We start from the raw sequence: 556,799 nt of genomic DNA on the forward strand, positions 1-556,799 counted from the left end.
CACAGGCCATCACACCGCGTCTCCGGTCGCCGAACGCCCGTTCACGGCGAGACGTACGCCGCCAGCTTTGTTTCGCTCAATGAAAAGCCGTTATTCTTCCTTCTCTCCCCGCGAGCTCCATCAATTCTGACCAACCTGTCCCAAGCAAGCAGGCGCTTCAGCGGCTCGTGTTTCGGGGCAGCCACACACCAGCGTGGGCTCAGCCTTCCCACCCAGCCGTGGCAGATTTCCCCACTCCCAGAGATCTGCCCGCAGCGCCTTTCACGCGTATTTTTAGCACAACCTGTTGTGTCTGCGGGGCGCGTTGGGATCCTTCAGGCTCGTACAGTAAAGGCTCCGGATCTCGAGCAGAGCGCACGTTTCCTCTTCCATGTATTTTTAAATATCTTTTGAACAAAACAGCTGACAAGCAATTTGTCTTCCATTTCTATTCTAAGCAGCTAAACCGTAATTTTAGGATTCCTATTCCCCTCGCAGAAGCCGATGCTCCCGCAGACACGGCAGTACGTGAGCGGAGACGTCGCACCGTGCTGCTCTGAGGTGGTCTCCCTGCCAGGAACTCCTCCAGAGGAACAAAATCCTGCTTCTCCTTGGTAGACACAAAATTTTTGAACAAATCCTGGCTCCCGTGGAAGTTTTCTACAGACTCCTGTGAGATTACAGCTTCAGCCTTTTGGGTCACTTCTAGAAGCTGCAGGTGCTTGGGCTCACCCGAGCGGGGTCCAGCAGATCCCAAGCCCTTTTGAAAACCCCACTTTCAGGTTCTCACTTAACAAACACCGTTACTAGCTCCAGCACCACGTTCACCGAACGCTCGGACACTGAGCCGAGCCTTTGCGAGGCGCCCCAGCGCTGGGACGAACCCTTGCTGGTGTTATTCCACGTTTGTCGAGGTGAAGGGCAGTGGGGTCTAACTCTATGGCTCTGCTGCTGAAAGAATTTAAGGTCTTTTTTTTTTATTATTTTGGGACAAAATGGATCATTTTGTAGCAGGAAGGCTCTGCTGCTGGAAGGGCCCTGGCTCCCGGTCGCCGAGGAGGCAGCCGCAGCTCCCCGTCCCGCTGGACGCTCGGGCTCTCCGGGATGTCCCTCCCTCTCCTCCGCTGGACCAGCCATCTCCACAGCTCTGACCTGAGACACCAGAGCACAAACCGGGATTTCAGCCTGAAAACCTGCCTGTCTGGGGGCCAGGGGGGTGAGCAGCTTGGAGGCATCACGTCTTAAAGCCCAGCCATAAACCCAGCCGAGCTCTCCCAGAGCCCCGGCTCCCGCTGGATTTAACGCGCGTTGCGCTCTCGCCTCCCACCACACGCATTACTGCACCCAGTCAGGGTTTGCGGCTTTTCAGAATGATCTAAATGAATTTGATGTCCCAGAAAGAGGCACTTGAAAAATAAACCGGTGTGGTTTAATGATAGCATTTTCCACATTTTTATTATAATGACTCTGGTGTTTATTGGGAGGTTAGCGACTCAGCCGAGCATGAAAACAAAGCAATTGAAAGGCCAGCCCCGTGATGGGCTCTCTGCACGCTTGGTCATTAACACTCGCTCTGTACACGACACTTTTTGGCCATTTAGCCTCTACAGCATCTCCCTGTGGGAGTAGGATGAGAGGATGGAGGCAACATCATTTTGGACGAGGAGCCTCACGCGCTCAGGCGCAGAGCCTGCCTCCTACTCCGCAAACTCACACCGCCTTTGTTAATCGTCACCACCCTGTTCTCCAGGTTGGGAAGCTGAGCCCAGAGAGTTGAGGTGTGTTCCCAAAAACCAGACAAGGGAACGGCAGCTCTGGCCAAGTAAAGCAGCCTCCTGCTCCGAGGTTCTTCGCCTGCAGACCCTTCCTGGTTCTGCCTTCCCACACAGGGCACAGGTTTGCCTGGGAGAGACAGGCACAAAACACCCAAAAGGCAAAAGAGGCTGCGTCAAATCTGCTGGAGGCACAGCAAACGGCAAGCGAGCTGAAATCTGAGGCTGCACCGCGGATGAGCTTTGCTGCCCATCACCTACCGGGCAGCGCCACGCTCATCCCGAGCCGGCGCAAAGCCGGGTGCTGCTGCGGGCTGCTGTCCTTCACACGAAGTTTGAAGCTCAGCATCTGAGCCACCTGGTACTGAAGATCCCGTCTGAAAAGGTGAAGGTGAGGAATACCCTGCCTGGCAGCCCAGGAGCTCAGTGGCCTGGGTCCCCGCCGCTCCATCTCCGCCTGCACGCCAAATTTCTGCGGTTCACCCTTCACCTACTTTCCCAGGTTCGCATCCCCGCTGCCTCTTGCATTACTTCAACCCGGGGGCGAGCGAAGTCTTAATGGCAGGGAAAAAAAACTATTCCCACACACGTGGCTCGGCAAACCCTGATGCTTCCCAACGCCCAGCCCACCGCCGAGCTCTCGCGGTGAATCAGACCGCCTGTTTTTCGTTAAGGAGCGCGGAGGAGCCACTCAGCGAGCGGGACCCGGGCAGGCTCGGTCCCTTGGGTACCGCGGTGACAGCACCCCGGGCAGATGTTCCCAGGAATAACAGCCTTTGCCATTTTCTTGCATCGAGAGTGTGTCCTCGTGTAATGAATCCCGATTACGGAGCGACTCCTTTCACCCGTGATTCAGAACACGCTGATTAAACGCTATTTCTTTGTTCCTCTGAAATAAAAGGAACCATAGCTGATACAAACAAATTACGATTTCAAACTGTGAGGCAAGGCGCACCTTGACTCCACGGTAAAGCTGCTGCACGTTTTGGTGGCTCTGAAGAGAAAGAGAAAGAAAAAATAAGTGGTGTTTCCTAACGTTGCAGATCTTCTTATTAAGGTGCACTACATTAATTATTTTACTCCTAGGAAGTAACTAATTCCTCACTGTTTTCAGACACGTGAACTATTTTAAGAGATTTTTTCCAGGGTTCAGTCCCATGGAAGTTAAACAGCTAGCAGCAAAGTCTCCGAAGGATAATGAACGATCTCACATTACTCTGCTAATGGAACAAAGAGTGCTGTAAATGTCACACACGGCATAACAGGAGCGGTAGAAGCCTTTACATGAAACAATGGGTCCATTAGCGCTGAGTTTAAAAAAAAAATCCAGCGACTGGTGATACCTTTGCATCGTTTCATGGCGCTCGCTGCTCCGAGTGAAGGGAACTCGTTTGCTCACTCGAATTCTGCGGCTGAGCTCACGACGCGGCACCCAGCCTATGGATCACACACACTCTCGAGGCATCGATCGCTCAGGGTTTCAAGGCCTTGATAGACAACAATTCAGCCCCATCGCACGCAGCCGAGTCAGTCGAATTATTTCTGCTTAAAAGTGAGGTTTGGAGAGGGAATAACTGAATCACCCACGGGAGACCAAGACTGAAGCAAGGGACGGACCCAAGCCCTGCCCACCAAACTCCACCGATCGGTCCTTGCCTGTCCAAGCTTAATGAAGTAGTCCATCATCTTCCAAACTACAGGCGAGATCCCTCACTGCTGACGTGACTCATCCACCTGGGAACCTGGCTCCGATGGGGCTACCTGGGCGAAAGGATGAACTGTCAGAAACCATCGCATCGCCCATCCAGCCAGCCTCCTACTTTGCCTATTTTGCCTCCAACAGCTGCGGTTGGCAGAATACCCAGTCTCTAAACACCTCGAGGGCTGAAGCGGAGTGATTTGGACACAACGTAGCGCCACCGAAGAATCATGATGGAAAAATCAGGAGGATGCGGCATGACGGCGTTGCCTTAGAAAAGCAGCAAGGAAGCGGCAAAGACAAAACTCTGAAATGCAGGTAAAAGCGCAGGGGAACAAAGATGCCACCAAAGGGCTGTCTCCCAGGAAGCAGGTTTCTCAGCCCCCCTCCAGCCCGTGATTCAGTCTTTCTCCTGGAAGTAATGCACAACAACGAAAGCGAGCTAATGCCCAGAGGTGTGGAGTGCCGAGTACGTCCGGCTCTGTCTGAAGCTTGTTTACCGTGAGGAGCAAGAGTTGTGAGATTAATCTTTTCTTTAACAGCTCTCTCAACCGAATCCCACACAACCCCCCAGCGCTCTCCTGTACTCTCGACATTTAATTAGGTGAGCTATATTGCACACACAATTATATACATTGAAGATAACTGGAGCAGAGGGCTCTAAGTCATGTGGATGCAAGCAAAATTTGTCTTTAAGCAAATGCGCACAGGTGGAGCATGTTCTCCTGGGTGGACTAAGAGCTGCATTTGTAAAACCCGCTGAGGTACCAAAAAGCAGGCGCCTCAGCAGGCCCGTTCCTGGGCCAGCACCACAACTGGCATTAAACACACCACAGCTGCGCTGCAAGAAGCGCAATGCCACACCAAGAAGCTGGGTGTCCACACTGACCGCGCGCAATGCTCACTGCTGTCCGCGCAGTCCCTGTAGGTGTGAGACCGACGCCCTCCCAAAATCCAGCAGCAAACGGAAAAAAGTAATCAAATTTTTCAGAGCAGAGCGGTCGGGCTGGCAGGGCACCAAACGGGAGTCAGGAGCTCCTGGCTGCGCTCCCAAAGTTACCAGTTATTTGCTGTCCGACCTCTCCAACTTTCTGAGCCCTGGCATTGCCGAATATGAAAATGGGGATGAAAACCTCCCTCCGTTTGAAAAGCACGTCCCCATCACCAGGCAGAAGACCCGGCGTCTACCAGGCCCGACCCCGGGCCATGGTGGATTAAGCGTGGGTGAGGGTTGGTCACAGCTCAGCTCCGTGGCCTCTCCCGCTGCTCCCAGCCCGCCCAGAGCATCCCGCAGCGCCCCGCTCCGCCTGCCCCGGCGCGAGCTCTCCTCCCCGCCACGGGAACTGCGGTGCGAGCAGCAAGGGAGCTCTCGCCGCTGAGCTGCTCTGCTTCTGCCCGTTGACGTTAGCTCCCGGAATGTTATCTGAAAACCCAGCTCTGCCGAGGTTCTCAGCCTGTTCTGGGAATCTGCAGGTTGGCGCTTCACCTTGAAAGCCTAATGCCGCTTCTTTCCGCCGCTGCTCCTCCGAATTCCCATCTGGGTCTGATATTTTCTGTTAGCGGCACTTACCCTGCTCCCATCCTCCAACAAGCCGTGCTAAAGAAAACTCTATCAGCAGGCCAACGTGTAGCAACGCCTTAAAACACAACTCTGCTTCCCAGCACGTGTCTCTCCAGACTGTAAGGATCCTGCCCCTCCCTGTTCATCCTCCCCCTCTTTAAGGAATTGCGGTTTTTCGGAAAAGCTCGTATCACCAAATCACGTTTTTTCGCAAATAAAGACCTCAGAGGAAAATTCCCCCGTCAAGCCTGAAGTTGTGCATGGCACAGCGTGCACCGTGCCTACTGACATCTGAAAGGACTGCAGTACGTCTATGCCTCTCTGCAACAGAATTTTCAAATAGAACCATTTTTTGGTTAAAAAAACCTCATGTGATTCATAATCACAGAGCGGGATATTCCTTAAACGTGGGAAAATAACAGATGAACTTCCCACCGGTCCCACGGCGGACGGGAGGCCGCAGAGGACGGCAGCGTGACGTGCCTGGGGCAAACAGCGCCGGGCTTACGGCAACCTCCAATGCCGCTTCCAGCCTCCAACGAACTCCGGCCGCTAAAGACCACGGCCGGTCAGGGCTGCACATTAACCCTGCCCTCCAGCGGGGTATCTCTGTGAAGCCCCAGCCAATGCGAGGCTGTCTGAGACTTATTAAAAAAAAAAAAGAAGCTCTGAGAAAATGGTCACTTTTCACAGAAACTCTGTCAAATGAAAGCAAATCTCGCTGTTACGCACCAAGCATCTTCGCTGGAAATGAGCCGCATCCGCCTCAAGCTGCGAATCCGAAATCAATCCAAGGCACAACCTTTAGCTCTGCGCTGGGACAGTATTTCCGTGCTGATTTATAAATATTTGATCTTTGTTCTGCTGGGTAGAATGGATTTGTTGTGCTCATCTGCAGCGTTATCAATTATTCCAGAGTATGCTTATTGCTGATTAAACAACTTGAAAAATGCCTTTTCCTTCTGCTGTTACTATGTGATATTTAGCGAGCAAACAGGGACATTAGCGACCCCTCACACCGATATTAACCCTTTGTCTCGGGGAGGAAACATCTCCTGCCTGATCACGCAGAGCTAAGCACCAGCCAAGGTATTTACAAGCACGCAGGGCTGGAGCCTAGTTAATTATATATGATTCTATTTCTGTATGTTTTGGGGTCACTCTTAGTGCTAAGATCCAGCTTCCATTTGCAATCGCTAGAGAAATAAAACAGCTTCCTTAAGTCATCAGCAAAGAGCGATTCAATCCATTGAAGAGTATTATAAAAACCTCTTTGCGCGGTGAAAGAAAGGAATCTGAAGCCATGACTCACACAAAGGAGGGCTTTTCAGAACGACGGTGAGTGGAAAACAGGCTCCCGAGCAAAGTTTGGATATTGGCTTTTTAGCAGTTCTTTGTTCTGCACGCTGAAGGCGCAGAGCACCTTGTACGAAGACAGCGAAATGGCACAGAGGGGTTTTTTGGTATTTTACACCTGTACAAAAACCCGGCACGCCGCTGGAAAAGCCACATTATAGACAGAGCAGTTTGCTATCCGGCGTGCCACGGGGTCAGAACGAGAGGCAGGAGCTAAGGAAAGCCAACCTTTGCCGAAGGCGGCCTCGGCGGCGTGCTGGGGCCCGGGCGTGGGGCTGGTTTGGGTGCTCGGATGGTTGCACGTAGAGGACGGGGCTGGATGCGGCCTCCCAGCCTGCGCAGGAAGGGTCGGTACCCTTACTTGGTCTTTGTTCCAGACAAACTTCCTGGATCCAGTTTAAAATTGAGGACACGGTGAGAGTGGGAACTCTGGGATGAGCTTTCCCTGCTGACGGAAGGTGAGCTGCACCAAGAAGGGACATGAAACCTTCAGCGTTTCCCCTTCAGACACCAATCACAGAAAATATCACCCGAGAAGCACCCCAGCCGATGAGCTGCCAGCAATGCTGCCTGCGAGCCGCTGCAGCACCCTGGGAAGGAGCTGGGAAAGCTTCCTTTCAGCGGGATCATCCCAGAGCTGCTCCCGGACCTGCGGCAGCGATGCCACCGACCAGCTCCTACCCAGAGCACCGCAACCTGCAACGTACCAACTCTGGCTCTGCCCGGCCGCTTTGTCACCGTGTTCCGTGTGATGAGTAATGTCACTTTGAAGCCTAATTATGCAGGTATATTTATTACCCTGCGCTTGGCCACAGCGCCGGGGTACTTGCGTAATTTCACAGACGAGTGACACTTAAGACAGCGCATTACTGTCAGCAGCCGCCATCTCATTTCATGCTAATTGCTCTCCAAAATCGTGTGATGCAGTTTTGACATAAAAACATTTTCAACAGTATCATTAATTCGGGGAGGGGGGCGGAACATTTCCTGAAGTAATTACAGCCGGCATGCTCAGTCATTCCTAATTATTTAATATAGCCCCACCCAAACACACTTTTCTGTTGATTACAGAAAGACAGGTATTATCTACTCGGCTTTGAAGTGTGACAAATGGGTCTCTTTAGGAGAAAGTAAATATTACCTGCTGTAGCCAAGGACCCACAGCGTTGAAACACTTACCTGTTCTCAAAACCAGTTATCAAAGCTCTCATTTCACTTATTTTGCAGCACAGATGTTGTTAAACGCTGCTGGTGTTGGAGCAGACGGCAGATTTTAATGAACTCAGGATGTTTTACACGCTCCTCTGTCCTAAAACCATCATTTATGCATCGAAGAAAATGAAGACAATTACAAGGAATTTGGTGAAAAGAAAGCAGATCCGAACGAGAGCGGTGCTGCTCGTCCAGTCTTCCAGCTAAACATGATACACACGAGTAGATCCCAGGAATTTACCGGACATTTTAATGTGGAATTTAACGTGGTTTGTCTCCATTTCCCTTCCTAGAAAACGTAGTTTATTTTGTGGTTTACTTGTAGGGGTTATCATACCGTGCCAGCGAGCAACCCGAGCACTGCCCTGTTTCGCTGGTGTGTCCTGGAACCATTCTTCACTCGTCCTCTCATACCAGCTCTGCAGGTCACGGGAGACGCCCACAAAAACGGCCGCACGTTCTCATTTCTGGGGCAGATGGCAGCCCTTGACTCAGGGGACAGGACCTCAGGAATGTTTGCTGAGCAGAGTGACATGCTGATCATCTGGTGACACATCCGATGATGTTGCGGAACGAGTGCCACCTGCTAAGATCTTGGGGTTTCCTGAGACTTTGGGGGCAGATCTAAAAGCAGAACTTTGAGAGAGCTAGGGTAGAAATTGGCTAGGAACAGAACAGTAGGAACAGAGCAGGGATCTGCTCCAATTTTCCACACAGGGAAAGGAAAGAGACCCCACATTAGTCATTTAGTGGGAATCCGTGAGAAAAAAAAAAAGCTGGGATGTCCTAAAGTTCGAAAAAATGTTTCTGTCTCTTCCCCTGTGCTGTCCCCAGACAAGCTTTCCTGCTTTTCCACTTCTCTCGCAGAGGAACATGGCTGCTGAGGCCGGCTCACGCTGCTCCCTGCGCTCCTGGAGCACCCTCTTCTGTTGAGGGAGCTGCAATTCCCATTTCTGAGCACCGGCAACGGACAGTCCTTCAGAGTAAGAAATCGGCCCTCCCAGCAAGTGCAGGAGCACACATTTCTTCTCCAACCCAGCAGACGTGTTGATGATTAACTCCAGTTCACCGTAACTCGCTCGGAACCCCGGACAGCTGTCACACGCTGCCGTGCCGGAGGCGTGAATCACGGCCTGCTGCACATACACGACGATTTCCCTGACAGGCCGCGCTCCTGACGTTCTGACGCTAACAGAGCCCATTGCTGGTGCTGTTCTAATGCGTGTAACACCCCGATTTCCACAGCGTTCCAAATACAGTTCTTTTTTCCCAACTGCACCTAGTTTAGTCAGGCTAGCGGACGCCTGTGTTACAAAACCAGATCAAGAGGCAGAGCTGCAGGCCCAGTGCATCCATTTTGGGGCTGTTTGTCCCCGCAAAACCCCACGCAAAGCACCGTCCCGCTGCCTCTGCGGCTGGCAGGTCACCACGCTGCCACACCGCCGGACACCAACCCCACTGCACCCAGCGCAGAGCCTGTGCTGCCTCACAGCCGCCCGCCGTGGGGCCGTGAAGGCGCAGGGCAGCACCCAGGGGTGCAGGGGCAGGGGCCTGGGGTCCCCAATTCCCCCACGGCCAGGGGTGCTGGGGCAGGGGCCTGCGGTCCCCAATTCCCCCACGGCCAGGGGTGCTGGGGCAGGGGCCTGCGGTCCCCAATTCCCCCACGGCCAGGCGTGCTGGGGCAGGGGCCTGGGGTCCCCAATCCCCCCATGGCCAGGGGTGCTGGGGCAGGGGCCTGCGGTCCCCAATTCCCCCACGGCCAGGGGTGCAGGGGCAGGGGCCTGGGGTCCCCAATTCCCCCACGGCCAGGGGTGCTGGGGCAGGGGCCTGCGGTCCCCAATTCCCCCACGGCCAGGGGTGCTGGGGCAGGGGCCTGCGGTCCCCAATTCCCCCACGGCCAGGGGTGCTGGGGCAGGGGCCTGGGGTCCCCAATTCCCCCATGGCCAGGGGTGCTGGGGCAGGGGCCTGCGGTCCCCAATCCCCCCACGGCCAGGGGTTCTGGGGCAGAGGCCTGGGGTCCCCAATTCCCCCATGGCCAGGGGTTCTGGGGCAGAGGCCTGGGGTCCCCAATTCCCCCACGGCCAGGGGTGCAGGGGCAGGGGCCTGGGGTCCCCAATCCCCCCACGGCCAGGGGCGCTGGGGCAGAGGCCTGGGGTCCCCAATTCCCCCATGGCCAGGGGTGCTGGGGCAGGGTCCTGGGGTCCCCAATTCCCCCATGGCCAGGGGTGCTGGGGCAGAGGCCTGCGGTCCCCAATTCCCCCATGGCCAGGGGTTCTGGGGCAGAGGCCTGGGGTCCCCAATCCCCCCACGGCCAGGGGTGCTGGGGCAGAGGCCTGGGGTCCCCAATTCCCCCATGGCCAGGGGTTCTGGGGCAGAGGCCTGGGGTCCCCAATTCCCCCACGGCCAGGGGTGCAGGGGCAGGGGCCTGGGGTCCCCAATCCCCCCACGGCCAGGGGCGCTGGGGCAGAGGCCTGGGGTCCCCAATTCCCCCATGGCCAGGGGTGCTGGGGCAGGGTCCTGGGGTCCCCAATCCCCCCATGGTCAGGGGTGCAGGGGCAGGGGCCTGCGGTCCCCAATCCCCCCATGGCCAGGGGCGCTGGGGCAGACGCCTGCGGTCCCCAATCCCCCCATGGCCAGGGGTGCTGGGGCAGGGGCCTGGGGTCCCCAATCCCCCCATGGCCAGGGGCGCTGGGGCAGACGCCTGGGGTCCCCAATCCCCCCATGGCCAGGGGCGCTGGGGCAGACGCCTGGGGTCCCCAATCCCCCCATGGCCAGGGGCGCTGGGGCAGACGCCTGGGGTCCCCAATTCCCCCACGGCCAGGGGTGCTGGGGCAGAGGCCTGGGGTCCCCAATCCCCCCATGGCCAGGGGCGCTGGGGCAGACGCCTGGGGTCCCCAATCCCCCCATGGCCAGGGGCTCCAGCTCCCCGGGGGCAGGCTCAGAGGAGACCCAGCACCGCCCGGCCTCTCCCGGGCCCCGTTCGGCTGCCGCCGGACGAGGGGTCGCCAAACGGCTCCCGCGGGCCTCCTGCGCCTCACCGCAGACCAGCGAGAGGCAGCCAGAGCGGCCCTGCCGCGGCGGCGCTCCGGGCAGCGCCTCTCTATGGTCACGGCCCCGCGAGAGCACGGCTAGCGCGGCCCGGGCCGGCGGGGCGCTCTGGGCCGCGCTCCTCTATGGTGAGGCGCTGGAGGACGCGGGGGGGACGCCCGGAGGGTGGCGCTGCAGCGCTCGGGAGGGTTAAGGCGAGGGGCGGGGTGCCGCTCTAGGCGGAGACTCGATGGTCAGCCAGGCCGGCGCCGAGGATTTGCGGGAGCGGAACTCTATGGTTGGGAGTCGGGCGGAGAGTCGCTCGGCGGGCTGGGCGGCGCTCTAGGCCGCCTCTCGATGGTGCGGGCGGTTGCTAGGCGGTGCGGGGCCTAGGCCGCGGCGGGTCGGCGCCGCCATGGCCGCCTCGGCCTCCGGCGCGGCGGTGGGCCCGGCGGACGGGTCGTGCGTGTTGTGCTGCGGAGAGCTGGAGGTGGTGGCGCTGGGCCGCTGCGACCACCCCATCTGTTACCGGTGCTCGGTGCGGATGCGGGCGCTGTGCGGCGTGCGGTACTGCGCGGTGTGCCGGGAGGAGCTGGGCCAGGTGAGGCCGGGACCGGCGGCCTCGCACCCGGCGGGGCCGGGCCGGGCCGCTCCCCGCCCGCTGCCGGGGTCTGGCAGCGCCCCGCGGGCCGGGTGGGGCTCGGGCCGGCTGCCGTGGGGAGCGGGGCGGCGGCGGCGGGGCCGGGGAGGCCCGGGGCCGGGCTGGGGCGGGGGTCGGGCCGCGGAGCCGCTCCTGAAAGCGGCCGAGTGGAGCCGGGGCGGGGGGAAGCGTCCCCCAGCCGGGAGCTTTCTGTCTGCCTCTCTCCTGGTGGGCGGCTGCCGTTCGAGGAGACGGGCGGGGTGTTGGAAACAACATGTGAAGAAAATGGAATATAAAGGGAATTTTTTTTTTTTTTTTTTTTTTTTTTTTTTTTAATCAGCAGGGCTTGCTCTCCAGAGTTGGTATGACGTGAGCTCAGATGACTCAATCATCCTGGTGAATTCCTGGCTTGATTTTAAGCTTGGAGGAGAACATGCTTTGTATTCTTTCAGGGCTTGCTCACGCCTTGCGTTGCAGCCCCCACGCTGCATTTGCCTCCAGCCGCCGTTTGCCTGAGCTGTCTGTTGGGCCTTTGCTTAAAGAGTAATTTCCCCTCAGCTGTAACTTTTCTGGCAGATTTCTGTTCTCCTGACAGCCTGCAGTAGCACGGGGCCCTGTTGCGGTGTTCAGAGAAAGGAGCTCTGATGCTGCGGCTCGGCTGGGCCGAGGGAGCTGAGGATTCCGTGCGGCTGCGTGGGGAAAAGTTGTTCATGGTGATCATCGTAGGAAATTTGTTTTTGCAGAACTGATGCAGAGAAAAACCAACCCTTTAAGAGGAAAAGCGTTGGCACTAGCACCGAATGGAACACACTCGATGGCTTAGGAAATGAAATAAAGCGGATGTATCAGGGGGCCGGGGGAAAGGAGGGACCCCCAGCTAAACTGTCTGCTTTGGCTGCTGTTCGTGTTGCTAAGTGGTCGGAGGGACTGGAGATCCTGGGGTGTGTGCTGAACATCCGCAGGCTTTGTGGAGGCCAGAAGGGTCCATGTGGTTTTTAGAGGGAGCTTAGTGGCGCGGGAGTCGCCCCGTGCGCAGAAGGAGGCTCTGTGAGAGTCGCGGTGTCTCTGAGCGTCCGGAGGAGCTGCTGCTCCGCCTCTCCCGCCCCAGGGAGACGCAAGCGGTGGGGTTGCTCTTCGTCCGTAAACCTGCTCCTCTTGGGGACAGGATGGGCTGTTAATCTGGAGAGCTCTTCAGTTTTGTGATATTGCTGTGTTATGTGGCCTGACCTTTGGTTCATTCAGCCATCTTTTTCCCTCATTAATGAACTATTTTAAATGATTATTTTGTCATAATTATCTGAGAGGCCATTTTTAATGGCTGTGCTCTCCCCCCCACCTTGTGTTTAAATGCCACTTTAGCACTGTTCGGTCTGTTCACCCATCTGCCCCAAGGGAAGGGAAAAAAAAAGATATTGGGGGCATAAGTCCCATGGAAACTGCCCTTGAATGAACTGCACGGACGTGCAGGGTCTCCTAGTTTGCACAGTGTGTGTGGAATTAGCGCAGGCGAGGACAGCACTGCCATGTCTCAGCCGGTGGCGTACGGGGTAGCGTAGGCCGAACAGCAGGGTTTCCGAAATACAGCTCTGAAGATGCGTGGCGGCGCAGGGGTGGCGCGGGAGAAAGCAGGACGTACCTGTTATGGAAATGGGCGCCTTCAGTGATGCGTGGCTGTTGCAGTGGAGTTGGGGAGGATTGCTTGTTGCCCTGTAAGCTGTCCCTGACGCGTACTTGGAGCAGGCCGGAGGATGTCAGCGGGCTCGTTACATACGTGTGCGCGATCGTTCTTGGAACGGCTGCACGAAATTGTGTTTGACTCCTGTGATAAAATCGACTTTTCAGCAATCCGTTCCTCTCTTCTAAAGCTCGCTTTGGGCTGAATCGAGATGTCAGTACCGTTTCACTGAGATGAATTGTTTTAAATAACTGGAGTTAGACGTAGTTGTCACTTAGCCAACAAACTCAAACTTGTGCTCTCTTCATTTCAAGCTTGATATTTCAGGAAGCTGGAAGAAAGCTTCAAAAAACCCCCCCAGAACCAGACGTGAAAGACATTCCGTGGTATTTCACCCCAACACGGGAAGAGGGGTGATGTAACAAGACTAAACTACGTGTCTGTTATATAATTGAATGTTTTTCTTAGGGTTTTAATGATTTCCAGATTCACAACGTGCTGTAAGAACAGAAAAGTGATTACTGTGTTTGCGTCTCAGCCTTCCTGAGCCGGGGCAGGTAACGCCAGCTGTTTCCTAAGTGTCGCTGCTGCCCCAGCGCTTCCCGAGCGGGGAACGTGTGCTGGAGCAGACTGGTGGCAGGTGGCTTCTGACGAGGGATGTAATATCGTAACGGCTGCGGTGTGAGACCCGGGCTGCGTGGAGGTCAGAGGCTTCCCTTAGGAAGAAATAATCTGGGAAGCGACGTAGCGTTTTGTTTCTGGCTTTCCTGGTAGCTAAGGAAAGAAGAAAGGGTGGTTTCCCGGTCAGACTCCGAGCGGTGTCACTTTTCAGTGGCAGGCTGTAGGTTTCTGTATGGTGCCCTGCCAGGGACAGGAGGAGCTGAGTGCAGGGCTCTTGACAGGCCTTTGCTGCAGAGGGGGCTGAACTGGTTGGAGGTATTTACTCTTAGCGCAGCTGTGGTAGCAAAAGAGTTTGCTCATCTAGTTCAAAATCCAAAGACCAGGCTAGACCAGTCCCCCTCCGGCCCAGCTGGCTGGGAGTTGCTAAGGAGCAGGCACAGTGGCTTCCCTGTCAGTTGTGGGGCCAGTGACCACGGGTGGTGACGAGAGCCGGGGCAGACACAAAGCTCTGCGAGCGTCGTCTCGGCTTCGGGCTGTGGCGAGTTCCCTCCTGCACAGCTCGTGCTGAGGAGTTTCTCTGCGCTCCCAAAGACTGCGCAGCCTGAGTGCGCTCTCGCTGATTCTCCTGTTGCCTGCAGGTTGTCTTCGGGCGGAAGCTTACGTCGTTCTCAACAATAGCACTTAACCAGTTGCAGCATGAGAAGAAATACGACATTTATTTTACGGATGGAGATGTTTATGCACTGTACAGGTAAGGACTGGAATCCGTTCTGTACCTTATCCCTAAAGCAGCATATTCTTATCTGCGTTACGTGGCAGGAAACGCACGCTTTAGCAGAACAGCATGGTTTTGTTTCATGGGAACAGGGTGGCTGCCGTGCTGTGTACGTGAGTCACCGCGCGGCGCCGGTGGCCTTGGGATGAGAGGCTGGAGCAACGCAGCTGGCGTGACGGCTCGGAACCACGGTCGGCAAAGGGGGCAGCTCCTCGTGGCTGCGGTGTTAGATTCACTGACACACAATACACAGGCGTTGCAACAATAAAAGTTGCTTTTTGCTTCTTTAGCAACAGTGAACTTGCTGAAAGATTGTTTTTCACTCCTTGCACAGCTGCTGTGGAAATTGCTATTACAATTTTATGTATTTATTGCTGTGCTACAGAAGGACCGACCGAAACCAGGTGTCCCAAACATTGTGTGGAATTAAGAGCAACCTTGGCTGCTACAAAGATCTTGATTCTAAATGCGAGATTAAAACAGTGAAGTGAAAAAACAATGCAGGGTAAAAAATGCGACATCAGCTTCACGTTCTAAAAATATTTTTCATAATGTGCTTAACAGGGGAACTCTAAGAGAATTTCAAGTAGTTGAAAAGAAAGGAGAGCGAAGACAGATGAACCCACGCAGGCAGCGGTAGCTGTTATGTGGAGAGCTGTGCCCGATGCCCAGCCTGCTTTGTGTTCAGACTGCAGCTTTGCTGATACATCTGCAGTTTTGCAGGACTTCGTATTTCTGGAACTGGGCAGTGGGTTTGGTGAGCAGGATCAGCTGAAAGCGTGTGTCTGCTCCATTATACAGCAGCTCTGGGAATGGCTTTTGATGATACGATTTCTGGCGAGTCGCTGGGATTACAGTTCTGCGGGCAGCAGTCACGTGTGAGGACGTGGGGTCTCCCACTGAGACCAGTGCTCTGTCCTCAGCCCTTGGTGGGAATCACTGCGGGTTTTTTGTTTGTTTCCCCTCCCTCCTCCCTTTTCTTTTACAACTCTTTATCGCTCCCCATTGCGTTCTTCAGTTTCCAACAGCAGAAAGCGTAACTGAATTGGATGTGGATGCTGCGCGTATCAGCTGAATCTTCCGTAAGCGAGGGGTTTGCCGCAGGGATGCGTTGCAGCCCACTCAGGATTTTACAGTGGCAGCGTCTTACCCCGTGACTGTTCAGCTCCTCTCTTACAGTGGGCGCCTCTGTGTTATTTGGTTGTGTTTTGTCCCTGGCAGATGACAAAGCGTTCTTGGAGCAAGCAGGACGCTAACCTCATTGCACGTTGATGGGGCAGCTATGCCAACGCAGCCTTGCGCCGGGGACGGAACGGTTGTTTTTCAATTAAGGTATCGGGTCGCTGAGAGGGATTCAGATCATTTTTAGGAAATCTTTCTTGTCCCTTAGGAAGCTGCTGCAGCATGAATGCTCTCTGTGTCCGGATCTGAAGCCATTCAACACCTTTGCAGATCTGGAACAGCACATGAGGAAGCAGCATGAGCTCTTCTGTTGCAAGCTCTGTGTTAAACACTTAAAGGTGAGCGGGTTCTGTGTTTCAGTGTCTGGGAAGGGGAGGCGTTTCCGTGTGTGACCTGCAGGAGTTCTTGGGAAGGTGGGAAGAACGAGGTGGCTGCGCAGCACCAGTACGTTTTTTAAGTTTCCTCTGTCTGCCCGCAGTGAGGCCGATTACTTTGTTTTAAGTCTTCCTTCTTCCATAAATTCATTAATGAAGAAGGCCTGAAGGTTCTCGGTGGGTTATATTTTAAATTAAGCCCAACCATATTGATAACCTTCCGATGTTAGCTCCTCTGCCACAACGTGTGTAAATACCAAACCCTGACTGTCTGATGGGAAGTTAATCCTGAGTTGCAGGCAGATTTTGTTACGTCTGTAACAGTAGAGATTTGATGTCTGTTAAGACTTATTCTAGTGTATTGACTTTATGAGCTAAAACTGTAATTTAAGGAAATGTTTGGTGCCAGCTGAAAAAGCAGAATGCATCATGGAATGATGGATTTATTTCTCAGATCAGAGTCAGCGTAACATTTAGAGGTGGATCATGTACAGGATGAGAATCCATCTTGCTGGTTCCATGAAATGTAACTGTTTGATTGTCTTGTTTATTTGTTCAGCACAAGTTTCCTGTATCTTGTTGACTTGATTGGAAAATGAAACTCACTGTTGCCTGCAATTGAGGTCCGCTGTGTTTGATGTACACATGTAGCACATGACAGGCTGTTTAAAAATGTATTTTACAGCCTGCTAAAGATAAAACAGTTACTGGAAAGCTGAGTTGTCTGCGTCTGAAAAGGTCATGTGTGTTGAGCCTTAAAACTACTCATCTTACCATCACAGTCATCATCTCTCTTTCTTTTCTTTAAAATCCCACCCCAGTTTCACTGCGACGTGGTGTTATGTTAGTCAGGCGATGCTTTTTCACAGTCTGAAATTCAGAACTCCGCCTTTCCCTGGAGCTGGAGTGGATTTTGTATTTCTGAGTTACACATCGAATAAAATCAGCAGCCACTGTTCAGTGGATTCTAGGACTGCTAACCCTGTGTCTCATAGTTGTCAACGTTCCTTGCTGTTGTAGGAGGGAATTTAATGCCTGAACACATATTTTTAGAACTCATTACACGTGGTTTTGTGTGTGTGTTTGTTTTCTCCAAAACCAGTTAAGTACCGAATTGGAGGAGCGTGTTTATCCTGTGGTGCTGCAGTTGCTGTACGCCAGCTGAACTGTAGTTTGCTGCCGAAAGGCGCAGGATCCAGAAGTGGTTTTTTCCCCACCAGAGGTTATAATTTAAAGTTTCTTGTGTTACGTTTATACACCAAAATAAAAAGTGAAGGGGGGAAAAAGGTGAATTAGATCTGTTCCAGTGTTCAAACTGAGTGAAATGCAGGTTAGATTTAATTTGTTACATTTTTAATTAGTTTCCTATTCACTGAAAATTATTGGTGTTGGTTGTCAAGTTGCATCTTTATGAAGCAAATCTTCCGCTCCTACAAATGAACAAGTTGGGCACAACCTGACTTATTCCGTTGTGGTCTCTGTTCACAAGAATACATACATACATATATGTATTTCTTCAGATTTTCACGTATGAACGGAAATGGTATTCTCGTAAGGACCTCGCCCGCCATCGAATCCATGGAGATCCAGACGACACCTCTCATCGTGGGCATCCCCTGTGTAAATTTTGTGACGAGCGTTATTTGGATAACGATGAGTTACTGAAACACCTACGACGAGATCATTATTTTTGTCATTTCTGCGACTCTGATGGTGCTCAGGAATACTACAGGTTTGTGCAGGCAGCTTACTCGTCTTTCTGTAGCTTAGATTTTGAGGAGAAGCTGCTTGGGTCTGCTTTGAATTTTGGGGAAGCAGTGCTTGAAGACGGAGGGCAAAAACGTAAGCAGGTTGGCTGCAGTCTCCTTTGTTCCTCAGACCAATAGCTGAAGTAATAATTCTGTCTGGGTAACATTTTAAAGTTTTATGCATTAATGTTAAACAGCAAAAGTTACATTTTGCAGCATGACAGCAGCTGTCTGCAGCTGCCTGGTGTGGTAACTCGAATGCTCTAAAGTTCGTGTGCAAAGAAGATAGAAGTACATTTTCTTTTATGAAATACAGACGCATTATGTACAGCTGGCCGTGATGAGTGTCAGCCAGTGGGTTTAGTGTAACATCTGGGATCATGCATGAAGTTCTATGGCAACTGCACACAAGTGGCTTCAGCTGGAAAGCTTGCCTGGGGACAAAGAAACAACTGCCTAGGCTTGTCTCCGCTTCACCTTGTAGGAGCAGCCATATATCCTTTGTAGAAGAAGGTGGGAAGGTTGCAGCTCAGTCTCCTTTCTCTCTCCAGTGACTACGAATACCTTCGTGAACACTTCCGTGAAAAGCACTTCCTTTGCGAAGAGGGACGGTGCAGCACAGAGCAGTTTACCCACGCCTTCCGCACGGAAATAGATTACAAAGCGCACAAAACGGCCTGCCACAGCAAGAACAGGGCAGAGGCCAGGCAGAACCGGCAGATAGACCTGCAGTTCAACTACGCTCCAAGGCACCAGAGGAGGAGCGAGGGTAAGCGTGCCTGGGGAATGAGGTGGGCTGAAACACGTTCGTTCTTACTCTTTGAGGGTTTTCAGGAACATCTGGTGAACGTTTCCTAGCCAGGAAGGAATTTTAACAAAGAAGATGGCCAAGCCCTGGCGCAGGATCCTGAGAGGCTGTAGAGTCTGTCCTTGAAGATAACCAGAACTTGACCGGACAGGGCAACCTAATGTCGTTTGAGTTGGCCTTGCTTTCAGTGAGGGGATGGAGTAGATGACAACCAGAGGTCTCTTCCTCCCTGAATTATTTTACAATTATTTTTTTTTCCCCCATGTGTGGATTTAATGATGATAACATAATTTTAGGAAAACTGCTGAGTTTCTTCTCCAGTTTGTCATTGTGAAAGACTTCTATTACAGTTAATAGACAGCAGGGATGAACACGGAGCGTGAGACCAGAGCGGCATATCCATTTAGGATTGCAGAGATCAACATTCATTCAAACTTTTCTTCTTTGTGGAGCTATATGTAGAGATCTCTCTGCATAAGACCCAAATTTCTCAAATCTCACATCACAGTGACATGCACAGAATCCGTATACTGTAAAATGTATTTTCAGGTAGCAATCCTGAAGGCTTGCTTAATCGTCAGAAAGAAACCAAGATAGATTTGTTTGTACTGGTGTATTTTAACTTTTTTGGGATTCGGGAAGGAACTTTGCGAATGATCAGCCACCACTGCTGTTCAGGTGTTATAGGTGGAGAGGACTATGAGGAGGTCGACAGGTACAACAGGCAAGGGAGGTCGGGCAGACTGGGCGGCCGAGGAAGTCAGCAAAACAGGAGAGGCAGCTGGAGATACAAGAGGTGAGTAGCACAACATTCTGTGGATTTTTATTGCTGCTCAGTGTTGTTTTTTACTTATCAATTAACAATGTGGACCAGTAGGAAGGAAGTGGGTGCAAAACTTGCAAGCTTCCATGTGAATCCTTAGTTGGGAGCAGAGCTCGCTTTCAGTCTAAGCCTGTGCGCTGACTACATGCTTGGTCAAAGTGAAATGATTTTGTGTGAAGTTTCGGCTCTCTGGAGTTGACACAGGAGGTAAACAATCTTCAGCTTGTGGCTGAAATACTCGGAATCCTACATTAATTTCAGCAACTGTTTTTATGCTAACTTTTCTAAATAGGACTTTCTGAAGTAAGTGACAAGTCTTTGCAGGTTTAATGGACTTTTGGGTCTGAGTAATCATGAAGTTCCTGTTCTAAGGACCATGCTTTTCATTGAACTAACAGATCTCTTTGTGGCCAGCCTGAGTGCTTTGGAAAAAGACGAGGGTTAAGTATTGAAATGAAGCTTTGCGTTTATGTCTCTTCATCCACACAAGACCTGAGCGCTTTATACATACTGCACATCTATTTTTCTTCTTTTTCTCGCTGGACGGTCAGCTGGTTCATCACTGGTGAATTCACGGCGGGGGGAAGTCCATCTCTGAACACATATATGTTGATGTTGCATGTGGATCGTGCATGTGTTGAGAGTTCATGACAAACCATGTTTCAAAGAGTTACTGTGGCCTACGAGTACAATTTCATATGTTTGAAAATGAATGGGAGAGACAGGTGTCCCCATGCATCCTCGGTACCGTCTCTCCCAGTTCACCCCGGTTTCTTCTGGCCTGGATTGTTGCGAGCACACGTAGAACCTGCAAATCCAGGGGGTGAGTGCTGCCTGTCGCCCCAGCCGGCCCAGGCTGTAGTGGAGCCTTCGGTTTGGTTTAGCCTTCTCGGCAGGTGGCAGCACCACATCAGGGACAGACATCGGAGCTGGGGCCGGAGAGGTGAGAGCTGCAGTGAGGCAAAGATGCTGGGTAATCCGTTCTGTTTGACCAAGGAAATCTGCCCTGTCCTGTAGGGAAGAAGAAGACAGAGATGTTGCAGCAGCAGTCAGGGCGTCTGTAGCAGCTAAACGGCAAGAGGAGAAAAAACGGGTAGAAGACAAAGAGGACAGCAGCAGCAGAGGTAAAAAGGAGGACCTGAGGGATTCTGAAGTGCTCAGCTCCAAACGCGTGCCAAAGTCTTCAAGCGATGCTACAGGTTAGTGCTGAGCACATCCTGCAGCTGCAGGGAGGCGTGATGGGTCTGCAGATCAGCCTGACAGAAGTGGGGACCACCACGCCTTGTTCTCAGAGCTGTGCGGAATCGTAATCCAGCAACACTGACGCGCAGTGAAATGTGTCCGAGCGGGCTGGGGTTCCTGCAGTGGGTGGTACTTGAAATGGCGCTGGGTGGAGATATCGAATGCGATTAACGTACAGCAGTATGTGTGATGTTCCGTCCAAACCAACATGATCTAAAAACGTGCCATTTCCTACTCTAGCGCGCAGGAACGGCTTTATTGTGAGCAGTTTCCCCTTTTTTGAGAACAAGTTATTCCCAGTAAAAGTTTTTAACTGGTGAAAGCAAGCCATTAATTGTTTTGAACCAGCATATAAATATGATGCAGTGGTCTTTTGATATTACTGTTGCTCCAGATCTGTTATCCACTGTTTTATTACACCTACAGCAGGATTCCCACTTAAAGATTATACGCTTCCATTGTGAACTGGGAGCTCTGTTTGGTTAATGGGGATGACAGGCAGGGTTATCTCCCCCAGCTGCCTGCCCGGCTTTTGCTGCACACGTGTCAAAGCTGTTACCAGTCTGTCCCTGAACTGCTGCAGGCTGCAGCACTGGATTTGGATTTGAAGACAAATCTAAATTAGGAATGAGTTGCGCGTCAATGTAAAATGACTGCCTGGGAGCTAATTGCCGAGCAGCTCGGGCTTCTGCGCGGCAGAGGTGCGAGGGGCTGCTCAGAGGAGCAGCTTTCCAAGCGAAGCAGCGTTGGCACGCATCAGTTGGAGCACCGAGGCTCTGATGAGCGCCCTGACCCCGTGCAGGCAGTTGAGTGCCAGCCTTTGGTAGAAGCTTGGAGCAGACAGCTGGGCACTGGCATCTCCGGAGGGTTCCCTCACAGAGCGCTTACCAACCAGCGTTTTGCGTAGTGAGTGTCAGGATTTTCCCTTACGCCCCAGCCGGTGACATAATGGTGAATGCAGTTAATTGAAGGAAATAGCCATGATGGATTCAGATTGTCCCTTTGGAATGCCACAGCTAATGACATCAGCAGCTGCTGAAAATAGGACTTGTTAATGCTGCTGTCATGTTCCTTGATAGCTTCCGCTCTGAAATGAATGGATTTTAGTTGAAACCTTTTCTTTGCTCTTTTTGTCAATACTCCAACAGAAGCAGCTGCTAACGGTGCTCTAAGCCAAGATTACTTTCCAGCAATTGGTTCAGCAGCGGGACCTCTACAGGGGTAAGTTTGTGCAAGGCTGCAGCAGTGAGAAAGCAGGTTTAGAAACTTAGTTATGTTCTCTATTTCTGGAGAAAATAATTTTACAGATGACTTCAACTGCAAATGCTTTCTCCCTGCCCTGGTCCCCTTCTGCCCTGAGCTGTTCCTGTGCCACTCACCTGCATGAATGGCATCGCTTGTTACTTCAGCTCCTGGCTTGACCTCTTGGTGGGGCAGTTTCAGGGAAATTCTCAATATTCTCCAGTCCAGCCTTTTTTAATTGGATAGCTGTTCTTGAAGGAGCCGTATACTGTGTGTTTTTAACAGTCGTCATCTCCTGAAAGTAGTGATGACTAGAATAGTTTGGAGGATGTGGCAGCCTGAATGTGCCTGCGTACAACTCTGGTCAAGGTGGGGTGTGCTGAGGCAGTACCGGTAGCACAGCAAGGCCAGGGTGACTTCTTCGAGGAGCCCAGTTCCAGACATGGTTTACGAGCCTGAGTGTGTTTGCATCCTCTTAAGCTAGGTCGGTTGTGCCACCCCAAGTGACAGTTTGAGGAAGAGTGCGGTCGGTATGGAGCTCGTTCGGCCCGTTGGAGTGTGTAACGGGGTGTACTTCTCCTTTCTCACAGCTCTGCCCCGCTAGCAGCGGTGAAGCTCAAAGAGGAAGACTTCCCAAGCTTGTCATCCTCTGCAGCACCCACCATCTCTTCTGGGATGTCTTTGGCATACACAGCAACTGCAAAGAAAACGGCTTTTCAAGAGGAGGACTTTCCAGCTCTGGTGTCCAAAATGAGGCCTAACAGTAAAACAGTCACCAACATCACATCCGCGTGGAACAACGGTTCCAGCAAAAACGTGGTCAGAGCCATTAGCAACCCTTGCGTAAGCCAGGTAGCCAAAAAACCATCCCTGAGTAGCACTAAAGGAGGTAAGAAGAGCAATAAACTCTCTCAGTCAGACGATGAAGACAGCGGTAGTGGCTTGACAACCCAGGAGATCAGAAACACACCGACTATGTTTGATGTGTCGTCCTTGCTGGCAGCTTCTACCTCACAAACTTTTACAAAAGTGGGCAAGAAAAAGAAGGTGGGGGTTGAGAAGCAGAGACCGTCGTCCCCACACCTGCTGCAGGAGACATCGCTGCCCAGGTCATCGGCGGAAAAGCTGCCAGAAGCGGAGCAGTCATCAAACGTGCCCTCTGCCCTTCACGCCCCCGACAGACCCGCAGCCGTCACGAATGGTCATTCGGAAAAATCGTTAGCGATCTGTAGTACGCCCAAAGAGCCCCCCGGCCTTAAAAAGCCCGCAGTGACTAACAAATGCCCCTTACCTCAGGAAGACTTCCCAGCTCTTGGGAGCTCAGGATCAGCCAGAATGCCCCCGCCACCAGGTAAGCGCGGCAGGGCATGGCCGCTCTGCGTGGCTGTGGGTTAGAGGAGCGTGGCACGCGGGCGAGCTGTATGAACTGCTCCTGGCTCTCGTGAGGAGCAGCTCTGCCACCGCGGGCTAGGCCGGCCTTTGAAGTTCGAAAAGGCAGCTTGGGGGACATGGATGGGCGTGGGTGTCCTCTGTGAAACACGGCTGAGGCGGTGGCAGTGTTGGGATTCCTCTGCTCCGGGCAGGTGTCTGCTCTCTGGGGGTGGCTCCCTGATGAGCAGCTGCTCTTTACCTGTCACTGCTTTTCTGGTGAGTCGAGGCTGACACACATCTGTGCTGTTGTGCTTTGAGATCGATTCTGAAAGCCCCTGCGGGCGAAGGGAATCTCTCTCTAGCTCTGACCTGTGCCTGCTCTACTCGTCCTTAGGCCTGCTTGGTCACTGTTGCTCTGTGTTTGTGGAGATTTAGTGCCCTTGCTTTTAGCGCTGCCGTAATCTCCTAACACTGGAGTAACGCAGCACCAGAGGTGACCTGCAGTGGTTTTAACGACAGTCGCGTTGCATCGGGAGAGCTCGCACAGGTGTTTTGTCCTGTGCTGCTCTGCAGATGCTGCTGGGGTATGCTAGAACATGCGGTGCCTGGTGCTGTTGTGACTTCTGGAGTGATTTCTCTTCATTTCAATAACGTAAAAGAGTTTTTTGCATTGTAAATTTGAGTGTTGGGGTTTTTAAATTATTTTCTGTTGAAGTAGTAAATGAATAGTTAAGTGTTTTCTCCTTGGAGTAACATCAGCCACTGTGAGGTGCTTCTTGAGCTGACGGTAGATTTCCCCCCTCTCATTTCTGGGTGTTTTCCAACATAGGGCTGTCTGCACCGCTGACTCTTGGTGCTTCTGGAGAGCACGTGAGACCGCTGGTGGTAACTTCAGACGGCGGTACGTGGGTGCCACAGATACGCGCTCTAACTTCCCACCCGTTCTCTCCTTTCCTTTAGGCTTTAACACCGTGGTGCTATTAAAGAACCCTCCTCCGCCCCCAGGACTGTCGGTGCCTGTTAGCAAACCCCCTCCAGGTTTTGCTGTTATTCCATCCACCAAAATCTCCGAACCTGTCACTACATCTTTGAAAGAGTAAGTAAAGGTCCTTTGAGTTAGAGACACTGCACGCGTTACACCTTGGATGCATCTTACGGGCCTCGAGCAAGGCGTGAGGTGCGCCGAGGGGATTATCCTGAGCAGGTGCCGCTGCAGAGGCTGGCCACGTAATGATTCCCGTTGGGAAGTCCGGTGGCTGTCGTGAGCTGGGTTCAGGAGAGCCGGGTAAAAGAAAGCACAAGCATTGTGTGGATTCGGGTCTGAGGAAATGAAAACCTGTGCAGCGTGGTGGCTCACACCTCTGTCTTCTTTAGATTTAGTTGGAAATTGCAGCCTCAGCATATTTTTAACCTTTCCATTGATTCTGTCAGTCCCAGAAGCGAGGTGCTGAAGCAAGTTTTCCTTGGTGACTCTAAATGCCTTCGTTGCTCTGACCTCTCCAGTAGCTGGCCTGCGGTCAGGGCCCTTCTGGGCTGGAGAGATGAGTTGACAGCAAAAGGGGAGGGGAAAACTTGTGTGAGTTTAATATGGATGTCTGTGTTAATCTGTTCGGTTTTATTCGTGGCACGGGCCTTTGCTCACATCTTTTTAGTGAACCTGGCTTACAAAACAGCCAGTCAAGACTATATTAAACTGCATTTTAAACATTCTGTCTAGGGAAAGCTGGAGTCTGATACAGTAATCCCACAGGACACGTTCCATCGTCCCGTCAGTGCTGCGTGTAGCAATTGTGTGTGTGGTTGGGTGGGGAAGGGAACAGCCATCCTGCAGCATCTCTGTGTAACACAAAGCAATGTCACAGTCACTTCTGGTCTTTTCAAATGCAGGCCAAAACCCTCTCACGGATCGTACCTGATACCCGAGAACTTTCAGCAAAGGAACATTCAGCTAATACAATCCATTAAAGAATTTCTTCAAAGCGATGAGTCCAAGTTCAATAAATTCAAAACTCATTCTGGGCAATTCAGACAGGTGAGTGGGGAGGAACCTTCAGGTTCCCGAAACCTTCCTCTCTGGGAATCCCTGAGGGATTTAAAAGTTTTTTTAAAAAAAATTTTTCTTTCCCTAATTATTCCAATTCTCTTTTCACTGAAGGGTCTGATTTCTGCAGCACAGTATTACAAAAGTTGCCGAGAACTGCTTGGAGATAACTTCAAGAAAATTTTTAACGAGTTGTTGGTGTTGTTGCCGGACACAGTTAAGCAGCAAGAACTGCTTTCTGCTCACAACGATTTCAGAATCAAAGAAAAACAAAGCTCAAACAAATCCAAAAAGAACAAAAAGAACGTTTGGCAGACAGACTCCAGCTCCGAGCTCGACTGCTCTATCTGCCCCACGTGTAAGCAAGTGCTGACCCAGCAGGACGTTGTCACCCATAAAGCTTTGCATATCGAGGATGAGGAGTTCCCCTCCTTGCAGGCCATCAGCAGAATCATCAGTTAGCTTTCCCCAGCCCAATAAACCAGTCTCTGGCTATGAATGTGCACTTCTTGGACCGGGGTTTGTCAGTGCAGCGTGGCTGAGAGCTGCTGCCAGTTGAGTAGTGGGGTAACTGGGAGAGAGTCCTCTCCGCGCTGTTCGTAAATACCGTGCAAAGGGATCGCTGGACTGCGCCGTAGCTAACGAACATCCGAAGTCTGAGCTTCCCAAACGCCGGAGCAGGGTTAGGCTGACACGGCAGGGCGGGCAGGCGGGGGGGACCTTTCTCCCGAAACATGCAATGGCTGAGAAAATACCTTCTGATCTGGAAACTCACAGGGGACACAACAGGGGGATAAGCAGCTGGTTTGGGGTTTTTTCTTTCTTTTTTTGGAGGGTGGGGGAAGATTTACGAGTCACTGAAACAAATGGAAGCAAGAGTGGCTTCCCTTATAATATACTGATTTTTTTTTTTTTTGTGCTATTTCTGTGACCACGAAGATCACAGTAGTCAGGGGTACAAAGGTGCAGAGCAGGAAAAGATGCCACTCGCTGGTAGGACCGCTACAGCTGCGCGTCTGTAGCTGTCGGGCTGCTCACTTAGCAAAGAGAACTCTGTCGGAAAACTGAATTAATTCTACTACTTGAAGAACGGGACTGATCTGCACGATTAGCTGAACGCGAGATTTGAAGTTGCCTCTGCCCTTTTATGTAAGAAACTTCTTTTGTAGCACTGCATGTAGAATAATAACGTTAAGGCTTTACTTCCGGTAAAGCGCACTTCACAATAATGTTATTTAACGACTGCCGTGGATGTGGTAATGGTGGTAGCTCGGAACAGCAGCACGCTGGCCGCGTTGATCTGCAGTGCCTTTACCTGCGTTTAGCTGTTTACAGTGCTCTGCACTAACAGGGAAATCGGTTCAGACCGGCCAGAGCGTTTACATCCCGTCCCTCCCGGGGAGATACCGGTCTGAAGTAGCTTTGCTTGCGTTGCTTGGCATCTCTGAATTCCGCCTCTCGGAGAGAAGAGGGGAGTCTGCTCATCCTTTGGAGCGACTCCCCCAGCAGCAGCTGTGACGCGATGGAGCGACGCGAGTCCTCCCCGCAGCGCGCTTCCCTGGCTGCAGTTCACTGCCTGACTCTCTCCCATCCTGGCAGACCAGGTTTAGTTATTTTTAACATGTAGGAATAAAGTTGAAATTAATTTATGTAATTTTTAGTGACAAAACACTGCTTCTACAGAAGCATCATTTCTACGAAACTGAGCTCAGAGTATTACTGAAGAGCTAGGCCTGGCTACAGAAAGTTTTCCTTGCCTTACACTTATTTTTTGCTTGCTGTCAGGCTGCAAAGTGCTTTTGCTTTCTTTTCTGAATAATTACGACTGTTTGGATACCTGAATGCATTGTGTTCAGCACAGGGGCCGGGCTGCGTGCTCTGAAACGGGGATGGGGAGGATTAGTTGGCTGCATGGCTGTTCGTAAAATGCATGAAGACGCGACGAGTAGCAACGCTTCCGTGCTCCTGCCTGGAGTCGGGTTCCTCTCGAGCAGAGGGGGTGCGATGCCGGGGCCAGGACCGCGACCCAGCCCACGGCAGCGGCGCTTCGCCTCGATGCCAGCTGACCCGCGGCGTCAGCTTCTCCCCATCTCTTCATTTGGTTGGTAAAGTTCAGGGCAAATGAAATCCCTGTTCTCTGCAGGAGTATCTTACGTCTTCCTGTGATCTGCCGTTAATTTAATACGTAGTTCCCCCCGGGCGGGCGCTACTGTAAGTTTCCTCGAGGCGATCAATCTCTTTGGCCTGACCACGCGATTTCCTTGTTCCTTGTGCTCACCTGATCAAATAAAGTATTACACAATTTTTTTCAGGCCGCTTCGGTTCATTTTTAACTCTTTATTGAAAATAAGTTGCAGTTGGTACATGGACACTGAGAATACAGAATCACAGATTGTTCTCTCCAAAGATATTTTATGTATATACTGTATACAAAAGTTGTAAACATTTTTAACTTATTTCCACACACAGTCCACTCTGTACCACGACGCACGTACGGTTAGGGACAACTGCAACTCTTTGAAGCGATCTGCTTATACAGAGGTATCTGCAAAAAAACCTTACAATTTGCAAACCACATTTGGTATCAGTTTGATCTTAAAACTCTTAAGTAATCTGAGGTTTAAACGCATATTGCGACAAAATACAGGCAGCTGAACGCGGCTTTCAAGCGGACAGAGCGAGGGCTGTTCTGAGCCTCACCGGTGGCGGGAGAGGGTCGTCCGACGCACGCAGCCTCCAAACGCTGTCTAGAAAAGCGCTGGGAATAAACCAGAGCGGTGTGAAACCCCTGGGCTCTCCCCACGCGCTTTGGGAAAGCACAGGCTGGAAGGAAGTCAGCCAGTACCTACAGCAGCGTCGAGAGGGAGAAATACTGATCCCACACGAGCGATGGTGCCATTTCCCGTGAGCAACCACCGCCGTTCAGCTTTGTTTGGGTGACCTCACAGCTGCAGCAGGCAGAACCAAGCGTGAGCTGGCCGCGTGGCGCGGGGCAGGGCTGGCTGCGGAGACAGGGGTGCGAATGACCCCCGTGAGGAACTGCTGCTCGGCAGAAAGAGAAAGGAAACGCCGGAGCTGGCGGGTGCTGCTGTAGCGTGAACTGACGGGAAGCTCATCCCGCAAAACAGCTCGTGAAATCCCGACTGCCTGTAGGCAAAGGGAGGGCTCTGCTCAAGCTGTGTGAGAGACCGAAGTGCTGTAATCGGGGGAGAGCTTTTTCCTAACTATCACTTAAGCAAAACTTCCATCTCGCTAGGAAAAGCTTAAAATGTTGGCAAAAAATTCCAATTCTTTCAACTCTTTTAATAAGCTTAAAATAAATACGCAAAAAAAACCATCACGTGGTTAACTTCAGCACTGAGAAATGTGCATGTTGTCGCAAGAGAGCCTCCTGCAGCAAAGCGATTTGGCAGATGCAGGAAAGGTGTTTGAATTCTATTTACACCCAAATTCAGTGCTAACACCACGCAGAAGCTTTCGGCACGCCAGCCTGAGAGCAGCACGGGCCTGCCCCTCCGCGAGCTGGAGTCAGCTGCTGGGCTCGAGAGCTGGGGGAGACCAGGGGGTTTATCGAACAGCCTGCGAGGGCGGCGCGGGGGCAGCGGCTGGCCCGGCACAAAGCCACAGCACGGCCACAGTGGGAGAGAGAAGCGTGAGGGATGACGTTAGGAATACTGGAACCCCGACACACTACAGCTATTACAGCGACGGCTCTGATTCCCTAACCGTGCGCCCGTAGGGGATATTCGGTTACAGTCCGTACCTGTACACTGCTCTGCCTGACGCGTCATGGGCACGCCGCTGAGCTACGCGTTACTGCGCGGCACTGCTGGCACGAAACAGCCAGGGAGGCTGCAGGGACTGGCCAAGAGGATTTAGTGCACGCAGCGTTGCTGGCCAGGCCGGGGGCTGGCATCTCACCCCGCCCCTGAGCGTGTTTTAATTCAGCGGGGCCTCGACGGCTGCCGGCCTGCGCTGCCGCGGGGTCAGGGAGCCGCACGGGCAGCGGCCTCCCCAACAAACCAGAAATGGTTCTTGTTCAAGGTGGGTGAACGCTCTTTCAAAGCCGTGTGTGTCAGACGTTGCGGTACCATGTGCACCACGGCTTGTCCCACCCTCCCTGCCTGGCACAGCCTCGGCGGGGCAACCGCATGCACAAACTCATCGCTATCGCCTGGAAAAACCACACCGGCTGTGGGCCGCCTGCCTCTGCAGACCCGCTCCTTCCCAGGGCCACCCCGGCAGGGAGCACAGCAAATTTTCGGTGACAGAGGGAGCAGGGTTAAGCTTCCTTGAGGTGCCTGCTGGTGCGGCTGGACGCGTTATTACCGCTCCGGTTTAATCAGGGAGCAATCTGTCCCGCTTCTCACTGTCACGAAGCCTCTCGGGTGCCCAAGCCCCTTCCTCCTCCTCCTCCTCCTCTCCTGCCCAGCGAAACGCAGCCAGGTCCTCGCATGCTCAGCGTGCCCACTGCAAGGTAAAGGTACCATCGACTTCTGGGGAGCTGCAAAAAGCCACTGACCTTGGGAAGAACAACGGTGCCTCGGCCAGGGGCTGAAGTCGTGCGGAAGTCGTCCCCGTTTCACCACTGCTGCTCGTAAGGTCAGTCCTGGCACGAGAGCGTGCGCGGGGTGTGCGTGTGCGTCCATGCTGCGTCCCACCGCCGGCGGGGGGGAGGCGGGGGGAAAGAAAGGCAACGCAGGCCTCGGTGCGTACATTCAGCTGTTGTAATATTCAGCACGGTTACACCAGGGTCAGGACGCGGCCCGCAGTCAGACAGAGCTTTAGTTCTTTACGGTTACAAGGAAACTCTGGAACAGTTATATAGTTAGAAAAAATACAATGTACTCAACAGACATTATCTCACGTACAATCAATTTAAACACTTAAATTGATTATAATTTTTCTAAAATATTAACACAAGTACTGTTTGTGCTGCTAAAGTTTCAGTGTTCCCTCTAAGGAAAATATTGCTACAGTTCTACCGTACCCTGTATGAAATTCCTTTGCCTTTTTTTTCCCTTTCCCCAGCAAGACTGACTCTACAAGGATTGCGAGGGTCCCGTAATTAGTTTTGGCTTACACCGTACTGGGGTTTGGGTGCTCCTGGGCGACTTAACGCAAGGCTGTCTCGCTGCTCACCGGCACAGGCCCCTCGGTCACCTCCTCCTTGCTCCTTGCCTTCGCTGAGCAAGCGACACCCTCAGTAAAGCAGCACAGCATCCTCCTGCCTGAGCCGCCGCCGCCGCCGCGGCACCCCGACAGCGCCTGGCCCTCACAGCGGCTGCAAAGGCGGCCAGGAGGAGATGCCACCTCTGCTGTCGCTGCGGGGAAAGCCCATGGCGGGGACCGCAGCGGGATGCCAGCTCTCGGTCCCACCGCGCGTGGCCGCGCTGCGCGGGGAGCCTGCAGCCTCGGAGAAGCGCCCAAGGTGGGAAACGCTGCCTGAAAAATCCCCGCAGCTCCTGCGGCGTCAGGCGGGCGGGAGCAGCTCAGCGCCAGCAGGGCCAGCGGTCCCTGCAAATGCACCTTGAACCCGGCCCGAAGAGCAGGGGGGTCAGGTACTTCCTCACTGCTAACGGCTGCGCACAATGAGATTTGCTGCTGATTAATTAACGCATTTATTTGCAGTTTAGCAGCAGAAATGACCTGTGTTAATGATGACCAGAAAAACCTGCTGGATGGTTTTGCTACAAGGAGAGCTGGGGCAGTCAGTAACTATTGCTTGTCAGGAGGTCAGAAGGCAGCACGTAAACCAGCAAGGCGCAACCCCTGCGAGCCGCGAGAGCCCGGGCCTCTAAGGACGGAGCTGAAGTGGCCGGGAATTCAGGTTTCAGCCCCTCTGCTTCGTCCTTAGTGCCAAACAGCTCAGCTCACAGCCAGCGTGCAGGCAGACGGGCGGGGAAAGCAGGCAGGCTGCTGACAAGGAACTACTGGATTTTGCACCTTTATTTGTTTTTGGCAAGGCAGGAATTTTGCCGCTGCAAAGCCAAAGGCAGCCTCTTGCCCGGGCATTTTTCACTCACTCCCTTCTCCCGCTGTTTGCAAACCCGGGGCCGTGAGCCCCGACACGATGGACTTCAACGGCCTACCAAGTCTTTCCAGGTCTCCACCTGAACTCCTCATTTCTAGAGACCGCAGGGTGAAAGGCACGCTCACCCCGGAGGCTCTGCTGCAGCTGCCGACAGACGGTGGCTGCTCCCAGTATAGAAACACCAGTTCAACGCCGTTCCTAACTGGCTTGGACTTCGAGTGGCGGAGACACCCACCCCTCTGTGCGGGCAGCTCTGGGTTTGAGCGTCAGAAAGCGTTCAGAGTTGCCAGCCAGAAACTGTTTGTAAATTTGCAAACTTTCCCAGCCCCTCGGTGAAGAAGCGGAACTGCAACGCGCTGTGTTTTCCGCTGGTAAAAGGCTATTCCTAACCAGCAGCCAACTATTGCCAAACTGGTTTCCAGTTTCAAACAGTAACTTTTCACATCCTCAACCAGAACCCTGTGGAAGTGTAGGAGCGATGTGGATACTCGACAGCAACCCCAACCATGCCGCTTGCACCCTAAGCTGTTTGAAACACCTGTTTGGATATTTATTATTTTTTTTACAGCAAATATATACAAATAAAAGTAACACAGACACCACTTGTTTCTTTGTGAATTTGGCGCTTTCCACGGAACACAGCCAGGAAAGCTCTGCAGCGGGAGCGGCGCGGGGCCCATCTCCCCAGCACCGCCCACTCACCCTCACCGCCACGAGACGGATTCTGTGTTAGCTCTGGAAGAACGAGATAAATAACAACTCCTCAGCTACTGTGTTTTCTAACAGGAAAAGGTATTCAGGGCTTTCCCAGCAGAGCCCAACGCCGACTGCCCGGTGTCAAGCCTCAGAGAGGGCGTTTACTCATCTTTCGCCACGTGTAGGTGATGCGGTAGCAACCTTCCTTCCTTCGGACTTAGAGGGAACACTGCTTTGATAAAACCCTTGGACAGGTAGGACAAGAACCAAGACCACCGTACGGAATTCACTGCACAACTAGCTAATAGTAAGGAACCCAGCACTGACTTGCCACAGTAAGGAAATGGGACGGAATACATCTGCAATCGATCGGTTCAGCGTACGGCACCGCAGGGCTCGGTCTCCTGCTCCGTGGCCCTCGCCCCTCAGTACGCTGGCACTTGGTAACCTTTCGGGTTGGCGTCTAAGGTCTCGGTGAAGGGGGGGCTCTGGTAGGTCTCTGTGCTCTCGACGCCGCTGCCAGTGGGGTAGCCGGGGTACGCCGCGTTGGGGTCGGCGGCGAACTGATCGGTGGCAAAGAGCGACATGTCCGTCCCCAGGCGGTATCTCTGCAGCGCCTTCACCGCCAGGACGATCTGCCGCGGGACGGAGGACGGTTAGAGGTGGGCGGCAACGCCGCGGCCAGGACTCTGTGTCCCCCCAGGACCCCACGTCCCCCCAGGACCCTGCAACCCCTGGCTTGCTGCAAAGCGCCGAGCTTGTCGCAGCATTCCCGGCGGCTGCTGGCCGCGAGAGCTGAAAGAACCCCAAACCACAACCCCTGATGCCAAAGAAGCCATTTCTATGTGACAGGTTGACCTCCAAAGCTCCATCTGGGGTGGGGGGTCACAGCCCGGGCTCGGGTCCCCAGCCTCGCAGATTTGGCACCGTTGGCACCAATAAACTCATCTGCTGCGGGGAGGGACAGCTGCCGAGTCCTGGGCCAGCAAAATAGGTCAGTTCTGCGGAGACTCCTTCACCCTCTTCCAGGTTGCTGGTATTCAGGTCGCAAACCGTGGGGAGTGCGGGCGGCAGAGCGGCGAGCGCACCACGCTCACTCTTATTTCAGGAGGTTTCATTAACAATTCAATTAGTTTATAAATGACAGGCTTGGGGTGTGGGGAAAAAAATGCCAGCAGACGCTGAGAACGGCTTCCCAACCACAGCCCAGCACCGCTCCCCGGAGCTGGCTGTGTGCCGATGAAGCAGAGCATTGGTTTCATTAACTGTACCAGCGCAGGGGCTGCTGGTGCGATCCCACATCCCGGCCATCCTCCGTGCCGGCGGCAGGGATCCGGTGTCCCCACTGCGCTCCCCGGGGTGGGAGCAGATGCTGAGGGGGTGGGGAGAGCGTCCCACCAATGCCCTTCCCTGGCAGCTGCACTAAATGGGCAGCCTGGCAATACAGCGATGGAGAGGAGTTGTGGAGGAGCTGGGATTAAAGAGATTTATTTGGATAATAATAGAGCGGGGAGCAGTTAAACTGGTGAGTATCTGGAGGCAGGTCTGCTGCTGGAAAGCCTCAGACTGTCTTTTGCCCCAGTTCTTTTAAGGCAATATGAAATTAGAGCACATCTTGGGTGCTCTCTGCCCACAAAAAGCTGGAGCAGGGGTGGCAGTGACGCAGGGGCCACCCCGGCTCCTCCATGCGCAGCCTCCGGAGCAGGAGCCCCCGAGGGACGCGGGCACCCCCAGGTACATGCAGGGTCCAGCAGCTGTAATCAAGGGGCCTCAGGGGCTTGTGCACAGCCCTGGCAGACGTCCCTGCCTCCGGGGTGGGCAGCCTGGCTCGCCCTGAGGGTGAGCTGATGTGCCTGAGAGCTCCCAAAATCCCCCTGCCATCCCCTGAGACCGGCTCATCGCAGAGATCTGCTCCTAGGGACTCGTTTGCTTCGAATCAAACCGCTCCCAGGGGTCTAACAAGGCCTTGAAATAAGGGCAGCTCGTGGCTGGCCACACGTTTTCAATGGGAACGCAACTTTCCAGCTGAAGGAGAAGGGGAAGTCTGGAATTCCCCAGCGAGAGGGTACTGAGCTGGTGCTTCCCGTGTAAAAAATCACAAGTTTCTTCTCTATTTGAAGGGACCACAGGTTTCCTCAGAACAGCCCCTTGCTGCCCACCAGGATTCACTTCTCCAAACCGTGCCCCAGATTCCTCCTCCCACCTCCACGCTGAGCCCAGAGCAGGTTTCACTTCTGCTCTCCCCACCTTAGCTCCGAAGCTGAACTCACCCAGATGATGACAGAGAAGAAGGAGAAGGTGATTGCTGCCCGGGCAGCGTCTGCTCCTTGTGAAACCCCTCTGCTCATCGTCGTCCGTTGCCACTGGTTTGCTAGGAAGCAGAAGGCTACAAACCACAGGAAGGACAAGAAACCTGAAAGAGAACAGAGCTGGTCAGCACTCTCCCTGCCCACCACTGCCTCTGCTGCAGGGACCCCTGCCTGCTGACGCACAAACACGCTGCTCTCAAGGTTTTCAAACAGCAATGACGATCTTGTGTGCCCCGGCCTGTGCTGTGGCCCAAAGGGAGCTATTTTAAAAGAGGCTGATTTGCAACTCCCGAAAAAACAGGAATGGAAGGAACCTGGCAGGGTCACCCAGTGTGTTGCTGCCCAAGGTTTAGCTCGCCCACAGCTCAGCCTGATCTCAAAGTCCTACAGGGACAGCACACCCTCTCCCACAGTCCTCACAGTCTGTGGGATCTCAGCCTGTTTGCAAGGTGTCGAGACGCTACCAACTCAGCACCAGCACCCCAGTGTGTCGACCCCCCATTCCGTCTGGTCCCTGGACACCACCGGCTCTTAGAGGCTTTGGGCTGGATGCTACAAACCTAGCCCAGGAAGAAGTCTGCAGGAGACAGCTTCACAGCTGCTCTGCCATGGGCAACGCCTTGGTCCAAGGACACAGCCGCAGAGCTTAAAAAAAGGCAAGGAAGCAGGAATGTGGACAGGCTGAGGTTAACCCCTGTTCCGAACACAGAAATCATGAGTGACCTGGGGATGTCGGCACAGCAAACGAGCCAGTGCTCATCGTGCACCGAGCCCAGGGCAGGGATGCGGCAGGGCTGCCCACAGAGCCGAGAGGCACACGGGCTTCATGTGAGAGAGCTCTGCTCGTCCCCGCTGCCCTCCCCTGACTGCGCTCCTGTCCTTAGCCCCTCTGCGGGATTGAGTGAAAACGCTCTGGTGATTACTCCTTACTGGAACCACAGCTGGCTGAGGAAGATAGGGCTGCAGCTCCTCTAATTCAATCACCAGCCACCAGCACTGCCCGATGCCAAGGAGCTCAGAAAACAGCCAAGAAGCAAGCCACAAACGCACAGTGTACGGAGCAGTGATGCTTTCCAGAGCTGGGAGGAGGAGCTGCACAACCTTGGAGCCTTCCATGATGCCGTTTTAAGGGTCTCCAGCTTTCCCCAGCACTCCCAGCACAAAGGTCCCTCCACCCACCAATTCTGGGTGTCGCTGCACAGGGGGACGCTGAGCTACCCAGCATCTTCCCAAGGATCGCCAGCACATCAGTCTGAGCAGCCACACCGCCGGTCCCACGGGGCAGCGGCTGCAAAGCGCAGTACGGCTCCAGGGAGAGGAAAGAAGCTTCCTTCATCCCCTTTATCCTGCCTGTTGTTCCTAAGTGTGATATAAAACGCACGCGTGCATCCACATCCAGTGCGGGAGTTACAGGGCTCATCGCACACCTCGCCTTTGATTCAGAATTTTCTCCTAAACGCAGTCTAAGAAAACACGCTCCTCATCTCCTTCTTCTGTGTGACTGGGCCCGGGGCTTCCTGATCAGCGATGCTTTTGTCTGCCTGGCCACGTGTGACCCCTTGAACTGCCCTCACAGCAACACAACCTCCAGCCAGGATCACCCAGGCTTTCGTTTTCCAAATGACAGGCTAATACAACGCTCTCATTTTGCCGAATACAGCTAATGCCTGCGCCAAAACCGCCCCAAACCTCTGCACATACATTTTCACTTCCCCTTAGGATGACCACTTGTCACCAGCGTTAAACGAGACCTCTGGGGTCTATTCCTCAAAGGTCATCCTCAGGGACAGAGGTGCTCTCTGGTTCCCCAGCTCTGTTATAACGGGGCTTTACCAGCAGCTGGCCCCTGCTAGGGGAAGCAGATCCAACCCCTAAATGTGGACACAAGAAGACGCACACCTGGGATATGGCACTGGCTGCAGCTCGGACGAGCAGTATGTGGTGAGCGTGGTGGTCCCCTGACAGGTCTTGGTGCTGAACTGCATCTCCGGATGCTGCACTGGTGCAGCGCTCCCACCTCCAGGTACCTGGGGAGCAAATCCCACGGCAGCTGGGAGCACTGCGCTCCCATGCTTGAGGAGCAAGCTTCAGTCAGGAGTTTCTCTCTCAAAAATTGCTCTTCCCTGCAGACAGCGGTGTTGGGAAGTTGAAAGACTAGAGATGAAATGCAAGAGCAGCTTCCAACAGGTTAATTTGGAGCTGCACTGTGGGGAGCAGAGGGATGCTCGGGGACAAGCCCTGGGGCCACGCAGGGCTGGCACCAAGGGACACCGGGGTTCTCCAGCAGGACTAGGCTGTGCCACCAGTTTGTAGAGAGTAGACTTGTTTGGGAGAGCCGCTTCTCTGTTTAACACACGATCTAGGGCACTTCACCCTCCCTGTACGCTCCTGGGCAGGGCGCTATCGTGAAGCAGAGTCACAGCCGTGACACCAGCGCCACAAAGCCCCATCTATCGCTGGTGTCTTCTAAGGGTGTTCAAGAGTTAAAATGACATCATGCACATCGCCAAACGCACCGGCTGCGCTGGGTATTGCAGTTACTGGCTTCCTCTGCAACACTGAGATAGACAAGACGCTGACCTTCCCGGTGCTAAAACCATGAGCTTCTTCAGCCAGAAACCTCTAGCTGAGGTCACTTCTGCCACCCATGTGGACTTCCCGGAGGTTTTATGACGCAGAGACAAGCCTTCCCCTCCACATGCAGCTCTGCCTGGATTCCTGAGAAGAAAAAGGATTCCTTCCAGTGCCCTGGGGAAGTGGGACAGCAGGTATCGCTGCCAACGGAGGAGATGGGGTCAGGCACGGAGAGCATCTCCAGAAACTCCAGCCAGGCGCTGCTCAAAGTCTGGAGGACCGACACACGCCTGCGTGTGAGATCAGACCTCCCAGAGAGCTCGAGGAGAACTATTTTTGTTTCTGTACCGGCGCTTGTTTTCCTTTGTGATCACGTTCACCTTCTGCTAGCGCTCCTTCAAGATGAGACTTTGCACCCAATAACGTGAGTCAGACGTGCAGGGTTGCGGCTGACTCCCCTTGCACCTGGCGCTTCACCGGGAACACCACTGGTGTCCCAGTCCCGCGCAGCCTGCACCCAGTCCCCGCTGTATCTGCAGCATCAGGTACAAGCGGCTGTTTTGGAGGTGTCTGTCACTACCCACAAATTTTAAAACCTCACAAAGAGGGCTGAGCTACCAGTGGCGTGGGGTGGCTGGGTGTGCCGGTCCCGGCTCCAGCTGGAAACAGGCACGGCAGCAGCTCTGCACCCCCAAGCACACTGGGGAACAGGAGAACGCGAGGAACCACCGCAAGAGCCAGCAGATAATTATTGTTTTAGGATCCACAGACAACAGAGTGCAAACACCAGGAAAGACGCGTTACAGCCATAATTACAGCCTGGTCCCAAGCAAGCACACGTCTACAGGAGCAGCTGTAAGAGCAGATGGGAGAGAAAGTGGCAAAGGCTTTTGCACAGCGCCCTGGCCCTGCCTGCACCCCTCTGCGCCACGGCGTTACCTCCCAGCCACCTCGGTGGCTGATCTGCCACCGATCCAATGCACAGGTCCTCTTTCCTTCAAGCAAAAGTTGTGGGTTAGCAATTCCATACCTCCAGAGGCAGAAACCGCTCTGCTGGCAGCCGGCACCGGGCTCCCGGGGGACCCAGGCAAAGGGACAGAAACAACCCGCTCTCCTCACCCCCCCCACACCACCCGGTTCGCAACGCTCCCTCGCACTCGAGCGTGTTCCTCACTCAGTTATTTCCCAGATGCAGTTTGGGGTTTTATATTAAGCAATAATGCAGCGATCACATATGGAGGGAGAGAAAGGATGAAACAGCTGCAAGGAAAAACAAGGAAACCAAGCATCCCATCCTTGGTGGGGAGCAAAAAAGAAAGGGAGAGCATAAGAGTCCCACAGGGGAAGTCTCCAGGGGTTATTAAGGTGGAGGTAGTTGAACATGGCAGATTACGCGGGTCAGCTCTGCCTCCTGGCAGGCTGGGTGGCCCAGGCTGCGGGGAGCAGCACAGGGGGGTATGGTGGGATGCGATCTCTGCAACTGCAGAGGCTTCATGCGCCAACAAAACCCTGCATTTCATCTCTGCTGCGGGATCTTCCTGTACTGACACTTATTCTGGGAGCAACCAACTGGCTGGCATTTCCACGTGAGTGGGTGTACAGGCTACGGCAGTAGGGCTCTAAGAAAAGTTTGGGGCAGCCATCATTTTAGAAAAGTGAAGGCACGGCATCAAGAACAAGATAAAATATGCTGGGCACGAATCCACCCTGACATCTCCCAGTGAAATGAACCCATTGGTTGTCCGTGCAGCACAAGGTTGCTTTGCACACCAAGCACCCTGCGCAGCTGGCAGCTCCTGCCACTGCTTGAATCGCTGCAGGATTTGGGTGGGAAGGGACCTTGGGGCACTACGTGTCCAACTCACTGCTCCGCGTTGGGTCAGATGGGCAGGGGAAGAACCAGGTTGATCAATTCCTCCTGCCAGAGCCCAGGAACTCACACTCTCCCCTGGGAGCAAATGGGGTTCCTGCACATAAGCACTGAATTTGGGCTTAGGAGATGCAAAAACCAGACCTAGATGGAGATGTGTTTACCTGTGACCATGGACTTTGTCACAAGAGCCCCAGACAATGCTCCCGTTTATATCGGCACCAAGCTGGATTTCAGCACAGCATTTGCTAGGGTGCCCGGTGGGAAACGGCTCGTTAAGTGGGGAGAGCGGGGATTGTACAAGAGCAGCAAGAAAGGCAAGGAGCTGCTGGTGGGGAGACGCATCAGGCAGCGTTCTCAGCGGCAGTGCCAGGCTGGAGGGGAGCTACAGAAGATGGCTCTTTGCAGACCCCAATAAGTGACCCTGTGTCGGTCACAGGCTCGCATCCACATGACCTGCATGTACGTGATTTATTTGTTTTACCAGCAAGGAAGCAACTGGCCTGTTTTTAACCAAGAAGCCTGCAGAGGGGATGGCCCGAGGGAGCAGGACGTCTCTGCCTGGACGCAGGCTGAAGACACGATGCACCTGGAGCCCACACGGTGACCCAGGGTGATCCTGGGGTGACAAAGCGTCACCGCTGGCAGCACAACTGCGTTGGGTGAGTGGACCAGCGCAGAGCTCTGATGCAATACTGCAGCCCGTGCCCAGGGCAGAGCACAACCCCTGCACGTCAGAGGCTTTGCAGGGCAGAACCTGTCCTCTCCAGCTCGCTGCTGAAGCCCATAAACGCACACGCAATGCCTGACAAGTGCAAAAGAGAAATAAGGCAGAGATTGAGAGCGGCACCATTTCGCACGCGCCTGGCAGGGGAGAGAACGGCTGTTACAAGGTGGAAAGCAGGGATCACAGCCTCGCACCGCAGCACGCAGCATCAGCCAGAAGATGGATATGATGTTGCCCTTCCATTTGAATTGAAGGGTTGCAGGCACCAAGCCACGCGGAAGGGCTGTAAATATCATCTAAGGAGGGCTGGACGCTGGTGCTTTAGCACCAAGGAAATAAACTTTTTAGCAGGGAGAGAACATCCTTAAAAACAAGCAAGTGCAGGGAGGCGATGACGGATGTTTTCATTTGGGACCAAAGAGCCATCAGCAACGCTTTTGCTGGATAAATCACCTTCAGACTTTGCTAACATAACAGCCTGGAAATGGAGAACATCAGCTACAAACTCAGGCAGGCAACTCCCACAGCAGCCGAGCAGAGCATGGCCTCTCCCGGCTCAAGGCACTCCGCCTGCTCTTGTTTGCGCGGATGAGCCCCAGGTCAAGGGGCTCAAGACAGCGCAGAAGACCCGTGCCAGCCCTTGGCAGCCCCAGACCCACCTGCACGCCGCAGTCCTGGAGGCAGCGGGGATTTACAGTGGTATGTAGAAGCATGTTTCTGCTTTGTTCCAAAACATACATGCACAAAGTGAAAACAGACCCAGATGTAAGTGATGAAACAACATGTGCTGGAGCCAGAAACAGGAGGCGTGGGAGGGTAAAACGCCCTGTCTGGTCTCTGAGATGCAACCACCAGGCCTCACGTCTCTGGGTGGCCTCACTGAACCCAGCTCAGCGAATATCTCTGGTTGCAGAAGTGACACAGACGAGTGGGACACCCCCTGTCCCCTGGCTGCCTCACTGCTGCCTCTGAGCCCATGGCTGGATGGGACAACTCATCTGCCACCCCTGTTCTCCCCGACCGAGGAACACGGGTCGTGCCATGGCGTGGTAGGAGAGGGGAGGACTCAGGCGTGGAGCTGCAGGGCACAGTAATGACCCTGCGATGCCCACAGAGCCAGCATCGTCCTTCGCAAGCACAGCAAAGCCAGAGACGTACCTGAAAAGCCGAGGTCCAGCAAGACGGCCCGTTTGCGGTCTTTCACGCTGCTGATCTGCTGGAAGTAGAGGTCCACGACAAAGAAGAAGATACAGCCAAAGAAGGCGATGATGCCAACGGCGATGCCGTAGCTGCAGGCACTGTCATTCTCATTGAAGATGCAGAGCAGCTCGGAGCTCTGGCTGTCCCTGTTCACATAGCACTCGTTCACAATGGAGCCAAACACCACGATGGAGAAGATCTGCAGAAGGAAGGAGAAAACAGAACTTGCTGCAGTTTACGTTTAACTCCGTTCTCCAACAGCAACATAATTGGATTCAATCCTGTCTTTGACTCCATGGCAACACGGAATTTGTTAGACAGATCCCGACTCTCGCCTGGTTGGTGGCCCAAAGCCTCAGGCTGGGGCACGGTACCTGGGTCCTCCTTCGCTGGGAGCCTGCCTGCTTTTCAGTGCCTTGGTTTGCAGAGTATTTTAAGAGATGTTATTCTCCAGACAGGCTGGGGAGGGGAAAAATAAATAGATGGGCCAGGTCTCTGCCCAGTCTTTCTGCTCATTCTGCTCTCCGCAATTTTTCCCCTTAGAGGTTGAAGGATGCAGCGCCTGCATCCGTTATCTAGTGATCTGTTTGCAGCCTGGAGAGGGATGGAAGGGCAGAGGGGTTGCTGGTGGCTCTCCAGGTCAAGCCACTGGGACCCTAGGGTGTTTCACAGCCCTGCGAGCAGGGAAGGAGACAGATGGCAGCACGCAGCCTAAACTAATGCCATGCACGATGCTGCATGCTAAAGTCATTCCCTTATCCCTCTGACATCAAAGGCACAGGCGGAAGCTGCGGTACCAGCCGCACTACAATTCGCTCTGGAGCCTGCTCCGTCATAGCCTGGAAAGCGCCACGCCACTGACGGCTGATGGATTTCAAAGCAGAGAGCAGGGAGGGAAGCAAGGCGTGCAGATGCCCCGCCATCAAGCTGCGAAGCTCTGATCTTGTCCCTCTCTACCAGCACCAGCTCCCTGCACCCCTGCGTGCCTCCCCGCCCCGCAGGACACAGCTGGAGGTGGAGAGACAAGAGGCTCCTCCAGCACGTCCCAGCACGGCAGCTGCCCAGGAGCAGCGGGTGTCCCCGGGTACGGTGCAGCTCCCGCTCTGGATGCCCCACTACGTCTTCTGCAGTGACAAGATGACACAAAGTGCACGAGACCGAGACAGGCGACAGACAGAGGCGGCAGCCAACGAGCCACATGATGAACTGCAGCCGGTGGCCTTTGCAAAGTCACCTGCATCTCACTCACAACGCTGATGCCCGGCCGCGGGCTGCTTCCCACAGCCCTGCGCTCCCCGAAGCGCGGTGTTAGCAGAGCTGGGTGGAACGGAGCAGAACCCACTCTACGAGCAAACCACTCACAAAGCTCTAACCACTCTTTAACATAACATCATGTTAGACATTTTCTCCAAAGCACTGGCCAAACGTTTCACTCCTGTCTGCCCCAAAGGATTTAATTTTAATTTCTCTCCCCAAACTCCTTCCAGTGCTGGGGTGAAGCTGGGCCACAGCTTGTTCTGCCTGAAGCCACTTACAAATGCAAGTGTCCCACTAGCAAACACGTCTCCGATCGTCTCCACTAAGTCTCCTCCAAACTGGAGAACAAAGGAATGTGGATTTCCAAATGTGCACCTGCAAAATTCAGGTGCAACCTTTGATTTGCCCTGGAGCGCTAACAGGAGATAGAAAGTACGTATGTCCCACGGACCTCTCCATGGCTGGCACAGGGAGACAACCAGACCTTCCTCCTCTTCGAATTTAACCACCACGCGGGGGTCCTGTTCCCATCCACTCCCGGCTCGTCTCAGCTCTGAGCACCAGCCACGGTTGCTCGATGGCAACCCAAGTCACCTGCTTGCCTGTGCACCCTCCTCCTGACCGGCACTGCGCTTACGGAGCGCAGGGCTCGCACCGCGACGGGCGCATCATCATCAGGCAAGGAACAAGAGGGTTGCATCGTAAGAAAGAAACAACAACAAACAGTAATAATAATTTTCCCAGTGCTTTGGCAGCAGCTGTAACACCAGCAGTTGTAAAAATCTGTCCATAAATAATGCAAAATTGTTATTTACCATCAGAAATAGCAGCAGCATTTATAAAACAGGCCCTGAAAGAAATAATGTGATTCCGGAAAACATGAATAATTGAGAGCCTCTGACTCCATGGGATTATTTCTCTGGCAGGCCAGCAAACTTGTACTGAGCTTCTCTGATAAGTGTTTTACTTCGGTCTCCCAGGATTAACAACCTGGACTACTCCTTCCTGCCTTTGGGTGCCAGTTTCAGGGGGTGAGGGAGGGCTCCTGTAAATAGAATTAAGGACGTTACAGGACGGGGTGTCCGGCTGCCCGCAGGCAGGTCTGCACACCTGGGCCTGTTGACGGAGGATGCTCCGGCAGCGCTTCTGGGATGGAGATGGAAAGAACAGACATTTCACCGCTTAGCGTCAAACTCCAGAGGGTTTTGCAAAGCAAAGCATCCCTCTTGGTGCCAGACGACCTGACCCGAGAGACCCCCTTGGCTGGGCGCTGCCCGTGGTGTTTCAGCGCACGGGACACACGGCTTCTTCTCAGGAGGCCAAAATAGCAACGAATTGCAAGCGCATGCATTTGATAGATGTACTCAAAACATCAGCGCTGGCTGAAATGCTCCTGTCAAAACATGCTTTTCAGCAAAAACAAGTCTTTCCATGGGTTCTACCTCCCTCCCTCTGTGACTGAAATTTTATAGTTCTTAAAAAAACCCCTATAAATGGTAAAACATTGCAATGAGAATAGATGTGGCATTGTCTTTCTTAGTATAGGTAAAAAAAAAAAAATTGAGAAAATGTGGGTAGATGGGGGAAAAGAAAACCCACACATTTTTGAAAAGTCCATGCAAAACAAGTGTCATTTTCCAATGACCTCTACAAACTGCACTTGCTCAAACCCACAACCAGTTCATCAGACTTGAAAGTGAAAATACAAGGTCAGATTTTCCACTGCGAGTGAGATTTTACGAATCTGAGCAAGGATGCAGGAACCCTGCTCTCCAGAGGCCCTCCTCCAGCTCCCACCTTCTCCTGCCTATCAGGTCAGTCCCCAAACCGCGGTCCCTGTGGCCAGGCAGGGCGGTGACAGCACTCAGGACCAAGCGCCAAGGTTGCTGGCACGCCGGGCACAGGGGCATCTGCTGCGTGAGCCGCTGAGTCCCAAGCCCGGTCACCCTGCTAAGGGGGCTCTTCCACATCTCACAGGCTTTACAAAGGAGCCTGAACGTTCACAGGAGACTCCATTCTCCAGCTGAACAACCCAACACAACCAGCAACAAATTTTGCTCTTGCTGCGTGAACCGGTGCAGGACACAGTAAGGAAACTGGATTACCTCCAGCCACCTCAGTAGGAAATTGCATCCCGCTCGCCAAAGCTTTCACATAAATCTGGTTGCAGCTCGGGGACTCCTGGCCAGCAGCCTGGTGTGTGGGCTGCTCAGCCCTGCCTCTCCCCAGTGCCAGAGAACGACTGGGAGGCCCCGGCACATGGCTCTGGCCGCACAGTCCATTAGTGCTCCTCTTCACACTCAGCTGTGGGGAGGGATGGGAAGGAGGAAAGCTGTCTTCTTCCATCCCTTCCGTTAAAACTCACACTTCGGCCACACAAAGGAGCTTCTGTGCCTCAGTCACACCCTGGGAGGGAGAACAACGTCGGTCAGGGAGTGGCTTGGACCCACGATGACGCAGATCAAGCTACTCGTGCAAGTGCGAAGAGAGCTCGTGTTACACCAAACCAGGGAGAAGTCAAGGACCTCGCCTCTTAATGAAAGCCAACTGCCCAGTTCCCCCAGTTTAAAGCTTGCTTCTGAGGAAGAGGGGACACCTCGCCGGGCCAGCAAGCAGGGGGTATGCTGGCCGTCATGGGCTCTGGAAAATGGCTGGTGCAAAGCTGAAACCAGAGGGGTTTTGAGTATCACCCTAAAAACCCAGGAGAGCACCCTAGGGATGCTGCTTACCCGTGGCTGGAGCCTGGAGCCTGCTGCTCCAAGGCTGGCTTTGGTATCCAAAGTATTGGACCCACAGGCACATCTCGCCCGCTTTCCTTGCTTGCTCTCATCTCCTGTTTTCCCCACTCACTCTATTTTAGGCAAGTCCTCCTCCCTCTTTTGCCCTCTCTGGCAATGGCTGTTAAGTGACCGAGTGCCCGGGGAGGCAGCACAGACATGCAGGCAGCCCTGCGGCAGGAGATTGAGTGAAATCTCATTCTTTCCCCCCAAAAAAAGGAAAGGGGAGCTGAGAGGGTAAGCTCCTTGTCCAGGCACTCATGCCCAGGCTGCTGGACCCACAGCGGCTGCCAGACCCTCGCAGGAGCCCAGGGCGCTGGGGATGCCTGTGTGCCCCGCGATGGAGACACCATTTTAGGTGTGCACGAAAGGAGACCTGCGCTGCCTTCTCTGCACCAGGTTTTTGCCATCTGGAAGAAGGCGGCTGGCCAGGCTGCCTGGCTCGGTTCTGTAATTACACTTTGCAGATCCGTGTTCCCTCCCGGGGTCTGAGCCAGCTAGACCCCAGGACACACACATTTTTCATCCACGTTGCTTCTAGCCTTCTGTGGCCCAAGACCTAAAATGTGCTTCAGGAGACCGTGCGGTTTGAGCACAGCCATCGTAAGGACAGCAAAAAGCAAATAACACAAGAGAGCACAAGCTGAAAGCTTCAGTGTGTGAACTGTCAGCCATTTTAAGGTGAGACGTTTCCACTGCTGATGCACTGTGCTTTGATTTGGGATCTATAAAAAACATTACCAGAAGGTGTGGGGTTGTAGGAGACTGCAAAACGTTGCTTTGATTACACACGCAAGCAACCATTAATGTCAGCATCAAAGAAATTTAATGCACGAAGAAAAATAATGCACTGCTAATTTGCTCTGCTGTAGCTCCCAATCAATGGTGTTGGGCACAAACTGTGCGTACAGAGAGCTGGCACCAACGTCTGGGTGATCCTTCGCCACCCCAACGCGAGCATCAGTGAGACAGGGGCCATTCTGCTTGTCACCCACCCCTCCTCGAGCCACCACCCTGCAACTGAAGGACGGACCAGCAAATGAAAAGGGAAAACAATTAAGGTCAAATCAGCAGAGGCCAAATCCTGCCCAGGACTGAGTGTGTTCATACGCCCCAGTTAAGCCCTTGCCTGGAGTCGCATACGTACCTTGTGCAGATACGCTGCTCAGGGATGAGTTAGACCCTCGGCAGAGGGCCAGCCTCCTTTGACACCCACCATGCTCAGATTCTGGGGGAATCGGGTCCTGTGTCCCTCTCCAGTTTATCTTCACAGTTGTCAGTCACGGGGAAGTTTCCAGCACAGATCTGCATAATTTATTGGAGGGTGTGAAGACTGAAGAACTACTTTGAGCACTGCCAGAGCTCCCACAAGGACTCTGGATACGGCCACAAAGGGAAGACCTGACGCAGTCCCTGGCACAGAAAGAGGTGGTGTGATGCTGTCCGTAACAGGTTTAGGGACATGTCCACCAGGCTAGTCAGCTCGGGAGGAATGCGTATTGATGACCACATGACCGATTTTTACTGAATTACTTTTTCTAATGTGGCAAGAAATGCTGGCTGAAACACAGCGCTCATTCAAAGTTCCTAATCTAGTAACCCAATCTGAGCACGTGGCATGCCAGCAGCATTTCGAACCAGTGATGACAGGAAAATGATAATTTAGGAGCATTTTAAGCTCAGATGCAGTTAAACTTCTGTATGATTCCATTACCAAAAATGTTAAATTTAAGTTCTGCCTCTAATCTACAGCCCACAGAAAGAGAGAATTAAGACGGAAATCTGGTGACCCTACTGAAAAGCAGCCAAGAGCAGGCAAAGTCCAAAGCAGCTAGGATCACGCTAATCATTCTCAGTACCGCCGCGGGCTCCTTAACTGCCAGACCAGCCTTGCAGCTCTCCTCTGAGAGCCATGAGCGCTCAAGAGCCAGTGAAAGCCCTGAAGGCCTCGGGAGCTATTCGGAGCTTGCAGCACTGGGGTTCCCACCCCGTGTTTCTTGTCGATGACTCCTGGGGAGCTCTCAGCTTGGCACTGGGTATGCCAAGCAGCCACCTCCATCTGCATCCGCAAGGACGCTGGGAGTCGGCGAGGTCTGCTCCAGCCAGGGAGCTTTCCGCACTGCAACTCCAGCCCTTTACAAGAGCTGTGTGCTGTAGCCCTGCAAACCCTGCAATGCCCCCACAGCACTCCTGCAGCTCCACCCTGGGTGGGAAACTCCTCGGAAGTGCTCTGTCCTGAGGGTGCAGGGCAGCGACAGTCCTGGAGCCATATTCTTCTTGGTTTGTTGCCTGGCTCTTCTCCTCCTGAGCTTGTTTTTTCTAACAAAAATAAACACATCTTTTACCATAAGCACAAATACTGCCCTTCCCATCCCTCTGGAGAAACGGAACAAACCTGGACCAGAATGGAAAGGTCATGCTCCCTCCCTTCAAGAACCTATTCCTGGTACCTCAGACCACCACTCGGCACGTCCCTTCCCAAAGTCACAACTCAGCAAAGCGCATTTGCCTTGCTGAAAGACAACGATCTGCTGTGTGATGGACTAAGAGCCGTACCAGCGCAGAGCTGAGCGCACAAAGACTTTGCTGCATCTGAGCCGAAGTAACCTCTGGCCATAAAAGTTCCCTACCGCATATCAAAGGCTACAGGGAGTGCCGCTTCGCTACCATGCCTCTGCCAAGCAATCAGATTTGGCTGCTCTAATACAGGCCCTTGATAAAGGTTTTGGTCTTAAAAGCATAAGACTATTGCAAGGAAATCCCAAACAAAATACCAGGCCCAATGAGATAAAATACTGCATAGGAAAAGTTCTCTCCAGTGATCCAGGTGACGAACTACAAATGCATCCAACTTCAAGGAATAAGAGAAAAAGGCAGCAAAGGGTCGGGCAGCTGCTGACGTGCCAGTTGCAGGCAAGGTTGTCCAGCTGTGCAGGTCATGCAGGCAGCAACAGGGGGGGTCACTGGAACAAGAAATAACCATTTTAAAGAAAATACTTCAGTTTCCCTCTGTGTGGTAGTAAGATATGGACCCGATCTCTGGCTGAGCTCCACCGAGGCCAAGGGAACGGCTGGGTGGGTGGAGGGAGGCACGAGTGCCCCAGCCCTTCCAGGGACCGGGCACTGCGCGCTGCCAGCGCCGGGCAGGGCAGCTCTGCAGCGCCCAGCCACTCAGACTCTGCCCATCTTCTGTTGATGGGCACTGCCACTTACAGCTGCCCCACCGCAAATCATACGCATCTGGGCTTCCAGCTCTCCTGGCAAAAATTGAAATGTCAAGGAAAAAGGCTTTTACTGTTGCTCTTACTGAAATTCACAGAAATTACTGAAAACATTTACTTTACTAGAATATTTCCCAGAACTGCTTTTAAAAGTCAAACATAAACCACCGTTAAATGAACAATGCAAAGCTGCATGGCCACTTGAAAGTCTAGCTAGTGCTGGCATTTGCAGAGAAAGGAACTCATGATTCTGCAGGCCTTTGTGATTATTGGGTTTGTTTGTGCAAAAAATGGCTCTAGAGGAAACCACAAGAGTGATCACATCTTCATCTGAGAAACTGCATCAGACAGAGGGGGAAGAGATGAATGAGGAACTGTTAAATGGTTCTTTCCAGCTTTTGATTTCACAGTTCATGCCAGGAGCAGTTTCATCCCTTCAGATACTCAGAGTTACGATGTCTGCCAGGGAGAGGTTACTGTGTGAGGTAGAATCAGGAATGCCCTTTTACCATCACTTACATTTGAGGATTTGTACAGTGAGGTCACCATTCACCTGACAGTTCCTTAGATGTTTGCCAGCACAAGGTCTGAACCCACAGCCCCAAAGCAGCTACTGGAGTCACAAAATGCAGCTGGACCCTCCTTTGGCAGTCTCTCGTCGTGAAACCCCAGCAATGGCCATCAGCCAGATCGGCACCGAGTCGCTCGCATCAGACTCACAAGGCTGGCGCCAAAGCCTCATGGTGGTTCTCCATCGCCCACACTCCATAGCCAGCACATCCCAGGCAGCTCCCTCCTCTTGTCACCAAAGGAGCGTAATGTCATACGTGCAGCAAGGGTTACGTCTCTGAGATCTGACCCAACTGCACAGGTTAAAAACGTTTAAAAAGACACAACAACAAAGCACAGGAAGGAAAACCACGTAAGAAAACCCACCCAAACACCTTAAACTCAGTCATCCTCAAAGCCTCAGTCAAGGGCTTTCTGAATAACCATCCATGGCTGTTATGTGCAGGCGCAGGCAGCTCGCCTCCCCCGTGACGGCAGGCAGCAAAGCCCGGGAAGGTTTCTGTTTACTTTGTGAATCTCGTGAATCAGGGAGTGTCACGGCGAGGCACTGGTCCTTGTCACCTGCCTGGCCGCCAGCACGGTGTGGTAAGGAACAGACATCGCCCCGCGCCACGGCACTGCCACACTCTCCTGAGGCAGCAATTATGAGCGCCAGGGCAGAACAGAAAGGCCGCAGAGACCCTGCAAGCAAACCCTTTTGGCTGCCTCCTCCCTCCAAGCTCTCCCTCTTGACATGGGCCCTGTCTGGCAAGAGCAGCAGAGCAACCGCTCAGGAGCCCGGGCACATGTTGCTTTACAAAAGCCCAAAGGACCAGCAACGGTCACGCAAGCGGGCGGGCAGGAAACCTCCACTCACACCTCTCATGCGACTGAAGTCCCCGCTCACACTGGAAAGGAGTCGTAAATGCTGAACTGGTTTAAGATACAGATAACTGGACTGCAACAGCTGGGCGAAGGTCAGCCGGGGCTCTGAACCCCCAAGCTGGAGCGGCGATGGAGAAGGGTCCCTGACAGATCTGCCAGCAAATGTGAGACCTGGGCAAAGTGGTCCAAAGGGCTTTTAACGTGAGCTTCCACAGCCTGATCCACAGCCCACCGAAAACAGCAAACAAATGCCTTTGAGCTCAGTGGGCTTTGGAGCCAACTCTCAACACTGCAAACACTTACGCCTGGGACTGCACAGTGCGTATCCTGCGTTCGTCCACATCAGCGGGTCCCTGCACTTGTTCAGAGATAAGTTGATGTGTTTCCGTAGTTGTAAGTGCTCAGTTTTCACAGATTCCCTGTGAACGCAGAACCATGAAACGAGTGGCTTCTCCACTGAATAAACCAGCCAGTGAACATGTGCATGAATATTTTCTAAGCTGGGATATTTATTTTATCTCTGTAGTCCATACTCTGTCCCTGCTTCCCAGCAGTGTTCAACCGCCTTCTGCACAAGGATGGTGAGCTCTCTGGGTGCATGATGGCAGATTTATTTTATGAGGAGCCTAACTCAGCATCTGCGGGTCAACCAACAATTTATCTCACCGTGCTCAAAACCAGCACCATTGCTAACAGCTTGCCATTGCCACTCAAGGAGGATCCAGGTGGATCCAGACTAAGTTTTTTGGACTCAGGCAATGCTTCTAGGAAATGACCGCTGCCAGGTACCCGAACCCTGCCCAAACCCCCATCTACCCCAAGCTGGATGCTCCAGACCCATACCTGGCCTCCCTTCTTCTCCAGTAATGGGGTGGGAGGCTTTCTCAAAGCCCTGCAAAGCACACTGGTTCCCATCCAGCAGAACACCTAAGCATGTATATGGTTTAACCTTAAGCATGTGATTGCAGCTGGAATTGCTCATGTGCTTAAAGACAAGCACATGCTCCCATGCCGTGCTGCACAGGGCCTTGCCCGGGGCACCCCGCTCCAGAGAGCCCCACAAACACACCCTGAAGGAGGGCAGCCGGGGGGGCAGCACCCTCTCGTCACACCTTTCCTTCGCTCACTGCCTGCATTTGGCACTGCTGAAGGTGACACAGAGCCAGCGCTGGCGGCCGAGGTGTGTCACGGGCGAGGACGAGCCCCCCAGGCTTCGCTCAGCTCGTCCGCAGCCTTCGGCCAAGCACCAGGGCCAGGAGCTGGCTGCGGGGACAGCCGGGCAGACCCTTCCCATCGGGGGCTTTTGGGAAGGGCCAGGCATTGCCGACCTCCCAGGGCCACGCACCCTTGCACATCCTGGCAGGTAAAAGCCAGGCTGGAGGCGAATTAGCGGCCACCCTTACCCCTCGCTCGGGCAGCCGGGCACCACGGCCCCTGCGAGCATCAGTGCGCAGCTTCGCTGATGCTTATTCACGGACCACGGGCAAGCAAAGCCTTCCCTGAGCGGCTGCACAGCGTATTCACCTCCGGCTTTCTGCTTCACGGTGGAACTCGTAGATGGGAAACGGCCAAAAAATATGACATCCTTTCAGCAGAACAGGGAAAACCGGGCAGGGCTGGCTCCCGGGCTTCTTCTGCCACACGCACTCATGCATGGAGCGTGGAAGGAAGGAAAATGTCCTCTGCCTCCCCGATTTACACCCCACCGCCTCGCCCTTTGCTCAGGCACCAGGGACAGAACCGGGAAGGGGCAGAGCGGCACACGCACCCGCCGCGCCTTGCCCCGTTCCCAGGGAATCTCCCTGCAAACACCCAGGGGAGCCGGCCAGCCCCGCGCATCGCACGGACCGTGCACGATACCTGGCGCGCTGCAGCGGGCACCGCGCGCTGCAACGGGCACTGCAGGCTGCACGGGCGCTGCACGACGCAACGGGCGCTGCCCGCGGGCCAGACGCTGCCGCCCAACGCCCGGTGCCCATGCCCCGCGGCCCCGTTTCCCGGCCGGGAGGGGCCGTTCCGCCTTACCCAGGTGGTCACCCGGAGGATGGTCTGCGGCTGCTTCAGGAAATCCACGGGGTCGATGGCCCCCCCCGCCCGGCCCGCTCCGAAGGAGGCTCCTTCCATCTTCCCCCGCCGCCGCCGCCGCCCGCTCCGCGCCGAGCCCAGCCGCGCGCGCCCCGCGCCGGCCGCGCGCCTGACCGCCCGCCCTCCCCGCCCCCCCCGGCCGCCTCCCGCGTGGGCTCGTCCGCAGCGCCGCGTGCGGGCAGCGGGAGGAACCACAGGGCGGGACGGGGGTGGGGGGGAGAAGGCACCGGCAGGTGCGGGCGCCCGGCACGCCGCCCGCCTCAGCGAGCCGGAGCTGCACCCCGGGGCGGCGACACGCGTTCGTGGGCACCGGGCTGTGCCCGTGGGCACTGTGCTATGGCCGGGGTCACCCTGCTACAAACATGGTCACCGTGCTGTGGCTGGGAACACCACGGTCAGGGACACCACGCTATGGCCACGGACACCACGCTATGGCCATGGTCACCGTGCTGTGGTTGGGGACACCACGGTCAGGGACACCACGCTATGGCCATGGTCACCGTGCTGTGGCTGGAAACACCACGGTCAGGGACACCACGCTATGGCCATGGTCACCGTGCTGTGGTTGGGGACACCACGGTCAGGGACACCACGCTATGGCCATGGTCACCGTGCTGTGGCTGGAAACACCACGGTCAGGGACACCACGCTATGGCCATGGTCACCGTGCTGTGGTTGGGGACACCACGGTCAGGGACACCACGCTATGGCCATGGTCACCGTGCTGTGGCTGGAAACACCACGGTCAGGGACACCACGCTATGGCCATGGTCACCGTGCTGTGGTTGGGGACACCACGGTCAGGGACACCACACTATGGCCATGGTCACCGTGCTGTGGCTGGAAACACCACGGTCAGGGACACCACGCTATGGCCATGGTCACCGTGCTGTGGTTGGGGACACCACGGTCAGGGACACCACGCTATGGCCATGGTCACCGTGCTGTGGCTGGAAACACCACGGTCAGGGACACCATGTTATGGCCATGGTCACCGTGCTGTGGTTGGGGACACCACGGTCAGGGATGGCAGGCTATGGCCATGGACACCACGCTATGGCCATGGTCACCGTGCTGCGGTTGGGGACACCACGGTCAGGGACGGCAGGCTATGGCCATGGACACCACGCTATGGCCATGGTCACCGTGCTGCGGTTGGGGACACCACGGCACAGCTAGGACACCTTGCCTCAGCCAGGGACACTGCTATTCCAAGGATTACTGTGCTACGGTCACCATGCTGCTTCTGGGGACAGCGTGGGATGGCCGGGGTGGGGTGTTGTTGTAAGCGTCACCGTGCTACGCCAGCGTCACCCTGCAATGGCAAGGGCTACCTGTGCTGTGGCCAGGGCAACCCATGCGGCTGCAAGCGCCTGGGCCTTCGGCAGGAGGGAGATGCCGCGGCTGGGAGCGCAGGGAGGTCGCCACGCCGCTCAGCCCACCTCTGCTGCAGCTGCACACCTCGCTTTCCCTCATGAACACCCTTGCCCTGATGTTGTCCCTGCCGCTAGTGGGGACAGGCAGATGTCACAGCAAAAAGGGCTGCTGGCACCTCTTCTGGGGAGCGAGAGCATCGGAGGGCCCCGCAGCAGGCGGCATTGGCTCAGGGCGTTCTGACCCACAGCGTGAACGACGGGCTCCGCCGGCAGCTTTGGCTGCGAGCAGCCTGATCGCATGGCAGAGGGACACGTTTGGTGGCTGCTTCACAGCAAGGCATGTCCTTAGGCACCCGTTAGCTGGTGTAAGAGAAGGCAAGTGAAGACTGACAGGGCTGGAGTTCTTGCTTTCCTCGTGCAGGAAAGGAGGCACCCAGAGCTACCACGGGACAGCAGGAGGCCAAGCCCCGTCCCTGCTCCAGGGACAAGTAGGAAGGAGCAAAAAGAGAGGAACCTTACAGAGGAAACCCTCAATTACTGCAAAGGGAGTTCCCCCCCAGCTCCAGGACCATCGCCTGAGTTAGTTTTCGTAGCCCTGTGATGATGATCCCGGTTCCATAGATACCGATGCCATGACAACTCTGACATCATCTCTGCTTCGGATGAAAGTGGCGGGGAGGAGCACGCACGCACTGCTGGCACGGAGCAGGCCTCCGGCTGGGGCTGGGGGCTTCTCACGGCTCCGCCACCAGCTCTCCTCCCGCCCTGCTGTCGGCACAGCTCCGATTCCCCGCGCAGGGACTGGTGCCGCTTCTGTGGGATCACAGGGCGTACGTGTGTAGCAGGCACGTTAAGCCCCTCACAAGCAAAATGCTGTAACAAAGCGAAAGATTCCCATGCGCTGGGCCCCATCCACAGCTCGCTTTGGCCTTTTGCGGCTTTGTCAGTCTGTGCTTTCTGGCAGGTGGAATCGGGATTTAACCGTTAAAGCTCATGATGATGTCATTCAGTTTTTCTCAATTACAGGTGAGTCATCATCTCTCCAGATCTATTTCTGACTCGCAGCAGGAAAAGCAGAATTCAGCCTTTCGTTCCTCAATGTCACCAGCTCAGTAAAAATTGCGTTTTACTATGCTCAAAGGAAATGGCTATGAAGAAAATGCCAGGTTGGTCCCTCACACTTTCTTCTGCCAGGATCTCTCATGGGGCTGGCCAGGGATTGCGCCCCAGTGTCAAGAGCATCGCCAGCGCGTACCCGAATTGCAGATTATGACCAAAGACCATATTTATTTGAAGGGATTACCACAGGTGAGATTTTCAAACAGCTTTGGCAGTTTAGAAGCAGCTATTCCAGTACCCTCAAAAATAATTTTCACGCTTTGAGAACAAACCATCCTGAATCCATCAGCCCAGAGCTACGTACGGAGGCAAAGCCAGCTCTGCTCCCCGAGGCGGCCAGTGCCCGGAGGCTCCCTTGCCTACGGTGGGCTCAGCACGCCCCGCAAGCATGTCCTGTACACTCTTGCCCAGTTAACCTGTCCCAGCTGGGACAGATGTATTGTGGACAACCAAGATACTTGCTGAACCTTTTAGATGGTACTGTAGAACAAGTCATAACTGTTTCCAGACCGGTTTATACGCATCAGGGCATGACTGCAGTGCACCACAGAAATCCTCGCTTCTAAACTTGTCCTCTTCCTTCGAGGTTCATCTCTCCAACTTCTGCCAGGCGCAGTATGTTCATACAATCATTTTTCACATCATGTTGTGCTAGCTTTTGTCCCCTGCTACGGCGCAGATAACGCACGGTAGCTATCTCTAGCCTGCATGCAAACTGTATTTGTTTCACTTCCTATTGCTGCAAACAAGCTAACAGACACCCAGAGCCAGCCAATACCGGGAAAGGATATTGCAGCCTCAACACTTTCCCCATCAAATTGGGGAAAAGAACAGCATTTGGAAATGGCACTTTCCAGAGCACTTGTTCAGTTTGAACAAGTTCTATCTGCATTTACCATTCCCCCTGGATTTCAGTGACAGGAAGCAAACAGAGTGGCACGCAGACAAGCGCCTGAGATCTGTCTGTGTTTTGATTTTACACAAGGGTAGTCGGGTAGTGGAAAACATGGATTTGCCTCGTGCTTCTTGTCGTCACACTGACTTCTTAATCTTTGTCTCCAGCACAAAGAAAAGCAATTTGGTTTTCACCCAGGTGTAAGTACGTGGACACGATGACCCTGAGGAGACAAGATGTGGGGCTTTCTCCTTCTTCAAAGCCTGTTCGAGTCAGTCCTACCCCCTCCGCTAAGGAGCGATTTCAACCAGCTTAACAGAGCAAAGAGCGCGATGTTTTTCAAGGGTGTCTGGCTGAACACAAACAATTTATGAAAGCTCACCAAGTTACCTGCTGTCAGCTGCAGGCCCGTACGGGATGCTAGCATTGCTCTGTGAAGCAGAACGTATCTGCAACAACTTCCAAGCAGATGCCCGAGACCGTGGCACCCTGCTTCACAATCCCTGCGCCACGATTGCTGGGATCAGGATCTGTCCCCCAGGAATGGACAAGATGAGTTAGCACCATTCCTTTAGCGGTATCGGCCAGATTTTTTCTGTGGCAGAGGGTAGCAGTGGGGTGCCCCTTATTTGGCAGGCAAAACCAGCCACACTTTCAACCTAACTCCTCTACAATAAAATAGCGATGTGAAACTGCCCTGCTCTCACAACAGCTTTGACAAGTTTTATTTATTAATAGTGAGGCCGCTTCGGCTGGGCAATCCAAATAAGCAGAACGCTGGCTCTCGGCAGCGCGTGGCCCGTGGGAGCCAGCCAGACTCCGGCCGCGGCTTACAGCCCACCGACTTCAGCAGCTCCGCGAGGTCTGACGCTGTCTTTTGCACGGGCGTGGGTGGTAAAACAGCTTGCCCTTCACATTCCCTGGGCAGCACACTTGGAGTCTACTTGGAGAATACTTTGATGTATGTTCATTTACTCATTACTCTGAAATGCTTTGCTTGACATTCATTAGAGTTTGGCTACTATTGCTTTCAGCCATTGGTCTCTAGAAAAACAGGAGAGCTGATGGAAACATTTGAGAGGTGCTTAGAAATTCCTACTGTCCAGTAACAGAGAGAATGGACTTCCTGATTAGCAACACCTTAGCACGCTACCATGAGAAAGCTACGTGATGCCCTCCAGCCTAAGAGATCCAAAAATATCTGGAAGATCATTTATTAGCTGGTTACTCACTCATCCACTCCTGAAACGCAGCCATTTCTCAAGTGGGATTCAGCAGTTACTGCACATGTATAAAAGCAAGATAAGTATGCTAGAAAAAAAAAATACAGAAAACTTTACTAACTGAAATCGCCAGGGGAAGGTCTAGATAGCAGAATTCAATCAATTGGATAGCATTTGTTTTGAACAGAAGAGTTTCTATCTCAGTACTTGCATAAAACCCAAACTGAACAAAACCCCTCAGAGGGTTTCAAAATGCTTTCCAGTGGTGCAACTGCAGGCTAACTTTTTTAGCACAAAAAGTTTGGGGATTTTGGCAAACCAGTAATGCAATCTGAGTCAGTCACCGGGCTGAACTCTGCTACGTGGAGGTGCACAGTGCCCTGAGAGGAGCTAGATGAAAGGGAAATAAGATCTCTTGACAGCCATGCCAAGTAAGTTCGATCCCTTCTCTGACTAAAAATGATGCCTGCTGCATGTCTGTTTTCCAAGCTGACCTCCCAAGGACCACAGCAGCAAGTCACATCGTGTAGGGCCTGACCAACACGTCAACTTTGGTGTTTGCCGTCTGCTCCCTGCCGGGAGTTGCAGCTGAGCAGGTATGGTAATGCGAGCAGAGCTGACAGCTACAAGGACAGGGGGCGGCCTCCGAGCAGCTCTGACACACAGAGATTCTGCAATTCTCATTTGAGCTACAGCATGTTTGCTGCCAAAGGAGCTCTCCCAGCTCAGTGCTTTTATTATTATCTGTTTCTGCTTGTGTTACACCACAAAGCAAGATCCACAGCGCAAGTTCTTGGGGAAATAAGGGCCACGACGTGGTATTTGTAGTGATATACTGAAAATAAGGAACGCTTTCTTTCTTAACTGAAGACGGCACATACTAAACAGGTCCTCAGATTCAAAAGAAAGATGTAACCTGATGTAAAGGAGATTTGTGGGATGGACTGAGATGAGTGATTGTTTCAGAGTGAACAATCTCAGGCCCAGGACTGTGCAGTACAAGCACATTAGAACAGCCTGCCTGGAAGAGATTTTCATCTAAATAGGAAGTACAGACAAAGGCTGCTGAAACCGCTATTTTTATCCCCATTTTGCAGAAGTGGAAGTGTGGCTACAGAAGATGAAGTGACTTACCTGGAGCCTAGTAAGAAGCCTATGACTAAGAGCGAGCTGAATTTTGATCTCTTGACTCTCCAGCCACATGCTCTAGCCATACAGGCCGTGTCTTATACACCTTGCACATCTTTCACCCCATCTAAGCAGCTTGACATGAGGCACAGTCACAGAATCCACTTTTTTTTGCACTACTGGTAGCTTGGGCTAGACATCAAGGATGGACGAAGCAGGGAAAGCCCAGCTTTGCCTGACCACAGTCGGGATTTGAAAGGAAAGGCCCCACCCAGTACTGGGACTTGAGTTTCAACCTAAAGCTTGGTGTTCCGGAAAAAAATGGAAGTTTTGAGGGACTGCATGAAATAGCTGCCTGGTGTCTGCTGTGAGAAAGGCATTAAACTCAGCTCTTTGCTTTCTCACACATCTGCTAATTCAAAGCAAGGCTCCCATGAAACTCCATGGGATTTCTTCCTACCTCTTACCATGCAGAAAGGCTGGATTGCACCCCTGTATCTCAAAAGGAACAGCTTTGCCAAAGTCATGACTGTCCTGTGATCTTCCTTCCAAATCCTCTTTTTCCTCCATAAAGCATTCAGAGCAGAAGACAACCATGCAAAGTAAGTTTGATCCCTTTTCTGACTAAAAATGATGCCTGCTCCATGACTCCTGTGTACGGTTCCCCTTGCCTGTGTCTGGTCTGTGCACGAGCCCAGGCGAGCCTGCGCATCCACGACAGAGCTTTAACCAGGGTACACGTCTGGCTGCTGGCTGCTGTTTGCTCAGGTCACAGGAGGAAAAAAAACAAACTACAGGATCTAACCCAACACAACCCCTGCCACCAAGAGGGCCTCTGAAGGCTGGCCACAGCTTTCCTACAAACAAGCAATGCCCTATATTACACACACAGTGCTCTGTATAAGAAAGTGACCGTTACAAACTTATCAAATAAAATAAATTCATCTTTTCTGATCTGTTAATAACCTGATAAAAAGAGCCAGAACTTCTCCATGTATGACCAGCTCTGGGCTGAAGGAAAACAGGAGGTAGGAAACATGCTGGAAATAGCATCCAGACAGTGTTTTATTATACTTGCGAGTGCAGATTTTAGCTACAGGCAGAGAAATAACACACCCCTCATTTAGGTAATTAGAGGTATTGCACACTAGCTTGAAAAGTAACTGAAGTCACCAAAGTATCCTCCCAAAACCACAGGAAAGGGACTAGCACGAGGTCAAACACTTGCTATCCGGAGCAGTTTGCTATTCCACAGATGCGCAAGAGGCAGGAAAGCCAACGAAATACATGCGTTGTTGCCCTCTACTGTTGGCTTGGTTGAGATGCAAAGTAAATTTTCCGTTCGCTTCGCACCGTGAAGCACATTGCAGGATCGGCCAACAGACGCCGAGAAGCATGATGGTATGGGATAGATGGGAGGGAAAATCTGGAACAGGCTCCTGCCTTAGGAGTGCTCTGAAGGAAAACCAACAGCCTGCACTAGCACAACGCTGACCCCCATCCCCTCAGGCAGTCTTCTGCATTCTAACCGCCAATCTGCCTACATACTATTAGCCATGGTTTTGCTTTACTGGCTTTACTGTATTTCCTATCAGCCTACAAAATCAAGAGTCGACTTCACACAACCTTGTTGGCAGTTTCTACTTAAGTGCTTATTCCTGACTACACAAAATACTGAACAGCTCCTTTCCATCATTCAGACAAAACTGAACAGCCATTCCAGGAATGGAAAAACCAATGCTGACAGAAAGCGGTGGGAAAAAAAAAAAAAAAACCCAAAATAAAATCTAAACCCTGCCTTCTTCAAGCCTGTAAAACTCCAGCAGGAAAAAATATCACACACTGTCTGTAAAATGCTGGAGCAAGAGACACATGCAAGCAAAGCAATTCTTGGGAATCTTACTGTAAAGAGGAGACTGTATACACCCAACACACTGCAAAGGAACAGCTAATCCCTGGAAAAATGTTAAAGGCATAGCGGTGCTTCTGCCAACATCTGCACTTGTTACTTCCTTAAGCAACTCTGCCTCCCATTCATGAAGCAGACAATTCCCTCTGGGCTCCCTGCTCTTTGCTTTTGGGGTGGGAAGAAATAAAAAAAACCCCTCAAGTACAGCTATGAATGCAAACCAGGCCATGAAAACAGCAAGTCCTTTGTGAAGCTGGAAGGTTAGCCAGGTGCCGATTACACAGGAGCAGCTCTTGAGCAAGGTCCCACAAGCTCCTCAGGCAGCACCTGCTCCTGACCTGGCTTTGTCTTGCAAGGGCTCCTCATATTGATAGGAAGCAGCTTCCCCTGTCTGGTAAAAGTGATGGGATGTGCACGGTTGTACGGTGAATACACAGTTAACAAACGTTGCTCTCCATTGGATGACACCCTCCTCTGCCACCCTGCTCAAATTCAGCAAATTTGAGCTACTCCCAACTGTAACAGTACCCTTAATGCTGTTAGAAACACACCACAAAAAAAAACCCCACTTGAATCCCATAAAATATCCCACTGGTCCCACAGAAAACCAAGCTCTGATGTGATGGGCAAGGACCTGCTGTACAAAATCACTGCATTTTTGCAGCTTCTTGGCCCACGGAGAATTGTGGCAATTCAGCAGCACGACAGAAGAGGACCAGTTGCAGCCCCACCGTATCTGACCGACACACACACACAGAGAATCACACCACCTCAGACAGTAACACATTAGCAAGCAGAAGGTTAGACACACCAGCACAGCCTGACCTTTTCCTAAGGTCTCACACAGTAGGGAAGCCAGGAATGAACTCAGTTCTTTATTCTTTTCACATCAACAGGAAATATAATTTGAATACAGGTATTTTTAAAACCAGGATTAATCAAGTGCATTTAGAAGAGAATTCACAATTTTCTGTACACAAATACAAGTCTCTTCAATAGAAATTCCTTACATAAGATTAAAACTTGAGATATGGTACAAATGAGCAGCAAAACAAATCTCCCCCTCCCCGCACAGTCGAGTCCACAGAGATGACGATACGTCTGAGAACCATCCAAGTCAAAGCTCTTCTCCAAAGCCATAAACATAAGAGAACAGAGTGCAAGCACAGATTTCACCAAATGGCCACTCAGCAACGTTACAAACTGCCCTAGTAACATCCCAGCAGCCGTAGTTGGTGGCCTTATTATTAGGAAGCATTCACTAAAGACACTGGCTTCAGCTTGACGGCTCTTCCCCTACCCGTGCACGGCTGCCAGGTCAGCAGAACAGTACACGCTGGCAGAAGGGGCTTTTTCTTCTGCACACACCTTTATTTTCCTCTTCACGCTCTTAAGATGAGGCCAGATGCTGCAGTGTGGTGGAAGGTTGCCACACACCTGCTGATCACCGACCGCTTGCCAGCAGAAGACAGCAGCGGTCCTAGGGCTCAGCAGCGGAGATCAAGCACGCTCGCACAAGGAAGTGCAACTCACCAACCCGGCCCACTTTCAGCATTAAGATGAAAAAGCACGAGACAGGTGTTTTACCAACCTGCTTGTTTTCAGGAAGAAATCTCATCATTTGCTCTGTGGGTGACGAAATTGTCACAGGGAATTGTTGAGGGCAGCTTGGACAGGAAGAACAGTAAATGCCTCCTTTAGCGCAACCAAGTCCAGAAGAAAACGCCTGTCCACGCTCCCAGCTGGTAAAGCTATCCCGACAGAACGGGGTAACTCGGGTCATGCCCGACAGAACGGGGGCTGGGCCTGTTTGTTGGTCCTCTCTCCACTAGTGCATATCAGTGTGCTTCATTTTGGGGACTGAGTTTATTACTAAAAAACCCAAAAAACGGGGCTGTAATTTATGTTTTCTAATAATCTCCACATGCTAACAGGGAAATTTTCTGAGCACTTTCAATAACCTGAATTACATCTGCGGGTTGTAAGTCAGATTGCATACTTCATAAATACCTTCATAAATATAATCAGTTTTGTTGGTTTTGTCTTTATGACTTTAAAAACTTCAAGAATAACTAGTCCATAAAATTTGCCTCATACTGTTTTAACAGGTCCAACCTGAAAGAACTTGAATACGCCATAAAACACTAAAATCTATTTCCAGAGTTCTTACTGCCTTTCTAAACACGAAGGAGCTCCATGCACCCAAGCCTGAAGATCAAAGTTCTTCAATATGAGCTGTCGTCACTCTACTACTATTATAAAAGTACCATTAACATTTCCAGGTGACACTGATTCTATCAGCAAGAGTAAATTTACAAATGTAGTGTCGTGCATGAAATAAGGAAGTGCACTAAAACACGCAAGAAAACCTCAGCAGGAAGTACAGAAGGAAAAAGCCTACTATTGTCATGGTTTGTGCAAACTCCTGCAAACTTTTCACAGCCAGAAGTGCAATAAGGGTATGATATTGCTATTTATTTTAAGAGCTTGAAATTATTTGGACTTTTTTTTTGTAAGCTCTTTCTAAACTGGTGTAAATCATTTATGCTGCTATTTTCACTTGAATCTGAAATTCACATTTATGTATCAATACACTGATGCAGTATAGCTGATGTAGGAAAAATGCACGTAACATGGATTCTGACCAGTTTCTACAGAGGGAATCTACCCTAGGGACTCCTTTGAGTCCCCTGTGCAATAAATACTACATAGAGCTGACATCGCAGCCTTAAGCGGGACTCAACTACTGCAGGGGGCTTGTAAAGTTATTTTGCTCTAGAGAGATTTTTAGCTAGGGGATGACAACAGAATATCAATCAGATCAGCAAGTAAAAATCAAGAATTTCCAAACTGACATCTCAGAAACACTGTATGCCAAACAAAGCTGAATATGCTTCATTACAGGTCTCAGCCTCAAGCTATTTTCAGGACAGACAAAAGTTCACAGCAGAGATGAAGAGGTTATCTGCTTTAAGAATAAGTAGTTCAGTAGAACTTCTCATAATACCCACCTAGATACAAAGAAAATTAGCAATCAATTTAAAACATCTGAATTTCACCCCATTGATACTTCATTCCATTCATCAGATGAGGGTTGTTTTTTTTTTGTCCTGCTTTAGTTTCCCTTTCTACAACATCCTCTTACATGATAAGTTGAAACACAAAAATAAAATGAGGAATCTGTGCTCCATGATTTTAGTATTTAAATTAAATGTACCTGCCTTCAGGCCTTTTATCAAAGGAACTAGATTCACGTTTAACAAAAAGCATTGGAGATCTTGGAAAGAGAGATCCAGAGGTACAGACCTGGCACAAAACACAGCATGAGCTTCCTCTATCGGAGCAACAGAAATGAAAATTACAATTAATCAGATGCATTTTCTAAAACATCAGGATAATGCCAGCAGATAAACGTAAAATGCCACAGGGCAGCCCTCTACAACTGTGCTCAGGGAAAAGGAATTCTAGTCAGAAGAATAAGCAAACGCCCCTAAAATAAGGAAATGTCATCATGAAAAAGTCTCCACGAATTTCAGTTACTTAATTTCACAGGTTTCTGGCAATTCCTGTGTCAAACGTAAGGCCTCAGTCCCTCAGGTAATACATTTATCAAATACATTATTATCAAAATACCATTAGGATAAGATTTTCAAATTTACTTGTAGAATTGGTTTATCTTTATTTCCACACACCAGAGCAGTCACACACACAAGTACGCAAACACACAGTTACCGACTCGCGCACCTCCCTGTAGCGACTCACACCAGACTGAATTGGTCTGTTAGATTTCCAAAGCAGTCTCTACGCATTAATCACAACTACCATCTTTCCAACCGTCTCGCCAGCGCTCATCCACACGAGAGCAGTCAAATTCAGATTTCCCCAGTTTCCTGTTCACTTCGTTATGAAGAAGACACAACCACTGGGAGAAGTTATTTCTGTTGCTAGTATCAGGCTGATTTGTACGTAATCTGCAAACAGGGAAGATGAAACAAACGTTACTTCTTTACAGCCACCAACTTCCATAGCCAAAGCAAGCACCTAGCACACAGCCAGCCAGTTGCCTTTTCTGCTATTGGAAGATGAGTCCCAGAAAGACCTCAGAAGAGAGCCCAGAGACATCAGTAATTTTCAGAGGCCAAACATCCACTATAAAATACTGATGGCTGCAACCGGCTTGGTTTCATTCAGTGCCCAGCCTTGTCAACTGGAAAAGATGCCAGAGTCAAAGAGCTTATCTATGATAAAAAGCAAGTAGTACTTGAGTTAATTAAAACAACAAATTAAAAAAAAAAAAAAAAGGAGAATAATAAATGAAAAATACTGAGCAGTTGTTTTGCCATGTGATGCCTGCTAACTCAATAATTAGGTTTCAAACTTTTTTTCACGTGTTCATCATCCAGAAGAGAGAAGTTCAAACTTTCAAGAAACAAGATGACAGTAACAGGAGCAGAAAACTTCAGCAAACATCATAGCCCATTGCAGTCTTTGCCTCCACTGCTGAGGTTGCCAATGAAGGGGCTCTTCTAGGGTAGAAGAACACTTGCGACCTGAAAACCAAGTTATTTCAAGTCCCAGTTTAATTCCACAACTGAGCGCAAGTCCAATTTAAACCAGAAAATCCCAAAATCGCTTCAGGGAGGCCTTGGAGGCAGCACACAACCTAACAGCATGAGAAAAGGTATCTGTTTTTGGAGTAAGTGTATCTCTGATTTATGCAATAATGGAAGAAACCAGTTCAGGTAGCTACAAACCCCAAATGCAGGAAAAGCGATATGCAAATAGCCCAGCATTTCAGGCTAGACCCTTCAGCAGCAGCCACCAAAAAAAACCCCTGCCAAAGCGACTCACCTTTCCCTCAGATCCTCAGCGCAGTGCTCGCAGGGGTAAAACTTGGAGAAGAGGTTGATGAAGTCCCTCATCTCCTTCTGCTGGGCGCCGGTGGGGTGGTCGGGGTAGTACGCGGCCATGGTGTGCAGGAAGGCCCAGGTGCTGCGGCCCAGCTGCTCGCTGTCGAGGGGACAGTCCGGCGGTGGCTCCTTCTCCTCCACGACTACCGGTTCCTGGAGCAGGAGAGAGGCTTGTGAGGCGCTCGGTGGGGAAACAGCCCCTTTGTGCTCAGGTGGGACATGACGGGGGGCTCTTCACACCCAGTGGGGAGAAAATGGAGGCCCCCTCCACACTCCCAGAGAGGGAAGACCCTGCCCCTGGCCCCTTCACACTCTGGGGAGAGGGGACACAGCCCCATCACACTCGGGCGGGCAGGGTGGAGCCCCATTTCACAGCTCTGCCGGGGCTGGGGGATGGCAGCCCCCCGGGGTGACAGAGGGGGCTCCCGCCGTGCCCCCCTCCCCCGCGGGAACACCGCCGCCTCACCCCGCCGCCCGGGGCCGCCCGCTTCCTCTGCTCGCGGAGCCAGCTCTTGAAATCCGTGCAGGCTCGGCACGGCTTCTTGGACGGCTCCTCCGCCCCGGAGCCCGCGGCGCCGTGCGGGACGGCGAAAGGGAAAGCGAAGGGACCGTTCTCGGTGCCCGGGAACGGCGAATCGCCGCGGCCCCGCCGGCCCTCGCTGGGCGCCGCCATCTTGGCGCCGCGGTGCACCACGGGCCGGGCCGGCTGTGGCGGGAGGCCGCCATTTGAACGGGGCCTCCCGCCCTCAGGCGGGGACTCGGGGCTGGGATCGGGATCGGGATTGGGATTGGGATTGGGATCGGGATCGGGATTGGGATTGGGCCTCGGGAGGTGCAGGAGGGCCTCGCCGTACCCCCGGCCGGGCGTTGGCTGGAGGTACGTGGCTTTTCCCCGGGTCTGGCTGAGGAGGCTGGTGCCAAGCATTCCCCATTGAACAGCGCACACAGAAATGCGCATTTCTGGTGGTTTTTTTTTTTTGCAAATACAGCTGCAGGCACTGGGTTTGGATCTGGTGTTTGAGAAGAACAGGGACGTTTTTCCTTCACACAACGCAGTGACATGAGCCTTCCGCCAGCGCTTGTCAACCTCGCATCTCCATATATAAATATATATACATACGGCGCGCGGCAGAGCTCGCGGCACGGAGCAGCTCTCCTACGCGCCGCCGAAGGGCATCTCAGCATTATCTCCAGCACAGAGGTACAGTCAGCAGTGTGATTTAAAGAGCAAACAGGTAACTCAATTCCAACTCCTGCACCTGTAGCAGAACACGCCTGTATCAAATTGTATGTGCTTTGACACCTGTCACGTGCTTGTAAAACTATATGTAGGAAGGGTTTACTTACCTCTTTCCAAGAGTGTTTGCACAGGTTACACAAGGGCACGTCGAAGAAGCAAGCCGGTGCCTGCAGCTGGGTGCTACATGGCTGCTCGGGGGTGAAGGAGAGCCCAGGGCTTGCCCCAGCTCTTCGGTCTCGAGCGGACATTCAGCAGCTCTCCTTTTACTCCTGGTGAGCCACAGGCTTGCGAGCACGTGAGCATGGTGACCCAGCTCCGATCAAACCCGGGCGATGGTTCAGCACGGCATCAGTGTCAGAGCTGGATCTCCATCTCGTAGAAAGGTTGATTAGCTGCGGGCTAAAAGCACAGGTAAAGCTTTTGGCCCGTTTATACTGTAGCCTGGCAGGTGTGACAGCCTGAAGCACCAACCTCTGCAACACAGCAGCCTTGGGAAGATACTGTCAGAGTAGGTGGAGGAAAAATGGGAGGGCAGCACAGCCTTGCTGTTTTCCTTATTTTTGGCTTGATGGTAGAGGTTTTGAGGCAACAGGATAAGTCTCCCACTGTGGACAATGCACTCTCGGATGTGAATTTTGTATCCTCTTCCACTTTTTACCTCTTCGTGTCCTGCAGGTCAAGTGAAAAATATGATTATTTTGTTTAATGCAAACAAATGTATAGCCAAGATAGAGGTGGCCCAAAAGATCATCTTAAGAAATCTTGTATTGGCTGCCTGGGATAGGTTTTTGCCTCCCCTTCCTCCTCCTTTTCCCCTTCAGGCAGCACCAGCCCTTTAGATGTCCCTTCAAGCAGTCGTGGCCTGGGACCTTTCTCCTCAGCAGCTCCTGCCCCTACGGATAGCTGTACTTCTCCACATCCTATTCCTCCCAGGCTGTTTGTAGCCTGTCTGCAATGCATCTTGAGTCTTTTCCCTGACATTAAGTGCTGTTGTGCTGCCAGTTCTGCAAAGACACAATTTGTACGAAAGTTGCTGGAAAAATACTGCTCATTTTCAGCTGTTATCCTCTGATATATTTAACACAGCATGGTGTAAAAGGTTTAGTAGCTAATGCATCATTTTAGAGAAATGCTTCAAAGCCTTGCCTTCAAAAAGATTTCAAAAGTTAGTGTGCTTTACAGGGAAATGGCTGATCTGCTTCCTGGTCTGTGTAGCACTGAGCTGGTGATCTGGATTGCCATCTTTGGGCCTTGTATTTACAAGTGCTCCATTTTTTTTTTTTAAATTTACAATTTCATAAGAACATTTCTGTGCTAATATTCGTGAGAAGAAACATGAGTAACTGATAGGAAGTACTGAAATGACTTTGTCTAAAGTTATAGACAACTATATATATAAATTTCACACATGAAGGAAAGATCAAGTAGGGGAAAAGACATTCTTTATGTTTTCCTTACCCACCAATAAATATTTAAATGATGTTGATGACCTCATTCTTTTTTTTTTTGATTCAGGAAAAAAGGTATGCTGGTATTTGGAAGAGAGACCGGGGGAATTTCCTACAGTGCTTTATTGCTTAGCCTCCAAGCAATTAAATATTGCAGAGATGCTTCTAAGTCAAAGCAATCTCCTTGTTTGGCTGTTAACAGTTTTTTGTCTGTTTGCTTCCTCGTTAGTGATTTCATTTATTGGGTTGTTAAAATATAGGCAAGTTTGATTTTTATTGAAAAGCAAAAGTTCATAACCTGGAAAGAAGCTGTTGCTTACAGACAGATTTGTGCTGTGTTGCTCCCCCTGCCCCTTTTCTGGTCGGCTCTGTAAGAGCAGAGCTGTCTCTTTAGGAAAAGCTGCTCCCAATTTCTCCTATTTGCCCTCATGGCCAGCATCATCTTTTTTCAAAGCAGGCAAGGGAAAAAATTGAGAGATTCAAATCAGAACAAGGAAATCCACTTTACTGTCTCTAATTGAATCCAAGCACAGAGCCTAATTAATTCCATCCAAAGGAAGGAACGTGGTGCGGAGCAGAAGAGGACACAGCAGCCCTCTGTCCTGCTTTCCCTTGGACAACTCTTCTGTTGCTTCCCAGCAGGAGCCTGGGAGATGCCCCGTGGAGGGTCCCGATGGGTGCCGGTGTTCAGCCGCATGTCCCTCGCCGGGACTGTGTGACACCGGAGCATCCCTGCGCTGCCTTGCGCCGCTGCGGCCCCATCTGCTCCGAGCCTGCCCGAGGGCGCTCAGACCAGGCAGAGAAGCTGCAGCGCAGTCAGGCGACACGTGAGCTTGGTGGGGACGAAGCTGTGGGGCCGAAGGAACCTGCACTCAGCCCCAGCAGGCTGCCGTGGTGCACACTCCCACCTAGCCCTCTGGTTCCAGCACTGGGATTTAGGAGCTGGCGGTGTGGTAGAACCCATTACCAAACGAGCTCCTAACAGAGACCGTTCCTAAGCGTGGCTCCATCCCGCGCTGCCCAGACGAGGTTTCCTTGGTGCATGGTGCAGGCGCCTGCTGACGGTGGCACCCTGCAGTGCTCCTGGGTGCAGGTGCAGCCAACAAAGCACCTATTTTCAGTTACTTACATCTTTGAGACTGAGCTGGCTGACTTCTCCTGAATAGGTGCCACTTCCTAACAGCTGCTTAACCCGTGACTGGAACAGGGTAACGTGCAGGACGGCGATGACTGTAATTACCAGGAAGCGTTAGTAAAACCTACTTGAGAAAATGAAACGGGTGTGTTTGCCTTTCTCAGAGGAAGACTGCTGTTTGATGTTCTGCTCTTATCTTTAGCACTTGCTAAACAAGAGATTGGGAACTGGCAGCTGACAGTGAGTGTGCGGAGAAGAAACAGGCTGGCAACGGGAGGTGACCCGCCGTTGAGGCCAGATCCGCATCCCTCTGCTCGCTCTCTAGCGCGAGGGCAGCAGCTGGGGCCAGACGCCCCCCCGGCCCTCTGAGCCCTGTGGCGCCGCGGCCGCAAAGTTGAGTCGGGATGGGCAAAACGCATGGTGCGGGCGTACCCACCGTGGCTTCGGGCGAGGACAACGGGCTGAGCTTAACGGCAGCTCCTGAGCAGAGGAGGGGTGACCCCAAGGAGGGGTGACCCCATGGAGGCTTCACGCAGCTCTTTTCTCAGCAATGTGGCCCCAGGTTACAGCAGGATGCTCGTTTATATACGGAGAACCTTATATCTACAGAAAAGCAGCTGATTTTCAAAGATAGCTGGCTTAACTAACATAGAGAGGAGAAAAGTCTTGCTGCCATCTGCACAGCCCGCTTTCTCGGATGCAGTGGGATGGTACAGAAATGTAATAGCCTGCAGAGCCAGTGAGCTCGCATTTCTCTCCATTACTGCAGTAAAAGTCAGATTTTCTTCAGAGAACAAGGAATAAGATTCTCAAAGACACCTGGGAACCCAAACACCATGGACTTTTAATTAATTTATGTAAAGTCCTTTGGAAAATTTTACCCTATACCTTTCAGGATTCTTACCGTGGTTTTTTTGTGATGGTTTTATAGATCATTCCAGTTGAATTAAGTGTTGCCCTCTCCAGTGGCAGCCACCAACAGGAAACTCACTTGTATTTGCATGCAAGGATGTGAGCCTAAAGTCCAACCAGCATCAGGACTTAGTCATGCAGTTGTTTGTGAAATTATAGTCAACTAGGAAATAGCAGCAGAAAAAAATAATGTATATTTCCAGGTAAGTGAATCATATTGAACAGCTGTGCTTGTATACAAGAAATGCATCACCTACAAAATTTCCCAAGGCATGAAGTTACCTGCAAATTATCAGGAAGGAGCTTGATGCTATACTGACACACTTCATGGCCAGCGAGTGGATGAGACATTGATCTCCGTTCAGATCTGTCCAGAGCTATTCAAATCTGTTCAAAACAGTCTGAGGTATGAGACCTGGCACAGAGTACACCGAGACTCTGCGTTGCTCAAATCTGGGCGTCTATACGCAGAGACTGCAGTACATCATTTAAAAGTTTGAGCCATTTTTTGCAAGTGGATCCTCTGCTGATTAGAATGAGAATTCAGAAGTAGTGGTGTATGCATTTACAAGGGCAGGGATAGGGAGAAAACCAAATTCTTTCCCAGAAGTTGGTTCAGCCAGTGCTCTGACACTTGTGTCGTGCTCCTGTCCGTCTCCTACATGCCAGACTCTCTCCGAGCATCCCTGGAATCAGTTAATGCATTCTGAGCACAAACACAGCAAAATCAGGGTTTTCTTTTCGTGCTCTTGAAAAATAAAGCACAAAATCTTCAGCAAGCAGCTCCCGTTCCTCTTGGTTTGTGACGGAGACTGGCCTGACTGCCCTCTGCGAATGCCAGGAGGGTTCAGGGGGGGGCTGCAGCGTGGGCAGGGGCTTCTGCTGCTGGACAGGAGGTTTCTGTCTTTTTCCTCATCCTTATGCAGCTCTCCCTGGTTTTGGGGTGATTCCTTTTCCTAGAAGCAGGTCAAAGCCAGTGGACAGTCGTAAGGCTCAATCAGTGGTGGAGGAAGATATGTTTCTCAGATAATACCTGCTATGAGAATGTGTCGAATCGTTAAGAATTAATCATTAATCAAACAACAGTTCTTCTTCCACATTACTCTTCTCCCCGCCAGGCTTTTGCATGAAGATTCGATTTTGTTTTCCCTGTTTTCTGAAGGGGGCAAGGAACACAAAGGTCTTGTCTTTGCTCTGAAATAATGTGAGCTACCAGAGCTGAAGAGATAAGGCCCTTTGCATATTCTGCTTATCGATGGCAGCGGGGAATGAGGAAGGGGTAAGAATAGCACGAGTGTTTCTCTGACTAATCTGGGAGGAATACAACAGTCTCGTCTCTGGTCAGATGTTAGTATGAAGTAAGAACAGACTTTTGCCCAAGTGAAGACCATATTTCTACTGGTGCTTGCTTTGCTTGCTGTTGGCCCTACTGGTTGTGTTGCTGGGGATTTCCCCCGTCGGATTTCGGAGCGTGCGGGGCAGGCTGTGTTGCGGAGGCACAGCTTCCTCAAGGCTCGAAACCCCTTGGAAACTCAGCCCTGCCTTCCACCTCCCTTCACATCCCGTAGCCGGGTCCCAGCATGTATACACGCTGCGTTGGCGTCGTACCACGCAATGCACTCATCAAACACCTTTTTGTTTTTTTTTTTTCTCTAGGAAATGATGCAGGAAACTTTCTCCTGCAGCAGTTTAAGTTACATTCTCATCTCTCCTGGAAGTTTTCTTCTTGAATCATGCTTTTGTCCTTTGCATGACCTTAGAAAAGCATGCCACTTTTACAAACAAACTATTAAATTATTGCAACAAGTGCTCGGTAAACACGTGCCCATCCATCGTGCCCCGGGTCGTGAGCAAACCTCCTGCGAAAGGCAGCTTTCTCCCTGGGCTGGGCGGCTGGATCCCAAGGGCATTTCAAGGGAACGAGGAGTTAGCGAACCCCTGCACTGAAGATGGGTGTGCATCTGCTGAAGCTCCTGCAATGCAGCCGCTTCAGGGGGTGGAGAAGTGCCGCGCTGCTGCGTGTGCTCAAAGCCTTTCGGAACCAGATTCATCTGGCTGCTGAAAAATGCTTTCGTGCCTGCAGCAGCTGCTGAAATAAGGAGGAAATGAAATGCCTTCTTCTGGATTAGACATCACAAAATCTCTCATCCCAGTCTATGTGAAAGTTCAACTGCTTCCTTTGTTTAAGAGGTGAAGGATATTTTTGTCAGCTCCAGTGTTTGATTTTTTTTTTTTATTTTTACATAAAGGTCTGTTTCTCTATTGGAAGTCTGAAACCTCTTTGTACTCTTAAAATCAGCTTTTAGCAGCTGGGCTTTTCATTAAAGGTGCTGATAGGTCCGGTGTTATCACAGGTGACCTTCAAGAGCAGTAAAGGGCAGGGTTTGATCCTGAAGGTGACGGTGGGAAAAGATGAAGCTCTCCTACCGGCAGCATTCCAGGCCAGGGCCCCCCTTGGCTGTGCCCGCGGCTGCTTTCCATATCTCTTTCTTGCAGCCGTATCTCAAGGGTGGTCTGAGGACTTTTTCTCTCTTTGCCTTTCCGCAGTCTGAGCAGCAGCAGTTCCTCCCGTGCTGGGCACAGGAAGAGAAATGCCTGATGTAGAGTCCCACACAGCTGCAGCCGTGAGATGTACAGGTCACTGGCCAGCCTGGACCCGACTTCCGTGTGTGGTAACGGGTGTTCACAGCACGGCTCCTTCTCTTTTCTGTGCGTGTGCATTTGTGACAAGGCCGTTGCTTGTTAGGCTGGGAAAACGGCTGCGGTGGAGCTGGTGAAGAGCTGCCTTTGGCTACCTCAGAGTGCTCAAAGTCTACCTCTGGCTCTTGTTGGATGCCGTGAAGGACTGGTCCAGGCACTTGTCCCACCTAGGCTGCTCTACTCCGGTTAAACACACTGGATTAAGTCATATCTGATCCATACTGAAATGAAAAGAAAACCAGACCCTCGGTGTTTATTTGTCATGGACATTTTACATTCCGTGGAGGGAGGTTGGTCTTGTAATAGAAATCGCGGAGACTCCCTGACGCCACTGGATGACCTAGGGGCTACTGAAAGGACAACTAACTCTGTCCCTGCCACAACCAGAATGCCTGTCCTTCAGACCACGGGCTCTTTGAGGCAGGGCTTCTGGGCTGACTCCCTGTGACTATACCTTAGTCGCGTTCTGTGACACAGACAGTATTTCATGTACCCAGAGCTGCTGTTTGTGGTGGTAGCGATGTTCCTCGGGCAGCAGGAGGCTGAGCTCCACCTTCCTGAGGCATGCGTGGCTTTCTTGAAGCAGGGTGCAAAACAACTGCAGTTATTATGGAGGAAACCTCCTGTTTCCTCAGTCTTGTCAAAGCTGGACAGTCCGCTCCTATATATTACTTGTTTATTTATGACCTCTCTTCTACCTTGTAAAATGAGTAAAGAAAAAAAGTAACTGCTGTCCTCCAAAACTATGCAAATAAATAAATACTGATGATGAAATAGCAGCACCCAGAACACTTGCTGAATTTTCCTTTTCCCAGGCAGACCACTCCTACCCTCCAGTTAATAATTACACGTGCAGAGGTACCGATTTATGGCAGGATACTGTGGAAGTAGTAGAAAAGACAAATGATGTAATGTCAGGAGAATTGTTTTGTTTTGGTTTTTTTTGTAAGTGTGCTCAAATGTATCCAGCAAAGAAGTGGAATTAATGGCCTCTTCTAATCAGTTATCCATCCTTCCCAACAGAAATGGCGCTGACCTGTCCGGGTTTTGTGAAGGAGAAGCAGTACCGCTGTTAAGGAGCACTTGGGCTGATCCAGAGGCAACTTGGCACGGACCTTCCTTTGGTTTTGCAGGTATCGTCGCTTTAGACTATTATGATGTGATTCGTTAGATGAATCTCTTGAACAGACAGTTTCTTGACATCAAACTTGACAACAGCAAGGCAACAATATTGCTCGAGCAACTGCAGAGTCTTGAACTGAGCTCTCTGGGATGACACCAGAAATATTTTCTCTGAGTGATGCCTGGCTGTTCTCCCCCGCCGTATCTCTGTTCTGCATTGCATTTGCTTTTGCAATACACTTTCTCAATAAATTAATTATTGAGTTTTGAGTAGTTTTGCTCATACTTCGTTTTGTCTGAGATCCCTGTCACCAGCCAGTCTCTCCCAGAAGATCGGCTCTCCAAACTGCATGGCTGGCTCTTCAGCCTCGGGTGCCTTGCAAACCTCCATGCAGTTTCACCTTCCTGTTGTAACATTTCATTGTATGTTTTCCACGCCCCGCTTCTGCTTGAAATCCCTAAGAATGGCAAAATACGGCAAAGCCTTTGGAACTAGCAATCGCCAAACCCAAGGCTGTTTCCTACTCCTCTTGTTTTCACCGACGCGTGCAGTACCTGCTGATGTGGAGCGACGTGCCATCTGAACGTCTCCTGTGCACACAGGGATTGCCGCTCCTCTAAGATCTTCACTGGCTTTGGCTTTTCCCGTTCAGGGTAAATATGTTTAAAACTTTACGCTCGTGGAAACACATTGTGTTTTGTGTTTACTCTGAGATGGGAAACCAATCAAACGGGCTTTGCTGAAGGTCTTGGTTCCAGCTGTTCCTGAGACCCACGTAACAGAGCCACGTAAAGGTGAGCTTGGCCCCGGCTCGGCTGCCAGGGAGAAGCCTGTGAGCATGGGCGTGATGACAGGGAGTCGAAGGGTTTTGCTGCCTCAGAGACTGGTAGCTTCTAGATAAGCAGAATCATAAAGAAGAAACTTCTGGATGAAGTTATTTCCTCTCTCTCCATACAAACCTTACCTTTTGAGCCAGGTAGATGTAACAGCATGTGCTTTTGCTGGACCCTTTGTGAACAGAGGGATGCAGGGTCCAATTCTGGGGCTGTTGAGGGCCGTGAACTGCTGTGCATGACCCGTCTGCAGGGCAGCTCCTGACTGGTTTCAGGAAGTGCCCTGGAGATGCTATCGAAGGGGTTTTCCCACCAAACCTGTGCGTAGGACTGAAGTGCTTCCCAACAGAGGACAGGTATCCAGCAACAATAGAATGAACTGCAATAAAACCACTTCCTTTGTCCCCAGAAACTGCCATCCTGCTGCGAGGAGCAGCCTCACCTGCTCATGAAAGGCAAACCACGGCCCTACTCACTGCATTTTCTGGCCATCCAGAAGGAATCTTGTTTCGCTTCCTCTTCAGATTCTGGGGTTTTTTTTCGGTAGATGAAAAACCATCCCCAGCTGTTGCTGAGGGTTTTGAGACACCGCGTGTAACTGGAAAATGAAAGGGAAGGCAGGGCTGAGCCTCTCAATTTGGGCCCCAGTAATGATAATGATTTAATTTGGGCTTCATCAAAGAAGAGGGGGAGGGAGGAGGCGGCTTGATCACACGGATGCCCGTCAGCCAAGTCATAACCTGAGGCATTCAGTGAAAGGACAGGCTTCCCAGGGCTGTAATTACCGGTCCTGCTGTGCCTCTGGGCAGCGGGAGCTGCTCCACGGGAAGAGCTGCAGGTCGCCCCGGGCAGGTATGGACACCCGGCTTGATGCAGGACAGAGCACGGGGCTCTTGGAGCTGAGTCTCCATCGCGTATTTACACCTGAGAAGCTTTGGGACCTTTTTGGTTACACCCCAGGGATGTGTTTGTTCATCCTTTGCTCCGCAGTGTTGGCATCAGCATCCCCCACTAATTTCTGAGAGCGTGCAGATATTGATGCAGCTACCAGAAATCCATGAACAGTGAAGTGTCCAAGCAGATGGAACAAAGCAGTGAAGAGGTTTGTAGCAGCCAGCACACATCGAGTTGTGCTTGGTTTGTGCTTTGCCACAAGCCGTGTTCTTACGCGGTTTTGGGGACTGGTGCGAGCGCAGCCCGAGCTACGGGTGGCTCCGATAGGCACATCCATGTCATGCAGCCATAAACACAACACCGCCGTCCCTGGAAAGTAACTCCATCCACAGCACGTGTGGCTGCCCCAGTGACCTCCCCGATACCCAGGGATGACAAACCGACACACCCAGGCTCGCTTCCCGGCACTTTTGTGGTAAAGATGTGATAAGACGAGATGCTTCTCCTCCCCAGCGCTGAACTATGCCCCTGCCGCCTGCACCCGCGAGTATTTGCACGTTAAAAGCAGAGGAGCAGGTAAAAGGCACGTGGTAGTTTGCCAAATTACGGAATTTCTGCCAGCGTTACTGGGTGGAGGAGGAAGCGGGGAACGCCTGCGCCCTGCCTCGCGCTCCAGCATATTTAACCAGGGGCGTCCTGCCCGGAGCCACATCTCTGCTCGGCCTCCAGCCGCTCTGGGGAGGGGAGAGGACGCGGGGAAGATGAGCTGCGGCAGGTACCCCGTGGATGTGAAGGCTGTAGGCTTGATGCAATGCAGAAAGCAGAAGGTACTCCCATTTTTTTTTGTTGGATTTTTCTTTTTCTACTTAAATATTTACAAATTGGGAAACTATAGGGCTTTTTGAGTTACTCTTAAAGGGGTATGTTTGTTCATTTCCCTGCAGTGTTGGGATAACAGCCGTGTGATCTAGGACAGGGGTCTTGGACTTGTTTTTTAATAATCTTAATATCATAAGAAAATGGTTATCTTGGATTCTACTGTCTTTCTGTTCACAGTGTCATAAATTTCTTTTGGTTTTAACAATGATTACCCATTTGGGGCCTTAAAATTAAGGAAATATTATTGTAGGTCTAATGTTTAATTTAATTTTTCCATGTGACGGTCTCACAGCCCAAAAGCCAGAACTAAACCACAGGTCCTGGCAAATGCTGATTGCTTGAAATAATCCAGTAATGAACTTTTCCCTTTTATTTTTTCAGAACTACATGATATTTGTGTCTTGGTCAGATCAGAACAACATTCTCATCTACCGGACATTTGAAGACTTTAAGAGATTCCATGTAAGTGAATATTTCCCTGAAAATAGGATTCCCGTCCAGGGGAGGGGGGAAGGAGCCCAGCCGTGTGTTGGGGCTGCGAAGCATCACTGTTCTCTCCTCCTCCTCACTTTTAGAAACAGCTGAAGAGAAAATTCCCCATCGAGAGCGGCTCACTCAGGAGATCTGACCGGACAATTCCCAGGTTTAAAGGTAAGGAGAACAAATCTCTGAGGGACCAGCAAACACGACAGAGCTGTCCGGGACAGTCGTAACTTGTGACTTCAGTCTCTGAGCCTGACCTTCCTCTGGAGCGGATTAACAGCTCGCTCCTGCTCGTGGCCTGGTACTGCTGGGTTACATCAACGTGCTTGGGTCTGTCACTGACTTAAAATAACCCAGAGAGACTTCTTAAATAGATAATTGCACTCAGTAAATTAATATTACACTTTAAATATTGGTCCATGGCTCCTTGCAACATTTACATGTGAACAAAGATGAATTTTAGATATTCAAAAATTGTATCAGGTGCTATTAAAAATGATAGTGAGGCCCCGGCAGCTGCCGTCTCAGCTTCCTACAGTTTGGGCTTGTGTGGGGAAGGGTGGTAGGTGAGGGCATCTCCCTGCTCAGGCAGAAGACGCTGCTCTCAGGGCATCCGGAGCCGTTGTCTCACACCAACTTCGCTCTTGTCATTTTAAAGATGCAAATGTGAAGCAGAGGAAGAGTGGGAAGCTGAACAGGTGCCTGGAGATACTGAAACTGCTGGAAACTTACTCACAGGAGCTGCTGAAAATGGATGCTAAAATCTCCCAGGGTGAAGATGTGGTTCAGTTTTTCAAGGCACAGACTCAAGACCTAGATCCCTCCTTTCCTGAAAACAGGTATGAAATCGTATTTCTATTTTTTGTTTGTATGTGTCTTCATGAAACAAATGTTACAGAATATGGCTATAAGAGAAACAGCGGTTACATACCAGGGCAGTAGAGCAGGGAAGTTTTACTGAAAGCTTTAACGCATGTTTATATTGTTCCTGATGCTTTTCTTAGTCTACTGCGTAGACAATTTTACCAGAATTAATACCTAAAACTCACATGGGCAGTATAGTTTAGTAAACTGATACTAAACTTTACTTTTCAGTGTTGTGATCATGCCATCAGAAATTGGAGGGGAAAAGAAAAACCAGCCACGGCAGCAGCTCTCCTCTATCACCCACCCTCAGGCATCCCAGAGCTACAGATGCATCGAAACCTTTGAAACCAAAGACACAAAGAACAAGGCTTTCAAAGTCGCTAAGGAGGAAATCGTTGAAGTGTTAATCAAAGACATGACCGGTATGTGCGATAGGGATTCTTCGGTTTCAGGGATGGATGGTGGCGATTGATTCACAGCTTGGCAAATGCCATGTCAGTAGCCTCACGGGTGCGGGGGATGTTTGTACGTGTGCTGTGCTTACCCAGATTTAAATGGGGGAAAGGACAAAGTGACAGCACGGCATCGGCCAGGCACTGAGCTGCTCTGCAGAATGTTCCTCCTTGTCTCCTGCGGGACAGCAGCCCCTACCCAGCGATTATGGTGATCTATCTCTTTGCAAGCTATTAAAAACCATTTTTTTTTTGCCATTTGCTGCAGGATGGTGGCTAGTAGAAAACGCAGACAAGCAGATAGCTTGGTTCCCAGCCTCGTACCTGGAAGAGATTGACATCCACAAGGACATCCAAATTGCCTTGAGCTCAAAGGAGGAGGGTAAGTCTGCTTCTGGCTCCCTGGGACACGTTCCTCCTTCCAAAAAATGAGTTCTGCAAAAACCCCACCGCTTTAACCATTGCTTGGAGTCCCAGTTGCCTGGAGCTCTGACTCTTTTGGTCAGCTCTGCCCTCAGCTGTGGGTCTCTGAGCAAATCAGTCACTCGCAGGGACTCTGCCCTGCAGCTCTCGCTTGCTCCCCAGGGCTGCTGAGCTGGTCCGTCACAGGGATGGAGGTGTTTTCTCCACAAGGCAAAACTGACCTCCCCCTTCTCTCTGCAGGCAGTCTGTACTTTGTTGTGCGGCCCTATGAGTCCCAGAAGGCAGATGAGCTCTCGCTGAACAACGGCGTCGTTGTGGAGGTGGTCAGGAAATCTGACGATGGCTGGTGGCTGATCCGGTAAGGAGCTGTTTCCGAAGCTCTCGTTCCCTGTTCTAGGGACGGGGTTTTCCCCATCCTCATGCCCTGTGCACGGCATTGAGCTGCTTCCCCCCAGTGCTCTGCTCTCTCCTCTTGGTCTGAGCTGGGAAAAGGGCTCTTCTCAGTGTGGCTTTTCATCCTTCCCCCTCAGATACAACGGCCGCACTGGCTATATGCCCTCCATGTGCCTTCAGCCCTACAAGAATCCCCACCACAGGCTCCAGACCATCATGAGCTGCGGGCTTAACGTCTCCACCCCGAACCTCTGTTCCTCCCTAATGGCACCCCAGCCACGCGGTGAGGCTGCGGGACAGCGCAGGGTGCAGGCTTGCTCTTCCCTTGACCAGACAGAAGAGGACATGGACTCTCTGAGAAGCAGATCAAGGTCTCTGCCCAGGGTCAGCTCCACCCCAGACCTGGAGTCGGACAGCTCTTCCCTCAGCTCGGGGAGCAGCAGCGAGGGAGACGGCCGGCTGAGCTGGAAGCCTGACTTGTCAAGATCTCTGCCTGAGGTGGAGCAGGCCAGGAGCTCTCCCCTGGGGCATGCCTTGGCCACACACAGCAGCAAGTCCCCACACCTCACCCACAAGGACAGGAACGATTCCGGCTTTGTGGAGTCATCTACAGCCGATCTCAGCGACTCCCTCACTGACTCAGACCTGGCCGCTTCTGTCCCCAAGGTGCCCGCGCGCCCCTCAGCCCGTGAGATCCTCCAGAAGTGCAGCACCGTCACGAAGCGAGCCGTGCAGCAGTCTGCCTCCCGGCCGGCCCTCCAGGCTCTGCTCCCTCTCCCGAGCGTGCACTAGTGCCCCGGGGAGGGTCACGGACCCGGCCAGGCACCCTCCTCACCAAAGTCCTGCAGGGGCCCTGGGTGCCAAGGCTCGGGACTTCTTGCTTTCCTAGGACACGGTTAGGTCCTGACAGAACACATATGCAAACGTTGCTGCCCTGGGTAACGCAGATTCGTGCTGCAGCTCGCACAGTGAGGCCGGGGAGCCAGGAGGGGCTTTACTGGAGTTAGCAGGAGGCGATTCAGTGGTTTAACTTATCAGGGGAGTCACGGCAGCTGCAGATTTGGTAGCTCCGGTGTGAGTTAGAGGTCAGTGAGGATTCAGTTAATTCTCCCTCGGGCAGGTATTTATCCCTGCAGTGTAGTCTGTGAAAATGTCACAACTGTTCCTGCGCTGTTCCCCACACCGGGGCCAGCTGGCAGAGCGCTGCAGCCATCCTGGAGAGCAGAGGAGTGAAACCCAGACAGAGCGCCTGACTTAGAGGCACCCAGGAAATCCAGAGCTGCAGTTCTTGGTGCAAGGTAGGGATGGGAGGATGCAGTCATGTGAGTATCATTTATCAAACCCCTTATTTTATACTTCTTTTTTTAAAAAACTTTTTGATTTTTGGTGTTAGTTTGTGGTTTTGGTTTGTTTTTTTTAAAGGTTAGATCAACTTGGTTAGTGGAGAACTGGCCATCAGATACATGAATTGGCTGGGGCTGCTGAACGGCCACAAGAACAAAAAAACCTGTTGGCCGGGAACCTCATCTCTGACTGTTCCCTGCAGTGATGTCTGTGCAGGCACAGAAGCAAAAGTGGCTGTGGCACAGCTTGTTTCCCAGCTGGGTAAGGGGGCCAGAGCTCATCCTACTGAAACTCCCAGCAATTCTCATCCTAAACTCATTTGCTAGAATTGAGTTAGAAAAATAGTTACAGGAAAAATTAAGACTTTTATATAGATTGCTACCTTTAATTTTAGTTATTCTCCCACGTATCTGTTTTGTTTTGAAAAAAGCAATTTAACCAACTTGTTCTACATTTTATACATTTTTGTCGCTGAAATAAAATACATGTGGGGAATTAAAATTGCGCTTTTCTCCCTCCCAGGCACTGACATTCAGAGTGGGCACAGTGAGATCGGCCTTGGCCCAGACTGCATTGTGCCCAAGCAAAGAAAAGATTCAGTGACACAGCACTGATCAATACACACTGCCTAGCTGGCTTTGGGACAGGACACCACACTGTCAGAGTGTCTCCCAATTCCGTAAAGTCCTTAAATCCCCAGTAAAGACCAACTGCTTGTTCAGAGCCAGGTTTTGCCTTTTCTCCAAACTAAGTGCTGTTAATTGTCTGTGCCTCAAAATTCAGGGTATGAAAATACAAAGGGAAAGCACAGCTTGGCAGAAGTGACCGCTCCCTCTCACTGAGCCCCAATGACACTGAATGCTGGACTTGTTTTAGCAATTCAAACTTTAGAAATTTATTATAAAATACAGGAATGGTCCAGTTGCCACGCCTGGTGGGGAACAGTTCAGGCTCTCCCCTCCAGAAAGAGCGACTCGGGGGAGAATGGTCACAAAGTCACGTCCTCCTGCTGGGCCACGTCAGCCAGCCTCATGTTCTGCCACATGAAATCAATGAACATGGAGGCCTGGAGCAACCGGCTCAGTCTCTGAAAATGGCGCTCTGCAAAGAGAGAAATGCTACGGTTAGCATCACAGGAGAGACAGCAGAAATCTCTCTTCTCTTCAGACAAAGGCAAACAGGGAATATTCACAACACAGGAGGGGAACTCAGGCTCACAGCCCGTCCCTGCCGCACGACCCACCTGTGTAAGGCAGCAGGGACTCCACAGCAGATTTAATGCCCGAGTACTGCAGGAGGCTGTCTGGCGCTTCGTGCTTCAGGAGGGTTTCAATCACAGCTTGGGCCTCGTGGCAGTTCCGAGAGTTCGTATTCCATGTCACCAAGAATGTTAACACTGCCTCTAGGGAGGAAGGGAATTTGTACGTGCCGGCTGTGCCACGGCGTTGGCACGTGGGAGACACCAGGTTCCAAAGCATCTCTTCTGTCTGACAGAGCGCTTCAGCTCCCGCACACCAACTGCCAAGCCCAGAGGGGCAGCGCAGGTACGCACAGAACTGTCACAGGGACATCCCGAACAAGGAGGGACAAAGCCACTCACACACAAAGCCACAAAGCTCAGAGCAGTTGCCGGTGCGCACCACGAGCAGCACCGTAACAAAGCAGCTGGCTCTGCTCCCCTCCCACCAGTCCTGCCTGAGTGTGGTGGGAGCTCAGTGGTAAACGCTGACTCTAGGGAGACTCTTCTCTTAATTTCAGTTGAGAAAACAAACCTCTAACCTGAATGGTTTTAGCACTTAAACCACATTGCAACAAACCTTTCTGATCCTTCCGGAGCCGAACAATGTTCTCTTCCAAGTGCTTTCTGCCGTCAGTTTCCTTCAGAATGGCTGCAGAAAAGAGAAAGGAAGAGTTCATGTGAGAGTCCAGCCCACGGGCTGAGAGCAGGGAGAGCATTTGCTATCTGGGGTGACTTTACTTGGGTAAACAGGAGTCAAGAGAAAGGGAAAACCGAGGCTTTCAGACAATTAGACCTTGTAAGTCTTTGTCTGCCTGGAAGAGATGTTCTGGAAAGCATAAAAATGCCTTCAGAGCACAACATGGACTCACCTTTGACCACCATCAGCACTGTGTGTGGACGATCCAGAGAGATTGCCAGCCCTAAAGCTTTGAGATATCTTTTCTCATGAAGCAGGTTTGAAAGCTCTTGCTCTCTGGAAAGGAAATCAGGGTCAAGAGAGTGAGACAAATATGTGGTTGGTGGAACAAAACGCTATGCAGAAAGCGGCAGATTTGGCAATAATCGTGTGCAGAGGTTTAATGCCAAGAAGTTAATGCTGCTTGCCAACGAATGCCTCAGTGCCCTCATTGTGCAGATAATCACCCTGGCACGTCCAAGGGCTCCCTGAACTATTCCGCGCTGGCTGAAGCAGGAGAAAGTGAAAGTAGGTTTCAGCAGTTTGACTTCGCTTATCTTAGCAGCGCACAAACATGAAACCAATCAATTGTCAGGCTGACACGATAGAACGCTTTGCAGGAACTAAAGATAAACTACAAAGTAAAAGAGACTACTGTGTTTTGACAGCCTCTAAAGAGCTAAATGACGTCCAGCTCCGATTAGATGGAGCTGGACGGCTCTAGGCGTGGAGCGTTTCACTGGACAGAGTTTGCCTTTCACAGCTCATTATTGCACAGGAGCAACTTACTTCATAATCTGCTCCTCCTGTTTAGCTTGCGCCTCTTTCTCTTCAATTTCAGTGACATCCTATTAAAAAAACCAGAATATAAACTTTGCCAAATCTTGCTTTAATACAGATGAATTTTTATTTAGCTGTCAAGTGATCAGCAGACCAGTTTCTGCAGCAAGATCTCTAGGTCAAGTAATTTAAGTGCTAAATCCAGCAACTTGCACCTTCCCTCCAAGCCAGCTTTAGAACGGCAGCGCAGGGCAGGCTGCTGAGGCCCGTCTGCTCTTCCTTTTACATCAACTGGGGAAACACAGTGTGGCCAAAAAAAGCTTCCAAACCCCAAGATATGCCTTACTGACCTAATTTCAAAGTGTGAAAAATGAGGAGAGCATGTGTCATGCTGAAACAGCGAAGAACAAGCCACTGGGATCCCAAGCTCTGCAACTGCATTCTGGTTTCTAACCCAGAGAGGAAACAGAAAGACCCCGTGCTGTACCTTCCACAGCGTGATGCAGGAGTCGCTGGATGCTGTCACAACCATATCATCTTGCTTGTTAGAGTGAAGACCCCAGATTTTATCTTCATGACCATCTAGTGTTTTCACACACTCATTTGTTTTAATTGTCCAGAGTTTTAAGAGACCATCAGAACCGCTTTTGGAAGAGAAAGAAACACTGGATAGATCCATTTTCGCTCTGCCCCACCCCAAATATCAGATAAACTGTGCCATTCCAATGCCTTTCAAACAGGAGCAGAATTAAACAAAAATGTCAAGGGCGAGATGCACCCTTAGCTCTGCCTAACTGTAGTGTACGTCACCACCCCAGCAACCTCGCAGCAGCTAACTCGAATCCACAGCATAACTGTGGAGAGGAGGAGAAGTTAACCCCTGCAGAAAGCTTGGCATAAACATGGCATTTTCCTATCAGTCTTTCCAAAACTAAACCTGTTGCACAAGACTCTTCCCTCTTGCTGCTGGCATCGGCTAAAAGATTTTGCTTCTGCTTAGTTTTGGCACCCTCCTCTGGACTCCTGCTGTAGGCACGTACCTGCTGAGCAGCTGTGTTCCTCGGCTTACAAAAATGATCTTCAGTACGGAGGCATCGTGACCTTCAAAGGTCTGGAAAATAGAAAGGAAGCACAAAAGTTTCAGAGGACTGGTTTTCTAGAAAAGAAAGATCACTTGAGCACTGGGCAGATGCTCTTGTCCTGGAGCTCACAGATCCAAGCTCCTGGAGAACAAGGCTGGACCTGGATAGCTCTTCCTTCAGCAAAGCCACGTTGCTGCACTTCAGCTGCACTAACTAGCACACACTTTTCTAAAGCAGCCTTAATGAACCCCCGTAACATGCACAGGCTGCCAAGAGCAAAGGGCAGTCTGAGTTCTCATTACCTTGAGACAGCTGAAGTCTCGAAGACCCCAGAGCTTCAGGGTCCCATCTGCTGAAGAAGTGGCCAAGATCTGATCCACTGGGGAGAACTGCACACACCAGATTCCACGCTTATGTCCAGTGAAGACACCCAGCAAAGAGCAATCGGAGCAGGACCAGAGCTTGGCCAGCCGATCCTGCGAGCCTGTGGCAATCAGCTTGTCATTCGGAGAAACTGCCACGCTGTTTATGTCCTAGAGAAGTCACACAAGTGCAGAGAGTGCAAAGCAGTTTATGCCTTTGCTCTTGCTGTTGGGCAGGTAATAAATGTAGGGTACAACACAGGAGAGAAAGATGTAACAGCAGGTGGAGCTTTACCTTGTCATGACCCCTCTCAGTCACTTTTGCATGAAGGGCTTCTGGACTGGAGATCAAGGCTGCTTTTGCTTTGGAAGTGAGGGATTCCGGGATATTCCAGATTTTGATTGTGCAGTCCTGGCTGCTGGTTACTATGAAGCTTTCTTTCAGTCTGGAAGAAATAAAAGTGTCAAGTGTAAGGAAGCAAAACAGTGGCTTCCCCTGCACAGAAAAAAAGCCTTCTCCTCCCCTACCAGGATCTACAGGCATTCAGTCACTCTGCCAGGATGTGAAACAGAGTGCTTTAATATGTTTTTTCAAGCTGTTTTTCATTTCACTTCGGTTCCTGGGATAGCCTTCAGCCACTCAGACATTAGGCAAGAGCACTGCTAGCTGTCTTCATGTACAGAGGTATACTGCAGCTCTTGAACCTCTTGAACAGGCAAGCAGGGCTTGCAGACCATCAGGCAGCAAGAAAGAAGGAGAAGAGCTGATAAATAGACATGCTGTTCAAGCAAGCACCTTCAAACACATTCCCTTCACTCCCCAACCCTCCTGTCCAGATCACAGAGGCAGGTACCCACCAAAACATGCATCCTGAGGATCAGCAAAGCAGCCACGACTCACGCTTGCAAAGGCAAACTCTTGTCCGATCTTTATTACCTTGAACAAGAGACAGCACCTACGCCATGTGCATGGCCCAGTCCTTGGGCGACACAGACCACCCTTCCATCTTTGCTCATCCGCCAGACTCGAAGGCTTTTGTCCTGCCGTGGAAGAGGACAGAAACCACTGTGGTTTTTTGACAACTGATCAGTTCCCAATGCATCCACAACATCCATGAGCCTGACTATTCACTCATTTCCAAGCTTGAACCTCTGCCTGCATTTGTCAGAGCAGGTGAGGGCAGACACAGCCAAACACGGGGCACTGCCGCCTGGGATTCCAGCGTGGAGGTTTCTTTCTGCGTGAATCAGGGCAGTCGGCACCTTTTCTTCCAACACAGTTTGTGCACACAGCTCCCCATCAGTCTCACACTAACGACATGTCTGAACTCTAATACAAGAGCAAGATGCTTGGAGAATGAAACATCTCCCTTCAGGCTAATAAAATATAATCAATCACATTTCCCCAGGGACTATGTTAAAAGGGATAGTGGAAAAACATTATATTTGAGGGATGCAGCAGACAGGAATTCTGTCTGAACAAAATCCCTTTCTGGATCACCAAAAGGAATACAACAACTCTGCCCACAAAGACCACAGGAAATTAAGAGTTTAATTAAATGAAGAAAACTAACACACCTTAGCACAGCTGACAAACATCAGGCCTTTTCTGAAGACATCCAAAGCAAGAATTGTTTCTAAACAGAAGAAAAAAAACAGATGGATGCAAAGCGATACTGAAATCAGACAACAGAAATGCGTGAATTTTGAGACCACCGCCTACTTGACTGGGGGACAGGTTTGGGACACAACGTATCCACACCCACTACGGAGCGACTGGCTGCTTCTGGCAATGGCGTGAGGCTGTCGCTTGCAGCCACAAAGCTGCATTCAGAGCTTGCACTCACACATCTACATCTTTAGCTCCAATTTAAACTGATCTCACTGCTAGTGACAGGGACTGAACTGACACACCTGGAAACATAACGCCAGTGTTTGCAAAACCAGGATAGCATAATGCATCCTTTCTCCACACAACTCCAAAACCTGTTGTGACGCTGTTCCAAAGAGAACTCAAAGACTCCTGTCTCCACATGAGAGTTGTGAGAGAAGCAGGATAAGGAAATACTCACACATCTCCCACCCACCCACGCCAGAGCTGAGCACACGTACCTGTGTGGCCGTAGAGGATCTGGCAGTGCGAGGTTGCCAGCTCAAACACTTTCAGCTGAGGGCTGTTGGTAGCCACAACAATGTGGGAATCGCCAGGCCCAAGGAATTTCACATCCAGAACCTCATCGTTGTAACCTGCAAGCTGAGATGGGAGAACAGAAACAGCAGGGAGAAGTCAGCTGGTAAGAGACGTACCAAACGGCAACACGCTCAGCAAAGCTGCATCACTGTTACTTTTCATTTAATACCGCATGCAAAAAGTCTTATTAGACATAAGCTGGAGCACGGGAGAGATTTCCGGCTAGGCCTGGTCCGCTTTCCCTTTCCCATGTGTGTGTCTGTGTGATATTCCTCCAAACAACCCCACCAGTGAAACTGGCTGGTAACCAAGGAACAGTTCCAGTACAGGCAGGAGAGGAGGAACCCCTGGGCACAGCTCCACCAGAAGCAGAGCTGATCCTCAAGTGTGAATAGAGGAAGAGGAAAAGGGAGGCTGAGGGTTGTTACCTGCTTCCTGAGCTGAAGAGTTTGAGCATCATACAGAACAATGTTGTGTTCCACGGACACCGTGACAATCTCGTTTCTCGCAGGCACCAGCATGCACTGGGTGAGGCTGCGCTCGCTGGCCTCCTCCTTCGACTCAAAGGGCACAGGCTGGGTATAGACACAAGCAGCCGTGGCAACTTCCCAGACTTTCAGGATGCCTAACGAAAATGATGGTATAAATGATCTGTCAGAGCCCCTGTTTTAGACAGTGTTTGTCCAACGGATATAAACCAAACCCCGGCCTTGCCCGCTGGGAAAAGCAACGCAGCTTTAAGGCAGGACTGCAAAGAGACAGGACTGCAGTGGCATGAAGGGCCACAGGTTTTTCTTCTTCATCCCAAACTGAACATTTTTGCAGTTTGAAAACATACATCGTCAAAGCTTCACAGCATGCCTGATCAATCCTGCTCATCCGCTACTGCCAGAGCGACCCAGGAGAAGGCTCTGCTCTCCAGCCCAAAGCTTCGGCCACACAAAGAACACACGTCCCAGGAACAATGGCAATGCAGCGTCCTTCCCCAGCCTGCAAACCTGGCAGTGACGTGCCAGGACACTCACCCTTGCTGCCAGCCGTGACGAAGTGCAACCCTTGCTTCTTCACACCCAGCTGGGAGAAATCTCCCTTTTCAGGTAACAAGACAGCAGCTTCCACGCTCTGCAAGAAAGTTGGCCAAGCACCAGCTGAGCAGGACGGATCAGAGTCCCATTTCAGCAACCAGAGCCGTGCAACAGCCCAGTAGCGCCCACAGGCACACACACACCACGCTCCACTGCCCCAGACTGCGGGGCTCCTGAGGACAGGCAGGCAGATACAATGAGAGAACAGAGTTTTTACATGACTGCCTGTCCTTCCTCCTCCAGCTCCAGGGCAGTGCAGGCACCGGTGAGATATATTTCCTCAAACTGCCCAGACACAACCCCACCAAGCGAGGAGAGAAAGAAAATAGCTTTAGATGTAGAATTTTAAGGCCTCTGGAAAGTACAAGGGAGAGAAACCTGATTTCACAATATATAGGAGCATAAAGAGGGAGAGGCACCACAGGAACTGTGACCTAAAAAGCCCAAAGGATCTCAAAGGAATAAATGAAATGCAATTTCACCTCGTAGACAGGGACAGTTCGTTTACTTTCTCTGGTTTTCAGGTCCCACACCATGCAGATTTTATCACGGCCAGAACTGCAAGTTAAAAGAGCAGTTTCAGTGCTAAATCCGTTCAACTTGGGCTCCGAGGGCAAATTTGGAATTGTGGGAAGAGGCCCCTGGGAAAGAGGGCACCAGCCTTCACGTGACAGCACAAAATATTGCCAGAAACGCAGGTACTGAGACCCTCAAGGTCAAGCAGAGGCTGAACACTTGCAGCAGTCCTTGCCCTCACAGGGAAACTTCCCAGACCCTACAGAAACCCCCAGTCCCTGGCAGGAGGCAGGGTCAACGGGAGAGAAAGGCTGAGCCCCCGCGAGGTTTTACCTAATGAGCGTGTTTCCATCTGCAAACGCCAGCGAGGTGACAGCACTGAAGTGGCCATCCAGCGTCGCAATGCACTTGCTGGAATTCAGGTCCCAGATGCGGATTTTATAGTCAATGGAAGAGGAGAAGAGTTGCAGACGGGAGATATCGGGGTGGAATTCCACGAGGCTAGGCAGAAGGAGATGCACTTGAACTGGACAGGAACAAACTGTCTGGCATGAGTCCAATATTTAAATAAATACACATTCTATAAAGAGAGTCTGACAGATCAATTGACATGGATCTATAAAAGGACTTTCTTTGCGGGACTTCATTCCTCTGCCACCCACCAGAAGAACTGACAACTGATCTTTGCCAGTTTGTCCACGTTCCTGAAGTACACCAGTTAGCAAGTACAGATATGCCATTTAGATCCCAACAAATTTCTTGATTTAACTCTTTCCTCTCTGGGCTAACGCCAGTCATAGCCCTGCTCCTTCAACACACGTTTCAAACATCAAGAGACAGAAAAGCCCAGAATCTGCTCAGAACGGGCCTTTGCGTTCCATTAACTCAAGACCTTTCCCCTCAGTCCCAGCGCTCAAGCATCACGCTAACACCAGCGACTGACAAATACGCCTCGTCCTTACTGAACAACCCCTGAAGATCCTTTCAGGTTGTGCGTGCAGTACTGTTTGATCATATCCCAGACCTTAATGGTGCTGTCACAGCCACCTAGGAAAAGAAGGACATGTAAGAACGAACTACACAGGAGAAAGACACAGGAGATTCAACATACCAGCAACTGCAAAATGTCATGGGTTGCAAAGGCAGCAGAAAGAAAAATGAACCCAATTACAACCAGCCGCACCAAGAGAGGCTCGCAGAGCGCCTTATGCTTTGAGAGCTGGGCCACTCAGTCCCGTTCCCACTGCACGACAGCGAAATAGGACCATACCTGTGGCCAGCAACGTTGAGGTAGAGTCAAAAGCCATTGTAGCAACCGGCGCTGTGTGTATGGCCTTCCACGTGCGAACGCACTTGTTCTCTCGCCAGTTCCACTGCTTCAGCAGCAGGGCTCGGCTCCCTGTCACAAGGATCTACGCAAAAACAAGGCGAAGGAAAGCATGATTAGCTACTAAACACATTTCCATTTCTGTTGGTGCCCACGTACAAAGCATGGAAACGTTGTTTGCTGTGGTGCTTTTGAAGCTCAGCCTCTCAGTATTCCTCTGTCTGACGAGCCCAGAAGGGGAGAAGAGCCTGAGAAGCCTCTGCAGAGGTCTCTGGAAGTGGAGGGCGCTTCCAGGCGGAGCAGCCTTCACTGTTCAGTGGCTTTCTCAGGAGGCACAACAGAGCAGCACAGAAAACCACAAAGCAAGCACATACCTCATCATCGGGGCTAAGAACAAATGAGCTGATATCCTCTTCATCGTCCTACAAAAACAAAATGTGAAACCCCACAGTGAATTCACCTGCGGGGTGCTCTCAGAGCTCCGCTCTCTCCCGACGCCGCACCCAGCGGCTCCCCGTTGCACGCGGGGACAACACAGATGACTGCTGTCTGCGTTTGGAACCAGCCTCACCTGCCCCCCACCTCTCTCGCTCAGGGGGCTCAGATCAGCCGGCGCAGGGGCGCAACGCCCCAGGAGCCCTGCGAAACCCCGCGCAGTTCCACCCGCGGAGGCTGGATCCCCTCACCTGCTGCAGGCTGCGCTGGGCGCCTGTTTCCACATTGATGATGCTCAGCCTGGTCCCGCAGGGGCAGAACATGAATTTTCCATCCCGGTTTATCTGGGGAAAAGGGGACGGAGCCCGGGAACGTTACAGAGCCGGGCAACCCCCAAACCTCCCCGTGCCTGCCTCGGGTCGGGCGTTACCTGGACGCGCCCTCCTTTGTAGAACGGCTCGATTTTCCTCGACGCGGCGTAGCTGGAAGGAAAGAGAGAGAGAGAGAGAGGGACGCGGAGCGGCGGTTAAACCGAAACCGCGGCGGCCGGTTCGCTCCCCACCGCGAAGCCGCAGGGCAGCGCCGCCGCCCGCGCCCGGCCCCACCGTCCCGCCGCCCGGGCCGCCCCTCACTTGCTCTTGAAGCGCACGGGGGTGCTGGCGGCCGCCTCCATGTCCGACACCGACACTGTCGCCGCTCCGCGTGCAGGCCGCTTCCGGCGCGCTCCCGGTTGCTACGGGAGAACGGCGCTACTTCCGGCGCACGCGAGTGACGCGGCGGGGCCACGCTGGACGCCGTGGCCGCCATCTTTGATGTGGGCGGCGGGCGGCCCCGCCGCTACGACCCCACGCTCCTCTCCGGGATGGCGGGGAAAACCCACCCGGTACTTCCGCGGGAGCGTGGGCAGCCGGGCCCGGGGCAGTGCCTGCACCACCGCTCAACGCTCTGAAGTGTTTTCCACGGGAGCATTCTCTCCTCCTCGACCCCACGGAAGTCACTTCCCAGTCCCAGCCACTGGGAAAGGGGGAATTTTCAGACAGTAGGAACAACAGAGACCTGACAAGTTTTCGAATAATTCATCTTTTATTGCATATAAAAACATACAAGAATTATTTCCAAGCGTTCCGGCTGCGGATGTTCTGTCACCGCCCATCCCGGCGCCTCCTTGGCTTTGTGAGGCTCACCCGCACCAGCGCCGAAGAGGAAGGAAGCACAGAGAGCAGCGCACAGCGGGGCTGGCAGCTCCTCCTCGGGCGGGCCCGGGCAGCCCCGCTACATCCATCCGGCCGCGGAGGCCGCAGGCTCCAGGCCGCCTTCCGCGCCTGCGGGCGGAGACAAAGGGAGCGCTGAGGGGCGGCCGGCACCGCCGCACGCGTTACTCCGCGCCCCCGCCGCGGTACGGGGTTATGGGAACATGGGTTTCACTGCCCGCGCGTTCCCGTGGGCAATAAGCTTAATGTTCCCGATGCTGTCGGCGCAGTTATCTCACCAGGGGCCACGGGAGACCCCGAGCGATTTTCAGACTGCGCCTGGCGCCCACGGCTCACGCGGCCCCCGCAGCCCCTTCCCAGGCCGCTCACCTCCGCACCCCGCTCAACGTCGCCTCGTACAGCCGCACAGGCACACCCCAATTTAAAAAAAAAACAAAACCAAAAACTCCCCCCAAAACCCCCCACAAAGAGCGCAAGAGGCGGGAAACACGACAAGCAACCTCACCTCCCCTCCGCTCGCCTCACACTGGGCCTTCTGCGCCTGCGCGCCCCCTTATAGCGTACGCTGGCTCTGCCGGCCCCGCACCCTGAATAAGTGAGAGCAAGGCGCCGCTCCGCACCGCAGTGTATTTCCCATCCAGCGCGCGGGGCCCTCGCGGAGTATAAATACCGAGCGGTGGAACGGATCGGCCTTTCGTGTTGGGACATCACGTAAGTACGGCGCGCGGCGCGGCACGGCACGGCACGGCACGGCACGGCGCGGCGCGGCGGCCTGCGCCTCATCCGCGCGCATCGGGGCCGGGGGCAGCCGAGCCCGGCCGGGCCCGCCGCATCTGGGCCCTGCTGTGCGCGTTCCCGCCGGGATGGCGGCGATGGCGGCGGTGTCCCGGCTAACGCGCCTTTCTCTGCTCTAGCAAATGGCGGACGACGCCGGTGCTGCGGGAGGTGCGGGAGCGGCCCGAGGGGGCTTCCGCGGCGGCTTCGGGACCGGGCTGCGGGGCCGCGGGCGCGGCCGCGGTCGGGGCCGAGGGAGAGGCCGCGGGGCTCGTGGAGGCAAGGCCGAGGATAAGGAAGTAAGTGGATCCCGGGGCCGGGGGGCGCTGCGTGGGGCCGTCCCGGGTGGCGGGGGGCCCACGGCTCCGTGAAGGGGATGTGCCTGCTGCCATCCGAAAAGCTGGAGCGGAAAGCGAGCCGCTTCCCGGGGGGTGCCGGCAGCTGCTGCGGGCGGTGACCCTTTTTCCATGGGTCTCTTTTCTAGTGGATTCCCGTCACCAAACTTGGTCGCCTGGTCAAGGACATGAAGATCAAGTCTCTTGAGGAGATCTATCTCTTCTCACTTCCAATCAAGGTAAGCGGCTGTAAACGTTTCCGTAACACACAGCAGAACCTTAATGTGAAATGCATGGTTTGCAGTAATGGCCGTGATTGCTGTTTGGGACGCTCAGGTTAAGTCTGAGTTGAAGACACAAATCAACAGAAGCTGAGGACCGATGCAGAAACTTGCAGTGAAGGGTGGTGGGTCTGTGTGTTGCATTCTGCCGTGGGTGGAGATGGCAGCACGCTGCTCAAGTGTTTCTGTAATAGTGAAACGGGAAAATGAAATTTCACCTACATTGGACTGCCTGGCCAGCTGGAATAAGCTTATGCCTGCAAAATTTAACATGCTTAAAGTGAAATACCAGTGTGTAGGACTGCTGAACATGGGCTGTAGAAGCCTCGCTAGCTGTGTTGTGTTTGTTTAAAAAGCAGTAGCCTTGTGTGGTTAAATGGCTGAATCTTGCAGGAGTCGGAGATCATCGATTTCTTCCTGGGCTCTTCCCTGAAAGACGAGGTTTTGAAGATCATGCCTGTCCAGAAGCAGACTCGAGCTGGGCAGCGTACCAGGTTTAAGGTTGCCTTTTCTTCTGTTTTCTCATGTTGAAAGCTGTGTGTTGTCTGTTGCATTTTTAGTATCATATTGATAAATTAGTTCAAATACCTTTATTTTCTTCTGTAGTGTCTAGCAAGGATTTTGGTGTGAGGATCACCTTGTGTAGCTTACACAGTTCCTGTGTTAACTTTAAAACCCCAGTAATACGTTCAAGTGCTATTTGAAACAACCCTAGCATAAAATGAAGTTGCACTTACGCAGCAGTGCTGGCTGTTCAGGAGCTGCTGTGGAGAGAGAAGTCTTAAGTGTAAGGAGGGAATGCTGCTTGGAGATTATCAGGACTTTTGGCCAGTATGAGGCTGTAGCAGGGATTTGAATCCCAGTTCCTCAGCCATAGCTGTTTCTGACTGAAGGATGAGCTCTAAGGGGAAAAACGGGCTTCTGGCTCGTGCTGAGCGCGTGCCTTGGGTTATCCCTGGTGAGGGACCCTGATGGGCTCTGTTCTGCTGAGCCGCCACTGAACACTTCTCTTTCCATCCTAGGCTTTTGTCGCTATCGGAGACTACAACGGCCACGTTGGCCTCGGTGTGAAATGCTCTAAAGAAGTTGCCACTGCGATTCGCGGGGCGATCATTTTGGCTAAGCTGTCCATCGTACCCGTACGACGGGGCTACTGGGGGAACAAGATCGGCAAGCCCCACACCGTGCCTTGCAAGGTGAGGAGGCCTTGCTGGGCCCGGTCTGTGCGGTGGTGCTGTGGCGGTGTGCTCTGGGAGCCGTAACCCGTTGTGTTCGTGTAGGTCACTGGTCGGTGCGGGTCTGTCCTGGTGCGCCTGATCCCGGCCCCCCGCGGTACAGGGATCGTCTCTGCCCCTGTCCCCAAGAAGCTGCTGATGATGGCCGGTATCGATGACTGCTACACCTCGGCCAGGGGCTGCACTGCCACCCTTGGCAACTTCGGTAAGCTGCAGGTTGTTGTGTTGCGGCTTAGCCGCAAGTATTGCTGGTTTTGTCGTTGATGTGAACACAGTGTGCCCATTTCTACAGCACTTTTTAATCTGTGTCGAATCAAAACTTCTAGTAGTCAAGCAGAAGCAGAGGCTTCTGCTGGTGCCTTTTACAGTGCAGGTTAGTCCTGCTGTAGATGATCTCGAAGTTCTGTAAAAGTTAATTGCAAGAAATTTATAGGTGCATGGATATTAAAAAAGCAATCTCCCAATCTGCGCGGTTGCACTTGCTGAAGTAGTGTAATTGTCGTAACTGGCGAGAGAAAGAAACCCGAGTTGTGTGTTGTACACCAGAGAGACCCTGCTGTGGTCCCCCTGTGCCTTCCTAAACCCTACATTTCTGGAGCTGCGCGGGTGGGCGCTCGCCAGCGGGTTTCCGCGGCGGCGATGTGCAGCGTTTGACTTCTCTCCGTAGCGAAAGCCACCTTCGATGCCATCTCCAAGACCTACAGTTACCTGACGCCCGACCTCTGGAAGGAGACTGTGTTCACCAAGTCCCCTTACCAGGTAAGCGTGCGTCTGCAGCTTGCCCTCGCGTCCCGCCCCTCCAGCCCGGGGAAGTTCGGATGCTGCACCCAGAGCGTTTGCGGTTTAATTCTGGGAGAGCAGAGCTGCAGTCAGAGCTGACTGCCAGGTAGAGGGATTTTTTTTCCAGCGTGTAGTTTTGAGTCCTACTTGAAAATGGCATTTCATGGACAGAGGAAATAGGAAGAGGAAAGCTTTGGAATATTAAGTAAAAATAAGTTGTATCTGAACTGCCCCAGCCCCCACATACGTGTGTTGTTGGAAGGGGACGCTGCGCTGAGAAACCTGTCACGGTGGATTAAGAAAATAAAGCGCTGTTTTGTTCTGCTTGTTTTGCAGGAGTTCACTGATCACCTGGCTAAGACCCACACCAGAGTCTCGGTGCAGAGAACCCAGGCAGCTGCTGTGGCAACGACCTAAGTGGGTTTTGTACAAGACAATAAAGTGATCGGTGACCAAGGAATTGTGATCGGTGTGACGGGAGGGTTACTGCATTGGGCTGACGGATTAAATCTCCGCTGGGGATTTGAGTAGGTTCACGTCTGTGGGCCGGGGCCTGAACGTGTGTTGAATGAAACAGTATGTTACGTTGTGCTAATCCTCGTTAATCGTGCAGTAATCCTAAATGGGGCCTAGAACCAGCCTGGAAGATTACGTGCTGTCCTGCAGTAGGTAATCTTTCCCCTAACGGAGGGAGTTCTCCGCCAGCGCTGGGCAGAGCAGGACAGCGTGTTTCTGTTGGTTCATGGAGAGGTCCAGAGGGCACTAGGGGTCCCTGCAGCGAGGGGCTGCGCGTGGTTCAGAGGTTAACAATCACCGGTATTCAAAGATGAATGCAGAGCTGAAAAAGGAAGAATTCTGTAAGCGTTTGCAGATCTCCTCAAAGAATGAGTCTAGGTTCTGGTTGTACAGCAGTGTTTGGGCTGCACGTTTATTGTAGAGCTCAACAGCACCAGAGTTGAGAGCTGCAGCATGCAGTGTTCGGCACGAGCACCGCGCAGGGGTGCTAACCGTTTCCTTCTACTGAGATGCGCTGGCTTGTGCCTTCCTCTCCTCCATCATCCTCTGCTTCTGCTTCATCAGGCACGTCCTTGCATTTCCGTGGACACCCAGATCACCATCTAGAAAGACAGTCAATGTCTGAAGAGTGCCCCTAAAAAGAAATAAGCCTCTGTTCCCCGTCAAGTCCGGAACGTGGCGTAAGGCCCCGCGCGCTGCCGTACTCACATCTGTCCTGGTAGGCCTTGGTGACCTGCGCCAGCTGCTCCATCTCCTTGGCGCAGTTCTGGAACTCGTTGGGTCCTTCCCTCAACTTGCACGCGCCTAACCTCTCCCGGACTATCTCCACAATTTCCTGATCAACCATCCTGCGGGAAAGATGATGATGAATGCCAGCACAGCCAAGAGACGGCAGAAGCGCTGAACAAAGGGGCGATGATTCCCTGGGGAAGGTGAGCTCCGGGTTTTTACAGGATCTTGGTCCGTGCTGCAGCAGGGCTGTAGGAACCGGGCGGCGCAGGCAGACTTACTGCCAGCCTGCTCAGCTCAAGCGTGCTGCAGGGGACAGCAGGACCGTGAAACGGCGGTTCTGTAACGGGGCGGGACGTGTCCCAGGCCGGGCTGGACGGGGCTTTGAGCGACCTGGTCTGGTGGAAGGTGTCCCTGCCCGGGGCAGCTGGAACTGGATGATCTTTCAGGTCCCTTCCAACCCAAGCCATTCTCTGAGGGGTTGCCCGGAACTCCAGGAAAATGCTCTGAGTTCAAGCCAACTGCGGTTCACGGGGCTGACCAACCAGAGCTGCACGCTCTGCTGCGGCCTCGCGCGGGGGGCAGCCCGGTCACAGCCATACCTGTCCCTCCTCCACTGTGCTTCGGCCTCGAAGAAGCAGAGGTAGTCGCCCTCCAGACACTCGCTCATGTCGGGCACGCGACGGAATTTCTGGTGGTAGTAGTAGAACTTGTTCTTGGCTCGCTGGCGCTCGATCCACTCTGCGGTAACAGAGTCAGACACCCGCCCCGCGGTCAGACGCCCACCGCTGGCGAGCGGGCCCCGCGTGTGCGTGTGTGCAGCTCCGTGCTCCCTGCGTGCCCCTCTGTGTGTCTGTCCCTCTGTCCATGCTGTCCCCTGTGTCCCCCTGTCCGTGCTGTGTTCCTGTCTGTCCCCCATCTTCCTGTGTCCCCCTGTCCGTGCTGTGTCCCATGTCCCTGTGTCCCTCTGTCCGTGCTGTGTCCCATGTCCCTGTGTCCCATGTCCCTGTGTCCCCCTGTCCGTGCTGTATTCTTGTCTGTCCCCATGTCCCTGTGTCCCTCTGTGCTGTGTCCCATGTCCCTGTGTCCCCCTGTCCGTACTGTGTTCTTGTCTGTCCCCCATGTCCCTGTGTCCCCCTGTCCGTGCTGTATTCTTGTCTGTCCCCATGTCCCTGTGTCCCTCTGTGCTGTGTCCCATGTCCCTGTGTCCCCCTGTCCGTGCTGTGTTCTTGTCTGTCCCCCGTGTCCCTGTGTCCCTCTGTGCTGTGTCCATGTCCCTGTGTCCCCCTGTCTGTGCTGTGTTCTTGTCTGTCCCCATGTCCTTGTGTCCCCCTGTCCGTGCTGTGTCCCATGTCCCTGTGTCCCCCTGTCCGTGCTGTGTTCTTGTCTGTCCCCCATGTCCCTGTGTCCACGCTCCGTTCTTGTCCCCGTGTCCTTGCGTGTCCCATCTCCCCCCGCCTGTCCCAGTGGCCGTGTCCTTGCGTCTTTGCCCCGTGCCCCTCTGCCTGTCCCGGTGCCGCGCCGGGGCCCGACTCCCCTTCCTAGGGAGGGGGCCCGGCCGCCCCGCCCCGGCCCGCCGCGCCGGTACCTCGGACGAAGGTGACGGGCGCATCGACCACATAGTTAAAGACGGTCTGGAAGATGGCGACCGGGTTGGGCACCGACGTGGCCCTCTCGGGCGCAGGGGTGCGGGTCGGCGGCACCTTGTACACCTCCCAGTCGCTGTCCTCCGGCATGGCGGCGGCGGGCCCGGCGAGCGGCGCGGGGAAGATGGCGGCGCCCCACACAACCCTGGCGGGGGGCACCGGGGGGTCAGAGGGCGCCGCTGTGCGCATGCTCCGCTGTGCCCGGTGCATGCTGGGAGTTGTAGTCATTTCCTCTCCCGTGGGGCCGGGCCATCAAACGGCCTCAGGCCACGGCCTGGCGCAGCGGGGCCGGCCCTCACAGCCCGGATCTACTACCTCAGTCTCTTTTCCAGTGAAAATCACGAAGTCTTCTTTCCCTGGGCTGGTGGAGGGGTTTTTAATCTGTCTCTCCTCAGGCTGGACCAAGCTCGGGGCGTTGGCAGCCCTGGGTGCGGGGTGCCCCGTTGGGAAGCTGTCATAATTCCTGCCGTTCCCCTTCAGGTTGTTCAGGGGGCTGAGGTGTAAACTGAAACCCCGGCGACTGACCTTTATCACACCGCAACTGCCATGGCCAACCTGCCAGCTTGAGTGAGTACGAAATGAATACAGCAGCGGGTGAAGCCAGTGGCTAAATTTGTGTCTTCAGACTGATAACCATCTTAAGTAGTAGACGGAGGAGGCACTTACTGACGGCCTCTTTCTGTGGCTGACCTGGGCTGAAGACGTCCCATGGTGTGTAAAGCTCGGCACTGCTGCCTTTGGGTTGTGCGGAGAGGGGCAGCGAGCAGGGCTGGGTTACCGGCCATGTTAGCGTGGCTGAAATGGGCTCCAGCTCGACAGAGCTTCGCTTGGCTTGGAAAAAAAGCTTGGTGGAAAGAGCAGCCAGGTGCCGGGGCTGATCTTAGCAAGGAGGGAGTTGCGGTGGACGTAGGTCTAACCCCGCGCTGCTTGGGCTGACCCCTGTTCCCCTGCCTTGGAGCCGATTGTGTGTCCGTGTCTATAAAGCGCTGTTGCTTTTTTCTGCCTGGCTCAGCGTGACCTTGCGATTGGGGTTTATGTATTTAGCTCTTCTAACGTGGTTTTCCAGGTGCGTATTTAACCTGTGCATGTTCTTATTACTGATTCCTTTGGGCATCCTTTCCCGTTTCTTCTGGTCATTAGCTGTGTTTGTTTGGTGCCACGTGCCTTGACGACACGAAGCCCATAAATTCTGAGCAGGCCTTTTTGGTGCTGCAGAATACAAAATAAGTCATGATAATTAACATCACAGAAGGGCAAGACCTATTAAAAACGTATTTCTTCTTCAAAGTCCTCAGGCAGAAGGAGGGAGGTTATGTTCAAGTTGGTGATTGGCGTAATTTGACCAGAAACTTACTAAATTCTTCCACATACATGACGGAAGCTTGATCCCTTCCTGTTAGGAATTCTTTTTCTCGTGTTGGAATCGAGGAAGAGCCCAGAATCCCTCCAGCATTCACTGATGTTAAAGGGGAGATTTCCTCCTGTGCTTTGGGTCTCGGCATCTTCTGGGACCTGAAAGTGAAGCTGATCTTTTTTGTTCTTCTCTGCAGTCCCACCGCAAATTCTCTGCTCCCAGGCATGGCCACCTGGGCTTCCTGCCTCACAAGAGAAGCCGTCGCCACCGAGGGAAGGTGAAGACATGGCCTAAGGATGATCCCAGCAAACCAGTGCACCTGACAGCTTTCCTGGGCTACAAAGCTGGCATGACACACACTGTGCGGGAGGTGCACAGGCCTGGGCTCAGTAAGGCTTGGCTGATGGGGGCAGGAGGGAAACGAGGGACAGACTTGGTGGTGGGAAAGGCTGGAAATGGGAATGGGAGGTGGAGCACATGGCTTTCAGGCTGTCTCCTGTAATGCCCTCCAGATCTTGGATGGCCAACGGCCACCTCATGGCCAGCGGGAGCTGAGTTTGGGGATTCCTGGGAAGTCCCAGGACTCTGCAGGGTAACTACCTGACAAACCCTGCGCTTGGAGCATCTTGCTGGGGAAGTTTAAAATGTTACACTGCGGGATGCCCACAGGATTGGAGCCAGGCTCCAGGGTGAGAACCATCCAACGTAGTGCGTCCCCCAACCTGAGGAAGATGGGTTAAAGTCTGCTGGGCCGCAGGGTTTGAACTGTTTGGTGTCTGAGGATCAAACTCTGCGTGGTCCTCCAGCAGAAGGGAGATGGAAGGGCTGAGGCTGGCTGTGAGAGCAGAGCATGTCCTTGCCCCCAGCACGCTGCTTGCTTGCTGTAACCACAAGGACCATGAATGGCTCCAGGGAATGATCTGATCCAGGAGGATGCTGAGCGCCATTTCCCTGTGCTGTCTTGCAGAGATCTCCAAGAGGGAGGAGGTGGAGGCTGTGACCATCGTCGAGACCCCCCCGATGGTGGTGGTAGGGGTTGTGGGGTACATCGAAACACCGAAGGGCCTGAGGAATTTCAAGACTGTTTTTGCAGAGCACATCAGTGACGAGTGCCGGCGGCGCTTCTACAAGAACTGGTACGTGCCCCTCAGACTCTCTGTGACGCCCAGCCAGCTCAGCTCCCGGCAGCTGGCTCTGCGGTGGAGTGAAACTGCTGTTTATTTAGTCATGCACAGAGATACTGCAGACAGCTTGGTGCTGGGAATCAGCGTATGTGTATGTAAATTTATTCTAATAGTTGAAGAAAGTTAGCTCCCTCACAATATCACATGGCAGCGCGTGCTGCAGGTTCGTTTTCCTTGGTGTAGATCAGGCTTATCTGCTCTCCGTTAAACTGGAACACTTGAGCTGAGGCACCCGATGAAGGGAGTGAAACCAGATTTGTTAGGGGAAAAATTGATGCGGAATGTGGCCCCTGGCCCTTGTAAAGATCGACAGCCCAAATCCCACACCAGCGGAGAGGAAAATGGAAACAGGAATTTCATAACTGTAGGAATCGTGTCTCTGCAACAGTGCCATTGCGATCCACCCACCACACGCCTCTGATCCCCGTCGGAGGCTGTTTTCTCCTCTCTCCGCTTAGCTCTGATTTTGCGCTTGTATTTTGATGGCACTGAGCCACTCAGTGGGAGACAACTGGATTCCTCGTGCAAAAAGGTTTGAATTACCAACCCTTTTCACAGCTTGTTGTTCACTTTCCTCTTCCCACCTCAGAGCCCTGTGTCGTGGCCCCGAGAGGCAGGTGAGGTTTGGGCACCCAGAGGTACCTGGTGCCTGGAGGGAGGTGGCTGGTGAGGTGGTCTGTCCCCGACCCTGCAGAAACCCTGCACCATTCAGCTCTGCTCACTTTTGTCGTAGGCACAAGAGCAAGAAGAAGGCGTTCACCAAGTACTGCAAAAAATGGCAGGATGAGGATGGCAAAAGGCAGCTGGAGAAGGATTTTGCGGCTATGAAAAAGTACTGCAAGGTCATTCGTGTCATTGTGCACACACAGGTCAGAGCCTCACCCCGAGGGGTGGGCAAGGGGGGCTTGGGGTCTTCCTCAGCTCGGGAGCGTGGTGAGGGCCCGGGAGCCAGGATTACGAGGGTGTCTTGGTGGGGTTGCAAGGATCTGAGCAGGCATACAGCGGTCAGAGGGCGTGGGACGGGGGGTGCGGGCGATGGGAGGTGCTGGCTGATCCTTCCAGCTGCCTCCTGGCACCAGCCCTGTCCCTTTGAGCCAGGCTCGGCTGAGCTCACCGCAGGGGGATTGCTGGAGGGGGCCGTGGTTCAGGAGCCTACACACCCCATGGAGGAGAGCAGACTTTGCACAGAGCCTCAGCAGGTGGTGAGCCCTGTGTCAGCAAGGCCCCGTGATCACCTCAAATTAGCAACCAGTGTCAGATGTTTGGGCAAAAATAACCCACGGGCAGGCGCAGTTTTGGCAGATGCTGATTGCCGGGTACACAGGGGCTGTTTCCACACTGATCCCTGGAGTTAACGGCTGCACTGGAGCCTGGGGCAGAGCTAAGCTGGCTTGAGGCTTCACTTGTGGCTGACACAGAGCCTCATAAAAAAATCCCAAGAGATATCTAGGCATGTTGACCCAGGTGGCTGGCTGTTACTAAAGGAGTTGACAGTGTGGTAGAGAGGGATGTTGAAAAGCTGGCCCTGCTTACCCCCTGTGACCCTCACAAGTGGTGGGTGATGTGGCCCTGCCCTCACATTCATGCCTGGGAGGTGAGGGGCAACATTTTGCCCTAATGCACTGTCTCATGCAGATGAAGCTGCTCCCACTGCGGCAGAAGAAGGCCCACGTGATGGAGATCCAGCTGAATGGCGGGACGGTGGCTGACAAGGTTGACTGGGTTCGTGAGAGGCTGGAGAAGCAGGTCTCTGTGCACAGCGTCTTCAGCCAGAACGAGATGATTGATGTCATTGGCGTGACCAAGGGGCATGGGATGAAAGGTATAGAGCAAGGAGACCCTTGCCAAGGGCTTGGTTCTGTCCTAGTTTGTCACTGCCCATAAGGTAGTGTTGACGTGGGGAGCGTTAGCCATGCTGAGAACCCAGCAGCTTATTGCACAGGGAGCAGCCAAGAGCCTCTGGACCTCAACCATGACATGCAGTTCCATCGCAGCAGAGCTTGCTTTCCTTACCCTCAGCAAGGGCCATGTTTTCTGCTGTGCCCAGCGTCCTCCCTGGAGGCTCAGAGGCACTGGCAGTACGTGAAGCCATCGTGCTTCTCAAAAACCCCATGTGTGCGGAGGTGTGGGTGTTTCCATGCATGTGTGTGGATGTGCTCAGCAGGAGGATATCGCAGTCTGATCAGATCCATGGGAAGTGAGAACAGTTCTGTGCTCTGGCCTCTCTCGGTGGTGACAGCTCTTGGTCTCCTTCCAACACGGCATCTTCTGAGAACTTCAGAAGAATGATGAGACTCTCCCTTCCCCAGCGCTCAGACACCAGCCCTGAACCTCCCCGCTGTTCTCACTGCCCTGTCCGCTCACCCTTCCAGGGGTGACAAGCCGTTGGCACACCAAGAAGCTCCCCAGGAAGACACACAAGGGCTTGCGCAAAGTTGCCTGCATCGGAGCCTGGCACCCGGCCCGGGTTGGCTACTCCATTGCTCGTGCTGGCCAGAAGGGCTACCACCACCGCACGGAGCTCAACAAGAAGGTACGGCCAGCTGGGCGCCCTCTGAGCACCGCTGCGCCTTCCTGCCTGCCTTCCGCCCACGCTGTCACCGTCCTTCTTTGCACGGTGGCCTCTGTTCCCCCCAGCTTCTCAGGTGTCTCCCTAGAGATCTGCAGTGCTGTCGTTCTCCATGCCTTTCCCCGTTGTTCCCTGTTCCTTGCTCAAGGGACATGTCACAGGGGACACATCTTGGTAAAAATGCGTTGTCCCTGTGACATCCCTCACTGAGGGGATGGGAAAGTCGCCATCTCCATTTCCTTTCCGTTCCTAGATTTACCGCATCGGCCACGGGATCCACGTGGAAGACGGCAAAGTGGTGAAGAACAACGCCTCGACGCACTACGACGTCACGGAGAAGACCATTACGCCTCTGGTGAGGACTGAGGGGGTGACAGGGCTGTGACTTGCCCTGGCTACAGGAATCTGAGCCAGGGAAGTAAATCCGTGGCTGGAGACAGCTGCATGGGAGGTGATATAAAGGAGGTTCACTGAAAGAATTGCAGTGATTCCTTTCCTCATGTGTTGAACATGGAAAACCATCTCTGTGAGGTGATTTTTAAGGCCCATTGTTAGACCCAAATGTATAACTTTCAGCTGGTAAGTTGGGCAGGAACTGTGAACTTTGTTTAAAAAGAAAAAGAATATAAATGACATTAAAAATCTGATACGTAACAGACTAATGTTTGTTACTTGGTTTAAATGTTTACTTTTGCTTATTAAAAGCTGTTACCTCGGGACTCTAGCCAGCTCTGCTCTCTGTTCACCCACATCCTCCAGGGAAGGAAGCAGAGCTGCTGGTTCCCCAGCTCTTACGGGGTGCTCCTTAGCTGGGATGGTGCAGTCAGGGGGGCTGACGTGCTCCGAGTGTCGTTAGCTGGAAGGACTGCCAGGCACTGCCTTCCCCTTCCCTAGATGTCCTCCCCTGTGGACACATCTGCTCCCATCCAGCTCTCCTGCCTGCCAACCCTCTCTCTGCCTCTCTCCACAGGGTGGCTTTCCTCACTATGGGGAGGTCAACAACGACTTCCTCATGCTGAAAGGCTGCGTCGTGGGCACCAAGAAGCGTGTGCTCACCCTCCGTAAGGTGAGAGTGTGGCCGGCGCTGGCACGAGACGGGCTGTAGCTCTCCGCAAACAGATTTGCCCCGTGGAGAATGCCACTGCCTCCGGACGTTGGGCAGGGAGACTGGTTGGGTCCTTGCCGCGTTGCAGAGGGCACGTGGCACATGAGCAAGGTGCTCAGCAAGACCGTTTGTGGTTGGATTGGTTGTGGCGTGTACAGCCGGCTCTACGCTCTCTGGAGACAGAAGCTGCAAGCCTTTGAGGGCTGTCCTGGGAAACCTTGGCTATAAGCAGATTGTGAGGAAATTAAATGCTAAGTGAAGAGCAGGCTCATTTCAGAGCTGCTCTGCGATCCGAGGCATCACCTGCCACCTGAGCACCAGGGCCTTTCCCTGAGAAGGCGCATTTTCATGGAGATATTTGTCTAATGCACGCACCTAGGATATTTCAACCCTGCTTCCATCGGAGCAGATGTCCAGATTTTCTGTAAAGATAAACCTGATGCATTGTGACTCCTCTTTTCCAGTCCCTTCTGGTGCATACAAGCCGCCGGGCTCAGGAGGCCATCGAACTCAAATTTATTGATACCACTTCCAAGTTTGGCCACGGCTGCTTCCAGACGGCTCAGGAGAAGCGGGCTTTTATGGTGAGTTACGCTCTGCGCCGGCTCCAGCTCCCGGGCCACGCTCGCAGCTGGAGCTAAAGCAACTGATTGACTCGAACCAAACATCTGCTGCTCGACCAACAACAGCCAAATGAGTGATCGGGACCGTCTTGCGTAAAAGACAGGCACGAATTCAATTCACACAGCAGATACTGAGCTAGGGAAGAACATGATGGTTGGGTGAGCGATCCAAGACAACCCAGCTAGCAAATAACGTACCAGATGGCCAACCGGTTCCCGTTCACCACGGGATGTTTTAAACAAGCAGTTAACTTGGCAGGCCCTGCCTTGGACATCTGGTCCCTTTCACCCGCGATTGTGCACCTCTTTGATTTGTTTGGAATGATTTATAACTGTAATGTTTTTGAGAGGAAAAGGCTGGGTCAAATTCAGACACAAATTTGTGATTCTTTTGTCAGGAAGCTTTCAAAAAGGCCGAGCAGGATATTTTTCTTCAATCCAGGGCAAAAAAAAAAAAAAATTTCAAATAAATCCAAAAAAGCCGAGTTTCTTGAATAGTTTTGCAGCCTAGCTCAGGCTGGTGCCTAAGTCTGAATGTGAAATTGAGGGAGCGTTAAGTAAGCCAGGCCTTCAGCTAGCAGAAATGAAAGAACTGCCTGGATACCGCGCAGACGTAAACCGTGTCTGGATCTGGCCTGTCAGCGGGAAATCCCGTGTGAAACTGGCTAAGCCTCCTCAGCCCTGGGAGGGGGATTGGCTGTGCAGTGCCTTTGCGGAGCTCTTCACAGGTTAAGCTGTCTTCCTTTATCTCAGAGTTAGGAGCTCGTTCTGCGTTCTGCTCTTGCTGTCGCTGCAAATCCTGAGTAGCTGTGACGCGGAGCTTAGTGGCAGGAGGTGGTTTCACCTGGTTGCAGATGTTTTCTTTGCCGTTTCCTACTGCGGGGTGAGAGTTTCCCCAGTGTATACGGCGGTAAAACTTTACATCTGGCTAAAAGCAGAGGCCATAAGTAGTTCTTGCAACCTGCTCTGCTGAGCTGGCTGCTGAGAATCTGTGCCTTTGGCTGTGGGAGGCCTTGCCTCCTCCGGGGCTGGTACAGCAGCTCGGCACACGCTCCACCACGGCGCGCTCCTGGCAGCGGTCATCGGCACAATTCCTCCTCCCCTCCGTGCCCCTGACCGCAGGCCAGCCCTCCTGGCTCGGTGCAGGTCACTCCTTGCTGCTCTTCGGCTGCTTTTGTGCTGCCCAGAGAAACAAACCCTTTGTGCAAGGGCAGTGATGCTCCGCTCCGGATTCCTGCAGGGCTCGGGGGCCCTGGGTGGCTGGTGCAGGGCGGCTCCCGGCTGGGGAGCAGAGCCCTTGTACAGCAGAAAAGGGCCAGAGCTGCAGTTCTGCTCCCTGCATCTCACATGCAGCCTTGTAGGCCAGGTTTGTCTGCCACTAACCCTGAGAGCTCTCCTCTCTGCTCTCTTCCAGGGCCCTCAGAAGAAACACTTGGTGAAAGGGAAGCCAAGCGTGCAGGAGGAGCTGTAAGGACTGAGACGTACAAGGCTACCTAACTAATAAAAAGGCTTGAAGCCGTGCCTGCTGCCTGTCTTCCTTCTGGAGGGGTGTCTGGCCTGCACTCAGTACTGCCTGTGGGCAGCAGTGTGTCCTCGGGGCTCCTCAGCAGGTGGGGATGGGACAGGTAGCACCTGAGGCTGGCCCGGATGACAGGGACTAACTGGGACAGCCAAGTGTCTGCTCTGTCCTCTGGATCCTCCCTCTCCTTTGCCCAGTAATTTTTTTTTCCCCACTGCTTGCGTTCACCCAAACCACAGTGGAGACTCCCCTTCCTCTCTTCCAGAGGAGAGCAGAGCAGGTACCGGCACTTCTGCGCCAGTTTCCGCTGGGAACGCAGGGTCTCCCCATCACCTGCCTCTGCCCAGTCTCACTGACCGTCTCTCCCCTCACCGCCTCTCACACGCGCACGCCCAGGTGCTCCTTTTGCTGAGCTGGAAGTGTGACCCACGTACTTCTCTGCACAAAGCCCCGCGATGCTGGCCGGGGAGCTCGTGTACAGTAAGATGGCTGCGAGGTAAGACTGAGCAGGGATGGATTTATTCAGATTTTGGACTCATTGCCCACCCGTGTTCTCCTTGCAGTCCAGCTGCCTGCGGGGAGGGTGTGATGTGTCTTGGAGCTGCGATGTCTTGGGTCAGCGATGATCACAACTCCTTCAGTGCAGAACCGATCTGGGCGTCCTGCACCCTCTTTGGGAACCAGACAGGGGGAAGCCCAGCCCTCCGCTGGTCCAGAGCTGCCCCCTTGACTGGGAGTCCTCAGAACCTGGTGGGAGGTGCATGAAGTTCTTGGGTCTCCAGCAAACCCCTTGCCCTGTCTCTGGCTCTGCTCTGAACGTGTGCTTGCAGGATTTAAGGAGGAGGCTCATCCACAAAAGTGCTGAGGATGAGATGACTGGAGAAGCTCAGAGCCCAGGGCGTAGCCCTGGATGCAGTCAGTGGCCAGGTCCTGGCTGGCTCCGTGTCCCAGCGAGGTCCCTGAGCTCTGTGCCGTGTCTCTGTCCCGCTCGTGGGGCTGCGCTTCAGAGCCTCGTCTCTCCCTTGGCCGGAAGGTCGCTGGGCAGTCCCGCAGCAGGCGGCTGAGCATCCAGGCCAGGGCGCATGATGGGAACGATGAGATCGTCCATGTTCGGCATCACCAAGATTTTCTGAAAAGAGGAATTCAGAATACCAGTAAGTGGGTTTGAATACCACTGCCTGACTGTGACACATCTGGCGGGAAGCGGCCTCAGTGGGAGCCACACTCGGGTCAGAGACCGGGGCTGTGAACAGCGCTCCCGTCCCCTCGGCAGCAGCGGATGGTGCCTGTCCCTAGAGGGTTACCGGCTCTGGGTATGTCAGGATGGGGACAAGCCCCAGGTTTTTCTTTGCCCTGCCCACCTGTATGGCTTCAAGGGTGGCAATGGCAGAGGGCAGGGACCAGCACTTTGTGGGGATTTGGGTACCCAAAAATCTGGGGACATTTCTGCTCGCTGACCAGAGATCTCAAACGTGAGAAGCTGAAAACAAACCAGCGAGTACCTGGGACTTGCTGGCACTCTTATTTCCCCCTCCTTGGGGCAGGGCTGCACAGACTGGGAGGAAACCGCTTTTCCTCCAGTGCTCTAGAGCTCAGAGCAGCAGCGCTCAGGGCTGGTTACTCCGGTCATGTTTCTTGACTGCCCAAAGCTGGGCAGACCGGGTCAGACATTGGCTTTTTGTAGCGGAGCCCTGGCCCAGAGGGGGCTCTGGTTATCCCCGACTGCAGCAGTGCCTGTGCTTCGGCGGGGTTTGCTGAGCCCTTTGACAGACCAGGCACCTGAAACTCGTGCTGCAGCTTCTTCTCGATCCACTCGGTGACGTGGAGGAACGTCACCTCCCGCTCGCCCAGCTTCGGGCGCACCTTCAGCTCCAGCTGGGGTGGGACTCGGAAGCTGTACCTGCGAGGGGAAAGGAGAGGCAGAAAGCATCACGGCCTGAATACGTGGCACAGCCCGTGGGGCCCCGCTGCGGGATTTTAGGGTCCTGCCTCCTGTCTTGGCCTGGGTGGAGACCAGGAGAAGTGAGTCTGAGGTCTCTCCTTTGGAGGAACAGCCCCGGTTTGCCGGCGCCCCAGATGACCCCAAACCCCCAGAGCTGGCTCCTTGGCAGAGCCGTGGGGAGCAAGGGGAGCTGGAGGGAGGATGCGCGTGGGTCCCCGGCGGGAGGAAGGAGAGCTGGTACCAGACTCGGTCTGTCGGCGGCGGGGGAATGTTCACGGCCAAGGTGCCTGCCAGCTCCTGCACCTCCACCGTCAGCAGCAGTGGCGTGTTGGAAACCTCCTCTATCTTCTTTTTGATGAACTCGTTCTCGGTGGCCTTCTGGAAGTACTTGGACTTGGCGATCTTATCCACAAACCGCAGGATCTTCCGGCTCGTGCTGTTGCCGCTGACGTGGCTAAAGCGAGGGGAGCCGCAGTCAGCAGCGGTCTCTGAGTGAGACCCAGCACCGTGCTGGGTTTTGGCATCCCCCCACCATCTGCTCTGAGCCCTCCGCAGGGACGGGACTCCCCCGTGAAGGGCTGCCAGGACGTGCCTGTGCGCGCCTTCCTGGGGCAACCAGCCCCGAGCTCCGGTGCTGGTGTAGCACCACGCCCCACACAGCATCTCCTCACCTGCCCCGTGGCGCGGTCCCCAAACGGCCCCTTACCCCTCGGTGCTGGGCGGTGGGACCCGCTCCCCCAGTGCTCCCGCGGGCTCTGCGGTGGAGACATCTTCCTCTTCAGAGGAGCCAGCGCTGGATGACTCCGCGTCGCTGTCTGCCAGCAGGATCAGCCGTGGCCTGGCCCTGTGAGCCCCGGGAGCATCACGGGGGTGCCCTGGAGCCAGCACCCTCTCGCCTTGCTCAGGCAGGAGGAGGAGGAGGAGGAAACCCAGCCATGCAGTTCTTTACCCGTCTCCGCCTGCCTCTGCGGGGCTGCTCTCCTCTGCGGCACTCTCCTTCCCCAGCTTGCAGAGGTTCATCTTCGTTTCGAGCGTCATCTGCAACGAGCCGCTGTAGGTGACCTCCATGTCCACCCAGAGCCCTGCCGAGGAGAGGGATGGGGTGAGCCCCTCTCAGCACCGCAGGGGCCGAGGGCTGCTCGTGTGCCTGCCGAAACCTCCCTGCTTTGGGGACCGGGCTGCCACCTCGACGACAGCTGCCGTGGAGCCAGCCCTGGGGTCCCTGCCGCTCTGCGGGGCTCTTACCTCGGTCGTTGACAGTGGGGTTGGAGGCGCTGAGGACCGAGGGGATGGATGTGCCCATGTCCAGCTCCGTCAGTGTCAGCTCGTTCATGAAATATGGGAGCTGAGGGAGGGAAGCCGCATGGGGATGGTCACCGCCGTGACCGCGGGGCCTTGAGGATGGGACCCGCGGGTGCTGTGATGCTCCTGCCTCTCACCTTGATCTTGCTCAGCTTCTTCTGGATCTTGCTGGACACCTGCTCAGCCCAGTATCGCTCCCGGAGGAAGTCCCAGAAGATGCGCCCCACCAGCGCGTTCATCCAGGCCATGCACGCCTCGCTGCGCCCGGCCCCGTCCTCGCCGAGCTGCGGAGGGGACGGAAGCCGTGAGCCCCTGGAGTGAGGTGGGACCCATGAGCGCCCCCCTGCACCACGGCTCGGCTGCTCAAACCGTGGGGCTAGGAGGGAGGAGAGGAACCACAGGACTGGAAATGGCCGCACCCAGGGTCCATCACGCTCTGCTTAGCCCTCGTGTCCCGCGCCCAGGGCTGAATTTGTCCCACTCACCTTTGTGGGTGTGGGGCTGCCCAGCGCCCCGTGAGAGGGGCTCCGGACTGGGCTGCCCCCGGCCTGCGCTGGCATGAATCGGGCCATGTAGGTGCTGTAATCCAGGAAAATCTGCTGTCGGACGCTTCCCGCCAGGTCCTTGGGCGGCACGGCGGAGGGGATGTCCTCGGTGCTCCCTCCGCCACTGCTCCGCAGAGCCGGCCCCACGCCTGCGGACACAGGGACACGAGTGGGTCCAGGACGGCGTGAGCGGCGACGTGCCGCCTGGCCGTGATGCACACGCGGTGATGTGCCACCCGCCCTACGCTGGCGAGAGGGATCCTCCGGGCTCTCCCCGCTGCTGCGAATGCTCTGGGCTGCCTCGCGTCCCCCCACGCTGCCTACTGAGGCCTTGTCCTCCCACCACACGTGCGGCTCCCGCCCCGGATCAGTCCCGGCACGGGGCAGAAGCCACGGTGGCCGCATCTCACCTGCCCTGGCGTCGCCGCGGCTGCTGCCAGGGGTCCGGCGGGAGGCTCGCACGAGGTGCTGGTACCACTCCTCCTTCTCCCTCCCCGTCCGCCCAAAGAGGTACAGGCACCTCTCCCTGCAGTCCCCTGGGACATCCTGCGCCGGCACCGCCGCCGTCCCTTCATCCCTCTGCAGCTCCGCATCGTGCTCCTCGCTGCTCCCGCACTCCTCGGCCACCGGCTCAGGGAGGAGGATGCAGATGGGGTATTTCTTGTTCCACGTCCGTTTTCGGGCCAGGCTGGAGGGGCAGAGGAAGACCTGCAGCACGGAGAGCAGTGGTGAGGGCAGGGCACCGGGGGTGCCCCCAAAGGGAGAGTCCCCCACTCCCACGAGAGGCTCCGGCACTGCCGGGCTCACCTTGGCGCCGCTCAGGTCGTAAGAGCGGTGGCTGACGAAGGCAGCGTCGAGGATTTCCTCCTTGAAGGTGGCTCGGCGTGGGAGGTTGCTCTTGGGGTAGGAGAGCTTGAGGGTGGCCCCATCCAGCGTGGCGAGCACCGAGTGTGTGAGCGAGGGGTGGAAGAGCTCGGGGTCGTAGACGTGCAGCTGGTTCATCCAGCCCTGCGTGAGGGGAGAAGGAGCTGGCTGCTTCCCGGGTGGCAGCCAGCACCCGAACCCCGGGCTTCCCTCCAGCCGCCGCCCAGCACCCCATCCCCAACCACCTCTCTCCTACCTGGAGGCGCTGGGTTTCCCGCGGCTCCCCTGGGACCAGCAGCTCGGGGCGCAGGCGGCCCCGCGGTCCCCGTGCCGCTGGCGGATGCTTCGGCACGAGGAGGAGGACGGCGAGGAAGCCCAGCACCAGCCCGCAGATGAGCCCCAGGCAGAGGCCGGTGGCGTAGGGTGGTAGCGGCAGGATGAAGTAGCCGTAGGCGAGGAGGGTGATGGAGGCGAGGGCTCTTGCCGGCACCGTGCCCTCTGGCCGCGCCGGCGGCGGCTCCTCGGGGGGTGGCAGCCGGGGTTCGGCATCCCGCTGCGCCACCTCCACCACCTGGATCACGTCCCCGTAGGAGCAGATCTCGTAGCGGCAGTTCAGGGTGGGCTCCCAAGGGCTCCAGTCCCGCGTTCGGCGGCCCCCGGCCCCGCGGCTGCCCGCCACCTCCTGCGCCCCGGCACCCGCCTTCGCTCGGGCCGTGGGGCCGCTCTCCTCGGCCATGAGCCGGCTGAGCCGGCTGAGGGGCTCCTGCACGGCCTCCGACAGCCGTCTCTTGGTATCCTCCAGCCTGGCCTCCCGCAGCCGGAGCAGCGCGGCACGGCTCTCCGACGGGGAGATGCTGGGGGAGGACGGGGCCGTGCGGGACTTGGCCGGGCTCAGCCGGGGCTGGGGGGCCCGCAGGAGGTCAGCCAGGAGCATCCCCCCAGGTTGGGGCGAGGTGGGGGGCTTCACGTCCTCGTCCGCCGTGAAAACGAGCCTGCAGCCGTCGTGGCCGCCGCCGTCCTCCCTGGCGTCGGTGGGATGTGGCGGTAGCCCATCGGCGTTCCCGCGCCGAGGCGAGCCCGGGGACGGTGCCAGCGTTGGAGAGGCGTCCGCCGCCGCCGCCACCTGGTCTGCCATCGCTCGCATCGCCGGCGGCGCTGCCGGAGGAACGGGAGGGAGCAGCTCAGCTTCGTGCCACCGCGAGGCACGACGTGTCCCTGCCCCGGTCCTGCCTTCCCCAGCAACGCCGCCACGAGCCACCGAGCAGGGATGGGGGGTCCTCGGGGACCCCGTCACCTCTGGCTGGGTGATCCCTATTTCGGGCTGCCCAGTGCAGCGTGAGGATGCTCTGGAAGCTGGGGGGTTGGTCATCTCTGTTTTTACTGGAGGGGCACGAGAGTTTTCCGAACACATAAAGTTTCCTGGTCCCCAGGGTGTTCCCAGCCACGGCAAAGCGTCGTCCCGTCCCCAGCAGCCACCGCGATCCCGCCATCGCTGGGCTCCTGCTGAAGCGACGGGGCCGGCCCTGCTCCTGGGCCGTGCGCGTGTGGTTTTGGGAGGGTGGCTGGCAGCTGCGGGACGGGCTCCACAGTGCCGTGGCGGGGCTGAGCCCAGCACCCAGTGGGCTCCCGAGGGGCTCCAGCTCTCCCACCGCCCCTTCGCCGGGCAGCATCCCTGTGCCAGGAGCGGGGATGCTGTCCCGTGGGAGCTGGGGCCGAACCGCCGGCGGGTGCTGCCCCTCGGGCTGCCTCATCCCCGGCATCCGCGTCGCCCTGGATCTTCAAAGCACTTCACTGCCACGCGTTAATTACAGGCTGTGCCGCAGCCGCTGCCAGCGCCGTTTATATAATCTCACGCTTTGTGGCTTTCGCTTTGCTTCTGATTTACAGGAGCCACTTGTTAACCCCAAATAATCTGCGGGTGATTACCCCGGCGATGCCTAGCATACCGCAGAAACCCTGGCTGTGGGGCTGGTGCCGTCCAGATGGAGCGGACCAGGGCACCATGCAAAGCACCCAAACACCAAACCAGGGAGTGGGCAAAGCTGAGCCCGAGAAGGGACCCTTCCCCAACGCCGCATTGCCCACGCACAGTAGGTTGCCCCTCATCACGCAGGTTTCCAGGTGGCCCCATGCCACAGCCATCCCCCAGTATCCCCAGTGCTGCCCATCGCCCTCCCCAGCCCTCAGCCGTGCCTACCGGAAAGCCTCAGGGCTGGTCCTTGGCTGGTCCTGCCCGGCCGCTGCTCCCTGGCCCCGCCAGGTTACGAGGACGCTGGTTCCCCTGTGCTCGGCGAGGGCTCGATGCTTCGTTCCGCCGTGCCTGGCTTTTCGCTACCACCGCTCCGGTATTCGTGGGTTTTAAAAGCTGAAAAAAAAAAAAAAAAAAAAAAGAAATAAGACGGCGACTGTTTCCTGAGAGACCATTAGCACGGTGGAAGACGGAGATAATAATAGCCTGGGTTTGTATGGGAGTTTGCATCTGGCAGGGACGTCAAGTGCAGCGGGGGCTGTGGAGACGCTGCCGAAACGCAGCCACCTCTGCGGGGCGTGGGTGGCCGGGGGGGTGGGCAGCACCCCGAGATGGAGGGGCCACGCGGAGCAGCCTCGGTGAAGGGTTTGCTGTGGGCTCTGGCTCCAGAGAGCAAATATCGAGCTCGGAGGAGCCAGCACTGACCCACCGTCCAGCCTGGAGCCCGTCCCCAGCCTGCCACCACGGGGGCACCTGGGAGGGGGGCTTCTCTCTGCTCCTTACAGGAGAAACCGAATACGAAGGTCCCAGCGAGCACCCTCCATCGGGTGCTGGAGGTAAGCTGGGTGGGCACAGCCGGGTGACGGATGGATGGGGACAGCACCGGCTTCAGATGCGGTGCTTGGGCCACCCGGCCCGGGACGGTCACGTCTCCGCAGAGCCTCAGAGCTGCGAGCGCCCCGGCTGCGCGGGGACGCAAGATCCAACCCCCTCGCCTCTCCCGAGAACGCCGAAGCCATAAACATCGGGAAACCTCCCCGCTGGACTCTGAATTTTGGCTCCTTGCTCTCTGCTCTGGTTCAAACTCAGCGCTTGGACTTGACCTAACGCAGAGATAAGCCGCAGCCTGGACTGAGCTGGTGTCTTCGAGCGTCGCTCCCCAAAATATTCCCTTTACATCCCCAGGGCCGCAGGAGCCTCCACGGCACGGCACGGCACGGCACGGCACCCACAAAATGTGTAGAAAAAGAAAGTTTCCCCATGCCAGGCTCTGCCCCATCGGTGCCAGCCCCGTCAGGCACTGCCCAACTGGGGTTTTGTGGCAAAATCAGGGAGAGTGAATTGAAAAATTAATTTTTCTCCAGTTAATCAGAGGTGCTGGTGTCTGGGGTGGAGCGCGGGCGGTGGCAGGGGACGGTGGCACAGCTCTGCCCGGGCGCGGAGGAGGCTTCGTCACGCAGCCAAACGAGTTGGAAATCCCTCACCTAATGATCTCCGCAATACACCGCTACGGAAACCAAAGGGCTGCGGCGGTCAGCGCCGTGACTGGAGAGGTCTCTGCCTTTTCCTCTGATTCCGGAGCTCTGAAGCAAGTCTGGCTGCAGCCTCAAGACAGAACTTCGGGCAATGGGTAGGGCAGCGCGGGATCCCGGCTCCATCTCCTGCTTCCTCATTGCTCCTTCTCAGGGGGTCTTACTGGTGGGTACTGGAGCGGATTTCACTGGGGGAGTGAGGAGCTGCGGAGGCTTTGGCACCGCGGGAATGGTTCCAGGACGGCTGTGCCTGCTGGGATGCTCAGAGCCAGCCCCAGCACCCAGTCTGGTCCCCCAGTGACCCCTTCCCAAAGCTTCCCCGGCACCCTGTGCTGTCCCAGGGCTGAGCTCAGCCCTTCCGCTGCTCTGGACTTCACTTTGCCCCCATGTCCCACCCATCCCTGTCCTCTCCCAGTCCCACAGAGGGTACGGGCGATGCCGAGAGCAGCTGCTGACTCGGGATGGCCGTCACGGAGCGAAGGGAGCCTGGGCTGTCCCAAGACCGTCGCACTCCTCATGGCGTGGCCCTTGCAGGTCGCCGGAGAGCTCGCAGCCCCAGTTTCGCCAGGACACAGCACTGGGGAAGGACCTGGTCGGTTCACCCATCTCTCTCATTACCACGGGCACGGCTTCACCTTCCGAAAAGTCCTACCGGTCAGCAGCAGACGTCCGGGCGGACGACTCTGAGACATGGGGTCCCAGCAGCCGCTGCGGCTCCTTCCCACTGGCTGGAAACCTGCACCCTGACGGTGTACGTGTCCCTCAAGTCTCTTTGCAGCCTTTCCTGCCACCCTGCTAGCCTGATCCCGGTGGATCAGGAGGAAGGTGCTTTCCAAAACGGCGCATCACCCGTGACACGATGCCTCCTCGGCTCCCCGCTGCCCCACAGTGCCGCAGCGAGAGCCCCTTCCTCCCCCTGCCCGGGCTTCTGCCACAAACCATCAATCCCTGGGGCTGGAGCGGGGAGCTGAGCCCGCCCGAGACGAGAGCCTGACCTAATTCGATCCGGCAGCATCCAGCGGGCAGGAGCACCGTCCGCGCTGGCCCCGCGCCGGGGTCTCCACGCCGGGCACAGCCCCGGGGTGAGCCGCTGGCCGATGGACGTGTCCGTTGGCATTAGGGAGCGGGGATCCATCCAAGCGCTTTGCCGTGGGCCGCAGGGCTGGCTCCTTGGGACAACCCCTGGCTTTTATCCGAAGGGCTCCGGTGTTTTTGCTCTGGCACCAAGGAAGGTGCCATTTCCGTGGGAGCCCACTGGGACTCGTCCACGGGCCCTCGGATAAAACTAGGGGAGAGGAGATGCTCGCTGCCGGGTTTTTGGGAAGGGAAGGGAAGGGAAGCCGCGTGCAGCTCGTCCCTCCTGGAACCTGCCAAGGAGCCTGCGGTTCACCTTCAAAGCCCTCACCGTGCCGCATGCCGGGCTGCTGCCGCCTCCTCCGGGAGCCCCACGCACCCCGCGAAGGGACCCAGCCCCACGCACCCCGCGAAGGGACCCAGCCCGGGACTGGGGGGCGTGTGGTCCCCACCCGCTGAGACCCCGGTGTTGCGCGTGGCGGGCGAGCCCCCGGTTTGTCCCAGCTCCATCGCCCGTTAACGGAGGGGCGTGGGGCTGCCCCGGCCCCCTCCCCGCGCGTCCTCCGCTCCCGCAGCACCGGTACCTGGGCCAGTCGGGAGGTGTCGGTGAGGCGGGGAAGGGGAGCGGGGGAAGGATGCGGGCCGGTCCCGGTGCCGGGATCCAGGGGCTGATGCCGGTGCCGGGAGAGCAGGGTCGGTGCGGTGCCGGTACCGGTAGCGGTGCCGGGGGTGGGGAGCTGCTGGAGGGTCCGTCCTGGTCCCGGTGTCGGCTGTGGATGCTCCGGAGCGTCCGCAGGATCGTGCCGGGTCCCCGCCTCCCCCCCGGCCCCCCCGCCCATCCCCGCAGCGCGGCGGGGCTGCCCCCACCACCCCCTCCTCACGCGGGAGGCGTCCGCGGGGCGGGACCTCCCCGACAACAGGACCACCCCCTTATTCCAGGACCCCCCACCCCGGACCGGGGCCCCGCCGCTCCGGTCCCAGTACCGGTACCGGGACCCCCCCCCCCCGCGCCGGTCCCGGTACCGCCTGCCCCACAGCGCCCCCTGCCGGCCGCGGGGCGGGGCCGAGGGCGGGGCCGGGGGCGGGGCCGGGGCCGGGGGGAGCGGAACCGGCTGGGGGCGGCGGGCGCAGCCATGTCCTTCTGCTCCTTCCTGGGGGGCGAGGTGTTCAAGGACCATTTCCAGCCGGGTGAGGGGCTCCCCGGGGGGGGCGGCTGTGGGTTCCCCGTGGGGTAGGGTCTGGGGGATCCCGCTCCGTGTGGCCAAGGGGGGGGGTGTCCCCCGCTGTGGTCCCTGGGGTGGGCGTTCTTCCTGTGGGGCATCCTCCACGCGCGGGGACCGGGGACCGGGTTCGAGGTCCTCTCTCTGGGGTCCTTTTGGGGGGATCCCTCTCACGGGGTGGGGGGGTCTGGGAGAGATGCTGCCTGCAAAGTTGGGGCTGGGGGGGGGGGTCTCTGAGGGGCTGGCTTGGAGGGACCCATCCCCCTGAGGGGCTTCTGTAGGGGATGTGGGTCCTGCCCCACGGCCCCAGAGCTCCCGCTCGCCTGCCTGGCCCCGGGGGTCTGGTAGCAGCAGCTGGCAGCGGCCCACGCGGGCAAAGTCCGGCGTGTGTGGGTGCCCCGGGTCACCCTGCTGACGTGTCCCCACCGCTGCCCCCCGCCTCCATCGCCGGCAGCCCCCCAGCGCTGACCCCTCTCCTCCCGCTCTCCCCAGGCATCTACGTCTGTGCCAAGTGCGGCCATGAGCTGTTCTCCAGCCGCGCCAAGTACGAGCACTCGTCCCCGTGGCCAGCCTTCACCGACACCGTCCACGAGGACAGCGTGGCCAAGCGCAAGGAGCGGCCGGGGGCTTTGAAGGTGCCAATTCTGCAACCCCTTGGGAAGCAGCAAAAAAAAAAAACCCACTTTTTTTTTCTCATGAGTTTGTCTTGCTGTCGAACCCTCTCCTTGCATTTCTAGGTGTCTTGCGGCAAGTGCGGCAACGGGCTCGGCCACGAGTTCCTCAACGATGGGCCGAAGAGGGGGCAGTCCCGCTTCTGAATATTCAGCAGCTCGCTGAAGTTCATCCCGAAAGGTACGGGCCGCGGCTTGGCGGCTCTTTCGGCCCACGTGGTTATTTTTTGGGGAAAGCTGCCGATAGCCAGGCCACGCTGTGCGTGGTGCACTGCTTTCGGCGGGGCGCCACTGGCTGCTCAGATAAGCCGAGGAGCCGCTCGCATCCGAAATAAATCTCATGCGCATCAGTCCGCTCCGCTGGCGGCTCGGTGAGGGCTCCCCGGCCTCCCGCGGTGAAACGCCGGCGCTCCTGGCTGCGGCCGCGGGTCCCTATGTCCCCGAGGGGCCGCCGGACGCTGGGGGTTTTCCGCGGTGGTGCGACAGGAGGGCGAAAATGGGGCTGGGAGGATTTGCTGGTTCACTCCTCAGGGAGGTCAGGTGGGAGCTTTGGATATCGCGGCTGCCCTACGGATCTGTGGGGAAGGGCGGGGCTGCTCGCCCTTGTCATCGTGCCGTTTGCTTCCCCCAAATCAGAAAAAGGCCTTGCGAGGCCGTGTTCGTGGCAGCGGCCTGGCCACGACCTGCTGTCCCGCTCGTCGGACTGCGACGGCTGCGAGAGGCGGGCTGCACGTAGCAAAATAACCCTGTGAAAGGGGCTGGGGTTCCGGAGCCGGAAACATCAGCGCTGATTTTTTCCCTCCCTCTCTTTTAGGCACGGCAGACAAGGGCCTGAAGGAGAAGTAGGCGAGCTGCTCTACTTGGCACGCTGCTCTTGGGCTGATCCCGCGTTCACGCCTTGGGGTGCGCCGTCCGGCCAAGGGGACACCGGGAGCAACAGAAACCCCAAAGAAGCTCCCGGTTTCCCCAGGACCGATTCCCTCTCCGGGCGGCTCTGATCCAGGATGCCGGGAGGAGCACGGAGGAGGCGAGGGGGCAAAGGGGGTTGCTGCAGCTCTGGGTTGTATGACCTGTGCCCGAGGGCGTTTCGCACGCGTCGGGGTGGCGCGAAGGCTGCAGCTCTTCCTTTTACCCACCCTTACCCCAGCCCCAACCGCCGGCTCTCCCCGGCGTCCTCGCCTCAGCCGGCGGCCGCTCCTTTCGGCTTCGGCCGTTAGAACAGCGCCCGCCTGCGGCCCTGCCCCTGCTGAGCGCTGGGACGGTTTTGCCGCTGACTTCAGCCGAGCCGGGACGCCCTCAAAATAGGAGCCAGCAGAGGCCGGCGCAATCCCGGGTGGCTCTGCTGGCGTTTCCGGGGAGTAACGCTGGATTAGCCGAGGTCAGCATCTGGGTTAATCCCTGGAGCTATTCTGGGCTGGGATCATGCTATGAATTGCCCTAAATAAACCCCTCCAGGGCGCTGGGGCAAGGATGATTTATGATCCCGCTGGGCAGCATCCAGGTATTTTCCCCCTCCGCCCATCTCGCACGCAGCAGAGACAGTTCTAGGTTCCCTGTGTCTGCTGGGTTTGATCCTGACCTGGCCTTACCCCAGATCTATCACTGTGCTACCAACCCCGCGGGCGCTGGCGGTTCCTCCTCGCCGTGTGCCGGTGCCGGGGAGGCCGGGATCGGGCTGCACTTTGCACAACTTGGGCTTTAGGAATCACACTTGCATTCCCTCTGTGCTGGGACAGGCTGCGACGCTGATTTCTCCTTAATTCAGCATCTGATTCGCGGCCTCCCCTCCCTGTCCCAGAAACCACGTCCTCCTCTCTGAAATCAATCCGCAGGGATTTTTTGAATTCGACCCGTGGGGCCGGCGGTGCGGCTCTGGTGCAACGCGCGGCCGGTTCGGCGAGGCTGCGCCGCCGGAGCGGAGCGGTGGCACGTCGGAGGCTTTTCTCTGCGCGCGTTTTGCCTCAATCCCGCCGTCACGAGGGCACTGATTAAAAAAAAAAATGGAACGCACCACCTCGTTACCTGGAGCTCACTGCTCTGTACCTCTGTCAATACTGAAAATAAAGCACTGATTCACTGTGCTGGGGAAGTGACCTCTTCTTTTAAAAACCGTGGGCAACGGCACCCAGTGCGTCTGCCGTGGGGTTGCTTCTCTGCTTGGTTTGCCCGGTGTTGGTTGCAAGGACGGGATGCGTGCGAGGCAGGTGCGGACGCAGAGCCGAAGCCCTGGCTGAAGAGCTGAGAGCAGATTTCGTCTGGAGCCTCCATCTCCAGCTGCAGAGCCGGTGACCCAAGGTGTGGACGCGCGTCGTCTCGCGCCCGGCGTGGTCGCACGGCCTGGGGTCGGTGTGTGTGATTTTTATCCCGAGCCTGGGGTCGGTGCGTGTGATTTTTATCCTGGCCCTGAGGTCGGTGCGTGTGATTTTCACCCTGTGTCAGTTACCGTTACCCCAGGTTTTGCCGTGTGAAAGGCGGATGCTGATGCATTGGAGGCCTTCGGGCTTTCCCAGGATCATAACTTTTGCTGGGGAAGATTTCCTTTTCGCTCCACTTAGCATTTTTTTTCCCAGCTGAAGCTGGTTTTAGCTTGTCTCACAGCTTGGTACCTTCTGGGCTGGTGGGATTTTCTGGCCAGGGAACACCACTCCCGACAGTTTCCCCACAGGAAGCTGCCCGCAGGACTGGAAGCCACAACCCTTCCCTGCCTCACAGAGCTCTCCTCGCCCCAGTACCAGGCTCACGGAGGCTGGAGACTTGAGCTGGGCTTTGCCCGACTCCAGTTCCTGGCTCCAAGGGGGCGAAGTCCGCTCTGGAGCGCAGGAGCCAGCAGAACGACCTTCGGCTGTAATTATTAATCAACTTCAAGGTGCTTCTTGACCAATTAATCCCTCGATCTGCTGTTTTGCCCCCGGTCCGGCTGCCCCTTTTCTTCCCACGCTGGCGCACCGTGGGACCGTCCGTCCGTGGGGCGAGGGGGAGGAAGGTGGTTTTTTTGGGGTGGTTTCCCCAGAGGTGCCGCAGAGGAAGGAAACCAGGAGCTCCGGCGGCGAGGGGACAGCGATGATTTCTCCTACTCGTGGGCCGCCCCTCACCGTGTCCCGCGGGGGACCCGGCCACGCTTCCACGCTGCCTTGCAGTTCGTGGGCGCAGGCACGGGAGGGTGCAAGTGCTTTTCCTAACCCTTCCCCGGGAGCTGCAGGGAGGGGAGGAGGACGCTGGGGTGGAGGAGGATGCTGGAGGATGCTGAGACCTGTGCATCCATCCTTGCAGCAACGAGAAGGAAAATCCCCCCGAGCCAAAAAAAAAAAACCCTCAGGATGGTTTACAGGCATGGGACGTTTTCCTGGGAATGTGGTCCACGCCAGCGACGCCAGCAGGGATTTTGGCCGGGGGTGTTGGCAGCAGTTGGTGCTGAGGGTGCAGGATGCAGAGGCAAATCCCACCCTTGCCCCCTCCCAGCTCCGCCGAGCGCCCGCAGCCATCCCGGGTACTGGGGGTCCCTCGTCCTTCCCCGGAGCGCTGCGCGTGCCCGGGGCGGGGGGAAACCCGCGCTGCCCTTCCCTCGCTCTGCGGCACGGGGCATCCCGGCTGCGGCCAGTCCCTCCCCACTGCCGTTCATCCTCGGTTTGGTAGCGCGCTGGTGACAGTTCTGCCTTCGTCAGAGGATTTTGCTTGGCTGGGCAAAAGCAGCCCCGCACCAGCGACGCGGGTTTAATGACACAAATCGAATCACGTTACCAGGCCGACGCAAACTTCCCTGGTTGTTTGAAAAGTCATTCATTTCCTCCGCCGTAGCCTCCAGCTGACCTGCTTTGTAAATTTTTAAATTTTTTTTTATTTGCATGCCATGAAGAGGACCTGCCTCTTTGACCCTCCTCGGGATGGCTCCGGTGGACGGCAAAGCAGCCAGGGCACCGCGAGATTGAGATTAATTCTACTAATAAAGACTACAAGCCCTATAGAAATTACGTTATGTGAGGAAAACGAAAATGACCTGGAGGCATTAGGAAGCTCTAATTACCGTTATTCCTCGGAGCCAGCGCGGAGCGAGCCGGCTGGCCAAGCAGTGCTCCGCCTGTACCAGCTGCTTTCACCTGGAATTTTCACGCGTGTTTCCAGTGAGCTGCCCAGCCTTGCAGGGATGGCTCCTTCTTTTCTGTCTGCGTAATTTGATTTAATTTTACCCTTTGATGAACAGTTTTTCTCTGTGCCAGGGTCTCATCCCATGACGGGCTCTGGAGCATCAGTTTGTTTAAAAGGGATTATTTGAATTCCTTCTTGGGCAATAAGGGCCGGAGATGGTTTTGCGTCAATTACAGAAAATAAAGTGATGGTGATTTAAAAAAAACCCACTACCGACCCCTGATTTCCCCGCGACGTGAAGGCTGTCCGGAGCGAGGTGCGTCCCCATCGCCCGGCTCTCCTGCTCCATCTTGGGGAGCTCACCTGCCCCCCAGCACATCCAGCAACAGCCGGAGAAAATTAAAGGCTCATTCCACTTAATTTGCCGATAATAACTTCATCTCCCCCTGTTCTGGGCCGCTTGCCACCCCGAGACGCCGCTCGCCAGGCAGGGGGCAATCGCTGACCTTGCTCCCGAGATTTGTTTAATCCAGCTGAACCTCCCAGAGGTGGGAAAATTTGTTTTCGGTTTGCGGTGTGCGTTAGTTATGGAGATAATGACTGGAAACATTCGGAGCGAGTCTGAGCGCGCCGGAAAAATGTCTAGCCCACGGAAAATTTAAATTGTGCCTTTTTTTGTTTTCCTTTCCCAGCTGTTGAGATCTGACTTTTTAAGGCAATTAGTGAGGGTTTAGTTGTTAATCAGTCATACGCTTGCTTTGGGGTCTTATCTCACGCTCCCAAGTGCACATCGCTTCTCATCATGATCTTCGTTTTGATGTGGGAGATACCTGTCCCGCGCACGCTCCTGCGCTCGGCAGTGGCTGCTGGCTGCACCAGGACACGACGCGGGCTGACAGCCGAGCTGCCCTTCCTGTACCCGAAGAGCCGTGCCCGCCGTGGGCTCCATCCTCAGCCCAAGCGCATCCCAGGTTTTCCAGAGTGGCTTCCCTGTGTGGGTCTCCCAGAGTCTGCCCAGGGTGGGACTTATCACCCCCAGCCGAAAGCCCATCCCGCAGCGGGGGGTGCCAACAGAGCCGGTGTCAGCCTCCGCAAAAGACAGTGCTGGTGCGGGGGTACCCACAGCACCCTGCCCTCCCTGCACCCCGGCGTGGAGCTGGATGGACTATCCCCAAAAACACATCACCCCCGTGGCCCTGGGGAAAGACCCCACCAGGGGAAGATGGTCTGGGCTGTGCCGGCATCGCTCTGGCCCTGCGAGCATCCATCCAGCCCTGCGCCAGCGTCGGTCCAGCCCTGCGAGCACCAGTCCAGCACCACGGCTGCTCCCGTCCCGCGCCGACAGGCCACAACCCAAAAACCCATCGGTGGCGGGCGACGCCGGGCCGGGGCTCTCCTCTCCGCCATCCTCGTGGCGCGTGCTTTTAAGCGATGCACTTTACTGCCTACGATAATGATTTGTTGCTTGTAAAGCCACGATGATTAACTGCAGTTTAGCCTCCTGGTTTCATGTCTTATCATGTTTCACCTCACACAAAAGACATTTACAGTCTATTTCCAACTTCAAAGCAAATGCTTCTTGCGTGAGCATTAAGGAAGGCAAATATTTAAGCAGAACCTGTATGGTATTAGCGTCTCTGGATGTTCCCTGCTGAGTGAGGATTGATGGCTGCCTCAAAAGGCGGGTTTTTTCCCTATTGTTTTATGCACCGGCGATTAATATTTCATGTTCCCACTGTTACATATTTGCTGGCTGGCACTGGCCTGCCCCGACAGTGCTTTCTTCATCTCTTGCGTGTCCAGCTTGTATGCACTTCGATATAGGACGTGTGACTCTTGGCAGGGTCCTCTGCTCTTATTGAAGCCTCCTGCCTGCATTTTTTCAAATTAAGTTCATCTTGGCGGGGCCAGGGCCGACGGCACGTTCTCCGTCTCTGTCAGTGTCTCTGTCCTGTCGCCTCAGGGTGCTCTGTCCCAGCCCGGACCCCTTCGCTGCCCTGGCTTTTGGGTGGCTGCTGAGGGGTGTGGGTGCAGCATCCCTCCTGCCTGGCTGTGCCTGGATGGGGACGCAGGGGACGGCACTGTGGGGTCCAGATCCTGCAGAAGGAGGACGATGGAGCTGGGTCCTGCCCTACTTTCGCCCCACGGAGATGGAGGATATGGATCCGGGGGAGAAGCTGCTCCCATCCCTGGTACCATCCTGTGCTTGGCATCGCCCCGAGCCCATCTTGGCGCTACCGGCACCACCCGGCATCACCCGTGCCGCCAACGCTTCTGCACCACGACCCCTGAAAAAAACCCCTCGAGTTCCCTGGCCAGCCCTGTCAGGGCAGGGTGAAAACAGCCCAGCACCAAATTCCTGCGCTTTGAACGCGGCGACACGCTGGCGTGCGTTTGTCTGATCGCTGAACACATTAAGGCCAGGAACCGTACGGGACGGCTCTGCTTATCATCCGGCTCGGGGTTAATATAATTCAATTAGCGTGAACGGTAAACGTAGCTCGTTTTAATTTAGACGGAGGGGTTGCTGCCGCTCGATCCTTTAATTTCAGGAGCAGGGAAGCTGCGGGAGGAGTGCCAAGAATTTCTGCAAATCCCAGGCTTTCTGCGGAGCCGCGGAGGCCACCTCCCAGAGCCCCGCGCGCCTGGCCAGCGGCACCCGGCGAGGGGCTTCCCGGCGGGACCGGGAGGAGACGCTGCTTTGGAACGGCACCGTTTTTCCACGCGAAATAAAGAGTGGAGAGCCGCCGGGAGGGAATAACCGGTGCAGTTTATTTAAAGAGGAAAAGATCAGCTCGGGAGAGACGCTGGAGAGATGTGTCTTCAGGGCTGCACGACGTTCTCCGGGGATTATTTTAAACTTGTGCATCTTTTCTGCATCACAGTCTATCTTTGTTCCCCTCTGACGTCTTGAGTCGGGGCTGGGGTTTTATGGCCGTGGCTGTGCCTGCCAGCAGCACGACAGCTCTGCTGGAAATCAACTTCTCTGGGCTTAAAAAAAAAATAATCTCACAGGCGTAAAATTCAGAGCAAGAGATCAAACTAGTTAATCTCGGATTAACTTAAGCCGCTGGCTCCAGTGGGCCAAGCGTCGAGGCTCTGGCAGGGATGTAACGCAGGTGGAAGGTGCTGCCGCTGCCGCGTCCCGTGTCCGTCTGTCTGGGCGCGGGGGCACGGCACGCTGCACGGCGCGGTCCCTGCTGCATACCCAGACCCAGGCAGCGGGACAGAAATCGGGTGGCACGCTCTGTTCCTGGGAAGTTCAGCTCAAAGGGCGCGGGGTTTGTGGGCACAGTGCGTGTGTGAGCGTGCGAGCGTGCACGGGCGCGCGTGGGGCGAGGTCGGTGATGGGTCATGGGCTAATGAAGCTCATGAAATACATCCTTCTCTGCTGGCTAGGCCAGGATTGCATTTAATTAAAACAGCTCATTTAACTGATGGCTCCTAGGATGCAATATTGGAGATTGTCCGCTTTTCCTGTCCAGCCCACAGCCGGGACCGGCTGCCTGTCCCACTCCGGCTCTGGAGCTCGGGTGGAAACAGGCACGGAGGGATGCCTGGTTGGGTGCTCGAGGAGCTTTTGAACCCCCTGGGGTGTCTGACCCCAGCTCGTCCACGAAGTGAGGATGGCAGCCCTCCTCGGAGCTGGGCCGGGCTGTCCCATCGCCCCACGGCGCTGCGGGACGGCAGCGGGGGGCTCTGCTGATGCCACTGGTGGGCTCGGCCTCGGCCGCGCTTCCCAGACACCCTCTTCTGTTGCATTGCCAAAAAGCTCTCATCCTGACCCACTTCTCGGGGTCCACAGGCTGGCCGCGCGCACCTCCCCGCTCTTTAAATCTCGCTGTAATTAACGATCTGCCAAAAAGCAACCGCTTCAGTTTGAGCGACGGGCAAATATGTCGTTTCCCAGCCCAGACGCACCGGCTGACGGACACAGAGAGCTTGGCCCTTCTTGCCCTGTAGAGATGGATGCATTGGGCAAGGATGGGCTGGGCTCGCCGGCGCATGGACCTGGGCGTCATCCCTGTGGAAAGGGGGCAGCGGGAAGCCCTGGTGGGCACCGGGAGCCCCAGTCCTGCCCTGCGAGGCTGATGGGCGAGCGGGTGGTGGGGTGGGGAGTGTGGGAAAGGGCTGGGACCGGGGGCACTGATGGGGCTGAGCTGCACCACCTGGGCTCAGGCGTTGCCCAGATCCGGGTTTAAAAGAGGGAGCAGCTGGTCCTGGTTCCTCCTAGCATGAGCTGATATGGGGTTTGGGGCAGAGGCTGCTTGAGGGTCTCTGTCAATGCTGTGACTCCCAAAACCATCTGGATGGAGATCCCTGGAGTCAGCAGGAGCAGCTCCCCTTCGTGATGGCCCTGTTTGGTGAGTGGACGCTTCAGCCCAGCGGCCCCGGGACCTGACTTGAACGTTGCCCCTGAGCTGCATCCTCATCTTACTGCTCATTGTGTATGTTAAAAACCGGGCATTAGGTGTTGATAAACGCTGGTAGCATTGGGGTGAAATGTCGGCTGCGGGGCAGGAGCTGCAGTCTGGGCGATGGGTCGGGGGGGTGCTGCTCAGCCTGAGAGGCACCCGCAACCCCCAGTGAACACCATGTAATTTTGCTCTCTGCCTTGTTCCAGGTTACCCTGGAAGTGTGGTATTTGTGGGAATTAAAAAAAAAAAAAACCCAATGGCTGCCTATCCTGGGTACCACATCCTGGCTGTGCCGCCACCTGACTGGGGCTGGGCGTTCTCGGCACGCGGGCGTTTGCGCAAAGGAAAGCCTGGAGCGTTTCTGGTTTCTGAGGGATTGGCTGGGAGCTGGGCTCCCTGCGAGGGGCGAGCGCCAGACCAACACCTCTGCCTCCATGCAGATTAAACTCCAGGAAATAACGAAAGGCTGTGATTTGCCAATACATGCCGAAGGGCGAGATGGATCGTGTCTTTGGTTACAGCTGCTCACGTGCGTGAGCTGCCAAAATATGTGAGGTATTTGTTTAATTTCTCCGTCTGAGGCCAGCGCGGTGTCCTGACGCTTATCGAACACGTGGCTCGGGCGTAGGCTCTGGGGAGAAAACGTGCTCTAGCAGACAGCCTGCATCGAGCCAAGGCTCTGCTTAAATCTCCAAAACCGAGCCCAAACTTAACCTGTATGTGGGCTTGGGCAGGTCGCTGCTGGAGCAGGGTCGGTTTTACCCGGTGTAATGCAGGATCTGAATTTCCGCTTTTTGTGACGGCAGTGGGGAGAGATTTCCGATCCCGGTGTCGCAGAGGGGGCACGCGACCACCCCAAGCCTGGCCCTAACAGGCTGTGAGTGCACCCCGGCTGTCCCCAGCATCCTGGGGCCCTGCTCCACCACCGGCACTGTCGCCGTAAAGAAGGCTGTAAAATTAGCGGCTAATTAGCAGCGACTGCAGCGTACGTCCTACTGCGCCGCTGCTCGGTGTGGGGCTGGGTGCACGTGCGGCACCGTTTCGCTCCCCAGCCTGAGGCATTTGCATCTGCTTGTAGCCCAGGGCCACCATCTTGTAATTGCACAATAGGGCAAAACAAATGATTTGTTGCTAAAAACGATAATGGCACCTGGAAACGCCTCCTGTCAGAGCTCTGGCAAGGCTGGCGGCTGCCTCGTGGTGCTCCAGTCATCAGGAGGGGAAGGGATGCGCAGCAGGAGCACGGCCGTGTCCGTGCCTCCCGGCCAGGACTGGCACCACTTGGTCCACATTTCGGCAAAAACAGCCCAGAGCTTGGGATGTAGCAATGGATGGATGGAGGCTGGGACCGGGGCTGGCATCCCTTGCCCCAAAATCTCTTCTCCCCCATTGCTGTGCAGAGGGACAGGCTGCTACAGCCCCCAGTAAAGGCTCCCACTGCCTCTGCCTCGCTGCTGGTGATGCTGCTTGGACATGAGGAAATTGTGGGTGGATTTGCAGGGCTGGTATTTTCCCTTCGCTCTGCTCCGGTTGCAGGCAGTCCTGAGCGGGGCAGCTGCTGAGGCGAGCCGAGCCGAGGACTGCAAAGCATTTGCCATAGAATCTGAAGAATTTGGAGTGAAACCCCCGAAGAAATTAAGGACAGATGGGTTATGGGGGGAAAAGAAACCCAAATTCCTCCTGCTGCTTGGTGCCTGCCTCCAAGGCAGCCCCTCATCCCTGCTGCGGCTCCGAGCTGGCCATGGGGCTGGCCGGGCACCCTCCCGCTTGTCGGGCGAGCCACGGCGGGGACGCCAGCGCCTCTGCCCTGGGGACGATGTCGCACGGGGATGCCGTCCCTGTTCCCTGCCCACGGCCAAAGCTTGCTGTTGCCCCAGCGAGGACTCGAGGCTTCCTCTGGAGAGACCCCATGTCGCCGTCCAGCAGCAGAGCTGAGCCCCGGGTGAAGCATCGGCTCGGTGGGAGACATGTGGCAAGAATGAACCTGCCCTCCCCTAATTCACGCCCGTGTTTCTGGGCTGCGATCACCAGGGTTTGGAGCTCTGTGCTTGGGCTGGCGCTGCCGGGCGCTGTGTCAGCCCCAACACCTGCGTGCTGACTTCAGCGCCTCAAATATTTCTGATGCAATTTTTTTTTTCCCCTCTCCCAAAGTGAGCTCAGCGCTGTCGAACGCGTTAATGGGTAGCAACGAAGCATAATTGTTCCTTTGTGTGAAATCGGTGGGTGGAAGAGCAGCGGCTTGGCTGCAAAACTGGAGCTGCAAGCAGCTTGTGGTGTGATCCACCTGGGCTGTGCTCCTGGGAGGAAAACCAGCGGGCTCCGCTCGCCGCAAACGGGCGGAGAGGAAGAAGGGCTGGGAAACGGTGCATCCCTTCCTCTCCGAAGGTGCTGTGGATAATCGCTGTAGCGTAGGGTTAATTTCATTATGGTGTGTTTGATACATTCCCATACGCCAAGCCGTGGTAAACGACATCCAGATGAAGCCAGCGCTGGTGTGGCCGGGCTGAGGAGGAGGAGTAGGAGGAGTGTGTGTGCGGATGCAGCGCTCCAGATGCAAACAATAAGGCCAATGGATCTTGATTTCATCTGTCAAGTAATTGGGCTGGAAGTCTCTGCATGCTAATGACTCCACATCAAGCGGCTCGGTGCTCAGATGTGACCCATCCTGCCCGGCGGGGAGAGCGGGGGGCTGCAGCCCGCGGTGGCCGTGATGAATATCCCCCAGATGTTACCCCACAGGGGAAGCGAGACCCACATGTATGTTATTGATAATGCCAAAGATCTGAGGTTAAAAATGACCATGGGGCGTTCATGTGAGCCCCGGGATGGTGGGTCCTGCGGGCCGGTCCTGCTGCGGGGTCGGGGGCAGCAGGAGAGGGGCTGAGGGGCTGCCACAGGGTGGGCGAGCATCATCGGGGCTCCCAGCACTGAGGTGTCCACCTGGCAGCCCTGGGTGTTCTGGGGAGGCAGAGGATGCTCTGAGGAGCTCCGATGGCTGTGAGGGTTCAGGGTGCAGGGAGGGAGGCAGGGATGCCCTGGGAGGCACGGCCAGGACAGAGCCAGCAGGCTCGTCCCAGACACATCCCTGTTTGGGGGGCTGTGGGCACCTTGCCCCCATGGCTGAGCTCCCCTGAGCCTCATCCTGGCAGCCCCAGCCACGATGGGGACTCAAGCCCTGGCACAGTACGGATGTGCGATCCTAAATCCTGGTTTTCAGATTTATGGGTTCTCTTGTTGTTGTTGTCTGTGCTCAGGAGTTGGGTCAGACGCAGGGCGGTGGGGATGCTCCTGTGCTACCTCCAGCGAGGGCTTGGAGCGATGGTGGTCCGAGGGCTGCCGGGGCGAAGCTCTTGGGCTGACGAGCCTCAGGTCACCGCGGCTTCGGTCCCAGCTCCACCTCTCCCGGGCGCGGCAGAGCCCAGCTGATTTGCCTGAAAGCCCCTGTCATCGGCCCAGCTCCGGACAAAACCCCAGCCCCTTCCCGCTGAGCCGGCCAGCGCTGATCTGCCTTTTTGGGGCGGGGATGGGGCCCGCAGGGTCACGCAGCAAGTGTGGGTGCCTGTGCTATAGGAACCGGATGCCTGCTGTCCCTGGGCAAGGGGATCCTCACCGCCAAGGGGTTTTTATCTCTAAATTGTGCTTTTTTTCCCCCCAGTGCTTTCCCAGCCGTGTGCGAGCTGGGAAGGGGCCGGGGTAGCGGGAGGCAGGACGCGGATGCTATTGAAGCGCGTGGGCAAGTGCTCGCAATCCCCCAGCACCTGCAGTTTGCTGGTGCGGGAGGTATGGCAGCCCTGCGGCTGCGGGGAGGCGAGCGTACCCTGCGCCCTCTCCCAGTTTGGAGGCTTTCCAGCCTCTCCCCGCCGGCTGCTCCGGCATGTGCCGCGCAGATGACGAGAGACGAGCGGGATCGGCCCTTGCCTGCCGGGGCCGGACCCTGCCCTCGCCCTCCCCGCGGCTCCGCTCCGCTCGCCTCTCCTCGCTCCCAGGTGCGACCCAAAGCCTTGCCGGAAAGCGGGCGTTTTTCACCCGGAACGCGGGGTCGTGGCATGCTTGGCATGCGCAGCTCCGGCATGACCTGCCGACCGCTCCGGCTTTGATTTCAGCTGTAATTCACGAGTGCACGTGATGCATGCCACTATTCGGGGCAATGAGAGTATTAGCTTGTTAGGTTCATTACCCAATTCATTATCCGTTCATTAGCTGTTCTTAATGGTGCAATATTTTGCTGCCGTAGGGGTTTTGCAGAATTAAGACTGGAACAGGCGATGAAAACAGACAAAGAAGATGCTTTTCCCCTGTGTGCTACTTAAAACACTGCTGGTGAGCCTGGGTGATGCCGGGGGCACCGGCTCCCGCTGCCCCGTGCCAGGGTCCGGCCGGCATCACCCACGGGACGCAGGGAGAGCGCGGGGCTGGCCCAGGGAGCGGGACCATCCCTGTCCTGCGGGTAAGAAAAGTCAGGATCCTGACTCAAAGCCACAGTCTGATCCCTCTGCTGCTACTGGAAAACTTCACAAATTCGGGTTTTATCGCGCTAAGCTCCAGAACCCGCGTGGCCGGCAGCGGAGGAGCGGGTTTAGCTGGAGGCACAGCTGGCCAGGGTTTATCCAGTGGTTGGTTTGCCTCCCGCAACACCACTTTTTTTTTTTTCCTCATTTCCAAAACCCAAGGAAATGCGTGACAAGGACGCTTGGGAGCCTGCCTCCCTCCTCGCTGGCAGCGGGGACCCCTTTGAACTCCGTTTTTTCTTTTTCCACCCCCCTTCATCCATTTGAGAAATTCTCTTTCAAACTTCACTTTGCATTTCGTTATTGCTCGGCTCTGCTCCAGATGTTCCAGTCCTTGGTCCCACACCTTCCTCTCCCTTTGGTCACCAAATATTTGGCTGAACCGGAGCCAAATGAGAGCTGCCCCCCACTTGTGCCTGGAATTAGCGGCGGCCATGCCAGAGCTTCATGGACTCGTAAACGCGGCCATCTGTGCCTGGTGACATTATTATTTTTTTTTTTAAAGGCAAACAAGGAAAACAACCCCCTACCCCCAAATGTTTTGGGTTGGTGGTTTGGATTTTTTTTTTTAAAGAGGAAACTTGTAAACAGATTTACTCAGGAAAAAAAGCCGGTTCCTGCAGAGATTGGGCACACGGCTGCGACCTGTGGGAAAGCCGCTCACCGGCTGCTATTGTGAGGGTTTAGGACAGAATTCTCCAGCTCTGCCCTCTGAGGTGACAAGCTGTGACCGTCCTTTACGGCATGGAGCCGGTCCTGCCTGCCCAACGCAGGCTCCAGCCCTCCCCGCTCTCTCCGGTGGGATTGGCACCGCGGGCGTGGCGCTGGCATCCCTCCCTTGCCACCACCATTTCGTAGGGTGCTGGAGCGCCTCCCAGGCTTCCCAGTCCCACACCAGTGCTGTCCCAGTGCCTTTGGTAGAGCTGGCAGCCCCCAGCCCAGCAACAAGGGGAAAGGCATGACCCAAATGGAGTCAGCTCCATTTTTTAGGATAAAAATTGGGATTAAACCATGCGGCAACCCTATCCCTAGCCTGTTGTAGGTGCATTTTAGAAAAAGAAATGAGGAACTTTGGTGTGGCGTGCGATTTTATCTGCCAAACTGGCCATGTTGCTGCCAGAGCTGATGGGTTTGGGGCTGAGCCCGGGCTGGGTCTCACCCGCTGCGACCAGGACAGGTTGCCCCACGTTTGCCTCCCCCCTCAGAGCTGGACTGACACCCCCCATCCCGAATAGGAAGATGCGATCGACTCAAAGCCGCAAACGAGCATGGGGCGGTGAAACGAGTGCCTGCGTTCGCAGATGTATCGATCTGTTAGCGATACGTGTTAGCGACACATCTATTTGGCACGTCGTTGGCTGGAAACGAGAACAGCAACGCACGTACGATGATGGTTTCACAGAGTTTCTGAGCCTGTAAGGAGCAGGTAGCTGTTGTCGAGATACCGCTGGCCAGTCAGTCAACCGCTCGTCGAGCGGATCGATGGAGGAGAGAGGCAGAATTAAGCGTGGGGCACGTGAGCGGTATCGGAGAGGCTGACGTGGAGCTGATGGCGGTACCCCAGACCTTGTCCCCTCCCTGCCTGAGAACATGGGAGCATCCCTCCCCCCATACATCTAAAAGAGTAAAGAAACACCTCTGCTTCCACAGACCTGTGCAACCAGAGAGCAAATTACATGAACAAAAAAAGCACCTTTGCTTTGGGTCCTGTAATTTTTTCGCTCCCAGGTGGATGCGAAAGCGTTGTCGCTCTTGCGTCTTTGCCCAGGAGGGCACCAGTAAAGGGGAAGTGGCAGCCAGCTCTGTGTTTGCGTGGGGAAGGAGAGGGAAAGCAGGGCCGAGGCAGAGCTGGGACGCCGTGCGGAGGGTGTCGGAGCGCTCGGGACGGCACGGCTCCTAGCTGGTGTCCCAGGGCCAGGGGTTCGGTTAGCGAAGGGCTGTCTCTGATACTCCGCAGCTCTGCCTGCTCTAATAAAAATCGCACATTTTGTGTATATTATTTTTTAAATTGAAGCTTTTAAAAAAATCAGTGGGTTTTGGCTGCTTTATCCTTTATTGGGATTATTTAAATCAAAAGCAGAAACAAGGGGGAAGGCACTTTTGTAACTGCAGCTGGCCGGGGGCCAGCCGTGTCTGCACTGCCGTGAGCCATCGACCGCTCCCCGGGCTGGGGGGTCCCGTGGCCGCTGTGGCTACTGCCCTGCCAGTGCCCCAAAACACTGTTAGGAGAATAAGGTGGAGCCGTTGAACTCGCATCCGTCCCAGGCTGGTGGAAGGGAGCAGAGATATCCGAGTGCCAAGGGTCTGGGAGAAGCCACGTCCTCCCTGCGGTGATGCCAGCCTTCCGTGTCGTCGTTTGGTGGCCTGCACCGCGATGATGCGCGGCGCTGGCAGGGGACAGCGGGCTGGCTGGGGTGGGAGGGTGATTTTGTTGCGCAAAGGCCTCGCCTCTTCCCCGCGCGGGGCTGTCTCGGGCTGGCTGGTATTGCTATAGCTACGGGCAATTTTCTGCGTTTGAGTTTTGCAAAACCATATTAAGAAAAATCTCACCCTGGTGCTGCTGGCTCTCCTCCAGCCTGGAAATTGCGTTCCCCTGCTTGAAATTCCTCCCGGAGTTTCAGATGGAGAATGTACAACTTCACTTTCCATCTCGAGCTGCTGTCACACATTTTAATAACAGGGGGCTGCGCAACACCCCAGCGGTGGCCGCGCGCCAGGGCTGTGGAGCGAACCCCTCGGAGCGGCTGCGGCGAGGGCTTGGATGGCAGCGGAGGCGCTGGAGCTGCGGTTCGGCCCTGGCCCTTGCTGCCCCGTGAGGAGGGAGTTTGGAATTTAAGTTTTTTTCATCCTCTGTGTGAGCGCAGCGATGAGTTTGGCATCTCCGCTGCCCCAGGTGATGAGAATCCCTGTCCGGAGGGATGGGCTCTGCTCGCTGCATCGCGGCACTCGCGATCCCAGTTGGAGTGGGACACGATTTGTTGTTCCTCCTCCTCCGCGCCCGTATCCATCCCAGCTCAGCCGGCCCTGGTGAGCTTGGGCAAAGCCCCCAAAGCCTGTGAAACCTGCCTATGCCCACCGGCAGGATCAGGGCGAATCCCCCCACGATGTTCCATCGAGATGGGGTGGCAGGGTTTCGATACCCAGTGGATAAATCTCCAGGCTCCCCAGGTCTCTGGGGAACAGCTTGCTAATGCCACAGGCCAGCTGAGCTGGGTGACAAGGGGTGGTCCTCACCAAGACCCTGTGGGGTGGCACTGATAAAGATACTGGAGGTGTCCTGCATCTGGATGACCCCATGGCCCAGGCTCTGGTGGGGACCACAGCTGGGAGATGCTGTCACCTTGGCTGGCGGGGCTGTGCTGCCTCAGGGACGGTCACAGGGCTGCTCCTCCAGCGAGCGTCATCGTGCCTGGGGCTTGGGGGTCGTGCCTGGGGCTTGGGCATCCCACCCCCTGTGGTACCCGCATCCCCGCGGATGAGGTTTGCTGTCGCGGGCGCTGGCCAGCTCTTCCCCAGCTCTCTTTTACGGATTGCTCTTTGAACCTGCGGAGTTGTGCTGTATTTGTAAAACACACCGCCCGTAATCAGGGCAGCAGCCTTCCTAATTGGATTGCAGCAGCCCGGGGTAATTGGCTGTTTGGGAGCAGCCGTTTCGAATCAAGCTGTGCGCGCCTTAATAAGTTCGCTCGCCTTTATCAGCTTGGCAAACTCTGCTGCGGAGGTGACCTGTTAAACGATCTCCCATGTTTCTAAAGCATTTTTTCATCCCCACTGATCCCTTGAGCCCTTTTCTTTCTTCCTTTGTAATAACAAACTTTGGGAAATCCTGGAGCGCCCACGCTGCGGTTCCTGCGCCGTCAGCCAGGTCGCGGGGCTTCCCGGGGACCCGCTCGCTCCTGCCGGGACCTCGGCGGGGAACAAACGACCCTTCTTGTCCTTCAGCGGAGACAATCGCCCCGGTTGGAGGGCTGAGGCAACGGTGACACAGTAAAGTGACACGGCCGGCACTTGCATCTCATTAATCAGGGGTCGGAAACGCAGAGGCTCCTTCCGCATCCGCAGTGTCTGCGCGTCGCTCCCCGCCAGCCCATCCATAACGCCGGTGACAGCCCCGAACGCTTTCATCTGCCTCTGCCAGGGCGGCCGGGTGGGTCCTGCATGCCGTGAGTGGCCCTGGGGACCGGCCGTGCCCTGGGGGTGCCCACGGGGTCCCTACTGCCAGCCCCCTGGGGCCGTGGGTGCTGCCCGAGGGTGCAGAGCCCCGGTGCCAAGGCTTACACGGCGACGGTGGCGTGAACCGGCCTTGGTGTCGGGGTACGGCAGCACCTGTCCCCGCTCTCCATGGGGGCAAGGATAGATCCTCCCAACGCCGTTCCCAGCCATGCACCGCGAAGGCACAACCGGCACGCTGCCCGCTCAGTGCAGGTGCCAACCGCAGCAGCGTCGCTCCCGCCTGGGGAACGCAGCCGTGTCCCTCGACGGCCGCCAGCCCCGGGATCACTGAATTCTCGGGAAGGCGCGCTCTCCGGGAGGTTGTGTTAGCGGGGCTGCAGGCGAAGGCGCACTAACGGAGGGGAAGGAACGTGGCTGGGGGATCGGAGAGGCGCTGGCCTGTGTCCCGTGGTGCCGTGTCCCGCACAGCCCTCCTTGGGCGCCCAGAGATGCGATGGCATCTCCTGACTGCCATGGGCACCAGGTATGGAAAACGTCAGTTCAGGGCACTGTTTTTTCAAACAAAATGTCCTAATTTTGCTAAAAACCGGCACCTGAGCGCTGCTTGTCTTTAATTGCCTGAGCTGCCAGCAAGGCAGGGAGCTGGTCCTTGTCTGATGGGGTCTCAGCTGACGCCGGGGACCCTCCTGCGGGGCACCCGCCGGCTCATCCAGCTGTGACGCTGGGAAAGCCAGCAGTGAGCCCCAAGCTCGTGTTTTAAGCCCGTTTTGAAGGTGAGAAAGGAAAAAGTGCTGCTCTCTGACCGCTGCCCAAGCTGAGACCACGGCAGCACCCACGGCGCAGTGGGGGACCTGGCAGCGCCGAAGGCACCGCTGCACCCGCTCGCTGCCGGCAGCCCCAGCCTTGCGCCGCCCGTGGGATCCCCATGCTGAGGAAGAGGAGGGTGGGTGCGCTGTGCTGCGCTCTCCCCTCCGCCTTTCCAGAGCCTCCCTGGCTGTGTTTTGACAGAAGTTTGTGAAAATGGATATATTCTTGCCAAACGTCTCCATTTTGACAAATTGGCATCTTCCAACAATAACATCCCCCCCTCCCCAACCCAAACAGGGACCTGGAGCGGTTCCCGCCCGCTTTCGCCTGGCGTGAAGCAGTTCCCATCTCTAATGGCTTACGTAAACCCGACAAGAGCTGGCAAGCGCTGCGCGGCAGATTTTGGCCGCATTTTTATTTATCAGACTGCTCCCGATAACAGATTCACTTCCTCGTCGTAATCTTTCCCCCGTGTGTTTTTTTTCCCCCCGGGGAACCTGTTGCCTCGCGAATTGGAAGGGATCTCCACGTCGCACTCACGTGGTTATTTCCCCGCGTCGAAAAGCTCCTGACGGGCCAGGCAGCCCCGCAACCCCGCAGTTGGGCCACCCTGCAGCCACGCCGTTGTGCCGCCGTGCCGTGGTACGGGCGTGCAGGGGCGCAGCTGCGGCACCGTGCAGCCGTGCAGGAGCGTTGCTGCGTTTCGCGCAGCTCTGCAGCCTCTCCGGTCTCAGGCCACGGATCTCCCCCTCGCTGCCGTGCTCTTGGAAGACTGGGGGGATCTAATTATAAAAAGAGCTAATTTTATGAATAGGTTAATTAAGACACTGTTGATTTCGGATACAAAAAGGGAAGGGTTTAGCGTAAGACTGGAAATTGGCCTCTGCGTTTCCAGGCGTGGGGCGGAGAGGACGGTGATGGGGTGATGGCCCCCCGGGAGCCCGCAGGCGCGGGCACCCCCAGGCCGGGCCTCAGCTCTTTTGCGTTTGGTGGTGGCACGAGTGAACCAGGACAGTGCTGATGCTGTGCTCCGGGTCCAAGCTCGGCCAGTGGCACCCAGGGATGCTGCCAGCGCAGCTGCTCGCTGCGGTTCCCGTGTGTCAGCGATGCTGCGGCACTGGACAGGATTTCTTTGGCACCCGGAATGCGCCTTTCTTTGCGCCCCAGGGAATGGGGTGTCCCCAGCAGCGGCAAGAAAACCACCCCATCCCACCCCATGGTCCGTTACACGCGCATTTTAAATCACAACCCCTGACCCGCTGCTTTTGGGCTTATTTTGGAAGGGGCAGGGGCGTGGGTTGAAACCCAGGGCTCTCCTTCCCATCCCAAACACGCACCAGCGTTGTGCTTCCACACCGTGCAGCCTAATTAGCGCTGCCTCTCCGGCTTCCTAATTGCGTGCCACAGGGCTACCGCTGCGGTCACGGCTCTGGATTTCCAGCCCGACGCTTGCCCGGGATCCTGTGCCGCTGCGGAGCCGCAGCTTCCATTGCGCGGCCCTTTGCGTGATGCCGAGCGGGCGAAAACACTCGCTGCAAGCCCGGAAACTGTAAAAAGGAGCGGGGGTAAAGAAAATCGGATGGGAAAACAAGGGAAAACCAAGGGAAAACAGGAAAAATATGGTAAAACAAGGGAAAACTGTGGTAAACCAAGGGAAAACCATGGAAAAACAAAGAAGAAAAAGGGAAAAACAAGGAAAAACATGGGAAAAACAAGGGAAAGCGCATCCCACCGGAGCCGGGAGCGCTTCCCTCCGCCGCTCCCCGGAGGAGAGGCGGGGGGGCTCCGGAGCCGCCCCGGGCCGGGCTGACACCCGCGCGGGGGCCGCCCACGGGGTCTGGGGTGGGGGGGTTAAGGGTGGTGCCCCGCTCCCCCGCGGGTATCCCGGCGGTGCCCCACGCGTGTGCCGCTTCCCCCCCCCCGCCTCCCCGCGCGCGCGTGGCGCTCCCTCCCCCGCCCCGCGGGTGGGCGTGGGGGGCGGCGCGCGGGGAGGGGTCGGGCTGGGGAAGGGCGGCGGGCGGGGAGGGGGTGGGAGGGGGGGGGTGCGGGATGCGCTGCCCGGCGGGGCCGGGAGCGGCCCCCGATGGGATGTAGCGGGCGGCTGGTGGGACCCGTCGGGGGCCGCCGAGCCTCGCTGCTCCTCACCATGATCCTCTTCTTCACCTACTTCTTCTACTGCCTGCCGGGGCCCTGCCAGCCCCTGCCCCCCCCCGCAGCCCTCCCCGACGGCGCGGGGCCGGGGGATGCGGGGCCGGGCAGCCGGCGTTTCCCGCAAGCCATCATCGTGGGCGTGAAGAAGGGCGGGACGCGGGCGCTGCTGGAGTTCCTGCGGGTGCACCCCGGGGTGCGAGCCGTGGGTGCCGAGCCCCACTTCTTCGATAGGTGCTACGAGAAGGGGCTGCGCTGGTACAGGTAACGGCGGGGCTGGGGAGAGGGGGGGGGGTGGTCGGTAATTAAGCCCCGAGCTGCCTTTAATTGCCTCCTGTGCCGTGATGGGATTGCTCTGCAACAGGCTGGAACGGGGGGGCTGGGATGGGAATGAGCGTGGGGTCGGGGGGCTCCCGGGTGGGGGTGTGAAGGGAGCCAAGCTGGGGGTTCACGGTGTGGGGGTCGTTTTTTGGGGGCTGCCGCTGAAGTCGGGGGCGATGGGAGCGTGAGAGCCGGTCCCTCTGTCCCCGTGTCCCTCCGTGTCCCCCCGTGTCCGTGTCCCCCATTGCACAGCCCAGCCGGACCGCCCCACAGCAGAAATTTGCTTTTTTTCCAATTATCCAGGCTTTGCCTTTTTCATCTTTAGCGCTTTATTCTCAACCATCCTGCCGTTTCCCCACCCGGTTTCCTTTGGGAATTATTTTATTCAAGTGGCTTAGAAAATTACAAGGGAGCAAGGACCTCGGCTTGCGGGATCCAGGCTTGATCCCGGCCGTGCTGGTGAAACGGCGAAGGAAGAGAAGGGTGAATCGGTATTGCCTGGGCTCCTCGAAGGGCGGGGGAGCATCGATTGGAGGGAGCTGTTTGGGTTTGAGTGTTCCGACGGGATCGAGCTCTTCAGGCGATAAAGTGTTCGGAAGAGCAGCTACTGTGCATGTGGTGTCTATTAAATTCCCGTCTCTTGGCCAACTGCGGCGTGGCCGGGCCAAACGGAGTCGGAGCGCTAAGTCCCTTGAAGCAGGGAAAGAATCCGGTCCGTTATTTTGAAGAGAGTCCAAACGCGTCGATTTATAAAAGCGCTGCTGTGTTCTTGGGGAAACATCTGAAAATAATAAAAGGAGTAGCTCTCCCTGTCCTTCCTGCCTCGCCATCCTTTTCTCCCCAAGCCCTGCGGGAATCCTGTATTTCTTACGTGCTTTTAACGTCTCTCGATGTTTTGGGGAACGATCCTCGCCAAAAGAATAACCTGTGAGAGTCGGCGTGTTTAAGGGGAAGGGTAATTTTAGCGGTAATTTTACCCGCAGAGTTTCAGCTCTGCACGACCGCATCTGGGCCGTAAAGTTATTGGCTTAGCACACCTTCAAACGCAGTAAGTAGCGCGCGTATTTTTACGACTGTATTAATATCGCCGTAATTTATTAGCTCATTCCTCGGTCCCGTTTGTAGCTACGCGGCTCTAGAAACAACCATGGTGATAGCTCCTCTTTTGGGGGAGGATTACGAGATCGATCTCACTCGGCGGAACGGGAGTTTAATGCCTGCGAGCACATAGTTGAAGCGTGGGAGATGGAACGCTTGCGTATCGCTCGCCGTAGTCCGAGCAGGATGGACCGCGGCGAGGGAAGGAGAAATAAATCTCAGTTTTGCTTGCTGTGTCGTGAGTTTTTAGTGCCGTACGCGCGTGCGGGGAGCCTGGCCCCGCTACCAGCGAGATGTTCTGAGATGTTGCTGCACATGGTCATGGTAAATGTGGAGAAAGGGAGCAGGGAGGGTTTTCGGCGTGGCCAGATGCATCGCAGGGAAGCGTACGCTGTGCTGGGCAGAAGTTGTATCCTTTCTAGTGAGAAAAAAAAAAAAATCAGTAGGCGTTTTGCTTTAACTCTGCATAGAGCAAGTGTGTTTTCAATCACAGGCACAACTATTTTCCTTCGTTTCCTCTTCTCTTTGCCTCTCGTGTTTTGTCTTCTTACAAGACCTTCCCATACTGAGGGTTTTTTAAAGCCAGACAGAGCTAAATGTTTAAAGCTGGGGTGCGTTTGGAGCGGAGAAAAATAGGAGTTGGGCAGAAGTTCAGGTTTTTCCAATGAATATCTCAAAGTGGTGTAAACATTTTTAAAATATTTGAACTTGCTAGGAAACCAAAATTACGCCAACTGCTTCTCGTGCCAAGATATTTGGCCCCAAGGCACCTGTAGGTCATTGCTTGTCTTAAGTAAATGTGGGGGGGTGAAAAAATCCCTTGGAAGTGTGGCCACAGAATTATTTTGATCTTTCTTGGTAGTCCGCTCCCGTAGCGATTTCACTGCTGCGGCAGGAGCCGAGCAGTTTGCGTTATAACGTAAGTTACTGGCAGAAGCCGTTTGGTCTTACCGGAGTGTTTTATTTTATTTTATTTAAATCTGAAGTAATCCAAAGTCCCTTTTTCTTGGAGTAGCACTTTTTGCTGGTGAAAAGAAAACGTTCGGCACAAGCAGCAAGCATCTCGTATGAAATTCCTTGAGTTGCTGTCGGTTTAGCTAATTATAGGAAGATTAAGCACCTTTTCCAGACTCCAATATAAATTACCCAATGGATAATCCAAGCATGACGTGACATTTTATCCTAAAGCAAAACACTATTTTAATTTTTTTGGCACTCCGCGCTGCTTAAAGTAAACCTAAATAAAAAGAAGAAGTGATGTTGGGGTGTCTGCTCCTCCGCTCACACACGGGCTCGGGGAGCGCGAGTGTCCTCTTTGGGAACCCGGGAACCTAGCTGTCCATCTGCTTGATGGGAGCGTAGGCAAACATTAGGGACTTGATTGAATCGGAGATGTTTAGAACTTCGTGGCAAAAACTTGAAGAGATGCTCAGTGTGACGGTGCGGGGCCAAATCCTGCCCTCGCCTGTGTGCATTGAGACGGAGTGCGCCCGTGGGCCGGGTTGGTACGGGGCGTAATGGGTCTTGTCGGTGTGAGGGGGAGCAGAGCTGGGGTCGTGGGCGGCATTCTGTGTTTGAGTTGCCTATGACGCCCGTGCAAGTGGGGCGGTGGGCCGTGCGCTCTGACGGGCTCTCCGGCGGACGCCGTTCTGCTCCGCTGGTGATGTTTCGGGGGCGTACGATCTGCGATCCGAGTCCCTCTTTTCCATCTCCTCTTAAAAAAAAGCATTCCAATAACCAGAGAAAGCGTGACGCAGGAACGGAGCCGGGCCAAGGCTCCCAACGACCCCAGGCAAAGCTCCCCGCACTGTATGGGGTTGTGCTCTGCGAAATTGCGCCCTGCGTGATGGCGCGCACTGGATTTCGTAGGAATTATAAAGAATTCCTTGTTTTCTTACAGTTTGGGGCAGAAGTAGTAAAAAGTACTGTGGGATGGCCAAAGTTGGCCAATGCTTCCCGGTGGGTGGCTGGGCCGGAGCCCCAGGGCCGGCTACGGTGGCGCGCGGTGCGCGGGCATCGCTGCGGAGCCGCCCCAGAGCTCTCAGTCTCTTGGAGGCTGAGTTTAGCGTTTTATTGTCATTTTCCCCTTTTGATCAGATGCGGCGTACGCAGGTTTGCATGGGAGGGGGAGGAACTTTTCCTGTGGTTCGTTACGCGCTGTGCTTCCGCACACGCATTGAGTGGTGCTGGGGGTGTCCCAGCTTGGGACCCTGTCTTCTTTTTTTTTTTTTTTTTTCCCTTTTTCCGCCCCCTCTCTCTTCAAACCCATTCATGAGAGCTAATCATGTTCCTGAAAGGCATCCAGGATTTCTTGAGCCAGACTTTGTTATCGCAGAACCTCGCAGCCCTGAAGCCTTTGAGTGGCAGGGGAAGGACGCGGCTCCAGCGCTGCTCTTTTGACTTTTGCTGCGAGTGTTATTGGCAGTTGAAAAGTAGAGCTAAGTAGATGCCTTGAGGGGTTTTTTTGTGTGCGCTGTGATTGTACAGACAGATCAAGACACTCTATAGCGCAAGCTGTTGAATAAAACCCGGCGTTTCAGCTACTCTGGAGTCACCGGGCTGCGTTTTGGCACGGAGCTCGTATCCCCTTCCAGGGAGGGCTTTTCACAGGCGCGTTCAAGAAACACATAGGTGGGAAGAGACAAAGGCGTCTTGCGAGGAGTCAGATGGCGATGCACCCGGAGCTGCTCCGGGACGCGATCTTTATTCATTGATACCGGCTAATCTGCTCTCCTGATGGACTCGCCTTTCAGCCCAGAGCGGCTCTTGTTTTCCTCGGTGCCTTTGCAGAAACACGGTCTGGCAGCTTGCTTCTTGGGTTTATTACTTTGTGATCTCTTCTTTCTTTCTTTTTTTTTTTAACTTACCTTAGAAAAATGGGGCCTTTCTCTATCAGCTTCCCCTGCCCTCACCGCCACATTTGGAAAATAAATCCAAAAATGCAGGAAACCTGTGAAAAGGCTGCGATTTTTCTAACTGTGAAGAAGATATTTTGATGTTTTTACTTAATGGGCAATACTTTGGATTTGCTGCCAGATGAAAAAACATGTCTGTGTGTAGAGGGACTCTACATTCCTTTTACCTCACTGGCTGTTTAGACAAGGTTTTAGTCCCAGCTCTACACTTAGGACAGGGTTTAAGCGCTGTGTGCACCCAAATGAGCCGGACAGATCTCTCCGTCATGGTGTGTCCCCGTTTCACTGCCTGCGCTCGGGAAGCGATGTGTAATAGGTGCAAGGTTTGGGCTTCTCCAAACTGCTGTCACATGGGATGAAAAATAGCTTTTCCTGCCGCAACGAGGAATTCACGTCTGAAGCCACGTAAAGGGATGGGAGTCCGCGGCGGCAACAGGGCGAGGAGCGTGGCTTGGCCCTCCTGCCCCAACGCTGACGGTGTTCCCTCGCTCTCCCGAGTCTTGCTCCCGATCCGCAGCCCGGGAAGCGCTCCTTGCAGGTCTGCCAGGCTGAATTTCGTCCCAGCTCGGCCACAAGGCAGAATTCAGTTGAATTATTCTGTGTGTCGTTACGTAGCTGGCGTCAGGCTAAAACGATGAAAGCCGCATGTTAGCGTTGGCTGCGGCTTTTCGGAGAAAAGCTGTTACTTGCAGAGCGGAACGCGTCGTGGTCTTCCCCGGCTGAGGAATGCTCTCTCCGCCGCCGTCTCTTTTAGATAATCGGTGGTTTTATACGGGGGCTGTGCAGCGGGGCGTGCAGGGGTAACCCGAGTTGCTGGAGGGTTCCACGTCTGCCAGCGCTGCTATCCCCGGCTGCTGCAATGAATTTGTAAAGTTGGGCACCTAGAAATCACGGGGCTGGTTTGAAAAAACCGAGCGTTATGTGAATCAATACTTTTGGAAAAATACTCCTTCATTCATGCCCTTTTCCTTGTGCTCCCCTGGTTACTCTTTGTAACCTCAGCAGCTAGAAATTTAAACGTATGAACGCGGGCAGGTTTTTTCTCACCTACATATAACCCCAGAGAACTTCTGAAAAGACGTCAAACCTCACAAAAAGTTCCCAAACAGCAGTGAAAGCTGCAGGGTTGCTGCCAGGTGAGTTATTGAGGGGCTGGAGAAATACTCATCACGGAGTAAGAGAGGATTTTAGAGTTTCTTCTTAAAAGTATTATCTGGGTTTTTTTTCTTTCCTAGATTGTTTTTAGATCCAGGCAGTGACAGAAGGTAGAAGAGGCCAGTGGATTTAGAGGCTGCTTTTATGGAAGGAGAGACTATCACTTAGGAGAGTTCAAAGCTTATTTATAGAACAGTAATTATCGTCCCCTGGGACGGAAGTGGGCAGCTCGCGTCGCGTCGAGGAGGGGGTTACAATAGTTAATTGGCAAATATGCTTAAAAGCTTCTTCCTGACCTTTTAAAAAACTTTTCGCTGCAACAGGCTGGGGCAGAGATTGAAAATCTGACTGATGAAAGGCCAGGTTTAATACCAGGACTTAGCTCTAAATGGCTTTTCAAAGGGCTTTGGAAATCCGCCCGCTTAGGGAGCCGGCCGGCGTCGGAGGGTGCTCCCGTGGCCGGCGGGACGCGGGGCGAGAGCTGGCGGGGGCTGCGGGAGCTGGGTGAGACCCAAGCCCGGCCGCTCCTTCGCCGCGTCCCAGCTCCTGCGATGGCGGAGGGGGCTCGGGCCAGGACCAAGCCACGCGCTGTCGGGGAGACCGAGATGCTCCGGCGCTGGGGAGGTGCAGCGTGCCCAGCTGTGCCCTCCTTCCCCTGCTCTGGGGTGCTAAAAAAAATCATCAGCCCATTTGCTAGCTAAAAACTCGTCAGCCCATCTGCAGTCATCCTAGCCCTCTGCTCCAGAAAGCTAAAAAAGCATCAGCCCCTCTACCTGGGGGAGGACAGCGGAGGAGCCGGCGGAGCTCTTGGATGTCCCTCTGCGCCTCCCACCACGTTTCTCCGGTGCGTTTCTTTAGGAATTTATCGAGTGAGGAGCAGAGGGATGTTCAGGATGGCTTTCTGCAGGTCTGCGCCGGCACGGGCACCGCCGGCGTGATGGTTTGAGAGGAGTCCATCCTCGCAAGAGGATGCGCGGCTGTGGGACGCCATGCATCGCTCTGATGCGTCGGGGTTTGCGGGATCCCGCTCGGATCTCTCTGGCAGGCTGTCTTACCCTGGGCTTGTCCGAATTATTCCCCCTGAGCAGAGTGGGCATCATGTGGTCTGGGCTGGGCTTTGCGATCAGGGGCTTTGCCCTGGGCCGGGTCTGAGGTCCCGAGGTGTGGGTGCTCAGGGCACAGCTGTGTGGGTTTTACACGCTCGCCTTCCGTGGTAATGGTCCCTGGTGGGAAATTCACAGCAATTCCTCGGCTTTGCCTCCCTCTCCCTCTGCACCGAGACAGCTCGCAGATCACAGAGGCCTAAACGCCTTCAAAATTATTCATGCATCCCTTAAGTGAGTCGCTCTGGATCCGAAGAGTCGTTTGAAATGCAAATGGGGAACATTGCAGCCACTGGAGCTGTAACCGGGGCGCGGAGGCGGCCGGCCCCGCTAACTGAATTTCAACCTCCTCGCTATCCCCCTGCCCCGGGCTGTAAATGTTGGACCCCGTGTGCTGCCGGGATTTGCTAGCAGCCAAGGGTTCTGCCCGCGGAGACGCGGGCGTCGCGTGGCTGAGGTGCTCTAGAACCGCACAGCGAGGGGAGCATCCATGTTCCGGCACGCGCTGCTCGGTTTGGGGCCGCCCCGGCCTGGAGCACGCAGGGCGCTGGGACCAGCGCCGTTTGAGACCGAAATACGGGGTGAAATGGCTGAAATCAGCTTCTTGTGAGCAGTTACAGAGAACTTTTGGTGCTTGGGCTGTTAAAGCGCCGGCATGGAAACGTTCTAGGTGGCCAAGGGGAACAGTGGCACTTTGGGAGCGGGATGTGCCGCTGGGCTTCTGGGAATGGTTTAACATGACCGAACGTGCTCCGCCGAGGAAAACCACGGCCGGGCAGGGACACAAGGGGAACGAACTCCTCTCGGCCAGCCCAGCCCACGCCTCCGCGGCGCTGAGGGTGGCACGAGCATCCCATGCGGCCAAGCCCGCTCTGCATCTTAACACAGAGAATTGATCACAAGCGGGAGGGAATTACATTAATATGGTCACTTGTCACTGAGGTCTTATTAGCAATCTCCACTCATTAGTCTGGAGAGAATACGGATGTGACCTTGTCAGGCGTCCTTGCTGAGGGAAGGGCTGACCACTTTGCGATTGATTTATTACTGAGCCCCCAAACGAGACGTGTGTGCGGGGCCGTGTCTGCGTGCACACCAACCCGCGGGCGCGCGCGGTGGTTTTGTGGTTATAGTGAGGAACCGGCCACCCCCTCACCTGCCCCTGCATGCACCCTTTGGGCTAGCTCTGCTGGTGCGTTAGCAGCCGCTTTCGGCCAGCACCGTATTGTGCAAAATAATAATAATAATTAAAAAAAACCCGCTGGTGATTGATGGGAAGGGACAGGAAAAGTGACAGATCCCGTCTCCGGAGGCCACATCACGCTCCTGCCCGGCGCTGCGTGGTGCCGCTTGACGGGGCCTGGCAGAGCCTCCCTGCACCGCCCGACTTCCCAGCTGCTCCGCAGCCCTGCGGCATCCCAAATCCCAGTCCTGGGGGGCCCTGGGCTGGGGGCTGCTGCCTGCACCCCTCTGCTTGGGGCGGGCAGGATGGGCCAAGGGAGGATGGCTCTCCGTGGGTGCAACCAGCGCCGAAATCAAGCTCCTAGTTGGTGAAATCGAGTCCCCAAAGCAAACCATGGCATGGCGAGGAGGGGACCGCGCGATGCTCTGCCTCTCCGCGCCCATGGGGCAGGATCCTGAAATACCTCTGCAGCCCTGCGTGTGATTATTTCATTTTGGGCTTTTTCCCCTTTCTCGAGGCCGGCTGTGGGTGCTGGTCACGCCCCGAAAGTCTCCCCTGCCCTTCCCCGCCGTTTTCCTCGCGCCGCGTGCCATGCCGTCGTTCCCCATCCCTGCGCCCCTACGCTCCAAGTGCCAACGCACCCCCACGGACACCCGGCCAGGGAGGAAACGTCAATAGGAGTGGAAGCAAAAGAAATCTTTCAATTATTGGGAGAGCGGAGAGGGCTCGATAAGTGCCATTGATCAGGTCAATCCCTCACCACTGCTGCTTGTCAATAGACGCTGGGGAATGGGAGGGGGACGCTGGCCGCCCCTCCAGTCCCCAGCCGACGCGGCCCCATCGTGGCGGTGGCTCGCCGGGGCTGGGTGGGCTACTGATGGCCTGGCAGAGCTTTTCCCAGCCGCTCGGACCTACCGGGCTTCATCCCCGCGAGCGACAGCCCAGCGGGACGCGTAGCCGGGACGGCGGGGGAAGTTATTCTTCAACAAGAGCATCGGCCGCTTCCTCCGGTTGCTTTTATGTTTCAGAAAGTCATGTTCCTCAGCCACACAAGCCATGAGAAAAATTTCAAGGGGTGGCTGCCAAGTACTTTCGGCTGAGAATTTAGGTTTTGTTGAGGGAAGGGATCGTTTGTCTCCATGAAAAGCCCATTTTGGGGGGAGGGAGGGAGTTGAACGTCCCCCCGTGGAGTCGGAGACCCAAGCGTGACAACCTGCATCCGCTCGGCTGCCACCCGGGCGGCGCGGAGCTGCCGCTGGTGCCTCCCCTTCACAAAGGAGCCGTGGGGCAGGGGCCGGGCCGCTGCCGGAAAGAGAAGGGAAAAAGGCGTCCCTGAGGGCCTGATCCCGCCGGATCAGCGCACGCGGTGGAGACGAGGATCTGGCTGCCGTGGCCGGAGCATCCCAGTGCCTGGTCCAGGGAAGGGGCCGTGGGCAGGAATGAGACCAAACTTTTTGCGGCAGCGCGTGGTGCTGAGCAGCCAGAGCATCATCCTGCCCTCGCTCGCCGGGTTTTCCTGGGGTCGAGGCTGCGCCTGGCTGGCTCCTGCGGCTGAAGTTGTGCTTTGTTATTTATTTGGAGTTCGTGGGGAGAGGCAGGTTTGCTAGACGGATGGCAGTGCTCAGCATCCACCGGGTTTGAAGCTCAGATCTCGTCTCGGGTGGAGCGGCTGAGATGGGAGGACCGTGGGTTATGGTTTTGTTGGAAGGTGCTGTCCTGGTGTCAGCCCCGGCAGACAGCTCGGGGTCACTCCCTTCCCCTGGGTCCGTCATTGGGGCTCTCCAGGTCCCTGCACCATGTCCGTCACTTTCTTCTAGATGGCGATGAAGGGTGTCCCCAGCTCTACTGCAGGCCCTGTGCTGGGCATTGGAGCTCATCTCTGGTGCCCCAGCAGCATCCCATGGGGCAGCGGAGGTGGCGTTGGAGCCCGTCAGCCTTGGCGAGGAGATGGGGCTGCTGAGCCCAGCACAGCCCACGCAGGTCCCGGCGGGTTGTCATCGTTAGCCCGGGCGCGGGCTGCGAGCGTGGCGTGCCGGCTAATTACCCACTGCGCTGATGGGAAGGACACGCGGTGCTGGTGTAACCCAGCCGCCACGTCCTCCCCGGGAGGGCGCTGGGTTTGATCCCGGTCTTGTTACAAGGCAGCTAACAAGAGGACAGCCTTGTTCAGTCCTGATCTTGTTATGTGTATTAAAAATTAATATTTCTCTGCTTCAAGGTGTGTTGGGAAGCGTGTGAGGGCTGGCTGTATTCACAGCACTTCGCAAGGTCTCTGTCCAGTAAAAGGTTCATAAAACTCGAATTTCTGAACAGGAACCTTGAATGAGTGATTCCTTTTTAGCATTAATCGCTCTGATGGTGCAAGAGCTCTCCTAAACGGTTTTTTTTTTCTAGGCAAACATTCTTTAAAATAAAGGCAAACCCAGGCTTAAATCCTGCCAAGGTTTGGTGACCACCTAACTCCAGCTGTGTCCAGCTGCGGGAGCCTCGTGTCAGCATTTCCATTACGGCTCGACCCGTGGGCTGAACGCGTTTACACCTTGTTTTGTTGTGGGTGGGTTTCTGGTTGCGTGACATTGTAGGCTGATGAAGTACAGAACAGGTTGCCTGTGTGCAATGAGCCCAGCTCTGACCCAAACATGGTCTCCAGACGCCACACGCCTGTTTGGGTGAAGATGGAGCCATGTCTGTGGATGAAGAGAAGCAGTAACCAGTGCCCTTTGGGAAGATACTTGGCCATGAAACCCTTCTGAGCTCAGCTGGGACGCTCTCAGTGACAGCTCTTCTCATGGCAGCACAATCCAGGTGGAGGGCAGGGTTGGGAACTCTTCCGATTTTGTTATGAATCTCAGGAAACTTGGTGGCTTTTTGGGGCTGTAGCTCCTGGAGTTATGGGATGGGGAGAGTTTCAGTTCTTGCTTGAAGCAACTATCTCCTGAAGATGAAAAAACTGAAGTCTGAGGAACCAGAAGACAGCTATGAAGAACTGTGGTCCATATGTATGTGCATAGCTGTATTTGAAGGCGATCCCAGTTTGAGCTGTGATTTGGCCGATGGTCGTTGGTGTTCTCCTCACCTACAGAAAAACCTCAGCAGTTATTTCTCGCAGAGTTACGAAACCATCCACAAACAGTTAACAAGCCCCAAATTAACGCTGGCAGCCCGGTGAAGCCTGGTGGCTCCACCACGCTTTGAAGATCTCAGTGGATCAGAAGCAAGTGGTCAGGAGCAGTTCAGTGTAGGGTGGCATGAGGCCCTGAGGAGACCTGGTTTCTGCAGAAGTCTCCTTCCTCTGGAGGAAGACCCCTGAGGCAGAAGAAGGTGGAAGGATGCCGTGGCAGTGGCTGGGTGTCCCACCAGCAGACAGGTAGGTCCTGTGCTGGCTGGGTCACCTCGTCCCTGGACGCCGTTAGCGCCCGGCGCTGCGCATGCTGCATGTTAGTTCCCTGAGTCACCGTCCAGGATGCAGAAGAACAACTTGAAAGAACAAGTAAAACTGTTGCCACTTCAAAACTCGTCTCAGAATTGATGCCAGGACTCCAACAGCCCGATGCTCCTTTATTCTCCTTTTAATTAATTCCTTTGCCTCCAGTGAGTTTCCATCTTTTATTTCTGCTGCAATCAAAGGGCTGCGAGCAGCAAGGCTCGCATTAGGAACAGACCCATCCAACCTTGTTTTAATCTTCCCGTATCAGTTACTTGTCTTTTTCCTGCGCTGCCACGATGCATCTGAAGCACATATGCCCAGAGATGACTTGTCGAAGGAGAGATGGGGCATGCAGAACCCTGGAATTTGCTTTCAGCAGGTCTCCTTTGCTGCCAGCAGAGAAAAAGAGTCCGGATAGGCTCGCTCAGATACACAAATGGGCAATTACGTGGTCACCAGAGAAGTGCCTGATGATTTATGGCATTATTAAAAGGTGATGGTAAGAGTAGAAAAGATTTGTAACATCTGCATCGAAAACCCCGGCTGTGACCCTCACACCCCAGATACCAACGTATTAAATATCCAAGCAGGCATTCAGGCCTGCGGATGGCTTTGACGGAGAGCCCTGCACATCTGGTAACACTTGGCCTGATACTTAAGACCCTGGACAGTGTGTAATTAAACGTAATTCACTCCTTGCCCTGTCACGGACTTGAAGAGACTGTTCCCACTTGAAGGGCGATCATCAGAGGAAGAGGAGCTTTGTGGAACAGGAACGTCCAGCCAAAGCTGACACAGAGATGAAGACGTGCTTTGGTGTGGGCTGGTGGGGGACGAGAGTCATGCCGTGGAAAAGCAGTCGTCTCCAGGTGGCAAGAGAGCCAGGGCTAGCGTTTTCATGCTTGGTGGAAGCTAAGCCTGATCCCAGCCAACAGCTCTGTCTTCTTGCTGGTGATGATCAGAGCTCTGAAGCAGCCTTCATGGCTCGTAGGTGTCGTCCCATGGCCAACACTGGTGTGCCAGCGTTGGCTGTCCTTGGACAGACTGCTGGATCTCCTCATCCTCTTGCCCTCTGAAGACCGTAGATGTCCAGTTGCTGCAGCAATGCTGCACTCTTCTTCCTTTCCAACTATTATTTGAAGTTCTGGTCCTCCCGGTTGGGCATTCTGCTTGTTAGAAGGAAGAAATCATACTTGGAAGGGAAAGATGCAAAGAGTGGGCTGATCAGAGAAGATGGTTTGTGGTGTTACACCTTGACAGCGATCGCACGTTTTGGTGTACAGCAGAGCGCGTAGTTGGGTTGAAGAGCAGTGTGGAATCTGCCTCCTTGCTTTGGCATACGTGTGCTGTTGTGTCCCCGGAGAGACAAGCTCTTTGTGGACTCTGGTCCTCTGCATCTTCATAGCTGGAGGAGATATCTCCTTCCAGTACCAGGCTGGCATGAATCGATAGGACGCCGTTGGCTTTGGTGGAGTGATGCTTTTGAGGTTCCCAACTTGAAATTGCCTCTCGGTCTGCCAGAGCTGCCTTGTTTTGTGCAAACACTGGTTTTTAGGCACAAGTGGGAGAAACCCGTTGGTGGAAGTGGCTATCACGGGCATCTTCACTTGCTGGAAATCTGCAGCGTGCCGAGCTCGCAGCTTGTGCTTTGTGCTGAGCTGAAAATGAGCAGCGAGTGGAGGATGCACGTGTTTTCAGAGAACAGGGGAGAGCTGGCAGTGGTGTGGGATAAAAGGAACATATGTCTGATTGAATAAATGGAGAAATGCGGGCCAGATGGCTGGCAATACGAAGAACTGTTTAATAATTTCTAAACTCTTCGCTCTCTGGAGCAAGATTAAGGGCACTTGCAGTTTTTTCCTCTGCTCAATTTGCCTCCTGTGTTGGCTGCATTGCTCTTGGCTTTGGGTAGAGCTCTAATGTTGTTTGTGACTCTCAGAAATTCGTAACGTTATTATCTGGGGTAGAAATGTTGAGCATCTTTCAGGGAGCAGGAACCTGCGTCCTCTGGTCCATCCCCGCGTTCAGCCTCCTGTGAGGCTGGCGGCTGATTTTTCTCCCTGGGTCCCCAAGAAGATCTGGAAGTGCTAAAATAAGGTGGGAAAATGCCGACCATGCAATATTGCTGTCCAGGACAGGAGAAGAGATGTTTGCAGCGTTGAGTTGTCCTCTGCCATGACCACCAGCCAGCTTCCCAGGTGTGGGAGACTGGGGTTGTGCAGACGTGCGGCTGGCTTTGCAAATGACCCCAAATCACACTTTTCTGGGGGTCCCCCATAATTACAGCACCTGCTTTGTGTCGGCAATTCATCTCCTCTCCAGAAAAGCTTCTCTCTTTGGGAAGACACCAGTACAAGCCCTTTGCGGGTCAGTGGGGGGAAGCAAAGCTTTGGTTTCTTGTGGTCAAAAGTTTAATTTTCTTCAAAGAAAGTTGGCTTTTTTTTTTTTTTTTTTTACTACAAAGAAAGCAATGATCTTCCAAGTGAAATCTTGGGTTTGGTTGGTGTTGGTGATTCAAAACTGAGGAGGTTTGAGCAGAAAGCAGACGTTGATGTTTTAGGGGGAAGGCTGATCTTTTTGCTACTTCAGAACCTCTTAACTGGTTGTCCAGCTTCTCCGTGGAAGGTTGTAAAAATAGATATTGTTGTATTTTCTCTTTAAAAAAATTGTAATTTTGTACCAGACAGGTTGCATTTGAGGTTGTTGTGTGGCCTCGTCTGAGACAGACCCTGCCGACCCTGCCCAGGTACCGTTGGTTTGAGAGCTCACCCCTCCTGGGTTTTGTGTGGGGACACCTCAGAAATTAAAATTCTTTGAGTGATCTTTATTTATTTAAAAAAGAAAAGTGTCCTTGGAGGAAGAAGGGATCATAGGAGCAAAATTGCAGTTACGTTAAGTTGGAAATCCTAAATAGTCCAAAAATAATGCAGGCTGCACTTTTTGCAGTTGTTTTCTTTCCTTGCACAATGGAAGAGAGAAAAAAAAAAAAAATCCATGTATTTACCCTGGTTCAAGGAAACGGAATTGCAAATAAGAAAAACAAATTCGAGTTAATTCTTCTTTTCCAAGCACAGCTCCATTCAGTGTTTTAAAAGTCAGGGGATTTGGGGATCTGGAGATAGCGTCGATGTTTTCTGGTAACAAGTACAAACTGCAGCGGGGTTTAAGACTTCAGAAGCTGTTTCTGATTAGTATCTTTGCTTTTGACAACTTTTTTTTTTTTTTTTTCTTTTCAGGAAAAAAAATAAAAAGGAAAGGGCTTTTTGTAACACAGTTGGGCTAGAGATGGGGAAAAATCTGTTTGAAATATGCAGGGGCCTGAAAGAAAATCTTGAGTGAATAATAAGTTTAACTGACCTTAAAATATCCCATTGCCATGAGGGATTTGGGAGTAATACTTCAAATGGGTTTTTGATGAGGCTCTCCAGGCTGCGAGGAACTGAATATTTCACCCGACACGTTTTCTGATCTAGATTTTCACAACAACCAGAAAAACTATTCCGAAATGCCCCAATAAGTTTTTGTTTTGGTTTTGTGTTTTTTACTTTAAAGCTACTGCTGTGCAGGGAGAAATCAATTTGCTGTAAGGTGACTTTTCAGAACCAATCTTCTTTTTTTTCCCCCAACATTAAATCTCATTACGAAGCAGAATTCATCCTGGCCGCAAGCGTGCGCCCGCATCCTTGGCTGCCCGTGCTGCTGGGGGGCGCGTGGGCAGACACCCCCGGGACAAGCGCTCCGGGCAGGCAGGGCATCCTTCGCCGGGGTGCGGAGGGAACCCCAAATCCCAGGACAGACCATCCCTGCGATCACGTCTCTCCAAAATGGAAACGACCAGCACTTTCTGGGCTACCTTGCTGTCCGTCCATCCATCCATCCATCCCAGGCGTTGTTTCATCCACAAATGGACAGAGGGAGGTCCGGTGCCCACAGGGGCGGCGGGGCTCCATGATGGGCTCCGTTCATTCCCACTCCCCTGGAAAACGGAGCACAGAGTGGCAGTAATGCCCCATCCTGCCCCAACTCCGATCCTGGGGCTTTCCTGGACCAGTCCCTGGGATCGGGATGGGAAACTCGGGGGCTTTGCCGCTGCAGTCGGGAGGTCCCAGCCGGAGCCGGGCGCTGCCTGCCAGTTGGGCACAAACCCGCGTGGATTACGGACACGCTGCCGTAAGGTGGCCGGGGAGCTTGCGCGGCGTGTGCCGCTCTCGCCGTTGAGACGTGTGAATGGGGGAAGCTGCGATCCAGTCGGATGCTGCGGAGAAAATGGGAGCTTTCCGAGTCCCCTCGCCGCGGGCTTGTCCTCCTGGGCGGCGGGGCATTTGGTAACGCGTGCTTTTCCCACATCGTTTTTACTTTAGTGATTATGGAAACAAGCTCGGTGAACTCGAGCCATGCGAGCGCCCTGCCTCTGCTGACAGATGAAAACATAGATCTGTTCTGTCTGCTATGGAACAGACGAGTTCAGCGAGTGGCGTGAGCCTGGATGAACGCAGCATCGCTGTCGGCATCCCTGTGGCCTGCGGAGCACCCGGCTGGGCTGGGAAGGCAGCGGAGGCCACTGCTCCGTGCCGTCCCACCCCACTGCTTAAAAACCATTTCCCATGGGGGTCACCCTACCCCCACCGCAGCTCGGGGGGCCTGGGTGCCCCTTGGTGTCCCTGCAAATGCTGCTGGCAGCCTGGGGTTGATTTGCCACGTGCTCTGTGTTTCCCCTTTGTGCAGCTGGGTGGAAAACCGGAGCTGGAGGAGAGCTGGCCCCAGTGGCAGGTCCCATCCTGACGCCGGCTGCCCGTGCGCCGTGGGCTCGTCGCTGCTGCAGAGCCTGGGTGGTCTGGGGGTGCGTGGGGCCGGTGGGACCGTGCAGACGGGGCCGTGGCCCTGCAGCTCATGGCAGTGCAGGGTCCGTCAGTGCGGTGTGCTCACCAGCGCTGGCCAAGCCCACCAGCATGAGCCCAGCATTTGCGTCCTTTCCTGGTTTCCACGGGGGGTTTCCACGCCTGCTGCTTGTTGATGATTTCCTAGGCTGGGTTTTAGCAGGCAACAACCCAAATTGTGCTGCTACGCGTACTGTCGCCACGGCTGTGGTCTCCCCCGTGCTTTTCCTTACCAGCGGCCATTCATGAAGCTCTTTGACAGCAGGACCATCAGCCGCTGTGAGCCTTGGTGTCACCAGTCCTTTAAATACAGCCTGTCTTACTGGTTACCGCCTTGGCTCCACGCGTCCTCCAGCTCTGCAGCCCAAACACGCCGTCCGGACCTCAGCCGCAGACCCCAGCCCTCGCAAAGCCCCCGGCTGCTCCCCGCCTCGGGCTGGGTCATCGGCAGCAGCTGCCAGGGACGCAGGGATCGATCTGTCCATCTAGCCGCGTGCTCCCATCCGTCATCCCCCCGCCCATCCATCATCGCCCAGGTACTGAAGTGTCTCGTTAACGATGCTAACGCGGTGATGCTGTAGGAGATGAGGAATAGATTCAAGCCCCTGGCTGGTGGGATTACTGCTTTCCTCCTCGCCCAGGGGCACCAAACCATTCCCAGTGCTGTGTGAGTGGGTGAGTGAGCGTCCACATGGTGCTGTGCTCTGGGGTAGTGAGGAGCCCGTGCTTCTTGCTTTTTCATGTCTCCGGAGTGTCAGGCAGCCAGGTCTAACTCCCTTTGGACCAAGAGAGTTTTGCGCTGCAGCAATTGGCCTGCAGGTCGTTAAGGGAGGTGGGGCTCCGCAGAAACGCCCTTTCTTTGCTGCCGCTTCTCCGCCCGATTCTGCCAGGGCTGAGTGAGTCCCTCCCGCGCTGCCCTGCCTGCTGCGGACGTGGGGTTTTGCCGGACCCGAGGGTCTTTTTCCGATCGAGAGGAGAGGCTGCGGTGGCCAGACATGCTAACGTTGTGGGTCTGGGGAGTGCTGGGATGCTCGCTCATTTTTTTTTCCTGGCTTATTTGAGGACAAGCCAGTGGCGGGCTGGTGTTACCCTGGGGTGTGGGGTCAGGACTGGGACCCTTGGGATGTCTGGCCTGGCTGCTGGCATTAACTGGTGCTCAAGGCCTGGCAGAGGGAGGATTTTCCCGCTTGCGAGCGCCGCTCTGCCCAGTGCGGTGGGCAGGGATGCTGGGAAGCTGCTTAATGAGAAGATCATGGAGAGCCTTTCCAACTCCAGCAGATAAGTTTTAATTGCCAGGAGTGTATTTCTCCTTCCTCCGCAACGCTGGACACCCAGATTCCCTGCTGTGGAGTGGGACCTGGGGAGCCTGAAGCCCAGCAGCCTCCCAGTGGGGCTGGCGTGGACGGGGCAGCGGGTTTTGGGCTGTGCTGGAGTTGCCTTGCCCTGAGCCAAGCCTTGGCGGCAGCTTTTCGTGAACATGTGCAAACTTCCTCTTTTTGATCCTTGTCCTCCGTCAAATCCGGCTGGAATGGGCCGGCGGGATCAGACGTGGCTGGGGGAAGACGGGCAGACAGCTGGGCGGGCAGGCAGACAGACCGTGTGATTGCTTAAGCCACATTTCCTTAGGAAGCCGGGCTAAAAATAATCAAAATCCAGTTCTTTCCCACAAACAGCTCCGGTTGCCACAAACCGACGCTTTTCCAGTGAAGAAATGCTTTGTTAGAGAATTCCCAGTTGTTCCTGCTGGAGGGAGGGAAGGGAGGGAGCACTGATGCCGAGTGAGACACCCAAACCTGCCCGGCTGCGGACAGAGCCCCTCCATCTCCACGCCCGGGCACCCGGGGCTCATCCAGGCTGGAGAAACCTGGAGCACAGCCGCGTTATTACACACCAGAGAATCCACAGAGAGAGATATCTGTGATATCCTCTGAGATATCCTCTGGCCTTCCCCATGCCTCTGTGACCCCTTTCTCTAAAGCTGGAGAAACACTTTTTTTTTTTTTTTTTTTAATTTCCATTTTTTCCCCCCCAGCAAAGTGCGTAATCCACCCACGTCTCCCGCCTCGGTGGGGGATTTCCTTCGCCTGGGGACCAGCTGAACCGCAGCGCGAGGGGAGGAGGAGGAGGACGGGCTGCCGTCCCGCGGGGCGCCCAGCGGCATCCCCAGCATCCCGAAGCCTTGTCCTCTGGGCTTGGCTGGATTTCTCCATTATCAGCTCCCACGGGATGGGCTGCAGACCGGGGAGAGATGTCCCGCACACACGTGGGGGCAGCTGAGCGGGTGTCAGGGACAAGAACCGTTCGGCAGCCGCTGTGGGGCTGTGAGCTGGCCGTCGGGGCTCCTCTCCCAATTCCCTTCGCCTGGCTCCTGCTGGCGTTTCGGCACGTGCCGCGGGGCGGGATGGCACGGAGCAGCTCGGGATGCGCAAGTGGTGGTGGCTCACGTCACGGCCGCGCGGCTCTGCGCTTCGCAAGGAAACAGGGCTTTTTCTGATAGCGGAAAAAAAAAAAGAGCTAAATTTGTTTCCCATCTTCCTCCAGGCTGTATTACAAATTTGACACAGATGGCAAATCTTTTTTGATTCTGTGGAAAACTGGACGCATTTTCCATCCCAAACAAGAGCAGCATGACAGCGTTCGGCCCGAGGCGAGCACCAAACAAACCCTATTTCTGGTTTTTGTCGCTGGTGGAGGTCGGGAGGGCAGGTCAGCTGCTCCAGCTCGCAGCCGTCATGAGCTGGAGCGCGCGTAGCACGTGCTTCGCGGAGAGCCGGGAGCTGCTCCGGGTGGGCACCGGCCGGGCGCAGGGGTGGTGGCCATTCCAAGGGCTCCGTGGTGTTCCAGGCCGGCGGGCAGCGTGCGGCCGTGCCTCCTGCCAGCGCCAGGCGGGCAGCGGCCCAGCGATCGCCCGCTCGAGCTGTCAGAGCCTCGGCTGGTGACTGAGCGGGGGGGTCTGCCATCGCGGCGTCGCTGCCTCAGCACATTTCTGCCCCTCCTGCCTGCGCGCAGCTGCGGTGTGGCATCCCCCCGCTCTGCGGGCAGCCCCTCTGCCCCACACCTGCGGCGGCTCCGGGACATCTGGTCCCTGCCCCGAGCCCCACCGAGCGTCCCCACGCGCCAGCCGAGAGCCGACGCCGCAGGTGATGCTGCTCATCTGCCAGCGATGGAACCTGGCCGGGAGGTTTGTTGAAACGGAGGTAATTGCACCAGCGTGGTGCTTTTCCTCCCAAACCCTGCAGCTCCTGCATCACTCTGGGCCGTTTCGGGGAAGCTGCTGCTCACTCAGCGCAGAGCCGGGCTGGTCCAGTGCCGGATGGGTGCTGGCGGCTCCGTCACCTCTCTGTCCCCGCTCCAGCCCCTCCTTGCCGCGGGCAGCCCGGGGCACCCTCCTGCTCAGCCCCCGGCGCTGGGTGTTTGGTGCCGGAGGGTTTTGATGCTGCGGGGGACGGGGTCTCCCCACGTGAGGGACCAGCTCGGTTCTCCTCCTTCGGCGGAGCGGGGGATGCCAGTTGCCGGGGGACTGAGTCGTGCGGTCACCGGTGATTTCAGCGGGCGTTAGGTTCCCAAATACCTTTGTGGATCCGGCCAAGAGAGCTTAAAACTGTCACTGGAAACTCTGCTGACGGATCCCCACGGCTTCGTTGCAGACCTCAGACCTGGCTCCGGTTCACGAGCGAGGACTGATTTATGCTTTTTTAGGTAGAAAGGAGGCAGTTCTGGATGCGTTTCAGAGCGACTCGTGGTTAGTTTGAAGCTGAAGCTTCGAGCCGGGCTCGGTGCTTGCTCAGCAGGGAAAGCCGGACTGGGAAAGCATTTTTGCAGGAGCCTCCATGAAATGTAGTTGGTGGATCACAGAGCCCTGGCCGGGTCCGTGCGCCGTCGTGCACCGTGGTGCTGGGCAGAGGAGCTGAGCATCCCGGGGGCATCCCAGGGAGGGAGTTTTCCTTGGCTTTTTCTCCCAGTAGCATTTTCCGCTGGCCGTCCAGCTTGGAGCCCGGGCCAGCTCTCCCTTCCCCCTGAGTCCCCTCATTCATGGAGACCTGATAGCTGGTACCGTGCTTGGGGACACCAGTCTGTAGGTAACGTCTGGTGGGTTTACATGTTGGACCGCGGGGGTTTATGGCCTGCTCATTACTCTAAAATGCATTAATTGCTTTCTAAAGAGCATCCGACCCTTGGTGATGGCGGCAGGACCCGGAGGCCCTGGCTTCTGCTCCCAGCTCTGGTCCAGGAATCAGAAAGTGCAATTTTTGTCTGTTGAAAACAGGAGGAAAGGTACAAAAGACTTGAAAATGTTGGAGTGAGTTATGTTAAACATTATGAGGCTGGGGGCATCTCTTTTCTCCACCAAAAGCTGCTGGGAGGGGGTCTCTTCCTCGCCCCCCAGCCCGGTGGGGTGGCTGTGCAGGAGATGCGGATGGAGGAGGGCAAAGAGCGCGGAGAAGGTCTCTCTCCTCCCCAGAGCGTGTGCCGGAGGGGGACAGCCAGCTCCCGCCTTGGAGCAGCCATCTGGAGAGCTAGCAGCCCCTTCCCCATCGCTCTGCGAGGGTCCGGGCCGGGGCTGGGCAAGGCGGCGGGGCCAGCCCCATACTGAGATCAAATAAACACAAATACACGGAAATTATTCATGGCCCTGGGGACTTGTCTCGATGCCTCCTCAGCATCTGCTAATCAAATCAAAGCAGCTGTCAATTCGCTGGCCAGCGGGAAGGTCTCGCTCTGGCAGGCATGTGTGGATTCCTCCTTTCTTCCTCCCTCGCGCCGGCTCCCGCTGCTCCTGCACCTGCGACGGAGCCGGGACCGGGGTGTCCGGTGCGGGGTCCCTGCCCACGGCACCCTCCCCGGCTGCTGGGGGTCCCCTCGCCTGCGCCCCGTGATGGAGGCAGGGAGGGATCCCAGGGACCCATCCCACGTCCCACCACCGGCACTGCACCCTTGCTAATTAATCTGAGCTAATTAGCTGAGAGCTTGTGGCTCAGGCTGGCACCACTCAGGACCTCCTGCAGCCGCTGTCCCCCAGGACGTGGCACTGCACAGCAGCGAGTGGATGGATGCCCTCAAAATATCAAAATATGGAAGGATTTTGCCTCAAATTTGAGTATTGCAGCTCCGTGGCGTGGCGGGCGCTGGCATGCAGCGGCCCGAGGCCCCGCAGACAACTGCAAAATTATAGGTAATTGGTTTTGGTTGGGGGGTTTTTGTTTTGGTTTTTTTTTTTCCCTGTCACTTCTGTGCCATGCTGGGGTTAAGCCATGGGAGAGAAAAAACCCCGTCTTGCCCATGGGCACAGAGATGTTGGGGGACAACTCGCTCACGCGTGGGGAGACCCCTGCGCCCGAGGGGCTCCTGGGGGGAGGCCAGCGCGGCTGCGGTGCTCGGCGCGCGGTGGGGGCACGGCTTTTCCGTCCCGGGAGCATCCGGACAGGATCAGGCCGTAGTTTTGGGATGAGGTGCAGTGGGCAGGGTGAGGGAGGAGGTGGCCGAGGGGATGGGTGTCGCACCTCTCATGCGGTGACCCAAGGGACCCCGATGTCCTCGTGCGTTCTCATCTGTCTCTGAGAAACGGCGTTGTAACCGGAGTGGATTTCCCTGTGCCCACTCGAGCGCTGGGAAGTGGAGGAATCCCCATTTCTGCTGGCCACGTAACTTTAAACCTGAAAAAAATGAGATTTTTGTGGGCTTTTTATGTCCTTCCCATGCTCTCCTCTGTCTAGGTAGGAAAAGGGGAACGATCAGCCCGTTGCTGCAGAGGATAATTTAGTGAAAACCAATAGCTGTGGTTTTTATGATCTCAGGGATTTTTTTTCCTTTTTTTTTTTTTTAAACAGCAACAAATTTTGTGTCTGCACAGCCTGCCAGAAGCACACTGCCTGCTCCCAGTGCTCAGACTGGGGGCAACTGGTGTGTCAAACACAGGCAGAAGTACGCGTTCATCGTGTGAGCGGCGTTGCGTTGCCTGGGCTCGCGGGGCGCTGGCGGAGGGGGGGGTTCCCGTCCCCTCCCCGCGCCGCAGTGGTGCAGAGCCCCCAGCCTGCCCCGTGCAGCTTCAAGAACAAATTTTTCCTTATTTATTGCAGCGCCTAAGGATCCCAGTTCCCAGACGTACAAAATTTGTCACCGGCGCCTCTGCTCCGGTTGCAGAAGAGCGTAATTTGTGTTTCACCGCGCTCAGACAGCAAGGCAGGTCGTAAAACACAAGATGCATGGCGAGGGGAGCGCGTGTTTCAAAGGCTGATTCCGCTGAAAGGTGTAATAATCTGCCGGATTACTTGCCGAGTAGCTGCAGGAAAATTTACTGCCTTGGAAAGAGATTATCAGCAGCCGCGGCTGCCAGCAGATTTCTTCCTTTTCTTTTCTAAGAGGAAGGAAGCTTTTCATTGAATTCCTGCCGCTCGCGCCCAGGAGTGATGCTCCCCCCCCGCAGCCAAACCACCCCATCAGTTCTCACAACTTAGAAGGGAAAAAAAAAAAAAATAATCCGGCCGATGCCAATTTTTATCCTTATCTCCCCTCTTGGTGTGAGAGGGAAACCCGAGCCCGTGTTTGAACGCTGCTGGTGTCGCTTACACGCAACCTGCTCGGAGCGGGAAGGTGCTGAGCTGGCGCACGGGGGTCCGGGGCTGCGGCAGGGGCTGGGTCTTGCCCCAGAGGCAAAAATAGGAGGAGGCAAAAACCCTCCTGGTGCAGGGCTCCCGGAGCATCTCGCCAAGCCCCAGCTGCAGGAATGGGCTTTGTGCGGAAGCTGCCGTGGGCCGAGCCGAGACCCCGACCCCGAGCATCCCCTCCAGCGAGCGGGGACGGGACCCAGGCGTCTGCATCCCTCCATCCCGGGCAGAGCCGAGCTGCTCCCTGGCAGGGAACGGAGCTGGCGCAGCTTTTCCAGGCTGGAACTCGGGGCCACTTGTGCGATGAGTTTGCAAGTCCTTCTCCATACGCTGGAGGGACCGGAGCGGGGCTTGGCGGGGGCGTGCGGGGGGATTGGTTTTGTTTGATTCCGTTCCCCTTGAAGGGAGGAGGGCTGCGGCGGGCCGGGGCAGCTAACCCCTTTAATTGTGTGCAATGAAGGCTGACAGTGCCGAGGCGCAGCCTTTAAAAGGGGTACTGAACCTTTCATTCCTGAATAAATCATCTCCAGTCTGCTGCTCCTTCATCTGCAAGCTGTTTGCGCGCGGGTACATGTGCGCTGCTGGGCAGGGTCATTTGGAGATCAGAGCCCTCGGCTGACCCGGGTCACAGGCAGGACACCTGCCACAGGCCGTCCCCGCGCCCCCGGGATTCGGGAATCAAAGGGACACCGGGGAGCGAGCGGCGAGAAGAGGATTTCTAATTGCGGCCGTGCAGACGCGCGTCGTTCCAGAGGGACGGAGCAGGCTCTGCGTGCCCGCTGCAGCCCTGCCCTCGCCTTCCGCAGCGCCAATCCAGCGTCCCGTCAAAACCGGGCATGTGTCAGCCCACGGTTTTTGGAGATGCACATAGCTCTCCTGTTTCTCGCCTTTTTTAACCCAAGCAGCGAGTCCCGGGGCGGCCGTGGCTTTGTGCCTTCGGCCGAGGGGCATCACCTTCAGCGAGAGCGCGGGGGCACCTGGCTGTGCCGGGTCCCCGGGGGACGTCGACAGGGAGTTCAGCTGCTTTGAGTTTTTGGGGTGACCCCGTGCATCACAGCTCCGCAGAGGAGAAGACCGAGGTGGGACTGTCTCCGAATCCCGTGGATGCTGACAGAGGCCAAGCAGGGAATGAGCTGTGTCCTTATTAACTCTGCTTTCTGCTCTTTGTAATAATTTGCTGTTACGTGCATTCACCGGGAGCCCTTTGGCCTTCACGACCCCGCTGGAATAACCACGCGAAGGAGAAAAAAAAAAACCTTCAGGGCCTTGAGCTGCCCGTAATTGCAACCCCCAGCCCTGCACGCGAGCGTGCTGGCGGGCGGCGGAGGGGAGCGGGTCTGCGCGGGCGCAGGGGGTGCGGTTGCCCCGCGGTGTTGGTTGGTGGGGGAACGGCCTTTTTCTCGCCTTCCTGCCGGGGCTGGGGACTTGGGGCGTGCAGAGGTTTGGATGGAGGGACAAAGCAGCCGTGGTTTCCCCAGTGGCCCCCGGGGTCAGGAACTGGGCGTCGGGGATTTGCGAAGGGGAAACGCGTCCCCCTGATCTCGACACCGAATCGGTCGGAAAGCCAAGCCCCCAGCTCCTGGCCCTCCGCGGAGCCCCCCAGCAGACCCCCCTGCTGCCTCCCTCCAGCTTTGCAGCCCGCGCCCTTCGCAGGACGAAGCAGCTGGCGAGGGAGCCCCTCGGGAAGGGGCTGCGGGGGCTCGGACCCCATAGGGAGCTGCCCTGGCCGGCGGTGCCACCCAACCCATCGCGTCTCCCCTTCTCCTCTCTGCCTGGCCAGGCTGAACCCCGGCCCAGGGACCCCGCCCCGCATGGTCCAGTGGTGGGAGAGCTCGGGGGTCCTTTGCGTTGGCTGGAGACCCTCCAGTCGTGGTCCTGGGCTACCGGCCAGTGGAAGGATGCTCCAGGGATGCAGGGGCCAGGAGCGGGGCTGCGGCAGGACCTCCGCCACGTTTCACGTGTCAAACTGTAATTAGGAGCAAAGGGCAGGGCTGGGGGGGCAAAGGAGCATTAATAAATTATCTCCCCTGTTGTTAATTGACGTGTCTAGGAGTCAGCCGATCCTTGAGCCGAGGGCTTGGCTCCCCTTCCGGGCGCATCACCGCTTGTTACTGCCATCATTAGCGTATTCAGGTTTCCCTGCTTAAAGCCAATTAGCTCCTGGCCAGGTCTGATTGGGAAGCCGTGGCCTCATTTGCACATTTTTGAATCGGTGAAAGAATCAAAAAATAATGGAGGGCAGGCCTGGGATGGAAAGCGCCCGGGGGGCTCTGCCTGCGCGGGGAGGTGCTGGCAGGACCCTCAGCCTCCTCCGAAGGGGCAGCGGGGAAGGAGAGGGGGGAGACGACGGTAATTAGGAATAAAAAGGAACATGGCCTAATTTGCTCCCGGGCGGCTCGTTGGCGAGTTCAGCCTTCCCTGCCTTGCACTGAGGTTCAACAGATGCGCCCGTGCTTCTGCTGGGAAGAGGAGGTGATGGAAGGGACTGGGGTGGGGGGCAAGCACAGCTGCCCCACGTGTGCCCCTCATCCCACTTTGGGAAACAGGGCGTCCGGCATCCCCCCGGCAACCGGGGTCTCCTTGGCAGAGCCAAGGCCCCAGGGCTGGATCCGTCCCTCCCGACATCCCATCCCACTCGCTGCTTTCTGATGCCTGGCAAAGGTGCTGCTACTTGAGCTGCCTGGAAGGAAAAGTCTGGTATCTTGAAGTCTACGTAACTGGTTCCAGTTTAACAACTTCATAGCTGCTGCGTGGCCACAAAGGCAGCCTTGTCCCGCCGGTGCGATAAGCCTGTTGGGGCGATTCATATGCAGATCCGGGTGGTAGCGGGTGTCTGCTGGGAGAGGATAAATCTGTCCCAAGCCTTGTCCCCCTCTCCCGGTTCCAAACTGTTTTACATTTACACAAAAAAGGTTCTGTCCCCCATTGAGCCCCATCCCGGGCAGCCTGTCACCCTGCCTTTGAGAGAGGAGGTCCCCTGGACCTGCAGCCGGACCCCCGACAAGGCCGGGCTGGGGTGGGCGAGCGGAGCCCTCGCCGCCGCTAAGCTGGGCTGTCCCGCCCGGTTTTGTCCCCCACGCCATCCCAGCGCCCATCTTATCGCCTTGAAAGAGTCACTTTCTTTGGCCCTGCCGAAGGCTCTCAACCATATCCCCTCCGGCAGAAATCCCCTCGCCTTTCACTTCCTTTTGTCGGGGGCTTTTTTGTGTTGGTGCTTTGTTGTTTTGGTTTTTTTTTTAATAATAATGGAAAAAGGCTTTTTCTGCCTTTTCTCTTCCACTTTTGGTGATAACACAGAACCCGCGACCTCTGATCCAGGCTGCACCCATCACCCGCAGTTTATCCGAGGTTTTCGGGGCCTGCCGTCACGTTCCTGGCAGCAGTCGGACCGGTGTCCATGCTAAAGATTTTCGGGAGGGGGATACATTGCGCACAGAGTGTGTGAAGCCGCTGTGCGAGCGGCCAGTGTGGGTGCCAACACAGGGATGCTCTCAGGCTGGCGACTTTTTATCAGCAAGGTTGTCCTCGGACGGGCACATCCATTCCGTTACATGCTCAGCTCGGTGCTGGGAGAATTTCTCCTTCATCCGCCTCAAAATCATCCCGAAGTGGAGGAATCGTGAACCGATTAACCCTGGAAAGTTATGTCACCCCACTTTTTTTTGAAGTTTGCTCTGATTGCCTGCCTGCTCTGGCTGTTAATCTGTATTTAATGCAGCTTTCTGCATTTTTATCAGGGCTGTAAGTCATTGCACCTTGCTACCCCAACAGAGGAGGTAATTAATCTAAACGAGGGCCCCCGGGAGCACAGCTGTAATCTGCAATTTCCCATTGACTGTAAGAGAGGGAAGGTCCTGGAGGGGTCCAGCAGCCCTGGGCTGAGAGCAATTAGGGGAAATTAGAGACGTGGGCTTGTTGGCTCAGCCCTGGGTGAGCGGTACCGGGTGGTACGGCAGCCCCCGAGCAACCAGGTACCACAGCTTGGAGGGGGAGAGGAGGATGGGGATGGGTGGAGTGGAGAACTCAGCGAAATGACGAGCGAAACGGCTCCCAGGAGGCTCAGAGGTAGACGGTGGTGTTTTCCATCCCTCTCCATGATTTTGCTGTTTTCCTCCAACGTTTCACATGTTGAATGTCTCTAGGTAGGAAACCCCATTTCTGCTGCCTCTCAAATGCCAGCTGTTTGATTGTTTATGGAAAACTGAAATTTATCCCCTTGGTAGAAAGGTAAAAGAGTTTTATCCCTCCTCCTGGGCACACAGTCGCCTCTGAAACACAAATTCCCTCTCATTGCAGTGTCGCCTACTTGTAGGTGATGCTTAGCATTCCTGAGGCGTTTTCTTAAGGGCAATAAGAATTAACTGTAGATTTAATGAAAGTTGCCAATGCCTGCATTGAAGTGGAGCATAAGAGACGGCTGCTCTGCTCTTTGCCAGTTTAAGCCAGATCTGGAGGGAGACAGCGGTTATCAATAATTAACTGGGGTAATTTAGGGGGAAGTATTAGGGAGTTAATCAAAATGTGAAATAGCGTAATTGTCTTGCAAGGAGCTGGGAGCGATTGAGGCACTGAGGAAGAGGAGGCGTTGCACCATCAACTGCTCGGAGGCTGCCGTTCCCGGTGTGATCCCAGGGTGATGCTGGGACCCAGCTCCTCCGCCGCCACCCTGACCCCAGTGACCAGTGGCTCCGCGTTAACCGAGCGCGGGATCGGGGGTTTAGAGCCCAGTCGCGGTGTCCAGCCTGCGAGGGGTTGTGCACCATGCATTCCCGTCGGAAGCAAAGCTGTAGGTGTGTCGGAGCCTGTCCGAGGGTCTGTGTAAGTGCTGGCTGGCAGAGCTTGCGGCTCCGCTGGGGTTTTGCGTGGGATGTCGCTGCCCCATCGCTGTCCCCAGTGCGGGGACCAAGCTTGTGGCCGTGCTGGCGCGGGAAGGTCTCTGCACCCCGTCGCAGCTCACAGGTACGCTCCCGTGGGACCTGCGCAGAGCTGGGAATCCCTGCCCCAGCATGGGCTTTTATGAAAAATTCTACTTTAATTACATTTTAATTAACCCTAGGATGGTGTGCTTGGCTTTAACTAAAGTCGGTGCTGCTCCCATGTGCTGAGGAGCCCTTGGTCAGCAGGATGAGCGCGGGGAAGGCGCTGGTGCTGCTGGGTGCAGGTCTCCTGGGCAGCCTGTGGTGAGCAGGGCCGGGGGTCCCTCTGCCCCACAGACCCCTGAGGGACAGCCTTGCCCCGTGGGCTCAGCCTGGCTCCTGCTGTCCCTCTGCAAAAAGGAAGAGGGAGGGTAAAATGCCTTTTGGTAAAATATTTTAGCAAAACCTTTGCGGGGGCATCCAGGCTCACATCGCTCTTCGTGGCAGCTGCGTCAGCGCTCTCGGAGAGCGCCGCTGTGGCACAGGGAGTTCAGGGGTTTCCTCTCCGGTTTATGTCCTCGGGAACGCCGCGATGGCAACGGCAGCAAACCCAAACCGTCGCCTCTTACAACAGCTGAGCGCAGCTGGAAATTCCTGAGCTCGGGTCAAATCGGTGCGGATTTGGGGAGCACGGGCTGGGAAAAGCAGTGTTGTGGTTTAATGTGGGCTCTCCTGGTTCTCAGATCACGTAATCCCAAGTGTTCGCTGTTTAATAATCAACATTTTATTGCCCAGGAGAGGGACTGGTTTAGGTCTTCAGCTCAGAGAGGGTTTGGGGTGGGTGAGCAGCGCGAGGAAGGAGCCGTTTTGCTGTGCAGAAATCCCAGTGGCGTCCGGGGAAGCACTGCAGAAATGAGCACGGTTACTGGGAGCAGGGAGGAGAAGGTGCGGAAAAATCTGGGGAAAGCACCCATTGATGCTGGAGACAAGAAGTGGCTTTGAAAATGCTGGCAATGTCCAGGAAAAAAAAAAAAAAAAAAAAAGAAGAAGGGGAAGAAAAAACACAAGTGGCTCTTCTCTCTTGTTTTGGGGAGGGAGTTGTGCGGGGCCCAGCATCGCTTGCAAATGCTTTTAATAAAATGTTCTTTCCTGCGTCCAGGGGAAAAAAACCCAGAAACCTCAAGCCTTTTCCCATTACATAAGGAACAGATGCGGCTGGGCAGAGCCTGGCTTCCCCAGAGCACGGGCCCGGCTGCTGCGTGGCCATCCCCTCCCACCCTGGGACCCCTCTCCCAGTGGGATGGGGATCCCTGAAAACCCCCTCCTGTCCTGGAATGCTGCTGCCGAGAGCCAGGACCCAGCCGCAGCCCGGCGGGAAGCTCCGTCCTCATCCTCCTCGCCTCGAGCTTTAAAACCAGAATTCTTCCCAGTTCAGGCAAAACGGAAAGTCCTTGTAGGAAAGAGTCTGTCCCGCCCCAACTCTCAGTTAAGTGAAACATCTCGGGTAGACTTTATTTGTTTTGCTGTATTTTATCCCTTGTCACAGCTAATATTCGGGTATCGGTACTTCTTCCAAGAGACTTCCCAATCCCTGGAGCTCCTCCTGGGATGCCTCGGGGCGTGGAGCGGCTTGGGTTGGATCCCGGTGTGTTTTCTGACCCACGCAAGTGATTTTGTGTCGGGATGGTGGATGTTTCTTGGCTGGATGAACACAGGAAGCTCCGGCACAAGCCGTGCCATTGCTTGGTGCCTCAGTTTCCCATTTTAAACCAGCGCCTGCCTGCTGGGTTAAGTCCTGGGCGGGAGCAACGCTTGTTCTGTGCATGCAGGGTATGTATTCCTGTGTGCACCCAAATGCAGAGTTCTTCGTTCAGAAGAACTGTTGAAGTGGTTTGGTCATTTCCCAAAGTAAGAAATTCTTCCCTTACCTGGGCAGGGACGGGGAGTGTGCGTGTCACCCCGAGCGGGATGGAGGGGACGGGGACTGTGGTTTGTGGAGCACGGAGGAAACGAAGCCGTTTCAATCCCAGCTGAGCCCCATCAAGAGCTCCGTGTCTGCATCCACGCGGATCGGTCGGTGGGGTGCTGTGGGAGCGAGCTGGTGGGGTGTGGCCGGGATGCAGCAGCGGGAGCTGTCGGTCCCCTGGCACATCACATCGGCAGTGTTTGCCAGCAAGGGACGCGGTGGGGAGCCGCGGCAGCGCATGTTGGGGAGCCACGCTGGGGGCTGTGCCCGCGGGGACCCCTCAGCTGCCTCCCGCCCGGGGTGCTCCGCATCGCCCCACGGTCCTGGCTCGGGAGCTCCATCCTTGGGGAAACCAAGTCCCTTCTTCACCAGGATGGCCAGAGGGGTCCTGTCCACCTCCCAGGAGAAGGGGGACATGAGGGGCTGTGGGGCAGGGGTACCCATTCTGCACCCCTGGCTCTCCGCGCAGCCAGTGACATGCCTGGGTAATTTTTCCGGTAATTAATGCCTCATTAAAGTGCACAAGGGAACAATCAGGGCGGTGAATTTTCCTGGCCTTAACTGCTTGCTGTCTGGCAGCAGAGGAGGTGGGAGCCTTGGTAGGCATCTCCATCCCCCACCACCGCTGGGGCTCAGCCTCTGTAGGTGCACACCCCCGTAATTCTTCCTCTTTGCAACCCTACGTGGCGAGTCGGCACAACCAGGACACGTTGGAGGCTGGGATGAAAACCAGCCCCGTCCCAAAAAGTCCATGTTACCACCACTGAAGCTCACTGGGGTGAAGGAGGAGGGGGCAGGAGGGATGTCCAGGGCTGGGACAGCCTGCAAGTACCCCCTGGATGGTCCCTTCGTGGGGACAGAACAAACGGGAGGCTGAGACAAGGTGAGCAGAAAGGAGAGAGCTGGGCAGGGAAGGCTTTTGAGGGTGAGGTGACCGGTGGGGTGTGACAAGGCAGTGTCCCTGCCTGGCAGGAGGGGAAGGAGAGAGGTGGCTGGGGAGCCCCTGGGCATTTCTGGCTGGATTTCGGGGCTTGCTCCCCTTTGCGGCATCAGGTTGGAGCGGCTGTGCCTCGAGCCCTGACCGCGTCCCTGTCTCTCCCCAGGAGCCTGATGCCGCGGACGCTGGAGGGGCAGATCACGATGGAGAAGACCCCCAGCTACTTCGTCACCAAGGAGGCTCCCCGGCGCATCTACAACATGTCCCGGGACACAAAGCTGATCGTGGTGGTGCGCAACCCCGTCACCCGCGCCATCTCGGACTACACGCAGACCCTCTCCAAAAACCCCACCATCCCCAGCTTCCAGGCCCTGGCCTTCAAAAACGTCAGCACGGGACTGATTGACACGAGCTGGAGCGCGGTGAGGATCGGGATCTACGCCAAGCACCTGGACAACTGGCTGCAGTACTTCCCTCTCTCCAAATTCCTCTTCGTCAGCGGGGAGAGGCTCGTCAGCGACCCGGCCGGGGAGATGGGCCGTGTCCAGGACTTTCTGGGTCTCAAGAGGGTGGTGACGGACAAACATTTCTATTTTAACGAGACCAAGGGCTTTCCCTGCCTGAAGAAGCCGGAGGGCGGCACCAAGCCCCGCTGCCTGGGGAAATCCAAGGGGCGGCCACACCCCAAAATCGACGTGCGGGTGGTCCAGCGCCTGCGGGAGTTTTACAGACCCTTCAACATGAAGTTTTATCAGATGACAGGACAGGACTTCGGGTGGGACTGAGCCACGCTGCTGTGCTGGGACCCGGTCTGCCCAGCGGTGTGCGGAGCCGGGACCGTGGTCCAGGGATGCTCGTGGATGCCGCGGTCCAGGGATGCCCGCGGCCGCCCCACCGGCATCCTCCTCCCTTTGTTCTAATTTATATCGGACCTTTTCTGGTGAGAAACGGACCCTTCTGGAGTAGAGAGAAATATTTAAGAAATAAAACCACAGATGACCCCTCTCCCTTCCCTGACCAGATTAAATATTCTTCCATATAAACCTTGCTAATCTGTATTAACTGTGACTGTTCTGGGTGGCAGCGTGTGAGTGGGCGCGTGGGCGTGCGTGGGCGTGCGTGGGGACCATGGCTCTGCCAGCCGCAGCAAAAGCCTTGGAAACCAGTTGGCCTCTGGGATGTGCGACCGGTGGGTTTTCTCTAAAGCAAATTTGGGTGCTGAGAAGCAAATTTGGGTGCTGAGCACAGGCAGCAGCTGCCGTCGGGCGGTAGGGGCGGCCGGCCGAGCAGCAGACCCCAAGCGTGGGGTGTGTTTGGCAGACAGAAAACAGTCCACGGGAATTTCCCGGTTCAGAAAAACAATTAACGGCAGTAGGTTTGAATAAACGCCAGCTCTGGGGTCAGGGAGAGGGAGTTGGGCATCACCTTCTTATGTTCCTGGAGTAACTGGGATGATAAAGCGGGGCATTTCTGACCCTTAGGACGAAAACACCTGCTTCCCCCGAACTCACCCGAGCAGAGCAGACCAACGCTCCAAACTCTGCCCCTCCAGTTCGATAATCCCAACGGATTTTCAAATCTGCAGCCGTAGAGGGCCGTCATGGGAGGCTGCAGAAATTAGTTTAAGCTGAATTAACTAGTTTTCCTTTAATTAAAGATGGGGAAAACATTTAATTAACCTCTAATATCTTATTAGTGACTTGTATTTGTCTCTTTAATGAGCTAATTATGTGTTTTCAAGGGCCCTCAGGCCCTGCATTGTTTGCAAATATGCTTTGGCTGGGGTTTCTTCCACCATGCAGCATCCCAAAGCTGACCGTCCCGCCGGGCGTGCCACCGCCTCCCCTCCCCGCTGCTGCTCTCCGGAGGTGACGGAGGTGATGGAGGAGGCAGGTACCACTTCTCCTGGGACGCACAACAGGCACCGGCCCCTTTCCTCCCAGCGCCGGGGCGGTTTTACACCGGCACATCGCGCTTTGCGTCGCACAGCTCTCCCCGCTCCCGCGTCCCGGCCGCTGGCACATCCTTTGTGCCCCTTGAAGGCGACGCGTGTTTTCTGTGCCGACGCTCCAGGCCGTAGGTGAGGTTCAGCGCTTTCGCCCGGTTCGGCCCTTGGGCTCATCCGGTCGCTGCCGGGATGGGTGACGTGCACGGGGACGGGCTTAACGCGATGTCAGAGTTAAACACAAACAGCTGCCTGTTTCTGTGCGGCATGTCGCTGTGCGAGCGCACTGGGGACAGGCGCAGGTGCCACCAGTGCGGTGCCAGCGCCTGGGGCTTTATGACCAGTATGAAGAAACTGGGATATCCTAAAAGAACGGTATGGAGAGATGAATCAGGCCAGGTTTTCTGCTGGTTAAAAACCCCAGAGCCCTCTGAGCGATGCGGCTGTTGCCGGGATGGGCTCAGCGCCCCGCGCCCAGCGCAGGGTCCCCCCGGTCCTGCCGGTGCCCCGGCCGCCGACCCGCTGGGGTCTGGATGTCGGAGCGGCTGGAGCCTGTTGTCAGCCTCGCTGGCAGCTCCGCGTGATGGACTGCGCTCGGCTTGTTTAGGTTTTGTTTCCAGCCACGACATTCGACCAAATTATTCTCCACCAAGGGCTTTAAAGTTTCCCAAGTGCCTGTGAAAGCCTGGAAACGCTGATAGTGATCCTATTTCTCAGCTGAGTGACCGCATTCAGCCCCAGCCATATTGATATGCAAAGCGTTTGGGGTCCCGGCTCTAAGGATGGTTTCTGTCTGCCCTGTGAAAGGGAGCCATACTTTTTTAAAGCCCGGGCCTTTCTAAAGCCGCACAATACCATATAGACTATGCCATTTGAAGCATCTGAAGCGACCCAAAATGTATTGAAAGCTTGCTTTGCAGACTCATTAAGACTACTCAATAGGTTCTGGCAAATACCGTGCCAGGGCTGACCGCACGGATTAAGACTTTTGAAGTGTTACACAAACCCCCTGCTTAAACTAATTGCTGCCCCGCAGCTCATGAGGTCAAGTATTTGTATTCATTGCGTCCAGAGGAGCCACTTCTGGGTCTGTCCAGGTGAAGACTGCACTTCATTAGATCAAGACAATAAAAGCGGCTTTGGGTAGCAAGAGGGAAGGTGCCCCGGATGAAATCTCCTGGGACGAAATCTCCTGGCTCTTGCTCGGAGTGTTAAGACCAGGCTTACGTCCACCATGGCAGTGTTTTGGGTCATTTTGGTTGTTTTCAAGAGCGGAGTGATGGGCTTCTGACCAAAGGTGCTTGGTGCAGGACGGCAGCTGGGCTGGTGGCTCTGGCGGGATCCGTGCCGCCTTGCTGCCCGGTCACCTGCAGCATGTGGGATGCGGTGCCCACGTCCCACTTGCGCTGTCCTGTGGTGTGGGTCCACCCGGTGTCACGGGGCTTCAGCTGGAGAAGCGAGTGGGCATGCGAGGGAAGGGCTGGGGCGTGGGAAGGGTGGGCACGGCTTGAGCAGCGATTGCTTAAAATTCCGTGTGCTCACCGAGCAGTCCTCCATATGGGTTCTCCCCAGGGTCCGGTGGGCACCGGCAGGACGGGGATTCCATCATGTGCTGGTGCAACACGTGTTTCTCCTGTCTATCCAGAGGAGAACCCGCCTTTGTCACCACCCGCCTAATTAAAAAAGAAGATTTAAGAGAAGCCAGCAGCTGAATTACTGAAAGTGTCAGCTCACGCCTCTGCGGAGGCCCTTGTGCTGTGTCACCGAGAGCCGAGGGCTACGGAAGAAACTACTGTAGGTGCTTTGGTGGAGCTTGTTTGGGAGCCTTTTTCCAGATAACAGGCACTGGGCTCTTCAGGAAATCTGAGCTCAACCCCCCCTTGCAGTGTCTTTGGAAATCACGGGTATCGGCCGGCAGACCCCGGCTCTGGGGCTGCTGTGGGGCTCAGGCAGGGGCCGAGGGGTCTCACTTGGAGGGACTCCGCGATGCTGCCGGGACGCGGCACCACTGGGTGCCCCAGGTGGGGCGGGGGGCTCCGGCTGCTCACCCCCCTGCACTGCAGGCCCTGCGCGGGAGGTGCCGCGGCATCAGGAACCGCTCTGAAACACCCCCAGAAAACTCCCGCGGAGGCTCAGGGACAGGCGTCACCGCTGTATCTTTGGGCACAAGACCTCTGGAAATAAAGTGCTGGAAAGATGATCCCGAGCTGTGCCGACGTCTTCCCTGCAATTGTGCTGGGGCGGGCTGGGGAGGGGACACCGTCCCACATGGCTACTTTTGTGACTTTTCCCCTTTATTGTGTCAGTCTCAGCTTGCTGAAAGCCCAGAAACCCAGACAGTGACGTTTCCCCCAGGCTGACAGGTGCTGGGAAACTCAGGCGAGCACCCAACGCCTGTTGGCTCCCGGCACGCCTCGGGAGCTTCCTTGCCAGAGCAAGAGGGTGCTGAAGATCCAGCTTTGCTGCCAAGTGGGAAATGCAGTTTTCATCCCCATCTCAGCTAACCAAAGTTTCCATTTCTAACCTCATTTTTTGTTTGAAAACCCAGCTATCCAAAGCGTTGTGCTTCCTGCTCCCTGGGTCTCCCCCTCCATCCCAACGCTGCGTAAGCCAGGAAAAGCAGGGCTGCAAGAGATTTCCAAAATGTTTATTTACTCCTTTTTCTTTATACCAAATTTAGGAGGGCAGTAGGGAAAGAACAAAAATAGAAGGGAAAAAAAAAAGCTCCAGAAAGGAAGAAATGACAACTTCCCTGCCTTTGCGTGGCTCTGGAGATGCAGGAGAGCAGCAGGGCTGGTTTGCAATTACACATTTTGTCTTGATGTGCCCTGGAAATATTTTATAACCTGTAGCAGGGAAAGCCATGCTTTTCCCTGAAAATGCCCCATCCGTCCCCATTCCTGCAGTGTCTGCAGCTGCATCGGCCCCACACCACGTCCCCAGGTGGGGCTCGTGCTGCCGGGGCTGTGGGCACCTGTGGGCTATAAAGGTGGGAAGGGTGGGGGGCTGCATCCTCCCCCCAGGACCTGCCCCAGCTGTGGAGGGTGCAGAGGGCTACCCTGGCCCCGGGAGCTAGTTGGTAAGTGGGGGGCTGCTGGGGAGGCTGTAAGGGCAGTGTGGTGTTTGGGGACGGAGCAGCGTGGTGGCACGCAGCAGTGCTCGGGGAGCGTCTGTGGGTGCTGCTGCATCTCCAGGTTTCCAGTGTCTGTGCTCAGGGTCCCCAAGAGCAGCTTTGTCTGGTCTGTGGTGCGGTCCTGCATCACGCTGGGTGTTTGAGTGCTGGCCCAAGGGCCACTGGTGCCTCTTTGGTGGCTCTGTGGGAGCAGGGTGGCAAGCAGAGCTGGGCTGTCCCTTCCTGGTGAAATGAGCTGTGCTACGGAGAGCATCGCCTGCGAACCTCGTCCTGCACTCAAGGATGTCTGGGGCCACAAGGCTTCTTGCCGCAGGGTGCACTGTGGTGGCCTTCCTTTCCGGTTGGCATGGAGGAGAGCTCTGGAGAGGGACATGTGTGTCCCCTCGCAGTGTCCTGCCTTCCCACAAAGCCCCCGCACGCAGCCGTTGAGTAGCACCCAGGACTGCTAACTCTGCTGGCTTCTGCTCGGGTTTTGATCTTGACGTGATCTCAGTGCGCAGAATAAACTCAGGCCATATTCCCTAATAGAGGAGAAAATGCCTGTGCTGAGGGGGAGGCTGCTGTAACTGCAACCAGGTGCCCGGCGGTGGCTTCCACGTCCTGTGGAGCGTGGGCTGGATCCCACGTGCGGGTAAAAACAAGCACCATCGGGCGTAGGCAGCTCCAGGGCGCACAAATGTAACAAAGAAAATGGGAGTACGAGGTGCTTGAGCCTGATCCTGGAGTGAGCTGGGCTGCCCTGGTTCAACCTGTGTCCCCGTGTCGGGTGAGGTTGTTCACTGGTTTAACTGGAGCTGGAGCAAGATGAGCACAGCCCAGGTGCTCAGCCCCTCTGGGAGCAGGTAGCAAGGTGCTTTTAGGAAAATAGTAGTTATTTACTGAACTAATTAACCAAATAATTTATTTGTGAGTAACCTGCTGGGGTTAGTGGGTGTCTGAACTGGGACAGGGCACGCTGCTGGTGTGTCCCTGCTGTGAGGGTGTCTCCGGGGGTCTGGCCGCAGGTGATGGCTGGATCCCCCAGCCCTGGTCCCTCCCTGCCACCATCCCCCCCAAACCCAGCAACTCCGAGACATGCAAGTGGTGTGGCTGCTGGGAGGAAACCAGCTGAGTTTATTTGCATTTCTTGATGCAAACAAAAGTATTATTTGAGCCATTTTGAGAATGCAAGCTACTTCTCTGTTAAGATTTCAAATCTTGCCTGTGCATCCAAACAGACGTGATTTCTGAAGGTGGAGTGATGCCAGTCTCAGTTTCTTTTTTTTTTTTTTCTTTGATTAGAAACAGCATAACTAATCAATTTATATCAATGGAAAGAATAAATCGGTGCCTTTCTGGCAAGCTTTCCCCCGGTGGGAGGCGAGCCCCAGGCCTTCATCGTGTACCTCCCATTGCTTCCCATGGGTGTGGGGCAGAGGGAGACCTGTGGGACGGGGCGCTGCCACCACCGCTCCTTCCCATGGCCATGGACACCAAGTGGGCAGGAGGAGAAGGGGGATGGCTGGGCACGGAGCGGTGCTGCAGCTCGTTAAGTGAGGGCTGGTGTCAAAGGCTCTAGAGGGTCTGATTCAGCCCAATTTCTCCCAATTTACTGTCGTTAGTGAGAGGTGGTGCAGGTCATGGCCAGATGATGAAGCTGATGCTCCCAGTGCCTGGGCAGGCTAGCACGGCCATGCCGGCTTTGCCCCAGCGCCAGCATCTATGCAGAGCGCTGCTGCCTCCAGCCATGCCTGGAAGTCAACAGGGAGAGGATGTTTTATTTTTTTTTTTTTCCTTTTTCTGTGAGTGCGAACTTCATCTGACAGCAGGGAGAGGCACCCCTCAGCAGCTGCAGCACACTGCCGGCAGATGCCAGCGGGAAGGAAAGTGTGAGGGATGGAGGGCAGCGGGGGAGAGGCCAGGAAACTGGGAACTGCTTCTGGTGGGAATGGGAGAGGGGCTTGTGCAACAGCCAGCCTTTAATTAAGGATCTTTAAAGCATTTTCCCAGCTGGTTAACATTGCCTTGCCATATTGGAGTGGTTTAGAAGCAATGCTCCTCGGGAATGACTCCCTTCCTGCCGAAACCTCTGTGTGGGTGACGGGTCCCCACCCCACACCTTCTGAAAAATGGGGCAGAGAAAAATAGGTCCACGCCTGGGTGGAGAGGACGGGGAGCCCTCTGTGCTCGCAGAGGGGCGAGGCAGGGAAGAAGCCCGATTCTCTGATCTGGTGGCAACGCTCAAGTATTTTTAACGCAGCTCCTGCAGCACCCGGGGCTGTTTGTGGGGGAAGCTGGTGGCATCACCAGGTGCTGGGAGGGGACAGTATGGTCTTGCACCCAGCAGGCAAAAACACTGGATTGGGAGTGCCAGATCCAGCTCTGGGGTGGATACTGGGGGCAGGAACCAGTCCCGGGGCTGTGGCCATGTTGTGGGGAGGTCTGGGGACAGGTACAGGAGGTCAAAGTTACATCTGAAGTGCAGGAACTCCTGTCTGGCAAGGCAGGCATGATGCAGGTACGTCAGTGCTGTCCCCATCACAGTGGGCTCCCTCTTCCCCGTGGGCTGGGCTTTCCCAGTGTTTCCAGGCTCAGCGGAAATCTGTGGGTGCCAAACCCTGCTGCAGAGCGCACTGCGTGCGGAGCTGCCTGTGTTTAAAAGCCAGTTTTGGGTGTTTCTCTAACCCTAAGCCTTTCTCTAGAAACGAGTGCAAACTGACAGCTGCCCTCTGTCCAGGTTTTTCTCCTCTTCCTGCGAAGGCTTCAGCCAGAAGCTGTGTTTGCAGGGGAGCGGATGATGCAAACCCGGCTGTGAGCAGGCTGAGAGGGCTTTGCACAGAAAGGGGAAAAAAATCTTTTCCAGGAAAACATCCTCTGACTGCCAGAGCAGCAGTTTGTTATCTGGTCCCTTCATCAAAACTGGGGCTGAGTGATGGGTTGGCTGAGCTCTATCCTCTTCCTCCTCTTCCTCTGCGCACCCCGGCCTTGCTGCAGCGCTCCCAGCTTGACGCTTCCCACTCTGTCAACTCCAATGACATGGTTAGTGCTGGGGCTCCCTCCACTTCTACAGCAGTCTTTTATCTTTGGAAAAAATCACAGTAAAAGTTAAAAGGCAGCTTTAATCATGTAATATTAGAGAGGGCTGGGAGAGGAGCACTGGGAGAAAAGGGCTCCCGCCTGGGGCCGGGGCTGTGGCTCAGCTGAGGCTCCAGAGCACAGATCCACGGATGCCACTCAGGGATGCGGAAGTGGGGGAAAAAACATAAAATCAATGTTTTCTGGGCTTGGCTGCCGTGTGCCAATGCCCCGTGCTCAGGCAGGGGGAGGACAGGCTCACTCCAAGGCTGGCGCAGCAGAGACTCCCATTGCCCTTAGGACAGGTGTTGGGGTTATTTAGACCTGTCTGAGCTAAAAGCCAGTTGTGTACCCGCTTGCGGAGGATGCGATCCTGGTGCCGTCTGCCAGGGATGGGTGCACAACCAGGCAGCACGATGTAGGCACAGGCTAAAGCGCTGCCCGGAGTGAGAGCCTGTAACCAGCAGAAAACGTTCCAAGTCCAGGGAGGCTTTGCAATAATTTCCACATTCCGTAATTTTTCTCAAGAGGGGAAGAGAGGCAAGCCTGAAATAATTACCCACACAAGCAGTCATTGAAATGTTCTTTACTGCGAGCACTGATCACTTACTGTATTTAACAAGACAATTTTGGCTCTCAGCACATAAAAGCAAGCAATGATTAAAGTTCTTGTTTTCAGGATCCGTGAGCCAAAGCACAAAATTCTATCGCTAGATCCAAGTCTGACCTTGGCAACCAGCTCCTACCCAGGGAACGGGCCAAGGTGATGTGGCTCTGCTCCGTATCCATGGGATTTGTGGTGGTGCGGAGCTCAGCGGGTGCTGGTCCCCCCACCCTGCTGATGCTAGGTGCATGGGGGCACCTCTGGCAGTGGGGACTTGTGCTTTCAGCCCTCACAGTGAGATGGGAGGATTTTGTACTTTGGTTTCCAGGGTGTCTCAGACTGCGCTCACCCGCTTTGGGGCAGCAACCAGCTAAACTGGAAGGAGTTGTCCCCTGGTGAGAGGCCATCAGGGTATCACACTCGCCCCAGGGTAAAAATCAGCAGAGCTGATGAAAGCACCCTTTTGTGCTGTGCTGTTTGCCAGCCCGCTTGGAAACGCTGCCCGGAGATGAGCTGGGATCAGCAAGGCCAGAGCTTGCAGCGTTGCTGGGGACGTTACTGCCACAGCTCCATCACTGCTGTCATGTGTTAGGGTGAGGGGATGCTGCAAGTCTGAGTGTTGGCAGCACGTCGCGGCTCTGCACTGGGCCGCTGGCAGTCCCTGAGTCACTGGGAGAGCTGGCATTAGCGGGATGAGCTCTGCCCGGCGTGGACAGGCAGCTCTGGTGATGCTGGTGGCAGTAGGAGCTGGGCACAAATTCGAGCCTAAGAGACTGGCTTCTCGCTGGCAGAAATCAACCTTGTTTGGTTCAGCGCCGCTGCATGGTTGAGATCAGGTTGGGATCTGGTTCAGATCTTCCCACTTCGCTTGTTAAGCTCCTGTCCTTGAGGATGGTGTGGGTTCACCTTTGAGCTAAATGACTCCCAATGTGGTAATGCTAAGTCTGCCCAGCCTTGGGCTTGGCTTTCTTGGATCTCTCCAATTGATGCAGGACAAGGAGGGCTTCCAGGGACATACTTGGGACAGCTGAGAGAAACAGTTCTGCGTGGACAGCATTATGCAAAGTCCCCTGTTGCCTTTCTCCTGGAAAAAGTGCAAGAATTCCAACACGGAATAAATTCCACAGACATTAACTATGCTGATCAAGCAACTGCTTATGCACAGGGCTGTTATGTAGTGCCTTCCTCTTCTCCCCAAGCATGGTCAAATCAAACCAAAAAAAAGCTCCTCGCAGAGAGCCTTTACTTCTAGCAGTGGCCTCCTGGCTGTCCTGGTGTGCGTGGTGCTGAGGGTGCTGTGGGGCTCCAGCTCCTTGTGCGACTGTGTGTCCCTCGGGTGCCTCCGCTCCCTCTCAGACACAGCAGAGCTTTTTGTCTGTCGCTGCCCTTCTGACATCAACTGGGAGCATCCCACGGTGGGCACGTGGCTGCATCCCGTGTCCCCAGGGATGTCCCCACAGCAGTGGCCATCCTGGCCACAGCTGCCACCAGGACCAGCCTGGGAACCACACTGGCTCTCTTGGAGGGAAAAGAGCATTTTGGGAGCAGGTCTGTCAGCCCTGTGCTGCTGGTGCCCTCCTGCCAGCCCTGGAAGGGATGTGCGTTAGGCCCTGGCAGATGGGCAGCCTTCGGCCGTGTCCTCTGCTCGCTCAGGCGAGTTGTGCTTGTTGGGATTATTTACTGTGCTGATCAATAAATACTATAGGCAGGGGCTGTATTTCACAAACGCAACGCTGTCCACGTGCCTGCTACTGTATTTCAAGAGCATAAATAACAGTGGGGCATCAGCAGAAATTAAAACCAAACAGATATAACTTAGAAAAATTTACACCCAGAATTTTTTAATACAAGGGGGAAGGAAGGAAACAACGGCTTCCGCCGATGCTCCTGGGCTGTACTTCTCACTTAACTGAGCCCTTCTCCTGCCTTTCTGGGCTGCTAGGTTGGCTGCCCATGGCTTTGGCGTTGTTCCTGCCTCCAGCCGAGGTGATATTGGCCGTTCCCCACCAGCGCGGGCAAGCCACCTGCTTTCCCCACGTCCCCTCACACGCAGGGATGCAGTCCCAGGCCGGCTGCTGCCACCTGCAATTCAAGAGGTGCCTTTGGCACATCCCGCCTGCCATCGGCCGGTCCCGGCAGAGGCACACCGGTGTGGATTTTGCTAGCCAGCATGTGCTGCAGTCGCTGTGCTGTTTGTTTTCCTTCAAAATGCAATATAGATCTAATTACATGAAAACAAACTATAATAAATAGAAGGGTTATTCAGTGCAACCCCCTAAGCGCAGGCAGCGAACGCTTGATTCCCCTTCCCTCTGGTAGCGTTTAAGCGTTTCCCCCGCATCGGTGACGCAGACGTTCTTCATAAATCAGCAGAGGTAGGAGCGCATTTGCTCCCCCGTCTTTGAAGAGGCGTCAGATCTCCGAACAGAGGCTTCTTGCTGGGTGATCCTCCGGGGCTGGTTCTCATTTCCTCGTAGGAGGTGGGTCTGGAGCCCATTTTGTGCGTTTGGGAAGGCGTAGGGGGAAGGGGGAGGAAAATGAATGACTTTGCTTCGTTGACAAAAAAAAAAGCCTTGACACCACGAGCACTGTGCACCGTTAGCATCCCACTGACACAATTATTTACCAGGAAGATGCACTTATTGATTTGGCAGTAACCACACACACCACGGCAGGGCTGAGGCTGCAGGGATGCTGAAAGGCTCCGTAAGCGTAAGCTGGGCTCACTGCTAGCCTTGGCTTGGGCCTGATCCTGCCCAGGTGCTCATCAGCCCTGACCCTGGCTGGGCTGGACCCACAGTACGTTAGGTACTGCTGTGGGGTCACCTCTGGCTTTGCCGTGTGCCCAGACCCTTCGAGGAGGGCAATGGCACTGAGGGCTGTGCCGGACGCGGTGGGGAGCAGCTGCTGGTGGTGAGGGACGTGAGATGACCGCGCTCCCCATCGCGTGCTGCCAATCCTTGCTGGCAGCTGCATTGCTTAAGTGTTGTGCTCAGCATCTTCAGAGACCTTTGCGAAATGTCAGCCTCTGTTATGGATCTCTGCTAGGAATTGCATGCATGGCCGCTCAGAAGAGGGGATGATGAAGGATGGAGACAGCACAGGATGCGTGTGAGACACTCAATGGGCAGTTGCTGCTCTCTGTTGCCAGGTCCCTGTGGTGCTGGGGGTTTGGCAGGGTCCCTGTGGCTGGTGCAGCTGGCACTGGGGCTGGCGGGGGCCCGGTGCCGTGTCTCTGCTGTAGCAAGGGGTTTCTTGCTGTGGTCACTGCTGTCAGCCCTTGGGAGGAGCCTCTGGGCGCTCCCAGCCTTTGGCAGCAGTAACTCCCAGGTGGATGGGGACGAACGGCAGCACCTGTGGCTGAAGGGGATTGCATCTTCCCTTGTGTGTTTTGACAGAGAAAAAACTACCAAGGCGAGGCATTGAGAGCCCCCAGCTTCTAGGGGCAAGCTGCATGGGAGATTGAGGAGGAGGGAGGTCTCCTGTTTTCCAGCAAGCCCATCGCCTCTGTGGCAATGTCAGGATGTGCAAGGCCTCTGAGGAGCTGGGCACTAAGGATGGACGTGCCCTGGGAGACATCTTTGCGTGGGAATGGCTCAGGTGCTACCTCAGGAGAGCATCACTGGCCGCAGCCAGGACCGCCTCAGTCACACGGGCAGCCAGAGCAGGAAGAAACTCCCTGGAAGAATTTTAAGGAATTCAACAAGGCCAGCTTGGATGGGGCTTTGAGCCACATGGTCTAGTGGAAGGTGTCCCTGTCCAGGGCAGGAGGGTTGGAACGAGATTATTTTGAAGGTCACTTCCAACCCAAACCATTCTAAGATTCTATGATCTGGCAGTTTTTTAAAAGCAATTATAACTCAAGGTTGAGCTGGAAGACTTCTGCCTCGCTGGGTCGTTTCCACCGAGGAGCTGGCAGCAGGCAAGCTGCTGAGTGAGGAGTCAGTGTTGCCATATGGAGCTCTGCGCTGGCTGCTTGCTAAAGAAAAAAAATGTACGGGGCCAGGACTTGGCAGCCCTTCTCCGCAGAGACCACTTGTGTGAATAAATGTTACTCATCGGCGTTACTCAATGCTACAGGATCTGGCCCACATTCATAAAGAACAACTGCATTTTGGCTGGGGTTCAGCAAAGCACTCACATATGTGCTCAGCGCGAAGCACACGAGCGGCCCTGGTGACTCCCTGGGAGAAATTTTGTGCTTAAACACACTCCTTGCTCAATCTGTGCTTTCATCCGACTTGACTTTTGTGCCTTGAATCTCCCTCGGCTTTCCCAGTGGAGGCAGCATCCATGTCGGCAATGCCTGTCCTCCTTCCATGTCTCCATCGAGTGTGGCTGAGACAGGAGCCGTCTAAAAGGGGAGCGGGGGGTTTGCTAAAGAAGGTTGCGATGGGGAGGCTGGAGCAGGCTGGCAGGGCTACATCTTATTTCTATTGTTAAGAGCAGGGAAGAGAGAGGAAGAAATTCACTGAAATTGGAAGACTGGGCATTTAAGAATGATAAAGAAAAAAAAAAACAGCCAAACCATTTTTGTATGTTATCTGTAAATAGTTAGTGGGAATTTGTAGCCTCAAAGTCCTCCGGAATCTGGGTGTGGAAGAGGAGACAAACAAAGCGTGACATGCAGGTAATGAAGTCATCCCTGTTGCTGTTAGATGAGAGATGCTTTGGAAGGGAAGCAGACTTGAATGCTGGAAGTCACAAATCCATCGCTCACATCCCAGCCTGGTTCTCCGCTGGCTCCCTGCTGCCTCTTTGAAACCATAGATTTATCCGTGAGGCACAAGATCCCGAGTTAGACGGGCTTTCATCTGCGCGGAGATGGCTGCGCCTCTGTTTCTGCACTCATCTTCAATCTAACTCAACCGAGTTACATCAGGGACGCATTTGGCCTGCAGTATTTACACACGCAAGTGCCAATTTCCCCTTTCGATTCATAAACGGGTAGTTAAGCACATCAGCGAGCCACGTGAATCCGCACAGCCATCGTATGGGTGAGCTCCAGAGAGGAAATACTAATGGATAGCGAGACAAGAACAAACTCAAAAGAATAGAAGAAACTCTTGTTAGATACGAAGCGCGCTGCCAAGCCAGTGAATCTGGATGTAGTTAGAGAGGTGCACAGCACACAGAAGAAGTCTGTAATATTTTATTCAGGGATATATATTTCCGGGACAAGTTGTTAGATTGACCTCTAGCGTTCATTTTCTTACGGGAAAATTACTTGATAAATGCCTCTTTTGATCAAGTCTCGTATCTTTGCACTCTGAACAGGCTTTAGGGGGAGGTTTTGTTTTTCTGATGGATAAAAATTCAAAATGTCAGTGTCAGTCTGCAGGGATTCTTGAACGAGCTGGCTGAGGGGCAGCCAGGCGTACCGTGGAAATGTCGACATGTGATTACCTGGGAAGGGGCTGGATGTGGTCCTGGCTCTCAGAGGCAATGGGAGGCTTGCCACAACTGCACCAGGGCCAAGCGCTCAGCCAGGAGATCAAAGGTTTATTTTTGCTGGAAAATTTAGCTTGGACGGGTCGTTTGGATTTCACTGGTGCTCTGTTCACTGAATTCTGTGGTGGGGGGGGAAAAATTATTTACCCTAAGATCCCAGTTTTCTCTTACAGCCATCCCAATCTGTCTTTGAGAATTACATCCCAAGTGGTCTTCTTTATGAACTGCTCATGCAGGGATCAAGTTTTAGACTTGGCTGGAAACTGGAGCAACTGAAGATTGGAAGGGTTTTCCCCTACTTTAGTCGCTGGACGACGCTCATCCCGTGTGTCCTAATTGGTATTGTTCAGTACTGTGTGCCTCAAACTGAAATCCATATAGAATTTATTTGGTTTTGGTTTCATTCATCTGAATAGCTGAAAATGTTTGAATGGCAGCCAACTAATGCTAAGTATCTTCTTAAAATTTTATTTTTCTTCTCCCAAAGCATTCTTCCCCAGTGTCAGGGAGCTGTCACTAACACTATTTTTAATTGTTGTATTTTTTAATTCATGATGTTTTGTTGGAGAATATTCATCATTTGTTTGCTCACAGGGGGAGAAGGAAATTCTGGTCTTGGGGAAAGTGATGAAAATCCAAGTAATTTCACTGACATCACTTAAATTCTCCTGCACATAATTCCAAAATAATTTATCTTCTATAGCCTGAATGCTCTCACGCTGCTTGTGTGCTCCAAAAAGAAGCACTTTCTACCTCTGTAGTTTCAGGCAAGCTAAGCAGCAGGCTGAGGGCTTTAAAATCTTGGGCAATCAAAGCGTAACCTTCAAAAAAGCAAGGTAGAGTATCACTGTGCAGAGAAAGAAATGAAAAAGACTTGTGTCAGCATTTTCAAGCAGTGAATTCCTCTATAGGCACCTTATTCTGACTTTTTGCTATAAAAAAGACATAGAAGGATCAGTTGTGGGATAGATACGTTTATTTGCTAACTGTTCGCTGAAAATATACCAACTACGTAGTGACTATCCAAAAGGTCTCAGACTTTAGGGTTTATTTTCTGCTGAAATTCTGCGATGGCCACATGACACGAGCTGATTTCGGTGTATGGGCTCTGCCAGCTCGCCTGTGTTCTGTGACGTTTCTGCTCCGCCTTTGCGCAGATGTTGCACAAGGGATTAATTAGTGTTGAAACAGTTAAGAACTGAGCTTGCTGATGAACGAGTATCCAAGCCCAGCCCTGGAGAGCGAGGACGCTGCCTTCCCCTAGCATGGACGGCTGTAGAAACGCCGTGCTGGCTGCATTTGGGCCCTGCAGATGCCATTGACTCCCTGCCCGTGGGGAAGGCTGGGTCTGGTTTTAAGCAGTTTCATGTGAATTCATCAGAGAGAACAGGGAGACTTTGTTGTCTTGAGAGCAGCTGGTGTTTCAAAACACTGTCCTTCCTGGACAGCTGGAAAGGACAGCACTCACATGTCCCACACAACTTTACACCTTAAAGAAGGGGTTTTCATCTCTGCCAGCAATAGGGCTTTTTTCCCGCGGAGGAGAGCTGTTGGTGTCTCACCCAAGCCCTTGATGCGTGGTCCTGTTTGCTCACGCATACGTTCAGCATCTGAGCTGCCTGCGGGCACGCAAGCACTGCTCACGTCAATGCACTAGCCTTTGGTCTTGGTGTCTGGACCAAAGAAGCCAGAATAAGTACAGATTAGGCAGGAACCAGCCATGGTTCATGCTAATTTTAATTTTAAAATTAAGCTCCAGGTTTCTGTGTTTTCCTGTGCTGAAGGTGCCGCTCAGAGCGAGGAAATCCGACTGAAATAGCACTGGGATGAGTGCAGTGCTGGGGAACAGGAGGCGGGTGTGGGGCCAAGGGAGAGATGAACAAAGACTCGCTGCAGTGATGGGGAGAAATTGAGATTAAATATCCCTCAACACAGTGAGCACCTGTTGGCTGCACCAGCACCTGCATTACTTCTGCTGAGGACATCCATCATTACTCCATCAGCACTCCCGATTCTCAGCCAGTTCGGGTATCAGCCAAAGCCGCTGAACAGCAAATACCTTCAACAATTTGCCGCGTTTAATGCGTTCAGTCAGGCCAATTACACAAAATTACAGGTCTGCCCTTTTCATTTTACAGATTCCTTTGGTTCTAATAATGTATAAATATTCAATGACCCCACTCAGTAAACACTGCAGGCAGCATAAAACTCACCAAACAAATATTTTTTTATATTGCTCTGGCTTTGAAGATCCTTTTGAGGATGATTTCTGAAATGTCCCTGCTAGTCCTGGACAGGGACTCGCTTCCCCTGCATGCAAACGGTGCCGATTGTCACATAACAAATTGCTAAATGAATTACCAAATGGCATTTGCACTCCTTGACCATGCCAATGAGTGTAATTTTAAATAAATCCATTCATGAAGGCCTAATTAGCAGGGACAGTGCAATTCACAGCCACGTATCAGAAGTCTCTGCTAATCACAGCTTGAGTCTGGCGGAGTGCTGAGTGCTGCTGAAGTGCTGGAGAGTTAAAATCACTCAGACCTTTCAGGGGTCAGGCACTAAACCAGAAAAATATTGATTTCAGGGGCTGGTGCTAGTACTGGAGTGGGGAACAGGTCCTCATGTGGTGCATGGCCCTCAGGAAATGGCTCCTGGTCTTTTTCTTGCTTCTGTTCTTCCTGTTGTCAAAAGGAGATTATGATGCTGATTTCTTTTAGCGACCACTTTGAGGTCAACTGAGGAAGAAAGCTTGAGTAAAGCTGAGTACAAGTTGAGTAACTTTTGTTTTTGCAGGCTCTCTTTGGTGTTTGTATTAAAAATTCCTAACTCAGAGAATCTGCTGACTTTGTAAATTAGCAGGGGACATTCGGGTTAGACATTTGGTTATTATAAGCACCAATAAAGATGTTATTTATTTACAGTAACCTAAAGGAGTCCAAATTGCGGACAGTCCCGCGTTGCGCCATGTGCTGTACGAATGGCAGAAGTCACAGCATCAGTATGAGACAGGTATGTCAATCAAACAAGTTCTTGTCTCAGTGTATGCAAGTTAGAAATTCAGTATCTAATCACGTCTTCCAGGGAAATATCTCTGGTCTCACATCTGCTGCCTTTGTGCCTGTGGCCAGATCGGTTCATCCCTTCATGACAGCCCTGATAACATCTTCCTAGCAGGGAGCTATCATGGGAAAGGAAAAAGCAGCCTTTTTTCAAAATGTAGGTGCATTGAAAATGGGAGTGGAACTAAACCCCAAAGCAAAACCACCTGATCGTTAGACGTCTGCTGAGGCTATGGGGACGCCGAGGACCGCTGCACAACGGCATCCTTGTTCTGGTGGCTTTGAAATGAAACAATGCCTGCAGGTCTGGGCCGGGGACCGCTGGCAGCATTGGGTTTCACCTGTCCTTTGTGCCTGTGGGAGAAAAGCAGCTCAACCTCGACAAAACCTAATGAAACTGGTGACGGTGCTGGGCAGCAGTGCAGCATCCCAGCTCAGTTCAGCAAGGCTCCATTTGAGCGGGTCCCACCAAAGCCTTACTGAGATACTAGACAAGTTCAATGCCTGCAAGCCCACGGGCTGTGATCCTGCTTTTATCACTTTCTGCAGCAGTGGAGACCCTGCAGATCTCATTTCAGGATTTTTTTTTTCCTGGTTTACCTTGCAGTTTCAGTGGTAAGAATGAGACCTGTGCCTTTGCCAGCATTTTCCAGCTGTACAAGTTCCCCTTCCCATTCGATTAGCATCCTATCACCACATTTGTTATCTTTTGCTTCTTCATTAGCTTGAGATAACTAAAACAAGAGAACAAACAAAAAAACTACCTCATTCTGTTCACTGCAGACTTCAAACCTACAGAACAAAGTTAGATCCATGAATTATACTGTATAATATGTGACCTAAAAAAAAAACCCCACCCAAGCTGTCAGTTCTCTGGCATGCCGTTTGTCATCAGCATGGTGTAATTATCATGGATTTTAGTGACACAATAAATATGAGAGCACAGGTGGTATCCATTTTCAGCTGTTTAATTGAAGAAATGAAAGATCCTGTAATACAGAGTCAACACACAAAATTTGCAAGGCTACACTAAAAACCTCAATAGCCTTGACCTTGAGGTCATAAAATTACTCATCAGGAGTAAAATTTTTTATGATACAGAAGTGAAGAGTATCGATTTTTTATAAAAAAATAATTTTATATGCAATATAAATGGACAAAATGGCTCACTGCAGTCTTCTTCTGCAGGGCCTGAAAACCCAGGAGTGCTTTGTGCAAATCAATACAAATAGTATCTTAAACCATAAATTTTAATTCATTTATAAAATACAGGTTGCAATATATTTTTTTTTTTCCTTAGAGACACCACAAAAAAAAAAAGATCTAGGGCATGGTTTGTCCAAAGCTTTCTGAAACTTGCTCTGTCTTGCTGGTGCGTTGTGAATTTATAATTGCAGCAGAATAAGCTTGACTTTAGACTCCTGGGCTGGTGCTTCGTTGGCTTTGTTAAATCCAGGGACTCGGGACCCACCAGCAATCCTGCTGAGTACATTTGATTAGGAAAAAAAATCTTCCATGGCCTGTGGAGTAGCACTGCAAGGAAATGCAGAAATTTTGTCAGAATAGCGAGCAAAAGATGCAATTAAGTGGCTCAAATTAACATCCTACCTGGGAAACCTTGAGTATGTCGGGATGAAGCTGCTGCCCCATGGGGCAGCCATGGTGGGGGACGTGGGTGGAGCCCCACAGATCAGAGAACTCACAAAAAGCAAAACCCAAGCTCTGAACCCGACGCTGGGCTCGCTGACTGAAGCCAGAGCTGCTGGTGCTGTGCTCTGAGCTGAGCCCCCTGGGCTGAGCACCCTTCCTCAGGTATGTGAATGCCCGGAACTCTGAATTTCTGGTGTGTTTTTGGTTGGGTTTTTTTTTTTTGCAGCCATCCCCTGAGCCCCAGCGCCGTGGCCAGCGGCCACCCTCACACTGCTGACCCTGGAAGGAAGGCTGCATGCAGCCATATGACACAAAGCCCTTTTCCCGCCCACGGCGCTGGCCGCCATTTTGTCTCCCTGCCCTGTGCTCCCGCCGCCTCCCTTCGTGGCGCTCCCTTCCCTTCCCATCCCGCCTGGTCTGTGTCCCCCCAGACCCTCGGTGGCAGGTACAGCCGTCAGGGCCTGTAGCGTTTTAAATCCTAAGTTATCTCCCTGATCTTTCTTTGATACATGTGTTCACAGTGCTGTTTTCTTTAACCTGATTCAGCTGTGCTGCGAGGTACGTCATTTAACAATATTTAACTTTGTTTGAGGCAAGAATATCAACGTGCCTGGGAGGGATAGTTGAGGTGACTTTCCTATGTAAGCGAACATAAATTCTTCCATATAATGGGATGGGAATAGGTTTGAGGGCCCCATTTTTCGGCAGTTTTCTAAGGCAAACTTGGGATATCTTTCTGTGAGAGTTTAGTTTGTTCTTTTAGAGAAATCACTTTGTTCTCAGATAACTGCTTACTTTTTTTTTTTGAAGTGTAGACTGTCTATTTCTTTTCCAGTGTGTTCAACAGATCACTATACTAATTCTCACACAAGGTGCCAGGTACAAAGACTGTGAAAGCCATTCAGGACTTTTGTTATAAGGTTTGAACAGGCGTCCTCTGAAAAATGTCAGCAGTTCTCTCATATGAAAGGTTATTAAGATTTGGACAACTTGATGGTTCCTTTTAAAAAAAAAAAAAAAAAAGAATCTGACAACTATTTACTAAATATCAGTAATGTCTCTGAGGGTACGCATGAAATAATAAGAGGCATTCAGATGGGCTAACAAAACGTCCATGGCCCAACTTTGGCATCAACAGAGAGGGCCTGAGTGCGCAGTAGCTCTCAGGAATGGGCAGTGATGCTACATTGGCAGCCTGAAAATAACTGATTTTTAAAATTTTTATTTCAATAAATTCAAAACTTTTCTACTTTTGAGGAAGGACTAAACTTCCATTTTAAAGCTGTTTAATATTAAATCAAAAACCTCAATTAAGGTGGTTTGCCACCCAACACTTTTCTTTCCTCCCATGTAAGTAGCCTTTTATAGATGAATTGCCTCATTAAACTCATCTGGTCTTCCCAGACAGGAGGAGGGTAAATATTTTTCAGAGGCTGGTGCTAATGGAGTCATTTAATACTGAATAAATAAATAAAAATTACAGACCTTTATTTGAGAAGCATAGCTAAAGTAGTTACAGTAGAATTCGTAACTTACATCACCAAATACAAACAATAAAGAATTGTCTACTTCAGATAGCTTGAAATGCTTTTACTTGAAGACAGATGCTATTTAGGTCAAAACATTTGTGTTAAAAAATAACTCGTTATTCTCACTATGAATAGTTTTAAGTGATTTGTTTAGATTTTTTTTTTTAAATCTAAATTAGTTTTCTCAAGTTACAGATAAAGAATGGCTTATTCTAGTTCAACACGGGACTTTGTTGCACTTTCAGATCTACATCCAAATCTTGCTCGTCCTGTAAGTCTCATAGACATAGTACTTTTGTTCTCAAAGGAAATTGTATATGACTGTATTATATTACTGCAAAATTATGTAATTGATGTGTATTTAGATACTGATAGCATTAGTATAATTGTTAGATATAATGTACCTTTCCTTCTTTGTGTATAAAGCAGTAAAATGAAAATTGATGCTGCTGCTGTCCATAGTACGTGGATACCACAATTAGAGATATTGACTGGACAATTGAATGTATGAAAGTATCAGAGGCTTCTTTGTAATGTTTTAAATGGATGCTGAATTAGTAAAGACACGTACAGAGTCAGCATTATGCAGTCAGAATACATCTGTAACCCACAATAGTCTTTCACTGCAAGCCATGAAAGTAGGGCCCAGTCCTGCAGTCTTGTGTGCTCAGTCCCTCTGAGCGAAATAACGTAGCCCTGAATTATTCAAACAGAACTTGTTGAACGGTATGATGTTTTAACTGGATAAAAATCTCACAGTTACATGTCAGATAGGATTGTTTCTGTTTCTTTAGAACAAAAAGCGAGTTTTGTGGTTGTCGGTTTATAAGGAGCTAGAGAATCTTGCTTGTGGGAATACAGGAGAGTATGATGATCCAAAAAAGTAAACTTAAACAGCAAAGCTTTGTAGTTGGTACATTCATAGAGACACTTGAGTATGATTTTTTTTTTGTTTTGTTTTCCTATACGAGTGAGGACCATCATCACTGGAGTAAGAGCTGTACAGGACAGTGTGCTGTAAAACTCAGTATTTTCCTCTTCTGAGTTTTAGATGGTTGAATAAAAAATAGGAAGTCTGCGTAGGTACAGGTTTTCATTCTTTGCTCTCCAAGCATGGGAGGGGAAAGGCTACAATATTCCCCGTTGCAGTATCTCCCACCCATCACTGTGCAGCCCTCCAGTGATAACCTGTGTTCTGAGCGTTCAGTGCTGCCGGCGGTTGGAGCCTGGAGAGCAGAGCAGGGGCAGCAGTTCCACATGCTCGCACTGCGAGCTGCCGCGTGGCGTTACAGCCGTATTTCTCCACGCAGCTTAAAGTAGATGCACGTCTACAGAGCTGCATGCCCTGCGGAAGTCATGATGCTCGTGAAGAGAGTGCAAACAAGTTTTCCTCTTCCCACAGCTTTTCATTTGGGAGGGGTAAAATTTAGCCCTTTTTTCTCATATGTTAAACAAATGAAAGAGAAATCACAGAAAAGGGATGAACTAGGAGAGGGAGTTTTATATGCCCTCACAGTGGTATTGTATATTCCTTCCAATGTTTTATAAGCTCCTGGTCTCCAGCAAAGCTAATTTAATCTGTCATTCACAGTTACTCACAAATGGTGACCCACTAACTCAGTTAAAACCTTTTATTTTACAAATAAAACTAATCTTGAGCATTGCAATTAGCAGCATATAGTAAAGAAAGTATTTTAATAAAAAAAAAAAGTAATTCACTAATCTCACAGTAGAACAATGAGTACGTCTTTAGGATTTTAAAACAGTTGAGCACACATCACTCAAAGTTGTTTTGTTTTGGTTTTTTTTACTTTGCAGTTTATTTTTTAACAGTGAAATAGATCAAAGTCTAAGGAACTTGCAATGCGTTAATGCTGCAGTCTCGTGACTTGGTTGAGCAGCCTCAAGCAATGCTCTGCCAAAAAAGGCAGCACGGCCCGCTTCCTCATCGCAGGCGTGTTGTGCTCCTCTTTTGGTGAAACAACTGCTTGTGTAATCGCACAATAAGCGGATCAAGGAAATTAGAAGTTTTTCTACCCTCTTTCTCCCCACCCCCTGCAAAATAGTTCCCAGCCAGATCCCTCCCTTCCGCCAGCTTGCTGTGCAGGCTGAGTACTAATGTTTGCCGTGGGGACAGGGGAGATCGCTTTTGGAAACTGCAGATTTACATCAGCTTAATTCATGTGTAGAGTCATCCTAAACATCAGCTCTTCTGGCTGGTGGTGAGACACAGGGTATGTTGCACTCTGATTTAATTGATTTTTTTGTTTGTTTGGTTTTTTAAGAAACAAAAACAAACATAGAAAAATAAAATCCTAATCTAAATCACTACATGTTGTGGAGAGAGAAAATATTCTGTTAGAAAGACTGGAAGAACTAGCATATCACACTGTTGCACACATAAATCCTCTTAGTGAGCTCATTTCCATCGCGGTAGGGTAAGACAGTTACCTTGCTCCATCTAGTGATTCAAAGTAAACCGGGAACATGCGATCTAATTTCTGAGCACATGTCCATATGGTTACAGTGAAGTCAGGTTGCATTGCTTTGTGAATAGGTGTGAAATTCAGCCGATGTGGATTATTAAATTGTTAACTGCCCCGTGCTGGCTGCCTGCTGGGGTTCCCCTGCTTGAAGGAGAAAGTCGGGCAGTACTGCACGGAGGTACACGTGTGGAGTGGCAGAGATGTGGCACGCTTCGTGTTTTGAAGGACCCTCGCAGTACTGCGATGTCAGTCTCTCCTCCCACTCCTTGTGACCATACCAACTTTCATTGCTTATCTCTCAAACCCCAAACTAGCACTGCAATACTCTTCTGTCACACTGAGGAGGACTTTTTTTTTTAAAAAAAAAGAAACCCAGCCACATTGCTCTATATTATTAATATATTAAAAATTATATATTAATAGATATATCTTCCTATATGTGTTTGCTCCTAGTAGTTTTGTTTGGCAATTGAGACTGGGATGCTGTTGCATAATAAATACAGGTTTAGCAAAGCACAACAAGATTGATTTTGGTTTGAATAATCGAAAAAGTTAATTGCCTAAGCTCCCTTTGTAGACAGTTGAGAGACAGACAGCAAGCAAGAGGCACCTGTAGAGATTTATGTTGCTTAGATGATAGGATAAATGGCCCTCCCTGCGGGTGTACGTGTGTGTATCTCAGTGCTGACAGCAGGGGAAACCTTGGATGCTTAACAGTCAAATAAATCCTCTCCAGACTTTTCACGGTGCATTTAAGGAGATGTGAGACCTGTGCAGAAAGCGTGAAACAACAATATTGCTGCCTACCTGAGGAGAGATTGCTGTAGAACAGCCAAAATGGGGAATGCTTTGGGTGAACTTTTGTCCTCCCGTTGTCTTTACAAACAGAAACAGATGTATTCCTTTTAATATTTTTATTAGTTGCTCTTTTTCTTGAAGTAAAATTGTATGTTTATGTTTCAGTCTTTAGTTGATACGGTGCTGTGGAATAAATAGATTAAAAAGGATTACCAGTCAGAAATATGTTTATCATCATCCGTAGAGTACAAGTCCATGAAATCTAATTCACCATATACATCTGTGTTTAATACTTGTATTCTATAATCTTTTTATTTTTCAGAATGTAATCGGTGTGGTTATTGGGAAAACAGATGTCAGAAGCTTTCCAGACAGAAAAAGTACAGTCCCCTTTAACTGTTTTTACTTCCCTTTCTTATGTGGTATAATTTGGCATATATGTCTGTTTATTGTTTAAATATTGATTTCAGTCATCTTAGCGAAGTGATGTGTAGAATAAAAATGTATTAAAAGAACCCATATTGCATAATGCTGTATGATCCATGGAAAGCTTTGTTAATTGTGAGAGAAAAGGGAGTGCAGTGCTCCTGAGACTGATACCCTCTTGACCATGTGCTTTCCATAGAGCTGGAAGCTCTTTATTTTTATTCAGTTAAACCTCTTGGTACAACCTGGGTGGTGATGCAGCCTGTCATCTGCAGCCTTGTATGTCACCGTGGTGGTCTCGTACGTGGGCACAGCCATCTAAGGACAGCCTTACCTGCGACGAGATTTGGGCTAGCGTGTACGCTCGTTCATGCGTTAGCCCTGTTCGTGTGCTTGTCCATGCCTTGAGCGTAGCATCGTGCGGTTCTTTTATTTCCCTTGCGTTAGATCTGTACGTTCGTATGGCGCTGCCCGAAGGTAACCGGCACGTGTGTGGGTGGGATGGTGCTGGGACAACTACCGCACCAGTTGGAGCCATCCCCGCTCACGAACGTGTTTCCTGAGCAGCCTGCTGACCTCTAGTGGCACTCACCGGATTGCCGGTGGTAAATCCCTGACAAAATCTAGGAAAGCCTGGAAAGAATACTTTTTATACATAGATTCTAGATTGAAACCAAGCTGTGCTAATGAATCGTAATAGTGCTGCTTCTTTTTGCAGACATTGGGTCCGAAAGATACACCTTCAGTTTTACTATTCGTGATTCACCGACTTATTTTATAAACGTAAATTCTTGGGGCAGAGAAGAATATATTAAACAGCTTTCAGAAAGCTTTAGAGTTGGGGACTGTGGTAAGCTGGAGTTTATTCTTAACATGTTTCTGTTTGAATGTGTTGTTGTTTTTTTTTTTTTCCCAGCAAATCAGTGTTATGTATTTGTGGTTTTGTTATATTTTTCTCTGAGTGCCCAGAAAAGTCTAATTGGAAACAAATTGTTCAGTTACGTTAAGTATAAAGAGGAAATGACTAAGATTTCAAGGATTTAAGTTCAAAACCAGTAAATATGTCAACAAAAAGACCAGACACAAACCCACCTAGAATTTAACTATAGTTAATTGATCTAAATTCTTACATTATATTCAGTTCTTTTAAATTACAAAAAATAAACTGTGTAAAGTAGTTTGGTGTTTTTCTTTGTCTTCGCTTAGCTATGGATATGACTATGATTGTTCATCAAAACACAACAGAAATCTTGTATTTATACTATGTGCTTGTATTTTGTTAAGTTAATAGAAAGACTTTGCTGCCCGTGGTTGGTGGATCAGAGTGTTTGGATAAAACTTGTGAGTCTGAGGAGTATGCACACAGAACTCGGTGCCATTTTGTTTCCATTAAATGTCTTGAGGACTCCTGTGGGACTTTGGCTATAATGTGAGCAGCCTGGACAGATATGGTTTTCAGTATGAAAACATTTAGCAGTAGTTACTGTGTGCGTATCTTTTCCTTTCCATATCAGTCTTGAAAACAACCATTTTTAAAAGCCATCTGTCTTTACGTCTATCTATATTTCATTTTCTAACATTACTTATCAATGTTTTATTTTAGTTACAATTGAAAATCCTTTAGTTCAGTCAAAGGAAGCAGAAAGGGAAGAGAAATTCAGTCCTGTAACTCCTAGGTAAATTTAAGTTTAAAGCATACACTGGTAGTTCTTTCGAGGAAAATCAAAGTTAATACTGGCTTTAGTTGCCCGCCAATCGCAGCAGCATGCGATTGGTAGAAGTGTTTGGGGTTAGTCATCTTATGCAGCTGTACCTTCCTCCGTGCACTCATCATCTATGGTCAAATAACCTCAAAAGAGACTATATTTCTCAGTGTATGGTCTTTGGAGTTTTGCCATAAAGTAATAATGCTCTTTGAAACTAAACAGAATCAGCTTCATTCTTTGAGTAAAGTCTACTAAAATTATTTGAAATAGATTTGATTTTGACAAAGTGTTTTGTCAGACGTAACTCTTATGGGAGGTACATCCTTATCAAAATCCATTCACATAACACGTTTGTCTAGAAGGTAATTTAATACACTGTGATGCTATTTGTTAATTATTTGGCACAGCATTGTCATTCCTTTTGTATCGTGCAATGTATATATGTTGTCTTCCAGAGCGTTCTCTAAAATCTGGACAATTTGAACCAGTGTATGAAACTAATACTGCAAGCCTTAATTTAGATATGTTTTAATTTATCTTAGAGATCTAAGATATAGATGTTAGGTAGACTAATACACTTGTTCTTTAATTAGGATTCCTTTCCTAATTGATCATTCTAGTATTTTAATATTTTTAATCATATGGCAGTCATAAGAATATTGCATATGTGCAGATTAAATTGGCAAGTCAGAAGTTTTATGTTCTTGCTTACTGATCATCTCCAAGCTTTGTAGCAAACACATAGCTGTAGTAGTTAGACTCGCTACTTAATTCCTGGCTAAATGGAAAGAAGTAATAAAAGAACAAATGCCTGGTAGAAACTCCACTGAGGAAAAGAGCTCCAATCTAAATCTATAGATTTCACAAGCATTTGCAAAAGATATTTATCCAGAATATATTGAATAGATCTTATTTCCACTGGCTGACAGTGCATTATAAATATTACTTAGGTCACTGGGCTGTTACTTTGAAAGCACCTTGCCAAATCCAACCTGACTGCACTAGTGTCTTATCATGTCAGGATGCAAAATCCTGGTTACCTGGGTTACAGACACTTCAGAACTTATTTTTAGTGACTGATAAGGGCTGAAAGATCTACAAATATGTATTGTACATTGCTAGCATTTCAATTCTAAATAAGTATCAAGTACATAGTAAGTCTTCTGTAAGAGTAACAGATAATTTTTTAAAAAATAATTTTAGAACAAATTAATTCAAACTTTTGTAATCTTTACATAAAACAATAGAGGAATAAACGAGCTGTTATTTTCTCCTCTGAATTAAATTAATGTTTTACACTGTTAATATGTTGGTGAGTGAGATGTTGATCAACGTGATTTGTGCATACTATCTAGTTGCTACAAACTATTGCTCAGCGAAAATCATTCCGTGGTCAAAACTTTTTCATGTTATGAAATGGACACCAGACTACTCTCGCTGTTGCATCTACCTGTCAAGGACCCCCAGGACTATTATTCACTGGGTGATATTGTTGCAAACGGACAAAGCCTCGATGGAAGAATCCTTAACGTGCTCGCAGCTGTAATGTCAGTAAGTTAAGAAGCCTCGACAGAGTAGTGTTTTTGTACTGTACTGTGGGTAACCGAATTGACTTAAGTGTGAATATGGATTTTGGGACTCGTAGTGGACAGGAATCACTGGTTTTGTTTGTTTAGGCTGGCAGTCACTTCAGCTGAGTTACAGTAACCATAGAAGCTACTTGAGATTTTCATCAACAACACGAGGGGGGAAATTAAGGGAATGGAAATGTCCTGCATCAGTTGGCATTTTGAAATCATGCGTGTGAAATCAAGCAGTAGATAACTTGCAAATATCTAGACTGCCAATTATTATAAAATAAAATGTGTCCCTTTATCTTGAAGAAATCTGCTGCTGTTAAACTTCTAGTGGTATTTAGGGGGTTTCTTTCTGATATACTGGTGTTTGTCCCCCCTTAACTTTTCTATGTTATGACTTTTATTCTCTTAAACACTTAGTAGAGGAAAAGCGACTTCTTCTCTTTCTTCTTAAAGGTTGGGGAGCCAAAGTATTTTACAACTTCAGACAAAAGACAAGGTCAGAGGTGTGAAGTAAAGCTGTATGATGAAACAGAGATGTCTTTTCCAATAATATGGTAAAGTGTTTTTTAATTCACAAAAATACACAAATTAATGCAAGAGTAGATAAAGAAATTAACTATAATACATACTATTACACTGTCTTTTAATTTAAATGTGTTGTTATTTGGGTGGCAACTGTGATGAGGCAGCAATGTAGGTTGAACAGAGGCTTAAAAATGAGATTAATTAGAGTCACCTTATATGTATTGTCTGGTTTTATGACTTGCTGACAGCCTGCTAGCTCATGAACGCCAAAATGGAGCTTAGTTCCAAATAGCTACATTTTTAATATGGAAATCTGAACTGATGCAGGAAATGGCATTTAAAAACAGCTGCAAAGGCAGTACATTTCTTCCACAAACTAGGAGAGGAAAAAGAGGAGCATCTTCCATCTTTAAAGCCAAGTGGAATTAACAAGTGGAATGGAAATAGATTGAAAGATTTTTTTTTTTAATGTTTAAACTGGCGCAGAAACCTTTTGATAGTACTTTGTCCATGTTTTCAGACTGTATCCCATTTTATGCTTGTAAATAGTGATTTGTTTACACAGGGACTTTTGCATTTTGCCCTTAGTTTGTTCCATAGACTTGTGACTTATGTCTGTGCAAGGGTATATGGGTCTTTGTTTGCACTGGGTTTGCTGTCTGTTGGTTTAAATGACCTTTGTTCCCTAGACAGAAGTAGCAAGAGAGCATTGCACTCTGTGTCTGAGTTAGAAACCGTACTACCATCCAGTGTAATGTTTAACAGAGTTAATATATGCACACAAACACTAATAAGCATCTATGCTGTGAAGTTTTCTAGCCCTTGACCTGCCACGATGTTAATTTGCAGCGGCAGCTCTGATGCTCTTGTTTCAGCGCTGGTACGTAGCCATACAGAGCTGTAAGGAGTCCACAGAAGCAAAGCCTAGGTGGTGTTACGGTGCCTCCCCTAAACCACTGCCGTTTGTGCTCTCATGAAGCCATGGGCAGAGGAAAACATTCAGAAAATCCTTGAGCAACAGCAGTGTAGTGAAGATATTTCAGAGACCACCAGTGAAGAGGTGGCTGAGCAGTGCTAGATGAAAAGTATATATCTTAAATACTTTTCCAAAGATTAAGGGAAAAACCCACCAGTACAAAACTGTGCTTTGGCACTATTCTTGCCATCCAAACATACAGGGAACTGAATGAGATTTTATCAAGGGACCTACCCATCGAATTATAATTTTTGAGGGATAGCACTGACCTCACTCTAGTCTCACCATCCACAGTTACAAAGATTCCAGTGTTGGAAAGCCAACTGAACATCTGGCCCAATGATAAGAGCGATCAACTTGTTCCCACAGAAAAGCCTCAGCTGATAAGCAGTTATTTTCACTGTGATTTACTTTAGTTAGAAATTACTTTTGTCAAAGCTCTGAAATACACACAGTATTTTCCCAGGTATATTCTACATTGGATCATTTTAAACAATCTAATAGCCTTTTATTTTATCCTGTTTGGCATGGGATAAAATAGGGACTGTACTAGACCGTACATAAAGCATGCTGGCTGCAAACTAGGTGTCTGTGGATGTACATGGCATTTCATTTGCATGTGCCTGTAACAGAGGAGTTGTGTCCCCTTTGACCGATTTAATGATATTATTTAGTAGTTTAGTACTAAACAGTTTGCTGTTTCAAAAATGTTTTGATACATTAACTTTTTTTAATTTAGTTGGGATAATGAATCTATCCAGCTTGCACAGAGTTGGATCCCACGAGAAACAGGTATAAGAGTCTTTTTAAAATGTTTTTACTGTAGTTCTTAACATGGTACTTATTCTACAGTAATGTGTGTGGTTTTTTTTTTTTGTGCACAGTAATATTTGCATCAGATGTAAGAATAAATTTTGACAAATTTAGGAACTGCATGACTGCAACTGTGATATCAAAAACCATCATTACAACTAACCCAGGTAAGAGCTGCTGAAGTACTGCTTTGGTATTAGCAATCATTATAGACTAGAATGCACGATTAAATCTACTGGAGGTCTGATTTCTTCTGCCTCAGAAAGCTCCCTGCTTCTTGCCTGTTATATAGTCACCAATGCTTTTGGCTTCCACTCTTTTCTAATTATTTTTTTAATTTTATCTAAGCAACCTTCGTATATTCCATGTAGGACTAACAGTTAAAGTAAAAAGAGAAAAGCATCTCTTGGCTAATTCCAAGAGACGGCATGTTGGTACTACCAGAATAAAAAGTTGTAAAATATAATTATGCTGTTGTTTTACATGCTACATATATTAATAACTTTAAAAAATACATTTTCAAGAAACAGCAGAAGCAAATGTTCTCTTCAGCTTCATAAAAGAGACTGTACAATCAGGAGTTTTGCAGGATAAGATGGAGGATCAGTCAAAGGAATCCGTTAACTGTAAGCATGGATCCAAACACTATAAACTATGTAGCGTAGTTCCACAGTGCACTTGAAATAGCAAGGTCTTGCTGTGTGTGTTCACAGAAACAAAACAAAGGTTTCAGGTACAGCCTGGCTGAATACTTAGTTTGGAGTGCTGTGACCGGGGCTGACCCATACCGTAGCAGTTGGTGTCTTCAGCGCTGGTGACTGTGCCAACTTGCAGCCTGTCTGCATGTTTGCTGTCTTGAATAAGTACAAAAAATGGAGAGGGAAAGTTTTTTTTTTTTGTCAAAAACTCGTTTTGGGGGATACAAAGACTAAGTATTAGATTTTTCCAGATTTGACTCCCCTTTTGTTTTATTTTTTTGTCCCAAACAATAAGGCTGCTTCACAAGGAAGGCGTGTGGGGCTTTTCTGGTGCTTTAGATCAAATCCTCTACTTTTTATTACCTTAAGATCCTTTTTTGTTGTTGCTCTTCTGTATTGTTTCTTTCTCAGACACACTTAACGTGTCTTTTAAACTTTTAGTGGAGGCTATAGTTGATGTTTATACTGTGGAACAGCTGAAGGAAAAAGCTTTACAGAGCGATGGGAAACTTGAACCAGTCTATGGCATTATTTATGGCTACATTTCTACACTGAACATTGATGATAATGCATCTAAAGTTATTCGCAACAGATGGTAAGGAAGGGTCTGTTTTAAATTTGTATTAAAAAGTGCTTATCCTTCTTCCTCTGACCCAAATTAGACAGACAATATTTTAGTCAAGTTCCGGACAAGAAATAAAACTCCTCTGGAGGATGTGAATTTCCGTTGCATAGACTTCCAGGCCTAGCAAGGAAGAGGAGCTGGCTTTATGAAGGACTTGCTCTTTCTCTTTCTAGAGGAGAGAAGAAAGAGGCCATTTTGTCTTTGACTTAAGAGTTTAGAAGATGAACCATTTATTTAAAGAGGAAAAGTCTCATGGGAAATGTCAGTCTAGAAAACAGTTTCAAACAAGGAGGAATTGCATATATGCATTAATTATCTTCTTCTGTTTCAGTTCAATATGCCGTTTTATAGTGAATGAAATGTCAAACACATGCACTTTCTGCAATGACGTCGCTTCAGATTCAAAGTCAACTTTTGCAAGCTTTGACATACTCGTTGATCTGACAGATCACACAGGCACTCTTTATTCTTGTTACCTGTCTGACTGTGTAGCTGAGGAAACATTAGGCTGCACAGTAAGTAGGAAGGAATTAGGTGGTTATTTGATCTGAGCTGGGAAGCCTGATGAAAATGACAAATATATGTAAATGTTTGTGTCTGTGTATATACCGGTTAAAAAAATTGCGTGTACATATGGATATATACACAAACCCATGGCTTTTTAACAAGTCAAAAGTTAGAAGTCAGTCACTGCTAATAAGAAGAAATGTGTTAAATGTAGGAGTGAATACCTTATTCAGAATACCGCTTTATTTTCATTAATTCACACTTTTCTGATAGCGTGGTTGGAATTCCCTAACTTTGATTCTCAAACCTCCTGCAATTTATTCTGATTAATCTGACTCTCTTGTTATATCTATCACACCAAACACTGCGTTAAAATAGAAAAACACGGCTTAGAAATTTATAAAAATGTGGGAAATGCTCTTTTCATCATCGTTTTGTTGTGGAGATGTCATAACTATATGCTGAAGAAGTGTTCTGTGATGTTCTGTTCTTAACAGGTCCACGAGTTCCTCGCTCTAACAGAAGACAAGAAGACTGCATTGAAATGGCAACTTCTTTTGGAAAGAAGCAAGATTTATTTTAAAGTTAGTATTAAAACAGTGGCCGATTCCTACTCAGTAGTATATCTAGTACTCAAAAATTCCATGTCAATTCTGCCAAACTTTAAAAAATAAGGATTTTTATTTTTTTTTTAACATGTTCTGAATACTCCAAGTAATAGTCTTTGTCGTAACTTCAACATTAGGGAATGTCTCTGCAGGGTCAGATACATGCAGGCATCTTTCAGGCAAACTACGAAAGACACAGACTGTTTCAGCCAGTACTGATTAAGGAGCTGGTATTTCAAAAGCACGTATACAGAATTTACTCAGTCACTGTCTTCTATGGCTGTAGATTTATAATGGATAAAGGTAATGGTGTCTATTTGCAAGAATAAGGCACAGTCAGGATATGTAATAGACAGTATGGTATATGGGGCTACCAAAGTATATTTCTCAGTTACTTATGTTATTGGAAATAATGTGGTTAGGTATGTCTAAAACCTGCATTTCTCCTTAAAGTGCCAACAACATTAGATTCACACACCTGGAGTAATTAATTTTTAAAAGATGTGCTATTATTCTCAATATCCTTTACTTTTTTTAATTGCGTGCTGTAAACTGGACTGGATTCCTTTTCCATAGAACTGCCTGTTCTAGGACAACTTTAAACTGACCCCCTTTTTTAAACTTGCCCTTCTTAGCAAAACTGTTCTTACTTTCCCATCTCCCCCACTCTCTGCCTCTATTTCCAGGAAAAAATGAAAGTGTTACACTTCAGTAGTGACAGGTATATAGCATAAAATGTGTGTGCTCATACATAAAATAATGTAAAATATGTAACCCCAAATCTGTCAATTAAATATGCTGTGTGATATTTGAAAATAACATATTTCAAAGTGCTTTACAGGAGTAAAAATAAAGACCCTTAATTATTTTTGCAGGTTACTTTATCACCCAGTTGGAGAACCGGACTGAAAGTGAATGTTCTTTCATGCAAATTGGCAGACCCTAGAGAGGCGAGTCAGAGCTTGCTGGGAAAGGAGATTGGAAATAAGAGATTACGCTAGTAATAACAGGAAAAGTACTTTCTTCACTGTATTATTAGTGGTAGAATGCTGTTGTTGTCATGTTCTGTGAAGTACGTTCTGACGGTAAAGAAGGCATACGCATTACTGATCCCTGTATGTGGCTTCTGTGTTGATCGCTTTCAGGTGATTGTACTCTTAAGCTGAGGCCCTAGTTCACTTTTCTATAAAGTTAGTTCTACTTAATTCAACTGCTTACAAGGGGGATGGAAGCTTTCTTCACTCGGTTTAGAATATATTTGAAAAAATCAGAAATAACAACTCACACAAGACAGATCTGTTGAGCTTCTGTGTTTTTAACTGTCTTGTTACTTTTGTGCTACTTTTGTGTTAGTTCAAAAAATAAAGACCGGCTTCGAAATCCTGCCTGGGTTTCTGGTGTACCTTTGGTGAGTCCAAACATGGAACTTTTGGCAACTGCAGAGGCTTGGAAATAGCCATGATGTTTGCAAGGCCCCTTTTCTTTCGGGCAGACCAAGTCTTATTAGAACGGAGTAATCAATTACCAGGGATCTCTAAGATTAATCAAGCTTTTTAATCAAGCTAAGATTATAAGAGGCTGAGAAGAAAGGACTCTTCTTCACCAAGATAGTTGTTCTTAGGTGAACATAAAGAACCTAGGTATGTATATTTTGCCTTTCTCAATTTATTTTTTTCCTATTTTTTAATCTATTTCTTAGCTTCCCCTGCAGCTGGTGTATTTGCTGTATTTACATGTTCTCCTCACCTTCTGAGCTCGTTGGGAGTTGGCCTGATTCAAACGGTGGGAAGATACCGCGGCCTTCTCTTGCAAAGCGTTTGTTCGGCTAGAACACATTCAGGAGCTTGGATCACCCCTAGTTCACTACCTACCCCTTAAAGCCACATGGCAGAGAGAAAGCAACACAGAAACAATAAATTTTGATAAGCAATACTCCAAAATTGCATTCCCTACTCACGTGAGTGGGAACAAGAGAGTAAGTGCACAAAAAAATGTTGCCAGTGTTGGGTCACTGCATCTCCTGTTGCAGCAGTAAAAAACTCCAGAGTATTAGCTGTTATGGCTGGAAAATGTTGAAGGGAATGTTTCCACTAATTTTAATCACAACTCAACTCAGCAATCAATACGCAGTGCTGAAGACCAAAGTACAAACAATGCATTGTTGCTGTTGCCATAGGCGGTCATGTTTGACAGGCAGGAAGAAATGGAAACAGTAGAGAGAGTGAATTTAATCCTTCCTCTTTCAGAACTACTCACCCTGACTTCCCTGCCTAGCCTGACTGCTCTGCTTGGCCCAGCTCATCAAGTTGCAACAAATGTAGAGCCTGGCTTCCCTGCTGACAAAGCCAGGCTTAAATCAAAGAGCATTTTGACTTCTATGCGCCAGAGGCTGGTTCTGTTCGGATGTAACAGCTCAATGTTCATTTCAGCTGCCCTCGTTTCCTTAGGTTTCCTTTACATGGAATCTGAATTGTGTCCACAGCCTTTAGGCCTCCTTATACGAAGATCTTTTACGTGTGCTTTAAGCCGCTGGCTGCAGTCAAAATATAGTGAAACAAAATGCCTGCACGTTTGCAGGATTGGTACCTAGTGAGGTGGTGTACAAGTATGCAGTGGTGTGCTGCAGATGCATGCAGCTGGAGAAGCTGATAGAAAAATGTCTATTTTTCTTCTGCAACATGTTCTCCTTTCTTTTTACCACATGATTAGAAGTATCCTGGACCATGCTGATCTTTCACAGAGGTGCTCGTCTTTGGGCTACAGTAATTTTCTTTGCAAGACTCTCCAAATGCACTTTGAAAAACAAAGTGGATATTAAGATCTGGCTCCAATAAATGGAAGCACTTAACTTCAGTGCTTGCACTAAATAACCCATCTGGTTTTGTTAGAAATTAGTCAGTTCTGTGCAACCTTTGAAAATGGTAAGTTTTGATGTTTGCAGGGGAAGGGTTTTTTTAATTATATTTTACAGCTTTGTCACTCCATTGAATTGAAAGAGAACTCACTGTCATGCAAACTGGTAGAGCGCGTTGGATCAGTTGGAGTTTGGAAAGGGAAAAGTTACACAGCACGGCTTTACAACAGCTGGAAACAGTTAAAAACTCAACTGTTGCACTGCACTGTATAAGTAATGGCAATTGCTGCAGTTAGATTTTTTTTTTTTAATAATTAAAACCATATTTAAATCAGTAAAAGTAAAGACAAGTTTACTGGTGATCTTTACCAATGAGCTGCTTTATTCTTGATCTTTTGTATTATTTCACTTTTAGAAATGTATTTAAAGTTCAGTTTAGGAAAAAAAATCTGCTAAGCATCTGGCACACTTCCTGCTGCATTATGCTCCTTGGAGTGGGAGGGAAAGCAATCCTCATTTAATTTGTACATGTGAAAAATGCACGGAGGAATCGTGAAACTAATCTAAAAAGCAAACATCTTTTTATTGTAGAATACCCCAAGGAGAGAAATTATTTCTGAGGCCACAATTCTTGATTTACTGTTACACATACATCTTTGATTTCACATAGCATGGCTGAGCTTTAGCTCCTGCATCACCATTTTAACGGTTTAATTTTTAATGCTTATTTTAAGGCAATACATAGGTAAAGCTCAAAACATCAGCAGAACAGAAGAGTGCACACAGTGACAACCAGCCCAGCTCCCCTCCCCGGCTGTTCGGCACGCTGTCTCCACCGACAGATCCGAGGTACGGTTTGGCATTAACCATCTGCCCCAAGTCGGACTCCAGCTTCACAGCCTCAGAGGAGGCCCGAGCCTCCACGGAAATGGGGCTGTTCTGGTAAAATGCCTTTCGAGCTCATTGGTTATGTGTCTTTGCGTGACAGTCCATTAGATGCTTGGGCCATGTAAGTGTTCAATGTACGGGACAGCTTGCGTGTCTCTTCATTCACCAGATGTTCCCAAAAGAGCCGCCTCCTACACAGGCAGGGTTCCCAGCTCCTGGTCAGGATCCTCGCGTCTGCTGAGCCACCTTAAACCGCATGGAGAGGACACCGCTTATCCCAGCCTCTATCTCGTCGTTGGCCTGCACAGACCCAACTCCTTTGGGAGACCCCGTCAGAATCAAGTCCCCTTCTTCCAGGGCGACTATTTCGCTGATGTAGCTGATCAGGTAAGGGATGGAGAAGATCATGGAGGAGGTCTCCCCCTCCTGCCTCAGCTTTCCGTTCACCTTGAGCCAGATCTTCAGCTTGTGAGGGTCTGGGATCTTCTCCTTGGGCACAAAGTCACTGACTGGGCAAGACGAAATGAAGCCCTTGGCCAAGGTCCAGGGCAGACCCTTCTTTTTGCACTCCTCCTGCGTGTCCCTGGCCGTCATGTCCAAGCAGAGCGCGTACCCCGCCACGTGCTCCATGGCGGCCTCCTGGGACACGGCCTGGGCTCTCTTCCCGATCACCACCCCCAGCTCCACTTCGTGGTGCAGGTTGTTGCAGTAGTAGGGCCGGAGGATGGGCGAGCCTTCGCGCACGTAGGCCGAGGAAGGCTTGAGGAAGAAGAGGGGCTCCCGGGGCAGCGCGCTCCCCATCTCCTTGGCGTGCTCGGCGTAGTTGCGCCCCACGCAGACGATGTTCCTGCCCCACTCCCAGAAAAGGGACAAGGGTTTGGAGGAGGCCATGGCCCGCCGGCGCCCCTCCTTCCCCGGGGACCGCGGGGCGTCCTTGGGGCGTCCTTGCCGGGCCCGCAGCCGCCTCTCCTCCGCCCCGCTCTCCTTCCTACCCTCCGCCTCCTTACCAGGGTTAACAAATCGCCCGGCCCGGCCGTCCCGAGAGGCAACGGGGAGGGAAGGAGGGGCCCGGGCGGGCCGAGCGCCGCCCCCGCCGCACGCCGGGCCGGGGCCGCGGGCCGGGTCCGTGGGCCGGGTCCGTGGCCGTACCGGCCACCGCCTCCCCGGGGTGGGCCGCAGGGCGGGGAGCAAAGGTAACCGGGGCCGGGCCTGGGCAGCGGGCGGGGCGAGCCGCACCATGCTCGGCGGGGGCTGGCGGGGCCTGGGCACCGCCCTGGCGGCCTTGGGAGCTGGGGCCCTGCTCCGAGCCGGTACGTGGGGCCCGGCGCCGGGGCTGCACCCCGGTAGGAGCCGCGGGGCCGGGCAGGAGCCTCCTGGGGCTGGGCCGGGACGCGGGGGGCCGGGCCGGGGCGTGGTGGCGGTGGGATGTCCCCTTGCAGCGGGGCTGGGCTCTATGCGGTGACCCCCTTGCAGCCGGGACCGGGGCGGGGTGTGCGATGCCCCCCGTGCAGCAGGGACCGGGGGTTGGGGGCCGTGCGAAGCCCCCGTGCAGCCGGCAGCCGCGGGGGGCTGCGGGCACCCGGCCTTGGGCTTCAGCCCGGCTGGCAGCCGGTGTCCCCCGCCTCCCCGGTGAGCTCGGAAGTTTGACGGTGGTTTTTCTCTTCTGGTTTCCCGGCTCAAGGGGTGCGCCGAGGTTTTTGAGCTGACTCACAGCCCCAAGTAGGTCAGTATCTGCTCAGCTGGAGCCTGGCGCTGTCGGTGGCTTTTCGCATCCGTAACCCATCCAGGAGGCTCCTACGGAGTTCCTGGCTGGCAAAGTGGCGGTCATGGCTCTGGGAGCAGGGCTTGGGGGACAGGAGCTGGCATTTAAACTGGATTTGATGGCTGACAGATTGTCTTGGCAATGTAAACAAAACCCCCAAATCTCTGCATTTAAATCTAAGGCCTAAATTTTGAAAGCATCTTCTTGAACTAGAGCTTGAGCTTTAGCTTCACAGTGTCTCTGGGAAATCTTGGTAGAGGCTTTTTCAATCTCTCCAATTTTGAGACCTGGCCTTAACGAGTGAGAATCCATTGGAGTTAAATGCCAGACTTGGAAACCCGGGTGCTATCTTGGGAACAAGTATGTCAAACCGAGTAGCCAGCAGCTCGTGGCGTGTGCCAGGCAGGCGGGTTGAGTGGGAGTGGGAGTTACCTGGGGTGTGTGGAGCCAACTCGCTCGGTATCCAAAAAATATCTGCATGCAGAGTATGTAAAAAGAGAAAGCAGTGTTTCTTCTTGTGAGGCAACGCAGTGATGCTCATCTGAGTATTTATGTGCTGTCATTTCTGAGTCACGGTCGTGTTTGAAATAGGAATTTTCCACTCTTTTCTGTAATAAAAGGAGTAAGACAAAGTGCTATAGAGAAAATGTATGAAGCACCCCTTGTCTGAGGGAAACTACTGTTAAACTGTGCTGCTGCTTGCTTGCCTCAGTCTCCAGCGTGTATGCATTTATGCAACAACACTAACACTTCCCATCTGCAAACCCTTTCCTCTTGGCGACTGAAGCTGCGCTAACGAACAGTTCTAGAAAGCTGAAGCCCGTGATTCATAGGCTGCTGGTGCTCTGCTCTTCCCTGTCCTCTCAGCTTCAGGCGTGAAGCCAGGAAGGACGCATTACAAAACTGAGCAAAAATTAAGTCATCAGTCATTAATTTTGGAGCAGACCTACACACGTTACAGCGCTCCTGAAATGATCCGTGTTCGTGCTGGGCCAGGACAGGGGTCATGTATCGCTTGGGGAGCTTCCTCGAGCAGAACGGGGGCTGAGAACGCGCCCTCCTCGCACGAGCAGCGCTGGGCGTGCGTGAGAGCGAGGTCTGCTGGCTGAGTGGGCAGGCCGGAGAGGTGCAGCTCAGCTCAGATGGGAATTCAGAACGAGCATCACACTTTGTGGATGTTTTCTCATTCCTTTGTTCAAATTACATTTTAGAAAACATTTCCTTATGCGGTAGAGCTTGTTTGTTTGTTTTGTAAGAATTGTGAGTTAAACATGCAGAGACTTTGGGATCGTGGCCAAGGTTAGAAATGGTTCACAGAAAGAAAACATGTGAATAATTCCTTTGACTTGAAGTTAAGGTTGTGTTTTCTTTTCTTTGTTGTTTGTTTGTTTTTAGATTTTTTTTTCTCCCCCAGTTTGCATCTAGCATGCAGACAAACACGCAGTATACACAGCTCTTGTGACTGATAGTGTCCAAATGTGCTTCATGTTAGGGTGCAGTTAAAGAGCAATTTGTTGTTTGTTTTTCTTTTTTTTTTTCCTATAAAGGAATAGTAAGGGTATTTTTTTATTGTTTTGTGCTTTTTTCAAAAGGACTTTTCTGCTCCAGAGGAACGCTTGGCAGGTATGGATGCTTTTCTCAATACTATGTGCCTTCACCATCACATACCCAGCGCATGCCTACGGTGTCGTGCCTTGGGGTTTTCTTTGCGGCACTGCGTTTAATTTTACTGCAGTCTTCCCTCCTTACCCCCCTTCCCTCATAAGTGAGTGAGATGGTGGAGGTAGAAGAGGAAAAAGTTTGGGGCAGGACAGTTGTACCAGAGGGGCCTTACAGCTCCCGCTGCCCCGGGGCTGGGTTTTGCAGCAGCTGCATGCCCCAGTTGGAACTGGGATCTTGGTTTTGCAACTCTGTTGGCCCTGTCGGTCTGTGGGGCCTCTTCTCTCTAAAGCAGCCCTTATCAGAGGTGTGCAGGGCTGACCTGGGAGTTTTGGGAGAGTGGGGCGGGTTGATTAGGAGCGTGGTGACCCCTCCCTTTGGCACTGATGGAGGTGACCAAGCACCGAGCGCCGGGAGCCTTAGGGAGTCAGTGGTGCAAAAAGAGTCAGCGGCTGAGCCAGCACAGCTCTGATCAGCACAGTTACCTTCAGAGGTGCGCGAGGGCCTCGGGCGCTGAGACAACAGGTTTCTGACTTGCAGAGCCTGACGCCCCTTTCCCTGCGCGTGTGTGGACCCAGGCCTGTGTTGCAGGGCCCCAGCAATGGAAGACCTTGTCCTCTTGGTTCCGTTCCTTTTTTTTTTTTATGGCAGAGCCTCTTAGGGCTTGGTTGTTTCTTTGAGAACTGTTTATCTGTGAGTTGGACAGTGGAGCCCACATTATTTGCATCTGGAATTAGGTTTGCTTTTTGGATTTGATTAAACATTTAACCAAAAGCAAATAGGGAAGCGCTGCTGTTGCATCAAGGTAGCCCACGAGCAAGAAACCTGCCCGTGGTGCGTGCCTGGTACTGGGCCAGGTGGGAGCCTTGCCCTCCATGCAGAGAGCCTGTCTTCTCTCCATGCGCTGTGCAGGATGTGATTTCCCCAAGTAACGAACCAGATATTTCTGTTGTAGGAGTGTGTGTGTTTCTGTTATTTCTCCCCCCACCCCACCCCTTTTTGTCTTTTGGCTGTCGCATGGCAGTTTGTGCTTTTTTTTTTTGCAAAGTCATTGTCACAGGCTGACCTTTGTCCAGCTGTTCCCTCTCTGTTCTGATTTCCTGACCCTTGAAATCTTCTCTTCAGTCGAGGTACAGCGCTTTGCCTACATGAGCACATCTCTGGGAGCAAAGTGTCCTGTCCTCTTCGCTGCAGCTGCAGGGCACCAAGAGCCTCCCGCCCTGTGGGACACAGCCAGGCACTGAGGCTTTGTCCCGTGGTGCCCTCTCTCCTCTTCCTCTGAAGGAGGCAGGTTGGGCCGTCCCTACCCTTCCTTCTCTGGGGCCATGGACTGGGGGACCTGCTGCGCTCTGTCCCTCGTGTTCCTGTCCTCGCACTAACCTGAGGTTTGCCTGTTTTGGGGTCCCCAGGTCCAGCACAGCTGCGAGCTGTCTTCCTGCACACGGAGCACGAGCGGAGAAAGTCGAAGACGGTCACACAAGCCAACATGAAGGTGGAATTGCTCCCAGCCCTCACAGACAACTACATGTACCTCCTCATCGATGAGGAAACAAAGGAGGCTGCAATAGTTGATCCTGTGCAGCCCCAGAAGGTAACACTGCCCGCTGCCTGCTGCCCTTGTGAGCGGGGTGCTCAGCGCTGCAGGTCTGCGAGATCCTTCCACTAATTCTCTCATCCATGAGGGAATTAGTCACACGCTGAGTCAGGCGTAGGGGAAAGGCAGGAAATACTGGCCATGCGTGGATACGGACAAGGCTTCATGGGCACTCTGCTGCTAGGCTCAGGCAGCTTCTCCTTGACCTGATTTTGGTTTTTTGCCCGTAGTCTGGTGTAGTGCAGAAAAAAGGAAATGGGACTGAGGGCTTAGTCATGGCTAGTTGGATCAGAGACCTTGTGTCCTGGTCCTTAACTGTGACTTGGAGAGGAATGAGCTCTCTGCAGAGTTGCTGGTGTGGCTTTCAAACCTCAGAGCAGTTGTGTCCAGGTTATGCCAGGCACCAGGTGTGCTGTGAAGTCATTTAATGTGAGTTTTAATGCTCTTGCTGTGCCCTGTACCTGCAGGTTTTGGATGCAGTCAAAAAGCACGGCGTGAAGCTGACCACCGTCTTGACCACCCATCATCACTGGTAACTATCTGCTGTAGTCAAGAATTGTTGCTTTTCTGGATCAAATTGGTCTTCTCTAAGCAGGAGCTTAGGTGTGAGGAGAAGGATCAGAGCTCAGGAAGTGTTCCTTTGGGCTTCTATGACCAGGTGCATTGCCTAGACTGCAAGCTCTGTGTGTCAGTGCCTTTAACCTCTAAAATGCTGACTTCTTCCAGATGGCCAGTGAAATAAATGTGTGTGAAGGTAGCTGTGGAGCGCAGGAGGGAGCACACTCGCACTGAGGTGCTAGGACATGCCCGGAAGGCATGCCACTCAGTCAGCAGTTGTGGGAGGATTACCTGGGTTGCAGATTAACTCTGCCACGGACATAAAGATGAATGTTTTGCTTTGGCAGTTTTGCAGCGTGCTGAACCTGAGTAATCTCTCCCATGGGCCGTAGCGGAGCCATCTCTGTGGCTGGAGAGCCCTGATCTGGGAGGACCAGCACCATGAGCAAACGCCGAGCTGTTTGGACATCTGTGTGCCTGCTCCACAGTGTCTTGTGGGACAGTGAATAACATATCTCCCAGTTATCCCAGTCTCTCCTTGTCCTAGTTACTGGAGAGTTGACTGTAAGCCCCTGAGGCTGGTGTTTCCCAATGAGATATGAACTTGTGGGAGACTGTCTTCCCCCTCTCACTGCCCTAGTTACCGGAGGAATTATCTCCACTTGTGCTGATGTGGCAGATCCTTTGATATGAGGACAGTGTTAGATACTGGGAGACTGCAATGAGTTAGAAAGATTTGTCTTCATTCCTGCCCAAATCCATTTTTCTGACCTTCCAGGGACCATGCTGGAGGAAACGAGAAGCTTGTAAAGATGGAGGCAGGGTTGCACGTGTATGGAGGAGACAGCAGAGTGGGAGCACTGACACAGAAAGTGTCGCACCTTACATCACTCAAGGTAAAGGGAGAGAGCTGCAGGATGCGGCTGGGGGCATCTCCCGTTTGTGTCGCAGCTTTAGAGCTGGACTGGTGTAGTCCAACTTGAGTTAACATTGTGGTCACAGCCCTTTTACCTGCTAACATCTCATTTGTAGTTGATAGTTTAACTACAGCTTTCACCCTTTTCCAGCCCTATGAACCACAATCCCCTGTCTCCTTTTGGCCGGTGAGAACGTTGGCATGGCTCAGACACCTGCGTTGCCTGGGGCGTGCTGGGTGTCCCAGCGCTCCTTGACAGCTGCCTTAACTGGGGTGGTCACGGTGTGAAAGGACAGGGCTTCTGCTCCGCTTAGAGCCTAATTGGCACCGAACAAATGCAAGTGGTCCTGTCTGAACGACGGCTGAAATACAGAGTGAAGAGCAAGTGGGCCAGCGGTGCTAGCTGCCTGCGTTGCTTTTCCAGAGCTAAAGCAGCAAACCGTGTTGGAACCTAGCTGATTGTTTACAGACGAGCTGGCAGATGACATAAACTGCTGTGAAATGTGCAGGCTGGCATGAATGTCACTGCTCGTCTTGCGGTGCACCTTTGCAAGGGGGGGGCAGCAGGAAAGAAGGGAGTACAGAAATGCATGGGAAGGTGTGCAAACTAGGGCTGTGGGAGAAACATCCCCTTGGCCTCATGAATGTGTTTAATCCTTCCCTTTTCGTGAGTGTCATCCACTTCTTCCCTTCAGCTTCAATTTTGTTTGGAGCTTTTTATACTTGATTAACTTTGTTTAGGATTTTGTGTTGCTCTGGATCTCTTTGCTCTTGCTGCCAAGCAGACGCTGAGTCACTCTGCATGTAAATGAAAGAATCTGGCAGTTCTCTTTGTCACAACACCTGCTGGGAGGAAACGGCTCCCTTCCAAGTCCCTGCCATAAAACCCTCTTGCTGGACTCTCCCAGGAGCAGAGCTGATGTTTACTGGCCAGCTATGTGAGAATTTGCCTGTAGGACTATACAGCACTGTAATAGTTGCAATTCTTTTCAAATGCTAGCAAACAGTAGCTAAAGCTCTAGTCTTCTGCCTTCTTCTCAGGTGGGATCTCTTAATGTGAAATGCCTCTGTACGCCGTGTCACACTTCTGGACACATCTGTTATTATGTGACTAAGCCAAATAGCTCCGAGCCACCTGCTGTTTTTACAGGTGAGGAGTTGGGAGGTTGCATTGCCGGCAGTCTGCCTTGCAAAGAGCCAAGCTGCCCCTCTGCCTGTGCGCTCCTGACTCGGGATGTGCATTCGTCCCCTGCTGCTGGTGCAGCTGGTTAACAGCCACATCCTGCCCCCTTTACTAAGAGCTACCAAGTAGTAATTGTAGATGAATCTGGTGAAAATCCTCTGGATTTGGAAATCATTGCTGGACACGCAAGCAACATCAAGAGTGAGCCCTGGCTGAGTCCTACATCTAGCGTTTTCTTCCTCGAAACAAGAGCTGTTGTTTTACTGTCTCAGGCCAAACTGTGGCTTGATTTCAAAATTTGTTGCTTTTCCTTATCTGTACTCATATCTGTGAAAAAAAAAAAAAAAAAACCTGAGAGAAGTTAAAGTAGGGGAGTAGGAGAGGGCTGGTGCTCCATCTCTGGCAGCCAGGTTCTGGATCCTGTTTTGGAGAGTTGGGTTCCCCCTTCCCTGAGGGTGCGCTGAGTCTCCCCAGGCTGGCGGGCGTGCTCCAGAGCTTGCACCAGCTGCTGTGTGGAAGAAGGAATTGTTTAAGCAAGATTTTTAGGGGGCACTGGGGAGAAAATGCAGAGGCGATTCGTCTTTGTTCAGCTTCATAGCAAAGAGGACAAGTGTTCCTTGTCCACTCTAGAAAAGGCGAGAGGGGACAGCATAGTGCCCGCAGGTAGGGAAGCGCTGGCACGGTTTGCCTGGCGAGGCTGTGGGGTTTCCTGCATTAGAAGTTGCGTTTGCCACGTGGGTTTACGTAGCGCTGAGCCTGTGCAGGGCAGCAGCGTAGCCTGGCTCTCCCCGAGCCTTCTGCTGAGCTGCAGCGAGGAGAGCAATGGCAGGACCGAGCCCTCGGGGACCATGCGAGGAGCCCTGTCTGGTCCTGACGCCATGTCCCGTCTCCCTTGCAGGTGACACGCTGTTTGTGGCTGGTTGTGGGAAATTCTTCGAGGGAACCCCGGAGGAAATGTACAGAGCGCTGATTGAGATTTTGGGCAGCTTGGACCCCAAAACGGTATGAACCTCTCCTTTTGTGCTAGCAAGTTAAGCGGCCAGAAACTGCTGCAGACATCAGATAAACTGGCTTCCTAATAACACTGTTGTTCAAAGAGAGAATTTCTCATGTGTTGAAGGAATGAATGCTTACATCAGGAATTGTCTTTGTTGCTGAAAAGCTGGAGTCCTCTGGGAAGGAAATGCCTACTCCAAATACGTTTGTGCTTTGTGGGGAAAGAGTAGGGACTGCTTATTAAAAGAAAAGCCAGTGAGCTGGGACGCCTGGGCTCTTTCGTCAGGCTTGCCATTAAATTGTCAGCTAATGCTGGCTGATAATTCCTGGCACTTGTGTGCGTGCTGTACTGTAACATTGATGATGGTACCCGGCACTCTGCTTTTGCCCCTTCAGAGTTAGCCAGTGTCGCTCTTCCTTTCTCTCCCTAGAGAGTTTACTGCGGTCACGAATACACGATCAACAATCTCAAGTTTGCTCGGCACGTTGAACCCGATAACGCCGCTATCCAGGAAAAGCTTGCTTGGGCCAAGGTAAGCTGGGTCATCCTTTCCCTAGACTTGATGCTTTCATGGAGGCAGAGCCTCTCTGAGGAGGCAGAGGAGAGAAGACAGTGCTGGGGAGAAAGAGGCCGTGGAAAGGGAGTTAAGAGCCACGAGCCGCAGTATGCCGTGCGTCCAGGGGAGCGATGTGCTGGGGAAGCGGTTTGTGTGTGGCCCAGAGAAGATGGTTTGCTGCCTGGTGGAGACGTGACCCTCCCTGGAAACTTCTTGGTACAATTACAGGCTGGGAGGATCAGCTCTGTCCCACGTCTCTCCCTGTGCACCTCAGTGCTTGTCTGCCTGGCTGTGTGCGTGGCCTGAGAAGCAGCTCAGACAGCATGGTGCAGCACTGACCCTGCATGGTTTATATACATGACATTTCTTCTTCACCAAAACATCAGGCAGAACTCTCTCCCCTGTTACAGGCCAAGTATGACAGTGGTGAGCCGACCATCCCCTCCACCATTGCCGAGGAGTTTACCTACAACCCCTTCATGCGAGTGAGGTATGGAGGAGGTGTGGGTGTGGGAACGGTCCTTGTGTTTGGAGGGGGTATGTGGGAAGCAGGAGGTCTCCAAAGAAAGAGCCGTAAGCAGGAATTACTCTCCTGCCTCACACATTACTGTTGTCATGCCTTCAAGACCCTTCTTAAAACATCTGCCTTCCAAGAATAAGTACGATAAAATGTCCTCGCTGTCCTGGCAGAAGCTGCAGTGAAATTTGAAGGGTTGTGGTGAGCGTGTCTGCCAGTGCTGGAGTCCCTGACTGAGGAGACGGAACAAGCGTCACTGTAATTGTGTTCCTTCACCAAGCAGGGTTAGGCAGGCGGGCGCACCTAAAGGCGCTGTAAGAGCGTTTGCAGTTCCCTCTCGCCAGTGAGTGTTTAAACCAAGGGAGCTGGTAAGCCTGTGCCAAAGCCCTGAGCCTTTGGTCTTCAAGCGCAGCATTTCCCTTTGATGCAGGCGAAACGTGATAGCAGTGACTTCATCTATGAGATTTTTATCTTGCGGTCTCTGCATTTGCTGTCCCTGCTGTTCCCTCCTGGCAGGGAGAAGACAGTTCAGCAGCACGCTGGGGAGACCGACCCCGTCCGGACAATGGGGGCCATCAGAAAAGAGAAGGACAACTTCAGAGTCCCGAAGGACTGAGCGCTCTGCCTGGATCACTTTAATGTCAGCTTAAGTGTAATTTAGACTATCCAGATGTTTTAGGAGTCGAATCCTCTGTTGTGATTGAGACAGTAATATTTAGGTTTTTATTTTGTTTTAATTAAGAAAAAAAAAAGCACTTTGCCCTCGTCGAGATGTTCTACAGCATATTTATATTATGATGAAGAATATTTATCCTTCTATTGCTGGCTCTCAAGCTGTCACACGTGTCACATGCAGATCATTGTACAAGTGTCGGTACGTGCCTCAGAGTCTGGGCTGGGGAAGGGGCAAACCTTGAGGTCTAGGAAAAAGCTCCTGTTATTTCTGTAGGAGCCAGTGGATGTGGGGCCTGAGATCTCTTTATTTAAAACAGAGACAAAATGCAGTAACTACATTGCCAGCTGGAGACTGGAACTTTACTTCCATGCTGCTACTGAAACTCTTCTGAGTCTGTCGCTTCTGGCTCCACTAAAACCAGTTCTCAGTGACAGACCTGCTCTGCCACCGCCAGTTCAGGGCTCCGTTTGTGAGCTACGCGGAGTTGTCTGGCTCTGGGAGTGGCACGCGGGGACTGCCCGCTTTTCCTCTTCTCTCTGACATTCCGTGTCGTGGACTCCAGAAACTTTTCCAGGCAGCGCGCTGGCTTAGGGACTGCACTGTTGCTTATACCCTGTCGCTCCTAAGCCTGTTTGCACTACCTGCTTCCTGCTCTGAGGTGTGACCTGTCTGTTACCTGTGTTAGCACCACACAAATGACGAAGGGATTTGTCTGCTGGCTCAGGATCCTGAGAAGCGCTTGCCTGGTGACTGACTGCGCGCCTAACAGCTGAGCAGTGACGAGACTCCAACAGACGCCTCGCTGCCAATAGCCAGAGCAGCTGCTCTCTACCTTGCTGTGAGTAACGTGGCAAATGAGCATTTGTGAGCTGGGCACTGCTCCCCAGCAAGACAGCGACTGTTCTGGTGAGCCCTGGCAGGAGCCGTGCTGGGCCTGGGAGTCTTTCTTGGCTGGTCCACGGCACGTAAAAGCCGTCTCTGTTCTGGGAGCGGTGCTGTGTGACCCCAGTCTGCAGCCAGCTTGAAAACTGCAGGGAGGGAGCTTCCCCTCAGGCTCTTCTGACGGGGAGTAGCGTGTGAAAGTGGATGAATGGGATAAACTTTGGGGGAAAAATAAATTCAGATTTTCAGCCAGTGAGGCACCCCGCCCTTGCATTGCCCACCCTTCTGCTCGGTGTCTTTAAACAAGAGAGGGGTGGCAGCACCCAGCCTCGCGGGCTTGGCATCTGCGTCTTTAATGCATCTTCCTCCTAATGATAATTTCTTCCTTGTTTCCTGGTCTCGATTGCATACTGCAGATCTGCTCAAGTACAAGAGATTTTTCAGACACATGTTTCGCAGCTGAAGCTGAAGGTTCAGAGGATTTTGGTTCCAGCTTCTCCCCCTCTCCCCAGCGCGCGTTGGTACGCGATGCCACGGTGGGGTCCGTAACCGCCTGGGTGTCGCCGGTGTGCCTTTGGTCTGCTGTTCTAACAAACGCGCTGCGTGGCAGCTGAGCGGGATCTGCTGTAGCGCTGTGTCTCTGTTTGCTTTAAAAAGGTAATTTTTCTGTAGTTCAGAAAGAAAAGCGGTACCTAAAGCTTTCCTGCCTCCTTACCGTGGATGCTGTGCTGCTACAACGGCTCGTGACTGTACTGATGGCTGCTTGAAAAATGAGCAAATAAATACCAGCTGTAAACCCAGCTTCCGCGGGGCCGTCTGGCAGAAGGGGTTTCTTTACTTCACAATTTTCTTTCTTTTTTTTTTTTTTGTACTGGTGATTGGAGTCAACCAACTGGCAGCACCCTTCTACCGAACCCTGGGGTAGCGGTGGCATTTGGGATCCTCTGGGGCTTTATTCAAGGTCTTGTTGCGACTGTGTTTTCTTTTTGAAAGAAGAATGGAGCATGTGCAGTGCTTGTTCCCTGCGTCCTCCTTCATGAGCACCGTTTGGAGGGACCGCAGTCAGCCCTGACCTGGGGCTTGTGCCCGACTGGGACAGGAGCCGGGGCACGGCTGCCTGCCCCGCGCCTTTGGTGCTTTTTGGGCTCGGGTGGGTCGGAGGCCGTCGCTGGAGCTCTGGCTGGGGCATGGACCCTCCAGCGACCTCCCTGCTGTGTCCAGGACCCCGCCGAACCGTCCCAGCGCCTGCGGGAGCCCTCTCCCTCTCGTTTTGGTCCCTCTCCCTCTCGTTTTGGCGTGTTGGCCGTGGGAGAAGCGAGCGTTTTTCCACGCTGGGCCGTGACTTGGTGCTTCGGTGGGCCAGGCTGCAGTTTTGGGTTGGGGGGCTCACCGTGCACCCCAGCCCTTCCTCCTTGCTGGGCTCCTCTGCATCTTCAGCCTCGCACCCCTGGGTGCTGGTGGGGACCCGGTGGGGATGGCAGGAGCCGTGGGTGCGGGGGTCACGGTGAAATACCGGGGGGCTGTTTCATCCCCCTGCCTCCCACGGAGCGGGGGTCACCCCTCCCGCCTCGCACCGGCAGCTGCGGCAGCCGCATTGCAGCGGGGGGGTGGGGGGAGAAGGGGGGGGAGCCCCCACGCCCTGCAGCGGGGGCCGTGCGGGATGTCTCCACCCCACGCAGCGTGACCCGCCCCGCACTGCACCGGTGGGGGCGGGACGCGCCCGCCCGCCGCGGGGCGGGGCCGAGCCGGCGCTCCGGACGAGTAGCGATCGCGTCACGCGTGGGCTGCGAGCGGGGGTGCACACCGCACACCCCCTTCGTGTCCTCGCCCCGCGGCTGCGTGGGGCTGGAGCCGCCCACCTCTCCTCGCGTTTTGCTCCGGGGGGGGGTTGGGACCACCCCCTTGTTTTGATGCGTGGGGCCGGGCCCACCCGTGTCCCACAGCCGGCGCTGCTGAGGGACCATGAAGGTGAAGGTGATTTCTGTCCTGGAGGACAACTACATGTACCTGGTCATCGAGGAGAGCACCCGCGACGCCATCGCCGTGGACGCTGCTGTCCCCAAAAGGGTGAGAGGGGCTTCCCCGCGTCCCGGGTGGGTGCGGGTCCCACTCGGGGTGGCGGTGGCCCCGCGTGGGGTTGGCCTTGGGGCGAGGTGCGTCTGCGTGCGCGTGGAGCATCCCACCGGCGGTTCGGCCCCCGTGGAGTGGGTCTGCGTGTGCCAGGCCCCGCTCCCACCCGCCCCCCGGCTGCGGGGGGATTTTCGCGTCGCCTCAACCGCCGCCCCCCAGCCCTCCCCGTGCCGGGGCTGGGAGCCCTGCAGACCCCCGAGCGAGTGAGAAGAACCCAAACCAGCGTGGGAGCACGTCTCCCACCCAAGTCCCGCTTCCCGAGCACCAGAGGCAGGCGGGGAGCCGCGGCCGGGGTCGCCCCTCGCTGCCGCGACCCCCGTGGGTCCGCCTGCCCGGTGACCCCCTGGTGCAGCCGCAAACCCCGCAGAACGCCGTCGCGGTTTTTAAGCGTTTGTCGCCGACTCGGATGTTTCCTTCCTCTTCGAGGAGCGTAATCGGGAGCGGCCGGAGGGTTCGTCAGGAGCGATAAATTAAATTGGCATTAAAGCCTCCCGGCAGCTGAGCCGCGGGGTTGGCAGCCCCGCACGCCCCGCGTCGTCGCCACGACGGGTTGCACGGCCACCATCTCCCACCGCGGCAGTGACCCTGCGCACGGCCCGCGCTGCGCCTCCGTGCTTACGCTGTGCGAGCGCCGGCGTAAAACGCCGCCGTCCCCGGGGCAGCAGCCTGTTCCCGTCCACCTGCTCTGCTCTGGAACCCTTCGTCCCACCCTCAGCCCCTCGCTGCTCAGGGACTGGGTTTAGTGGTTTTCTCTGCCCTGCTCTGCTGGGCCTCTCGCCTGCGGAGCGGTGCCGTACGGGACAGATCCCGCGCTGGGACGGCTCAGCGGCTGTAGCGGCCACGGTGTGCGTGTGTCACCTCCTCTGCGCGCTCACTTCCTTCTGCTCTGGGTCGTTTCAGTTGCTGGAAATCGTCAGGAAGGAGGACGTGGCGCTCAGAGCCATCCTCACCACCCACCACCACTGGTAAGCGCCGCCGGCGCGAGCGGGGTCCGGCTGTGCCCAGTGCGGGACTGGGTGCCCATTGTCCCCTCTGCAGGGACCACGCGAGGGGCAACGAGGAGCTGGCGAGGCTGTGCCCCGGCCTGCGGGTGTACGGCGCCGATGAGCGGATCGGGGCCCTGACGCACAAGGTGACCCACGACCAGGAGCTGACGGTGCGTGGCCGTAGGGTCGCGGGAGCGCCCCGGGGCTCGGCACCCCGCGCACGGATCTGACCCTGCGGTGCTGGGCTGGCGGGGAGCGGAGCTGGGCGATGGCGCGGTCCCCAGCGGTGTGGCGCTGTGCCGGAAGCCAACGGGGTTGGTGCTTGGCTGGGGGCTGTGCCTGGGCTCCCGTGCCCCGGGATTTGGGATGGGATGGAACGCTGGACTGGAGGAGAAACCCCATCCTGTTCCCAGCCTGTTTGGGGTTGTGCTGGGGGACCCAACACTCTCCTGGGCTGCTGCTGCTCAGTGCCGTCGGAGCAGACGTGTGTAATCGAGGACTCCCCCAAACCGCCGTCCCCCAACACATCTATGACCCGCTGAGCCCCGGGCAGGCAGCGCCGTGGGGCGCAGGGAGGTCGGGGGGGTTCTGGCTGCCTGTCAGGGCCGGGGTGACCGCAGCGGGGTCCTGACCCTCTCTGCCCGCAGTTCGGGGCCATCCGGGTGAGGTGCCTCTTCACCCCCTGCCACACCTCGGGCCACGTGTGCTACTTCATGTGGGAGGACGGCTCCCCAGACGCTCCGGCTCTCTTCTCAGGTACCGCAGCCTCCGGTGTGCACCCGTGGGTACCGGGGACGCGGGGTGCGCTGCCTGCGTGCTGCCTATCCCGGCACTCGCGGGGCGAATCCAGTGCGTGGGGGCTCCCACCCAGCACCCCGTCCCTGGGAGCGGAGCCAGGGTCCCCTCCGTGCCCAGACCCTTTCCCTGCAGGTGACACCCTGTTCGTGGGAGGCTGCGGGAAGTTCTTCGAGGGGACGGCGGAACAGATGTACGTCAACCTCACCCAAATCCTGGGGGTCTTGCCGAAGGAGACGGTGAGTGCCCTGAATCCCAGCCCCAGCCTGGGGAGGGATCCCAAAACTGGGAGGGGGCTCGAGGCTGGCACCGTCAGGGCTGGGGCTGCAGCAGGACCGGGATGGATCAGACGCGGCACCAGGCGCGTGCGTGATGCTGGGTGTTTCCCGCTGGCGTTGCAGAAGGTGTTCTGCGGCCACGAATGCACCGTCCGAAACCTCAAATTCGCCTTGAAAGTGGAACCGGAGAATGAAACAGTGAGGAAGAAACTCGCCTGGGCCAAAGTAAGCGGCTGTGCCCCTGCTGGGGTGGGGGCGGAGGGGGACGCTGGGTGCCGGCGGGTTTTCAGATATCTCCGGTTCCTCGGCAGCAGCGGGACGACGAGGACTTGCCCACGGTGCCCTCCACGCTGCAGGAGGAGTTCCTCTACAACCCCTTCCTGCGGGTCACGTAAGCAGCGCTGGTGCCACGGGGACACGAAGGGCCCCGCTGCGGGTCAGCCCCAAATGGAGCTCGGGGTGCCCAGCTGGGCCTGCCCCCAAACTCTGCCCCCCCTTCCCCTCCAGTGTCACCCCTTCTCCCATGGCTTCGCTGGCCGGTGGGAAATCCAAGCCCCGAGGGAGGGGAGGGTGCGTGGCTGCGGGTGCTGCGCTGCCCAGCATGGGGTACCCGCAGAGACGCCCCGAGTGCCCCAGCAGCCACGCGGCGCGGAGATGTGGCTCCCTCCTTGTCCGTCCCGGCGTGCGCTGGGGTCCCAGCGGGGAGGGGGGTCCCCATCCCGTCCCCTGTGGTCACAGCAGGGCCGGTCTCCTTGCAGGGAGGAGCCCCTGCAGAAGTTCACGGGCAAGACAGACCCGGTGGAGGTGCTGAGGGCCCTTCGCACCGAGAAGGATAACTTCAAGAAGCCCAAGGAGCAGCCCAACCCCCAGGCCATGCTGGCGTTCGACTGGGGACTTTTCAGCCCCTTCCTTGAAAAGAAGTGAGCAGCCACGGCGGTGGCTCCCGAAACGCAGCACCCCCATGGCGGCGGGGGCTTCCTCCCAGGGCTGCGTCCGTCCGACTCCGTGCTGCAGAGCCTGGGATGCAGGGGAGGGAGCCGGGAAGGGGACTGGTGATTTTGGTGGTCAGCAGTAGCTGACTCCAGACCTGCGCTAGCAGAAACGCCTTTTCAGTGGGGTTTGGGTATTTTTTCCCCCGTCCCCTCTGTTTTTATAGCAGGCCAACACAGAAGCATTGCAGCGGGGTTTGTAACGCGATCGCTGACTGACGGGAGCCTCCAAACCACTTAGGCCGTGCAGAGGACGTTCAGGCCCGAGGGGAGCGTGCTCTAACCCCCTGGCTTTGTAAAATACTTCCAAGGTGTGACAGGTTTCAGGCAGCAAACAACAACGTGCTGCTATCCGTCCATTGCTGCTTTTTATTTTTTTTTTTTTGCCCCCCCAATATAAAAACCTGGAAAAGGAAAACCCTTGGCTGAGACCTAGGCTTGCGTTGCCTTGTCTTCAGAGCAGGAGCTAGGGAGCAGCTGGGTCTCTTCAGTTTGTGCCAAACCAGTACTGTATTTCATGGTTTTTTTAAGCCTGAGAAATGTGCAAAGCATTTATTTGCAGGTGGTGGGGAGGTGCATTACAAACCAGTACAGTAGTTTTCTTTTTTTGGGAGGGGGAAACATAGGGCTCCCCGGTGGCTCCGTGAAGAGCTGCGACAATCCCTCCGAGGCGCAGGTCGCTCCGCGTGCGAGTCGCGCGTCCCGGGGTTCTTCCTGCCCTCACTGTGCAGGGGGTGCGACCGCCGCGGCGTTGCTGAGCTTACGGCCTTCGCGCGCGGTTCAGAGGGAAGCACAGAGGAGCAGAGCTGGTCCTGTGATCCTCCACCCTGCGCTGCCGTCTGAACAGCGCCGATTCTCCATTTCACAGTTCCCAACACTGGAATAGAGCTGTTCAGGATCTTTCACGTGTGCACTGTGAACTGCATCGTCACACTGAACCCTGGTGTGTGGCTGGTTCTTCCCTCGCTAGAAACTAGACCAAGGTTTTCTTTTTTTCCTTCTATTAAGTTAAAGTGTTAGAATTCACTCTCCCCACTCCGGAGGGGAAGAATTAATCCTGCTGCACAAGTTGCCTCGGTACTGTTGCCTCAGTTACGCCGTTTAAATGCAAAGGTAGTTTGTAGCTGTTCCCTGTGTGTTCCTCTGAAGTTCATTTATCCTGGGAGCAGAGATGCACCCGCGTGTTTGGGGAGGGTTCCTGAAGCGGCCGCGCGTCTGGCTCACAGCGATAGCAGCAGCGTGCAGCTGGAAGGCTGGGAGAAACGCGAGCCGCTCTCGATAGCGCGGCGAGGACGGGCACCCGGGGTGTCTGCGGGAGCCGAGGTCGTGCAGTGCGCTGAGCGCAGAGTCCTCTGACGGATTTAGCGTGCGTGTGCTGGAGACGGGACAAAATGTAGACCCCCAATTGTTTAATCTACAGCCAATTGAGCTTTATTTATTTGTGCTTCTGGCCTGGCGTGCATGTTCTCAACAGAAACAGAACGTGTTTCTTTGCACTGATGTACAGTTTACGATCTCGGCGCTTGGGCGTGTTGGCCTGCCTTTGCATTCGCAGCGGATCTCTTGCTGCAGAGACAAACGTGACTGTTCGGCGTAACGCCGCGCGTCCTCAATCCATGCAGGGAAGTGCATGCACTAGGGGTACCAACCTGCCTGCAACGGAACAGGGCGGGAGGGGGAGCCGTGGGCCATTCTTGCCTTATGAACACTGTGAGTTCACTAACGGATCAGCAACACCTGAACAATGTAAAGCTTTTAATTAAAAACAATTTTTTAAATGTCTTTTACACTGTTGGCTTGCTTTTAATAAAGACTGGAGGAGGCTTTGAGAAGGACGCCGGCAAGTGCTGGCAGAGGAGCCGTTACAAGAGGTCAGGGTCTGACAGCTTTGCTGTGACAGCCCTAAGCTCAAGGGCAGCAGTCACGGGGCGAGGGTTATCGGGGCGAGGGTCCGGGCAAGGCTTCGACTGGGGCTGGATGCAGTAACCAGCTCCATCTGTTTGTATTTACTCTGAAGGAACAAAAAAGTGGTGCCTTAATTTTCAGGTTTTTGTCCATTTAACGCTACTTTCTGCACAGTCCTCCTTCCTCACGCAGCAGTAACTGGAAAAAGGAGAAATCCTGCAGCGATTCAGTAATGCCATTCTTAACTTCATACTCAGTGGCAGCTGCAGGAGAGATTCCACACCTGCCTGCTTCCCTGCCCTGGAGTTTCAGGTACAGCTGCAACCCCTCCCACTGCTGCCTTCCCCGCCCCTCCAGAAAAACTGCTACTCAGATTAGACAAAACCAGAGTTATTCACCCAGCTGTTCTGTGGATGGTTCTGAAAATACGCGTATGTAACAATACAGACAGCAAGACAAGCACACGTCACCTCCGGGAACAAACCAGATGTGTTTTTACCAAACCTCTTGCATTGTTCTGGTAAACTGCTTGTAACGATTCCATCTCACAGCCGCCTTCTATGAACTTCCGTAAAGTAACTCCTTTGAGGGACACCAAGGACTTTGTCCTTTGTTGGAAAGCGAGCTGGTAATAAATCCTTACTGGAAATACTGTAAAAAAATTGTTTGAATGTAAGGATATTATCCGTCTGTTGAGGATGGGGTGGGTGTGCCAATTCTGTGACTTGCTCTGCTATATATACATTTAGAGAGAGAAAGATGAAATTTCCCACAGTTACAGCCAATTGTTATAATTAAAGAGGAAAAAAAAAAATCACTGTAGCTTTTTCTCCTTAAACATTCATTGAAGTCCCATTTCAGCAGGCGCTGAACCAGCCCTCGAGATGCTGCTCTGCACGTGACCCCACTGCTGGTACCCACCCCCTCGGACAGGGCAGCGACACCCAGCTGGACCCCAGGGGCAGCGAAAGGAGAACCAGAACCAAGGTCTAATTAGACCATTTCTAACTAAACGAGGATGGCTTGACAGAGACAGCCATAAACTTTGGAGCTGTGAAAATACAGAAAGGCCTGGGCCTGGGCCAGTAATCCTGTCACACAGCACACAGCTCACCTCGCCGAGGCGTGTAGTGCAGGGCAGAGCCTTCAGCACCTGAATTCATCAGCCCTTGCAGGAAAGGGTCACAAAGGGAGCGGGGATTTAGTCCTTGGAGACTGTGCAGAGGCTAGGATGCATTATTGCTTCTCTTGACGTGTGTTAGCTCAGTGTTTGGTTTTATTTACATCGTTTTGATAATTATAGGAATTAACATTGCCTGCCTGTAAGCACATTACCTTCTCATCCCTAACGAGAGTCTCAAATTGCAAACTCCCAGTGACGGCACAGAACTTTAACTGTCTTTTGAGAATCTTAAATATAATTGTGTTAAAAAGGCACTGAGTATCTGGGCTTCACAGCGTCAGGCTTCACCACTTGATGTTAAATCCAGTGTTCGTTTTCTCCACCGCGTGGTACTCCGTATGCAAAGCCCTCGCAGCCTTTTCTGACGCCGCGCCACCCAGCCACTGCTCGTACAGTTCACTTACAGTCCGGTTCTTCTCCGGAATTTCAGTCCTAAGGGACTCGTACAGCCTCTCAACTTGCTGAAGCTGGTCCTTGCTGGATTCACCATCGGGTTTGATCTGACCGCCTCCGTTTAAACAGCCTATGTGTGAGAAAACATCACTGAGTTTAGCAAGCACTTCAGCTTTAACAGAAAAAAAACCCAAAACAACTGCAGTTAATTTACTCTGCACCTGCAAACAGTTAGAGGAATGAGAACACCATTATAATTGTGGTTTACTCCCCAGTCATCTAACCCCAGCAGGGCAGGCTGGGGTGTGCCAGAGGGAGGAAGCAGGGAGCTCTGGCTCTTGCCTCCTGAAAAGGGGCCAGAACAGAATCCAGGTGAGAACAGCCTTAGAGTCTCAACTGAAGGTAAGATGAACGCCCCTGGGGCATGTTTTGGGTTTGCTGTTGAGTGGAGGTGTGCTATGAGTTGAGCTACGCAGCGTGTGGTTCCCCAAAGCAGTGTCCTGGTGCTGAGCAGCCTTCTGGGCTGGGAGCTGTGCAGAACCTGAGTGCTAGGAGTGGCTGCTCGACATCATTTCAGGCTGGGTTCAAGCTGCCCGTGCTCTCTGCTAGCAGATTCAAAGAGAACCAGGAGGGAGAAAAAGGAGGGCTTGCACAAAGTGGAAAAGGGAATAAAATAGGTGGAAAGAGACTTTCTTTACCAGCAGTAGCAAGCATTCTCTGAAAGTGTAATGGTCAGCTTCGTGCAATTTCAGAGGATGAATGTCCTCGCGTACCAAAGAGCTCGGAAAAGCAGGAGGACCTCCTTAAAAGCACTAATTATGCAAATTTGGTGCAATGGAATTTAACTGTAATTACTTAAATCCTGAAGGATTAGTAGCTTTTAGGTAGGAAAATAGACAAACAACTGCAAAATTCTGATGCTGTGACTATCACGTCTCAAGAGTTTGAAGGCTTTGCCACACTATTCAGGATGTGAGAGGTCATTTGTTGTTCTATCTCAGTTAGCTTCACACAGCTTCTTACCGCTACGCATCGTAACAGTGACATCCCCGCGCAGCCTCACCTGACGGGCAGGCCATGACTTCAACGTAGTGATAGGGCGATTTCCCTCGTTTCAGCTTTTGCACCAAGTTCTGTATGTTTCGAAAGCCGTATGCCAAAGCAAACTGGAGCAGGACAACTCCATCCTTCTCCAGTGTCACCTCCTGGAAGTCCTTGTTTCTGAGGAACAAGAGCAGAGAAAATGTCTTATCCAAAATAGCTTCTATTTTAAACTTCAAAGAGCCCTGCGCTAAAACAAAGTTCTTTGTGAAATCTTATCAAGGAAAGCTGTCCTAGTTCGCTGACACCCAAACAGAACAGATGAAGGAACTAGTTTAGAGAGTTCCAATCTTGTTCGAGGACCTGCCACCTGAATGGAGTTTGCTGAAGAACACTGTGTTGAACAAACCCTTAAAATCTCAGCAGATGGGGATTAAACAAAAGTTTCGTTGTGATAGGCCTTCTGACTTGACTTCAGCCAACTTCTACATTAGCGAGGAAACTTCTAAATTGTAGCGGGTCATAAAACCGGGGAGCAAACCGTTACTGAAGGCTGCCAGACTCCGAAGGTTAGCGGAAATACCTGTTCCTCATAAAATAATAAGTAATTTGATTTTTATTGGGTATTTCATACTGAGACTCTGGGGAACTCTTCCCTCTGCTTCCCAGAGCAGAGAATCCTAACCATAAATATCGCTCATCACGGACACAGTTCATTACAAATGGTGCGTTAATATCGTAACGGGGACGCGAGCAGGAATCTCAGCTGGAGCCTCTATGCTCAAACTCAAGTGACTGTCTCGCCACAATGGTTAAAACAGAGCCCCAAAGCCCTGACAGAAGATTTTCTGTTCTCGATAGCTGGATTAGTAACACAGCTACTTTACTGGTCTGACTGCAGGTGAGGAAGCCCCGATCCGTGCAAGCTCTGCCTTCTAAATTATTCTAAAAATTGTCTGCAACTTGATACTGGGAAAATCCATCAGGTCAAAATAAAGTGTGTGGGTGGTGAAGGGGCTACAAGTCTCCACGGGAAAGCCTGCATGGAGCGCTGGCTGATTTATTGCTCAGCAACTGTGGGAGTGAGAAGCCAATTCCCATGCCTTGAAGTAAAATGTTTAATGTTGAAAAGATAACAGCATGAGCAGAATTGCAACAAAAATAATGCTTTGTGTAGGACTTCAAGCTTCTTACTTTAAAGGTTTGTACTGAATTGTATCCACTTGAATTCCAAAGAGCTCCTTGGCTGCATACTTGTATATGTGCTCCAAATAGCCACCAGAGCCGCCTCCGGAGTGGTTTGTGAGCTCTGCTTCTGCAGCGCTGCTGAACCTGGGGGAAGGGAAGAGGGATGCAGCTTTAGGGGAATCTCTCATAAAACAGAAGAGCCAGCACAAATGCAAAGGTCCAGGGGCCTCAAAAGCAACAGAACAAGCCACTAAGGAGCTCCCTTTGAGCTCCTAGCTTTTCCCTTTCTCCTGGGAACCAACTATTTATAGCTGCAGAGCTCAGCAGGTTTAACCCTCTGCTGCCTAGCATGGTTTGGGTTAAGCCCAGTGGAAATACCGGTCCATGCCACAAGGCCTGACCCAGGCATTGCAACTTAATCTCCATGTGTCACAAATACGTTTGGGAATGTTTGCATTTCAAGAGCAATGACCTGACATGCATATTGTGTTAGCTTTCTATTTAATACCTCTACAAACATCCTAGGTTACACTGAAAAATGAGAGGAGGGAAATAACGAAGCATTGGGTCTGTGCAACCTGTGCTCCTCCTGGAGAACACAGCCTAGCAGAAGGCCTGATGCGGTCAAGAGACATCTCATCAGCGCTGAAGCTTTTCTGTCACATCAGCAAAAGCAGAGTTAATTACTGAAAGCTCTAGTTCCACGTTAGAACGCACTTCTTGAAACCAGCTACTTTAGATGTGGTTGCTGGGCCGTGGAAGAATGCTTCTGGGAGGTATCAGTGGTGTGATCACAAGCACAGAGAGGTGAAATCTGTGTTGGTGTGGTTTCATCTCCCTAAAGATCTGTAAGAAAGTGAAGAAACCTAACGATGCCGCGATGTTTGCTCCGCACACGGCTGTCCTCAACAGGGTCTTGCTTTAGTTCAACGCATTTTTGGTGTTTAACAACTATGCTAACATAAGTTCCACAATTCAAGCTCTGCACAAATAATCCCCTCTCACTGACATGCCAAAACACAACCAACCATTAAGAGGTCAAGATAATGTTTCTGGAGACTAGCTCACCAGATGGAAGCCACAACAATAGCTTTTGTTAGGAGAGAATAACAAGATGAGGGATCCGCTTAGAAGCGCTCATCAGGCAGTGACACTCACGTTCTCCTGCTAACAGCTGCAGAAGGGAAAACATTTGAACTGAGGCCAAAGAGTTTCAAGTCAAATTGAAGATGTTGCCTCTTGCAGATAAAATCTTAGCCTTGGAAGAACTGCAGAAGGCAACACTTTAGCCTGCCATCACCCTCAGAAACTATTTTTAATTTGATCTTGTTTACAGGAACTGAGCTTCATTAACAAAATGTTTCAGTGTGTCTGGCCTCACGTACTGCTACTCTCTTAAGAGGAGGCTGCCAGTAAGCTTCAGCGCTGGCCTGGAGTAAACGGTTATACCAGCAACAGTCCTGGGATTTCTGGCACTTTATCTCATTCTTGCTGCCAAACGTAATAACCTCTTAATGGGCTTTTCCACGTGCTGGAGGATCAAGCAGAACAACAGCCCCCAGACTGCTGATGTGAACGCTCCACGTTCCGAGGAATACGTGCTGTTTGGAACCAGTCAATTTACGGAGTGTGTTAAAGCTAGCAAAAGGTTATAGAGGCGCTTTATCACCGCGAGCATGAGGCCTGGAGCTCAGAATGTACTCCTCAGAAGCTGGCCAGAGATTTTTATCAAGTAATTAGATATTCAGTTCTATGTTATAACCGATGCTTCCATAATCTCATTTCCTAAGGGAACTCAAACGCTTCAGAAAGTTTTCTTCTCTTCAATTTTCTGTTAGGGATGTAACACTAAAGCAGGCAGAATAGAAGTACTTGGTTATGTAGGTAACTTTCGAAGTTGTGCTTTGGGACTCAACCATGCAGACGTTATAGCTGAGGATAGCTTTGGGTTTTGATGTGAAAACAGCCTGTGCGTACGTAATGTCAGAAAAAGACACTTAATCCTGGAAAACATCTGCATAGATAGATCTGGGCTAGAAAATGTTTTATGTGAAACCTATCCCTACCACTCCACTGACATGTAGCAGAAGGAAACAGACTTTGGGCATGCACGTTATTTTTAAATCTTTACCTCACATTCTCCTCCTTTTCAGAAGCACAGGAGTGACCAACATTCACAACAATTAAAACTAATCTAGAAAATAAGCCTCATGAAGAGACATGTCCCTTTATAGCTCTGTCAACACACATGTGCTGATCAGACAACTCTCGAGCAAAGGCTACCAATGGCACTTGGTTGTGCTACAAAGACTTGAACTGTATTTAGAAATAAACCAAATTCCAAACCAAAAGTGTCACGTCTGCAGGAGGTACAATGGAAAACAGACTAGTGTCACATTCTACGTGTGTGCTAGATGCTGCGTAGTTTGGGTATCACAATCTCTCCTACAAACTTCAGGTCCCTGAGCAGTAAATTTTTGAACCATATACGTAATGATATTTTATAGTTCTTAAAGGCTGCCGCACCTGTAGCCTTTTTCTTTATTAATGTGCAAAGTGCTACAAAGACAACTCTTAAACTGAAGAGAATGCTTTGGCTCTGCGTTCAGCGCAGAACCACCACTGCATGTCAACTTAGAAGAGTAAAATGTCATTTTAATGTTTCCGTAGTCACTTAGATCTCTGTGCGGTTGTCACTTAAGCAGATGTTACTTTGCAGCTGAAGCAACTAGAGTCTCATCTGGTTCACACGTGTTTAAGACCTCTCTCTCTAAAAAAGAAAAAAACTTATAGAGATTAGCTGAGTGACCCAAATACTTCTTATTTATGCTTTAACTCTGGAATCCTTACAGTAGCTCTGACAGCTAGGAACAGATACAAGCAAACTGAGTACAGGGCAGTAACAGGCTTTGTTTCAGCAAACTCTTTTGTTACTGATTTAGATTCTTTCACTTTTCAAAGGCCGCAGGTAGATTTTTGTGGGATTCCACCAGCTATCCTGTGAGTAACAGTAACTGAAGTAAGTGACTGCCACGCAATCTGTACTTCCTCTGCACAATTATTCTGCCATTAAACTCTTACTGAGCTAATTCTAGCAATCCCGCTGATTTACAGTGAGAGCTGCTAATCCTTGGACTACTGAAATCTAGGACAAATAGTTCCAGATTCTCTGAAAGCGGACATTCAGCATATTCTGTAGATTAAGTATTCTATGCACAACTGTACTGATTCAAAATCAGTGACACAAGAATACAAAATCAAATGCAAACACATGCAGACTTGTGTAGAACAGCAGTGAATGGCGAATTCTGCTGAAGAATTCTATGAATTCTGGGTGAAAAAGAACATGGCTGAGGATGCAAATGAGATTTTGTGCTTACACTGTATCCAACGGAGCAGGATCTACATCTGATAGAGATATTCCTTCTTGTTCTAACAACTTTAACACTTCTCCTAGAACAGAACCACAGACATAAAAATTTCTTATTTTGAGGATAAAGGAAAACAAAACCCAGTAAATAAGACTACATTTGCAGTCCTTACTGGGACGTGAAAGCAATATTCATGCACTACTTCCCTTATCAGAGACAAAGGGTTATTAAAACCAGCAAACATCCTGCTCTGAGGCATACAGAAATTAGCTGGACTGCCTCTAGCTCTACTTACCTGTGGTGATGACGCAGTCCACCTCACGAGTTTGGTACTCTTGGTTGAAAAAGTCTGGCCTGGAAGCCTCTAGCTTTTTGTCGTAACAGGGCATCACTGTCACATGGTATATCTGGTCCGGCGTTAAGTGCTGGAAGAAAGACAAAGCGGTGCAGTTGGCTTGGCCAAGATCAAACCCATCTTGAGGGAGGCATTTTCCAGGTAAAAATGAGAATGACTAGTGCCACCGTGCCTCTGGAAACACTCTCCACTATTACTGAACATTTATTTTTGTGTATACACATGCATTTATATACACATGAAATGATTTCTCTCATAGAACCTGATTTTAGTTTGCAGCAGATTTTAGTTTAGTCAGCAGTATGGTCTCTCCCTGCTTTCCTTTTGCTAGTCCAGACAAAGTCAGTCAGTGAAGTGAATTCATAATTATGCAGTTAGAGAATATGCTTCCTCCACGCCACTGAACCCCAACCCTTGCATCAGCAACTCAGAAGTGATCTGGCGTTGGACAAAAGCCTCACGATCCTCCAAGAAATAAGTACAGGCCAAGGAAACAAGTCATTGACTCAAGGCCGTTGTTTCAGTATCTTGTGCCAAAAATTCTTAGTAGCTGCCAAGTTTTGTAACAAGCATGCAGATGTCAGCATTTACTCAATGCAAGTGTTAAACCACTGCTTGTTACTGGACAATAAATCATGCAATCAGAAATGGTGCTTAAGTTTCTTACTGGACAAATCCAGGCTATTAGTACAACTCTAATCTTTAAATACGAAATTTGCATTTGGAAAGATTCCAAAGGTTAAAGACTGAGAACAGAGCTAAGTCAAACTGAAAGAGAACATTAAGCTGGGAACAAGCAAGTAATTTTTAGACAAGACATGATCTGCACGTATGCACTGACTGAAGTTTTGTCTTAGGATAATTTATTTTAAGTTATTCACCAACTTTAAACAACAGGAAAATACCACACAGAGTCAAGATGGGAGCACAAGGACACCGAAAAATAAGTTTCTCTAGCCTTCCCAAGTAAGATGCAAAGGTTTTGAGGAGTCCATGCAGCACAAGCCTAGCGTTAGTGCCCCAGGTGCTAACTTCTCATTATGAAAAATAGAAGTGAGACAGATGTTACCTTTGCTGGCTTCTGCAAGATAATTTTTACCTTTAAACTCTACTGTATAACATGCAGCAAGATAAAAAATGCCGGCTTGAAGTGTTCAATTTTAGCAGTTTGCTATTAAGCACAGTATACTTCAGACCCTTACCTGCTGCTCTGCAAAATGGCCCTTGACCAAGGAGCCCATGACCTGCTGCGGAGACTTGGCGGTACTGATGTACGGAATGATGAAGCTGCCATGGGTTTTCTCTGCATAGCAGATCCAACCTGACGAGAGTGTAATTAGCAAATTAAATTCAACTAAAAATAACTTCACTCCGCTTAACCTGTCCCCAGCCTCAGGCTTAGTACCCATTAATAACCATTTTCAGTCTCACTTCAGCACAAAAAGCAAAGGAAGTGTGACACAAGATTCATTTTAGAGAGCTCGTTAGGTAACTGTGCAGATCGTTACTGTTATTAACACAAAGATCTCTGTGTGCTGTGAAGACAGTAATCCTCTATGCAAATTTATGCATTTAAACTTTTCTGACTGGCTTTCTGAGCTTTTGTTCTAGCGTACTACTAGCACGCCGTTTCATTATTTCCATACCTAACCTAATACCGTACCTGGACAGGCAGAAGCCAGCATTGGCAAAGCCTTTTTGTCCTCAGATTGCTTTCGAAAGCGTTTCACAAACTCTTGTTGGCTCTCCAACAGGCTGAAGTTTCTTGAGAAAGTCGTATCAAAAACATAGTGCACACCTAGGCAGTACAGCATCTGTGTTAAAATTCATGAGAAAGGTACGGCCAACTACAACAAAAAGCCTCCAGTCAAACCAGATCCAAACTTATTTATGACTTATTTACAGGTATCAGTCTCTACAGTCGAGTGAACCTTTTTCCCTAGCACAGCAGCACAATAAGGTGAGCAGAAGTGACAGGAGCACTGCAAATCTAAAATTTATATGCGACTGAAGTTACAGACAGTTTGCATTTTAGCCAGTGCCAATTACGAAACATCAGGAGTCCACAGGGAGGTTAAATCACATCAGCCTCGCGTGCACAAAACTGTTGTGCTTAACGTACAGCCCAGCAGTCCCCTCTGTGATTAACAAACGCGACAGCACACTTGCCTAAGCTCTTTAAGAATGCGGTCAACTTCTTCGCTGTTTCCAGAACACCCATTTTACATCTTGCAGCTAGCGAAGCTCTGGATTGCGGTGACACGGAAACCACCACCAACTTCTGTTCATTGGGAGCGGCGGTCTTTGAAAAAAAACACACACACACACCACCACTAATATGGCACATGCAGAACTTTCAGCACACTAGAACATCAGAAAGTTTCTCTCAGCTTAACTCTGAAGTCAATAACGACATTAAAGGTCCTTTCCAAACCTCCTTAAGACTTTGTGACGTACCTTGTTAAAGGTTAGCGTTTTGCACAGCTCTTCGTGGCTCTGCTGAGTGATTAAAACACTCTCTGCTGACGTAATGCAGCCACTGCAGGCTAAACAGTCGTTCAGAGTAATTTTAGCCTTTTCCAGTTTTTGTGCTCCTCCATCCTAGAAAGAAAGAGGTTAGGCTCAGTTCTGATCGCAGTGCAGAACCAGGTAGCAGTTTCCCCACCTTTACCGTTCTTAGTTAACGGTAATGTTGCCCCTTCTATGCTCTAGGTTTCGCATTTCAGTCAGATGAGGAGGAAGACAAGTATCTTTGAAGTTTGCTGCTTCTAACAGGATTATTTGGCACACAGATGCAAATATGCTGAGGAACTTCAGGAAAACTTCAGCAAGACTCAGCTTTCATCAAACACACGACAGCTGCTTAGGCCACAATGATTTGTGCTATCTGGTGGGCTGACACTGCTCCAAAACACTGAAATTCCACTATCCTGGGAGCAAACAGGCTCTATCTTGCTTAGTTTTTCCAACTTGTGTGTGGCTGAAGAGCGGGTTAGTGTGGGTAACGCGCTGCTATTTTAACCACAAAACTGTAAATCACAGAGATCCTCAGCCTTTAAGCACCGTTCTCCAGCGTGCATTGAATATCAGGCTGGAGAAAGCACGTCAGCTTTGTCACCTCTGCCAGACGCTGCTCACGTTATTGGATAGTACCGGAGCTGTTCCTCCACAGGAACTGGGATTTCACTGCTTCTGAACAGATTGTGTAAGCAGACTACAAGCTCCCTAACATTCTGAATTGATGCTGAGTGTTCTGCGTGCAAAGCTTACACGGACGCTGATGGCAGAACGGTATGGCAGCACGCCAAAGACAGCGTGCGGCTTGCCACTGGGAGGAAATATTTTTCATAATATTCGACCCGAATAAGTCCGTTTTCCCACGAGACTCTCCTCTTAAATGTCACTTCTCGATAAAGTAAAAACAGACAGAGTAATTAGGTGCTATGAAATTAAAATTCTAAAGTAAGAAACCGGACTCCTTTGGAAGTGCTGTATCTGTCTTTTTTTAAGTCAAAAGGTCATCATGTGCTCAAAGTTAAAAGTACCGTTCCCAGATGAATTCCCAGCTTGGTTAACTAAGAAATGCCCATTTTCCTGTGCAAGCAAGAAAATAGTTCTCCAACACTCCACATTAATTTTGGAAGCAGGAGGCTTACGAACTCTGCATCTAACAAATAATTTGAAGTACTATTTAAAAAATCAGCACAAAATTTAAGAGTCCCTCTGTGAGCGAGCACTCCGCTGTATGGCATAAAGCAATAAAAGACATTGTCACAAATAATCTAGGAATTGCTAAGACTTAAGTATTGACAGCAAAATAGACTTCTCGGCTTATTTGCCCTTATACTGAAAATAATCACTAATTAATATCGGTGTTTCAGACCATAGAATATTGGTGCAAAATTGGAATTACTGCTTATAAAACTGGCTAATTAAAAAGCTGGATTTTGGAACAAAGACATGAGAATGACAGCAATAGTGACACTGTTATAACACCTCAGTCCTCTTTGAGGCATTAAATAGCTGTAGCCCATTCAAACACAGAACAATACTCTCATGTTTTCCAGATGTTTGACACAATAATGAAGGAAAAACGCATATACCTGATTGATCTGAAAATAGCTTCCATCTGCCTCAATCCTGATCTTTGCTGCTGCTTTTCCAGGCTTTTTTTCCACTTTTACAGGTTTGATACATTCCTGAAAGAGAAATAAAGCCCGAAAGTGAGGAGATGAGCAACGAAGCGTGGAAGAGGTACATTTAATAGAAACTAGATTATCAAACCCAAACTCCAGCTCTAGAGTGAACGCTGCTTGCTCCCCCTTAAGCTATGCCGGATTTACTTACAGCACCCACAACCACCACGGGAAAATGTAAAAGCAAAAACTGCTTACCCCTTTTTTACAGAAGGAACACTTTTCCAGCATCATACCAAAAGCAGAGGGCAATTCTGCTGTTCTTTCTGAAGAACACAGCTGTCTTTTAGGGAAGCCTTGAAAGGTACAGAGCCTTGCCTGCACAGCCCTCCTCTCTGCAATCTTACAGAGGATCGTGCACTCTTCATCGCAAATTTCAACCGACGGAGGCGTGGTCACCACCGTCAACATGCGGCCAGTGCCAATGAAGTTTCACTTAATGTCGAAAGGACTCTGATGACCTCGGAGGGACTGCTGCCAGTTTTCTGTATTGTTCCATGATGAAGTCTCAAGGGTGTTTTTGCATTTTGCACGATTTTTATTGTTTAGACTCCTTGTCCTACTTCTGCAGCTAGGATTCTCTTTGGCTTTCACCATCCTTGCCCTGCCAACACCTTCAGGTTTCTCTCCCTGCATTAATCCAGCTTTACTGTATTTTGCAAGATTCAGGAACAAGTCACCAAGATCCTTCAGTTACGCTCACTGAATAAAACAAACAAGGATCTCTACTTGAAACAGAAAAGCTGATTGCGCTATTTATGTGAAAGACTTCGCCAGGAAACCCAATACTGCAAGGAGAGTTAACGGGGTTTGCTGTGCCCCATTCCACTGAGCTCATCTCAGGATATTTTCTCAGCTGTACTTGTCTGCAGCCACGTCCAGGATTATTTAGTACTATTTTGTACTTTTGCCAGTGCTTGAAGACTCCAAAAGGAACAGTCCTGACCCATTCTTGTGCTCACTCCCACGCCTCTGCCACCGGCTCCTGTCTGCTGGCAGGAGCATCCGTGCGGTTAAGCAGTGTGGAAGGACGCTTGTTTAGGCTTGATCTTTTTTGGGGGGCATATAGGTTAACATTTAACAGGGCAGTTTGCAGATCGAGGTGGGACTGACCAGCTGGCTGCTGGGCCAAGATTTCTCTCTTCAGCAGCTTACAGAGGCTTGCAGCCGTCAGTGCCGCTGATCCCTGTTCCCTGCACGCTGGATGGAGGGGACAGCGAGGGATCAACGTGGGGTTTTTTTTTTGTTTTGTTTTTTTTTTGTTTTTCCTTTTACCATTTTATTTAACAGCACCCGAAGGGGCCAGCATCGCCCCCCGTGCCTCCTCCCTCACGCTGCCAGGCCGAGGGGCCCCTGCCCAGGCCGAGAGCTGCTGGCCGGGCCGGGGCTGTCCCCCACCTCCCCTCACCGCCATCTTCCCGCCCTCCTGAGGCGGGGGGGGGGGGGCGCAGAGCCGGGCCGCCCTGTCACAGGGCCGCGAGCTGCCCCCCCACCCCCAGCCGGCTCCCGCAGCCCCCGGCCCGCACCCACCTGGGAGGGCCCGATGAAATCGTCCAGGTCCGTCAGCTGCAGCACCCCGCTGAACGGAGACGCCATCGCTGCCGCCCAGCGCGGCAGCCCGCGGAGGGGGCGGGGCTGCCACACTGTCGTAAAAGGGTGGGGGGGAAGCCACGCTGCCGGAAAGGACGGTAGGGGTGGAGGTGCGCATGTGCGAGCAGACGGGGCGGTGTCCGCGGAGAGAGGCCGCGCATGCGCGGCGGGAGCGGGCTGTGGGGGGGGGCTGTGATGGCGGGGCAGGCAGGGCAGGGCAGGGCAGGGCAGGGCAGGGCATGGCATGGCATGGCATGGCATCTCACATGCGGGCTGCTTGCAGGGTATCTGGTAGTTGATGAGCTACGGTGGAAGGGGGGTTAGGCTGAGGTACGATGTAGGCGCTGCAGAGAGGGAGGTTCCGTGGTGCTTGGCCTTACAAACAGTGCGAGGCCTGTGCTGGGCTGTGTGTTCCTGCAGAGAATAAATCCTCAGAGCCCTCGAGCTTGTGGGGGCGGCCTGGGTACCCCCACCGCCATTACAGCTGGTGAGGTTCCTGCCTGCGTGAAGCTGTAAATCCTCCCCGGCCGGCTTGCTGCGTTCATGCAAATGTTTTGGGTGTGAGACGTTCAAAGCTCGGTGTGACAAATGATTAGTTCTTCGAAGGAAACCGTTTTATTTACAGAGAGGCGGTAGAGAAAGTGGTAGTGTGATTTGTCAAGGTTGCTGGTGAGGCTGTAGTGCTCTCTGGTTGAGAACTTGGGATGTTCTTGATTGCAGACCCTGCTTGGGGATCTCCCTCTGTCTGTGGTGTTTCCAGGAAAGCCTTGCAAATTTGAGCTCTTACAGAATGCAGCCTAATACATTTTAGCAGGAGCTTTATTTAACAACAACAAAAAAAGTATCTTTGCACTGTTTGTAGATGTACCCTGAGGTACCTGGATTTCTATGTGACTTCGACATCCTGCAATCGTACCTCTAGATTATTGCTAAGAAGCGATGAACTCTGAAGAAAATAAATGCCCTTGTTGATGGAAGTGTTGTGTAGCTTTCTCTGTGCTAGAGTACCTCATCATTTAGGGGTAGGATATGACCAAAACAGTGTTTAGTAGCCAGAGGGGGAGAGCACAGTAAAAAATCTGGAACGTGTGGTTTTTCATATATGTTGTTGCTCTTCCGGTTACAGGAGGTGCTGAAATAAATATTAAGGCACCTAATTAGTTCTGAATCCGCAGAGATTGTCCACAGAGATAATAATCTGTTCAAGGGTCTGGAATAACCGTTCCAGCTCCTGATAGCTTTCCCATAAGCCCATTTGGAAATGTTTTACTGGAGTAGACTCCCCAGGGAAGGAGCGAAAGCCGTCTGCAAAGTCGGTTGCGATTAGGTTGTGCAAAGCACTGGGGAACGCGCTGTGCGACAGTGCTGCCGCTCCTTTGCGGAGAACTGAGTGTGCCCCAGTGTGGCTTCCCAGCGGGCGCTGCATGAGGCGTTCTGCGCGGAGATACTGAGCTTACAGCAGCGTCTGTGCCAGGAGATCCCGCTGCAAAACCTGGCGCGTCATTTCCTTTGTGTGCTAAGCTACTAATTTCTCTGTGGTGGGAGAGAATATGCCCTCAGGCAGACAAAGAAGAACCTGTTTCTGTTCCTCTGCTATGCATATGGAAGCCTTTGGCCTTTTTTAAAAAACTTGATGGTAGCTGCCAAGTCCTGTGTCGCTCACCTGCTGACAGCTCTTGTGAATATCCTGCTTCAAGGTGAAACCCAAAATTAGGTCCCAGCAAATCTTTCAGGCTCTGAGCGCTTAGTTCCTGCACAGCCAAAAAAAAAAACCAATACAAGAATTGGGTGCATTCATACAAAATTGTGTGGAGTTGCTCAGTCAGTCGTTAGATAATAGAGACTTGGCAGTGCTTAGAACCTTAAATTTGGCGTTGAAGTGAATAAGGTCTTGCATGGAGGATTGTTGAAGGAATTTCCCAAGATTGATGTCAATCCAGTTTCTCACTCCTCTTTGGATATCGCAGGCAATCCCTAGAAGAAGGATAAAAACTACAGGTCTGTTGGCAAGGCAGTGTTACAGACTGAGATGACCTGTGTCCTTTCAGGGTGGGCATGATGGTGCTGGTGAAAGGCACAGAAGCAGGATGCCATTCCCGTTTTAAATTATTTGTTGAATTAAGGGACTGCAGCAGAGCCGATCCTAACCAGGAAATATTCCTGTGCAGTGCGAGTGGGACCCGCAGACAGGACCAGCTCCAAGGACACTGTCAGTCAAGTCTGGACGCGCTCTGTTCCGACTCAGTGAAGGTCGGCTCTGGCCACGTGGGCATCTGAGTGAAGGTAGGAACCCCTGACTGATATTTTGTGGTCTGGAAATAAACTCTGCGATCACTCTCTCTCCTTTGGGCTTTAGAATTATTCTGCTTCGTGGCGCTGTTACCTGTTGAATGAGATTGTTGGCTCAGGTAGGTTTTAACGTAGCTGTTATAGGTGTCGATTTTGTTGGAAGGTGAAAAGGACTCGTTAGCGATGTTGAATCCTTTGACTCTGGGAAATAAAAGAGGACATTTTCAGAAAGGAACTGCATTTGTTTGGAGTTTTAAGGAAGTTGGCCCGTTGTTTCTAACCTTCTGTGTGGCCTGGGTGGTGCCCGAGGCTCTCATGTCTTTCAATTGGACCTCACAGAAGAGGCTCACGAATATTTCAATTTGTATGAACAGAAAAATGTTTTGGAATGCATGGGACTTGCTCACAGCTTTCTAACAGTGACAAGCAAATTAAGGGAGCTGGAAGATCTCAATGCAATTCCTGCCTAGCACTTCTGTGTTTGGTTTCAGCTAATAAACAATGCTAAGGGAGTCAGAGCTTAGTCGTTCTGTCTTAGAAATCCAAAATATGGAGGTCTCAGCTGAAACACTAGCTTCTAACTGCAATGCTGCCGTAACCCTAAGAGTCAGGGTAAACTCACATTGCTTATAGGAATCACAAGAGATGTTGGTCCCTAGCCATCCCAGATAGGTTTTGTTCATACTAAACAGCAATAAGGGCAGCTGCTGCTGGAACCCAGGTTGCCCGGGTTTCACTGGAGAAGTTTGGGAGTTGAGGTCTCAGCTTCAGTAGTACTGTCTTCAGTATGGCGTCTCTAACCAGCGTGCTGGGTAAGGAGGTCAGATTTACCTGTGATATAAAGAGGAGCAAAACCATTGATATGGCTTGAGGTTCTGGATACGCATTCAGATCAGAAGAGGCTATTAAGGGAACATCTGCAGCATTGTTGTAAAAATAATGAAATATTTTCATTGCCCGTCCACGGTTTAAATCCATTTCCTTGATCACTAGCTTGCCCCTTGCTGACATCTCTCCTTATAAAGTTGTCTAGTATTTACCACAGCTGCTCTCTGTCCAGTGAGGGCAGTTAACCATGGCATAGACCTTCCCCCAGTACTGTCACGTGGGAGCTGGAGAACCCGTGGGATCCGTTAGGACTGACCTGGCCAGCGCACACGTTAAAACTGGCTCATGTATCTGTCGACTGTGTAATAGGATCTGCACTCGAGTGCTGCCGTGATGGAGAGGGTGTCTTCCAGGATGGTCCGTGTTGAGTTAGCAGTCAACCGTGCCATCTCTTCTGGGGTACTGAGATCAGAACTTTAAACTAAGGAGAAACGCCATCTTTGCTGTTACGTCAAGGCTGTGGCTGGAAGCGGCTCTAAAGCAAACTCCTCCACCAGACAGTCAGGGAAGGTCCTGCAGATGTTTGTGGGCAGTGCTCTTTGAGAAGACAAAAAGTAGGCTGTGCCAGAGCGGATCCACACTTTCTTATGGAACAGTGAGGTGGGAATAGTCTGGTGCCACATCTGTTAGGAGGATGAGGGTGAAAAACCCTTCTGTTTTGTATAAAGAACCTTCCAGGGGAGAATGTCAGATATGTCGCTGGAAATGGGCTGTTACATATCAGCAGGAGTTCCTTACCTGTCAAGTGTTTAATTAGTTAATTAGTTTGTCTAGTCTGTACCTTTTAAGCTTTAAGGAGAATCTGATAAAACTGCATGAAAACCCGTGGCTGGTTAACACTTGTTGATGTGAGATCTGCCAAGGAATATTCTTTGGGATCTTCACCTTCCGCTGTCTCCTGTGTGCAGCATCCATCTGCAATAGCCCTTTCTCTTCCTCCTTATCACTTCAGTTTCCTTTTCCCTCCCACCTTTCCCTGCTCTGGCTTGACCTTTTTTTTTTTTTTTTATTGCCATCTTTTCCACACTAATCCCTTTGGCAGAAATGACCTGGCTGAGACTGTTCATAGGACATCACCTGCTCCAGTCTTTAAGATCCTAAATAAAGCTGCCAAATAATGATTACCAGGCTAAAGGACTTTAGGTAAGGCTGGCTTGTCATTAGTGCTTAGCTCAATTGTTTGTAAAATTGAGTATCTGCTGAGTCTGTCTCTCTCTCTACCTGTTGTACTAGGTGGTAGGCTTATGTTCCAGGGATTCTGGCCTCTTGTACAGTACTGTCTGCTCTGGGAATTTAAATAAAAGGCAACCGGAAGCTGAGCTGGGTAATGCTGGTGTAAATGCAGTGTTTTCTTTGGACTTTACCAGACTGAATGTGTCTGTGTGCAGTTGTCTACCCAGTTAAAAGGCAGCCTTGTACTGAAATGTGATTCTATAAAAGTGGTACTGAAGTAACCTCACTGTGTTTTCTTTCTCCTCATATAAAACTGCTTATTTTGCTCAGAGGAAAAAGGTGTTGTTTTTTTTTTTTCTAGCTGTCTTGGTACAGGGTGATGGGGTGTGCTTTCAGCATCTCTGTAAGGATGGTTATTGTTTTGAAATTACAGACTTTTTAGTTTAGTTCAACCAGTAGCAACTAGTATATTTGTACCACCACCTACTTGATCAGTTTAATTTAAGTACCCTCAATAAGATGTCTGAAACAATAGGAAACACACCAAGTGATTCAGCATTACTTTTATTGATGCTTGGATAGGTAGTGTCACACAAATCCTTTAAACAAAAATCAGGATTTTAATAAATACTAGCACTGGCTTACAGAGTGTATGAAATTAAAACATTGTCTAAGGCATGGTTTACAGCTGTGCAGTTTTTTTAATAGAACATCACATGAAGAGAAAAATCTTTGGTTTTTGCATAAAATGATAATTGTTTGATTTTTCAAGATGTACTTGAATTATTTCATTAATGCAATTTCTGTCTTTCCTGTAAAACCAGTATTATAATAACATTTAGATACATCCGTCCCAATCAAATATTAGTCTAGCAGGATTCAGTTCCTGTTGGTCTTAATGCTGTTGCCCTTTGTCACATTTCTTAGTGCATCATTTACATTCTTGCAGTTACAGCTTGGTATGACACTGGCAGCTTGAAAGATTAATTCACTGTGTCCTAAGGGTGTGCAGCCCATTGCTACTGATTAGACTAAACTCAGAATACTAGAACGTAGCTGGTATTTTAGTAGACCTGAGCAAATAACTTCTAGTATTTTTGGAGACAAAGTATGATTTAAGAAGTCATTGTCTGAAGGAATTTGAAAAGGCAATACCCACAAAAGCAATTTTTACAGTGGCCTTTAAGCCAATTTGATTTTGAAGATAACTTAAAAGAAGTTCCCTTCACCACTCTTAGCAGAATATGCCTCTATGTTTCAGACATATCCCAAGCTCTTAGTGTTGGATCTGGTAACCAGCGATATCAATGATATCTTTCATCAAAGAGAGGCTGTGAAGAGAGAGGCAAGCAGCTGGAATGTGTATTTCAACCCCTGATGCTGCACACGGGTCACATCTAGTAATCTGTCCCGTATGAACCCGAGCTGATCCCTGCTTTGAGAGAGGCAGCCACTGTCTGAGGAATCGCCTGCATCTTGCCCTTAGTGATTATTGTAAATGCAGAGCCCAGGAGGCTGTCTGTTTTGCGTGGACGCTGGGGGTAATTTTACTGTTGTTTAGTGCATAGACTAGTAAAACTTACTGCAGCAATGTCTGGGTAAAAGGTATGAAGGTCACTTAGTTTAGCTACTGAACAGATCTCTCCCAAATTGTTTTGCAACCAGTCTTTGGTTCCAGTGGTTCCGTCCTGGCGCGCTGATCCTGTAACCAAAACAGACCGAAGGAGTGAAAAGCCGCAACATATGCTGGAGGAGGCGTCTAGGCGTCCTTCATGTGAGTAATTAAATATCTACTAACAGAAGAATGGCTCATCTTCTTCCTATTGCAAGTGCAGGGTCTGATCTTCTGCACTCTGATTCACTTCCAGACTGGGGCACTGGTTACACCAAATGAAAATCCTATTCCTCTGCCTACATCCTTTTCGTTCTATAATACCGTACTTCCTTACACCGGTATTCCCTGTAGCTTCAAAATGAGAAGTGATTTCCCTTCCTCTTTCACAGGGTTGTTGTGAACTTCCCAGGGTTATAATGAACAGCAGAGGTGACTGAATCTCAGTGTTGGGAAAATATGTGATTGTTAGGCATAAAAACCTTCAATATTTGGAATAAGAAAGATGCTCTATACAAATACTACTTGTGTGTAGGCATCTTACCTGAGTCTCTGAACTGGGCTGTCAAATAGGCCTTCTGAAACTCATACACATCGTGTTTCTTCCGTGCTGACAACGCTGAGTAGACTCCATCAATTGCTGCAATGCTGAGAACAAACCGTAAAATAAGAGATGATTAAAAATAAGACATGATTTCCATGTGGGTAAAGCAGCAGAGATGAGTGTAGTGGAATAAGGAGAACTTCTTAATGCTGACAAACCAAAGGTGGCGGGTGCTCATAGTTGGCCCATAGCACGTGGGTAACCAGTTTTGTTTTCTGCTGGGCCATAGCATTTATGGCGTGTTTGAGAACAAAGATTAATATTTGGTATCTATCTACAGGAAAATGTCCCCTTTAGAGCAGTCTCATTGATGTTGGTTGCACCCAACGGTAAGCATGAAGGTAAAAAGCAGCTCTTGCCTGACCAATAACTTGTGATGCCCTTGTGATGCCCTTGTAGCAACACAAAGCCAAAGCAGCTGCAGCCCTGCGGGCAGGCACTTACAGAGCTTGGTAGTGCGGGCATGGCACGCTGAGGGGCAGCAGCTCCAGCACGGTTGCGTTCACGTAGGGGAGCAGAATGCGCAGTCTGTGCAGCCATGTCGATGTGTCTTCCAGGGACATGTCGGTAATTTGTGGGAAGATGATCTCAGCTGACATTGTTAGCATGGTTTCTCGAACTTTAGTGCTTCCTAGGAAATCAGAGCTCTGAGGAAGGAGGAAGAAATTGAAGCAGGTGATGAGCAGAGCTGTTAGAAAGCCTTGAATATTGAAGCAGAAAAAGTGGTGGAAGAAAAATTGGCAAAATAGCCACAACTTCTCTTCTTTGCTGCTCTCCTCCCCTTCCTTCCTCCCCTGTTTAACAATAAAAGTTGGAAATATGACCTGGCTGTGGCCTTGTTGGGGAGCTGACCTTGGCAATTCGGGTTTTCTTTTGTCAGCAGAGTTGGACAGCAAAGCAGGCCAGGTGCTTGTGTTTCCTTTGCCTTACACTCCCACAGCCACTGTTTTTGTTGTGGCAGTCAGCATGGTCACACTGCGTATGAAGCGCGGCTGGGGCTGAGGCTTCTCCTCTTGGCTTACTGTGAGCTTGTACGAACAGCCTGAGCCCAGCAGGAGTAGGGCAGGCAGCAGAGTCTCCCTGGCTCACTCATACAGAAATGTTTTAATGGATGTTAACAGTTTTAGGGTCCTGGTCCAGAACCTTTCCTAAGGCATCAGGTTACCACAGATCGGCACTGGAGAAACCCTTGCTGTTTACATCCTGGTTCTAGGTTGGAGTGGTGGGGGTGCTTCCCAAAGTTCCTTGGAGGAAGAAACTTTCACAGTTGTCTGTGCACAGAAATTAAGCCAGAGTAAAGGCTGGACTGAGGTTAAGATCATGCTGTGGCAGGAGGAACTCCTGGCTCATCTTCCAGATTTACTTTGTACCTGGCCATGAGGGTCGTAGAGTTGGAAGGCTGAAAGTTCCCCTGTGACCTGTTCTGCTCCCAAGGACTCGGTTATTGCAGGCAGTTGGGTTACTTACCTTCTGGACAAAAGTGTTGAAGGCCTCTAGGAAGGCACTGAGGAACTGGAGAGGCTCCTTTTTCTTTCCGATTACCTCCATGTTACCTGTCATGGTGTGTTGGTTTTCAAGGAAGGCCAGCAAAGCGCTACAGATGCCTTGCTGATTCACGGGCGACAGGGACATGTACACTTGGCTCAAGGAGGACACGCTGTGGAGGGAAATCACATGGGAAAGATTTAATTCCTGCTTTCCAGCTGATGCCATGGTGCTGTAGATGGGAGAGATGTTACTCCAGCATGAACAGAATTTCATGAAATGAAAGAGAAAAAGGGAAAGCTTACTTGTTATGAAATGGCATGTTGCTTCGTTTCTTACTGGCTGTGATCTGTATGTGAAAGGCTGGACCGCCACGGGTGTTTGAGATCCCTGCCGCAGGGCAGGATTAGCTCTGCACAGATGTTTGTCTGGGCGGTTGTCAGAAGCCCTTAGAGACTGATAGCACAGCCTCCCCTAGTGATCCCTTTGTGTGCTTCTCGAATATGTTAACCCCTGAACAGGTCCTGAAGTGGGTAATTAGCCTCACTCCCTGTGTTGCCAGGTTAATTTCAGAGTGTTTTCTGAATAGCCAGTATAAACTGCTAGATCTGAACCATTTCCTAGAGGTACACAAGTCCTGTACAGATGCAGAAAGCAGAGCTGTGTCGTGTCAACCTGTAAGAACACAGTTGTGCCAGAAAAGGGAAATTCAAGACCAGATTAGAGATGTCTATTCTGGGGCCAAACCCTGCTGTTCATTTTCCTGTCTTTCCTGGGTCAGAGCAGGACTGTTGTTGGCAGCATGGTCTCCCCTGTTCTGTGTGGCCCAGACGTGACTGTCTGTGCGGTTTCCTTTGGAATTTATATCTCAGCTTAACTGGTTTCGTTCGACAGGATATTTCCTCTCATCTCTTCCTGATATTTTTTCATCCTACTGCTCCTAGTTACACTATTTTACAAACAGGTAAAATCAATTTAATAGGAATTATAATTGACTTTGTACTGTATTAGCAAATGTTTTTATTTCCCTTTGCACAGTTTTACTCAACGGAAGGCAGATCTGACCCTGGCTGTTTTGTTTGCCTGATGGAGCATTTCTGTAAGTGACACTCTTGCACAGATGTTCTTTAGCACAGTGCTGCCCTCGCAATTCCTTGCTCTTTCCTGACAGTCCCCTTTTTAATTTTGCGCACAGTAAAAAGGACACTTCCCTCGTGTACTTACAGAGCTCTGAAAGTGTCACAACCAGAAATGTGGGACAGGAAGAGTTTGGTGTCCTCCTTGCCAGCACTCGGCAGCAGCAGAGTGAGTCTTGCCAGCAAGTGAGTCCATTCAGCAGGGCTGAAAGCTGGGAAGTCTGCCTCACCGTCGCCTGTGAACTGGCTGAGCATCTTCTTCCTCACAGCATTGTTCTTAATAGTGGTTATTGCCAGCTGAAAGAGAGAGGTAATGAGCATCAGTGAGAAGGCAGGATTGAAAAGGGACCCCAGTGCAAAGCCACGGGGAATAGCATTGTAGAAAATGAGCAAAGCCTAGCTCTTCCCTCTCCAAAAAGAGTGTATCATATTGTATGGAGACTCTCCAAAAAGGACTGTGATGGCCAGGTCAGAGCTTTCTGCCCTGCCTGTGGGGAATGGTCACTGTGCAGTCTGCATTTTGCAGAACGTGATATTTCCAAATGATGTTCACTTGAAGTTAGCAGATAAAATGGTCAAAATGGCCAAATTTCACGTTATAATCCCAGCGCCCGTTGAATTTATGTAATTAATAGAGCTGAATTAATAAGACAACATGATGGAAGTATTTCACATAGCTTGGTTACGTGGTGATAGCCCATTACACACACAGAGGTGTTTCCTTTGCAGTGCTGGAGTTACAACAAAAGCAGTTGGGATTTTGCATTTGTCAAAGCGGTGTCTACGTTGCAGAATCCAGCCCTAGTCCTTAGTGCAGACACGTGGGCTGTGGGACTGCAGGTTTGGGACGCAGGTGGTCCCTCCCCTGCTGTGCAGTACGTTACTGTACTGTAGCCAAGTTACCCTGCTGTGAAGGTGCTGTGTGCTTGTGAAGCCGCCTTTGGGTGTGAGAGACCCGAGCGAGTTCCTGCCCTGCAAAGGCGTCAGTGTTAGAAGGGTGTCATGCAGGGCACCCTGCCCAGAATTAAAAATCAATTGATGACTCAAAATGGATCAAATCCACGGAGAAGCAGTTTCCCGTTTTCAACAAGGATTGGCTGAAGGTGGCCCAGGTGGCCAGTTTCTGAAAGCCCTCGGTTGCTCAGGTTTTTATGAACTTGTCTGATTTGTGAGTGTCTGAGTGTGAGTTAGCAAATCAGTGTCTGATTTGCTAACTGTGGCTTTTTCTTGAACCGTGTTCTGAAGACACTCACAGACTCTTGCCGAGCAATGTTTTATTCTAGGGATGGAGGAGGACCTTTTCTTGGCAAGTCAAAGGGCAGTGTATTGTTCAATGTGTAGTGTGAGTATGTAAAACTAGAGGATAAACAAGCACCATGGAAAGATTTACAGTGCAGACTGAAGAATCATAGCATTAAGGAGGCTAAGTCAGCAATAATTGCAAACTTTTTTTTTTTTTCCAGTAGCAGTTAAATCTTTTTGGAAGTAGCTGCTGCAGACATTACTCAGTTTCCGTGTCCAGGCTTAAGTCAGCTTTGACAGTAACATCAGTCCATCACACTTAGTTTCATATAAGCTGTTGCTCTAGCATGAAGACAGCTGTGGAGGCGGATTTTTCCTTTTGTTCATTTGACAAGCCACCAGCAGGTGCTCATAGAGAAGGAGAGAACCGGCTGGATCATACAGGAGGGTCAGGGGCTGAGGCACAAGAAGGAGGGCTGCGTGGTCGTCTGTCTAGAGGGGGCTAGTGATGGCTACCTGTTTCTGTCTGAGAGTCACGATTCAAAATATGGTTTTGTTTTGAATTGGAATGAAATCAGAAGTAGAATATATGACTGAAAAAAGAATAACAGAAGTGACTAACGTTTGTCTTGAATATTTTTCAGTAGAGCTTCCACGAGAACGGAGACTGTTTTTTGAAATCTTCCATCTTGGTTAAAGCAGCTTCTTCCCCACGGCTTTCCTCAGGTGAGTGACTTAGCAGAGACCTCCAGTGGTGGCTGAGACTCTCCCAGCAGAGAGCTGGTGGGTTGGCAGGGCTGAGCTCCTGGTGCCCTCTGGTGCCTGCATGTTCCTTGTGGCAGCCTGGTCGCAGGGGTGGATGTCCTGAGCCCACACAGCAAGGTGCTGCTTTGCTTTGCCTGCTCCACAGAGGTGCTGTGGAGGGGTCAGGGCTGAGCCCAGCTCGGCTGGCTTAGTGCAGTGATCTTGTGGGTGCCTGGAGGGCTGACAGGTTGCAGGAGGCAGGAGCAACAAAAACTGGCCCTGCAGTGCTTTTCTTCATTTCCCCCTCCTCAGTTCTCTCTACAGCTCTGACCTTACCATGTAATTTGTGATGCATGCTTAATGTCCTATATTTCTCCTGCTTTTCCTGTCCTGGAAAATAAGGACACAACCAGGTAGAATGCCTGCCTGTGGCTCCATGTGCTATTTTGGATGTGATGTTCAGGCACGTTCATTGATTGTCCTGCTTGGTACGTGTTTACTTTTCATCAGACACAGACATGCAGCAGGAAGGGGTTAAACCTTCCTTCTCTTACCCTAGAGCAGGTCAGCGCAAGTGGCGGAGCAAAGCTGGATTCTGTGAGCTGTAAACCCCTTGCAGGTGCTCATCGTAGCAAGGTGCTACATGAGCATGGGGAGAATCTACTCGCGTGAGTAGGGCTGGGGTCCCTTGGCTGCTGGGGGTTTAGGGAGAGTGAGAGATGGGTTTTAGTCATGCTAGAAATTGAGTTAAGCTTTCCTGTTTGTCAGCTGGATCTCTGACTTTCGTAACATGGGCTCTGCCTTTTCCCCCTCCTTCTTTTAGGGCTGTGTGTGACCTGTCACCCACTACAGGTGACTGTGCGCACACATGTGTGTATATATATGTATTTATATGTAAAGGAGAGGGCAGGTTAGACTGCTCTGTTGCATCGCAAGGTGTCAGCCTTGCTGTAAGGAGAAGCAACTGAGAACACGCAGAGTTTCTTCGCAGGTGTCTGACTCATACAGGAGACTATTTTCTTGAAGCTGTAAAATACAGCGGCAGACCTTCTTTGTACCTCAGAATAAGGAGTGCTTGCCAATTATAGCTGTAATTTGCTGCGATTCAGTGTATGGTAGAGATGGCCAAGTGCTGACGATACTCACAACAGAGCCAGAAATGGCAGGAGCATTGCTGGGTGCTCACAGCATCTCTCTGTTTCTTGCCTGGCCCCCTGGAAAGTGTGTGCTTTGGGAGGACTCGCTCAGCCAAAGGACATGGGAGCTGTGAGAACATGGCACAGCAGCTGACACCAGTAGTGCTGTTCCTGGAGTGCTGGGTGCCAAATACCTGTAATGCTGTGAGTACCACGGCACGCCAGGGCTGATGGCTGAGGGGCCGGTGTCATGATAGCCTGGTTCTTCCTGAGCAGCTTTTCAAGGCTGGGCTGAGTTTCTGAGAGCATATGTCAGCTTTGAGACTCCTCCAGCTGAAAACTGGTCTTCCAAACTGGTCAGTCGTCTTACTCCTCGCTGTGTCGGGAGTGTCTCCAACAGGCAGAGCCTCAAGACCCTGCCCTGATGGGTAGCTACGTGGGTAGGGTTAGAGCATTACTAAACAACACTTCTGCTATCTACTGCAGCCAGTTGGTCACCAGCATGAATAGAAACCTTGTGGAGAGGGGAAAGTCAAATGTCAGAGTAATTTTTTTTTTTTTTTTTTTTTTGGCTGGGCTTGTAATTCAGGACAAAGTTTGAGTGTTAGATGTAGCTGGTTTCTTGACTTTGTGTAACACAAACATTACAGAGGAGATTACAGAGGAGAGAAGGAGGTAGAAAGCAAGCAAAATCTCTTGTGTAAACCTCTGGGAAGGTATAATGTGGTGGCTGAGTTTTACTTCCAGCTATGAACTGATACTTGATGCTATTTGGCCTTTTTATACTGTCTTAATCACCTCCGCTGCCTTTGTGTTAGTCTCGGTGACACTTCCTTTAGCAACGTGCAGGGAAGAGCTCTTGGGAGTGTTGTGTGGCTGGAGCAGGGTTTGCTCTGGAGTTCCTACAACGGGGGGATAAATCAGGATTGGGTGTTACTCCTTAGGTGACTGAGGATTCGGCGTGTTTGATGATAGGCAGGTCTCCGAGACCCTTGGCTTTGCTCTCTCCTCCTTAGCAACTTAGAAGTAGCCTCAAGCGAAGGCCGGTTAGCGCAGGCAGGTGAGGACAGATGGACGGTCTCGCATGAGCTGTAAAGCACAGACCTTCGGTGTCAAGTTCTGGTGACCTCAGTGGCATTTGTAGGTGTGGGCGCAGTAACATCTTGAAGCCAGTAATGTTTCTTTTCACATATTCCCTGCTTGTAACTGAATGTTTAAGCAAACAGAGGTGACACAAGCTGCTTATTGAAACAAATATTGCCTTGTTCAGAAAAATCTCTCTAGTTGACATTTAACAAGCAGGCAGGTAATTCCACGGAGTCACATAGCTGGATGTGACCTGTGCGCTTACGCATTCTTGCAAAGGTCTGCACCGAGATAAGAATCGCTCCTGTCAATTTGAAACTGTACCTGCATTGATAATAAATCTGAGGGTATAATTTTTGCTCAGTTGCTTTCTGAGCCAATGGCCACTTCTGGTATCTGCCTCTCCCTGAGATAGAACTGCAATTCAGTGGCCGCTGTGGAGAGCCAGCTCCTTCTCTCGTCCAAACCATCTCTCTGGTCCTATGAATCCATTGTTTGCAGAGAAAGGTGGCTGTGCAGCTGAAATGGGCCAAAATGCTTCTTGCTGCAAACACCACAGTGGCCTAATCATGCTGAAGCTCTCTTCTTGTCAACACTGACCACAGCAGTATCTTCAAGAAGAAAAATTTATAAGTTACCTGCAAGATGAGGCTTTCCAAAAATGCATCTTCTGCCTTAACCCAGAACCTTTCAGGCTGCCAACCCAGAACGTTGCTCCAGGCAAAGCGGTTGTAAGACTGATGTAATCTTAAGCCGGGAGATGTTCTGATGAATGCCTGGAGAGCCCTCCTGACTTTCTTTCCTGTGATTCTGCAGGTAGATGACAGTGGTTTCGGTCCGGAGGAGTGGGAATGAGGGCAGGAGGAAGCAGTGAACCATGGAGCAATGCTAGTTGGTTCATTGCCACTGAAATCACGGTTCTCACATGTGGGCATTTTTTTTTTTAGCAGTGTTTCCTTGTTTGCGTTTTTGGAGAGATAAGGAAGGGAGAGGTTTCACACAGACTTGTTTCAATTATTGAGGAGTCTTCCTTTTGTGTGCCAAGTCTCAGTAAGCCTGAGATCTCTACAGGGAGAATAAAAGGAAGAGCTAGCGCAAGTGGTGACTCTATCATAATACCATTTTTGTGGGCTTGGAGCTGTTTATACCTCAGACCACAGGCTTTGCATCACTTCTGTCTTTATCCCCTTCTGACAGCTCTAGACACAACCCTTTGTAGGGGGCTCACTTGACTTTAGCAGCAAGCCCCTGTGTTCCTTGCTCCACCATAGAGAAGAGGTTTATTTTAGGCTGAGACTTGACCTTCATCTCTGTTGTGGTTTTAACCCCAGTCAGCAATCGAATACTACGCAGCTGCTCGCTCACCACACCCCCCACTCCCAGTGCGATGGGGGAGAGAATCAGGAAGAAAGAAAAACTCGTGAGTTGAGATGAAGACAGTTTAGTAGAATAGCAAAGGAAGATGATAACAATAACAAAATATAGGGATACTAAAATATACAAAATGAACAGTGCATGATTTCTCACCACCCAAAGACCCAATGACTGGTACAGCCTGTCCAAAGCAGCGATCATGGAAACAAAACCAAGCAGCAAGCAAAGGAGCAAGAGAGAGCTGCCCCCTGGCCAACCGCCGCTTACTAGGCATGATGTTTATGACCTGGAATACTCTCTTTGTCCAGTTTGGGTCAACTGTACGGGCTATACTCCTCCCAGCTTCCTGTACCTGCCCGTTAGCGAAATCTGGGAAGCTGGAAAGTGTCTGCGGTCTCTTTAGTAACAACTAACAACATCAGTGTATTATCAGCATTCATCACAGACCAAATCCCATATTAAATGCAGAACACAACAGCTACTGAGAAGAAAATTAGCTCCACCCTAGCCAAAACCAGGACGATGTCTCTCTTCCTTTCTGGTTCTCTGTCCAGCTTCCTTTGGAGATCCTCCTAAAAGCTGCTGTTGTGTCAGTCCCCTCCTGGCTGATCCAAAGGGTAATTCAAGGAAAGGGCTGGATACCGCAGCTGTGTCGTGTTGGGCTTCTCCAGGACTCTTCGATGTAGTCGACCTTGTCTGGGCGTTTTGGTGTGATTTTGTTCTGTTACCTCTTCTGACAGTATCTACGTAATTAGATTCATTCTTAGATGAGGTTGTGTAATGAAGGGGTCTGGTGTGATGGACATGGAAACAAAGAATGAGTTTCGTTTCCCTTCTAGAGCTGTATGTCTCCAGATGCTCTTTTTAGAACTGGATCATGTTGTCCCAGCAGGGCTCTGACAGAGTTCTTCTTCATGAGGCAACTAATGATTCTGTGATTCTGTAAGAAACAGAAAAATAACGTCAAGTTATTTTAAGTTTTTAAAGATACTTTCTTACTTTCAATAACTTCTTTTGCCATTCTGCTCAGTTATGACAGTTTGACTTTCTTTGTTCAGTGGCATGCACTTCTTTCAGCCATCAGTATGCCTTTATGGAATTTCCACACCACCTGCGACATTTTACTCTTTTAACTGCCTCTTTTGGTTTCTCTTCAGCAAACTTTCTAATTTTGTGCTCTGTTCCTGTTCTTAAACCTCTCGTTCCGATTCTGGGTCGTGCTCTGTGTTTGGGGTTGATGCAGCGGAGTGCCCTGATGGGGCTGTCTGGACCCAGCGAAGGTGTCAGAGGAGCTCAGCTGTGGTCTGATGTTAGTAAAAGCCTGAGCCCCATCCTGTGCATCCAGTACCAACCCCACTGGTGAAATGCTCCATATCAGCCCCTCTGGGCTACTGCTGTCTTCTGCAGTTTGCTGGCCCTTGGGCCCCGTGGCTGTTGGGGGTTTTTCACCTGTGGTGTGAGGGTGTATCTGCTCAGACTTCTTCTCCAGAGCGCTCTCCTGAGCTAGTGGGAGACCTGACTTCTCTGAGAAAGCTCAAAGCCCCTTTTGTTCTGGGTGAAAATCACAGGGAAGTGCCACGACTTTGGGCTGAGCAGGGTGTGTGGCGTGCGTGGTGGAGATGGGGCAGGGAAGGATTTATTGTCTGTTACCACACCTGGCTTAACATGGCAGGAACACCTCAGCAATCAATTGTAGTTCGGTGTTCCTGAAGAACACTTAAGCCATACTTGATGCTACACATGCACAGTCAGGCCAGGTGAGAAGAGGGTAATTAAGGCACTGACTCATTTTCTCGTGGTACGAACCGCATCTCAGACCTGTCCCGCTCCTGCCCACCCACTGCAAATTTCATTGCCTCCCCTCCTGCCCTGCCCTCTCAGTGTGTGCGTTAGAGATTGCGATGCAGAACTGGGCTTCGCTCCCCACTTGCTGTCACTGGGAAGGTGATTTAGAATCATAGAATGGTTTGTGTTGGAAGGGACCTTCAAAGGCCATCCAGTCCAACCCCCCTGCAAGGAGCAGGGACATCTCTAACTAGATCAGGTTGCTCAGAGCCTCATCCAACCTGGCCTTGAACATTTCCAGGAGGAGAAGGAGGTGACATGAAGGCATTGGATTTTTTTCAGTTTAGGGAAAAGGAAGCTACGGAAAGGGAGGAATGTGAGAGGGAAGTGAGGCAGAGAGAGGTCTTCTGTGTAATTGTGTTGAATTAGAAGTGATGGTTATTATGGGTGAGCTCTAAAATCCCCCTCACGGGCCTCTGGAAGGGCTGCACCTCTGTCAGCCTAAGTATTTACAATGCACCGTGGTGCAAAGGGTGGACTGGGCAGGCTGAGACCCCTCCCAGCTCCGTACTTCTTGGATAAGAGAAGATCTCTAGTTGTCTCCCACTGAGAGCAAGTTTTACCAGGATTCCTGTTACATGTTGTGTGTTCCCATTTGTCTGCAGCCGAGAAGCCTGATGCTGCAAAATCAGAAAAGTTCAGAAAGGGTGGGGACAGCGATGCTTAGGAAGGGGACGTGGTGCCGGTGAGACTAATGACAGGGAGGGCTCTGCCTCTGGGGAGGTGGTAGCTGAGGATGTGCTAGGCTCTGTCCCCTGAAAGACTCGTCTGCCCAGGTGTGGGCTGGGAATATTTCATTCTTGCTTAGTCACACCTGGATCACTGCATGCTGCCAAGGATGTTCAGATAATAGGAATAAAGCTCCTAGACCATGTCCCTTCTGGTTAGCATGAAGTTGTTGCTGAATTATGTGTGTAAAACCTGCTTTTCCAGAGTCAGTGTCACTTTGTGCGAGACTGGCGTTCTCCTCTCTGGCCATCCATCAGGGTGATCCTACCCTGCTCTGAAAACTGCGCGGACAGGCGGAGCAGTGCTGAGCCTTCTGCGGTGACGTGGCTGTTTCCCTGCGCCGGGCTGGGCTGGGGTCTGGAAAGTGCAGGAAAGCCTGCCACAGCTCAAACTGCTGTTCCCGGCTTTCAGTGCTGCACAGTGGTGAAGCTGGATGTGGCATCACATCCAAGAGCTAAAAATCCTCTAACTGGAGACCTGTTTCGGTGAGCTGTGACTCTCACTTAGGCTTACTCAAGCAGATGCAATACCACAAATCAGCTCCAGCCTCGTTCTATGGAATAATCAGAATTTTGCTTTGGTATGAAGCGTGCAAAAATGTGATGGTGGTTCACCTCTTACTGTGTTGAAATCATTGCCTGTCCTTCCATCTTTGAGCTCCTCTGTCCGTCTTTATCTCCTCAACTATGTGCTCTTTGAATCAGCCCACCTTGTTCACACCACACCTGGCACTCTTGGATCTGTGCTCGTGGCTGCAGGATGAACACAAGTGGCAGGTACTGGATGCTTCTGCTCGGCTGCCCTGAACACAACTAAGGAAAGTATTGGTTCATTTACAGGTGAAAGTTCCTCCTTACCTTTGTGAAGTCTGCTTTCTCTCCCTATAAGGGGGGTGCTCTGCACCCCTGTTAGGTATGCATGACTTCCTGGCTCGCATGAGCAGAAACTCCTGACACTCTACTTGCCCCCTCCCCTGGTTTCCTCATCCATGGCTGAGGCTCAGTGTTGGTTTTTCTGCTTTTCAGATCTCTCCTGTTCTCGCCTTTCACCTCCCGATGCCCTGGGGAAGAGCTGTGGGACTGACTGCAGATGGTAGAAGCCTGCTGAGCCGTGCGATCTTTGTTGCTCTCTCGTTTGACTCTTACTTGGACCCGCAGTTTGTCCAGCAGCATGGCCAGGGCTCTCCAGCAACACATGCCTGTCCGACCCTCTGTCGGGGACAGCCTGCTCGCAATGTCCAGTTTCCAAAAGGTGCAAGACACTGAAGGCTTTGGCGTTTGAAACATGATTGAAGGATCTCCCATCGTTCTCAAGGATACGTCATTTGGATTTCTTGGAGAAGAAGCTTCTCGCTTTGAACTAGGAGTCCATGAATCTATTTACAAAGTGATGCATTTCAAGTTTATATAGATTTGGGTAGTTTAGGATGGGTGTTGATGAGGTTCACTTTCACATTGGGCATCCTCTACACTTCTGAGAAACAAAATTTATGAATTGGTGTTGCACTAATTCCAAAAGAGCTGATAAACATGTTAAATGTGGTAAGAAAACTGGGAATACGCAGAGATACGCACTTGGGTACGTGGTGATGTTGTGAGTCAACACCGGCCTTTCTCAATGCCACAAACACGAGTTATAGGTGGGCATGATGGGGCAAGCCTAAGCCTGGGACACAACTGGCTTATGGAAAAAACTTCTCTTGAAAAGCATTAATGGAGCGATCAAAGAAAGATTTTCAAATCTGAGGATGCAAAATAGCTCCACTGCATCCAGAAAAAATTAGTTGCTCTGGGCAATTCCTTAGTGACCTGGGGACTCAGGTCCAAGGGGAAAAGAAGTCTGAAATGCGTAGAAGATAATTTAATATCCACCCCTTGTTAGAATCTGCAGCAGGTCTCATTTTTATTCTTGCAGATTATGCTTGCCAAGTTTTCCCTGGTGAAGTGCTTAGAGGCTGAACGTTAGCTGGGGGAGAACACAAATTCAGTCGAAATCAGACCGCCCCGATTACTGATGCACAGGGCTGGGGAGATCATGGGGAACACCACCATGTGTCATTCAGCTGAGGAAGGAGCAGGGCAAACCCGTTCCTCAGCTCCTGCAGCATGCAGCTACTGCATAAAGACCCCTTAAAACCAAATGTGATCTCTTCAGTAAGAATGTTGGTTTGTTTTTAAGATAGGGCAGCCTGCAGGAACTGGAAAGCTCATAAAGTTATGTCCTAGGAACTTTGCAGCAAGGAAATAACTTAAGGTTTGTGGAGGGAAAGGCCACTTCTGGTGATAGGGAGACAGGGATCTCTGGGATTACAGTTCTGGAGCCGTTTGATAATGATATCCCTGCTCAGGGATGTTGCTGCTATTTGTGAGTGCTAACGAGCTGCTGCAGTGAGTGCGGGTGCAAGAGCCCACATGGCATGAACTGAGAGCTCTGTTTCAGTCGACTGACCTGGCTGAGCCTGGAGCAGAGTTCCCAGTTCAGCGTACCTGTCATCTGAAAATGGCCTGCCTGGCCAGCAGAGGAGCTGCCATGGAGTTGTCTTTGGGGTTTCCCAGGTGGAGATGACTGGGGTAAGCAGAAATTTCAAGAAAAGGACCAAACATTTCAAGGTACACTAAAATGTTTGTCATCAGGAAATTTTGCTTCTTTAGTAACTAGAGGAAGGTGGTCCTAGAGTAGCTCTGTCCTGGGAGTGCAGCTTTATTTTTGATGCCTCCTGTAAATGGCAGACACGTCCGTTTGGAGGGAGGGAGTGCACCTCTTCACTGCCCTCGTCCTGCTCGCTCCATGCAGCCTTGCTTCAGGCTCAGTGTTTCCTACTGTATCCTAGGAATGCCAAGCATTAACAAATAACACACGTTTATTTGTACTGCTGAACATTTGTATTCTCAAGAACTTATAGGTGTGTCCAGTGCTCCAAATCCATCTTGTAATTTCAGATGCAGTTTTGAGAAGCCGGAGACACGCCCTGCTTTGCTCAGTGAAAAGCAGCCCTCTGCGGATCGGAGCCCTGCACACCGAGTGCCCGGCAACTAGCGGCGTGGAGGTAAGCGCCACAGTTAACGTCCCAGCGGGGTTGTGCAACCTCCTGTCCTCTGCCAGAGGAGAGCCCGGCTTCACGGCATCGATAGCAATGAATCTAGCTCAACTACTTCGGAATTCTGCGCACGCAACTCTGTGTTTTCCCAGGCACAGCGGACCCTCAATAGTTTTTTTTGTGTACCTTGGGTCTGGTTTCAGATAGGTTTCTGAAGGGTGTTGGCATGTGTCAGTTTGCTTGTGGGACAGTCACCTTGTAACTTTCCTGCTCTGAGTTTGGTTCTGCAGTTAAGCGTTATTCATGTTTGGTTTTTCTTGTCTGAAACAAGGTGATTCCTTGCATGTATGGGCGCTCTGAAGACCTTTGCAGAAATGCTGCCTTTACTCCCAGGACTGGGCTTCCTCCTTTTGGTTGGTGAGTATTCCGTGAGGGTGACAGGTGTCCCAGTAGGATTTTCCTTACCCGCAGCTGTAGTTGAGATAATCCTCAAAGAGAAAATTGTGCTGAAAGACCACTGAACATTACTTTGGGGGTTTCTCTAAATCCCTGGCCTTTAGTTATGCTGGTTTATTGTATCTGTGAACCAAATTATATTAGTTTTTCTAATAAACTAGGTGGAAAGACAAAATTGAAATTCATTCTCCTGTCATTGCAGAGCTGTCTGCTCACTGCTCCTTTTGTTGGAGTATCCAGGTGTCTCTGGGAAAGCAGTTAAGAAATAATCTTAGCTGAATCTGATTCTCTCTATATTCCCCTACTTTCCCTCCATCTGGGTTTTTTGGTTTTTTTTTTTTTGTTTGTTTGGGTTTTTTTGGTTTTTTTTTCTCTTTTTGGTAGTAAGGAATTCCAGAGGAGGATCTTTTCTTTCAGAAAGTATCAGCACTTTATTCTTGCTTGCTCATCAGACTTGAGATCAGGTTTGCAGTGAATGTTGGTGACAATAGAATATTGTAACATTACAGACAAGCTAACAAGCACCATCATTTTCTCTGCAGTCAGCTTAGTTATCAGTACTAAAGGAAGGAAAACAAATGGACATAACTTTTTTCTTTATTTCTTTAGTTAAACAGTTGTTGCTGTTCAAAACTGACCAATGTATTGTGGACACCCTGATGAAAATGTGGGGGTTTTTTTCCAATTTTCTGTTGACATCCTGTACAAGGAGGGATGTCTCTGTCCAGCAGAAGCACACAGGTTTCTCTTAATGCAATTGCTTTTAAGTCTGGCAGGTCAGTGATTTTGGGGGTGCGTTCTCCTGTTGGCCACTGGCTCAGCATGTGGCCATGGGAAATCATTCCATTGCTTTGGGATGTGCTTGCCCCCATCCATCTTCCCATCTTCTTCTGTAAATGCCCTGGGTAACTGGAGGTTGAGGAGAGGCAGAATATCAGAAATGTGCTGAACTTGCGGAGAATTTGCATGCAACAGCTCGCATGCACTGCCCTTTTGGGGATGGATCAAAGAGAGAAGAAACACAAGTTTCTGAGAGTCTCTAGACAGGTTTCTGAAGGGGAAGGATGAGATCTGAGCGTAGTGATGCCACGCTCTCAGTGTGAATGGCCTTCTTGTAAAGCAGCGGTGGGGAGACCGGGCAGTGCTCAGCAGCCTGGTGGCAGAGAAGTGCCCTCGTGGAGGAGAAGGGACTTGTGGAGAGCAGTTGAACAGTGAACAGCACGGCATACACGGGCGAAGAAGACGACCTCTTCCATTATGGAAGGCTTCACTGCAGACTGGTGTGCCTGTGCACTGACAAAGTGTGGGAGTGAAAGCAATATTTAGGATATGGCTCCCAGAGTGATGCGCACATATTTTAGGTGGCTCATGACATGAGCTGAGTCCGTAGCCTTTGTTGTGATGCTGTGAGATGAAAGATTTATTGTCATTCAGTGAGGATTTCTGTGGTAGTAGGCTGGGGTCCTCTCTGATCTTGCAGAGTGAGGAGCCACCCTTCCTCTTCCTCCTTCTCCCTACATAGGTGTTTCTAAACACTGCTCTTTTGAGTCAGTGGGACAGTTCACATGCTTAGTTAAACATACGCGTAAGAGCTTTCCAAGAGTGGGGCCGAAGGGCTTGGCTCTGTTTCCAAGGTCCAGTCCTGAGGTGAGCAGGGAGCGGTTATCACGGTGGAACAGCCCGGCTTTGTCTGCAGGCAGGGAAGCGTGGCCTCGGGGCCAGCCTCTAGCACTGCATGCTTGGTTATGATTTTGGTAACTCTTTCAGGACTTTCTCTAGGAGTAAAGTTAATGTGTTATGGCTAGAGGAAAGCCCTGCGTTTGCCCAGCTATGGCGGTTTCCTTTGCCTGTTACTTAGTGGCAGTTCTTCATTAATTAAATGATTAAAAATGTGTAACAGCTAGTAATCACGAAGCTGTTATACTAATTAGGAACTCATCCATCCCTACAAGCTATTTTATAATCTCCTTCCCAATGCAGATCATTGGGCTTGTGATCACATCTGCATTCAGGAAAGCCATCGCCTTCCTCCTCCTCCTCCTCCCCATCACAGTTCCGTGATAAGAGTCTCCTATCCTGTCGATTTCTGTGCCCAGGTATCACTGTGTGTTTGATGGATGCTGCCCAGTCCCTTAGCCATATGGTGTGGAGGAACCACAGGAGGTTGCTTCTCTGTTTTGGTTTTGGGGCTCAGCTCCTCCACATTCCCCTGTGAGTCACTTCTGACCAAATGTTTGTAGATAACAGCAGTCCTGACTGTGCTTCTCCTAGGGATACGATGGCTGGGAGTCACTGATGCTTGAAAGCCATGGAGAGATCATGTTGAACCTGAGCTCTGCCACGCCTCCATTGGCTTGCTGGGCACTATTGGGTCAGCCCTGGGCTAGGTGGTCCCTGGGTCCAGGAGATGAGGCATGGCTGGGGGTGATCCCTCCAGCCACTTCAGGCTCCTGTCAGCTGTAGTGCCTGGTCCAAAGTTACTGAGGTCGGTGTTGTTCTCCGTGCTGAGAGATAACTGCTGGACTTTCAGCACTGTGTGCTCCTTGAGCAGATGAACAAGGCCTTCAGAGAAGCAGAGGTGCTCTGGGCTGCAGGGCAGCCTGGCTTGCTGTGGTCTGCCCCGCACTGAGTGGGTCAGAGGGTGTACTGAAGGGGTGGGAGGAGAAGGGTGCAAACTGGGCATGCTGTGTGGTGTGGTGGTGAGCAAGTGCGGTGAGGAACGGCTGTGGCAGACAGCTCTCACTGTTGGCTGAGATCGGGCACAGTTGCCCCAGGAGACGGGTGAAGGTGGCAGTGGTGGCCAACCGAGACCCAAGCACGCCATTAGAGAAACGCACTGACAGAAACAACTGTGCAGTGATTCAGTCACAGACTGACAGTCAGCCTGCCAGCGTAACCTCAGGAGCCTCTGTGTTGCCTTCTCCTCTCCCTGCCTATCGTTTCATGTAGTGTTTGTTGCATTCACTTGTTCTGTCCTATCAGAAACTAGTGCGAAGCCTCTGCCTTCCCTGTTTTTCTGTACACTGGGGATGCTGAGCTGGGCAGGCTCCTAATCTAAAGTAAATACTGCTAATGCCAGGGAGATTAGAGTCTGTGTGTGTTGTTACTGGTTTCCTAAGCTTGCATTTTGCCGCCTGTCCAGCTCTATAGCATTGGCAGGGGAGATGCAAGTTGCCATCAGGAACAATGTAAAAGTTGGGAAACAAGGAGTAGAGCAAGTGGAAGGCTTGTACAGACCTGCTGAGAGCCAGCAGTGACAGGTTGAGTTATTTCAGTAAATCGCGGTCAAGCTCTCGGGCAGGACTGGCGTGAGGGTGGTCGTACACTGGCGTTACCTGCGTCCTCTGCAGTTCTACGGCATAGGGTCATTTTAATCCAGTTGAGGACTTAGCAGGAAAAGTGTATGAAATACAGTACAGGCTTGGCTACAATTGGCATTTTGATGGGGGCACTAAGAAACAAGTAGAAGCTGCAAAGCTACAACCATCATGGAGGTACAAGCATGATGGGCCTGACTTTCCAGGCTGGCTGGTGACCACGGGCTGGCCATGGTGCACAAGCAATACTGGGCAAGGAAGTCCTGGAGAGAAATGACCACCCCTAGAGTGTTGTTTCTGCCCCATTCCCTTCGTTTTCCTCCAGGAGAGAGATGCATGCAATCCCTCGTGTCATCTAAGACACTGCATTTCTGTCCTCTGCCAGACTGGCTTGGGGTGGATAGAGTTGTACCTCATGTCTGCTCAGCCAGACAGCTGTTGCAAAGTCAAAGAGAAAGCAGCAGAAAGGTCTGACAGAAATGATTCTGTGAAATCCTGTGTCAAAAATGAGGAATAAAATGTTATGTGAGATGAGTGATGTCAGGGTCTGTTAAGCCAGACAGGGGCTGGGTTGTGGGAAGGAGCTTTGTCCTGGATTTGCTGCTAAAATCACGGTACATTGTCTTCCAGGTTGGCAGGCAGCTGCTGTGACTTCTGCTAGGACATATCTGGTAAGGCAAACTCATGTGTTTAAAGTATGTGTCATGCATGTCTTTACCTGCAAAGCATGCGTGGGTCGGTAGTCAGTGTGGGCCCCTTCCTGATAGCAGGGCATTGATGGGAATCGATTGCCACAAACCAGATCCAGTGGAGTGTGGAGGTGGTTGGTAAGTGCCCTTCCCCTTCCTGTCTCCCAAGCAGCAAGTGGAGTGGGGATGGCTTTTCCAGGTCTCTGCAGGGCTTCAGAGCACACACACCACCAGGTAGTTCAGTGAAGGTGCCGCCCATCAATCACAGTCAGATCACCAGGAGAACAGTCCGTCCCACTGGCCCTCCTGGCTGAGTGGTGGGAGGACTCGCACGACCCTGAACTCTGCAGCTGTTTGAAGTACAGAGCTTGCACTGATACAAATTTTGCAGATGGTGGCTACCTAGTATGGCAAGATGGGAGCTCTGGATCTGGGCACTTGTGTGTTTCCAGGTCAGATCCAAGTACCAATGGTGGCAGCTAACGTGCTTGTCTGTGTGCAATGGTTATAAATAATGTTTATTTATTTCAACTGCGTGATAAGACCATCTCTTTTCTCTATTTGTCCTGACGCAGTGCTCCGGCTCCCCTGTCAATGGTGAGTTTCTTAACAAGTGATCTCCATAAGGAAGATTCAGATGTGACTCTGTAAACATTCCTATCGCAGTTCCTTTATCTTTGTCTCTCTCTCTCTTTTTTTTTTTTTTTTTTTTTTTTTTGGGAATCAGAATCTGCCATGTGTGCTTCAGTGAAAAGGTATGTGAACCATCAGCAAATTATCTTGGCAACCTTTTCCTTGGGAGTGATACTAGTTTGTTGGGGATGTCGCTTTGGGTAGCAGGAAGCCTCTGAAACCAAGTGCAGCATCTTTCTCCCACAAAGTCCCGGGGTTGCCTGTGGGCAGGGAGGGCTTTCGTTACACTCATGGGAACAGTGAAGGGAAAATCCCTTCCTGGGGCTCTGTGTCTGTGCAGGACAAGGAAAGGCAGGGCAAGCCCTTGGTGTGTCAGCCAGCCTGACACTGAGCAGGATGGGATTTACTTGCCACCAACCTTGGCATTGGTGCTGAGTTTAGCTTGGCTGGTGGTGAGGTCTCCTTCAAGCCTTCAAGGAACTTAATTTCTACCTAAGGGTCAACAATTTACAAGTACCCTCACCCTGCTCCCAAGTGCTGCCAGCAAATAATTCTCATCATCTGTGTTGGTTGTTTGTTTGTTCTTCTGCGTTTGTTTTGCATGCTGTGCCTCGGTCATTATGGCTGCCCGGCATTCTCCTGCTCCTTAACAGGTGAGGTGGACCCTTTACAGGAGAGGGCTAGTAGCTGGCCCTGCCGCTGGTGAACAAAACTTCCGTGAACACAAGCGTGTGCTCAGGGGTGTGCAAATGCCTTTGCCTGGGCACGGGCAGCCGTGCTTTAACGCCTGTGTTCCCAGATGCATTGCTGATGGAGTGCCAGCTCCCAGCCAGTTCTGCCCCCAGCTGCTGCAGGGCTGGGGCAGGTGGCACGGAGGTGATGTTCTTGCTTTTTTTTCCCCACCAGTGTCAGCCAAGAGATGCTTCTTGAGATAGCCCGTGGCCAGGCCTCCCCCTGCACCCTCACTTTTGGTCAATACGCCTGTGCACAGGTAATGGCAGTCCCCTTCTCTTCATGGGCTAGTGTGTTTTGTTTTCCTAGACAACAGTGCCATTTCTGTCTCAAGAGCAGCCACGCTGTCAGCTGTGAATGGAGTGGCCAAAGCCTTCTGCGGACTTGAGGTCTGGGTTGTCAAGGTTTCCCTCACAAGGCTGAGAGAAGGGATGGGGTCAAACACGCAGAGACACGGGGACGATCCAGAGCCCTGAGCTGTGGCGATGTCGCCTTCCCAGGCAATGCGTGCTCTGTGTCATGGGGCTCAGGAGTGGCTGCACCACCACGGAGCCCTTTCTGGGACTGTCTGTGCATGTGGGGGATGTGAGAAGGTGGGGCAAAGGAGGCTTCCAAAACAAATTGTCTCTTAGAAATCGGCATCATACCGTTGAAACAAATCTCTGCATGAGAGTAACCCTGGTCCATCGGGGTAAGCCACAATGAGAAGTGGTAAAAGCACAATAAAAAGTGCAGCATGGAAAATGTAATCTGTGATATTTCGGGTTTACTTCCTTTCCTGCTTTTGTCACTATCTCTAAGTTGCTGTGCTGCTAGTAATTGCACTTGAATTGATAACGATTTGTATTTACACATTAAAGTTTCTAACAAAATTATGTCATTTCTACAAATATCTGTTGGTATATTTTTTGTTAGTGTTTTTTTTTCCACTGAAAAATGTTTCAGGAATGAGAAGGTTCCCTGTGGAAGTTTCCACGTTGATCAAACGGCCATTGGTGGGGTTGTTTGGGGTTTTTTTGTTTTATTTGTTTTGTTTTTGTTTTGGTGGAAAGCTATTTTGAATAAAGTTTTTTAAAGCCACACTTTGCTTGGTGGGGAGCACAGATTAGGTAACAGAAGGATCCAGAATTTGGAACTGGATAAGTTTAGACTTGCTTCAAGTCAGTGTAAGTGGAATTTCTTCTGACTCTTCTGTCAACAGGCTTCGTCACCTTACCGTGCTGAATGCTCACGTGTAGGTGAACCAGTAAAGGAGACGTGAAGGAGACTGCATGCTGCAGCATCTCTGAATATGACACACCTTTTATTATCTCTAGATGGATTTCCCTTTTCTTTTTCAGAGTGCTTGGCTCCAGGACCTTCAGGATGATTTCCTCTTGTCCTTGTATTCTTGCCTTACACGTAAACCTGTCAGTGCTCTGGATCCAGAATACTCCATTCTGTTCTTTTCCAAATATGATGCCAAGAAGCTTGTAGCTGCTCTGACGACGTTCAGCCAGCAGGTGGGTATCACATATCCAACTATTTGTTCACCTGTAACATTAATACCAGTGGAAGGCTTTAATGAGCATTACCTTATTTTTTACCTTAACATTACCTTATTTTGAAAGGACATCATTTCAATCAACAGGTTACCAACATACCAGAGTTCTATGCTGTTAAAAACAGCTGGGAACACAGAAATAACAACCGTGAGTGTGCACAAGTTACTGCTGCTAACTGCAGTGACAACACAGGGGTTCCCATGTGAATGACAGGCTGATTACTTGAAGTGTGTAAATATTGCGCTAGTGGAAGAGTTGCTGTCCAGAGAGGGGTGATTCTGTTCATAGTGTTCAGATTCACGTGGATTTATTTGGAAGTCCATATTCACTTGAATTTATGTGTTTCTTCTCATCTCTTGCCTACAGATGTCTCATGTGCCTCTTTCTCTCGAGTGGAACACGATCTTCATCAATGGCCTGTGGGAGAAGATGTTGCAAGTACCCGATATTGACAGCCCACCCGTTTTGTCTCAGTGGGTCCATGAGGGGCTTCAGCCATTCTTGGTCGACCCCAAGGTCTTTGCCTGCCTCCATGCCAAAAAGCTGTCATGTGAGACGTTCCAGATGGTGTAAGTGCTGAACACAGACCTTTTTTTCAGTCCTGTGTTGCTGAGATGGAAAAAGGGCCCTTACTGCAACCTCTCAAAACAAGGGGCCAAACTCTGTAAGTGCTGTGAAGTGATGGTGGCCCAGGCAGGGTTTCTGAGGAGTGTTCTCCAGGGCTTTGTAACACTCCTGCTGACCCCTTACTGGTCCTCTGCGTCAGCCAGTGCATGTGCAATGACCCTGGTAGCACTGTATTGCAGGATTGGCAGTGCAGCCCCCAGATGATCGTGGGGGCTGTTGCGAAGGGAAGTCACGTTGGTAGCTTTGAAAAGGGGTGTGAGTGATAGTACCAGTTTTCCAGTAACAGCCATTTCTATGAGAATCCAACCCTGCCAGGTTTGACTTTGTCTGCCTTTCTTGTCCATCTTTAGCGTCGCTGCCCTGAATGGCATATATTCTGACCTTCCTGTGGAAGAACAGAGGAATCTTTACACCGGGATCAAATATTATCTCATCCAGGATGGTAAATGACTTGATTTCTTTAAGGAACAACAGATCCTATGATCTGTTACAGGGCTGAGGCTTCACAGATTTTTTATTTTTTTTTTAATTTATACTGTTTTTTCAATAGAAGTAGGCTGGGAATGTGACACTTATAAGTGGTATCAGGACTTATTTCCCTGCCTGAAAGCTTTATTAATCCAGGATTTTTATAAGTCCCTTTGAATGCACAGACATGTGGATTTGAGCACCATGTGTGATCAGAGGTACTTAGGGAGCTCTCTGCTGACTGAGTTCTCTGGTAGCCTGAAGCCTGTTCTGCATTCGGAAACCTCCGGTCGCCACTGATTTCGTGACACAGTGCCAGTCGGTAGTTTTACCGTGTCTGCCTGTTTTGCAGGGTCAAACCAGAAATGCTACAGTGCAGCCGTTCCAGGTCTGAATTCCACTGCTTGGTTTGAAAATTATCTTGGATCCTTTTTGGAGCATGCTACTGTTGTAGACCTGCAGCTTTTTGGTGATGAATCAACAGTAAGTGCAGGCTCATCCTGGTGACAAAGAACCTGCAGTGTACAAAATAATCTGTGCCTGGGAGGTCATCTTCTTGCCCTGACCAAAATTAATGGAGATGCTGCTAGCAGGAACATTTCTCATGTTTATTTATGGTGAACAGTCACTTTAGGTTTTTTTTGTGGTTTGGTTTTTTTTGTTGTTGTTTTTGTTTTTTTTTTTTTTTTCTCCATCATGATTTCTTGTAATAAGGGGCACTTGCACAGAAGTTGGTTTTGCATAGGTAATTCTGCAGAAAGTAAACTGGAGTCAGTAAGAGGGGAAAACCCAAACTTTGTCTCAGGACTGGACCGATATCTGGGCCTGGTTTAGTGAATGACTGTACCAGGGTTGCATGTATGAGCAGTGCTGTAGGTGCAGGGCAGCGTCCTTCAGCAGCTCTCCCACCTTTGTGCCTTACAGTAGCCTTAGGGAGGCTTACACACCCTCGGAGTGCAAAGATAAATAAAACAAGGTCCCAGTGTATTACTTGAAAACAAAAATAAATTTCCTCACAACTTTAAAGCCAGATGAAAAAACCCTTATTGCTTGAAGTCAGGTTTGTTAGAACTCTCCCAAGTGACTGTCAGGATTAAAGTATCCATCTAAATTATTTTTGGTTTGCTCCCCCCACCCCCCCCCCCCCACCCCCATCAACACCCTCAGCTTCAAAAATTTGCCAGAGATCCAGTCAATATGCAGATGATCAGCAACCTCACCTTGCTCCGGGAGACGGCTGTGTACTATACCTCACTACTGACTTCTGGACCTGGTTTTCCCTTGTCGAGGTACGGGACTGACCTGACTTCCTACCTGACGTATGGTTTAGCATGGTGCTGTGATTTAGTAAAAGTTTGCTGAGTGGTGATTCTGATGGCTGCTTCCATGAAACCTTTAAAGCATTTTTCTGATCCTCAAATTGCAATCTTGGGGAGGGCCAGACCACAAGTTCCAAATCTTGGGACATTACTGTCATGCAGTGCCAGCCACCAACTGATGACCAGCAGTGCACCTGGCATGTTGTTGCAGTTTTGCATGACACAGCAGTGCTCTCTGTAACAGGAGCATCAGCATCCTGTCAGAGTTAAAATGAATCAGGGGAAACGTGCGCTGGAAAAGAGCATCCTTTGGAAAAAGAGGAAAGATCTGACAGAGCCACTGCCTATCGTACTGGCAACCTCTCCTCCTTATCTCCCACCTGCAGGCTCCCAGACAGATTTGTTTGCTACCTGAGCCCCTCAGCAGTGAGCAACCTGAGCAGATACGATGCTTTGAGCTTGGCCCAGAGGATCAGTAAGAACTGCCCCTTGAACCTGACACACAAAGGAGTAACTGGAGAGAGAGCTCTCTCCTCCCGGACAACAGAGGAACTGCAGGTAACCTCCTGGCCAGCCCCACGACTCACTTCTTCTTTCACCTAGACAAAATTAATGAGAGTTGAGGATTCAGTTCTCATGCCTCCTCTTGTGTACACTGCTGTAGGTCATCCTGGTTTTCTTATTGTGGTGGCTGGCTGGTGTTTTGTAATCTGAAAATTCTCAGTGAGTGGAGGCAGTCCATCAACACAAATTTGAGGCAGAAAGTCCAGTGATTTAAAACATCCAAAGGCTGTAGGATCAAATAAGCTCACCTCATTGCTCCTCTGACTTTCTTTTCTGTCTGTGTGGGACCTTTTCAGGTTGCATCCTCACTGGTGAGAAAGTTTGAGCGTTTCCCTCCTGCAATCCTGCATGCACTGGGCCAGGCTGCAGTTGGGCTGTCCGTGTCCGACATTGAAAACAGCATCAGTGCTAAAGACCTTGAAGCATCTATTCCTGCCCTGGGTGAAGTTCGCGGCTGGAATGCTGAGCAGTCCAGTGCTATTATCGAAAAACTGCTCAGCTCTGGCTATCAGGTACAAAGGATGAGGTCCACAAATGCACCTCATATTGAGTATAGCTCACTGCAAGCAAATGATGTTTGGCCCTTCACATACTCATCCCTGCGTGCGTTACCTTTCAGATCCTGAATGGACAGAGCCTGGCAAAGCTAGGGAGCTTGGTGGCTGGCCTCAACAGCAGCACACTTCGAAGTCTGTCTCCAGAAGTGATCTTGGAAGCCATTAAGTTGCCTGAGTTTGTTCAGCAAGTGGTGACCCTGCCCTCTACTCTGAAAATGACATTTGTGGAAAAGGTGAAGTTGTTTTTCTCTTCAGGCATCATAAATTAGCAAAGCTCCTTGACTCACAGCTAAGAACACTGGTTACCTGGGGCAAGGCATTGACACACACCTGCACACCCAGACAGCATTCTCTTGGGGGTGTTTGTCATTGCTAAACAGAGTGTGCAGCAGGACAGGCATCTCAAGTCCCTGTCACGGTGCCTGTGTAGATATCCTTGGCTGCCAGCCAGCATGTCCTGCCCAGCCTCCTGGGGACAAGGGCAGAAGAGACAGTTGTTTTATTGAGTGGTCCTAGAAACTACTCCCCACTGACTTGAAAAGGTGCTCTCAGAGATAGGCTGTTGTCATGGTTTGGAGTGAGACCATCTGAGAAGTGAAGCTCTGGATGAAGCATTAGGGAAATGACATCTCATTCACCACAGGATTGTTCTTGCCTTTGGCAAGCTGAGGCATTGTCTGAGTTGGCAGAGAGGAAGGAGGTGTCCCTCCTTTCTGGCTGGTTAAACACTTTCAGGACATAAAGCCAGAAGGTGGGAAACTGATAAGAGACAGAATTGTTCCCAGATATTAGCTCCAAGCAGCTCTCCTGGTCTAATGAATATGTCAAACAGTAAGTGTTTCATAGTGTTAGGTCTCTGAGAAATGCCCAGGTGATCAGCAGGGGAATTTGCCTGGCTTCTTTCCAGTTCATTTCTTCTCCAGCAATTGTTTATTTTAGCCACAGTGGTTGAATTTTTTTTTTTTTAAAGATTTCCTCCAGTGTAGACCATCCTGCTGACCTGGTTAAATATGTCCCTGATGGTCTGGCCAGTTACATTCCGAAATCATTGCTTGTTTTTGGGGAAAAGAAGCCAAATATTCAGGATCTCAACAGTAAAATGTGGACCCCAGAGCAGGTAATATGCTAGTGGCTTTTGTCCTTCTTACCCCCTCAGTGTCAGCCTTGGACTCTACAGAGCTGTGAGTCTGCTTTGCAGTTCTGTCTGAAAATACAGGTGAGTGTTGCAGAGGAGCATGGTAAACCATTGACACTCTGGTTTTGCTTTGCAGGCTGCTATGTTTTTCAGTGATGTGATAAAGACAGACCCTGACTTCAGCAGGTAGCATTTTTCTTCTTCCACTTTCCACGTTTGCTTTGATTGCAGTTTCTGTGTTTCCTTTGATACGTACAGCAGACCCACCATATTCCAACCGTAGCAACAGCTGGGGTATATCATACACAGGAGTGTAGCACCAAGATTTACCAGGGTATCAGCTGCAAAGTATAGCCATAAGCCATGCTTGCTTTCTAAAATGATGCTGCTGGCTCAGACTGCACCTCCAACCTTGCTTCTGACTGCCCCTGCGGAAAGTGTTTCTAATTGGAGAGCATGTCAGTCAATGGAGTCGACATCATTGTCCTGCTGGTTTCACAATAGGAACTTTTCCATATAGAAAGCAATTAAAATTTTAAGAACTTCTTCCCAAGCTCTCTCAGGCTGTGCAAACTATGTTCAGTGATGAGGATCTGCACCTCCATTTCACTTCCAGCATGTGGCGTGTACTGAAAACACAGGGAGGAGACTGATCTGCTCATTCAGGATACAACAGTACTACTTGGGGGGAAGACTTTGTCCCTGCATTTTTTCCACTACGAGTCTCTAGATTATGTTTATTTGGCCACTGATGGCTTCTTGATCTCCCACAGACTAGCAATTTGGAGGGAATGGAGTTTGGGGAGCATTAAGCTTTGAGAATGGGGCAGGTTTATGCTTGCTATGTTTGTTGTTATGTATGTGGGAGATCAGCACTGAATTTTCTCCTGAAGTCGTTACCCCTCTGATTTGCTTTCTGGAAATGGTTCAGGCTTTCCCAGTCAGTCCTCCAAGGCTTCACATGTGCAGCTGTCAGTGAGATGGAAGCAGAAAGATTTCAGGAGCTGGCCAAAGTCATGAAGAAGAAGAATGTCAAGCTAGGAGAAGACCAGGTCAGTTCCCATATTTCAAAATGCTGTGTTTGATGTTGTCGTGAAGGTAGCAATGAGGGTTGTTCAGCAAGAACAAAAACACTTTCAGCTTGAGGGGCTAGGACAAATGTAACTGGTCCTGAGTCTCCATCCCACAGTTCTGAATTTCCCTGAAGAGAGGAGAAGTCAAAGCCCAGTTGGCTAGGTTTCTCAGAAAATGAAACCTCTGATTTGTCTTTTATTTTTCTTAGTTTGAAGCAGAGTGAAATGTTTATATTTGGTTGGGTTCTTTCTTATGTTTTCATGCTGTTTTCTTTCTTTGTTGTAAACTGCGGTGTCCTTTCAGCTGAGTTGCTTAGCGAAGATGGTGATGCTGCATGGGATTCCCAAGGATTTAGATAACTATCCTGAAGACCTGTTGCTGTTTTTAAGGTAACAGTGCTATGGTTTTCATGTTGTTGCCTTGGTACTTAGTGGGAAAAAGAGGTATTACTTTATAATCTAGCTGGTAGTTCATGTGTGATGTACATTTCAAACTTGTTCAGGCCTACTTACAAGGAAAAAAAAATCAAATTGCTGAAAGCTTTCAAAAGGCTTTAAGGTCCTTTCAGATTCAACCATCTGTCATATTAATATAAACAGTGGGAAGCTCTTTTTAAATATGCCTGTTTGGATATGAAACCAGTATGTGGTTTTAGTACTTTCTGGCCTCTGTGAATGTGCTTTCCCTTACAACATCAAAGAAAACAGACAGTAGAGTGGATTTCTTTCTTCCGGGAGCTACTCACTGTGGTTCCGTATCCAAATCTTGCACAGTTTGAAGCAGAGTCTCACAACAGATTCCTTAATATGAAAATTTTTTTTTTTTTTTTTTTTTTTTTGAAAATGTGGACTGGGATCTTTGGAAAAAACAACTGCATAGAGTTTAGTCTGTGGATGTGGAAGAGATTATATTGGACACAGTATATGTTGAACAGCCTTGAACCTGACCAACTGTTTGATATCATTCGCTAGGATTCATGGAGTATTTGTCTTTCTAGTCCTTCAGACTATGCAGCGACAGGAAGCTGTAGGCAGTACTTTGCTAACCTTGGGAAAGCAAATCTTGATGTTCTGCAGAGAGAGTCGTCTCAGCGGAAACAGCTGCTCTTGGAGGCTTTAGCATGTTTGGTATGTGGTGAGGGGACAGCTCTGCACAAGGCTGGGCAGAACTTGGGGGTCAAGAACGCTCTTCTACAGTGACATGAGTTGTATTTAGTGCCTCTGTCTTGTATTACTTCAGAAAATTCCTGACACACAAGTAGATGAAGAAAATGCAGAGATTCTGGGACGTCTGGTCTGTGACCTGGGTGGAGAATACATAAGAAGTTCTGGTGGGAATTTGCTGAAGCAATTAAGCCGGTGTGAATCTTTCCTACCTGATCAAGAAGAGGCTATTAGGAGTGTCATCAGCAGTGGTAACACTACATTTGGGTATGAATTTTTCTTCTGGGCATCAGCAAAACAGTCCCTGTAAAAAATAAAAGAAAAAAAAGAAAAAATAAAAAAACCCACCAACAAAACCCAAAACATTATCCTATAAATACTTGAGTGAACTCCAGCCAACCAGCTTGATCAAGAATTTGAATAACTTGTTGCTTTTGAATTTCATGTTGAGCCTTTTTTGTTGTTCTATTTGAACTTCTTTCAGTTGAAAGGTTTGGCTGGAATTCCACTGAAAAATACATTGTCACTTCTGTGTCTCACCTCCTCTAGTTATAAAAGCCTTTCCTCTGCTCTATTTTTCATTAGCCAAACTTCTCTGAGACTGTCCTGATGAACACAGGTGGGCTCTAGCTGTTTGTCAGCCACCGATTTTAATAAAACATTCTGTTTCTACCTGTCAAACTGACAGGTGCTTGATAAATCCCTGGCTATATCTAATAGAGATGTTGTTCAGGGAGGTAAAATATTTTCCCTTCCTGTGTCAAATGCCCTGGGATCTTGGCACGAATTGGGCTATAGTAAGCAATAGATATTCTTTGGGTTTCATGCTTTAGAAGTTTTGTATTTGTTAAATGCCGTTTTCCCACCCAGCTGCCCTTATTCATGCTACTAACAATCACTTCTCCTCTGGTGGAATGAAGTTTTTTGTAATAGGAAGTGATTGAGAAGTTTTAGGATTTAAATCTTGTATTTTCTTAACTTCAGATGTTACAAGGTCATAGTCCTGACAGCTTCTAAGGGCTTTTTTCTGTTGTTCTTCCTTGAAAGCTGATCCCTGCTATGTTTTGTATGCAGGCCTCCTGTAGCATGGTCAGCTTTTACCTTGAACGAGCTCAGTGGATTGATTCCTGTGTTTGATCACAGCATCCTGCAGAAGATCCCCAAGGTGGGTTGTTCATAGAGGTGTGGGGAGTTTGGGAAGCACTCCGCGGTCCTGCAGTATGGAGGAAGTATGGTAGGGGTTGTTCAGGCAATGTGTTTTCGGTGGTGTCTTCATTTAAAAGTGTGGTGCCAAGGGGGTGGATGACCTATGAGAAGTGAGGGTTGATCAGGCTGACAGCCTGGACCTGCAAATCTGGATTGCTGTCATCCTCCTCCTGTCAGAAGACTACCAGAGGTGGAAAGGAGTAGTAACTGTATACAATGTGAAGAGGTAAAATGATGTGTGGGGCATAGGATATAACAGAGTTTAAGCATTTAGAAATTTGCCTTTGGCTCACTGAGGAAAGGTCTCCAGGCTTTATAGCAGCAGGTCTGCTGCCCGTAGGACTTGAACAATGGAATTTCTTGTCCGTGTGAGTAGCAACTTGTTATGCTGGTGGTACACCCAAGACCACAATATCCCCCTGATGAAACATTTTCTTTGCAGAATGCCTTAACTATTTGGCTGAGAAACTTTGCTCACGATTCACGTCTGTCAAGGGAACAGTTGGCCACCATTGTCGAAGAACTCCTGCCCACTAGGCATAAGCGTGCTGATGGTATGGGATCTTTCTCTGATCCGTGGCAGCATTCCCTCTGGTATCAGGGTTGACCCTAGTGCCTGTGGGTCTCCCTGGATATGTTTGAGTTTGAACTATGAAACACTTGGTGGTAGGTCACCCAGGAGGCGGGCAGAACCTGTCTGTCTCCAGCAAGAGAGCATTTAAAGCTTGAAGCAAAAGAGTTTAACACTGAATACATTAAACAATTGCTTCAACAGGTTGCCCACCTAGCAAGGAGATAACAGAGATGGTTCTTAATGATGACTTGATGCCCATTTACTACACACCTGAGCAGTTACATGCTTGCTTGAAGAATGTCTCTCTGGAGGATCACCTCTCTCAGATACTGACCTACCCCTTCAGTGTTGAACAATTAGCTGTGCTGAAGAGGTATCTGGATGAGGTAATGCCAGGCTGTAGAATGTCAAATGATCTACTGGTTAAATTGCTCAGGGAGCTGTCCAGTTGAGTTTAAGTATCTCCAAGGACTGAGACTCCACCATTTCTCTGGATCCTCTTCCAATGTTTGACCACCTTTACTGTGAAAATATGTATTTCTTATTATCTAGTCAGAATTTTCATTACCTGTTGGCCCTTATCCTTTCACTGTGCACCTCTGAGAAGAGTGTGGCTTCATCCTCCCTATAATGTCCCATTAGATAGTTGAAGACAATAATAAAATCCTCACCTGGTCTTCTGTTCTTCAGCCTAAAAAGCCCAGCTCCCTCACTCCCACTGCTCCACTTTGTATGTTGTGTGCTTCTGCCTCCCCCACCAGCATGGCCCTCTGCTAAACTTGCTGGTCTTTGCTAGACTTTGGCAGTATTTCATGGGCCAGGGAGCCCAAAACTGGATAGTAGTATCCAGATGGGGTCTTGCAAGTGCCAGCCTAACGGTGGGGAATAATCCCTTCCCTTGACCTGCTGGCTGTGCTGCTGCTGGGGAAGCCCCGTATTTGATCAGCCTTCCCACTGCAAGGCATGCTGCCCACCCAGGTCCATGTTGGGTCAGTTCACAGTGCTTCAGGTTTTGTTCCTTCCCCTGGTGAAGCCTGAGCTATCAAGCCGAAAAAGGACAGATGTGCTCATGGAATCTCACTGGCTTTGGTTTCTTATTCCTTGCAGACCTTTTGGGCTTTTCCACGGTAATTTTGCGAAGAGCGTAACTTCATAAGCACAGCTGTGATAATGACTGTTCATAGCGATAACAATGGTCTTTCCACAGAAATACCCTGATGGGTATCCTGCAAGTCTCTTCCCCAAACTGGGCCCTCTTGTTTCTTACATCACCCCGAAGGACATTGCCAGGTGGAAGATAACTTCATCTGACATGCTGGCTCTCTTGCTGAAAAGTCAACCCTCTGATGATCAGGTGGGGATTTGGGTTTGCTTTCCTGCCCATGTTCGCTTCCTGGTTTGGAAGCTGCTGATTTAGGACGAGCTTAGTGGAGTTAGAGATGATTTGCCCATCTTTGAGGTCCAACAAATAGATTTGAAGTTATTCCATTTTGGTTTTGTAATTATTGCATTTGTTTTTCTTTTGAGGGTAAAAACATAAATTCTGATTCAAGTTAACTTTTGAAAAAATTAAATCTGTTACTAGGCTTCCGCAATGATTAAACGATACGTTGGCTTGGGAAATGCCTTGGATGCCACTGCGCTGAATGCAATTGGTACAAAATACCTGTGCCTTCTAAATGCGACCGAGTTGAATACGATCGACCCCAACAGCTTGAAGTGAGTAAAATACTGTGATGCTCTCGGCTTCTTGCAAAAGCAGTGTCCCATCAGCAAGTGCAGTTTTCTTTTCTCTCTGTTCAGTGAAAGGAAGTCTGGATAGCAACTTAGTACCTGCTCAGTGTCCAGGTTTGAAAGCCTGCGGATCTCCATCCTGCCAGGAAGGGCTCAGATTTCCAGTCAAGATGACAGATATGGTCTGCATTGCATGCTTTCCTTAGAGGCAAAGGAGAGTTAGTTAAATTTAATTCCTTTGAAAAGCTGCTAAATGAAATTAATTAAATAAGTACATCTTTGCTAACATAAACTTTTAATGCACCATCAGAGCCATTGTAACTTAGAAGACATATCGTTTTGAGCAGAAGACTTAGCCATTATTTTTTTTACTTGCCTTCTCTCCATACCCCTTCTATCTACTGGGCAATGCCCAGGATTCTCCTGTACAGGAGAACAGGAGGTAACCTGTCTTATGTAGAGAATCCCAGAGAAATACTCAGAATAGTTCAGAATTTATTCAGGCTGAAAATAATGAAAACGTATTTCTCCCTAAATCTTCATTTTTCTGTAGACTGGCATCACTGGATCCTTCAGCCTGTTCGCAGCTTACAAAAGACATCCTGTATCCTAAAGCAAAACGGGCTTTCTCAGACCGGCACAACTTGCCTGCTTACTATGAGCTTATTGAACCATATCTGGGTATGTAAAAGAACAGTATGTTATGGGGAAAGGGAGGTATTGGCTAGAAGCTGAATGGGTATCAAATGCCATCTAAGATGTGGGAGTTTTCAAAGCCAAGCTGTTAAAACTTTCAGAGAGTTTGATGGCATGACATATTTCAGAGATGGCATAACATATTCTTGAAATATTCCATACCTGACTTAAAGTTGCCCAAATAAATTGTCACGCTGTCACAGGAAAAGTAAAACTCATGACTTCTGGGATGGGTAAGATCTGCTAGATCCAAAAATCTAGCTGCTGATGCTTGACGCTTATCTCACAGCCCTTCTCCATGTCACGAAACAGATTTTTCCCTGTTAAGCCAAGAATTTATTCACAGCCCTAGCAAAATCTTCTTAGCCCTCTGACTAGCGTCTGGCATTGTCACAGATTGGTTTAATGGCCAACATAATGAAACCTCCCAGCAAAATGAATAGCATCCATATATTTTGCAGTTAGAACTCACTCTCTTAGCAGCCCCAGCCTAATAAATTTTGGAGACATCACTATAGCTCCAGGTTATACAGATACACAGCTCTGCTCACTTGAGGGCTGTCCTCCATGCACTGATACCCTTTCTCTTTTTGGTTCCAGGAGGTGCTCCTGGTGTGGATCTCAGAGCTCTAAGCAAGGACAACGTGAACATGAAAGTCAGTACTTTGGCGAAGTTAAGAAGAGACTCTTTGATGGTGAGCTGAATCATGAAATTGTTTGACTCCTTGCGTTCATATCACGCTAAGTAGTTGATTATAGTCACACGGTCTGTTGGTGTAAATCAGGAGTCACTCCATCAAATTCAGAATTATGCAAGATCAGTGGAAAGTGGAGAACTGGCCTGAAACTTCTTCAGAAATCCAGTTTGGAGTCATACATGGATGCTGAGCCAGTCTTACTGGCGAGTTTCTTTAGAGCAAGCCCTCAAAGCAGTAGTGGCAGGAGCAGCGTGCAAATGTCTGCTAGGCTCCAGTCCACAGCTGTGTGACAGATCTTCTAGCAAGAGTGTTAGCAGCAATATCACCAGTTTTGGAAGAAAGCCCAGTATTTGGGCAGGCACTGGGGCCCGCACTTGGGTGTAGGAGACTTGTCATTAGAGGACAACAGATGTAGTCTTGGAGGAACCGTTGTGTTCATTTCCCTAACCTAAGGCAAGTGTGTCCCAGCTTCAACCACTCACCAGAAATTTGTCTTCCGTGTTTTTCACACTTCTGCCAATAGAAACCTCATCGGTTCCTTGGTCAGAGGTATTGTTTCCATTCCTGCGTTTACATCCATAATTCTTGCTTTTCAATTTCTCCTAGAGCCTGACGCTTTCGGAGGTTCGGGGCTTGCTGGGGATAAATCTTGAAGATCTGGTGAGATGGCAGAACAGGTCTCCCGTCCGGGAGTGGATCCAAACACAGAAACAATCGGAACTGGATAACCTGCATATTGGGCTCACTGGGGGGACACAAGAAGGCTACATGAACATTGTCACACCCAAATTTCAGCGTACGTACTACCTTAGGACCTCTGATTCTTGTGCTTAAATATTTATGTTTGGGTCACTGCAAGGAGAGAAACTGCCTTATGGCAGCCAAGGGGAAGCAAGTTCAGTTCTGCTGAGGAGGCTTGAGCCTTGCAGAGCAAATTCTGGGCCCAATGAGAGAAGCGATCCAGTAATCCCACTGAGAGCATCCTCGCTGGCTGAGCATCTCGACTGAGTGAGCGCTTCCACAGGTCCTCCCCTGCTGTGTGCTGGATTTGGGCTGTGGCTGGGTGGTCCTATTAGGGGTGGCTGTTTACAGTAGTCAGAAAGCCAAAGACCTTCCCTGGGTGTGGCATAAAGAGATGCTCTCCCGCAAGAGGTAACGGTTCAGTCACTGGTTTCTTTGCACTGATGCTCCCTCTTTTTCCTCTAGCACCATCCTCAGCCTCCCTGGGTGCTGTGGCCATGACACTCCACCTCCTGCCTGCTCTGCTTATCACTTTCCTGATGATGTCCATCTTGTCTTGAAAATCTTCCCTCAAGAGAAAGCGAGATGAGGGGGACCAGCCTGTGACCTGCTCTGAGGCCGGTCAGGGACAGCCATGCGTTGGGGGTGCTCAGTGCTAGCAGGCAACTCTATGCAGCCCAGGGTTCACTTTTAGGTACTTTTGTCTTTCAAATCACTCAAAAAAAAAAAAAAAAAAATCAGTGTTCTGTCTGAAGAGAAGATTTCAGACTCTTCAGAGCGGGATCGTTGCCTTTTGTACAGACCAAGCCCAAGTATGACCCAGCCATGCTACTGCAGCGTAACCAATGTCAATATTTCACTGCGCAATCCTGGCCAGTTTAAGGGTGAGCAGATTGGCTGTTCTGCGTGTTAACGATTACATTTCCCAAAGAGCCCGATCTCTTGACATTGCCAAGACCTCCGAGGGGGAATGAAGCTCTCTGGCTGATTGTGAATAAATAATGGAACTAAGTAAAAAAAATACAAGAAGCAAACTGATGAGTTGCTATTGTCTTCTCTTCATTCAGACTGCCTGCGCCTTCGTCTCTGCGGGTGTGTCGGTCCAAATTGAAAGGTCAGATACCCCAGACGTCCCTGCTACTTTTCTTTGGTGTTGACTACTCAAATCTGGGGCCTGAGGCTGTTCTCAGCCTCCTCATGTGGTGGGTGTAAGAACTTTTGTGTAAGATTTTCAACACTTTTTTTTTTTTTTGTAACTCATTGGGAATTTCTGTCCAAAAAAAGCAAAAATGCCACAGTGCAACCTATATCCAACCTGAAATCCCCCTTTTCCCCCAGGAGGAGAGCCTGCCTGCAAAGACATTATAAATGTTCATTGTTCATGCTTTACAGAAGGAGAACAGGACAATCTGGTCTGTTCTTCACCGTGGACTTCTGGCTGGCAAGAGACACTTCTCCACTGCCTGCATCCAGTGGTACTGGGGTGCTCGCTGGGGTGGGAGGGAGCCCAGTGTAAGTAGGACAGTCTGCATTTTAACAGCATTGGTCCCCTGATAGAAATCTTGATTTGTTTCTTCGTGCCTTGACTCGCTCTCAACAAATGTCATGCAAGAATCTTCTCAGCCCATGGGGAATGAAACCAGTAAGTGGAAGATCTGCAAGTTGGAGGGAGAAACACCCACTTGCAGTAGAACTATTGGAGGAGGAGGCACTAGATCATGAAGGCAGTCAGAGCAAAAGAAGTGGAAACCATTTAGATTTAAGCTAGCTAGAAAAAGTACACTACAAAGCATTAAACACATCAAGGAACACACTTGATTAGGAAAAAAAAAATGATTGTTTTATTACATAGCGTTGCAACAGTAATCAAGATAAACTATCTTCAGTTAATCATCCCTCTAGCTAGGCGTGGTGTAGTTTGAACAAATCTTGGATCAGAAATCTCATAAGTTCATGGAACAAGTTAAACACAGCTTAGTGGATCTCAGAGCTTTCAGTGTTGCTGGGCCATATTCTGCTTCTCTTGCAACGGCCAGTAACTCGGTTCCCTGAGTTGTCCCACTGGTTCAGCTGATCCCAGTGGGAGTGCTTAGAGGTAAAGTACCGCCCAGTGCGAGTAAAGCTGGCAGAACTGGGCCCACTGTCAGCGTTCATGCGCTGCCAGACCAGTCACTATTGCTGATAATTGAATTATCTAGAGCAACTAGCTCGTTACTGCCTGTTGGGCTGCTTTGGGCTGGAAAAAAATCTGTCCCCTTTCACTGTCCAGCCTCAAAAAAATAAACAATTCCGTGCTGGTATCAAATGGACAAACCCTCTTCCTTTCCTGGGTTTCTGCTTTTCAGCAGGGAATTTGCCAGCTGTGTTGTTTTGCAGGGTGGTGGCGACGGAAGTGGGTGCTGGAGGTGGCAGCGTCAGAGCAGCGCTCGCAGCAGCGAGCTGCCCGCGGCTGCCATCAGCACGTGCGCTAGGCAGGAGGAGAGGCTGGATCCCGCTCCTGGGTGGAGAGGACATGAGGAAGAATTGGGTTATCTGGGCAAACCGCGCGCATGAGCTGTCGGGGCAGTACTGCTGCTCTGGGGTTCGGGTACACGTGTCAGGACAACGCTTCTCTGCCTTTGTGACGTTATCTGTGCCTGCACCTTAGGCACGGCCCTGGCCGTGAACAGGCAGGGGACTGGGTCTTTTCTTACTTTCACCAGCGTAAAGCAGGAGTGAATCTGAGTCATTAAAGCTCTGCCAGGTTAGAGGACTTCAGTGGTGCCTAGTCAGAAACACTGCGTGCAGCTAAAATATGGAAGGGCAGATCCTTGCCCTGTGAAAAACAGTACAGTGCTCTGACATTAACAGAGTTACTCCAGCTTTCTGCAGAGCATTTGAGGGGTGTTGGGTGCTCAGAAGGTGATGAGACACCTTAAGGTGCACCTTGCCGGACTTGAGAGCCATGGGATCTGAGGGCAGCGTACTCCAGATCCAGGGGCTGTAACGCCCTGAGGAGACACGTCACTGGTAACTGTTTGGGACAGCAGCACACTGGCACTGAATCTGGCCAGGAACAGGGTGAGTCAGCTACTCCTTGTTGAAGACTTCTGCCTCCCATCACTTCCTAAGCCTTTCCCAACTCGGAGCGTTCACGCCTTACCAGCTTCGGGCTGCAAGTTGATGTATCCGGCAGGTGTTGGTCTCGGTGGCTCTGGCACGCCTGTGGGTGGTTTGTGAGTGGTCTCACTGCTGCTGGTGGTGGAAGAGGGGCTGAGAAGTGCCGGAGGGGCGCTGGTCTTGCAAGGCAATGTTGTCGTCTTGGCCGTTGAGGGAACTACGCTCTTTTGGGTGGAGACGGTGGAGTTGGGAATCGGGGTGGGCTTGTGTGGAGGGCGGTTCATTTCTGTGGCTGCAGTGGCAGCGGGTGCAGAGGAGGAGTTAGGGAGAAGGGTGCTGGGAGTGTTGTGGGTGCTCGGGGTGACGGTGTTCGGGGTGGCAGGAGCGAGGCTGGTGGTACCCCCGGGTGCGGGGGGGTTCGCGGACACCAGTGGGGTGCTGGTGTTGTGGGTGGTCGCAGCTGGGTTAGTAATGGTGCTGGTGGTGGTGGTGGCACTGCCCGTGAGAGCAGGGGGTGGGACGGAGCTGGGAGAGGTGGCGTTGGGGTTGACAGTGGCAAGGATGGTGGCGAGGAGGGTGCCAGCGGGGGGGGTGGCCTTATTTGAGGTGGCAGGCGGGTGGATGGAGCACGGGATGATGGAGGCGGTGGTCGGAGCAGGTTGGGCAGTGGAGGTGGCAGCGGGACTCCCAGCAGCACTGGGGACAGGGGTGTAGGAGTGTGGGGGAGTGCTTTTAGGGGGGGTCGGGCTAGTTGGGGTGGGGGCCTTGTGGGGGGCGGTACTGGAATTAGCAGTAGGGTGGCTGCTGATGGCAGCAGGGGTGGGGACAGCGGGGAGGGTGGTGGGTGCGGGGGTGATACTGGCCGAGGTGGTGGGGCGAGGAGGGGTGGCCGTCCCCGTGGGGCCGGGCTCCTCCGTCCCCCCGTGCAGGCCGATTCCCAGGGTGCAGTCCAGCTCGCGCTGGGACTGTCTCTTCACCCAGCGCATCACCGAGGTCTCATTTTCGGCTTCCTTCAGGTAAGGGAGGTTTTCCCCGAGCAGGTTTTTCACATCCGTGACGCTGAGTTTCTGCAATACACAAACAACGTCACCTTCCGTCGTCCTCCCGGCCGGCCGCGCTGTAGAGTGCTTTTTGAACGGGATTGCAGAGCAAGCGATAACTTAAAAAAAAGTGATCTGCTGGGGCTGCGGCCCCAAACCCCGCCGCTCAGCCCCTGCCTGACCCGGCCCTTCTGCGGGAGAACCGCGGCAGCACGCCCAGGACGTACCTGCAGTTCGTCGGGGTTTAGGGCAAGAAAGGTGTCCATGTCCATGTCTACGGCAACGCCGGCTTGGGCCAGGTCTTTCAGGTCCTCTGCTGGAGCTCCACCTTAAAGAAAGCGTGCAGGGCATCTAGACACGCGCAAAGGCTTCCAACATGTTTGGAGAGGTTTGGAAGACTGCTAGAAGGTTTGGAAGACTGGTAGATGTGTCTCTAGTGTGGCTAAACCCCCCCGACCAAAGAAGAGTTACCCAAACTCGGTCACCGCGGGAAGGCTGGAACACCTACCCAGGTACGGCCGAATCCGGCAATAATAGGCCCTGGGGGCGCCAGCCTGGCCAGCAAAGGCCTCCTGGGCTTTCCTGTAGAGTTGGTCCTTCTTGGCTTGAGAGCAAGAAGAAATGTTTAACTGTCCAGCGGTCCTGGGGAGAGGGAGGGTCTCAAGTTAGAGCTGGGGACGCCCCCAAACCACAGCTGAAGCCCTTTTGGTGGTGATGGGACACAAGCGGTTTCTCCCCGCTCACGGTGCCAGTGGCTCAGGCCGGAGCAGGGAGCGGGACGCAGCCGTCCCACCGTGCTGCCTGTGGGCGGGCAGTGCCGAAACGGAGGTGGGGGTCTGCCGTCCCACCGCCCGCTTCCCCTGCCGTCCCAGGGGCCTCGCAGGACTGAAAATCATCCCTAAAAAGTGGCTTACGCGATTGCTTCTGGGGGTATTTGCTCGAGCTGCTCCTCCTGTAGGTTACACAGGTTTCTCCCGCCGATTTTCCGCAGCAAGGGCCCGGTCAAGGTGCCCCCCAGGGCCAGGTACCTGCTGAGCAGCTGCTGGACCTGGAAACACAGTTCAGCCGGCTGCACGCGGGCAGGGACGGAAGATGCTCCCGGGAGAAACTGCAGAACAGCCCTGCCACCCTCAGGCAGTGCCTTCACCCTGAGCTGGGCTCCAGCACCCAGCGGTCCCAGTTTGGGCTCACTGTCCCGTGCACCCCACTGCTGCCGTGGGTTTACCTGGGCAGCCCCCCACTTGCCATCCGAGGGGTCGAGCAGGGCTGCGAGCGTTTCGCTGGACGTCACCGGCCACAGCCCGATCTCCTCGGCCGTGTACTGGCGGGACAGTGGCCCCAGCACCCTCAGCTGCTCCTCCGGGATCCCCGACGGGTAAATCTGTAGGGCCAGGCCCGTGGGGCAGAGAAGAGGGTCAGGGAAGGGAAAAGAATGCGGAAACGGGCACAAAGCACCTGGTCGGGCACCCGAGTGGGTCTCGCCCGTCCCGGAGCTGCGCGGGGGCTCCCGCCCTGTGTTGCCCATCACCTGCTCCAGCTTTTTTTTCACGACCCGGAGGTACTGCACGGGCAGCGGCTGTCCCAGCAGAGGCTTCAGGTTGGCTTTTAAAACCTCATTGCTCAGGCACAGGTCGAACTGCTCGCTGGTGTCGTAGCTGAGGAGCAAGCAGGGGTCGGAGACGGTGTCGGCCGCGATGGGCGCCGACAGGCAGCCTGCGGGCAGGGAGACTGTGTCAGGCAGACGGCGTTTCCTCCCTTCCCGCTCGGAGCCCCTCGGAAGAGCTCTGGTGAATGAAGGAACAGGGAATCGCAATAACGCAGCTCAAGCTGTCCTGCCGGGGCGATCATCCTCCCACCCCCTGGGCCCCCGACCCACTCATTCCTGAGGGACCTGGTGATGTTGCTGCAGGCCACGTGTGCTTTGTCCTGATCAGGGCAGCTACACACGCTCCGGTAAGGTGAGCCCTTTCCCACGCCACCCACACCAGCGTCCTCCCCTGGTGCTGCCCCTGCCCAGGAGTTTTCTCCCCCTGCCCAGCTCCTTCCCGGCTGCTGCTGCCATATTCCTGCTCCTGGGTACGAGCAAACACCCCCGCCTGCTGTAAGGACATCTCCCCCATCTCCCCAGTTAATTTATGGGAATCCCACAGCTTTCTGCCCCGTCCTCTTCCCCCTTCCTGCGGGCACCAGCCCAGGAACGTATTTCGCCCCAAAAAAGCTCCGGACTGGCGATGGCCAAGGGAAACGCTCACGGTCTGCGCTCCGCTTCAGCCTGGGAGGAGATGAAGCCGACGCTGCTGCGAAGGCCCTGAGGAGGGTCAGGGATTTCTCCCGCTGGGAACGTCCCTGGGTGCCGTAGGTGGCCATGATGCTCCTGCCGAAAGCCTCCCGCGCTGCCTGCCGGGGAGGAGCGGAGGGTGCTGGGTCCCGCAGCCTCCGGGCTGGCCTGGCTGCTGGGCCGCTCGCGCTGCGGTCCCGAGGAGGGGGCTTACCTGGGCCACCAAGCTCAGCGTGGGCCGGCTCAAAGCCAGCACGAGCGGCCCCAAACTCTGCAGAGTCTGTACGTCCCAGCTCGAAGGATGCCTGCGGCCGTCGGGAGAAGGTGGGATGCTGGTCCAGCTCAGCACCCTCGCGGTGACCCCATCCCACCTGCGCGTTGCCCACCCCCTCAGAGCAGGCGGAGGCTCCTTACCCGTACACCGTGCCCCCTCCGAGGAGCACGGCATTGAGCGCATCGCGCTGGGCCCCGGTCAGTGCTGGGCAGAGCTTCAGGTTCTCCAGGATCCTGGGGTCCGAGGCCGTGATGGTCTCAGGCTCCATGTCACACACCAGTGCCCCGAGGCTGCCGAGCTGCTCGGGGCGCAGGCGGCTGCTCCTCACCCCCTGGGAGAGAAAACCTCGTACAAACGCCCGGTGAGGGGTGCAGGGGGACCCTGGCCGCCCCCGGCCTCGCCCCCCACTCACCAGGCAGGCCAGCGCCCCGCGCAGCAGCCCCATCCGCCGGCCCGAGCCCCTGGGCAGCAGGTCCAGGTTCCCGCGGGATGCTCGGGCGTAAAACGCTCCACAGGTCTCACCGCGCACCTCGGCCAAGCTACGGGGAGCAAGAGGAGGAACGGGGTGAAGGGCTCTGTGTGTCCAGGTGGGAGATGTCTAACGGTGCTTTTTGGGGGAGGCACGGGGGGAGTCATTTTAAATGGTCACTCTCTTCAGAGCAACGAAGAGGGCCAGCGCGGCCCCAGCCTTGGAGAGGAGCGGGATGAGGAGAGGACCGGGGGTCTGCAGGGCTGGAAATGCCCCGTGCGGATCTGAAGGTGCCCGCAGGCCATTTTCCCAACAGGCAGAGCTCCCCGGGGTGCGCCAGGGCCACGCTGGCGAGGGCTGGATGGCGTGATTTGGCACCAACACCGTGCCCGCGTGCCGCCCTCGGTACTCACTCGAAGAAGAGCAGCAGGTCGGGCGGGTACCCGCTGAAATCGGCCGTTAGGTTCTTGGCAGCGAGCAGCCTGGCCAGGCAGGAGAGCTGGGCAGAAAGAGGCTTTTCTTGGCGACGCCAAGGCGGTGAGAGCCCCATTTCCTGGCACCCCCCCGCTCCCCGTGCCCCGTCGCGCTCTGTGGGGTCTGTGGCCCCTGCCCACCTGGGCACCGCTCAGCTCCGCCGTTTTGTTTCGCAGTCCCTGGGCAAAGGCGAGGACGGCGGCAGCGGGCAGGTCGCCGGCCGGGATGCACTGGAAATCTCGCAGGGCCGAGGCTGAGAGGCTGCGTGGGGGAGGCACGGTTGCGTCTCACCGTCCGCTTTAGCTCCCTGGAACCCCGTGGAGGACAAACCCGCTGGTTCCCTCCGGAAATCCCCCTTTGCCCTGACCGTGGGGTAAGTGGGAATGACACGGGGTGTCGCGAAAACCTCTCCCAGCCCCGGTGCCGCCGAAGGGGGTGCCCAGCAGCCGTGAGGGTGCCTGTCCCCGTGGCCGGGGTGGTGGTAGAGGTGCCTGCCGTACCCTGGGCTTTGGGCGAGGGAGAAACCAGCGGAGCCTGAATTTTGGCTCGGGGGAGGCTCCCGTTGCATCTGTGTCACCCCATGAAGGGAAGGAAATTCTTGGGGTGTTTGTGCTGCAACGCGAGCCGACGCAGCTGAAACCCCAGCCCGGGTGCCAGCACCGGAACCGGCTGCGCGAGGCTTTAAATCTTCTCCAGCCCGGGTCACCTGTCACAGCAGCCGGGACGCGGATGTGGGGAGAAATGCGACATCCACCCGTGTGAGACCCCCCCAATTTGGCTGGGGCCGGTACTTACTCGGTGTGTTGCTTGGTGGCAGACAGGACGGCTCCAAAAATCAGAACAGCCTGGGGAGGAGGACAGAGAGATGCTCAGCCGCAGCGAGGAATGGGGACAAATTTGGGGACCGAGTGGGGAACGGGAGCCGGCCGGTGCGCCCGGACCAGGCACCCAGGAACCGCGGCTGCCCTGGGTTACACGTGGGGACAAAAGCCACCACAGCCGCTCGTGGGAGTGGGGACCCTTCACCAGGGGGGCTGCCCCTGCTCCCCCGGAGCTGGGGGTGGGCTGGGTGCTCGGTTTGGGAGCCGGGCTGCTGGGCAGGGGGTGAGCGGGGACGGGGTGGGATGGGGCAGGGCCACCGGCTGTTGGGGGAACCGCTGCTCACGGCACTGGCTGCGAGGTTTTGGCCAAGCCCTGGCGCGTTCGGAGCCGCCGGAGCCGCCGCCGGGGACTCACCACTGCCGCTTTCCTGAGGTCTGCGGAGAAACCTGCAACGAAGCGGGAGCGCGTTAGAGCTCATCCACGGCCGTGCGCGCAGCCAGCCTGGGCCGTCCTACAGCAGCTCCGGGTTTAGAGCCTGGGAAGGGCCTTTTCCAGTTCAGTAATATTTGGCAAACGCTGGCGAACACCCCGCGGAGAGCAGCCCCCGCGCCGCCCCGCAGCCTGCGCCGAGCCGGAGCACCCCGAGGTGGGTTTAGAAAACCAAAATGGATAAATCTGCCCCTGGAAATCCGTTTGTGCAGATTTCCAGCGCAGCGCTGGGAAAAACCCCACCGCGGGGAATGGGAATCACGGCGGGCTGGAGCATCCCCAGCGGCGGAGAAGCCGGGGCAGGGGACCGGGCGGAACTCACGGAGGCAGAGCGCGGCGGCTGCCAGGGCCGGGGATGCTCGCACCATGCTGCCCGCTCCAGGGCCTCGTCCTCGCTGCGAGCACGGGTACGGATTGTCCCGCGCCCGGGGGTGGTGCTGGCTGCCGGCGGGCTGGGAACGCTCCTGCAGGCGATTCCCCAGTCGGGTGCTGGGGCTGGAGCCCTGGAGAGCGAGGGGTCAGCGTGCCGCCCTGCACAAAATCCCCCCCGACCAAAGGAGAGATTTTAAATCCTGTAGAACAGAAAACGGCATTCCATTCCAAAATGAACTCCACAATAAATCGTCCTCTTTGCCACTCAGAGCCCTGATCCCGTCCGGACCCCAGGGTTCCCCTCCATCCTCCGGCTTCCCATGGGACCACACCAGTGCAGACTGGGAGAAACCCAGTGTAACCCAGCAGAGGAGCCCCAGTAGGCATTGCCCCTGCCCCCAGTACCCAGTTCCACACCTCCCAGTTAGAAACAGAAAATAAATCCCCGCTCTAGAAACACCATCCAGGGCCGCTCCGCGCTGCCCAGAGCAATCAGCTTCTTGCCCTTCCAACTGGACGCGAATAATTTTTCCGCCAAGTCTTACTGCCTTCCCTAAATCCCACCGGTGGCCTGGCCCAGTCGCTCTCCGTCCGGGGGGATCTGGCTGCGGGACGGGGATGCGGCGCTGCCAGCCCGGGGAAGGCGCTCAGCCGGGATGGGCAGCGCGCGGGACGGCTCGGCACTTATCTGCTGCGGGGTGGGGATGTTGCTCAGAAAGCGGGGTGTGACGGGGCAGTTTCTCAACAGTGTTTTGTAAAGCTGCTTTCTGTCCTGGTTTTGGTTTGGGTTTTTTTTTTTTTTTTCTTGTACAGGGTCACTTTGAACTTTGGGGCTGAGTTTAACCCAGTTGAATACGATTGAACTGGGTTTGATCCTGAGGTTTGGTGATTTCTGTGCTGCTGATGGAGACACAGGTCCCCCCGGGCAGCGAAAACCCTCCGGGCGTGCTGGGGCGTATTCTGTAGGGCACTGGGGTGCAGAGTAGACGAGTCCTCGCCGACGGGCTCAGCGCCCCTGCGGGAGCTGCTCCCCTCACCCCGTCCTTTTCGCCTCAGCCATGGACAATCCCGTTCCCTTTTTTCCAGCTTTCTCCTCGTAATTTCTCATCCTGTTCTGAAACGCCATCCAGGAGGTGCCATGAAGGAGGAGAGCGGGGAAAAAAAAAAAAAGGAAGCAAAGATTTTCCGAGGCTGTGCGATGGAAACGTGGAGGAGCCCGACGCTTCCCGGGCAAAGGGAAGGGTGAGAGCAGCCGGCAGCGACGGGCTGGGTTTGGGGCATCGGCCGTCGCAAAGGGACCCTGGCACAGCGCCCAGCAGGGTTTGCCATCCCCACTGTCCCCGTCCCCCACCGAGCAACCCGTCCTGCAGCGCCAGGGCTCGGTCGGTGCCTGCGGGTGTTTCTATTTTCGAAGGATTTGCTGTAAAAATAGCTCTTGTCGGAGCGGTAGGATGACAGAAACCTGTTTGCTGCAGGGCTGGAGGGCAGGGGCGGATCGGGGCCCCTTCGCGGGTCACCGCGTCCACCGTGTCCCCGCGTCCACCGTGTCCCCGCGGAGCTTAAAACCGGCCCCGGGACACCCCAGGGGCTGCGGGGGAGCACAGGAGCATCCACCCCAAACCCGAGTGTGCTGGGCAGCACCGGCTGAAGCCCCGGCCGGTGGTGGGCACCGCTGCCGGATGGCGTCTTCCCTGCTCTTACCCAGCTGCTTCTCCACCCTTGCCGGGTTTATCACCTTACAAAATCTCACCACCTGAAGATTGCAAATAATTCTTTTGGGTCTTCACTCATTTTCCCAGCTGCTTCAACGCGAGGAGTGACCGTTGATGTACACGAGAAACTGTGTGTGGCAGCAGCTTTCCCTGGGCAGCCCCGAAACACCAGGTACCCCCCAAACACCCACCACCCCGGGGCTGCTCCCCCATTTCCCTGTGTTTTGAAATTGGGAGTTTTTCTTCCGACTCTGCTGTTTGGTTCGGGACAAGCCCAGCCACTGGTGTGGGACAGGACGGGGCAGTGGCATCCACCTCGGCCACCTCGGGCATCCTCGGCCACTGGTCTCAGAGTTGCTAAATCCGGGAGGGCTTTCGGGCAGCTGAGCCCGGTGGTTTCGGCCGGGGCATTTCAGCAGGGCGAGGACGAGCGCCCGTGCTCACGCAACAGGTCGGCCGGGCTGGAGCCCTGGGGCTGGTCCCGCTGTGCCGGTCCGGGTTCATTCCTGGAAGCTCCCGGCACCGCGCCAGCCCGCGCAGCGTGGATTGAGAGAGCGGAGGGCGAAGCACGGGGTGGACAGGTAACTGTTTACTGCGGTGATGTGCAACAAGCAGTCAGGGTTTCCGCAAGCTGTACAGAACGGCACGAGTCACACACCCCATCGCAACCCCCCGCGCTCAGATGATGCAGCACATGGCCCCGCGGTGACGGCAGAGAGCAGGGAGCGGGACTGGACGCGGCACGAAGGGAAGCTGGGGAAGGGTGCCTGGAAAACACCTCTGCAGGGTACGGAAAATCCCTACTTAGCTCTGGCGGCTGCTACGCACAAAGGCTGATGGGTGGTGCAGGGGCAGCGGGGCGAGCACGGGGTGCCAGCCCCCAGCACTGAGCGTCCACCACTGTCCCCTCGTGCGCGGGCGCCGGCGCGTCCCCACGTACCACCCCCCGTGACCGCCAGCCCCGCGGCCAAGGGCAGCCTGGTCCTGGATGTGTCCCCTGTCACGCAGCAGGGACCGTGGGAAAGGAAGGCTGAGTCCCACCCCCGATGCTGGAAATCTCACTCGTAACTTTTCAGGGCATCCTGTGCACGTCACCCGCGTTCGTTCTTTGGCAAACAGGTTCATGGCTTTAATTTACAGCTTCGGGAGCCGCCTGCAGCTGCCTCTCCGCTCCTGGGAGACGGGACGGGATGGACAGGGACTGGAAGGAAGGAGATGGCGCTTCTGCTCCTCCAGCCCCCCTGAGCCCTCTGCCACCCGCTCACGAGCCCGCCGTCCCCGCTCGGTGCCCAGGGCTGGCGCCTGCAGAGCGGTGGGCTGCGCACCGGTCCCCACCCTGCAGTGCACGGCGGCACCCTGTGCCAAGCCACCAAAGCAAGGCGATGGCCACCCTGTCCCCGGCCACATGCCGCAGCACGGTGAGCTCGCACCCACCAGCACCCTGGGGTGCAAGGGATGGGCGATGCCGTACCCCATGGGGTTTCGGTGACCCGCACGGTGCGTTCACCTGCAAGGAGAGGGCTGTGACGCTTTATTCCCCCCTCAGGGTAGGAACATCAGTTACGGGAAACCGCTGTCAGGTGCATTTCAAATGGGATGGGGCCTGCGGGGAGACAGTAACTCTGGGGCTGTGCTGATGTGGCAGCTCGGTGACAAACACCCCGGGGATTGGTGCGCTGTATGCAAGGGCGCCCAGCCACCTCTCGCTGCTCCGGAGCCCCCCCCAAACTGCCCACCCGAAGGCAGCAACCCAGCAGCGAGGAGCCATGAGATGGGACCAAACCGCGGTGCTTATTGCCCCTTCTTTGGGTAAAGAAGAAAGGGGTTTGTGTCTTCTGACCTGTCTCAGTTGGGGTTACATCCACACCCAGGAAAAGGCAATGCTAGGAGAAGGAATAATAAGATCTACCAAAAAAAGCTTTGGGCTGCTGGCTGCTCTGACCACAGAGGTACTGAAAATACACGCGTTTCTGAGGCCACCCGTAGTCCAAAACCCTAAAAGACTAGATTCTTCTCATAGAAATTTGAAAAAAGTTTAAAATCCATCCGTATCAACTCACTCACCTTCAACAAACCTTTAAAAACAAACCACACGTGGGCTGCGGCAGGAAGGAAAGCGCGAGGGCAGGGACCTCTCCTGCGCCTGTCGCACAACCCCGGGACTATGGGGGCTGCCGGTGCCTCCCAGCCGCACCTCAGCCTCCTCATCTCCCACCGCCCACGCACCACAGCGGCCTGGACAGAAGGGAACTGGGGATGCGGACACGGAAGCTGCAACCGCTATGTTCTCCTCCCCCTTTGCCGGGCTGCGTTTCAGCATCCCAGCGCTGAGGGTTTGCGGCTACGCCCATCGCGCTCGTGGCAAGGGCAGCGTCTGCGCCACCCCGGCTGTGCCCGAGCCCCAGGACGGGGACGTAAAGCTTTGGGGTCACTCTAAGCTGGTACGTGACACACTGACTCTGCTGCTGAGGCCCAAGATTAGAAAAGGGGCATCCAGTGGCCAGATGGATGATGTGTACGTTGAAAAATAAACCCATCCTAATCGCTGCTAAAATCTGTCTAATCCCAGCCCCAGAAGTGAGGGAAGCCACGGCATACAGAAAGTGCAGATGTGGAGTCAGCGCTGGGCTCCGCGGGGACCCACCAGGACGGAAAATGGAGCATTGGGCTGGAAATGCAGAGAGGTGGTTTGCGCTCACTCCAAAGCCCACTCGGCCAACCACTGCTCACAGCGGGCTCGCTGCTCCTCCGTCTCCGGGCTCTTGGCTTCGCTCAGCACCTCCTCTCCTCCGCCGCTGAGCACGGCTTCCTGACCCTCCTCTTCTTCCTCCTTCCGCATCACCTTGTCCTTCAGCTCTTGGATGGTCTCGTCCAGCCGGTGGGTGACGTGGTGGGGCACCCAGTTGCCGTCCATTGCGGTGACGAAGGGGTCAGGCGCGCAGACCTCGATGAGCTCCTTGCCGGTGGGGATGCGCAGGTAGTAGGCGTGGAGCATCATCCTGTAGGGACTGCTGTCCTTCTTGTGGCTGTAGGTGAAGTCCCCCACGATGGGGTGGCCGACGGCGCTGCAGTGAACCCGGAGCTGATGAGTTCGCCCTAGGAGCGGAGGAGTTGGGGACACAGGTTATCCCTGTAACCCTCCTCGAGGGCACGGTGGTGTGAGGTGACGGTGCACCAAGTGGCATTTGTCCCCCCCAAGTCTGAGAACCAGAGTCCTCCACCAGCTGAGCGTGGCGCTCAGCCCCTTCTAGGCTTTGTTTTTCGCTACGCCACCACGCCGCGACCAAGACCCACCGCTGCAAGGACCGGTCCCGCCGCAGCACCTCTGTCTGTCCAGCCCCAGCAGCCCCCTGCGCCCGCGCTGCCCCAGCCCCCAGCTCCCACCTGTCAGCGGCTGCAGCAGCACTTTGGTTACGGGGTCTCCGCTGTAGGACCCGTGCTCCAGCACGATCAGCTCCGACTGGCAAGGCTTGGGATTTTCACAGCCTGCAAGAAGATCCAGAGAGGGGGTGGTCAGCTCCCTCCAGCACAGCCCGGGTGGTCCGGGCAGGGCGTGGGAGCCGCTCACCCTCCGTCCCGTCGATGCACATCATGTGGGTCATGCCCTCGGTGGTGTTCTTCCCTATGGCGTAGCGGATCGTCATTCGGCTCTGGCCCACGTGGCCCCTGACCTGCAGAGCAGAAAGCCGATTTGCAAACCCAGCCCCGGCCCTCGCTCCTCACCGACGCCGGGACGACAAGAAACAGAGGCCAAGCTGCCATTTTGCAAACTCAGCAGATGCATCCAGAAGCCGGACCTGGCAGGGTGGGCTTACCAGGGCGAGATAGGCTTTGGTCACCAGACGGTCTTTAAAACATTTGTAGGCGCTTCCCGCCGCCGCTTTGTTCAGCGCGACGCACAGAGCTCCGCTGGTGGAGAAATCGAGCTGGTGGCAGAACCTGGGGAGGAGACGGGAGGCGGAGAAGCATTCCTGGGCAGCATCGGCGGCCGAGGCTGGCCGGGACGCGGGGCAGAGCCCCGGTCGGTCGCCGGCTGCTCACCTGAAGCCGTAGTAGGTGTCGGGGTCAGCCAGCTCGGGGAAGCGGTACTTGAGCTGGCTCTGCAGGGTCAGCGTCTCGTACCACATCTTGCTGTCGATGCGGATGTCCCAGTGCTTGTTCACCACGATGAAGTCGGAGCTCTGGTACAGGATGGACAGGTTGTCGATGGTGCCTGGCTCCATGGCCAGCGCCCTGCGGGGAAAATGGGGGTGAGTGGGGTGGGAAGGAGCTCCGGCCGCAGCCTGTGCGCCCCCGGAGACCGGCACAGCACCCAGGGGAGGGAAGGGCCCAAAGACGGGGCCCCCCAGCAGGACCAGAGATGTCCCGGTGCCGCGGCCATCCCGGTGTCACACGGCGCGGCTCTGCCGCTGTCCCGCCTGGAGGCCACATCCCCGTCCCGGTGTCACGCGTGGAGGCCCCGCCACCGCCACCCCGCCCTCTGTCAACCGCGGCCGGGCCGCGATCGCGAACACGCACGGCGGAGGGGACCCGGGACACGACACCCGGCCCACCTGCAGCGCGGACCCCGGCCCGGGCCCGTCGGGGCGGTAACCGGCTACATCGCATCCACCGGAGGCGGCGGGCCCGCGCCCCGCGTCGCGAACGCCGCCGCCCGCCGCCGCGGCGCCCTACCGCGCGTCGCGTCCAATCAACGCCGCCGCCTCCGCGTCCAACCTCGCGTCTCGTCCAATCCACCTCTTGCAACCGGTGCGCCGCGTCCAATCAGCGGCGGCTCGGCTGCGTGCGCGGCGGCCGGAAGCGCGGTGCCGGCGGGGCCCATGGCGGCCGCCGAGGAGAGCCCCGAGGAGAGCTTCTACCAGCGGTTCGCCGCCGAGCTGGAGGTGCTGGCCGAGCTGGGAGGTGGGCGCTGCTGGGGAGCCGCGTCCGGTACCGGCGGCGGAAGGAGGGATCGGGCGGGACCGGGCTTTGCGCGGCCGGGCGCGGAGCCGCCTGTGCTCACCCCGCGGTGCGTCCCCTCCGGTGACCGGTACCGTCGTGTTAACGCCTCTTACAGATGACCCGTCCCCACCCGCTGGCCCGAAAGTCTCCCAATTCCGGAGCAGGAGGCAGCCGCCCGAGGAGCCCGATCCCACCGGGGACCCCGTCGGGGGCAGCAGCCCGGGGGGTGCCAACCCCCGGAAAAGGGACCGGAGCTGCGTCCCCCCCGGCTCCCCGCCGCCGCCCGCTGCCCACAGTAGGTTTGACCCAAACCAGGTCTGAAGCCCCGAGAGGACGGGGAGGGGGCTGCTGACCCCTCTCCCCCCCGACCCCAAGGGGTGCAGGGTGTCCCCTGAGTTCCACCCTTCGGCCGAGGATGCTTCTCCTCTTCCTCCTTCCTTCTCGCAGCCCCGAAGGCGAAGCGACAGCGTCTGGAAGCCGTTAAGAAGCTTGACTTTGGTGTAGATGATGAGTTGGCTACCGATGTGCTCCAGGATGGTAGCCCAGAGCCACCCTCTGCTCCCCAGACTGCCAGGTTGGCCACCTTGAACCTCAATTTTAGCAGGGGGGAGGCAAAGGGCCCTCCAACCCTACCTAGTGGGGTTCGAGGGCCCTTTGCCTCCCCCCTGCTAAAGGAATTTGGCATTCTCCAGCTCGGACCACCTGGAGATGAGCGGCATGGCCCTACTGCAGACCACGCCATCCTCTGAAAAGAAGCGGGTCCTCAAGCGACCGCCCATCCTGGAAGACTACATCAACGTGACGTCCACCGAGGGTACCAGGGTCTTCATGGTCGTGAGGGATGATGATCCCTCTAGGACAGGGGTGGAGGTAAGGAAGGGGGGCTGAAGGCTGGGATTGCTTTTCGGTGATCTCCGTCCAGTTCAGGAGGGGATCGTTGGTGAAGCGTGAAAGGTCTGTGCTGAGCAGCGGTGTGAACGCGTCCTCTGCTCCTCGCAGCTCCCCGATTCCCTGGGCTGGAACACACGCAGGCCGCTCCACTTACTGGGAGTGCCTTTCTCCTACCTGAAGGAACAAGTGAACGAGGAGGTACCGCATCTCACACCGACCTTCCCGTCTTGTTGGCTCCCAAATCCCTGCTCCCCTCAGCTGCGGATTAGCAGGGCATCTCTGACCCCCTCCTCTCGCTCTTTTTCTCCTCAAGCGTCGCAGGCGTGTTCTGGAGGCATCGCAGCAGCTGACAGAGATAATCAACAGGTGGGATGTTGGGACGAAATCCCGCTCCGATCCCCGCCACGCTGTTGGATGCGGCTCCCAAGATGCTCTGGTGGGGTCCAGTTTTTGGGGCCGTGCAAGCGGAGGAGCCTCTTTGCTCTCAGCATCCCCAGCTTGGGAAGTCTGGGTGTAATTCCTGACTCCCTGGGTGCTTTGAGGCAAGTCAATTCTCTTTTTGCAGTTGCCTTGAGAAAGAGACTGGCGCCGAGAGCCCGGAGCCCAACGGGGAAGTGGAGCCAGCAGAGGAGGAGGAGGAGGAATCAGCGCTGCATTGCCTCTGGGTGGACAGGTTCACTCCCCGGCGCTACATAGAGCTGCTCAGTGATGATGTGAGGGGCTAGGCTAAGTGGGGGCTTGGGGTTCGGGTGGGCTTACGGCTTTTCTAACTCCCCTTGATGCTGCTGGATCGCAGTTCTATGGGGCTGCGGGGCTTTCCAAAGCGCTGCCTGCGGGCTCTGTCCCTGCTAGCCCTGCCCGGGGGCAGCTGTGCTGCAGAGAGCTCGGGGCAGGGGTTTTTCAGCTGGGGACCCTCTGACAAAAGAGACTGAAAGATGACCAAAATAAGACGAAAAACGTTGGGTGGACTTTAGCCAGGAATTGTTGGCTATTTTGATTTTTCTGGAATATTAGAAGTTTTGTAGGGAATTGGAAATTATAGAAGAGACTGAGAAGCGCTTCTGCGGTTTGACGGGGTTTGCTTGCTGTCTTGCCCACCGCGCAGTACACAAACCGCTGCCTTCTGAAGTGGCTCAAGCTCTGGGACACGGTGGTGTTTGGGAAGGAGAAGGCTGTGAAGAAGGCCAAGCCCAGTGCTGAGGCCCATCCTCCATTCAATCAGCCCAAGGAGCAGCAGAATAAGTGGAAAACAAAGGTCCAGCTCACAGAGGAGATTCTGGAAGCTGAGCTGGACCAGCACAAGAGACCCAAATACAAGGTGAGCAGGACAGGACACTGCTGCGGTCGGTCTTCTCTCCTGTCCCACTCATCCTGCCACCGAGGTGAGGAGCAGGGTCTTCCAGTATAGATCCAGGAGAAATCAGATCCCTTGTTTCTCCTTAGAGAATGTGGGGTTTTCTCGTTTCTTCTTCTCTTTTGGCTTGGGTAATGTGATAACAAGGGGAGAGGAGTAGACTTTCTCCAGCCAGGTTAAATGGGCTGGTTGAGGAAAGACACACCGTGTTTAGCAGAGGTTGGTCTCGACTTTATTTGTTAGGGGCAGGCCTGGCGTGCCTTTGAGCAAGAGTTTCTGCATCCAGAAAAGAGCAACGGTGCTCAAATGCTAAAGGGAGCAAAGGAGGGAGGAAGCCCTGCCTTGCTGCCGGCTGGGCTGACGTTACCTCTCTGCCGCAGGTAGCCCTGCTCTGTGGCCCTCCTGGCTTGGGGAAGACCACGCTGGCCCACATCATCGCGAAGCACGCGGGGTACAATGCCGTCGAGATGAATGCCAGGTGAGTCTGTGCCGTCTGCCGCGCTGGTGGAGGTGACGCCGTGCCGGAGGTGACGCCGTGCTGCGGCAGCCTGGCACTGGCTTGTCTTGCAGTGATGACCGCAGCCCCGAGGTCTTCAAAACCCGCATCGAAGCTGCCACCCAGATGAAGTCTGTGCTGGGTGCCAACGAGCAGCCCAACTGCCTGATCATCGATGAGATAGACGGTGCGCCCGCGGTAAGCCCGGCCTGCATCTGGCCACCTTTTGCGTTCATCGCTTAATTATTGCCCTCGTAGCAGTTCGTCCATTCTAGGAGCAGTTCTTGGCTCTGAACAGCAAGAGTTCATCCTTTCTGTCCTTGATTATTTTTTTTTTCCAAGGCGTCTATCAATGTGCTGCTAAACATCATCCACCGTAAGGATGGGGAGGGCGAGGCGGCAGGCGGCGCGGGCCGGAGGAGGCGGCGCGAGGGCGGGCTGCTGCTCAGGCCCATCATCTGCATCTGCAACGACCAGTTAGTACGGCCGGCGTGTCTGGGGGGGATGGAGAGCTGAGACCCCTGCCCCGAGTGAGGAGGCAGCTGCTGTGGCCTGCAGCCAAAGCCTTCCTGCACCGGGTTATCTGCCATCAGACCTGCGGCTTGGAAGTGCCTTTTGGAAAGGAAAACCACGGCAGGCTCATCTCTCCTGAAACCCCCCAGCCCTTGTGTCTGCTGGGGTGACTTGTGGCTGGGTGTGAGCGTACCGCTGCGTCCGTGCATGCCCAAGTGTGCAGCGGCGTACGGGCAGCTGCTAAACAACCCTTCTCTCTTTGAGCGGCGCATTAACGTCTGGATTTCTTCCCCTGCTAGGGTTGCTCAGAGACCCCTGTGCTTCCCTCTGCCAGGTATGTCCCTGCTCTCCGGCCGCTGCGGCAGCAATCGTTCCTGCTGAACTTCCCTCGGACGGCACCGTCCCGGCTCGCCCAGCGGCTCTGCGAGGTGCGGCGCGGCCAAGGGCCCCTCTTGCCCCGGCCCCGGCCAGTAGACCCTCCCTGCTGACGCCCCTCTCGTGCAGATTGCCCTGTGGCAGGGCATGCGGGCGGACATGGCCGCGCTGCTGGCGCTGTGCGAGAAGACGGAGAATGACATCCGCTCCTGCATAAACACGCTGCAGGTACCTGGGGGGTGTCGCTGGGGGACACGGACTTGCTGTGGCTCTTGACTTGATCAGATGGGGATGGAGGAGAAAAAACTGTCCCAGGCAGATCCCTAAACTGTCCGCCCTGCCCACTGTGTTGTTTTTTACCTTGATTCCCCTACAAACGGAGCAGGAGCGAGCTGCTGCTGTCTGCGGCTTTCCCTAGCACCAGCTAGCTGTTGTGGGCATCCCCGCCCTCCCCGTGGTCCCCGTCCTGCCCCAGCCCCTCGCTTGCGTTGCAGTTCCTGCACAGCCGAGGCCAGAAGGACCTGAGCATGCAGATGGTGCAGACGATGAAGATTGGCTTGAAGGACCAAAACAAGGGACTCTTCTCCATCTGGCAGGAGATCTTCCAGCTCCCAAAGGTCCAGAGGTAAAAGGGGGGGATTTATTAGGTCTGCTGTCTGCGGGGGGCACGCTGCACTGTGGTACACCAAGACCTGCAGTAGTGAAATCAGAAAGGTCCTGGAGAGCTGGGCTGCCCTGTAGCAGACCTGGCTTCGTCAGATTTGTGTGTCCAGGTGCTCTTTGGCCATTCTAGTGCCCAATAATTTGGCATCAGTGTTGCCTTCAGCCCGGTTTGCAAGGGTCCAAATATTCCTTGCTGGTCGGTTTAGCGCTGGAGCACCCTGAGCTCTTCCCTTCTGGCTCCCCCCCGGCACAGGATAGGAATGGACCCTGCTTTGCCAGCCCAGCTCCTGGTGGGCGATGAGGACCTGTTGCACGTTGGGGGCGCGGCTGGCTTCAACGCGTCCTCCCACCGCTTCCACCACATCCTGCACCTCGCCGTCTCCTCAGGGGAGCAGGAGAAGCTCGCCCAGGTAAAGCAGCTGAGGGGGAGAGCTGAGCCCCTTGCTCTGCTGTGTTGTGCTGGAGCTGAGCTCAGTGGGATGCACAAAATCCCGGCGACGTGCTGCTGTGGGACCTCGAGCGATCTCTGATCCTGCGCCCGTTTCCAGGGTCTGTACGAAAATTTCCTGAACATGAAGCTGCGCGACTCCAGCCTCGGCTCGGTGTGCTTGGCCCTGGAGTGGCTGGGCTTCTGCGACCTGCTGAGCCGGGCTGTGCTGCACGGGCAGAGCTTCCAGCTGATGCGATACCTGCCCTTCCTGCCCGTGGCTTTCCACATGCTCTTCGCGGCCACCAACATCCCTCGGCTCGCTTATCCCAGCAGCCAGCATGAGGCAAGTACCAGAGAGGGCAGGGCGGCGGCATGGCTCCGGCTCTGTCGCCCTCGGGGACATCGGTGGTTGCAGCCGTGGCTGAGCCGTCCCTGCCCTCTCCACCAGGCCCTGGCCAAGCGGAACCACATGCAGAACCTCGTCATGTCCATGGTGACGGGGATAACGCCCAGCGCCCGCAGCCGCATGGGGCAGCAGTCTCTTGTCCTGGAGGTGCTCTGCCTGCTGCTGGACATCATCGCCCCGAAGCTCCGACCGGTGAGTGCCCATCGGGCCCCTCTCGCTGCGGGGGCAGGAGTCCTGCCAGAGTGACGTGTCCCCTCTGCAAACCCCGCCACGAGGGCTGGGACGCGTCCCCTGTGCTGTGTCGCCCAGGCTGAGCTATCCTGGACCTCTGTCCCCAATTCCTCTGTCCCCGGACCTCTGCATCCTAAAAAGCTGAGGATGAGATGCTGAGCGACCCGAGTGCTGGGTGCGTGGTGGGGTGTCCGGCCCGTCCTGCACCTGGGGAGTGGGTTTGGCTGAGCAGGGATGTGGGGGCTGGTGCAGTCTCCTTCCAGCAGCTGGTTCCCGTGCACCAGGGTCTGTCCCCGCTCTGTGACGTATGAGTTTTCCCTAACAGGAAACTAAACTTGGCCTGAAGCTCACGGGTGTTGACTGTCCTTTCTCATGCAGAGACAGACCCCGTGCTCAGGTTATTGTCGTGTTTAGAAGTCGCTGTGGGTCAGTGATGCTCCCCCCTTGGGCTCCCCTCTCCTCCCCAGGTGAACACCCAGCTCTACAGCCTGAAGGAGAAGCAGCAGCTGGCGGACCTCATCAGCACCATGCTGGCCTACAACCTCACCTACCAGCAGGAGCGCCTGCCCGAGGGCCAGTACGTCTACAAGCTGGACCCGTAAGTCCCCAGGGTGGGGAGAAGGCGTAAGGCTCCCAAATAACAGCAGAGAGTTTGGGAAGGAGTCGGAGCCCAGAAGCATCAGGACGTTGGGTTGGTTTCTGGCAGCTGAAGGTTTCTCTGGCAACGGTGGCAGCTGGGTTGGCGTGAGCTGGGACGGCTGCAGGGTTTCTCCCAGGGTTCTGCGGGGATTATCTACTTTTTGCCTTGTTTTTTTGTAAAGGAGGAGACCGGGAGCCTGAAGCGGGGCTGGTTTTGCTTTAATGGGATTAAAGGAAGGGAAGCAGCTGCCTTTTGCCTGTTACCAGGGACGGCAGAGGAGGGACCGAAGCTGCCGGGGGCCGGTGGCAGCAGGTCTGCCCGGACGTGTTGGGTGCAGGGGGTGACCGCAGCAGTGCTCGCAGCCACGGCCGGAGCGCGCTGTGCGAGGCAGGCTTGTGCCTCACTGCGAAAAAGCAGGAGGAAGGGGAAGGAAAAAGCCGGGCAGTGTTGCCTGTCTTTGCGAAGCGAGATGCTCTCCCAGGACTCCTGGCTGTCAGCTTTCTGTAGCGCATTAAACATTGAGGGTGTGTCCAGACCTCAGGGCTGGTTTCAGGTGGTGACAGGGCGGTCAGGGCTGGAGAGACGAGGTTTTTTGGCGGGTTCACACATTAACAATGGGTACGCAGCATCTCCCCTCTGTGTGTTGCTGCTCGCCCGGCCAGGGCGGGGTGTGGAGGGGCACGGCCGGCACACGCTGAGGCTGGAGCTACGGCCGCTGCCTCGCACCGCGGTGAAGCAGAGCTGTGCCTGGAGATGTTTCTGGTGTCAAAAAGCTGGCGGAGGGGCTGCTCTGCATGTTGTGAGCGATGCCTCTGTTCCCGTACGCTTGCCCGAGCCCCGCCCGTGCTGGATGGGAGCTTGTGGGTGCTGCTTCAGGATGAGAGGATGAGTGAGACAGAATCACAGACTGGTTTGGGTTGGAAGGGACGGTTAAAGCCCAGCCAGTCCAACCCCCCTGCCAGGAGCAGGGACATCTCCAACCGGATCAGGTTGCTCAGAGCCTCATCAAACCCGGCCTTGGTTTTAATTGCTGAATTTGTACATTAATAGCTGGCCGCTGCTAGCCTTGCATCTTGCCATTCGTTAAGTCTGTGCAGAGCTGTAAACGCTCTCGAGGCCTCTGTGAAGTAGTACAGACCCGACCACAGCTAGGAGCAATGCTAATGTCTTCCTGGTGCAAAGTTAATTACAGAAATTAGCCTCTGTTAAATCAAGCAGCTGTATCTAATTACAGTGAAGTACTCTTTTTTTTTTTTTTTTTTTTTTTTTTTCCTTCTTCTTTTTTTTTCTTTTTCCTACGGAAAGGCCTGTGGGAGCTGCAGGGAGCCATCCTCCCATGCCCTCCCCACGCCGGGCTGTGCCACCCAAACGTGGCCGTGGGGAAACCGCGGGACGTTGGGAGCCACCTGGTGCATTGCTGTGTTTTGCTTCACTTTTTTTGCGAGGTCTGAGCCCATTTCCAGGCTGTGCACAGAGATGATGGACGGGGACCACGGGGGTGTCATGTCCTGGTCGCACCTCTGAGTTGCGTCCTGGCATCTCTCTGCCATCAGAGTTATCGACACCTATGTTTTCTCCTTAAAACTTTTAAAATCCTAGATTAATTTATAAATGACTACAAAGCCACCTGACACAGGACTTTGCTCCCTTTATTTTGAGGGGAGTAGCACTGAAGGTGAATAAAGCGTGAAATATTTCCAGCTGGCTCCTCGGTGCTGGGCTGCGCCTGGGCTTTCGCTGTGCTGAAGCAGGCCTAACTCCAGAGCTGGTGCACCAACCCATTAAGAATAAAACCGCTCTGATTAGCCAGAATTACTGTTCATGGCCGTAGCTCAATTAAATGGCTCCCTGCGGGCACCTCAGGGTTCACGCGGAGGGCCGCGGTGCCGCTCGTGCTCCGGCTATGGTGTGCCTGTGGCTTTTTCAAGACAATCTGCTCGGCGCAGACCTGCCTGCAGTTTCCTCTTCTTGCATTAGACCCAAGATTAAAAAGCGCGTTATCCCTCCTGGGTTCCCATCCAGCCGCGATGCCCTCGGCAGCCTGACTCCGCACGGCCAGCACTGCTCCCTGGGCATCTGCGAGCGCTGCTGCCGCGCACGCGGGCTCGGAGAGGACAGCGATGGGGAAACTGAGGCACCGTGGCCAGGATCCTACCGAGAGCCTGGGGGGACGGGGCTGTGCCCGTGTCAGGCTGCAGTTTGCAAAATGCTTTCTTATTTTCAGTGTTGATTTTCAGTATTAACGTATTTTTCTCTGCTCCCCTGCTCTGGGTGCAGGAACGTGGAGGACGTCTGCCGGTTCCCGGACCTGCCGGTTCGCAGGCAGCTGACCTACCAGGCCAAGCAGCTCATCGCCAGGGAGATCGAGCTGGAGAAGATGAGGAGGACGGAGGCTGTGCTGCAGGCACGAAACCTGTGCGAGGTAGGGAGGGCTCGCTGTGTCCCACAGTTTCGGGGAGACGGTGGGTCCCTCAGGGCAGATAAAGTCCTTAGGGCTGGCGTGGGGACCTGGTGTTTCCGAAGCAGCCGGTGGCTTTCGCTCTGCAAATGGAAATCCAGGATTAACCCCCCCAGTCGCAGCTGTCTGCCTGCACATCTGCCTCCAGGCAGCACGTCCGCGCTGGGGTGGCGAGCCCCAGGGGTTCATCGCTTTGCAGGGATTCTGGAAAGAAACGCTCGCTGTGAATAAAAGCTTTAAGCTCTCTAACGAGCGTTGTGAGGAGATGGGAACTTTAGTTCGTCTGGCTGCGATTTGTACGTGTCTACGGGGGAGCTGACCTCTCTCCTGCCTGCATGATCCCTTGCTGCTTCACGTTGATCCTCCCAAAGGTCCCTAAGCCCCTGAGAAGAGCAGAGTTACTCTGCCTGCCACCAGAACCCATCGTGGAGCAGCAGGCAGGAGGCAGGAAAGGGTGGAAATGGATGGAAAAAGCTGAGAAACAGCTCGGGTGTAGTTGGTGCTTGCCCTGCCCTGATGCTGTGGGGATAATTAATCCCTGGAGAGCCCCTTCTTTCAGCAGAAGGGCTTTCTCAGGGGATGCGGGGGGCAAGGAGATGCTGCAAAAACATCTCTGGGGGCTCCTTGTTTACACGGTGTCGACTGAGGTCCCAGGGGTGGGGACTGCAAACGCACAGATGCCCAAAGCCCTGCCGGGGCTAATCCCGCGTGCTGCCACGAGACAGAGATTAGTGAACAAATCCTTGTCGAGGTGGAGGGTGCCCAAATCTTGAGCTCGACCGGCCCCAAGGGAGCCCTCTCTCTGAGCTCTCCTTTCTGCAGGAACCTGGGAATGGCCCCAGCGAGGCCGCGGAGCAAGCTGACGCGGGGCCGGCGGTGACCCCCAACCACCAGCAGCGCCTGGAGCACATCGTCCGGAGGGCGGCGGTGGAGGAGAAGGTGAGCGGGCTGCAGTTCCTGCCTCGTTTCCTACCTTGCCTGCTAGAGACTGGCTGTCTCCACTGGTATTTATTTATTTTTAGTACAGTTTCTTTTAATAGCGGAGTTTGGCAGCACGTGTCCCGTCATTGCGCCGCTGGGTTTGTAAGCGTGGGGATCTGGGTGACGATTATGGATGTGCCCCACGAAGCTTTCAGGGGTGGGGAAGGAAAGAGATGTGAGTGCGTTAAAACAGCCGAATTTTGGCTCGGTGGGAGCTGCGGGGCTGGGAGGTGGGGAGGGCTGTGGGGAGTCAGCAGGTGAGCCAGACTGATCCCACCTTGAGCACCCCAGAGGAGCGAGAGGCCCCCCGCCACCGGGGCCAAGACCCTGGCCGTGCGTAAGCCCCCGCTCCAGCGCAGTGAACCTTCACAGTTGTCTTTGCCACCCAGTTTTGAATGCAGTTTGCATTTTGCCGAAGCAGCTGGCCCTTTCTGTGGGATTTGCATCCAACTCCGCTCGGTGGCTTCCTCCTGTGTTGGCTGCTCAAAGAGGGAAGGGGCTGGCACAGCCCCGGGCGGGGGGTGATGTCCCTGCGCAGGACCCCCAGCCAGGGCCCCCCCTGAACTGCATGAGATGCTGTCTGGGGCTGATTTGGCTTAAAATATGGGGCAGAGCCAAGCGGGCTCACGGGGGTCTGGCCTTGCACCGAGCTGCCAGAGAGACACCGGGTTTGCTCGTGGCTGTCTCCAGACGTGAGCTGTAAACGCAGGCGCTGACGGAGCCGCGCTCATCTGCTTTTTTTTTTGCTTTTTGCAGCCTGAGACCGACTTCTTCGGGCGGCCACTTCGGCGGCAGCAGGCGGCCACAGCCCCGGGTAGGTGGCAGGGGGACGGGGTGGCCATGAGTAGCCCCACCCCTGGGAGGGTGGCAGAGGGATGGGGTGGCCATGGAGGGGTCCCAGCGTGGGGATATGGAGCAAACTGACCCCGATGCAGCAGGCAGGGGAGTGGATTCCGGCAGCGTCCGAAGGGCCGGCAAACACACGGAGCTGGGCAGCACGGCTGGTGGCACCTCAAGTGCTTGTAGGATCTGGGACAAGAGTTTCTGCAGGTCTTTACCATCGATCTTCCCCCCCCGCAGCCCCTCAGGCCTCCAAGGAGGAGTCCATCGAGAGCCAGATGGGAAAGGCCGTGGGGAAGAGCGACGTCTGGTTCCGGTTTAACGAAGGGGTTTCCAACGCCGTCAGGAGGAACATCTACATCAGGGACCTGCTCTAGCAGGGCCGAGGGGAAGCCCAGGAAGTTACGGAGATGGAACTGAAGGAATAAGCTGACTTGACTTTCTAACCCGGGGATGGGGTGCTTGTCTTGTTTGTTGTTTTTTTTTTAGTACCCACTTGTTTTGTTTAAAAAAATTAAATATATATAAAAAAGTTAATCATGATATTGTTCTGTTTATTTAATTTATAAACCCTTAGTTGGCATATTTTGCCTGTTTGGCTGCGATATTATATCCTACAGTATACAAAAGAATACTTAAAATTGCTGCAAGTGTTTTATAAAAGTTTTCTTCCTTGACAAGTTGAAAAGTGAGTGGAGGTCTGCACCTAGCACCCAGCAGAAACCTTTGCTGCTCCTGTCCCTCCGCGCTGCCACCCCGGTGTGCTTTCCCCATCCTCCCTCCGTCCCCTGTAAAAAAAAAAAACCCACTTCTACTACTGAAAATAATAAGACGAGATGAGGGTACGGTTTTGTTCAGGCAGTCATATTAGGAAGCTAGCTAATAAAAAAGTGCATTCCGAGGGGGAAACGAAGGGCGGCGGGAGGGGTGCGGCCGGGGCGACCCCTCAGAGGATGGTGCATTTCCCCTTCTCCACCCAGGGGTTGTTTTTCATCAGCTCTGGGTTGAGGAAGGGATCTTCCGGGATGCCGTCCTCGATCCACTTCACGAACCTGCGGAGAGGGGAGCGGAGGGGTGGGCATCGGTCTCGGCTGCAGCGTTTTGGAAATGCGTCACCCTCTGCAAGGGACGCTGGACCCAGCCGTGTCCCTGCAGCAGCAAAATGGGCAAATTGGGGGGGGGTGCAGCTGTAGTGCCCGGGATAAATACTGCACTGGTGGGGTGCACCCTGCTCTGGCAGAGAGCGACGTTGGGGTGCGGTGATGGTGGGGTGCACTCCGCTCTGGCAGAGAGCGACGTTGGGGTGCGGTGATGGTGGGGTGCACTCCGCTCTGGCGACAGCATGCGTGAGCCCTACTGGCACGTGAGCCCCCGTGCACCCGCCTGGTTTTCAGCTGGGGGAGCTAAGCACACGCCAAGTTTGATAAAAGCCATTTTGTCCCCCACATCTGTGGCTGTCAGCACGGGGACAGCCTTCATGTTGTGTTTTAAACCTTAATTGCCAGTTACACTTTTTCTGTCCCCCGCTTCTAAGAGCGATGGGTTAACTGGTGGGGTGTCCTTCACCGCGGAGTGAGGGGAAACCTTTCCAGGACTTTGTTTTACAGGGGTTCTGCACACCCGTCTGGCTGAGCGCGGAGTGCTGGGGGGTCTTGGGGGGCATCTAGGTGTCAGGGGGGAGTGTCCCACAGCTGCTGTCATATCCCCACCACCATAGGAGCAGCTGGAAATGAGCTGACATGGGGTGGGGATTTGTGGAAGGGTGCTCCGGGGCTTTATGGGCACTGGGGCTGGCGTGGGGTCTGCCATGGGGGCTGGAAGAACTGCGAGGGAACTTAAAAACAAAAATAATTTAAAAAAAATCTCAAAACACACCCTGTTTTGGGAGCCCCCAGGTAATATGGAGGGGGCCATTGGTGCTGGCTGCGGAGCGGAAGAAGAGCTGAGCTCTGCTCCTGGCTGCGCACAGCCCTGGGCTGCGGCCGGGCTGGGCCGGGGGTGTGTGGGGAGGGGTGGGAGGGGAGGGCGCGCGCCCACTCACTCAGGTATGGTCTTGGAGGACATCTCCCGCTTGTAGGCCAGCTGGTACTTCAGGCTTTCCACCTCCTTCTTCCACTGCGGGAGGTCCCACTCGTCCATGGCAGCAGCCGGGGGCTCTGCGGGGCTGCAAACCAAACCCTTGGTGCTGCATCCCTCCCCAGCCCCCCCAGCTTTGCACCCTCCCCAAAGCAGGGTGCCCCAGGACAAGGACAGCATGCTGCCATGCTCCAGGGATGGTTTCCAACCCCATGGCGGAGCAGCCCGTGGCTCCAGGAACTTTGGGGGGTTGTTCTCCTAAGGCGAGGGGTGCCCTTACCGGCAGGGCGCAAGGGCGGCCTGGCGCAGGATGACTGCCCGGCTCTGCCTCTTGTAGCCGCGGGCACATGCAAAACCCCAGAACCTGGCCCGATTTGACTGCGCTTTGGGTGTAGCGTTGAGAGCGGCAACAGCAAACAGCAGCTGTTTGGGGACTGGGGGGTGTCTGCAGCAGTGGCCCTGGGTGCTGGCTAACGCTGGGGACAGGCACCATGGGGAAACTGAGGCACAGCAGCTGAGGGGGGGCAAGCTGCAACCACGGTTGCATGAGACCTGCAAGCACCTGGCTCCCTGTGCCACCCCAAAAATCGGTGGCACAGGGGGACCTTTCCCCTCCAGCCCGTGGCCCCAACCCCTCCAGCACGCAGGGGAGCACCCGGGGGTGCCCACGCTCCCCGTCCTGCACCCCAGGCCAGGCTGCAGCCCCCGGCGCTAGGGCAGGCAAAGGGCTGGGGGTGCTGCACACCGGGGCACAAAACTCGGCCACGCACCCTCACGGCTCAAGCCCGGCCACGGCTCAAACACGGGCACGGCTCAGCACTTGCAGAGGCTGCCCCAGCCCGGCTGCGCCGCACAGCATCCTCCGGAAAAATAACCGGCCCCGGGAGAAGGGCCGGCATCCAGCATCCCCCTCCCCCGGCATCCCCGGTCCGGCCGCCCTGGGGCTCCTGGTCCCCGCTGGCGGGGAGCAGCATCCCGGTCCCGGCAGCATCCCGGCTCCGTGGCCGAGCCCTCCACCTACCTCGGCTGGAAAAGGTGTCAGCGGGAGCCGCGGCCGTCCCCGGGATGCGGCTGGCCAAGCCGCCCCGGCCTTGTCTCCTGCGAGCGCTGCCCCCGCTGCCGGCGAGCCCGAATCCTCCGTGTAATCTATTAATGCACGGCCGGGCCAGCTGCCTCCGACACGGCAGGAGCCGGATAATGGGAGCGCCCCCCCCCGCCCCCCGCTGCTCCCAAGGGATTTGGCTCCGCTGAGCGTGAACGCCCGGGATGGAGGCAGCGTCCTGGTACCCGGCGGCCGAGATGCCGAAACGGGGTTACCCCAGCCCCCCCATAGCCCTGAGGGACAGACGGGTCCCAAGGAGGTGGGAGGGGTGACGCGTGGTGGGACACAGTGGCTCCCCAGGGACATCCCGCATCCCTGCCTGCATCCCTGCCATGGCTCTCCCCCCCCCCGGCGCTGCTCCCGCTGCGCTGCCCCGGGTTTTTTGTTTCTTCCCACTTCCCTGGTGCTGGGGGCAGTGGGAGGCGGGGGTGCAAGCTGGGAAGGGTTTGGCTAAAAAAAAAAAAATAAAAAAAGAGGCAGCAAAAAGTGAGCAGTTGGAGGCTAAACGTATGAAACATACGGTGGGTGAAGGGGCAGGGTCAGCACACGGGGAAACTGCAACAACATTAAAAATTAATAGCGTGTGACTTACTTACCAGGAGGGGCAGAAGCCCACCAACAGTTGTTACTGGATTAAAGGCAATGTAACCGACGCAAAAAGCAAAAAACAAAACAAAACAAAACCAAACAAAACACAAAAAGAAGTGAAAAAAAAAAAAACCAAAACCTCCTACCAACTCCACCCTTTGTTAAGCAATCAGTTAAAAAAGAACTTCAGGTAATTATGGGGAAAGCAGCTTTGTGCTTAAAAAAAGAAAAACAAACAAAAAACCAGCAACAAAACAAACAATCAGACAAACACCCCCTAAAAGCAAGGTTTCCGCAAAGGAAAACTGCCCAGCTCCTGCCTCAAGAGCCCCTCTTTCGCACCCGTCTTCACCCCAAGCCCGAGGCCAGCATCGCCAAACCCAGGGGTCCCTGCTCACCCGCGCCTTCGCTCGCTCTCGGGGAGTGACTCCCCGCAGCGCCCTCGGCGTTCGGTGAAACGGAGGTGAAACACACGATCTGTATTTCTGGTACAATACAATTGACATGATATGATATGTGTGTGTGTGTGTGTGTGTGTGTGTGTGTGTGTGTGTGTGTGTGTGTGTGTGTGTGTGTGTGTGTGTGTGTGTGTGTGTGTGTGTGTGTGTGTGTGTGTGTGTGTATATAAAATGCAAGAGAATGTGTACGTCTATATACACATAGGTTTACACATCCCTATATACACGCATTTATGCATATATACACACACACACACGTGTTTGGTGGTGGAAAATATATATTTGTATTATATGTATGTATGTAGATACAACTTGTATCATGTTGATTATATGTGTCTTACACGCGCTATATTATATTGGGGTTGGACCAGATGACCTTTAAGGTCCTTTCCAACCCAAACGACTCTGATTCTGTAATGTACAGAAATCCAATACCTATATACACACAAGTATGTATATATATACACACACGCGTGTGTGTATGTGCACATCTATCCGCACAGGCCACCTCCTCCCTTAAGCCTTTGCAGCATCACACGCCGGAGCCATTTCTGCCGCGCAGGAGGCCGATGCCCCGCGCTGAGAACAAGCCGAGAGCGTTGCGTAGAGCGCGTGGGCCCAGGGCTGGGCAGAGCCAGGCTCCTCTCCCAGCCTTCGGCCTCGGCGGGCGATCGATAGCCGTAAGAGCCTCCCCGGCAGCCTCACGGAGCCGCCGGCCCTCCGCCCTTCCGCGAGAGGCGTCTGGGGCTTGGCCAGGGATCGATGGAGTTGTTTGGGGCCAAACTCTGAGCCCACTGCAGCCGCAGCACCAAAAGTGAATAATAAATACACGTTTTTTTTTTTTTATTGCAACACCAATGCTGGGCTTTCCTTTGTTGCAAAGAGCCGTGGGGCTCCTTCGGGCCAGCTGCGGATCAGGGCACGCTCCCCGCGCCCCAAATGCCACCGGCGCCTATTAACGGGGTCAGTGATACCGACCGCTGGACCGCAGATTATCTGCCTGTTGACATCAATCGTAATCTCCCCGCGCTGCCTCCAAACAATTATGGGAAAGGCTTGGGTTTAACGATAAAATGACACTGGAGACGGGTTATTGGATTTCCGCGGAATGTCCACAATCTGAGGGCAGCGAGGGCTGCGCGGCTGCACGCAGGGAATTTAGGAGCCACCGGCCACAAGCCCGGGGGGTTCCTCAAGCTCATCCCTCCCGCAGGCAGCATCTGCCCGGCCGCAGGCTCCTCCGGCGCCGGCGCGGAGCCTTGTCTTGGCCAGGCAGGACCAGGGCAAATGTCTGCCCGACCCTCGGGGGTCTGGGAGGGACCCGGCAGCCCCCGCGCAGCAGGTCGCATGGCCCCCATTAGCCACCCCGCCGGCTTTGTAGATTAAAGAATTATGAACTCCTGAAGTTCTGCAATATTAACGATCGCAGCCATCTGTTAATCTGGCAGCCAGCAACGAGCTGGTTTTCCCTTTGCTTAGTCCAGTTATTAAAACTGGGTATTTTTGGTCTGGCAGGCAGCTGGAGGAGCGTGAATTCCTCGTATCCTGGGGTGGCTGTGCAACGACTTGCATCCCGCACCTTCCTGCTGCCCCTGCGTTATCCGGGAGCAGCTCCGAGAGCTGAGGGAGAGGACTCCCCAGGCAGGAGCTGGGGATGTCGCGTGTGACAAACGCAGCCTGGTGCCACGCGTGGTCGGAGGGTGAGGGACCACCCCAGCACCGAGCCCACAGCCCCAGCCCCTTGCCGAGCCATCCCTGGGAAGCACGGGGTCTGCCCTGGGCACCGGCTGCTAATTATGGCTCTCTTTGGGATGGTGTTTTAGATAACTTGGTTTTCTGGTGCACCCTGGGAAGGGATAAACTCATTTAGCAGGTTAATTAGTGTCCTTGGCAGGAACGGTATCAGCTCTCCCCCAGCCCACTCAGCAGGCGAGGCTGGGAAGCGTGACGCAGGCAGAGGCAGCGTGGTTGAGGAAGGCAGCATGTTTGGGGAGGGGGCTGTGCCTCACCCCTGCCTCCTCACTCCCTCTCTGACAATTTTATCGTACAAACCCCCCTTGTCCAGCTGCCCGCTTCACGTTCTCCGCTCAGATGCAGACCGAGCTGAAGATCTAGGCCGCCCCTTTTCGGGTGTGCGTCACCATTTCCCCCCAGAGCAGAGCTGGACCAGCCACACACATTTACTGGTATCATAGATGGGGGGAGTTGTGTATTTGTTCTTAAAATTAAGACAAGTAGTTTATTAGCAGGTACTTGAGAAAGCCTGTCGCTGATCAGCAGCGATGCACGCACTCAGAACAGGTCTGGGGCCTGCTGGCCACAACCGAGCAGTACATTATGCTCCCACGCCAGGTAACAGCATTCCCGCTCCAGGCTTTAAGATCACAAGACAACTGCACTGTTCTCGGATGACATTCCTCTTTTCAATACAGACAGTTGCAAAAGGTTCTGTTTATTGTTTGGCTGTACACACCCTTGCTAAAACAGCAGGGTTCTGTTTGCTAAAATACGACATTTGGACGAGGCAGCTCCAGGTGCCCATTTTCCTCTCCAAACTCCGCATTTCAATTTTTAATGAGCTCTCTTCATCTCAATTCTACCTGGAGCAAAGCAGCCGAGATCAGCCTTCAGTTTACCTCTGGGGCTATACTCGTCCGTCTCAGGGTACCGGGAAGACGTTTTCCTGTGGTTGATTGCAATGACTATAGCTGTCTGCCCAACTCCTGCCCAAAGTCGAGCGCAGGTCTTCAGAGAAAGTATTTTTCTCATACATGAAAGATACTGATATAGAGAGGCTTGTACTATAGGTTATAGGGGCTGCTGTAATTCATTACAATGCAGAAGTAGATAAATAACGAACAGACGCACTGTTTGCTTACAGCAAATCAGCAGTTCCAAGCTTCTCCTGGCGATGGTAAATCCAGGCTCGGAGGGTAACAAACTACCTGCCCTCCCCTGCTTCCTCTCCCTCCCGTGCCCGCTCCTGCACGGGACACCAAGCAGGGCACCCAGGCTGAGTTCAAGCTGATATTAGGGCTCACTGGGCTTTGCTGTTGTCTTTCTGCACCCACAGCGAAGCGACAAAGCACGCGGTGACACCCTACTGTTGCCATGCCCCGGCACTAACAAAACGGATTATTTGGGAGAGTTCAGCACAGGAGCCTGCAGCGGGGTCAGCTGCCCAACCTCTCTGCACCGCTGGAAGAGCACCCAGAGCGCGTTCCAGGCCAGACCGCAGGAGAAAGGAAAGCTCTTGCACCAGGGCAAAGCAGAGAACGCAGATACAGCGCCTACGACGATGGGTGGTTGCAGCTGCCTTCTCCCTCTTTTTTCTCCCACTTAGCTATAGGAGAACAGGGAGCTCTGCTACTCAGGTAGATGAGGTGAGAAAGATCGTATTATCAGGAACATGCTGGAAACAGCTCTCTTGGAAACCGGGATGAAACACCGCAGCGCATCTTTAGGAGCACGGACCAGAATGAGACATCACATGGCCAACCCTGCTGACAACCAGCAGAACCAGATTCCCGAGTCTGGGGGACCTCACCGATCTCTGCTTGTCCTGGCTGAACTTTGACAGGATGGAAGGTTCAGCAATCATCAGGGAAAAAACAAAACGAAACAAAACCAAACCCAAAATCCAAACATCAAACACACAAACCCAAAAAATCCAACACAGAACTGACAACATAACAGAATTTCTATGGAGTTTTACTTAATGTTGTGTTGATTTAGACACGCATACATTTTTGTAGAAAACTTGAATAGTAGTGTAGCTTATTTAGAATAACAAAAGCTGCAAAAGCCACTGAAAGCCTTAAGCGTGCAAAATACAGCTCACCATATAATTAAGATTTCCCCACCCCCGATTGCCAAACCCATGCAAACAGGTAGCGCAGCGGGACAAAGAGGAGTACAAACCGCGCCAGAAATATTTCTTCATTTCTGCCTCCGGAGTTCAAAAGTTCACTCCTAAACTTACCACTACAATAGGGATTTGAGAAATCCAGAGAGCCATGAGCACCAGCTTAAGTCACCTATTGTAGAAAATAGAAACAAAGCCCCACAGCTGGAAAACCCTGAAAACATTTTTTTTTATTATTTACAAACAAAATAAGCTATTTACTGCATTAGGCCTTCCTGAATCTGGTTTCCTGAAGCAAGAAAACAAGCTTCAGTTACCGTTCTTCAGCCTCATGAGTGGTTTATTTTTTATAATTATACACTAAAGAAAAGAGGGTGTGCCAACAGCATTTTAAAGCCTGCTGCTGTACACCTTGTGGAGAGGCAGCTTTCCTTTTTCAAAACTTTTGCTCTCTCAGCAGTTGTTGTGCTGCAGACATCTCGCCTGCAGCGCAGCTGCGCGACACAACAGAAGCAAAGATTGTGGTGATCTCTACTTTGTCTGTTTCTCTCCCCTCGTTCCCTCACTGATCAGCATCTCTCTGCAGACCAGCTTTAAGAAAAAACAAACTTAGATCTGCTGCCTCTTTAAACAGTTGCTTAACACATGGACCTGCAAGAAAGGAAACTTCCAAGACACGTCTCCTGAAATGCAGCCACTCCTCACCTAGGATTTTATTTTTGGATTTGTCTCAAGTCAATTTTTCTGCCAAATGTTTTGGAGATGACAACCAAAGCAGAACACAAGGGACTCCAGGAAGAGAGTTCTCAGATTAAGACAAATTAGAAAACGTTGCTGAAGATTTTGCCAAATTACAGGTTTTCAAAAATGTTTATGAACTTTGAGACTTCATGAAGAGCTGTGGTCCCAAGGGGCAGGTGCCTTAATCCCTGGGCAGAGAGGAAAAAACCAGTCAGTATACTTCAGTAATTTTTATATTAATGTTGTAATAAATTACACTGACATATGATATATCAAATGATATATTTAATTATCTAATTGATAAGTAATATAGTTGTCATTGATATGCTTTGTTGTTACATTTTAAAACACAGAGATACTCACTGCATTGTGAAAGAAGTTGCAAAGATGCTTTGCCCACGGACACCTGAAAAACAGACGCAGATTCTTAATCCATTTGGTCACAGGGACAGACCTGCCCCCCGTTTCAGCCACTCCAAGTTTTGCATTGATCAAAGCTTTACAAGAAGGCTAATCCAACAATTCACTTCAGCTTCCACATGGAGATGACTTCAGCATCAGATGTAGAGTAAAATAATTAAGACAAAGATAGACCATAAGAAACAGGATTTCATCAGATTCCCCTAATCACTGCTAAAGCATTCTGTAAAGCCTCGCAAAAAGACAATTAATCAAATAGCAAATTTGTTAAATACAGCTTAACTCATACACAACTGAGTGAAATTAGGCATTTTATTTTCTCAGCTACACAGCAAGGGCTGGAGAGGAGAGACAGAAGCCTTTCTCAAAGCAGGCCGTCTTACATCTCCATGATTTCCACTTCAGACAGCTAGCAAGAAGTGAATTCTGAACGTTGCTCTGCTGCCATCAGCCACGTGTGAATTCAAACTGCCAGAGCAGCAACTACCCTCCCTCGCGGTGTGCAGCCACAGACTCCATTCGGTTAAAAACTGTTATGTCAATAGATTAAAGTCTGTCACTCTAAAGCCTATAACGCTTTACGCTCCTGCGTAACACAGGAGAGCGAGGATTACGAACAGCTAGTGGTTTCAAAAGTGACACATTGGTGTTTCATTATAATTTGTAATCTAAATAAAGATTTCCAGAACTGTTTGCCCCACCCGCAGAAGCTTTGCGCTCCTGCAGAACAAGTGGCCTCTCTTCTTTTTAAGAGACCAAGTGTGACAGGAACAAACCCAACGGTGTCCTCAGAATTACAGTGCACATATGTTCCTGAATCTTTGGTTTTTGGTGGGGGACTACTCCCTCACCACGATGTGTAATATTCCTTACAAGTTAAAAAGAAACACTGACATCGGTACACCCGTTGTACTCTTGTAGATACACAATAATACACGTTTTGAGCTACTTTCAGCTATTTTCTCTAAATAAAGTTTGATGCAGTATTACGTCTCCGAAGAGTCTAGTAACTCCTTTGCTGTAGGTCCTAATGAGAGGTTTTTTGGTTGTTGCTGATAACAAATATATTTAAGTAGCAGACCTAGACTGTACCATACATTATCCTGATGACTGGCTGGGGTTGCCGAGAGCAGATACACTTACATATGCAGGTTCTCTGTGATAATATTCAGAGTGAACAGGCCAATGGATTGCATCTTCTTATGTCTGCAGGTCAGGAACAAGGAAAGGAACTCACCCACGTACTGGGGACCAAGGTTTTGCCACCTAAGCAATACAAGACCAGGAAACAGAACACAGCCGGTCAACAACAGAGACTTTCTTATCCATTCCTAGCATTTTATTTGCATTCTTGACTCATCCAAAGCACTGGGCTTGCTGGTTTCAAAGAGGTAAGGATTGTGTCTCTGCTAAATGTTACTGCTGTGGGACTGCTCTTACTGTTTCCATAAACAAAGAGACTTCAGGGAGCAAATGTTTACTCACAGTTTTAGCATTGTTGCTTTCTGAGTATTTAGATCTCTCAAAATCAGGTTGACAGTTCCATGGAGGACATGTTCTTCATAGGAAAGCTGTTCCAGTAACAGCCTCAGGGCCCAAAAATTATTCTAGGAAGAGACAAAATAAAACCAGTGATTTAATATAACTGCGAATCATTTCTTAAAAAAACCAGCATAAATTAAAGGTAAAGGGGAACAAAACCAAGTTAAAGATGTCTAAAATCTCCAAGTTAGCGTTACACAGATTTTAAAGATCATTAGTTTTAATCTCTTAGAACAGAAATCTCAGACTCACCCCAAAAGCCAGGGCTATCTCTAAGAAGGAATTCAAGTATTGAAGATCACAAAAAAGCATCTGTTGGACTGCTTGCACTGCGAGAATAAGACAAGCCTCATGGTGCAACTACAGGAAGAGATATCAACAAGAACACGTATTTTAAAGCCCACTTTCCCACTACTTGTATATTGTATCCACTCAAATCAGCCCTAAGTCACTACCATTCCAGTCAGGCAGGCTGGATGTCAGACACAACACCCACAAGAATCTTATGAAGCCCAAAAGAAGGGGGAATAGAACAGGTACTTCTGTTTATATCACATGTTTCACCTGGTGCTCTCAAAGTCCTCACAGAAACACAAAGTCTCACACCATCACAGAAGCAGAACTAGAATTAAGGAGAAAAAAAAAAAAAAAAAAAAAAAAAATCTGTCCCAGGACTCACATATTTGGAGAGTAAGCTAAATGTAATTGCCTCAAAAGAAGTAAAAAAGAATAAGATAGCTCCTGAGATGTACTGCTGGCATTTCAGACAGAATACATTTTAAGCCATCTTTAAACACGTTCCACTACACTTGAAACCATAATTCAAAACAAATTTAGGAATTCAGGACTATCCTGAGTTTTGAGAACAACACATTGTCACGTCTCAAAGGGCAGTCTCCAGTTTGAATCAAACACCACCAGAACACCTTGTGAGAAGGTAGGACAGAATCCATTATCACCAACCCTCCCGTTTTATAAATGCGTACATTTGGGCAATGATGAACCAAGACTTGTCCTAGGCCGAAGACGGTGTCAGACCAGAACAGACCCCAATAATTTTCCTACCTTCAGACACCTGCCCTCCCCTTAGACTGTGCTAAGAACAGTCTTAGGCCAACTCCCTCCAAAAAAAAAAAAAATCTTGAAGGTTCCTCCTAAAAGCTTTTCAAAATAACCTGACTGTTTTCAATACTACTGTACCTTAAAGCACAATAAAACAAATGGTAAATCTCCTTATTGCCACGTGCACACTTACATGAGGAGAGAAAATACCAGGTGGTAAAGAAACATTAATTTTTGCCTTCAGTTCCTCCAAGAGGCTGCCACTGGCAGCGAGCACTCCCTGCAACAGAAGTAATGAGTCACAAGTAAAAAGGAAGAGTGTCCAGACATTCTACAAGCATCAAGCAGCGCCCAAAACGGCTCTTTAATGTGCTTTTACTTATTTTTTTCCAGCTTTTCTAGAGATGAGGTTGACTGTTCACATCACACTCAAGGAAATTTGGGGCACTACAGCACTAACCAAACCACACCACATAACCTTTTCCTTTTAACCTACTATGCTTAGCAAGTAGTTATTTATGTTCTTGTGAAGAAACCCAGATACTGACTCTTTAGAACTATCTGAACACATTTTTCTTAAAACTCCTTTCCTATCCAGTTTGTTATCTGATCCATCTCAACATTAAAAGATACAGGATCAGTACTGGGCACCGAGCTGCAAGCAGAGTTTATTTGTTTACCGTTGCATTTAACACTCCTGAACCACAACATTCTTCCAAGTGTTACATTCGGCAAAGACTGCAAGAGTACTCGATGAGGCACTGGAAAGTTAACCTTAGTATTTGGGAGAATGAGCCAATGCCCACATCAAATAAAGGCTTGTAAAAAACCAGACAACAGATTCTTGCATTTCACAGTATCGTTTCAGTTACCTTTTGGAAGTCAAGCGGTGGCTCTTTCAGGGATAGGGGATGTAGGTGTCCACTTTTTTCCAGCAAACTGCTACTACCCAAAATCATGATGAGGGAACTCCAGCATTTCGGCTGCAACACAGCAGAACATTTGTTTTACAAAGTCAAATGTGTTCAGAGGTGTAAACGATTCAGTGAGAAAAGGGTTCTAACAGTAAGTCCTTACATTAGAGAAGTAACTGGTCAAAACAGGTAATACACAGAAACACAGATTTAATGCAGACTCACGTTCCGGTACAGCGACACGTTGCTGTAAAGGAGTTTGAGTGCCTGCTTAATTAGAACACCATCTTTCAACGGAGGGCCTGCAAAAAGAAGAAAAATCCAAAACATATCTTACATTCCCTGAATAACTTCGGAGTAGGAACACAAACAAGACACAGGTATCTTTCAACAGAAACCTAACAAATCAGACAAACAAGCGTCCACAGCTATTGTACAATATTTTGTAGGTTCTGAATAGAAAAATAACATCAACTGTTAAACGCTCTTCTGGAAAGCTGCAAACAACTGAACACAATTTAGACTAAGCCATCACAACAGGTGACCCAGAACAAAATTTTCCTTATGTACATCACACTACAGCTCAGTGCGATACGCCCCATCAGTATCTCACATGTCTAAGAATTCTACTGGTAGTTGAAGTAGCTGAGTATCTCCAAAATAAATCTTTCATTTCAGAACACACTTTGACAAGTAGCACGCACCAAAGCAGGTGGTCACAGTTATCAGTGGCTGAACTAACAACAGAAAGTAATACACAGATCACGAAACCCTTTCTATCAGGAAGCTTCTGTTGCCAAGGTCAAGGCTGAGACACACCATAACGCTACGTTACACACTGCCATTGGTAATGCCACCATGTAATGGAGCGCTTTGTATTTTCTTTTAATAGGTTGCTTTCAGCAAAACAACTGCACAGCTGGCAAAACCAGCGTTTTGTGTGAAGTGCACTAAACAAATCCATGCTCAAATATAAAGACATTCTTCCTGCCTAGTGTTATGCACCACGCTTTAGTCCGGACGATTTATAGTTGGGTTCAGAGTCCCTCAGAATGTTACTGGATTTATTGAAAAACATAAGAGGTGTAATTAAGTAAGGTTCTAAACATACATAAGCAAGAAATCACACTTGCCAACTGTAATCCAGGGCCCAGAGTCGAGCATATCCTTTCCAGTGGGCACACTGCCGGTTCGGAACATCTTCAGGTAGACCTCAAACTGCAGAGGCGTCAGCCGGCAGGCGGTACAGCAGGCAAGGCTATTGACGGGGAACAGCAGCGAGTGCGCAGCATCCAGGAAGTCTCCAGTTTTACACAAATAGAATGGGATTTTATCTCGAAGGTCTCTTAAGCTGGAAAGAAGAAAGAAATTAATATTTGATTGGTATTAACATGACAGCTTGACAGTATGCATCTATAGGTCTGATTATGCTTGAGCAGTAGTAAGTTACACCCGATAAGGCAGAAGTTAGCTGCCACAGAGCACTACTTTCACTTAGCAAACAGCTGCCAAAATCCTTCTGCTTTTCAGTCTGCCAGTTTATTCCACATTGAAGAAACACAGGCTTAAGGCAAAGAAATAATTAAAAAACAAACAAACAAACAAAAAAAACCAAAAAATATCCCACCACCATGTAAAAAGCCATTTACCCTTTGGTATCATTGCATTTCACAGCTCTCAGGTAGCGAACAACTTCTTTATAGCTAGGGAGAAGAGAAAAACAAAACAAAACAAACAAAAACAAGAGTGTGAGTAGGAAGAGGAAGGAAGTGCAAAGCTATATACAAGTCAATTAAATATTTACTACAATTAATGAAACAAAACAGTAGATCTTCCCACACAAGAGACGCTGTACAATAGGACAGAAATACAACTGGCAGAAAGAGACAGTTGCAAACAAGTTTCAAGAAGCTATCCACACATTACTCTTGCAAAATAAAACAGGAGGTTGCCTTTCAATTTAATTCTTTAAGTAGAGTGTACTCTTTTGAACACAGATTTCTGAATACCCAGAGACCAGAACACACTTTTTTGCTGTCTTGCACCTAGTCAGCCTTTGATGAAGAGCATTTGTTTTAAATATCCACATCTAAAACTGGGGTTATGGGAACAAAGAAATTATCCACTTCAACATTCCTTTCTGGTCCTGAAGCATTCAAAGGGCTCGATTCTGCTTTGAAAAGCTTCAAAAAGCTACGGGCCTCGTTGAGAAGATGCAATGGGCATGAACAACTTCAAGTGTGTCTTTGTTTTGTACGTTTCCCCATTATACAGAACTCCTGCAGATGTTGGGAACACACTGCACTACAGTAAATACCACGCAAAACCTAAAAGGTCAATTCATAAAACAAAAAATCCAGAACAAGACCAAACCAATCTTACTTCATTTTGTCTACCAATTTCTCCACTCGAGCCTCTATAACAGGGAGTGTTTCCCACAGAAATACTTTTCTTCCTTTCTGTGTTCTTTGACCAGTGATGTTCTGGCCTTTTAAAACAGTCGTCAGTAATACGTGGTCCCACGGCACAACATTCAAGCTGGAAATATAAAAATAAAGTCATTTTAACCCTGTTTTTGTTTGTACACTGCAATTTGTTTACCTTAAGTAACACGAAGATTTACTAATAAAACATTTTGAGGTTTACAGTTCACTTTTGAGAGCAAAAAAGAGAGGGAGAAAAAAAAAAGAAAGAGAGGGAGGAAAAAAAAAAGAAAGAGAGGGAGAAAAAAAAAAAAAAAAAAAAAAAAAAAAGAGAAAAGCTATCTGGACACTAGCTTAGCTATTAGCATCAAACAACTTTTCCTGTAAGGACAGCACAAATAAAAGCAGCTAATACTGAAATCTTCCTATAAAACGCTCACACCTAACGCTATCAGTGAAAGAACCCTTCTATATAGCTGTTTTCAAATCAGACAACCGTATTAAAAATAAAGTTCTGTAAACAAAAACCAAAGAACATACCTATTGGAGAAGCCAAAACAATGACATGGAAGTGAGATGGACTGAAAAAAATGAACAAACTTTTCATACAAATTTTTTGGAAAGTCACACAACACCAGCATCCTCTGAAGTTGTGTTGTGATCCTAGGTTTTGAAAAGAAAGAAAAACAAAACAGAAAAATAAAAACCTCTTAAAATTGGATGAATTACTATTAAGTCATTACTTTTTTTTTAATCCTATGGGAAACTATTCTATAGAAGTTTGGCATTTTTTAGCTAAGCGTCAGACAGTTTGGATCTACATTTAAATTTATGCTTTAAGATTTGTAGTGAATAGGAGTATTGTTCTTTTCCTATTATTTTTAAACACCAGTGAAACCAAACTTCTGTGGTCTAAAGTTTTAAAACAAAGATCCCCAGTGAGTTTACGTGAGAAACTCAACAGAAACATCTGATGAGCAGCCTCATCAACCTGAGCTCCCAGCAGCTTCACAGCTAGCGAAACCATTTTTGTCTTAACTGCAAACTGGAGATAACACACTGACACAAAGAAGAGTTAACTCCTAAAGTTGGGGGAGGGAGGCAAAAAAAAAAATTCCTTTTCCTGTCCTTTTAAAGGAAGAAATTAAAAAATTCAAGAATAGTAATTTGAAATGAAAGCTGATACAGGATTTAGGTTATACCTGTCATTAGTTTCAAATAAGAGGTGAGAATATATAATTGTTTTTGAGCGCTCCTGAAAAAAGTTAATTCTTAATTCATTAACCTTCTGTGGCAAGTGAATTTCAGGTTAAAGGTGAAATATAAAGCTAAAATGAGAAATGAATTAAGCCAAGTGAGCTAGATGTCCTCATTCATCAGCCTCTGGGGGAACCTTACTATGTTACATCCCCGACTGCTCCATCCCAGCGGCTGTTCAGATCCCTGACAGACACTATTTACTCCTTGGCTTCATAACCACAGCAGCTACCTGACACCACCTTCTGGTCTGGCCTAGACTGCAGCTGAAAAGTAATCCACCCTCCTGGCTTTGAGCTCCCCACTGAGTTATTCTCCTCCGAGGCCACCACGAAGGGTTTGAGTGTCTATGTGGCTCTAAATAAGGCAGGTACTGCCCTTCACAGAAAGGGACTCATATTAAACAGAGCTCCTAAAAATCCTGATTTGTAGCTTACAGCTGTAGAACCCGATAGAATGCTGAGGCCCCTGCTCGTTAGGCCGATAGGTGCCTGTTGTCGTTTATACTCTTCGCCTGTCGCTACCCATCTGCGGTCCACACGCAGGCAGCTTGCGGGCTGTGCTGGCACTGCTCAAGCAGTGCCTGAGGCCGTACGGGGGTTGTGTTCCCTGACAAGGAGTTCCTGATGCTACAGAACCATAAGACTACACACCTGTGCAAGCTGACTTTTGGCTTTTAAGAGCTAAAGCATTCACTTTTTCCTTTGAACAGAAGTGATTTTAGATGCCTTTTAAATGCCAGCAGAAAGTTTGCAGGCAGTGACCATTCCACTGCCACCTCAACATCACATGCTAAGACAAATCCTACCTTTGCAACAGACAGGGAACAGCAATCTTTAATGAAGCAGTATGACCAAGGTTTTGCCAGCTTCTAAGAGGGGAGGAAAAAAGCACTAATTAACGTTTGGCTGGTTTTCCTGCCTTTTCCCCTTCTCTACATTCAACTGTTTGAGGAAAACACTTTTTTCTTAAAAAGCATTGGGAACTATCATGCTAATAAAAATTATTTTAAACAGATAAAGCAAGTGCTGAAATTATAAAACGCATTCTAGAACTGCCGTTGTTTCACAGCAGTATCTAACCTTCCCCCTCACTGAGCCAAGCACAGTGAAGCGGTACCAGGATGTCTGACCTGCCGTATCAGGCCGTTGTGGGCACGTCTCTGCTTTTACAGAGCCTCTGAAGGGCTGTGCACCATCACCCCACGAGAGGGCCAAACCACGTCCCACGTAACTGCAGGGACTGCTGCGGGACTCGTAATAAGTGTACGAAGAGAGACCTACCCAAATAACGTATCCAGCCCGCTCCTCGCGAACCCCCACAGTTCCTCAGGAAGAACTGCAGAGGAGCTGCTGTTTCTGGCCTGTCGAACCAACCCAGACCACATTTACTTCCCCCTTATTACAAGCCTTGAATTTAAGCCCCAAATTATTTAGGTTTTGCAAAGCAAAGCTCTGAGACCTTGCTCAAGCTAGACAGTAATCAAGCATGAAACAGCCAGGATATAAACAAGAAAGTAACCAGCATAAGTAGTAAAGATGGAAGCATTTAAAGCCTGTGTTTATTTATTTATCATGCAGTCCTCCCAGCTGACAGGTCAGCCTCCAGACTTACGGGGAGGCACCTAAAACCAAAACCCAAGGAACATCACATCCTCCCTTCCTTCCAGGTCAGGAGCAGATGTCTCCTCAGACAACGCAGTTTGTGCGTTCTCCTCTCAGGAAAGCTCCCCTGCCCCCGAACCTTCTACTGGGGAATTAACCCCACCTGCCATCACCTGCTCTCTGTCACCTCCCCTCCTCCCGGTTCCCATCTCCAATTCCTTCTCCTCATTGGAGATCATCTCTCCCCTTCATGACTCAACCCCACTTAACTTCTTCCTCTCATATCCAACCTTCAACCTTCTCTTCTCCCCAAAATCCCTCCCCGTAACCAATCCCATTTCTCCCTCAGGCATACTCATTTTCCTCTCACTGTGCTGCAGCCAAGGCTGTGATCTTCACACCATCTCTACCCTTAGTAAATGAAAAACCAGAACTTCGACTCCTCCTTTTCAAAAGCAAATTAAGATTACACACTGGATGTGGAATTGGACACTTACAGAGCAGGGTCTTTATGAAGTGCTATCTCTTTAGCTGCTCCCAGAAACATGACAGCAGCAGCTTTAGGACTCTCTCTTTCCGCTTGATTTAAAAATCTTGTTACCAGCGCAAAAACTTCAGAATACCTAAGGAAGTTAAGCAATCCATAAGATAAAGTGTCTGCAATGACATACTTTTTGTAAACAAATGGCAATTACGTCCATTCTGCAGTTTGAGAGCAAACTGACTTGCCTTTCCATGCACAGCCGTTCCTTTAAGCATTTTAAAGGCACATACCATAGAGTAAAAGCTGAACTTCGTCCCAAAAAGCAAATTAGTAAAAATACAAGCTTTGCTTTCACGCTTTCCCAGATTATAATAGTGAGGGATATTATAAGGTGTCTTGGCATAGCACAAGAGATGTATTTAAAGCTGTATTTAATATCTATTTAACGATGTATTTAAGGGGATGTTTAAATGACATTCCAATGCAATTTAATAGCTCACCAGCCAAGTAAATTCTCTCAGCTGTGTTTCTGCTATATCACGTGCCATGACTCCGATTACCGCTTGACTAAAGGAAAGCAAGCCTCCACCGACCAGTGAGTACTGCTAGTAACTGAGCTCTGTTATCACTTACTTGTATACAACCTCCACGCTGCGGGATTTGCACCTGTTGCACTGCCCAGGAGGCAATTTTGGAAGGCAAAAGCATTCATGTTGTGTGGGAGGCATTCTTTCTCCAACCAGATACTTATTGTATTCCACAGAAAGTTCCTGGATAAATTTTATTAGAAGACCTCCTAAAAGAGCAGACAGATGTGAAACCGCTAGCGCAGTATTTTTTTTTTCAAAACTAAGAGAAACAGAAAGACAATCATAAGTACCCCGTGTGAAATATTTCCCAAGTTACTCACACCCAGTCTTAACGGCCAAGAAAGTTTTGTTGCTTCTTCCAGAGGAAGGAAAGCAGGAGAACACAAAAGATTCAGACCCGTGTCTGGTCTGAGTGTGGCCCAGAAAGAGAGCAGCAACAGTAAGGTACTACCTTCAAATTTCACCAGGCCTTTGTAAAGAGAGTTGTGGATCAGACAAGCTGTCCATCCAAGCCACAGGTCTCCCAGGACCAGTATGAGAGCACAGCGCTTACCACCATGCCGAAGGTCCGCGTCTATATCCGTGAGCTCCAAATCGAACATGACAAGAACACCCGCCAAGGCAAAGTCACGCTGGTCCTTCCAGAATTTGCTTTTGTTGTGTGCGTTGCAGTGACAGAGCGAAGGCGTTGTCCAATTCTGGCACTGTTTCATAAAACATTAAAAACACAGACAGGTTTTGGGGTTTTGTTTTTTTTTCTTCTAGTTGAGCAAATCAAAACTCAGTTCCTCTGAGTGAAGGACTACAATTAATTTCATCCTTTACACACCTAGGCAAAGCCACACAGCCAAGTATTTTGACAGTCAGGGCAAGAGGCCTGGACAGCAATACCTCAGTATCACGGCTAACCAAAAAACCCCAAACCCCGTAATAATTTACTCTCATTCCTGAATACCTTACAGAGACACTTAGGGCTGGCACCCTCCCCACTGTGAGCTGGTAACAGAGCACTGTCTTTGCGTGTTCACCCTAACCTTCCTCACAGTTTGAAGTCTTCCAAATTCTAAGCAAAACCCAAGCAAACAAACCTCACACACCCCGTTCTCACAACTCACCCACTGTCTCTCACTAGGTTAGGACAGTCTAAAACTTTGACATTTCTCTAGCGTAGCGAGAGACGGTCTGATTTAGTAATCTGGTTCCATGAAATACACCGTGTGTCTAAAGCAAACAGGAGCTTATATTTGCTTATAGCAACTGAACGTCTGCTCCAGCAACTGGCTGGACTACTAGAAATAAACCCGGACAGCGTCCGATTCACAGTCCTGCTAGAATGTGCTCAGATATCAACACCTATGAGAGGAGCTGTTAAAATAACCAAGTTTCGTGTATCACTTATTTATATTTATAGTGTGCTTAAGAGTGATTTATTTTAGAAGACTGTTGAGTAATTCAGTTTGCTCAAACCTGTGCATTTCTTGATTACAGCTCTTACCTCAGAAGCCAGTTTATCACAAATGTAGCAGTAGCACTGATTACAGACATCAGCATTTTTCCCAAGGGGTGAGCACGTATCACATTCCGTCCGCCTACGGAGTTGAAAAACAGAGAGTTATTTATGAAACAAGCTACATGCTTATCCAACTCTACTTGTGCTTTCAGAAGTTGAAAAGCTAACAAGGTTTTACTGGACAAGATGAACTACACGTGGAAGGTGAAGCCCCACGTCAACCTCCAGAGCACTGAACGTACTCAAACGGGTGCATTGTGCAGTCGTATCTTGCATGAGGCATCACTTTCGCTTGTTTACAGAAAGTAACCATCAGTTCACATTCCTCATCCACAACTTCTTCAGATCTCTCCTCTCCCAGGGCAGACTTCTCTGTAGAAAAGAGAACAGGCAATTATTTTTCAAAAATGCTTTAAGGCACAAATTTTCTTACGATTTCATATGGTGCCAGTAAGAATGGTACACTGGCCTGGGACAAAAAACTTCCACATGCTATCAAAACAGAAGTAATCTAATAAAAAAAGGATCCAATGAACATTGAAAAGACCCAGTCTCAGCTAGGTCTGTAATATTTTGAAACTACAGAGCAGTATCCTTTAAGGCAATTAGTGCCATCAAAGAAATCCCAAAACTTAAGAAATAATGGGAGTTCCTCCTGGTTTTATTGATTTTCGAGATACTTTGTTTTCCCAGCAGCAGAAAGACACATTCCAAGCATATCACACATTTTCCATCAGTTTACTGCAAGAGTTCTTTACAGAACTCCATCGACAACAAGAGCACGGTACTTACCCAGTGTGTCCTCTAACAGAGCTGAACTCCCAAGCGTGCTCTCAGCTTCATCATCGCTGATCAGGATTACGCTCAGCTCTTCCTCTTCTCTTTTCGATGGCCCCATGGTTATAGAACTCCAAAGGAAAGGAGCTGTTTGGCAGCAAATAGGTCACAGGGGTTGTTCCCACTTTGAAGGTCCTTTCCTCAGGAAGGGAAGAAAAAGACTTCGAGACCCAAGCTTCTCATCTATGTTGATTGACAGCGGTCTTCCAGTACCTCAAGGGGGCCTACAAGAAAGATGGGGAGAGGCTGTTCAGTAGGGCCTGTTGCAATAGGAAGAGAGGTAATGGTTTTAAAATAGAGGGGGGTAGATTTAGATTGGAAATTAGGAAGAAATTTTTTACGATGCGAGTTATAGAACACTGGAACAGGTTGCCCAGAGGGGTGGTGGAGGCTCCATCCCTGGAAACGTTCAAGGCCAGGCTGGATGAGGCTCTGAGCAACCTGATCTGGTTGGAGATGTCCCTGCTCCTTGCAGGGGGGTTGGACTGGATGGCCTTTGAAGGTCCCTTCCAACCCAAACCATTCTATGATTCTATGATTAAGTTACACTAGGGACAGAGAAGTTCAACCCTTACTGCAGTCAGCAGCTCAAAAAACATTGCAGTTTCCATCCAGAGCGGAGAGAACCCTAAAAACAAAGAGGAAAAAAAAAAAAAAAAGATGAGAACTAGTGGCATCACCCTTGAAAGAACGAACGGCCATTGTTATTCACAGTAACTCGGCTGTCCCTTGCAGACTGGAGGCTCCAGGCCCAGCGCTGCCCCGCCTGCTCCCCCCCCTCCCCTCCCGCTCCCAGCTCCCCAGCCTCAAACACGCACACCCCCGACTCACCCCATCGCCCCCCCGCGACCCTCACGCACCAACCCCTTGGCCCCCGCCCAAAACCGGACTCCCCACCTCCCCACTCCAAGCCCGACGAACCCCGTCCCGTCCCCCCCTCCCCAACTCCCGCTCTCCGCCCCCCACTGGGCCCTAACCCGCTCCCCGCTCCCCCTCACCCCGCAACCCCCTCCCACCACGACCTATCCCCTCCTAAATTCCTGCCCGTTCTCCCCGAGCGCTCCCCCTCACCGTTGAACCCCCCCAGCCCCGCTCCCGCCGCCTCCGAACCGCCTAACCCCGCCACTCTTTGAACGACGGAGTACTTCCGGGGCGGCGACCCCGAAAGGGGCCCGCGCGGTGACGCCGCCCGCGCTACTTCCGCCCTGGCTGTGGAGTGGCAGAGCCGCCGTGGGGGCCGCCATATTTGGTGAGGGCAGGGGGGCCGCGGGCCTCAGGCCTGCGGTGGGGCTCCCACAGTGTTTAAATAAACCCTCCGCAGGCTGTAGGAGAGGAAAATCGGCATCAGTGCAGGATTTGGTGGGTCCCCTTGACGTGCAAGACCTTGCAGGAGGGGAAGAGGAAGGCGGCGAAGCCCCATTGAGTCTCCTGTGGCCTTTTTGGGGGCGTCTTGGCCTGGGCCCCGCAGGCGACAGCCTGCACGTGCTCCCGGCTGCGTGGCCCCGGACGCCTCCCCACAACCAGGAGAGTCCCTTCCCCTCCAGCCAGCCCAGAATGCGGGCGGAGAAGATGTCTCCACTGCACATGGTCGTCCCTAATCGCCGTGTTCTGTCGCGACTGGGTTTTCGCCCCGCAAAGCCAGCGGGAGGCCAGCCGGGAAAAGGCCACATCCAGCAGCCGGTCAGGATCTCCCAGTAACGCTAGATGGTACCAGAGCTCCACACCGGCTCAGACAGGACCCGGCCGGACAGAAAATACCTCAAAAATGGAAATTCTGAGCCATGGAAAGCTGCAATATATTAATATGCTGTTGGCAAAGTAATCGTTTATTCTATGGGAAGAAAACAGACAGAGGAGTTGTGAATAAAATCAGGACGTTTTCCGGTGTTGAGGGCAACAAGCGTAACGTAGTATTTTGATTAAAGATTATCAGCAAAGTGAAGGTACTGCAGTACCTGGTAGGAAAGCATTTGAAGCCTAATTCTGAGGGAATTTTTCATTACTGGTAATTACTTAATAGTTAAGTAAGTGCTAAGTATTTTAACTTAAGCAGAAACTGTGATTAAATAATAAAAATGAGGTTTGTTTCTGGTACTGTTAATATTAGGAACTATTGAAACAGCACTTGGAATGTGATCACCTTCTTCTCTAAGCGGCCGCACACACTGCAGCACGCTGCCCGAAATATTAATGCTTTAAAAAAAAAAAAGTCTTCCTGCAAATGAATATTTATTCCATGAATAATCTTGAATGTCTTCGTAGCTTTCAACACATTTGGGCAAAGCGTTTCAAGTTCCTGCGCTTACAATGAAAAATCTAAACCCGACACCTAAATAGGTGGCCTGGTTTCAGAGGTATGGAGCGCTTTCAGTAGAGACATCATTTCCTTCGCAGAGCTGCCTCTGCAGCATGACAGCATTTTAACAGCCTAGAATAACTCAACACAGCAGTTTAGGTGGTGAAATGAAGTATTGAGATAGCAGGGAGAAATAATAAAGGCAGAACTGGCGCTTGGCCAGAATAATTTTTCTAAAACTCCACTCTCATGCAGAAGTCCTACGAGATGATCTTATGGCTAAATATGGTCAGGACTTGAGTGCTGCGCCGCATCCAGGACACAGCAACGCTGGTCTTTCCTTCCAGATGAAGGATTGGCGTTGGCGTCCTATTTTTAGTGGTGTGGGTGTAAAATATGTTGGTTAAATTTCACGTCGCCTGAGCTCAGTCTGCTCTGCCATGTTGGGTTTCGTGCCCAGACCTAGCACAGCTCAAGGTCTGGGACTGACATCATCGGTTCCTGCTTCACGGTCTTTGCGTCTTCTGCGTTTGGGGTGAGGAGACAGCTGCCTGGAACGGGAGCGGAGATTTGGGAGTAAAGAAGATGGGGTGTATTTGGGGATATCTGGTAACCTCAAGGTAAAGGAGTGGAATGTAGATAATAATTAGCTGCAGGCTGGACCGTGAAACATTAAGGAAGGGGTACGCAACACCATGTAAAATAGAGCTTTCGTAAAATAAAGCTGCTGCTGGCTGCCGGGACGGTGCCCATCATTCCCCCCACAGAGCCCTGCCGTGCTCCTGGTTTATTTCACAGGGGAGAGGTGTGGAACGGTCCCAGACTGGACCCACGTCGGTGCTTCCAGGAGGCCTGACAAGCAGCCTGGACCAGGTTGGGGCATGAACTGAGGGTTCAGAAGACTTCTGCTCCCTGGGAATGAAGAGCCAAGGGCTGGCGGCATGGGTTGCTGTCCACCAGCTCCTGCAGCAGAAGTGGAATTTCTCTCTGACTGCAACAGCAGAGCTGCAGAGCGAACAGACCCTTAAAATGTCTGTTCAAAAAAATTGTCTCATTTATATTTATTATATTTACTGCTGCTTTTATTATATTTCCTTTATATTTACTGCTGCTTCATTCCGTTGAAAATCAAAGGCCCATTTGTAGCAATGGAAGGCTTCGGATAGATCAATTGTCCAGAAAAGGCTCTGAGGACTCAAGCCTACAGTTCCACATGGCCAAGTGCTAATGCATCAGCCTGCTGAGCCCGAGCGAGGTGCCGCAGGTCTTTCCAGGCGCTCGGAGCTGACTCGTGTCACGGCTCTTGTGCTTGTTTGGCCCAGAAAAGGCTGTTCAGTGCTGGCACTGTCAAAGAGATTCTTATAACTGAGCTTCTGGGAAAAGAGTCGTGGTCTTTTCTAGCTGCCTTCGGCGTCTCTGCAGATTCATTGCTTCTGTTAACCGGCAAACTTTCCATGGTGACTTGAAGGTGGGTTCCCCCTCCTTTAGCATTTGAAGAGCCTCCTCATGCATTGCAATGGGCTGACGAAGTGTTGTCTGCTGTGTGGAGTCAGCTCTGCTCAGGTTTCATAAGGAAACAAGACTTAGGTGATTCTAATGTGTGTGTGAGCGAATGACGGGCCCCGTTCCTCTCCTGATGTCGCTGAGATGGGAGGAAACCATCCTTGTTGTCCAAAAACCGGGATCCAAGAGGAGGTGTTGAGAAAAAAAAAAACAAAAAACCAAACCAACATGCCTTACTGTGCAGGAAGAGAAAAATGGTAGAGCAAGGAAAATGAGTTAGCTCGGGGCCTGCCTTAGCGGCTTTCTACTTCCACCTAAAGAAATAAGCTTTTGCTTGAACCCTGGTTTGTGAGGAAATGAGATTTATGTGGTGATAGCCCACGTACACGCACATGTCTCCTGCACAGCACCAAGCCCTGGTAATCACTGAATTCTGGTGCCAATTTCAACCAAACTGACAATAGGTAGAAGACAAGCAGGGAACTTGTCTTCTAAAAGTGTTGTGATAAGAGATGTGTGTGTGTGAGAGAGAGAAACCCTCCCCCATTTATGCCTTCTCCGAGTTCAACCACAATCAGAAAACTACAAATCCAGGAAGAGACAGGACAAAAACTCCCCAGCCATGGAAAAGCCTTGATAGCATTCATGCCTACGAGACACCAGAGAGTCTGCACAGGAGAAAATGCCTAAGAAGGGACTCTGGGGTGGCTGATCGGGCAGGAATTGCTCTGGGTGAGGTAATCATCATGTCTTTTTTTTTTTCCCCACAGGGCTTCTCTGGTGTCTAAAAAGGGATGAAAGCCTGCCACAGCCCCAGCACAGTTTGGTTTAGGAGTCCATCAACGAGGAGGCACGAATCCATTGGAAACCAGGCTTCGTTCCTTCCAGCACTCGCAGGACAACGTGCTTTTTTAATGCTTGAAAGAAAACGGTTCATTTAGCTCTTTCCCCTTGTAATTTGTTTCCTTCCCCCACAAATAAAGTAGAAATGAGATGCCGTGAGAAAGACCGTTCTCAGGGTATTTCAGGCCCTGTAAAAATGGTGTGGTTTGTTGGCTTTTCAGGGGGACAACGGCCCGGCCAGGGCAGGAGAATCACAGGGACCCACCGGCGCTAATTCCCTTTCGGCCGTGAGCCAGCCCGCGTCCCGGGCAGGAGAGAGGAGAAGTGGAGATGCTCCCTACCTCGGCACAGCGGCAGCCAAGAGCTCTCGATTTAAGAAACAGATGAATTTGAACTGTGTTGGAACGCCTTCAAAAATCTGCTAGCACTCTCCTCCCTGCCGAAAGCCGGATAAATCCCCTTCGTATTTCAGGCTCCTGGCGAGACCCTGAAATATTATCAGTGCTCTTTGACACTCTACCTGCCCCTCATCCCACCTGGCTTTCCACAAAACGCATTTCCTCTGCTTTCAGGGAAAAAAAAAAAAAGTCAGATTCATTCAAACCCTGACACGTCTCTAGCACTAGAGTGATCAAGTCTCCTCCATTTTATATTTGGTATTTTAAATAGGTTTCCTTTTAGACCTTTAATGAGTTTTTATTCCCCTTTGTATAGCAGACGCTTCAGTTCGACCGACAGTTTTACTCACCCCATGTGGAGTTATACGAACAGTCCGGACAACCTTTTATTCCTGTGGCAAGGTTTGCTCTGCCAACATTTTTCTTTTGCTCGCAGTCGGGGGGATGCGTTTTGACCCTTTCCTCACCGCCGTTTCACCCATCTTCCAGCCGTCGAGCAAGGACGTTCCCCCGCTGCAGAGGCAGGAACAAACCCAGCCCTGCTGTCTGCGCTCGCAAATGCAGCTCTGTATCAAGGAAAGAGGGGGGAAAAAAAAAAAATCAAAACAAAAGCAAATTGAGCTTTGGCTCGTCTGAACAGCTGAGTTTTGTTACTTCAGCCTGAGCCCAGACCTGCGGGACGTTTTATTACGGTTTGCAGCAAGCGGGTCGGGCTGGGGGCTGTCGTCGTGCCTCTGGGGAGCTGGTGGGCCGTGGAGCGTTGTGGCCGCGCTGGGGCGTTTTGTCCTTCGCGCAACACGCACGCTGATGAGCGACGGGCTGGAGAACAGGCCAGGCTGTGGCTCCGCTCCGTTTATTTCTAACGTATCCCAGAGGCCGGCGCAGAAAGAGAAAAAAATCTCATCCTGCGAGGTGTGAGGTGCCCAGCCTCATGGTCCTGCTGCGAGGGCGGCGGGAAAAGATGCGTGCCTGAGATTCGCGGAGGACGAGATGATCCCCACCGGGCCCGGGCTGGGTCAGGAGGTGCCCAGATCCCATTTTCTGTAGCCACGGATGGCAAGCGGTCACTGACGCCACGCAGGAGCGTTGTCGCAGGACACCTGGCTGGAGTTATGAAGGATTACACGCGCCAGGCTGGGCGCTGCACAAATAAATAAAGAGGTGTCAGTCCTGGTCCCAAGGTCCTGCTGGACAAACGGTGACCAGCACGGGAGGAGCGCACGGAGGGGGGAAAAGGGAGCGTCACCGAGAACCCAAATGGGCAGGTGGGTACGGGCTGAGCCCCTGCTCCATCCCCTTGGCCTTCTCCAGCCATGGGGATGCACAGCACCAGTTTTTCAAGGCAGATTTTGGGGCAGAGAAGACTGGCGTGCAAATCTGTGAGCACTTTTCTCATTGTTTTTGCGTTTGGGAGAGGAGGACTCTGTATGTGCCTTCTGCCGTCTGCGAGGCAGAGCGGTTTCAGGCATTTCTCGTGCTTAATTACACAGGTCCAACGGAGTCGTATAATTTGAAAATGTATGCCATTAAAGGTCACATATTAAGCATGGTCTCGGTTTTTTGATGTTGCAGGAGGCTTATACTCATCTGCTGAGAATTAGGAGGTTATTATTCTGCGGAAGCTAATCCAAATTGCCTGTTATCCATAGGCAGAAAATTAAAGGAATATTTAAGCCCATTCTGCAGATTACAAACTTGGTGGCATAGCTCTGCGACCAGTAGTATTAGTATCTTGCGTTTGATAGTTGCCAATAATTTAAGTCAACTGTTTAACATCTGGCATTACTATATAATGTCTGACTTAAGCTGTAACCTCTTTTTTCCCCCTGCTTTTAGAAAAGCTTTTTCTGCTTTGAGAGAGTTTTGATTGCTAAAGCCCTTCCCAGGACAGATTTATCCTGTGATTTAACATTTTGTGATGGAGTCTCATTTTGAATCAGTTGAATAATTGGCAGTGACTTTGGTATTAAACTGATTCATGATGTACATCCAAGCCCTTAAATAATTTAACGTTATTGTCTTTATAATCGAAGCCCCTTTTTGCCCATTAAGAAGGACTGGAAACAGTCCAGTGATCTGCTTTGATTACAAATAAAGTGCAGGGGACTGGTAGTGATTAGGGACGGTCAGCCTTCCCCTCCGGGTCACCCTCAGCCGAAAGGCGCCGCGTGGCCCCGTGCGGCACCGAGCACGGGTGGGTGCTCCAGGTGGTTCCCGGGCAGCGCACATGTTCAATACCAGCAACAACCGAGCTGCGTGCCCCACGTGGAAGAGACCTGAATGGTCTCCGTCCAAGCGATGAACGGGAAAATACACCCATCACCCCACCAGGCACCGGCAATACCTTTTTGCTGGCCGAGCGGTGCGGTCCTGGTGCTGGTCCGGGAGCCAGGCGCGTGGCCGAGGGCGGCGTGCGGCAGAGCTGCGCGGGTGCCGCAGCCCTCGCCAAGCCCGTCAGGTAGCCAGGACGTCCTGCCCACGATGGCGCCCGGCAGCCCTTGCCTCACTGCGGGGTCGCTGCTCGGTCTTGGAAGAAAACACTGTGCAGGAAATAGTTTTGGTTTTTTTTTTTTTTTTTTTGGGGAAGCTCTTAACTGTGATCAACGTATCTGGGCAACAGAGAGATTGCATTAGAGATCTACGGCTCTCGTCACCACCGAGGGACTAACGGAGGGTGAACAAGGTGCTTTGGGTAAAAGGTAAACGTGAAGGGGCCAAATCTCATCTCTCTTGAAATTGGCGCCACAGCTGCCGTTGCCCGGCTGTCACCTGGTGAGCTGGTCCTCGCTGGATGAGCGGCCGCCGCGAGCCCCGAGGAGTCCCACCACCGCCACCCGGGAGAGGAAGGCTCGGCGCTGCGGAGCCTCGGCATGCCAAATTAAAAGCTGTCCGTTTCACACTCCACTCTTCCCCGGCCTTTGGCAGGGGCTATGATATAACAGGTTTTGCATAGCTGCTAGACATCTTCCTAATAGTATCCCCTGTGAATTCTAAATTTCAGTCACAGCCTCTAAATTTTCATTAAGAGCAGTCACACAGAGAGAATGATGGATTAGATTTTATTGTTGGAAAATCTCCAGATAAAATTAAAGTGCTTCTTTCTTTTCTGAAACCTTTACCTTTCCCCTGTGGTGCCCTATAAATAAGGTATCAAATAATGTTTATCCTTTTGAATTCTGCAATCTTACATGTTTCATGCTTACTCCCCACCACTCTCCTGCCCCTTCAGAGATGTCACTCTGCAGTTCAAGCCTGGGAACAGACACACTACCTCACAGACTTTGCTTTACTATCAAGCAGCCTTTGTGTCCCAGCACGTATTTGTAAATAGTGTTGTCTCCTTCCCTTTCCTGGAAGTCTCTCTTTCATTTCCTTCCTCCTTCCCATCCAGTTCCCTCTGTCCTTTCTTTTTTTTTTTTTTTCCCCCAGCTCTCAGCGTACATCTAATCTGTCCAGCTTGCAGACAGATGAGACACCGTTCGGTACACGCCGCGATCACGGGCCTGGGCTGAGGCCCTTTCTGCTGGGAACCAGCCGCCGCCTCCAATAGCCAAATCGTGATAAGTGGTATCCGCTCCCACTGCCCCCGGCCAGCAGATTTGTATAGCAGATGTTGTTTCTTCCTAGAGTGAAAAGGAGGAAAAAAAAAAACAAAAAAGTATTCTTTTAGGACAGAGGTCTTAAGCACTTTGAGATGCTTTTAGTCTTCACTTTAACTAAAGAGAACAAGAGCCCTGCAGGCAGTTGGTAGGAAGTGTTCGAGAGCTGGTAATGCTGGCGTGATTCATACTGGTGTCAGCTCGTTTAAATTAAATTCCACGGGGATTTATCCAGCAAAGGCTCCGAACAAATTTTAGACAGCATCCCCCAGCCCCACACCTCTCACTTCACAGCATCTTAAATTAATACAGCGCAGAAAGCCAGCACTGGACCAAGACAAAGGGATGGCGGAGAGAGGAGCTGTCTGGGCTCCCAAATGGAGGGGAGGGTCCCTGCTTCCCACCACGACTGCAGGGGACCACCAGCCGCACCCGGGGAGAGAGAAAAGCACTTTTTCTGCTGAAATAACAGAAGTCATCGTTGTCAGTGTGGGTCACTGTGCCTTGGAGTTGGGGTCCCACACGGTGCCCCAGCCCTGGGGGTTACATCACTCACCGTAGCTGAGCTCAAAGGATGTCCCGTGTCCTCAGCAGGGCTGCAGCCAGCAGCAGGGTGCCCCCCATCCCAAAATGCTGTCTGGGCCCACCGGCCCTGCACAAGCGGGTGGCTGCTGGGGCTCTTGCAAGCCAGCAGTATATTGCGTTTCCCCAGCCCAGCATCAGGGCCCCCTTGCCCGCTCCCAGCGCCTCTCCTGCTCCTGTTTCCCCATGGCATGGGCTGCTTTGATGGGACGATGGGTCATGCCCACCATCTCAGTACATTTTCCACCCAGTTTACCCTGCTTGGATAGGAAGATAATCCACGGTACCAGAGAGCCAAGCCGGTTCCTTGTCTCAAAGGTCCTCCAGCCACACAGATCAGCCAGGGCTTGGCTCCCTCAACGTCCTTCCTCTCTGCAGAGAGAAAATGGAAGGAGCCAAGAGGAACAGCTCACCCTCCTTCTCCTTATAATGCCTCCTGCCAGGAGCATGCAAGGGTGCTATCAGCACAGGTGATCTGAGGAAGTCAAGCTCATTAAAAGAGTTTGACTAATTTGCACCAGTTGGGCATCAGACCCTTGGCTGTCACTCCAGTTTGACCAGCCACCACTGACCAAAGGGCTGGTTAACAGAGCAAGGACCCGTGGCAGTTGTCTCTGTCACTATTTTTCTTTTAAATTCTCACAACTCTTCTCGCGCTGGTGGAAAAATCATACACGGCCGGGAAGCAAACAGAAAGGGATCCGAGTCTCATCCTCTCTGCTGTATTTTAATGTCATCCCAAAGGAAGCGGCGCTGCCTTGGCCACTTGCAGCAAAGGAAAGAAAGCTCGCCGGGTTTATTGGCTACTTTTATTGGTTTGTCTGTGCCACGTTTCGCAGGCAGCCGGGCCAAGAAAACACCACCGCTTTCCAGAGACGAGGCCTCGGAGAGGGAGAGGTAAGCCCAGGAGAAGAGTGAAAAGCTGGAAAGAGGAACCTTGTAAATTTGGTACCAGCAAGGATGGAGGGGTGCCAAAGCTGACCGAAATCTGCCGTGAAACGCATCGGATCGCAGCCTTCTCTTCCCTGCGCAGAAGTCACGACGCCCACAGCTGGGAGAGCGGCCAGTGTTATTTTTGGGCAAGATTTATGCAAGTTCCAAGCAGAGTCTCAGCGAAAAGGAAGCAAGGGGGAGAGATGGAGGTTTCTTTCTAACAGAGATGTTGCGAGGACGTAGGAGCCATGAGCGAAGAGTGAGAGCACCTACTCTGGGGTTGAATACCTCTGCGCTGGACGGACCGGGGACGGACCACTGCCGACCAAACACGGCTCTCCCCCGCTAGCTCCTCAGCGGCAGTGACGCGTCTGAGGAACAGCTAAACCAGGCTCCCCACCAGCCACGTCCCCAGGTCCTGCCCCTGCCCCGGGTCCCCCTGCATGCCCTGGGTGCAGGATGGCAAGGCCACGGCCCTAAATTGCAAATACAGTTTAGCTGAGCAGAGGAAGAGGCAGGATTGCTCTGGCCGCTGCCTACGAGGCCGATCTCCACGGCCCCACTGCGGGACCGGGGAGAGCAAGGGGCGCAGGGAAGCACAGGACCTTTAGCTCCATTTCCATCTGGGAGGGAGGTGTTGACATTTTAAATGCCATGAATGATAGATAATTGGCAGTGTCTTGGATTCATGAAGTCACTGAAAAGCAAAAAAACTCCCCTTTTTCGATGCCTGTGGTAACGATCCAGTATTAGGGTAGAAGTGACTCAGGCAAGGACCGCGCGATGGCAGGGCACGCTCGGAGCCGGGAAGCGCGCCCGCGGGCCAGCGCGCCGGGCAGGGTGTTTCGCAAGGATCAGCTGGACACCGTCCTACCCTCGCGCTGCTGGTGAAGTCATCGTGGCTTCGTGCCCCCCTCCTCGTCCCGCTCCCGAGAGGACGGGGTAGAGCAGCTGTAGCTCAGCACATCAGGCAAAAAATCACCGTCTTCTTGCCTGCAGCCTCTCTGGGGCCCCGGTGTCGCAGGCACTTGGAGGAGAGGTTCTCTCTGCCCAGGCTGAGCTCTTCACCTCCTGCCTTGTGCCAAGTACACAGAGCCGAGCAGAGGAGCCAAGCTGAGAGCAGTTCCTCGATGGAGGATTTTGCTCGTGGATGAACGTGTGCGAGCGGGTCCTTCTGGCTGCTGATCGCCCCCGCACAGGAAAACCAGGGTACCACAGCTCCGGCACGCACTGCGACAGTGGGATATCTTACGATAAGGAGGAAGCACTTTTTACAATCTGGTTGTTCCCAGTGTTTTGCATCTATTAGGCACATCACCTCTGAAATAGAGGAGTGGACCAGCTGCTGCTCCCTGGAAATCATCACTAGAGTCCATGCAGGTGCTCACTTACTCTGAGACCACCCCATGCTTATGCAAAGAGACCCAAAGCTGACAATTTTAGAGGCAGACTGTCCACTGATCCTAACAGCTGGACCATCGGGATGGCAGCCCAGCACGGTGTAGGTTCTCCAATATCAATAAACTGTGGTGGCTGTTGACCCTGTTACTGCAGTGCTGGACCCAAACGCCCCGTGTGACCCACGCACCCCATCATCAGCTTTGGCCTGCCCACAGAGCACCACGGCTACAAGACCCCAGGAAAACGCCATCCCTACACAGGGAGGTGCTGGGAGCTGCAGGAGGCTGGTGGTCCCTGCTGGGAGCAGGACATGCAGGGTCACAGCAAAAATCCCAAGAAATTCAGACCCTGGGGATTATGGAGGGATCTGTATGTTGTTTTGCCAATATACCCTCATTTTCTCCTTCCCTGGCTGATTCTAAACCCAGGCACACTCAGACAAGCCCCAAGACGTTGCACTGAAAGAGACAGCCAGCTCAAAGGACCTGCGTGGCCTTATCTTCGTTTGAATAGATCTGTTCCAGAGGTACTTTACAGAAAGCTGCTGAAGGACAAACCCCGGGCTCACCCCTCGGGAGCTCGCGTTACCGGTGGAGTCTGCGGGAGGCTTTTAACTGACTCGCAAGGGCACCCACGTTGCCCTCAGGAGGAGGCAGGGAAAGTCAAAACCCCAGGATGCTATTCCACTCGCGCTGCCCAGCCATCCCTCCTCCCGCGCTCGGCGCTCCTGTTCGTAGAACCCGGGTAATTAACACTGAGTCACTGCCGAGGGAGTTTCCAAGTCTCGGTGAAGGATCTGGGATGTACTGACACGGGGAAGTTTAACATCACGTGAAAGCTGTTGTGCGTGCAACGCTTTAAGAGCATTTTTATCAAATTGGAAATAAACGTTTTGCGGCAATAAGGAAGTCACCTTCAGGGAAAACCACCAAATTGATGTTATTCCTAGGATATTAGCCGGAACAGATATATTCTTGTTTTAGTACAGAGATGTGTATGAACAAAGACCAAAGCTCAATCACATACCCGCGTATCAGTAAGAACAAATATATTTGCTAGGGGGCTCATTATGGAAGCTTGTAAAGAAAACCAAGTTGAGGAAAACCATCCCAAAAATCTACTTCTAAATTTTTTTTTCCTCATCCAAAATAAGGTTCTGATTTTTACCCACAACAATAACGTTAAAAAAGATCTGGATTAACTCGAAAGCGATTTCACTTTCACTCCATTTCTTTTGCCCTTCCACAGGGAAATCCTCAGTGCACAGTTTCCAAACGTTAATGAACAACAGCCCTTTCTCTGTACCTTTTAGGGCCCGATTCACCAGGATCATCCATAAATATTACTTTAAAAACTTTCCTGAGGAACTCCCGGGGGCCGTGAGAGCAGCCGCTGTCAGGAAATGTCAGCTATTTCTCCCTCTCCTCCTTGAGATGCTGGTAGCCTGGTTGGAAAAGAACAGATGCGTTAAATGCTCGGAGATTTACAGCACCCCCCACACACGGGAACCATAAAACGACAATTTGTTCAATTTCAAAAGCAGACCTCTGCCCGTTGCAGGACCTTTCATCACTGTTTTTAAAGCTGGGCTTAAAAAGCCCGGGATCTTTTATGATAAAATGGACACAAAGTTCATTTTTCAACTGGTGCAATGCCTAAAAGATGGAGAAGGGTGCAGCTGGAGCGGGGAAGGAGGAGAGGACGGGGCGCTGGCAGCAGCCCCTCACCGGCCGGATCCTGCGCTGGGTGGCTCCTGTCTCCCTTTGGCACGGAGGTTTCCCATCCTGGGCACGTTTAAGGGCCAGGAGGGGTTGGAAGCCCTGGTTTAGCAGATTGAATGGTGCACAAAGTCTGCTCCCAGATTCTCTGTGTGAACCTCAGGTGACCACGGATGGACCTCGTACCTGCTCCAGTGGGCACTGGGAGGACAAAAATTCACTCACAACCACCCAGAAATGGTTTGGTGTCACAACGTGACAGCGTCAGTCCAGTCTATCAAAACCTGGCCTTGACGAAAGTGTTTGCACAAACACCTGGAGACCAAAATCACTGTCTTGCCTCTTGTTCTTGCCCTACTTCCCCCATCACCTCTGCATCTCAGATCACCCTTCAGGTGGTCGGGATGCGACTCCTCTTTCAAGAGCCTGACACATCACCAGCCTTGGGGCAAAAGGAGATCTGGGCATTTCACTCAGGTGGTTTCTTCACCTCCACAGAACCCGCAAGTGTTTAGTTTTGTCCTCAGACTCAAGGTGGCCCCAAACCAAAGCCTCGGCTCTCCCCACCATGGACCTGTGATCTCCGCGGTGTTGATTTGGCTCTGAACGCTGGGCTGGACCCTCCTCTGGCATCCCAGCCCTGGACACCAAGTGAGGGGTGAAGCAACGTTACCCGCGTGCTGGATGAACAGGAGCAGCGTTCTGCATTTACTGCTGAAGTGGTTTGAAGCGATTGTAATGCAGCCAGATTTATTTCTTATGTACAGTGGTGGACTTATTAAACTTCCAGAGGAGCTCTTTAAGCTGTCATTTGGGGTTTAATTGCTGAGTAGAACTACCTGCTTCTAAAAGGCTGCCGTGAAACAGCCTTCCTTCCGTGCGCCATCGTCCTCTACTCAGAAGATCCCCAAAAGCACAAAGGGTTAAAGCTTTGGCCCGCCTCGTCCAGTCCACCCCCTCCTTCCCCAGTTTGCAAACATGAGAAAGGAAAGGATTAGAGGGGAGAGATTTATGGACTAGCCCATCACAGAGCCTCAGTTCGCACTTTGATGATGGGGGAACAGCCCCACTCCAACAAAGGGGCTGTAAAGCATGCCCACCAGTAAACTATCTACTGGGGGGAGCCAAATCCCTCCTTGGATTATTAAGGGCTCTGCGAGTCCTCGGAAAGAAAGGCTGCACCTTTTTTATTGCCGCATTATTAATAAAGAGCTGGTGAAATACTTACTGCGTCTCCGTAAATCTTCCAGGGGCAGAGGTAGGTTGCACAGACGTTTCGGCTGGAAGGAAACGGAGGGGCCGTGGGGCTCGACCTACATCCCCCATCCCGACCGAGGCCGGTGTCTCTGGAGCGGGGCTGCGGGAGGAGCCCAGCTCTGCTCCCGGTGCGCTGTGGTGCGCACGTGCCCGTGGGGAGAGGAGGTCCGTGCCCTGAAGCCCCCTGAGATGTCCTCTGGCTGCTCTGTCCCCAGGGCGCTGCGGCAGAAGCTGTGCAGCGAGAAGTCCCCAGCCTCGAGTCGCAGCTGGGCTGTGCGACGGGATGGCCCCATGTTGCTGTTCCCACCAGCCCAGGCGTCTTTGAATCTGTCCCAAGGGCTGGGGAGCAGGGGGATGGGTCCTGGAGATGCAAAGCTGCCTTGCCAAGGTCCCACAAGAACCAACACTGTGATTCATAGCTGTAACTTTCTTCTAACCCTCTGCAACTCTTCTTTCAGCATCTTCAGATGCAGTAACTCCTTAGGTCCACTATAGCTCACCCAACAAGGAAGGGCCGAATGACCTTTTAGAATGCTTTTTCACCCTTCCTTAGTCTTTTTCTAGCAGAGGAGGGAGGAATTAACAGAAAAACCATTTCATTGAGATGGCAAAAAAAAAAGTCTGCTGGCACTACACCCCCAGCAAGCAGCTGGTGTTGAATACGGGCTCTACCAAACTATCACCCCTCAGACCTGGATTTACAGGGGAGGCTGAGAGGAGGGAATAGCTTGCACTTCCGTACGGTTACTTTGCTCACATCATGAGATGGCTCCACGCCGGAAACCCCGGACCCGTGTCCCATGCAATGAAACACATCTGCTCTCCCACGCATATGTCCTGTTCTGAAACAGCCATGAAAACCCTGCTTGCTCGAAGGCGACCGCGGTAGCGGAGCGAGGACATCACCCAGCCCCTTGCTCTGGCCAGGGCCCTGTTTCCCCTGCGTTAGCACCTGTTTGGAACCAATATCCCCCAAAAAAGCCCAGCGTGCCGAGACCCGGAGGAGTTGGCTGCGCTTTAGAAAAAGGAAAAATAAACAAACCCTCATGACTACCAACAAAATCCAACCCACGACAACAACAACAACAAAAAAAAGGTTTCCTTCCTAATTTCAGCTTCTGGTCATAAAATTTTACTTTCATGTAACAGCATGAAATCTGCACACCCGGAGCAGGGGTTTGTAATAAAAGGCAGAGCTGATGTAATATCTGAGCCAAGGTGTTTTTATAAGCCAGAAGAAGAGAGACAGAAACACAGAAGGAAAATAATTTTCTTGAATTCCTTCCAGAAAGGAATTTTATTTAGATTTTCTATAACCAGGCTGAAATTCTCCTTCCTCTCGCTGCACAGATTTCCTCCCCTTAGAAGCAATCCCCTTCACCTGTGCGTTAATGCCAGCAAATCCAAACCACTCAGTTCTTTTTGTATCTCAGCATTTAAAACGTTTGCGCGCTGAGGAACAGAGCAACTTTCAGCGTGCACTGGGCTCTACCTCGCCCCAAAGCCTAAACCACGTTTGGCCCCAGCCTCGGAGGAAGGTGCCGAGTATCTTGTGCCCAGGACAATGCTCCTCTTCCAACACTCGCGAGGACGGACGGAAAGCTCATCCCTGTCTCCCGAACCGTGAGGCTTGAGAAGAGAACAGTGCCTGCTAACGGGTCAGAAACAGCTCTCAGCTCAGTGAAAAATGACTTCCAACTGCCCCCTGCTCTGGGATTTTATAAGGGAAGATGGATCTTTCTATCTGTTTTCCTTTCTTCTTCGTTTTTCAACTCTTGACCTACGCTGTGAACAGAAACCTCCCGGGTGTGAGCCCTCGGCAGAGGAAATGCTTCCTCCAGTCCATTTGTCTTCGGTGGTCTGCGCAGCTGAAGAGACGCAGGCGGCTGAAGAGATGCTGTTGCCAACCCTGCCCATCCTGCCTCCTCCGCCGCGGGGGCCGGAGCGTTGGATTTGCAGCTCCATTAGCAGGGGTGGTACCGGCCATCCCTCAGCTGGCCCTTTGCAACCAGGAAAACAGGAATCAGAGCCGCCTTGGCCCCGCTTTTGGGCAGACACGCAGCCCCGGACAAAGGGAGGTTGATCAACTTAAAAAAAAAAGAAGAGGTTTTGGTATTGACCTGGGCATGAGGGACCAGATCTCAGAGCTGGGAAAGGCATTTTCGGGTGCTGCCTCCAGACATCGTCCCCAGGCAGTGGCGTGGGTGCTGGGAGAGCTGCTCTGGTTAACTCACACAGCCACCCCGGCTCAAAGCGTCCCTCCTCTGAGGTCGCAGCATGACACGAGTCACAGATTTCAGACACGGATTTCAAATGCCTTAAACCCCTGATTCCCAACTCAGGGTTCAGGGGCGACATATTGCCACAAGATGTTCTTGATTCCAGCATCGCTCATGGTGTTTGGAAACCACCACAGCAACAGGCCCAGCAGGGAAAGGATGGTGTGGCTTGCAGCACCCGGTCTGGGAGACAATCCAAGCTGGATGATTGGGAACCGGTGCCTGAAGGTTTCCTGATGAGGAAATTTCTGCCCAGCACGTTATTTATAATTAGGGTGGAAATACGGGAGGATTCCCTATAATTCAGAGCTATGGTAGGTTCTTTGTTGCATCTCAGACAACCCCAAACACACACTGCCCTGGCCATTGTCCACCTCCAGGCAGGGAGCAAGGCTGGAGCAGGAGGGAAGGGGACGAAGGAGTGAAAAGGGGGGTGCCCAGCTCCCCTCACCCAGTCTTTCCCCTCTCTTGGTTTGAACGTGGGGCCCTTATTTTCTTACTGTTTTTCAGAGCGTCTCGAGCATGACCACGGATGGGGACCTCTCCACGGTGTTCGGCAGAGCCGTTCCGCGCAGGCAGCCCAGGCCTTTAGCACGGCAAACGGGAAGCGACTGATCTCCAGGAAAGCAGTTTATCAGCAGCTGGCGACCTGCGGAGCGGGAACCCCGGCTGCACTTGTTCCTGGGCCGTGCCGCGGAGCTAATGGCCTAAGCACGGGGAAGCACGGATGTGAGCAGCACAGCCACCGACAGCAAGGCGGATGATACCTCGGGACAAGGCTCATGCACCTTTGCCTCTTCGGTACACATAGAGCATCCATGTGGAGAGGAAGGGGCTGGGGGCAGCAGTTCCCATCCTCACCCCAAATTACCTTCACGGGAAGGTGGGGGTGAGGCTGGATCACATCCTTCAAGTCTGGCACTTGGGCCAGCAGCGCCTGCCCTTCCTCAACTGGAAGATAAGCAGAAAAGTCCTTGCAAGGTTTTCTCCTTTATGACAGCTGCTGAGAAGATTGCAGGAGGTGGGGGCTCAGCTAAGCCCACAAACTGGGCTGTCCACAGCCAGGAAAAGGAGGCGTCAGATGCAAACACAGGGAGGGAGAGAGGCAGAATCTGAAGATCTCATTAGGTTTCAGTGCCATGGCTTCTATCTTGGACTTTGCTGTCCATTTGCATTGGAGATTTTAGTCCCAAGTTTACAAGTTGGGCTTGTCTCCTTAGAAAAACAAAATCCAAGAAAAGAATTTTTATAGGACAATTTGTTGCTCTCCATGACGGCTGGAGGAAGCCAAACGGCACGGCCTGCGGGGCCGCAGCTCCGGTGTGGAAATGGATACGGCAGCGTCCCGCCTGCCCTCTCCCTCTTCCAGCAAGAAGTTTCGCCTTGGTTTACAGCAGCCCATGCTCCAGGGGAAAAAACAACACCCGCCGGCGTTACGCTTTATGAAGGCAGCGAGAGGGCTGAATAAAAGAGGCTGCATCCAAAGCACAATGAGAGATGAAAAAGACATCCAAGCTCCATGGCGCTAGATAAAACAAAGCACACACAGAAAGAAGCGAATGCTGAAATATGTATTTCTGGTGGGTATGAACAGAGCCGTCTATGTTTGCCTTGGAGACGGGGGGAAGGAGGCCAAACGGTTTCATCTCAGCAGGTATTGCTTTTCAGCACAGAGGCATCGAGCGATTTAAAGACCTCCTGCCAGGCCGCTTCAGCAATGGCGCAGCTCTGCTCTCTCCACGCGGCTCGGCGCTGGCCCGCGGAACGGTCACCTCCGCTCTGCAGCCCACGGACAGGTAGATGCTCGCACGCCTCTTGCCCCACCGCAGATGTCAGCAGTGAGAAGAGCCCAAGAAGTTCAAGGTATCAAACCAGCCACCTCTGAGGGCTTTATCCAGCTCTTGCCCCACTCTCCCCATCCTGGCTGCCATCACTGGGCCATGCCAGACCATCTGGTGTGTCCTCGCTTCTCCGAGCTTGGGGACTTTGGACTGGAGGGCGGGCAAGTGGGATTTGTTCTGGTGGGCTGTAAGGCACCGGAGCTGGAGAGCAAACAGCTGTTATCACCGGAGCACACTGGTATCTCTGGGAGGCTCCTAAGGACATGCAGGAACCAAGATCCACAGATCTAGGTCTTCAGAAAGCTACAAAATGAACATTAAAAAAGAGGGTTTTCATTCATGACAAAAGTTGATGTGGACATGATAAAAAAGATGAAACACTCCTATTTAAAAAAAAAAAAATCATTGTTTTTTCCAAAATGATTTCCAGGCTTGGAAATCCAGCGATGCTACTGCCATCCTGTTTTCTTCCTCCAAACGACCTCTCCCGCTGCCATCCTGGGGCTGTGGTTGAGCACGTTTCCCTTCCTGTCCCGGCTCTTGCCCCCGTACTCACCACACGCACAAACGCATGCCAGTGTGCTCGGCACCGGCAGGCGCTCGAGCAGTTTGCAGGCAGGTGCACCCCGTGCTGGCGTGGCCGTGGAATCACGCGGTGCTCTCCTCTGCTTCAAAGGCAGGAGGGACCCCTCTGGCGTGGCATGACGAGCAGGTCTGAGGAGCAGGGCCAGGACCCGGGGGCGATGAGCCAGCGCAGCCGATTGTTCAAAGAGGTGAAGGCAGAAGGCCTCCAGGTGTGAGGGTGGAGGAGCAGGTGCCCTGCAAATGTTTTCCACATATTTGTCTGGAAACTGTGATGAGCTCATCTGAGAAGAGCCCTGCAGATGCCGAGCACACCCAGCCGCTCGCCGGCAGCTTGGGCACGTCAGTGATTCTGACGTGCTGCGCCCTCGCAGAAAGCGCACGGCTGGATCAGTTCCTCATCGTTTGCATCCGCTTCCCTCGCCCCGGACCGCGTTACCATCTCTCCTGTCTCTGAGCCGCCCATCCATGTGCAGAAGTTTGGTGCCTGACAGTGACGGAGAGCAGAAGCAGCTGACGAATATTAAGCGTGGGAGGAGGTGGGAGATGTTTCCTAGCTAATCTGTTCCTCCTGAGTGAGGCCAGACCTGCTCCTGCATCTCCTCTCTGGTGGTTTGGGCCAGCCTGTTACCCAACCTTGTTGCTGTTCATCTCCACTGAGAAGCCAGGTGGTCGGAGGAGCACCCCAATCCTCCTCGGGCATGTTGCCTCCAGTACCACCCACTGGTTCCCTCAGGCTCTGAGGCTGAAAATATGGTTTCAATAATGTGTCCATAAATCATTCTGTCCGTAGCAGCTGACAGGAGCAGTGGCACTGGGAATAGACTCAAACTTCCCAGGTGCAGGAAAACCTACACAGTCAACCCCAGTGCTGGTGCCACGAACGGTGGCCCCTGTCAGCCCATGGCACGAAGGTGGCCACCAATGAGACCCAAGGGCAGCGGTCACCACCGGGTGCAACCCACCCTCCAGGGCATTAAGGGTGGGATTCACAGCCCTAAACAGAGGCATCTGGTGCTGTGTGAGATGCTCTGGGGTCTCAGGGCAAACCACGGGACACATGAGCCTGCTGGAAGAGCAGCTGGGGTCCTGCAGGGCACCCGAATGGCACCAGGCACCCACCTTCAGGCACCCAAAGTGTGTCCAAAGTCTCGACAACGGACCTGGGTCTCGGCTGTGGGGTCTCACCCGTTCGTACCACACAAGGATCACCCTGTGGTGACCCTACCTGTGCGTCCTCAGCCGCCAGCAGACCAGAGCTCACAGGTGTCTGGGAGGATCAGCGCTGCTACAATCCTGCGGTGGCAGCAGAAATCACTTAAGGCTTCCTAAAAAGAAATGTCATGTCAAAACAACCACGTCAACATGCATTTGTGCAGCCCCCCACTAGATTTTTGTCATGGAGTCCCCCCAAAGGAGTCCGCTGGCCTCTGACTGACACAGGATACGTCTCATGACAGACGGGTTGTTTTAAAAGTATCCTGTTCTCCAGCTCTAATAATTTGGGAAGCTCATTTGCAGCCTCGAAAGCCGTTAGCCGGCAATTCTCCAGGTCTGCACAGGGTCTGCAGCCCGTCGTGCTCCCCGTCCCCGAGCGCCCGTCACTCTCACGCTTCGCTCCTGTGCCGACGCCGAAATAGCCAGCGAGATCCTGCACCGGTGCGAAGCACGTACCCCCGGCTGTGCACCAGCACAGCTCCCCAGCAAATAAAACCAGCTGGGATGACTTTTTTCCTGATCTCATGATGGATGATGGGAGCTTTTGAGCACGGGGTGGGCTCAGGAGAGAGCAGAACCCCACCACTGCTGCCCGGACATCCCCATTCACCCTGTTCCTTCCGTCACCTCTGTGCACTCAGATGAGAGTTCCTAGCAAGAAAATAAAAAAAAAAAAATTAAAAATCACGGAAAAGACAGCTACTCATGCCACAGTTTTGGAGCACAAGGCCCATTTCTGCCCGTCCAGACATTTGAAGAGAAGAAACCATTCCCAGATCCAAAGCTTTGCCTCTTCCCAGCCTGTTTCTTTGTCTCTGGCGTTCGGAGGAGAGACGGAAAAAGCAGCTGGGGTCTTCACAGCGGGACTTCTCCTGATAGCATGGCAACAAGAGGGATTTTCACCTGACGCTGGAAACAATGCCATCCATAGAAGCCCGCATTGTTACCTTGACATTTGGAAGCAATTACCTGCATGTTATGTAAAACTTTTATTAAACGACTGGAGAAATTCGGTAATGTGTTAATCATCGCTTGAGTGACATCTGCTGAATGCCAGAGAGTTCTGAACTGCAGGAGAAGGGTTCAGCAGTTCAGAATGATTACCAAAACATATTGCTCCTTTTTTCGTTCTCCTACGTGTTAATTTTTCAGATTTATTATCTTAGGCTCCTGCGTCTAGTATTTTCACTACATGTCAACATCTGTTATATCTCTGCCTTTCGCAGCTCTTTCGTCTTTGCCCCCATGAAGCGTCAGGCACCCGGACGAGCGACGCAGCCAGCTCTAACCCGCGGCTTATGCAATTTTCCAAACTAATCCCAAGGACAATCACCAGGGAAATGTGGCGTGCGGAGGCATTTCTGGCACCAGCGAAGGGGATCGGTAGATGGACTCAAACCCAAAGAAACCAGGCAGGTCTAGAGATAAACTTGGCTGTCAGGACAGGGCTTGGGAAGTCTGGGGCGCGGCGAGTCTGCCGCTCTTTGGGAAACAGGTGGTGAGCGGAAACGTGTCACGGAAAGACGCTCAGTTCGTTCCCACTCCTTTTGTTCACTCACGCGGACCTGGAGTCACTCTGTTCGTATGGCAGGCCATAAAATCCCCCGGGACACGCATCCTTCTGAAATGCGGAGCAAGGAAAGAGGAGATGTTCCACACAAACCATTGGGAGCACGCGTGGTGCAGATGCGTCCGCGGCGATCTGGGACCTGGCTGGGACCTTGGGCTCTGGCCTGGGCTCAGGGGCCGGCACCGAGGGCCGAGGTGCGGAACTGGGCATTGCCCGTAAGAAACTCACAGTCCATTAGCGCTGGGATTCGTCCTGCTTTCTAAAGCCATCAGGAGAAATACAGAGTGCCGCGTCGGGCTGGCGTTGGGATTAAATTGTGCACTGGCCCCGCAGGAGGAATTTCATCCGGTACCTGTTAAATACCTGGTTCACCCGGGACGGCCGAGCGTGGGCGGTTGCTGCAGGACGGGGTCGGGAGCGATGGGATGCAAACCGCAGCCGCTCCGCTCGGGACATCGGTCGACAGAGCCGTGATAGAAAATGTCACCCTAACGTGACTTAACAGAAAATCTGTTTGCAGGTAACTTCCATGCGCTGCTCCGGATCGTGTTCCAGAAGAAATTCACATTATATACAAGCCAAATGCCTTCTGCTCCCAACCGTCACGCCACCTTTCTAATTTATACTTTTTTTTATTATTTGGTTCCCTCACCCGTGATCTGCATCCCCCTCCCCAATAAAAACTACAGCTTCCATTTATTGTTTCTCTGAGGGTTGCTATAAATTCGGCTGTGCCCCATCTCTCCTGCTCAACGTAACGCCTCCCTGTGTAGGCTGTGTTATCCCGTAACCTTACACGCGTCCTCTTTTGAGGGGAATAAAAAATAAAATAACCCCCAAATCTTTAAAGGCCATCTCCAAATCCTGCTTTGTTTTTTTGGTTTGTTTTTTTTTTTTTTTTTAATAAAATGCTTTCGGCAATGAGCAGCAGCTTGGCCAGGCAGGCAGTGACACTCGCTGCCCTCTGAGCCTGCGGGAGCAGGGCTCACTTTGGGAGGGTTCCTGCCCGTTTTGCTCCCGTGCCATTCTGCAGATTTAACTTGCAGAGGGTTTGCGTCGGATTTTGGGAAGCACAGGGAGAAATGAACGTCCGACGCGCCGCTTCCCATCGCTGCAGTGCCGCGATCCTGAAAATGCTTATTCCTTCTGAACTCCTGCCTGGAGTAATTAAAAGAAATCATAAAAATGTGGGAATGGCTGTATTTCCCCCAGGCTGGCGGTCCGGGATCCGTCCTCTGACACGGCCACCGCGCTTCAGAGGGAAGTGGAGACGACCTCCTGCCTGGGGCCGGTCTGGGATGAGCTTCTCCACGGGGAGCTTCTGCCTCCCTTCGAGCGGAGCCTGGCCCCAGTTTAGGCTGAGCGCTGGCCAGGAACCGGTCCCGCTCTCCGAAAACTGCTGATGGAAACAAAAGGTTTTCCTGCTTGTTGAGATTTGCTGCGTTTTGTCAAAAAAATCCTCCTTTTTCTCAGTCTCAGAGCACAACTTCCTAAATTTTTCCATTAATAGGAGAAAAAGGTCAAATAGAGAGCGGTCAGTACCTGGCACGGGCATTTTCAGGCCTGGTTTTGAGGGGGAAAACAAATTTTTGCAGAAGTTCACAGATGCTTCTTCCAGGCCTGAGCACAGGGAGGTGAGAAGATTAATGCCGACACAAAACGTAACCAATGGGCAAGAATTTTTAGGAGACTCTAGTGCAGTCTTTCTTTTTAAATTCAGCACTTAAAGATGCTGCTCTTTTCCTTAAACTGATTTTAAAGCACTAAGCTCTGGCAGTAGTTCTCCTACCGCACAAATGTGTGACCTTGGATGACACCGATCTGCCAAAAGAGAAGGAAAAAAAAAGGTGTTGCTGATATTTATTTATTTTATGTTCCGATTCCTCATTCATCATCAGGTAAATTTGCTCTTGGCAGCACCGGCAACTTCCTCAAACGCAGCCAAGGTGACCACTAAAATTAGCATCAAATCCCAGTAACGCTTTACATCATGTACACGTTATTTTTCACTGGACATAAATTGTGAGGTGTTTCGCTTTTGTTTTGAATCCCCGGGGCGGGGCCGGTCATTGCTCCGGGCATCAGTCCATGCCGGGGACGGAACCGGCCGATGCAACTGGCTCCAAATGTGGAAGTTAAACTTTTTTTGTTTCACTGGAGAAATTTTCTCAGTCCTTGCCAAGATGCGTTACTAAAACATCTGAAGAAACAGCACTGACCGAAACCGCGGACAGTAAAACACGATTTTCATCCTCTCATCATTTTTTTTGCTTAATGAAAAGTCCTCGAGGAGCACATTCCTGTCAGAGCCAAGGAAAATAAACGCGTGCGTGGCTAAACAGCGCCGATAGCCGTGAACACGAACGACCCTGCCCGTGTCCCAGTGTTCCCAGATGCTCGTCAAGCTGGAGCGTCACCCAGGGATGCTCACAGTTCACTGTGAGTTTGGAGAGACACCCCGTAGTGCCCCAGCCCGGAGAGGGGTCGCTACTCACCGCTTGCTCCACGACTGGGCAGGATCCCGTACGCTGCAGAGCTCGGCCTCCTCGTCCTCCAAAGAAGCTGCAGGCACAAGAGTGGGGAATAAAAACCCATCAGCAACGGGAAGATGGAAATTCCCAGGGAAATGAAGTCAGAGAGGAGGTAGGATGGCTACCTACAAACACTGGAAAGAGCTGGTTAAGCTCCAGCGTTGGCATGAGAAGAGAGGAGGAAAACACTGCCCATGAACAGACTTAGGCTGGGCAATAGAAGAGGGTTTCTAATCATCTACAGAGAGGCCTCCTGAGAGAGCTGGAAAGAGCAGAAACCTTAATGGAACTGAAAATGTGCCCTGATTGATTTGCGAAGAGGATCATGGCAAAGGTCTGACGTGAAAAGCCAGGAAATCCCACACGGTCCCGCCGCCTGTGCTCCCCTGGCCCTCTCCTGTGCCGGCCAGCAGCGCTCCTCTCCGCGCCCACCACCGGCGCCGGAGGCCAAGCAGCAGCCCTAGGGTCTGCTTGCAGAAAAGCAGCGGAGTGATGTGCTCACAGGCAAAAAAAATTCTTGTTAAAGAAATTAAATGAGCAAAAAAAGCAAGTCCTGCCCCTGCAGTGCATCCTTCCCCGGGGCAGAGTCCGGCGGCTGTTTCAGCGAGTGCCGTGGTGTGGCGGGAGCAGCCGGGACCGGACGGGAGCAGCTCCGATTTCCAGGGATGAAGCTGTGGGGGACGCAGAGACAGAACACAAATTTCCCAGCTGGGGCCCGGCCAGGACCCCAGGGCTCGCATTCCCGGCTCTGGCGGCAAGCGCCGCAAGGCTCCTGACCACGAGGTCACGTCTTTCACACCGACCCACAGCAGCGGCCGTAAAGGCCAAAGGGACAGAAAACATCCTGACTTGCATCACGCAGACACCCTGTCCCACCTGAGCCGCCCCTCTGGAGCGTGGGCCCACCGGGAATAGCTGTGGCTCGGGCTGGTCCGAATCCCAGGTCTTCCCGGCGAGCTCGAGGTGCGGCCGAGGGCCCGCTCCCACGCAGAGCATCCGTTGGGAGAGCACTGCCATCCGGAGGCTGCTCAGCTTTGTCCTGATTAAACGACCTGGCAGGAAAGGAACTTCCCGACCACCTCGAGATGCCTCCAGAAAAGGCTTTTTTCAAGGAGGGGGTGATTTTAGCAGGAAGGGCGAAGAAGGACAGGCAGAAGAAGGCGCGAGGTCTCCTCGGAAGCCACGTGCTCCTGTTGCTGGTTGGAGACCCAGCGAAATCGGGAGAAACAGCGTTTTGGGGAGGGGACCACCAAAGGCGTTAACTCCTGGTGCCCCTGGCAGCCTGGCGCACCTCTCCATCCCCGGCGAGCCGATATAATCTACTAGAGATTTATTTCCAGTCCTCTTTTCAAGACATGATGTCAGGATTACAATAACCTGACTAAGGCAAACCTTGGATGGAATTACTATTGTGTTTATCAATTTCCTTTTTCTTGTCTTTTCTTGTCTCGATTAATCATGGAAAAGTCCTGTTAGGCCAACCTGCCTCCCAGCCAAGGCAGGCCTGATCCCCGCATCCACCGTCTTCTGTTTCATCCGCTCTATTTTTAAAAAATCCCTGGTGACAAGACTTCTTGAATCACAGCAGTGAGAAATGGAAAAGACCTATTAGATCATGCAGTCTGTCTCCTGGCCAGTGCAGGCTGTTCCCTGCAGCCCAGTTTTCAGAGTTTTAGCTTCCACCTTGCTTTCCCTCGGGAAGGATCCTGCCGGCTAGCAGATCTCACGCTCAGGTCTGCTTGATGACAGGCTGGAAAGGAAAAACATCGGGCACCGGCCTCAGCCGACTGGAAACGCTTCGAGTCCGGTCTGCGGGATGGGAACAAGGCGGGCGACCCCGGCGATGCTCCTCGGGGCCAGGGCACATGGGACCCATGCTGCCCACACTGCCGCACCGCGATTCGGGGAATCGCTCGTCTCGCTGTTCTGCTCCAAACCCCTCGTGTTTCCCTGCGCTGACGCCGTGCCAGCTCCAGGGCTTACGAACAAGATGGGCAGACCAACCTGGGACCGGCTGATCACCTCTGCAGTATCACTGCAAACTGGTTTTTAGGCACCAACGGCACAAACATCCCCGCAGCACCTGCAGGCCCACTGCCTCCTGCACGCCTGTACGGCACACGCCTGCAAAACCCCACGCCAAAACCCCCAGCCCGCCACTCTTCCGCCGGCACGGTCCCCCCGCACCGTGGAGCGAGCTCGGATGGGTGCTGGGGGCTCCCATGGGTGCTGGGGCCCAGGAGCTGCCAAGGAGCAGCACAGCGATGTCCTCAAGCCACGAGATGCCCTTGGTCCCTTGCGGCGCGCGGTTTTCGGCTCTGCCCCAGCCTTATCTGCCTGGAGTAATCAAAAATAATTGGTTGCTCCCCAGTGGACTGATCTAATAGCAATACGAATAAAGTTATTTTGAACAGTTGTTCATGAGTTCATCTCCTGGAAAGCCTCAGCCCCAGCTGTTGCTGTGCTTTTGATTTAAAAAAAAAAAAAAAATTTTTTTAAAAAAGTATTAAACTCAAACTGGGGATTATCAGGGCTAAGCACGTCTCAGCTCTCCCTCCTCCCCGTGTCAGGTGCCCGGCCGGGCTATAAACCGCTCTTTGTGTGCAGCTCCCTCGCCCCTTTCTCTCCGAATTGGCAGCAGCGCCGCGGCCGTTTGGCAGCGCTCCGTGGCGCGCCGAAAGCGGGATGCGGGCAGCGGCGGGGCGGCTCGCGGTGCCCGGGGCCCGGCTGGCAGGCAGCGGCGGCAGCAGGCTGAGCCTGCAAATGGTCGCCGAGGCCTCCGGCCAAGTGCGTTTGTTAACGGTCAAGCTATGGGGAGCTGTCTGGGGAGAGGCAAGAGGAATTAGGCACGAGGTGGGAAAAGGGAGGGCGGGAGTGGGGATGGGGAGAAGACGTGTGGGTCTCACCCGCCAGTTTGGTGAACGGTGGAGGTCGGGGTGGCGAGGAGGGTGCTTGGGGACAGCGTGATGGCAGGGGATGCGCAGCAAACCCTGTGAACGCTGAGGGTGGACGTGGGGGTGTCCTCTCCGAGCCTGCGACGCCGCACCCACCCACCCACTGACCCACAGCCCGTCCCCCCCAGCAATAACCGCCACTGCGGGGCCAGGCTCAGAGCCAAAGGCTGCCCGGGACAGGGATGTGCGGGCTCGCCGGACGGGGCACCCCGCCTGGGGACCCTCCGTGACATACTCCCAGGGTCTGCGGGCGAGCAGGGAGCCCAGCTCCTCCTCCCACCCAGCCCCACCATATGGTTCTCTGCTCCGTGGCCGCCTGCCACCGCAGAGGGTGAATCAGGCGTGTCGCTCCAGCAGCGCAACCTTCGCAGGCTGCAGGCTTTGCTTTTAAAGCATCCCGCTCTCTGCCCTAAGCCCTCGGAGAAGGACGAGAGCGCGGGACAGAAACGTCCCCTCGCCCCTCCGCAGCGGCAGCCGCGGGGCCCCACTGTTGGGGATGAGCCCTTCGCCAGGCACGCGGCGAGAGCCAGGCCTCGGGCTCTGAAAAGTCAGCGTCGGAGCAGTTCGTCTCACTCGTCTGCCTGCCAGAGCAGAGAGGAGCTCAGCTCCCACCTCCTGCTCCGGGGTTTGGCCAGGACAACCTGTGCTCTGGCAGCAGCGGGTTTGGAACGGGTGGGAGACGGGGCCTTCATCCCTTCAACCATCCCTCTGCGCAGGACGGGGCTGGGGGACATGGGTGCTGCGGCCTCCCCGCTGCCATCAACGTCTGGGTGCACTCAGTCTGGTCCAGCACAAAATCCAGCTGGACACATGTCCTGGCAGCTGGACAGATGGACGGGGACACACGGGCTAGGAGAGGTGGGGGATCACCCCTTTCCCACCTCTGCGTGGACTTCGCTTGGCTCAAGCTGACGGCGAAACCCCGCGCCGAGACCCCTCCGGGAGGGAGGGATCGGCAGCTCGGACATTCGGAGAAATTCTTCCTGAGGCAGAACAGCGAGAGAGGGACTACGGGCCGGACATTCGGAGACGTTCTTGCTGAGACAGGATAATTAGAGGGGATATGGACGATAAAGAAGAGTTTCACACTTAACTGTCCTTGTCCAATCAATTAGGTAACAACGGAGTTATTCCACACATCCGCCTAAGGAGGTCCCTCCTCCTCCTGAACACAGATAATTTTAAAAGCAGACGGATGAACTCACACCAATAATGGTCCCAAGGTTGGGAAAACTTGGAAGCAGTGTGGTGAAAAAGGGAGAACCAGATCAAAGGGCAGGAAAAAAAAGTGCCCGATAGTACCAAACCCTGCTTATGCTCTGAACGTGCGTATGGTCTCAGAGAAAAACCATACAGCTGCACGTAAGGAGATGAGCAGTGGGACCGATAGCCATCACTACACCTTCTGGATTAAGATATTAATTCTCCGTGTCTGAATCTCCTTCACTAACTCTTTTCCCTGCTTGGGAAAGAACGACACCCTACCCAGAGCAGCGCAGCTTTCTAGAAGCAAATCTCCCGCAGCATCCCCGCTCTCCTGGCTTTCTCGCCACGGCTCTTATTTTTCCTTTTCAGCATCAGCATCTAAACATCTGGGTCGTGGCGGAGCTTAGAGCTGGAAGCGACACAATGTAGTGAGAAAGGATGTGTTTGTGCTATTTCCAACCTTCCCAGCACAGAGACCTTCAGAAACCCCCTGACAAAGGCTGCTTTCTTCCCCCGCGCCACTTTGAAACGACGGGTGAAGCCCTCGGTTATCTGCCTACAGCAGGGCTGTACGAGACAGAGACGATCAAAAAGGAGGGGGAAGGGGACGACGAAAAACACGGCCAAGTGTTTTTTTGTTTGTTTGTTTTAGCTTCTTTTGGTTAAAACTGCAGTTCTGGAGCAATTCCAGCCTCCCCTGCCTTTGGGGAGGATCTGGACAGTTTACTGAAGATCCCCACTGATATTTTCAGTCTGGGTTTTTTTTTCCCCCCATACTAAAATTTCACTTTCTTGCTGAAATGTTGAATTGGAGCAAATTTTGGGGGCTTTTACAGAAGCTTCACCCCTCAGCACTCCCCAGGCTCTGATGGCCAGCAATGCCAGTCGGAAAAACCAATCGCTCCGAGCATCCCTCCCCAGCAGCCAAACACCCAGCCAGGTCAGGAACAGGGGCAAGGAGTTGTCCCCGTTTCCTTCCTCCATCCAGAAAGGCTTCTGAAAGAGATGAAGGGTGACAACTAGGGTGTCCTCGAACTCTGCACCCAAGGGTGAGGCTCAGCCCCTCCTTCTCCCACCCATCTGGGTGCTCCCGCGGGTGTTGCACCTGCGGGACAGACTCAGCGCCGACACCACAAAATGGCGTGGGTCCTGCTCCCCTCCCGGGACGAGAGGTTCCTCGGGCTCCGCGTGAGCTCAGTTCTGAGCCTGGTCGGGAGGGGGCTGCCGGCTGGAGCCGGGCTGCCAAGCCCGATGCAGTGCGGTTCTTTCGGGAGGTGGAGTCTGTCTGCGGAGCGCTGGCCTGCGAGAGGCGTTGGCCGGCGCTCAACTATGTCCCTGTGATCTTGACCGAAGGAAGCCCGACGGTTTACCTCCTTCCACACATCCTCACGCTAATCCCCAGCTGCCCGGGCGCAGACCTCCATTTTCCAGCTAGCCTCCAGTTGAGGAACTGGATCCTCTTTGCCTCCCCCCAGCCCTCCAGCAAACACTTGCGCCGAGCAGCTTGTCCCCGGAGGCAAAGCCCCTGGCCTGCTCTCTTCCCCCGTTTTCCCTCCTGTGTTGCACTCAGGAGCCGGCGTAGAGCTGGTCAGCAAAGTCCTGCTCTGCCTTCCTCCTCCCAGTGCTCATCCATCCTCACGGGGCTCCGGCTCGCTCGCTGCAAGGCCGAGCTCTGCGTGCCCCAGCAGCCTCGGGAGAGCCCCCCGCCGCACCCCCTCTGCTCCTTCTCCCACCTCGCTCTCCCTTCTCCCTCGCATCCTCACAGCAGCACCCGCGTGCGTAGAGCCGGCCAAGCATCCCCATCGCGCCCCAGCCCCTGCCGCCGCCGCGGGACGGTCCCCAAGGGCGCGGGACCCCCGACACAGCCATGGAGCAGGGGGGGTTTGACCTCATTTCGCAGAAGACAGCGCCGCACACACCTCTCTGCCCACAGCAACACCGGGTACCAAACCGGGCAGGGACGTGGGGAAGGGGAGCGCGCCCCAGCCCAGCCCCCTGGCCGTCTCCGCACATGGAGCTGCCAGTTCCCAGGTTCTGGAAATCAGGCGACGTCGCTTTTGTAGCACATCCCTTTCTGCAAGCGGCCCGAGAGTCAGAAGAACATACTTTATCATATACATAATCTCGAAAGAAAAAAAAAAAAGAAAAAAAACCTCTCGCCTTCTAGATTCCCAGACAGTACACTCAGCATCCTCATGCTACTGATGTAATCCTGGAGCGAGGTCCCCTGGGCCCAGCCTTGCTAAGCCGGCGCTGTGCTGAGCCCTCGCCTGCGCGCGGAGGTGAGCCGCCCTCCCCGCCGCCGCGGTACCCCGGGGAACGTTTCGTGGACCCGTTTGTACACTCATTGAGCGTCCAGAGCCACGCTGCACCCAGGGGGAGCACGACGAGCTCGGTAGAGCTCTTTGCTGATCCCGTTCTTGCTGTTCTGTGTGTCCAGCTGCAGTAAAAATCAGCCAGGAATAAAGCTGACGTAACAATAAACAGGAATAAAAGCAACACAGCAGATTCCCTCGGTGAGTCTGTGTGAGCAGGTACCACCTTCCACCCCGAGGGCTTCCCCGTGAACTCAAAGCAACTGCAAGGCAAACCCTGCGCTGAGGTACAAGTGAAACGCAAGATAAGCCGGTGGCGTGACGCCAGGGAGCATATTTGACCCAAATTGCTTCAACTACAGCTGGTTGAGTGATTCACCGCGTCCAGCTCCATGGATGGGCCTGGCCTGGCGCTCTGTTTGCGACTGGTCTCCGGAGAGACGGAGGGTTTCTTTGTTTTGTTTGTACGAACGCCTTGGTTATTCAGGGAACCGTGACACACGCGGTGGGAACATTGGCCGGCTGCTCCTGGAGAAGATGCACATGGTGGATCCATATTTGGACCTGGCTGCTCGGCTCCCCTGGGACCCCTTCTGCTCTCGCCTGACCTCAGGAGCATCACTCATGCCTTGGTGGGACCCGTAATTCTGTCCTGCTCCCCAACATACCTGGCACAAGGAGGGTGGTGGCCAAGAGAGGTCTATGCGATGCATGGGGTGCGTAGATGGAGGAGAATGTGAGGACCTGGCTGGACCCCAAGCATCCCTCTAGCCCAGCATCTGGTCTTTGATGGATGGACACCACTGGAGCACCAGGAGGGAACAGACATGGTCACCCGAAGCTGGAGAACGCCTGTGTGTTTAACAGCCTTGGTGCGTGCTCTCCCTCGAACTCCTCATCCCACCTTGAAGGAGGTGGGTGGCACGGAGCGGGGCACCTCTCGGGTGGAAGGGCCAGGGGCACAGCAGGGGCTCTGCACCCGAAAACATGCACCCTAAGGCAGGTTAGCTCCATATGGATTCAGGCCAAGGACAACTGCCGGCAATCTCCCCCCATACCCCGTCCCCTCGCCGCACAGTGCCTCCTGCCACCCTGCCCGGTCGTGCTGTCTTTAGGCCACGTGAGTTGGAGAGGTGAACAGATCAACAGAGCCAGGCCCTCAGCTGCCCGGCTCCTGTGTTCCCTCTGCACTAAAGAGAAACGCCCCCCAAACACCTGAAATACAAAAAAACCTCAACCTGGGATCATTTTTTTTTTTTTGTGAGCCAATCTGTGGGAAGAAAAATCCACCTGACTTTAGGAGCGAGGGGAGGAAGGAGATGAAAACAATTAGATGCCATCTGAGCGGCCGTTTCGTGCCCTTCCCGCCTGAAATTGGCTCCTTTCTGTAACATGGAGTACTGCCCTCAGGGGGTTTGGAAATACCAGACACAAATCAATTCAGAGCTGCGGGAGGTTCCCTGTGTCCGTAACGCCGTCCCCGGGCCCTGGGATTCCTGTCCCCCGCACCACAAAATGGCCTCAGTGACCGGTTTACGCCAGGAGCGCCTGCAGTCCCTCGTGGGGGTACGGCACAGACCAGAGCATCATTGGTCCTTCTTCCAAGCATGTTTTCCAACAGAAAAACCATCTTTTTCCTCAAAACGGGAATTTCCCCAGGAAGCAGCCACGGGCAGCGAAACTCTTCCTTTCTGCTTGGCCATTCAAGCCACCTAAAACACGCACATTTCATTTTTGTGGCCGGGAAAACCAGAAGCAAATCCGGAATTCCCACCGCAACGCTGCCCACGGCGGCAAAGCCTCGCCCACGCCGCCGACTCCCGCGCCCGCCGCTGCCCCGATGGCTTTGAAGCCGCTTGGGCTTTGCCGCAACCACGGACACCGGGGTTAAGTCCTGACAGGTGGGGATGGGGGGAAACCCAAGACGCTCACCCCATCCAAGCGTGGCCAGAGCAAGTTTTCAGGACTCCTGAGCGGCGCTTATGGCCATGGGTTGAGCGGAGAAGCTGATGGGCATCAGCGTCCAGCCCAGCTGATCCCATGGGAGCACCAGCCCGACCCCGACTCCATCCACATTTTTGGTGGATGACACACGCACACAAACTCTCCATCACCTTGAGATGGGCTCAGCCTTGCCCTGGCCGAGTAGAGCGGCAAATCCACACAAAAAAAAAATGCTGAAAACGAAAACGCAACAAAATGCTCCACGGTTGCCTGTCCCTCTCGATTCAGTTTTTGGTCAACTAAATTGTTACTGAGTAAGGCAAGCTGCGTCAAAAATGTACTTTAATGAAGTGCAGCAGGGGCTCTGGCATTATTTCCCAAGCTCCACTGAGGTTTTTATCCCTGGATCTCTAAGCCACTGCACGACGTGTGCTTTAAAGAGGACATTTTTGCTCCCTGGTATTTCATGTGTGTTATATTTTAAAGACCACTGCCAGTTTAGTTTAGGCCCAAAACGTCGGTGCCACTTGGGGGATGGAGGAAGGAGGGGGGGTTTACTACGCCAAAGTGATTAAAAATAATCCCAGAGCAACCTCGGAGGAGGGCGACCTGCCACCGCCGCGCGGCACGCAGCCCGCGTCCCCCGGTCCGGAGATGTCCCCAAGAAAAAATCTGGGAGGGGTCCAAAAACGTCGGGTGGGGTGATGAGCGTCCTCCACACCCAGCCTCGCCCTCCAGCCCGGCGCTGATCCGGCCACCGAGGAAAATCCCGCGGGACTCCCCGGGCACCCAGAGCGGACTTGGGTAATTAGTCCTGGCTTATCTCAAGCAAACTTTCTGCTCTGTTTGGTTAAGACCAGCCCGGAGTGAGTAATATCTGCAGCAGGGAGGAAAAGTCCTCCTGGCATCTCTCTCTTTGCCTGGGAGAGCCCCGCTCAGGGAGATATTAAAGGGTTTTGTTTCCAGGAGCTGTCAAAACACTCACCTTTCACAAGCACTAAAACGGCCAAGGGAAAAAAAAAATATATATGTGAGTGGAATAATAATTTTTAACTCATAAATTCGAGCTCGTAAATCAAAGATTGACGGAACAGTCGGTGTAATGTCTCGTGAGTTAACATGCGAGGTTTTCTTTCACCTGAGGAAAAGGAAAAAAAATACCCCGGTCTCTGCCCTTCCCCTCCAGAGATCGTTATAAATCACCTTAATGTTCCACGCTCGCTCTTAACTCGACCCAAAGCGGGAGCGTGGGGAACAGATAGCGGAACGGAATAGTTTTAAAAGCACAGTGCTGAGAAGAAAGCTTTTTTTTTTTAAAAAAGAAGAAACCAAAACAACAGACCCAAACCAACCCCTCTCTGGTTTAAAAGCAGAGGGCAAATCCTGCGCGCCAAGAAACACGTCCCTGGGGACCAAGGCCAAGCCGGGTCCTGCTGCGGGGCCGTGCTTGCTGGCAAACTGCGCAGCGGGCTCATCAGAACAAGAGAAAACAGAGGAGCAAGGTGTCACACGCGTGTAAGGGAGGGATGGAAAGGGATGGGGGTGGTACTGGGGTTGAGCGGAGAATCCAGCCACCCCATGTCCCCACCCATGTCCGCCGAGCTGGGAACGCCACCGCAAGGCGTGCCATGCTGGCTGACGGAGCCGCCCGCGCGTCGCAGCCGCAAGGCACGCTCACCGCGAAAGGGAGAGCGGCACGGAGCAACATGCGCCCAAACCGGGGCATCCTACCCAAACTGGGGGACCCAGCACAGCCCAACTGGAGATGCGGTAGCCGCACGAGAGAGGAGGCAAGGGAAAAGGAGCGCACGTTGGCCACCGCGCAGAGGGGACGTCTGCAAAGCCGGGGCCGTGGCCCACCTGCTAGTGACATCCCACCACCCCAGCGCCTCTCCTGGGAAGGCTGCGGTGGGGAGTAGGGAACACGATGGGAAAAAAAAGGAGTGGAAAAAAAAGTGCAGTTGGGCACTGGGCTCTGTGTGCGTGTTCAGAGTGTATCTGGCTCTCCCAAAGTGAAAAAATTGTTTGTTTTTCTCCCAGGATCCCCTATGATTTTATCCGTTCTGGATAAGAAGGATAAAGCTCAGCAGATGTGAACCCAGCGTCCCGAATGCTGAAGGAGCTTTGACCCCCACCCAGAGGTCCTGCCCCCCATCGCCAGGTCACTGCCACCCCCGGGGCTGTCCCCAGGTGGGGAAGACGCCAAACGGACGGGCCGTCGGGTCGGAGAGGCCGCGGCCGCGTGGCCGGCGGAGCCCTGGGAGGAGGAGGAGGAGGAGAGGAAGGCATTGGCATGCGGAGCACAAGTGCGTGCGTGGCGCTCTCCGCTGCCTAATCCGGCGGGTTCAAAGCAGCCGGGCGCAGCTGCGGTGTCTGAGCTCCAACAGGTGACGGCTCAGCTGTCCCCGTCCCCAAGGGGCCGTTCGCGCTGGACGGGGGCTGGCGTGGGGGCCAGCGGGTCCCCAACGCTTCACCCGGCTCCATCCCGCCCTCAGGACACCGCCGGTGCTGCGTCCGGCTTCGTCCCCTCTGCGCCCAGCGGGACAGCACATCCCAGTGGGATGGGGCTACTGGGAGGCATTGTGTCAAAATCCTCCTAAAAAGTGCCCTGGCCTGCTGGGAAAGGTGGGACGGACCTGTTCTGCATGGCGCTGGTGGCGGGAGACCCTGCAAACATCACGCGGTCGCTGACCCTGCACCGGCACCGGGTCCCCCTCCGGCACCCGGGGACGGGACGGAGAAGCAGGGGGAGCAGCGTGGGGACGTGGGTTGGGGGGCAGCGCTTCCAACCCCCAGCCCTGGCTGAATCCCACGATAAGGGCTGTGCTGGGGGAGGCCGTGCACGGCCCCTCACTGGGAAATATCGATCCCATCGCAGCAGTAAACGGCATCCTTTCACGTGACTGCCCCGGTCCCAGTGCCTCCAGCAGCAGGACTGGGAATGCAGCGACGGGCGGGGGAATGCGGCAGAAACGTTTGTGCCTGCCCAGGGCATCCCGGCCCAAATCCGCAGCTGTGGCGGCTGCCATGGGCCGGGACAGCGGCAGAGAGGGTCCGTGTCCGTCCTCGGCCTCACGATCCCTGCAGTGATCCCACCCCCGCTGCGAAGGGACGCCCACGTTCCCCTCGCTTGTACAGGAAAATACCAAAGCGTGACCCGAAATATTTCCCCTCCAGCTGCAGTTAGGCGCGACTGGTCAGCTAAACGTCTCGCTCACCTCCCGCGCCCAAGAAACATCGCTTAAAATACTCCGAAAGGGCAGGTGCGGGGGCGGGCCCGCGCCCCCCGCCCCGCCGAGCCGCCGGCATCGCCCGCGGCCTCATTAACTCGCTCGAGCCGCCCTCGTCTGAGCGGCACCATTATTCCCCCAGCCTCCAGACCCCATTCCCCACCGGTAATTTCTACTTATCTGCATATTTTATTGAAAATTAAAATCCTTTCGCGTTTTTTCCCAGGGCTCGCTCGCTCGCGATCTTTTCGCGCAGCCCCACTTGACTCCAATTAGTCGGGATAACAAAGCCGCCGCTGTCGGAGGATTATTGACAAACGCTCAGGGAAAAAAAACTGCAAGAGAATAGTTGTTAAAATGACAGCTTTTTAGGGCTGGAAACAAACCTGCCTGGTGATTGAAAGTGCTGGGGAGGCACAGAAAATACCGATTCTTAGGTTTTTAACGGTGTTTTAATTGATTAGCCCGCCCGAGCCATTACGTTGTGCCTTGCTTCTCCTCTGTAACCGACGGGTCGCCATCGGCCTCGCCAAGGCCCCGGGGACCGCAGGGACGTCGGCACCAGCCGCAGCTCCGCGTGGGGACTGGGAGGATGGGAATACATCCCCGTCACAGAGAGGCGGCCCCCGCGCCGCCCGTTTCCCAGGCCTCGCGCGCGCCCGCAGACGCGGTTCCCATGGGCGCCCGGCGGCGCCGGGCTCCCGCCCCTACAAACCTGCGGGATGCAGCTGCAGCTACGGCACAAAAGGACTGAGGGGCATTGAGAGCGGCACAACTCTTTCTCTGATAACTCCTTCACGGCGTTTCATAATTTTTCCCTGGCTTTTTTTTTTTTTTTTTAAATAAAAGAATGGGGGGGGGTAAAAATGAAGCATACTCGATAAAGGGCAGTAAGTGTTATCCCTTAAAAAAAATATATAAATAAAAACCTCACAGAGCTTTTTTTCTTTCATAGGTGCCTCGGACAGCTGGCTCTTTAAATATTAATCAGGGCTCATTGATATGCAAATACGGGGAGAGGGAATAATGCTCTGCAGCTGCGCAGCCCCCAGCAGCCCCGGCCCAGTGCTGGCCTCCTCTCCAGGATGAATGGGAATATCTGAGGACACAGGTGCAGGGGCCCGACGGCGCGCGAGAGCCCGCTTAATAAGGTAATTTGTGCGCGATGCTCTATAGAGCCCAACCGGAGCCATCTTTTACCACTTGACAGTATCTGACCGCCAAACAAGGTGTTAATCTTCTCATTGTGGGGTTGACTGTTCCCTAGCGCAGCGTTCCTGGCCTTCTGCCCTGACACTTGGCCAGTTAAAATCAACTTAACTGACAGGTCGGACGCGTGCCAACCCATCGGCGATAAATTATTTATTGTTCTGTTTCCAGAATAACAAGTAAACAGGAAAGACGGGGCATCCCACAGAAAGAAACACCAGTTTGGATACGCATCGTCGGACCGAGTCGCATTGCTCCGCGTGGCCACCCCGTCCCCATCCCCGGTCCCACGGGACCGTGCTGAGCGGCCGTGCTCCCCGGCTCTCACCTCTTTCTGAGGGAAGGTGACCACATCCCATCTGGCAGGAGCGAAGACGTCTCCACCGCCAGGTCTGGTAGTGTCACTCGTGTCCAGGGACGTGCAGGTGGGGTTTCAGGGTCACCCTCTGCTCCTCACGCAGCTTCTGGTACCCGCTCTCCTCTTTGGTGAACTGTGGGCCAAGAAGAGAGACCAGAGGCAACATCAGAGCTTGCCGTGGACATCACCCTTGGGTGTTGGCTGGCTCCCTCTGCTAGGCCGAGCGATGACTGGGGAGACAGACCCGGTCAGGGGTGGCAAACGTGAGCTCCCCAGCCCAGAGACCTTGGCCCATCGCCGTGTCCTCGCTCCGAGGCCGTCCATGCTGCTTTGGTGCCCACACTGGGGACCTTCAGCTGCTGCAGGAGACACAACAGGGAAGGTGGGTGAGAGCCTTCAGCAGCATTTCACATAACCAGAGCCAGTGGAGTTGGATGCCCATTGGCACCCGCAGGGCTCAACTCACACGTTTTGCTCTCTCCTATCGTTTGCCGTTAGCACAGATGGATCTACAGGCCAGGGAGAGGAAGGGCCGGCCTCGGTGAGGGCACCAAGAGAGGCGCCATCCATCACCGCCCAACACAACCCAACGTGCTGCATCGCCGAATCTAATCACTCAACCCTCTTGCCGCCTGCGGCTCCCACCTCTCAGGGCAGAGCTGGCCCCGGGCACGGCTCCTGTGCTGATGGGCAGGACCGGCTCGATGGAGGCGCGTTGGGGCTGCGCCATCCCACACGGGACGCATCCTGCCCTTCCGTAACAGCAAGAGGAAACCAGCTCCGAGGCTGCGGATACAATGCCCGCTGTCGCAGAGTATTTGTAAGATTGGCCTCCTGTGGTTGCCATCCTCCTCTTCCCTGCCAAGCTTCCTTGCCCGGGCTCCTGGTGATGAATGACCTTGTCCGGGTACCGCCGGTACCAGGCACACGCAGCTGCGAGGCTTTCTTCCCGGCGGGCGGGCGCTGCAGATGGCTGCTCTGCCGCCGAGCCCACAGCTGCACGCTCCCCGCTCGCCCCTCCGCAGCCGGCGCGCACCCGCGCCACAAAAGGACAGAAAACGCAATTAATGAGAGAAAAGGAGCGAGCGGGAAGGGGTGCTGGGGTGTCTCGGGGAGCCAACCAAGCCACCCGTGGCTCACCCTGTGAGCGGCACGTCCGGTATTGCCACGGCTGGCTCCGGCAAGGCTCCGGCTGGGCGAGCGCTTGGATCGGCGGAGGGGTCTTGGGGCAAGGGTTGTCCACGTGGTGCGGTCATTCCTGAAGGAGCTGAACACCTTCTTGGAGACAGGGAGGAGCACAACTTCTCATCCTTGTCTTCTGACTCAGCTCCCGACTCTTCCGGTGCCAGTTCTCGGCCCGCGGGTCCCGCTCGAGGGGCAGAGCTCGGCTCCCTCGCAGGCAGGGCTGGATGTGGCTGCGCAACCTTTGCGGGCAGCTGGGTGCCACAACCACCGCGCGCCCGGCCAGCCTCTCCCTCGGCTTGGGGACGGACAAGACCATCTCGGAGACTGAAGTCATAGAAATTCAGTCACCTCTGAATTTTTGTAAAGTTTTGCAGAGCTTTAGCCTGTATAAAAGTTACTTTATTCCAGGAGATAAGAACAATTCTATCGAGCCTTACAGATTGGCCTTTTGTTTCCAAAGTGTATTTATTTGCCTTAGTATCTCACCACCTGCATTATTATTAATAATGAACAATAAATTACTGCTACTAATAATTGATATTTTATATGCAAGAGATTTGCCTCTTTCAACACTTTACTGGGAGCAAAACTGGACCTATAACCTGGAGCGTGGAGATCCCACTTTCCCGTTTAGACCCCACTTCCCGTCACTTCAGGGCAGCAGTTGGCTCTCGAATTTGGCCCGGGAGATAAAGATTAATTTGCTAATTAAACATGCCAGCCCTGGGGCAGCACCCGGGGTTGCTCATGCCGCAGGGGTACGGGCAACGCACCCGGCGTGAGAGCCGTCCTGCCTTACATCGACTGCCAGAGCCCCGCCGACGCCACTCCGATCCCTCCTTTTTGTCGCCGCTTTCTTAAAAGCATTAAACCTTTATCGGAGCTACGCTGTGGTCCTCCGCCGAAATAATCCTGAAAGGGCCGAACGCAGAGCGGCTGTGGGAAGATGGAGTTCGCATCGCGTTGAGGGCCGGCCGGGCCGGAGGGGGACAGGGACGCGGCCATGCCGGGACCACGCGCCGGCGCGCAGCCAGCTGCCGCTGAGGTATCTTTTTACCCCAGACCTTGTTAACGAACAAAAAGCTTAGGAGAGCGTGGGCGGCTGGGCTAGACGGAGAATAAACAGGGGATTAGTGGTGTGTAGCCCCCGAGCGAGGATCGGACTCTTTTTTCCCCTGCGCTTGAAACCCAACTCCTCGCCGTGGCAGCGGCCGGTCCCACACCGCCAGCAGCGTTTCTTCCCCTCCCTACGCCGCAGCCGTCCATCGCTAGCTGGGCAGGATGAGCTTTTGCGAGAGGTTTTGGGCCAGCTGGGGAGCTAGCCCTTGGGCTGCTATTTTTTTGTTCTATTTTTTTTTGTGCGTGTAGAAAACCAGAGGCCAGGCGATGCCTTAGCCGCCGCACATCTCTGCCCCAGCCTGCCCGCGCGAGGAGCAAACACCTCCCCAGCCAAGCTGGGATGAACTCTCCACCGTTCCTCAAACCAACCCACACGTGGCAATGTGCCTCCAGGCCACGGCCTGGTGGGATATGGCCTGCAAAATGGGAAAAAGCCCCATTTCTCCAACTCACCCACCCCCGGACGTACACGGGGAACGGCTCCATCTTGAAACGGATGTTTGCTCCGGATGGGAATGGTGAACAGCCGGTGCTTCTTGTGGGGTGGAAATTACTGAAAAGCCCACTCCAAAGCATCGTGTTGCCCCTTCAGAAGTAGCTCCAAACAGCAATGTCTTGAAATGATGCACTCCATGGTTTTTTCCTCCTGTAAAACCAAACATTTCATCTTAATGGGGGAAAAGTGACAATTCATCTGAACCTTCTTCCCTGAAAAACAATCCAGAGAATGCCCCGTTCTGCAGAAACACACACGCAGAACCAGAGTGACCCATCCTGCTGCACGTCCCCCGGCTCACCCGCGGGGTTTCTGGAGCTGCCGCATCCCCGGAGCGGCCGACGCGGGCAGCGGCCGGGCAGCACCGCGATGCCGGGTGGGATGCGCGGGTCGCTCCTTCCCCAGGAGCCAGCCCCTGGCAGGTGCTCACTATTTTTGGCCCAAAAGGAGGTAAGGCTTTGCACTAGACTAACACTTAATAAATGTTCGCCTGAATTAGCAGAATGTGAAGTGCAGCCTGATTCCCGACCCTGAGCTGCCAGCCCATTCCAGGCCAGCGCTGCAGACGCGCGTTCCTGGAAAATGGAAGGCTGTATGGTAAATATTGCAAAAATAATAGCTACATCCCTAATGCTTTGTCAGCTGATCAGATTTTACTTGGTTAATCAAAGTTTGTGTGACAGGCAGCAGAGCCTCGGGGCTTCAAAGCACCCAGGTGCCGATGATCAATCGCATCCCTCTCGCCTCCCTACCCCCAACACGTGCACCGGCGTGGGGAAGCGTGCTCTGGGCCGGAACCGCACCAAATAACCGACATTCTGCAGGGATGAAAATGAACTCCTCAAAGTAAGGATGCAAAAAATGCCCGTTCAGCCCCACAGCGCGGCGTGCCTCCGCGTTTGTGAGCCAAACGTCAGAATTCCCTCCTCTGTAAAGCCGGGAAAGTATCCAGTCCAGGTCGCTCCATGCTCCGTAACGAGCAACTATTCCTTTCAGAAGTAAAATGAAATAAGAACCATTCCCATAATCACCTGCTGGATTTTATCAGCGTGTTTGGGTTACGCGTTTGCCCCGTCGGCTAATGCCTAATTGATTCTTTAATCTCTACAACGTTTTTATTGACTGATACAAGAGCCATTTCCCATCAGCGGCAGGAAAGCAGCCTGCCAGCCCTCCGAGACCCACGACACGCTGCTGGGATGACCTCATCTGCAGCCAACGCTTTATTTGATAATCTGTCACTTGTGTATTATTCAACCGCCTGCAGGTGCTGTGATTTTAGTATCACCGTCCCAGCAACCGGAGCGCGCAGGGAAAACCTCAGCAACGTGCAAGCTTATCCCGGAGCTGCTACCAGGGAGGAAGCGGGCTCCCAGCCTGTGCTAGGAGAAAAGGGGGAAAACGTGACACGGCAAAATCCCACTGACTGGGGAAAACTGAAGGCAGGGGCTCGTCCTGACTGCTGGCTCACTGGGGGAAGGAGGGGCGGGATGGAAAACCCCGATGCCAGCTGGGGGGACCCGCACGGTGCCCGGCGTCACGGCTGGGACACAACTCTCACAGGGATGGATCTGGCACCACAGCTCAGCTCCCAAAAGCCCAAAGCCACCCCACGCCACAAAGCTGCTGCTCCCACCCAAAGGATGGACCTGGTGAGGACCTCCTCGCTGGCACGAGACACGGGGTTTGCTCCTGGGCTGCGCTGCTCCCCAGACGAAGCCAAGAAGATAGAAAGCGGCAGATAGGAACCAGCCCGTGAATTGACAGCGCGACTCCAAGCCATCCCACGACGGGCTTTTAAACTCAAGTAGTCCTCTGTTAGTCTCTGAGACTTTGGAGCTGGGAATCCCCCCAGGATTCGAGGCACCTGAAGCGTTTTCCCGGTGAGGGGAGGGTTTGAGGATGAGGAGGCAGCAGACGAGGTGCCTCTCTGCGTTATCTGCCCCCTCGTCGCCGACAGCCTCAGGAAAAGAGGAAAATGGCATTTTGAGTGGCAAGACCCCATTGCGGCTTCAGTTTTAACCCCAGCTGGGAGAGGAAAAAAAAAAAAAAAAAAAAAAGGCAAGAGGTTGAGAGAATCACTTTTTCGTTAAAATAAAAATCGATCCATAATGAAAATAGACTTCTAATGGGAAAGGTTGAGTGCAAATGGAAGCTTTTAAAGGTTCTTTTGACTGACAATAACCTGAAGACCCTCCAGGAACTGCAGCCCAGAATAATCAGATTAAATGAAAGCCAATATAGGATCCTGAAATGCATCCATGCTGGTCTAAACGCGCAGCAGCTGGGCGATTTAGCCCGCAGGCTTCTGCCCCATGCCCAGCACTTCACACTGGATTGTTTAGCCAAACTCAGTCTGCTGGGAAGGAAAAAAGCTCTTCCCTTTAATATGTGCTGAAGTCAAGCCAGCTTCTAAAAGCAGCTGGGAGCAGGGAAGGGATAGGAAAACACGGATTTTCTACGGGAACTCCCAGACTGAAGGGTGGCTACTTTAAACCAAATCACTACAATTAATAAATGAGCCAGGAACAGGGAAACCTCTGGGTTGGTGCATGGTTGCTGCTGGCACAGGTAACACCAGGGCTGCCCGCAGCAGAAACAAACCTGACGGGACATCAGGACTTCAGATACAAATCCAGCTCGCCCCGAAGCCACGCTGCTGGGTCCTCCCGAATTACGCGAGCACGGGGTGCTTTGGCCATTCCCTGCGCACAAGATGAGCTAAAATCCATCCGCCCCTATCTATTCACTTTGTGTTCCCCAGCAGCAACAACAGGAATAGACATTTATACGCGGTATTAAAACAAAAACCCAGGGAAGCTTCCTTTTTCCAGGGAAAGAGCAGCCCGGATGAGCTCGGCCAAGGCTGCGGTATCCAACCTCACCGCAGCCGGCGGCCAGCGTGGGGAAAATACAAACCCAGCTGTGCTTGCTAGGGGGGCTCATGCTTTCAAAACGCTGTAATCTTGGCAAAAAGGAAAAAAAGAGTCGGTCCAATCCTGCAGCTCAGACGTGCAGCCAGCTGGCAGGGCTGGCCGGTACCCGCCGCGGCGGTGGTCACCCCCAGGGACCCGGCAGCGGGTCTGAGGGTTGCAGAAGTGAAAAAAAACCTGACATCAAGAGAGGAAATAAAAAAAAAAAATCAAGCAAGGAAACTTCTACAGCAATAGGAAAGAAAACTTAAGGGCCAGCCTGCCCCAGGGGACCGTCCCTGGGAACTCACAGTAACTCCTGGGCGTGGTGGGACGGGGGGTTTGGATGGGACCCTCCTAAACCCCCGTCAGCCATGGAGGAAGCTCTGGGTGCGCAAGCCACCCACCCCGACCCTTCCGAAAGCGTTCGCCCACCTTCCAGAGACCTCACAGCTCGCAACCATCACCAGACAAACGGCCACGCACACGGAGAGGGGAGCGCAGCTTTCGCAAGACGTGTTTGTAGTACCCCAAGGGTCAGTAACTTTCACCTGGGAAAATAAAAGAAAAAATAAAGCTGCTTATTTTTGACCCAACAACGTCCCCTGAGATGCCCCCTGAGCTGCCCAGGGCTGAGGTGGGGCCAGCAGCCCGGCCATGTCCTCCCCTTCTTGACTGAAACAAGAGATTTAAAATCCCCTTCTCGGCATGAGTGGGACCCCCTTGGACCCCGCAGAGGAAGGAGCGGGATTCGATCAGGCTCGGGGTCAGGGGATGAGCTGGGAAGACACAGCTAAGAGAGCTGCCACGGGGTGGGGGTTCAGCTGATCGATGTTGTCACTGATGGACCCCAACCCCGCGCCCGAGAGCCGGCGGAGCTCACGCCGGGACCCCAACGCTCTCTGCCAGGTGCTGGTGGGTCCCCGTCCCCTCTCCAGAGACGTCTGAGGAAGAGGAGCTTGGCAGGGGCAGAACGCAGACAGAGCTCTCTTTCAAATGGATTTACGGCGCGCTGACTTGGGAATGCCACAAAGTTTTACTTCCAGTGCATAGCTCAGGGTAAAAAAAAAACCTGTCCAAGAAAACCTCTAGTCAATAGATAACACAATATGGTTCCGATTTCCTCACCCCCTCTAAATAATTGTTTCTTTTTCAAAATTCTGTCCCAGGGAAATGTTTCTGATTTCATCCCCTGCATGCACCTTCCTCGCTGCCTTTGAATGGATATTCTCTTCCAGCCCGTGCTCCGGAGCAGAGCGAGGATTTTTGATTTAAAATAAAAAAAAAAAAAGAAAGAGAAAAGAAAAAAAAAAAGTTTAACAAGCACAATGTACAGCAAACAGGAATGGAAATGCCGGTCTGGGTTCCATTATCCCTGACCCAGAGGTTGGAAACCAAAAGAAATTAAATTCGGGAGGGGGGAGGCTAGCACCGTTCGCTGCTGGTGACCGGCCTGTGAGCGATGCCTGGGGACGTCGGTCACCCATCACCCATGCAGGGGGGCACCCTCACCCCTGCGCCGTTACCGAACCGGCTGGCTTCCTGGCACCCATGGGGACGAACGGGGCCGCCCGCCCGCGCCAGCTCGTTCGCATTAGAGCCGTGGGACGGATGGGGCTGGGGAGCAGACAGCGGGGCGGGGGGGCTCGGTCGCTTTTAACAGCGACTTCAAATCCCCCGGCTTTGCCTGGAGGAGACGGGACGGCGCTGGTGGCAGGGGACAGGGGCACGGGCTCTGCGGCGGGGTAAGCTCAGCGTGGCCCTGGCTGTCCAGGGCGCTGGGAAGGTGAAAAATGCCTTTCCTGGGAGGCTCCGTAATCCTGTCAAGCTGGAGAGCACACGGACCGCGCCTGCTGCTCTCAGCCAACTCACCTGCCCGGGGTCCTGCGAGAGGTGAGACGGGGCCGTGGGACGGGGTCCAGCCTGGCTGTGTGCATCCGACTCCAGGGCTCAATTTCAGCCCTCGGAGAAGAAAATTTTTAAAAATTAAAATAATAAATAAAATGCTTCAAATAACATCTGGCAAAGAGGTAAGCGCAGGCAGCGCCTGAGCTCACAGGCACGGAGATGCTCGGCGTGAAGCCGCGCTGTTATCTCCCACGTCCGTCGAGACACCAACCCCCACCCGCAAACGACGCCGGGTCTCCACGGACCCAACCTGGCCTCCCTGGTCGCCACCCCTCGGCGGGCCGGCCAAGCCAGGAAGGACGATAATGGGAGCGGGATGGCGGTGTTCGCCCTCGTCCCTCCACGCGGTAATCGGAACAGAATGTTCTTCCATTGTTCGCAGAAGAGCACTGGTTTCCAGCTATGGCAAATATTTAGGAAAACATAACTGAGTCATAAACATTATTTACAATTTGGAGTGCCCTATACGTTGCTCCAAGCTCTGCAATTAAGCTATTTGTCTTGGTTTGAACACAAGCGGGTAACACGTAGGACTCTCCCAGTCCCCGGCCAAGAGCGTTAACGTCTTGCAGAAGCGCGGCGGCTCCGAGCGACGGGCTCCGCACCTCTGCCGCCGTCACGGCTTTCCCGTGCGCCAGCTGCCAGCCGTTGCTCCCCGCCTGCTGGCTCAGCCCCGGCACGGCCGGGCACCTCCCGGGACCCCGCAAGGACACCCCGCAGGAGGCCAGCCGAGGGTCCTCCTGCTCCCTCCGGCCATCCCGAGCTGGATCCAGCAGGGATGGAGCAGCCGGGCAGGAAAAGCAACCGCAAACCAAGAGGGAGCCCTGTGCAAACGCGCCCTCGAATGCAGCGGAGCAGGGAAGAGAGAGCCAGACGGTGATCAGATGCTCGGACGCGACACCGGGCACTCCCTCAGACACAAAAAAGTGCTGTGACACCCAAGACTCACCTTATTTATCGCCCGTCACTCCGGCCCCGTGGGAGCCGCATCAGGGCCAGCACCCAGGGCTGGGCTGCCCTCCTGGGGCTGCTGCCGTTTTCCCTCTTTAACACTTTTAGAAAAAATAAAAAACGAGCGAAGCTCCCGCTGCTTATTCAAGAGCTGTTTGCTTTAATCCCATTCCAGAAATACACTCTCGGCGGTGCCCGTTTGGTACACGCGGTCAAGAAGGGGGAAGAAACGTGTGAAACGGCATTTCTGTGCCCGCGCCGCCCCGTGCCACTGCCAGCTTGACCCGCTGCTTCACCTTCCCCAGTTTGGACCCGTTTTTCTTTCAATGTCACTGCCAAAAGCCAGGGGCAGAAGCCTGGCAAGCCCCTTTCTGGGCTTCTCCCTGCCCCATCCCGGCCCGTGCCCGCGGGATGCTTGGCTCCCGAACACCAGCCGGGCAGACACCTCCGGCACCAAACTCTGCCAGCTCCCCAAACAGGCGGATCTCGGCCCCGGGGCCGCCGACAAAAAGCACCAGTTATAAAAATCCCAGGTTAAGCAAACAGGAAGGCGCAGCCCCGCGCGTCTGCGCTGCCAGGCCGGGGCCCCTTCAAACAAGCCCTGTTTAAAGGCGGCGGGGCTGGCGGCAGACTTGTTGACTCCGGCCGCCTTCCCAACCCGGCCGCTGCCGCCTGGGTGACTTGCGAGCATCGGCAGCGGCGGGACAGGGATGGGGCGGCCGCACAGGGCTGCGCTTGTCCTCGGGGCTGAGTCACGGAGCCCACGGGGCAGCTCCAGCAAGGAGCTATTTTGGGTTTCTCGGCAAACCTGCGGCTTTCTGCAGGCAGGTCCCATACAACGGGGTTTTTATGTGTTACACAGGTTGCTTTGATCTTTTCCCCCCCCTGTAAGAAACGTGTGCAGCAGAACGTGGTAACAAGCACTCGATTATTACAAACCACCCTGGCCAGCTGCTGGCCGCTTCAGACGCCGTCTGCGTTCTGCTTGCTCTCGCTTCCCTCCCGTCGCTGCGATTTGGGCTCCCCAAGCAGCACCCACGCGGTGGGACGATTTGGGGAGACTCCGAAGCAAACAGGAGGGACAGGGGGCATTCAGGGTGAGGCCCCAGGGTGCCTTCCCCAGCCTGGGGACAGTGCCCAGCCCCGGTTTGCCGTGTTGCGCCGGGGAGGAACTGCGGGACAGCTGGACCGTGCCCCGCGGGCAGGACACGCAGCCCAGCCCGGTCATTAACCCGCGGTGAGAAGGTGACAGCCGGGCCCTTCCCAGGGTGCCAGCGAGGGCACTGTGGGGACAGCTGTGCTGGGAATAAAGCGGCTTTGATGGCTCAGTGAGCCGGTCAGGGCTGGTGTGAGGTTGGCAACGCACGTGGGGATGGGATGGAGGAGCGGTGCCCCATGCCAGGCCAGCATCACCTCTGCGTGAGCCGCCTGCTCTGCCTGATGCCGCACCGCAGGGAACCTGAGGCAAGAGACCACCCCAAAATCTCCCTTTGTGCTTCTGCAGCCATCACACAATGCAACAGGCTGGGGAAAGCAACACCAACACCTACCCAAAACTAACTGCAGGATTTGTTCACCTTCTTTTTCCCAAGTTCTAGAGCTGACAATCTCCGAACGCAGCAGCCTGGCAAAAGAAATGGATCACCAGGCACGGCCGTGGCGAGCAGGACAAACAGAAAGAAAGAGAAAAATGAGGAAAACCAGACCACAACAGCAGGTGGACAGGTTGGCTGGGAACCTTCTGTAAAATATGTGTAAACGAGGATACGGATTAAAAAAAATACAGAGAGAGGCAAGAAGTGTAGTTTGTAAGGGAGCTGACTGCTCCCCCTCTTCCCTGGCTGGTCCCCCTTGACCTCGCTCGTCCTCCTCCATCAGTCCCGCACGGGGTACGGCCAATTCCTGTCTTCGTAAAACTTCTTCAGGCCCTGGAGGTTGACGGGGGGGAAGTAAGGGCCGATCCTCTTCCGAATCCACCACCTTCCCTCGCTGGCGTGCTTTCCCCCGGGTTGGCTGAATTTGTACTTGAAGTGCTCCCCTCTGACCCACCTGCAGAGAAACAAAGCACAGATGCTGAGGAGGAGCAGCACCGCTGCCGGGCGCAGGCGGAAAGGTGTCGGACCCTGTTTATGTCCCTGTGGGAGTGGAGGTGTTGAGCCTTTCCATTGCTGGATGGAGAAATCAGCTTGAGGATGCTCAGCCCGGCTGGCTCCCGCATCCCACTGCTCCATCCGTTCCTGGATCTGGCGGCAGCGACGCTGCTGTCCCAGCTGGAGCCAGGCACTGGGGAGCTCCTGGGTTCCTCTGGATACAATTCAGGAACGACGCACAAGGCAGAGGAGCTCTAACACCTCCCCACCGCCGCCACACGCTCCACACGCTTCTCTACAAACAAGTTTGGGGAAAGAAACAAAAAAAAAAAAGCAGGAAAATTTTTTTCTTTTCTTTTCTGAGAGTCACTCTGGAGTATTTCTGCCAGGACATTTTTAGGTACAGAGCCCGCCTCCCACCCCAGCTCTCCCAGCATCCCTCTGCCCCCGCCAGCGGCTGCTCCTTCTGCTCCGCAGCTTATTAGCGGGGCTCCGAGCGCATCTGTTTTCTGGCCGCCCTGGGAGTTGACAGAAAAGGAGATTTTAAAGCAGTGCAGAAAGAAGCATTCATCAGTCTTGCGAAACACATTGGGAGGCTAACCATGCCGCTGGGTTCGGGAGGTTTGGTCCCGCTTGATGTAGGGCATGCTGACAAGAGAAGGAGTAACACCCCGGTCCTCCAGCGCCGCGGTCCCTGTTTGCCGAGTGCATCGCCGCATTTGCTGGATAAGTTCATAAAATAACTCACAATATAAAAATGTCAAAGTCATGTCAATGCTCATTTAAACCTGCTCTGCTTCACTACTAAAATACAAACCCTGCTACTGAGCAGGGCACCGCGCTCCCGCAGCTGCTCGCTCCCGGGGCCGTGCCTCGGGCAGCCGTAAAGTTCCTTCCTACTGCTAAAATAATTAGGGACGCCTCCGAGGTATTTCCCATTAGCTCTCACCTTCCCGACACCCGCGCTCCAACGGGGAGCGGGGGAGATCGGAGGTGATAAGATAAAACTGCATGCAATCACGCGGCCTGCTGCAACCACATCTCAATTTAAACCTTGCAGGGCGCCCAGGTGAGCACTACCGACACGATTCTTCAGACAAAACCCGCTAACGCGGAGCTGCTCCGCGCACCCATCGCTTGCTGCTGACTTGCAGCAACCGGTAGCATCATCTGTTTTCTGATCGTCTCCTGGCTGGGATGCAAACAGGACAAACACCTCCACCTTCCCCGACTCCGCTGAGGACGGAGCAGGGATCCGACAAAGCCCACAGTAACGCGTTTGGAGCTGCATTAGAACTGGGACAGCTCTGACTCAAACCAGTAAGGGCTGGGTGCCACGGGAAGCGTGGGGACGGAGGGGTCCCTGATGCCGTACCGCTCCGCAAACCTGCATCTCATCACCCTGACCGCTGCCTGCAGCTGCTGGCTTCCTTACCGGCCGGGCCATGCCTACGCCCGCTCTCCCCCCTCTTTTCTGAGGCTGCTCACAGTCAAACGGGGGCTGAAGTGTTACTCCCACAGTGTTTACCTCGCAGGAGCACTAAATTTCCTGTTCATAATTACAGCATTACCGAACAGCAACGTTCCCGCGGGGCCAGGTAGCCTGCGGGCTCCTGCCCGGGATGCTCGGAGATTTCCAAGCTGTGTTGCTTGGTTGCTTTCTTGAATTAAAAAAACCCAACATATCTACCTCCCAAAAAACCTTCAGTGGCTTATTAAATTTTCTGTCGGTCCCTCTCCTGCTCGAAGCCTCCCTCCACCTGCCAGACCAGGACTTTTGGGGTTCCTCTTCACTAAGCGACGGCAGAGCACCTACCAAGCTGGCCCCGTCTCCACGTACACCCAGAACACGGGCACAACGGGGTGCCCCACGCAGAAGGAGCTAGCTGCAAACCCCATCTGGCAAAGTCCCCGTTTTCCAGATGAGGACACGGAGCATGGAGAGCAGCTGACTCACCTGAGCTTCCGGGGCAGGCCCAGGAGACCTCAGGAGCTGCCAGGTCTCTGCTCAGGCACGGAAGCGCCTTCTCCCCAAGCCCAGGGACTGTCCTGTCCCCCCTCTGCAATGAAGCTTTCCTCATCCCTTTTGAACGGGCTCGCCTGCTGAGATTAAATAATATCTATCACTGATTTGCTATGATTTTTCCCATATGTTCTCCGTCTATTAAAATGTTTGCTATCAAAGGGAACGGCATGTAAAACTAGAACCGTGCGAGCATTAAAGCCACCACATGCAACTGAAGCTGCATTTTTGTGGCATAAAGTTTGCTTTTCTATCTGACTGCCTTTCAGAGATGAAACCAATCTGAAGAGTCTCCCCCAAGCCCCCCAAACTCGGCCACTCTCTTGTCCCAGCCACGGTTGCTCCAGCGGAGCCATGAGCTGGGGCGTTGGGATGCATGGTCCACGTCAGGATGACAGGATCCACGGAGGAGGAACCTGCACAGCTCCACGGGCTGCGGAGTTTGTAAACTCCACGGAGCTGAGCCGCTCACCCAGTGACAAGCTACAAAGTTCTGGCACACCACAGCCCTCAGCCCTCCGCTGTCCCGCACCGCCAGCGCTTCCCTGGGATTCAAGGCTTGGAGGTTTCCATTCTGGTCCATGGAGGTACCAAAGAGCCTTTACACATGCCAACACATGCTGCAGGATGGAGAAACTGCAGCAGGAATACCTCTGAGCATCACAATACGACAGCAGCATCCAGACCCCGTGCTACCCGTCCTCTCCATCCTTCCCAGGGTTAGAGGCTGAGAGAGAAACACGGAACAATCTGGAACCTGTGAGAATCTTTCCTTGCAAGGCTCATGGATGTAAAAGCTGCCGAGTTTAATACTCACTGGAGCCCCTCATTTCAGGGCTCACAGAGTTTACAAGCTACCCCCGTATTTACAATGTACCTGGGTGCCTGAGCCCCGAAGTTACAAGATTTACCAACTCCTCCAGCGCAGCCTTGCTGGACCTGCTCCCTCCTCTCCAGATTCGGGGAGTGAACGCGCTCCCGCACTAACAGGGCCGAAGCTGTAACACCCCAGAGCCCACCATTTCAGGGCTCACAGCGTTTACAAGCATCACTTAGAGCCCAGCTCGTAACTTGAGCGAGAGGCACGCATGCACGTGCGGTCGCCTGCAGACCAAGGAACCGCTACAGATCACCTCAGCAGCAGTTGCTCGTGTTTTGCACAGCTTTGGGGCTCACACAAAGACCTTCTGGCTGGTGGAAGGGATCCATGGGTCCCTGAGCCCAACTCCGATGAAGGAGACTGTGAGCATGTGTGAACCTTGCTTGCTGCTCTGGAGAAACGGAAAGATCTCCAAGAAGGTCCTGAAGAAGCTATCTGACTTCAGGAGCATCAGGCTGAACCAGGTTGGGTCCCTTACCAGACACATCAGGGCAAAAAAAATAACTTTAAAGACAAGACACAAGATATGGTCAGACAAAGCAAATCGGACATTTCTCCTCCAGGAGACAGAAAACCCTCTCTGCTATGACAGCAACAAGGATGGAGGACAAGGGACAGAAGGGCCCCTTTGGCAGCTTCTCCCAAGCCCAACGGCGATGCCCGGGAAAGGAAGCTAAAAGACGCGCGGCCAAGCGATGGCGCTGATCCTGGTGCGGGTGGCTGGATGCGGGAGGACCCCCCTGCCCTGCACGGGACGCCGGGATCCCCCTGCCCCAGCCTTCTGGGCAAGCCCCCGTTCTCCATCACTACCAGGAGCGGGCAAAGCCACGGCCTCGGGGAGCACAGAAAGGCTAAAAATAATAAGCATTATTTTTTAAATCAATATATTCATCCCGCCAGATGCACGGTAGCAGCTGTGCTGCAGCACTTTTAAGATTCGATCGTATATCAGCCTATTATGACATCTTCCAACTGTACGTGTTAAAAATTAGCAGCAATATTTGAGTTGCTGGGACGGAGGGCTAAATCTCCCAGACAGCTGTAATTAGTTCCAGAGGGTGCAGCTGTCTCCCTGCAACAGCTGAGGGGTTCGAGGGAAAAAACCCGAGCCGGTGGTTTCTGTTAGAATTGATGGCCTGACAGGGCCAGGCGGGCTGGGAGCGGGAAGAAAGAAACCAAAACACGGGGCGTCTTTTCGATTTGGGGTTGGTTTTTTTTTTTTTTATCTGGAGGTTCCCCGCTCCATTGTAAATCAGGGAGCAAGCGGCAGTGGAAAGTACAAATTCATTACAGTAACACAGCCTCCATCATCGGCTCGCAGGCTCGTTCTAGCCCCGTTAGTGGGAGGGATCGTAAATTCATCTCGGCCCACGTTTGCACAATAAGGGCAGTTTTATGGGCTCTTTTTCAACGCCGCTGACTTCTGTTTCTCCAAGGCTCCTGCAAGGTCTGGCCCTGCAGAGCCGGAGCATCCTCAAAAACCTCCTGGGAGATGGGAAAGTGGGTTTATTCCCCCAAGGAAAGGGTAGAAAGGGAGGCTCAGAGGCTCAACCCTTAAACTTTTGTTCAGGACAGCAGAATCATTTCAGTCCGATAACACCGGACATTATAACGCTGATGAGAAATTATAAGATTTTCTTTTAAACTATAATACATAGGGAAAGAAGAAATGAACTGTAATAGAACATTTGACCATGGCGAAACCCAGTGAGAAAGCCAAAAGAACGCGTTTATGCTTTTTCACCTCTGAGGATCCTGTCCCTTCCCAGGGCAATGTCATTGCTGGCAAAGCCACTTTTCAGTGGGAAATTCATACAAAATACTTCACTTCTCTGCACAGAAGACACCAGGGCTGACGGCTGAGATTTGCATTGCTCCCTTATCCTGTCACGCTGCAGGGACCACATGGGTGCTTGGTGGGAGACTGGTCGGTCCTGGCTGGGAAACACCTCAGGGCGAGAGGAAGCACTTGGGATTCAGCAAAGCCAAGTTCAGACCCCGAGGGACTCGCATCCCCATGGAGTATCCCATGGCCAGGAGATTGCTCCCGCCTCTGCTGACGCCTTCTGGGGAGAGACCTCGCAGAACAGAAACATCATTTCCACCCCCATCCTGATGATCCCCATATTTCCCAACAAGCCCACACTCCCTGCCTGCTCCCAAAACCTACAGAATTACCTTTACCCCTTTTGGGGGTGTCCAAGGGAGCAGCTCCCCAAAATTGCCTTCTACACCCTGCAAATACAGCAAAGCCCTTCCCATGACTTGGGTCGCACATCTCCGTGGGTGCCACCAGAAAGCACCTACACCTTCTGCCAGGGTACACGGTGACTCATGCAACGCGAATGGGAAATAAATGGGCAATTAAATAAAAAGCAGAACGCCAAACGCCATAGCCTCCTTGCGTTCCTGCAGCCAGGGAGCATCAAGTGGGAAGCGCTGCCTCCATAAATAACACCCCCGCGACAAATCCAGGTCTTCAGCTACGCGTTGGGGCTTTTTCAACAAAGTGCTACTATAATTGGAATAAAAGTCCTCAAGTGAACATGATTTAATATCAGAGACACCAAACACTTCAGGTCAAAAATCAAAAACTCTTCTTTTTTTTTTTCCCCCCTCCTTCTGAAGGCAAAATCTGATTTTTGTTTTCTTTTATTGTTGCAGTCTGTTTCCATGACTGTGCGTTAAACACTTATTAATTTCTCAGCCAAAGCCCTACCGTTCAGATTTACGACGGCTGGTGTTTTATGAACTATCCGCCGCACAGGAATATTTTGTAAATCGACATTCCCCAAACATCACCGCGCTTGAAGCCCGGCTTCGCACTCAGCTAGGCCGGGCGCTCAACAATGCCCTCATTTTTAATCAGTCACCTGGTTCTCATTTTAAGTTTATCACACTTGAAAAAATACTATAATTTCTAGAGTTGTAAAGAAACCCACAAACTTTGGTCTCAGAAATTTCATTTCGAAGGCATTAACTCATTTTGAAAGTCCCTTGGCTGTTTAAGGTGTAGAGTTTCCATTAACAGAACAAACTCCACGGAGTACGGAGCGTAATGCTCTTATGGAAAACAGCCCCTTCCCCTAATTATTTAGTCTAGCAGGGAATGAAAATAATTAAGTCTCAAAATTCCCCTTAGAGTGGCGGGGGGGTGGAATATGGTAGAAAATGAGCTTTTTTTCCACCTGGCTACTGAAGGGAGCCGCGCGATGGTCGGCCTGATCCGCGGCGGGCCCCGGCTCACGGGCGAGGGTGCGGGGACGCCCTTTGGAAACCATCACAGCTCCAGTCACCCTGAGCCATCTTTTCTTTCCAGGTGTCACCGCTGAGGCTTGAATTTAAGGCTTTTGTTCACAGATAAAAATAAAATTCTAACAAAAAGGTGATCGCTGGCTGCGAGGGCTGCCAGCACTGAGGATGCCCGCACCCAGCACTCAGTTAATAAGGGGTCTGGGTTAAAAAAGTAGATATCCTGCTAATTCCCTCTTCCTACACTTCTTGCACCCAGACCAGAGGGTGCAGATCAATCACTCGGGTTTTGGCCACCGTTCTCCCATCGGAACACACCCGAGGCTGCGCCAGCTGCAAGCACTGCAAGCGTAAACCATGCAGAATTGAGATGGGGCACAAAAACTGAAAAAGAAAAAAAGGTGGTAAATGATCACCGCAGTTTCCTCACCCAGGCGAAGCGCTAACAGCAAACAAGCAATAAATGAAGATATGTAAGAGAGCCCAGCGCAGGATCCGTCCCCGACCTTGCCACCCCAGCGCGAGCACCCCCTGCGCCCCCAGCCCTCGCCTCCGCACACGGGCAAAAATCCGGATGGTGCCAGCGTCCCAGGTGTTTGGGTTTGGCTCGCCAAAACCCGAAACGTGACCTCCAATCCAGGACCTGGTGTGAAACGGGGCATTGGATTTTGGTCTGAGCCAAAACGAGCATTTGCAAATTGTTATTTTTATTCTACGCCACCCAAAAATGCACCAGACCCACGAAAAACTCTTAAAGCAAAGCTAATGCCAGAGCAAAGGCAGCTGACACATAAAACCAGCGCTGGACCCTGCTCTTTTCCTGCTGTAAACTGGCTGCTAAAGAGTGAGAACAGAGGCTGTGCTTCGGTTAAACCACGGTAACGCACGGACCAGGACCCTGCTCCACAAGATCTGCAGCACCCCGTGTCCAGCACGGCATCCACTCACTGACCTGCCTCTACCCCTCTGTGTGCTCTGCAGTCGTTATCCTTTAAAAGCTAGCAAAGATAAAGATTTGCTTTGGGTTTTGCTTTAAATTCCTGAGCATTTCACTTCCTCACCTGTTACAGAATGCAATAAAAAACCATTCCCCACCTGGAGCAATGTGGTGTTATCCCAGCCGTATCCCACTTCGTTATTTTCATTGTAAAACGAGTTCCTGTGTTCAACTGCTTTAATTTTTTTTAACACCACCAATGCCAGAAAGCGTAGCAGAGATGCAGCCCATCCATGGCAAAGTCTCGGAAGGCAAGACGCCATACATATTCTCTTGATTTTTATTCTCGGTCGCAGTCAGTACCAGGAGCTCCGCTGACGGCACTGGGGGACACGTGGCAATAAACGGCTCCGGGATCACCAAATGCTTCTGTCGCCCCATGAACCGCGAGAGCCATTTACTGCCAGCAGCCACCACATGGTCATGGCTTCTGCTGCTGGGCCAGGGGACACCTAATTCAAACTGGCGACGCGGTGTCTAAAGGTCCCAGGTTCTGCTAAACCCGCCTCGGGGTCAGCCAGCACTCAGGACCCACTTATTTCTTCTAGTTTTTCTATTTTTTTAATTAAAAAAGAGCAACGCAAGGGGATGCCCCGCAATGAACACCGCTCAGTGAATTTACGGCACTGAGCCCTGGGGACACGAGCAAAGCTTGGGGACACTCAGTTGCTAAAGCCACCCAAGACAGAGACAATGCAATGCAGTTCTCCAGTCGCTCTTCCAGCTCAGCCTTGCAAGTGATGCCCCAACACCACCTCCCCAAGAAGGTCCTGCCGGATCCCGATGCACGGGCCCTCTCACTGAGCTGGATTTCTGCCTGCTGGGAGCTCCGGTGTTCGTTAGCACCCTAATGAGGCACTGACCACCTTCGCCACGTGAGCAGCGGCGCTGGGGCTGCACCGTGCTCCTTCCCTGGCTGTCAGAAAGGTGCCACCTCCATGGGGCTTGAGCAGCCCCCGAAAAGGAGGTGGCAGGGAGCTGGAGCTCGCTGTCACAAGCCGCAGACCCTACTTTGGCTGACAGATGCACGCACAGTCAAACGAAGGTCCACAAAAAAAAGAAAATGGGAACACAACCCATAGCGAGGAGGCTGCACGTGCTCCTCTCGACACCAAGCCAGACCAGCTGATCGCGCAGCATCAGCGCTCCTCTCACGGAAAGCCAACCCCAGCCCAGCTATCAGAGCTAAAACCCCTCCGCAAACGTTATTAAAGCTGTATCCATCCAGGGCAAGGGCTGCTCCGGCCTAGCCCTGCACGCCTTTTGTAGCAGTAATTAAGAGAGGCTCCCCAGAGCCCTCCTGGACTGCAGCCAAGGCGTCGTTGTTTGTGCGTAACGGATCCGCTGCTTGTGCCACCCAACAAACCGCGACACTGCCCTCCAGCGCGCCCCGAGCTACGAACCAACCTTTACGGGAACGCCGGGGCGGCTGTGAGGCTACGGGCAGGATCGGGCCCCGCACGCCGGAAGCGCCCGCTGGGTCGCTCTGCGATGCTGCACTGATGGGAAAACGGGTTCCAAAATGAGAATATGTGCAAAAATCCCCAAATAACTGTTCTTACAGTGGTCTTGGCTCCTGTCCTTCGAGGGATTATGTGCCATCAGGTGCCACAAGACAAGGCTGGATGCCTGGGAAACCCCAGAAACGTGCTGATTAGAAATACCCACAGGGGATGGTGGGAAACTCTCTCAGCAGCTGTATTCCAACTGGCGTTTCTGCTCTGGTTTTCCTGCAGACTATACAGAGAAATACAGCCAGCTCAGAGCAGAGACCAGTTTGGGTTTATACACCTGGGATGGGTAAATCACCTCAGAGGAAGCGCTTTGGTAAAAGGGGGAAGTTCTCCGTGTTCCAGCTGGAAAAGGCGCCTCTCCTCAGGGTCTGGGGATGCGCCGCGCTGCGGCTGGGGAGCATCAGCAGGGTTCAAGAGGAAGCTCATCTCACACAGGGCTGTGAACCTTCATCCTTGTTTGCAGTGCATCTCAGGAGCCCCAAATTGAAAATATTAGCAAGAGCATAATATTACTTGAGTCGATCCAAAATTCCCTTCAAATGTTTTCTCAGCTAAAAATAACCGTGTCAACAAAACAGACATGTTTGTGAGAAATTTCCTTTTGTAGAAAACCTTGGGGTTTTCATCTGTGCCTTTCACTTGCTGGTGTTTGTTTTGTTTTTTTTTTCTTCACTGAAAACACAAACACTTCCAAGGGAAGTGTCCACAAAAGCCATCGTTTCTGCAGGACTGTGTTGTCTCTGAAATGCCTCAGTAGGCTGGTAGGAATGGTGGGTTTGATCTGAGCCCGCAAAGTGATCATGGTAAAAAAATCTAGAGCTGATGGGCAGGAAACCGCTTCAGCAGTCCCCATTTCTACCCAAGAGAAGCAACACTGAGCCCGTCGCAGACCTGCCTGGGAATGGGCCCAACCAAAGGCTCCTCACATCCCCACCGGCTTGAGAGCCCCAGCTCTTCACGGTGTCCTCCCGTTAAACCTGTCCTCCTGGAAGACCACCTGGGTACCACCAAAGACAAAACCCAACCCATCAGCAGAAACCACGTCTGCACGCCCAAGACAGGAACACCACGGAGCCCGGGTATTTCCAGCTCCCTCTGCAAAACTTGGAGCTTACCGTGGGGGTGCTCTGCCCTCAAACGGGTTCGTTGCCATCAAGGACAAGGTCTCCTCTTCCTGGGCCAGCAGCTTCCCAGCCAAGTGGATTATCCATTCATTCTGCTCATAGGTCTTGGAGAAGGAATAAGAAATACAAACGTTAGGCTTGCCATGCAGCATTATTTGAATCTGCGAGGTCTCGGGGGAGAGATCACAACCAATTCAGGGAGCAAACGCTGAATCTCCCGGTGTTGGAGGGAACGGATCTCATGGGATCCAACACCTTGAGGTCCAGACTGAGACCCTCTGGCATCTGCAGAGAGAACTTCATTGAGCTTGTCTCATCTGGAAATCATTCCTGAGGGTATGGACACAACTGAGGGTGAGCAAGTTGCAAAGGTTTAATGAGCTGTTCGTTAGCCGAGCTGGGACGGCCATGTGCAGGCTCCCAGCTGCAGAGCAGCATCCTCTGTCTCAGCATCCCCAAAGGAATTCACGTCACAGCCGAGGGGGTGAAGAGCCCCAGCACAAGGGAGAAGCCTACAACTGGTGCTGCCAGGAAAGCCCGGCGCGTGGCCCGTCAGGGAGACGCGCAGCACACGCAGCCGTTCCTGGGGCGAGGGGCACCCACGCCCCCGGTTCTCCCCAGCGCCCATCAACTGTGGCTCCTCCTACACCTTGGATCCCAAGTCTCTTTTTGATTTCACAGACCTCTAACACAGCTGGAGTGTCCTTGCCAATTCTGCATCCCAAATACTTGATTTCAGTAATTTCTTTCAGCAGCAAGCTCCACGGAGAAGCAGTAACAGCATGTTTTGAAATGACAATCCGTCCACCACCTAAAAACGGGTTGCTTTCTCCTACTGTAGTATCACAGAGAAAAAAAAAACACTTCTCTATTCCCAGTTCCGTTCTCTCGCATCCTCTTTGCTCCCTTTAGTCTCACCTGGCCTCTCCACATCCCGTATCTACGCCGCTCCCTCGGCCACGCAGCTCTCGGGAGCCGCAGGCCACGCCGCGGCAGCAGAACCTGACCGCGTTTCCCTCCCTCCGGGAATCCAGGCGCCTCATGCTCTTCGCAGGGGTTCTTGCCGAGGCTTCATAAAAAGCATTTCCCCTTGTGCTGACTTTCTGTGCCTTATACTTCCATCAAGATTTTTTTCCCCCTCCCTTTTCACTGTGTACCTAAATGGCTTTTTTCATGCAAGCAGTAGGGGACACTGTGGGAAAGCGAAACCCGCAGCCGCACCTGAGGACTGAGACTGATGCAGAACACCAAGGCAAAGCTACTTTGCAAATCTTTTCTGATGGGAAAGTTTGTTATTTCCGTCGCTAAGGGAAACGGAGGAGAGAAACGAGATGGAAAACACCAAGCACTGGTGGGAAGGCCCGTCAAGCGGCAGCTCTACCTCGCAGGGTTTCTGACCCGTGCTCATCGCGATTGAGAGGAAAACCACAGTTATTCAAGCCAACAGCTTTTTAAAGAAAGATTACCCTCCCCATCGCCTGCTTCCGGCCTGCCTCGCCGTGCGGCCTGTCCTGCCTGCACCACCGACACGGGTGGGTGCTGGAGCCAGGGGTTTCCCACCGCCAGCCTCGTGCCACGCTCTGACCACGTTCAACCTCCGGCGCATCCCCCTCTCCCCCGACATCCTGAGCCGTCCCATCTCCCATCTCCCAGTCCCCTTCCCGGTGGGTGGTGGCGGCTCTGGAGGAGGAACAGGGCAACCTCAGCCACCACAGGACCGGGGTCACCGTGGCCCCCATGCCGCGGTCAGCCCTGCAGCTGGGAGCTTGGCATCACGCGAGACGTTAAACACAAACCTTGCAGGACTGGCAATAGCCCCATCTCTGCCGCGAGTCCAACCGCCTTGCGCTGCACGGGATGACCCACGCAAAGATGCCCAGCCGCACCCAGTGACTCCGCGCCCCTCGGCTCGGCAATGCCCGAGATGCTCGGCTCCGGCCGCACTTTGGGAGGGCGGGTGCCAGGCTGAGACCTGCAGCCCAGGGCATCCTCAGCTGTGAGCAGGGACCTCCCGAGAGGCGCGACACCAACTGCAGATGATCAAATATCATAAGACAGACCTTCGGCGTCCCGTGCCTCCCTGGAGATCCCTTTTTCAAGAGCCCTGCATGATTTTAAGCGCTATTTCTACAAAGGCCTGGGAGGAGCGTGGGTTCCTGTATGCAAGTTGGGGAGAAGCTGGAGAACAGAAACAGAAATCACCAGACTCCCAGAGCCAGATCCTCCTTTGGAGGATCCCAAATCTTCAAAACCTGATCCAAAACCACGAGGCTCTCTAACGCTGGAGTCAGCTCCCTGGCCCACATGGTTTCCAAATTGTTAATTAGCAGCTCCATGCGCGTGAGAGCTGGACTTCTGGTTTGTAAAGTGTTTCTCTTGTAAAATTTACAACATGTCTGGCCCCAGCAAAGTCTGCGGTGAGAAATTTCCACCCTGGTGCAGCCCCCCACACTCCCCCCAGCAAGCAGGCTTAGGTATCGCCCGCCGCTGATGCTGGGAGCACGCAGGGGCCAAGCTGCACGAACAACCGCGCTGTTTAACTCGTTACTCTGTAAAGCGATAAGGTGGGAAAGGGAGGAAAAAAGAGTCCAGGAGATGTGGGCTGCGTCCAGGGAAGCGTCAGGTCGTGGGGCAGGAAGGCGACAATTCCTCTGTCCGTGGTTCTAGCGAGAGCTAGACCCAAACAGTTTGCAGAGCCGCGGCAGTCAGGATGGAAGGGATTTGCCTGGCGCTGCGCTCCTGCTTCTGCCAGCCCTGAGCGTGCAGAGCAGGAGAGTCAGGGCTTGAACCATCCAGTGGGTCAAGAAAAAAGCCAGGAGAGATGCGCCCGCTGCTTTAGGGCACGCATGCGTGCACACAGTGGGCTCATCTTTAGGTTCTGGATCTTGACGGAGCACAAAGACACGCGGCTGGGGACTGACCCCGCACCAGCGACGCAGGTCCCCGGGCTGCCGTCTCCATCGAGATGTGGGCATGGACCGTGACTCCCACACCCACCTCCTGCCCTCCAAAAGCTGAGGTTGCAGCTCCCCTTGTGCCATGCAAGGCCCGTGCCGGACCCACGCTGGGATTACTGGGGAACCAGTGACCCGCACAGCCAGCTGCCGAAACGCGCCCCGAGCTGCACGGCTTACTATCCGACCCTGAATAGAGCAACCCCGGGGAGATGCAGCCCACCATGGGTGTGGGCAGGACTGCCTCCTTTATCTTTTGAGAGTGTCCTTTCTGTTTTAGCACAGAAAGCAACTAAGGAACCTAAACACACAAAAGCCCCATCATCAACCCAACCAAGATGCCTGAGAACCACCTCCCGGGAGCAACGCTGCCCAGAGAGCCCTCCTCGGCCGCTCATACTCTGCCCTCTCCACTGACACGCTTCACCAGTGCGTAAACATGGCGTTCTCACCTCGAATACCTTAACTTGCAGTATTTAATAACTTCACAGAATTTAAAACCAAATCACCGCTAAGTCAGGCACCAGCAAGGAGCTGGGGGCAAACCAGACGCAGTAGCGACAAAACTTCTGCAGAGATAAAGTAGAAGAGAATATAATCACGGCAAAAAACACACATAAAACCCACCCGGCGCTACAGGGAACATGTTCCCAACTGAAATAATAATAATAAGAGCCCTTTCCTCTAGCTTTAATTGGTCATTTAATGAAAAAGGACTGTGGATTAGCGTGGCGTTTTATTGAATCTCGGTGCTGGCACAGGCGCGCGGGAGGAGGTAAGTATGAGATGCACATGTGGAAACAGCTGGAAACTTGGCACGGGAGCCCCGCATTATTATTTCACGTGGTCGGGAGCCCGGCACGGCCTCCCACCGGCGTCGGTGCACGAGGGCGGCTGACAGAGGGGTGGGGAGGTTCGCGTTTCCCGTGCTATGTCGTAAGGGGCGGTTTGTGCGTCACAGCCTGCCCGCTGCGGGGACGTGCAGCGGTGACTCCGCCGCCCTGGGTATTTTCACCCAATATTCACAGGGCTGTTTACACTGCTCTTTCTGCTTCTGCAGCTCAGCAAAGTCAACTGTTGCTGTTTAGGGAACTCGAGCTATGAGCTGGAGGAATACTAACTCACGTCCCACAGAAAAGAGGGCACAACTAACGCAACCTTTGGCTTTGTTTATAATATTCCAGCTCACCGCGTTTGCTGCTGTCCTGCTACCCAAGCGACTGAACCAAGGAAAATCAAAGGCTGTGTCAGGTCACATCACTTCTCATTGTCCCAAATAACCACAGCTCTTTCTCTCTATTCATGTCCCAAAGAGACAAGCCATTTCTCCACAGGTCTGGCTCAACGTCTAGTGTTTCAACGGGGGCAGTTTCTCAAGCCTGACTAAAAGCCATCCCTGGGCCCATCCTTTTGGAAAAGGCTCGGGAAAGCAGCAGGTCCCCGGCGGAGGCAGGTGCAAGGCAGAGTGCAGCAGGTCCGGGCCGAGGAACAGGAGGTGCAGCGGCACTTTGGAACCGGCTCCCTGATCTCGCGTACATGGGGAAATCGCGCACCTGGCACAGCTCCCACATCACCTCTGCGTTGGGAAAGAAAAGTCACTTTGTTCCAGAACAGAGCCGAGGCAGGGACGCACGACAGCCGCTGCAGACAATAATCTCTCCCTGCACAGACGAGGTCTTGCTCGCTGTTTATCCCATCCACGGCACGATACGCTATCAGTCTCCTCTGGGTTTCTGAGCGCTCCCATCACGACGCCGCTACGGGAGGTGAGCGTGCCCGGGATCCAGCCCGCACTTCGCCCGAGTGCAGCCTGGGGGGTTGAAATTACTCCTGTTCACGAGGAGGCAGCTAATCACAGTTAAAAGAAGAAAATAAAATTCTTCCACGCTGAACATGGACCAAAGTGTATGAATGCTGCAATGGAAAATGGGAGCGAAGTGAGGTCTGTATTTTTAGAGGGGGAAGAAAGGAAATGTAAAAGGCTGTGCGTGGTACACTGCACATGAGGTTTAGGTTTTATTGCGTTACTCACACCTCCTCCTCCATTCTTCTACCACACGGCTTTTTCCTGTAAGCACCTTCTGGCTGGAAGACCGAGATAACAGAGGCTTGAATAAAATATTTTACAAAAACATTAATCTGCCTCCTCTATAAATAGGGTTACTTTTTCCCAGCTCTTCCAGTTCGCGTGCGATAACGTGCAGTCTCCGTCACAACTGCCTGGTACCACCTGGGGGAGATCCTCAGAGCATCAATCCCCTCGCTGAAGTTTCTCTCTTCTCTTAGGAAGGCAGCTGAAGCTTATTTATAAAACTTCCACATCCTATCTGGAAAACACACATTGCTTCTCAGTCCTTGAGAAATGCTGCTCTGCGATGGGTTCACTGATGGTTTGCGGAGCCCTGAAGGACACAGCAACACGGGCCTCCCAGTCCGAGCGGCTTCTGTGCCAGTCCCGGCGTTCAGAGACTCCTGGAGCAGCTTCAAGGAACAACGAGGTGCAACAAGACACTGGGCTTTAGAAAACAATATGAAGACGGCATTAGCTTTGTTGTTTTTTTAGTAGTTATTATTTGGTAAGTACCAAGAGCGTCCCTTCGTGCTGGCCAAATGCAGCCCCCAAACAGAATAAATAACCTTCATGCCGTGGGAAGGAGGGGAAAAGCCTTCCCTTTGATTTTTCTTTATTCAGCGTGCTGAAGGCTTTCCACTGCCGAAGAACAAATCTTTGCTGTGATAAACAACTGGCTTTTGTATAGCCCAAGACATCCCGCTACCAGGAAAAGTGACCAACTTGAAGCCCCAAAACTATGAGCAGTGTTTAGTTTTCTGGTTGCTATTTATTAACGATGCTGAATCCACCCACAGCCTGCCAAAAACAGGAATTTTTTTTGTACCAGTGGCACAGCGTAGCTCAGTTCTGGGTTGTGATGGCTGGGCTCTTTCCACAAATGCCCACCATAAACGAGAAATCAAATAATTACAGGAGCATTGCCATCAGGAGCCGGAGGACAGACAAAGCTTTACCAATTTGCCTCCAGCTCCTGTAAAAACAAGATGTCTTTGCACTAACACAATAAAGTGTCAAGAGGTGAAAGTTTTTCCTGATGTTTAACCTGAATTTTCTTGAGATTAAACCATATTCTGCCATTTCATCCATTATTTCCTCCCTTCTCCACAGGGCGATGAAAACCGGATTGCTGCTTTCCTTTTGCAGTAGGTTTTCACCAATCCAAACCTGTTTTGACATCCCGATGCTCATGCAGATTTGTTCTCTGTGCCGTCGTGGGAAAAGGTTTCTGCACCACTGTTCTTCCTGCCAGTCCCCTTCTGCACCCTTGCCAGTTGCCTGCATCCTTCCCGAAGCGGGTGCTCGGCTGAGCGTAGCGGGAGGGTGACACCATGCACGCCAAACGCCTGCTCGCCCATCACGGCATCGCGTTTGCCTCCTCACAACGCCTTTTCACAAGCGCACTCACCTTGTGATTCACTCAGCTCAAGGGGTTTCCTTGGACCACTGTGCTCTGCTCCATCCCGTCCCGGGGTCCTGCCCACGTGCAGCACCGCGCTCCCCTCTCTGCTTGTCCAAAACCAGCAAGATCGCCGGGCTTTTAGACCTTGTCCTCCATCACACTCACAGCTTGGTGGCATCTCCAAGCGCATGGTGCCGTTCTTTCCAACTAGCAGTAACTCCTCTTAAAAATGCACACATGGCACTAAGTTGGCTTGACCTTGGTTGAAATTGCTCCGGTGGAGGTAAGTGATTGGGAGTGACCAGCGACAAGCCTCTGAACGTCAGCTCCTGACCGACAGCCATGTTATTTTTGTGGAGACCACCCCAGCCCACTTTGCAGGCAGGGGACCAGGTTACCAGCTGGGCGATGGAGCAAGGGGAGACCCCGAGGTGGCTGCTGAGAGACAACTGAAGGGGGTCACACAGAATTCCGCACGCCGTGGCCGGTCGGTGGGAGTTTTTCCCCTCCTGCAGACGGGAAGAAGCAACGCAGACATGTTTCTGGACGGGTTATGTCCCTGCCAGAACTAAATGAAGGGCTTCGATTCAGAGCTACAGCACCCTCGGGACGGCGAGACACACGGAACAAAGAGGGGATTTAGAAAACAAGTGAAAAGGCATATTATATTTAGATAATAAAATTAACATCATGAAAATGGTTTCCTGGAAAATAATGCCATGTTACATTACATATAATTATGGTGCTACTGGAATGGTAATTAAGAGGCAGTCAACTAATAAATTGCAATTCAGAGGTGAGGCAGCACCGCGGCTCCTCCCATTCCCGCGCCGGGGCCGTGCCGGTAGCTCCCGATCCGCGCTGGCCCGTGCCAGCCGTGCCGAGGGCTTGGCTCTGCCATGCGCCGGCTCCTCAAAGCGAATCTCGCACTACAGCAAAGGCGTAAAGTTTCGCAGGAAACCCCGAGCGGAGAAAGGCGTCGTACGTCAAGCAGTGATGAGGTGCAAAGAGGAACCTGTCAGGAGCAGCACAAAGGGATGGTAAATATCTTCCCCCCAACTCCTCGGCTTTTCCGCAGGCTGTCAGAGCGGGAGCTGTCAGCTCCTTACCTGGCCATCACCACCGAACTGCAAAACCAGCCCGCGGAGCGACGGGGCAGATGGCGAGCAGCGGCGTAGAACAAATCCAGAACTTTAAAAAACAAATTAAATCTAATCCAGAGGCTGAAGTAACTTGGTTTTATGGGCTCTGTAAACTACTGTACGGGGTTTGCAAAATTTGCCTGGCTTCACAAACTTCTTCTAGGGTTTCGACTTCTGGTTTCTCATCCTTTCTGCAGCTCTGCGTGACTCCAGTCTGAACAACAGCCCAACGACGGCGACGCCGGGGGTGAAGCCTTCCCAGGGCTGAGAGCTGGCACCGAACACACAGCTCACAGCTCTCAAACAAACGTTCGGCCACTCCAAATGGGCTTGACTTCCAGGCTTCAGCAGGTATTTACACGCCTGGACATCCAGATTTGAAAACACTTGCTGCGCGTGAGCTACTTGCCTTCCTCTTGTTTTCAACAGCCACCCTCGCTTTTCAGAAGGGATTCTTTTCTCTTTTCTGCATCTTTCGTTAATATCGCTTTTAAGCAGGATCTGAAATAGCTTCACAGAGACCTGTGTGCACCGGGAGGCCACGGGGAAGGGGCAAGAGACCAATTTCTGCCCAGTGCTACCACCGCAGGGAGGTGACGGACGCATTGCGGGGCTCCCACCCGAGCGCGAGGCCTGCACCTTCCTCCTGCCAGTGCCCCAGCCCACAGCGCTAATTGTGCTAATTGGCTGCTGCGGAGAGACGTCATCCTTTGGTTTTAAATCTGAGATCACTTCAAAGCCTTCAGAAACAACCTTTGGTGGGGTGAGCTGGATTTCTCCTCCACGGCCGGAGCCCCCCAAAACGCAGTCAGATTTAAACCAGCAGCTCCTGTTCGGCCTCCTGCACCTTTCCGTAACGCCGGGCACCGCTGCTGGCTGGAGTTTTAGCCTTTGCTGCCGGTTTGCTGAGGGATAAGCATACCTAATGCAGATTAAATGAAATTCCAGCAGACAAAAACTAGCGGGGTAAATATAAAACCATGGCCAAGGAGCCATGGTTATGTCATCGCTGAGGAATCCAAAAGGCGCCTAAATGAAAACACCACAAAGAAAGCAAACAGAGAAGTTTGGGGCAGGGGGAGAGGGGCGAGGGAAGAGGATACACCAGGAGAGGACACACGAACAAGGAGAAAAGCCCAGGGCAGCCTGCGATGGGTTTGCCTCACGCCACTGCTTTAAGCGCCGGTTTTGTAAAACCCAGTCCAAGTGCTCACACTCACGCGAATGAGATTTTGCAGAATAGGCTAAAAGATACGCAAGAATTAATTTTGCAAGTCTCTTCCTCTCTTCTAATTTATAGCTGCCGGATGTTTGCGGATACCACGTGGGGAAAATATTTTGAGGGACCCTATGCCCATATTTAGGCAGGTGGTCCCCAGGGGTGTCCCCAGGAGGGATGCGGGCTCACGCCAGCCGATGGAGCGGGCAGCTGGGGACGCTGCCAGCCCCGGCGAGTTCCTGGCACCCCTGAGGCAGCCTCTGCCCCGAAGTGCCACCGCTTCACGAGGCAGGTGCAGTCCAGGGGCTTTCTTGCTCTTGTTATTGCTGAAAAACAATTACAAAGCCTCACATAAAATTTCCCAGAGTTTCACTACACTAGCAGCACACGTCCTTTAGGAACACAACCTTATTTTTTCTAAACGTAATTAACTTAGCCGGGGCTTCAAATATCCCCTCACCCACCCCAGCACACAGTAAATCCATACGAATTGTTTTTCCTGGTCTGGGAACACCCAGGGCTCAGGACACCCAAAGCACATCGTACCTGGAAGGCAGCGAACCACATAAGCCAGTCCAGGCGGTAGTGGTAGGGGGTGATAAAGCACGGCCTCCTCCTCAGGTCCCCGGGCTTGCATTTGAAGTCGTACTCCTCCCAGACAGCAGTGGGGTCATTGGGATCCAGGCTGGACGTCCCCTGAAGGACAACTTCTGTTCTCTCCTTGGTAATGCTGCGGGACACAACGTGAGATTGTGATTTGTCTCAAGTAACGTAAAATGCTAGCTCATGAGAGTCAACATGGCAACATGAGTTAACGGCCTCGTGGTACAGTTGGATCCTGATGGGCTGAGCTGCAGACAAGCTGCCTATCCGGCAGACTCTTCTCTCTCCTGCAGCGAAATAACACGGAAAACTCCAAGTTTCATGACCTACCAGGCTCGCCTCCATCACACTGCAGTTGGGTCAGTCCAAGGACCATGGCCCAAAAATGACGATTCCTACTGGAATCGATGGGTCTGTCTTTCTAGGTCAGAGTCTAACACTTGTCCAAGAAACTGAGAGAATATAACGACTGTTTCCCAAGTCCCACATGAGCATCTTCCCCATGTTTCTGAAGAAAACCTTTGTTCCAGTTACTCCGAGGACTCCCATGATACAAGAGCTCTCAGACTACAAGCTCTTGGTGATACGAGAAAGAAGAGATGAGAGTTGGTCCAAAACACAGCACCATCTCCAAGTTTTTAGCAGGCACCATGTGCAAAAATACAGGCTTGTAAGTGGCACGTGTGGCTGCCCTAAGGGCACGGCCATCGCTGATATCTGCAGGGGAAGTTTCACAGGCGACGGCGCACAGAAATCCTGCTCTGCGTTTCGAAGGGCTGGCCCCAAGACCTCCAGTGCAGGCTCAGCAGAGCAGGTTCCAGCTGGGACCACTCCAGCATCCCTTTTGTGTGCCTGGCTCTCCCCGCGGCGCTGCTGGCCACGGGGTGCTGAGCTCCAGCTTGAGCCTTGGCCACGGCAAAGGGCAGGACACGCTCACCATGAACCCAGGTCAAGTGGCTGCAGCTGCTTGAGCCTGGGGGAGGTGGCTGGCCCCATTCGGGGCACCCCCCGGGAGCTGACTCATAGGGCACCATTAACAGCCGACTCCACGTGCCCAAACATTTCACCATCCCGGCTGGAAGACAGGTCTCATGGAGCTATTACTCAGCAAGAGGAGGAGGAGGAGGTAACGTGTAAGCCAATGCAAACCAAGCCAAGAAAAGCAGAAAATGAAAACAGAAAAGCCCCCCATACCCAGTCAATGTAGAGAAACTTGGTTAAAAAGGACCCCAGCCTTACGGCAGGTCACGGCAGCCGTTGCTGCTTGGCTGGACTCTCTCTACACAGCACGGTGGTAGAGCAGTGGGGACAGCAAATTCTGCAGGCCACGGAAAGCCCACATGAAAACACCATCACCAAGTTCTCAATGACCTGTCAGTGACGCTCGCCTGCACTGGAGAGCTGTTTTCCATAACGAACACAACTGCGTAAAACTGTGCCTATCAAAGCTCTCCAGCTTCCAACACCCTTTTAATTTTTTACTACTTTGGTCCCATCACCTCCAATACAAGAAACCAAAAGTTTGGAAACACAAAGCTTCCACCTTCTCCCCCGATGGCTTCCAGCAATAGATGCTTACAACTCAAGGAACGTTGCACGTCTCAGCTTATAATTGTTACCTATGTTTAATAGATTTCTGAATTCTCCAGCCAAGTTCCATATTATACGCTGGGTTGAGTTATGAGCCGTGGCCAGGTGCCCAATGGTTGGAAACACACTGTAAATCAGGGACACCAAATTACTAATAAAAGTATGTTCCTACTGTGTGATTCAAAATATGTCAAGTTTCACATAATCGTATATTCATTATAAGCTGCAATCCTCTTTTTATTGGTTTACATAGGCTGGAATTACAAACATATTACAGCAGCATTTCATCACATGCTCTTTAGGTTCTGGTAACTGTTGAAACAGAAACCATAGGCTGAAGAAGAAAAAGAACAACAACCCAAAAAAAACAATCTCCCGTAGCGTCACCACTCCAGCTTTCTAAGAGGTTTAGGGGTTATTTCTCCCTCTCTCTCAAAAAAGAGAAACTTCAGCATTTTCCACAACTTTCTAGTGTTGACACTTTTAATCATGTTTTTTTTCTAACTCTTCTCTTTCCACAGAAATTTCTGCTATTTGAAAAACTAGGGAAAATATCATGTTAACTCAATGTGTTCCAGGTGTCCTCTGCATCTCCAGTGCTGACAGTGAGACCTGCTCCTCCCCTCCACCATCCTCTCAACAGCCAGCCTGCTTCGCCTTTCATAAAACCTCTTTAATTACTGTTGGCTTCTCCCGTGGGACCTCATCCAGAGCCCACTAACCCGAGAGCTGCCCACCCCACCCCTCAGCTCAGGCCTCTGGGGAACGCCCCACGGCCACCACAGCGAGGCGGTGGTGAAGCCAGAGGTCCACGCAGAGAAGACTGGCCCTGTTGTTGCCCCGGGGCAAGCTGTTCTGACCAATCCCTGTTTTTCAGCATTTTTTCCATTGGAAGAGGCTGGGAGGGACAGCAGACAAGAAGGGTTACGCTGAGCCCAACTATGGCCCACCTAAGCCTGGTGACCTGTCCCCAGAAACCCCAGATGTTTGAAAAACAGCCTGGAGATGCTTCCCTTGCCCAGTCCCACCTTGCAGTCGAAAGCGGGATTTCCTGAGCTGAAGGCAACCGCTAGACTGCTGTTGGACCTGTCCTCTCAAGCTGTCGTGTTCTTTCTTGAGGCCATTTATACTTTGTCTCCACAGTTTCCTGTAGCAGTGAACTCCCCAAGTCACTTGTTGGAAAAACCACTTCCTCTTGGCCTAAAATCTGCTACCCAACAGCTTATGTGACTATTTACATGAGGGAGAGCAAATGCATGCGGGGGAAGAAGAGTTCACCATAAATACAGCAGGCTGGTGAAGACTATCCATGGGATGAACTCTTTTATGGATATTTTCATCCTGCTATTACGCCTGCTCCATCAATGTAATGAGCTAAAGTGGCTCAAAGAAAATAAATTATAATTCAGTGGGAAAGAAAGCTGCTCCTGTTCTCCTTCTCTCTCACGAACAGATATTCCAAGTCTCCTGGCTACTGGAAGGATTTCTAGGATTTCTGTTCAGGTTTAAGGCACACGGACTGGCCACTGGACTGTACTGGAGAGAGGAGCAGAGACAACAAACGGGCCATTAAGATACACGTACCTCCCGAAAGCTCCGTAGGTGTTCACTATTCTGAGAGGGTGGAACGAGGTGTTCATGACTTGTCTGGAGTTGAGCAGGTTTAAGATGACTGGCACGCTGAGATAAGCAATCAGGAGGCCGAAGGAGATGTTCACCACTTTGCGGATGTAGCAGCCTGTGTGGGACACAAAAGCAGAGCACAAGAAGGTGAATTCATCGCCGGAGATGGGCTCTGCTCCCCTGCCCGACCCCTCCACGGCAGGCGGGGCCCTGCCCGGGTGGCTCACAGCTGCTCTCAACTCTCGGGCCGGGGCTGACAAACGCTTCGCTGCCATCAGCCTGACCTCGCCAAGGGCCAAACGCTATCACTCCAGAGATCTGCCTTTCTCCAAATAGTCTGAGAAAGGGCTAAAAAGAAAAATGTCTAAAATGTAAGATTAATCATTGCTGTAATACAGGGGAAAGCACACAGCTGGCACTCGCACCTTGCTCAAAATTGCGCTCCTGGGCTGTGAGCCGGGCATGGAGCCCCTCCAGCTCCTCCCCACCGCCCCAGGCTCTCGCCACCCAGACTGGATTCTTGCATTTCCCTCCCTGTCGCTCACCAGCTCCGTTCAGACCTCATTTTCCTTTTGCCCAAATGCCTACTGCTTGTCGTTCACGTACGAGACGTGCGCTGCTTCCCCGGCGCTTTGGCATTCGGTTCGCGGGAGCAGCGCGGGCCGGGCTGGATGTCGGTCTGAGGAGACACCTACTGCCATCAGACAAATAAGCAGGGGTGACCTCTCAGGGGCTCCCACCCTTACGGCCGTTTTACATTTGTTTAACAGGAACAGCCAAAGGATCAGATTCAAAGCAATTGCACGCAGCTTTCCCCTTATCTCTGCGGGAGAGGGATGTTTGTTTGAACCTCTCGCAGAAGCTATTAATAATTGTTTAGTCTGAGAACACTTCATTTGACTTGGGAAGGAGCTGGCCAAGATGCCTCCCCTTGTCCCCTGCGCCGCTGCGAGAGCCGTATGAGTCCGTCGGGTGGTTTTTTTTCTCTTTCAGAGGGGCTGAACTGTCTGGTCTGTAATTAAAGAGCAGGTACAGAGGCAGAAGCCCTCCAGCACACGGGCAGCATCAGCATCTCCTCAGGTCACACGTTATGGCCACGCAGGGACCTTCAGCAGGTAGTGATCGTCATCAGGCCCTTGGGGTCACAGCTACTCAGTCATAGCGAAAAAGTGGAAAATAAAACCCCAAACCAAGGCAAGGATGGAGCAAGACTCGGGGAAGGAGCATGGGACACAAGCCAAGGGGATCTGGATTGAGCAGGCGGGAGCTGAGCGCTAGCGATGGGAATTCGAGGTCTCGGTAGGAATTACACACACACACTCCTCAAGGACGTGCCCAGAGCCTTGTAAAATCAGGTCACGAGGGGGGCATGGCCGGGTACCCTCCTGTCTTCTGCTCTGGTGACCCAGGGGTGAGGACTCCTCGCAGCCTCTTGCCACACAGCCCATGAGCTCAACACCCCCTGCTTTGTTAGCAGAAAAAATATGTAGAAATCCAAATTCACCCAGAATATTGCAGATATACGCTACCCTTCACTTCCAGATCACACCTTTTAACAGCCCACAGCAGGGACATGTCCACTCTCCAGAACGGTGGTATGTATGGACGGCTCTCCTTGCTTGGGCACGTTTTCTGGGGAACATCACAGAAAAGGAGCAAGTTCCTCCAAAAAAGGCTCCACCTCCCCCTCACGGTGACACACCGAGTGCCAGAGCAGAGATGCCCTTTGGCTTCTCCTCCAGAAAGGAAGGCGCAACCTGAGTGGTGTTTGGGACTGGATGTAAAAATAGAGTTGGTAGGAAAGCTCTGGGCTCTCACAGCCTCTGAAGCAAAGCTACTGGAGGGGAAAAGCTATTAAAAGATTTATTCCAGCAAAATATGTAAGATAGGAGACGTAGAAAGTTTAATGAGACTGCACTGGCCTGCTGGAACTAACGCTCCTGATGGATCAGCTGTGCTTCTCAGTAGAGGAGAAAGGACTGGAGACAGATGCTGCAGCTTGTTGACATTTTTCATTCTTCTGACAGACGTCTGGTGTGTTTAAAAACGAGCACGTGATTGCTGTTGATATTATAGGCAATTTGTTGCTTACATGCGGTTTATGAAAACGCTACAAACACAACTCTACATCTGTTACACAGCCCCATGAAGAATATCCCAGTGTTGCTTCTGCAGGCGATCGGCTGGAACGGGGCCGCAGGAAAACTCCCTTCAGAAGGAAACATCGGCCACGCTGATCCCTTTTGTGCAGTGACAAAACCCCTTGTGTTTGGTTTTCCATATCCACGGCATGAGCAGGAGTCACCTCCTCCCTGCTCTGGGGTGCTCGCTCCCCGCCGTGGCAGTGCCCACGCTGCCAGCCGTGGCCACCAGCTCCTCTCGCCTTCTCCAAGCGGGACGCTGAACACGGAACAGCTGCTTTCCCAGCAGCCCACCCAGGTTTTCTCCAGAAGGAGATAACAACCTTCGAGACAAGGACACCAAACCTCGTGCAACTTTTTCCTCGCTCCGGGAATAACTGGAATAACTCACCGTATCGCAGGGGAAGCTGCTCCCCGGTTGCCTCTTTGAGCTGCATCTGCGCCAGCCGCTGCTTCACCCCTCCTGGCCTGGAGCTGAAGAGGAACCCTAGGCTGACGTCGTCGAAGCAGGCGATGCTGGGCACCATGGTCAGCCAGTTGAGGAAACTCAGATTCCCACTTATGATCAGAAGCACCTATATGGGGAAGAAGGCAGCAGAGGGTGTTGCATCTACTTACGTGCCAACAGAAAAATGTGGGGATGGAAACGCCGGATGGATTTTAGCACCCTAGCACCTACCTCGCTGATTTTCCATGACTGCAACAGTGATGGCAAACCTGTCCCTCCCCGCCCAGGCCACAGCCCAAACGTACCCCCCAGCTCGCAACGCGCACTCTGCCCTTGCCCTCTGCAGCAGAACCGTCAGCCACGGCGTGGTGACGGGATTGCCACAGGGCTCCCGGGACCGCACAGCGGCTGGGCCCAGGGAGTCGGCCGCTTCCTGCTGACGCCTATTTACTGGGGACAGCAACGCTCCTGAAACGCTTCAGGAGGAAATACTGGAACTGCTAATTAAAGAGCAGCATTAAATATAGATGTGTGCATTTTTAAGAGGCTTTTTTTTTTTTTTAATTTTAGCTTTTATTGGTCATTTAGGAGAACATCTTGCATGCGTAAGGCAGAGAAAGTGGAAAAATTTGTGAGCCTTTGGAGGAGTCTCCATAAATACCTGTACACATCGGGAAAGGCTTTTTGTAGGCACACGTTGTTTTTTGTCTCATAGGAGGAGCCTTCTTGCCATCCTCCAGCAAGTCCTGATGGGCATCCAGCAACCATCCTGGGGCACGGCCTGGTTGGCCATGGTCATGAATCACATCTCCACAGCACGTGCCTTCATTTTGCCGCTGTACGATATCACTTCCCCACCGCGTTCACACCTCAGCCATGGGGAAGATGCAGGTGAACCCCTGCTCAGGGCACGTGCCGACTCCCCCCAGAGCCCTTCACGAGAGCTTCATATAAACCCGAACGCACAGAACCATTTCTGCTTCCTCACAACTGTTGTTTTAAATTTCTAATTTTTAACCCAAGAAGAGATCGCCGCCAGCTCGACCTTGCTGACACCCAGACTGGCACCAGAGGCAGAACCGACGCTGTGAACTTGCTCCGATGCTGGCAAAGCAACGCCTTGAATGAAGGCAACCCCAGGGCGGTGGCTGAGAAGACACATCTGGGTTTCCCTGGAGCTGCCCAGCCATCGCAGCGGTCACAGAGGAAAGTGTTAGGAGACGCTTAGCATGCTGGCATAAAACAGGAACCCAGGCACACAAAGAAGCGAAAAGCAGCCGATGCCTGCTGGGACTATCTGAGTTTTGAGGCCGATTTGGGTTCTTGTCCCATCAGTCACATTACTTAGGATTTAGCACTAATTTACTAGCTGTTCCTCAGACATGTTAGAACAAAAGAGGCGGAAAAAAAGAAAGAAAAGAAAGTAGCCTCATCATCTTATCCATAAAAAATGAAGGTTATAAAGCTGACAATGTATTACATGTTGAAAAATAATGCCCTGATGTAACAAAAAGTCATTTATTTTTCAGCCTTCAGACCGGCAAATGAGAACCTCCTCACCTTCCAGCCGGGCTGAAAGCTGTAACCTTGACTGGCACCACGATTATTTTACTTACAGAACACTTCTCCATTCACACAGCTGAACTTTATCCTCCCATGAACTGTCTACTCACAATTTTAGCATGCGTGGTCAAGGAAGACTTTCAAGACAGCGCAAGACCAAACATGTGAACCCACAAGGTCCCCAGCATCCCACTGCAGGCAGTGTTCACACTCCTCTTGGTGAACCAGTGATGAAGCTTTTGGAAACCCTGAGGAGCCGCAGAGGCTGAAGGGCAGACCCAAGAGGCACAGCTGAAGTTCTCTGCTGCTCCTCCAGCCCATGTCGCGCCCAAGGACAGCAGGTCTCCGGAGGAAACCCAGCTGCCTTGAAGAGCTGACTCAAGTCCAACGCAAGAAGACTCCCTGGGAACTGGAGACCACCACAGACTTCCCACTCCCGAGCCACCTTTGGGTCTCCCTTCTCTAACATACACAAAAACCCAACAACGAACACCAAAAAGCTACACCTCAAGCAAAGAGGAAATCTTACCGAACCTTGCAGGTTCTCCTCTGGCCAGGATGACAAAAGCTCAGACAGGTACCAGCAGATACCAACCCCATGTAGCCTCTGTCATGGTAAAACTTCCTCCAGCGCAAGACAGACCACACCACAGCAGGTCTTTGCCTACATCCTGGGACGTCTGGGAATGCTGCAGTATCTTCTGTACATATTTCTTCATGCTGCCCTTGGCTTTTACAGAGGTGTCTCTTGACCTCACTCAGAGGTCTCCGATCTCTGCCAGGGCTTGTTCAAGAGCAAGGTCTCCATGGCAGTGCCAGCCGTACGGGTGGGAACGTGGAGATGAGCCCACCACCGTACTTCACAAAAAGCGCACACAATTTCTTGTCAAGGGCTTTGGGGCGTTACCTGGGGGTTTGCTGGTGGGGTTTTGTCACACTCGTGTAACACGGGGAGGCTCCAATCGCAACGTGGACCCATTTAGCTCGGACTTCCCAAAACAGATGGTAAGAGGAGAGTTCCTGTCCTGGAAAAAGCTAAAGCTAAACATACCAAAGTCAGATCAAAATTGGGATGTATTACAGCCGTGTTACGGGCAGAGAGTGGAAGAATTTTGGCACCTGATTCTTCTTTCAGCAACGCTCTCTGGGGATAGCACCTTAAAGAAACTCTCCGCAGGGAGTCTGGCGGCAGAACCTGAAATAGGACCTGAATTCCCAATGACAAATCCAGCGTCTCAATTACAAATCCTCCCCCGAAACACCCGTGTGCCCAAACGTGGGTCCCCGGAGTTTCCCTACGGTTTATCCCGGAGCGCCCCCATCCAGTGTGCCCTCTCCTGCCCCGAAACAGGCTCGCCATCGTGCTCGCTCTCTCGCCCGAAAAAATAAAGAGGTGGTCTCCCCAACTGCTATTCCACGACGCAAACATCACCAATGCAGGCACAATCTTGGCCTGAGGACTTTCAGTCAGTGTTCCGTTAGAAAGATGCATGGTTTCTCACTAAGCACAACAAATAAATGTTAAAAACATGTCATTTCATATTTTATATGACTGGCACCGTTTTTTAAAATACAGTGATTTGCAAGTTACAGCTTTCAAAGCCCCAGCAGGACCCTTCGGTAACAGTCACATCATCCTAAAAAAAATGGGAGATCTGACCAATTACAGTAACAAAAGTCCTAGCCGTTACTTAGTTAAAAAAATAATTACTTACTTATCCTGAGTTGGATAATCATCCAGAATTATGAGAGGAAAAAAGTATTTAAATCTGAATTACACACACATGTTAGGTCCTTGAACGTAACACGTTGTACTCGGGGTTTGGCGCTCCCCCGTTGACCTGAATGTGATTTAGCTCCATGCATATTAATCAGCCTGACCTCATTAACACACTGATCCTTTTCGGATTTGATTTGCCATAACACGAAGAAACCAGCTCTGCACTTTGCCATTTCTGCCGGGGCTCGTTTACAGTTGCGGACGGCGTCGCTGGGTGGTCTGTGGGAGGGTTTTCCAGTAGTGATTCACCTCTTTTTATTGCTTGGAAGTCAGAAGCGAGATATCTGATTTCCACCAGCCCTTGAAAATCAGGGGATTCAAAAATAATACAGGTTTGGCATTTTCTGGTCTGTGGGTGGAATCACGTACCCGACACGTTTTTAACTTCGGTTATTCCCACCGAGTCTCGATGCTCACGCCGGCCGCCGCGACTGCTGCCCGGGCACCGGATCCCGACACGGGTTACTACGACCCCCTGCCCGAGGGGGGCTAAGTGCCGTGAACCCCTCACCTTGGCAAGAATAAACCTCAAAGGACCTCCCGCTTGAAAGCCAATTAAGAAGAAAACTGATAATTTTTCGAACGCGCTGACGGGCGGCTGTCCTAGTGAATGGTTTCATGGCTGTTTTTGCACGAGGCGCATGTTATTTGATCGACGTGTCCGGCCGGCATTGAGGGTGAAGCTTTGCCAGCTGAGCAACTGGTCTCTTCTGCAGTTTAGTGGATCCTTTGCGATCCAAACCAGTATTTGCCTTGGCAGGCAGCTCACATTCACCTAAATCCTTCTTTTTCTGCATGAAAGCTCCCACGCCTCCGTGTCCTGCTCGCCCCGGCCCGGCGGAGCGGAGCTGCGCCGGTTCCTGGCGGGAAGGTCAATTTGACGTGAATTTCTTGGGGCAGCGAGGGCAGAGATCTCCGAGCGCTCGCCTCCGGCCCCGCGATCTGTCTGCGGTGCACACCAGATTTGGGATGAGCCACTAAAATTCCCAAAGTCCTACTCCACCCACGTGCAAAGCATGTGTGTGGGTGCTGGACCTCCTCCGCACCCACATTTTGGGGACAAGGACACCAAACTCCTCCAGGAGCTGGTGCTGCTGGCCTGGCAGAGCACCGAGAGCACCGCTGCTCCTTCCCCATCGGCCGCACGAAGAAGGAGAGTTTGCTGCACACACCTCACAGCGATTTCGGCCCTCGCACCACGCCAGGCCCGGCCCTCCTGTGCTCCTACCACGGAGATGCCCCAGCCGCGTCTCCGGATCTCCACCCTCCGGAGCTCCGCGGCGGGGAACGGGCTGCGCCCTCCCTGCCTCGGGCTTGGTTTGGGCCTACTGAGCGTCCTTCTCTCGCCGGACAATATTTAAATGCGTAATTATAACAAACAGATGGTATCAACCCCTGTGGTGATTTTTAAAAAATTTTTATTAAAGCACAGTATTAATCACGGTAATTGGGTAGGAACTTTAAGGTTATAAAACTACAGCATGTCTAATGAGCGCGCTCCTTATAGGAGGAACTGAGGTTTTTAATCTAATAATGTCAGTTTTATGGATTATGACTGGAGTTTTATGAAGTGTGATATGAAATACTGTGGATTCATGGCTCTCACCGGATTAATTTGGAAAAGTAGTTTTCCTGGTTCTAGGCCCAAAAACAATTATTCCTTACATTTCTGTCCCCTGTACTGTTACCAAACCCCTCTCACAGAAAACGGGCACCTACACTACACCCATAACTTTTTTACAGGTTAGACTTCTTTGTTTGGCTGGGTTTATTTTTTTTTTTAAATCACAGATTGATACGAACATACAGTAGGTAGGAGAAGCTCATATTCTGTGTAGCAGACTGTTTATTTGTCCAGAAGGAACAACAACGGGCTGTAAAATCTGAAACACGGTTAAGGGCCGGCTGGGACTCGTAGGCTCCGTCTGAGCACAGGACACCGTCATCACCAGCACTGGAGCTTTCTAGTGTGAAGGTTTTGGCACAGAAGAGCCAAAATTGGGGTGCCCGCAAGAACTATAATTTATTTAAAGAGAAAAATGTAGAATCAGGGGGCTGGAAGAGACCTAAAGAAGCCATCTAGTCTTTCCTCCACCCCAAGGCAGTCTCGTCTGCACCATAGTGTGTTTGCCCAAACTCTTCCTAGAAGCCTTGTTGAGTGACAGATCCAGGCCCTTGGCCTTCCCACACTACCTGCTCCACCGTCTTTACCGTCAATAAATTATTCCTAGTAACTCTGAGTCTTCCTTGACTTCCTTCCCATGACCCCTTCTCTGCTCACTAGTATTGAAGGCAGTCTGTTCTCCTCCATCTGCAACAGCCTCTCACATCGGTGAAAACTCTCCTCTTGCCCACTGCCTCTTCCCTCCCAGTAATGTTCTAGTTTGGATTAAACGATCCCAGTTGGTCCAACGCTGCTTATTCTCACCATCCTCTGGATTTTCTCCAGCTGAGACCTATCTTTCCTGGAGGGAATGCCCAAAAGTGAGTCACTCTTTGCCCCAGCCTTACCAGCAGCAGAGAGCAGGAAGGACTTCCATGCTCAGAGCACAAAGAATTTCTGTATTCCCGCAGGACGCTCGCCCTTTCTGCAACGGCGCAGCCCCGCCGACCCGACCGCATTGCCAAGACTACTCTGAATTCTCGCCGTGTGCACCAACGCATTGCCGGTCTCCTCTACCTGCGCGTGGTCTGCTGGTATCAGACATCGCTACTGGAAACCCTGAATGGATTTCACCAGAGAGGCCCCGGGGAAGCCCCCTCGATAAATCCTTCGCTCCACAGCGAGCCATTGACAACTGCTGAATGGACTTTCCAACCCGTTTTGTCTGCCAGACAGCATTTCGTGCTCCTTCCAGACCCCGTTCTCTTGGGTTGTTTATGAGATTTTATGTGAAACAGTTTCAAAAGCCGCAGTAAAAGCATAGATTGTTTATCCTCTATTCACGAGCCTTGTTTTGTCAATGAAGGGAAGACGACTGCTTTTACACGGTCTGCTCTTGGCAAAACCATGCTGGCTGTAGTTATCTCCCTTGGTTTTTGGAGGTATTCAGAAACGGCCGATTTATCATTTTTTTCCCGGTATTTTTCCAGTAATGGCTCTGTAACATCCTGGCTCTTCCCTTCCTCTTTAGAGGACAGGTACTTTATTAGCTCTTCTCTGTTCTTTCATTACTTCACCTATGTTCTATGAATTCTCAAAGATCATCACTAACGCTGACAGGACTTCAACAACCAGCACACTAACAGCCCTAGGGTAAGATTTCCTTAGGCTCAGATGATTTGAAAAGACCTAACTTAGCTAAGTATTCTCCAGCTCGCCCCTGCTTGCGGTTGAGGTCATCCTGCTTTGTTACTGGTATTAATTACACCAACAGCCACGTGAGATGTGACCTTTTAGTGGTGACTGTTAGAAAAAAAAGGCACTAATCATTTCAAGACAAAACACAGAACAAATTTATCAATTAAAAAAATAGAATGTAGAAAAACCAAAAGTAAATGTCCTTCGTCGCACACAAAATAAACAACTGTTTACTCACACCGTGCTAGTGAAAGCTGGAGAAAAAAGAGCCCGGCTTGTCTGTGCGCTGTAAGAACTGCGGCACCCGGGTCCCAGACGGATCTCCTCATCGCAGATCCCCTGAGCCGCATGGGATCAGCTCAGCTGGCTGGGACAGCGAAGGCTCGCTCCTCCTGCAGGACCTGCTGCTGGATCTCCAGAACTTAAGAACGCTCCTCAATGAACTCTGTGTGCCACCAAGGAAAGAGGAAATCAGTCTTTTAAGCTGGATCCTTAGGAAGGAGCAGATGCGTGGAGGAGCCCACCTCGGCACCCGAGAACGTGTGTGCCCCACGCAGAGGGGGACAAATCCCAGTGGTACAGGTGACACCAAGTGAAAGGGAGATTTGCCACCACCCACCTCAATCTGTTTGCCCCAGGATGCGTTGGGGACACTTCATCGCCCACAGTCTCTGTGCCATCTGTGCCAGGGATGGATCTTTAAAAAGAAAATACCAGTGTTTGCCGAACGGGCATACATTGCTTTGGTTTTGGTTCAGCAGATAACTCTGCTCTTCTGAAACCCGCAGCCCCGCCGTCAAAGAATCTCCCACTCGTAGGACAAGCTGAAACTCCTAACATCAAAGGTTGGCCCTTCCTGTAAGAGATAGGAAGGACAAGCCTCAAAAGCCAGATTTGATTTTAATGTGCCTCCAGTTACTTGTGTACCGTGAAAACACAGCCTCCCACAAAGAAAAACAGGTCATCGTTCCCCCATCTGGTTTCAGTTTGAAAAATACTTATATATGTAGTTTTTACCAAAAGTTATTGTAGGCACGGGCAAAAAATTCCCATTAAATGACAACAGCAAGAACACTTATAATTTTCCCTTATTATTAACTTAATCTCCTGTTAACTTCTTGATTCAATATCTGTATGAGGATTTAACCTCTGCTTTGCAGAGCGCTACTTAGTGTGGAAAAATGCACAGGGAAACAACGACCTTTGTCCGCTTGCTCTCTTTTAGACAGCAGAAAAAACGATTTTGTGACTCCCACAGAAATTCAGAAGCTATTGGAAGTACCAGGAGAACAAGGAGCTAAGTCAGTTGTGCCGGTAAGATGAAAAAGAAGAACGTGGCTTGACTTGGGTTTACTCTCGGACACGCAGTCCATTAGGTGATCTCAGCTTAACTCACGCTACAAAACGCAGCCCACGAGACAAAGCAAACTCCCTTTCTCCATCCCTCACCTGACCTCGGGACACCTGGACGCTCCTCAGAGCCCTCAGCCCTGCGTTTCCCACAGGAGCGGAAGCCCCTCCCCAGCTCGCTGGGAATACCGCGGAGTCAGGAAATGGCCCGAATTCAGTAGCCAAAACATGATTTCATAGGGGAAGGCTGAGCGCTTCCTTCCCACAAGATGACAGGAGAGAACCCACATATTATTACCACATTTAATACAGAAATAAGAAAATAACAAACCTCGCGAAGCCCCTTGCACAGTTGCACACAGGCTGTGCACCTCTAGTCAGTGGGGGGCCGCTGGGACACGACCAAAGGGACGCAAACGATTCATTTAGAGCCTGAGGAACTAGCTAGAACTCAAAGCACTGCATAATTCACGTGCTATATACACATTTTTGTTTGACTGGGTAGCTGTGGCTCCTCACATTTATCCCTGAAAAGCAGAGGTCAGTATTTAAAATATTTCTACGTACTTGTATAGTTGGAGACTCCCCTGAACATGTAACTGTAGAATGCAAATACCGAGGAATAAAATAACTATTGAGGAATAAAACAGCTATAGATGCACCAGTGCAGTCGCGCAGCAATTTCAACTCAAATTTCTCCCTGAACTGAGTCAGATTTTGACAAATTACAAATCGCACCGTAAGGCTTCCGCCATCCCCTGGTCTAAAGTTACAAACAGCTCTGCGCCAAAGCGACAGGGACCCAAACCCCTTCCACTCCTGGTACACACCCCACATTTGTTCTTGATCTAAACGTGAAGCAATATAAACGTCTCGCGCCCCCCTCGTCTGTAATTTGTAGCTGTATGAACCACCTACTGCGGTTCCCACTGATTACGGGATTCGACCGCCGAGCATCGCTATGGAGAAGCTCAACTTCCAGATTTCCAATGGAAAAAAGCTAAAGAGAAGCAAGAGTGTGAGAGAGGAGCGATGATATATTTTTATACACATATAAATCTCACGTTCTAGCCCTCCACCTGACTTCCAGTGATGAGATGTCCAGATATGAATGGCTACTCAGAGCAGGCTGCCCCTGGGATGCTGGGATACCCAGGGATGCTGGGATACCCAGGGATGCTGGGATACCCAGGGATGGTGCGATGAGAGACAAGTCCAGTGCCAAAAGGGTTAAACTCACCTTCTTACATTTATCATGCAGCCCAAGATGCTGCAGTAAGCAGCCTTATTCCAGGAAATTTTATACATTTAACTCGATTACCAAAGTACTGGGTGTGAATTTAGGATTGGCTGCTCGCTTTGGGTCTGAAACGCAACCAGGCTCCTCCGGTCCCGCTCCTGCCGAGCTGAGATACGTCTGCGAATTACTGACTTTGACACATTTATTCTGCTCCGAAGCTTTGTTATGTAAAATACCTCTCGGTGTTGCTTGATCCGCTCAGTCTTTTGCTGGAGGCTACGGTGTTCCACATTAATACATTACAGGCTAAATAACTGCCGAAGGACTGTTTATGTAAGTGTTGGACCCGTATAAAATGAAAGCATAATTGTACAGAAGGAAGGAATTTTTTGCTACTCTGCTCTGAATTATCAACATCTTTCCATCCCTGATGGTAAAGTTACTTCCTAAAGGGGAAAGCTGTCACAAAGACACTTAACAGCAAAAACCTTTCAACACCTTATTTATTCTTTTACTAAAGGCCAAAGAGCATTTTCATGGACCAGCAAATCTCAACGAGCTTTCCAGCATCATCTGATGTTAGAGAGCCAATTTCCGATAATTTCTCCCTGATTTTACACCAATTTGCTCCATAAAGTTGACTTTAGTGGCAGACTAAAGATGCTGTTTAGGAGAGGAAGGCAAGTCCAGATAAGACCAAGTCTTCTAAGTCTCGGACAGAGAGCTTCTCCATGGAGAACACATCAGCTCATGGAAAGAGGGCGGCAGAAGAAGGAGGAAGACCCTCTCCTACAGACCCTCAGCTTTTGAGCTCATACAGGGGTCACTCAGGAACAATTCTAGCTGCTAACCCAAACCAGCCCTGCAGGTAGGTAATATCCACGAGGTGCCGACTCAGAACACCAACCATCAGCAGAAGACTTGGCAGGTCACCACCAAAACTACTGTCGCTGTCAGGAGAAGGTGGAGCAGGAAGAGGCAGAGCTACCGGAGCGAAGAACCTCGTTGGTTTGTACCAGCGTGAGATCAGGATCTGGTCCCGATTCAGTCCCGAGAAAATCGCATTAACACGTAATTATGGGGCCTTGTGCAGACTCTGAAACAGGATGTAAAACCAAGTTCCTGATTACTCATGGTCGTAAAAGAAACCATGGAATTTTCTACGAAGCCCGGAGAAGCAGGATGCAGAAGATCTGAACCCAAACTCCACATCAGGTTGTTACAATCAGGGCACCGCTGCCCTTCCTGGCATCCCCGCAGCCCTGGCAGCCGCTCCCTCTGGCACAGGGCCACGGAGTGGCGATGTCCCACCGGTCCCACCACCAGCACAGAGCTCCAAACGCGCTGTTTGCAACACGCTTTAGGATCCATCCACAGGACAAGCGCTGCAGAAAACCAGAGCATTGCTCCCCCAGAGCACGCCTGGGTTTCTTCACTCAGCGCGAGAGCAGCGCTCGTTCCGATTAGCTCATTTCATCAATAAAGTCAAACAGCACGTTAAAAAATTTCTACATCTATTAACGGTCCAAGCGTTTCGCTAACCAGCTCCGTCTCGCTCATTAAAAATACTTTTTATAGCAAATACAGAGTCGAAGTCCAGCAGAAGTGCTCTGCTCACTGGTATCTCCAGATGTTGGTATCTCTTTATGTTGGAAAGAGCCCCACGCCACGCGCTCCGGAGGGACGTCGGGCTCTGCCCTCCATCTGCCTCCTCCATAGGGACAGCAGGTTGGAAAGGAATTTTTCCAATCAGAATTGGTGGATTCATCGAAGTATTACAAGATCCAGCTCTGAGCACCTTCCCTGGGAGCCCTGCTCCCATCCAGGTCGCTTGAAGACCATGGTCCCGCTTTGTGGGACACCATCAAATCACGCGGGGAGAGGTGTGTCCCGGGCGGCTTGCACGTCACCGCGGAGCTGCTGTGAAGCCAGGTGTGTCACTCGTGGAGCCAGTCAAACACAGGGTAAGGCAGATCAATGGCAAATGAGCCAAAAGCAGTTACCCGGCTGTAAAAAATGAGAAATTCTTCTTCTTTTTTCATTAGCACAGCAAGAAGGTCTTCGAGGGCAACAGCAGCGGGGTTTATCAACGAGCTCTCGCCTGTCTTGGGTAACAACCAGCAGCTGGTTTGTAATACCAAACCCAGCTTTCTACTGAACAGTGATTGAGGAACGCACCCGTGAAAAATTCCCTCGCAGCTTCCTTTCAAGCCGGTTTGCAGCTTGAGCTAGACACCTAGTAAATAGCGTTACAGCTTAGAAAAATAATCCTAAATATAACCGTGTCTTTTGGACAGCACTAGCTGGACTGGGCAGCGCTTGCCTAGTCAAGTTGTTCTGGGAGCATTTTACTGCAGGTTTTTATTTTTCCTCTCTGCTGAGGTCTGCTGCATACTCGGATATTAAGACATCATAAGAAAAATTCCAACACGGCAATTAATCATTAACTGTCATGGTTTTCCATAAGGTGCAAATTTAAGGTTATAAAACTGTCAAAAAGCTGAGCAGTTACACGGGCGGCTTGTGCCGCTGGCTGGATGCGCTCCTGGAAGGAGACGCAGACAAATACCTGCGGCGCCGGGGGCTGCAGCGCCTCGGGAGCAGCCGGGCCATTCCCGTGGGAAACCGCCCAGGTGCCGAGCGGTGGTCGTGGCGTGGTCCTGCACGGCTCAGGCCCCTGGATCTCCAGTCACTGGGTCGGTCCCTGCGAAACCACCCAGGGAGGTCGTTATTTGTGACGCAAGGTTCAGCAGGAGCTCGCTGGACGTCCTGTCCAGAGCCTGCGAGCGGCACCGGAGATGCCTTTGGGGAGCCATGGAGCACATGGCTCATCTTCCAGAGGACAGGAAACAAGGACACAATGTCAGATGGATGAATTAAGACGATGTGAGGAGGTGGGAAGCCCTCAGAGGAAATACTGCCTGTATTCGATGGATTATACATCCTCCTGAACGAGAGGACCGTAGGTCCATATTCCTAAGGAACATGGGACTAAGGAAAGTCACTTCTACATGGTGATGTTTTGAATTTAATAATGTGAGAAAAAAAAAAGTATAATGTCACTTACTCAAGTGGCCAAATTACAGCCCCTTAGCTTTACGCAGCAGCAGGGATGAAGAAGGCCTCACCAGGCATCCCCAGCACCTGGGTCGTTCCCAAAAGGCACACGGGTTTCAGGCACGGCAGGTGGCACAGGACCCAGACCCACGTACAAGCTCCACAGGGCCCTTCCCACCGGCTTCGACAGGACTGAGACACAGTGAGGACAACAGACGCCGTCCCATTTGCCATTCCTGCTTCAGAGCGAGCATTCTCTCCTGATACTAACACACAGAGAAAGGAGCAGTCAGCAAAAGCATTTGTCACCCTGGTAGAAACAACCCTTCCTTGAGGTCTATCCTGTTTTAACTGCAATCTGGAACAGGCTGTCCATAGGCATAAATCAATAACCCGCTCACAAATGACACGGCAGAGCACAGAACTCAGCGGTAATAAAGGCTAGATGATCGTCGAGTTATCAATAATAAAGTAGAACAGTATTAAGACGAGAAAGCAAAAGCCCTTTTTCCAGAACACCCTTTTCTCTGCTAATTAGGACATTCTTCACCGAGACGTGTGGTTCAAAATTCCCTCTGCAAGAAATGATGTGAATTAAGCCCTGCTCTCCCAAATCCTGGATCAGTCTGGAGTCACATGGAACTGTTTATATTCCTTGATTGAAGGAATGCTAAAGTACTTCTGGCGAAAACATTTCAATTCCCTTTCCACATACAGTCACTGCAGGCTCCTTTGAAATTCACTTTTTCTACAGTATTTAGACGTACCTAACAATTGCCAAAATAAGAGCAAACCCCGTTAGAGAAGAACATATCAGAAAAAAAACCGCTCCCATAGCAAAGTTTTTGCCTAGTGCCCATCCAGGACTTGCTAAAATTTGGATTAAATTGGTATTAAAGACAGAGCACGGGGAAAACAATGTTCTTTGGAATAAATTCAGATGGGCAGGCTGAGCAGCACCTCGAATCTCAGACAGCCCTGGCACCGGGGAGCGGGATCCGTGTTACGAATCCCTTTCAAAACAATTCAAACCCAAGGGTTTGGTCCAACCAGTTGTGGAGACACAGCAGCCAGCTGCAGAGCTGGATCGGGACTCCGCTCCCCAAATTCACTGGCACTTCAATCCCAGCCCAGACTCAAACTCATCTTTTCCGTTCAAAGTTAAAGGGAAAGGACACGACCACATCCGCAGGCACAGGGAAAACGCAGGGAACAAGCGAAGGAGATGTCACATCTGATCAGCTTGACACCACGGTGGAAAACACTGGTGGCTCCTCTGATTTATATCTTTCTGCAGCTACTTTCTTTGCCTCATTAAAGGACATAATTTCAGTAACTCTCAGCTCTTAGCAACATCTGCAGTAAAATATTTAACTTGGGTTGGCTACTCAGCGTCACTGAAAGCCAAGGCTGGGTGTATTTCCAGATCCAGGATGACCTGGATTTTTCCAGCAACCCAACCTCTCGCAGCACGTTCGGCGCTAACGCACGGACAGGCGCGGACCTGAGCTGCCGGCCGCGGGCTTCTGCAAGCTCAGGAGAAATAGAAAACAGTTGTGGCGTGAAAACGCACCGAGAAAATATAATCTGGTGCCTTCTTTGGGGCTGGTTGCCATTTGATTTTAATAAAGAAAACCCACAAAAGCCTCAGGGATAAAAAACCAAAGTACTGAATGTAAAAATTTTCGGGGAAATGCTATGTTTAATGAAAAAGAGGAGAAACCAGAGGAAAGCGCAGAACAGTTACGGTGCCTGAGCATCTCCGGCGGTGGAGAGCCTTTGCAGCGGCAGAGCACCGGCCGCTCCCCGCCGCGCTCGCCCCGAGCCGTTCCCTCCGCTGTGTTCGAAAACGGGGTGAAAATTGTGACAAACACACGATGTAGCCGGCCAGCTCGCTGACACATTGCGCTGCGTCTTTCGAATACGAGATGCCCAACTGGTGGACATACAGCCTTCGTTAAATTTTCCGAGGCCAAAAGAAGAAGGAGGGAAAAATGGCATTTTACTTACGTCGCAGAGGGCAGCTGAGCAATCCCCAGGCTGTCAGGGGCAGGGACTTAAATAAACGGCAAATGAAATGTACGCTGGGCAAAACCAGCTACGTTAAGAAAACACGAACGTGTTAAAGAACACCATTTTCCCCGCCATCTGCAGCAGTTTCTTTTCAGTCTTGGGGCGCCTCGCTTGTAATTTAGGTTACAAAGGGAACGAGGTGTAAATTATGGAATGATTATAAAAAAGGAGAACCTTCAGCTCCCCGAGCAGTTCCCTCTACACAAGACCAAACCATGCCTGAAGATGGCTGGCTGATGGCGCCGGGGAGGACGGGCAGAACCAGGGGGACCAGGACGCTCAGCATTGCTCCAGCCTCGCTGGAGGGGGGTGTTTATTTTATTTGTGTGCACATTTACCTACCTGTAGAAAACTGAAATGAACCCCCAAGACAGGAACTGATTGCATCCATTTAGCACTGGATGGGAGCAGCTCTGCTGTGAGGCCAGGCTGAGAGAGCTGGGGCTGCTCAGCCTGGGGAAGAGGAGGCTCCGGGGGGACCTCAGAGCGGCCTCCCAGTGCCCAAAGGGGGCTGCAGGGAAGGTGGGGAGAGACTCTTCAGCAGGGCCTGCTGTGACAGGACAAGGGGTGATGGTTTTAAAATAGGAGGAAGCAGATTCAGACTGGCCATGAAATGTTTTACGCTGAGGGTGGTGGAGCACTGGCCCAGGTTGCCCAGAGAGGCGGTGGATGCCCCATCCCTGGAAACATTCCAGGCCAGGTTGGCCGGGGCTCTGAGCAACCTGATCCGGTTGGAGATGTCCCTGTTCCTGGCAGGGGGGTTGGGCTGGGTGGGCTTTAACGGTCCCTTCCCACCCAAACCATCCTGTGATTCTGTGATTTAAAAGAAGTGAAAGCCCTGTACTTAGGTTTGCAGAGGAAGACAGAAAGGATAAGGTGCTCTGAAGGGACAGATGCAGAAGAATAAAATCGTGTGCAATTTATCTACTAGGTAGCTGCACACATGGCACATTACGCCTTCAAAAGCTGCCTTGGGAGCCCGTCTCTTGCCGGGAGCTTTGAAGGTCTCAACCATAAAGAGGTGAGTGCAGTGGGTATTTCCTGGCAGCATCGTACGACTTTTCCCAGCACAGATTTGGCCTGGGTCAGATGGGATCACATGAAATGTAGATCCCGGAGGATGCTGGAGAGGAAGCAGAAAATGCCACCCACTTTCAAGGTCACAGCTGCAAGGAGATCCCTGCTCATGCTGCTGCACTGATCGCTTACATATGAGATGAACCTCGGAAGAGGAATGAAAATATATGTCTATCACGATATTCCGGGAAGAGCCGTCGCCGGCCAGCCTTACTGCTGGCGGAGGAACGCTGCCGTAAGCCCTCGCATCGACAAGAACCTAACAGCAGCTGCTTGGTTATCAAGAGGAGACGCGCTCTTGGAAGAAAGCTGCACAGAGCGTGAGGTTTTCCAGCTCAAAATAATCTCTAGCAGAGGATGAAATACAGCTGCCTGTCTGTGAGTAAGTTCCTACGCTCTAAAGCGAGTGTGTGACTCATTCAACAAAAAAAACCCACGTGCATCAACACGGGCCGTGGGGCTGATTTTCAAAGGTTACTCATTATTCACCAGCAAATTAGATTTGTCAACAGACGGCGAGAACAAAAATTCAGCGATTCAAACAGCCTCATCCAGCAAAGCGGAATAACGAGCTCTTCCGAGCCAAGTGACAGCTAGGGTGACATTAAGACAGAAGAGGGGGAACAAGACACAGAGCAGAAGAGCCCAGAACTTGCCTGGTACTGGCTGGTGCTGCCGCAGCGGCGTTTGAAACGGCAGCGATCAGAAGGAGCAGGGATCTGAATAACCCCAGGCTGCTGCACGCCAGCGCGGAAAAGATGCAGGGAGCTGGGAAAAGACGCAGGTAGCATTGCTGGTCCAATTTTTCTGCATCATCAACATCGTGATTAGGGAAGGTCCTGGCTTGGGTGGGCATCTACATCCTGGACCTTCACCCCATGGACTTCAGCCCGACACTGTTCCGGGTAGTTTTCGTATGGCTTTGTAGCTTAATCTCTTCTGACAGTGAGAAGGAACCCTTACGGTTTCTGTAAACCAGCATGTTTACAAACGAGCGCCAAAGACAGAGCCGGGTCCAACGTGGCCCGCGAGCAGCCAGCCCCACCGCTGCAAAATTACACGACAGAGCACAGGACGTGCCACAAGGCATTAATCTCCCAACGCGCAATTTCAGCCTTGAAATCTCTGCGTGACAGATCCATGAGCAGCCCAGACATGACTGAGGGAAGTTTAACGAAGCAGCAAATTACAGCTCTGCCCAGGATTTTCCACCCAAGATACCACATAGGTATTTCCCAGTACTCACTCATCGGCAACTGTGGTCAGAGCAGCTCCCTTCTGGCGTCTTGTGGTGGCACCACTGCTGTCATGGTGCTGGTGGTCACGGGTCCCTGGGCCGCATCAGGGCACTGTCACCAGAAAACGGACAAGTGCTGCCAGTCCAACACAACAAAAAGGTTCTTGCGTGGACCCAGCGAGCTCCAAAGGAGCCCTCTGGTACGGGCTCGGAGATGTCTTGTGGGTGAGCCTGGTCCTGAAGACCCTCAGGGCTCCCTGTTTTGACCATGTCCTGGGCAGGAAATGGTCATTGGCCTGTGAGCTCATGAGCATCCATGATGAAACCATGAACATCTGGGACTTCTCTAACGTTTCACTTTCAGGATCTCCATGTGCTTTCCAAACTCAGGAGAGGAGAGATGCTGAGACACAGGCAAGAAGAGCAGCGGTGCGACACCGCACCTACGGAGAGAGGAGCTGGGAGCAGAGCCCGCCTGAGACACACGTCGGGGGATGCGCCCAGGAGGTCTGTGCTCAGTTACGCACTGCGCCAGTACTGCAAGGGAGGGAAAGCAGAACGAAGAGAGAAGCAGCAGAACCACCACGCACATCCCTGAAGCATCCTCCGACCAGGGCATCCCCACCGCAGCACGGCCGAGAGCGCTGGCAGCCCGAGCAGCCAAGGAAAACCAACGCAAGAGCTCTTATCACAGTGCTGGATGCGTGTGCACTATTTCATCTGGCACTCCTTGGAGTGCTCATAATCTTTTCCTTTATGATTAATATTAAACAAGTCATATTCCTTATGGAATTTCCTAGCTGTGTCTGTTTATATTTTTCTCTACATCATAGTTAATATTTTAAGATCGTCTCTCTCTTTTTTTTCTCTTTTATTTCACATTCATATGTTTTTTCTCATTTTATAAATTAGGTTTCTTGTTTAGTAGTCATGACAACATCTGACTGTGGTGGTTACACCACAGCCTGGGGCTTTTTTTTTTTTTTTTCTTTTCTCCCCCTAAGCTGTCTTAGAAAAAATATCCTTTAAATAAATAGAGGCATAAAATGAAAGGGGCAAGTTCGGTACTGACTCCTCCCTTCCCTCCAGTGACCCACTTCAGGGAGACTTCCCAGCATGGTGGGTGAGGACTCATTTGGCTTCAATCCTGCAAAGTCTTATCCACTTAGTTAACTTCAATGGGAATACTCGGAGCACACCAGTGAAACACATATGTAAGTCTTTAAAACCCCGAGGCCTGTGCCTGAAAGGCAGAGAGCTGGAGCTGCCTTTTCCTCCTGGGCGTTGATCTTTGCACAACAGCTCAAGGGTTGCGGTGCTACGGGAGGGGGAGCACAGCGATGTGCCGCTCCTCGGGGGCGAGGATGGGGTGACTTCCATGGATGCTCTAGGTCAACATCATCTTCCGAACAGGGACCACACGGACCACCATCACACCGGCGACCGCAGCTCCTGCACAGCCACCCCACGGCTTCGGCATCTCTCTCCTGCTCCGGGCTCCCACCAAAACCCAGCGGCTGGAGGCAGCAGGACCCGCTAAAAGGCATTTTTGTGATGCAGGGAATAGCTTTTTTTAAAAAATGAACATTACATTTCAGTCTTTTAGGATGCTGGTAACCAGTAGCTTAGAAGGAATTTAGGCTTTTGAAAAAAAATAGGAGTGTGTTTTATTTTAGACTTCTCCCACGAGCACGGTAAATGGCGATGGGTTACGGATCTGTGTTTACCCATGGCAAGAGATAACGAGAATTCCACGGTGTGTTTTACATACTGAACATAAAATACCAATTACAGAGACGGCCCGCCACACTGAAAGCAACGCTGAATCGAGAGGAGGCAACGAGGAAAGGAAAAGGCCGGGAATTTCACAAAGGCAGATGAACCTTTAATACGGCAGAACCTCTGGGAGGCCTGAGACACTGAGTCCAGATGTTCAGAGGTCGACGTAACCTGACTCCAAGAAGGAAGAGGATGTATTTCTTAAAATTCCCTGTTGTGCTTTAATTTACTGCAGTCTTGCAGAGGACGCATGTGGTGATCACAGGTGGAGTTTCAGATTGACCATAAACATGAAGTTGGGGGCAAAAGACTTGAGCCGTTTCAGGTTTGGCTGCCAAGACGGTTGAGGTACAGATTTCCATGAAAACATCTCCCTCCCCTTCCCCTGCGCTCCAATAATCGGGAACAGGGGCCGGAGGAAAACCCTCCAGCAGAGACAACGCAGGCACCGGTAACTCTTTTTCCTGATGGCAACTGGGACCAGAAGCAGGCAACAGCCTGGGTAAAGGCTCTCCAGCTGATGACCACGTCTTTGCTGGGTGGAGAAGGGGAAGGGGGAAGGAAAAGGATGGTTGGCAACATTTCAATGCTCCAGTTCTTATCTGTGGTTACATTTTTTCTAAATAGCCCCAAGAAAATGATGTCTCTACTTCTTTAGGACCTCACTGTCTGCCCCCGAACACTTTGCGGGGAGGAAAGAAAAATCTTGGCCCCGTAGTGTCTCTGGCACCATCCCATCTGCCCACTGAATGACAGAGACGGAGCTGATTTGGATGCATTGGGTTTCAGAGTGCCCCCTCCCCCAGATCCTGACCCTTTTACCTTGGCGTCGCGCCCTCTGAGGTTTCTGGCCCGCAGTAACGATCAGCGTTTGATTAGCAGAACTGGCAGATTGGCTGTTGTTGCTACAGACGGATTTGCGTGGGGATTAGGACTGGTTTTCAAGGGTTGGCTATGGAATAAATGACATTATTGATGCAATAAAAGCAATCCCTGTCCCTTTCCCATTCTCCGTTCCTGCCATTCCCAACCCTGATCCAAACAAACAATGCAACGTGCTTTGTTTTTCCAGAGGAATTTTTAAAATTTATATTAATCACGTCCTGATTTTTCTACTGCCCCTGTGTTTCTGCATCTCTCCGCAGCAGGAGCTGGCAGATGCTCTAAAGCAGACCATGATGTGATGGCTGACTGGTGGATAAGAAAAGATTGTCCTTCCTTCTCTCCCAACCAGTTTCATGCTATAGGAATGTGAGGTTCAGCAAATCCCTCTTTTCCTAAACCCTTACTTTCCTCAGGAAGAATGACAGGCAGCAACCCGCCATCGCAAGGAGAAGGGCTCCTCCAAAATACCCGACCCTCTCCTCCGCTCTTCTCGCTCGCAAGGTGCACGGAATCAATCCACGTGCCCTACCAACCCCGCCTGCCATGCCACACAGCCCGTGCTCTGGCACTACACACTCCCAAACCACCCCAAGGATTTACTACTTATTCTGTGAGCTTTTCCGCTAGACTTTCTCCACGCTCCCATTGCGACTGGGAGACACCAGCGCTACACACGCCTAGATGTTTCCTCTAACATCAGCAGGAGTTCAGTAAACGTTTGTTTCAGACAAGGGAACCAGCTTTTCAAGCCTTTGGAGGGTTCAGCTCCTTGGATCTTTATTAGCTGCATGAATCAGCTGCATGGCTACCAGAAAGCCTCTGAGATTTTCTCTTTCATCTCTTCTCTCATCAGCACAAGTCACGAAAAGTGTTGACGTGATGAGTAGGGAACATTTTAGGCACTTGCCTTCTCATTCTTCGCAGAACTGGCACTGATCTAGGCTTTCTCAGCGCTTGCAAGTTTTTCTAATTAAAGCGGGGTGTAAATTTAAAGTGCCACATCTCTTCCTGAACAGCTCCACATGTGGACACCAAGCTCAAACCAAACCTAGGTTGCTCCTGTTTAGCTTAACCCACCTGCAAAGGAGGTTGCGTATGTGTGAAACGAGAAGTTAATCAGGAACACCTCCCGCGGACAGACAAACCGTCAGCGTGCTCCTGGGAGAGATGAAACGAAAAGGCGAGTCCCTCCAAGGAAAGCAAGAGAGGTGAGACCTCATGCTACAAACACCGCCCTGGAACAAGGCACTGCGGGGCTCGAGGCTCAGCTGGGCTCAGCCACCCACTCAGTTTACGGCAGCAAGAAAAACCCGTTACCCCCACCACAACGCCAGCCTGCCCCCAGGAAAGGGAAGGCGGGATTTGGGGTTTGCCGGCAATTCTCCAGGCAAGGATCACCACCAGCCACTGTGCAGCGTCTCCATCCCGCGCGCGGGTGGGCGCGCATCCCAGGAAGAGCCGGGCACCGCCGCCCGCGTCCAAGTCACTCATCTTGGCCAGCGTGGCAAACCAACCACAGCTGCTCCAAGAGCATCTTGCGCTAATCGGCGATTTCTGAGTCAGCGGCTCCAAAACCCCCAGTTTTTACAGGAAGATGAAAGCAATGAGTGACACAGGTTTCCTGCAATTTCTAGCTGTTGCATCACCAAAGAGATAATGGTTTTGGTGGTGCCTGGGGAATTAGATAATGCAGCTGTGTAAACTGCGTGTGGGCTAAAGGAGCTCGGGGCCGCATCCTCATCCCGACACTTCCAAACCAAAATAAAACCTCTCTGGAGGCAGCATCGCTACAGAGAAACATTAAACCCGGCAACTTGGCTCCGAGCGAGCGAGGAATTATTTTCAAAGCAGGATGCTGCAAAATCCATCTTCACCTCTCTCCCTGAGCAGCCCAGGCACCCGGTTCCACGGCTTTGTCTTTACGCTGAAATTGCATGGGATTCATTTTAACGGCTTTAATTAAACCTATCCAATCTTTGTGTGAGGGATAGTGGTAAAACTTGCGCCTCTGGTCTCAGCGTAGTTTTACGGATGTGCGTTCAGCTGGGACAAAATGTACTTAAATCCCACTGTCCACGCGCACAAAATATGCGCTAATTTAACTCGGCACAAAAATCACGTATTGAAATATGCAGACTAATAAAAATAAACCCAGGTTGACCACCTGGGAGGACAGAAGGTATCATCCGGACACACCGGTACATCTCAACGGGCGCGGAGTTACCCTGATGGCACCAAACGAAGAGCTGGTCCGTGGGTTGGTATCCGCAGCTCAGTCTTCGCCCATGAGGTCCTAGCACGGCCGACACGTGCACCGCCGCGACGCAGACAGCGCGTGCCGGCCTTCATCCCCAGCACAGCCCTCCCTGCGGGCACAGCGGCCGAGGAAGACTCCTGCTGCTGAGGAAGGTGCATAGAGTTGTGTCTCTGCAGGGAAAGCTGGACACAGCTAAGGGCAGAGTCAACGGAGGCAGATTTTGAACACGCCGAGGGGACAGCTTGTTCAGAGGGGCTCGGACCCACGGGGATCCCCGGCTTTGCCAACCTGACCCCAGAAACCCAAGGTAAGAGCGTAACCCAAGCCGCGCCGGCAGCCAGCAATGCCCGAGGAAAGGCTCCAGAGCAGGAACGGCAGGAAGCCCTCATTCCAGCCAGGAGAGCTCGCTGCAGCCATTGACTGCGGCAAAATCCTCCCCCCACGCCCAGGAACACCCCGCCAAAGGCAACAGCCCACTCGCAGCCCCTTCCACTCCTCGAACGGGCACGTTCTGTCTTCACACATCTATATCTGACACCATTCGACGAGTCTCTTCATAATACCAGTATTATAAATTCCCTTCAAAAAAAGTTCATAATCTGCCATCTGTTTCCAGTTAGGCTGTTCTGATTTCTTCTTTTTTTGAAATGGAATACAAAACATTATTTAAAGGTCCCGTAATCTAGATGGTGGTAGGAGAGAAACCAAAACCCAGATACCACCTCCACCACTGTCACCCTGCCGAAAAGCACAGACCTGGTGAGAGCCAAGGGCTGGGAAGATGCAACGTGACCAGCTCAGGTCAGAAATCAGGTACAGAAAAACTGATAAAATTGGAAGAATTTCAGCATCACTTCAAGCTGTTACGCTGAAACTGGATAAACCTACAGCTTAAAGACATTTGAGATGTATTGGTGGGCCAGTCCTTAGGGCTTAGGCAACGTTAATGGGTTGTAATGGTCTTAGTTAGCTAAACATAAACAAATAACCATCACTGGAGACACGGCCACAGTGCATGTTCGAGATCATGTCACTGACTTCAGCAACATCTCTGGTTTATAGCTGGCCTGGCTCTTATTAAACATAATGCTTTATACATCCACGTACACATACATGCCATCACATGTGCAACACGTACTTTATCTCCCATCCTTGTTTGGGCCCAAACACCGCAGCACAGCACCGAACGAATCACATCTGGAAAGCGCAGATGTTTTGAAGCTCCTGCAGCCTCGCCAACTCACATCGTTTCACTGACAACATCGCCGTAATTGATTTTTCTCTTTGAGCCCAAGCACCTGGAAATTCTGCTGGAGGACTGCAGACACAAAGGTTCCGGACAAATCTTGAAAATCAAATGCAAAATTAAAACAGGGGAAAAAAAAAAACCAAAAAACAAACCCCAACCCCAACCCTGCCGCAGAGCCCTAGGAGCCTAAGTACTCTGCAACCTCTTCCCTTGGCAGAGGAAGGACCACATGTGGTGGACGTCAGCCATGTCATTCAATACGGCTCTGGAAGGCGTTCACGCAGCGCGAAGAGGAGAGCAGTGTGAAGCCTGCACGGAGCAGCTCAGAAAATGAGACCTGAGAGCACCCTGGAAGGCTGTAAGGCAGAGGAGACGCCAAGGGCAGCCAGAACTGGTTGCATTTTCATTATACTTGAACAAATCTTGCAGTTGGGGGATCTAACTTGTGATCTTCGGATGTCAGCACTTCGCGGTACACCTAATTCACGGGGCCGCTGGTCCCTGGGTCTCCTGGCTTGGCCGTGGCAGTTACCGCGGCACAGAGATGACACCGACGGCGCCGAACCAGGCCACCGCCGCTGGGACAGCCCGACGCACGCGGCACCTTCCACCGCGAACCCGAAACTCAGCTGGAACTCATCCCTCTGGCGCGGCCCCGTCCCCTCCCTGCCATCATATCCTTTGCCATACGAGCAAATCTGAAACAAACCCGGCACTCTTGGATGGCCCAGCTCACGCCAGCTCCTCCTGGCCCCAAAACCAAGAGCTCCAGTCAACAATGAAAATGAATCCGGACCTTCCCGCTCCGTTTTTACGGCCGTGGCAGCACTCTGCATCCTGGGGGCCTCCCGTGCAAATCTGATTTCACAGCTGGGCCTAAGATCTTGCTCTCGTGTTTAAGAAGCAAACGCACTGTCAGTAGCAAAGGTGAGAGGCGGGCGTCCCAGCACGGGACATCTCAACAAGACGCCGCCGAGACACACCAAACCCTCCTGCGCGGAAAACCAGCACGTTCTGACTCGGACGAGGCACCAAAAAACCAAAGGCTGATGGCGTCCCGAATAACCACATTTTCTTTTCAATTTTAAAACAACCCAACAGCCCGCAAGCCCGGGGCCGTGGGATCCCCCAGGGCCCCTCCCCGCACGCCGGCAGGACGACGGATGGTAAATCACAGCAGCTCCGGGGCTCCGTCGCAGGCCGCTGCCAGGCGGCCCCGCCCGCCGGAGTCACCGCCGGTCCCCTCGCCAATTAATCAAGTTCCCGTACTGATTAACAGCATGATTCATGTCTCTCGTTAGGCGCATTCTGTAACAAACAAGGCCGTATTTCAAGGCCGCTGGCTTAATGGTTAAAATAAATACCTTCCAAATTTCTATTTTCAAGTAGCTGAACCTCTTCCACCTTTACAACTAATTCAGACTTCCTTCAAATTATTTTTCTAAGTAATATAACAATTTGTTTTTCATTAGAGCTTGTCAAAGCCGGACTCGGGTTTATTTTGAGAGAAACCAGCGCTCTCCAGAAACTGTTTAGCACAATTTGAATGACGCCCAAAGGGGTTATTGCAGCCACAATCAAAATAGAGTTTACAGCGCTGGCTCAGGGTGACACTTTATTTAATGATTTGGGGGAAAAAAAAAAAAAAGAGGAGAAACCCCCCCCCCCAGCCCCCTGAATCAGAAGCTAATTAAATGCACTCCTCTGGGCAGCAGTGTTTCTCAGTCACTCCGACTACTGCAGAACGCAAGAACTGAACTTGTCGCTAACACCAGACACCATTACACCAGCAGAGTTATTTACTGGTTTGGGGTGGTACGCGCTGGTATTCCTGTGTCTGGCACGGCAGCCTCGCCCCGCAACAGATATGATCAAGCTGGATGTGAAATCAAATATCGGAGTGACTAAACCGCTTGGGTTCTGCCCGTTCCAGTTGGGTTTTTTTTTCCTGAGGGGGGCATAGCTCGGTATTTAATTTAAGGTGGCTTAAACGTAACAGAAAATCGACCCCGTAACTCCTTTGATTTCGCATTCCTTTTGTTTCGCTGTGGAGAAAAGCCGAGCTGGAGCCGCGCCAGGGCCGAGCGAGGGGCAGGAGGAGCCCGCCGGACCGGGACGGGTGTGCAGGGCTGGACCGAGCGCCGCGGTGGCTGCAGCGACGATGATGGAGCTCCACAGTCCAGTCCAGTCCCAGTCCAGTCCTCCAAGGTTCCCAAACACCCTCGCAAAACGCATCCTCCGCCTCAGACTCGAGGCCACAGCAGAATTTTAAACAATTGAACTGCAAAACTATTTTCCATCGGCCCATTCCTCCCCCAGCAGCAAACTCATGTTCTGCTGTTAATTTTCCCGGGACATTCTCTGTTTGTTGGTTTTTTTTTTTATTTTTTTTTCCCCTAAACCACAACAAAATCAACAAAATTTGGACGTTTGTGGAGGGTGAATTTCCTCTCTGTTTTCACAGGGGAAACGCTGCGCCCCCTCGCTCGCACCCTCCCAGGGATGCTGCGGTCAGCGGTGCCGGTCCGGGGGGACCACGCTCCCTGCATCCCACCTCGCGGGGCATCCGCAAGCGATGGGGATGTCCAGGAATATCACCTGGAGGAACATCATCCACAGCCTCTTTCATGGTCTTACCTCAAGCGTACTCACGGTGCCCATCGCTACGGGAGCGGTGCGGAATGGACACCCGAATTTTCCGGCTGCCGCCTCCCAGCAGCTCTGGAGTGGCTCTGACAGGGGGTTCTCAAGCACAACACGTTTGAAGGTGACAGCAGTGCTCTGCACCGACACGGAAAAACAGTGAGCAGTGCAAATGTCCTATAGGCTGGTAATTAAAGTGCAAACGAAGGGCCCGATCCCTCTGCCACACGCCTGGGACTTGTGCAACCCTGATAACTCTCCTGGAGACGCAGCTGATTTACACCAGCGCCCGAAAAAGAACAAAACCGAGCTCCTGTCCGACCAGTGAAAACAAACTCTGGATTCAGACCCTTTCTGTGGGGAAGGGGGGGGGGGCTGTTGAATTTTTGCTCCTTCTTCCTGGGCTGCCGTGACCTCCGCTACCTCCCAGGCCAGCCTCACAACACGGTGGCGGTGGCACCGCAGCAGCGCGACGGCACTTGCGCGTGCGCGGCTGGAAGGGCAGCTCGTCCCTCCGACGCCTCGCGGCACGGAGCGGCAGCGCTGGGAGCGGGGGGCTTGGTTCTCCCTTCCCAAAAGAAAGGAGGTGGGGGGAAAACCCCTGCTTCGCCTCCAGTGCACGGCTTTGGAGAGGAGATGGGAAAACGATCAACTAGAGGAACGATGCCCATTTCCATCAAAGTTTTTAGGAGGTTGGGGCTGAGCAAGCCAAGGGAAATAAAAAAAGCTGAAAATATCTATATATTCAACAACTGTTTTCTGCTTAAGAAAAAAAAATAAGAAAGAAGAGGAAAATGACTTTGCTGCCCACTCTCCTACGTGTTCCTGGCTCCCAGGAGCGCAGGGGCTGCGCGCCTCCGACGCGGTGCCTGGCTGGGCAAGGGCAGTGCTCAGGGCTTGTTTTCCGAGGGAAGGGAGCTGGAGGTTTCTGCGGCAGGAGGTTTCTGCCGCAGCCCCCCAGCCCGGGGGCTCGCTCGCAGCGGGTCCTTCCCCTGGCCCTCCACCAGCTCATAAAGCTGCCGCCGTCCCGCGCAGCTCCTTGGCCGCACCCCGAGCTGTCTCAGGAGTTTTCTTTGTCAGCGCTCTGAGTTTGAGGGGGTTCTGGCCGCGGAGGTTTTTATCTTTGCCTTCTGCAGGGCTGGAATTCAGCTTCGCTCTTGGCATTGCCATCCCTTTGCTTTACGTACAGCTCCTGCCGCAAAACACCCCGGGACAGCCCGACTTTGAGCCCACTGCCAAACCTCTGCGGGAGGAGGACCAGCGGCAGCGAAGAACTGGCAAGGCCACGGCTTCGTTGGTCCGGCTCCTTCGGGGAATTTTGTCCTGACGCATGACGCAGGGGGCTGAGCTGGTCCCGGCACGGGCAGCCTGGCTCTGGGAGCTCCCCAGTCACGAGGCCGGGCTGAGGATGCTCCACGCAGGAGGACGTGCCCGGAGTTTTCAGGGGCCAGGAAAGGGGTCAGGCTCCCCAGAATTCACACAAATCCAAAAGGATTTGAAGGGCTAAAACCCTCCCCGCCTCCTGAAAATCCCAAACTGTGCCCATGTGACTACGAACCAGAACAGCGCCGTGAAAGCAAAGGAACGACCCTGCCCTTCCAACAGCGCTGGCCTTGCACTTTGCATTTACTATTTGTTTATTTCTGGATTTTTACTTTTGTGATACCAAAGCTCCTTTCCATCTGGCAGAGCCAAAACCACCCCTGGGCTGTAGGAAACCTCAGCCCCCACCGCCTCCTCGCCGCGCTCGCTAACCCAGCGCTATACCTGCCAGCTTGCAGGGGCAAGGTGGCTTTTTCCTGGCTTTTTTGGCTTTCCCCATGCTTCCCCTCATCAACTCCTTTGCCAAGCAGCGTAGTTTTACTGCCTGGCTTAAGGAGCCAAGAAATACGTTGCTGGTGTAAGCCGCGCGTTAGACGTCATGAAAAACATGCAGCTTCAGGGTTTTAGGAGCCAGCTGCGGCGAACGGCAAAACACCCGCAGGGCAGCAAGGCCGCAGGTTTGCACCCTCTCCGGTTTCACGCGGGGACGCCGGCGCTCGGCTCTCTCTGGCCACGGGTGGCTGAGCGCGGGGATGGACCCGTGGACGCACAGGGGATGGAAGTGTCAGCGCGGAGAGAGGGGAGACCACGCAACGCTCTTGTAGGTGGTGCAGTGGGAAGGGGTCCTATGCCACCCACCTGCGGGCAGGGGAAAGGACCTGCCTTCTCCGCACAGCACTTCCATTCTCCCTTTCCCTTAAATCCACAAGCTCCTTAGGGCAAGACTGTGGCTTGATGCTTCCACAAAAGCAAGAATAACAGAGTCCAGATCTTACCTCTGGTTTCCCAGACCCTCCAAGACCCTCGTCTTCTACCTCCAGATACTACCAGCCACATTTTGGACTCGATTTTTCCTGAACTTTGGCGTGCTTCACACCTGCATGTATATTTTTGAGGCTCAGACCCCAACAGTACTGAAAATCAGCCAACCGGTACCATCACACTCAACAGGAAAGAATCATTCAAAGTGATTTGTAAAACACTGGCCACTGCAACCACCTGCTGCTGGATTTCCATCCTGTTAAGTGAACCACCACCATCAAGAGACATCCAGTGAAAACAACCTCATCCTTACGAATTAGAGGTGTCCAAAACCCCAACCCCAGCACTGGAAGTTCCATCCTAACGAGAGGACGCACGTGTCCCTGCTCCAGACACGAGCATGTGGGTGAACAAGGTCCTGTTTCTACACAGCAGCTATAAAATGCAGCTACGCTCCCCAGGAAGGACAACAATAACTGACAGCAAAAACCTTTGAACGCTCAGCAAACTCTCAAAAACTCTGAGGACTCTCGGTTCTAAGGGAGCAAAGCTCCCCCTCAGGCCTGTCTGGGGCTTTCTGCGGTGCAGACTGGCCGTCCCTCACCAGCCCGGAGCGCAGAGCTGAGCGGGGAAGGAGCCCAGTTACAAGTCTCTCCTCCAGCTTTATTCCTGGCAGGGACAAGCTGCAGCAGTGCGGCTCAGCACGTCAAGTCTGGCACCTGCTCACAATAAATCCCTAACGATGCTGAACAGCTAAACATCCATTTAGTTTAATTTCTGGTTCAGATTTGGATTTCTACATCCCATAAATGCTAGAAAGAATGTTTTTTTCTAAACAATGCTCATGTTTACCTTAGAGATCCTCTACAACTGGCTGCCCTTCATCTAAGATGTCTTTCTAAAGACAAAAGGATGCTCAGCACAGTCTAACAGGGAGCCTTGCCACCATCACTGCTAACGCTTTCACGCCAGCTGAGATCTCTCGAGCAGGCTCCCTTGCAGGTGGGATGGGTGGATACACAACTTGGGACCTCACAAACGCAAGGGACTGGAATCCCGGCAGACACTGATGGGAGAAAAACGCCTCATGGGGCGACGCCAGCCTTCGCTTTCGGGACACACGTGATGGGAGAAAGCAAGACAGGCACAGTCAAACTGTTTAGTCCCGCCGAGCACAAACCTGCCTGTCGGCTGCACCGGCCATAGGGCTGAGAGAGGCTCCTCAGCCTTCAAGGTGCCACGTCCCAGAGCGTCCCCTCCACGGCCACCTCTCCAGCGCCAACAGCTTCCTCGAGGCCCAGGTTTCACGCAGCAATTCACGACAAGGTCAGCGCAGCCCATCCAAACCTGTCTCTCAGGAGCAAGGAGTCACTGGTGCGGAGGACACGCGCCCGTGACACAGGCAGCCTGGCGGGACCCCGTGCCACAGCGTGGGGACAGTCCCCAGCCCTGAGCCCCTGGCCGGGGCCGCGAGCAGCTGCGCTGGAGGCTGGGGAGCAGTTCCGCAGCCTGCCCGGGGGACAAGCGGCTGACGGAGCCTGGCCGCCACGTCTTGGATGACATTTTCTCTCTGCTCACCTCTGATCCTGGCAAACGTGCTCTGGGCGCTGCAATCTGATTGAGAATCTCTCTGTGCGCAGATGTCCTGCAAAAACTACAGCCACAGCTGTAACTCTCCAAGCCCTCCGCACTCCGGTGGTTAGCGACAATGAAGAATGATTTTTCTAATGGGAACTGGCCAGCATTCAACTCGCTCCTTGATTATATTTTTTTTTAAGCACAGACTGTATCAAGAGGCTTGCAGTAAGGCTCTGATTTCTTAGAGATCAAAAAGCAGCCAAACAGGGAGATTTCTGGAAGCTGAAGCTACGCGAACTCGTACCGGCGCAGGCAGACCCCAAACCGAGATCACAGCAACGCCAATGTGCACGAAGCACCAAAACCGTGGGGCGTCCTGGCTCCCCGTGCTCCCCGCGCTCCCCACTTCGGGTCTTGTGAGGACACGGGTGGGCGGGTGAGCACGGGAAGGGGATGGCACAGGAACACGTCTACGTGGTGGCTGTTTCAGTCGTCATCACCCAAATCTCCCGCACGGTAGGCGGCCCAGGACACCGGTACTGGGACCGGTACCCTCTGCCTAGGGCACGGCCGGCACAACCCCACGGAAATCCGTTGGGACACAGACATCCGACCCTCTCCAACCGCTGAGCCGGTGCGCTGCCAAGCCCCTCCTCTCCGGCGTCTCCACACTCACTAAGCCTTTTTCCTTACAAATGTGAACAAGGCAAGAAGAATAAGTTCACGCTTGGAAAAAAAAAGACTTTTTTCTTTAAAGCACGACTTTTTTTTGGGTTCCTGACAAAGCAATATTCTCCAGGCCAGTTGGAATCTGGAAAAATACACTTACTCAACCTAGCCACCATGACTCCAATAACAATTATAAAATGTCCAATAAAACTTGCATGTAATGTCAATTCAAATCTTGAAAAGCGGAATTAAGTGGTGTATCAACATTAAACTTTATTGCTTCCTTTGCAGAGCAGAAGTATTGTCAATAAAAGTCATTCTGAATGAAGAAAAGGGCAGTAAATATTAAATAAACAGGTTTTTGTTGAAATGCTATAAATGCACCAGAGCTGCATTTTTACACTGGGACCCTTTTTCCTTTGCAGACTCCCCTCACGACAGAAATAAGTCAGTAATTGCAAACTATCAATAAAGCCCCAATTAAAGGCTGGTTAGATGCGTGCATTTACAATATCTCATTATGAGCCTTTATCGGACGTAGCGGGCTGCTTCGGATCCCACTGGCTCCGGCTGACGGCCCCCAGCACGCACGGGGCCGCGCTGCTCGTTAGGGGCCCTGGGAGGAGCCGGGCGGGCGCTGGAGGCGCGTGCCAGCCCCAGAGCCCTGCACGGGGATTGGGGTGCAGCCCCCGTGGGCACGGCGCGGACGGAGAAACCCAGAGCCGAGGAGGGGATGAGAGAGGAGCGTTTGGTCAGGCCTTCTGGCCATGGAAGTTTCTTCTGGCAGAAACGTGAAGACAAAGCATCGCCATCTCGGTCCATTACGCTATTATTTTTCTGGCGACACAGAAGCGAGCAGAGCACGACAGCTCTGCCCTGAGACCCGAGACACAGCAGCCGTGCCAAAGCCTGGAACCTGGCAGCGTGGCTCTGTTTTCCAAGAGGCTGCTCACCGTGGCGCATCCAGCTCCTTTCTGGGTCTGCCTGCCTCAGAGCGAGCATTCACCATCCTCCCTGCGCTGCCTTACACCCAAAAGTATTTCCACTCACAACTCCTGCTGGCTAATCCCATCTCCGCTACCTTTCTGCAATGTGGTGACAGATGGGATGTTTTGCTTTGTCCACGAGACAAACGAGCAGGTTTTTTGGGTTGGGCTGAACATAATCCTCCCAGTGACGCCGAAAACCTCAAGCGTGATGCCCGTTGCAAACGCAACTGGCACCTCACGGAGCAATGCCCTGACACCTCTTCAGGTCCAACCTCTTCTGCTGCGAAGCCAGGTCCTCCAGCTTCCTGAGAAGATCCACTCCAACAAAACCAAACCTGACGCCAAAACGCAATGCCGAGCGAGCGGCGGTACAAGTTTGGTGGCACCCAGACACAACGGGACGTGTTTTGGAAGCAGGAGAAGGAGCGCGTATCTTTGTGAGGGCACAAATCCCGTGGCTTTTATGTCAGCCCATTAAAATCTGATCGGCATTTTTGTGGTTTACCAATCGAGTTTATAAGCTGTTCTCCAGTTTAATCATCACACAGGAAGCAGTAAGGGCTACTGTGGATGGATTTCACGACGCTGAAACGACACTGAACAAACACCGCAGCCAGCAAGGGCTGAAAGCTGCGCTTCTGCGAGTCAGAGCGGCTGGGCTTTAACGAGCTCTTTGAATTATCCCGGGCAGAGAGGAGAGAAATCAGACGTGGTTCTAGGAAAGCATATACGCAGCAGTTTCTGTCCTCTGACTTTTGCACAGATTTACTTAATGTACAAAAAAAATAAACTAAAAAAAAAAGCCAACTGTAATGCGAGTGCCATTAATTTTTGAAGAAATTATTTTCACTACGAACGTAGGCTCAGTAAATCTGCTGGTTGTAAAAACCAGCTCAAACATTTTCAGAGGTAAAAAACAGCCCTTAAATGTTAAATATTAAATAAAACCCTTCAAAGGGTGAAAGATGTCTACAAAAAATAAATTTTGGAGAAACTGCAAGTATTCACCTCGGCCTCCTGCAGCCGCAGGACCGGCCCCTTTGCACCAGTCCTGGGCTGACGTTCCTCTGCCATCCATACGGATGGAAACCAAACCAGCGGCACGGAAACCGATCTCCAGCAACACCCTGAGAGCAGGCACGCCAGCGCGAACCACCCGAGAGGCAGCTGTGAAAAGCTGTGAATCATCCTGATTCACTGGAGCCTGAACTCTTGACCTGCCGATTGAGTCGGCTCGTCCGGATGCTGCTCCTGCGCAGAGAAGACGGGTTCCAGAGAACCACGCTGCTGCTGCGACGGCGGCGTTGCCGCTCCTGCCACGCGTGCCTGCGTCCTCGCTGCAGGTTACGGGGCTGGCGTGAGGAACGTGCGTCTGCATCACGGCTGCCCGCGTCCCAGCCCACCCCACAGCCCCCCAGTCACAGCCCCTATGTGAGGTTTTCCAGCCTTCAAACACCCCCTCCTGCTCCATCCCAGGCGAAGATGTGACCCTTCGGAAGCAAACGCAGGAGCATCTCACCTGGAAAAGGATCTGCAGGAGCCCGTGCACAGCGCACATCCGCCGCCCCAGGAAGAGAAAGAACGGCACCACCAGCTCGATGAAGTGGTTGACCAGCGTCTCGAAGCGATGAAACCACCACGGCGAGCGGTGCATGAAGTAGGCGATGGCGTTGGGCACTGGCTGCGTCTGAAAGATGGAAGGAAAAAAAAAAAAAAGAATCAATCTCCCTCCAAGGCTCACCATCGGGGGGAACTTTTCCTTATTTCTTCCCCTGAAGGAGAACCGTCCTTTGCCTCTGGGCACGCACTTCTTTTTTGAGAAAATCACTTCATGCATTTTTTTTTCAAGCAAACTCAAGGAACTTTTAAACCAATACATTAAAAAAAAAAAAATTAATTTTCCCTTTTTTCATCATAACCAAAACTCACCCATCTTATATTAAACCAGCTATTATTTAATACCGAAGCGTTACACACAGCTCGACACCGACGGACGTTGAATTGCTCCGCACGAGCGCTGAAGATCATCAGAGCAGCTAAGCAGACACAGAAACGGAGAAAACAATTTTCTCAGGGTCACACAGCAGGTCAAACAGAGCCAGGAATGGAAACCAGATTCCCAAACCTCGGAGATATTATTTCAAAATGTTTAAATTTGAAATAAATGTGGTGGTAGAGCTGCTTTCCAAAATCATAATTTGGGAGAGGAAAGCATAATTCCTCTAAACACGCTGTACTGGTTTAAGGTATTTACGTACTGGCCCCCTGACAATATTATTCTTCTCTCAGCCTGAAGGTTTTTGACACTGCGAGATCTTCCCTCCCATACAACAAAGCTGCAAATTTGATGAAGGAAACAAACCCAAATCCCGATATGTTTGTAACTGCCACCCTTAGAAACGCTGCAATTTTAGGAAAAAGCAAGAAGCGAACAACCTGTCTTAGCTATCTGACAAGCTCAAATTCATCAGTATTGTTTGAAAACTGAGACAAAAAAAAAAAAAAGAGGATGAAGACACAAATTTTAATTGCAGGAGACACAACACATCTTTAAATTATTTGTAGTTAAATCAAAAATACAAACAAATCAGGGAAAATACTGTTCTATGCATGGCAACCGAGTGTGCTCCCGCTGCCAAATCCCACAACCACTGTAACTCCTCATTAGCAAAGCTGGGATTAATAAAGCTGTTGCTTTCTCTGGGTCTGAGGCTGCTGTAACCCCTCAGGACGGGAGACCGCATCCTTCCTCCCTCGGACACCGGCACCGGACGGAGCGCTGCCGGGGTCACGGAGCTTTGCCAAGTCCGCCCCGGGAAGGGGCCGGGAGGTCAGGGCTCCCTGCTCCGGGGCAGCAGCGCCCGGTGCCACCCAGGGTCCTTCCCCTCCGCGCGGGACCTGGTTTGAGTTAATCTGCTGGTGGGACTGCTCTGCAGCCATTCCCAGGACGTCAGCGAGGCGCACAAAGAGATTTTTTTATTTTTACCTTGATCCCAAATTGCTGAGAAATGCCTTTATCCTTCCAAAAAGACAGGCTGCTTTCTTGGCATCATCTTTTTTTTTTTTTTTAAATTTATTTTTTTGAAGTGCTTTAATCAAAACTGACCTAGATGAGCTACCAGCCCTACACGCTGTGACGTTTAGCCTCAGATGAGCCGGTTTCCAGTGCGTGACTGCATGATCCCAACGTGCCAGGGCGGCAGGAAGGCGGCACCGACGTTCATCCCGCTGGTGGGACGCAGCCCATCAGCTGGATCCGATCCCGTCGACGCAGGCTTACGGCCGAGCCCGCGGAGAACAGGCCGCGTGACGCAGGTAATTACACACCTACTTCCCGGTGTCATTAAACCTCACAGTGCGATGGCACTGAGCAGTTACACATCTGACTGGCTTTGCAGGGCTGGGCTGACACTGTTTCGTTTTAAAGCAAAGATCATCCTTAGCCATCAAACGTGCCACCTGGTTCCTCCACCGCCTTCCTCTCCATCACAGCCTCACGCTGAGGCCCTCACCTACCAAGGAGAACCGCAGCCAGCAAATCCCGCTTGTTGCTTTGGGCTGGGACTCAAGAGATCATCCCCCAAATCTGCTCAAGGGCAGAAGGAGAAAACTCTTGCCTCTAGTCCCACTGCGGTGGGACAAGAATCACGGAATGGTTTGGATGGGAAGGAACACTTAAAGCCCATCCAGCCCAACCCCCCTGCCAGGAGCAGGGACATCTCCAACCGGATCAGGTTGCTCAGAGCCTCATCCAACCTGGCCTGGAATGTTTCCAGGGATGGGGCATCCACCGCCTCTCTGGGCAACCTGGGACAGTGCTCCACCACCCTCAGCGTAAAACATTTCTTCATCTCCAGTCTGAATCTCCCTCCTTCTAGTTCAAGGCCATCACCCCTTGTCCTGTCGCTACAGACCCTGCTGAAGAGTTTCTCCCTGTCTTTCTTACAAGAAGCAGAAGCTCTTGCCTTGGGCTCACGTGGCAGCCACGTACGGGCTCACGTGGGAACAGCGCAGGTTGCCAAGCTGGCTCTGCTACAGTTTTGGCTTTTTAGCGGCAGCCTGATTCTTACCCTGAAGCAGAAATGGGGAAAAAGGAGAAGCACACCACCGAAATCTGGGGTGGGTTAATCACTGCCAGGCGCTATGGCACTGCCATCCCTCACCTTATCAGCGCTGACACCATCACGGTGTCGGCGGGGGCAAAGCCGCGCGGGCAGGCAGGATAACTGGAGTGACGAGCGAGACTGACGATCTCGGACGGAGAGATCGGACAGTCTGCGGATGCTCTCAGTGAGGGACCCTTCCTCGCCACCACCACAGCCACTTCTCCGGCCTGTAAACCTCCAGTAGGCAAAAAACAAAACGGAGCGACAGAGAAGTGATCCGCGTGGATCAGAAATTCGTCCGAAGGCTGCCGGGGGAGGAGAGCGCTGCGTGTGTGTTCCTCCCAATGCCTTCCAGATGCCGCGAGCGCGGGCGTAGCGCGGCAGAGGTTTCCCGGGGAGAGAGCCGTGTTTACTCGGGCGGGGGTGCCGAGGCGAGAGCAAAGACCCAGCGCGACGCGGGAATCACCGCCACGCCAAACACAGGCACCTGCCATGCTGGAAAAGCTTTCGGGTTTCTTTTTGTGCCGGAGCCGATCGCTGTCCAGGGGTGCTGGGGGCACCCCACACCCCGTCCGGTGGGTGCAGCGCTGGGGTTAGAGAGGAACCTTGCCCGACACGGGCATACCAGTGCTCTCCCAGCGTGATCGCATCCGACGGAAACATCGCAGCGGTGTCAGAGCCCGGGAGAAGGGAAAAACATTCCAGGATCCCTTCACCCCGCTCGTTTGGCTGGGGATTTTGAGCTTTAGGCTTTGCGTGGTGGCTGCTTTGCAAGGAGAAGCATCCCGAGAAGCAGCCAGGAGCTCCCCTACTCCTGGCACACGCAGACGCAGAAAAATGCCGCAACTACACAAACAAGCCCAAGGCAGCCGTACGGCGAGGGGAACAGAGCAGAGCCCTTGTTTCTAACAAGCCCCATTTCTGGATATCTCTGTGAAGCATGAAATGTTTTTAAATAAAAAAACGATTAGCGAAAACCAGCTTTATGTGTCAGCACAAGGCGCAAGACAATAAACCTTCTGCGTCCCTCACACCTCCAGCGGCTGGAGAAAAACTGCGCTGCAAACGCGTTCTGAAATCAGATTGGGGAAAATTAATTCCATAATTCACGGGGCAGATTTGCGACGTGTGACCGCAGGGCGATGCCCGGCGGGGGCTGCGGAATGAGTTCTGGGTCGCAGGCTGAGGCATGTTCTCTGGCTTGTATCTACCAGGTTTTACGAGGGCTGGTAACAGATTCTAAAAATACACACAATAAACTGGTTTTTCTCCCGAAGGGGTCTACGGTTTAATTATGTTCTTAGTGAGAACCATTAAAGTGCTAAGTACCTGAAGACTCCTAATTTACTAAACTATACGCTACTAAAAGCCAACAGAAGGCTATTATACACCAGAGCAAACGCTCTTCGCTGGGACCGTAAACACACGCGGGCTCTGCCCTCAGCCTCCTCGCTGCTACGGCATCGCACAAACTCAGTCCCAGTGTCAGACGCCCCGGCTCAGCCTGGGGAAGGCTCCAGGTTCTCCCTCCACGTGCGCGTGGAAACAAGCCCCACATTGTCCTGGAAAAACCCGCTGCTCAGTCGTTCTTACAGCCCGAGCGGCACCGTTCACACGCCAGAAACAGCACGGCACGGGAGCGTGAAGCGGGGAGGTAGGGAAGACCTCATCCCCCCAAGATCACAAACGAGGAAGAACCCAGAGATAACATATTAAGTTTTAACATTTGCAATGATGGGGTTTTACCTTCCTTCGCTCCAAAACAAACCATGGCACAGGAGCCTCTGTTCTACTGCTCACCCCAAGAGCTCCAACTCGCTTTAAAAAAAAACGTAGCAAGTTATGAGTGAACCAGTTTCGAAAAGATGAAGAAAATTTCCATTAGTCTGTTTGTAAAAGGTATACTTGGCATTAATATTAAAACAACACTAGGGACGGCCTTTCAAAACATCACCCTGGGTGCCTGTCACAGAAATCTGGCTTGGTGAAAAGCAAAGCCAGCCGTAAATGTCCCCACGCACTCCAGATACTATCATTTCTTTCCCCATTGAAAGGCATCTGCATCACCAAAATACTCAAATGTGAGTGCACCTAATGGCAGAAAATTCTTGAAAAACAGAAGGAAGTGGAATAACAGCAAATATGAATAAATGATGAGACTATTCAGTCAAAATAAACAGGATTAACTTGGCGCAACGAACACTTCAGTAACGGCTTGCGGGTGCTGGAGGCTCCAACGGTCCAAAGAGAGGGAAGCCTTGGGCACAAACAAAGGTGTAAGAGCAGCAGTGCCCTGGCAAACCAGGCTGAGAGGTATTACTGCCTGTTTTCGGAGCGTTTGTGGAAGGTACAGATGAAGTGTAAAGCGCAGTTCCCAGCTTCCCAAGGCGCTGAGGCACGCACTCATCTTCTCAGCTTCAAAGAAAAGCTCTCCATTCTCTTGCACTTTGGACCAAAAACCAAAAAGGATTCTCTATCGCAGAGCATAATTCGATCAACATGATCCAACAGGCTGTTTCGCTGCCAGTCTACTCTGCTTCAGATCTTGACCCTTCCTCCACGCGCATCTGCACATCAAAGCTCCGTTTTCCCAAACCCGAGCTGCGACGGCTTCCCAGCCCCGCGCAGAAGAGCCAGAGGCAGCAAGAGAAAGCAGATAAACTGGGTCGCTTGCAGCTGCTGGGAAGTGTGGGAAGATGCATGTCTCGACTGAAGTCGGACCATCTCGTGCTGTACAACAACCAACGACTCCTGCGAAACACCCTTCCTCGTAACGGGGGAGATCACGAAGCGCTGCCGCTTCCTCGCCGCGGAGGCTTTGCGGTAGGCGCTCTACGTACGCAGCAGCCATGATTGATGAACCAGCGATTTTGCACAAAGATACACGTGTAGGCAAGGGTTTGGAGAGGAAACCGAGCAGCAAACTGCTCAGCCTCTTCTATAAATCCCAGCGGTACCTTGTGCCGTGTATATTTTAAACACACGTTCACACGCACGAGGTTCCACGTGCTTGCTGCTAACGTACGTACCTACTCAGCAGCTAACGGGTTAAAAATAGGCCCTTTGAAACTTTCCAATGATTAATATCAAAATGAGATCATTAAAAAAATTAAAAATTGCATCTGTCTTAAAACGCACAGGGATCTGATGTCCAGGTGGTCACAAGGGGTCGACTCTTCAGGAATGCGATATCAAAACAACTGAGCCTCGATAGATCTATTAAAAAAGAAGAGTTACCTACATGCTCTTGCCGGGCAGAGCTTCCCTCGTCCAGTCAATAGCAATATTCAGCTCATAGAAAAACATACTGGAATCTGCCTGCCTTAAGACAGCAGCCCAAGCCAAGGAGATGTGTGTTTGACTCGGTGCCAGCACAACCATAAAATGTTGGCAATTTAGTAGAGACGTAGTGCCGCGCCACTCTCCCAAAGGGCCTAAATAAACTTCAGATGTAGAACATATATTTTTACTTTTTATATATATAAATCTGCTGTTTCATTTTTAACTCCTTTCCCCGGCCGTCCCTCCATCTAAGGTTTTTCAAAGCTGAAACAGGTCCCTGCTTCTCCCGGCCGAGCGAAAAGTTAAAAGCATGAAAAACCAGAGGAACGATTCACGTCTGGCCATTGGGTTTCTTGGGGAACGACGGCTGCACACGCGGCTACAGACGCCGGAGGGCAAAGGGTCTTGGGAGAAGATTCTGCTGTGCAACTTCACACCTCGGCATTATAAAATATCCCGTGGAATTTTTTTTTCCATTGCGCTTGCAATGTCACTGGCGTAGGTGGAATGTTCCTGTCACATCCGTGACGTTAAGCAACAAAGCCCAGCTCTGCTCACGGCGCGTCAGCCCTGATTTACACCAGCACGAGCGAGGATGTACTCTACCAGGATACACCGAAATGACGGATTTCTGAATTCCAGCGAGCTGGGTGGGGGCAGAAGGATCTACAGCTGCACTGTTTGCTTTTCCAGACTCACCCCACCTCCTGGTCAGAGCTATCCTCCTCCAGTAACAAAGACCACATTTCCACGGCCCGCGGCACACCTGTTTATTGACACTACTCCTCCACCGCGCGCCTCCGAGCGGCACGCTGTATACAGAGTTAATTGTGGACGCACTACGCGTTCACCTGTTTATTCTGTACATTCTTGGAGGGGTCCAGAGCTAAAATTACATGAGGAATCGCCGAACTGTTCAGGCTATTTATTTGTTCAAAATCCCTTTAAAATAATTAGCGGGGCCTGAAACAGACATCTTGGCTCTGGTGGGGCCAGAAGAAGTTGGTGCAACCAACTGCGGGTCATTACCGCCTTTGGGGAGAAGGCTTGTTTACTAAGAGCACCAGAGGTGGGTCACGTTTGGTTTCGGGAGTGGACCAGGCCGGAAGGCGCGTCCGTAAGAAACATGAACTAAGAGCAATACATCCTCACCAAGAAGATCCCATCCCAAATGCGACGGGGCTGAGTTGGAGAAACTGCAGCAATCCTCCTCCAGCAACCAACATGATTTGAGATCGAGGTGCTATCACACAGTGCTCTCCTCACGCGTCTCTCGCTCCGAGGTTTTCCGACACAGAAACGCGTTCCCTGGCCCGGCGCTCTCCAACGGAGTTCACCTTCCCCAGCAGATTGCGAGGCAGGTCGCTCACCAATATTTTAAATCGCCATTTAAGAGCATATTGCAGATGTGATCCTTTAATTGGTCAATGTTATGGCTCTCTATTAGAGAAGACAAGTTTTTCCACACAAGGTAAGCCCTTGCGAAAGCACTGAAAATGTTTAAAAACAACCCAGTCCTGATATATTTATTATGTATTTCTCTATATATAAATAATTTCACGAAAAGGAACGTACTGAGTGGAAACTCCATTTAAAATGTGATCCCAGATGGTGGCAAAGCTCTAAAATTGCAAGGCAACATGTAAAGAAAGATTAACGACCTCAAACAAGCACAAATTTATGAGGTGAAAGCCCCTGTAATCCTAGAGAAAAATGATACCAAACGTTAGACTAGACAGCCAGAAAATACCTCTGCTTAGTTCATGCGGCGTCTGCCATTTCACATTTTCTTTTCGTATGCGTTACTTCTGGGTTCACTTCGTCTGTTCTCCTGCGGGCCAGAGGTATCGCTTTGGTACAGGAGCACGCCCATGGATTTCCAGGTACCCCCTTACGGGCTAAACTGGTAAATCAGATGACGGACAACAGCTATGCTGTCCCACGGTCTCTGAAAGGGGCTGTGTCCTGCCATGTCCCGGGGATAAGCAGCCAAAAGGAGAGAAAACGCAGCCAGGACACCACGTCAAGCATCTACCATCACTGCCAGACCCAAAGCTCCACCATCAAGTGGACTGAGATGACAGTGCTTAACACTTCCAACACTCCTGCAGTTCCTTATTCTGCCTGAGTACAAAACATTTAAAAGGGAAGAATGTCAACATTTCATCCCAAAGAGCACGGGTCACCCCAGGAACCAGCATCACCCATGCTCCTAACTCTAGCTAGGACCAGATGGGACCTCGTGGGTCCCATAGCCCATTTTCCTGAGATATCTGGCACCTCACAGATCCCCCCGATAATCCTGTCTGTTCATCCCTCTGATGATTGCCCTTTGTCACCTCTGCAAAGTCACTTCCATGGTCTTCCTCACCTGGTGCAGACAAACAGCTTGGTGCTCATCAAGAATGCAGATAATCCAGATGACCTCCCCCAAGAAGGCCTTCAATCTGGGGTTGGCTTCCCTTATCCCATGCTCGTGCCTTCGCCCCTGGGCTGCAGCGTGCCCGGAGACTGCATTTCTGCCCAACTCCTCCCAGGCCTGAGGAACCTGCCCAGCAAATTCTACTACAACATTTTTTCTGCCAGAATTTTCAATGAACTGAGATTTTCTGACCTTTTCAGCAAAGAGCTCCTGGCACGCTCTGGTTGATAACGCAGCCGTGGAATGATACCGAAATTAGCGTGTTCTTAAACCACTGCGAACAAAAGGATATTCAATCAACACAACACAGCACAGCACGGAGACAGTGCTGCTGTCGCGCAGAGCTGCTTTGCCGAGCTCCCTGTTTCAAACCACGGTTCTTTTCTGGTTTGCTGTAGCCCTTGGATGCAGCGGATGAGCAGGGAGCTTTGGACGCAGCACTGGGATGCTGCCATGGGGAATGGACGACCATAGCCTGGGGGATAACTGGGGGAAGGATGCATCAACCAAAAGCCACCCCAGTGCTCCTGTCCGCAGCTTCGCACATCAAGGTCTCTGTTTTCCATGAGAAGGTGCGGAGCCCGGGGCTGTGACGGTGTTCTGTTGCCAGCAGATCGAGCTGTGACTACCAGAGGGTCAGAAAAGCGTTAAAAATTCAATTTAAGTACTAAAAATACAATCACAGCCTGCCCCAAGCAGCTGAAGCTGAACCTACAGCATAGAAGACTGTCAGAAGAGGAGGGCAAGGAGGAAAAACGATCTGCCAAGTTAAAATATAAGACAAGCTTGCATTCCATTAGGACAAAGCCCATGTCCCCGGAGCCCAGCCTGCAGTGGGAAAGCCCCGGATGCAGATTCACGGGATAACGGAGCTGGCAGGGCCACACTTCATCCTCATGGATCTGCCCCAAGCAGCAAGATACTTCCAAACCAGCCAGTGCCCGTTTTCCATCCACACCAAAGACCCTGGTGATGCAGAGCGGTCCCTTCTCTCTCTTTGGGGATGAGCTTTGAAGGGCAAATCTGCTGCTTTAGAGAGAGGGTGGAAGAACATCTCTCCAAATGTCTTCCAACCGCTCACCTGCTCGGGCAGACACAGGGACCCCGGGCTTTCACCTACCACTCACTACTCTAAAACCAAACCATGGCTGCTCTCCCAAAGGCCTTCATTACTGCACTTTCCCCCCACCCCCTCTTTTTTAAAAGTCCAGTGCTAAAACCAGGATCGTATCTCCTTCAGAGGGCTTTTTTTCTTTTTGGTGTGTGCTCATAAATGCGTCGTTCAGCACCAGGCCAAGGAACACATGGGCAAAACCCGCGGGTGGCGAATGCCAGCAAAGCCCCTGGCGCGTGCCTGTGTTTGGATTAGGCACTTCTGTGGCCTGGACGTTTACAGTTGGGTTAGGGTTTGCTTTTTTTTTTTTCCCCCACAACTTGAGACAAACAGTGGGATCTTTCATGAGACACGTTCACAAACGGTGAATTGTGCCATCAGGAGCTGACTACCTGGACGGTCATTTGAACTCTCCGAACTGGAACGCCACCGCGCTCCACGCCAAATCCAGCACTGGGGGCAGGAGGGGGGAACTCGGCGTCACGGGCTGCCTGGTTTAACTCTCCAACTGCCCGAGAGACAGAGTACGCTCAACACCATCTTCAAGTGCCGGCACTTCAACCGACTCCCTGGTCTGAGCCGTGGTTGTTGTAAATGCAACGTCCCAGCGGTGGAAGGGGCTGTGAAAGGCGGCCTGGTGCCGGTCAGCTCTGCGACTCACCTGGGCTGTGCTGAGAAGACGTCAAGCCGAGTCAGAAGAAGGAGGAGAATAATGTAAATCGAAACTTTCACATTAAAGTTAAACAAAAGCGTGATCCCAACACTGCCAGGTGCTTTTGCAATGCTGGAAAGGGTGAAACAAGGTGAAGATGGTCAGCTCCCATCCATCCTCCTGGATGTTTGTACAAAGAGCTGCCGCGTGTTCCCGTAACGCCGTTAACTGTAACTCAAAACATCCTTCCAAAATAACAAAAGACCCTGAACTAACTGTTCACTCCATCGGAGAGGTGCAAAAATGGATGGCTATCGTTAGTACAACATGTTTTGCCTAAGGGTCCCAGGACACAGCCCCTGAGAAGCCCCGGGCGAGGCTTTTTGGGTAGGGAACGTCAGCGCAGTCTGCTCCTCCGTGTTCCAGACAGTGTGGCAAGCAAGAAACCAGATTAATAAAATCTTATTTCTTTACTGTCTGATCACTAAGGGCAAGATGAAAATAAAGGTCTTTGCGATTTGAGACAGCACAGGGTATGGAGCTACTCTACCGTCCTCTACCAAGTACACCCAGGTACCTTCGGGAGAATTCAGGCCTGAGTCTCCTGTTCATCTAAGAACATCACTTATACTGCAGGATGGAATAAAAAGAATCCTTTTGTTTCCTAGGGAATAAGAAAGAAATCTGCCAAAGCATAACAGTTTGGGAAGCAGTGAGTGTCACCTCCTGTGTTAGCCGTTCTCCCCGGCGCAAACAGGAAAGCAGGAAAAATCAGGTAACTGCTCCAAAAATGCAGCCAAAGGCCCGGCAGAGGTTACTTCTGTTTCAGGCTTTCTCCCTAGTAACAAAGGATGCAGACCGAAAGAATTTAGGACAAGTTGAACAATTCACTAGAAAACTCTTTGCCACGAGGAGCCGACGCACAATCTGTCAAGAGCTGGACGAGCCCGGCAGCCAGCTCCGCTCTCTGCCACCAAGGAACGGCAGCCCTGCAGCCGCTGAAACAGGCACCGCACCTTCTCGTGGGGAATCGTTCACAGAACGTTTTTTAAAAAAATGAAAGGGTTAAAAAAGTGACTTTTTACAAAGACACGCCGATTTGCTAGGAAGTGACGCACACACAGAGTGACACAGATAGAAATATGAAATCCTGCTGGTGTCAGGAAACAGGCTTGGGCATCCGGACACAAAAGTGTGCTTGTTCTAAAAGTCCTTGTCCTGCTCAAGGCCTTCCTTGGGGAGAAGTATTAATTACCTACGTTTTTAAGGACAATTTAGGAATGGAAAGTTCTACAGCGCACTCTTAATAACTCTGGTGGTTTGCCTCCCCGTACGAAAACGTGACAGATTTTAAGCAGCACGTGCGGGAGTAGCCTGTGAACCGGAGGGACGTCCGGCCGCCCACAGGGTCAGGTGAAGTCGCTCCCGCTGGCACCAACCGACGCGCGTCCGAGTGCTCAAATCCCTTCACCTCGAGCTCCGTCGAGTACTGCCCTTGTGTAATCGCCTTGCTTGTTTTGTAAGTGTTTCTAATTTCTATGCTTTTCTAAAAAAAAAATAAATAAATCCTGTAGACAAATAAATTCTACCCAATAAATGTGTCGCCCCACTATCCCCACGGACATAATAACGCCCTCACACTTGTCCCGAGCTGGAGAGCTCACAAATCATCGTTATAAATAAAACTGCCAATCTAAGCCAAACATCTCATTTTTAACAAAGCCTTTTACCTCCTTTCCTAATGCCAAATAACGTCCCGGAGCAGGAGCTCAGGGCCCGGCTAACCGAAGGACGGCAGCCCCCTTCTCCGGCCCTGCCTCCCTGCCGCGTGCCGTGGCTGCTCCCCATGCCGCCGCGGGGCTCGCGCCACCGTGTTTACCTGGGAGGGGTTTTGGGACTGGATTTCTCGCATATTCCCCTACCGCTGGCACCAGCCCGTCACCCCCCGGGAGAGGCACGCGCCTGCCCCAAACACTGCGCCCATTGATGCCGTGGGGCTGGGGCGATGCCGGGGTGGCGGGGACGGGGGGGGGGTGGTTTGTCTGATGAAGTTCGGTTCTCGCCGGGTATTTAATATTCCCCGTCATGCAGGCCTGTTTCTCCTTGAGCCTGCCTGTCAGTTAAGCCCGGGGATGTTTATTTTAAAGGCCAGTTGTGGTCAAGGCTGGTGCCAGTTGTACGGCATCGGTTACGCAGATTTAACACTGGGGACTCGGCCCCCAGCTCCCAGAGCACGGAAGGCAGCCAGGGCCGCCCCGGCCTAATGCGAAACAACTGAACTCTTCCAGCAGCCCCCGCTCCAGCTTTAACCCTTGCCGGGCAGGAGCCGGGTGGCCTCCGCGGCGCCGTCTCACCCGCCGCTCGGCCTTCCCGGCAGCCGCACATGTTGTCCCCGTGTCCATCCCCCTGGGCTTCGTCCCCTCTCCTGCTCCTCAAACCCTCCCGGCAGCAAAAGGTCTTGGTGGGGTGATGATCTGAAAGCTGCAAGAAACAGAAAGTGTTTCCAAGCCCCGTGGAGAACAAACACGCATGGCGAGGCGAGCCCCCGCCGCTACGCAAGAGCCGGGAGGATGCTAAAATGTTAAATAAGCTGTGGCCTGCAGCAAAATTATGCATCATTTCTGATCGTCTGGACAGTCTCCAAGATGCTAATCAGCCCCAGATTAAGTCATCAACCAAACTGATGAGCAATCACATTTTGTCAGTACAGCTGGACACCATTACTCGGGAGCCAGTCTTTCACCGGAGGGGGAAGGCGGCTTTTTGTCACTGATCAAACTGGAGGAGAGGAAAGCAGGAGGACTACAGAGGACCTGCGCCGAGTCGCTGCCGTCTCCATGCCAGCAGCTCCAGCTCTCTGCCCTACGCGTGCTCACCAAAATTGCCTCTTACCACTCCAACGCAACCTCCGCCGCCTTTCGCCAGGCCACCGCTGGCGCGCCGGTCCCGATCCGTCGGCAAACGACTGCTCCCAGTCTCCAAGCGAGCACGTGCTGACGCGTTCTGCTGAATTACTCCACGTGTCAAGAGGCAGATACGTTTTCCGTGGAGAAACATCAGCCCGTGGAAGTGCTTTAACTGGGCGATCACAGATGCTGTTAATAACTATGCAGAACGATAATTAACGGAAACTCGCTAATGGTGAAGTACAGAGAAAATCTAAGCACCGCAATGCTCAAATCCCAAGTCCAATCATTGAGAATTTGTTAACAGGAACAGATTCAAGGCTTGTTTCGCAATGTAACCCCGCTGGGTTCGCAGAGTTCTAACCAAGATCAGAGCCCTTCTCTAAAGAATTAAAACCTGCCCAGTAAATTATTTAAAACTGGAGGAGAAGCACTCTCGATGTCTAATAAGGAGATACAAAATATGTCTGGAAGAATCAGTACCAAATACTCATCCTGAATTTCTTGCTCTATAAACAATTAAACATGAAAAAAATATATGGATGCTGGCAATATTATCTAAGAGGATTTCTTGATGTATTTTAATACAGCGTAAGAGGAAATATATTAACTAGTCGCTATCAAGGAATTGACTCTTTTCACAGATCTTAGACGTGGATAACACAGCACCACATCTCCAAATAATTCCTTCCCTGTGTTTTCTCACCTGCGTCAGTTTTTCCGTAGCCAGCGCACCCCGCGCTTTTTTCAGCCGCACTGAGGGAGGAGAGGGTTGGACCCCTCCAGCCCCGCCACGCCAGTGCACATCCGGCTGCCGCGCGGGAGCTGCCCCGTCTCCTCCCTCTGGAACACCTCGGTGGATTTGAAGAGATGACCTTAGCAGAAAGGCTAAGAGACCAGGACGCCATTCACCGCGGCCAGCTGAAGCTCTCCCACGCGTTATATACGTGACTGTAACGCCTGCGCGCGAGCTCCTCTGGTAATTCCCTTGCTGCTTCAGCTGAACCTGGGTCGAGCGCCGTCCTCAGACCTTGTCACTGGTAACGAACAGGCCACTTCTAATCCCTACTTTTTCATCCCACTACATTTGCAATGTCCTTAGCGGCTTCTGGAAGCAGCTACGCAATTACATATAAATATGAGCACATACATCCAAATAAAGCCCTACAAAGGGACCAGCTACACCGTCTCACGCAACGAACCCCCTTCACACGTGCTTTTACTGAAACGAGAGATAAAGTTCTGTTATAGCCCAACAAATTTATGCCATTTTGCCGTTAATCTTGGAAGCTGGTTGTATAGAGCACTAGCTGCAATGTCAGCATGCTACGTTTCTACAACAACCTAGAAATCACCTAAACAAGAGAAAATACTCCAACGCATCCCCAGCTTGCTGAGGCCACGTGTGAGCAGGCCTTGGTCCAGGCGATGTCCGAGCTCTCGCCCAACTTCTACTGCTCTGCTCTGCTGCAAGCAGCCTGCTCCTATTCCATAATCTGAAAAAAACCACTATCTTCAGCACAGCCTGGCTCCTCCTCTTCCTCCCGCCTGCTCCGAGGCAGAGCACAGCATCTCCTTGGCCACACGTGTTGGGTGGAAACGGGTAAATCCTACGTCCTGCATCCAGGAGAGGTTTGGCTCCGTCAGGAGCTTCCCTGCCAAGAGGATGGGTTGCGTTGCCTGGATCATCATCATCATCATCAAAGGCAACCGGAGTCCACGCAGACACACGGGGAACAGGGACGATGACATTTAAGTCAGAGCAAAGCCACAGTTTCAGCCCAGCAGGACAACTCTTTTAAATTCATTCCTTTAAATTAAAAAAAAAAAATAAACAAAAGAGAAGAAACTCTCCATTTCAGAGCAGGTGAGCAAGGAAATGGAGACGAAGTAAGAACGCAAGCTTACATGCTTTACAATAAAAAGCTGGGAATACGAAGGCAAAGCTGCATTGTGTTAAAATTCAGGACTAATTTAAAGTCTTGTTCCTCGGCGCAAAAGCTGGAAACATGCCCAAGCGAACGGCGGAGGGAAAAAATAATAACCAGGCCAACTGTATATTTCTCCTAGAAATTCCGTGTCAGAGCGTACCTCGCGACTCGCACTCGCGGGCTCCAGTTTCCGTAAATCAACACGGCGCGCGGGGTAACAGTAGCACAAGGCTTTCTCTCTTTCCATAATACACCCAGGTAAAATCACCGCGAAGCCCAGAACAAAACGCCCATTCTTTCTGGCGCTTGGCGAGGGGACAAATTACTTTCCGCACCTCTCTGTGTTGAAGGGCTCGTTATTAAATACAGGCTAAGCTGCCTTTCCAGCTGTACTTAAATCAAGGACAAAACCAAACCAAGGCGACTGTCCACAAGAAATTCAGGGAGCAAAAGAGCGACGCTGGGAGGAGGCCACCCCCACGCGCGTCCCTGGGTATTCGGATAATTCGGAGTTGCAGCGCAGAGCAAAGCCGCGCGGCTGCGTTGGCGCCGCTGCGCAGACCCGTGCCATGTGCCACAACGTTTGCCAGTAATTTACAGATTATTCCAAGCGTCTCCAAGCCCAGTCCTGAGCATCCCACTGCCAAGAAAGAGCAAACAAGAAGGTGAGAGTGAGCTCAGAGCCGTCCCATTTGCTCATCCCCAACACGTTTGCACAGAGAAGCTCGGTATTTTTGTTTGGACAGCGCTTTGTCCGTGTCTGGGACCCGGTTATGCTGAATATCGTGGAAATACTGAGGAAGTGAGAGATCAGAAAGCCCAATAAAGGCAGGGTATACCTCAGGGGAGGAAAGGAGCACCAAAAAAAGCGACATGGCTGAAACGCTAGATTAAATCCCCGCTATATTAAATCAACACCATCGGCCAGGAGAGAAGAGGGGTCTCCCTGTCCCCTGGTCCCCCCGTCTCCTCTGTAATGACATTTCATGCCACTTCTGCTAGGAATCGTTTGACATTTCCTTTACAATCTCTCTCCTCTGCGAGGCGTAACTTCGTTCCTGGACGGCACCGGGAGCTGAGAAGCAACGCGGGCGCTATTTCAGAGGATGCCCCGAGCTCCCGCCAGCTGCCAGGAGGGAAGAGCCAGGATCCGTAGCCGGTCACTTCTTTTCTAACTCAGTGCCAAGAAGGGGACAGCTGGTGGGAGCAGAAAATGTCTATGAAGACTTTTAAAACATCAGATTTCTTTTTTTTTTGCCCCTGAAATCTGATTTTCAGTAGGTTTCTTGGAAAGGACAAAAAACCTTCCTTATCTAGAGAAACCTGGTTTATTACCATCACAACTACAGCGCACAAGTGGTCAGGGGGTCCAACCCCCCCCGCCCCACCTCTGGAAACCTCTCCTGAAAGCCACCTACCAGTGGAAGATGTCCCACACCAGTGCCCCTGCCTGCTACAGAACCCAGCAGGGAAAAGCAAAGACTTCAGGATCAGCCTCTACCAGAAACCCAGCAGTCCAACGAAATAAAGCCACAGGCTCGTCCTTTTGGGGGGGCAACAGCAAGCAGCGTGCCACGCACAGGTAATTTGGATTTTCCACTGCATTCCTCAGCATTTCTGCACAGAGGTAAGCTTTCCCCGAATAACCCCTCAACTATTTGTTGTTATTAAATTACATCTTTAGCTTGCCACATAAAACACCTCTGAGACGTCGTGCCTTCCATAAAATATGTAAAAAGTAAGCTCCTCGCCCACACAGGCAGCTCAGGGCATTCACAGTACGCACCAGCCCAGAAAGAGAAGAGCTGCTAGAACTTACGTATCAGTGACTAACACGTTTCCAAGTCAATGCACTAATTAAAATAAAATTTACAAATAACTAAGCCAGGAAGTAAAACTCTTTAACAGCACTTGCCATTAAAATATCTACAGTTCACCATTTTTCATATATATAGTTCACCATATTTCCTCCTATATTTAGGGGAAAAAATAGTCATGAGCTGCTTACCACCGCTTCACGCAAAGCTGGTACCACTGTTAAAAGCCTCTCATTCCCTGGGATCAGGAACCAACCAGCAAATATGGGAAGAGCGGCCAACTCCGGAAAGCATCCGGAGCCCCTCCGGGTCAGATGGACGGGAGAAACCGCGGCATCCCTCCGGCCGGAGGAAACGCTACAGAAAAATGCGGACAGGGATAAATTTAATTGAGCTTATAAACTGGGACCACTTCAGGTCAACAATGACGATGCTTTACAATCTGTCATCGTCTTTTAGCAGATGCGCCCGCGCTGCGAACGCAGCCGAGCTTGCGTCACCCCAGCCCCTCTCCCTCGTCCCCCCGATGTTCCCTCCCCTCCGCGCTGAACCATTTTTTCCACTTCCTCACCTCACTGCCAGCATACGTATCAACACTACCCAAATCATTTTCTCCATATAAACATTACTGTGGTTGATCTTATAGAACTTAATTATTTGACGGCAATCCCATGTGAATAAAGAAATAAACCAGAATTTTCCAGTTAAAAAAATAATTTAAAAAGACTCAACAGCCTTAGCCCAGAGCAGTTCTCAATACGTAGCGCACACGAAACTCATCGCTGATGTTCCCAACCAGCAAAGCAACAGACGTTGTACGAACGCGCTCGTCTGCTCCTCAGCTGAGGCAGCACCAGCTTTGGCCCGCGGCAGCGGGTTTTTGCACACACGCACAAGCAGTTACGATGCACAAGCCCCTCAGCTTCACGCCCACAGCTGATATTCACATCAGAACCTGACAAAGCATCTGCACTCAGTCTTCACCCCGTGGATCAAAGTACAGAAGCGTCCCGCAGTTGCACACGCACTCGCTCACATTTTGTTGGAGGTCTGCATCTCTCCCAGGTGCTGTTGTGGACACTTGGAACAGGCAGCGCAGCGACTCGGTCCCGTGTTTGTCACAAAGCGCTAAGGGCTAAAGAAACTCTACATAAACTTCTTACCCAACAGGACACTTTGACTTAAAAAAGACTGAATTCCAAAAACGTGACTCCAACACCCCATTCACCTGCAGCACGTCTGAACATCCAGCCGGGCCCAGCGACAACGCAACTGGGAGGCAGGCAGAAGCTGCTGCACGCAGAAATACCTTTTTTTTTTTTTCCCGGAAAACACCACCACATTTAGACAGAGGAAGCCAAGAGCTTTGAATGTAAATAAATTTCTCATTCTGCCCCATGAGGACAGAGACCCCAGGAAGCCGCTGGTGCAGTAGATGTAATCATCATCCTTCTTCCTTACTTGGAGAAAGCAGATCTTTGGCAACCTAGGAAACCGATACCAGCTACCAAAGAGACTTGCGGAGGTTCTGGAGAACGGAAGTTAAGTCACTGGAAAGGGAATTCAAGGGCAGCCTGGCTACGAAATTCAGATTTGGTTTCCACAGTCAGCAAACACTTTGAGAGTCTCATTAAAAATTCACTGTCCTCCTTTCATAAGCTTTGAGGGGAAAAGCAAAGAGCAACTGACCCCCCAAACTATGTTAAGGCTTGGATGAATTAATAAATACAGATAAACACGGCCAGGAAAGGGGAGGAGTAGGGGCAAATCAGCGTCTGAAGGACCTTTCCCAGGCTGTACAGATCCGTCACAAAGAAGCTAACAGGAATGTGAAAATTACGCTTTTGTGCTTATTTTGGTTACTTTTAAAGAGGATTCTTAAATTACGAGGGACCTCTTTTTGTAGATGGCGTCAAGAGGTGTCAACTTGCAAGGACAGCGGGAGCCTCTCGCAGGTACGTGCCTACAGCAGCCGCCGCTTTCCTCAATGGGTCAATGTTTTCTGCGCGCCCCAGCGCCGTGCCCGCTGCCAGCCGCACGGCGTGTTGTTGGAAGGAACTGGATCCCTCCCCTCCTCCTGCCCTGCAACGGCTTTAACGAGGAGCGTGGTTCCCGGTGGAGATGGAAAAACTAACACTGGCGGCTGCTGCTGCTGCTGGGAGGAAAACGGACTCCTGGAAAAAAACAAAAACCAAAAACAAAAACTAAAAAAACCCAGGCAGCTATAAGGAGATGTGAGTGGTGATGCAGACAGGAGGGGCTTTGCATCCAGCCCTTGGTGAGGACCCACACGTACCATCTCCCCATCTTCCGCAACCACTGTGGTGCAACCACGTCACCGCGTTCTGTGAGTGTGTGTGCTGCTGGAAACTCCTGTTACTCACCCCCACAACTGTCCCCAGCTCACTGGTAACAGCACCTCTTCCTCAAAATGGAGCATTCTAAAATAAAGTTGTTGCCCCAGTGAATAGCCCATTCGTAATGCCAGAATGGAAAAGACTCCAGAGGTGGGACGGAGTTGAGAAACGTCCTGTGTTTCCTGGCACTTTTTGAATCAATAATTTCATATTTGCCTCAGGACAGTCATGGTTATTTGCTGCCTTGTTTGCGAATGTGCCATGCCTGGAGAAGAAAAGAAAATTTTGGGAGCAGAGGAGACAATGGAATACACAATATAACAACAGTAATACCTGGCTGTGAGCTTGGCTGCCTGGAGACATCTCAAACACTTTCTAACTCCGGTTTTGCAGTGGGCTAGACTCAACCCAAAAGAGTCTCTTACTTGACTGCCAAAGGTCCATGGAAGATGACAATAATCATGATACTGATGAAGATGCAGAGCTCCCAGGAGAGCCAGCAGAACCTGCAAACCACTGCGTGAGGGAATCCATCCCCAGGGCTGAGCCCTCAGCTGGAAAGAGGACGAAGAAATGGCACTTGTCATCTTGATGAAGTCATGCAGATGGCAGCCTGAGGGCAGATACTCCAGCAGGAACAAAAGCACTAGTGCAGACTCATTCCTGCTTTCAACCAGCAAGTTGGTCATTACTCGCCGTTCAAAGGAAAGAGGGGATAATCTGTCCAGAGACGTGCTGGACCACGCAGGGTTTGCAACGACGTGTCAAAAACCCAAATGAAAGTATAGCCAAACCTTCCTGCGAGGTTGTCTTGAGTGTTTTGCCAGCAGTGGCTGGGTGGTCTGTTTGAGAAAGGAGAGATGAGGACAGTTCCCCTCAGTAGTACCACGCTGGGTGCCAGGAGAAGAGGACCTGTTGCTCTGCAGGTTTGAGAACCCTTGCAGAGGACATCACGATAACGTGAACCACAGCCAGCCTCCAAGGATCTCCAGGGATCAGGACCTCCATTCTGGCTGGACAAGGGAAGAAGGAGGATGACAGAGACCCATCCTAGAAGAAGAGGAGGAACTGAAAGGGCAGAAAACCCACCTGGAAGAGCTCTGGCCCAGTAGGAAGAGCAGGCAGATAGGGTGGCTCTCCTAAGAAGCACTGCTATATTTTTAAGCCTGGCTGCAGGGGGATGAAGAGGCTGTAACAGACTCCTGTTTGGTCCGAGCAAGGTCTGCACTACACGGTTGAGCGGGATAATACAAGAGGGGCACCGTGAGTGGGGTGGGCCGAGAGCAGTGGGAAGCGCAGGAGGTGGTCTGGCCCCAGCCAAGGGGAGCGGGAGGTAACCAGGTTCTGGGTATTGGGCCAGGGGGTCAGAATGGGATTCACAGGTGAGGTGGCCTGGCAGAGCGGGATGAGGGATGAGATCCAACTCTAGAAGAAGGAATCGAGGACCAAGAAAGCAGAGGGTTTCCCAAAGCCAGCTGGACGAAGATCAGAGAGGAGGCAAGCCTCAACGGCAGTCCAGTTCCTCTGGTGCAAATCTCCCACCTCATGGATGAGATCCAGGTCCTGCAGAGTTAATGAAGCAATAACTTCTTCCAAAAACAAGAAATGTTGAGAACGCTGGTGAACAGGCTGCTGGAGAGCAAGGCAAAAGGCAACGGCCCACAGAAAACGGCAGCTCCTCCATAAGGTTTGCTTTGTCCAACAGCAATTTCTGAATTTCATCTCTCATGGCTTCTCCATAAAAAAAAAAAATTCCGATGTCAAAGTCCAAATATAAAAACCTGCTGAGCAGAGCAGGCTGGGCATAAAGACCCCCAAAATGTCCATGCACCCAGCCTCCTGCTACAGCGACTTGGAGTCCCCACAAGCAACTGGATTCTGCTCTCCGTCTCAAAAGGATTCTGACCTTTTCCGATCCTTCAGTTACGCTGCACGTCAGCCACCCCTCAGACCAGGGCAGGGTAGCTGCTCCTTGAATGGAAAACAATTAGGAGGAGGAACTATTGAAAGAAATTCTGAATAACAGTGATTAAAAAGAAGTAAAAGAAGCGTATGAATACAAATGAAATTTCCATAGATGTTCACAAGGAGAAAAAAAATCACTTACAACTAAATTCTAAGTACATTATATTAATGGATTGTTATATTAATGCATTATTATTATTGAAGCACTACAAATCTATTAGCTTATTACGGAGGAAATAGGCAAGAGTGTTGTACATCGGTGAAAACTCTTCCACATGGGACAGCTTTTGCTCCCCGCTCCCATGGGAGGTCTTCTCCCACCACGGTGGGAGTGAGCAACCCACCCACACGCACCCCGAGGAACCGCGCTGCGATCCAGCACGAGACCTGGCAGGTGACACTGGGGAAAGTGGGGGAAGAGAGACTGCTGGGCACCAAACCTGCACCAGAGAGGGACTGCTGACGAGTGCTGGCCGAACGCTTTAATTTTAGGGTCTTCATGGTGAGAAAAATACGTTGGGTGGTATTTTGCAGCTGGGACTAACCATAAGGGCGTTCCACGGTGTGATTACAACACGCGGCAGCGATCTGTGCGGTGAGGCTTTCTGAGTGCAGGTAGAGCAGGATGAGAGGAGAGGCTGGAGCCAGGGAACAGCGGGGTTTGGGGAGCCGGCCTTCCCGCCAAGAGCGGCATCGTCCCCGCGCAGCAGGCCAGCGTCCTCGCTCCGTGCTTTAGCAGCCCGAAACAACGCGTTAGGTGGGCAAGGCTTGTCATACTCTGGCAGCAATTCTGAAGAAACTACAGAAAACACAGCAAAAAAGCCTAAAACCACCAGGATTTTAAAAAACCGACACACCAGCACACCCCCAAACACTGAGAGACAGGTTCAAGATTGCAATTGCACCCCTTGGCATAAAATTCATTTAGAGGGAAATGACGCAAACGAAGGAAGGGGGCAGCTCTGGGTCTCTGGGTGGATGGCGTTGGTGGGTTTCGGATGTTCGTGTTTCAAGGGGGGCTCGGCTGCACCTCCTGACACGGCAGACTCAGACACCCCACATCTGAACATCCTCTGGGACCAGTTCCTTGCCACGGTCAGTGGAGAGGACAGCGCACAACGCACGGGATCTACTGGCTCGTATTCCATTAAAGAATACCAGACGACTGTTTTATGTGACATTATACCAAAACACATTTTTCTAATATCTCTGGTCTAAAACTGTTAACTATAAATTTCAGATAGAAATCAGAGCGGTGCTAACTTTGAATTCTAAAAATGACAGCTTAAATTAAAAAAAAAAAAATTATAAAATCTTCCGGCTACGTTTCACTCAAGGAATTTTTTCAGATTCACTAGGAACTTGCAAAAAGTGAGAATTACACGCAGATCACCCCCACGAACAAAACACAGAGCAGGGCACAAGCAGTGACAATCTGCTTACCGGTGAATTCCCAGCCGTCAGGGAAAGGGTTAATTCTAGCAACGCTGGAGCTTTATTGTGTGCACAGCCAGAATTAGCTTACACTACAAAATGAAACACCGTGAAACCTGTACCGCATTAAGGTTAGTGGAACTACATAATAATTTATGAACTGGACTATGGTTTACACCACAGACAAACAATCGCTAAGCAGGAGGTCTGAGGAAGCCGAAGGTTAAAGGTGATTGCATATTACCTGAACTTCCCTTCAATAACTCAACACATGACTATTAGCCTGGTTTATCTGGCTCTATTAAGAAGAGTCGATGAAAACTTTTAATCTGCTTCCAAATGGCTCCAGGCGCTGGGTAGATATTAGCTTGTTTTGTTGGGAGCGCTGAAATAAAACCAAAAAGCGGGGAGCTCCGTTCCCCAGCCCTCATTAGGGCTTTAAGAGCCGTGCCCTCGTCACGGAGCCAGCCTGCATCTCTGCATCCGCGCGCGCCCGGCAGGCACCGTCCCACCGACGTATCCGCGCTCCAGCTCGCACCGAGCGGAATCGGCATCTGGCACCAGGAGCCTTTCTGCCCTGGGAACATTTCACAGCTTTAATTGCACCGTCGGTTTGTTACGCTTATAAATATTATTCCAAGTGGTCTCCCTCCTGACCCTACCTGTCCTGCCACTGAAACTCTCTGATGGCACGTTGCACCCCAAGGAGCCCTTGGTAAGATGCTCCCGGAAGGAAATCGCCGTCATAGTCCCTGGAAACATTCCAGGCCAGGTTGGCCGGGGCTCTGAGCAACCTGATCTGGTTGGAGATGTCCCTGCTCCTGGCAGTGGGGTTGGACTGGATGACCCTTGAAGGTCCCTTCCAACCCAAACCATTCTATGATCTATAAATTACCATCCATTTACGACAAACGACAAATTACCTTGTACCCAAAATCAGGATGATCAATTCCTGCGTGCTCCGTGGTGCCCTTGCTGCTGCCGGAACGCCAGCTCTGCTCTGAGCGGCACTTGCTCTAACAGACCTCGAGAGCTGCTCGTGCACCCCGCTCCTGCTCACGGAGCATCCCGGGGCCGCCCCTCGTCCACCGCTCGCGGGACACGGGAAGCTGTCACCAAACACTGAGCAAATTCAACGTGCTTTGCCCCAAAATAGCATGACTTTGGCTGACAATAAAGAATGACCTTACGGTCGTGCCAACAAAGTTCCCCAAAATAATCCTTTCATGGGTTTTGTGTGGCAGCTGCAAGCGTTAACAGGGGGGTGTGCCCCCCTGCCCCCGACTCCTTTCCAGCTTGGCAATGCTACAACCAAGCAGGTTTCATTTCTTGAGTAAACGCCGTATTACATGGCTACTGCTTTATTGTTTTGTGTATTTATTTTTCTATAGTGCTTAGTGCTGAATCACAGACCTGCCCCAAAGAGTTCGCGCTCTTAATTAGCCTTAATTAAGGTAGCAGCTCCCTATAGCTCCAGCCCCAATGACTGCTGGGTCTCTTGTAGGGACACATCCGAAAGGCAGAGTCCCTAAAAAACAGTCTCATCCGCTTCAGCCGGCTGAGAGTCAGGGGAAATGGAGATGATGCTGCACGTTGATGTTTCAGATGACCTTCCAAGCGGGCACCATTGTACTGGAAGGAGGAGACAAGGAACGACCTGGAGAATCTGAGCAGCAAGCATCACTCTGGGGAGAAGGGAAAGGGATCTCACAAACTCGTCGTAATTCAGACTTCACGTGGTGATCCGCCAACCCGACGGCCTTGTCTTACCCCAGAGCTGCCTACGCTTCTCATTTCTTCAGAAGCCGCAGCAATGCCTACCCCTCCTCTGGCAGCCCAGCCGTTCGGTTCCGCGCGTTTTAAACGGCGCTGGCCGCATCTCCCCAACGCGCCCCAGCTCCCCGCGCCGGGACGGCGCAGCTCATCACTTTTACACAAACAAGGACGGAATTAACCCAATGCACCACCGTGCCCTGCCGCTCCAGCTTCGTGTGCGTGTGGGTATTAGAAGAAAATAAACAGAACTAAATTGGAAATCCTGGAAACGGATTATTTATTTATTTGCACTGCAAGCAGAGTCAGAGCACTGCCTCTACAAACTGAAGCAACTGTTTAAGGAGAACAAATTTGGGATGTTTAAGTAACTTCTAACAGAAATAAACAGTGTGGGCCCAAAGGAGAGTGAAAATACTGAGCAATCATCCAAATCTGTCAAATCAAACCTAAGAAATGAAAGGCCTTCAAGACAGTGACTGCACATTCTCAGGGTTGCTTGGGCTACACTTCAGCCCAGCAGATTATTTACCTTTCCAGCCAAATCCATCATCCCCCTGACATTCCCGGCAAACACAAACAAGGAAACTCGCCTTTGTTGCTGAGTTTTAGGGAGAGCAATAACAAACCTGCCCTGCTTCAGAGGGAGCGGGGCTAAATCTGTGCCTTACCCACGCCGGGCCGACACCGGGAGCCCCTCTGCACGTGACGCTTTCTGAACAGCTCCGGAAAACGGGAATCAGGACACAAGGACAAAATCCTCCGTTAGCCTGTCAGGTCACACCTGACATAACACAGCCTTTCCTTGTCCCCAGGACAGTAAATACCCTTTGATCAGGGCGGTCACCGCACCGCGACGGACACCTGCCAGTGCCCAGGGCCTCGGCGGCCCAGCGAGCAGGGGCAGATGCGGGATGAGACCACCGGCAAACGCTTGGGGGTCTCCAATTCCCCGGAGGTTTTCCGGGACAGGATGGCATAGACACGGCAGACACAGCAGGGGAAGGAGTTATTTTCTTCATCCTCCTTCACTCAGTGTGGCTGAGCACATCCCTCTGCCCCATCCCAAACAGAAGAGGTACGGCACCAGCATCACCTTCCTGTTCAAACTGTGGGACACCAACTAAATTTGGATTAACCCGTGCTACTCGTTAGCACAAGTCTGGTAATAACTTTATTTGCTTGGTTTCCAGGCAGGGAAGTTGAGGACAAGGGGGTCGGCTGTCTGCAGCCCCAGGGGACCCACACGTCGTATGACCACGACGGTCCCAGTGATGTGCAGCTTCCACAGTTTGGGGGGGTCCTTGGACCCCTCTGTGCCCACCGCCAGCCCCTGGCCACCGTCGAACCCGTCAGTCACCACACAGCGGGTACTGGGGGATGGCAGGAAGGCAACGAGGAAAAGGGCCAGAGCCCTCCGTATTTCTAAGGGTGCCGACCACAGAAGCTCTAAAATACCCTCCTTGGAGCTTTAAACAGACACGAACCCAAAGGGCACGTGTATTTTTAATTTAATAACTAGCCTCACAGGCACAAACAAGAAGGAAAAGGCAAGGGAGGTCTTCAGTTGCCTTTCCTTACAAACAAGTGTGCAAGGCTCCAAACATCCCCCCACCCTCCACTGTTGACAAATTATTATTTCTGTTTATTTGCATGGGCGTGCATTGGGGCCCAGCGGAAAAGCAGAGGGTTTGGGGGAAGCAGCGGGCAGCACACAGCGTCGGAGAGCATCCATCAGCCCCATGATGGAGACCGTCCCCCAAAAAACACCCACACTTTGAGCAGGGCGAGGAATCTCCCGGCAGGACAGACGTCCGCAGCACGGACACGCGCACGCCACTGAGGCTGGCCCCAAACACACATCACCTTGAAGAAAAATGGGAGCAAGGTCTTGGCTTGAAGGAGGGAAACACCCAGCACCATCCAGGGATTCTGTAATTTGGGAGGGAGGTGCCCGGGTACCACAACAACAGGCAGCGGTCAGGAACCCTAACAGAGATGAATGCCCCAGGACTTTCAGGCCATGCTCATTTGTTTCACGCAGAAAAATCAATTAAAGCAGCTTGAACAGTTCAGAAGCACTCATGCTCTCTCCTGATGACGCAAAAACCCCAAGTTTTTAAGCAACGGACCAATCACGTTCCCGCCTCCTTCAGTGCTGTGCTTGACAACAAAACTGGGAAATCCTTCAGTGATTAAAATAATGAATTCCTCTTCCAAACCACGGGACAACCAAGGTGCAAGGGAGCTGTATTCACAGCCAGGCAGGCACACACTCCTCTGCCTGCTCCCCAAAAGCAGCCCTGAGCCCCGGGAGCATGCTCCTTCCCCGGCATCACAGACATCGAGGGTCCGATACCGTGTCCCGGTGCCTCCCTTCCACGTGTGGTCCTTCACCTCGTGCTAAAATAATCCAGTGGGATTACTATGACATATGGAGACTGCTGCCATCAGACCGATGGGGATATTCTTAATTTTCCCTGTCCGTCTCCCTCCACTTGTCCGCTTGCTCACCATTTACCCCGCCAACCCTTTGCTCCCTACCTGAACAGCCCTGGGCACAACCACATCCGACGCCCAAGCCGGGGCTCCGCGGCTCTTCTCCGCACGAGGAATTTCAAGAAACTCCATCCTCCCGCTGCAGGTCTGAAACCCTTGCTGGCAAAGCCGTGGGACCACCTAGGGTCTGCTCCTGCCGCTGAGCCGGGCACGGCGGAGGGATTGCGGCGGCTTTTTGCCGCGGCCAAGAAAGAAACCCACACCGCAGCGCCCGAGGAGAGGAAGGAAAGAGAGGGGAAAAGGAGGAAAGGCAACTTACAGATTTCACACCTGGAATATGTTTAGGAAATGTAGTTAAAACAAATCTTGATCCCCGTTACTAAACTGATACAGTAGTTTGAAAATCTTGCCTCTCTTGCTCCGCGCTCTCCTCTCGCAGCAACTTTTCAAGGCAAAGCAGCACGAGCGCGGTCTGGGAATGCCGGAGCAGCCAGGACAGATCCTGCCAGGCGCTAGGGAAGAGGCCATCCCAGCCCTTCTTTCCCATCCGCACAGGAAAATCCCTGGGATTTCTCTGGGAAAGTGGGGATGAGGCAGGCGCAGTGCAAGGGAACAGGGCAGATGGCAAAAAATAAAGAGAGAACAAGGAAAGAGAGAGAAATAACACACACCCGTAAGTCCAGATCTGCTGCAAAGAAAGCCAGCAGAGGAGAGAAAAAGGTAGGCTGTGAACTATTAATTACATTGAAAACAGAGGGATTTATAAATAAAAAGAATATGGGGAAATTTTACTCTTTGGACATTTTTTTTTTTTAGCTTTACACAGAAATAGTTTAAAAATGCAAGGAAAACAGCGCAGCAGAGCAAGCCAACACAGCAAGACGAGGGTGCAAGAGTTAAAGTGGCAGAGCAGCGACCGAGCTCCGGGTGCCAGGCACAGGCAAGGAGAAGACGGGGAAACGGGTGCCTGGTGAGCAGAGGAGAAAGGATCCTATTTTCCTACCAGCATCCCTAAAAATATAAACCAAACTGCAAGGAAGGGCTGCAGAAAGCCGTTCTCCCACAGCTCCGCTGAATTTAGCGGCATCGCTGCTAGTTTGTACGGATGGAAGAGGAATAGCTGGGAGAAATGGGAGGAAACGCGCGTGGTCGGCAGGAATAAAAGCACACGGGGATGAGGGTGCGATCGAAGCAGCTCATGGTTTATCCAGGAATCAAGGCAATGGGAATTCCCATCCCTGCGCAGACCCAGCGTGGGCGCAGCTCCTGCCTTTCTGGGCGAGGACACCAGGACCAGGTCTGGGCTTCACGGCAGGAGCGACCCACACACCCAGAATGTCACCGCAGGGCTGCGGGAAGGAGAATCCACTAAAAAAAACCCCAAAACCAAAATGAAAAACAAAGCAAAACTCTCTACCCACCCCATAAACCTTACAGACAGAAACATGAATGGCAAGTTGACCAATTCATGTTGAATTCCAGGGTTTTAAATCCTCCGGAACATACACCCAGCCACACCTCTCTCTCTCTAAAGCCACGTGTAATCTTTACGCAGGTAAGAAAATAAGAGCTCAATTAGAGCTACTGTAACTCCACAATTGTTTAGACATAATTGTCTAAATAAAATAAAGGCCTTCATTAGCAGTATCACCAAAACGAAAGGCATATTTGAATAAACATGCTGCTGCTTCAGTCAAAAGCAATTAACGTTTCACTTGATAAGAGCAAACCCGGCTGGATGCAGATGTTTTTAATAACGCAAATATTTTCCCTACTTATAATAATTAAAACCACTTTTTCTTTTTTCTTTTTAAGAAATTCTGCAAAGACTGGTGCTGAGAACAATCGATATCTCGCATTCACCCCCAAGGACCGTATCAGCTCTGATAAGGGGATTTTAGACAGCAAGTCCTCACATCTGCTCCTATCCAGGCTGGGGACTGAACAGAAATATTTTGGCATCCCACTTCACTGAAATAAATAAACTGGGCACTGCAAGACCACACACCGCAAAGCCATGTCCCACTACGTGTCCCTAAGCCCTTCAGACAGCAGCGGAGATGGAGTCTGCGCGTCCTAGTTTTATTCATCAAGATCTGGAATTCTGTGTTTTTTAACCTACTACATGTCAGGAACCAAAGGGAGCTCTTAGGCAAAATTAAAATAATGATATAATAAAATAAAAGCATATTCCAGCTCAGCTGTCCCCTCCACATTGGCTGCCCAGGGCTAGGATAGAGCTCTTCAAAGCAGACCTATGTAGTAACAACAAAAAAACCCCCAAAATAAAATAAAAACAAAATAAATAAAAACTGAGACAGGCACCCTCTCACATATCGACAAACCCCGTACCCACACTATCTGCTCAAGGCAGTCACAGATCACAAATCACACAGGCGTACGGTGAAAATTAAACACGTTTGCCCGAATCCAGGCACCAGAGCTGCGAAACTGCCCACCGTCAGACAAACCAGAAGAGTCAAATGAAGTAATTTCTCACCCGCTAATGGGATCAGCCATCAAAAAGTCAGAGACAAACTATGCTGGGCTCCTTATTAAAGGCCGAGAGCCAAAAGCATGATTTCCTGATCCTGCATGTTAATGAAAAAAAATGATGGAATTTATGGGTAACTTTTGAATTTAATTAAAGCAGGGTCTCGGAGCTCTTGATTTTGTTCCTCGCCCGCTTGCCTGGTGTGGCATGGGGAATTGGGCCCCACTCCAAAGCCGGCTGCAGCCCGGGCGCTGCGCTCCCACCCGACCGGGCTCGGCTTTCCAGAGCTCTGCGTCTGCTCTCAGAGCCAGGAGGAAAGCCCTGGGAGGGGACCAGTGACCACAACCTCCAGGAGCCACAAACAACCCCCTAGCAGGTGTTCAAACCCGAAAGAAAGGATGACTACAAGCTCAAGACGTACAGAGGAAAGCAAAGATATGGAGAAGGCGCATTTCACTGCCTGCAGCATCCTCTCCCCAGCCCTCGGTGCCGGGACCTGGGAAGCCACCTGGTCCCATCTGGCCCAGCATCACCCCACCATCAGAGGGACATGCCCATAGGCCCCGCCGTTTCTTTTTTGCTCTGGTTAATGAAACTTCAGCGTCAAAACTTGAGCAGCGCAGGCATCAAAACTGAAGCATCCGTCTGTCATCCCCACGCTAATATTGTTAGCGGCCCGGCTCTTGGATTTTAATGTCTGCAGTAATGAAGGAAACCGCTGGAAAAGAGTTCAAGAATTCCCTAATCAGCACGTTAATGACTCCTTCCCTACACTAGGAAAAAGTCAAACCAGAAGCCGTGTATTGAACAATGTCACTGTTGGGCACAAACAGAAACAAGCGTCAGGGAAAACTTGCAGAAAGCAGCGGACTGAAGCAGGAGCTGACTCTCAGTGGTGCAAGGGAAAGGGTGAAACGACGAGCAGGTTAATCCCTGCCAAAATCCATCCCTTTCCCCAGATGGGGACGGCTGGCAACACTGGAGAGCGTGAAAAAATAAAGAGAAGAATTTCAAAGAGCACATTTCCCAGTACAGCCATACATTTACTAAAACGAAACAACTGGCTTCAGTTCATAAACTGTGGGGATATCTTTTATGACTCCCTCCATACAGGGGATGAGGCCTGGGACCAAACGTTGCATCGATGTTAGAAAGGGATGAGCGACCTCCCTGCTTTTCAAAGCCACAGACACAACTGGACCTTATTAATTACAGTTTGCAGAAATAAGGAAAGGCAGCCGTCCCCGGGACATTACAACCAACAGCTGCTACAGCTCTAACACGTTTCCTGTCCTGCAGACGCTGAATAGATCTTCAAAACACGAGGCTCATCACTTTTAATAGTGATGGTCCCCCTGCCTCTGACAGCACGTACGAATCCGAGCTCCCGCTCCACCACCAGCGCAGAACGCTGCGGTGTTTGACGGGGCAAACGCGTCTCAAGAGCTGTTTAACATTCGGTTTTATCAGCCCTACGTAATAAAAAAATCACCTGGCACGCGGCTGAATAGGTGCAGCCCCAGCAGCGTAACCTCAGCGCACGTGCAGCGGGCCCAAAAAAAAAAAAAAAAAGCAAAGCAAAGCAGCTGCTCTCTGAAGTCAAATGGCAAACTGCCCGTTTCGCATCGAATGCCAACGCAAAATGCTTGCTGACTCCTCCAGCGGTTTATTATTAGTGATGAAGTCCCCCGAGGCCTCTCCGAAGTCGTTTTTCTGCTACCAGGCTCAGTCTAGCAGAAAACAACAGCGATTCTGGAGCTCAGACGACACGCTAAGATGAATAACAGGAAGGTGAATAAGAACGGTGCTCGCAACAGGCTCTGGAAAACAATTCAAATCACACAACCCCCTCTCCGACAAGGCGTATTTTCGCCTAATGCGAAGCGACTGCGGGAAGCTCTGGTGACCATGGACAAACACAACCAAGCTGCGGGCAGGCTGGAAGCCCGGAGCCGCCGGGCCGCCCGCCCGCTCTGCTCCGAAGGAAAATTCATCACCACACGGACACGTACAGGTCTTTGATGTACAGCTACCTGCGCTTACTCGCCCCCCTTCCCCTCCCTGCGAGGTACCTCTGTGCTGTCACGAGTTCGTACGGCAAGAGAGGCGGCTCGCCGCAGTAAGCCGAGGTTGGCGCAGGGAGCAAATTGAAGAACGCTGCATTTAGACCAGTGACTTTCAGTTAAAAATATTTCATTTAAAAGGTGGTAAATAAACCACACAAGACCATTTCTGAGGAACGGACCTTCAGAGTCCAACCCGGAGCTCCCCAGGGCTCTGTGCCTCCCCGTCCTGTTCCCTGGCCATCCATCTCACCTCCTGCACGTGAGGGAGAAGGGGGCTCCCAAAGCCAATTCCCCACCACAGGAGGACCTCAGCTTCCTGGAATCAGCCTCAGGAGCATCACGGCTCTGGAGCCATCTGGTGTGTTGGTAGCATCAGACAAAACACGGGGCAGCTGAAACACCGTTTCAGATCAAGGATGCTCCTTTGATGCCATGACAGAGTACTGTGAGCGATTCTCTCCCAACCTGTATTCCAAACCCTTGCTCAATATCCTCCAAGGAAAATGCGATGAGACAGCACTGCCACACCTCGTTACCAAACATCACCATCTCTGCTGGGGACAGAACACCATGAGCCCAAACTTACCAACAGCACCTCCAGACACCAAACTTCTCACTTTGGAAAATATAAAGGTAGCCAGACAGGCATCAGAAAGCATTTCAGGCCATTTAGTAGCCCAAAAATCTTTCACGGAGAAGCACTGAGAAGTACGACTATTGTGTTTGCTTTTGGAAAAGGGATCACACCATGCTGAAGAAACCGTCACACGGGTTGCTTGAATGTTACAAAGCTTTCATTTGAGGTCTGGCTTTTATTTAAACTGCAAAGCTCAGGGGATTCTCCAGGACCACAGAAAATTATTTTGAGAAGTACATTGAAGTCATGCTGCTGAAAAAGCAGGGAGGCGTACTTGGGGCCAGCGCCCAGCCCTTCAAACACAGCGCAGACAAGAGCTGAACTGTAACCCAGCTTTGGCGCTGGCCAGCGACTTCACCCGGGCTCTCTCTAGGTGTTTGCTCCGGCTTAACAGGTAACTTCACGGCACTGACTTCGTTCGCTTTCTTAACAGGGCTCTTTCCAAAGCAATTACTCATTTACAAGCGCTGTAACATTTTATCCCGTGTGTTTTGGTGTGGTACCCAGCAGAGCCTAGCCCTGGCAGGGTGCCTGCTCGCGGCGGGCAGGACGGCTCTGGAGATGGGGTCCAGGGGGCTCCAGCAAGGGTCTGCCAACATCCCCACAGATCTCCTCTGCTGAGCGCCAGAGTAACTCCCATCACAGACTGGTTTGGCTGGGAAGGGACCTTCAAAGCCCATCCAGTCCAACCCCCCTGCCAGGAGCAGGGACATCTCCAACCACATCAGGTTGCTCAGAGCCCCGGCCAACCTGGCCTGGAATGTTTCCAGGGATGGGGCATCCACCACCTCTCTGGGCAACCTGGGCCAGTGTCCCACCACTCTCAGCATAAACTATTTTTTCCTACTATCTGATCTGCTTAACTTCTAATTCTTCCACTGCATGTTTTCAAAATGCCGTAAGACTTTATTTATGTATTTATTTATTTATTTTTACTGTGGGCTATTGCGTGTCTGTTCATACAATGAGGTCCTCAGCGCATTCTTTCAGATCAGAGGCATGGGTCTCTGATCACAACCACTCCACAACAGACTGCGCTGAAACTTAGGGACAAAAAAAAGGCAAGTATGGCAAAAAAAACAGGCATGAAGCATTTCACCTGAAATAAGAACATAAATGGAAGCCGTCCATACCCGATGGCATTGGGTTTCAGCCGTATCTATCAATACTAACAGCAACCGCCCGATCTAACATTATTGGGGCAGATGAAGGAAGGACTCGTGCGGTCGTAAGACAAAAATTATCTTCTGAGGTGAGCTTGACGGAGTCCCAAACCGACCGACTGCTCTCCACGCTTGCTGTCCTGCAGACATCCCGAAACGTGAGCTGTGCCCCACCTTCCCCGCCTGCGGTCACCCGGCGCTCGGTCGAGGCCAGCGGCGTGAAAGCGTTTTGTCCGTACGCAGCAACGGGCTACGGCGTGTACAAACCCACGTATTTAATACGCGCTGGATGGGTTTTGCTGCTCGTCGGAAGTCGAAGGAAAGAATGTAAGGGTAAAAACGTATCAATCATCCTGTAAGGTGATTTAATTCTGGCTGTGGCTAGGGCAGCTCACGTCAGTTTATGAATTCCCCCTACTTCGGCCGATCCATCTGCACGCGCCGCTCCGGCTGCTAATCAGGTCAGCGCTCCCCTCCTCTCTCTTCCCCTCTGCCCAAAATTGCATTTGAAACACAAATAATAATAATAAAACATAATAAAAATGTCACTGGACAAAGCAAATAAACCATAACCACAGAACCGCTCACTGATATTTCGTACAAACCCCTATAAAATTAACTTTTACAACTTTTACTGGCAACTTCAACCTGGGCTGAAATTATTCTCTGATTAGCGTGCCCATATATCTCAGGGCAGCCAGTGACCCTCATCCAATTACGTTAAGAAACAGTTTGCACACATCCAGGCCCCACAATTAAAACCGGGATAAGGCACACCCCGCTCCCAGGGCAGAAATGTCTCCCCAATGATTTCTGATGTATGATTTGGATCGTGGTAGAAAAGATTTGTTCTTTTAATCCACCCACTAAAATCAATCACGCACAAAACTCTAACAGTCAGGGAGGGTGTCGAGAGGGGTTTTGTGTTGGTGGTTTTTTTTTTTTTTAAAAAAAAAAAACTACCACAGAAAAAAAAAATCAGCAAGCACATTGCTGGCTTTAATTTCCTTGGGTAAACAGTGTCACAGGCATGTCGCTGAAGGCTGGGAAGAGGACGCATACCTGAAATTCAGGCTCATTACTGCTCTGCGAAACACGTCTGCAGCGTCAGCCCGGGGTTTAAACGCGAACGACTCCAGTTTCTCCATCCACAGTGCCAGTACGCGAGCGGCCGCGCAGTTTAACCAGCCTGGCCTGCAACAGCACCGCGCCGAACAGTAACGTACGATTACACTCACGCTGAGCAGATTTAGCTCAACCAGCCCCAAAGTATGGAGAGGGCGGTGGGGCGAGGGCTGATTGTGAGTTTACAACTGGAACAGATCACAGCCAGGTCCCCAGATCGCGCTGGTCGGGCTGGCTGCAAGGGAAGGGTTTTTCACTGGATTCACCCCTCTTTCAGGTTACCCACACCAACACGGCCGCGGCTGGAGGAGCTCCTGGTGCCGCAGAGCGTGTTTGTGACAGCACAGACCCGTCAGGACGAGGGTACCCAACTCCTGGGAGACGCTCAGCTATCGGGAGTGCTCGTCGCCTTCCCTTACGGGGAACAGAGAAAACCTGGGCCAGCGCGGCCGCGCCCGCAGAACAGCGTCCCCGTACTTATTCTCTTGGTCTAATTCTCATCTTCGAGCGACCAGCGACAGCTTGGTGGAACAGCTGGTGGATTAGTCTCCCCGACACACTTCCCATCCTGATTTATTTCGGGGCTGATGGACGCGTTCCTCCTCCGCCAGCAGCTTCGCCCCGCGGCTGCGGATCCCCACGCGAAACGGGGCGGCGGGTGGGGAACAGCTCGTGGGCACGCTGCGAGGGCAGAGCCCAGCCCGGTACCATCGGGAAGCGCTAATTAAATGTAAAATCTAGAAGGGCCTCGAATCTGTTGACGATTAATTATTTTAAATTTTAATTTTAAAGTATACATTGCAATTTAAGTTATATAGAATACAGTTGTATAAAATATAACTGTGTTTTCAAAGTTAAGAGCTATTGTCCATAGACTTTGCTATGCAGGAGTCACTGGAAAAAAACTGAACAGACCGAATAGAAAAAAGGCAGAAAACCCCAATACTAGAGAAATCCAGATTTGCTCCTGCCTGTAGTCTCAAAAAGCCACAGCTCAGTCAACAAACAAATAGCAAAACGGTGGCAATCATCGCAAAAAAAGGACAGGTGCTAAAAACCAGCTGGGGTAACACCGCGACCGCTGCAGATTTCTGAGGCATCAAGGGAAACGTGAGGGAGCCGAATAGGAAGCGATGCTGAAAAGAGATGTTAGGAAATCCTCCATCCAGAGAATTTGAAAGGACAGGCAGGGAAAGGGGAAGAGAAGTGTGAAAATAAGAGAGGGAGGAACGGGCCCCGTGATGCCCCCAGGTATTTCATGTGCGGATCCTGCCCGGGCAGCCCTCGGCGCGACGCACAAAGGGGGCCTTCTTCCGAGGAGAGAGCGAGCCAAGCAGAACATTCACCATGGCTAATTAATTTAGGACCCTCAATTACAAGTAGGATCTTGTGACACTGCATTATTTGTACCCTTTTTCTTCTTCTTTTTTTTTTTTTTTTTTTTTTAATAAACAAGAAGCAGATAAGAAGCGTGACACCTTTAATGGCTTTACAATGGCTTTCCTGCCAGCGCCGCACGCCTGGGGGACCTGCCGAGAGCATCCCGCGTGGAACGCCCGCTCCGGGCCTTTGAGAGTCCCCGGACCCACCGCTCGCCCCTCGTCGACTCATCACTCACTACCCAAGAACATCCTCCAGAAAAGCACCAGAAATGGAATCGCTCCAAATATCCAAAGGCAGGCAATCTCCCGTTTCATTTTAAAACAGGATTCGCTTTCTCAGCCGTCGGATTCGGGCAGGAGATGCCCAGCATTACCGGACAAAAACCAGAGAAATAAACAACGCTGTGTTGTTTGGTTTTTTTTAAACTGCAAAGGGAAAAAAGCTGTTGTTGGTAGGCCGCAGTACGGACAGATTTACGCGCTAACAACCACATTAAAACAACACAGCTCTGGCGCAAACTCACACGCAGCGACGCAGCTCGGAGAGGCCTGCAAACGTGTCGACGGGGAGCTGGGGACCTTCACGCGAGAGCCAACCTCACCGAAGGCAAACGCTACAAAACCTTGAGAACCTTCGGGGTGAAACCCTTCGGGGCAAACCCAAACGGCTCCCCCTCCTTCCCTTGCAAACCAGGGGAGACCCTGCCGCTCTCGCAGGCGCCCGTGCCCGTAAAGCAGCCCCTCCACGTGTGCGGTTAGCCACATGTCTACGGGGAATAATGGGATCATTCTTCCACCCACCTCAGCTCTCCTGTGAGATCGCCCAGGGCACTGTCCTTCCACAGAAACCGCACAATTCTCGTTTAAAGGAACAAAGGACATGCTTTGAGTGAGCAGACTGGAAATAAGCATTTAAAGCCAAGAGTTTTATCCCACTGCATTAATACCAAGGGGATAACTCCATGGAGGAGCGTATCATAAAGACCACGATCAACCATACTCACTAATACAGCGCATGTCCATGGTTTGACAGCTGAGTTTATCCCTGACAAGTTAACTTTTGCAGTTTGGGAGCTACACCAGGCACCTCCGGGGAAGGTGACCCCACCGCCTGGCCCCAGCACCACGCTGGGACCCAAAAGTCAAGGGAAGATGGGACTGTTTGCCTTCACCAAACCATGCTCGAGTCCCTGCAGAGAGACTCCCCCTCTCAAACACAGAGGACAGCAATACGAGCTAATTTCACAGTACGTATGCAAATCTGATTGAGATTTCCACCTCACATCCCGCACTTGGCCCAGAAATCCATGCCAAGGAGAAGACAAACGCACAGCCTCCGAAGAAACGTAGAACAAGAGTATCCAGCTTGTCATGAGCCCTTGGTTTGGCACAACAAAGCAGGTCAATGGAGGCCTAACCTTCTCCAAAAGGAAGGGTTTGGGATGCTCCAGTACTGTAGGGAAGCACTAGATGGCACTCCTAGAGATGGCCTAAACCTGCGGCTCAACCGCGCACGACTCAGCCCCATCTCTGGGCCCAGGCCACGGTCTGATCCCGGAGGTCGCTCCCAGGTGCATCTGCTGAACGCCTCAACAATACTAGCTTCCTTCCCAGTTTTCTCTCCTGGGACGCAGACCATCATGCACCCAGCAAACAGGGCCACAGAGCCACGAGAGCTGTGCCATCAGGAGCTGAAGCTCTGAAGTCTGGTTTCCTACAGATCTGCCTCTGCGCATCCTTCTCTTCCACCACATCCCGTTCCACCACCTTTCCCATGACATCAACGTCATGGCACCTCAAGGTGCCCCAGGCCTCAGCCATGCCCACAACACCCTCTAAACCCTCTTCCCCTTCCACCCGTGTGCCAGGTTTTCCTTCTCCAGCAACACGGATCACATTTTGTCTCAATCATACATCAAATGATCCTGAGATGGCGGTGTCCACAAAACTCCGATCCTGAACTGTCAAAACTCTCACACGTGGAAGTATTTATTACACTGGAGCCCCACGGACACTAATGAAATTCCTGTCATTAGTGAAGTTGGAGGACCGCATCCCCACCGCGGCTCATCTGATAACCACAAGACTAGGAACTGCATCGGTGGCTCTAAATTACTTTCAATAAAGAGAAGTCTTGGATGCCTACTGAACAAACAGACACCTCTGCAGGCCTAACCCAGCATTTTGGAAGATTAGTGACTCGTGACATCGTGGTTGAGTCTGGCTCTCGGACCAAAGGCTGCTTTAAATGAAAAATTAAAAAGGAGGAATCTTTCCTGCCAGGCAACTAAACGTAAAGCACATTCTTGAGCAAACATCAAAAGTTTTAACCATCCACTAAACTTGGGCAGCTTGGGTACACAGCAACTTCAATCTGGCAAAACATGAGCCGTGCGTGGAACCCGGAACCCACGCTGCGCCGCCAAAGGAATGCTGGGCCTCGAGAGATGGATCGCTCTTCTGAAGAAGATAAAGTATTAAATTTCTGCTAAATCTCAAGCAATAAAATTGAATTCAAACTTTGAGGGAAGGGAATGAAAAGGCCGATGCATAACTGTTTCATAAAATTTGTGTTTAATTTACTGGAGACAGGCCATTTTCTAGTTTATCAAAACCAGCTGGTGTCATAGGCATACACTCACGGTCCCGTAACATGGATACAATTTATCCCGCGAAATCTGTAAATGAAACAAGACAAAGCTCTCAATATCTTTTATAATAAATTCTTTCAACAGGTAGAACCAAATCCTGAAACAAGCTTTCTTAACGGACTACAATAAAAAAAACAGCAATCCAAGAGTTGGGCTCTCTGAGAAGTCATAAAACCATTAAAAACATACAATGCTAAACGGTGAGTTAATTACTACCCACTGACATGCGAGTCCCCCCGGACACAGCGATGGCCAAAAGGTGCACGGAATTCTTCCCAAGATGTTTTTACAAGAGTGTATTTTGGCTAAAAATCAAATATTCCCACGGCACCTGGCCATCATCTTTCCAGCAGGTACTCACACAGCGCACATCAGACACGTACGACGGCACACTGGCTGGCGAAGGGTGGGTCATCTTCAGAAACAGAGGCTTAGAAAGTGGCAACTAGACGCATGGACAACTCTTGGAGCTACGGCCGAAGTGGAGGTTCTCCCTAAGAGCAAGCAGGTCAAGTTTGATGCTCTACTGAAATCCAAAGCTGGTGATTATTGTCGAGCTCTGTGTACCCGTCTCAGTACAGAGTCTTTCTCTCCCTGCCTCCCCAGCTGACTACACAGGCAGCATTCTGGATGGCTTCTGGTCTTTGGTCATCACATGGATGACATCAACATTTCAGCCACTCTTCCAGGGTAAAAATCACTGCCTAGCTTTTTGCCGTCTTCAATCCTGCACTCCAGCAGCAGTGTCTGAGGGCAGAGGAGAGATTACACAAATTTACAGCTGCTTTACCTCTAAATGCAGAAGAAAAACTGGGAGAGTAACTGGGCCACTCATCCCAGAGGGACCCTAAACCCAGCTCTGGTGCACGCAAATGCAATACCCATAAAACCAGCGTGTTGTGGAGCCTCCTGAAAGCAGACACGAAAACACCCACTGAGGGTCCATGGGGGGCCATGTTTCCCAGTGCGAGAAGTCCTGCAAGAGAGGTCAGGGCTTGCTACCGTGTGGAGATCTGCCTGACCAGGGCCACGTGAACACCAGGCTGTGGAGCACACCTCCCACGGGCCCTAGAAAGGACTAAAAGTCTGCATGGAAAGACACGACGGTTACGGTTGTACAGTGCTTTTATGTCATGCACTTTTGGGGATGTCAAAGCACGCTCAACGCTGGGCTCCCCTGCCAGCGAGATGCAAGGCTGGGCTCCAGCAGCCTGCAGCCACTGGAGAGGACGCGACTGAAAAAGCAGCAAAAGGTGCAGTAGGCTGGGGATCACCTAGGACAGCTTAGAGGGAGGCAAAACCTAGCGCTCCCCGCGAAGACCTGGCGAAATGAGTGACGCTAACAAAAAACACGAAGGGATTTCACCCACTCTTGGCCACCACGCTTAGCCAGGGTGGACCAGCACCTCAGCAGCACTAAAAAAAGCCCAAATCTGGTACAAAGACGCAAGCTAAGCTCAGCATCAAGAGACTCCACGGAGTCCGTCCAGCCTGCGGAGGAGGGCAGAGCTGCTGGCAGGCACCAACGCAGCCTCAGGGCAGCAGCGACCCGTGCGACCCCACCGCCCCCTCTCCGCGAGCCAGGGCCAGGACCGGCCTCCCCAGCCCACAAAGGGCTGCCACAGGGTCCCTACAGAAACCAGCACCCTGCGCTCCAACTTATCTCTACATTTTCCAGTATTTAAGGGGTTGCTTGTGTCCTGTTTTACCGCAACGTCCTCATTGCTCATCAACCCCTTAAACATGAGATATATCCTCAAAATCCCGTCTCGCATCCTCACCGTCTGCAGCATCACCTCCCAGCTCAGAGCCGCGCTCGCTGTAACAGACAGCCCTTTGTTCCTCCACGGCGGAGAGCGCGTAACCTATCCCAACCCAAAGGGAACTATTGCTTTGGTGTACAGTGTCAATCGAACTAAAGTGCCAGAGAAACAGTAAGAAATTCCTGAGCGCTCTCCTAAAAACCCCCAGCCCAAACGGCTCCTGTGTAGGTGACATATAAGATTTCGTAGAAAAGGAAACGTTAGAAATCCAGGAGAAGCCAGTGACATCTTAACTAGCAAATTAAACCCATACCGCGCTGGGTGCGGAGGCAACCCTGCTAAAAGCTCATATTATGGCCCAAAGAGAGCGCTCACAGAGGGAGACAGGCTGAAAGGTCTCCAGCCCGGCATGAGCTCCTGGGAGATTTGCTGGAGGCAAATCCCATAAAATGAAACCTGGACTCATCCTTGTCAGACAAAACCGGGAGACGGTGCCGCGCGAGGAGCACGGCCTGCGGGCAAACACCCGCTCCTGCGCTGCGGCTCCCCCCTTGCGCCCTTCGGGCCATGCAGGGGCCCGCTCCGGCCCCCGACCCTCCGCACGGGTTGCTCTTCAGTTCCTCCACCCAATAATTTACAGGAGGCACAGATATGGAGACAATAAACAGCACAAAGCCACGGATAAAATCTTCAAAGGCACTCGAGTTGCTAAATTGCAACAAAAACCCCTCCCTGTACTGATCTTTTACAGCCCTGACAGCATCTTTTCCTTTTTCCTACAAGAAAACAGATCAGCTACAAATCTCAAAGGCTTTCTAGTTGAGAAAGTTTTGCATTTAATTACAGAACGCGACACAGGCGGCTTTCGCCTCCACGCATCCCCGAAAACTCCCCTCCACCCTCGCCCGTCGGCTCGACAAACTCATCACAGTAATGAGAGAAAAGCGATGGCCTTGATGTTAACCATACAGCCAGGCCTTACAGGAGCGATAAAGCAACGGGAAGCTGATCTCCAATATTTAAGCGGCTAACCGGCCACGTTCATTAACTACCGCCAGCCTTCTCGTCCCCCCAAGGTAATCTGCCAACGCTCGTCTGCTGCGGCACGGCCGGGTCACGCGTGTTGCTGCTGCGTGTCTGGCACGGACAACCGCAACAGGGAGTCGTAAAAAGCACTGCGAGAGCCTGCTCGTGGTTAGGAAAACACACGGCGGGAGCGACCGGAGGGAAACTGCACACAAACATGCACAGAGGAACACTAGTGATTAAACGTTCTGCAGAAGAGAAACGCACTGATGCGGAGAAATGGCTTTCGGAAGGTGCATTTCTGCTTACGTTTCTTACCAAACTTCTACAGGAAATCCTCAATGATGACAAAGCGCAGACCGTGGTGAAATTCAGACTAGTGGCTCAAAGAGTTAAAGGATTGCCCTTTTAAACCTTGGTGTGCGCCGGTTTCTGGGAAACAAAAGGATCAACCTGCTGGAAACGCTCAGCACCTCTCAGCAGCATCCCACCAGGGATCGGCCGAGAAACGGTGAGCGGCCCAGCCCTTCCCGACTGCTCCCGCCCTGCAAGGCCGCGGCGTGGGGACTGCTGGCAGGAGGAAATCCCGTCTGGCAGAAGAGCATCCCTTTAGGAGCGCTGGGCACGAACCAGGGCTCCCCAAGGCTGAGAGGGGTCAGCTGCGTCCCCTCAGAGGGGCCAGGTGCTGGTCCTCCCGGGCACCCTCAGGCTCACTCTGACAACCTCTGCAGGACCTTCCCCAGCCTCCTCTGGGAGCACCGAGGGCGGGACAAGAACCGCTGGAAGAAGTTTCTTCCAGAGCACCCAAACTCACAGGTCAGCTCACTCAGAGGTGCAGGAATTGGGAGAGGCACCCTCACATGAACTCTAATCTCAGCAAGTTACAGAAGCAAGGTGCTTTCTACACAATAAAACCAAAGTTCAATGAGGAAAGTCAGGTTTGACCGGCTCTGGGAAAACTCTCCTTTGATAACTACACGCTACATTATCCTTCCACCTCTTCTGGCAGCAAGCAGAGCTTACCGCAGTTTGCTTTGGCTCCCGCTGCCTCCTGTCAATCCCCTGTGCGCTCCGATCGTTCAGGTTCAGCGTTCAAGAGGAGGAACGGGCCGTGAAGCGCCCGTCAGCTCTGTTTACCAGCAGCGCCGGCGAGCAAGGGCAAAGGCAGATGGCACTGCGAGCTGGCAACCGCCGGTTAGAGACCTCGGGGTTCGACCCTGTATCTGCTCGTGGGGCTCGCTCTGTAGCTGCTGGAAATACTCTGTATGATGATTTGCAGCAACTTAAAGTGTGGCAGCCACAATAAAAATCATTAACGAACGGCATAACGAGTTAAGAAACATTCTCAGCCTGTTCAACACCTGCGCCAGCGTTCCCAGTCACTTGGCTGAGTCGAGCAGGACAGCGGCTCACAGCATCTGCCAAACCTGGTACTGAAGGGCTGCTAAAATTGCAATTAACTCCTGGAATTAAAATATTTCACTTATTTGCCTCGGGGCCAAGGGTAACACATTCAAAGCAGATTTCCACTGTGGGCTGCTTGCAAACTGTTAATTGCAACTATTGCCTTAAGGACTCACCAGCCCTACCTCATCTGGTGCAGAGCGCGGGCCACCTCCTGCGTGGGATGCTACTTCCACTGCTCAGACAGATGACAGGAAATTTTATCCAACAAGACGAATACCGCTGCAAGGCCCTTGAGCTACCAACAAACCTACGTGTTCTTCGTGGCAAGCGATGCAGTCAGACAAGTGGGTATTGAGGCCGAGTCACATTTTCTATCTCAATAAATGCTCTTTAAACAACACTATTTGCACAGCAGAATTCGCTCAGCTCCAGCTGTTGCGGGTTAATGTCTCCTCGTGCTCTCCTCTGCAGAAGGGGGACGGCCTGACACCCAGAAGTTAAAAATTGGTATTAAAATTGGTATTTCTGCTACGGGGAAACGTGGGTGAAAAAGGTTGTGGGTCCCAACTCACCAAGGCAGCCAACAGCTGGGGGAAGAGCTCAGCTGGCAGCAGGACTCCAGATGTTAGCGAGTTCCTTGAGGATGGCGAGTTCATTGAATGAAGCTAGAAGAAGAAGAAAAAACCCTTCTCCTTGCTCGTCCCACTGAGCTTTAGCTCAGGGTCCTCAGCAGCCGACGGGAAACCCCAGCACGCAGACCAGGCACGGCGGTGTCACCCTCCGCGGCGGCGGGGAAAGGTGGGCATTCCCGCACCTCGGGCTGGGATTCTGAACCGATGTATCGACTGCAGAGAGCGACAAGCTTGTGTTACACTCAAATGGGTCCAACGCGACGGTTCGAAATTCAATCTTGTCTCAGGCTAACTGGACAGGATCCAGCTCAGTTCTCTCAAACGCCTTGATCAATGCCAAAGCAATAAAACCCCTTTTAGCCATCGAGACGGCCAGGCTGAAAGGGAAGAGGAAGAATATGAGCCTTGGAAAATACAGATAAGTGAATTCATGAATATGGGTGAGATAAATGCCATTTTTAATACAAGTATTTCCATAATGCTTGCACGGCAACAACTCGCAATCCCTACTTTTCCATGTAAATTGGTCGAGAGGTAAAAGCTTCCTATGAGCACCTGGAGCAGTCGAGGCTTTTCCCTGGAATGTGGTACGACAGCACGGGTAAGAAAAAGTTTTACTTCTTTGTCTTGAGTTATTTTGAGACAGACTAGAAAACCTGGTTACAAAATTGCTTACCTAGAAAACCCAAGAAGTGAATGAAATGGGTCAGAGCTGCAGATGAGAACGCTCCTAACTCCGCGAAGGGAAACCAGTATCCCACATCTGACTCCACACATGAATTTCATAGCTTAAATCAAATAAAAAAAAAATAGGAATGGTTGTCTTGTTTTAAACTGGCAGGGAAAAGCTCCTTACTACTGTTATCTGAATTTTATCACAGATGTTGCCATTGTTTCATTGCAGGACAAGCGGCACTGTACAAGAGATGACGGGATGATTCCATGCGTAAGAGAAGAGGGCAGTAACTTCAAACCTGAAAACACGGATCCTGCCACAACGTGAACAGAACAAGCCAAAAACCAGCAGCTTTACTGATCTGCTGAGTTTTCAGGGTTCAAAGAGCTAATCCACACTGAGCTACCCTCCCAGCTTTTATGTATAACACGCACCAAAAAAGATAAGCAAATTATATTACATTCCATGTAATTACAGAAGCTCCCGATTACACACCACAATTTCTAGGCAGTCCAGCAAAGGCCGTGCTTTCCAGAACGGCGATTCCTGAAGTGAGCAGTAAATCAGCTTCTGCTTGCCACTGATTTGAAACTTTAACCTATAAATTAAATTAATAAGAGACAAAGGCTTCTTTTGTGCATTCGCAAGCCTGTAGGATTTTACGAATAATAGGACTGGAAAGTGATTTATATTCCAAGATTAAAGGTCAGCTTGGCGCACACGACTTTGGAGCAAAACACCGCAGCAGAGACTGGCTGTTAACTCATTCCTGCACCACCCTAACGCCGTATTCCTCTTTTCACAGCGTCACAAGGGCTCGCTGGGAGCACTGCAGTAGCTGCAAGACAAAAAAAAACTGCATTGGAGAAATTAATGGAATTCTTCCTGATCTATGGCAGGGAGGGAATTGTGTCGCTCCATCAGCCCCTCGATTACTGAAGTGACATTACCCGCGTGCCGCCGCTCACATCAAGTATACGTTCAAGACGGAAAGCTTGAAAACACAGAGAATTGCATGGGAACAGCTTAAATTAAATGTAAATAGAAGATATGCAGATAATTCAGACTTTTACCAGCAAGCGGAAGGGCTCTACTGTTTCTGAATTCTGCCACCGGCTGGTCCGTCTCCCAGGCAGACCAACATTTCTGCAGAAATAAAACTTCAGGCTGAACTTAAAACTTTTGGTGCATGCAATAATACGGTGTTAACTGGAGAACTGGAACAGCTTCTTCTGGTTATTCCCGTAAGAAAATCCTTGTAAGAGACCAGCAGAGGAGATGCACAAACACACCCACCGCTGGGCATGCAGCTTCACCAGTAGAACTTTGTGTGCCTGCTGTTCTGCAGGCAACAAATCCAGTATTTTACTTATTAAATTAGGACAGACTTATCTACTATGTGAAAATTCATTAAACCATTTAACACATTTAATAGTCAAAGAAAGATGAAACAGTAGCACGTTTTCATAATCTGATGAAAATGTAATGTGACCTCCAAAGAAGAAAGCACCCGCTCGTAAACCAACACCCTCTTTGTTTAAACTCTCTCTGCCATTAAAAGCACATCCTTATTTTGCTTTCCCTGGAAAAGCAGATGGCAAGGATGCAGGCTGGTTTTTTGGATAATTCAATGATATGTTGGAGCTCTGTGTGCACCATGATGCAGCTGATGCTACATGAAATCGCAGCGTTCAAGTTTCAGTTTCGCTTTAGACTTCTGGGCCGTTGAGAGCAAACATGACGGAAAAAGAGGAGCACTACATTTTGGCAGACACCAGCAGTTTGCACCATCCTGAAGGTCTCTGAAGGAAGGGAACTGGGATGATGGTTAATCCTCTACAAACACTGGGGACGGTGGGAATGGATGAGAAGACCAGCTCTGCCTAGACTGCAGCTGGCACATCGCTCGTAGGAGAGCACAAAGGATGGTACTGAATGTGCGTGCATGCCGGGAAGGATGACTAAAAATTAGGATACTTATCGCCACGGAGACCAGTTTTGGCCGTTCCGACGCTTCAGGAGTGGGTACACCTGTGTGAGGGCTCTGGGCAAGGTCTGAGCAAATCCCACGCTGGGTGTGGAGGCTGCCCCATCAGGGCAGAGTGTCCTGGGCCAGGCAGCCAGCCCCGCCTCATGGACGTGGGCATGGAGCCTGCAGGACCAAGATGCCAAGGAAGAAATAGAGGAGCTGCTGAGAGCCCATCAGGGAGGCCAGCTGAGCAGTTTTCATCCATAAAGCAAGAGAGAACAGATATTGGTCTTGCAGAGACCAGAAAGCTCTTCAGTTTTCTTCTACCATTTTCCCCTCTCGTTTCTGTCTTCCAGATAGCACTGAAATTTGTCATCTTTCTTCTCTTTGCAGATTTCTTAAAACACACCATTAACTAGCTCATAAATCCACAATTTAAATAATTATTGGAGCATTGCCTCCGTTATCTTCAAAGCTGACAAATCTCCTGGGTCCTGAGCGTTTCGTGAGTGGCAGATTATTCCCCACAGCCCCTGGCAGGCAGAGGGAAGTGATGGGCTCCGTCGCTCCTGTCCGCTGGAGAAGCTGCTCAGCGGGATAAAGGCCACGTACAGGGCGAGAGCACGGGGAGCTGCCTAAGTGGCTGCGAAGGGGGCTGTAAGGATTAATCGAATTAGGATTGAAAAAAGACCAAGGGGGTGGACGGGGAGGAAGGGAGAATATTTAAGGCAAGTGATGGGGGTCCTGGGTGGTCCGTAAAAGAGTCTGAAACAGTGGGAGAGTGTAACGAAGAGATGAAATGCAATAGTTGTACAGGAAGCTTTCACCAGGCTTAAAATAAATCCTTAAGAAAAACAGAAAAGAATCCAGGAAGAGGAATTGTATTACTGCCGAACCCGGCATTGGCATATTCCCAATGCATTTCCAGCGCTTGACTGACAGTTCTGCTGCCGATCCCGGCACTGGGAGGGATCACGTCTTCCTACGCCTCACAAACCTCCAACGGCTCACAACAGAAAGTTCCCTGGGGGGCATTTCCACTAAACTTCTGCTAGTTTATCCTGGTTTGGTTTAATATTGCTGAAAATCAGGGGAAAGCTGGAGCAACCGGTGGGAAGCAGTGGGTGACCAAGCAGCAGGTGCCACTTACTTGCCTGGCTTATACCGAAGCGAGAATCACTTTATTTTTCACTCGTTTAATACAGTTACTTTTGGTGAAGAACCACACAGAGAAAAGCAGTTCTTGAACTGCACCAAAGGGACAAATCAAATCCCACAGCAGAACCAGTGCTGTGCCACCCACGGTAGCTGGCGTCTGGGAGGCATCGCTTACTGCGTGCCGACCCCAGCCCTCCAATTCCCGACGATCATTTCCTTTAAAAGTCATCCTGAAAGTTTCCCTCTCAGCACCTGCTTACGTCCAATCTACTGCAGCAGTATGTGGTTTCCTGAGCCCCGGCCAAAGATGCCGGGTCTGCTTTATGCCGCTGCTCAGCAGCTCGACCTTTTCTTTTGGCAATTCCCTGACCAGACACTCCTTTCCCCTCTCCTAAATTCCCTGCTGGGATCCTGGTCCCGACGAAGCCGACGGCTGAACTGATGCTGACTTTGAGGTGGTTGGGAATCCGCTTACCACTCCTCTGCCACGTCTGCTGCTCAGGGTAACACAAGCCAGACCCTGGACCAATGCTGGCTGACAGGAAACCCACGCTTTCACTGGAAAGCCACTTCCCTGCCTCCTCTGCTTGGAATAAAACATCACCTACCATGTCCCTGCAGGCAGGAAAAACCTGTTTTCATTCTGCTTAAGGTCCAAGGTTACTAACTACCTTAGTTCATCTGGAGCATCCTTTGACTGTGGAAGACCTGTATTCCTTTTTGCTTTTTAAAAAGCAGCGTAACTGGGCAAAACCGTCCGTATTTATCATTATGCCTTCTAAAACTGCAATTCCGCAAGGACAGTTACACCTCTGAAAAAGTACTGCTTCACAGCTTTTGAGAACTTGCACCTCACTTTCAGAAGCACTGATCACCTGCAGCAGAACGCGTTGCCGGCGCCCAAGCTCTGGAAAACCTGGCCTCCTTTCGACGGATGCTCCGCGGGAAGTTGCAGCCACCGAACCTCTGCTTCTGCCAGCAAACCCGACCTGTGCAAACCAAGCGATACCTAGCTTCCCATGCTGAACACAAACTCCACCTTTAAAAGCATTCAGTCTCTCCCTTTTTAAGCGACGTGCACATTTAACTATTAGAACAGCAGAGCCCGGCCCAAAGCTGGGAATAACAAACATTTCTAGCGAAGTGCACTCAAAGGTATCTCGCACCCAACACAGGGCACCTGGGATCCGTCTGAAAACCTGTCCCAGACAGAGACCTTCTTGCAGCAGCCTGATACAAAATCCAGACACAGCTTTTCATGTCGTGCTGACATTTATCTGCCAATATTCTTGCTTCACGCACTTACCTTATGATGGATCTTGTGACTTAATTGATCGCAGGCAAGGTCAGGAACCGGCCCTTCTTCCAGTGCCAGCACTGACATCACGCAAATCACCAAACACCAGAAGAAAGCACCTAATCCACAGCTTCAAATCCACGCTGAGCAGCCCTTCGCTACGTGTGAACGAGGACAACTGGTTTTTCAATTATGCCTCTGAAAAGGTCATTCTTCAAAACTTATCACCAAATGGGGGGATTAAAAAAAAAAAGAAAAAAGAAAAAACCCTCTGAACACAAGCATGCTCTTCCTTTTGGAATCAGCCACATTAACTCAAAGAACAGCTTGTTTTTACAACCGGAGATGAAAGCAAACTGCATTAATAATCCACCACGGCAGAATCTTGTTTCCTCCCTGCTCTCCTTACAGGGGACTCAGCAGCAGCAGCTTTGGCTTCTCCGTGGCAAGTCGTCCACTGAGGGCAGAGATGGACCACAACTCACTTCACCCCTATTTTCACAGGAACACATCCTCCAGATGACAAACGTTACTGCTTCAAGTAACAACAAGCCGTGAGCAACCCTGGAAACCCACGGCACATCTACCAAATCTCACGGTCACTTCTTAAAACCCTCCCAGGTGCTGAGGGCTGGCAGTCACCCTGCGCTCGCAGCCACGTGTCCCTCAGCGTTGAGCTCAGGCCCTGCAAGCACAGACCGCTGGACTTCCTTACCCTTTTCTAAGGCTTTTGGAAAAAATCTGTATCATTTCCCTACGTCAAGGCTGAATCTTGTCCCTCCTCCAAACCTCAACCAATTCTGTGGCAAACGTCACCTGGTAACGCACGTGCCGGGACGCGGAAGCAGCCCTGACCTTGGTAACCCAACCGCTGAGACCCAGCACCTCCGCTCCCAAGGGGAACCAGCAAAATCCATCAGCAAAACCATCCAAGTTCACGTCCTGCGTGGAGGAAGGAGCAAAGATTCAAGTTATTCTGCACTCAACGAAATAAAATCCGACCCTTTCATACCAGCAAGGGGGAAAGGCGCCAAGCAACCGTCCCAGCCGTGCCGCGCCGGGAACACCGAGGTGGGTTCTTTGGTTTCCCTTCGGTGGCTGTTGCGAGGGGAAGGTCTGTGCTTCCCCCAGAAAACAGCAGTGTTGGAAAGCCACCTGTCAAACCCGAGCTCCCACAGCCAGGCCAGACCTGGGAGCTCCACAGTGAAGCCACAGCTAGGAAATACATTTTGTTGGTCTTAATAATTCATTATTGCAACCACCGATCCCGGCAGGATTCACCTTTATTGTCTTCAGAACGGAGAAAATTCTGTGAAGTGCCAATGACTGTAAACTTAGGACAAAACAAGTATTTTATAATGTTATTAAAAATACAGAACTCCAAAATGCTTTGCATGGTTACTACTTTTAAATATTCTTGTTTTCTGTTTAACTCAGCACTGTTTTCCTCACGTTAATTTGGAACTTTAAAACGTATGTTGTGAGTGCAAGATTGAGTACCTGCTTTCCTGCTAGCTAGGCACATTTTCGCTTCCAGCAACACAAACCGCTGGAATGAAGCCCATCCTGAGACACCAGGGATCGCGAAAGCAGATCATTTTCCTATTTATCAAAATGAATTGCTAGATACTATTCACTTTTTGTCTCATAATAGGTTGGAATAAGCCAGATGAAAAGTCTAACAAGGTCTAATACGGGGAAGAGAAGGGAGAAAAGAAATGAAGAGGCAGTTAAAGAGCAGTTAGAGCTTCCTCCTCATCCTTATCAGCACAGCCATCAGTCAGCAGCCCGCAATTAGCTACAAAAGGCATTGTGCTGGGAGAGCCGCTCCGGGCACCGGAGAGCTGCTGTCCGCGGAGCACCGACTGACGGCCTCTACTTACGAAAAACAGCCACAGAATAATTAGCGACAATTTGTACAGATCAGAAGAAGTGACCTTTGTGGCTGCGCGGTGTCTTACAAAAAGAACAGAACTTCTCTCAGCAGCACTGACAACTTCAGAACCAAAATGTGATCAGTTATTAAGCAGAGGTTGGTTCAGCAAAGTCCTGCTTGGTGGCAACCGACCCAACCTGAGCTCCTACAGATAACTCCATAGTGGAATCAAATCCTGGGTCTTACTTCCAACACCGACAAAGATTTTGTTGCTTTGGGAACAGGTTTTTATTTTCCCTTCCCTTCATCTCTCTGCCTCATCCTTGTGTCAGTAGTAAACTTGTCTTCCTAGCCTGGCTTCCTGCACCAAAGGATGCAAATCATCGAGAAACTCTTGGATAAAAGGCATTCCCTTCAAAACACCACTTAAAAAAATTATCTTAAAATTTAAAATATAAAATACGAGGTGTTGCCATTGTGAGGGGAAGGGCCACAGGTTCCTGGCCTGGCACACGCCACGGCTCGCACCCGCGCAGTTAGGGTGCAAAGTTGGCAGAGGAGGAGGAGGATACTCTCCGCCACGCACTCGCCTGCCCCAACAGCTGCTCCGGCAGCTGTTCCTACCAGTTGGTGGCTGAATTTTACAAGATATCTGCCTGTAATTAAAAAGCAACAATACTTTGGCAGCCATTATAAAAACGCATCGCTGGATTGCACCCCACAGGGAGGATTTCTGCACGGGAATACGGGGAGACGCAATAGATGCGACCACGTAGGACCTGCCCATTTCTAAACCCCCAAGATGATCCGCTTAACCGCTCTGCCAAGACCACTACCAATATCCAAAACCACGGGCTGCGTTTGGACTGGTTGCGGGTCAGAAACGCTCCTCTCCTGCCTGTGCCACTCCACCCTGCCCCGTGCCAAGACATATGGCCGCAAGGTGCTCGGAGCATAAGCGCGAGGGCGGAGAGCTGCAGGTTGGGTGGGGAGATTTTAAAACACAGGTCTTGCATAAGAGGATTTTCTCCATTTGGAGCACGTTAAGACATTGTGCTTGCGCCAGCTAAGCCCAGAATTAGCAAAGCTCGGGCCAGATAAAGCTTGGCAGAGGAGGGAGCGGTAAGAGGCCCCTGGGGAGCAAGCTGGTGCTCCCTGATCCCACGCCGGGCTCACAGACCTGGTACCTACCAACGGTGGTTGGAAAGCTGCTCCAGCCCACACCCGGACAACGTCCTGCAAGCTGTGCAAGCTCCAGGAACAGCCTTTAGTGGCACAAAACCCTCTGTAGCAGACTTTTTCCCTGGTCCATATGGCAGCCCGGCTACGGGAGGGAGCTGCGGCGCTCTGCAGCGGGGGAAGGATGCTCTCTGGAGCAGGCAGGGACAGGCAGGGGCACGGGGACACGCTCAGCCGCATCGTGGAAGCGGCTCTCTCTTGCCCAATGGGCGGGATGCCACCGAACGCTGTGGGATCCATGCCACGCGCTCCAAGTGGAAGCAGAAATCCAGCTCCAGTCTGCAAACCGCTGCACGCATATTTGTAAACCATTGTGTACACAGTAGATAAATGCTTAATAATCATGATGACAAACAGACCTAAAACCCAGAAGCAGCTTCCCTCTGCATTAACTGCATCCGGAACAGGTTCCACCAAGCAAAACCTCCCTTTGACTGGGAATTTCTAAGGGGGAAAAGCCATCTAACCACAGCCAGCAGTGAAACGACGGCAAACCCAACAAACAAAGCCCATGGCACGTCAGACCCCGGGACTCCACTGGTGCCCGTCCATTTTCACGGGCTGATGTGGACACCACTGCATGAGAAGCTCCAGAGCGCAACAGGCATCAGGAGCCCCAACCTGCGTGCACACCAGGGTGCAAACGTACCCACCTACCCTGGAGCCCCTGGCCGCATGAGCAAAAAAACTAATGCAGAAGGAGGTTAAATTCCCTTCACGGTTGTCTTGCCAAGCTAGGATAGAGCTTGGGACTCTTGCCACCCAGAGGCATGATTCATCTATCGAGCGTTTCTACCCTCACCCCTCATTCCAGCCTCCAGGTACTTTCAGCGTGCCAGGCTGCGTACGGCGGCGTAGCAAACTCTTCCCACCTCCATCAGCGTCTGCCTTTCTCTTCCACACCGACTGGAGCCCATCTACTCCCCAGGGATCCGAGCAGCGTCAGGCTGGTAGGAAAATACCTTTCCTATGTAAACCATGCGTTCCGCCATTTCCCTCTCCAAATTACACAGCGTCACAGATCGTAAGCCCTCTAAACAGAGGGTCTTCAGTTGAGGACCAGGTCTCCATAAAGGCTGGGACTAAGGCTCTGCACATTAGAAAGGAAAGCGGGAGGAAAAATATGCTCTGTTTAATTACCCAAGCCATAACAACATTTTACTATTTTACACACGATTCCCAACAAAAGTGGAAATGTTATTTTCCACGAGCATGGCTGCTGGTTCTACTACAAATAAATAGTCCGGGGCGCGCTCACCACGCGAGAGATGGAGGCCATGTGTTTTCATTAATCCTCTTGGCAGAGGAGCCCATGTAGATTCCCGTGTAGATTTTGGACTGCAGCTCCGGACTGGAACAGGAGAGCTGGGGTGGCCAACATACATCACAGCAGACTACTTTTGGCCCTGGGCCACTTGCGAGTTGGTCCAATACCCAGTTCCATCATCCTAATTACGAGCAGATTCCCAGCTTCCTCCCTCCCTCACAGAGGTATCTTCACCTTCACCCTCTCCTCCTTCCCTCTAGCTGGCTGAAATCAGCAGGTGACTTGCAGTCCTTTGTCTGTTATCGCTGGTAGACAAAGTTTGGCCTCCTTCATTTTCCCTTTATTGCAGCCTCTTTTGTGCGGATTAAAATAATTGATATTGATAACGTGATCTGCCCCCTGCCCCTGTTCCCAATTACTTGCACAGGCTGGGGATCCTGCCTTATGGATATGACAGGAATGGTCTTAATTAGCCTTCTGGGCTAGAGAACCGACTCTGGTTTTGATTTGAAATATTTGGGATTACGCAGGCTGACTGTTGCGGGCCGGGGTCAGCGGCGGAGCCGGCCGGGGGATTCTGGGAGGCTCGCTCTGAGCCGGCTTTTCTCTGCTGCCAGGTGCCCGGCAAGACCGAAGGACAATTTACCGCAGCCGCCTCTGTGCTGGGGATTAAGAACAGCAGTGCTGAAGGGGCTCTGCATCCAAAGTTTTACTCAGAATGAAGCAGGACATGGACAGTCCAACAAGAGCTACCCGAGCAGCAGCCTCTGTAAAAGGTCACCCTTGCATTCCGTGGGTGAAACCTCGTTAAAAGTAAATGATAACAACAAAAAAAAAAAAAAAAAGGAGCATTAGAGCTGAAAAGGCAGATACAGCTTTCTGGACCTGCAAAATTCCATTTCAAAATGTGCAAGCAGTTAACCCAGTCACAGGAGCAAAAACCAAAAGCACCAGTGCCTGGGAAATTGATAGATTTTTTTCCTATTTTGGGAAGAGAAACCCCAGTCCTGTAACAGGACTGACAACATGGTCCCTGGCACTCACATGCGATTCTCTTCGCACAGGGGTGGAAAGACAGAGGTCTTGTCCGAGCGTCCCTGTTTCCGGTGCTCAGCGTGCCTGTCCCGTAAAAAGAAATTCATAGACAACACCTCGGAACACATTCCGCAGGTCAGAGAAGCCCGGCTCTGCCTGGTTTAATTGGAAGGGGGAAATGGCTTCCAGACGTGACGAAGGTCCGCTGAGAACGTCACCCTGAAGGCACATCCCCAGGGACCGACGGCTCGGGCCTTCCGGTGGAAAATAACCGTGGGTGAGGCACGAAGAGGCGCCCAGGTCTCACCAACACGGGACAAGTGCAGCACCAGAAACTGCGCCAGGCTGAGGCTTTGCAGCCTCACAGAATCACAGACTGGTTTGGGTTGGAAGGGACCTTCAAAGCCCATCCAGCCCAACCCCCCTGCCAGGAGCAGGGACATCTCCAACCAGATCAGGTTGCTCAGAGCCCCATCCAGCCTGGCCTGGAATATTTCCAGGGATGGGGCATCCACCACCTCTCTGGGCAATCTGGGCCAGTGTTCGACAACCCTCAGTGTAAAAAATTTTTTCCTAATATCTGATCTAAATCTGCCTCCCTCTATTTTAAAACCATTACCCCTCGTCCTGTCATTCTAACAGACGTGGCACCCGCACCCGCTCCTCAGATGGACGCGGATTACAGAAGCGTTACAACGCAGCGTGCCATTGCCAGTGGCACGATGTTGATCTAGAGAAGGGAATATTCTGTTTCCTTCATTAAACCAGGGCTACTTGCCCAGTGGAGCATCGTTGTATGCAGCAATTTCTTTCTTATTTACCACTACACAAAACACAAATGCTAAAATATCGGTAAAAAGAGAGGGAAAGCTCTGTAATCAAAGAGGAGACAACACTCAGAGCCAGAACACAAATGACAGATTATAATCAGAATGCAATGTAATCGCTGAAACAGATGTCAAAAAGATAAAACCCTGTAATTCTGACCTGCCAGCGATCAGCGCTCAGCATCTTGCAGCGCACCAGGATGCTGTACTGTCTGCACTATGTCCGATTTTGGAAGCGTAAGCAGAAGGCGTTCAGCTCAACGCTACGGAAAAGCCCTTTCCGTCCCCTCCTGCAGCACTGTTACACAGGGAGCTCTGGGCACGGCTCAGGTTTGCTACTGAACCAGTCCAAGATGGGGAGGGGAGGAGAGAAACCCGTCTTTTCGGAGTGTGGTTGGGAAAAACAGCACCACTGAGCTGGCGCACGGACAGCGCCTGCGTTGCCAGAGACAGAAGGCAACAATAAAGAAAGAAAACATGGAGAGCTGCCTGACAGAAGAGAAATGGTTGGAGAATATTTTCCTACCAAATAAAGCAGATAAGAGTTTTAATCAGTTTTAACGTGCAGATCGCTCACCTCGTAATGATAATCCATGCAGGTTAACTCGCGCCAGCAGCGATCGCCTCGAATTTTAATCAGCCCCTGGGGAAAAAAAGACAAAAAGTACGTCACAAATGATTTATTTACTTTACCTTGTATGTCAAGGCATTACCTGAAGATGCCAAATACTCTGGTGAAACTACAGGGAGAGGCTGGAACGACCCCCCCAGAGACCCAGGGCACATCTGCACCCCAGGCCCAGCCGCTTGACCCTGAGGGAAAAATAACACGAGAGCCCCAACGCAACTCCTTCCACTGCCTTTTTACTGAAAATCTGACAGAAAATCCTTGTGGAATACACCACGTCACTTGAAGGGTGCTGGGAGATGCTTCACCCACAGTCTGCAGAGCGGCTGGGAGCAGCCCAGTGCTCCCAGCACTGCTGGGTACGGGGCCCGGAGGCACAGAGCACCGAGAATCCATAGGAAAAGCCTGAAAACCAGGCTCTGCCTCTGGGACGTTTCTGTATAACAGACCTAAAATTTACCTGCAGGCCTAAGCCCAGCTGGCATTCGCAATTTTAAAATCCAGATCCAATTCTCCCTCTCGCAAAGCCGCCCCTGCCGCTGAAAAAGTAACAGCGACACAGACCGGGACGGGGACCCCGCAGCCTCCCCAGCCCTGAGCTGGACGCAGAGATGCAATCAAAGTAATTAGAGAAACAAAAGAGGCGCAGGGGAAGGAAGCCGACAGATCCGAACACAGATGAACGCGCTAATGACAGGCCTGCTCCACCTCAGGTTAGAGGTTGGCCACGAAATGAGCAGGTATCCGAGGCTGCTGTGCACTGATATTCCAGGGCAACAAGAGGGTGAAATTTCCAAATCAGTGGGTCCATTCCAGGGCTGGCAGCAATATTGGGATTAAATTTCTTCGCCTCGGTGATGAGGAGCAGAAAGGAATCAGTCGTCCACGGCAGGAAGGACACCTGGCCAGGGATGAGCCCGCTGGCAGGAAGCCTGGCAATCAGGCCGCGCCAGCCCCGAGGTATGCGGGTTCCGCTGCCGCTTTGATGTGTGGCGGAAAGGTCCCTGATTAGGATCACAATATCCCAAAATTGAGGAAAGCTTCGCTAGTCAAAAGGTTGAACCAGCTCTATCATCTGCATACAATTAGGGGTACTTGCCTACCTCTGACATTGCCCCTAATTATAATGTTCCTGCCTTCCTCAGCCGAAAAATACGTGGAGTTTCTGTAAAGATCCATGGCCGGCTATGCCAGGAGCATCCCAAAGCTTCTGTACGTGTGCAGTAGGAAAGGTTTCCAAGAAAGGAGCAGGAGATCCCAGCACTACAGCACATCCTGGCCTATTGGTTTCATCCAAATTGCCCAAAAAAAAAAAAAGAAAAAAAAAAAGTCTTCACTTGCAACATTAAACAAATTCTAAATTCCAGTTAAACAACCCCCCCTCCCAAGTAAATACACAGAAATATCCCGCTCCAAGGCTGTACAGGGGCTGTACGACGTCCGAGAGCCCAGCGCTGCTGAGGGGGGAAAAGAGGGGACAGAGCAGAGCCCAGTGACTCCCAGCTGATACGACGGGATCAACTGGGAACGACTATTGACCGTTTCTCCTGATACAAGATATAAAAGCCATCTCACGGAAGGATCGAGTGGCTGGATTAGGAATGAACAAAAGATGGACTTTTTACACCACAAATCACTTACTTTAGGGGAGCCAAAAGTACAAACGTGTTCGAAAGGCATGAGACTCATTCCCAAAGGACAGGCTTGGGGGAACTCTGAACACAACCTCCTCCCTGGAAAGTCCCTGACCCACTCCACGGCCAGGAGCTGCCCCAGAAGATCACTTGATGGTTTATGTTCCTCCCCAGGCAGCTGTTATTGGCTGCTATTAGAGACAATATGAGAAGTCAGTTGGACCTTGGGCTTAACCCAACACTGACTCAAGCAAATAAAGATCCACAAAAGTAGTTACAAGCCTATTTCGCAAGTAAATAGGAAATAGGCATCTTCCTTGGTCTGAGCCTGCTACTGAAGATGTTTAGATGTGTATGTCTTTGTGAACAGGGCTTCACCAGGGCTATTTGCAGCCTTAAATCTCACCTGTTATCAGGCACATTGCTGAGCTCAAGCAGACTTCACCCATCTGATGTTCCAAATTATTTCCTTTTTTTTCCCCTAGTCATAAAAAAATGAAATATTTTTCATGCCAACGCTAACTGAAGAGGACAGCAGACAAACTATATCACACATTTTCAAAATCCATGAACCCAGACAATTTACATCCTGTAATTTTTAGCCAAGAATAAACCTAGAGAACCTGGTAGAGTTAAGGCAATAAAAGCCCAAACTCCTCGTGGCAGATCGAGGGAGTGGGATGGAAGTCCCCGGCGGCAGAGCCATTTGCGCACAATACCATCCCGTCGTCAGCGACGAAAACGCCAGATCAGGCCCCAGCAGCTCTCAGTGTCAACGGTCGGCTGCAGGAAAAGCATCGCCGCGCCAAGGCAAACGCTAGAGATGCCACGGAGCAAATCGACGCCGCCGTGACCAGCAAGGAAGATCAGGGAGATGTGATGAAGGGTAACCATCCGTTTACAGAGGCGATTGATAAGGGAGGTGGCAACAAGGCAGAGGTTTCTGTGGCGTCTGACGCAGCTCCGCACAGCACAGGAGCGAGGAAGGGCACCGCAGCTGCACGGTGCACGCTCCGTCCCCGGGGCCGGGCAGCCTGCGGGATGCTGGTACCCTCTACATCCCTGCTGACCTTCAGACCCGTGAAACTCCCCAAAAGCTACACGAAAGCCCCAGCACTGGCCCTCCCAGTAGCCCCCACAGGGAAGAGGCACCTTCAGCCCTCACGCACTCTGTCATCTTACGCAGGCTGTAATGGGAACGGATGGGGCCACGCCAGGATCTCAGACCTGGAAATACCCTGGCCCAGGTATTTCTACCTTCCCTGCTCCATCTTAGCACCACCGTGAAAGGGACGCCCCGCACCAGCACCGCAGCTCTGCGGCGTCGCTCCCCAGCGCGTTACTCAGCAGCTCCCATCGCGTTCTTCTCCATCACTCTGCGAGGGCTGGAGCAAGGGGGGCAGGGACAAGACAGACGCGCTGTCAACAGTCAAGGCTTCATCCCCCCGCTCCCCGAATCATCTGCAGCTCGCTCTGCCCCTCCAACCTTTTCTAAAATTACAGGATGCGTCGATAGCATCTCTCAGGATGTGCTGCAGCCGGCAGCGCTGTCAGTGGCAGGACAGGCGCTAAGAAAGGCTCTGCGCAAGAACGCCGGGATATTAAAGAAGGACAGCTATCCGGATGACCTTCCCCCCTGCCCTCCCCAAGCTGTTATCAAGCTCTATTACTCAGCAGGGATAATTAAAACACCTCTACAATAGAAAAGCACCATACTGAAAACCAAAACCTTTCCTGCAACGAGTCGCTAAGGGAGTTAATCACACTTTGTTTACTATAAAGCTTTCCAACAGGAAAGTCACTTAAAGCTCTTGATATCAAACCTGTTTTTCAGCACAGAAAACTCCCACTCCCACAATCAGGAGGCGTTTCAAGTCGCCTTTACCCTGCTGCTGTCTTCCAGTCCACTCCCACTCCCACACTGGCATGCGAGTTTTCCACTGTTCAAATGAAGCTGGACCGAGAAACAAGAGCACGTAGCGTACAAAAATCCAGGTGCTCTGAGCTTCGTCTCTGCTGAGGAGGCCACAAAAGGAGACTGAGCCATGGTGGCTCCCTAAATAATCCTGGAATTGCGGATCCCTGGGTCTGGGCACACCTAGGCCGAGCTCTGCCGTACCTCACTGCTCCACGCTCACACGGACTTTGTCTTCACACACTCTCCTCTAATTACGTGGCTTCTGCTGGCATTTTTGGAAGTCGGCTCCTGTTCTCTGGAAGATGCAAACTTAGTTTGAGGAACGGTATCTGGGTCCACGGGAGCACAGGAGGACAGAAGGGGGAAGGGAGGAAACAGGGATCCCCACATCTGCTGGAGTTCAACATTCACTGGATTTCTTTCCGTCTGCTAACAATTCCCAATCCATTTCCAAGATTTCTCTGTGTATATTGAGCTGGCCCGGACTCCACAGCTGCAGCAGATTACGCTGCCATACGACAGATCAAAGCACAGGGAAAAACCCCCATTCCCTGCTCACAGACAAGCGGGGGCCAGGGCATCTCTGACGCAGCCCACCATCCTCTCTTTGGACGAGGAGGGGACCTGCGAGGGATCCGGCTCCACGCCAAGCCCGGTCCCCTTCCATTCCACCCAACTGTAATTTCTCCCTGTGGTGCTCAAGCATCTCCAGGTACCGCGTGTTTTGTGATACAACATCAAAATCCATTTGTTAGCCCAGCGCTAATGACCGCTGCCGGAAGTTGGCCGTGCTTACAGGTAGGCACTACGCAGAAAAACATTCCCAAGGGCAGCCGCTGCTAACTCCCAAGAACCTGCTGCTGCACGTGGGGCAGGGTCTTGCCAGCCCCCCTTTACTGAGGAGCTGAGCTCTTCACTGAGCTCCAGCTGCTAGGTGATAAAAAAAATGACAGGAAAGCGTTTACCCGCTGCAATTCACCCTGAACACCGGACCGCACCTCAACGCACTAAACCATCCCAGCTTTTCCGGCTCTTTGGAAGCATCCCGACGACGCGAGTACAATAAGACACCACCATGAAGAAGAGCAAAGCTTTTCTCATCCCGCTTTCAGCTCCTTGTCCAACACAACCATCTCCCTGGCTTTTTATTAAACTCGAAGCCGGGCTGCCTGCACGGCGGGGGCTACGCGCCATCTGGCAACGTCATCCCTCCTGGTTACCTCACAACACACTGACCCTGTTTCACAAGCCTGAAACACAGAAAACCTGCAGATCCCAGGCAATTTGAAACAGCCCCTGACTCCGTGCTGCATACGGGTGTTCACTATTTGCAGGGCCATCGCACCGATGGTTGGCGGCACCGCACGGGACTCCGTCGGGTGGGATGCTGCACCGACGCAGAACGAAGCTGCGAGCCCCACGGGTACCTCACAGAAGCATTTCGGCTGGAAAAGACCTTTAAGATCATCGAGTCCAACCGTAAACCTAACGCTGCCAAGTGCCACTAAAGCCCATCCCTAAATGCCACGTCTACACGTCTTTTAAACACCTCCCACCAGCCAGGAGCACCCGGGTCCTGCGGCACGCGGCTTCCTCCATCGATCCCAGTCACAGTTCTCACTTACACGTGTTTTCATATTATCCCAGCTCGGCATAATGCTCCTCGTATTGTCATGTGGCAACGTAATTATTTGGAAAACATGGAAAAGCTGTGCTGTAGGAAGCTCAGCGCACTCACTTGTTTCTTGTTCTCTAAATTCCAAAATTACTTTAAAAAAAGGAAAAAAAAAAACCAAAAAAACTTTTCAAGTTGGCAAATTTAGGAAGTTTCCTTCTAGTTCTGAGCTAGCAGAGCATTAGCTAAAAACTGGAAGCCTGAATTTATTTTGCATAACGATTGAAGACTACTGGGCAGGGGACAGGGATTTTTGGGAAAAAAAAATTATTTTTCCCTTTTTACGATCTGCTCTAATCACTAGATAAAACTAAAAAGTGCGTATGTGTTGGGGGGGACAGGGACACGGCTTTTAACGCTGATTTTCTTCTCCCCGATGCAGATGGGATGCGCGCCTCCTTACAACTCCAGGAAAAAGCCAAACGCCCCCGGAAACGCCGGCTCTGTCTGCACACTGGGGGTGGGTGAGGGGATTTCAAAGCCCTGCCTATCGGAAGGGAAAGGTATCGAGCACCACAAATTAAATAGAAGCCGAAGGGAAGGAAACAGGTGGCTGAGTGAACCGGCTACTGCCCCTTCACCTCCGTGCCCTTGCTTTGAATCCAGCTCTAAGCAGAATTATTAAATTCCTACTGACGGGATGGTGCCTACACCACCGGGGTTTGAGCGTTGTGGCCGAGCTCCTGCCCGCAATAAGAAATCCCGTCCCGGGGAAGGGAAAGTGGAGATCTTTGTCATCTTAATTTAGAGCTGACTGCGGCTCCAGGCCACTCCGCACGCTCGGAAATCTCCTGGCGCTGCTGTCCGCGTGAGAGCTGTAACACGGTCACCCTGGATTGAATTAGCATCCAGGATGAAATATGTGCTCAATCCCTCCTCCCCCGCCGAGCCGGCTCCCTTCGGGGCACGGCGGAGGAGCCGGGGAGGACGGAGATGCAGCACCTGCTTGGACTTTGCCAACACCAACCTCCGGGCTCCGGCTCTCACAATTAACGTGCATTAAATTCACCTGCATTTTTCACAGGGGAAGGAAAATTACATTCAGGATTTTTTATTTTTTACATTTTATTTTAACGGTCTTCAATAAAATGCCTGGTTTTAATCACCAGAGCCGCTCTGCCGCCCTCGCTCGGCCCCCGTGCGCTTTCCACCCACCAGCCCTGCTCCGTATCCATCACGTACAAATAGCGTTTCCCAAACGCGGCCGCTGTGCACGCTAGGCACGCCGCAGGTGTCACGGATGACTTGTCTCCCTGCACTTTTTTATTTGCTTTGTAGGTAGGATATTGGCTACGAGGAACAAGACCCTGTCTTGCCTCCAGCATCACCACTCGCTTTGATAGCTTACGATGGCTTTAAAGGAAAGATGACCACACAGTCACTGGAGCAGATGCACAAGCAAACCAGAGGGGGAAAAAAAAAAGAATATATATATATATTTTTATTTTTTTCCCATCAAATTCTTAGCAAAACCCACGCTGCCAAAATTCATCCTCCCGCCTGCTTGCTGCGGCTCTTGACCCAGCCAGCAAGGCACCGCACCAGTCCGGTTTATAAAACTCTAAGCCTGCTGAAAAGTAGCTGTTTAGGACTAATAATTCTCTGTCAAACGCAACAGGTCGTTGAATACATCGGCAAGGTTTGCCAACTGGCGGCCAGGGGACTGTGGGGGTGGAAATCAGAGTCACCCCGTCACTGCCACTGAGCCGCTCCCCGTCTCGCTTGACTGGGTCACCTCACGTGCCCCCGCTCCTTCCCCCAGCCCTGAAAGGGCACCCAACAAAAGGCATTTCAGGGGAAATTAAGCCATGCAGAGGAAGTTTACCAACAGCTTTTTATTTCTGCAGTTGATGGGTTTGATTAAATCGTGCCAGAAGCCCCAGACCGAAGGCCACGGCACGCGGTGGCACCAAAAGGCAGAACCGAGCAGGGATGCGAGCGGCGCAACTGCACCCTCCAAAGACACCGCACTGATGGGTTTCAGGGTTCTGAAACCTGGATTTGCACTGTGGCACGCTGGGGATCGCCTTCTCAAGCCACGGAGAGGATGAACATGTGAAGAGAACATGTCCTTGCTCTTCTACGGCATTTTTTCAGTGAGAGGAGGCACATCTGGCCGCTGCTCCTGCGTGCTGTGCCATCCCCAGCTCGTGCCGTCGGGATTAACCAAAACCCCGAGCAGTGAGCTCTGCCTGCTCTCTGCTACGGCTGGCCAGTCAGGGGAACCCCCCCGGACCCCCAGGACCTGCCCCAGACCTTCCAGACCTGCAGAAGGCTCAGAGCCTGGGAACCGTGCAGGTCCATCCCAGGAGAGGTGGAGAGGATTCCTTCCACCGCATCCACGTCACGGCCACCACGGACAACGGGAATGGCAGAAACCCATCTCCCCGCACCAACCAGTACCACCAGCATCCCCAGACCACCTGCCAAGCTCTCACCCCAGCTCTGCCCCATGCCGACGGGTGCTGGCCAGTCTTTGACCTCTAGCTTTACTTCAGACCCCTCTTTCTCTCCTTCCCTCCTGCATTCCCTCTCCTTTCAATTGCCTTTCTAATTAGCTGAACTTCTTCTAATCAAATCTGCCCACAATCAGACAAAATCCACTGCGTGGCAATTGCTCCCTCTCCCCCACTGACTCCTCCAGCACCGCTTTCGCCCCGACCCCCTTCCCCAAAAGACCAAACGCAGGCTCAGGTATCAGTTCGAGAGCCACCACAGATGCACCGTCACGACAGCTCCGTAAGGATTTGATGCTTCGCATAAGGAGCAAAACATCTCCAGAGGACACAAAACCATTCCCTTATTTACTCGACGCCAGCAAACACGACTGGTGGAGCCGGGCTGATCCATCACGCGATGCGGCGGAGCCGAGCCGCATCGCGCTCCGCGCATCCCTGACCACGCAGCTCCCACTCCGAGGCCGCGGGCAGGGAGGGAAGCGGCTGAGCTCCGGCACGCCAAATCCTTCCTTTTCATCTCACGCAGATTGCTCTGCCCAACTGTACCCCTTTCAGGCTGCTGTACTTTGGTGATTCAAAATGAAAAAAAGCCTAAATAATTAAAATGTCATTCAAGCGCTAAGCCGATATGAGTCACTGTTACAAAAAATATCTTTAAAATTCTTTCAGGAGTGGGGGATAATTATATTCCTCCCTATCTATTGATTTTTCTCTACAATGCAGATGTCAGATTTTCCACGGTTTTTTTTTTCTTTTTCTTTTTTTTTTTTTTCTCCCTGGAGTGAGTGTCAAGGAGGAACAAAGCACTCTTTGAGACTTTTTCAGCCCAAAATTAATTCTGAAAAAAAAAAAAAAAATGGTACAGACAGGCCAATCGCATGGGAAGCCGAGAAAAAGCCTGGTGACTCAAGCTATGTCTGCAGAACCCCTATTGATACGGCTCTGGGGAGAAGGGCGGGGCACGGGGCATCCGCGTTATAAATTTAGAGTCAATTTAAAGACCTTCTCTCTGTGTCTTCACAGCACAAAAGATGGGTGAAAGAAGAAAAAAACCTCAATGAAGGGCAATGCTAAATTCTAGATGTACAGTTTTTCTCATAACACGAATACGAAGCGCTATCAGAAAATCCGAAACGATACCTCGCACTCGATGCACCCAGCCGCCCGCCGGCCTCGGCTACGCACCGGAAAAGCGGCTTCAGCATCTTTAGACAGCCAAGCATACACCAGCGCGTTCCGAAGACGAACCTGCTGTAATTTAAACTCCAAGTTCACAGAAGAGGAAGGACCTTTACAAAGTTAAAATTAAAAAAAAAAAATAAAATTGTTCAAGGACTCTGGGCCAGGGCGGTACGGGGCCAGCCAGCGCCGCTGCCCCTCACACCCGACCCCGGCACCCGACACGACGCCGTCAGACCACGGCGGAAATCCTGACGCGCTTTGAGTTCTCCTGCTGTTACGCAGCCATCCTGCCCGCCCACTCCAGCTACTCTGCTCCATTTGAAAGGATAAATCCTGAAAAATTTCTGGATTTTATTTCAGCCTCAGTGATGAGTATCCTGCCCAAACGCCGTATTCACGCGGGGAAAGATGCTCAATGGGTGCGACAGCAGCAGCAACACACAGCAGCACAATCCTTCTGCTGGACGTGCAAAATACCTCTGAACTCCACGATATCATTCTGGGACTTTTTTCCCCCCAATATACCTCGTCGTGGACACAACATTTAATTCCCAAGACCAGCAAGGGCTCCAGCTTTGTGAAAATTCAATACATTTTCTACAGTCCTTTGACGTCTCAAGGCTCACGCTATGGCTGCGGGCATTGTTCACATACTTTCGAATATCTGCATAGTTTATGAGGCCAAATCTTCAACCGCAGAGTGCCCTGGTGCAGGGCTCACCATGAACCACGCTGGCCGCGGGCCAGACCCACCCAGCGCAGCCCCGCTTCCCACCCGCAACGTCTGCTGGAGGGTTCAGTCCCAGCAGCGCAGGAAGGATGATGTGGATTGTGTGTGCTGTGCATGGACGCCTTCTTCCTTCCTTCCAGAAACCCCGCCCAGGGACGGAGTGACACGGGTAGCAGGCTTCTTGGAAACTTCTTTCTACAACCCTGACAGTAGCAAAGGAAAGGCTGAAGAGCTGTACCTGATGTTCACACACGCCTCTCACTGAACAAACAGCTGGTAATTCAAGTCTCTCCTGCTTCTTCCACGCAAAGAGAGAGAAATAATGGGCTAGAGGACTTGTTCCTCAGCCAGAGAATGACAACCTCACGCTCAGCAGCTGACACTGCTCTTCAAACAGCTTTGTTCCGTACCTCGCACATCATATCCAAGCCCAGTCAGCCCTGCTCAGGTCCAAGCCCGTGCCAAGATGATGGGACTTCCCCGTCATCTAGAAAACACTGATTCTGGTCCCATTTGCACGGGACAAGGCTCCAGATTCTCTGCAAGGTCACTGGAACAACTCATCTTCAAGCGAACAAACCCTACCTGTCCGCTACCCTCCCGCACGGGTAGGGATGGGCTTTGAGGACCGTGAGGCCACCGGGCAGATCCCACCCGCCAAAGCGGTGAACGTCCAGGTTCCGCCGTGACGGGCGCAGGTTGGTCCAGCGCAAAAGCTAAACTGGAGCCACCACAAAACGCGACTGCAAAGCTGGAAAACAACTTTCTGAGAGAGAAGTCACTGGCGTCGATTTTTGGGTTGCATTACTTGTTGCTGGTTTTTCCCCCGGCTACCAGCAAGCCCCTCTGAGAAGCCACCATGACTGCACCAGCATCCGATTGACTTTGAAGACGGGCTGCAAGGAGTGGGTGAAAGGGATTTTGAAAAGTACTTGGCATTAGCAGCTCCCTGCCTTTTACAGCCACCGAAGGAACAACAAGTCCTCCTGCCAAGGGCGACTGCTAGACAAATGGAGAGAGATCAGAGGCACAAAGGAGGTTGCCAAGGAGTCAAGTGTGGGATCCCTGCAGAGAGGAGGAGGGCTGCAGCTGGGACGGCAAAGGTCAGAACATTGCAGACATCATTTTCCAAAAATTCCCATGAAGCCCCGGCGCGGGAGCCGGGAGCCTGGCCCCGCCGCGCTGGCCGATGAATAATGAGAAAGCCATAAAAGAAAGCTCCCTTTCTTCCCTCCTACCCACGCTAATGTAATAAAACAAATTAGAATAATTATTCTCAATTTCAGAGCCATAATGCCCAGGATCAGGGCACGCTTGTCACCGAAATGACAACTACATCCGTTTGATTCTTCTCCTTCTTCTTTTATATATTTACAGAGATCGCCCAAATTCCGACTTTTCTTTCATTACATCTAATGCAATTTTACTACAGGCATCCAGATTCTGTTTGCTTCAAAGTCTTCATTATTTTTGCCAGAAAGTTCATCTCCCTTATTAGCTAATCACATCCCCACCCTTCCCGGTAACCTTTAAAATGCCACCCACGTTATGACACTTCGAACAGAATCCAGCAAAAAACAAACCAAGGAAAATGAAGAGTTTAACATGAACCGCTCGCTTCTAAAAGAATTCGCTGCAGTGGGTTAAAAGAAAGATTTTTTTTTTTTCCTACTAGCAAAAAAAATTAAAAATAATTTAAGAAGAGATTAAATACCTCATGATATACAAATAATCTGGAAATAATTGATCCTTTCTCTGTGAAAACACATCTCTATGGGAAAGATGGACAACATTTACGAGGAAACAATGATGAGAATTTAGTGGAAGAATTTATTGCTAATTATTATAAATCTTTTTGCACTATTTCTTTCCCAAGCCTACCACTTTAAATGATCTTTTTTTTTTCCCTGAAAAAAGGGAAACATATCTTTTGTGTAGACTTGAAACGGCAGAGGATTTAAATTTTTTTCTAAGTCTCTGCCTGCCAAAAAAATGCTCCGGGACTCCTCAGTTCTGCAGCAGCTTTTTCCTGGGATGTACTTGAAGAGCTTGGAGAGGCAGAGCTCAGACCTGGGGGGATGCAGTCTGTAGTTACATTCGGAAAGAGGAAAAAAAAAAAAAAATTAGAAATTTCACAAAAACTTGACAACTTGAAAGATGCACCTGAGGTTCCCTAGGTTCCTCCCGTGGCCCTCAGGACACCCACACGACGTACCCTGCGGAAGGAGGGGTGGGTGAACGGCTCCGGAGAAACATGAGGATAAGGGGGAGGAAAACGTGGTGGTGACGCTTCCGTGGGTGTCCCTGTCCCCAGCTCCTGCATGTCCCCAGCTCCTGCGTGTCCCCAGCTCCTGCGTGTCCCCAGCTCCTGCGTGTCCCCAGCCTGGGGAGGAGGAGCAGCCCCCGCCACAGTTTTAAGGGCATGGCACCAGGAAGACGTCAAGGACATCACACAGGAGATTATTATAATATTAAAATATAAAAATACATCTGCATTATAAATATCATTTCTATATTCCTCCCTAGCACATTAAAGTATTTAACTCCTGGGGCAAGCGCGAGGCTTTGGCCTCAGCTGCCCGCACGCAGCCCGGGCGGCGGAGCCCGCGGGGCACGGCCCCATCTGCGCGCAGACCCCGCCGAGCGCTCCCAGCCCCAGCACCTGCACAGCCAGCGACGGATTGGCAGCTTTAAATCTGAATTTCCTTGCTTTGGGCACTTTTAAATTAAAGTGGTAATGCACTTTAAATCCCGTTTCCCTGCTTTTTCACTACACTCTTCAATCCTTTCCTCCAGAAACTAATCAAGATGTCTCAGACTCACTTACGCTCTGCTCCAGCCACCTTCCCCGGTAACTCGTTCCATATGTCTGCGATCCCTCGCAAGACACAACTCCACCTTAATTCCCTCTTTACTTCCAGTTTCCCACCGTGCTGTTACACCCCCAGCGCTGGAACCCCCCCACCTCCTCGTCGCATCTCCAGCCATGATGATTATTGTACAGAACATCCCATCGTCAAGCTGGCAAACATCACCCACCCGGTCCTTCACCTAGCACACGCATCCCAGCAGCCTGCTCCCTGCGAACGGGGCTTTGCAAACCCATCCCGACGCAAAATCAAGGGCTTACTGGCAACCCTGAGAAATGAGCACCTCTACTAATAGTCCAAAGAAATTGTGTTGCACGCGTACAGCCTCGCTTCTATATATTCGCAGAATCACAGAACGGTTTGGGTGGGAAGGGACCTTCAAAGCCCACCCAGTCCAACCCCCCTGCCAGGAGCAGGGACATCTCCAACCAGATCAGGTTGCTCACAGCCCCGGCCAACCTGGCCTGGAATGTTCCCAGGGATGGGGCATCCACCATCCTTCACCAGCTCCAGCTGGAAGAGGCAATACCACGCCAAGCACTAGACCTGAACTCATCACACACCCTGTCTGCTTCACTGACAGAAAGATGGGCTGATGGAAGGGAGCAGCCCGACATTTAACTGCCTCTTGTCAAAAAAAATTCCTCTGGTGTGAGACTGGAGGAACTGTGTAGCAAACAGAGACAACTCTTTGGAATAATCAGTGAGGACATCAAAGTCACATCTACCGTCAAAAGCATAAGCCTCTGCAAGCCAAGGTGCAGCTCGATGTATGCCAAGATGCAGCCTGAGCTGCTCCGCAGTATGGCACAGCATCACACCGCAGGCCGGCCGGGGCTGTCAAAGCTCACGCAATGCGGGAAAACCCCGCAGCACAGGGATCCGGAGTCGCCCCGGACGCCCAGCACTGCCATCCCACGAGGATGAGACTTGTCCAGGGTTCTTTCCAAAACCCAGTTAAATCACGTCCCAGCACGTCCGCCCCTTCACACGTGGTTTCTCAGTTACCAAGTTTTATCAGCGTTACTATAGTCACCACACAGGGGGTGACAAAAATCAAATTCTCACATTTCTGAGCAAGTATGCATGCGATGTTTCTTAGACAGCAACTAATGAAGAAACAGAAACTGCATTTTACGGTTTACGTACGCAATCACTAACCACTTCCAGGGTCCACAGAGCTACTGCAAAGTTTCAGCAACGTGATGCTGGCAATTCCTCAGCTCACAGCCACTCCCCAGCACAACGGGGCAGGGATCGGGATTCCCCCCACGCAGGGTTTTGCCTGCAGCAGGTGATTCCACAGAATACACGAGCTCTACAACGTTGTCATCTACTTTCAAGTCTTTTGCAATAAAAGAATGGGAGTTGTATTTGCCGAAGGGGGTGTTAGTGCTGCGTGTGATCATAGCCCTGGTAATTAAACCAGAAGCTCCCCCAGAGCTTGGCCCAGGCAGCACCAGTGAGATTTGGCTTTGAAAAGCCACAAGATGCAGGGGAGATGCTGCTCCACCAAACCAGGGAAGCACAGCTACTTCTCCAACAAGTCCCATTACTGAGGATCAGGCAATTATAAAAATTTGCAGTTTGGGTAAGGAGAGAGGAACCGAGACCCCTCCAGCATCCCCAGCCTGTGGCGCGCAGCTCGGAGAAGAGGTCGACCCAAACTGGGGAGCTGGGCTAGCAGCACACAGACAGCCCCACCGTCCTCAAACCCATCAAACGCACCGCATCCAGCAACAGCTCTACGGGGAATGGAGCAGCTGGGAAACAAACTCGGTCTGCTGAAAAATATATATGCTTGAGAGAGGGCCGAGGCTCTGAGAGGGCAGCGCCGTGGCTCCGATGCCTCCCCGGGTAGCTGCAGATGTCAAAACACCTCGTTACCACCAGGCAACGCCGCCGAGCAAAGCACCTCACCGACAGCGTGGGCCGCTCCCGTCGGCAGGTCACCGCGCTCGGTTAGCGCCGCGCGGGCTGAGCGCGCACCTCTGCTGCCCCACCTCTTGATTCTCACGGCAACGCAAAACAACGCCTTGCATCTTCCCAGCGTCCAGAAATCGGAGCGATGGAGAGTCGCAAGCAAGACGACAGAGGCATCAAGTCCCCAGCACTGCTGAGGCAAATCAGCCCCGCAAACGTCTGCTCGCATCACGGATTTCCTAACGAGCCGCTCGCTCGCACCACGGCACTGCTATGCTGTTGCCTTCGCGTGTTCTGAGAAGCATCCGTCTTTACACCCTGCGCTAACGGATTATGAGGAACATCAAACATATCAATTGAATCACGTAATTAGGCCTTTTCCGAAGGCAGCAATATTTGAGATTAGCCCAGCGCTTGCTGCCAATCAAACCCCAGAGGCAGAGCCTGCCTGTGCTCCTCCCTCCCGCGAGCACGCAGCCGGGATTGTTTCCCTTCCCATTTGCTGCGTCTCCCCTAAGAAAGCCCAGCCGGCCCTCAGGTGAGGCATGCGCAATAAAGCAAGATCCGGATGTGATTTTGGGGGGCGGGATTAGCAGAAAACAGCAAAGTTCCCTCACAGCCGTTGCTGGGAGCCATGGTATTCCAAGAGACCGAAGCTTGTCCACCCAAGGTGCGCGTCAAACCGCACGGGGCACTGCTCACCTAACATCCAGCACGAGGTGAGCAAAGCCAGGCTGACCCGAGGGAACGACGTCTGCCTGGAGGACAGCACTTTACAAGGAAAGCCCTACCCCAGCCAGCTAGCAGAGTCTCCGCAGAACCGTGCGGGAAAGTCAAACTTTCATCCTGCGTAAGATACAACCATTGTGAATCCCACCCCTGGGAAAAGCTTCCTCCAGCCCGCGTTGGTGCGCCTGTTCCAGCTCCTGCCCACATCAGGGAAGAAATCAAAGATGGCCCGGGAGCAGGTGCTCCCGCGCTGCAGGAGGACACTTCGGTTTCACGCATTAAATTCGCTTCCTGGTGCCTGCAAGCGTCATTACCCCAGCCAAGAAGGAAACGTACACGTGTTCGGGCCCCAGAACATTAAAGATCCCATCAATCACCGATTTCCACGTGCTGGTATAGATCCCCCTTTAATGGCCTTTCCACGTTTTCCTCTCCCGTGCCTGTTACTTACATATCAGTAACCCAGACAGACAAGGGACGCGAGGGGCGGCGTCTCTTCTGCCGAGAGCTCTCCCCGAAATAAGGGGAGAGTTATTGCTCCTCAGACAAAACCGAGAAGCAGCACAGAGAGAACAGTAACGAAGATGTTCGGTGAGCACGGTTTCCTTTATATCCAGCCTGTCCCCTAATTCAGAATATATATTACAAATCGGCAGGAACACAGCAAAGCACAGCATCAGACTCCCATGGCAAAAGGAAAGCAGAACACAAATATGGTGATCATTTAACTTTTTAAGAAAACCAGCTGCACGGTCTGTTGATTTTTCTGTGACTGGCATCGCGACTGAGAAGCGGCATTTCAGAAGCAGAGGGGCATCGAGAGCACAGGAGTCAGCCTCCATCCATCCATCGCAGACAAAGGGGCTACGCTGGCATTTTCACCAAACGTCATCAGTGATAAATGGCCCAAATAACACATTCACAATGAAATCCCTGAAAACCCAAAAAAAAAAAAAAGAAAAAAACCACCCAAAAAAACCCCCACCCCAAAACAAAACAAACACCCCACCCACAACCAAAGCCCTCCCAGGTCTGCAGTGAAAGCGCAGTCTAACCTGCATTTAGGGCAACTTATATCCTGGACTCCACCAGTTCCAAGGATTGACAGGTCACCTCACGGGGTCCAGTCCAGCGTGGCAGGGAACACTCAGCTCCTCTCGAATCACCGCAGAGGGGGACTGGAACCCCTCGGGACACCCACCCAGGTCCCCGTGACTGTCACCAAAGGCCAGCCAGCGCTACGCTACCACGCTCACAAACCTGTAACACCTCAGACCCTTGCTGCCCTCAAAAACAACGCAGAAACCACGTGGGCCAGGCAGTCAAGTGCTTATCACTCTGCGCTTAAAGGAGAGGACAGGAAATTTAATTTGTAACAAAGTGTGGATGGATATTTCTGGCAGGTTAGCAGCTTTCAGCTCTGTTCCCCAAACAGTCGCTTAAAATACTTGAAAACTACTGCAAAACCCATGTCTCAATACTGGCTGGTGTCTTAAGCGCTGCTTTAAACTTGTGGAAACCCTTTGTCAGGTGGAGAGCAGCTGCCCATACCCATCCCGCGGCCCGGGGACGCGCGGCTCCAAGCCAGCTCGAGAGTCGGTGTGACTGGGACCTTCTCCAGCCAGCTCTGAGTGACCTCCGTTCAACCACCTCAACGCGATGTCCAAAGGAGAAAGGGGAAAACAAAGAACAGCAGATACCTTCTCACAAAAGTTTAACACCGAAACCAAGAGTGGGTTTTGAAGTACCACTTGCACGACACGTACGAAAAAGCAAAGTTTTCTGCTCCTTCAAGCCGAATTGGCTGACCCGCTGTGGGCTGGGAAGCCGCCTTGTGATGTCACAAGCGGACAGCACAGGTTCTCCAAGAGTACCTTCTGCGATAACACACTCTGCACTAATAAAGTTGTCTTCAAAAGAGGTGAAACTAAGGTTAACACAAAAAAGCATCTTTCATTTATTTTATAAGAGCAGGAGTATAACTAAGAGCTTATTGAGCTTGATTAGATTCAAGCGCTTTAAGAGCTGGGGTGAGAGGAGGATTTCAGAGCAAACGGACACAGGAACGTCCCATCCGTCTGCAGTCTCTTCCTACAGCGATGATCCTTAGCTTAAAGTTCTGGGATATTTTGAAAAGTTGAAAATGTGGACCCACGACAGGGTAATGCCCCTGCCACACCTTTATTTTAACAAAGATCTGTCAGCTCCTGATGGATTCCTTTACAAGCTACTTGGGAATTTCCACTGGCACTGGGACAGTAACGCAGCAATTGTTCTCTCTGACAACACGGAGCAGAGAATGACATTTCACTACAGCACACACAAAGGAAAAATAACTCGGGGGAAAGCTGCTGGTTCCTGGGAATTACCCACCGGATTCCCAACAACCTTATCAAAAGCCACAGCGCCCGAGTCTCAGACTTCACTTTTATTCCTTTCCAAGAGCCAATCGCAAGAGCAGCACCAACATATCAACACAGATATTCTTACTCCCATGTTTGTCCTCCTTAAAATAAACACCAATAACGTTGAAAGATCCTGCGAAGCATTTCCTGCTACGCGCTCCTTCCTTGTAACCAGAAAAATTCCTAAAGCAGAGGATTCCAATGTGCTGGACCTGGGGCAGGCTTCCCGCTAGGATGAGACACTCCTTTTGCTGTCACCTCAAAAAAAAGCAGAAGTGTGACGTCACACTCACCGCGCCAAGCATGATCCTGAAAATCAGCCAGCGAAAGCCCCAGATGACGATGCGGGAAGGAGGGGTGTGCTGGGGCAGGCGGGAGAGGGTCCAGAGCGGGCAGAGGAATATCCCCAGGAACCCCGTTTCCAGGAGCTGCGACTCCCACCCTGTGCCAACATGAGAAAGGAAAAAGAAAATAGTTATTGTACAAGTCCTAGAAGTTATCCTTTCATAAATTTTAAATATCCAGGAAGGAGGGGAGAAAAAAAAAAAACAAAACAAAACCAACTAATGTTTTTAAATTTAACTTGGATACCAACTCTGCCTAACAGACATCGCACACACCGGGAATTCGGATGCTTTAAGCCACAGCGTGAACGATGGGCATCTACATTTGGTGCACTGGGTTGTGCTGTTCCTCTCCGAGAGCGCGCACCAACACCTTTGCTGTTCACATAGTTATTTTCTGCAGTGGGAAGTAAGAGAAAAAATATGAACTTTTATGAAGCAATCACGGACTGACCAAGCCATCACCCGCAGTCGCACCGGCTTTACCGGATTTGTACCAAAACGGGGCACTCTGTCCTCAAAAGACAACGATCAAAATCACATCAAGTCTTACACATCGTCAACGTTAACGTGCAACCAGAAGCTTTGACTCTTTAATCACAAAGAAAAATAATCATGAAAAAAGTCCAAACGGCCCATCAAGCCAGTTTTGCACACTGCTGGATTTGGGAAAACTCCTCTGGATTGCACGCCAGCAGAGCTGAGAGCAAAGCCCAGCCCCGCAGCCACGCAGAGAGCCTGCTCCCTGCAATATCGCACGCTTTGGGGAAGGCAGGCTACGACCTAGCTCATGGAAAACTGCGGTTTGCATTTTTTTGTTCCAGCACAGCATGGAGTATAAATATTGAAACGATGATTCTGGAAGAGCCAGAACGCAGCAGTTCCGTTTTGACAGGTAAAGCCCAACCTCCGCTATGGTTTTACATAACAATATACTGATGCCAACACTAAATTACTCACAACTTTATCCTTCCTCTAGTTACGTACACTTATTTTCAAATATTTCCATGTGATACAACTGCACTTTGAAACCATTTTGGAAAAAAAAAAATAAAAAAATGCACTCTAGCAAGGACAATTCCTAGAAACTCGGCAGCCTCGTTGGAGCCATCCGAGATGCTGGTATTCCCGTCTACGTAAAGCAAACCAGACCGTGCCCGTGGGTCACTCGTAGCCATGTTCCTTCCCAAGAGTCCCCCGGACACGTTACTGGTTTTCCATCAGCAGCGACGCAGTTTGGTCGGTAACACCCACCTTCCCGCAGCCCGGACAGGCAGGGAAACACCAACCAAAGGCAGGAACTTCTTCCAGCTCCGGTCTGAGACACCTGATTGCTCACCAGGTCAAGATTTTTAAAACTCACGATTTGATGTTGTCACATAAGCAAAAACTACATTGAATTTGCCTCAAAATATCTGAAGTAGCAGTCACGCAATCCCCTTTTTTTTTTCCCATTACGCACAAGGTCCCTTAAATCAAAAGGTAATTTTTTTCCTCAAAAAGATTATTCTGCATCGAACAGCTATTAAAAAAAAAACCCCATTCTCGCTCCATCCATCCCGTGGTTTCTAGAACAGACACCCCAACTGCAAGAACATCGTTACAAAAGCAGCTGCGGCAGGGAAGCCACGGCTGACACAAAACCCGAGCGGCCAATTGTCACTACGCCAGCCGCAAGCAGCGGTTACGGCTCTAACCGGCTCCGGACTGGCACCGTATCGCCTTGGCTTCTGCCCGCACAAGAATTCCCGTTATCGGCATTTTCGCGTTAATCGCTGCGTTCCCCCGCAGACATATCGGATGCTGAGCAGGAAGGCGAACGCCTCTGCATCTCCCAAACGCCTTTAAATCCCTGCGCACGCATTCCCCTCTGCAGGGCAGCATTGTCCCTCACCGAGCAGGACACAGCGGTATTTTTATTTTAATTTTTTATTTTATTTTTAAACCAAGCTCCTAGGGAGGTGTTTGCACCATTGCGCGACCCCGTGTGACACATGTTGTGCGTTAAATGTGTTCTACGAACGCGCATCCGGAGCGAAGCCAAAGCCCTTCCCGGTATCCGCTGGCCTCCGAGGCTCACAAGTTCAGCCTGCACCTGTGCTTCTTGTTCCGAAGCGACAACTTTGAATCCTGGCACCACCACCACCCGGCTGCGGGTCCAACAGTGGCATAATCCGACGTGAAGCGCGCCAGCTCAGGCCGCGGCGGGAGGGGAGGACGGGGGCAAGCAGCGCTGCCAGCTGTTGGGAGAAGCCTCTTAAATTACCCGCTGCTGACAACGGGGGCTGGCAGCGGGCGCAGCTAAGCCGGCACCGAGCAGGGTTTAACTGCAAGTGCAGCCAAGGACAAACGATGGTCACAGCACCGTTTCTGAAGTCTCCGTCTAAACCTCCTCGGCTTGCGGCTAAATCCCGACCAGGTCCAGCTGCTCTGCACCCGCCGACGGCAACGGCAGGTCTGGTAGCGCAGACGAAGCGCTGCGCTGTACTCTGCTACGGACCTGCGTATCAGATCACGGCAAGTTCCTCCCAAAAAATGAGTTTAAGACGCAGACAGGCACGGAGAGCCTCTGATTTATTAACAACCCTCTTCCTGACAGACTGAGTCTCCACAGCTGGTAACGTGGTCACGCAGATCAACTTTCCACGATAGCACACATCACCCAAACAGTCCCACAGCCTGCCCTCAGCTCCGTCTCCAGCCTCCATCCATCTTCCTTCCACCCCAAGCAGCTCCTCGCCCTGGACCCTTCGCCACAGCAGCCCTCCTGCTCCTGACCCACTGCTGTCACCACCTTCCCCTTCCCCACTCACGTGGGCTCGTCCTGACTCTACCGTGCTGGTCCTCTTACAGGCTCCAGCACACGCAAAGTCCCGCTCGAGGCTACTCCACAAGCAATGCAAGTGTTTGTGATGGCAGGATTATCTCAGATGCTACGTGCTTCATGTTTTCTACTAACAATTACAGTTAAATCATTAAGACTTTCAGGGACGTGAACACGCTGTCGAACACCACAACTGCGTCCACAGTACCACATAAAAGGGGGGAGCTCCATTCCACCTCACGTTTGCTGTACTGTAAGTTGATATTAGAAAGCAAGATTACAAGATCCATCAACAGAAACCTTGCGTTTCCAACCCGACTTGCAAACAGTTGTTCACATCTACCCCCTAAAAGCCCCAGACCCAAAATCCCTTGCAATCTTAGCCAGGTTGGAGGCTGTAACCATGTGTCTGCTGGACACGGCTGAAGTTTGAGCATTGCCACCTTTTAACACCGCTTCTGAGGCTCACAAAGCCCAACCGCACTGTGACACCTACACAGAATCAACCAAGTCAGCACACCTTGGCAGGGAAGACCATGCTGACCCATGCAGCTAAGTCATAACAGTATTTCTCTCCCTCTCCTTATCCTCCTCCTCTTGCTACCGAGTGGATGAGATGTGGTTCCTGCTGCCAGGGGGACTGGTGGCAGTGCCAGGCAAAGGAGCCCAGCACAGCCATATTTCCATCTTCACCAAACGAACCAGGAACCACGTACAGAACCCTCCTCCAAGCTGAAGAAATTCCCACTCCCAACGTTTTTTAGGGCAGTTCTAGCATCACAAAAACATGGACATGAAGGAAGTAATCTCTGAGACCTGGGAGGAATCAAACGATCCCCCACTCTGGGGCTGTGGGATGGGAGGGTGGCTTCAGGGGCATCCGCGCAGCGGCCATGGAGCATCGCACAAACCCAGAAACCAGTGACGAGATGGGAACCAAAGCACCAGTAATGGAGCAAAGATCTCTGGTCTGCAGCGATGCCAGTTTATCACCTACAGCAACATTTCCCAATCCCAGCATTTTTGGAGTGAAACCCATTTTATAAACAGCAGCAAACCCCAAGGCATTTAGAGGCACGGGGGTTATCTCAGAAAGGCAGCTCCCATCCTTACAGCACCAACCAACGCGTCCCCATCGCCTGGGCGAAACCTCGGGGCTCACCTCCGCCCCGGTCCCTCCGGCCCCTGCGCACACTGATACTGCTGGGAACGAAAGGGTCACGTTGTTGACCCACCTGCTCCTGTTTTCCTCAGTTGGATCTAGTCAAATTTCAGCAGCTGCAGAGCGGCACAAAGCGCCCCATTGTTATCTCCCGTGCAGCCGGAGAGGGAGCCACAGGGTTGGTTTTTTTTTTCTGGGGGGGGGGGGGGGAATGGAAATAAAATAAACTGCCAATGGCGGCTGCACTTGCCCCACACGTTTTTCAAATGTTTGTTACATGCTCCAAACTTGATGCGGCAAAATCCGTAGCTTGGTATTTTCTAGAGGTCTCTGCTGGGGCAGGGGAGGAGGAGGAGCAAGGAGGATGTGCCAGGGGGAAGAGAAAACAAAACCAATAAAGCTTTTCCATATTCCTTTTAGGGCTTTCAAATGTTTTTCTTCTTCAAGATGACATAAACCCTCCAACAGTTTAAATTTTCAGCTAGGAAATTCAGCTCAACATCAAGCGATCTCTAGAGTCACGAGTCATTTGCCGCTTGAAAGAGGGACTGCGAGAGCCGGCACGGCGCGGTCTCACCAAACCCTTCGGCAGAGGCTGGACGCGTTGGCAGGAACATCCGATGCGCTGCAGAAAACATTACTGGTGTTTAACACACACACAAAAAAAAGTCAATTTGTTATGAACGACCTCCAGAAAAGTCCAAAGCAGCCCCGTGATGGCTCCCAATAGAGAGTCCTGTTTCTAACGGGACACAGATTGTGCAGCATTATAATCATTATGGTTTCCAGTCTTCATCTCTATTATTTACCACCAAACACCTGATGAAGAAAGCAGCCAAGTTACTGCAGCTTGTCCTGGGCTGCAGAGGAAAACCAGTGCAAACCCTTCCCAGCCAGCCCTGCCCGCCGCACCTTCACCGTCCCGCACCCCAAACCAGTTTTCTGTTTCCACGGACGGTCAGGGGGAAGGCAACGAGGCCGGGAAGGGCAAAAAGCCTTCAGAGCTCAATACAAACAGCCAGGGTCAAAGGTAATGAAGTTTCTTATTTTCAATTAATTTATTTTTCTGAGAAAAAAAAAATCATCTGGGCAAAACCAAAAACCCTATCAAGTGATGGTATAGACAGCTCAGATCAATTATTTTTATTAATTCCCCTTTTCTTCCTAAAATACAGGATAAGGTGAAACAGCAAACCATCGCTCTTTGTATATACATACCCACGCAGAAAATTTACAGAGAGCACATTTGCAGGACACAGACAAACGCTTCACAACGCACAGGCGTTGTCCAGCTCGCGCTCCGCAGCCCGCGCAGAGCCGGGAGCGGCCGGCGCAGCTGTCTCCCTACGAATATTGGGTGTCAGACGCCCCGGCAGCCCAAGCAAGGGAGATACCCAACACGGACCGACTCGCTGCCACGAGATTAACCGCTGCCAAGCCTCTCCGCCCTGCCTCCCTGAATTTAGTGCGATATGATGTCAGCTACAGCCTTAAAACACCTGTTGAAAACGCTACGGGTTACGCCGATGACTGCGGGCTATTCTGAGCGAGGACTTCAGGTGGTAAACGCTCATCGCAACCTCCACCGGCGCAAACGGACCCGCGTCCGGCAGCGAGCAACCTGCCGAGTAATTCGGCGTTTACCTGCCGGGGCGTTCCCGCGGGCACCGGGCTGCTCTTCGCTTCCACACCCACCGCTCAGCCCTGTCACCTTTCTCGCCAGGGTCCCCTCTTCTCCTTCAGCTGTCACCTGTCCCCATCTTCCACTCGCAGAAACACAGACCAAATCAGACAATGCACAGAACCATTCCGATGTATCAGCACTTCTTCAGTAAGCACATACTGCTGTGAAAGGGGACAGTGAGGTCTAATCTAGTTTCTAGCTGCAAAAGAGAAATCTCAAACCCCCTCCACCAAACCAAGGAAAATAAATGTTTAATTCTTTTCCTTACTTCTTTTTTAGAAAAACCAAAATACTCTGTAAATCACTACAACTTTCATAGCAACATTTTCCCCCAAAGGAAAGCAAAGCTCCTAATATCTTAAAAAGAGTTGCATCTTTTTGAACTGTCTTGCCAACACGTCCTCTAACAAGTTAAAATACTGCACCTGCCAGCCAACTACAAATAACTTTATCTCCAGCATGAAATACTGGTCACGCTAAAATCCATGGCAAAATTATCACCGGGTTTGGCTTTCACGCCGGAGTTCCACATGTCTCAGCTCACACCTGTTGAGACGTGCTGCTTTTCCTCTCGGTGGAAGAGAAGTGCCAGGGAAGCAGCCCCCGCGGCCAGCCCCGCGGCAGGGGAAGAGCATCGCGGGGTGGAAGATGACTTGAAAATAGTGCAGAGCAACCAGAACGCTTCATTTTGAATCACCCAAAAAGCCCCCCAAAAATTCCAAGTGCGACAGATGCTGACCTCAGAAGCACATCTGAACCAGGACAGAGAAAGAAGGAGAGATGCTTAAAAAAGGAAGAAGTTGGTCCACCACAACTCTCAAGAAAAGGCAATGAGGAAAGACGATGAGGTATTGCTTCTCAAGCTTACAGATCTCAGAATAAAGAGATGTGTCTCGCAAGCTGCCTGGCCCACAGGGTCCCAACTCTTTTCAGAGCTCTGAAATCCAAAGCTTGGAGGACTGAAGGACAAAATCCCCTTGTCCCCGGCAAGAGGAGACAGCCCCACTCCTCTACTCCTGCCCCAAACACCACCAAGCCCAAGATCTGACCTAGCTTCCCGCAGTCAAACTCTACCGGATCCGTTCTCCCCAAAGACCACCTACATCAAACGTTTCAAATTTCTTATTTTCCAAAGAGACAACAGACTGGTGATACTTCCCGTTTCTGCAGTCAACAGAACAGTTCTTGATGTTGTTGGAAGATTTGGAAAAATGTTATCAATAACTTTTGTTCTCAAAGTATAAACCACACAGAAAAAAAAAAATTTAGCATAAAAACTTTTAAAAGCTTCCAAGTGCTCTCCAGGGTAGTCATTAGAAACTACTTAGGTAACAGGAGGGTGATAACAGCGAGTTAATGCAGCGCTAAATTAGCCCTCCTTCCATGCAGAACTTTAAGTGACAGAAGAATCAGTTGGGAGGATTTTTATTTTATTTTTTAAATAATGAAGTTAATGGATTTCCTGTTTTTAGCTCTGTGGGCGGCTGTCATGTTGAGGGATCCGTATATACTGTATTTAATTACTCTGTCTTAAAGTAACAAAATAATTTCACCCGTGTTCGTATGAACTCACAGGCACCAGTATCTCTCAAGCACGGCCATCAAGACAAGGAGAACTTCCAAGCACTGCTGCTCATCAGCGAGACGTGCGTGGTCTTGGGAGCTGTGCAGCCACAGCAGCTGCTGCTTACTCACTGGACTTCCCAACATCTCAAGCCATCCCCCAAAGTCTTCCCATGGCCAACAGCCACGAGACCCGTGCCAAGAGAAGAGGCAGGGAGAAAACCAGTAGGAAAGAGCAGAAACGTTCAGTCAGGAAACTTAAGGTCACGCTGGGATCAGGAAGTGGGAAGTCTGACACCATCTTGGGGCTAAAAGCTCTGGGAAGGTCACCTTGCAACCTGGCCTTGCTTTCAGAGATGGAACAGGAGTCTCCAAGCATCTGGGAGAACCAGCATCTTATTTCCACCTGCAGAGCACTCTGAACCTTGGGAGGACACTGCAACCAAGGACATGAGGGTCCTCTGACGTATGGAAAGACACCAAGGGCTTTGGAAGGCGTAGCTGAGTTTGAAATACCAAAAAATCCCTTTAGCGCTCATCTCTTCAGGTTATTTTCCTCCTTCCTCTCCACCAAGAAAGCCCTAATATGAAGTAGAAAGTCAGCAATTTCCATCTTTTCAAGCAACCTGTTGAACACATTTTATCTGTTCTTTATGGCCAGGACCCCTGCAGTACTGTGCCATGTGCCTGCGGAGCTAAATTGCAAAAAACAGGTGTCTGTTGGGTGTTAAATCTATCTCCAGGCTGCTTTGGCAGCTTAAGAAACCATTAGCAGCTGCTAACACGGTTAGCATGGCAACGCTGAGCCCAACCGCTCAACCAGCCCGCTTTCCTCACCATTTCAGAGCTATCATTCCCCACTTGCACACTTCAAGCAAGAACAAATTAAAACCAATACCATGAAGGCACCTGGCAAGTTCTTTTGCTAGCAGACACAAAGTCAGTCTTGAAATAAAGAGCACATTAGACAAGTTTTTCCTGCTGAACCATGTGAGATTCCCATCGCCCTTGGGAGATCACATTTTAGCCGCACGCAAGCACAGGTTTTAGCATCAACATTGACAGCAGATGACAAATACCCACCGAGGGACGACTCCATCCACCTTCCCCATCAGTTCGAAGTGGACCTCTCATTTAAAATTTTCTCTGCCCCCCTATTTTTTTCCTGAAAGCAGTACCCTTAAAGCACAGCTTGTACACGGAGCAGGGAAAAAAGGCTGCACCGGTCACCAACCTCAAGGCAGATACACCCATCCAACGCCCCAATGGCCACGGGGTCACAGGAGCAATGACAAAGGTGCCAGCTTAACAGTGAGATGAGAGAAGACCATGAGCAGGTTATGGCCAACTTTTAGGTTGAACATGAAAGGCTGTCCTGGTGCTGGAGAGGAAAGACAGGTCCTGGCAGTAACAAGGAGTCCCAGAGGAGAGGACAACTTTGCGTAGTAGCTAGCAGGCACGTGACAGTGGTTTCCAAGGGGCTTTTCTTACCAGAAACCAGCCAGAAACACCAGCCATGGTCGTGGTCCCACCACTCAGCATGACAAACGCTCATCCACACGCAGTTACACACAACCAACCCGTCATCAGATGCCTACAGAACACGCACTCCAAACACCCAGGAGGCATCATCAGCCCCGTGAACCAGGAGTGGAAGGGGAGCCTGGGGAGAGCTGGTGTTTGCACAGCCCGGATCCCACCGACCACGCTCATCCACGGGAACGGCAGCAGTGCTCCAGCCCACGGCCATCAGGAGGGAGAGGAGCGCAGGGCCCATTTCCTTCAGTGGTGGCAAACTCCAGAAACTACTTTAACCCACACGTGGAGCTTTCAGTTACATTCCTGCACCATCTTTTATACTCCAAACCTTAACAAAAACAAAAACAAACAAACAAAGAGCAGGACACTATTTATACCAGACAGCAGGAGAAACCACTGCAGTATCTAAAATATGAATGTTCTGTTTCTCAAAGGGTGTTTGCTCTGTCCCAAGTGAAGGTTACTTTTCAGGATTACAGTTAGATAAGAAAACTGATATTGCTTTGTCCTTCAGGACATCCCCTGCAACCCAGCAGAAGTAAACAAGACTCTCCATTCACCTCCATCACTCAATTAAAGTCAGCTAATTCTAGCAGAGCTCAGCGGTGTAACTCTGCTGTAATTCAGGAACGGTTTCCTCCAGGCACTTTCCAACACGATGAGCTCAGAAGTGGCCAAAATGACTAACGGGACCTCAACACCCACAGCTTTAACCTCCAAGAACAAAGGGAGAGAGGGGGAGCAGGAGGCAGGAAGAGCAAACACGGATCTTAGGAAATCAAAAAGCTGCTTTCAAAACCCATCTGATTTTAAAAAGATCGGGTGGAGATGTAGGACAAAGCAGCAGCTTTTTGGCAATTACGGGACGAATGCTAAAAAGTCAGCTGCGTTAGGAAGTCTGTCTTTCCCTACAAAGATGAGCAAACACAAACAGGCAGAGATGGTGATGGTCAGAGACCTGAACGATGCACCAAGTCTTCCCAGTCCCAAAATCTCCCTGTTGATACAAAAAGAGATGGTCTGGATGGGCAATCACTGCATTCAGTGCGTGAACAACTGAACTAACACCTCACACATTGGAAATTATAAACAAGAAAAGAAATCAGAAATACTTCTACATAATTATTTTCAGCAACAGCGAACAGATCTGTAAGCACCCGTTCGGACCTCAATCAGCCTGCAGAAAACATCAAATCTCCAACGCAAGGAGCTGCCCCGGCCAACCTGCTGCCACGTACAAAGGAGAACTTCCCAAAGCAGCAGAAACGAAGCCCACCCAGTGCAGAAGCTGGTGTTCTTCCCATCATCACTCATTTCAAAAAGGAGCCAAGAGCGTCCTCTGGACACCTTTAAAGCCAGTTCGTTATGGATTTCAGAGCCGTAAGCAGCCCCAACTATTGCCTTTTCTCTTCCCTCTACCACAGAAATTCCCCGCCATGATCAAACTACTCATCAGCCTTCACCAGGATACACTGAGAGCAGAGAGAAATAATTGCAAGAGTCTTAAGATCCCAGGTCATTCCTTTAAGCTCTTTTCTCAGCCTGTCCTACTATTTTATTCCCTCTACGAAATGCGGAGTTATCCAGAGCAGCTTCCACTCATGTCAAGCACGAGGATACGGAAGCTCAGCTTACGACCTACAAAATAACAGGACTAAATACTTATAATATGCTGAGAAACAGCCAGATGTGGCATTCATTAAGCGCTGCTCTTGTTAACACGCCACGCACTGCGTCTCCTCGCCACACGGATAGATATTACTTGTTCAACCTCAAAATCTCAGACGCCGGCAAGAGAGCTGGAGACAGACACCCTTATGAATCCGAACCAGCAGCTGTGAGGATCACTGTGGATGCCATTTTTAGGAATAAGCAAGTGTCAGAGAAGTAAGAACACAAAAAAGATAAAGCAACACAAAGCAGGGTTATTTATTTTGACAGCTGCAGTTTAGTTGTTTTAACTGTTTATGATGGTTCTAAAAGAAATTCTGAAATCCACTCTGTAAAACTAAGGAAACCTCAGTAACAGCAGCCGGGCTGCGAGGCCGGAGAGGAGACGCGGCCAAACTGCGTGCTTTGGGGCCGGGGACAGCCACGGGGAAAGCGGGGGACGTGGCAAAGGGCTCTGCTGCCCCAGGGTGCTCGGCGGGGTGAGGGATGCTCCTGGGATGCAGGAGTACGGACAGGCAAACGTGACCCGAGAGCCGCTGCCTGACCCCAGAGTCCCCCCAGTTTTGTCCAGGTGGGTGCTGGTGCCATTTGTGACCACGGATATTCAGTACGGATTCCTAAGGATACAGCAGCACAAAGCCCGGCCGATGAGAAGCCCAGGTGACCACGGCTGACACAGCCACCCAGCGAGGCGCGAAGACCCAGCGGCGCTGAGCTAAGGGTTCGCACGGCCTGTTTATCAGCAAAGACGTCCTGATGCTCGTGCAACCTCTGGTTACAGTCGTGCTTCAGGTCACCCCAACAAAATAACTCCCCTGCCCTCTGACGGATCCTGCACCACGGTTTGCTGATGAAAGACACAGGGCTGGGCATCCCAGCAAGCATCAACCCAGAGCAGCTCCAGAACGATGCCCCTTCTCCAGCCCAGCCGCAAATGCCGTGAAGCCTTCCTCATAAAGAAAGGAGGGGAGAAGAAAAGAAGGGTGTTTTCCCACAAATACTACCATTCCCCATGTCCTGCTGAGAACTTGCCAGTTGGAAGGATTCAGTGGTTTGATGATAACACAACACAGCATACAGCAAGATTTTCCTTCGCCCCACGCCGCAGCCAGCCACGGTTACGCTGCCGGCAACCTGGGTGGTGGGTCTCCCACACGTGTGACATCAGACTCACTTCTGAGTAGATTCTGTAGCATATAATTAGAATTTTTGCTTCTAATTTGAAGGAGCAGCTTTTTATGTTTTTCTATAAACCACTGAAATCAACCACATTAAACAAAATCACACAGGATAGTGACAACTGATATTAAACAGCTACTCACATGTGTCCCAACACCACAAGCCTTGTACACACGCTGTAAGAAATCCAAATGACTTCAGTGCATAAAACAAACCATATGAATTAATCACCGGCTTTTCTGTCCTCGCTCCAGTGTTATTAATTCAGGCTGAAAACGCCTGTGCCCCAGAACAAAGAGTTCTCCAGCAAGGGAGTGTGTAGTTCGTTAGGCATCGGCAGCGTAAAGCCAGCCTGGAAATGCAAAATAGCAGGTACTGCTCAGGGAGCTTCCATACAAATGGTGATCAATACCCCAAAGTTTCCATACAAATGGTGATCAATACCCCAAAGTTTCCATACAAAGGGTATCAATACCCCAAAGTTTCCATACAAAGGGTATCAATACCCCAAAGATTCCATACAAAGGGTGATCAATATCCCGAAGCAGGGGAAAACATCCTGCAACCGCTTTAATGCTGAAATGGCAAGTGAATGGAAACCCCTCTAAATCAGTTGCTCATAGACTGCATTCTTTTTATCGATAGCAATAACCGCCCAGGCTTTGATGCAAACTTTCAATCATTAATGGGAAACTTGTCAGTAAAGTTGGGGGCTGAAACGCAGTAACTGGAAACACGTGTGAAGGCAGCCCGAACACCAGCACCGCTTACGGCCGTGATTTATCATACACCCGAGGCCGCCGTGCGCTCGCACCAATAAAGCCCTGGATGGAAGGGAGAAAAAAAAAAAAAAAGTTTTATTTAAAAATCATTTGAAACATGGTAAAGGAATCAAAAGCAATTCTAAAATAGCTGCGTTATTTGTTAAAACAATTACTCTATAAAATAGCCAATTTTTAAATGTTACCATGTGCAGTGAGCTTTTATACAAAAAAAAAAAAAAATCACTTTTCTCTAACAAACGTAGCATTGCCCAGTTGGTCTAGAAAAGCATTTAAAAGAGATCAATAGCTTTTCAGCATGACACAATGTCCCACTCCGAAAGATCACAAAGGAGGGCAAGTAGAGATAACAAAGATAAAGTATTTATAAAAGTATCTAGAAACGTGGAAATAAAAAGAACAGAGCATAGCAGGCCTCCGGGCCGCAAGGGATGAAGCGCTTCATTTCAAAAAGAAGAGCCCAGATCCTCTTTCAACCAATGCATCTGCAGAGAGGGGAGTTTTTAGCAATTAGCTGGAATTTCTGGAGACGCTTGTTGGCCATTTCCATCACGGGGGGCTCTCCGGAGGGTGACACGTGCGACAAAGCCGTACGGACACCCACGGCTCCCGCGGGGAGCGGCACCCGTCCGAGGCAGCAGGCACCAGCGGCCGGAGTTATTTTCTGGCACTCGCGTCGAGTCTTCTAGGCCACAGTGGTTTTACACCTAGTGCTGGCATAAACATCGGCTACTTCACCTTCCGTACGCGCGTAGCCACAACTGCAAAACCGACCGCTTCCCTTCACGGACAACGTGAGCACGAAAAGAAGCTGCCGGCAATCCAGGGTTTAGAAGGGAAATAAAACACTTGAGAAAGACATCCATGTACAGGATAATTTTCCAAAGAGAAAGTGCTGACCCTTAAAGAGCAGCACGTGTCAGGGGTTTTTTAATTTCATTTTACTTTAAACTCACAAAAGAGAAGTTCAAAATGCTGTTTGTAACCGTAAGTTAGAGTTAAAAGGCATTCAATAAAAACGTACACCCATTTCTTCTGGACATAAATCCAAAAAGGTAAGATTGTGCAACATCAGTACTTCATATTTAATAATAACAAACAGATGGGAAAATATTATAATAAATTATTATAACTGTCCAAGCTGTGTGCCAGAAAGTCTTGGCCAAATTCCCCCGCTTAACTATCTATGTACCATTTCCACTGCGCAGATCTCGGAGCTCACCGTACTCCTGGAGACTGAAAAATACGCATCAAGCTACTTTCTTTTAAAAGTAAATAAATTAAAAAATGAAATCATCATCTGAGCTACGCTGCAGGGCTGACACCGCACTGCAGAACGTGAGCAGGGATTTTATATGACTATTTATTTTTCTGCGCTGTATCACGACGCAGGAGCTGCGGCACCGATCACGAGACCCAGCAGCCCACGAGAAACCCCCAGGGACGCGGATTTAGCTTTGTTCCGAGGTCTGGTTCGCTCCTGTAGCCAGGGGTAGCTTTTAAAGCCCAAACGACACTTCAGAGTGAACCTCACCCACCGCAGCAAGGACACAGGCAAGACAGCTCTCGGCGCTGAAAGGCCTCCAACTCCCTTCCCAAGGGCTCGGCAACCAACGCAGCTGTAAATCCTGGAGCCTTTTAGGACAAAGATCTCTGCGCCGTGCCCGCAGAGACGCGCGAGTGTGGAAATCGGCGCGGAGCGATGCCGCTCTGCGCCAGCCCTTCCCAGAGCCGGGCAATGTCAGGGCCCTGCGGCCGCTCCCGGCCCCGGCTCGGTTGCCAGCATTCAGGGCTGCTCCGCGCCATTATCGCCTGGGCAGCTCCCAGACGGGCCCAGGGCACCGAGTGGCACCTCCCGCTGAAGCCGCGGGATGAAGGCACACACATTTCCACGTAAACACCAATCCCTATAGCTGCGTTTTCTGAAGTTCAAATTTAGTGTGTTTAATCTAAAGGATCCAATCTTGATTTTCAAATGTTCTCCTCCTCCCCTCCCTGGCCGTTAGCTGTCAGGCACATCTGTTTCAAAAGCTGAATAAACCAGAAGAGGTCAAATTAAGAAGTAAGTTAAATAAATGAGAACATAATATATTCATTGGTCAAACGGTGAGGACAAAGTAGCAATTTAAACCTTAGCAAAGGGCAGAATAAATGGGAAGAGCTACAGCTCTGCATTATTCCCCTGTAAATCTCCTCGGCACCTCCTTCCGCATCCCCCCGGTAATTTTTCGGTGTCTCCAAGCAGAGGGGAGCAGCCCAGAGTGCCAGCTCTGCGCCGTGCTTTCCTCTGGGCAAGATATCCAGCACAGCTGGGCAGATCCAACTGGATTTACACCTGGAATTTGGCCCTTGTGTTTACCAAACTGCGTATTAAAAAAAAAAAAAATCCCAGCAGCGTTTGCCGCCGTGACAACTGGCGATACCGAACGGCTGTCCCGCAGCTACCGCGGCCCGTCACTGCCGTCGCTGACAGCCTTCCCCTGCAGCTGCGAGGCCGCACAGAGACATCACGTCGGGGAACTGCGCTCTGCCACGCGCTCCGGCTCTCTGCTCAAAAAATAACAGCATTACCTCAGCAAGGCAAAACAAGGGAGAAGAACGATTTCCCCACCGGTTTCTACCCCTCATCCTTCACCTTTCCCCGCTGCTCCTTTCTCCCAGAGGAGCCTTCCCGACGTCTCCTCCCTACCCTGCACCCAGGTTGCTCACGGCTTATTTATAACACAGCTTCCCCCCCGCCACCGTTTTTTGGGGATCACCTTTGCTCTCCCCTTTCACCCCTCCCACACCGAAGTACCACCCTATTTTTGGAGGATTGCAGGATGACTTTTCCCCTCGGTGCCACCGCTCAGCTTCCAGGCAGATCTCCACTGAGCGCAAGCGCAGTCATCCCGCGCTAGCCCCAAAAACGCCTCTGCAGAAGAAAAAAAGTCTGTATGTGCAGAAAGCAGGCAGCTGGGTGGTGACAGCAGACCGGGCAGGACCTATTCCTGACTTTGCTGTTTCCCACCCGCCCCTGGAAGCCAGCCCTGCTGGGTTTCGGCAGGCGGGTCGGAGCCCAGCCTGCCCACGCAGCAAGGCGGCCAGCCCCGAGCCAGCTCCAGGGAGGTTGAGCAATCCTTGTCGAGAGGCTCAGTCCGCAGGGCTCAAACCACAGCCTGCCGCTCGGGATTCCTTCTCCTTCCCACTCGCAGAAGCGGAGGGCTCCATCCCGCAGGTCTTCCAGCCGAGTTTGAGGTTCATCGCTGAATTGGACATGACCCAGCTTGGCTCAGACAAATATGAAACACAACAGAAAATTATCCCATGTCTCCTCCCTGATAAGTGTTCGTAATAAATGGGAAACCAAGAAGTAACCTCATAAACCTCTATATCTCAGCTACCAGCTCCACTAAAACCTGGAGCTGTTTAGTCCTGGTTTAATGGCGGTTTAATCACCTAATAGCCTGAAAGCAAAGGATAGAAATCAAAATCCTACTACTAAAACACCGTTGCTCTAGGCTCTGTGCCTTAACCGAGTAGCAACCTCTCACTCTTACGTTGCAGCTTAACATAAAGGTCTGGAAGCACCTTGGGAAAAGCCTTATCCCCATCTGACGCCAAGAGAAATGGCGCGGAAGATGGGGTTGATGCGCACTAGGCAAGCGGGACCACGGCCCGGGCTCACAGATAACACAGCCTGCCCCCTCCCTGCAACAGGCACGTACCCGTGGGGACGGACCACCTCCTTCAGGTGTTAAACCTTCTGCTGAGTGAGGAGTGTAGCCACTTTTATTCTTCCCGAGATGATAAAGCACGGCATCACACGCCTTCCTCTTCCTCTCCGGTCTGGCACTCCAGCGGCTCACGGGCCGGCACCGTCTCCAGCTTTGCTACCTGCCGTTTTCCTGCCATTCAAGGGTTTTCCTAGAAGGATTATGGCTCAAACAGATAATTTTGGCATGCATGTAGGCACCCCCTCCCATACAAATGAACATGAAAATACAAGAGAGTTGCAATAAAAGCGCCAACTGTTCTGAACCAAGGCACAAGAGCCGAGGTACAGCAGAGATTTCGGCGCTGGAAATTGCAGGGTGGAATTTACTTTGAAATCCTGACACTTATCTTTTTTGACTAACATAAAATATGTACCTTGGCTCACGCTCACTTCCTATATATGACTGGGAAGAGGATGGCTTAACACTGCGGTTTCACCCCGTTTAGAAACGGAAGAGAAACCCATGAGAAAATCATTTCACTAGACTAAAAATAAATAAATGAACCAAATTTTTTAAGAGTTTAAGGGAACATGGTGGATGGAATGAGGAGGCGGTCAGAAGTATTTGGCTAGGTAGCATTCTCCTTAAACCAAAACTGATCACATAAAGCTGTAATCCTCAAGTGCTCCTCTGGTATTTTAGAAAATAAGGGTGTCCCGCTCGCCAGCCCCCTGAAGCCCACAGGGCTCAGGAGGAAGCAGATGCATCAGCTTTGACTTCTGTGCAAAGATGCCACAAATCACAAGAACAGACAAGATATTTCAGCTCCCAGCTGTCGCAGGAAATTCCTTACAATGGAACAACATGCTTTGGGGATCGCAAGAGAACTGGCAGCTCCAAGGCGCAAGCTCCTCGATCTCTGAAACACCACTCGACACAATTCAACAGCACAGCACTCGCTTTTTTCCGCACGCTCTCTCTTTTGTTTCACATTTTGCACATTCACTCTTGGAATTATTTTAACCGAAATATGAAGTTCAGGTGATGCTCAAGAACGCAGTCAAATCCCATTAAGTTTACAAAGATAGAGGTTTTAAATCATGCTAAGTCATTAATCATTTTCTTCACACAAATCAGCCCCAGTTTTTAACATTTAAATGCAGGGAGAGGCAACGAAACGCAGTATTTCTGGTTGCTGATCTACAGATTTGGTCTTAATTCAACTTCGAGGTGCCGCACAGTTCCGCTTTTTCACACACAATTATTATAACAAAAAGTTGCATTAGTTTGTGCAACTGATGTGTAAATTTCTATGCACTGAATCTCTCTGAACTATGAGATTTTTTTTTCTAATTAAAGATGGCAAGACAAAAAGAGTTTCAACAATTTCAAAAAAGCTGATTTCATTTTTCTGATCCAGAAATCTGTTCAAACCAGTGCACTCCCATGAATAATCTCCATTTCAAGGAAATGACACTTCTGGACAAAGGAACTTTAAGAAGAAATCCATAGACTCCCCCATTCACGTGGTCACTCACTTTTGCATCAATTTCTGCAGAGACAGTGAAAAGTGACAGCTCGTTCCCTGCGCCGGGGAGATCAAGAAGTTCAGCTCTTCGGGGAAGATCAAACCTGACCTCTGGCTCTCACTCCATTACCCAACGCCGCTACGTCCACCAGTCTTTATACGGGGAGTGAGCACTGAAAATGCAATAAACTTCAAAATACAGACTTGTGAAGAAACACGCAGGCTTCAAAAAGCGACTCTGCCAGCATCAATACATTAATCTCCTTAGCCCTCAGCGGCATTGAACAGTCAAATAAATGCTCTTAAAAAGACAAAAGAAGGAAAAAAAATAAAATCCACATCACTCCTCCTCCTGCAAGGGAAGAGAGACAATAAGGATAGATGAGAGCATGCTAGGACACACGTCCTGAAACTGGCCCTTTATTTTATCGATCAAGTCAATGGATTAACACTAGTTTTTAATGCCTGGCCAAAAAAAGTTAGTACCAGGTACACATGGGCAGGAATGCTAAAGTGGTCTTCCTCCTTCCAAACTGCCATTCCCGCTGCAGTGCTGCTTCTGCTCCCTCCACATCTGCATTTGAGCAGCGGGGATTTTGCACAGACACATCCAGGGTACGGTGCAGGTCTCCTGACGATTCTCCAGACAAGGAGCTTTTTAAATCCTATGACTTATTAAAAAAAGACAAAAGATCTAGACCATTTCACCAGACCCAAACTGCAGCGCATTTCTGCTCATCAAACATCCAAAAATCTATGGACTTCCACTCCAACTTCCACACTCCAAATCAAGTGCAGAATAAAGGAAGGATGAAGAAAATCTGACAGAGTTAGATTCCTTAAAAAGGTCCCATACTCTCACCGAAATTCCTCAGAGCTCCACACACAATTTCCTTTTGCTGCCCAGAGATGCTAAGTCCCGAGACCTCAACCCTTTAAGTTGTAATTCTACCGTGTACCTCAGGAACACCTAACGAGACACATGGTCCCCAAGAAGAATGGCGCTCTGAAACTTCACATTCAGAGCTGTAATCATCCTCTATAAATTACCGCCATAAAACCTTTACGTGATATATATCAGGTCAGGAAAGGGCATTTGAATGGTTAACCAGACACAGATAAATCAGATGCACACTAGAAATGACAATGTGCTTAATGAAGAATAAAAGCAGCAGCAGTTCCTTAGATGTCCTTGAGTTTATTATTATTATTCAGGGGTTAGTCTGCACATCAAGGTTTAACTTCAGAAAAACAGAAAAATAAAAATAAAACTCATTCTCCCGTGCCAGACTGGAACTTTTGATCGAAGCACGCCTTGACGACAACTCTGCCCATCTCTCATCCTCCTTCCACCAAAAGCCTGGCGATATCACAGCGAATTTAAATAGCGCCTTGCTGAGAGGCGTCAGCCTGTTGAAGCCAGCGCTCTCATGGAGTTAATCCATTGTTTTCACTGGATTCTCCCCAACTTGTCTTTCTCACTAAAAATCAGAAAAAACTTTACTATCTATCTCCCGCTTTTGAGGTCCATTATGCTTTTATGTTGGTCTTCTGGCCTGCAAGACACACTCACTGGAACCGACTGCTTTCTAACAGGTAAAACCAAGAAGACGGACCGTGCCTGGGCTGTCGGCTCTCGCCATTTATGACAACTGGCAGGAGGTACTATTCAGAGGCAGAAAAACCAGTAGTAACCCATAAAGGAAGTGAGGACATAAGGCTGATGTCCTCTGCAACTGCCTAAACGCTTAACAAAATCCTATTTCAAACAGTTGGCTGAGTTTTGTTTTTAAAAATAGAGCAAAAGGAAAAAATAATTGCATAGTAGAGTATTTGCAGGAACAATTTGTGGCTATTGTACGAGGCTAGCCTTGCTGAAAGACCTTGCTCCAGTTTTGCAGAGGGAAAATTCATGCTTTTGTGCAATTAAATAGGAACAACCAAAAGAGGGAGAAGCAACCACTCAAGTCAGTCCAACTGCTGCAACCTCTCGCTAACCCGCAACGTGAGCAAGGCGAGAGCGGCCGTACCTGCCTGGTTACCTTTGGGAAACCCGTCTGTGCTGCAGGACGCGGACGGTAACCCTGCAGACGGCATTCTCACCTGCGCCGCGCCTCCTCGTCCCTCCTCACCGCCGAGCGGGTCCCGGGGCCGAGCACACCCAGCGTCACAGCAAGGCCGGGCACGTGGAGCTCCGCTTTTCTGAACGACGCACAGAACTCAGGATCTTATCACTGGGGTCATTAAAATTCCCACGGGCTTTTCTGAAGGAGCAGGGGAGTTAATCACCCTTTCCCGGCCACACTCCAACTGGGTAATTACATTTGACCTCCTTAAACCCCCCGAACAAGCGGACACCGTGTTCACGTTACCCGGTCCCACACCGTGCATCGTCCCTGCGCATTGGCAGACGCCGCTAAACCTCAAACCTAAGTGGTGGCAGCCTTCTGGTGGTGGGCAGCATTTTCCTTGCCTAGCATGAGTTTGGAACAAGGTTTTTTCTCTGGCCAAAAAAAAAAAAAAACCAAAAAAAAACCCCACAAAAAAAACCCCTTTTTTTACACAAACAAGCAGCAATCGGTCCAAGCTGGGATGTTTGGACATAAGTCAAATCCCCCTCCAAAATTTGAGTGTGATCAGAGGCAGTGCCTTTGTTCAGATGCACCTCTCTAAAAAAAAAATTATAGTAGCCTTTTCATAAAGAAGTGAGCTGGCACTTGTATTAACCCCAGTCTTGTTTTTCGGTTTTGCGCAGGAAGTCGCAACTGGGAACACTGCACAAAGTCCCGAGTTTAATGGAAAGGCTTCACACAAAGCCAGCGTAAGCTCGGGATGGCAGATAACAGAGAGGCTAACGCAAGAGAAGGCGAACGAGTGCTGGGTTTTCAACGCACACAAGTTCACTCAGTGCCAGCACCGAACTGCTCAGGTGTATCTGTGAATGGGTACACTTAATACGGTTTGATTAACTTTAATTGCTATAATTGTCTTTCTCCTAGTATAAAGGTGCCCAGATTTAAAGTAAATGCCCACATACACAAATTTTCTCGTTACAATCTTGTTAAAAGGATAAAAACCTAAGCAGACATTAATACCACCGTAGCAAGCACATTAAACTCTTTCCTTACAAAGGAGAAAAAGCACCCAAAAGGGGAGAAGGCATTTCAGGAGAAAACGCCGAGGTTATGAAGCTTTGAATACAATACCCCTGCTATTTGCACACAGATTTGCAAAACCAGAAGCTATGATTATAATTGCAAATGACTACACCTGCTCCAGCCAAACTGGGCACTGCAGCTCGGTCTGCATGATAGCATCCAAGCGCTCGCCAGAGCCGCAGCGCTTGCGTGCGAGCCCAGCGCTGCCCGAACAACGGGGCTGCCTGTCACTGCTGCTGGCAGAGACCGAGGCTTCTGCACCCCCGTGCAGGCTGTGCCCAGTTTTGAAGCACACACGGAACAAAATACCCTGTAATCCGCTGCATCCCAGAACCCCTACATGACATCTGTGCTACCAGATCTCCAAGACCTCTTTTTTGTTGTTGTTGTTATTATTACATTTTTAATTCCTGCAGCTTTCTCCCCACAATGCAGCTTTTCAGGCAGACTAGACACATCACTAACAAAACACACACACACTCATTTAGCATTTCCACCGCACCCTTAACGCTGAGCTCTCACAGGGATGCAGCGATTCAGCTACCTCGCAGAGCACAAACAGCACTCGCAACACGCGTGGGCCCCCTGCCATACCGCTGTACCTCCACAACTGCTCACTGTAACGCATTTATAAAGGCTTTCGGCTTTTAAGCCATTACACACCAGCTGCAGGAGGGCAACGACAGCAAATCCATAATATGGGGCGAACATCCTTGACCTAGGCCAAAGCCAAGGCACTAACTGCTCATGGACACTTTGGGGAATAATCTGAACTGCAACAGCAAGCCTGCCCATCACTGATGCCATGCACCACGCAGCACCGCACTCCGCTCCACCAAGAGCTAAAAGCCTCATTCAAGCACCGCAGACTGAAGCAGGAGAGGAGTCTCTCAGCCACACCAACAACAGATGCTTGTTGTGAATGTTTTTCCAAGTTATAGGAGACAAGGATCCAACTTCTCTGCTTTAAAACTAATACTGGAGGAAATTTGATCTAATTTAACTTTGGCAATGCATTAAGGCAAGAACCTTAGTCACGGAGAGCGCCACTCTTGCTGGGCACCCAGTCCAGCTCACCTTCTTCTGAGGAAAATCTCTGTCTGCAAAAAGCATTTTTGTTTGTTTCCTTTTTACTACGGCTAGGACAAAAGTCAGTCACAAGAGTTGTGGAGAAACAATTTGCTTAGGGAAAGGCTTTCCCAGTTTCTGCAAGACCAGCGTTCCCATTCCACCCACTTACATTCCTGTATTAAGAGAAAATAAAATCACATCCGCAGGCCGGTCATCAGCTACACAGGTCGACGTCCAGGCAACATGGTAAATGGCTGACAGAAAATTGCTTGCATGGAAAGATCTCGTTTGAAGAAGTTATGCACTCATTCCAGCACCACCATTTACATCTGTCCTTGTTAAGAAGTATTTTATCCCTTAAAATCATTTGCATAATTGCTGCAATCAAAGGCACTACTTTACAGTAATAACTTTAATGGCAGATTTTTCCTTAAACATTCTTTTTAAAAGGTACCTCCCAAGGTTGGTGCATCCATAAGCCAGCAGAAATAAAGGCAGAAGGTGACACTCAGGAAACGCGTGGCACACAGAAGGACCAGTTGCTTTTTGTTTTGTGCTTTGTTTATGGAAAATCACTTTTTGATGCTCAAAATGCATCCTAGAACCTAAACCTTTGTCACTTAAACAGCAGCCCAGCTGGTACCTGAGCGACTGTTTTTTTTTTAATTAATTTTGGTATTTACCATCCGTAACCTTATTAAGGGAGAATGTGGCTTCTTCGCAGGCCAAAACTAGGTCTTGGAAGCGAGAGTCAGTGTCTCACTCTCCAACTCGCCTTCCCCAATTACAGGGTAGCAACGCAAAGCAAAGCCCGAGAAGTGCATTCAGTACCTACACCAGTGACCTCCTGGGTGATGTATCATTACTTTGGGGACATACCATTGACACACGGACAGTCATTTCAGCAGCCAGACAATAAAGAAAACCACCAGCAAAACATTAAATATGGCTTATAAATTTTGTATTACTTCCTGCCCTCAGTCCGGTAGTGGCAAACATCTACAAGCAAGCAAGCTACTGTGCCAAATATAAATATATTAAAAAAACAGAACTGGAAGTCCCTTCTCCAAAGACCTTGTGGTTTCAGGAGACATCACAGGAAGCCTGGACAAGCAGCCAGGGGCATGGATGGGGAGGGAATACATACAGAGTTGACACTTGCTCAGCACTTTTGAGGCACGGGACTTACTGCAGCAATTTTCTTAACGTGCAGGAGCTCTGGCCTCCTCTTCTCAGCTGCGTGGAGACACGAGCACAAGAACACAAAGATTATGGCTACAGGGCTTCAGTGGCATTGTAATGTTTACCTTTAAGATAGGGAAGAACCACTGGCCCAGTTTTGAAAATAAAACAGGGACTTAGAGCAAACAAGCTGAAGTCCAGCGGGAAGTCAGCAGCAGAGGCCAGCTGGGATTTCCACTCTCCAGCTCCAGTGTGCTATCCTGAAGTCTGTGTCCTCCAGACAACAGAGCTCCATTTCAAAGCCCGAGGTGCTCCGTCAACACAGCTGGGATGCTCCTCACTGGAAGCTTAACCAGGGCTCTGGGAGCATCACGGCTTTGTCCGTGCGGGCTCCACACCCTGTCTGTAGGGCAGCTCCTTCCCCGGGTGGCATCAGCAGAGGACTTTGGGGGAACACTTCCACTTCACTGAGGTTCTCAAGTCAGGCCCAAATGAAGGCATGTTGCCTTCTAACGCAGTTCTAATTACATTAAAACAAAACGCTTTCGTGAACATGGAGGCTGGGGAGAGAATCAGACAAGCTATAAATTAAAGCAGAGGATATGAATACCATGCAAGCTCCAGTGTTAGGGTTAACGTGGGTCTGGAAACAGTTTAGTGAAAACCTGGTGTGGCTAGGGGCCAGCTCTGAGTTTAGTTGCTTTGGGCTAATCGTTTCCTTCAGGCAGGCTACTCTAGCACACTAATAGGTTTTAATAAAAACTTCCAATTGGGCCAGTAAACCCCTCATTAAGCTGTTTTTAAAGCATGAATTTAAGAGCGGCGAGGGTAAAAGGTCACAAGGAGTATTTAATTCACAACGGCTGGAAAAAGGTGCTGTTGTGATTGAAAACATCAGAGTTCAAGTGTCCAGGGCCACATAAACATCCGACTCTGTCACTAGACCTGGTTAAGTGACAGCTTGAAAAATAGATTTAATAAGACAGAGAGAAAAGTTTCCCACTCTTACACGAGAAATAGGAACAGCAGATCACAATATTAGCCAGGAACAGGCAGTAAGCAGCCCTGTCCCTCCCATCTTGGTGGCGGGGGAGGATGGATCAACAGCAGCCCATGGCCAACTGGGTGTTCAACCCTGCAGCGATTCCCAGCGGTTTGCTGGGACGCTTGCGCCACAGCTCCGCAGTCTCCTGCTGTGCACAGAACAAAGTTCCTCGGGAATAACAGAGGCCAACCCGTCCTCCACGTCCTGCTGCCAGGGCCTCTCCCACATGCGGTGTGTAGAGCGAGCTACGGGAGTAAAAAGTGTCACTGGGTGCTAGCATGATACATATTATGCTGCCATGCGACACAGCAAACCTCTGCCAGCGAATTCTCCCACACCCACCACGCAGACACCGCAGAAATCAACGGGTTAGCTCTGCGCATGGTTCGGCCCAGACACATCCCCACCTCAGTACACTTTTAAACAAAGCTTTGGACCTGCACTAGAGAAGTTTGACCTCAACCATTTCAACTTACTCTCATTGTCTTCCACAACTGCAGCCCTGCTCATTGGTACAGCAATTAATATGAAAACTTCACCCCTTCCTTGGAAACATGCACTCATAAAGGAGAAACATCTCAATCTCGAATAGCAAAAGCCAGAACCCCAGCTGTGCACTCTAACATTTAATTTTATGTCAATGCACATCTAAAATTCAAGATCCCTGAAGACCTTTTAAAAGAAAATCCTCCTTGGAACAATTTGCATTGAAGTAAAGAGTGAAGATTTAACAAGTGATGGAGAATTACGTACACTCGGCTCTCAACTTTTTATTCTACTTCTAATCAAAACACACTTCATCTTAAATTCTCAGATAATAGATGCAATATAAAATTTGGGGGCAGGCATGGGTATGAACTAAATTATTTGCTTATTCCATGTTTACAGATAATAGAAAAAACCCTAGGAGTTTAATTTAACCTTCAGTGATTGTCTTCTCTCCATACCAAATTTAACAAGCAAGTTTACTGTCTGAAGAAAAAAAAAAAAAAAACCTCTTTTAAAATATGCTTCTAATTCTAGCCATACAGTTGGCCTGCAAAAAGTGCAGAAGCAAAGCTCTCTGGAACAATCCCCAAGGAAACATTTGCTTTGGCTCCAAACAGGACACTTTTGTGCATCAAGAGTCAAATAAGATCAGCTGCTTCTCAGCCCTGTCTGTTTAACGATCCCACTGATAGCCAAAGGTACGCCAACACACTTCTGTCTTCTCTGTGCGTTCCTTGCTGGGAACCCAGGTTGCTGCTCCAGGAGGTATCTGATGGCCATGGAGGTGACGACGCGGAGTCAGAATCTCCCCGGACAGTTACATCATTTTCCCATACCACACCTGGATTTCTACTCTACAGAGAGAGGCAGCTGTCCATTACAACTCACACGATCTTTGTAGCCTTCTTTGTAGCCTTCCTGCAGCTCTGGTTAGCTCCTCACTGGTATATTTGACCAATATCTCAGGACAGACTTAGGGCCACCAAACTGTCTTCTGGGGCTGCTTAACACAATAATAAGGCAGAACAGAAGAAAAGACAAGAAAGTCTGTAAAAGAGCATCCTCTTTTTCAAAGCCTCTGTTACAACAGAGATAATAAATCAATAAATCACTATATTAAATCAGGCTTCCACAGGAAAAAAAAAAACAAAACAAAAAAAAAACAAAACCAAAAAACCATCCTTGGGGGTATCTCAGAAGCATCATGAGGAACTACTGCTCCAGGAGAGCACATCCTTGCTCAGAAAGGGTCAGAAACAGCAAAGCTGTCAACACCACAAATCTGTTGAAGCAGCTTTGGTCTCATTCTAAGCCAGGAGAAAAGATGCCCTTAATTTTAGAGAAGGATAAAGTAACAGGTTGACTTTGCTGGTTCTTTCTAGACCCAGCATCCCAGCTGCAACCTTTGGAGAGAGGGAGACCTGCCATTTCTGGAGCTGAGACAAGAGCAAGGGTGTCGAGCGAGGCCAGCTGGCTCGTGCTGGCACGCACAGGTCACCAAGGCACCTAGAAAGGAGCTCAAACAGCGATGGCCATGGAGGAAAGCCAGCGTACTCCAGCCAACGAGCAGTCCCACCAGTCTGCTCACCACCCAGAGCACCGCACTGCCAAAAACAGGGAGGAAAAGGGGCCATGAAGTCAGGCACACTTCTCTCCTCGCAGGCAGCCTTGCGCACCTGAACTGTGCCTATCCACAGGGAGGAACCTGATGTAGAACTGTCACATGCTCACTGAAAACACGCCATGCTACATCTAAAGCCAAATTTATACCCAAATAACAATAAATAAAGCCAACAAGTTATTACAGCTCGGCTAATTTCAGAACAGCGCTAACCCCCAGGCTGACGCCAGCTCCAGGATTTGCATTGCCGAGCACCTCTTCACCTTTCAAAGATAAATAGTCCAACGCAGCCGGCGCTTTGCGCTGTGAAAGCTCTTGCAGGGCTGTTTCGCAGTTCATTCCCTGAAGTGAGGAGTGTTTTTAATAACCGTTACCTGACAGGAGTAAGAGCAAAGAGCAAAACCTGTGGCAATACCAGTTGATCCCATTTGGCCTAACAGCTTGTTGTCATTTCCAGACTCCGGAGTTCTTTAAAATTCATAGGGACAGCCTGCAGTTTTAATAGAGGCTACCAAAACCCATCCTAAGATGTATCAAAAAAAAGCACACTTCCTGGAGGGGAATAGGAAACAGTCAGCATTTACAAAGATCTCTCCAGGAATTTTTTTATTTTTTTATTTTTTTTTTTTAAGATCTTGCTTTGAAGTAGATGCTACCAAAGAATAAGGCTTCCAGAGCTCAGCAATATTCAATGTACTTCTACAGCAATGGATGACAATGTTGTTGTTTCAGCTATATTATAACAAAAATATTGTGGTTTTCCTGTATTCTAACAAAAGTAACTCAAGATTTACATCTCATTCATCTTACTCAGAAGTAGCCCTTAAGCCAAAAACAAGGAAGGGAGAGACCCTACTGCGTACAAAGGACTTCAGTAATCCTCATAGGGTGGCTCTCCAGTGGGGATATAAAGAAAGGCCAAAGAAAGACAAAACGCCACTTGTGAAAAGCAATTTCTCTACAACCATCAGTGAGACTGGAAAACACATGCAGAAGATGAGTAACTTGAGTTAAAACTAAGACGGGTGTCCTCACTAACCCAACAGAAGCCTGGACTCATACTGTAAAGCCCCTCTGGTTAAAATATCCACACCTGACTTGGAAGTATTATCTCAAATATACGGGAGTGGAAATAATTCTCCATACTCCTCTGCTTTTCTACCTGGTGAAGCACCATCTCAGTGATCTCACACACAACTGATTAAAGTGAGATGCAATTCCCTGAAGAAGGGGAGGCATACTGGGTCATCACTTTCACAAGCCTCCACAACACACAGACACAAATGGACTTTAATTATTCTTGTGCCCGACATTAGATTAACCAAAATTCTGTCTGTGACTGACTAGTGACAACTCGGGAACACGAATCCCCTTTTCACCCACGCAATGATGAGGCATCCTTCTCCATCCACCCACCCAACAGCATGAGCAGCAGGCTGAAAGGATGAGAAGACACGACCAAAGAGGCTGGTTTAAAATACTATGTCATGGCAGTACTTCCCAGAAAATCTGAAGTACACTGGTAATTTTCCTAATATTTCCACAGAGAGAAACAGGTTTCCCATTGGGATTTCTAACTTTCTGTTCAGGCTCCAGTTGTGGGTTGGTGGTAAAAGAACCCTAACCTGCACATCAGCCTCCCAGGTCTCCAGGGGAGTAACGTCTGCACCTCACACCAGTCAGAAAGTAGATTATGTGGAGTGAGAGGTTCTTGACGTTCATACAAATCACCAGTGGAAAAGGAATTGGAATTTAGGAGGAACATGTGCCTTCCCAGGGGATGTCCTTCAGATCTCGCTTTGTTTGGTCGCCTCAGGCTTATTTACCTATTCATCTTTAATGTCACCCTCCAAACGATGCTGTTGGTGCTTACACAACCCCTCCATCAAGTCGCCCTCAGCATCAATATACAGAATTTACAGCAGTTTTCCTTTCCTGAAGGGCACACAGGCAGAAAGAAATTCGATGAAAGGCAGAGAACAGAGACAATGGTAACAAACATTTGCCAAACAGACAGAGAAAGCAAGTTAGAGTAATGTAAAAGCTACATACTCACAAACGCACCAATACATTATTACTGCAGAGTTTTTCTCATTTTTATTCACTTACCAAAGGAATACCTGCAAAACAAAATGAAGAAAAAGAAAAAAAAATTAACATTTCAATTGTAGGAATGTGTCTCACGTTAGTTTTATTTCAAATATCACACATCTTGAGTTTCAAAACACATCTGTCAACGAGCATGCAACCTGGCCTGACCCACGTAACAATGCAACTCAAAGGCACGAAATGGTAAACTGCTGCTACCTGGAGATGCAAGACAACCACATTCCCTCATTTCTGGGGGAATTAGGCTGTTATTTAGCACTCTGAGCAACCAGCCATCCTTCTTCCAATAAAGACGCTAAAGCAGCATACCCAGAAGAGAAGCACAGTCCCAAATCACCACATGTACTGGATTTCACAGAGGGCCGCCCCTCACTTTCCCTCTGACTTGAGAAACTCCTCGGAGCGAGCCATCCAGTCGACAGCGCAGCTTCACCAGGCTCCATGGCAAGATTATTTATCGATGGTTTCCAAAGCATGCTAAGCACTTCCCAGGCAGAAGGCAACAACTGAAGTTGTTAAAAACACAAAGCTTAGGGCATACTTCTGCTCTGATGAAGACCACACTGCTGAAAAGCGAGAATTTACTTCTTGCTGGTGAACAACCCGTTGGGTTTTTTCTCTTCTGACACAGAAAAGTCTAGCGCCACGCCATCTGCTAGTCGAGTGCTGTGTACTAGATGCTCGTCGGTTCTCAGAAAAAGTGATACACATTTACTAGTCCACATCCACCGGAACTTTTGCCACAACCCGGTGCATCATTTAACTCACCTTTTTACCTGGTCTGCTCACTGAAATTACCTTTAGCCTTAGCTACAAGATAATAGCTTTCTGTAAGATTACCAGTTCCAATTAAAAGCAAAACCCAAAGGTTAACAAGTTTTAAGATGCTGTTCTTCAACAGACAGCTTGTGTTTACTCCCATTATGGCTGCGAGCCCACACCAGGCTTTATTACTTGTATGTGCAGCACATTGCATTACACTAACAAACAACTAAAAAAATCAAACAGAACTCTAAAACAAAAAAAAATACCCCAGGCTTTTAAAGATTTTCAGAAAGATTTGCTCTTACTGAAAGTGTCCTGAGTAGGTGTGCGAGTTTTATACCCATACACATGTAGTTCAAATAGTTGTACAATCACCAATCCAAGTATTTTACTGCATATTTAACAACAATTTCGTACAGCGCTACTGACGTATAGAGAGCAATAACTCTAAAATGCACAACAAGTTTTAACTTTCTGAATAAAAGTAGCTCTTTATAAAGATATCTGTCATTAAGGGCCACCAGACTTCGCTATTCTCCATCACAGTTGCGGTGCAGTTAAACATAAACTTGTACGAATTATTCTTATTTCTTGGCAGAAGTTAAGAACCCCCTGAGGCTCATTTAAAACACGCACACAGAGACACACACAAAATGAGGAATTAATAAAATATTGTATTCTTCTGAACCACATTAAGTTTTCTGACGTGTGTCTGTTGCTGATTACATCAATCTAGGCTCCGTAACTTGTCATGTGATGACAGGCAAACACTTGTGAATTTATTTCTCTGAAGAAGGCTGAGATACAAATGCCAAGGAAACCAAACCAAATGGCCCACTCCAAAAACATAAAAGCAGCAGGGCTTCTTGCAAGGATTTTTTTTTTTTTTTTTTAATAGGTACAAACAGGCAGGTACCCAATTCCCGCAGACTTTAGGTTGTAGTTTGGAAAACTAATTGCCGTTTTTCTTTTTCAAGGTCCTCTTCTTTGCTTATATGGAGTAAACAGAAGTGTTTATTAAATAAAAAAAGATTTTTTTTCTTACTGCCTGCCTCGGCATTTGAAACATTCCCAACAGCTAATGACAAGTAAAAACATAACTTGATTTTGAGAGTTTGAGGTTTTCTGGCAAATTTCAACAGAGTACCTTTTGATCTGCACATTGTCAAAACCATAAGTTTTGCAAACTCATAGTATATTCCGTTCAGATTTTCTAAATCCAATTAAAACGTGATGTCATTTCTATTTTCTAGTTGGAGAAACAATGTAATTAGCCATGACTCGTCATTAGAGGAAAACTTCATGTCAGATTTAGAAAGACTGTAAGTATCAGCTGGGAATCATAAACATCATCAAATATTTGGGTTAAATTGTTTTCACCACATTGTCATGCTGATTAATTCTAGCTCAAGCATATTCCTGGAAAGCAAAAATCGATAGCAAAACATAGTTTAAACTACATTAAACTACATCACTCCTGATTAAAATACTTCCCACTGTTTGAAGAAACAGCTCTGCAAGAGCTTCCCGTGTCTCCAAACCACGCATGGGCACCACTGTGCAAAGGAGCAGGGAGCTCCTGAACCAACCCAGCAGAAACCACCGCCTTCCTGTACAACATCATCTTTTTCTGCATGCAAAGCATGTGGGATGATGGTTTCTGTTTGCTCAAGGAGGAGGAAAAGCAGATCAGCCAGACTCGCCCAACAAATTCACATTCCTTCTCCGCTCACCTACCCCACAGCTACACAGATCATTTAATGCAAGAGTCGTCTGGGACAGGGACTCCTCTTGTAACTCTGCAGAACTTGACAACATTCTGAATAGTCTATTAAGAAATAGCATTAGAACACAGGAACTCTTATCTTTACATCTACTGATGCTTACAAGGAAAATACATCAGCATTTAAAACCCCAAAAAAGAAGAAAACCAGTCCCACCCACCATTCACACCCTGGCAGTGCCCAACATCACAAGATCCTTCCAACTAAACCGATTTCCACAGGCAGGATAATTCCCTGCTGCATCCCTAATCCACAGCTGGTGTTAACAGCTTCTCTCACTGTTCTCCACAGAGAACATCCTCTGTGGAAAGTGAACCCAGATGTCAACTTTCAGCTCCATTATGAATCTCTCTCATTGTCTGGGCTATGTAACTTGGGATGGGAGAAAGGTATTTGGGTTGTACAGACAGGTCTCCTATTCTCCATCAGGACACAGCTCCAAAACCTGCTGTAACAAGGTTTCCACAGCAGCGTCTTTCCACCGTGGAAACCAAGCAAAGCTACGCTGTGAGGTATCCCGTCCCTGTGAGGGATGGAAACGTGACACTAACAATCCCAGTCTTCCCTCCGGCACCCAGCTAGGGAGAGAGAAAAGCAGGGACCACCTCCCTATGAGACAGCAGCAGCCTCAGACTGCAGTGGGCAATGAAATGGACACACGACTGGCAGAGTGAAGAGCTCCTCTTCAAAATTTCAGTAGCAGGGAAAGTTGGATGAGCTGCCTGTCATAAATCCAGGCTTTGCATTAGGGGAGAAAAAAAGAGCTAAGCCACAGAAGCATAGAAAATGTGGAAAAATCCACCTGCCTCCAGACAGGACTGACTAAGCACCACCTGACAGATGCCTGTCTGAACAGCGATGGAGACTCCACCTCCCTCTCCAGGTATTCAGCCCAGTGTTCCTCCACACCTACATTCAGAACACTTCTCCTTACATCTAATTTATATCTTCCTTTCCACCATGTAAATCAAGAGGAGCTTCTCGTATCCACGTGGAGACAGCAAGCAGAGAAGAGCCAATTTCCATCCTCTCTGCTGCTTTCATGCACTTGAAGATCTCTGTCTCCTTTCCCAGTTTTCCTTTCTCTAAACTAATCCAACTCAGCTCATTCAGCTTTTCACCACAACAGGCCACTTTCCACACCACCGCCAAGGCCTGTGCCTCTTCTCTGCGCGGCGTGGGGCCGTAGCCACTTCCAGCACAACACGACAACCAGACACAAGGCGCTGGATGACACCTCCCCAGCTCCGAGAAGTGTAAAACCTCATCCACTGCTGTCTTGCACATGATGCTCCTAAAAGTTACTGGTTTACGTGCCTGAAAGCTTGTTTGGTGAACCACAATATACACCAACCAAATTAAAGCTGTAAACACTCCAGGACAAAAAACCACAACATTTCTTCAATGTGTATATATATATATATATATATGTAGAGTACCTGGCACCTGGGGATCCACTTCCTCAGCACTCTGCCTCAAAACAAAGCAGCCAGTTGGCAAACGTCACTTGCAAGAGACCAAGAGCCCATCAAAATGAGATGACAGAATTAGTCTAGTGCACCATTAATTTCAGAACATCATTAACTAAAAAGTGTGGGGGTAGGAAACATTTTTGACAGCTGGTTTCAGTTGCTGCCAAGCCTTTAGTATTGCACAGCGGTCGCGGGGGGAGGAAATAAGCTAGAATGGTAGTAAATGAAACCACTCGTCTGGTTTCTGGATTCACTTTATTGTGGTCACAGATCTCTAAAAACTGGGATTCTGCGCTCTGTAATTACAACATCCACATTTAAATGGAAGGAACAGGGATAACATTAAAAAGAAGTGCTCAAGGATGAGGTTTACTGCTCAGTTTGCACACGGTGCTGGGAAAGGTGCCTGAGCAGAGCTGGAGCCAGGCAGCAGATGAGGAACGGGATGGTCGCCTTCCCGGAGCCATGCCGGGTGCCCACACCAACGGCCCATCCCGCACAGCCCCGATGCGGTCAGGCACTGCCGCACGGCTCTCCCCACAGCCGAGCAAGTGGCAGCTCCCAGGCAGCAACGCATCGATTCATGGTCAAAAAATAAAGCATCGCTTTATTTACCCCTTGCAAGGCAGGGAATGAGGCTTGGTTAAGAGACCAAATGTGAATGACCCAACTAAGCCCCGGCACTCGCCAGCTGTTCTGTTCGTGCCAATTTCCAAAGCTAAAAATGATTACAAGCTCTGGCTTATGACTGCAGAATTTGCCAAACTCAAGTGAAGTCCGCTTTGGTTAAATCCTTCCAGTGCCAAAACCAGACACCGGAACGGCAGCCTCGGGAACTGTCCTCTGAGCTGCTCCTTAAGCCGGACGGCGAGTCCAAGGCAGGAAAGGTGAGGATGGGAGCCGGCAGCAGGAAGGCGACCGCAACAGCGCCGCAGCTCCTCCTCCCCGCCGGAGCCTGGCAGGAGCCACACCAGGCTGCCCGACCTGTCGAAATCACCGCATTTCCCTAAGCAGAAATAAACTTGAAAAGCACATGCACAGCAAGTGGAAACAGACGCTGATGGAAAATAAAGGAGTCAGCATCGGCTCAAACACGTTCAAGGCCTAGAAGAGGGGTCAGTCCCACTGCGGTGCTTTGGTGTGCGTGCACGCACGGGGAGGCAGCACAAAACCAGTGCTGCAATCCTGCTTTTTCAGGGCCAGCAGCAGAAAGGTTTTGTATTTCAGCTGCCAGCATGCTGGCAGGTAAAATCCCAGGAAAACTGCGTCTCAGTAATTCCATACCTTCATTTAATAAATAAATATATAAATAAATCGTTCAATTGCATTAATTAATCTCTCTCCGAAGGCTGGCCCGCCACCACGAACTATTCTGCAGAGTGCAATTGCTCGTTAAATGAAGAAGTCTCCAACGAGGCTACAGTCACGGTCATTTCTTCTACACTAAGTTCATAAAGACATTGGTTGTCCTAATGCAAGTTTCCACCTACGTTCCACCCCAGACCCTTCCCCCAAAAGAGCTTGCTCGTTTTTGCAGTTGCTTGCCTCCCCTTCTCCAGGACAGAGCTGCTGTTTACCCAGACCGACCTGGAACAACTCTGGTTGTGCAGTAACCTCAGCCCAGCGATGAGCCAGCACCACTGGTAGCAAACACTTCTCAAGAATGAATTTCTGGATTAAGACCCTTAGGGAAGTCAGTAAACACAGATCCCACCACGGCTTGGACCCTTCCCGAAGCCCGGATTGCTTTTCGGCCGGACCAATCACCATATTAACATTCTTTCCAACCACAGCTGTTTGAGAAGTTAGAGGAGTTAAACAACATGAACGTGTGCTGGACCAGGCTGGGTGCGTGAAGCTATTTGGCAAGTTATAGTTTAAAAAAAAAGAAAAGAAAAAAAGAAAAAAACATTATTCATTCTTTTCCTGAATCTTTCAGCTGTGGAATCAATACCCAAGTCTACATACTGGATACAGCTAGCAATTAGATGTCCCAGATAATAAGCAATTAAAAAAATATTTGTCTCGGTCTCTGGCAAAGCCCTGCGGCACATCAGACGCTGCAGAGCCGTGCCACTAACCACATCATCTTCTGATGATTTCTTTGCTCTCGTTCTCTCATCAACCATGATTTGCAGAAGCGACGGGAAGCTAGAGAGGGCTGTGCAAAGGGAACGGTGGGGAGTTATTAACCGTCCAGAGAGTACACACATACAGCCCCTGTGCAACAGCTTCACCCCATATCCCATCGCTGCTGATTTTTTAACGTGGTCTTCTCACAAAATCAAGTTAGGGGCAGGGGAAGAAGGAAGGAGGTCAAAATTTTGCCCCGTGTCTTCAGCTGACATTTGCTGTGCTATCAAAGTGTTACGCTCTGCGACATTAAGTCATTTTGTCAGGTTTTCTGCAGAGCGAAGCAGCAGACACACACCACTGCTTTTCCACATTTTCGCAATACTAGACACAGGTAAAAGTCCTGACGTTTAGACAGAAGCGATTACACGGATTAATGTGGTAAGAGGTCAGGAACCAGGACTCGGAGGGCAATTCCACAGTGCACATTTAAGGGATGGAGCACGCGCTGGGGCAGAAGGAGCTGGCTGGCAATGGGATCCTCACAGGCTCCTCAGGGGAGCAGCATCAGGCCGCACCCAAACACTCGGGGCACGCTGCGGAACCCACATAACGCTACAGCCCCCGCGCACACCTGAAGGGGACCCTAGGCACGACGCTGTTTTCTAGCGTAGATAAAGACACGATCTCTTCTACACATGGTGAATTAATTTTTGTAGAACTCTGGCTATTTTACAGAAGATTAAAAAAAAAAATAAAAATCTTCCAAAGGTGCTATTAAGTGAAGCGAAGCCAGTAATTACAGCAAGTCAAAACAATATATGCAACCAATCAATGTAAAATAGTTCAGTTCCTCTTTAGTTTCCCTCTTTTTAATTCTATTTAAGTTCCTACAAGCATTCACATTTTTCAAGTTACATTAATCTCAGAGGCACTACGTGCTACGAAACCAACAGTAATGCTACGAAATCCACAGTAGTGCTGCAGTTTCCCACGTTGCAGCTGCCGAAGAAACCCCGGCACGCCATTTTACCAAAGCCACTTCTCATTTTCCATATCGTGTTTCGATGGCAAGTTAAACTTGCCATGGGTCAGCTCTTCTCCGGGAACATACTCACGGAAGCAGGCAACAACCAGACATGGTGCAGTCTGAGACCACACTGAAGCATCCCTGGACAGCCCTTAAGGCTTTTGGCAGCTCCTCTTCTACTGACGGCTCATGCAGATCTCAAATTCTTCTCACAGCTGAACCTGGTTTCTTAGTCAGGTTCATCTCTGCCTGCCTTTTCAGCCCATTCCACTCTCAGAGACTAACGCGCAGGTTTTGGAGTAGATGTGGGCAGGAACATACACAGATTCCCTCGGACATCCTTCGGCAACCGTGTTCTTTGTCCCTACTTGCCCCTTTAAAAAGCCCAAGCTAAATTAATGGCACACAACCCACTGCCACTTGCACTTCACTAAACTGTCTCAACCAAGACATGTAACCTCACACATTTAGGGGTCTTGGGGACTAAGGAAGGCCAGCCAGGCACGGCATCACCCTCCTCCTTTCCAGTCATGCTGAACGCCAGGCGAGTAGGGGACAAGGGGCTGGCTCCTCTCAAGGACTGCTGCTAAACCAAAAGTCAGCCCAGGGCATCCTAACACATGCTGGGGTGGAGGGGAAAACGCTAAATGATTCATTTCTGACATCAGCCATGATTAAATTTTAATCTCTCAAGCAAAAATATGGTTCTCATTAGCCTCATTAGTTCCCAGTTGTACTGCAAGGCAACAGTGTCACATGGTATTAATCTTTGTTTTCATTAATATGTCATATCAACCGCTCACAGCATTCTTTGAAACCGATACGCTCCCTCTCTTCTGTGCGAGTAGGAAGTGCCAAAAAGCAGCTTCCTCGACAGGAAGGATGACCCCCTGAGATTCTTCAACTTTTGGTTTACGTTTCTAGAGATAATCTTTTCTTTCTGGGGAAAGAGGGAGGGGGGGGTCAGAGTAAAGGGATGCGAGGCTGCGATCCACAATAACAAAGAAATTCCTGAGGTTTACTGCCAAGGCCACGGCCAGATAAAGGAATAAGATATTTTAAGTTTCTTGTTGTTGTCATTGGGATATTTTGGAGAGCTAGAAAAATAAAGCCAGGTTGCAAAAAAGGTTCTTTGCAAGAGGGTTATTTGCAAAGCCCCTAGCAAACTTCAAATTACTCCAGTTTAACAAATATCTTGATGCATATGCTAACGTGATTCATCTAAAATCCTAGATACTTTTTTTAATACATAAAATCCTACACTGGATTCAGGCACAACATTAATTTTTGCTTGCACTTCAAACTTTAATATCTGTAAAGCTAATATCAATTAAGTCTGACAGTTCCTCAGTATAAGCTCGTATTGCTTCCAGACAAGCAGATAAAGCAGGATACAGACCGATGGAAAGACCTTGCCAAGGTCACACAGTGGAGTGCAGCCCGACACATCCATTCTTCACTGCCTGTACAGTGAAGCCTTAGCGAACTTCTGAAGAGAAGGAAGCATAGTGATGAAACCCAGGACACACAAGTTCCTATTCCCTACTTGCACAGTTCCTGATCTTTCAGTGTTTGCTTGCTCCGGGGCAGTCTGAAGAGTCTTACTGAATTACCCACGCTACTTAGTAAAACGTGCATTAGCTCAAATGCACCCGTGTAGATACGTTCATTCACCCTTGATCTGGCTCTGCTCTGCTGGCAGCTCAAAGGGTGATTCTGCAATCTGTACTTTGCATGTCAGACTAGGACTCTTCCAGTCATAAAATGAGAATCTCTGCAAGCGCTGTGCCCTTGTCATAAGAGGGTCACAAACCAGCACACTAAAAAATGAGAATGATATTTTGTCAAATCCAGCCCACAATTCACACGCTGTTTGTTTAACAAGCTGGAATAAGAAACTCAGAACAGATCCATTTCTAACCTTTACTGGATAGGATGACACTACACAAAACCCCAAGTGCTTCACACTGAAAAACCAAAGCTGTAGAATATCAGAGGAAAGAAAGTGGGGAAGAAGTCCATTTAATGGCTACTAATGCCCTCCTGGAGAGTGAAAACACAGCCCTGAGCATCTCGTCAGCCCCCTGGCATTTAATGGAGTTCAGCCCGAATCAGTCACCAGTTCATCTGCTAGCACACAGAAGACTGTGATTAAAGTCCTGCATAGGTCAAGTGGTTTTTAATGAGACATATAAACCACAAAACCTCCATGACATACAAGTCTTTCTTCCTTCTCTGTTGTAAATGAACTTCTGAGGATGGTAATTTAATTGCGATTAAATTACATGCCTCAGAGACACCCTTTCCCGACCTGCAGTATACCCATCCCTCCAGTAAGTCCTTAATATTAAAGTTAAAAGCTATTATGTTCAATCAGCTAAATATGAAAAAAAAAAAAAAAACACCAAGTATCTGGGGCCAGAAAGACAGAGACATGTCCTCTTCTGCATGCTCTAGAAAGCATTGCAGCATCTGCAACCTCTTGGAAACCACCTGGGCACGCGCGCTTCAAAGGGCACGGCAGCACAGCTCGAACGCCACTCGCCGCGATCTCTGGGGTTGTATGGTGGTGAAGCACTGCTCGGTTTCATACTCCTTGCAGGAAAAAAAAAGGCATGCTGCTTAGTCTTATTTTACCCTAAATACCTGTTAGCAGTAGCTCCACCAACATTTTCCACAAGGGAAGAACACACTGAAAAGAACGCTGTAGCCACCTCGTGCTATAACATTTTATTTATTGGCTTGTTTAACCTATTCCCTTGAGCTCTTGTAACTCTACCAGAATCTTAGCCGTGAAAAAGAAAAAGGCAATAGGATTTAAAAAACCACAATCCTAGCTTTTGTATCAAGTGTCTTACAAACTGTACTCTCTAACAGTGGGCATGTAAAATGAAACACAATGACCAAGGGAAAGGAAGGGTTTTCAGATGGCATTTGAAAATGCCGGGGGAGTGGTTCAGCAAGGAAACAACAGAAGAAGAAAGAGGAGATCAGTGGCAGAGTAGTTTAAAAGTTTGTTTATATAAGAAAATGTAATAGCTCTCAGGAGATACCTTACTGTGGGATAAAAGTGATTTTATTCCAGAATTACAAATTCACTTTAGGACTGCATTAGTTATTCTGCTACAAAAGTGATTTAACTGCTGCCTGAACGTCTCTCCCAGAGAGACAAAGGACCTCCGCTGCCAGTGGTCCATCTCTGCAGACGTGCCCCAGCAGAAACTGCAGGGAATAAAACCACAAACCCAGATTTGATGAGGTCACCTGCAACAAGTACTTTTACTTTTAAACAAAGGGGTAGCTTTTCCCATTCTTGTTTAAGTGAACGACAATCCATTATTTTAACATTCAGAAGGGAGGAAGCGGGGAGAAAGGCAGAGCAGCGGACCTGCGCTGTTCTTCCAGTGACTGAACCCAGACAAGCAGGGTTTGCAGTCCGCAAAACGGAAGCTGAAGTATGAGGAATTCCCACAAAATCTTTTTTTTTAAGCAGCTTTAGCTTTATTAAATAGCTTGTATTATATTCAAACTGGGACCACTTTTTACTCTTATTATTTTACTGAAATTAGGCATAGTCTGCAGAAATTACAAGAAAAATCAAGGCTAAAATTAACATAATGATTAAGCACTTCACCCAGCCCATGGGTCAGCCATTAAATATTCTTTTACACTGGCAGATTTTTAGATTCTTGGCAGTCTCCTCCTACTTCAAAAGTTAAAAATGGCAGAAGGAAAAAAAAAAAAACAACAACAGTATTTAAAGACAGACACACTGAGCTTCTGATGCAAGTGTGGCACCATTATGCACAGATTATGATCCAGAGAACACGCCCAGGTTTAGTCTGAGCAGACCCCAAATACCACGGCTGTTTTGGGAACAGAGTGCCCAGAATTACAAAAACTTCCTAGTGTATTCCGCTTTCAAATCTGGCAAAGGTAAGCTCGGCCCTGCATTTCACAGGTACCAAAATTAATACGCTGTTCTCTGAAAGCTAGCCTAGTTTTGTGAACCACCAAAGCGCATCCTGTTTCAGATAGTTCACCTGCACTTTGGCAAAGTCGACAACAAACTGACAAAGTCAAGAATTCAGGGCCAGGACAACATCCTGGCTCCAGTTCTCAGGATTTTAGGTTGCCAAAGTAATCCTCATCCCACAAAATCCATGACAAACAGCTCGCATCAGCGTGTTCCAGGAGCAGCTTTCCCGAGGGTTGTAACACCCTCAAAGACCTTTAGCTGGTCCCTTGCCGTGCTGTCACAGCAGGCTCAGCTGTCCCCAGGCACACAGTGTATTCCCCAGCTCACAGGTGGAGGTCGGCAGCACCGGGGCAGGCAGGCAACGCGTCCTGCCCTTCAAAGGACACTGTTTGCTCTTGAAAGCTTCCTCTGACTCTGAGCCCAAGCCAGCTGGACAGCAGTTGAAAGACTCGCTCCTTCAGCAGCGCCCAGTATCTGGAGACTCCAGCCCAAAACAAATAGAAACATTTAAAATTAAAATAGAAAAAGAAAAGGCGATAAAAGGAATAAATTGTTCCTCACTGGTCTAAAGAAGAGAACTCTCTTCCTCCTTATCACCCCATATCTTCCTTGAACTGGCTTTCCAGGCAAGTACTGCAAAGGACATTTCTGGATCGGGTCAGCCCACGAGTCCATGCCCAGACCAGTAGCACCAGCTCGCAGGAGTCCATGTCTGCCAGCTGCAGAAGAACACTAAGAAAGATCGTACAATAACTACAAAACGATGTGGCCACAGGAGGAACTTCTTCCTCATTTCAGACACCTTTTTGCTGAGCTATCTCATAACTCTGATCAGGAATGCCTGACAACATTGTCCTTTCCCCCTTTTATAAGAAGTCACTGTGGTCTTCAACAGATGCTTTGGAGAACAACCAGAACTCATCAAAACCTCTCAATCTGCCCAAATTTGAGAGTAAGACAAAGTTAACAGACCAGCTAAACCCACAACAAACCAGTGCGAAAAGGGAGTTTTAAAGCCAGCCTTAGTTTAACAGCCAATGCTGTCACCCACCCACAATCAGCAGCAGAATTCATGAGATTTCAGGTACTCTCAACTCATCCCTCATGCCACCACAGTCCCCTGAAGGACGGGGAGAAGTTAGTTAATCCCTGCTTTGCTTTTTCCCCACATTTACTTGCACTGTAAGTACCTCGCCACCCAGCATCCCCTTCTCCAGGAACTGAAGGTCACACTGTATGCACAATAATAATACAGGTTTGGCCACCCAGTGACCCATTTCGGAGGATCTAATGAAAAATGTAACCACAGCTGAACGACGAGTACTGCTGGGTCGCTTTGATTCTTTTCCCTCACCCCTTTGCAAGAACCACCCAATTTCCTGTTTAATATACCTGATGCCACAATTAAGAGAAGAAGTTGAGGCAACACCTCCTATCCCCCTCCTCTTTTCCCTCTCACCCCTTCCCCAGAAGAACCTGACTCATTCTCTTGATGTGTGCCAGCATAACTTTTAAACTCACAATCTGAAGTAGCAAAGGAGGAAGAATGACAGCCTTATCTCAAGAGTCAATTCCTTTCAACCACAGCATCCACAAAAGGCAAACTCTGGGCTCCACTTGCATTCCTGCTGGCCAGCTCACCGTCTTCAGAGCTGCAGGGACCTAACGCTTGCCCAAGAGCTTCAGACCCCCTCAGGAAGGGGCATTTGGACACGGTCTGCTGGACATTGCTGGTTCGGTGAAGCAATGGAAGAAGGCTCCCCCTCTCTATCCCCCGCCCTTCGCCTCTCCCTTCAAGACTTGAAAGATGACAAAACAGCCACACATTCAACAGGCACAACTGGATTTCTTTTGGCAAACACTTGAGAGATCTACAGGACTGTTGCCCCCCCAGCACTGGCAGAGATGTCACACCTCTGCCTTCAGTCTGCCTGTACCAGAGGAGCAGCACAGAATACGACTGCCTACAAGACCTGGAGAACACATTCCAGCTAGCTTTTTTTTTAAAAAACCCTAAATGTAACAACAGTATAGCACCACTATAGTCACAGCACCAGTACACTAGAGCACTTCAGAGAGCCTTGTGGGCACTAAGGAAGAACGCCTGTCACGCTAACGTCTTAGCCCACTACTTCAGGAGCAAGCCAGATCAAACCTTCAGCCTCTGGAGTCACTGCAGGTCTAGCTTTCAGCTACAACCTCCCCATAAACAGAAATGCAAAGAGAAAGAAGTCAAGGAACACATCCAGATTTTGCTGCTACAATGACACAAGCTCCTGTATCTCTGGAAATGAGAGCAGGACGACGCTTGAATTCTTGCCCTGTAACATAAAACATCTAGAAAAAGAGATGAGTGATTCTGGAATAGCTTGGAAATGTGCAACGGAAAACTATCCACCGAGTTATTTTTCAAATTTTGTGGCTTTCTTTCACAGCCTTAAGTTCACGCTGAGTTAAGAGCTCAGAAAACTGAAGCTGTCGTCCCTCACCCACTTTCATACCACCTGGAGCAGGATAGGAATGAATGGGACAGGGCAAGACACAGGGCTGCCCAAGCACATACAAATCTTTAAAACGAGACCCACTGAGCCCTTCTATAGGGACAGTGTCCTGTCATGTGTTGTAGAGCCAGAAGATTTGGGAAGAACATCCCAGTGACACATCTGTATCACGTCCACAGCCTGGGCGCCTCTTCATGGCATAGCCTTCTACCTTCCCGAAGTTACCAGATCACCTCTGCTACAGGCAGAGAGGGACTTTAAGAGGTGAACTAATGACATTCGGGTTTCTAAGGGCCCATCCTCTTTTAACCAATATATTGGGGTTCTTTAAAAGTGTAAGGACCACCTAAAGCCTTTCCTTTTGCACCAAGGACATATGCAGACAGTCACCACTGCTCCTCCACTTTTTCCAAACAGGTTTTATATACTCATCTTCAGTGCTCCAGTTCTCTTCTGGACAGAGCTGAAAATTGAGAAACCATCTCAAAGGTAATTATTAGGGGAATTCCCTTGCAACAGTCACGAGCAAAAGTATTCCACAGCGGGGACAACGCGTAGCATAGCATGTTATGCAGCCAATTTGCCTCTTGCAGGGGACAACAGAAATCAGGGCAGATATCCTAGGCAAGAGAGAGAGCAGGGACAAGCCTAATACTCATTTCTGCCAAATGCTTTCCTTATCTCACATTTCTACACCGCTCCTTACCAGATTACCAACCTCAAACGGTAATAGAAAATCAATGTGTACAATGAACAGCAAGTGACTAGAGAGAAAAACAAAGCAGAGGGATTGTTAACTTACCAGATCTGTCCAACGTTGACCAACGAGAGGTAGAGAACCCACAGGACAGCCATGAGGACCATGTTTGCACATCCAGCTACCAATACGAAGGCTGAAGTTGCCAGGCCAAACAGGGAGAGGTAGTCCAAGATGCTGTCCATGTCTGACCAGTCCAAAAACCAGACGATTGTCGGCGCATAGCTCAGAGCGTCCAGGCTGATCTTCCCTTTGAAATACTTTTTGACATTCTGCAGGTACAGTTTACACGGGAGCAGCCCCTTCTCTCCTATTAGCTGCTTGTTTTGATGATACGCCACCAGGAAGGCCACAACTACAGAAAAACAAGGAGGGGCAAAAAATACCGTTAGAAATCATGCAGGTAGGAGGACATATTTTGAGTCCAGAGTTACAGAAGTATATTAGTGCCTCAGGAAGGAATTTATTCACATGCACTCCTCTCTATTAAAATATAACACAGTCATTGCTATTAACCACGACGGAGAAGGCAGAGGACTTCTATAAATACTGTCTCTGTCTTCACACCAGGAAAGGGCACAGAGTGTGTTTGGAGGTCATTTTGTCCTCAACAGCAGTAAGGAACGTACCACTTGCTTCGGGCAAACTCAACAACGCACTTCTGGGAAAAACTCCCTGTAGCTGAGCAGCCTGACCCGATGCAGAAACAAGAGGCTGAGCCCAGCTCTGCTCGACTCTGGTGACCCTAGGTTAGCCACACACGCTATTCATCTCCTAATGCAGATGAGGAAAACAGCTTAATTGCACTGCAGAGTACAAGTGAAAGTAATGCATTAATTTCCAGACTTTCAGACAGAATTTCCTTTCTACAAAAAAGCATTTGGAAAGGAGGCGCTGAGAAACCCTCAGTTCACGCACAGATACTGGGGAGCGCATTTGAAGCAGCCAGAAGAGTGCACACGCAACTCCCTTCAGCTTTGCAGCAGCAAAGACACAGCTGTACTTTCACAAAACACTTTGCAGTGTAAACAGACAACAGCTCCAGCATGGATTTTGTTGGTGGCGGCGATTCACAATGTCTGCTGCTCCCAGTCCAAACGGCCCACCGCAGACCGACAGCAGAGTGTGTCTGCAAGGTTAGGCTTTGACGTTAGAGGACATATCTCCATTTTTACATAAAACTACCCGTGCATCTATCAAGTACTGGAGTTTTTTATTATATTGGAAACACTTAATATTTAAAAATATTGTTAGTGAGACAGCTTAAACCAAAACACACCATTCAAGAGTTGGGCACAGGACACCCTGATTCTTCAGGCAGCATACTGGTTAATGGTTGTACATCACAATTGCAAAAGACAGGAGTTATGCTATGGGTTGACCTTCTGGATTCTCTCACATCCTGGTAGGTTGGAAATACAAAGTCTTAATACTTTGCTCTCCTCTAAATTGCTACTTTTACCATCTCACTACAGCTCTCTCATTTATAGTGTCTACACTCTTGCACTGGACAATCTTAGAACAGCCAGCTGCTTTTTTTAACAGCACATAAGCAATTTAATTACAGATTATAGACCTAGAATTTGATGTTCTACAGAGAAAGTTGGTCAGTTTCTAGGGATTATCTCATATTTCAGGAATCTCCTCCAGTTACCAATTTGCAGCTCGTAACTGCAGTAATCTCCATTTCTCAGAAAAAAAAAAAAATAAATGATGGAGGCCAACATTTCCTGATTAGGCTCCATACATTCTGCTCCCAGCAACTAACTTACCCATCTTTCAAACATTATCCAAACACCAGCCACGTCACATGCAGCTACACCAGAGGTCTTGCAAAAGGCCGATCTGTCTCCCCCCAATCCTCCTTAGTTAATGATCAAATCTGTTTCCTTCCTTATCTGAATACTGTCATTCTGCAAACAAGAATTCTGGTGTTCATCTGGCTGGTGCCTCTCACTGGGAATGCTGGTGGGAAGTCTATGTGAAACTATAGCCCGAATTCAGGCCTGGATTCCCATTTCTTTGAAGTCTGACTGGCAATCCAAAGTCTGCAGCCCCAGGGAATAAAAAAATAAATGTCCCATTCCCTCCAGACACACACAAAGGTCTCCAGTGGATTTCAGCTAATCCACTTAACACTTACTCCATCTCTTTGCACACACCATGTATTTTGTTCTCATTTGAAAAACCACTAAAACTCGCAAGCCAACGTGTATCTGAGGTCACTGGGAGGGTTCCCATTGATTTCAACAGATCCTGAATCACAGTGCTAACACAATAAAGTTGGGGGTTTAATTGGTTGTATCTCCTTCCGTCCGTCTTTTCTATGCAGTAAAGGATTTTCTAAACTAATGAAAGACATGCAGAATATTTTACTTAATTATGGGCAGGAAAAGACAAGAGCAAAAATTGATTGCAACATTAAAGAACCAATTTTGGACAGCAAATTTAGTGGTTTATATTTTAGAGTACTCATATTTTTCTACCAACTGTCTGTTCGGCACAACTGTGTTATCAGAAAGCCTGACACGTGAAATCGGCAGACATGTAATGCTTCTGAGCCTCAGACAACTTAATATCTTCATTTTTGGTTTGGAAAAAAATAAATAAATAAAGACCAACTCTGCTGTGAAACTCCATGGGTTGATTCCCCCTGATTAGCACTGCAATTTGCCACACAGTTTTCCAAACGTGCTAATCAAATTCACCTCTAAATGCTACAGAAATTGCTGCCCCAGCCCATAACTGCTAAGCAGTTTTTTTTTTCCTAAAAAAATCTAAATTAGACCCCTGCACAGTATGCAAGATAAACAAGGAAAGGGTAAATTAGGAAAAACAAACTATAGCTATTGCAGAAAAGTACACATTGTATGTACAAAATACTGTACAGCCTTTTTAAGTCTGAGAGCAGCAAAGACTGCATTATAGCTTGGTATGAACTGCACATCTACAGATTGCCCAGCTTGGGCTACAAAGTGGTTTTCTCCCAGAACATCCATTTCTCACAAGAGGCTGCACTGCTGATATTTCGCACATTATCATTTCACAACTAAATCCCATTTGATAAAGAACTCATCTAACCCAAACCAAACCCTGACTGTTCCACCTGCGTTTCGCTCCATCGCCCTCCCAAGCCTTGGGACACACAGCGTTTATTGCTCGCAGTGTGCCGCATTTCCTTGACCTGCTGCTCCATCCCGGATCCAGCTCCCTCTCCTGGACACTCCCCAAGCTGAGCCGCTGTCTCCTTCCGTGCTCCCTCTCCACTCATCTCCAGCGTTTTTTGGAGCACCTTTGAAGGGCAGCACCTGCTTCTCAAACAGCCTGGGCTGACTCTCCCAAGGCGCCAGCTAAGCCTTCTAGAGGCTGCACCCTGTAGGCAGTGGTTCCCGTGTTACCAGGCACACGCAGTAGCTGAAACTAAAGACAGATTCTGCAAAGGAGTTCAGCAACACAGGAGAGGCATAGATCCAGCAGGAAAAAAAAAAAAAAAAAAAAAAAAAAAAAGGAAGTTATTTATCGGCTTGCCATTGCTTCCTCTCAAGAAACAGTATCTTTAAATTGACGGTAACACTGACCCTGCTCCTTTCTCCAGGAGCCTTCTCTTTGACCTTGGCTTAGTCAGCAAGGGGGAAAAAAAAAGTCCCTTTTGTCCCCAAAGCCTGTGCTTTTCTTCCTCTTCCTTACCCTTGCTCTGAAGCCTCTCTCCCTTTGGCCTTATATTTGGGGATTTTCCACTCTCCATCTTCCCACTCCCTCCAGGTAAACATGGTCAAACGAGTTTGCTTCCACCTTGGGCACTGGCTCGCATGCTGGCTGCGCTGCCGGGGCACAGGGGAAAGGTTCACTGCTTCTCTTTTTCGTCCTGTAGCTTCTTCCTGGCAAGAGGGTGGCAGAGCAGCTCTGTTACATGAACCAGAATTCACTGGTTAGGAGGTGACGAGGGGACTCACCTACACAGCATGCTGGGTTCAACCACACCATGGGGTCCAAGGCACAGATGGAGCCTGCTTGAGCAACACCACTGCGTCTGCCTCAACTCCTCCAAACTCTCCGTGAAGCTGTGCTCCTGGGTGTCTGCAAGGCTTCTGCCAGCCCAGGGATGTTCTGATTGCTGGCAGCAAAGAGCTGCTGGAACGGTAAACAGGAGTCGGAGCAGGCAGCTGGTGAGCACCACTGCCAGCCAGGTGGGCAGCACCTCAGCCACCAACAGAGCTGCAAGACTCTGCGTCCCACTCAGGAGAAGCCGCTTTCCTCCTAAGCAAACCCAACTCCTAGATTTGCAAACTTTGAGCAATGCATTCATCAGTGTCTCCTGTCAGTTCAGGGTTCATTTTTTTCCTGCAAGAACAGCACAAACACCTTCATCCCTACGCACCAGGTAGCCTGTCTCCACCAGCACCCAAGCCACCTCCAGCTCAGGCATGTACTGCACCAAGGAGTCCGTGGTGGATTCCCCCAGGACGGAGCCAGCTGCGGCAGGGCCTGATCCAGAGTCACCCGCTCCTCCCAGCCTCTTTAGCAGGCCAGACCCCTCAGAGTGACTGTCACTTTCTGGTACCAACTTACAAAAACAAAAGCATAACTGAGAACTGCACTTTTTCAGAGTTCAGGATGTACTTTGTAGACCCGGATGCAGAAGCTGATGTTCTCTCACAGCTATTTCTTCCAGTGCCACAGATGGGAACAATGCGAGGCCATGGCTGGGCTCCTAATCCAGGGACATGCCCTGCAGGCTCCCAGCACAGCTCTGTACACCTCAAGTCTCCAAACCCAGCATAAAACTTCATCACCTTGCTCATCACCCCTGTGGCTGCTCACCACCTGGACTTTTTATCAATACTTCCTGGATCTTCAGCCTATGCCAGTCTCCTCTCTTTCCACCTGAAGCACTTTGCCACCCTTCAGACTCTTCACGCCTTTGCAGGTTGATAAAACTCAGCCTCAGTGACTCCTGTGCTCCCTCCCACTCAGGAGGCAGAAGGAGCCTTTGACAGCTCACATGGGAGCACGCTCCTCTACCTGCTGTGAGCTGATCTTTACATAAGTAATACATGTAAATTGTCATCAGCTGCTAATAGACATTCGCTACTAATTCTCACCTCAGAAGGTGCTTTTCTGTACTTTTCCACTGACTACCCCCTTCCACCTTCTCCTTCTCCCTCCTCTCTCCCTGCAAACTGAACGCATTCCCTGTTCAAACCCACGTGCTACCAATAAACACCACCCAAGCATGCAACACAAGAGCCACCCATCTGAAATTATTTGGTCTATCTATACTGCCCTGTCACCTCAGTTCCTTTCCCCAGTCCAGGCTCAGCCTGTCATGGTAGGAGAACGAGAGAATCTCATTCTTCATGCTCTGAAAAGATTTAAAGATGTGAAATCCAAAACTTTCCAGTCACATGGCTTTCTCTCTCCCCCCACTAAACGAAGTCTTAACTTTTACTTAAAGCCCAAACCACAAGAAGAAATGAACCAAGAGCGCAGAGCTTTGCATGAAAACCAAACTACGTTTTGCACACACACACACAAATCTGCCTGGAGCCATATATCAAGTGCACCTCTGACCCAACAAGGCATTCAAAAAAGGATGCTGGCAAGCTGAGGTTGTGCTACTGAGAAGAAGAAAGGGGAGAATGTTCGTAGTCTTTTCATTATGATCAGAAAAATGAAGTAAATAATTTTCAATGGATGAATTCCCCAGTAAAGTTTTACAACACAAAAACAACAACACTGTAGTACTGAGCAAAGAGCCAGCGCAAAACCAAGCACCCCCTTGTGCGTCCCTAGAGCCACAAATAAACACACCACAGAGTCCTCTGTTCTTAACACTTCTTTGTTTTATTGCCATTCACAGCAAAGCTAAAGACTTTGGGGTGGTTGCTTTGGAGGCTTTTTAAGCACTTATCTCCCCATTGCCTTTGTTTGAAATAATGTGAAAGCAAATAGAAAAGGCTGGGCTGTGGCACTGTGAAAAAGCTTCCCCATGAGATCCAGACCGTTCAAAAATCACACCAGTGGCAGTCCAGCCCGCAGCTGGAGGATGCCCTGAGAAGATCCCTCTGCTCCAGACCAGCTCTGGGCAAACAGACTGGGAGATAGATTCTCTCCTTCTCAGTTCTTGTTATAATTTCCCTTAAACTATCACTACTTGCTATGATTTTATCTTCCCGCAGTGAAAGTGCTTTGTTCAGGACCAAACGCATTTCTCTCTGGCTTAGGCAGCTCTTTCGGGCAGAGTGAAACGGGGGCCACGTAGCGTGCTACGAGGACACAGTGCTAACATACTGCCTTTGTTGTGCAGACTTGCTAACAAGCACCGTGCTGAAATAAAACCTTTTGGGGAGAAAAAAGCCTCCGAAGATGTACTACAATCCTGACTAGGCAAGCTGAAAGCTACTGGGAGCCTTTCAATATAACTGAGGGAAGAGAAGGGGAAAAGCAGTGGAGATGGCTGAGAGAAAGGGAGAGGAGGAAGGACACCGGGGAGAGCCAGGAACCTACAGGAAGGCAAACCCCCCTGAGAAGGCTTTAGATTTCAGAATTAGGAAGAAGTAGCATGAACCTCCCGTAGCTCTAGCTCTGGAGAAAGAAAATACTACTATTAAACAATACACAAGGAGAAGGAAGATAAACTGGATTTAAATAATAGCTTTTATTTCAAAGCACTCTGCAGAGCCTGGCTGAAATTGGGAAGGGTGGTATCTAATTACTTAAATCTACATCTGGAATCTGATGATAGTAATCATCCACAAAGGGCACTTAACAATGATTTAGGAGGAGGGTGAGGGGAGCAAATAATGCACAGTTGTTGCCAAGAGCTTTGGGACCAGCTATTTACCTATAACAGGACCTCCAACAAGACCTCAAAGACTCTCTGTATTTACAAAACATCAATTCCTGCAGTAAAAAACAAACACACAGTGCAAGACCAGGACAGAAAACCTTCAAATCTCAAACCAGCATTTCTCCAAGCCTCCCATGAATTTCTATATGAGAGACTGCAATTAGCTAGTGACGGACAGGTTGCACCAGTGGAAGTCTGTGAGAGAAGCCTCTTCAACCGGCACAGCAGTACTCTACAAAGATGCCTCTACAGAAACAGAGAGAGGGGTCTCGGCAGCAGAGCACAGGGTGAGACCTACACAACTGTTCTCTTCCTCAGCGATCAGGGCTGGATTCTGTGTTACTTCACACTCTCCTCCTCTGGAAGGGTTTTACAACTTGGTCTGCCCACGCTTACTTGGTGAAGTGGAGAAAGAGGTCCCAGATCTGAAAGTGCCCTTGAGGGCTGTCAGCTGTAAGAATTTACCTGTCACCTAATTCACAAGCGCACAGTGCCAGCCACTATTAAAACCAGAACTGCACAGACAGGTGTCTCATTTACCTTAGTGCTCAGCTGGGAGGACCCCACTGGCACAACCCTTTTGCAAGAAGCAAACCTCCCTGAGCACTTTCAGCTGGGATCCGTCCCATTCCTACAAGCAGCAGGTGGTTTTGGTTGCTGGCCTCCACAAATTCAGATCCTTTCCCACCTTCCCAACTCCAACCTGCCTCTCAGACAACACCTGCTTTGCCAGGGACTTCCCGGCTCTGGCTGCTTCTGGAAACTCCCTTTAAAAAAAGAAGAGAAGAGGTGTTACAATTAAAGGGGTCGGCGTGAAGGGAGGGCACACAGAAAGACATTTCACCCTTGCCTTGTCTGCCTGTCCTCCTTCCACGGGAGGAGATCCAAAGGGAAAGCATCTCCCCAGCTCAGATCAGGCAGTAAAACAGCCTCTCAAGAGGTGGAGGGCAGGAAGGAGGTGACAGGCCCCCCAGTCGTGCTTAGTGATTCTGCCCCACACCTCAGCATCACTGTACAAGCCCAAATCATGTTTCCCTCCATCCCATCCCACAGAGTTCTTCACTCTCCCATCCCTCCCTTTCCACCTAGAAGGGAGAACAAGCTTCCAGCTCACACAGCTGCACTAATAGGCAGGAGCTGCAATCATCAGGAGGTAACCACTTCCCTGTTACTTTAACACAAGGTCCCCCCAAAGGATTTGTTGCTTAACACAGCAGGAATGAAAGGGTTATGTTTAAAAGGGCGAAATGAAAGAAGGGGGAAAAACATCCCACGACTGAGGAATGTCAAACTGTCACAACGGCATCAACCGTTTCCTCAGCAAGTCTGAGACTCGGCATGTGCAGAATCACCGTGTCTGGGGGGGGGGAAAGAAAAAAAAAGTAATCTGTCAGAGTAAATGGTTCCATCTTCAGAAAAGAGCTTGGAAAGCTTGGAAGAGGTGCTTGGCACAGAAGCTTTAAATTGTTTTCTGCTGTTTCTAAACCCAGGCTCTCAGAAGAGATCAAAAGGCAACCCACCTTCCCTCAAGAGCATCCCACCTCAACAGTCGTGACATGGTTTTGCAGCCTTTGACAGAGGAATCTGCCTGTTCACAGCCTCTCCCCCACAGACATACCAATTAGTTTCCACCCCATGAACTCTTTGGCTGTAGGCTGCAGCATCTCTCTTGCGCTGGGATCAGAGCTGGAACCCCAACACTGCTGCAAACTACAGCCCGAGTCGGAATTCGACCTGTCTCAAAGCTGGCCCAGGTTTCTGGGTTTGGGTTATTTGGCTGTTATTCAATGAAAACAAAGAGCAGAAATCCTCACTACCTGATCGCAATCAAGCGGAAGCTGCATAACGAGGAGGTAAACTTTTCCTCTCTTGCACCTCTTCCATTACAGAGGACAGCGCCATCCTCCTGCCCTGTTCCTTGCAGCTCTGGTACTCAAACCCTTTCCTCTGAGGCTACCTCTCTCAAAAAAGTTTCCTCACTCTGGACCATGAAAGCATTTCAGAGTTTCCTCCCCGCTTCCACCACTCCTAGGAGCTCCCACTCCCCTCCCCTCTTTGGAAAAGCACCAACTTCAGTTCTTCTCCCTCTATTTGCTGTCATCCCATATTCACTCACCAGCTCGCAATCTCAGCTTCATCCTCCAGTTTACAAATACTCACTCTCCCTTTTTCCCTGCAGGCCGGAGGTTCCAATCATTCCCACGCTGTAACTCACCTGACCCTGAATCAGATACTTGCTCTCCACCTCTTACTGTTCTCGCTGTCCTAAATCGGGTCTCCCGCTCACCAGAAGATCCCGTTCATCTGGCTCTCTCTTTGCCATCCTCTACCTCATCACCTCAGTACCAACTCCTACCCCTCCAGCCATCACCTCTCCCTTCCCACCTCCCCCCAGCCCCTTCCCATCACACACACCATTGCAATACAGGACAGCATTTGGTCCCGAGCGTGGCATATTTATAACCCCAAATCTGTGATCAGAAAGTAGCGGCCTCCACTGAACGCACAGCAGAGAACACTAATCAGTTTTTCATAAGGAAACTGCAAACCAAGCTACGGAAAACTCAGCAGTCTGGATTTACACACGGGGGAATATCAGAATCGCTTTCATTTTGACTGAAAGAGTCATAACCCCGCATTTCACCGAGAGCTGAAACCAAACTAGAAACAGAGCACGTGTCAAAACCATACAAAACTACAACTTCGGCATGGTTTCGATGCAAAATAATCTAAGCAGGCTGGCAGTCTACAAATCCTAACGATTTTGTGGACAAATCTGGGGCAAGTTTAGAATTTGTAACATAGCGTGTTACATGTCAGTTTAGGTTTCACTGTGAATATTTTTTAAGTGGAGCACCAGTGGGCTCCGAGCACGGCTCTCAGCGTTCCTTGCCAAAGCGAGAGCCAAACGAGCGCAGCCGAGGTTGGAAACCAATCTCACCGTTAACCATTTTAAGGTCATGTCAATTCTGCGTCCTAACTGCTAGTGCTGGCACCCAAGGATGCTGTGTTCCTCCAGTCCCTCAGAAGACACTAAAGACCTGCTTCCGTGTAAGACAAGGAGTTTCTCTCTCGCACAGTTAGCTCACAACATCTACCTTGAAGAAAAAGGGCTACCAGCTCCGTCCAGCTCTGCTGACAGGTACCAGCCTCGTGGTGTGAGCAAACTCTCCTTCCAGCTCCACCAAGACGGGAGCCCCAACATCACCCAACGCCATCCCAGCTGTCAGCCACAGCGTCTCCATCCCGTCAGCAAAGCAACAGGAGAAAACCAGAGGCTCTTCCCATTTCACATCTCGAGCTTTGCGTAGGCAAACACACACCCCCAAGACCCAAAATTAAGCAGCACTTTGGTAGAAGGCAGGCAGGGCTCCTCAGTGCATGACAGGATGGGGCCCACACCCAGGATCTGCGGTGAAGCACCCCGCAGCCCCCCGTCCCGCAAAAGGAAACTCACCACCGAGTACGTAAGATGGCGACCGACCTCCTCTCCCACCGCGGACCGCAGGGGAAGGTGAGCACCCACCCTTGGGGCACCCGGGGGTTCCCCCCTTCCCCGGGGCAGGAGTCCCGCCTGCCCCACCTGAGGGCTTTGCAGCGGGGAAGGCCTTGAGGGACGAGGCTACCCCAAGACTTAGCGGGGTTTTGCGTGGCGACGAGCCCGGCCGCCCCCCGGGGCTCCGCCGGGCTCCCACCCGCTCCCCGGGCAGCGGAAAGAGGCGCGGGGGCAGCGCCCGGACACTCACAGTAAAGCAGGGCTATGGATCGCAGCAACACGATGCGGGTCAGCCAGAAGGTGCCCGGCGGCGGCACGGCCCCGCTGCCCACCGGCCCCGCCACAACCCGCTCCGGGGTCTCGGGGAGGGGGCCACCACCGCCCGCTGCCGCCCGCCTGTGCCTGAGCGCTGCGCTGGGCGCCGCCATTTCGGAGGCCGCAGCGAGCATGCGTGAGGCCGGCCCGCCCCCCGCCGCGCCGCGGGTGCCTCGCCGGGCCGGGCCCTGAGGGCGGCGGGGCCGGAGCCGGTGGTGGGAGAGGGGATCGGGTTTTTTTGTGGAAAAATGGCGTCTACGCCCCGGCCCCAGGGAGCGACCTTTGAAAAATGGCGAGAAAGTGCAAAGTTGAAAAAAAAAGAGAAGAAAGAGAAGGAGTTGGCTCCAAAACCCTTCATTCACCTCCCGCCCAAGGAGGCCGGGGCCCCTACAGCCCCGCAGCCCCCTCAGCTTGCCCAGCCGTGCTGGAGCTCTGGCCCTGAGGAAAAATTTTAAGTTAAATTCCTCAAGCTTTCAACATTTGCCACTTACAATGCTGCCATGATTTCTACATCATATAGTCTATAGCCGTCAAGCACTTGCTTTCATATAGACTTAATAAATGGGGTTTTTCAGCAAAACCACTTTAATAAAGCGGCTTCGGCAGCCATCAATGAGTTTAGGTGTGCTCCTGTGCCCCGCTTAAGTAAATAACCGCCGTGCTAAAGCGTTCGATGGTCTCTGAGAAAGTATCTGTTATCAGGTGTGGCATTATTCAATGCTTTTCAGACTGTAAAGCGGTCCCTTCTAAATACCGCTTTTGTTTTTCCCGTTTCCCATCACTGCTGCTTACATTGTTCTTGCTAGAAAAAAAAACTACATAATGGTGCATTGTATAGGGAAAGAAAAATAAGCTATTTGTTACAGGCCTCTGGTATACTGCAGTTTTGCTCTCCCTTTGGATTAGCCACGAGGTTTGGCTAGATAAATTTAAATAGATGTAAGCTAATAGTTTCCTTTGTGGGGTCTTTATGAAACTTTTACAGCAAATTCCACAATAAATGGCAATGTCTGTAAAACAAACTGGATAATTGAGGAAATTACTGAGGAAAAGCAGAGGGTTTAGGCTAAAGATTTAGCCAAAAAAAAAAAAAAAAAAAAGAAAAGAAAGAGGAATAATTGGAGTTGGGAAGGGAACAGTGAAGCGGGTCGGTTTTCATTGCCGAAGATCGCTCTGAGCTCTGCCAGATGCGCAGGTTGGGACGGCAGCAGCGATGAACACCAAGCTCAGCCGGCCCGAGCTTGGGGGACATGGTGTGTCAGCAGTGCCTTGCAAGAATACGAGCTGCAAAGTTTTAAGTCTATTAAATGGCATAAAAGTGTTGTTACGCTAAAGAACCAATCCAACCCTCATAAAAGGCAATGGAAGCCTTTCCTTTAGCTTTACTAGAAGATGGATCGAGCTATAAAGGAAAATATGCGATAAAATGGTAGATTAGAACATCAAATGACCTCCTCTCTGTTCCGAGTTCCTGCTGGTATGCGGCTTTGTGCGGACCGTCATCTGCGTTGGGTTTTCTCCTCACTCATCTATTTGTTGTCAGCTTTTATCTTCACGTGGCGATTTTCCCTCACGTTCCCCCTTTTCAAAGGAAGGTATCAGGAAAGAAAACAATGTAAAAACCAAGCAAGTAACGCAAACAAGATACTGAAGAGCGAGGCTCTGAGCCTTAAAGTCTCAAAGGGAAAGCGATTCATAAATGTCAGGCAGGCAGGCGCTGAGGCATCATTGATGCTGATCTTCATTCAACAAAATGCGCGCCGCCACATCCCCCCGCCCGGCCCTATTTTGCTGTGTTCCAAACAGCTGCAAAAGTGACAGAGAAACAAGCATTTACTGTCACAGCACCCAGCAGCTGTCCCCGCCAGCACCTCAACCCCGCTGTCCCTGGCACCCTAAATTACTCTGTGTTCATTCAGGTCTAGTCTTTCGCCCCTCTGGCTGCCAGGAATTGGGTTTAAATAAAACAGAGAAAGTGAATGTGCGCAGAAATAACTATTTTGTAAAGCAGCATTAACATCTTCTAAAGAAAACATACATTCAGTTATGTATAATGCAGTCATACATAATCCCGCTGAGCATTCAGCTGCGTTTGCTAAATGGGAGGTGGGGATCTCGCAAAGAATTTGGGAGCTTCCTTCTACTAGTTAAGATTTTTCCGGCGGTAATATTTTTTTCTGTTAAAATCCCTGATCCTTCCCTATGGAAATCTGATCTTTAACTCCAGGGTTAGCAGGATTAAGGCTGAAAAGGATTTGCGGAGGAAGAATTACCTTTTTTTTTTTTCTCTCCTGTATTTGTACAGCATCTATAATGAGGGGGTGCTGATCCAGAAGAGAGATTCCTAAGCGGTACCATAGGACAAACAATTAATAATCACCATAATCATAACTAATAGAATTGTGCTTCTCCATTATTTTGGAAAGATGCCATCCAGCCTGTGCTGTGCAGGAGGAAAGAGGAGATCTTTTGCCAGTCTCACCTGGCCTTTAACATGTAACGCATACATGCGTGTTGTTGATCCTGCAACAGCAAATTTTGTTTTGTGGCTGGTATTTTAGAATATTTGAACAGAAACAACACACTGCCATATCTTTTCCTTTCCACTGGTTTTGGTCGTTACGCATGCACTTTTTCTGAGACCGAAAGAGAAGGCCGTCGTTT

The 556,799-nt window shown here is 51.8% G+C and overlaps 23 protein-coding genes, 4 long non-coding RNA genes and 1 other non-coding gene across 38 annotated transcripts in view; 12 read left to right on the forward strand and 16 right to left on the reverse strand.

Annotated features, from left to right (window-relative positions):
• The first annotated feature begins 10,994 nt into the window (after positions 1-10,994).
• ZNF598 (zinc finger protein 598, E3 ubiquitin ligase) lies at positions 10,995-25,643 on the forward strand. Of its 2 annotated transcripts, none has more exons than XM_086760258.1 (12): positions 10,995-11,207; positions 14,181-14,293; positions 15,708-15,837; positions 17,394-17,605; positions 18,173-18,390; positions 19,108-19,225; positions 20,270-20,451; positions 21,643-21,715; positions 22,327-23,087; positions 24,068-24,203; positions 24,995-25,139; positions 25,263-25,643. In XM_086760258.1, the coding sequence occupies exons 1-12, from the start codon at positions 11,022-11,024 to the stop codon at positions 25,608-25,610; spliced, it is 2,622 nt and encodes an 873-aa protein (XP_086616384.1). In that variant the 5' UTR covers positions 10,995-11,021; the 3' UTR covers positions 25,611-25,643. The 2 variants fall into 2 exon arrangements, with proteins under 2 accessions (XP_086616384.1, XP_086616385.1); XM_086760259.1 differs by lacking the exon at positions 10,995-11,207 and adding an exon at positions 11,612-11,789.
• A 4,218-nt stretch (positions 25,644-29,861) lies between these two features.
• SYNGR3 (synaptogyrin 3) lies at positions 29,862-51,371 on the reverse strand. The gene is made up of 4 exons (XM_086760261.1): positions 51,273-51,371; positions 40,517-40,757; positions 34,149-34,291; positions 29,862-32,513 (listed from the first exon to the last, which is right to left on the reverse strand). The coding sequence occupies exons 1-4, from the start codon at positions 51,369-51,371 to the stop codon at positions 32,304-32,306; spliced, it is 693 nt and encodes a 230-aa protein (XP_086616387.1). The 3' UTR covers positions 29,862-32,303.
• Positions 51,372-59,833: 8,462 nt separating this feature from the next.
• On the reverse strand, positions 59,834-64,586 carry GFER (growth factor, augmenter of liver regeneration). The gene is made up of 3 exons (XM_086760181.1): positions 64,359-64,586; positions 63,834-64,045; positions 59,834-62,953 (listed from the first exon to the last, which is right to left on the reverse strand). The coding sequence occupies exons 1-3, from the start codon at positions 64,563-64,565 to the stop codon at positions 62,791-62,793; spliced, it is 582 nt and encodes a 193-aa protein (XP_086616307.1). The 5' UTR covers positions 64,566-64,586; the 3' UTR covers positions 59,834-62,790.
• Positions 64,587-74,938: 10,352 nt separating this feature from the next.
• NOXO1 (NADPH oxidase organizer 1) lies at positions 74,939-78,466 on the forward strand. Its single transcript, XM_010124000.2, has 8 exons — positions 74,939-75,004; positions 75,438-75,518; positions 75,632-75,707; positions 76,198-76,378; positions 76,635-76,828; positions 77,127-77,240; positions 77,522-77,639; positions 77,812-78,466. The coding sequence occupies exons 1-8, from the start codon at positions 74,939-74,941 to the stop codon at positions 78,464-78,466; spliced, it is 1,485 nt and encodes a 494-aa protein (XP_010122302.2).
• Positions 78,467-79,891: 1,425 nt separating this feature from the next.
• On the reverse strand, positions 79,892-89,419 carry TBL3 (transducin beta like 3). The gene is made up of 22 exons (XM_086760145.1): positions 89,345-89,419; positions 89,143-89,194; positions 88,964-89,056; positions 88,652-88,699; positions 88,221-88,362; positions 87,913-87,997; positions 87,284-87,451; positions 86,917-86,992; positions 86,375-86,471; positions 85,778-85,974; positions 85,271-85,412; positions 84,737-84,795; positions 84,096-84,199; positions 83,454-83,604; positions 83,099-83,329; positions 82,755-82,825; positions 82,202-82,358; positions 81,724-81,782; positions 81,128-81,231; positions 80,836-80,907; positions 80,262-80,420; positions 79,892-80,119 (listed from the first exon to the last, which is right to left on the reverse strand). Exons 1-22 carry the CDS (start codon positions 89,383-89,385, stop codon positions 80,007-80,009), a joined length of 2,421 nt encoding a protein of 806 aa, XP_086616271.1. The 5' UTR covers positions 89,386-89,419; the 3' UTR covers positions 79,892-80,006.
• A 354-nt stretch (positions 89,420-89,773) lies between these two features.
• On the reverse strand, positions 89,774-90,666 carry LOC147598804 (uncharacterized). Its single transcript, XR_015260190.1, has 2 exons — positions 90,429-90,666; positions 89,774-90,034 (listed from the first exon to the last, which is right to left on the reverse strand). It is a non-coding gene; the product is annotated as an uncharacterized LOC147598804 (long non-coding RNA).
• Positions 90,115-90,239, reverse strand: LOC147598805 (small nucleolar RNA ACA64). The gene has a single exon (XR_015260260.1). It is a non-coding gene; the product is annotated as a small nucleolar RNA ACA64 (small nucleolar RNA).
• A 158-nt stretch (positions 90,667-90,824) lies between the features above and the next one.
• Positions 90,825-93,788, forward strand: RPS2 (ribosomal protein S2). Its single transcript, XM_086759567.1, has 7 exons — positions 90,825-90,996; positions 91,182-91,271; positions 91,707-91,814; positions 92,336-92,509; positions 92,594-92,753; positions 93,216-93,307; positions 93,665-93,788. The coding sequence occupies exons 1-7, from the start codon at positions 90,841-90,843 to the stop codon at positions 93,743-93,745; spliced, it is 861 nt and encodes a 286-aa protein (XP_086615693.1). The 5' UTR covers positions 90,825-90,840; the 3' UTR covers positions 93,746-93,788.
• A 435-nt stretch (positions 93,789-94,223) lies between these two features.
• NDUFB10 (NADH:ubiquinone oxidoreductase subunit B10) lies at positions 94,224-96,372 on the reverse strand. Its single transcript, XM_086759568.1, has 4 exons — positions 96,162-96,372; positions 95,176-95,314; positions 94,553-94,692; positions 94,224-94,446 (listed from the first exon to the last, which is right to left on the reverse strand). The coding sequence occupies exons 1-4, from the start codon at positions 96,307-96,309 to the stop codon at positions 94,346-94,348; spliced, it is 528 nt and encodes a 175-aa protein (XP_086615694.1). The 5' UTR covers positions 96,310-96,372; the 3' UTR covers positions 94,224-94,345.
• A 186-nt stretch (positions 96,373-96,558) lies between these two features.
• RPL3L (ribosomal protein L3 like) lies at positions 96,559-104,572 on the forward strand. Of its 2 annotated transcripts, none has more exons than XM_086759566.1 (10): positions 96,559-96,786; positions 97,770-97,962; positions 98,541-98,709; positions 99,491-99,626; positions 100,393-100,579; positions 101,130-101,290; positions 101,580-101,681; positions 102,297-102,392; positions 102,896-103,015; positions 104,469-104,572. In XM_086759566.1, exons 2-10 carry the CDS (start codon positions 97,923-97,925, stop codon positions 104,523-104,525), a joined length of 1,068 nt encoding a protein of 355 aa, XP_086615692.1. In that variant the 5' UTR covers positions 96,559-96,786; positions 97,770-97,922; the 3' UTR covers positions 104,526-104,572. The 2 variants fall into 2 exon arrangements, with proteins under 2 accessions (XP_086615692.1, XP_010114520.1); XM_010116218.2 differs by lacking the exon at positions 96,559-96,786 and adding an exon at positions 96,792-96,930.
• A 498-nt stretch (positions 104,573-105,070) lies between these two features.
• On the reverse strand, positions 105,071-114,601 carry LOC147598806 (testis-expressed protein 2-like). Its single transcript, XM_086759774.1, has 13 exons — positions 114,386-114,601; positions 111,424-111,591; positions 109,483-110,381; positions 109,170-109,370; positions 108,773-109,070; positions 108,303-108,511; positions 107,955-108,101; positions 107,761-107,860; positions 107,465-107,597; positions 107,222-107,359; positions 106,757-106,969; positions 106,353-106,473; positions 105,071-105,702 (listed from the first exon to the last, which is right to left on the reverse strand). The coding sequence occupies exons 3-13, from the start codon at positions 110,368-110,370 to the stop codon at positions 105,577-105,579; spliced, it is 2,574 nt and encodes an 857-aa protein (XP_086615900.1). The 5' UTR covers positions 110,371-110,381; positions 111,424-111,591; positions 114,386-114,601; the 3' UTR covers positions 105,071-105,576.
• A 323-nt stretch (positions 114,602-114,924) lies between these two features.
• On the forward strand, positions 114,925-117,773 carry MSRB1 (methionine sulfoxide reductase B1). The gene is made up of 4 exons (XM_086759891.1): positions 114,925-114,989; positions 115,514-115,656; positions 115,759-115,873; positions 116,507-117,773. Exons 1-4 carry the CDS (start codon positions 114,935-114,937, stop codon positions 116,536-116,538), a joined length of 345 nt encoding a protein of 114 aa, XP_086616017.1. The 5' UTR covers positions 114,925-114,934; the 3' UTR covers positions 116,539-117,773.
• A 17,991-nt stretch (positions 117,774-135,764) lies between these two features.
• HS3ST6 (heparan sulfate-glucosamine 3-sulfotransferase 6) lies at positions 135,765-167,057 on the forward strand. The gene is made up of 2 exons (XM_086759613.1): positions 135,765-136,093; positions 166,439-167,057. The coding sequence occupies exons 1-2, from the start codon at positions 135,765-135,767 to the stop codon at positions 167,055-167,057; spliced, it is 948 nt and encodes a 315-aa protein (XP_086615739.1).
• A 19,848-nt stretch (positions 167,058-186,905) lies between these two features.
• Positions 186,906-199,452, forward strand: MEIOB (meiosis specific with OB-fold). The gene is made up of 13 exons (XM_010123949.2): positions 186,906-186,974; positions 190,310-190,367; positions 191,132-191,263; positions 192,017-192,089; positions 193,475-193,670; positions 194,153-194,253; positions 195,940-195,992; positions 196,085-196,180; positions 196,538-196,639; positions 197,153-197,306; positions 197,668-197,851; positions 198,341-198,427; positions 199,327-199,452. Exons 1-13 carry the CDS (start codon positions 186,906-186,908, stop codon positions 199,450-199,452), a joined length of 1,431 nt encoding a protein of 476 aa, XP_010122251.2.
• Positions 199,453-201,864: 2,412 nt separating this feature from the next.
• On the reverse strand, positions 201,865-203,084 carry FAHD1 (FAH domain containing oxaloacetate decarboxylase 1). The gene has a single exon (XM_010123948.2). It carries the CDS (start codon positions 203,082-203,084, stop codon positions 202,413-202,415), a length of 672 nt encoding a protein of 223 aa, XP_010122250.2. The 3' UTR covers positions 201,865-202,412.
• On the forward strand, positions 203,035-214,293 carry HAGH (hydroxyacylglutathione hydrolase). 6 transcript variants are annotated; one of them, XM_086759612.1, is made up of 10 exons: positions 203,340-203,386; positions 205,548-205,578; positions 207,024-207,205; positions 207,676-207,740; positions 208,545-208,662; positions 209,724-209,832; positions 210,764-210,867; positions 211,293-211,394; positions 211,829-211,908; positions 212,452-214,293. In XM_086759612.1, exons 3-10 carry the CDS (start codon positions 207,101-207,103, stop codon positions 212,549-212,551), a joined length of 783 nt encoding a protein of 260 aa, XP_086615738.1. In that variant the 5' UTR covers positions 203,340-203,386; positions 205,548-205,578; positions 207,024-207,100; the 3' UTR covers positions 212,552-214,293. The 6 variants fall into 6 exon arrangements, with proteins under 6 accessions (XP_086615734.1, XP_086615738.1, XP_086615736.1 ...); XM_086759608.1 differs by lacking the exon at positions 205,548-205,578 and having other exon boundaries at positions 203,035-203,386; XM_086759610.1 differs by lacking the exons at positions 203,340-203,386; positions 205,548-205,578 and adding an exon at positions 203,413-203,503.
• A 968-nt stretch (positions 214,294-215,261) lies between these two features.
• On the forward strand, positions 215,262-219,030 carry HAGHL (hydroxyacylglutathione hydrolase like). 2 transcript variants are annotated; one of them, XM_086759615.1, is made up of 8 exons: positions 215,262-215,560; positions 216,524-216,588; positions 216,662-216,779; positions 217,257-217,365; positions 217,540-217,643; positions 217,806-217,907; positions 217,997-218,073; positions 218,441-219,030. In XM_086759615.1, exons 1-8 carry the CDS (start codon positions 215,456-215,458, stop codon positions 218,604-218,606), a joined length of 846 nt encoding a protein of 281 aa, XP_086615741.1. In that variant the 5' UTR covers positions 215,262-215,455; the 3' UTR covers positions 218,607-219,030. The 2 variants fall into 2 exon arrangements, with proteins under 2 accessions (XP_086615741.1, XP_086615740.1); XM_086759614.1 differs by having other exon boundaries at positions 215,264-215,560; positions 217,994-218,073.
• Positions 219,031-220,398: 1,368 nt separating this feature from the next.
• CIAO3 (cytosolic iron-sulfur assembly component 3) lies at positions 220,399-233,935 on the reverse strand. The gene is made up of 13 exons (XM_086759616.1): positions 233,834-233,935; positions 232,211-232,306; positions 230,565-230,708; positions 230,277-230,409; positions 229,771-229,905; positions 229,310-229,428; positions 228,048-228,177; positions 227,762-227,834; positions 224,388-224,525; positions 223,216-223,373; positions 221,912-222,282; positions 221,081-221,227; positions 220,399-220,682 (listed from the first exon to the last, which is right to left on the reverse strand). The coding sequence occupies exons 1-11, from the start codon at positions 233,897-233,899 to the stop codon at positions 222,044-222,046; spliced, it is 1,431 nt and encodes a 476-aa protein (XP_086615742.1). The 5' UTR covers positions 233,900-233,935; the 3' UTR covers positions 220,399-220,682; positions 221,081-221,227; positions 221,912-222,043.
• A 2,109-nt stretch (positions 233,936-236,044) lies between these two features.
• On the forward strand, positions 236,045-253,549 carry LOC147598808 (uncharacterized). Its single transcript, XR_015260223.1, has 4 exons — positions 236,045-236,176; positions 239,909-240,017; positions 244,967-245,048; positions 252,262-253,549. It is a non-coding gene; the product is annotated as an uncharacterized LOC147598808 (long non-coding RNA).
• Positions 253,550-253,629: 80 nt separating this feature from the next.
• On the forward strand, positions 253,630-275,221 carry MSLN (mesothelin). The gene is made up of 30 exons (XM_086760016.1): positions 253,630-253,806; positions 254,176-254,282; positions 254,605-254,690; positions 258,677-258,717; positions 259,311-259,332; positions 259,463-259,490; positions 260,275-260,359; positions 261,441-261,602; positions 262,011-262,213; positions 262,622-262,713; positions 263,092-263,222; positions 263,907-264,028; positions 264,445-264,616; positions 264,919-265,134; positions 265,242-265,412; positions 266,150-266,296; positions 266,451-266,500; positions 267,246-267,366; positions 267,692-267,777; positions 268,386-268,515; positions 268,628-268,818; positions 269,626-269,716; positions 270,200-270,311; positions 270,533-270,717; positions 271,539-271,685; positions 271,917-272,050; positions 272,619-272,746; positions 273,362-273,456; positions 274,066-274,255; positions 274,666-275,221. The coding sequence occupies exons 3-30, from the start codon at positions 254,621-254,623 to the stop codon at positions 274,758-274,760; spliced, it is 3,417 nt and encodes a 1,138-aa protein (XP_086616142.1). The 5' UTR covers positions 253,630-253,806; positions 254,176-254,282; positions 254,605-254,620; the 3' UTR covers positions 274,761-275,221.
• A 171-nt stretch (positions 275,222-275,392) lies between these two features.
• LOC147598810 (mesothelin-like protein) lies at positions 275,393-283,513 on the reverse strand. Its single transcript, XM_086760017.1, has 16 exons — positions 283,468-283,513; positions 283,071-283,102; positions 282,630-282,679; positions 281,975-282,095; positions 281,774-281,859; positions 281,304-281,430; positions 281,032-281,222; positions 280,832-280,922; positions 280,592-280,736; positions 279,868-280,052; positions 279,565-279,720; positions 279,254-279,387; positions 278,848-278,981; positions 278,567-278,667; positions 277,343-278,366; positions 275,393-276,697 (listed from the first exon to the last, which is right to left on the reverse strand). The coding sequence occupies exons 1-16, from the start codon at positions 283,511-283,513 to the stop codon at positions 276,615-276,617; spliced, it is 2,706 nt and encodes a 901-aa protein (XP_086616143.1). The 3' UTR covers positions 275,393-276,614.
• Positions 283,514-286,333: 2,820 nt separating this feature from the next.
• RPUSD1 (RNA pseudouridine synthase domain containing 1) lies at positions 286,334-289,899 on the reverse strand. The gene is made up of 6 exons (XM_086759829.1): positions 289,783-289,899; positions 289,271-289,462; positions 289,045-289,168; positions 288,798-288,900; positions 288,614-288,715; positions 286,334-288,325 (listed from the first exon to the last, which is right to left on the reverse strand). The coding sequence occupies exons 2-6, from the start codon at positions 289,450-289,452 to the stop codon at positions 287,925-287,927; spliced, it is 912 nt and encodes a 303-aa protein (XP_086615955.1). The 5' UTR covers positions 289,453-289,462; positions 289,783-289,899; the 3' UTR covers positions 286,334-287,924.
• Positions 289,900-290,029: 130 nt separating this feature from the next.
• On the forward strand, positions 290,030-300,985 carry CHTF18 (chromosome transmission fidelity factor 18). The gene is made up of 22 exons (XM_086759828.1): positions 290,030-290,131; positions 290,286-290,465; positions 290,618-290,744; positions 290,863-291,040; positions 291,170-291,259; positions 291,375-291,427; positions 291,627-291,774; positions 292,167-292,379; positions 292,796-292,893; positions 292,986-293,109; positions 293,254-293,387; positions 293,759-293,852; positions 293,929-294,027; positions 294,294-294,424; positions 294,716-294,872; positions 295,011-295,235; positions 295,341-295,490; positions 295,997-296,127; positions 298,447-298,591; positions 299,450-299,566; positions 300,365-300,422; positions 300,689-300,985. The coding sequence occupies exons 1-22, from the start codon at positions 290,050-290,052 to the stop codon at positions 300,823-300,825; spliced, it is 2,871 nt and encodes a 956-aa protein (XP_086615954.1). The 5' UTR covers positions 290,030-290,049; the 3' UTR covers positions 300,826-300,985.
• A 306-nt stretch (positions 300,986-301,291) lies between these two features.
• GNG13 (G protein subunit gamma 13) lies at positions 301,292-303,709 on the reverse strand. Its single transcript, XM_086759830.1, has 3 exons — positions 303,546-303,709; positions 302,490-302,612; positions 301,292-301,500 (listed from the first exon to the last, which is right to left on the reverse strand). The coding sequence occupies exons 2-3, from the start codon at positions 302,585-302,587 to the stop codon at positions 301,395-301,397; spliced, it is 204 nt and encodes a 67-aa protein (XP_086615956.1). The 5' UTR covers positions 302,588-302,612; positions 303,546-303,709; the 3' UTR covers positions 301,292-301,394.
• A 4,658-nt stretch (positions 303,710-308,367) lies between these two features.
• Positions 308,368-322,109, reverse strand: LOC104474281 (uncharacterized). The gene is made up of 19 exons (XM_086759794.1): positions 321,877-322,109; positions 321,327-321,456; positions 321,070-321,163; positions 320,128-320,278; positions 319,618-319,780; positions 318,998-319,123; positions 317,705-317,767; positions 316,180-316,302; positions 315,599-315,754; positions 314,866-314,919; positions 314,350-314,567; positions 313,442-313,518; positions 313,175-313,285; positions 312,496-312,582; positions 311,493-311,600; positions 311,184-311,305; positions 310,842-310,964; positions 309,642-309,684; positions 308,368-309,466 (listed from the first exon to the last, which is right to left on the reverse strand). The coding sequence occupies exons 1-19, from the start codon at positions 321,980-321,982 to the stop codon at positions 309,389-309,391; spliced, it is 2,133 nt and encodes a 710-aa protein (XP_086615920.1). The 5' UTR covers positions 321,983-322,109; the 3' UTR covers positions 308,368-309,388.
• Positions 322,110-342,389: 20,280 nt separating this feature from the next.
• Positions 342,390-351,023, reverse strand: LOC147598811 (uncharacterized). The gene is made up of 4 exons (XR_015260222.1): positions 350,912-351,023; positions 346,437-346,503; positions 342,828-343,022; positions 342,390-342,481 (listed from the first exon to the last, which is right to left on the reverse strand). It is a non-coding gene; the product is annotated as an uncharacterized LOC147598811 (long non-coding RNA).
• Positions 351,024-369,402: 18,379 nt separating this feature from the next.
• LMF1 (lipase maturation factor 1) lies at positions 369,403-554,269 on the reverse strand. Its single transcript, XM_086760184.1, has 11 exons — positions 554,071-554,269; positions 543,520-543,829; positions 529,114-529,124; positions 500,758-500,906; positions 482,889-482,954; positions 427,883-428,050; positions 395,276-395,459; positions 392,705-392,858; positions 389,474-389,657; positions 380,131-380,243; positions 369,403-370,308 (listed from the first exon to the last, which is right to left on the reverse strand). Exons 1-11 carry the CDS (start codon positions 554,267-554,269, stop codon positions 370,134-370,136), a joined length of 1,713 nt encoding a protein of 570 aa, XP_086616310.1. The 3' UTR covers positions 369,403-370,133.
• Positions 554,270-556,111: 1,842 nt separating this feature from the next.
• The window catches only part of LOC147598812 (uncharacterized), a 4,998-nt gene continuing 4,310 nt past the window's right edge, over positions 556,112-556,799 (reverse strand). For all 3 annotated transcript variants that reach the window (XR_015260239.1, XR_015260237.1, XR_015260238.1), the window contains exon 2: positions 556,112-556,799. This exon is cut by the window's right edge and continues 74 nt beyond it. This is a non-coding gene — a long non-coding RNA (uncharacterized LOC147598812).

This window comes from Chlamydotis macqueenii, chromosome 15 (assembly GCF_036417535.1).
Source record: "Chlamydotis macqueenii isolate bChlMac1 chromosome 15, bChlMac1.mat, whole genome shotgun sequence".
Taxonomy (NCBI): Eukaryota; Metazoa; Chordata; class Aves; order Otidiformes; family Otididae; genus Chlamydotis; species Chlamydotis macqueenii.

Coding starts and splice junctions, on each gene's coding strand:
- ZNF598 (XM_086760258.1), top strand. CDS start 11,022: ATGGCCGCCTCGGCCTCCGGCGCGGCGGTGGGCCCGGCGGACGGGTCG. Junction 20,452..21,642: donor GTCTTCAAGCGATGCTACAG/GTTAGTGCTGAG, acceptor ATACTCCAACAG/AAGCAGCTGCTAACGGTGCT. Junction 24,204..24,994: donor GTCACTACATCTTTGAAAGA/GTAAGTAAAGGT, acceptor TTTCAAATGCAG/GCCAAAACCCTCTCACGGAT.
- SYNGR3 (XM_086760261.1), bottom strand. CDS start 51,371: ATGGAAGGAGCCTCCTTCGGAGCGGGCCGGGCGGGGGGGGCCATCGAC. Junction 40,758..51,272: donor TCCTCCGGGTGACCACCTGG/GTAAGGCGGAAC, acceptor TTCCTTCTGCAG/ATCTTCTCCATCGTGGTGTT. Junction 34,292..40,516: donor GCTGGACCTCGGCTTTTCAG/GTACGTCTCTGG, acceptor GTTCTCTTTCAG/GTTTCTTGTCCTTCCTGTGG.
- GFER (XM_086760181.1), bottom strand. CDS start 64,565: ATGGCGGCGCCCAGCGAGGGCCGGCGGGGCCGCGGCGATTCGCCGTTC. Junction 64,046..64,358: donor GGGCGGCCCCGGGCGGCGGG/GTGAGGCGGCGG, acceptor CTCCTGCTCCAG/GAACCGGTAGTCGTGGAGGA. Junction 62,954..63,833: donor GCTGAGGATCTGAGGGAAAG/GTGAGTCGCTTT, acceptor CCCTGTTTGCAG/ATTACGTACAAATCAGCCTG.
- NOXO1 (XM_010124000.2), top strand. CDS start 74,939: ATGAGCTGCGGCAGGTACCCCGTGGATGTGAAGGCTGTAGGCTTGATG. Junction 76,379..76,634: donor CCCTCCTTTCCTGAAAACAG/GTATGAAATCGT, acceptor TTTACTTTTCAG/TGTTGTGATCATGCCATCAG. Junction 77,241..77,521: donor CTTGAGCTCAAAGGAGGAGG/GTAAGTCTGCTT, acceptor TTCTCTCTGCAG/GCAGTCTGTACTTTGTTGTG.
- TBL3 (XM_086760145.1), bottom strand. CDS start 89,385: ATGGAGGCGGCCGCCAGCACCCCCGTGCGCTTCAAGAGCAA. Junction 88,700..88,963: donor CCCAGCGCAGCCTGCAGCAG/GTGAGGGGATCC, acceptor TTGTTTTTGTAG/GACGATGAAGAGGATATCAG. Junction 88,363..88,651: donor TTCTTAGCCCCGATGATGAG/GTATGTGCTTGC, acceptor GTTTTTGCGTAG/ATCCTTGTGACAGGGAGCCG.
- RPS2 (XM_086759567.1), top strand. CDS start 90,841: ATGGCGGACGACGCCGGTGCTGCGGGAGGTGCGGGAGCGGCCCGAGGG. Junction 92,754..93,215: donor TGCCACCCTTGGCAACTTCG/GTAAGCTGCAGG, acceptor TTCTCTCCGTAG/CGAAAGCCACCTTCGATGCC. Junction 93,308..93,664: donor TCACCAAGTCCCCTTACCAG/GTAAGCGTGCGT, acceptor CTTGTTTTGCAG/GAGTTCACTGATCACCTGGC.
- NDUFB10 (XM_086759568.1), bottom strand. CDS start 96,309: ATGCCGGAGGACAGCGACTGGGAGGTGTACAAGGTGCCGCCGACCCGC. Junction 94,693..95,175: donor GCACAGTGGAGGAGGGACAG/GTATGGCTGTGA, acceptor TCTTTCCCGCAG/GATGGTTGATCAGGAAATTG. Junction 94,447..94,552: donor CAAGGCCTACCAGGACAGAT/GTGAGTACGGCA, acceptor CTGTCTTTCTAG/ATGGTGATCTGGGTGTCCAC.
- RPL3L (XM_010116218.2), top strand. Junction 98,710..99,490: donor CGGCGCTTCTACAAGAACTG/GTACGTGCCCCT, acceptor CTTTTGTCGTAG/GCACAAGAGCAAGAAGAAGG. Junction 101,682..102,296: donor AGAAGACCATTACGCCTCTG/GTGAGGACTGAG, acceptor CTCTCTCCACAG/GGTGGCTTTCCTCACTATGG.
- LOC147598806 (XM_086759774.1), bottom strand. CDS start 110,370: ATGCGAGCGATGGCAGACCAGGTGGCGGCGGCGGCGGACGCCTCTCCA. Junction 109,071..109,169: donor ACGACCTGAGCGGCGCCAAG/GTGAGCCCGGCA, acceptor TCCGTGCTGCAG/GTCTTCCTCTGCCCCTCCAG. Junction 108,102..108,302: donor GCAGCCCCACACCCACAAAG/GTGAGTGGGACA, acceptor TCCCCTCCGCAG/CTCGGCGAGGACGGGGCCGG.
- HS3ST6 (XM_086759613.1), top strand. CDS start 135,765: ATGGGATGTAGCGGGCGGCTGGTGGGACCCGTCGGGGGCCGCCGAGCC. Junction 136,094..166,438: donor AAGGGGCTGCGCTGGTACAG/GTAACGGCGGGG, acceptor GTCTCTCCCCAG/GAGCCTGATGCCGCGGACGC.
- MEIOB (XM_010123949.2), top strand. CDS start 186,906: ATGGCTTATTCTAGTTCAACACGGGACTTTGTTGCACTTTCAGATCTA. Junction 196,181..196,537: donor CATCATTACAACTAACCCAG/GTAAGAGCTGCT, acceptor TACATTTTCAAG/AAACAGCAGAAGCAAATGTT. Junction 196,640..197,152: donor GTCAAAGGAATCCGTTAACT/GTAAGCATGGAT, acceptor TTAAACTTTTAG/TGGAGGCTATAGTTGATGTT.
- HAGH (XM_086759608.1), top strand. CDS start 203,035: ATGTTCCTGCCCCACTCCCAGAAAAGGGACAAGGGTTTGGAGGAGGCC. Junction 203,387..207,023: donor CCGCAGGGCGGGGAGCAAAG/GTAACCGGGGCC, acceptor TGGGGTCCCCAG/GTCCAGCACAGCTGCGAGCT. Junction 211,395..211,828: donor AAAAGCTTGCTTGGGCCAAG/GTAAGCTGGGTC, acceptor CCCCTGTTACAG/GCCAAGTATGACAGTGGTGA.
- FAHD1 (XM_010123948.2), bottom strand. CDS start 203,084: ATGGCCTCCTCCAAACCCTTGTCCCTTTTCTGGGAGTGGGGCAGGAAC.
- HAGHL (XM_086759614.1), top strand. CDS start 215,456: ATGAAGGTGAAGGTGATTTCTGTCCTGGAGGACAACTACATGTACCTG. Junction 217,366..217,539: donor CGCTCCGGCTCTCTTCTCAG/GTACCGCAGCCT, acceptor CTTTCCCTGCAG/GTGACACCCTGTTCGTGGGA. Junction 217,644..217,805: donor GGGTCTTGCCGAAGGAGACG/GTGAGTGCCCTG, acceptor CTGGCGTTGCAG/AAGGTGTTCTGCGGCCACGA.
- CIAO3 (XM_086759616.1), bottom strand. CDS start 233,899: ATGGCGTCTCCGTTCAGCGGGGTGCTGCAGCTGACGGACCTGGACGAT. Junction 232,307..233,833: donor ATTTCATCGGGCCCTCCCAG/GTGGGTGCGGGC, acceptor TTTCTCTTTCAG/GAATGTATCAAACCTGTAAA. Junction 227,835..228,047: donor GGACTGCGTCATCACCACAG/GTAAGTAGAGCT, acceptor GTTCTGTTCTAG/GAGAAGTGTTAAAGTTGTTA.
- MSLN (XM_086760016.1), top strand. CDS start 254,621: ATGGGCGCTCTGAAGACCTTTGCAGAAATGCTGCCTTTACTCCCAGGA. Junction 265,135..265,241: donor TGCTCAGCTCTGGCTATCAG/GTACAAAGGATG, acceptor GTTACCTTTCAG/ATCCTGAATGGACAGAGCCT. Junction 268,516..268,627: donor TGGAGGCTTTAGCATGTTTG/GTATGTGGTGAG, acceptor GTATTACTTCAG/AAAATTCCTGACACACAAGT.
- LOC147598810 (XM_086760017.1), bottom strand. CDS start 283,513: ATGGTGCGAGCATCCCCGGCCCTGGCAGCCGCCGCGCTCTGCCTCC. Junction 280,053..280,591: donor GCTGAAGCGGAGCGCAGACC/GTGAGCGTTTCC, acceptor CCCTGCCCGCAG/GCTGCCTGTCGGCGCCCATC. Junction 279,721..279,867: donor TGAAAAAAAAGCTGGAGCAG/GTGATGGGCAAC, acceptor CTGGCCCTACAG/ATTTACCCGTCGGGGATCCC.
- RPUSD1 (XM_086759829.1), bottom strand. CDS start 289,452: ATGGAGCCAGGCACCATCGACAACCTGTCCATCCTGTACCAGAGCTCC. Junction 289,169..289,270: donor GACACCTACTACGGCTTCAG/GTGAGCAGCCGG, acceptor TCTCCTCCCCAG/GTTCTGCCACCAGCTCGATT. Junction 288,901..289,044: donor CCAAAGCCTATCTCGCCCTG/GTAAGCCCACCC, acceptor TCTGCTCTGCAG/GTCAGGGGCCACGTGGGCCA.
- CHTF18 (XM_086759828.1), top strand. CDS start 290,050: ATGGCGGCCGCCGAGGAGAGCCCCGAGGAGAGCTTCTACCAGCGGTTC. Junction 291,260..291,374: donor AGGAACAAGTGAACGAGGAG/GTACCGCATCTC, acceptor TTTCTCCTCAAG/CGTCGCAGGCGTGTTCTGGA. Junction 296,128..298,446: donor TACGTCTACAAGCTGGACCC/GTAAGTCCCCAG, acceptor CTCTGGGTGCAG/GAACGTGGAGGACGTCTGCC.
- GNG13 (XM_086759830.1), bottom strand. CDS start 302,587: ATGGACGAGTGGGACCTCCCGCAGTGGAAGAAGGAGGTGGAAAGCCTG. Junction 301,501..302,489: donor TCCTCCAAGACCATACCTGA/GTGAGTGGGCGC, acceptor CCCTCTCCGCAG/GTTCGTGAAGTGGATCGAGG.
- LOC104474281 (XM_086759794.1), bottom strand. CDS start 321,982: ATGGGGCCATCGAAAAGAGAAGAGGAAGAGCTGAGCGTAATCCTGATC. Junction 319,124..319,617: donor AGCGTGGAGGTTGTATACAA/GTAAGTGATAAC, acceptor TAACTTCCTTAG/GTATTCTGAAGTTTTTGCGC. Junction 309,467..309,641: donor GCAACTTCTTTCACAATGCA/GTGAGTATCTCT, acceptor CTCTCTGCCCAG/GGATTAAGGCACCTGCCCCT.
- LMF1 (XM_086760184.1), bottom strand. CDS start 554,269: ATGCTCGCTGCGGCCTCCGAAATGGCGGCGCCCAGCGCAGCGCTCAGG. Junction 428,051..482,888: donor GCATGGATTATCATTACGAG/GTGAGCGATCTG, acceptor TCCATCTTTCAG/ACGCAGCCAGTGCCCAACGC. Junction 380,244..389,473: donor TGTGGTTCGCTGCCTTCCAG/GTACGATGTGCT, acceptor TCCTTCTCCAAG/ACCTATGAGCAGAATGAATG.